The sequence below is a fragment of the Gouania willdenowi genome, chromosome 21 (assembly GCF_900634775.1).
Source record: "Gouania willdenowi chromosome 21, fGouWil2.1, whole genome shotgun sequence".
In the NCBI taxonomy this organism is placed as follows: domain Eukaryota; kingdom Metazoa; phylum Chordata; class Actinopteri; order Blenniiformes; family Gobiesocidae; genus Gouania; species Gouania willdenowi.
Genome location: NC_041064.1, coordinates 32,091,810 through 32,583,874, shown reverse-complemented (window position 1 = coordinate 32,583,874; position 492,065 = coordinate 32,091,810). Strand labels below are relative to the sequence as shown.

Genomic DNA, 492,065 nt, shown 5'->3' with positions numbered 1-492,065 from the left:
AAATTAAAACACAACACAATCTCAAACAATTGTAAAGTTTTGTTTTATGTTTAATATTGTAATGATTTAATGTAAAGTTGAAATTCATTTAAGAGAAACATTTTAAGGGTCTTGAAAAATTGGCGCTGTGAATAAAAATTTGTCAGATTAGTAAGACATTTACCATTAAGTTTAAATCCATACGGAAACATATCAATAGACCCTGGGACTAAGCTGAAAAGCTTAAATATTTATTATTGTTTTTCAAATTGAAACACCACAAACAATCTCAAACAACTATTATATTTCACTCTCTCTAATATAAATATAGTTCAAATAAAATGCAGTTATAAAAAATAACTGGAGCTGACTCATATTAACACTTTGTACCAAAATATTTATACTTTGTATTTGTAACAAGAAAACCAAATTTCATCATACAGCTAGAGAAAAAAAAACTCTGAGGTCACGACCCAGAAAAATTTGGACACCTGCATATTACACACTTTATGTTGATTATGTTTTTTAGGCTATGTTTTATTTTTAATGAATGTATTCAGGTATTTCATTCAGGGACTAATGGTTTGTTCTTGGAAGTAATAAAATTGTATCTGAAGTTCTTGAGAAGTTTTTGTTATGAGGTACTTTTTTACTGTTACTCAGTACAAGTACTTTTAAAAATGGTAAATGAACTTGATTTATAAAGTGCTTTTATGTCTTACACTGAATCGTCCCAAAGCACTTTACAATTTCAACTCATTCCACCCACCAATGAGACTGAGCTGCCATGGGTCACCACTGAGAGCAACTTAGGGCTCAGTGTCTTGCCCAACACATAGACTGGGATCAAACCCCAACCTCTTGATCAGAAGATGACTGATGAAGTAAAACAGTACTTTTACTTGAGTACCGTTGTTGTTTCCTCTACCCACCACTGGTTATAAGTATATTTTAAGGAAGTGTAGAATACTTTGTAAGTATGCCAAGGTCAGCAGATCACAATGGTTTAATAACTACATTTACACAAATACAACAGCAGCTGATATGATCTCCTAGTGCTGTCGCCCACTGCCATTTAAAGTGTCACACACTATGTGGTTTGTGATGGATGTAGTGTTATTAGGTTGAATTGATTACATAAAAAAATGGTAGTTACAATTTTTATTTCATATTTCATTCACAAAATGTACAATGTGTCACATGATGGTGACAGAAAGCTGTTGAATCATCAGCTACAAAAAATGACTGTAAGAAGTTTAAGCAAGGTGGATTTCAGAACGGTTGCAGCTCCCGGACGTATCTCTGAACTCAGACTTCAGCCGTAGTTCCAGTGTCGTAGCAGACGAACGCGTCTAACACGAGGACACGCCCACTCTCCGAATTTGTTTCCTTTTCTTTGCCTAAAACAAAACACATAAAACTTTAAGTTAGCTGATGAAACAGCAATTTGCATATCTCTGGATTTATATTACATGTGTGCTCAGAATAATATATGTGAAGTAGGAGCGTGTGCATTTCAGAATTTATAAGTGTGCATAAAATATATATTTGCAAAATCAAGCATGTGCATTTGTGATAAACCCTGCATGAGTTCATTCATTGTGATATTGTCCTGATTCCATAGACTTCAGCCGTAGTTCCAGTGTCGTAGCAGGACGAACGTCTCTAACACGTGGACACGCCCACTCTCCGCGAGTTAGTCTCCTTTCTTTGCCTAAAACCAAACACATAAAAGTTAAGTTAGCTGATGAAACACTTTCACAGTCACTGTTTCATCACCTTAAGGTTGCTGTGGCAACATGTCTGCAGGGTAGACTTACATAGTTCTTTCTGTTGGTCCAGTCGGGGTTCTGCTCGTGGTGGAGCAAAGCACAACGTTTGGCCTCAGTATTATACTGATCTTTGTCCTCCGCTGGCAATGACTTCCACTGTTGATGGAAACAAGAAAAGTGTCACTAACACACACTGAAGACTAGAGTTTAAAGATCACAGATCATTCATGGAGGAAAAACAAACTCACCCGTTCACCGAGGAATTTGTTGACGACAGCGCTCGTCCTCACGCCCAGATTTTCCTCCGCAGACTTCCTGTGCTCTTTGAGAAACAGCATGAAGGCATTGGGGGGCTTTTTTATGTACGGCCCCCTCTTCCACCTTCTCCCGCCTTACGCTTGTTCACCTTTCTGAAGGAACAAAACACAAATACACAGTATAAGAGCACATGTTAACAGTGAGCAGAGCATGATCCAGAGTCAGTCACAAGAAAGGACATGTACGATGAAAACAACTTCAGGACACTCACTTTAAGACTGGAGCCTTCACTGGGGGTGCTGGGACTGCTGGGACTTCTGGGGGTTCTGGTTGCACGATTGAAACAACGTCATTCTCATTCCTACAAAGATTAAAACACAAACACACTGGATCAGAAATCATGTCACATGTGAAGTAACGTCTGCGTTGAACACGTCTGTTTGTTTGCTTTACTTACTGTCCTCCAAAAGTGGAAGTGGATTCATCCCTGCAGTGAACACTGGAAGTCCATTATCCTGGAGACACAAAAACATGTGAATGTTAGAGTTCCCATCATAGCATCAATACAAAGATCTACAGAAATACATTAAGAACTGTGTTAAACAGAGATCTTACTGTCATAGCAGACACAACCGATGGGATGAAGGTTTGGAGCTCAATATATTGTTGGGCCTGCATGTGCACATCATTAGGAATGGGGTTGGATGGTTGTAGGGCAATGATTTTGTGGGTGGCAGTACTCTGCAATAGACAAGACATCAACGGTTGTCAGGTCTTCATAGTTTGGAGCCCCGTCCTGGTCGTCAGCGAACGTTGTTTGGTCCTGAAGCAGTTGGGCAACGTACTGGCCATTTATTTGTTGGGCCCCGTACCCGTCATCATAATCCTCAGGCCAGTATGAAAAAGTATCATCCTAAAGAGTAAAATGACATCCATATTTAAGAACCATCAACAACACATCAACATTATTAAGTAGAAAATTCTACAGAAGAACAGGAAGGGGCGTGTCCAGGTTCTTACCGGCTGAACGTGCTGTTCTGAGGCCCACATCTTACTGATCAATAGGCCACAAAATATTCTCCAGACTCTGATGGAGGAAAGAGGTTCAGTGAGTAGATCAGTGACATGTATTAGTAACAAAGGTTAAAGTAATGTAAGCATTAAGATCAGTGATATTTACAAGCACTTTACATGAGTCATGCAGAGCGCCACAATAATAATCTACAGAATGATCTCATCAAGGATTAGAAGAAAGAGTAAGAGTTTATAAATTATACTTCTGTATTCAATGTCTTATGTTCAAATGTTTTGGTATTTTTTCCCCCATTTTCATTATTTTTTTTGCATATTCAAAAATAAACAAGTCAATTAAATTCTCCCCATATAAAGTTTAGCTTACCCTTCCTTAGGGAGGACTGGTGATGGTCACAATAAAGCAATATAATAAATGTATTTGTTAATATATTTTGCAAGAATAAACATGCATAATGTTGCAAAAAGATTGCACTACAAGTAATGTTAACCTTTTACAACATATACAGACAAAACATAAATAAATACTTCATTTGTGCAGTGATTATTGTATATCACTCTATGGATGTTCAGCACTGCTTTCTTTTAAGGAATTTATTTATTATCATTTATCTACTCATTTATTTTCTATTTTTAGTATCTATGGACAGCACAATGACATTGGTCAAAGCAGATGCATTTTTTAAATATTATTTTCATGTAATCAGTTGCAACACTTGTCCACCAGGAGGCTTTTGAATAAGAAAAAATAATTATTGGATGTATTCTAGCCTACTTGTCTGGTTGTTTCCACAACCTCCACACAGTCATTTATTAATTATGCATAAAGCATTATTAAACACAGGGTTTTGTGCAGTAATGTGTGATTATAATGCTAAGTTTTATTAAGTTTTTGAAACTTTGGACATGCATAATCTGTGAATAAAATCATAATGTAATACGATGAAGAAAAAAAAGCCATTTAAACTTAAATAACAGAAAATGAATCTACATGAGAAAGAAAATAATCAATGTAGGAAATAAAGTATGTATCAATGTAAATAAATGAAGAAAATATTCAAACAATGCAAACAGCTTCCATGGTTGGTAACGACATTTCACTCAGTCAGTGACTGACTGAACGTCATTGGCTGTTAAACGAACCAAAACCAAATCATATCATGGTCTTACTTTTCTGGTCTCCTGTTTTTAAAGTCCTTTTCTGGTCCTGGTCAGAAGTTTAAAGTAACTTTTCGCTCCTGTCTCTGGTCAAAGATGCTCACAGCTCTGCTCTCACCGTCTGTCGCTGCTCACTAAGAACGTTGAAGGTCAGTAGGTGACTTTAACTGACGCATCCACCTCGTTTCTATGGCTACGCCACGTTACGTACACACTTAGAAAACATTTCAAGATACACGCTCTATTTTTGTTTTTATTTGTGAGCATAAATAAGGACAATCTAGACGTTTTATATGACAAATAAAAATACAAATATTTACGTAGGCCAGTGTTTTTCTATGGAGGACCAAACATTTTAAATAAATGAATAAAAGAATAAAAACACAAACAAAAATTATTAATGATTAAATGAATAAAAGTTTAAACATAAAATTAAAATAAATGATATTTGGATATTTTTTTATTTCCACTTTTATTTATCAATCTATTTTTTTTTTATTTTTTAACACAATTTTTAAATTTTTACATTTATTTATTTATTTATTGATGTATTCATATTCGTATTCATATTTAAACTGTTGTATTTTTTGCCACCTATATTTATCAATTTGTTTTTCATTTTGATTTTTCCTTTTTTGATTTTTTACGTTTTTTTATTTATTAATTTTAAATTATCGGGTTTGGTATTTATCATTTATATATCATTTTTGAAAAAAGATTAGAGGTCTTTGGCTGGTTTGGATTCCATAAATTTTAGGGATTTAATGTAAAGTTGAAATTCATTTAAGAGAAAAATTTTAAGGGTCTTAAAAATGTGGCATTATGAATAAATAATTTGGCTAAGATTAGTAAAACATTAACCAATAACTCTAAATCCATACGGAACGTATCAATAGACCCCGGGCAGGGCCGGCCCGTGGCATAGGCAGTATAGGCAAATGCTAGGGGCGCCGGCCAAAATTACATCCATCCATTTCAGACCCTCTTATTCCGGTTTGTCAGGGTTGCGGGGCCTGCCAAAATTAGAAAAGATTTATTTTTTTATTTTTTTATTTTAATATTAATTAAACATTCAAAGCCCTGATATTATTAGCAAACTAAACTTGGTAGTATTATTAATAATTAGTTAGTCTAGTTTTAATGAATATTAAAAAAAAAAAAAAAAAGTTTTACTCCCGCCCCCCAAATTGATTGACAGGTTGTCTGAGGCGTGACGTCAGCTCGGACCGGTTGTTTACTGTTTACTGCTGCAGCAAGTGACGTCATGTGTAAACAACCAAACTAATGATCTGTGCCCAGGGCAGAAAAAATGTAAAAGAGGAGGAAAATGTGGAAAAGTCAGAGGTAAGACAGTGTTTGAAGATCCATGACAATTTATTCATCATCATAGTCAAACAAGCTAGCAGAGCGACCATGCTAATGTTAGCAGTGGGTGCTAAACAGAAACAGATAAAATACTAGCTTAACAAAAACATTGATTGCATGGCAACAGTGGTCTATTAATTTATTACATTGTAGTTTCACGTAATTTTAAGAGAACTATGTATTATTATGTACAGTACATGTAAGGAGTGACATCACAGTTTGTGTTTTATACAGGGGGCCTTATGTATTTAATATATATATATATATATATATATGTATAAATGACTTAACATGATTTATAGATAGGTAAACATATTACAGATGCATAAATTATTAGGAAGAAAGCTAATACTTCTAATTTAGCCGAGACCTTTTTACTTTAGATAAAACTGTATTGTATATGTAAACTTGTGTTTTATTACTATTCTGTGTCAATCTACTTCATAAATAATATATAACTTTCATCTACTTTTATCTGCTTTGTGCTACATCTTATATTTGTACAGCTTCATCTCTATTTATAAATATCTAAATATTTATCACTTTCTATCACAACATACATATCCTATGACTTGGTTTGATTGATAGACGAGCTAATGGGTCACATTCTTTTCCCCCTTCAGATTCACTGAGGAAATGTGACAATGTCATCGAAAAAACCACTAGATTAAACTAGTAAGGCTGAACTAAAGGATGGATAGATGGGGCTTTTTTTAGCTTGTGTTGTTAAAGCTGCTTTATAAAGCGCCACCAGAAAATGACACTATTTTTACTAAATAGTTTATTTGTGCAATACCTCTGCGAACTGCAATTGTTTAAGTTGATGTGTGTTCATTACTGCAATTTCAGCACATATATATATATTTACCACTTACCACTATCTATTTATTTTTTGTTTGTATCTTGTTTTTATACAATGCCTTTTTCTAATAACATTAATAATTTGTATTTTGAATGTGTTACTAAGATGTTTAAATTGGCTTTTATTTACTTGTTTGTGTTCTTTCATGTGTATGTGAAACCCTTTTATCAAAATGAAATAAAATGTCAAAAAAGTATTTTTGCTCATGTTTTCTCCTCATGTAAAGCGTCTTTGTGGATATGGTGAAGACCACTATGTAAGTGTTAGAAATGATTCTGACAATAATAATATAACAATGATGTAAATATCAATTACTTGGTTTAAAAAGCGGCATATAAGGGGGCGCCAAAAGAAAATCTCGCCTAGGGCGCCAGAGAGGCTTGGGACTGACCCTGGGACTATTGATACGCAAACGTACGTTTTCCGTACATTCTCTACATAGGCGTAATGTGCCTATGTGTGTGAACGCTGAGCCAGGATGGCCGAGTGATCTAAGGATAGTGGAAGGATTCTTCCTTCCACTAACGTGGGTTTGAATTCCAGCTTTTGTCATATATATTTTTTCATTTTAACATATTTAACCTGCCAAATTCCACCTTTGAAAATACATATATGAAAAAAATAAACATTTTAGGGTATTTCCTGGGTTAGGGTTAGTGTTAGGGTTTAAATAAAAGGGTTAGCGGGGGTAGCTTAAAATAAAACAGAGCTTTAAGTCACGTGGTGCAGTCTATTCATAGATTTCTGTATGAATAGCCACGGCCTACATTAAACACAAAAGGCCTCTGACAAAAAGACATATAAGAATAAAAATAAAAGAAATAATTATTTTCTGGGATTTTGTTAGTACTCGTTGGTTTTTTGGATTTTTCATTGGTTTCTTATCTCGCAAATTCTCTGTGGTCAAGACTCGAAAGCACTCGTAGTAAGATAAGAGAAAACCTCACAGCCTTTTAAATGATTGTCCAATGCATTAAACACAAGTTTTAAAATTAAGAAACAAAAACAACACATTATATCGTCTAACTTGCATTATTAATTTATTTTTTAATGATTGATCCCTTTTGAATTTGTGATTTTAAAAAATCCCATTGATTCCTGAACCAGTCAAGGCTATAAAATCCCTGGGGTTCTTGAATGTATTTGAATATATTTGAATATATTTATATACACACCAGGGTTTTTCAATCTTGGGGTCGTGACCCAATGTGGTGTCGCCTGAAGCGTTTAGTAATAATAATTATTGTTTTTATTTATCTATTTTGCACAATTTAAAAAACAATACATAACATCAGAGAAATACACATGCAGTGCAAGAAGAAGCTGAAAGAGCTTAAAAATGAATTATTCTTTTTCAAATTAAAACACCACACACAATCTCAAACAATTGTAAAGTTTTGTTTTATGTTTAATATTGTAATGATTTAATGTAAAGTTGAAATTCATTTAAGAGAAACATTTTAAGGGTCTTGAAAAAATTGGCGCTGTGAATAAAAATTTGGCTCAGATTAGTAAGACATTTACCATTAAGTTTAAATCCATACGTAAACATATCAATAGACCCTGGGACTAAGCTGAAAGAGCTTAAATATTTATTATTGTTCTTCAAATTGAAACACCACAAACAATCTCAAACAACTATTATATTTCACTCTCTCTAATATAAATATAGTTCAAATAAAATGCAGTATAAAAAATAACTGAGCTGACTCATATTAACACTTTGTACACTAATATTTACTACTTTGTATTTGTAACAGAAAAACAAATTTCATCATAAAGCTAGAGAAAAAAAGACTCTGAGGTCACGACCCAGAAAAATTTGGGAACCACTGATATACACACTTTATGTTGATTCTGTTTTTAGGCTATGTTTTATTTTTAATGAATGTATTCATGTATTTCATTCAGGGACTAATGGTTTGTTCTGGAAGTAATAAAATGTATCTGAAGTTACTTGAGAAGTTTTTGTTATGAGGTACTTTTTTACTGTTACTCAAGTACAAGTACTTTTAAAAATGGTAAATGAACTTGATTTATAAAGTGCTTTTATGTTTACACTGAAGTCGTCCCAAAGCACTTTACAATTTCAACTCATTCACCCACCAATGAGACTGAGCTGCCATGGGTCAACCACTGAGAGCAACTTAGGGCTCAGTGTCTTGCCCAACACATAGACTGGGATCAAACCCCCAACCTCTTGATCAGAAGATGACTGATGAAGTAACAGTACTTTTACTTGAGTACCGTTGTTGTTTCCTCTACCCACCACTGGTTATAAAGTATATTTAAGGAAGTGTAGAATACTTTGTAAGTATGCCAAGGTCAGCAGATCACAATGGTTAATAACTACATTTACACAAATACAACAGCAGCTGATATGATCTCCTAGTGCTGTCGCCCACTGCCATTTAAAGTGTCACACACTATGTGGTTTGTGATGGATGTAGTGTTATTAGGTTGAATTGATTACATAAAAAAATGGTAGTTACAATTTTTTATTTCATATTTCATTCACAAAATGTACAATGTGTCACATGATGGTGACAGAAGCTGTTGAATCATCAACTACAAAAAATGACTGTAAGAAGTTTAAGCAAGGGTGGATTTCAGAACGGTTGCAGCTCCCGGACGTATCTCTGAACTCAGACTTCAGCCGTAGTTCCAGTGTCGTAGCAGGACGAACGCGTCTAACACGAGGACACGCCCACTCTCCGAATTTGTTTCCTTTTCTTTGCCTAAAACAAAACACATAAAATTTTAAGTTAGCTGATGAAACAGCAATTTGCATTATCTCTGGATTTATATTACATGTGTGCCTCAGAATAATATATGTGAAGTAGAGCGTGTGCATTTCAGAATTTATAAGTGTGCATAAAATATATATTTGCAAAATCAAGCATGTGCATTTGTGATAAACCCTGCAAGAGTTCATTCATTGTGATATTGTCCTGATTCCATAGACTTCAGCCGTAGTTCCAGTGTCATAGCAGGACGAACGTCTCTAACACGTGGACACGCCCACTCTCCGAGTTAGTCTCCTTTTCTTTGCCTAAAACCAAACACATAAAAGTTAAGTTAGCTGATGAAACACTTTCACAGTCACTGTTCCATCACCTTTAAGGTTGCTGTGGCAACATGTCTGCAGGGTAGACTTACATAGTTCTTTCTGTTGGTCCAGTCGGGGTTCTGCTCGTGGTGGAGCAAAGCACAACGTTTGGCCTCAGTATTATACTGATCTTTGTCCTCCGCTGGCAATGACTTCCACTGTTGATGGAAAACAAGAAAAGTGTCACTAACACACACTGAAGACTAAAGAGTTTAAAGATCACAGATCATTCATGGAGGAAAAACAAACTCACCCGTTCACCGAGGAATTTGTTGACGACAGCGCTCGTCCTCACGCCCAGATCTTCCTCCGCAGACTTCCTGTGCTCTTTGAGAAACAGCATGAAGGCATTGGGGGGCTTTTTTATGTACGGCCCCTCTTCCACCTTCTCCGCCTTACGCTTGTTCACCTTTCTGAAGGAGCAAAACACAAATACACAGTATAAGAACACATGTTAACAGTGAGCAGAGCATGATCCAGAGTCAGTCACAAGAAAGACATGTACGATGAAAACAACTTCAGGACACTCACTTTAAGACTGGAGCCTTCACTGGGGGGGGCTGGGACTGCTGGGACTTCTGGGGGTTCTGGTTGCACGATTGAAACAACATCATTCTCATTCCTACAAAGATTAAAACACAAACACACTGGATCAGAAATCATGTCACATGTGAAGTAACGTCTGCGTTTGAACACGTCTGTTTGTTTGCTTTACTTACTGTCCTCCAAAAGTGGGAAGTGGATTCATCCCTGCAGTGAACACTGGAAGTCCATTATCCTGGAGACACAAAAACATGTGAATGTTAGAGTTCCCATCATAGCATCAATACAAAGATCTACAGAAATACATTAAGAACTGTGTTAAACAGAGATCTTACTGTCATAGCAGACACAGCCGGGGGGATGAAGGTTTGGAGCTCAATATATTGTTGGGCCTGCATGTGCACAACATTAGGAATGGGGTTGATGGTTGTAGGGCAAGGATTTTGTGGGTGGCAGTACTCTGCAATAGACAAGACATCAACGGTTGTCAGGTCTTCATAGGTTGGAGCCCCGTCCTGGTCGTCAGCGAACGTTGTTTGGTCCTGAAGCAGTTGGGCAATGTACTGGCCATTTATTTGTTGGGCCCCGTACCCGTCATCATAATCCTCAGGCCAGTATGAAAAAGTATCATCCTAAAGAGCAAAATGACATCCATATTTAAAGAACCATCAACAACACATCAACATTATTAAGTAGAGAATTCTACAGAAGAACAGGAAGGGGCGTGTCCAGGTTCTTACCGGCTGAACGTGCTGTTCTGAGGCCCACATCTCACTGATCAATAGGCCACAAAATATTCTCCAGACTCTGAGGGAGGAAAGAGGTTCAGTGAGTAGATCAGTGACATGTATTAGTAACAAAGGTTAAAGTAATGTAAGCATTAAGATCAGTGATATTTACAAGCACTTTACATGAGTCATGCAGAGCGCCACAATAATAATCTACAGAATTATCTCATCAAGGATTAGAAGAAAGAGTAAGAGTTTATAAATTATACTTCTGTATTCAATGTCTTATGTTCAAATGTTTTGGTATTTTTTCCCCCATTTTCATTATTTTTTTTGCATATTCAAAAATAAACAAGTCAATTAAATTCTCCCCATATAAAGTTTAGCTTACCCTTCCTTAGGGAGGACTGGTGATGGTCACAATAAAGCAATATAATAAATGTATTTGTTAATATATTTTGCAAGAATAAAACATGCATAAATGTTCCAAAAAGATTGCACTACAAGTAATGTTAACCTTTTACAACATATACAGACAAAACATAAATAAATGCTTAATTTGTGCAGTGATTATTGTATATCACTCTATGGATGTTCAGCACTGCTTTCTTTTAAGGAATTTATTTATTTATCATTTATCTACTCATTTATTTTCTATTTTTAGTATCTATGGACAGCACAATGACATTGGTCAAAGCAGATGCATTTTTTAAATATTATTTTCATGTAATAAGTTGCAACACTTGTCCACAGGAGGCTTTTGAATAAGAAAAATAATTATTGGATGTATTCTAGCCTACTGGTCTGGTTGTTTCCACAACCTCCACACAGACATTTATTAATTATGCATAAAGCATTATTAAACAGAGGGTTTTGTGCAGTAATGTGTGATTTAATGCTAAGTTTTATTAAGTTTTTGAAACTTTGGACATGCATAATCTGTGAATAAAATCATAATGTAATACGATGGAAAAAAAAAAGCCATTTAAACTTAAATAACAGAAAATTAATCTACATGAAGAAAATAATCAATGTAGGAAATAAAGTATGTATCAATGTAAATAAATGAAGAAAATATTCAAACAATACAAACAGCTTCCATGGTTGGTAACGACATTTCACTCAGTCAGTGACTGACTGAACGTCATTGGCTGTTAAAACGAACCAAAACCAAATCATATCATGGTCTTACTTTTCTGGTTTCCTGTTTTTAAAAGTCCTTTTCTGGTCCTGGTCAGAAGTTTAAAGTAAACTTTTCGCTCCTGTCTCTGGTCAAAGATGCTCACAGCTCTGCTCTCACCGTCTGTCGCTGCTCACTAAGAACGTTGAAGGTCAGTAGGTGACTTTAACTGACGCATCCACCTCGTTTCTATGGCTACGCCACGTTACGTACACACTTAGAAAACTTTTCAAGATACACGCTCTATTTTTGTTTTTATTTGTGAGCATAAATAAGGACAATCTAGACGTTTTATATGACAAATAAAAATACAAATATTTACGTAGGCCAGTGTTTTTCTATGGAGGACCAAACATTTTAAATAAATGAATAAAAGAATAAAAACACAAACAAAAATTATTAATGATTAAATGAATAAAAGTTTAAACATAAAATTAAAATAAATGATATTTGGATATTTTTTTATTTCCACTTTTATTTATCAATCTATTTTTTTTAATTTTTTAACACAATTTTTAAATTTTTACATTTATTTATTTATTTATTTATTCATTGATGTATTCATATTTAAACTGTTGTATTTTTTATTTATTCATTTTAAATTAAGCGGGTTTGGTATTCATCATTTTTCAATTTTGGGGTCGGGACCCCAGGTGGGGTCACCTGGAGTTTTGAAGGGGTCCCCTGAAATGTCTCGTAATTGATTTAAAAAAAAATAAATAAATAAATAAACAAATGAATTGAAAAAAAAAATTCAGACTAAACTTTAGGTTGTTGTTTGTTTTATTGAGATATGAATGAAAACACAAACTTCTCCTCCCAGTGTCCCATAAACAGGTTGGAATAATTAGGTGCAAAACATGCTCCCATAGCTGTACCTTTCTGTAGTTTATAGAATTGATTCTGAAAGAGAAACACATTGTTAAAGTCCATTCTGTGAGTTGCAGGATGAATACAGCAGGGGCGTCTGTCCTGGTTGAGTCTTTTCCAAGTAATGTGAGAGAGCTTCAATATTTGTCTAAAAGGATTCAATATCCATAGTCACAAAAAGTGCTGAACCTATATTTCTAATTTATTTCATTTTATTGAGTACATGTGCACTGTCTTGTATGAAAGAGGGCAGCTCTAACACAAATAATTTAATGTGAAAGTCAACACATTTTGATGCTGGTTCTGTGATAGATTCATTCACATTTATCATAGGTCTTCCAGGGGCTTTTCTAGGTCCTTATGGACTTTTGGAAACATGTAGAAAGAAGGAATTCTGGGATTTTCACACAGAAAAAAGTGATGATGATGATGATGATGGTGCATGCATTTATTGTCATTGTACACATGTACCATGAGATTAAAACAAGCCAACTCCAGTAATAGTGCAAGAAATAAAATAAACAAATAAACAATGTAACATAGGACATAAATAAATAGTACAGGAAAGGAGGTAAAGTGAACAATATGTACATTTGGTATTTAAATAAATAAATAAAAATAAATAAACAACTACATTGCTATATACAGTGTCTGGTGTATAGCACATTGTCTATATATGCGGTTCAATGATATTACACATCACTGTTTTTGTTTTTGTAAAGTGGCTGAGCAGAGTCTGTGGGTATGAATATGAGATCAGCGCATATGAGAATTCAGAGTGGTTATTGCTTTTGGAAAAAAGCTGTTTTTGAGTCTGTTTGTTCTGGCCTTAATGCACCTGTAGCGCTTCCCTGAGGGCAACAGGTCAAACAGGTCAAAGCCAGGGTGGCAGCAGTCTTTGGTGATGGTTTTAGCTCTGTTGAGACAGCGGGAGGTGTAAATGTCCATCAGGGAGGGTTAGGGTTAAAAGTCAGAGGTAAGACAGTGTTTGAAGATCCATGACAATTTATTCATCCATCATAGTCAAACAAGCTAGCAGAGCGACCATGCTAATGTTAGCAGTGAGTGCTAAACAGAAACAGATAAAATACTAGCTTAACAAAAACATTGATTGTATGGCAACAGTGGTCTATTAATTTATTACATTGTAGTTTAACGTAATTTTAAGAGAACTATGTATTATTATGTACAGTACATGTAAGGAGTGACATCACAGTTTGTGTTTTATACAGGGGGCCTTATGTATTTAATATATATATATATGTATAAATGACTTAACATGATTTATAGATAGGTAAACATATTACAGATGCATAAATTATTAGGAAGAAAGCTAATACTTCTAATTTAGCCGAGACCTTTTTACTTTAGATAAAACTGTATTGTATATGTAAACTTGTGTTTTATTACTATTCTGTGTCAATCTACTTCATAAATAATATATAACTTTCATCTACTTTTATCTGCTTTGTGCTACATCTTAAATTTGTACAGCTTCATCTCTATTTATAAATATCTAAATATTTATCACTTTCTAATCACAACATACATATCCTATGACTTGGTTTGATTGATAGACGAGCTCGTGGGTTCACATTCTTTTCCCCCTTCAGATTCACTGAGGAAATGTAACAATGTCATCGAAAAAACCACTAGATTAAACTAGTAAGGCTGAACTAAAGGATGGATAGATGGGGCTTTTTTTAGCTTGTGTTGTTAAAGCTGCTTTATAAAGCACCACCAGAAAATGACACTATTTTTACTAAATAGTTTATTTGTGCAATACCTCTGCGAACTGCAATTGTTTAAGTTGATGTGTGTTCATTACTGCAATTTCAGTATATATATATATATATATTTACCACTTACCACTATCTATTTATTTTTTATTTGTATCTTGTTTTTGTACAATGCCTTTTTCTAATAACATTAATAATTTGTATTTTGAATGTGTTACTAAGATGTTTAAATTGGCTTTTATTTACTTGTTTGTGTTCTTTCATGTGTATGTGAAACCCTTTTATCAAAATGAAATAAAATGTCAAAAAAGTATTTTTGCTCATGTTTTCTCCTCATGTAAAGCGTCTTTGTGGATATGGTGAAGACCACTATGTAAGTGTTAGAAATGATTCTGACAATAATAATATAACAATGATGTAAATATCAATTACTTGGTTTAAAAAAACGGCATATAAGGGGGCGCCAAAAGAAAATCTCGCCTAGGGCGCCAGAGAGGCTTGGGACTGACCCTGGGACTATTGATACGGAAACGTACGTTTTCCGTACATTCTCTACATAGGCGTAATGTGCCTATGTGTGTGAACGCTGAGCCAGGATGGCCGAGTGATCTAAGGATAGTGGAAGGATTCTTCCTTCCACTAACGTGGGTTTGAATTCCAGCTTTTGTCATATATACAGTATTTTTTCATTTTAACATATTTAACCTGCCAAATTCCACCTTTGAAAATACATATATGAAAAAAATAAACATTTTAGGGTATTTCCTGGGTTAGGGTTAGTGTTAGGGTTTAAATAAAAGGGTTAGCGGGGTAGCTTAAAATAAAACAGAACTTTAAGTCACGTGGTGCAGTCTATTCATAGACTTCTGTATGAATAGCCACGGCCTACATTAAACACAAAGGGCCTCTGACAAAAAGACATATAAGAATAAAAATAAAAGAAATAATTATTTTCTGGGATTTTGTTAGTACTCGTTGGTTTTTGGGATTTTTCATTGGTTTCTTATCTCGCAAATTCTCTGTGGTCAAGACTCGAAAGCACTCGTAGTAAGATAAGAGAAAACCTCACAGCCTTTTAAATGATTGTCCAATGCATTAAACACAAGTTTTAAAATTAAGAAACAAAAACAACACATTATATCGTCTAACTTGCATTATTAATTTATTTTTTAATGATTGATCCCTTTTGAATTTGTGATTTTAAAAAATCCCATTAATTCCTGAACCCAGTCAAGGCTATAAAATCCCTGGGGTTCTTGAATGTATTTGAATATATTTGAATATATTTATATACACACCAGAGTTTTTCAATCTTGGGGTCGTGACCCAATGTGGGGTCGCCTGAAGCGTTTAGTAATAATAATTTTGTTTTTATTTATCTATTTTGCACAATTTAAAAAACAATACATAACATCAGAGAAATAGACATGCAGTGTAAGAAGAAGCTGAAAGAGCTTAAAAATGAATTATTCTTTTTCAAATTAAAACACCACACACAATCTCAAACAATTGTAAAATGTTTTGTTTTATGTTTAATATTGTAATGATTTAATGTAAAGTTGAAATTCATTTAAGAGAAACATTTTAAGGGTCTTGAAAAAATTGGCGCTATGAATAAAAATTTGTCTCAGATTAGTAAGACATTTACCATTAAGTTTAAATCCATACGGAAACATATCAATAGACCCTGGGACTAAGCTGAAAGAGCTTAAATATTTATTATTGTTTTTCAAATTGAAACACCACAAACAATCTCAAACAACTATTATATTTCACTCACTCTAATATAAATATAGTTCAAATAAAATGCAGTATAAAAAATAACTGAGCTGACTCATATTATCACTTTGTACACTAATATTTACTACTTTGTATTTGTAACAGAAAAACAAATTTCATCATAAAGCTAGAGAAAAAAAGTCACGACCCAGAAAAATTTGGGAACCACTGATATACACACTTTATGTTGATTCTGTTTTTAGGCTATGTTTGTTTTTTAATGAATGTATTCATGTATTTCATTCAGGGACTAATGGTTTGTTCTGGAAGTAATAAAATGTATCTAAAGTTACTTGAGAAGTTTTTGTTATGAGGTACTCTTTTACTCTTACTCAAGTACAAGTACTTTTAAAAATGGTAAATGAACTTGATTTATAAAGTGCTTTTATGTTTACACTGAAGTCGTCCCAAAGCACTTTACAATTTCAACTCATTCACCCACCAATGAGACTGAGCTGCCATGGGTCAACCACTGAGAGCAACTTAGGGCTCAGTGTCTTGCCCAACACATAGACTGGGATCAAACCCCCAACCTCTTGATCAGAAGATGACTGATGAAGTAACAGTACTTTTACTTGAGTACCGTTGTTGTTTCCTCTACCCACCACTGGTTATAAAGTATATTTAAGGAAGTGTAGAATACTTTGTAAGTATGCCAAGGTCAGCAGATCACAATGGTTAATAACTACATTTACACAAATACAACAGCAGCTGATATGATCTCCTAGTGCTGTCGCCCACTGCCATTTAAAGTGTCACACACTATGTGGTTTGTGATGGATGTAGTGTTATTAGGTTGAATTGATTACATAAAAAAATGGTAGTTACAATTTTTTATTTCATATTTCATTCACAAAATGTACAATGTGTCACATGATGGTGACAGAAGCTGTTGAATCATCAGCTACAAAAAATGACTGTAAGAAGTTTAAGCAAGGGTGGATTTCAGAACGGTTGCAGCTCCCGGACGTATCTCTGAACTCAGACTTCAGCCGTAGTTCCAGTGTCGTAGCAGGACGAACGCGTCTAACACGAGGACACGCCCACTCTCCGAATTTGTTTACTTTTCTTTGCCTAAAACAAAACACATAAAACTTTAAGTTAGCTGATGAAACAGCAATTTGCATTATCTCTGGATTTATATTACATGTGTGCCTCAGAATAATATATGTGAAGTAGAGCGTGTGCATTTCAGAATTTATAAGTGTGCATAAAATATATATTTGCAAAATCAAGCATGTGCATTTGTGATAAACCCTGCATGAGTTCATTCATTGTGATATTGTCCTGATTCCATAGACTTCAGCCGTAGTTCCAGTGTCGTAGCAGGCCGAACGTCTCTAACACGTGGACACGCCCACTCTCCGAGTTAGTCTCCTTTTCTTTGCCTAAAACCAAACACATAAAAGTTTAAGTTAGCTGATGAAACACTTTCACAGTCACTGTTTCATCACCTTTAAGGTTGCTGTGGCAACATGTCTGCAGGGTAGACTTACATAGTTCTTTCTGTTGGTCCAGTCGGGGTTCTGCTCGTGGTGGAGCAAAGCACAACGTTTGGCCTCAGTATTATACTGATCTTTGTCCTCCGCTGGCAATGACTTCCACTGTTGATGGAAAACAAGAAAAGTGTCACTAACACACACTGAAGACTAGAGTTTAAAGATCACAGATCATTCATGGAGGAAAAACAAACTCACCCGTTCACCGAGGAATTTGTTGACGACAGCGCTCGTCCTCACGCCCAGATCTTCCTCCGCAGACTTCCTGTGCTCTTTGAGAAACAGCATGAAGGCATTGGGGGGCTTTTTTATGTACGGCCCCTCTTCCACCTTCTCTGCCTTACGCTTGTTCACCTTTCTGAAGGAGCAAAACACAAATACACAGTATAAGAGCACATGTTAACAGTGAGCAGAGCATGATCCAGAGTCAGTCACAAGAAAGACATGTACGATGAAAACAACTTCAGGAAACTCACTTTAAGACTGGAGCCTTCACTGGGGGTGCTGGGACTGCTGGGACTGCTGGGGGTTCTGGTTGCACGATTGAAACAACGTCATTCTCATTCCTACAAAGATTAAAACACAAACACACTGGATCAGAAATCATGTCACGTGTGAAGTAACGTCTGCGTTTGAACACGTCTGTTTGTTTGCTTTACTTACTGTCCTCCAAAAGTGGGAAGTGGATTCATCCCTGCAGTGAACACTGGAAGTCCATTATCCTGGAGACACAAAAACATGTGAATGTTAGAGTTCCCATCATAGTATCAATACAAAGATCTACAGAAATACATTAAGAACTGTGTTAAACAGAGATCTTACTGTCATAGCAGACACAGCCGATGGGATGAAGGTTTGGAGCTCAATATATTGTTGGGCCTGCATGTGCACAACATTAGGAATGGGGTTGATGGTTGTAGGGCAAGGATTTTGTGGGTGGCAGTACTCTGCAATAGACAAGACATCAACGGTTGTCAGGTCTTCATAGGTTGGAGCCCCGTCCTGGTCGTCAGCGAACGTTGTTTGGTCCTGAAGCAGTTGGGCAACGTACTGGCCATTTATTTGTTGGGCCCCGTACCCGTCATCATAGTCCTCAGGCCAGTATGAAAAAGTATCATCCTAAAGAGCAAAATGACATCCATATTTAAAGAACCATCAACAACACATCAACATTATTAAGTAGAGAATTCTACAGAAGAACAGGAAGGGGCGTGTCCAGGTTCTTACTGGCTGAACGTGCTGTTCTGAGGCCCACATCTTACTGATCAATAGGCCACAAAATATTCTCCAGACTCTGATGGAGGAAAGAGGTTCAGTGAGTAGATCAGTGACATGTATTAGTAACAAAGGTTAAAGTAATGTAAGCATTAAGATCAGTGATATTTACAAGCACTTTACATGAGTCATGCAGAGCGCCACAATAATAATCTACAGAATTATCTCATCAAGGATTAGAAGAAAGAGTAAGAGTTTATAAATTATACTTCTGTATTCAATGTCTTATGTTCAAATGTTTTGGTATTTTTTCCCCCATTTTCATTATTTTTTTTGCATATTCAAAAATAAACAAGTCAATTAAATTCTCCCCATATAAAGTTTAGCTTACCCTTCCTTAGGGAGGACTGGTGATGGTCACAATAAAGCAATATAATAAATGTATTTGTTAATATATTTTGCAAGAATAAAACATGCATAAATGTTGCAAAAAGATTGCACTACAAGTAATGTTAACCTTTTACAACATATACAGACAAAACATAAATAAATACTTCATTTGTGCAGTGATTATTGTATATCACTCTATGGATGTTCAGCACTGCTTTCCTTTAAGGAATTTATTTATTTATCATTTATCTACTCATTTATTTTCTATTTTTAGTATCTATGGACAGCACAATGACATTGGTCAAAGCAGATGCATTTTTTAAATATTATTTTCATGTAATCAGTTGCAACACTTGTCCACAGGAGGCTTTTGAATAAGAAAAATAATTATTGGATGTATTCTAGCCTACTGGTCTGGTTGTTTCCACAACCTCCACACAGTCATTTATTAATTATGCATAAAGCATTATTAAACACAGGGTTTTGTGCAGTAATGTGTGATTTAATGCTAAGTTTTATTAAGTTTTTGAAACTTTGGACATGCATAATCTGTGAATAAAATCATAATGTAATACGATGAAGAAAAAAAAAGCCATTTAAACTTAAATAACAGAAAATGAATCTACATGAAGAAAATAATCAATGTAGGAAATAAAGTATGTATCAATGTAAATAAATGAAGAAAATATTCAAACAATGCAAACAGCTTCCATGGTTGGTAACGACATTTCACTCAGTCAGTGACTGACTGAACGTCATTGGCTGTTAAAACGAACCAAAACCAAATCATATCATGGTCTTACTTTTCTGGTCTCCTGTTTTTAAAAGTCCTTTTCTGGTCCTGGTCAGAAGTTTAAAGTAAACTTTTCGCTCCTGTCTCTGGTCAAAGATGCTCACAGCTCTGCTCTCACCGTCTGTCGCTGCTCACTAAGAACGTTGAAGGTCAGTAGGTGACTTTAACTGACGCATCCACCTCGTTTCTATGGCTACGCCACGTTACGTACACACTTAGAAAACATTTCAAGATACACGCTCTATTTTTGTTTTTATTTGTGAGCATAAATAAGGACAATCTAGACGTTTTATATGACAAATAAAAATACAAATATTTACGTAGGCCAGTGTTTTTCTATGGAGGACCAAACATTTTAAATAAATGAATAAAAGAATAAAAACACAAACAAAAATTATTAATGATTAAATGAATAAAAGTTTAAACATAAATTAAAATAAATGATATTTGGATATTTTTTTATTTCCACTTTTATTTATCAATCTATTTTTTTTTATTTTTTAACACAATTTTTAAATTTTTACATTTATTTATTTATTTATTGATGTATTCATATTCGTATTCATATTTAAACTGTTGTATTTTTTGCCACCTATATTTATCAAATTTGTTTTTCATTTTGATTTTTCCTTTTTTGATTTTTTACGTTTTTTTATTTATTAATTTTAAATTATCGGGTTTGGTATTTATCATTTATATATCATTTTTGAAAAAAGATTAGAGGTCTTTGGCTGGTTTGGATTCCATAAATTTTAGGGATTTAATGTAAAGTTGAAATTCATTTAAGAGAAAAATTTTAAGGGTCTTAAAAATGTGGCATTATGAATAAATAATTTGGCTAAGATTAGTAAAACATTAACCAATAACTCTAAATCCATACGGAAACGTATCAATAGACCCCGGGCAGGGCCGGCCCGTGGCATAGGCAGTATAGGCAAATGCTAGGGGCGCCGCCAAAATTACATCCATCCATTTCAGACCCTCTTATTCCGGTTTGTCAGGGTTGCGGGGCCTGCCAAAATTAGAAAAGATTTATTTTTTATTTTTTATTTTAATATTAATTAAACATTCAAAACCCTGATATTATTAGCATACTTAACTTGATAGTGTTATTAATAATAAGTTAGTCTAGTTTTAATTTAAAAAAAAAAAAAAGTTTTACTCCCGCCCCCCAAATTGATTGACAGTTTGTCTGAGGCGTGGCCCAGGGCTGGACCTGTTGTTTACTGTTTACTGCTGCATCACGTGACGTCATGTGTAAACAACCAAACTAATGATCTGTGCCCAGGGCAGAAAAAAATGTAAAGAGGAGGAAAATGTGGAAAAGTCAGAGGTAAGACAGTGTTTGAAGATCCATGACAATTTATTCATCCATCATAGTCAAACAAGCTAGCAGAGCGACCATGCTAATGTTAGCAGTGGGTGCTAAACAGAACAGATAAAATACTAGCTTAACAAAAACATTGATTGCATGGCAACAGTGGTCTATTAATTTATTACATTGTAGTTTCACGTAATTTTAAGAGAACTATGTATTATTATGTACAGTACATGTAAGGAGTGACATCACAGTTTGTGTTTTATACAGGGGGCCTTATGTATTTAATATATATATATATATATATATGTATAAATGACTTAACATGATTTATAGATAGGTAAACATATTACAGATGCATAAATTATTAGGAAGAAAGCTAATACTTCTAATTTAGCCGAGACCTTTTTACTTTAGATAAAACTGTATTGTATATGTAAACTTGTGTTTTATTACTATTCTGTGTCAATCTACTTCATAAATAATATATAACTTTCATCTACTTTTATCTGCTTTGTGCTACATCTTATATTTGTACAGCTTCATCTCTATTTATAAATATCTAAATATTTATCACTTTCTAATCACAACATACATATCCTATGACTTGGTTTGATTGATAGACGAGCTAATGGGTTCACATTCTTTTCCCCCTTCAGATTCACTGAGGAAATGTGACAATGTCATCGAAAAAACCACTAGATTAAACTAGTAAGGCTGAACTAAAGGATGGATAGATGGGGCTTTTTTTAGCTTGTGTTGTTAAAGCTGCTTTATAAAGCGCCACCAGAAAATGACACTATTTTTACTAAATAGTTTATTTGTGCAATACCTCTGCGAACTGCAATTGTTTAAGTTGATGTGTGTTCATTACTGCAATTTCAGCACTATATATATATTTACCACTTACCACTATCTATTTATTTTTGTTTGTATCTTGTTTTTATACAATGCCTTTTTCTAATAACATTAATAATTTGTATTTTGAATGTGTTACTAAGATGTTTAAATTGGCTTTTATTTACTTGTTTGTGTTTCTTTCATGTGTATGTGAAACCCTTTTATCAAAATGAAATAAAATGTCAAAAAAGTATTTTGCTCATGTTTCTCCTCATGTAAGCGTCTTTGTGGATATGGTGAAGACCACTATGTAAGTGTTAGAAATGATTCTGACAATAATAATATAACAATGATGTAAATATCAATTACTTGGTTTAAAAAAGCGGCATATAAGGGGGCGCCAAAGAAAATCTCGCCTAGGGCGCCAGAGAGGCTTGGGACTGACCCTGGGACTATTGATACGCAAACGTACGTTTTCCGTACATTCTCTACATAGGCGTAATGTGCCTATGTGTGTGAACGCTGAGCCAGGATGGCCGAGTGATCTAAGGATAGTGGAAGGATTCTTCCTTCCACTAACGTGGGTTTGAATTCCAGCTTTTGTCATATATATTTTTTCATTTTAACATATTTAACCTGCCAAATTCCACCTTTGAAAATACATATATGAAAAAAAATAAACATTTTAGGGTATTTCCTGGGTTAGGGTTAGTGATAGGGTTTAAATAAAGGGTTAGCGGGGGTAGCTTAAAATAAAACAGAGCTTTAAGTCACGTGGTGCAGTCTATTCATAGATTTCTGTATGAATAGCCACGGCCTACATTAAACACAAAAGGCCTCTGACAAAAAGACATATAAGAATAAAAATAAAAGAAATAATTATTTTCTGGGATTTTGTTAGTACTCGTTGGTTTTTGGGATTTTTCATTGGTTTCTTATCTCGCAAATTCTCTGTGGTCAAGACTCGAAAGCACTCGTAGTAAGATAAGAGAAAACCTCACAGCCTTTTAAATGATTGTCCAATGCATTAAACACAAGTTTTAAAATTAAGAAACAAAAACAACACATTATATCGTCTAACTTGCATTATTAATTTATTTTTTAATGATTGATCCCTTTTGAATTTGTGATTTTAAAAAATCCCATTGATTCCTGAACCAGTCAAGGCTATAAAATCCCTGGGGTTCTTGAATGTATTTGAATATATTTGAATATATTTATATACACACCAGGGTTTTTCAATCTTGGGGTCGTGACCCAATGTGGTGTCGCCTGAAGCGTTTAGTAATAATAATTATTGTTTTTATTTATCTATTTTGCACAATTTAAAAAACAATACATAACATCAGAGAAATACACATGCAGTGCAAGAAGAAGCTGAAAGAGCTTAAAAATGAATTATTCTTTTTCAAATTAAAACACCACACACAATCTCAAACAATTGTAAAGTTTTGTTTTATGTTTAATATTGTAATGATTTAATGTAAAGTTGAAATTCATTTAAGAGAAACATTTTAAGGGTCTTGAAAAAATTGGCGCTGTGAATAAAATTTGGCTCAGATTAGTAAGACATTTACCATTAAGTTTAAATCCATACGTAAACATATCAATAGACCCTGGGACTAAGCTGAAAGAGCTTAAATATTTATTATTGTTCTTCAAATTGAAACACCACAAACAATCTCAAACAACTATTATATTTCACTCTCTCTAATATAAATATAGTTCAAATAAAATGCAGTATAAAAAATAACTGAGCTGACTCATATTAACACTTTGTACACTAATATTTACTACTTTGTATTTGTAACAGAAAAACAAATTTCATCATAAAGCTAGAGAAAAAAAGACTCTGAGGTCACGACCCAGAAAAATTTGGGAACCACTGATATACACACTTTATGTTGATTCTGTTTTTAGGCTATGTTTTATTTTTAATGAATGTATTCATGTATTTCATTCAGGGACTAATGGTTTGTTCTGGAAGTAATAAAATGTATCTGAAGTTACTTGAGAAGTTTTTGTTATGAGGTACTTTTTTACTGTTACTCAAGTACAAGTACTTTTAAAAATGGTAAATGAACTTGATTTATAAAGTGCTTTTATGTTTACACTGAAGTCGTCCCAAAGCACTTTACAATTTCAACTCATTCACCCACCAATGAGACTGAGCTGCCATGGGTCAACCACTGAGAGCAACTTAGGGCTCAGTGTCTTGCCCAACACATAGACTGGGATCAAACCCCCAACCTCTTGATCAGAAGATGACTGATGAAGTAACAGTACTTTTACTTGAGTACCGTTGTTGTTTCCTCTACCCACCACTGGTTATAAAGTATATTTAAGGAAGTGTAGAATACTTTGTAAGTATGCCAAGGTCAGCAGATCACAATGGTTAATAACTACATTTACACAAATACAACAGCAGCTGATATGATCTCCTAGTGCTGTCGCCCACTGCCATTTAAAGTGTCACACACTATGTGGTTTGTGATGGATGTAGTGTTATTAGGTTGAATTGATTACATAAAAAAATGGTAGTTACAATTTTTTATTTCATATTTCATTCACAAAATGTACAATGTGTCACATGATGGTGACAGAAGCTGTTGAATCATCAACTACAAAAAATGACTGTAAGAAGTTTAAGCAAGGGTGGATTTCAGAACGGTTGCAGCTCCCGGACGTATCTCTGAACTCAGACTTCAGCCGTAGTTCCAGTGTCGTAGCAGGACGAACGCGTCTAACACGAGGACACGCCCACTCTCCGAATTTGTTTCCTTTTCTTTGCCTAAACAAAACACATAAAATTTTAAGTTAGCTGATGAAACAGCAATTTGCATTATCTCTGGATTTATATTACATGTGTGCCTCAGAATAATATATGTGAAGTAGAGCGTGTGCATTTCAGAATTTATAAGTGTGCATAAAATATATATTTGCAAAATCAAGCATGTGCATTTGTGATAAACCCTGCAAGAGTTCATTCATTGTGATATTGTCCTGATTCCATAGACTTCAGCCGTAGTTCCAGTGTCATAGCAGGACGAACGTCTCTAACACGTGGACACGCCCACTCTCCGAGTTAGTCTCCTTTTCTTTGCCTAAAACCAAACACATAAAAGTTTAAGTTAGCTGATGAAACACTTTCACAGTCACTGTTCCATCACCTTTAAGGTTGCTGTGGCAACATGTCTGCAGGGTAGACTTACATAGTTCTTTCTGTTGGTCCAGTCGGGGTTCTGCTCGAGGTGGAGCAAAGCACAACGTTTGGCCTCAGTATTATACTGATCTTTGTCCTCTGCTGGCAATGACTTCCACTGTTGATGGAAAACAAGAAAAGTGTCACTAACACACACTGAAGACTAAAGAGTTTAAAGATCACAGATCATTCATGGAGGAAAAACAAACTCACCCGTTCACCGAGGAATTTGTTGACGACAGCGCTCGTCCTCACGCCCAGATCTTCCTCCGCAGACTTCCTGTGCTCTTTGAGAAACAGCATGAAGGCATTGGGGGGCTTTTTTATGTACGGCCCCTCTTCCACCTTCTCCGCCTTACGCTTGTTCACCTTTCTGAAGGAACAAAACACAAATACACAGTATAAGAGCACATGTTAACAGTGAGCAGAGCATGATCCAGAGTCAGTCACAAGAAAGACATGTACGATGAAAACAACTTCAGGACACTCACTTTAAGACTGGAGCCTTCACTGGGGGTGCTGGGACTGCTGGGACTTCTGGGGGTTCTGGTTGCACGATTGAAACAACATCATTCTCATTCCTACAAAGATTAAAACACAAACACACTGGATCAGAAATCATGTCACATGTGAAGTAACGTCTGCGTTTGAACACGTCTGTTTGTTTGCTTTACTTACTGTCCTCCAAAAGTGGGAAGTGGATTCATCCCTGCAGTGAACACTGGAAGTCCATTATCCTGGAGACACAAAAACATGTGAATGTTAGAGTTCCCATCATAGTATCAATACAAAGATCTACAGAAATACATTAAGAACTGTGTTAAACAGAGATCTTACTGTCATAGCAGACACAGCCGGGGGGATGAAGGTTTGGAGCTCAATATATTGTTGGGCCTGCATGTGCACATCATTAGGAATGGGGTTGATGGTTGTAGGGTAAGGATTTTGTGGGTGGCAGTACTCTGCAATAGACAAGACATCAACGGTTGTCAGGTCTTCATAGTTTGGAGCCCCGTCCTGGTCGTCAGAGAACGTTGTTTGGTCCTGAAGCAGTTGGGCAATGTACTGGCCATTTATTTGTTGGGCCCCGTACCCGTCATCATAGTCCTCAGGCCAGTATGAAAAAGTATCATCCTAAAGAGCAAAATGACATCCATATTTAAAGAACCATCAACAACACATCAACATTGTTAAGTAGAGAATTCTACAGAAGAACAGGAAGGGCGTGTCCAGGTTCTTACCGGCTGAACGTGCTGTTCTGGGGCCCACATCTCACTGATCAATAGGCCACAAAATATTCTCCAGACTCTGAGGGAGGAAAGAGGTTCAGTGAGTAGATCAGTGACATGTATTAGTAACAAAGGTTAAAGTAATGTAAGCATTAAGATCAGTGATATTTACAAGCACTTTACATGAGTCATGCAGAGCGCCACAATAATAATCTACAGAATTATCTCATCAAGGATTAGAAGAAAGAGTAAGAGTTTATAAATTATACTTCTGTATTCAATGTCTTATGTTCAAATGTTTTGGTATTTTTTCCCCATTTTCATTATTTTTTTTGCATATTCAAAAATAAACAAGTCAATTAAATTCTCCCCATATAAAGTTTAGCTTACCCTTCCTTAGGGAGGACTGGTGATGGTCACAATAAAGCAATATAATAAATGTATTTGTTAATATATTTTGCAAGAATAAAACATGCATAAATGTTGCAAAAAGATTGCACTACAAGTAATGTTAACCTTTTACAACATATACAGACAAAACATAAATAAATACTTCATTTGTGCAGTGAGTATTGTATATCACTCTATGGATGTTCAGCACTGCTTTCCTTTAAGGAATTTATTTATTTATCATTTATCTACTCATTTATTTTCTATTTTTAGTATCTATGGACAGCACAATGACATTGGTCAAAGCAGATGCATTTTTTAAATATTATTTTCATGTAATAAGTTGCAACACTTGTCCACAGGAGGCTTTTGAATAAGAAAAATAATTATTGGATGTATTCTAGCCTACTTGTCTGGTTGTTTCCACAACCTCCACACAGTCATTTATTAATTATGCATAAAGCATTATTAAACAGAGAGTTTTGTGCAGTAATGTGTGATTTAATGCTAAGTTTTATTAAGTTTTTGAAACTTTGGACATGCATAATCTGTGAATAAAATCATAATGTAATACGATGAAAAAAAGAAAAAAAAAGCTATTTAAACTTAAATAACAGAAAATTAATCTACATGAAGAAAATAATCAATGTAGGAAATAAAGTATGTATCAATGTAAATAAATGAAGAAAATATTCAAACAATGCAAACAGCTTCCATGGTTGGTAACGACATTTCACTCAGTCAGTGACTGACTGAACGTCATTGGCTGTTAAAACGAACCAAAACCAAATCATATCATGGTCTTACTTTTCTGGTTTCCTGTTTTTAAAAGTCCTTTTCTGGTCCTGGTCAGAAGTTTAAAGTAAACTTTTCGCTCCTGTCTCTGGTCAAAGATGCTCACAGCTCTGCTCTCACCGTCTGTCGCTGCTCACTAAGAACGTTGAAGGTCAGTAGGTGACTTTAACTGACGCATCCACCTCGTTTCTATGGCTACGCCACGTTACGCACACACTTTTCAAGATACACGCTCTATTTTTGTTTTTATTTGTGAGCATAAATAAGGACAATCTAGACGTTTTATATGACAAATAAAAATACAAACATTTACGTAGGCCAGTGTTTTTCTATGGAGGACCAAACATTTTAAATAAATGAATAAAAGAATAAAAACACAAACAAAAATTATTAATGATTAAATGAATAAAAGTTTAAACATAAAATTAAAATAAATTATATTTGGATATTTTTTTTATTTCCACTTTTATTTATCAATCTATTTTTTTTTTTTTTTAACACAATTTTTAAATTTTTACATTTATTTATTTATTTATTTATTGATGTATTCATATTCGTATTCATATTTAAACTGTTGTATTTTTTGCCACCTATATTTATCAAATTTGTTTTTCATTTTGATTTTTCCTTTTTGATTTTTTACGTTTTTTTATTTATTCATTTAAATTAAGCGGGTTTGGTATTCATCATTTATATATCATTTTTGAATAAAGATTAGAGGTCTTTGGCTGGTTTGGATTCCATAAATTTTAGGGATTTGATGTAAAGTTGAAATTCATTTAAGAGAAACATTTTAAGGGTCTTAAAAGTTTGGCATTATGAATAAATAATTTGGCTAAGATTAGTAAAACATTAACCAATAACTCTAAATCCATACGGAAACGTATATATAGACCCCGGGCAGGGCCGGCCCGTGGCATAGGCAGTATAGGCAAATGCTAGGGGCGCCGCCAAAATTACATCCATCCATTTCAGACCCTCTTATTCCGGTTTGTCAGGGTTGCGGGGCCTGCCAAAATTAGAAAAGATTTATTTATTTATTTATTTTAATATTAATTAAACATTCAAAGCCCTGATAATATTAGCAAACTAAACTTGGTAGTATTATTAATAATTAGTTAGTCTAGTTTTAATGAATATTAAAAAAAAAAAAAAAAAAAAAAAAAAAAAGTTTTACTCCCGCCCCCCAAATCGATTGACAGGTTGTCTGAGGCGTGACGTCAGCTCGGACCGGTTGTTTACTGTTTACTGCTGCAGCAAGTGACGTCATGTGTAAACAACCAAACTAATGATCTGTGCCCAGGGAAGAAAAAATGTAAAGAAGAGGAAAATGTGGAAAAGTCAGAGGTAAGACAGTGTTTGAAGATCCATGACAATTTATTCATCCATCATAGTCAAACAAGCTAGCAGAGCGACCATGCTAATGTTAGCAGTGAGTGCTAAACAGAAACAGATAAAATACTAGCTTAACAAAAACATTGATTGTATGGCAACAGTGGTCTATTAATTTATTACATTGTAGGTTAACGTAATTTTAAGAGAACTATGTATTATTATGTACAGTACATGTAAGGAGTGACATCACAGTTTGTGTTTTATACAGGGGGCCTTATGTATTTAATATATATATATGTATAAATGACTTAACATGATCTATAGATAGGTAAACATATTACAGATGCATAAATTATTAGGAAGAAAGCTAATACTTCTAATTTAGTCGAGACCTTTTTACTTTAAATAAAACTGTATTGTATATGTAAACTTGTGTTTTATTACTATTCTGTGTCAATCTACTTCATAAATAATATATAACTTTTATCTACTTTTATCTGCTTTGTGCTACATCTTAAATTTGTACAGCTTCATCTCTATTTATAAATATCTAAATATTTATCACTTTCTAATCACAACATACATATCCTATGACTTGGTTTGATTGATAGACGAGCTAATGGGTTCACATTCTTTTCCCCCTTCAGATTCACTGAGGAAATGTGACGATGTCATCAAAAAAACCACTAGATTAAACTAGTAAGGCTGAACTAAAGGATGGATAGATGGGGCTTTTTTTAGCTTGTGTTGTTAAAGCTGCTTTATAAAGCGCCACCAGAAAATGACACTATTTTTACTAAATAGTTTATTTGTGCAATACCTCTGCGAACTGCAATTGTTTAAGTTGATGTGTGTTCAATACTGCAATTTCAGTATATATATATATATATATATATATATATATATATATATATTTACCACTTACCACTATCTGTTTATTTTTTATTTGTATCTTGTTTTTGTACAATGCCTTTTTCTAATAACATTGATAATTTGTATTTTGAATGTGTTACTAAGATGTTTAAATTGGCTTTTATTTACTTGTTTGTGTTCTTTCATGTGTATGTGAAACCCTTTTATCAAAATGAAATAAAATGTCAAAAAAGTATTTTTGCTCATGTTTTCTCCTCATGTAAAGCGTCTTTGTGGATATGGTGAAGACCACTATGTAAGTGTTAGAAATGATTCTGACAATAATAACATAACAATGATGTAAATATCAATTACTTGGTTTAAAAAAACGGCATATAAGGGGGCGCCAAAAGAAAATCTCGCCTAGGGTGAACTTTAAGTCACGTGGTGCAGTCTATTCATAGACTTCTGTATGAATAGCCACGGCCTACATTAAACACAAAGGGCCTCCGACAAAAAGACATATAAGAATAAAAATAAAAGAAATAATTATTTTCTGGGATTTTGTTAGTACTCATTGGTTTTTGGGATTTTCCATTGGTTTCTTATCTCGCAAATTCTCTGTGGTCAAGACTCGAAAGCACTCGTAGTAAGATAAGAGAAAACCTCACAGCCTTTTAAATAATTGTCCAATGCATTTAACACAAGTTTTAAAATTAATAAACAAAAACAACACATTATAACATCTAACTTGCATTATTAATTTATTTTTTAATGATTGATCCCTTTTGAATTTGTGATTTTAAAAAATTCCATTGATTCCTGAACCCAGTCAAGGCTATAAAATCCCTGGGGTTCTTGAATGTATTTGAATATATTTGAACATATTTATATACACACCAGCGTTTTTCAATCTTGGGGTCGTGACCCAATGTGGGGTCGCCTGAAGCGTTTAGTAATAATAATTATTGTTTTTATTTATCTATTTTGCACAATTTAAAAAACAATACATATCATCAGAGAAATAGACATGCAGTGTAAGAAGAAGCTGAAAGAGCTTAAAAATGAATTATTCTTTTTCAAATTAAAACACCACACACAATCTCAAACAATTGTAAAGTTTTGTTTTATGTTTAATATTGTAATGATTTAATGTAAAGTTGAAATTCATTTAAGAGAAACATTTTAAGGGTCTTGAAAAAATTGGCACTATGAATAAAAATTTGGCTCAGATTAGTAAGACATTTACCATTAAGTTTAAATCCATACGGAAACATATCAATAGACCCTGGGACTAAGCTGAAAGAGCTTAAATATTTATTATTGTTTTTCAAATTGAAACACCACAAACAATCTCAGACAACTATTATATTTCACTCTCTCTAATATAAATATAGTTCAAATAAAATGCAGTATAAAAAATAACTGAGCTGACTCATATTAACACTTTGTACACTAATATTTACTACTTTGTATTTGTAACAGAAAAACAAATTTCATCATAAAGCTAGAGAAAAAAAGACTCTGAGGTCACGACCCAGAAAAATTTGGGAACCACTGATATACACACTTTATGTTGATTCTGTTTTTAGGCTATGTTTTATTTTTAATGAATGTATTCATGTATTTCATTCAGGGACTAATGGTTTGTTCTGGAAGTAATAAAATGTATCTGAAGTTACTTGAGAAGTTTTTGTTATGAGGTACTTTTTTACTGTTACTCAAGTACAAGTACTTTTAAAAATGGTAAATGAACTTGATTTATAAAGTGCTTTTATGTTTACACTGAAGTCGTCCCAAAGCACTTTACAATTTCAACTCATTCACCCACCAATGAGACTGAGCTGCCATGGGTCAACCACTGAGAGCAACTTAGGGCTCAGTGTCTTGCCCAACACATAGACTGGGATCAAACCCCCAACCTCTTGATCAGAAGATGACTGATGAAGTAACAGTACTTTTACTTGAGTACCGTTGTTGTTTCCTCTACCCACCACTGGTTATAAAGTATATTTAAGGAAGTGTAGAATACTTTGTAAGTATGCCAAGGTCAGCAGATCACAATGGTTAATAACTACATTTACACAAATACAACAGCAGCTGATATGATCTCCTAGTGCTGTCGCCCACTGCCATTTAAAGTGTCACACACTATGTGGTTTGTGATGGATGTAGTGTTATTAGGTTGAATTGATTACATAAAAAAATGGTAGTTACAATTTTTTATTTCATATTTCATTCACAAAATGTACAATGTGTCACATGATGGTGACAGAAGCTGTTGAATCATCAACTACAAAAAATGACTGTAAGAAGTTTAAGCAAGGGTGGATTTCAGAACGGTTGCAGCTCCCGGACGTATCTCTGAACTCAGACTTCAGCCGTAGTTCCAGTGTCGTAGCAGGACGAACGCGTCTAACACGAGGACACGCCCACTCTCCGAATTTGTTTCCTTTTCTTTGCCTAAAACAAAACACATAAAATTTTAAGTTAGCTGATGAAACAGCAATTTGCATTATCTCTGGATTTATATTACATGTGTGCCTCAGAATAATATATGTGAAGTAGAGCGTGTGCATTTCAGAATTTATAAGTGTGCATAAAATATATATTTGCAAAATCAAGCATGTGCATTTGTGATAAACCCTGCAAGAGTTCATTCATTGTGATATTGTCCTGATTCCATAGACTTCAGCCGTAGTTCCAGTGTCATAGCAGGACGAACGTCTCTAACACGTGGACACGCCCACTCTCCGAGTTAGTCTCCTTTTCTTTGCCTAAAACCAAACACATAAAAGTTTAAGTTAGCTGATGAAACACTTTCACAGTCACTGTTCCATCACCTTTAAGGTTGCTGTGGCAACATGTCTGCAGGGTAGACTTACATAGTTCTTTCTGTTGGTCCAGTCGGGGTTCTGCTCGAGGTGGAGCAAAGCACAACGTTTGGCCTCAGTATTATACTGATCTTTGTCCTCCGCTGGCAATGACTTCCACTGTTGATGGAAAACAAGAAAAGTGTCACTAACACACACTGAAGACTAAAGAGTTTAAAGATCACAGATCATTCATGGAGGAAAAACAAACTCACCCGTTCACCGAGGAATTTGTTGACGACAGCGCTCGTCCTCACGCCCAGATCTTCCTCCGCAGACTTCCTGTGCTCTTTGAGAAACAGCATGAAGGCATTGGGGGGCTTTTTTATGTACGGCCCCTCTTCCACCTTCTCCGCCTTACGCTTGTTCACCTTTCTGAAGGAACAAAACACAAATACACAGTATAAGAGCACATGTTAACAGTGAGCAGAGCATGATCCAGAGTCAGTCACAAGAAAGACATGTACGATGAAAACAACTTCAGGACACTCACTTTAAGACTGGAGCCTTCACTGGGGGTGCTGGGACTGCTGGGACTTCTGGGGGTTCTGGTTGCACGATTGAAACAACATCATTCTCATTCCTACAAAGATTAAAACACAAACACACTGGATCAGAAATCATGTCACATGTGAAGTAACGTCTGCGTTTGAACACGTCTGTTTGTTTGCTTTACTTACTGTCCTCCAAAAGTGGGAAGTGGATTCATCCCTGCAGTGAACACTGGAAGTCCATTATCCTGGAGACACAAAAACATGTGAATGTTAGAGTTCCCATCATAGCATCAATACAAAGATCTACAGAAATACATTAAGAACTGTGTTAAACAGAGATCTTACTGTCATAGCAGACACAGCCGGGGGGATGAAGGTTTGGAGCTCAATATATTGTTGGGCCTGCATGTGCACATCATTAGGAATGGGGTTGATGGTTGTAGGGTAAGGATTTTGTGGGTGGCAGTACTCTGCAATAGACAAGACATCAACGGTTGTCAGGTCTTCATAGTTTGGAGCCCCGTCCTGGTCGTCAGAGAACGTTGTTTGGTCCTGAAGCAGTTGGGCAATGTACTGGCCATTTATTTGTTGGGCCCCGTACCCGTCATCATAGTCCTCAGGCCAGTATGAAAAAGTATCATCCTAAAGAGCAAAATGACATCCATATTTAAAGAACCATCAACAACACATCAACATTGTTAAGTAGAGAATTCTACAGAAGAACAGGAAGGGCGTGTCCAGGTTCTTACCGGCTGAACGTGCTGTTCTGGGGCCCACATCTCACTGATCAATAGGCCACAAAATATTCTCCAGACTCTGAGGGAGGAAAGAGGTTCAGTGAGTAGATCAGTGACATGTATTAGTAACAAAGGTTAAAGTAATGTAAGCATTAAGATCAGTGATATTTACAAGCACTTTACATGAGTCATGCAGAGCGCCACAATAATAATCTACAGAATTATCTCATCAAGGATTAGAAGAAAGAGTAAGAGTTTATAAATTATACTTCTGTATTCAATGTCTTATGTTCAAATGTTTTGGTATTTTTTCCCCATTTTCATTATTTTTTTTGCATATTCAAAAATAAACAAGTCAATTAAATTCTCCCCATATAAAGTTTAGCTTACCCTTCCTTAGGGAGGACTGGTGATGGTCACAATAAAGCAATATAATAAATGTATTTGTTAATATATTTTGCAAGAATAAAACATGCATAAATGTTGCAAAAAGATTGCACTACAAGTAATGTTAACCTTTTACAACATATACAGACAAAACATAAATAAATACTTCATTTGTGCAGTGAGTATTGTATATCACTCTATGGATGTTCAGCACTGCTTTCTTTTAAGGAATTTATTTATTTATCATTTATCTACTCATTTATTTTCTATTTTTAGTATCTATGGACAGCACAATGACATTGGTCAAAGCAGATGCATTTTTTAAATATTATTTTCATGTAATAAGTTGCAACACTTGTCCACAGGAGGCTTTTGAATAAGAAAAATAATTATTGGATGTATTCTAGCCTACTTGTCTGGTTGTTTCCACAACCTCCACACAGTCATTTATTAATTATGCATAAAGCATTATTAAACAGAGAGTTTTGTGCAGTAATGTGTGATTTAATGCTAAGTTTTATTAAGTTTTTGAAACTTTGGACATGCATAATCTGTGAATAAAATCATAATGTAATACGATGAAAAAAAGAAAAAAAAAGCTATTTAAACTTAAATAACAGAAAATTAATCTACATGAAGAAAATAATCAATGTAGGAAATAAAGTATGTATCAATGTAAATAAATGAAGAAAATATTCAAACAATGCAAACAGCTTCCATGGTTGGTAACGACATTTCACTCAGTCAGTGACTGACTGAACGTCATTGGCTGTTAAAACGAACCAAAACCAAATCATATCATGGTCTTACTTTTCTGGTTTCCTGTTTTTAAAAGTCCTTTTCTGGTCCTGGTCAGAAGTTTAAAGTAAACTTTTCGCTCCTGTCTCTGGTCAAAGATGCTCACAGCTCTGCTCTCACCGTCTGTCGCTGCTCACTAAGAACGTTGAAGGTCAGTAGGTGACTTTAACTGACGCATCCACCTCGTTTCTATGGCTACGCCACGTTACGCACACACTTTTCAAGATACACGCTCTATTTTTGTTTTTATTTGTGAGCATAAATAAGGACAATCTAGACGTTTTATATGACAAATAAAAATACAAACATTTACGTAGGCCAGTGTTTTTCTATGGAGGACCAAACATTTTAAATAAATGAATAAAAGAATAAAAACACAAACAAAAATTATTAATGATTAAATGAATAAAAGTTTAAACATAAAATTAAAATAAATTATATTTGGATATTTTTTTTATTTCCACTTTTATTTATCAATCTATTTTTTTTTTTTTTTTAACACAATTTTTAAATTTTTAAATTTATTTATTTATTTATTTATTGATGTATTCATATTCGTATTCATATTTAAACTGTTGTATTTTTTGCCACCTATATTTATCAAATTTGTTTTTCATTTTGATTTTTCCTTTTTTGATTTTTTACGTTTTTTTATTTATTCATTTTAAATTAAGCGGGTTTGGTATTCATCATTTATATATCATTTTTGAATAAAGATTAGAGGTCTTTGGCTGGTTTGGATTCCATAAATTTTAGGGATTTGATGTAAAGTTGAAATTCATTTAAGAGAAACATTTTAAGGGTCTTAAAAGTTTGGCATTATGAATAAATAATTTGGCTAAGATTAGTAAAACATTAACCAATAACTCTAAATCCATACGGAAACGTATATATAGACCCCGGGCAGGGCCGGCCCGTGGCATAGGCAGTATAGGCAAATGCTAGGGGCGCCGCCAAAATTACATCCATCCATTTCAGACCCTCTTATTCCGGTTTGTCAGGGTTGCGGGGCCTGCCAAAATTAGAAAAGATTTATTTATTTATTTATTTATTTTAATATTAATTAAACATTCAAAGCCCTGATATTATTAGCAAACTAAACTTGGTAGTATTATTAATAATTAGTTAGTCTAGTTTTAATGAATATTAAAAAAAAAAAAAAAAAAAAAAAAAAAAGTTTTACTCCCGCCCCCCAAATCGATTGACAGGTTGTCTGAGGCGTGACGTCAGCTCGGACCGGTTGTTTACTGTTTACTGCTGCAGCAAGTGACGTCATGTGTAAACAACCAAACTAATGATCTGTGCCCAGGGAAGAAAAAATGTAAAGAAGAGGAAAATGTGGAAAAGTCAGAGGTAAGACAGTGTTTGAAGATCCATGACAATTTATTCATCCATCATAGTCAAACAAGCTAGCAGAGCGACCATGCTAATGTTAGCAGTGAGTGCTAAACAGAAACAGATAAAATACTAGCTTAACAAAAACATTGATTGTATGGCAACAGTGGTCTATTAATTTATTACATTGTAGTTTAACGTAATTTTAAGAGAACTATGTATTATTATGTACAGTACATGTAAGGAGTGACATCACAGTTTGTGTTTTATACAGGGGGCCGTATGTATTTAATATATATATATATGTATAAATGACTTAACATGATTTATAGATAGGTAAACATATTACAGATGCATAAATTATTAGGAAGAAAGCTAATACTTCTAATTTAGTCGAGACCTTTTTACTTTAAATAAAACTGTATTGTATATGTAAACTTGTGTTTTATTACTATTCTGTGTCAATCTACTTCATAAATAATATATAACTTTCATCTACTTTTATCTGCTTTGTGCTACATCTTATATTTGTACAGCTTCATCTCTATTTATAAATATCTAAATATTTATCACTTTCTAATCACAACATACATATCCTATGACTTGGTTTGATTGATAGACGAGCTAATGGGTTCACATTCTTTTCCCCCTTCAGATTCACTGAGGAAATGTGACGATGTCATCAAAAAAACCACTAGATTAAACTAGTAAGGCTGAACTAAAGGATGGATAGATGGGGCTTTTTTTAGCTTGTGTTGTTAAAGCTGCTTTATAAAGCGCCACCAGAAAATGACACTATTTTTACTAAATAGTTTATTTGTGCAATACCTCTGCGAACTGCAATTGTTTAAGTTGATGTGTGTTCAATACTGCAATTTCAGTATATATATATATATATATATATATATATATATGTATTTACCACTTACCACTATCTGTTTATTTTTTATTTGTATCTTGTTTTTGTACAATGCCTTTTTCTAATAACATTGATAATTTGTATTTTGAATGTGTTACTAAGATGTTTAAATTGGCTTTTATTTACTTGTTTGTGTTCTTTCATGTGTATGTGAAACCCTTTTATCAAAATGAAATAAAATGTCAAAAAAGTATTTTTGCTCATGTTTTCTCCTCATGTAAAGCGTCTTTGTGGATATGGTGAAGACCACTATGTAAGTGTTAGAAATGATTCTGACAATAATAACATAACAATGATGTAAATATCAATTACTTGGTTTAAAAAAACGGCATATAAGGGGGCGCCAAAAGGAAATCTCGCCTAGGGCGCCAGAGAGGCTTGGGACTGACCCTGGGACTATTGATACGGAAACGTACGTTTTCCGTACATTCTCTACATAGGCGTAATGTGCCTATGTGTGTGAACGCTGAGCCAGGATGGCTGAGTGATCTAAGGATAGTGGAAGGACTCTTCCTTCCACTAACATGGGTTTGAATTCCAGCTTTTGTCATGTATAAATTTTCATTTTAACATATTTAACATGCCAAATTCCACCTTTGAAAATACATATATGAAAAAAATAAACATTTTAGGGTATTTCCTGGGTTAGGGTTAGTGTTAGGGTTTAAATAAAAGGGTTAGCGGGGTAGCTTTAAATAAAACAGAACTTTAAGTCACGTGGTGCAGTCTATTCATAGACTTCTGTATGAATAGCCACGGCCTACATTAAACACAAAGGGCCTCCGACAAAAAGACATATAAGAATAAAAATAAAAGAAATAATTATTTTCTGGGATTTTGTTAGTACTCATTGGTTTTTGGGATTTTCCATTGGTTTCTTATCTCGCAAATTCTCTGTGGTCAAGACTCGAAAGCACTCGTAGTAAGATAAGAGAAAACCTCACAGCCTTTTAAATAATTGTCCAATGCATTTAACACAAGTTTTAAAATTAATAAACAAAAACAACACATTATAACATCTAACTTGCATTATTAATTTATTTTTTAATGATTGATCCCTTTTGAATTTGTGATTTTAAAAAATCCCATTGATTCCTGAACCCAGTCAAGCCTATAAAATCCCTGGGGTTCTTGAATGTATTTGAATATATTTATATACACACCAGTGTTTTTCAATCTTGGGGTCGTGACCCAATGAGGGGTCGCCTGAAGCGTTTAGTAATAATAATTATTGTTTTTATTTATCTATTTTGCACAATTTAAAAAACAATACATAACATCAGAGAAATAGACATGCAGTGTAAGAAGAAGCTGAAAGAGCTTAAAAATGAATTATTCTTTTTCAAATTAAAACACCACACACAATCTCAAACAATTGTAAAGTTTTGTTTTATGTTTAATATTGTAATGATTTAATGTAAAGTTGAAATTCATTTAAGAGAAACATTTTAAGGGTCTTGAAAAAATTGGCGCTGTGAATAAAAATTTGGCTCAGATTAGTAAGACATTTACCATTAAGTTTAAATCCATACGGAAACATATCAATAGACCCTGGGACTAAGCTGAAAGAGCTTAAATATTTATTATTGTTTTTCAAATTGAAACACCACAAACAATCTCAAACAACTATTATATTTCACTCTCTCTAATATAAATATAGTTCAAATAAAATGCAGTATAAAAAATAACTGAGCTGACTCATATTAACACTTTGTACACTAATATTTACTACTTTGTATTTGTAACAGAAAAACAAATTTCATCATAAAGCTAGAGAAAAAAAGACTCTGAGGTCACGACCCAGAAAAATTTGGGAACCACTGATATACACACTTTATGTTGATTCTGTTTTTAGGCTATGTTTTATTTTTAATGAATGTATTCATGTATTTCATTCAGGGACTAATGGTTTGTTCTGGAAGTAATAAAATGTATCTAAAGTTACTTGAGAAGTTTTTGTTATGAGGTACTTTTTTACTCTTACTCAAGTACAAGTACTTTTAAAAATGGTAAATGAACTTGATTTATAAAGTGCTTTTATGTCTACACTGAAGTCGTCCCAAAGCACTTTACAATTTCAACTCATTCACCCACCAATGAGACTGAGCTGCCATGGGTCAACCACTGAGAGCAACTTAGGGCTCAGTGTCTTGCCCAACACATAGACTGGGATCAAACCCCCAACCTCTTGATCAGAAGATGACTGATGAAGTAACAGTACTTTTACTTGAGTACCGTTGTTGTTTCCTCTACCCACCACTGGTTATAAAGTATATTTAAGGAAGTGTAGAATACTTTGTAAGTATGCCAAGGTCAGCAGGTCACAATGGTTAATAACTACATTTACACAAATACAACAGCAGCTGATATGATCTCCTAGTGCTGTCGCCCACTGCCATTTAAAGTGTCACACTATGTGGTTTGTGATGGATGTAGTGTTATTAGGTTGAATTGATTACATAAAAAAAGGGTAGTTACAATTTTTTATTTCATATTTCATTCACAAAATGTACAATGTGTCACATGATGGTGACAGAAGCTGTTGAATCATCAACTACAAAAAATGACTGTAAGAAGTTTAAGCAAGGGTGGATTTCAGAACGGTTGCAGCTCCCGGACGTATCTCTGAACTCAGACTTCAGCCGTAGTTCCAGTGTCGTAGCAGGACGAACGCGTCTAACACGAGGACACGCCCACTCTCCGAATTTGTTTCCTTTTCTTCGCCTAAAACAAAACACATAAAATTTTAAGTTAGCTGATGAAACAACAATTTGCATTATCTCTGGATTTATATTACATGTGTGCCTCAGAATAATATATGTGAAGTAGAGCGTGTGCATTTCAGAATTTATAAGTGTGCATAAAATATATATTTGCAAAATCAAGCATGTGCATTTGTGATAAACCCTGCATGAGTTCATTCATTGTGATATTGTCCTGATTCCATAGACTTCAGCCGTAGTTCCAGTGTCATAGCAGGACGAACGTCTCTAACACGTGGACACGCCCACTCTCCGAGTTAGTCTCCTTTTCTTTGCCTAAAACCAAACACATAAAAGTTTAAGTTAGCTGATGAAACACTTTCACAGTCACTGTTTCATCACCTTTAAGGTTGCTGTGGCAACATGTCTGCAGGGTAGACTTACATAGTTCTTTCTGTTGGTCCAGTCGGGGTTCTGCTCGTGGTGGAGCAAAGCACAACGTTTGGCCTCAGTATTATACTGATCTTTGTCCTCCGCTGGCAATGACTTCCACTGTTGATGGAAAACAAGAAAAGTGTCACTAACACACACTGAAGACTAGAGTTTAAAGATCACAGATCATTCATGGAGGAAAAACAAACTCACCCGTTCACCGAGGAATTTGTTGACGACAGCGCTCGTCCTCATGCCCAGATCTTCCTCCGCAGACTTCCTGTGCTCTTTGAGAAACAGCATGAAGGCATTGGGGGGCTTTTTTATGTACGGCCCCTCTTCCACCTTCTCCGCCTTACGCTTGTTCACCTTTCTGAAGGAGCAAAACACAAATACACAGTATAAGAGCACATGTTAACAGTGAGCAGAGCATGATCCAGAGTCAGTCACAAGAAAGACATGTACGATGAAAACAACTTCAGGACACTCACTTTAAGACTGGAGCCTTCACTGGGGGTGCTGGGACTGCTGGGACTGCTGGGGGTTCTGGTTGCACGATTGAAACAACATCATTCTCATTCCTACAAAGATTAAAACACAAACACACTGGATCAGAAATCATGTCACATGTGAAGTAAGGTCTGCTTTTGAACACGTCTGTTTGTTTGCTTTACTTACTGTCCTCCAAAAGTGGGAAGTGGATTCATCCCTGCAGTGAACACTGGAAGTCCATTATCCTGGAGACACAAAAACATGTGAATGTTAGAGTTCCCATCATAGTATCAATACAAAGATCTACAGAAATACATTAAGAACTGTGTTAAACAGAGATCTTACTGTCATAGCAGACACAGCCGGGGGGATGAAGGTTTGGAGCTCAATATATTGTTGGGCCTGCATGTGTACAACAATAGGAATGGGGTTGATGGTTGTAGGGCAAGGATTTTGTGGGTGGCAGTACTCTGCAATAGACAAGACATCAACGGTTGTCAGGTCTTCATAGTTTGGAGCCCCGTCCTGGTCGTCAGAGAACGTTGTTTGGTCCTGAAGCAGTTGGGCAATGTACTGGCCATTTATTTGTTGGGCCCCGTACCCGTCATCATAGTCCTCAGGCCAGTATGAAAAAGTATCATCCTAAAGAGCAAAATGACATCCATATTTAAAGAACCATCAACAACACATCAACATTATTAAGTAGAGAATTCTACAGAAGAACAGGAAGGGCGTGTCCAGGTTCTTACCAGCTGAACGTGCTGTTCTGGGGCCCACATCTCACTGATCAATAGGCCACAAAATATTCTCCAGACTCTGAGGGAGGAAAGAGGTTCAGTGAGTAGATCAGTGACATGTATTAGTAACAAAGGTTAAAGTAATGTAAGCATTAAGATCAGTGATATTTACAAGCACTTTACATGAGTCATGCAGAGCGCCACAATAATAATCTACAGAAGTATCTCATCAAGGATTAGAAGAAAGAGTAAGAGTTGATAAATTATACTTCTGTATTCAATGTCTTATGTTCAAATGTTTTGGTATTTTTTCCCCATTTTCATTATTTTTTTTGCATATTCAAAAATAAACAAGTCAATTAAATTCTCCCCATATAAAGTTTAGCTTACCCTTCCTTAGGGAGGACTGGTGATGGTCACAATAAAGCAATATAATAAATGTATTTGTTAATATATTTTGCAAGAATAAAACATGCATAAATGTTGCAAAAAGATTGCATTACAAGTAATGTTAACCTTTTACAACATATACAGACAAAACATAAATACTTCATTTGTGCAGTGATTATTGTATATCACTCTATGGATGTTCAGCACTGCTTTCTTTTAAGGAATTTATTTATTTATCATTTATCTACTCATTTATTTTCTATTTTTAGTATCTATGGACAGCACAATGACATTGGTCAAAGCAGATGCATTTTTTAAATATTATTTTCATGTAATAAGTTGCAACACTTGTCCACAGGAGGCTTTTGAATAAGAAAAATAATTATTGGATGTATTCTAGCCTACTGGTCTGGTTGTTTCCAAAACCTCCACACAGTCATTTATTAATTATGCATAAAGTATTATTAAACACAGGGTTTTGTGCAGTAATGTGTGATTTAATGCTAAGTTTTATTAAGTTTTTGAAACTTTGGACATGCATCATCTGTGAATTAAATCATAATGTAATACAATGGGGGGAAAAAAGCCATTTAAACTTAAATAACAGAAAATTAATCTACATGAAGAAAATAATCAATGTAGGAAATAAAGTATGTATCAATGTAAATAAATGAAGAAAATATTCAAACAATGCAAACAGCTTCCATGGTTGGTAACGACATTTCACTCAGTCAGTGACTGACTGAACGTCATTGGCTGTTAAAACGAACCAAAACCAAATCATATCATGGTCTTACTTTTCTGGTTTCCTGTTTTTAAAAGTCCTTTTCTGGTCCTGGTCAGAAGTTTAAAGTAAACTTTTCGCTCCTGTCTCTGGTCAAAGATGCTCACAGCTCTGCTCTCACCGTCTGTCGCTGCTCACTAAGAACGTTGAAGGTCAGTAGGTGACTTTAACTGACGCATCCACCTCGTTTCTATGGCTACGCCACGTTACGCACACACTTTTCAAGATACACGCTCTATTTTTGTTTTTATTTGTGAGCATAAATAAGGACAATCTAGACGTTTTATATGACAAATAAAAATACAAACATTTACGTAGGCCAGTGTTTTTCTATGGAGGACCAAACATTTTAAATAAATGAATAAAAGAATAAAAACACAAACAAAAATTATTAATGATTAAATGAATAAAAGTTTAAACATAAAATTAAAATAAATTATATTTGGATATTTTTTCTATTTCCACTTTTATTTATCAATCTATTTTTTAACACAATTTTTTAATTTTTACATTTATTTATTTATTTATTTATTTATTTATTTATTTATTTATTTATTTATTTTTTATTTATTTATTGATGTATTCATATTCGTATTCATATTTAAACTGTTGTAATTTTTGCCACCTATATTTATCAAATTTGTTTTTCATTTTGATTTTTCCTTTTTTGATTTTTTACGTTTGTTTTTTATTTATTCATTTTAAATTAAGCGGGTTTGGTATTCATCATTTTTCAATTTTGGGGTCGGGACCCCAGGTGGGGTCACCTGGAGTTTAGAAGGGGTCCCCTGAAATGTCTCGTAATTGATTTAAAAAAAAAAAAAAAAAAAAAAAAAACAAACAAATGAATTAAAAAAAAAAATTCAGACTAAACTTTAGGTTGTTGTTTGTTTTATTGGGATATGAATGAAAAAGGGCGCACGGTGGCTTAGTGGTTAACACATCCGCCTCACAGCAAGAAGGTCCTGGGTTCAAGGACTTGGGTCCTTTCTGTGTGGTGTTTGCATGTTCTCCCCATGCTGCGTGGGTTTCCTCCGGGTCCTCCGGCTTCCTCCCACAATCCAAAAACATGACTGTAAGGTTGATTGGAGTCTCTAAAATTGCCCATAGGAGTGAATGAGAGAGTGAATGGTTGTCTGTGTCTGTGTTGCCCTGTGATGGACTGGCGCCCTGTCCAGGGTGTACCCCCGCCCAGCGCCCTATGAGAGCCGGAGATTGGCACGGGAATAAGCGGGTATGAAAATGGATGGATGGATGAATGAAAAATCTGAAGCTCTGACTCTGATCCTGACCAAAGTAAAAGAATGTCATCTATGTATCTTCCCCACCATATGATTTTATCTAGGTAGACATTCTGGCTTGAAAACACAAACTTCTCCTCCCAGTGTCCCATAAACAGGTTGGAATAATTAGGTGCAAAACATGCTCCCATAGCTGTACCTTTCTGTAGTTTATAGAATTGATTCTGAAAGAGAAACACATTGTTAAAGTCCATTCTGTGAGTTGCAGGATGAATGTAGCAGGGGCGTCTGTCCTGGTTGAGTCTTTTCCAAGTAATGTGAGAGAGCTTCAATATTTGTCTTAAAGGATTCAATATCCATAGTCACAAAAAGTGCTGAACCTATATTTCTAATTTATTTCATTTTATTGAGTACATGTGCACTGTCTTGTATGAAAGAGGACAGCTCTAACACAAATAATTTAATGTGAAAGTCAACACATTTTGATGCTGGTTCTGTGATAGATTCATTCACATTTAAACATAGGTCTTCCAGGGGCTTTTCTAGGTCCTTATGGACTTTTGGAAACATGTAGAAAGAAGGAATTCTGGGATTTTCACACAGAAAAAAATGATGATGATGATGGTGCATGCATTTATTGTCATTGTACACATGTACCATGAGATTAAAACAAGCCAACTCCAGTAACAGTGCAAGAAATAAAATAAACAAATAAACAATATAACATAGGACATAAATAAATAGTACAGGAAAGGAGGTAAAGTGAACAATATGTACATTTGGTATTTAAATAAATAAATTAAAAAAAAAATAAACAGCTACATTGCTATATACAGTGTCTGGTGTATAGCACATTGTCTATATATGCGGTTCAATGATATTACACATCGGTGTTTTTTTTTTGTAAAGTGGCTGAGCAGAGTCTGTGGGTATGAATATGAGATCAGCGCATATGAGAATTCAGAGTGGTTATTGCTTTTGGAAAAAATCTGTTTTTGAGTCTGTTTGTTCTGGCCTTAATGCACCTGTAGCGCTTCCCTGAGGGCAACAGGTCAAACAGGTCAAAGCCAGGGTGGCAGCAGTCTTTGGTGATGGTTTTAGCTCTGTTGAGACAGCGGGAGGTGTAAATGTCCATCAGGGAGGGGAGAGGGCAGCCAATGATTTTCTGTGCTGTCTTTACAACTCTCTGGAGCCTCTCCCTGTCTGCAGCGGTGCAGCTGCCGTACCATACTGTGATACAGTACGTCAGCAGGCTCTCGATAGCTGAGCAGTAGAAGATCAGCAGCAGGTTGGAATTTAGTTTGTACCTCCTGAGAACTCTCAAGAAGTGTAGCCGCTGCTGAGCCTTCTTGCAGACTGCCATGATGTTTTCTGACCAGGACATACCGCAGAGATGAGGACACCAAGAAACCTAAAGGTATGGACCCCCATCCACACACTCACCGTTGATGTACAGGGGGGCTGGGTCTGTGCTGTGCTTCCTGAAGTCCACAAGGATCTCTCTGGTTTTCTTGGTGTTCAGAGCGAGGTTATTCTCTGAACACCAGGCTGCCAACTTAAGGACCTTCTCTCTGTAGGACGTCTCATTATCCTTAGAAATGAGTCCCACCACTGTAGTGTCGTCGGCAAACGATGAGATGAGATTGTCATTGTGGGCCGAACTGTAGTCGTAGGTGTAGAGGCAGTACAGGAGGGGGCTCAGCACACAGCCCTGTGGGGAGCCGATGCTCAGCGTACGGGTGGAGGAAAGGTGGGGGCCAAGTCTCACATTCTGGGGTCGGTTGGTTAAAAAGTCATTAATCCAGGCACATGTGAGAGGGGGAAGGCCGAGAGTGTTCAGTTTAGTGATGAGTCTGTCCGGATTTATTGTGTTAAAGGCTGAACTGTAATCCACAAAGAGCATCCAAACGTAGCTCTGCCGCTGCTCCAGGTGGTTCAGTGCAGAGCTACAGAAATGGCGTCCTCTGTGGATCTGTTTGCATGATATGCAAACTGGTGTGGGTCGAAGTCTGGGGGGAGATAGTCCTTAATGTGCTGAAGGACCAGTCTCTCAAAGCACTTCATGATTACCAGAGTGAGGGCCACTGGGCGGTAATCGTTCAGGCTGGTGGTGGGGGACTTCTTGGGCACTGGGATTATTGTGTCTGATTTTAGGCACGGCGGGATGACTGCCTGGGCCAGGGAGAGGTTGAAGAGCCTGGTAAAAGTGGGGGCGAGCTGGAAGGAAGTCATGTTCATTCTGAGAAATCCACCTTTGATCCTTTGCATTTAAGAGCATTTCTTTAAGTTTTGTCTTTATTTGCTCTGTAGGATTAAACATTAAAGGCTGGTAGTATTCACTGCTGCTCAGCTGTCGCAAGGCCTCTGTATACTGGGCTCTGCCCTACATCCCCACTAATGTACTGGTCTCTGCCTTACATCCCCACTAATGTACTGGTCTCTGCCCTACATCCCCACTAATGTACTGGTCTCTGCCCCCCCTCCACAACATCTACATCCCATGCAGTTTGGGGTTCGGGCAAATCACTCGACCTAAACATCATGTTGCCTTCTCACAGAAACAATAAAACAAAATCTTGATAATGGAGGAGCAATATTCTTAGACCTTCACAAGGCATTCGATACTGTCAGTCACCCAACGTTACTTTTAAAATGAACTAAATTTAAACTGTCGACAAACACTCTGGCTTGGGTTAACTCCTATCAGTCTGGTCAGACCTAATGTATTCATATCAGTTACACTACATCCATTATTACTGCTACTGATATCGGACTGCCACAAGGCTCTAACATTGGCTCTCTTCTGTTCTCCCGATATATAAACGACAGGCCCTCTGTATGCGAGGATGTTAATATCCAGATGTATGCAGATGTTACGGTCGTTTATACATGGGGAAAGGATGCTGAACAGGTAACCAATAAATATAGAGCAGCAATGGAGAAAGTTGCAATATGGCTACATAATTCATGTCTTACCGGCTAGGCTGAAGAGTGTGATCCTTCTGTAGTTGGAGCACACCCTCCAATCTCCCTTCTTAAAGAGAGTGACCACCACCCCGGTCTGCCAATCCAGAGGCACTGTCCCCGACTATGGGGTGCCAAGTGTAAACATTTTGTATAAAAGTATAACACATTTTCATTATTTAACTCACTTTTCTCATATTTAGCACATTTAACCACATATATAGAGGCAAAACAAAAAAAAGCAATAAATCAAAATATTTAAATCTAAATCCAAATGGTATATGTTAAATCGATCTCTAAATTTTAAATCAAAATCTAAATCTAAATTTTAAATCTAAATCTTAAATCTAAATGTTATATGTTATATCTAAATGTTAAATCTAAGTCTAAATGTTAAATCTTATTTATAAATGTTAAATCTTATTTATAAATGTTAAATCTAAATCTAAATATTAAATCTAAATGTTTAAATTTAAATCTAAATAATATATGTTAAATCTAAATCTAAATGTTGCTGCACCAAGGAGTTACACCAAGCTGCCGCTGGGCAGCTTGGTGTAACTCCTCATCTCCTGCTTGCAGCAGTGTGTTGGTGAATTGCCTCAAACATATTCATAGTTTCATTTAACCTAGTAAATCCTTGGGACAGTTGCTGGATGATAATATCAAGAAATGCATTGAAAACGTTCACCTGAAAGTTGCTCTCTGCGTCAGTGAGGCGGCTGTCCTCAGAAAGTTCATCAAAGTGACAATTAACTTTTCTGGCCCTGGTTGCTTCAAACTGCGTTTGACTTCCCCGTTTTGTAGCTAGAGCAAGAGTGGCAGACTTAGCCTCATCAAATTTCTCTGAAAACTCCATCAAAACATTGATGTTTTGCAGAAGAGTAGATGCTTTCAGAATATCTGCATCCTTAGCTTGCAGTAACTGTGAGGCAGCGTCTATAAACTCAAGAATCTGGGTTTGTATGAAGCCAAGAGTAAGAGTGACATTTACAATGCGCTCCAGTGTCCTGTCTCCAAAACAAGGCTGCGTTACACACATTCCTCTCCCTTTCAGCATCTATTGTGCTGTTGAGTTTCCACTTTGCGTGGATTAATGCTTCTCAACTTTGGCAGAAAGATGTTTCCAGGCTCTTATTCCGTTGACCCATGCATTGTTGTAATTTGGAGCATTTCGGTTGGTAAAAAGCCAGCAAGGCTCACAGTAACAACACTGTAATTTGGGGGGAATAGCACATCCAGCTGCGGAGAAGTTTCATCCCAACTTAGTGGTAGGCTGGCCAATAGAGGGGGCTAGGGCGCCGCCCCACCACTCACCATGTTTGTTTGAGTAAGACACGAAGAAAATAAATAAATAAATTTAACACATACATTTTTATAAATCAGTGGTTCCCAAACTGTGGGGTACACCTGTGATGTCAATACAGGGGGTGGCCCGATGGGAAGCGCTACACATCATGGGCATTGAGCATGAAAAACAGAAACATGTTTTCTTCCTCACACCCAAATATCTTTATTATTGTTGGACAGGGCAACAACAACTCACACTCCCATTCACTCCTACAGGATATTTAAAGACTTAACTTAACAGTCATGTTTCTGGATTGGAAGAAGGAGTACCCAGAGAACATGCAAACTCCACACAGAAAGGACCCAGGTGTCCACCCCAGGACTTGAACCCAGGACCTTCTTGCTGTGAGGCAGATGTGTTTGGTTTGGGATTAAATTGGTGTGAATGTGGCCCATGAACTCTAATCATTTTAACACTGTATATACTGTAAGTAGATGTCTGTGCAAGCTTTAAATAAAACATCAAGGACTGACATTTTAAACATTTACATATTTTATTGACCATTTGCTGACACAAGGTGCCGTCATATCACCTGATAACGTCATGAAACAATATAAAAACACAGTGGAATACATTTTTCTCAGATTGCATGCCAGCACAGCTGGTGTGTATCACGTCCTAACATAAAACTTATAAAGCGTCTCTATTCAGCCAATACAGGCTGATGTTGACGACATTCACAAAACAAAGGCAGATACAGTATGTTGTGTTCACCACAGAAAAAGAGCCCATCCTTCAACCAAATTGATTATTGTGCTCAGATGCTGTTTCTACAAGTGGAGATGCTGTGGAAGACTGAAGGATCAGAGAAGCTATTGTATGTGTCAGTGGTTCAGATTTAATCTCTTGACCAGATGTTAGTGGTTCAGAATTAATTTCTAGACCAAATGATGGTGGTTCAGATTTAATCTCTAGACCAAATGTTAGTGGTTCAGAATTAATTTCTAGACCAAATGTTGGTGGTTCAGATTTAATGTCAAGACCAAATGTTGGTGGTTCAGATCTAATCTCTTGACCAAATGTTGGTGGTTCAGATTTAATTTCTAGACCAAATGTTGGTGGTTCAGATTTAATGTCAAGACCAAATGTTGGTGGTTCAGATCTAATCTCTTGACCAAATGTTGGTGGTTCAGATCTAATCTCTTGACCAAATGTTGGTGGTTTGGATTTGATCCCTTGACTAAATGCGGTGGTAATACATGCATCCTGAATCAAGGTGGGGTTAGGTTGGTTGCTTTGATCCGAGCTGTGATAGTTGTGGTCATGAGTTGTTCCCTGTAAATCTGTTTCTTTTACAAAAAGAGAAGGTAAGTCCTTGCCCAGCAAGATAACTCTGGCATCATTTGGGAAAATTTGCACTGGGTCCGTCTGGCACGATGCGTGGCAAAGCTGTTGGAAACAAAAACACAATACAAATTTAAGCGTTACACTGTTTCCAAGAAAAATATTTCAACTGCCATGACCGTCTAGGCCGTGTTTCGACTATGTTTCGCTTTTGTTTTCAAAAAGTTCCGCATTCACACGGCAAAGTTTTCAAAATAAATGGGAATGCAGGTGCAGTAACATAAAAATTATGTATTATACATGCCAGGCCAATAAATGGCAGTGTGATTTTGCAATGAATCAAAATAAGCACATGCACAGAGGCACTTCCTCTGAAAACAAGTAAGAGTAGACAAGACATTATATACGTAGATGCCTCATCGACTGCTGCAGCCCACTAAAGTAGTGCGTCTACAGGGCGGCCATCTTGGAACGGTGGCAATTCCTCCTACAAAATGATATGCTTACACAAATAAAGTTGTCATAAATCTCTCAATTCTCAAGCAATTTTCACGGAGTTTGTTTGTAATAAACGTCAGACATGATAGATAGATAGATATATAGATAGATATAAATAGAACAAAAGGAACACAGAAAACGTTCAGATGTGCTCAGGTTTTTATTGACAATATTGCTTAAGGCTATACATTGCATTTGACAATTATTATTATTGTATAATTGTATTACTACTGTATTATTGTTATTGCTATTCTTTTAATTATTATATTATCATATTATTATTTTTATTATTCATATTTTATATTATAGTTACTGGTTATCTCATTGTATTATTGCTTTAATTATTACTGCTATATTGTATCATAGTATTATATTCTTATATTACTTTATTATTAAATATTGTTTATTATTAATATTACTGTTTTTTAATTGCATTATAGCTACTGTATTCTTATATAATTTTTTTATTGCTATTATTATTAATATTTGAATCATTACTATTATTACATCACTATTAATATTATTCCCAACCAAAGAACTGAAATAATCAAGGCTGTAATAAACCCCATTCTTAACAAACCCAATCTTGATCCAGGGGAACCTATAAACTACCGGCCCATATCTAAGCTTCCCTTCATGTCTAAAATCATGGAGAAAATGGTTGCTAAGCAGCAAACCTCACACATGGAACAGCATGATTTTTATGATAAATATTAATCTAGTTTTAGATCAATCCACTCCACTGAAACTGCTCTTGTGAAAGTTTCTAGTGACGTGATGATGGCCGCTGACTCTGGTCATTAAAGTTTTGGTTTTACTTGATCTGACAGCTGCCTTTGACACTGTAGATCACAGTATACTGGTCGATCGACTCAAATCTGAGATGGGGTTTCTGGTGCTGCTCTCCAGTGGTTTATCTCTTATATAAATGGAAGAACTTTTAATGTTGCTATTAATGATGTTATGTCTAATATGTCCAACCTGTCATGTGGAGTAGCCCAGGGCTCTGTTCTTGGGCCTGTTTTGTTTTTATTTTACCTGATGCCTCTTAGTCGGTTGATCCGTGGTTTTAAAAATGTGTCTCATCATTTTTATGCTGACGATATCCAGTCGTACTGCTCCTTTAATGACTCAGAGTTTCACTTTTTATCTGAGTTCTTAGATTGTATATCCTGTATCAAAAACTGGTTGTCATCAAATTATCTCCAGATAAATTCAAACAAAACAGAAACTCTGATCATTGCTCCTGATAAAAAATATCCCTCCGATTAAAAAGTCCCTTGGTGATTTGGGCTCATCTGTTAAAACCAGCTTCAGAAACCTTGGGGTTGTGTTTGATCAGTCCATGTCTTTGGAGGGACACTGTCATCAATTGACTAAAAACTGTTTTTACCACCAGACAAATATCTCTAAAGTGAGGCATCTGTTATCAAACTCAGATCTGGAACTGGCCATACACGCACTTGTTTTAATAAGTCGACCCGAAACAGACTCCAGATCGTTCAGAACGCTGCTGTCAGACTTTTAACTGGTGCTCCCAGAACATCCCACATCACCCCCATTATTTCTACTCTGCACTGGCTTCCAGTTAAGTTTTGAATAGAATACAAATCTTAGTTCCTACATTTCGAGCGTTACATGGTCAGGTCCCTCAATATATCTCGGACTTGTTGTGCACCTACACTTCAGGGCGAAGGTCAGGAACTCCTAAAGAGCTGGCGTTCCAGGCTGTAGCCCCCAGACTCTGGAATAACCTGCACCAGTCTCTCTGAGAGCTTAACTGTGTGGACACTTTTAAACAACTTTGCTTTTCAGAAAAGCTTTTAGTTAACTGGATTTTTATTATTCATTTATGTTGCTGGCCTTAAGATGTATATTCACCCATGTTTTATTATTCTATTATGATGTTGCACTTGTATTTCCACCACAGCTCTGTACAGCACTTTGTGATTTTATCTGCAAAAAAGTGCTTTATAAATAAATTACTTAATTACTTAAGAAACAAGAACATAAACAATCCTCAGAAAACTATCTACAAGAGTATTTATTATTTCATTCCCTGTCACTACCAGTTGCCATTGTCTCCTTAAACTACTGCCTTTGGGAAACCTTGAACATGTGAGCAATGTAGCCAGAGATAAAGAATTGTCGACAAAAAAATTATTCCATTATTAATTAGGCCTATAATTAGCTCTAATAAATGTTGTATTCTTTCAAACCCATCAATTACTGCAGTAAGTCTGCTTTTTCTGTCTAACAGGCTGTTTCTAAGAACGCTAGATTCATAACATCGATGGTTCTGTCCGTTCTGTCTGTGTTTATATCACTATAGCTATAACAACCTGCTAACAATATATTACCCCTTACATGTCTATGCGCCACTGCCTCCACCAGCGGTGCTGAAGACGCGTCCCTCCACAGTCGATGAGGCGTCTACGTGTATAATGTCTATGAGAGTACAGCATTAAGCCTTATTTTACCAACTTTGAAGCGGTTATTATTTCCCACTTTATACAATACAGGTGCTGGTCATAAAATTAGAATATCATGAAAAAGTTTATTTATTTTAGTAATTCCATTCAAAAAGTGAAACTTGTATATTTTATTCATTTATTACACACAGACTGATATATTTTAAATGTTTATTTCTTTTAAGTTTGATGATTATAACTGACAAGTTGCAACTAATGAAAATCTCAAATTCAGTATCTCAGAAAATTAGAATATTACTTAAACCGATACAAAGAAAAAGATTTGTAGAAATGTTGGCCAACTGAAAAGTATGAACATGAAAAGTATGAGCATGTTAGCACTCGATACTTAGTTAAGGCTCCTTTTGGCTGAATTACTGCAGTAATGCGGCGTGGCATGGAGTCGATCAGTGTGTGGCACAGATCAGGTGTTATGAGAGCCCAGGTTGCTCTGATAGTGGTCTTCAGCTCTTCTGCATTGTTGGGTCTGGCATCTCACATCTTCCTCTTCACAACACCTCATAGATTTTCAATGGGGTTAAGGTCAGGCGAGTTTGCTGGCCAATGAAGAACAGCTGATACCATAGTCCTTTTTTAATATTCATGGTTATTTGCACTGTGTGCAGGTGCCAAGTCCTATTGGAAAATGAAAATCTGCATCTCCATAAAGTTGGTCCACAGCAGGAAGCATGAAGTGCTCTAAAACTTCGTGGTAGACGGCTGCGTTGACCTTGAACCTAAGGAAACACAGTGGACCAACACCAGCACATGACATGGCACCCCAAACCATCATTTACTGTGGAAACTTTACACTCAACCTCAAGCAACATGGATTCTGTGCCTCTCCTCAATTCCTCCAGACTCTGGGACCTTGATTTCCAAAGGACATGTAAAATGTACTTTCATCAGAGAACATAACTTTGGACCACTCAGCAGCAGTCCAGTCATTTTTGTCTTTAGCCCAGGAGAGACGCTTCTGACGCTGTCTCTTGTTCAAGAGTGGTTTGACACAAGGAATGTGACAGCTGTGACAGCTGAAACCCATGTCTTGCATACGTCTGTGCGTGGTGGTTCTTGAAGCACTGACTCCAGCTGCAGTCCACTCTTTGTGAATCTCCCCCACAATTTGAATGGGTTTTGTTTCACAATCCTCTCCAGGGCATGGTTATCACTATTGCTTGTACACTTTTTTCTACCACATCTTTTCCTTCCCTTCGCCTCTCTATTAATGTGCTTGAACACAGAGCTCTGTGAACCGCCAACCTCTTTAGTGATGACCTTTTGTGTCTTGCCCTCCTTGTGCAAGGTGTCAATGGTCGTCTTTTGGACAACTGCCAGGTCAGCAGTCTTCACCATGATTGTGTAGCCTACAGAACTAGACTGTGAGACCATTGAAAGGCCTTTGCAGGGCACCAGGTGTCTTCAATATTAAACCGCTCCACAATATTCTAATTTTCTGGGATACTCAATTTGGGGTTTTCATTAGTTATCAGTTATAATCATCAACATTAAAATAAATAAACACTTGAAATATGTCGGTCTGTGTGAAATGAATGTATACAAGTTTCACTTTTTGAATGGAATTACTGAAATAAATCAACTTTTTCATGATATTCTAATTTTATGACAAGCACCTGTATTCCTACTTTTATTAAAACTTTAAAGTCAAAGAAATTAATATATATATAAGATAAAATTCTAGCTGATGAGTGTATTACCTTTTTCTCCACTTTGGATGATTTCAAAGCCATAGCCAGCTTGGCTTCAAACAGTGCTGCGCCCCCTCCTGGAAGAATAAAATCATGCCAGAGAGTATTTTATTTACTATTCAATCTACCTATAAAAGCAAGGAATGTCTGTGTGGAGCAAATATCTCCCCGACACGGTGTGAGTTCGACCTGAAACTTAGTCGACGGCTTCCAAATACCCCGAGTGTGTGCATCTGTTATTTTGGAGTAATTTGGTGAAACAAAACGGTCAAAACATGAATTTTATAATTAAGGCTCCCTCGGTAAGAGCGCGGTATTGAGCGCGCTACTTCTGGTTCTGGGTTCATGACGTCACCGTTTCGCAGTTTGTTTGGGTTAAAAAAAAAAAAAGGTCAATATTAAAAATGTTTTTGTACCGCTAAAAGTCATTTAAGTTAATATTTCATGGTTATTTAATATTATTTCCGTGATTCCAAACTTCCTTTAAATCTCCGGTCACGGACTTCACTTCCTCCTCTCACGACTGTGGACGGTGGCTGTGCTGACAGTCGTTAGTCGACCTTATCACAAACTATCTGGTTATTCAGACAGAGGAATGTAACGTTTTTGTGGGTCCAAACACAGCTCTACTTTGATTATTGTTTGTTCTGCGCATGGGTAAGTGTTCTTATATTATTCTATGTGCTAAGAAAGATGCTAGCAGCTACAATGTAAATACACGCACACGGCTGATGCAAAGCACACAGAGCCATTTAGAGAGAGTTGCGACTTTGGTGTTGCAAAACATTTATTTTTCATGGTACTTCCGTGTCTCTCTTAGCAAGACGCACGCGTATGTGTGAAGATAACGCAAGGAGGAGATGGATGCGCGCGCGCGCGCGCACACACACACACACACACACACACACACACACACACACACACACACACACACACACACACACACACACACACACACACACACACACACACACACACACACACACACACACACACACACACACAGTATTTATAATAAAAAAATATACTAAATGAGTAAAAATAAAACAAAAAACTAAACAATATTTCTACAAAAAATTCCAAACAATATTTATACAAAAACTGCACAGAAAGACAAACGAAAGATAAAAATGGAAATGTGAAAATGGCTCAAAATACACAAAACTAAATATCTATACAAAAAATACACAAGACTAAATATTTACACAACAAAATACACAAAATTACTCCTGAATCATACTACAATAGCAACAAAAACCATTACACAAAAACACAACAGAAAGATACAAAAATACACGACTCCAAAAAACATACATTACAGAAAAATACACCAAACAAAAAAATATAAAAGTGAGTAAAAAAAAAACAACAAACACATTTATCATGCACATGTCCCATAGAATAAAACCAGGAAAATTGCACCCACATTTTGCACGCGCAATTATACCCCTTATGCTCCCACATGAATGCATACTTCTGACGGGCACTGTACTAGTTAATAATAATAATAATAATAATAATAATAATAATAATAATAATAATAATAATAATAATAATAATAAATGTATTACAATGAAGGTCTGTAGCTCCAGCATGAGCAATACCTGCACGACTAATGAAATTTGCATTAAGGACACAAATCCAGAAAAAATACTTAACATATTGTTTTCAGGAAAATTATTTTACCCACTGAAATATCCAGTGCGTATTGCTTAATAAAGCCTAGCTTTCTAGTTTCGCTAGTTTTTTGTAATGCAGGTTAGTTTGACGATTTTCAGCACTTTTCCTTTCCACTCCGTTATCATCAACCGTATCCATGGAAACGCGAGACCATAATAATTTGAGCAACTTTACTCTCTCATTCTTTAAGTTACAGTGGGGGCTGAACATTTCAAGCTGCATTTTGTATTTATTTTGGCAGGTCCATAATACAGCTTTCAGAACTTATGTTACAGAAATGATAATAATAAAAACAGTTAGGGGTCTTCTAGAATAAGCTTTTGATTTTGTTTGTTGTTGCCAGGATTAATTTAGTGCACAAAATGACAAGATATTTTCATGCTGCATTTTATTTTAACTAGATTTATATTTGAGAACGCGAGAGTATAGAATACAGTTGTTTAAGATTGTTTTGTGTGTGTGCGTGTGGTGTAATAATTTGAAAAATAATAATTAATCTAAATTATTAGACATTTCAGGGGACCCAATTTTAACTCCAGGCAAACCCACATTGGGCCATGACCGCAAGGTTGAAAAACTCTGCATTACATTATTACATTTTTGAAGTAGGGCTGCAAGGTTTATCGATATTAAATCGCAATTGAGATTTTGACTACTGCAATAACATAATCTCAAGAGGCTGAGGTTTTTTTCTTCTGTCTCTGGTGTTTGAGTGATGTTGACCAATCAGAACGGTGGAGCCGTTAGCTAGAACAGATAAAAGGGTTTCCATACAGTACATCCTAAAGTGTTTAGACAGACGCTCTGTGATTCCTCCAGAAGAGAACGCTGTCCACATAAAACCAAATATTTTTTAAAGTAGATTCATGTGTTTTGTTCAATTTCAGCAAGAATATGCTGTTTGACAGTCTATAAGTCACATGACCTTCACTCATTAATTTAGTAGTTTATGCATTTAAATGTATCAAATATAAAAATCACAAATCAAATCGCAATCGCAGTATTGGTCAAAAGAAACTCAATTCAGTTTTTAGTCAAAATCGTGCTGCCCTATTTTGAAGTGTGCAGGAGTAGGGGGGTGTTTCTTCTTTTTATTATCTGATGAAATTATTTTCAATACCGCTTTAACTATACTACAGTATATACTAAAAAAAAAATCTTCTTTATAGAACATTATGTTCACTTAAACTGAGATGCGTAAGAATTTGAAGATACAAGATACTGTTTTATTTCTTGATGTCAATTCATTTTATTTTGTTTTAAAGTGTTTATAAGTTGCCATTTACATGATCAATAAAAATCAGGCCAAATTAAATCAGACATTATTCTTTATCATTTGAACTGTATAGAATATGATTCATTTGAGAGTAAAGGTTGTAGACCCCTGACCAGGGGAAGAGGGTTAGGAGACCCCACTATAAGAGCTGGAGACTCTGAATTGAATTCCATAGGGTGAAGCTATGCAGATGCTAAATTGGTTATGCTACTGTTAAGTTAATTCAAGTACAGTAACCTGTTGTTATGCTTTGCTGTTTTTTTAGAACATTTTCGTTCTGTCTTCTTTTAAAATTATACAAAAGAAATAACCTGTTATTTCAGCCACTGCTTGTTGCAGAAAAACTTAATATTGAGACAAAAACATTAAAACATTTTGCAAATATCATATCTTGAGTCATTGTCAATCTTTACTTCATACAAAACTACGGTACGCCAGTTAAGTCAACAATTCATCAGCATGAATGGCTATACTGTAACTTTCCCGCTCTAAAAAAAAAAACAGGTGCGACCAGTGCCACCACTGGAAAAGTTAGTGCAGAGCCCTGGTTACCTGAAGCTGCAGAGTTTAATGAAGTCATAATCATGTGTTCACCTTCTGATGGTTGCCTGACTACTGAGGTTGAGAAAGTGCCTGGTTTGATATGTAGCAAATGTCAAAATCGCCAACCATCAGGCTAATTTAATCGTGGAGGTCAAAATCGTGATCACGATTAAAATGTGATTAATTGTGCAGCCTTACAGGGACTCTCATTTTGTTCTCTTGTGTCTGGCATTGCTGTATATTTGAGAGAATGAACATACCAATAAAGGAACTGACCCACCATCTGAAACATTGATTCTGTTCTATCATTCAACACAATACAAAGGTGGCCATTCCACTCCTGTTACGCCAGTATTCATTTAAAAAAGGCTTTTCACTCACCACTGTTGACAACATGCTGTTCAGTCCCTTCTGCATCATCAGTGCTGGAGGCATTCTGCACACTTGATATGCATCTGTCAGAGTTGGGATCAATTACATTTTTCAGTTACATTTACGTTTTCAATTACAATAACCAGCATTTTTTTACAATTACAATTGTTTTTGTATCCTCAGAAAGTCAATTACAATTACATTCTCAATTACTAAAGTTCAATTACAATTAATCACAACTACTGAGCCTGAATTAAATAACCTAATAAAAGTTAACCTTTCTCTTTCTGTTAGCATGTCTTATGATAACAAATATCTATCGTCTAATTTCTTTCCTATCTATTGGTTTTAATATTTTTGCTGTAGCTCTCAATTTTATTATTTATTTATTTTTATAAATGGTAAAATGTGGCAAAGCTTAATATGAAACATATTTGAATAATTAACTAAATATGTGTAGAACTGTACATAGAACTGTAACATGGTTCCCCAATTTTGCGTTACATTATAATTGACAATTTTCCTATAATGTTCATGGCAATTACAATTATAAAAGTAAATTATCTAAACTCAATTACAATTTAATTAGGATTACTACAGCAACAGATTTTTAAAATTACAATTATGCCATAATTGTAATTAATTATCAATTACAATTACAATTGACCCCAACCCTGGCATCTGTGGATGATTATTAGACATCAATTCACAGTACATACAGTAGTTTCTATAACACTGTACAGTATATACCTTTATTTAACCAGCAAGTTAGTTAATAACAATGTTATTTTAAAAAAACTGCAATGTTAGGCTATATGACATGTACTAACAGCTTACTTTATTTTAAAATGTAAAAAAAGGACTTAAATAGTCATACACAATTTTGAGACAATAATTACAGAAAAATAAAACTTAGTTTAAAATTTAAAACCACACACTTTATACAATTGAAAAACAGCAGATAAATGTATATAATACAGCCCGTTCGTTTGAATTTACGATATCTATTGGAATTAATTTATCTTCCCATCGTTATTTTACCCTTATTATAATTATTGGCTGTATTGTTATTATCATTATTATATATATGCTAATGATATCAAGGGTGTCAAACTCATTTGAGTTCAGGGGCCAAATACGGATCAGTTTGATCTCAACTGGGCCGCAGCTTTTAGGTGAGGAAACAGAACAGTTATAACATCATTGTGCCCTAGTTTTCAATTACAGTTCAATTCACTTCATAATTCTTGATTTTGTTCCAACTTTTGTGTAGTTTAGAGTAAATTTAGTAATTTACAGTTTGCGGAAAAACGGCAAGATTTGTGGAAAAATTGAGATTTCTTTTAACAATTTGTAATTAAATACGACTGCATTCCTGTGATATAAACAAAGGAAAAATGCAAGCCCCTAAATATATTGTGGAGTTTCATTAAAATGGTGAATTTGAGATATCTACAACTGGATTATTTTATAATTTATACAATAATTCATGTTTTCTCATGAATTTTACTTTCTCCTTTGGGCTGAACTGGATGCTATAAAGGGCCGGATTTGGCCCCCGGGCCTTGAGCTTGAGTCAGGTGATCTATATTCTTAACACAACATGAGCACACACACAACCAAAGTCAATATGAGGGGACGGATCTGGATAAGCATAATGCTTTTTTCCGTCGCCCTTTCCGGCATGCAAAAGGACAAAAAAAAAAAAAAAAAAAAAAAAAAAACAATGATGTGATTTTGCTCTGAATGTCAAAATGAATTTCTGTGATTGCAACCATGTCGGAAATGAACTGAATAAATAAAAAATAAATAAATATAAAATACAAAGCAATAAAACAATGAATAGATAAACAGTAACCACGCACAATGAAACACAATAAAATATAAAAAGAAAGGACTATCTACATTTATTTGTTGTTCTTGGCATATACCTCAGTTAAGTTGCACTAAAGTCAAAGTTGGTTTAAAAGCCACAGGCAGATTCTATGTTATTTATTTATTTGAAGCTGTTGGCACATGGCATGTTAAAGCCAATGTTTTGAGTGTAAAATATGCCAATTAAAATATATTTCATACATAATGTTCTAATGAAGGTGAACACAATTACATCTTAGTTGTTTCTTAAGTCATATATATTTGAAAAAATTCCAATAATCACCTTATACTTAAATGTCAGGATGTATCGTATCGTATCGCATTGTGACCTATGTATTGGGATACGAATCGTATCGCCAGATGCCAGGCAATACACACCCCTAATAGGGACTAATAAACGATCCGGTTTCAAAACATTGTAATTTTCTGTCAATGATTCAGGCTTTAAAGGGTTAACTGAGACCCACCGTTTTTTGTTTCGACAGACTCCGCGCTTCTCCTTAGTCTGGTTCAGCACTTGTACAGCATATAAAAGGTTGGGATACTCAGAAGTCAGGTTTCCATTCACAAAATGCTACATGAAAGATGAAAAGAAAACAAGTTTAACTTTCCTGTTGGGACACTAGGTTCAACTTTGTTGTATAGACGAAACAACGTTAGAGGGCTAGGGAGTAAGCCTAGCCTTACCCAGAGCTGCCAAGCCTCACGCTTTGAGTGTGACAGTCACGCAATTTGACGCATTCTCACACCACACGCCACACTTGACATTTCTCACGCTTATATTCCCCCATTCAGTACTCTTTATTTTCATGATAATGAACTTTGGTCCTCATGGCTCGAGTAACTCTGATTGACTCCCAGACCAATCCATGTCTCCTTATGCCTAAATCTAACCAACCACAGCAGACAGCACACAAAAATAAACCAATCAGAAGCAACGTAAGGCGGTCTTGACGAGCCATCACACCTCAAACAACAAGCACCGACTAGTCGACATGCTTTCAGAAAGAAAGTGTTTCTAGTAGACAGACGCCGTCTGAGATGGTATGTAACTACCCAATTTTGTTCACTGTTTATATTGCTGTGTGTGTGTGTGTGTGTGTGTGTGTGTGTGTGTGTGTGTGTGTGTGTGTGTGTGTGTGTGTGTGTGTGTGTGTGTGTGTGTGTGTGTGTGTGTGTGTGTGTAGTGTAGTGTAAGTTTACTCGTCTAAAAAAGTAACCCCCCCTCCCCCCAGTGCACGCACACACATTCAGCTGTGTTAGTGACTGTCTGTCAGAGGCTCAGTGCAGATGTCTGTCTGTCCTGTGAAACTCTATCAGTTCTGAGTGTTGAAGCACTGAGAGATGTTTGAGGAAACACTGCATGTGTTTCTCTTCTCTAACTAACTCTCTGTCGCTCCTCAGCAGAGATCTGCTGCTGTAGCTAACGGGGCTGTTTCCATATTCTTAAAGAGACAGTGTCCTGAATGTGATTTACGTTAAAAACGACTTTCAGCAACTCAGAGCTGCCCTGAAAAAAGCAACACTACATAATTTAATCACATTTCAGCCTCAATGAAGAAAAAAGTCTAAAGTGACACAAAATGTTGATATTGTGCTGCTAGTGATTAATAAAAGGGTCTTTGTGGTTCCACTGACTTTGACCCATTATTGTTTTTCTTGTAAAACTATTGATAAAAAAAAAAAAATGGTTTATATCACCTATTGAGATATGAATATTGGTCCATATCACCCAGGCCTAATGTAACCAAAGCAGTAATGTTTTATCTTGTAAAGGATATCATTGTCTAAACTGTGTGAAATGAGGCATTCAAACACTGCTTAAAGTAAGATTTTATTAATTTGAGTGTGTTACCACTAGGGATGGGACTTTTTGTCGACAAAACGACCGACATTCGACACATGCTCCCCTCGACAAAAAAAATAGAGTGTCGACATGTCGAGGGGGCGGGGCTTGTGGGATTTCCAGATTGCATTTTTATTTTTTCACCTCTCGAATGGAACCTGAAAACACCGCACCGCGAAGAAGGCAGCTTTCATCGCATCCTTTTTGGATCCACGTCACAAACACCTAAAGTTCACGACCAAGGAGGTTAAGGAAGCTGTGCAAGAAAAGGTTAGAGATCTGTTGTCCGGCCTCCGTGCGGTCTCAGGTGATAGTGCGCGCGTTGATGATGACGAGTCCGGGCCCGCTAAAAGGGCTAAACAGGTGGATGCAATGGTTTCATTCTTCGGAGAGGACTATTTCAAGGGGGACACGGTCACATCTGACCATTCTGAAATAGAACGTTACACAAACGAAGAAGGAATATCACCCAGTCAGGATCCTGCGCTCTGGTGGTCTCTCAATGAGTCCAGATTTAAAAACCTGAGCCGTCTGGCAAAAGCCTACCTCTGCATCCCCGCCACATCTGTGCCGGCTTAAAGAGTGTTTTCAGCCGCAGGACTGGTCGTGAATAGACTCCGCAGTCGCCTTCTACCCAAACATGTAGACATGCTTCTGTTCTTAAACAAAAATTAGGCCGAAATGGTAAGATACCTATATATATTTTATTTTCACTGAGATCTGAGTTGTTGGTGTTAGGCTCCGTCCTTTTCTGTGGTTTAAAAAAAAAATGGGCACGCTGTTTTTCGATTTTAATTGTTGCTTATTTTCACGAGTGATAAACATGTTCATTTAGTTTGTTTTTTTTTATTTGTAAAAATAACTTGTTTAGGCTACATGTAGCCTACAAAACTAAATAATAAATGAACTGGCTGTTTTATTTCTGTAAATTCCAAACGGCAAAAAGTACGTCTTATGTGTTTGTAAGGCTGTTGAATAAACATCTTAAATTTCTCTCTCTCGTTTTTATTATTACTGCTTTAATGGTCAATATTGGACACTAGAGCCATGTTTTTTAGACTAAAATTAACTAGTACAACAGTATAGATTATTTTCCACCCTCCGCATTGCTGCTGCTCTTTAAAAAAAAGAAAAAGAAAAAAAAAGGCCGACAATTCGACAAAAAGTCGACACATGGGCCTCGACAATCGATTTCCCAAATCCCGTGTCGTTCCCATCCCTAGTTACCACAATAACAAATGGAAATCTCCAGACAGATATGCTGCCTTGTTATGTAGCAAGCGATGCTAACGCTACACCACTTTAGTTAAACAAAGTAAAAAGACTATGTGTGACTATAAGAACATGTCAGCCCTTTTGTTTAATGTTAAATGTACTTGGAACCAGTTTGATAAATTGCTTACATACAATTTAAAAAAATATTTGAAAGTTACCTTGTCTTAAATGATTTTAAGTAAGTGAATTGGTTTGTTTTATTGGTAAATAACTTTAAAATAGTCTAAATGATTTGAATGAAAAAAAAACGTATTGTGATCATGATTTTACAAAGAAAAAATCGTGGTGTGGTTTTTTTTCCTTCCCCATATCGCCCACTCCTATGTGTGTGTCTGTGCTAGACATTAACTTAACTTAATTAAAACTTGTAGGTTATACAGTATCAGCATAAATACATAGTAAATGAAACAAATTCCTTGTTTAATCTAATGTTCATTTGAACTGTTAGTAACTGTTTTTATATGTAATACTGTATTTCTATGGATATTGAGTTTGCTGCTAAGACATTCATTCAATCAAAAATCACTTGATGTTTTAATGTTTTTTACATGATTTGCTTTTTAATCATCTTCTGTTGCAGACAAGGAGAGCTGGGGTAAAGGTAGCACTGCCTTGGGCCACAGTGTTTTAAGTGGGAGCCCCCTGCCTCTGTCATCAAGGCATCAAAATCTGTGACAAACACCTACAAATGAGACAAGTCCCTAGCTAAACGATGGAGAGTTGGTTGAAATGAATTATTGACAAATACATTTATTTTGTCAAAATTCTTGTTAGTTTTCATTTCTAATTTCTGGTTGATTAAAACTAGCATTAGGAGGCAGGGAAAGCCACTGGCATGGAGGTGAGGACATCAGTCACTCTTAAGGTATAAATCATCATTAAAACAGGCCAAAGCCATGTTAAAAAAGGACACATTTTTTTCCGCCGGAATGCATCAGGTCACTAAAGTCTCACTCTTGTCATTTTCTGAAACGTGGCAGCCCTGCCTTACCTAATAGAGCAGACATATTTATGCTTGTTTATCTTGGAGATATCTAGCTGGGAAGGGGGCCTTCCACATTGTTTGATACATTTTAAGCATCGTTGCAGCAGTGTTTTCGGCTTTGGGAACAAAAAAAAACACGACTCCCACTTCCAAACTCTTGGAGTACCAACTGTCTGACTTACATATGCCATGAGCACACTGCGTCACCATGTTGCTTCATGAGGAAGGTCCGCAGCTAGACAGACATTAGTAACTAGGGTGATCATACGTCCGGTTTTACCCGGACATGTCCTCTTTTCAAGTCTTGACCGGTGTCACGAGTTTACCTCCGTACTGAGATTATAACCCTAACCTAACCCAGGAGTCTGCAACCCGCACCTCTGGAGCCTCACTCTTTGACTCTTTTGCAACGGCTCCCTGTAGCTTTAAAAAAATGTATTACAATAATGGATTGTTATTTCTTAGAGAGGGTATTGATGAATAATGACATTAACTTCACATAAAATTACGATAAAACAATTTGTCAATCTGAAAATAAATCACATTGTGCAATAACTGCCACCTTTATACTACAACTCCTGCAACCTCTACAGACCATCAACTTTCCTTGCAGCTGTGACTAACCTTAAGTTTTAAATCCCTGGTAAGAAAACTAAACTTAAAAAAGACTATTCTGGGAAAAAAATAGACTATTTGTGTAGGGAAAGATTTATTTAATTGCTAACATGCCAGTTTAATATGCATGCTTGATATGTTGCAAGAAATTAGCATGTGACATTACATGATCATGTGTTATTATATTAAAGTTATTATTTATAGCTCTTCAAATCCATTAACTCGTAAAATTATTTGATACTATTTAATCTGTATAGAATTTTATACACTGTATTGTCTTCATTGAGAAGGTTTTTTTTGGCTCCTGAAGGACTTTAATCCAGGTGAGATTAGACAAAATGGCTCATTTGAGTCATGATTAATGAAAATAATTGAAAAATATTAATAATAAGTGAAGGAGAAAAGGAACAAACTAATTTACGAAATGGTAATAATAATAAAGGAGTCATGCGCGTGTTCGAAATACATGCTGGGAAATATAGCTAGCGGAGTATGCACAAGTCTCCACTGATGCATGCTCAGTAAAACGGGCGAAACAAGTTCTCATCCAGGGATTTACAGCGGACTTGCTGAGAAGCGGACTTTGAATTGGAACAGGACTTGAGCCGCGTGTGATGACGTTTCACGAGTCCACGAGCACATAAGTCAGCACAAGTACACAGATTGAGAAACGGCCATGGTTCCATGTCAAGTCGTCGCCGTAGACGTACGTAGCCGTAGACCCCCTCCCCGTAACCAGACATGCGCCTCCCAAAAATCCGGATGGGGCTGTGATTGGTCAGCTCAAAATCTGTCTTTCGTGCCCGGACACTGCCATTTTTAAAGTCTTCGTAACGAGTAAGGACTTGTATCAACAATGGAGCAGATAGATTTAAACAATATTTACGCTCTCCCGGCGTTTGTGATTATGACAAACAAAAACAATAAATAAATAAAACAATTCCCAACTTAAAGTGTAAACCGGTTCCTTTCAAACACAAAAGAATGTGAATACATCATCACTAGAATGTGCTTGAGCAATAGCATTTATACATTAAAAAAAGCTACAATAGCTGCTGACTCAGAGCGCATGGGCTGATATTTTATGGAACGTGTTTGTGCATAGGTCACTCCATTAGTGTTATTGTATATAATTTGTTTATTTCCTCATGTGTAATGAAATGATTTTCAAAAAATAAAAATAAAAAGCACATGAAAAGCAAAAATAACTACAATAGTGTTTTTATTGCTGCTGAATCTAAATCTAATTTATATCTAAAAATGAGCTACATAAAGTTATGGATGGTAAATATCTCTCTAATTTACTATAATTAAACCAGACCAATCTTGATGATTTAATCATTAATTATTGCGAGCAGTACTAATGAGATATTCTGGTGTAATAATCACAATAGTTACATTACTGTCTAAAGCAGTGGTTTCCAACCTTTTCAAACCCAAAATCCCTGACCTCCACCTTGGTGATGGAAAGATCTACCCAATGAAGTCTTAAAAAACGGATTTTACTTTCTCTTTCACGCTTTTTATTCAGGCTAATTTTATTTGAATTACATGAAATGCTTTGGTCCAACATTTAAAAATAATGAACCCAAAATGCTATCTGTCACTAGCATATTAAACTGGCCGTATCATTTGATTCAACTGGTCAATTTAATGTGCCTGTTACGCTGAAAAAATACAAGGACTAGATCGACAGAAGCTTTAATCAGCCATAATGTATTTGTTATTTTTTTGTTCAGGCATCTAAACTGGCAGCTATTGTTTTTTTACACCGTTGTGTTCTAGATCAACAGAAACAGAGAGAAAAAGTAAGCTCGCAAAAGTGAACATTATTCAGTCATAATGTATTTGTGTGATTTTTTAATTTATTTTTTGCGATTGTTATAAATCTCCTATGTTTCATTTGTGTTCCAGTGCTTCTGTTCAGGCATCTAAACGGGCAGCTATTGTTTTTTACACCGTTGAGTTCAGCCGCTAAGGGGTCCTGACCACGGAATGTACGGGCAATAATATTCTCTGTCACCCTGGATTTCCACTGGATGCGTAACTGCAGCGTAACTGCTGCGAAACAGCAACGCAGCTGAACTGCACCATAACTGCTGAGTCATGCTGCTGCTGGAGCTGTGCTGCAGCATGTTAACAAAAATAAGCCAGTGCGGGACAGGAAGTAGTACATAGACACAGAATAAAATATTCTTATTATTTTAAAAATAAAATACTACCTGTTCAAGGGGGAAAGCACCGACCTTCCGGGACCTTCAACGGGCCCATTTCGGACTCTATCCGAAAACCAAGCACATGTTCGGACTCAGGGAATACAACCTTTCCGCTGATACCACATTTTTGAAAAAATGAACACTTTTTTTTCAGCAATAAAATTGTGCAATTCAACTCTAGCATAAACAAGCACTTATTCGGACTCGTTCCATTGATATCATGGTTGGCCCGATCAGAGCAATTTTAAAATTGTATTTTACATATAAATATTGTATTTATCCGTGGTTGAATCACACATATGTATTGTGCGATTACACATGAATTAGTGGGATCTCCTGAGTCCTTGCTGCCCTCTGCTTGCTGCAACAGATGTGCAGCAAACGGAGGCGGTGAGGATTGCTGGACTGCAGATTGCGCTGAAGTCACGCAGCGGAGCAGTTTTGGTGCAAATACGCATCCTGTGGAAATCCAGGGTCACACCCCGCAAATGTTCGCTCATGAGGAAAATACCATCTGATCACATGGTTTATCCTTTACATCAGTGAACTCAGAATAGCTCATCACTGTTTTCATGCTGTGGCTGTGTGCTCTCTGACCGGAGCAACTGTGTGGATGAAGTATATCAGCAATCACACACTTTCATACACGGGAGAAGCAATCGACAGGGAATACTTCAAAGATCGACCAGTCGATCACAATCGACGGGTTGGCGACCACTGCTTTATAGGGTAGTGGTAGGAGGCGTGTATTATGTCCATAGTAGGAGAAGAGAGGATTGTCAGGAGGAGGAGTTTCCTGTAGGTGACGTCAGGTACCGAGGAAAATCCAACTCACCCGTTTGGAGCTGACTTTTTACAAAATGTGGAATAACAAAGGAGAGAAAAAACATAACTTTCTCAACTCTGGCCCTCTGAATGAGGCTAAAGGAATGTTTTTTGAAGTTGTTTTTTTTATTATAAGACTGCCCCTTTGAAACCGTGTTGATTCAAAGGGCTCAAATAAGTTAGGATTTAAAGTATAGCAAATTTTGCTTTATTAAGATTCAGAGTAAAGACATTTAATTTGTGTATAAGAATAAAGTTATTTCTGTTTATGAATGATTAAATTAAAATTATTGTGATCTATGATTGGTATAAAACATTATACGGGTTCTTAAAGAGGGGGTATTATGTCACATAATATCATTCTATAGCACACTACAATGATGATGCAACTTTATGTTTGTCTGTAAATGCAGTAAATTGAAATAACTGCCTTGAATAAATTTGCTCTCGCATCATGGATGTATCAAACGCCTTGAAAATAGGCCTCTGTCTCTTTAAAAAGCTCCAACCCGTTGCGACACGCCCCTTCAGCACGCTGTCTGTGGCGTCATCACAACACGACTGCATCTCCTCCACACACATTAAAACTACTATTGATCTTCGGTGCATTTTAATTAAGATTGTGCTAAAAAGTGAGCTATATTATGCTAACAAAACGACGTGAGAGCAGATCAACTTACTGGTGCTGGTCCTGAAGGAGTACTCTTAAGAGTAGGGATCGCATTGTCTTTTAGTGACAACTTGCTTAGTAATCCCCTGTCGAAGAAGCTTTTGTTCAGAAAACTATCTTCCGTAAAATGCTTCGCACAAACAAAGGACATCTTCTTGGGAGGAGGGACGTTTCCAAAAATAAAGTCCGACCATTTTTGACGTACGGTCTCATTTTTTGGAAGGCTAAAAAGAGGGCGGTCGTCTTGGCATCCAAAGATACATTTCTTCCATGAAGGCATTTTGTAATTCTGAAAAGTATCTTGAGTACAATGATGAGCTCAGGAGACGCGCAGTTCCACCAAGTGTTAGCTAAGTGCTGTAGTGTTGCTGCCTGCTCGAGACGTGGGGGAGGGGCGGTGGGCGGTAACTCGGCATAGACATTGTATACATAGACGCCTCATGGGCCGCCATCTTGAACAGGTCTCTAATTCGCCCGGCCTGCATTTATTTCTACTGAGGAAGGTGTATCCCCAATTACAATCATCTCCCCGAATTTTTACCCGATTTTCACACGGTTTAGTTTGTTACAAACGGAAGAGATTTAATTATGATACAGGATGCTGTCAACATTGAAAAATACGTGCTTTCATGCTAAAAGACTTTGTATTTTGCTCTAACAAAGACATGTAGGCTATGGCATATTGATAAATGTATAAATGAATTAATTTGATATTTCATTAAAGAAACAAGTTTGATTGTTCATTTAGATTTATTACACACATAATTATTAATAATAATACACTTCTATGTAATATAAAAACACATTATATGAAACAACGAAATTTGACAGAATAAAGTTCAACTGTATTAATCATATTTTCTGTTTTAGTTTAGTTTGAAATACTTTTTTCCCCAATATGCAAAACATGAAAGATGATAACATTTTTGTTTGATTTGTAATGAAAACACTTTGATGAGAATTACTGCATATTCTCAATTGCACTTTTTGTTTGAAGAACAAAATGTGAAACATGATAATAGATGTTGTTGTTCATTTGATTTCCATTAAAAACTTATTTTGTGATTCAAATTCAAGCCACTTGGTAAAAGTTTGGTGACATATGATGTTCTCTCACAGGAGGTGAAAGATAAAAGCCAAATTGAATGTTATGGTTTGGCTGCAGCATCGCCATGAAAACAGAACTCATGTTCTATGATCTGTTTCTGCATCACAGTCTTTATGAATAAAGTTTTTATGCATAATAATATGTATTGCAATAAAATGTATTAAACCTGAAATTAATAAATTTACCTTTGAAAGTACAAAGTCATTATTAATGGGTAAATATTTTCTTTTTTTCTGACATTCCCACTATCCCAAGGCTTAAAAAAATACAGTTTCATAAACTTTGTACTCAATAAATGCACAAAAAATGTTTATGGTCTTGATCTCGGTCTCGGCTTGTCTCCGTCTTGGTCTTGGCTCGGTCTCAGCTCCCAAAAGTCTTGGTCTTGTCTTGGTCTCGGTGCATTCTGGTCTCGGGCAAGTCTTGGTCTCGGATAGTGTGGTCTTGAACACAACACTACTACAGAGCACTGATTAATTAGTAGAAACAAAACACTCCCGTCTTAAAACATCTTCCCATTGCCTCCTCAAACCTGTATCACTGTGAAACCTTCAAAATGTGAAGAAAAATAAAACAACAAGAGACAATGAGAGAGAGAGTACCAGTTCCTGCTTTTATACACGTAAATAACGTTAGTTATGACATATTATAAATGGTAAATAAAACAAAAGTATTGTTCAATCTCACTTGTGAAAGGCAATCCCACGGGATCTGGTTTGAATACTGCGCCTTTTATTGCAATTAAAAGCTGTACAAAACACCGGCATAGTTTTTCTCTAGTCCTATCGTAGAGTTAGGAGACCTGTCCAATATGGCGGCGACGGACATTTCAAGCGTTCCAGCACATCATGAGGCGTCTACGTATATAATGTCTATGGTAACTCGGCTGGTGACGAAAGGTCCGAGGCGTTTCAAGGAGGACTCAGGCGTATTTACACCTAAAATGGATCAGTTTTTAAAGATTACTCAAACAAACATGAATGAGCCAAGGCAACACTCCAGGCATGTTTTTAATGAGGGAATGACATAGTAACATGATATAAATAATGTAAGTTTAAAATATACTTTTACCAGAATAAATGTGCTTTAAGTGTACTTACCTTGTTTGATGGGAAATTGTGAACTTAATTGCTTCTTTTTTTGTTTAAAGGTTTTTCACCTTCAGTCAAGTGTGGGAAGTTCTTTTGTGTATTTTTCCTGCCGTTTTGTGTCTTTTGATTCATTTTATATTAATTAGTCTAAGAGCCACATGTGGCCCCTGGGCCCCTAGTTGCCCAAGACCTTCTAAAAGATTGTTCTCAGATAAAATGTAGTATGATGATTTTTCTAAATTAAAAGCCAGCCTTTAGTTGGACTTTTAAACTAGAGTACTTATCTGCCAGTCTAACATCAAATGTCTAAATTCTAAAGTTGTGAAAATTATGAACGCTAGTCTTAGATAAAAAATCAAAACACCTGGTTTTCTGGGTGTTTAAAGATCAAAATGCTATTTACCTGCATCATTCCTACAAAAAATTGAGAATAAGAAAGAGACCACATTTTTAGTTAGCTAAATTATTATTGTTCAGTGTTCACTGTGTTTTCAGGGTCATTTGTTTGGGGAACTTTTCTATGTAGCTTTTACTCTAAGTTTGCATTCTTTGCAACCTAAAAAAAGAACTTAAAATTCTTAATACAGTTTGAAAAAATCTATCTGAGTGCATCACTGATGTAAAACCAGTACATCAAAAGCTCTTTTATTAAATCTGGAATGTTAGAAAGCAACAGTCACACACAGATACATGTTGATGTGAGGACATTACATGGATGGAAACACACACACACATTTATATATATATAAACTTGTTGAAAACAGATCAATCTGACATCGATGAGAGAAACAAAGAGGAGAAAGATTTTTCGCTTCATGTGCTGTGAAAAGTTCGCAGCTCAGATCCACAGTGATCCGTGTGTGTGTGCGTGTGTGTGTGTGTGTGTGTGTGTGTGTGTGTGTGTGTGTGTGTGTGTGTGTGTAGATGTGAGTTCACAGCTTTGGTTGGTTCTTCAGTTTTATCTTCAGGTTTTCAGCCAACTTGTCGAGAAACTGGAAAGTGTTGAGGTAGTCGGCCCTCGTCACGCTGAAGAGAGAATTCCATCAATCATTCAGAGGTGTAAAGAGTACTGATATATACTACTCAAGTACAAGTACTGTTACTTGATTGAAATTGTACTCAAGTACAAGTAAGTCATGCATACAAGTAAAAAGTAGATAAATTAAATAGTACTCAAAGTAAATGATACTAGTTACTTCCACCCCCTACGTTTATTTTTGGTCATAAGTCTTGCCACGGTTCCCTTGGATACAGTAAACATCTCATGTATAAACTTATAAAGACCAAATCTTACACAATCTGAACTTAATTTATTTTCCACAAAGGCAACAATATAAAATAAAAGGTTTCAGTCTGTCAAATGTACAATTCTTTTAAAAAATAAACTAACACCAATAAAGGGATGGGAAACAGAACTTTGTGTTATTAATACTGTTCTAAAACATGTGATAGCACATTTGATGTGATTTGTTAAAGATTTAAAGAGGAATAGTAAAAATATTTACCTATTTCAATACAAGGAAACAAAGAAAACCTAGATATTAATGTTGTTTTTTGAAGTTGTATAATTTGACAAAATAATCTTTTTTTGATCTAAAAAAAAATTCTTTACCAACAACATTATTTGTGGGAAAATGTTTTATGAAACTTAAAGATTAGTTTAAAAAGTCATCATTTTCTTCTACAGTTTCTAGGAGACTTTTAGGCCACGGGGGGAAGTTTTTGCTGTTTCAAGTAGAAAAATAAACACATACACCTTTTAAAAATATATAATTTGGTCTTTTTCAATTTGTCCATTAGGTACAGTATATATTTGTTTATGTGTGTGTGTGTGTGTCTTACTTGGGCAGCCCTTTGATGCAGATGGCCAAGTCTTTTGTCATGAATCCAGCCTCGATGGTCTCGATGCAAACGGCCTCCAAAGCCTCAGAGAACACTCTCAGCTCAGTGTTGTTGTCCAGTTTGGCTCGATGGAGGAGCCCTCGAGTCCACGCAAAGATGGATGCTGAGAGGAACACAGGGCAAAGAGAGATGTATTAGTATACAACATGAAATATAACCAAAAGGGGCAAAATCACCACATTTTCCTATCCTGTCGCACTTAAGTAAAAGTCGCTTTTCAAAAAAAAAAACAAACAAAAAAAGTCTTACCTGCCTATACGTGGCACGTTCAAATGTTCATTTAGTTGTTTGGATACTTCAAATATTACAATCAGGAACCCATATTTTACTGCATAAACAAAACCTCTTTGTGTTTCTCTTCAAACACCTAATGACATAATATTATTTATATTTTGTAATATAAATTCTGAAAATAGAATGTTGGTCAAAAAATAGGGAATGAAACTTGTGCTCGTAGGAACAGAATTTGAATCTGAATTGGTCTAATTTGAAATTGAATCCATTGGTTTGAATGTGTATCATGATAAAATAGAAACTGTATTTCATTTAATTGAAAAATTCATTCTAAGTATTCAGTTTCTGTCCACTCCAATACAGTTTTTCAATTACATTTTTTGTGCCACACAAGATTGACCTGGCCTCAGGCTAAACTAGTCGAATGCAGATGGGAAGAACTTTACGACAGCAACGCGCTTTGCGTTCGCTTTACCTGGCGTGTATATTGTCCTTGTAAGTGTGATGTCCAGCAACGAGCGGCCCAACACTCAGGTTTGTGAAATAAAGTAATATAAGAAATCACAACATGAATGAGAGGAAGCGTCATGTTTGCATACAAAATGATAGCCAGGGCAGCTCCTTGTGTGTCGCTTTTAATGGCTCTCAGGAAACGACGTGCATGATATTGTAGCATAAACAGTCTGTGGACTTTAGCAGCAGCGGCTAACTTTAGTGCAGTGTTTCATCCCATTCTAGTCATTATTGATGAGACAACAGACTGAGCTGAGAGATCTGAGAGGAGCCGAAAGCATCAAGATTTTTACCAGCACGCTAAAAACCTATTTATTCAGTCTGTCTTTTATGGTGTGCTTTATGATTTTTGTAATTTTTAGGGTTCTTAATTTTTTCCTGCTAAATTTAATGTTTTATATTTTGCCAATAGTTCCCTTCTCTGCTTTGTTTTTTATTTGGACTCTTTGTTATTTTATCATCTTGTTAGTTATTTTATTAATTTACTTCTGTGTGCATTAGTCTCTAAACCTTCATCATTTTTAACTTTTGTCAATTACATAAGCACATTTCTGTGAAGCACTTTGATCTACAAAGTTTGAATGATTGATTGATTGATGTTTAGAAATAAACTATTTGAAGACCAACTGTTGTATTATTACATACTCTATTATCAATAATTCAGATTAAAAGTTAGCTCCAATATAATTGATTTTACATTTGTTTCCATCACTTATTACTATTTTTTTTTAATGGTGCGACCTTTACTACAATGTGACTTGTTTATCGATTTATTTAGGCCAGCAGTGCCAATAAACGAGAAATTGTGAACAAGCTCTGAAATCTGTCATTAGCTGTGCGTTCATTAGTTTTTGCAAAATAAAAGTGATATTTCTAAAGTTTCGACTAAGTTTCGCGCTTTAAATGGGTTTCCAGTGAAGGTTGTTTTGGAGCTTCAAAACTCATAAAATTCATCCCGCGAAACTTCGCTGCAGGAAGAAGGACGCTCCAAACCTCCTTAGAACATATTCTTTTATTGTTTCAGGTCTAATGTGGCACTAATGATTTTTAAGTAAAATGCTAAGAAATGTCTCTGTCTCCTCTTCTGTGCACGTACCGCGCCATGTTTTCTGAGAGAGAAGTGGTCACGTAACGTGTAATCGTGGAAAAAGTGTTTCCAATGTGCTTTTGCGACACATTTCAATATCGAAATGTCCCAAATACCTTATGAAAGCGTAAAAACCTTTTAGCAATATTTGAGTGTTTTTTCAAAATTGTCACTAATGGTAGTACTTTTGCATCTTGCTAAGTGCTGTGTAGCTTGTATATCCACGATAAGGTGTTTCTAGGTCAATAACGTCACTACAAATTTGCACACAAGAATATAATTACACAAAGTGGAAATAAATAATAAAACAAATGGCGAGAAATTGGAGTTTGTTTTGTTCGTTGTCTTTTCATTTGTTAAACAACATAAATAATGTTTATTGTGTGTTCATTTATTGCGTTGAATTGGTGCTGTTTCCTGAGCTTGTTGCTGCTGAAGGTAACTTAGTATCTCAGTGTACAGTGAAAATAAAGTTTCTTCTTCATGGTTTTCTGTTCCTACCAATGGGATTGGTGGACGTCTCCTGTCCCTTCTGGTGTTGTCTGTAGTGTCGAGTCACTGTTCCATGAGCGGCCTCTGATTCCACCGTGCGTCCGTCGGGACAAATCAGGACGCTGGTCATCATTCCCAAAGAGCCGTAACCTGAGCCGACACGCACACACACGCACAACTCCACTCAAAACACTGGGAACTGAAAATCTGGACTACTAAATCCTCTCATTTTCCCGTTTCATGCCGACCTTGTGCTACAGAATCAGACTGCACGTCTCCGTCGTAGTTCTTGCAGGCCCAGATGAAGCCGCCCTCAGACTTCATGGCTTGTGCCACCATGTCGTCGATCAGTCGGTGTTCGTACCAGATTCCTTGAGCTTCAAACTTGGAGCGATATTCCCTAAAAACACACAAAAACAACACATTTAGGTGCCAAAATTACAACAATGCAAAAGGTGGAGTTGCTGAATTAAACCATTTATAACTTCAAAAAATACAAACAATAATGAAGACACTGTAAAATATAAAACACAGAGAAAACACATCATTATATAATGTAAATAAATAATTAGTGTTACCAACATAAACAGTCTTAAACAGGTGACTTACACTCCTGATTATCAGTTATATAAAAACATCAGGACTGCATCTATTCAAGTCTGATAAAAACAACACATTACTACCATTAAAACCACTTACCTGCTACAATAATGTAATACATTTAAATAAAAATGCCTCAAGTTGAGGGCGTTTTTCAACAATTTTAGGTTAATAAGATCAATTAATTACTGATCATAATTAATTAATCACTAAAAAAAAAAATGTATCTCTTGACAGCACTAGTTTACACACAACTTTTCTCAGGAAAACGGGTGATTAAATGTTTAGATAGTGTGACCAACGGATAAAGATGTCCAATTCCACCCATAATTCTATTCAAAATCTTGCGCTGTGTGTGAAGGTTTGTCTAGTGATCGTGTTATCGAGTGATTAAAATGAATGCAGAGATTCATCTGACGTGTGTTTGTGATGAAGAACATTCAGAATATTATTTAGCTGATGGTGTATGAGCTGAACTGGTGATCATTTTACTCTGTGACATGCCACTGCGGAGCATCTACAATCACACAGCTGTGCGGGAAAATGTCATTCATTATTTGGCGGTAATGAAAGGTTTCATTGATAATGTTTTGGGATCCTATCACCCATTTCTATGGGATTTTTCCTGTTAAACAGGTGACTGAGGGCTAGCATTGTAGCTAACGCCGCACTTGTGATGTACTCTAAAGTGATTTTGGCGTATTCATCCTATTTGTGTAAATCATCTGAAGCATATACTGTAAAATATAAAATAATAACATTAGAAGACTCTATTAACCCTATTTAGCATGTTTGGTGCAACATTTGGAGGTTTAATAGCCAGTAAAGTATCTAAACAGGGAAAGATCACAAATTGGAAACAAAATTAAGGAGTCCAGTGTTGCCTATGTGACACAAAAACAAATAAAACCTAAACAGACTTTGGCAAATGAAGAAGTGGAAAATCAAAGGCCGAATAAAAAACAACCACAGCATGAAGGCATCATTAACTGATAGATGGGGTAAAGCGTTACAGTAACGGTGTTAACAAAATAAAGTAACACACTACACTTAAAATATTGGTTTAAAGCAAAACAGGGGGTTCATTCAACTGTATCAGACTGAACAACAGCAGCACAACCTGAACATGTTGTTGTTTTCTGTCTTTCATTCACACTGTCCAGTCGTTCTTTGAACATTCTAATATTTTATGCAAGGCGTCCACTTATCACATATTTATATTTATTAATATTAACTTGGTACTTATTGTATATTTAACTTTCATTTGTTTGAGGTTGTAACAAGTAAGTAACATTTATTTGTATAGCACCTTTCACATAGCAGTGCTTCACAACACAGCTTAAAATAAAAAAGTACACCAAATTCACAGTTTAGAATCAAAAAGGTACACTTATTATAAAAGGCCAAGACAACATAAAATCATAGCAGCCCAAAAATAGCTAGTTTGAAGCTTGAACAAGTCCTAAGTTGGCTTTTGAAGGTGTCAACAGACACAATCGAATGCAGAGAGAGCGGAAGATCTTTCCAAAGCCTGGGAGCAACAGCCTGGAAGGATCTGTCTGCTCTGGTCTGGAAACGAGTGTGAGGTAGGGATGGGCGGTATTGACAAAAAAAAAAAAAAAAAAAAAAAGCCCCGATAATTTCTGGTATTTATCACGATAACGATAAAAATCACGATAAAAAAACTATGAATAAAAAATAATAATAAAAAAATTCACAACTTAGTGTAAACAGGTTCTTTACAAACACAAATAAATGTGAATACATCAACACTAGACACATTTAAAAAAGCTACAAAAGCTGCTGACTCAAAGAGTTCATGAGCTAATATTTAATGGAATATATTTGTGCATGTGGATCACTATTAGTGTTATTGTATGTAATTCATTTATTTCCTCATTTGAAATGAAATTATTTTCTAAAAATAAAAGCACATGAAAAGCAAAAATAACTCCATTAGTGTTGTTACTGTTGCTGAATCTTGTTTAATTTATCTTATAATGAGTTACATAAAGTTATGGTTGATAAATAACTCTGATTTCCAGATCAAGCTGATGATTTAATCATTCAGTATATTTTGGTGTAATAATCTCAATAGTTACATTAATCTAATGGGACCAGATTTGTCTGTGAACACGTGAAATATAATTAAAAAATATTGCTCTTCACAAATTGAGACGGAATAATAGTGACATTAATATTTATGCTAACATTTATTTCACGCAACGTGTGACATTTTTAGCTTTTATCCTTCCATACAAGTGTTAAATCTGACCTTAAACAAATCGATGGCTCTCTGTGGTTTTATGACAGTAAAATGTGTTCTTTTTACTTGGTCTGTACCTTATTTGGAGTGCTTAGCGTTAGCTCTGTGTATCGTTGCTACAGGTTCATCTCTGTCCCTGTGTTTGTGGAACTTTGGGTGGATCTGATGGAGGAACTTGAATCAGTTCACTTTGTCTGATGGTTATCTGGTTTTAACCAAGTAGCGGTTCATGATGTATCGCAGCTCAGCAGCTTCAGGTAGTCTGACGAGCACCACACACACACAGACGGCGGTGTGTGAAGGGGCGGTGGCGGTGCACGTCAGAGCTTCCGTAAACAACGTTCCGCTCCAGATAATAATAAGTTGTTGACAACAAACAGGGGCAGTTTTGGCCCGTGGAACGTTTTATTTTGGGGCATTCTTGGCTAAATTGAGGGACAAATGGCCCGTGGCCCTCACTAATTTCCGACATGGGAATTTATCGTTTATATCGTAAATTCTTACCGGTGAGAATGTTTTTGACGATAAATCATAAACGATAAAACATCGCACTTTCCTAGTGCGAGGAACCATCAGCAGGCTCTGATCCAGAGACCTCAGAGCCCGAGCAGGGGTGTAAGGCTGGATCAGATCACTGATGTAAGAAGGAGCCTGACCCTGCAAGAATCTGAAGGCTAGAACCAGAATTTTTAAATTGATCCTATAAGACACTGGCAGCCAATGGAGTTCTTTTAGAATAGGGGATATGTGAGTCCTCCTATTTTTAAGGGTCAGGATTCTCATTGCAGAGTTTTGCACTAATTGCAGTCAAGACAGCTCCTTCTTGTTTAGACATGAGAACAAACTATTACAATCGTCTAAACGTGAAGACACAAAGGCATGGATGATAAGCTCCAAATCATTCTGAGACACCATTTTCCTGAGTTTAGAGATGTTCTTTAGTTGGAAGAAGCAGTTCCTCGTCAGCTGCTTACAGTGCAGCACTAATGACGTCTATGTCAAAGATCACTCCCAAGTTTCTAAGGCTTGGTTTAGCAGACTAAGCAGACTTTAACAAATGAAATTAATAAAATAGAAGTAATCAATAATAAATCAATCCATAAACACTATGCAGACAGGCTAAGTAACTACCCCAACACTGCTCCTGTTCGGCGATGTGTGTGTGTTTCTTACTTTTCGTAGATCTCCTGGAAGATGTCCTTGAAGCGTCCGTCATACTTCTTGAGGATGGTGTTCTTGGTGCTGAGGTAGAGAGGCCACACTTTGTTCAGAGCCATCTGGAAGGAGCTGTGGGCAAAGTCCCTGATGGAGCTATCAGTGTTGTACATTCCTAGAGCCACGCCTCCAGTTCCTGGCAAAAAACACACAGAAACCAACCCACGAGACATGAAAAAACATATTTAAAGGATACTGCTCAAATTTATTGAACAATACAGGAAAAAAAAAATCAACCTCATTAACTCACTGACTGCCAAAAACGTCTAAAGACATCAATTGTGTTTTCGGCTGGGGTTGCTAAGAGACAATGTGACAAAGCTCTCCCGTGAATACAGTATCAGGCTTGCACCATGATGTAGTGACCAACTGGTGACATGTAGTTGGCAGCAGCGCACCTTTGGCCGAGACATCACCCGTGATGGGCAGAGCTCAGAGGGAGAGGGAAGGAGTTTACAAGACAGAAAATGGTGCTACGAGAGTTGATGCTGAAGTTCCCAGCAGCTCACAGCTGCGCACACTCGACCAGAGCATGTGTGGAACTAAGTGGACTATTGAGAGTGTTGTGATGGTGAGAGAAAACGATCAAAAAGACAGGGCAAGTGGTGACACTCGGCATGTCCGGGAGGAGGAGGAAGTTGCGTGTGGGAAGAATGACGGGGAGAGACTTGGAGGAACGCCAAAATAACAGTAAGCAAACCATTCAATTCTGACCCAGATAGTAAAATAATAACAATTTTGTCACCAAAAGCCTGATCTCAGGGTTGTTTTTGTAGTTTTATATAAGGAAACAAATGTTGAGGTGTCCCTAAAGCAAAAAAATATCTTTAAAGTCACTGACTGGTTTTTTTTTCAGAAAAAGCCATTTTTCTCAGCTTTTTGTCACAAACTGGCGATTTGTGTGAAACTTGCCTCTATTCAACTGCTGATTACGGAAAAATGAAACAAGCTAGAAACAATTTTTATTTTTTTTGATGAAAGTAGAGAGTCTAATCTTTCAGAATGTCATGGTACTAAATATTCTGTGGGTCTTGAAAAATCTAAAACGCCTGGCAATATGGGGTTGGCTGCTCTGAAAATGGCTGGCAGTGAATGAGTTAAGGTCATTGCAATGCCTTCATTGAAAATTCACTGAAACTTAGAGGAGCTTTTTTAGGTCCTTAAACATTAGCCTGTCACATGTGGAGCAAGTTTTTACCCTGAAAGTCGTAGACGAGGAAATGAACCGGCTCTCCATTTGTGGGTGTGTATGTCATCTCCACTTTTCCAGGCCCAGGGACGACAAAATCTGTGGCTTTGTACTGTAGAGAACAAGAGAGGACAAGAAAAACAAAAAGACGAGTTTTAGACATAAAGCTCAAAGCTATATGAACTAATTCAACTCTTTTAAATGCCTATAAGGATCAATTCAAACAAGCAGAGAATAGTTGCTCAATAATAATTAGCAGATAGTCACACGGGCCATTAAGTGCTGATCAAAACCATGGAAAAGCTTTCACGCGTATGGTTTTTGTCGTTTTATTTTGAAATCACACATCCATCCATTTTCTGACCTGCTTGTACCTTTTCAGTGTTACGGTATAGTTTGAAAGCAGAACGTGTAAACACTTTGATGATGATGATCCGCACCATAATCCATTTTTACATCAAACAAGTCTTTTATTTCACAAATATTCATTCAGAACTGCTATGTAATTATCATTCATACTGTTTTTATTATGAACATGATCAATCACTGCGTTTCCAATACAGATTTTTGCAAAATAAAATCAATACTTCTAAATGTCGACAATATAATGATATAATTGCGCTGTCATTGTGTCCTTGGGCAAGGCACTTCACCCACATTGCCTGGTATGTATGTAGTGTGTGAATGAATGTTGGTGGTGGTCAGAGGGGCAGATGGCGCACTATGGCAGCCTCGCCTCTGCCCCAGGGCAGCTGTGGCTACAATCGTAGTTTACCACCACTAAGTGTTGAGTGAAAGAATAATCGCTTAATTCTGTAAAGTGACTTTGAGTCTATGAGAAAGCTCTATATAAAATTGATGCATTATTATCATTATTATTATTATTACTCCACATTCATTCGTTGTTTGTCTAACGTGGCACCAATAATTTTTAAGTATAATGCTAAGAAATGTCTCAGTCTCTTCTTTTGTCCACACGTACCGCGTCATGTTTTCTCAGAGAGAAGTGGTCATGTGACCAGGTACGTCACATTCCGTGATGTGTAATTGCAGAAAAAGTGTTTCCATTGCGCTTTTGCGACACATTTCAATATGGAAACATCTGAAAAACCTCCACATGAAAGCGTAAAAACATTTAAGTGATATTTGAGTGTTTTTTTTTTCCTTCGAAATTTAAGTGTTTCCATTATCAGTTTTTATTGCGCCATTTAGATTTTGCACATTTCCAAAGGTAATGAAAACGCAGATGAATTGCCTCTTTGCACATTTTTATCCTATTCATTTATTTATATATTGTGTATATTATCGTACTTTGAATGATTATACAATGACAATAAATACTTATCTATCTAAAACACAGTTTGACATTGTTATTAGGAAAAATACAGTGTAAATACAAACAGGCCATTATATTGATTTGTTTTACATTTTTGGGATGTTCAGTTAAATTAAGATGTTTTTATTTTGTCTTTATTTAAAATGAAAACGGGTGAGAAACCTAGTTTGGTTCCTGACCAATTACTTGACAAACAGTAGTTTAAACAAAAACTAGGATTCAAATTTGTATCTAAAGTAAACTGAGATTATTGCTTATTATTACAGAACTACCTGTTCCTCCAGTGAGCTCTGACACTGCTCTCAGCTTTAAACACTGTGACTTATTACACAACCAGCACTCTGACTCATCACCTGATTCCTCACTGTGCACGGAGAACTTGACTTTGGCACCAACCAAGGAGTTAGCTTTGTGGGATCCAGGAAGCACCAATCCCAAGGACACGATACACACAGTAATTATTGACCAGGTCGCTCCTGACAACCTAGCAATGACCGTTTATTACAGCCGCACTCAGAATCACACATTAACTCTGTCAAAATCTGAACTGGAATGGAAAACTGTTTGTTGACTACTGGCAGAGCTCTGCTAAAGAAATTTACTCAAGGGTATAATTAATACTGGTATGATTTATCACAACAGGAGTAGAAAGAATACACATTTATATAGAATAATATATGCAATTATGAAGTTGCAATAAATTTGATTTATTCATTAAGAACAGCACAGAATGCTGGTCTCAGAAGTTGACCAGTCTTGATCCCTGGTCTTAAAAGTGGACTAGTATTGATACATTACCTCAGAAGCTGACCTACTGCCTCCGATTTTGTCTTAATTGGATTCATTTTGTGTTAATATCTCAGTCTAATTAATACACAAATTGATATTCAAAACAACAGGAAAAATACACTAAAGTACAACAAAAATATACAAAGTAAAAGTACTCCATCCAAATGTATGGGCATAACAGTTTTTTTTTTTAAAATATCACTATGAAATGTGCAATCTGCATCCGATCCAGATGAAACTCGATGGGTTATTTGAGGAACCAATTTGCCATAAATGAGTCAAATTTAATAAATATCTGTCATTTACAAACCAAGATATCGCTAATGATGAGAGATAAGGATTTTACAATTTTTCAAACCAGAATCAGTAAATTGATTTGTATCCTCTCCAAAATGTAATGTTATCTTCCATGGCTTAAGGTCTATATTTGGTCAAAATTTGGTCAAAATCCATGAAATATTTTTCTACTAATCCCGCTGACAGAAAAAAAAAACAAAATAATTGTTTGGAAATAAATAAATAAATAAATAAAATAATAATAATAAATTTAAACTAATGCCGGTAAAAATATTACCTTCTTGGTAAAGGCAATTATGAATATTATGCTAGCCTAACTGCCCTAGATGGCATTACTCTGGCACGAAGCACAACTGTTAGAAACCTTGGGGTTCTATTTGATCAGGACTTATCCTTCAACTCACACATAAAACAAACTTCAAGAACTGCCTTCTTTCATCTCCGTAACATTGCTAAAATCAGATCTATCCTGTCTCAGAGCGACGCCGAAAAACTAGTCCATGCTTTTGTTACCTCTAGACTGGATTATTGTAATTCTCTTTTAGCAGGCTGCCCGAGCAAGTCGCTTAAGACACTTCAGCTGGTTCAAAATGCTGCAGCACGTGTACTGACTAAAACTAGGAGAAGAGATCACATTACTCCTGTATTAGCCTCTCTGCATTGGCTTCCCATAAAATATAGAATAGAATTCAAGATTCTTCTTCTCACTTATAAAGCCCTAAATGGACAGGCACCAGTCTATCTCAAGGAGCTTGTAGTGCCATACAATCCCCCCAGAACACTACGCTCTCAAAATGCTGGACTACTCGTTGTTCCATTTGTCTCTAGAAGTAGTATAGGAGGAAGAGCTTTCAGTTATCAGGCCCCACTTCTCTGGAACCATCTACCAACCACGGTTCGGGGGGCAGACACCCTCTCTACCTTTAAGGTTAGGCTCAAAACATTCCTCTTTGGTAAAGCTTTTAGTTAGGAACCAGCTCATACAGTGGTATGCAAAAGTTTGGGCACCCTTGTAAATGTTCATGATTTTCCTTAATAAATAATTGGTTGTTTGGATAACAAATTCCAGTTAAATTTATCATATAGGAGACAAACACAGTGATATTTGAGAAGTGAAATAAAGTTTATTCGATTTACAGAAAGTGTGCTAGAATTATTTAAACAGAATTAGGTATGTGCATAAGTTTAGGCACCCTTGCATCTTATTGATTTTAATACTCTTAGCACTAATTATTGGAACTCAAAATTGTTTTGGTAACCTCAGTGATCCTTGATCTCCATACACAGGTGAATCCAATCATGAGTCAGGGTATTTAAGTAGGAAAATTCTAGGTGTTTCCTCTTTGCATCTTCTCTGATTAGTGGCAACATGGGAGCCTCAAAACACCTCTCAAATGACCTGAAAACAAAGATTATTCAACATCATGGTTTAGGGGAGGGATACAAAAAGCTATCCCAGCGATTTAAGCTTTCAGTTTCAACTGTGAGGAACATTGTGAGGAATTGGAAGACCACAGGCACAGTTCTAGTTAAGGCCCGAAGTGGAAGACCAAGAAAGATCTCCGAAAGGCAGCGGCGCAGGATGGTGAGAACAGTCACAGTCAACCCGCAGACCAGCTCCAAAGACCTACAACATCAGCTTGCTGCAGATGGTGTCACTGTGCATCGTTCCACTATTCAGCGCACTTTACACAAGGAGATGCTGTATGGAAGAGTAATGCGGAAAAAGCCTTTTCTCTGCACACGCCATAAACGGGGTCGCTTGAGGTATGCTAAAGCACATTTGGACAAGCCAGCTTCATTTTGGAACAAGGTGCTGTGGACTGATGAAACTAAAATAGAGTTATTTGGGCATAACCAGGGGCGTTATGCATGGCGGAAAAAGAACACAGCATTCCAAGAAAAGCACTTGCTACCTACAGTAAAGTTTGGTGGTGGTTCCATCATGCTGTGGGGCTGTGTGTCCAGTGCAGGCACTGGGAATCTTGTTAAAGTTGAGGGGCGCATGGATTCCTCTCAATATCAGCAGATTCTGGAGAACAATGTCCAGGAATCAGTGACAAAGTTGAAGTTGCGCCGGGGCTGGATCTTTCAACAAGACAATGATCCTAAACACTGCTCAAAATCTACTAAGGCATTCATGCAGAGGAACAAGTACAACATCCTGGAATGGCCGTCTCAGTCCCCAGACCTGAATATTATTGAAAATGTATGGTGTGCTTTAAAACGGGCGGTCCATGCTCGGAAACCATCAAACCTGACTGAACTAGAGATGATCTGCAGAGAAGAATGGTCCAAAATACCTCCCACCAGAATCCAGACCCTAAGATCAAGGATCACTGAGGTTACCAAAACAATTTTGAGTTCCAATAATTAGTGCTAAGAGTATTAAAATCAATAAGATGCAAGGGTGCCTAAACTTATGCACATGCCTAATTCTGTTTAAATAATTCTAGCACACTTTCTGTAAATCGAATAAACTTTATTTCACTTCTCAAATATCACTGTGTTTGTCTCCTATATGATAAATTTAACTGGAATTTGTTATCCAAACAACCAATTATTTATTAAGGAAAATCATGAACATTTACAAGGGTGCCCAAACTTTTGCATACCACTGTAGCTCATTATTAAGATGCAATAGGCATAGACTGCCGGGGGGGGGTCTGGCATGCTCGGTTGGAGAGAGGTTGGAGAGGGCGTTAAGAGAGAGGTCATTTAGGTTAGAGAGGGACCGGAGAGGGTCCCATTCCTCTCTCAAACACTCCCTCTATGTCTGCTTCTTCCCTTGTGTGTTTGCTCCTGTACTCCTTCTGGCTTTTGTCTTGCAGGTCCGTGGGATCCTTAGTGTGGAGTTACAGAGTCTCAACGGCTCTGTCTCCACCCTCTCCTCTGCACACACCAAACACAGCATAACGTGGATGGCTGTTCATCATAGGAATGGGATCCACACAAGGTTCCTGCTGCTTAACAGAAGGTTTTCCTTGCCGCCATGATGAATTCATGTTGGGTGTGGGATACATATGTATGTGTATATACGTATATATGCATATGTGTGTATCCATAAAATGAAGAGTCCGTCCTTAAGACTGCTCTACTGTAAAGTGCCTTGAGATACCATTGGTTATGATTTGGCGCTATACAAATAAAGATTGATTGATTGATTGATTGATATTATTCAAAAAATAAATGTGTACCCTACCCTCACCCATAGTATGCTAGGATTGGCTCCAGAATCCGTGTATCATTCGTTCATTAGCTTTTCATTATGTAACAAATCATGAAAAATGAAAAAACACTAATTATTTGATATTTGTTTCCAAAACCAAAATGAAAAAACGGAAAACGTCTTGTTTTTCAAATTCAGGCTCTTTTGCTTTGGTACAGAAAACAAAAAACGGAACGAACGAACACCGTTATTTGTTTTCTCCATTCATTACCGATTTGCCAAAGTGGGTGAAATCTCTTCTGGTTACCTGGTCTCCGTGTGCGTGCCTGCCGATGATGATGGGTTTGATCCAGCCTGTAACGAGTCGGGGAATGTTCTTGCAGATGATGGCCTCCCTGAACACCGTCCCTCCCAGAATGTTCCGGATGGTTCCATTGGGCGAACGCCACATCTGCTTGAGCTTGAACTCCTCCACACGTTTCTCATCTGGTGTGATGGTGGCACACTTAATGCCCACGTTGTAGCGCCGCACTGCCTCCGCCGCCTCCACCGTCACCCGGTCATCGCTAGCATCTCTGCTCTCCATACCCAGGTCATAGCTTCACAACACAGAGAAAACAAATAAACAAAAATAAACTCTGGTTAATTATGGATTGAAGATAAATACAGGGACGTTGTTGGTGCAGAAACCACAGCACACGCTCAGAAAATGAGAGTCCTATAAGTCAAGGGTTCTCAACTTTTAGGGTCGCAAGACACTGGGAGGGGGACGCCTACCTTTTTTCTGCAACTACACAAAATTTGCAATATTTTAACCTATTCTAATATTTTTACTAGCCATAATTTTCCTTGTTCTAATGCATTTTTCTACAAGACTCCCATTTCTGCCACTTTTTCTGCACATTTTTCCACTTTCAAACCATTTTCGGCACTTATAAACCCTTTCCACCGTTTTTTCCACCTAATGTCGCATATGTTGACTCTTAACCTCTTTTCACCCAATTTTATGCTTATTTTTTTGACAGTTTAACCACATTCACAATTTGTCATGCCCATTATTTGCCAGTTTAAACTATTTGTTCCGACTTTTTAAATTACATTACAGCCACCTTTAAGCCAATATTGACACTGAACCATTTTTACCACTTTTTCTGTTCGTTTTTGGCCATTAATTTGCAACTTTTAACCAATTTCTGTGGTTTTTAAAATCCCACTTAATTTTTTGTCACTTTTAACCCATTTTATTTCTGATTAAAACATGGATTTACCTCTTTAAGATGACTATAAAATATAAATATGGTCCAAATAATAATAAACATCCTGGATAACAGTGGATATTATTCAGATAAATAAATAAATGTGGTTATCACAGATTCATAGAACAAAGGACCATCATTTTGCTGACTTTATGTATTGGCTCCAAAAAGCGCTCCCCTTTATTCCCCCTTGTATGGAGATTGGAGACAGAATTTGTTTCAGTCATCCATCAAATGACTAGAACAAATTGAGTTAATCAGAAAGTAAAAAAAAAAAAACATAAGACAAGTCCACAGTTTACCATCATCAACTCAAACCCTCCGTGACTCCACAGGCAATAAACTGAATAAAATACATTGCAATGTCTACTTTGTGCCAGTCCCAAGCCAAAATATTTAGTGTCAGGAATACGGGTTCAACATATAAAAAGTAATTTTTATGATGAGTGCGCATGTTACTGAGACAAAATCAAAATGTAAGTATAAGATGTAATCAAACAAATCTGTGGTGATGGAGAAGCACATTTTAGCATTTCTAGAGCATTTCTGACAATAAAATGAGTATACTTCAAACCATAAAGAGGTTTCTGGGACATAAACTAAAGTAGCTCAGGCTTGCAGCATTATAAACAAAGGGACCCCTGTTTCAGCCAACCACAGGCTCAGCGGTGTGTACCATGATGGGATATTGTCATAGAGTTTGGTCATGTGACCTTGAAGAACATTTAATCTGTCGTCTCTTAGGCCGCAGGTTGTAAAGAAAGTTTGAAAAGAGAAAAAAAAGCCGCAAGGGTCTGTTATGAAACAACGACTGTTCAAAAGCTCTGATGGCCTTTCACCCAGATTCTCACCATTAGGGAGGAGCAGAACCAGTTACATACAATCCGTGTGTGTGTGTGTGTGTGTGTGTGTGTTTTGTGAAAGAAAATAAACAGGGCTAGTAATTGAGTGAGTGAGGACGGAATTCAATATGAAAAGAAAGCAAAGGTTTTTAAGGAAGAAAAACTTAATAATCTTCATAAAGATAAAGAACAAAGAGAAGAAGCTGGAGTGATGACGTAGAAAGAAAGAAAGAAAGAAAGAAAGAAAGAAAGAAAGAAAGAAAGAAAGAAAGAAAGGATTTCGGGTAGTTTCAGATAAGGATGCACCGATCGATCAGTACCAATTTCCTTAATTTTGATGGATCGGTGATCGGCCGATACTTATATGAAACCAATATTTTCTACCTCTGCAAAGGTCTGAAAGTTGGTCAGCAACTGTCCCCTTCTGCTGTGAGATGACCGACAGGCCCCGCCCACCAGGTCATGTGTGCACATGCGTCTACTAAACGGGTTAATAACAACAGTCACCAGGAGCATGGTCAACCTAGCATGTCGACAGTTCGGCAATATTACACAAAAATGAGAGGTAAGGATCGCAAATTGTAATTCATGTAACGCAAAAAAATAGTTGTGGTGGAGCTGCAAACAAAACGCTACCTCATTCACCATTTAAGAAACCACAACACCGCTGTGTGCAACATTTGAAGCTAGCAATCAAGCTAATGCTAGCTGGAGCAAAGAGCCAGCCAGTGGCTCTTATGTTAGCGCTCATGAGCAGTAAAAAGAAACAAAACTATTTGGAAAATGATGGAGTTTCATGGCATTGGACATGAAGAAAAACTTGACTGCAATAAGTCTGAGAACAACTAAACTGTGCCATGTTCATTCTACTCATTACCTGTTGACTTTTGAAAAAGTTACACATGCTGCACTTTATTTTTTGTAGAATGTTTAACTTTTAGAAGCTTTTATCATGTAAGCTGTTGCAATTTTATTTTAGATTTATAATATTTTTACATTTAAATATCACCAAAGCTGTTGCATTTGGACATCTAAACAGGGTAAGCAGATGAACCGAAAGTGGTAAATAGACGAGTTTGTGACACATCAATGGGATAGATGCGGTAAGAGGCAAATTCTTCTCCTGTTGAGCAGCGCGGTCTGATCCGCGTTGCAAGAGCGTTGAGCTCCAGCGAATGTTTTGCGTGATGTGCAGGCATGAAAGCCAATCAGAGTCCTTGTTGACAATGACATCAGGCCATCAACACAGACACCGGTCTTTTCCCCCATTTCAGCATGGAGGAGAAAATAATCGTGGCGGAGTGTGACACGGCCAGTTTTTTTGACCTGGACCGAACCAGGAAGGAACTGACGTCGCTCCTGAAGAACAGTGAAACTCACCGAGGTGAATGCGTTGCTGGTTAACCTGGTGAATCCAGGAACACCTGTGTCAAGCGTTTTGACGGCACTTCAGCTTCCACAGAAAATAAAGAGCATCAATTTTACTGGGGTACCCCATAGTTGATGGTGAAAAAAATGGAGTCTGGTTGGCAGCGCTTTTATATTTTCTTCAGACGTGCTTATGAAGCAAATGCAGGGAAAACGTTTTTCGGTCCTGCGGAGCACGTGTCACAAAAATGTGTGCCGCATCTGGTGTGAACGCAGCATTACACAACATTAGGTTTGTTCAGGTCTGATCGCAGAACCCAACAAAAAAAGCAACTCTGGAAGTCGGATGCTACTTAAAATGATTACATTAGCTTAGCTGAAACCCTGTGAGGCGTTCACAGTAAGTGGCTTTAATTATGATAAATACTTAATCAAATTCGTGCTTTAGGGCCACATCATGCAAAGAAAACTCTAATTAGACTTTAAAACCAAAGATAAAAGGTCAAAGTCGACTCATGGTTAGAGTTAAAACAGTAGAGTCTCATAAAACACGGACATGTAAACAACATACAAGGACAGAGCAAAGTCTGCAGGGAAGATAAGAGCCGTAATGAGAAGATACACAAAATAAAGTGCAGGTAAGAACACAAGTGTTGTATGTTTATCCTGAGGAGATGTACAGAAAACAACTGGTAATCCATGTAGGAAAAATAGTTTAGAGCGATTTGCTGTTTTAACGAGTAAATCACAGAAATCAAACGGTCTGAGCTTTGTTTCTTTATCAACTTTAGAGCTTTTATAAGAAGACTCTCAGGATCTATTTAAATCTGTTTACATACATTTTTATTTTTATTCATTATTATTTTTAAATTTTATATTTTTAACTTATACATAAGCATTTGGCACCTTATCATTTATTTGCACCTTGTTATTCAGTTTACCTTAAAACCTCATTTTTCTAAGTGTGTGTGTGTGTGTGTGTGTGTGTGTGTGTGTGTATAATTATTATTATTATTAGTGCTGTTTTTATTTATTAATATTAATCTATCTTTTTTTTATATGCCACTCTTTGCCTTTCTCATAATTACCCCTTGGGGATAAATAAAGTTTTTTCTGATTCTGATTAGCATCAAAGTGAGACTTCATCCTAATACACACACACGCAAATCTCACATTATTTTAAAATAAATGATATAATTTAAAATATAATAAATACGTATAATGCTAATAATCCTTGTTCTTAGTATTAAAGGTAATTTTATGATTTACATTATTATTACTACTAGCAATGCCATTCTGAGGAAGCTAATCATAATATAGATTTAATACTAAAATGTTATTATTTTCATATCTTAACATATTTTATGAAATATATTTTATATCCACATTAATGTTTTTGTTCTCGGTTTGTTGCTTGGTGCTCATATTTTTATCTATTCTATTAACTTTTTATTTTTGTTAACAATTCAAACATTTTGTTCACAATTCACCACAGTATGGAATGAAGTACAACAGGTTACAGAGACGCTCACTTTTTAAATCCCTGTTTTCTAAAACCACCTCACAGGAGGAACAGAATAGAGGATAACAGGACAGTTTAATTTATCTTCCACTGAAAATGAAGAGAAGAAACACAACTGCATGTTTGTTCTTTAAAGTCTCACAGAATAATGAGAACACTTACAACAGTTACTATGTTTAAGCACTGTATGTTTATCTTATAGAACATTATAAATTCTAGTAATGGTTTTCCTTGTTTTACTGATTGTAACAATGTCAATCAATTGTCAATTTGAATTTTACTGGTGTATGTATAGGTAGCTCTGCTGTTAGCATGCCTATCAAAAGCTGGATGACTGAAGTTATTTTTAATGTGCTCTATAAATAAATGGACTTGACTGAAGTTTGTAGGGCCTGTTTCTGTCAGAGTGCAATAAACACATTTCTGTGTTTATCATTGGTTCAGTCAACATTCAGATTCAGTCTAATGTTTCTTTGCAAAGTAATGTTTGGAAAAGTGGTAAAAACAATGGCTCATATGCTGCACAAGTTTAAGGACCAAACTACACAAAAATATAAGATATAAAATGCATATTTCACACCTATTTGTATACCTATAATATACACACATTAACACCTATATTACGTGTGTGTATTTGTAAAAATCATGTCTGGACAGACACACACGCACACATTCCTACTCGTTACAAACCCCCGCAGCCTCAGTGGGAATTCAGGCTTTACACACCAAAGAGGAAGCACCAGTTCAACAGGAACCCATCATTCCCTCCAACATTCCTACTTCTTTCTTCTTTTAACTAAACCTCTAACTCTGCATCTTTTTAATCCAGTCGCTTCCTTCTGATTAGGTGGTTGTAGTGAATTATTATTATTTGGTTAATGGTTTATAATTATAATAAAATGATTGTTTACTATGGTAAAATTTTGTTAAGTGAAAATATCAGTTTATTGATGAATTAAAGTTTTGTGAATCTTGGTTAAGATTATATGCTGAGATGTAAGTTTTTTTTATTTCTTAAAGGTTCTGGTAAAACGTTGATGTTGTTTATTGCTCTTGACTTCGCAACAGTGTCCGCGAGCAGAAGCTACACGGTGCGGCGAGTTTTTCCACTTTTTTTTTTTTGCAGTGCTGACAAGTTGTGTGCTAACTTCCGCCAAAAGAAGCATCTGCGACTCATTTTACCTTCCAATGAATAACAGAATAAAGATGTCACACGCTTTCTCACCTGTGCAGGTCGAGCTCCAGGTAGGGGAAGATGAGCTTTTCCTTGATGAGTTCCCAGATGACTCTGGTCATCTCGTCTCCCTGCATCTCCACCACAGAACCAGCCTGGATCTTCCCAGACATCTTTCAAGAAAACAAAAACTATGATATTACATGAGACAAAAAATATTCTCTTTTACTTTTTGGTTTGATACAAAGCATTCATTCATTCATTCATATCTCCATAAATGCATCAGTGTTGGTTGTTTTTCTGGTTCTAGATGTTCTTAAGTGATTTCCATCATAGAAATCCTCAAACAAGTTGAAACTTTGCTCCTGTGACATAAGTGATGATGTACCCAAACTCTCAAATTATAATGATGAAAGAAACAAATGCGTTGGTACACATTTGACTTTTATAAACGCACTAAAGCAAACCTCTTAAGACAATGAGTTTGAAGCTAGAAAACAAAAACAGAGACGGATTTGGTTTCTGAACAAGACGTATCCAACATGCCAGTCACTAAGTCGTTTGGGGCCTAAAATCAAAGTTTGGCTCCATTTATAACATGCACAATAACAATCTGATCATGTTGTAACTGCTAAAGTAATCACATTATATGAGTTATCCCTCGTTTTTCTGTATCATCAGCATTTTGCAATTCTCCTTGTCTTTTTAAATGCATTCATCACATATTAGCCATAACATCTTGACAAGAAGCAACTGTTTTGAGATAGTTAACGACACCATTTAACCCTTTAGGTGCTCAACTTTTCAAAGAAATCTATTCAATCTTTATTTGATTTGATTACAAATGTCTGTTCAAAGTGTTTTAAAAATAAATCAATACTGTACATTTTGATTAAGACCGAACTTTCATGATCGAGCGGCTGTCATGTGATTAATAAAAGGCATACAATGATTGATACGGTATAATTCATTGATTTCATTTGATCCATAAAACTCACGTAGACATATTTCATTCACACATTTCGAATATTTTCAGAGACTCTCCATTGTGCTACTGACAAAGCTTCCGGTTAACTTCAAAACTTGAGCCCTTTTGTTTTTACAAAGGAGTTGAAAAAAATAATGCAAGACAAGAAGAATTATTTTTATTTTGAAATGGGATGTTTGATTTTTAGCTTGAAGCCGGTCCTAGGACCATTTACATTCTGCTCGCAGTGCATCATGGGACGGCTGAATATGACTAGTGTCCCCACTTGCGTACTTAATCTTTTAATATTATATCTAATGTGAACGCACTACATACTAATTGACGTCAGACATACAGTAGTATGAGTGGTACATTAATATGACATTTCCAACATGGCCTTTGACTCAGAATCCTTAGGAACTGCTTTATTTCTTTTTAAAAATTACTTATTTCTGTTTCAAAGAAAATCAGAGTCCATAGATTTCATTTCTGGTACAGAAAAATCCCCATTGTTTGTGTCACTCTTCACATTCTGAGTCTCTGAATAATCATCAACTTCAGAGTTAGAATCAGCCGCAGTTACAAACAACTTCTTATCTTGTCAGTAATCTACTCTATCGTTGTCTTATCCCACAGCTCAAACTACTTTTTTTTTTCCAAAAATACAAAGATAAACACCTCCCAAATGGCTTTTGTTTTAAAAATTAAGCATATTTCTTATCACACAGAAAAAAGTTAGTTATGAATTGTTGCAATAGTAGCAGTGACTCAGCACAGCAGCACACAGTAAGCCTCTTTATAAGAAGCCAGATAAGAAAAGCAGGCTGCGTGTTTAAAAAAATAAAATAAATAAAAAATAAATAAATAAATAAATCACTTTTTCACCAAATAACACAACAAACAAGCACTTTTACAAACAGACAAACATTGTTTTCACTTTTTCAATTTCACGGCACACAAATGTTACATTTACTTTGACCTGAGCAACATTTCACTTTCCATTTTAAATCCATCCCCAGTAACAGGTTTTCCAACTTCTTAATGAGACTTTTTTGTTTTTCCTCTTATATATATATATATATATATATATATATATATATATATTTTTTTAAGCAAGCAACATTATTTCTACAGCAGTTTTCATACACCAGTTGCAAATAACTACCAGTACTTACAAAACAGAAAGTGATTACACTGAAATAAAAATAGATATTTCATTAACTTTAAATGCAAAAATACATTTTAAAAACAGGGAAATACAACAACAAACACCAACCAGAGCACTTTATTCTCTTTTTTTTTTTTGTATATTAAAAAACATTTTACAGTTCATTGTGATAGAATAGCTCTAAACCTTCTCTTCTCAAGAGCAGTAATTTTATGTTTTATGTCATTTTTGTTTACCACTGAAATAAATAATGTAGCACCCAAGTTTGTCCAATGTTCTCAGAATAAATATATGTATTTTTCAACATAATAATGGCCAAATATCTAAAAAAAAAAACACAAAAAAAACAAACATTTTTTTATCATATTTATCGATGTAGGGATTTTCTTTAAAATAATGATTAAATGATTAAAATTGCAAAACGTTTCAGTGAATGAATTAATACTTTTTTTTCTTTAAGATTCAGTTTTTCCAACCCTTGCTAGGTTTGGTTTTAAAACAAAATGAAATGGAATACATAATAAATCAAAGCTTCCAGGCGTTCATATACACACTGTTCGGACTGCAGTGATAAGTAATCAGATCCACAATGAGTAAACGTGTAAACGGCAACCGAATCAGCTGAGGGCCTGCTTGCGTTTGTTGCCCAAATATTCACTTTAAGAGACGTTTCTTCAGGTTACGTGCTCATTGACGTGCCATTAAGCAACTAAAGACTAACTAAATAGTGAGTGAGGGGAAACAAACTCCTACCTTTGAATGTTTAAAGATCTGCAGCTTCAGGAAACGTCAGGAAGAGAAAAGAGATGCAAAGTGACGTTCAAACCGGCTGACAGCAGACCACTCTCTAAGCCCCGCCCACTCTTTTGATGACAGACACGCAATCCAATCAGAGAGTCACACACGGTAAAGTAGGCAGGGCGTATCTCGGTTGAACGTCACTGATTGGCTCAGCGCTGGTTGGCTGTTTAAACGGGAGATGTCCTCATAGATATGAATAAGGTACAGTGTGGTACAGTTTGTCAGATGTCAAGCCGAAGACTCGATTAAAAAAAGATTTTAATCATATGTATACACGGACATCGTGTTTATACATCAGTATTCTATCATTTAAAGGGGGGGGGGGGGGTTATATTAAAAAATCACTTTTTCAAGCTTTATATAATGTTAGTGTGTCAGTCCCTCCTGAAAAACATACCTCCATTGTTGCTTAGAATGATTCACGTATTTTGGAGAAATCTTTTATGTCTATGGTAGTAGTGTTCAGTGATCACCGGAAGTAAACAGCCTTCCTGACATTTCAGCGGAAATTACGTCTTGTTCCTGCGCGCATAGAGCCTATTACTAGCAAATATATGAGGGAACTGCGTGTCGATTGGTCTACTCTACTCATCGTAGTAGCGACCTGTACTTTTTTTCTTTTTTTTAAAAAAAATGCCTTCAGCGAGAAAATGTGTTTTTGGATGCGAAGAAAACAGCCCTCTTTTTACACTTCCCAAGGATGAAACAATTCGTCAACAATGGTTGGAGTTCATCTTTGGAAGCGGCCCTTGTCCCAAAAAGATCTGCTATGTTTGTTCCAGGCACTTTTCAGATGACTGCTTTCAAAACAAGAGCTTATTTGAAAGTGGATTAATAAGTACACTGACACTAAAACACTATGCGATCCCTATTCTAAAGAGGACTACATCTTCAGAGCCAGCAGCACGGGTAAGCGATACTGTAACTCAACGTTGTTATGTTAGCATTCCTCACTTTGATAACCATTTTAATGTATTGTAGCGAGCTTACACTGTACCATTCTTATAATACAATATTCCGTGTTTAAAATGTAGTACTGTAGTAAGACATATACATATTTCATGTCAAATGGTAGTTTTATAATGATGTATATTTAGCAGCATAAGGAGGTCGATGTGTTTTACCACAGTCTCTGCACCCTCTCCGGTTCCTCCGAAAAATCACTCTCTGGTTCGGGAATAGGATCTGGCTGTATGCTTGCACAATATCCTGCGTTGCCATTGTTCAAAATAAAGATAAAAAAATAATTTAGAAAGTAGCCAAATTCAGCGCACAGAAAACGGAAGTAAACCGCATTCATGCGCGTTGGGAGGACGCACTGAAGGGGAGTATTCATGGGCGTGTCAGACAGGCAAGGAGTTTCTTAAAGAGACAGAGGCGAAATCGAAGCGTCATGAACAGTAGCGTTGCTACAGAGGGACATTTCTAAAGGTCCTATATCATGCAAATCAACTTTTTTTTAAAGTTTTTAACCTTGTTACAATGTTAATTCCTTATCAAAAACACCCACAAAGTATTATTGGGATTCCTTCCTGCATCTCTGAGATATCTACCGTTTTATTTTTTTCCAAATTCCGTTTTTTTCCCCACTTTAATTTTTTTAATTCCGTTTTTTTTTTTTTTTTTTTCTCCCCAGAAATATTTATACATTTTTAAAAGAAAGGTTTTAACTCCTGTGAGGAAACAAAAATGAATTGTATTAAAAAAATAAACTCATAATTAAACTAAAATGTATGTCAAAAATAAAGTAAGATACAATTAAAAGGAAGATATAAGTTGTAGTGACATGTATTATTCTGAGTGCTACTTTTTAATGATTTATTTTATATAAAGATGTACAGTATGAGAACAGCATTAATGTCACCCAATTTTCTCTCAGGATCAATGGTTTAGTGAATCTGATCAGGTTAATGATTAAGTTTTTCTCCACTTAATTTGAATTAACCTAATTTAAATGATCCTATCTTCTGTAGCCCAACGGACTTTAATTTTGTAAACTGGAAGTTCTTACTGAAACGGTTGTACTTGAGGTCGATTGCTGACTGTGAATGTGTACTTACAAGGCACAAACAAAAGGCTGGAATATATCCGTTATATACAGTATATATATCCGTTGCTAACGCAAGCCTTTGCAGCCGACCTCCAAACTTCTATAAGATTTAAGGTCTTCCGCTGTGTAAGGGCTTGGTGAAATCCAGGTAGTTGATGATATCAGGATTCATAATCGTCCAGATTTTTTCCTCATAGATGCTGGTTTAGCTTTGCGAGCTCCTCCTTTCCTCTGATAACTTGTGAGATTGTTCTCCCTGACTTGTAATGATTTTTGGCAATCTATAAAAATCCAAATGTGTCTCACTTTTTGACCGATTGGTACAGCCAAAAACACAGCAATTGTTCGCCATTTCGTCTCGAAATTCGGGATTTTCTTGTCTGCATACTGTTTGTAGTCCTGCTGCTTTATCTCCAAAATGGCAACTTCCGGGTTGATGATGCGCCGTGAAGACCCTCTATATTACCAATATGTGGCTGTAGTTGATTTTGGAAGGTCCTAATATAGCACGATATAGGACCTTTAAGTTGTATTTACTGAATTTTCCAAACAATTTTGGGTAGCATAGTTATTTGAGTATGCTATAGAATGGTACTATGTGCCTGAAAAAAACACAATACCCCCCTTCAATCGAATTAGTAATCATTGTGGTGATATAACGTTAAAGCTGAGACGAAGATTTCGGTGTTTACATCAATCTGAACTGTTTATTTAGTCACAATACAATAAAAACACATTTAAGTTCGAATGAAATGATCAGAAAGCACGCACAAGATAACATGATCACCCGTCGTACCACAACACCGACTTGTACGAGTGCTCAATGTGCACAAAAATTCTTGAGACTTTCTTAAACTGAAATTACAGAAAAAAATCCAAGTTTAAAACTCGATCAAACTTTCGTGAAAAATACTAAACTAAATTAAAATGACAAAACCTTTTGGCTACACCTGCGCCTTTTCACCACAGGGAGGCACTATTGACCTTGTAATAGATGCAATTCTCAACTCTCTGATTTGAATTTTGAATTTGAATTCCTTTATTATCCCTGAAAGGAAATTACATTGCACTCAGTGATTTTTAGGGACTTGATTTAAAGAAAATTATAATGATAAAAAGAAATCAGAAAAATCCAATTTTAACAGGTTCAAACCTACAGGATATATATATAATTTACTTTAGCTTGAAGATGATTCATTTCATTTTCAGTTATCCTCCAGGTTCACAAGCTAGATGCAATTAAATTACTTTCTCAATGCACATACAAAAATGTATGTTGAATGACCAATACAACTGTACCCCATTGTATTATTTTCTATTATATTATGCATAGAATAAACTTTAATACCAATGATTTATGTAAAAAGAAAAAGAACAATCAGCTCTATAAAAAAGCAAATAGTCAACATAGTTTACACTCATGTCATTGTCTGTACATTGAAAGAGAGGTAATTTTACCAAAAAGAGTATTAAACTGCACACCAAATAATAATAATTATAATCAGATTACTTAAATGTTGATATTTGGCAGTAATATATTTCATTTCCAAAAAGTTTCAACAATTTTGATTTATTATTGGTCATTTAAAAATGTGATTGTCTGATCCGAGGGCCACATTATAAACATTCATGTTTCAGGTTGTTTTGACAAGAGAAATGCACAAAATGACTCATACCACACTAAACAACATCATAGAATGGCTGAAAAGCGCACAAAATTACTCCAAAAACACTATATGTAATAATGTTCAGATTGATCACTATTCTAAATGCTGTATTGGATGTTGATATTGTGGACCTCAGATCAAGATTAAAAAATAAAAAATAAATCTCCTAAATATTAGGAAATATTTAGTAATAATATTTCCGTTATTTAAATGTTATACCAAACAATGCCAATAGATGGCAGCCATGTATAGCCAGTAACTCACATTTTTTTTAAAGGGGACATATCATGCTAAATCCACTGTATTTTAGCCCTTAAATGCATTTTGTTGTATATTTAGAGTGTTTAGAAGTACAGTAAAGTTCAAATTAGTCTCTTCAGGTGCTCCGTTGATATCTTTATATTCTGTTTTGGTCATATTTTGCAATCTGTTTGGATTTTTCTGTTCTCTATTACGTTTTTGAACAAAAACGTCACAGTATTTGCAGCGGAACTGCCAAATTAGGACATCAACACTTCGAGCAATCCGCCATTTTTATTTCTCGCTGTGATTTTGTAGTCCACGCACAAGGATGCCGAAGTTACGAGAGGACAAGTCAAAATGTTCGGTTGTTGGATGTAGAAACCCACACGCTTCATTACACCGTCTCCCAGCATCAGAACCTCTTCGAAGTGCCTGGTTGAGTTTTATTTTTCACGGAAATGTACCCACATCTGTGGGTAAGGTCATTTTTGTGTGCGCGAAGCACTTTAAGGATGACTGCTTCAACAACCTCTGCCAGTATAAAGAAGGATTTGCCGAAAGACTTCGTCTGATTGAGGGTTCAATTCCTTCTATCTTTGGAGGCGACGAACAGAGCACTTTGGTAAGCTGCAAATAACGCTAAAAAGTGTGATGACGTCCCTGTCATGGTTTTGTTAGCATTAGCAGTTGCTGAGCAGTTGCACAGTCTTCAGACTTCATATGTTAGCGCTGTGTGCTCGTTTTAGATCCTTGATGATATGGAATACGTGATTTAATTTAAGTCTAAAGTTTTCATTAGTCACTTCATTTGGCCGTTTTTGTCTTTGAAAAGACTGTATTAAAATGCATTTCCTGACGTTAGCTTGGCGCTAGCGTTAGCTCGGTGCTTGTGTTAGCTCACTTGTTAACGAAGTCGAAAGCCTTGTTTACAATTATTAGTCATTATTATTATTGTAGTATGTATGGTATCTGACGTGCAGATTGTGTTTAAGTATTGTCGTTAATGTTAACAAAAGGATTAACCACAGCATTTGTTGTCACTGTAAACTAAGATGTTCGGTACTATTATATGATTTATATTTTACATTTACTTTACTTTCTTAAAAGACACGGTCATGGTTTAGCAGTACACGTCTGTAGCAGTATTACTGTTGTTGAGTGTCATGACAATGGTCATTTAGCTGCTGTGGTTGCTGATGCTGATGTAGCATATTCTCAATTCCGATTTTTAGTGGTAAGATTAGACAGTAGTCGTTTGTCTTGTTAGTGTGCTTGTTTTAACAAGAGAAATAATCGACTTATTTAGATGGTTAAACCAACGAGGCACAAACGTTTCAAAAGTGCATCACAAACCGTCTAAGTTCCATTGGCTACAATAGTAAACAGTTCACTTCCGGGACAAAATGTGAGGCTCCATGAGCCGCCATTGCTGTAAAAAAAAAAAACCAAAAAAAAAAAAAAAAAACCGAATGAATGGAATTGCCGCGAGCCCTACAAGCCACGCCTCCAGGAAGGTCTCTGCCGCAGTGCTTCCACAGTCTATCACCGCTGCACATCTAAGGCTGTTGTTGTTTGTGCTTCCGCCGCTGTTCATACGTGTTGTCGCTATCATGTCAACTTGGAGAAAGTGTGTTTTCGGGTGTAAATACATGACCACAATATTTGGCTTGCCGAAAGAAGAAGCACTACGGAGAACGTGGCTGGACTTTCTGCATGTAGACTTGCCTCAGAAACCTGTCAAGAATCTATTTGTCTGCGAGCGACACTTTACCAAAGACTGCTTCCAGAACTATGGTTATTTTGAAACTGGACTTACTCGGAAGTTGGCCTTGAAACCTGGTGCTATTCCCACAATAAAAGAAGCTAAGGAGGAGCGTAGACATGTAAGTACATTACTAAAACAACGACCTAGCCTGTTATAATACGGTTAACTGAATGTTTGCTGTCATAGTCGTATATATTTCCGAAAACAATCACAACTGTGTGTGGATAGCTGATAAACTGACCCCCCTCATAACAGAGCGAGACATGCAGGGAGGTCAGTGGCCACGGTTACATGATGTTTTTTAATTCCGAATTATATAATTCGGAATTAAAGTGTTCTGCTTCGTGTTAACATAGAAATGGTAATTCCCGAACGAGGTTTACATGGAAAACAGGTTTATTCGGCTTTAGATAATTCCGCTTTAGGTCTGGGGCTTGGGAAGGCTCTGATTGGAAGCCTGATCCGTTTACCGAGGTCCGTGTGTGTTTAATACGTCCGTGTGAAAGTCCGCATGTTTATGCCTCTGTCCATCCACTCTTTTCATTATATCCATGTCTTTTAAGGCTCTTATTAAATAGTCGAGGCTGGAGTTTGGGCCGCAGCCATCTTGGTTTGTGTCGTCACCCGTGCGTCATCGCTGCATCATCGCGCAAGCGCAAATTGATCCGAATTAACTTAAAGTGGATTTAGACAAGTGAAACGTTTACAAGAAAGAGGAATTATCTAATTCGGAAGTAAAAACGGAATAAACCAGCCACCTAATTAGGAATTAACTTTAATTCATTATTAATTGAGCATTAGGAATTATGTGTTTACAAAGTCAGGTTAAAGATGAATTTTATTCCGCTTAGTTTGTGTTGTTGCAACTGAGCAACAGACTTTTCAGAGGCTAAAACTCTTGGAAACAGGCGAGTTTGGGAAAATAACCCTCAAATACTATGTTTTTGGGGTTCTTAGAACAAATGGAGATGGTTGAAAAATAGCATGATATGAGACCTTTAAAGAATGGGCTCTAAAAGCTGAAGTTTTGGAGAATTATTTAATAGTTTGAATTTGTTGTCATTTGCCAGTTCTGTTACAATTAGACCATATAACAGTGTGGCTTTCCATATTTTCTGTCTGAGTTATCTCAGCTAAAACCCACTTAATGTTTTCATATGTTGGTATTAAAGTTGGAAGAAAAAAAAAATCAGTTTGACAAAGTACATTTCAAGTCTTTATTACCATTATTACTGTCAAAAAAATCTACCCTAATAAAGGATTTATCTACTTTGTTTAATTAAGTATACATTTTTACAACATACTTTTGGTACTTACAAACATTTAATTTGAGCTACTTTAGGACTTTTAATTTCTTAGGGGTCACTTTACCTTTGACCAGTCATTTTTAGTTTTGATACTTGTACTTTTACTTAGTAATTTTTTAGTACTTTTCACTCCTCTGGAGTTTTGTGAAAAGAATCTAAATCCTGGTTAGAAAAACATGCAAAGTTGTCAAAGGGATTTCATTTTTAGATCTGAATTTCCAAAAACAATTTATCAAATATATTTGTAGATTTTGCAGGGGTTCGGGACCCTGTCAACATTTATTGTGCGCTTGTTTGCACCTCCACATATAAACAATATATATGTACGTAAAACAATGACAATGTATGTGACTCTAAATTCCTTGATTTTATGACAATTATTTGTGTACTTGAGGGATTGTTTGTGAGAAATTGCAGGATTTTGGAAAATGTTATAGTTCTTCCATAATTTGTGGTTTAAAATGACTGCAAAGTGAGTACAACGAGACTTTGTAAATTCTCCTCTTGTCTCCACACAGGTGAAGCTCATCTCCCTCATTGCCTTTCCTTACTATTTAAGGATTGTTGGCGGGTGGATTGTCTTTGTCTATTTAATTCATTAATTTAATTTACTACAGCAAAATAAATCATGTTTAAAACTATTTTTTCTATTTCCACATTGTTGGATTAAATGACATTAATAAAGTTGAACCTTGTGGTTAAAGCTGATATCCTAGTATGACTAGTGAGGTGTTTTTTTGCATTTCAAAACAATGATACATAAACAGATTTCTCAAACTCTTCATATCAGCTTCGTGTGTTGCTAACTTTTTCCAGTAACGTTAACTTATTCGAGCCTCATCATTTATCTGCTTGTGATCCTTTAATCTATTAGTTTAGCGTGGGATAAACCATTAACATCCTAATGGGTTTAGATATGCTGATGATAAAAATAATAATATCCAATATGATTATTTCAACATCTTGTCGTTCAAAACTGCATCACATACTGTTTAATCCGCTCTAGCTCCTTTGCGCTGCAATAGTCAACTGCTCACTTCCGGGAACTATTGTGAGGCTTTATAAACTGCCATCGCTGTAAAAAAAAAAAAAAAACGGACCATTGGCGTGAACGGAGTTGTTAAAACTCTCTCTCTAAACGGCTCTATTCCTACCATAGACATAATATTATTGAAGCGTAGAGCTGCCACAGGGTAAAATATATTTTTCATCACTATATTGTATGAAAAATGTAATTATGTTGTACAAACAATATAGTATATTGTACGAGCAATATTGTATGAACCAGGGCTCTACACTAACTTTTCCAGTGGTGGCACTGGTGCGACTAACTTTCTCAGTTGGTCACACCAGCACAGAATTTGGTCGCACCCTTTTTTCATTTTTTTTTTGAGCAGATATGGGGAGAGTGTACAGCATAGCCATGCATGCTGATGAATAGTTGACTTAACTGGCGTACTGTTGTGTTTTATATGAAGTAAATATTGACAATGACTCGAGATATATTTGCTAAATGTTTTCATGTCATTAAGTTTTGCTGCAACAAGCAGTTGCTGAAATAACCGGTCATTTCTTTTATACAATTTTAAAAGACGTAACATTTATTTATTTATTTATTTTTAAATAACGGCAAAGCATAACAACAGGTTACATGTAATTTGTTTTTTTTTTATTTTGCAGAAATGCTGTACTTTAATTAAATTAACAGTAGCATAACCAACTTAGCATCTGCATTGCTTCACCACATGGAATTAAATTCAGAGGGTCCAGCTCTTATAGTGGGGTCTCCTAACCCTCTTTCCCTGGTCAGAGGTCGACAACCTTTACTCTACAAGGAGCCTTTTTGTCTCATCTCACTTGGATTAAAGTGAGATGAGTCAATACAAATCGTTTCCGGTGAGGGTTGGACTCCGCCAGGGCTGCCCTTTGTCACCGATTCTGTTCATAACTTTTATGGACAGAATTTCTAGGCGCAGTCAGGGCGTTGAGGGGGTCCGGTTCGGGGGCCTCAGTATTGCATCACTGCTTTTTGCAGACGATGTGGTCCTGTTGGCTCCAACATACCGTGACCTTCAACTCTCACTGGATCGGTTCGCAGCCGAGTGTGAAGCGGCCGGAATGAGAATCAGCACCTCCAAATCCGAGTCCATGGTTCTCGACCGGAAAAAGGTGGAGTGCCTTCTCCGGGTTGGAGATGAGGTTCTGCCCCAGGTGGAGGAGTTCAAGTACCTCGGGGTCTTGTTCACGAGTGAGGGAAGGATGGAGCGAGAGATCGACAGGCGGATTGGTGCGGCGTCTGCAGTGATGCAGAGTCTGCACCAGTCCGTCATTGTGAAAAGGGAGCTGAGCCAAAAAGCAAAGCTCTCAATTTACAGGTCGGTCTACGTTCCAACCCTCACCTATGGTCATGAACTTTGGGTCATGACCGAAAGAACAAGATCACGGGTACAAGCGGCCGAAATGAGTTTCCTCCGTAGGGTGGCTGGGCTCTCCTTTAGAGATAGGGTGAGAAGCTCAGTCATTCGGGAGGGGCTCAAAGTAGAGTCGCTGCTCCTCCGCATCGAGAAGAGCCAGATGAGGTGGCTCGGGCACCTAATTAGGATGCCCCCTGAACGCCTCCCTAGTGAGGCGTTCAGGGCACGTCCCTCCGGAAGGAGGCCCCGGGGAAGACCCAGGACACGCTGGAGAGACTATGTCTCTCGGCTGGCCTGGGAACGTCTCGGGGTCCCCCCGGAAGAGCTGGAGGAAGTGGCCGGGGAGAGGGAAGTCTGGGCCTCCCTACTGAGGATGCTGCCCCCGCGACCCGGAAACGGCTAAGCGGGAGAAGATGGATGGATGGATGGAGTCAATACAGTGAATTAAATTCTATATAGTTAAAATTCTATAGAATAATGTTTGTTTTAATTTGATTTGATTTATATTGATCATGTAAATGGCAACTTAAAAACATTTTAAAATAAAATAAAGAAGAAATAAAACAGTATCTCGCATCTTCAAATTCTTATGCATCTCAGTTTACATGAACACAATGTTATTTAAGGAATATTATTTTTAGGTAATGTATTTGAAACGCTATAAAGTAACTTGAATTTGTTAACACATGCTAATTACTATTTTCTTGCCACACATAAAGCATGCATATTTAACCAGCACATTGACAGTTAAATGAATTTGTCCCCACACAATTAAAATCTCATATTTTATTCCAGAATAGTGTTTTTGTTGGTTTAGTTATCTTACCAGGGATTTAAAACTTAAGGTTGGTCACAGGTGTAGGAAAGTTGATGATCTGTAGATGTTGCAGGAGGTAAAGTAAGAAGGTGCTGAGTCCTTGCACAACGGGACTTTTTAGGTTAACAAAGTGTTATATCTTGATTTTATTTGTCATTAATAATTAATAGCCTCTAAAAGATAACTCCTCATTTCAATAGTTTTTTTAAGCTACAGGGAGCCATTGCAAAAGAGTCAAAGGGCCACATTAGGCCCCAGATCTGGAGGTTGAAGACCCCTGCCCTGGGAGAACCACAGCTGAACATCTGGCCTGGCATCATAGTCCATCAGTTCCTTTTTACTGCTGCCCTCAATGTGAGCGCGCACTCAGTGAAGGACTCGTTATGCCTGACTCTGTTCATAGCGGACCGCAGTGTGTGGATGTTTTAGCTCGTAAAAAGCTGCTCACTCTGTAGTTTTGTTTTGCGGTGTTACAGTCCAAAGAGTATCCAAATAAACTGGTGACTGGCTATTAACTTTGAGGCTGGTGTGAGGAACAATAGATGTTAGAACTTCTACCATTTGACACTTTTGTAAAAAAAAAAATTACAGCTTTTTTAGGGTAGTAAAAAAATATTTTGCACGTTATAAATACCGTTAACAGCACCCGTCAACACACAGAGAAGTTGATCATGAGAAACAAGGGACACCAGTAGATTCATTACATCACCTCTGGTTTCATACAAGTGCATGTTTTATGTGACATCGATTTTTAGTTTTGATTTATTAATGTATTATTAACGTTTCAATTCACCAGTAATGTGACTTATACGTTGCTTCTTTTTATGTCCGGACCGGCAGCAAAAGTCCTCCCAGTCACCAGTTTATCTGGATACTATTTAGACAGTAACACTGTTCGGTAAAGTTGGCAGATATTCACGGATTCGGACTTCTAGCATCAATAGCTCACAAATTACACTTCTGCCATCAGTGTGAGGTGGACAACATGATACAAGATCATTTTATCAAGCGCAGCAGAGTAAAAGTCTGTCTGTTGGTCGTTCTGTGTGGTGAGATTAAAAAATGAAGCTCTCGTCCTAGTTTCCCTTAAATATCCAAATATCACACAAACATAATCAGATTTAATTTTAAAACAAAAACGCTGCTTGTTTGGTTTTTGGTTTTTCTGTTTCTGGTTTTAAATTAATTAAACCAAAATTTTCAATTTGGTTTTGAAATTAAATAACCAAAGAACGAAAGGTACACGGATTCATTAGGTTGTCGTTAAATGCTCATTTACTATTATTTACCTTATTTCTTTCACCCCTTAATAATGAAGCATCATCAGGATTTCTCCATGTCTCAGCCCAAGCATGAAGTAAAATTTGAACAAACCCTGCATAGCCATCGTCTTCCTTATCAAAATTCGAAGGGTAGGATGATACTTTCGAACAATGTAATGGTTTTGTTTGTACAATATGATATCACGTTTGTACAATATAGTAGTTTGTAAAATATAATATCATGTTTGTACAATATACTATATTGTTTGTACAATATACTATATTGTTTGTACAATATACTATACTGTTCATACAACAAATTATATTGTTTGTACAACATACTATATTGTTCGTACAATATAGTGATCCTAAACATATTTTTTCCTGTGGCAGCTCTTGCTGCTGAAGCTGTAACAAGCTGAGATTTTATCCTCATCGAGTGTTTGTAATTTTGAAATTGTTCAATAAAAAAAAAAAAGCTCTACGCGTTTGTAATATTACGTCACGCCTCCTACCCTACAATATGTGAGCTCCTCCTTCTCAAACTACCTCAGAGGTAAACAAACATGGCCGCGGCAGGGCGACGTCACAGAAGTTGCAATGTTGTGGGCTGCAGTGAAGAATGGACACATTTATTTTTACTACCTTCATCACAGCCTGTCAGGACCCACTGGCTTGATTTTATGTTTGCTGGTCATGTACCAAGCGATCTTGGCAAACGCCTGGTTGTGTGTGACCGGCATTTCAAGGAGGACGACGACTTTGAGAACCGGGGCTCGTACTCATCCGGCTTCTGTAAAGTACTCCGGTTAAAGCACGGAGCGATACCAACACTTCGTGACTCAAACAATAATGTGGGAGATGTAAGTCAGTGTCATTTTGTGTTTGAGCAAAGCCTGATATATGCTTCTGCGTCGGGTCCAGGGCTAGCTTGTCCGTGTAGCATTAGCATAGCAGCTAACGTAGTTCGGTTAGTCTGGCTAATGTTTGTGTCCTTTGATCCTTAATTGTGTGATCTTTACAGGATTTTGACAGAGGATTACTCAAAAAGTACACAATAAAAGTACTCAATATTTTGCATGCAAGTAGTCAAGGAAATATTAAGTTTAGCGGTATACTGGTGTGCACCTATATCATATGCAAATCTGACTCTGTTTACTGTATATTGATTTATTTTATTTTTATAATACAGGTTTCTGTACACAGAAATGACTCATCTAATTAGGTAAATTATCCACATTTATAAAACTATACGATAAAGGAGAATTGGTTTACCAAATGTTCCTGTAGTGCTAATGTTATGCCTTCCAAAGCAAAGTATGAATTACAGTAATTACATTTATTGTGATTGTGCTATTTCTTAAAGCAAAATTTACTGGTGTGTTCCTCTCAGCTGTAAAGGGCCATAGTCAGCTCTGTATATCATGCATGCATTCTGCAGTGAATAAACATTGAGGCACACAGGCTCCAGCCCAGTTGTGGTCCACCATACATGACACATCATAGACCTCCTGTAGCAGTCTGGTAACCTACAGTGAATACAATTTATTTTTCATTATTTATTATGATTGTAATTAGGGGTGTGAAAAAAATTTGATTTCACAATATATTGTGATTTTTTTTTTTGGGTGCCAATTTTAAATCGATTTTTTTCTGTTATTGTTATTGATATTTAATCAATATTTGTGTGTATTTGTGCAATATTTCAGTGGTTACAATGCTTTCAATGTGTTGCAATGGTTTGGTTGGTATGGTTTACAATTTGATGCACTTGATTTTGTGATGGCAGCGTGTAATGCCTGCAATATTTATGTATGCACAGGCATTTTATTTTCACATAATCTGTTCAGATCAGTGTTTTAACTGACACAATAGGAGAAATTATTTTTTCTCATTTTTGTGCATCGTCAGTAACTCAGGGTGCTTTATCCTTAATGTTCTCACTTACAGTTGTTACAATGCCATCATTATGTTGTAATTGTCACTTTGAGACTTCTACACAGTAGTTTCAGTGAAAAGAAACTTGTTGCACTTTATTTTATGATAGCAGTGTGTAACACTGCATTTTCTTTTTTTCAGTGAAAATGTGCAAAAACACTAAAAATAAATAATAGGATGTTTTGACTCAATTTGTCCTCTGAATGATCAATATCTTTTGATGAACATTTACAGCAACTTGATTTTTCATCTTTACGTTTAATTATGATATTAACTGGGTAGAATATTGTGATATATCGTGATTTTAAAAATATTTAGCTGCAAAATTGCTACTTGTGGTATCTCACAGCAGCATATGTTTTCTGCATTAGTGGGCATGGTATTACATTTTCCACAGGAGTGCCTATCCAAAAAACAAATACAATTTCAGTGTGTGTACATGTAACAGTGAAATGTTTATAAATGTGTTTGTGCGTGTAAAATGTAATTTTTGTCACTTATTCTGCTCATGTAGGACTGCACAGTACCACAACTTTGAAAAAGGTAAAAGAATAAGAGTACTCATAAGATCATAACGCAACTTTATACTTTCAGTCGATTTATTTCAGTATAATAGAAGTGTTCCAATGCAAGTAAAAAGATCAGTAGGCCTACCTATTGTTAACAACATAATAGTGACTAACACTAGAGGAGTATTCTTTATTTTATAGTTGCACGATACCCACGGTGCCAAATTGTAACGGTTCCTACTATACTAGAAATTCTACATGACGGTACTACCGGTATCAGTTTCCGCTACATAGCGGCTGCCTCTACTTTCCTCCCGGCTTCTCACCGCACAGTCTAAGGTCACTGCACGCTACTTACTTGAAAACATGGCAACCGAACTACACAGCTGCTGAATGATTGGCTATTTGCCTATTACTGGTGACGTCCGGGCATTGTAAGCTGTTTCCGCACCCTGGGTCCGCCCGTCTGTTAGCTTAGTTGCTGTTCGTGTGTTTATGCTGGCAAGAACGAACTCCATGAAGACATGTCCGCTTCGACAGAAACTTGCTTCAAAACAAACAAAAAGCTAAAGTTCTGTCTCGCCTTGTGTTTGTGCCTGGCTTACAGTCACAAACACAAGATAACACATGGCAGAAGCGCCGAGTCTGCCTCGGCGTCGTCAGTGGCATCACTAATTTTGCTAAAAAAAACAAACTCCAAAAGTCCCATTTGGAACTATTTTGTCTTTAAACGAGGCAGAGATGGTAATGCAATACTAGATCCACTGTGCAGGCGCTGCCACCAGCTATAGGAGCCAAAGGGAACACTTTTAGTTTTTTTCCACACAAACTCAGAGCGATCTTTTTTACAATGTACAAACAATATTTACAAATTATATACATACAAAGGAGGGATCACATCCAAGCTCATAAAACACCAGTGATGTCACCCAGAAAATGCATACAAATATATTTTTCTCAAGGAATTGGTTCCTGTTTATTGTATTTCATCCTCCTTGGTTTATTACATCGGAGAAGCATTATTGTCAAAAGGTTTAAAAAAAAAAAAAGACAGTGGATTTGTTATCCTAAGTTGATTTTTTATATTAGTTAAACATGCATTGATGTGCAAAGGAAACTGAATGATTTTTTTTTTTTTTTAGTTCAACCATATAAATTCTATCTTCATTTGTTAGTTTTTTTTTTACTTTTATTCATGTACTCTTATCATGCACCAAACAACACTATAAGTATTTAAGTATTTCTAACTTGTACAAATACATTGCAGTTCATAAAAATAATATTAATAAAAAAGGCTTCAGTATCACGATATTACCCAGAACCGTGATACTTTGTCTGGTATCGTAGCGTGGTTACTCATTTTGGTATTGTGACAACTCTATTTTATTCATCCCTCAGTGGGGAAATTTACTGACACGTCAGCTCAATATAAAGTACAATAAAAAAGACAACAGAAGGCAACACACAGAAAACCCAAAAGACACCTGAAAAATAGTGCAATGAAGACAAAATAAGATGAATAATACAATAATAGAAGCTATACATAAATAGAAATATGAAAAGAAAAAATAATAAAGGATACAGATATATACATATTAACAGGTGGGGCAAGCAGATATATTTACAGACAGTACTATGCCCTTAACTGTTTTGTTGTACAGTCTAATAGTGGTGGGGTTGAATGATCTGCGGTAGCGCTCAGCCCTACACTGTGGGTGTTTCAGTCCGCCACTGAAAGAGCAGCTCATACCTATAACACATTAAAAACATATCATTGACTAACCATTCTGAAACGTCCTGCTGCAGCTGCAGAGTCTGGACTTCTTTGGGAGCCTCTCCTTCTGCGTCAGACTGTGGCTCAAACTGGTAAGGCTGAACAACCGCATCCCGACGAGCCATGGCGTCACACCCACTATTTTAATTGTCGACCAGTCATCGAATTTTGAAACAATTAATCCGATGACAAATCGTGCAATTATTTGCTCTATGTTGCTACAATCTTTTAGATTTGGCTTGGGGCTAATTATGACAAATAAAAACAATAAATAAATTAATAAAGTTATTCCCAACTTAAATTGTAAATGGGTTCCTTATAAACACACAATAAATTAAATAGATCAACATTAGAATCTGCTTCAGCAATAGCATTTACACATTAAAAATAGCTACAATAGCTGCTGACTTAGATCTCATGGGCTGATATTTTATGAAACATGTTTGTGCATAGGGGTCACTATTAGTGTTATTGTATATAATTGATTTATTTCCTGATTTGACATTTTATTCTAAAAAAAAATAAAAAATGAAAAGCAAAAATAACTGTAGTGTTTTTACTGTTGAATATAGATCATTGCTGATGAATCTTGTTTATTTCATATCTGATGATGAGTTACATAAAATTGTGGTTGATAAATATCTCACTGATTTCCTATAATTAAACTAGATCAGACTTGATGATTTAATCCAGAGGTTCTCAACTGGTCTCACCCTAGGACCCACATTTTGCAACGATAATTAAATCGCGACCCACTTTTTTTTTTTTTTTTTTCAAAAATAGCTGTTGAAAACACACAATCTTTCTCTTGTACAACATGAATTTCACAGCATACATGTCAAAAGAAAGTCTTTCAAAATAAAAGACAAGTCCAATATGAGAGACATTAAGTATTTATTTATTTTTGACAGTTGTCCGCGACCAACCTAGTACAGGTCCGCGACCCACTTTTGGGTCCAGACCCACCAGTTGAGAATCGCTGATTTAATCATTAATTACTGCGAGCAGTACTCATGGGATGTTTAGGTGTAATCATCACACTAGACTAGTTACATTACCGTCTAATGGGGCCAGCTTTGTGAACACGTGAAATAAAATTATAAATATTGCGTTTCCAAAGTCAGGACGGATGAATAGTGACGATAGTTTTATGCCAAAATGAATTTCACACGACATGTGACATGTTAGCTTTCATCCTTCCATAAAAGTGTTCAATCTGACCAGCCAAAAAACTGCACATTACAGTAAAACACATGGCTATTTAAGCAGCTTTTGTGATTGTGAGTTTAAAAAACACTGTTTTATGAAGTGTGTCTGCAGAGCTGCAGCAGAGGAGCTGCTGAGTCGCTCTTTCGTCATTACACACCACACTTCACCTCGGGGATGAACGCCCCCCTCTCTGATGTCACTGCGGTAACACCAACGGTTTAAAACTAGATTGCTCGTTCACTTCGCGTATTATTGTAAAGTCGTCAGAAGTCAAAAAGTCATAGAAATTCAAATAGTTTTATGCAAACTCCACCGCATTATTGTTCTACAGCTTCCCAGGTACCTCTATGCAAACAACTGTATTCACTGTAGCATTTTCTCATAATTACACAAAACACACCCACATTTACCAACTACTCACAAATGCTACAGTGAATTCCTCAACAGGTCTACAATCTTTTGAGTTCAACGAGCACATCAATTTTTTAATCACGTTTGTACAATATTAGTATATTGTTTGTATACTATCATGTTTGTACAATATACTTATATTGTTCGTACAATATAATATCACGTTTGTACAATATAAGTATATTGTTCCGGCAATATAGTGATCCAAAATACATTTTCACCTGTGGCAGCTCTACGCTTCCGTAGTATGCATATGGAAACGACTCATATCAGGCGTAAGAAACCTAGCTCCTCCTCCTTAAACTACCTCAGTGGTAAACAAACATGTCCAAGGCATGGCGACATTACAGAAGTTGCGATGTTGTTGGCTGCAGTGAAGAATGGACACATTTATTTTTACTACCTTTATCAGAGCCTGTCAGGACCCACTGGCTTGATTTTATCTTTGCTGGTTGTGTACCAAGCGATATTAGCAAACGACTGTTGGTGTGTGACCGGCATTTCAAGGAGGACGACGACTTTGAGAACCGGGGCTCGTACTCATCCGGCTTCTCTAAAAAACTCCGGTTAAAGCACGGAGCGATACCAACACTTCGTGACTCAAACAATAATGTGGGAGATGTAAGTCAGTGTCATTTTGTGTTTGATCAAAGCCTGATATATGCTTCTGCGTCGGGCCCAGGCCTAGCTTGTCCGTGTAGCATTAGCATAGCAGCTAACGTAGTTAAGTTAATCTGGCTAATGTTTGTGTCCTTCGTTTAAACGTAAGAGTTAATGGCAGAAGATGTTCAACAAGGCTTCATTTTCTTTAACATCTTTTTCTTACGGAGCTCAGCGCCGTTTATGAAAGGCGAAGGAACAGTAAAGGGCACATTTAATGATAGCGGGCTCTAGCACCAGGCTGATCCAACCACGGTGCTCCACAGGAAATAATTCCTGCCTGTGGCGATCATACTTTATAATTCATCACTGTAACCTCACAGCTTTGATTGTTGTAAATATCCATATTATATTTCTATTATCATTTTTTTTTAATCTCATTTCATTTTTTTTTACTACCGTAATGTATGCATCTGCTCCTTATTTTTAAGTATTTTACTTATGTACTTTTTAACGTTTTTTCTTTTTTTTCTTCTTTGTTTAAAGGTCCTATATCATGCAAATCAACTTTTTTGAGATTGTAACCTTATTACAATGTTAATTCCTTATCAAAACACCCCCAAAGTATTATTGGGATTCATTCATGCATCTCTGAGATATCCTCAATAATCCTGCTCTGAAAGGCTTGCGGTTTAAATGCTAGTGACGTCACAGGCATCCCCTCCAGGAAGTGACTGCTGCTGGTGCTGCTTCTCCAGAGTGAACATACACACCCATTCTCTATGGTGCTAGACTAGAGTAATGCGAGTGGCCGAAGAACATCTCTTTGGATGGTCATTGTCCTTTCTTATCCAGTCTGCACAGGGAAAAGAAACAGACTTTGTTTTTGTACCAAACAATAATGTCTGGTCACCGAAAATGCGTGTTCGACTGCGAAAGTCCTCGGAATTTGTTCAAACTTCCTAAAGAAGAGTCTACTCGCCAGAAGTGGTTGGAATTGATCTCTGGGAGCACGCGACACACCATCCAGCATCCGTTAGTCTGTGACCGTCACTTTACAGAAGACTGCTTGGTGAACCTTGGCCAGTTCCAAAGTGGATTGTCCAGTAAATTACGTCTTCAAACCGGAGCGATTCCCACATTAAAACCCACTGATGGAGAGGCCACAGCCGTAAGTAAAATAAACCTCTAGCGAAATGTTAGTCGTAGTCACTTCTTTGTCTTTATATTTTAATTACATTCTCTGGAACTGTTTACAAAGTGTGGTGGGCGTGCCTGTTGCCCATGCTGCCGGGGCTGTAGGGCTACGTCATAAAATGGGAGGCACTCACACGGGGAGAGGTGGCGCTCCGAGAAACCGTGCGTCTCAACTTCCGGGTTGAAAGAAAATAAGTAACATATCTTAATAAATTAGTATTTTATTTTGCAAAATGTGACATATTACCAATATGTGTCTGTGGTTGATTTTGGAAGGTATTAATATAGCATGATATAGGACCTTAAACATCTAGAGGTATAAAAACAACAAGCTTGTTCACTCTGTTGATATTTCCAACCTAACAGCATTTGTAATTTTAGTCCAGGGATCTTTAGTGTTTTAAAAGTGTTTATATTACACATATTCACACTCAAGGAGGGACCAGGGCTTTCCGCTGATGCCACTTTTGGCCGATTTGAGAATATTTAAAAACCAATGGGAGCAGCTCAGCCGCAGAATGGAAGCAAGGGCAGTCCCTTTGAGGTCTACCCTTATCAGAGGTTGACAAAAACACAGAATACCTGGACGGACGGAATTTGGAGACTATCCAGGAATGATGCACATATCCGAGCACTTTTATAAAACCGATGGGAGAAACAGACCACTGCTGAATTTTCTGTATTTACCTTTATTGTTGGTAGTTTTGTTGTTTTGACTTTAGTGTAAAGTGTCTGAGTTTTTGAGAAGTGCTGATAAATAAAATGTATTATTATTATTGATGTGACAAGCAAGATTTCTGAGTGTGAAAAGGACAGTATGAGTTCTCACTTTGAAAAGGTAAATTAACGACGTATACCATTCACTAACCAGGGCCATGATTATTTTTATTAAGCTATTACTCAGTTTACAAATTGGAAGGAAGTGCACAAGACAGGCCAATAAGTGAAACAGCACTGTTTCACTGATTGGTCACTGTTAAAAGTCAGGAAAAACCTGAATTTTTAGCTCTTGTGCAGCATTAGCTTTAGCAGCGAACTCGGCATTTCTACCTCGGAGAATGATACCAGGTTTCCACAATACTTTTTTCAAAAAATCAATGCTCCAAAGGGGGAAAAATCTTTATCTTTGTCAGACTCGCTGTTTACACCGTCAGCTATGGTGAGTTTATCCCTCTAGAACTTTGACCTCATGTGCAATAATTGAACGAAAGTGATTCAGGGTGTCCTTTGGTTTTCAGTAGGGCTGGGCGATTTTTGCCTAAAAAAAAACTCTTCCTATAGCATCTCAGCATAATGCGAATAAAGAATTGAACATGCCTGTGGCACACATATAGCCTACTCAAAGGGTAAACAAAGGCTCACATCGGAACGCGAAAAAGTCTGAAAAAACTGGTGGGAACATTTTTTTTTAACTCGAATTTGCAAAATAAAAATAGTCTATCTACAAATTCGATTAATCGATTAAATCAATTTTTAGCCCAGCCATTTTTTTTCAGCCTAATTTTTTATATCTCTCATAAAAAATGAGAGAAAACTGAATACTAGTGGCAGTAAACCTTTTTTCCCTCTACAGGCCAATGCAGCCATTCACCTACATAAATCACGGAATGTTGCATGTCAGACTGACCCATTGCTGACGCGTACTGCAGGCACACAGCTGTCTTTTAGGACTCTCCAACCCCCATGTAGAAGTAAAGGTATTTATATTTAATTTCATTTACCCAGTTAATTTTATTTTTTGTGTTGACATTCTTTAATAAAAAATAAAAAAATTGTTTTTACAGCTGTTCAAGCTACCTGCAATGAAATTAGTGATCCGATATCTACTGCAGACCCTTTTTCCTCAACACTGTTTAAAAGACCCTTAAAAAGGCCTCGACTGGAATTTGAGGATGAGCTGGAGGATGCTTCATTTGAGGGTACATCTTTACTGACAGCTTCAAAGGGGCAGGATTCTACACATGACCCTGCAGATTCTGTCACACAATTGACAGACTCATCAGTTTTGTCGTAAGTTACCCAATGTCTGTATTTGTGTGTTTAGATGAGTACTCTTTCCATATATATATATATATAAGTCTACACACCCCGTTCAAATGCAAGGTTTTTGTGACGTAAAAAAATGAAAATGAAGATGAATAATTTCATAACTTTTTCCACCTTTAATGTGACCTATAACCTGTAAAATGGAAACCTTTAAAGGGGAAAAATTAAAATAAAAATAAAAACTTAAGATAACCTGGTTGCTTAACTCCTCCATTTTCTGAATTTCTACACAGCAAATCCAGCATGCCCAAATTAACACTGTCAGATTTGATTTCAACACTTTTAAAGTGTCTATATGGGTCCACACCAGAGAGTGTTAGTTGAACTCTTTTTGGAGAGTTGGTACCTTAACTCTAATTAAGTGTCAAATACTAAATCTATCTGGAGTTAATAATTTAACACTTAGTAACACTAACTCAGTGTTAGAGTCCCTAGAGTCATTTGTTCCACATTGTTACAAGTTTTAGAAATTGTTTTTTAATTGTGGTGCATGTTTTGAAATAAATGTATTTCAGAAAATCATTGCCTCTTAAATGTTTATTTCCCAAGGAATTTTGAAAAGTTAAAAACTAAATTTATACCTTTTTTAGTATTTTTGTAAAATACTAAATGATAATGGCAGCATCAGTAGCTAATCTCACATCTAAAGGTGCACTGCTGCCACCTTCAGGGCACCAGTTGGTCACTACGTCACCCTACAGCTTAGATATTGATGAGGGACCTCTGCCAGGGTGTATTCTAGTAATCTCCCTGAAAAAACGCAAATGACGAGTCATCTCGTCAATGGCACTGAGCGTCTGGATTTGAAATGACGAGTTATCTTGTCAATGGCACTGAGTGAGTTAAATATGCACACCCTTAAACTAATACTTGGTTGCAGCACCTTTGGCTTTTATTACAGCACTCAGTCTTTTTGGGTAAGAGTATCAGTGTGGCACATCTTGATGAGGCTATAATTGCTGACTCATCTTTACAAAACCGCTCCAAATCAAGAGGGCACCTCCTCTGCACAGCCCTCTTCAGATCACCCCACAGATGTTCAATCAGATTCAGGTCTGGACTCTGGCTGGGCCATTCCAAAACCTCAATCTTATTCTGGTGAAGCCATTCTTTTGTTGATGTGGCTGTGTGCTTAGGGTCATTGTCGTGTTGAAAGATAAAGTTCCTCTTCATCTTCAACTTTCTAACAGAAACCTGAAGGTTTTGTGCCAACACTGCCTGGTATTTGGAACTGTTCATAAATCCCTCTACCCTGACTAAGGCCCCAGTTCCAACTGAAGAAAAACAGCCCCAAAGCATGATGCTGCCACCACCATGCTTCACTGTAGGTATGGTGTTCTTTTGGGGATGAGCAATTTTGATTTTGCGCCAAATATATCTTTTGGAATTATGGCCAGAAAGTTCAACCTTGGTTTCATCGAACCATAACACATTTTCCCACATGCGTTTGGGAGACTTCAAATGTGTTTCTGCAAAATGAAGCCGGTCTTGGATGTTTTTTTTGGTAAGATAAGGCTTTTGTCTTGCCACCCTACCCCATAGCCCAGACATATGAAGAAGACGAGAGATTATTGTCATATATACTACACAGCCAGTACTAGCCAGAAAATCCTGCAGCTCCTTGAATGTTGCTGTCGTCCTCTTGGAAGCCTACCTGACCAGTTATCTTCTTGTCTTGTCATCAATTTTGGACGGACGTCCTGTTCTTTATATTTTCTCCACTTGATGATGACTGTCTTCACTGTGTTCCATGTGATATTGAATTCCTTGGAAATTTTTTTGTACCCGTCACCTGACTGATATTTTTGAGCAATGAGATCCCTCTGATGCTTTGGAAGCTCTCTGAGGACCATAGCTTGTGCTGGAAGATGTGGCTACAAAAATGTAAAGAAAAGCTACTAGAACAGCCGAACTTTATTTGGTGTTAATCAGAGGCTCTTTAAATGGTGACAGGTGTGTGCTGACTCCAATATAACTTGAGTTTAAATGTAATTTGTTAAAACCGAACATAGCCCCATTCCCAGTTATAAGAGGGTGTGCACACTTTTGTGACCTCATTCTTAAAGTTTTTTATTTTTACTTCACCTCCCTGAAAGGTTTTTGTTTTTCAATTGCATTGAACAGGTTATACGTCACATTAAAGGTGGAAAAAGTTGTTAAATTATTTATCTTGGTGTCATTTATTTACATCACAAAAACCTGGCATTTGAACAGGGGTGTGTAGACTGTTTATATCCACTGTATATGTACAGTATATATAGCATGCAACACTGAATATATTTCAAGCTATTCACTCACTCAATGCATTTTCCTTTTTATATACATACAGACAAAAATCATCAACACCTCCGCACAAGATGAAAAAATATATAGTGTACGAGAGCTGCATCATGGAGTTATTTGCTTCATGTCCGGTCTGCACATGGAAATGTGACGTGAGGACAAAAACACTGGGGACATTCCTGTCTGTGTATCAACGGTGCCCCCATTGTGAGTTCTCCAAGCACTGGCAGAGTCAGCCTATCTTAGGAAGCACGCCAGCAGGGAACATCCACCTATCTGCAGCTGTGTACCTGAGTGGTGCATCTTTTATGAAAACGGAGAGGGTAAAAGATTTGCAAATGTATTTCCTTCAGTTGTAATTAAGACTTTTGATATTAGTCAGATCAAGGTACATGCATTATGTAAGTTAAAAAAAATTTCCACACTGCAAACAGGTCTTCCGGGCAATGGAGCTACAATTGTTCAAGCGTGACACATTTTATCGGCATGCAAGGTCTTTCATCGAACCCGCAGTCATTCATCACTGGAAAACATCCCAGAATATGATGCTTCAGCAGCTCAAACAGGACAACAAACTAATCGTTGGTGGTGACATGAGAGCTGACTCTCCAGGTATTTATGATTTGTAACATAAGAGTTGTTACAAGTTTGAGATTTTGTGACATTCAAAGGACGAAAATAGTGACAATTGAAGTGCCACGTTTGATCTTAAAGCATTGATACAGTATGTGATTATGACCTATACATTTTTTAGGGCACTCTCCAAAGTATGGGACTTACACTACGATGGACCTCAACAGAAATACCATTTTGGACATCCAGTTGGTTCAAGTGAGTTGTTAAAATTTAATTTGCGACAATGTTATTAATTGAAATTAAATGTCTATTAGAATTATTCTAATAACATATTTCTTTCTCCTACGGGGCAACAGAGTAACGAGGTTGATTGCAGTTACCACATGAAGAAAGAGGGCCTGGTGAGGAGTCTGGCATTGCTCGAAGGAAGTGGTATTTCACCAGATTGTATTGTTACTGACCGTCATCCAGAAATCCAGAAGTTCCTCAGCGAGAGTATCATTACCCATTACTATGATGCGTGCCATATTGCAAAAGGTACATTTAATTATTTTCATGTGAATCCTCATCCTTATTCATTGACAGAGTAGTAACTAGTAAAAGTGCATTGTGCACAACACTTTTTGTTTCACATTATTACAGTAATTACACCAAATATCATTCACTTTTCTAAAAAAAAAAAAAATTGTGTATAACTTAGTACTGCACTTTAACTAATCTATTTAAAGTCTTGTTTACTAAAAGGAATGTATCTTTTGTGCACTGTAGGTATTTCAAAGAGAATAGACATTATCAGTAAACAAAAAGACTGTCAAAAACTAAAGAAGTGGAAGAAAAGCATCAACAACCACTTGTACTGGACTGCAGCTACCTCAACCACTGGACCAGAGAGAGTAGCAAAATGGACCTCAATCCTGAACCACATTCAAGACATCCACACCCACGAGGACCCTCTTTACCCCACGTGCCTGCATGAAGTTCAACCGGTCCGGGACAAGAACAAATGGCTACAGGCAGGTACTGTATTAACAGACGCACAAAACATTATTCGATTAATTTTCGACATTTTCTATAAAAGGCAACTATGCTTTGTTTTCTTTTCATTGTAGAAACTCCTGCTTTCTGCAAATTAGAGAAAGTGTTGACCAACAAAAGAATACTAAAGGATGTTGAAAAACTGAGCCCTCACCACCAGACTTTATTTGTGGAGGCATTCCACAGTGTGACCCATTGTTTTGCCCCAAAGAATGTGGTGTTTCCATTTATTGGAATGCTGTGCAGGTAAATCCAATTGTGGTTGTTGTGTATATTATTGTAGATTGTATATTCATTGCATATTTGATTATGAACGACTGTGACTTTGTTTTTGTTGTATTTTTAGACTCTGCCTGGCTGCCATTCATTACAATGAAAATGCAAACCGGCCTCAGGCTCTAACACAAGGTGAACCCGTCAAGGCACTGAAGGGAGAATGCAAGGCCAAACCACAAAAGACAGAGCAAACATTCAGTAAGTATTACATTCTTTCAATTTTCAACTAAACGCATTTTAAGCTTTTTGGAGTGCAAAAACAGTCAAACCCTTGCCTTGTCAAATAAGAATAATTACAACAACAAAATAAATATCTTTGTGCTTGTGTTTCATAAAACAGGGTACGTTGAGGACTTGTTGGACCTCATATTTAACGAAGTCTGTGTGGACCCTGCACCATACACAGAAGCGCTGCTGGCCATTCCTGTCCCAGAGGACCTCAGTGCACAGTATGAGCGGCCTGACGAGGAAGAGGTAACGATGCGTAATGTCACAGCTTTAGGTAGACTGTGATGAGCAGAAATGCGTATGTAAGCGGCGTCAACAGCACTGAGCTCCCGGTAACAGCGCTGAGCTCCTGATAACAGAGACAAATTCTTAACAGTGGAAATGTTTTTGACAATATATCTCCAGCTAATCACGTCCAAAACGTGCATACAGCTCTGAGCAAAGATTTATAGATGGTGAGTTGAGCTACTCAACATGAAAAACAGAGATGCTAAAACTCTAGAAAACAGGCGAGTTTTAGAAAATAAACCTCAAATACTATGTTGTTGGGGTTCTTAGAACAAATGGAGATAAGTGAAAAATATCACAATACTGGACCTTTGAATTCAAGTGTTTTTGGGATGTGTTCAAGATCCCTGGGAAACCCGGACAATTCCATTAGTTTGTAAAACATCCCCCGACAATACGTGAAAAGAGGAAGGTCTGAGTTTACTTCCGTACTGAGATTCTAATCCTAACATAATCCAATAAACAAATAAAACGTGCGTTCACTTAGAAAACAAAAATAAACAAAACTGAACTAATTTTTTTTAAGCAAGAATTCATTTTTTGGTTGTACTGCATTCACATATACAATCGCAGTACGATGTGAACTCAGACCATGACACCGGATGTATGGTCACCCTAGTTACTAATGTCTGTCAAGCTGCGGACCTTCCACATGAAGCAACATGGTGAAGCAGTGTGCTCATGGCATATATAAGTCAGACAGTCGGTACCCCAAGAGTTTGGAAGGGGGAGTGGTGTACTTTTCATTCTCAAAGCCAAAAACACAGCTGCAGTGATGCTTAAAATGGATCAAACAATGTGGAAGGCCCCCCTCCCAGCTATCTCCAAAATAAACAAGCAAAAATACGTCTGCTAAGGCAAGGCTGAGCTAGGCTAGGCTCGGCTAACACCATAGCCCTCTAGCGTTGTCAGGTCAATTTACATCAAAGTTAAACCTACCGTCCCAACAGGCAATTTAAACTTATTTTGTTTTTATCTTTCATATAGCATTTTGTGAACGGAAACCTAACTTCTGAGTATCCCAACCCTTTACATGCTGTTCAAGTGCTGAACCAGACTAAGGAGAAGCTCCGAGGCTGTCGAAACCAACACAAAAAACGGTAGGTCTCAGTTAACCCTGTAAAGTTTGAATCATTAAATCATTGACAGAAAATCCCAATGTTTTGAAACTGGAGCGTTTATTAGTCCCTATGAACAGCCCCCTGCCCCCAAAAAACAAACACAAAAAACTGTCAAATGTCAATTTCCATTCATCAGTTTTAATTTGTCATATTTGCACTTGTCTTATGTATTTATTATCCTTTAAATGTATTAATATTATTGTTGTTCTCAAGTAAATAAAATGTATTTTTATAGAGCTTCTCACAGACAATTGTCACAAAATGCTTCACAGTAGTAAAATAATTAAGTATAAGAGCATGTAATCAAGTAAATAGTATAAAGGCTTGTTTTTGTTCTTGTTTTTCGCACCAACCACCAAGTTTAATTCCTTGTACTGTTTTTAAACTGTACTTGGCGAATAAAACTTTTCTGATTTGTTACATCTGGTCTCAATGCTCAAATATTATATTTTTTTAATCAACAATACATAATAAATAACCAAAATGTCAACAAATTGGTAATTCCGTACATACATAAGAACATTTTAGTGCTATGTTCATGCAACAATGACATCCACCAATAAAACTGGCCTGGTGAAGTCTATAACGAATAACATTTTACTTATTTTTCCTCATTTTGTGGATCACAAACTTTTTATTGGCCGAAAAATAGTTCCTGTTTTACTAACACATATATTATGAAATATAAACTAATATCACACTGCATCAACCCAGTAACTCTTCCTGTTGATGTTTCAGTAAAAATTTCAATGTTTAATCTTTTCAAAATTGGAAATAACAACCTAGTAGAGTTGCTGGAAAGGCCTCTGCTGAACTAAATACTCCCCCATGGTGGATTATCCTTGTATTGCATGTATATCATCGTATGCATTGAATTTTTTCATTTAAAAAAAGTCACACTGATCATGTAAAGAGTTCCAAAACTCATGTATCAAATATGATATGTTTGGTGTTATAGGCTTGTGTGTATGTTGTCAAACTCAAGGCCCGGGGGCCAAATCCAGTTCTTTAGAGCAGCGGTTCTCGAACTGGTCTCACCCTGGGACCCACATTTTGCCATAGTCATTAAATCGCGACCAACCAAATGTAGTTTTTTAAAAATAACTGTTGAAAACGCACACATTTTATTTTTTAAAAACGTAAATCTATATATTTTCCTGTGCAACATACAGTTCACAGCATGCCTGTCAAAAAAGTGTCTTTAAAAATAAAAGATAAGTCCAATATGAGAGATATTAAGTTTTTTTTGACCAGCTTTCCGCGACCCACTTTTGGGTCCCGACCCACCAGTTGAGAATCGCTGCTTTAGCGCATCCAATTCGGCCCGCAGGAGAAAGTAAAAATTACAAAACATGAATTATTGTATAGATTTTAAAATAATCCAATTGTAGATATCTCAAATTCACCAATTTAATGAAACACCAAAATATTTTTAGGGGCTTGCATTTTTCCTCTGTTTATATCACATGAATGCAGTCATACTTAATTACAAATTGTGGAAAGAACTCTGAATTTTGCCACAAATCTTGCCGTTTTTCCGCAAACAAACAAATTTACTCTAAACTACACAAAAATTGGTACCAAAATTAAGAATTATTGAAGTGAATTGAAATGATATTGAAAACTAGGGCACAATGATGTAAAAATTGTACTTTTTTTTACCTCACATAAATGCTGCGGCTCACTTGAGAGCAAACTGATCTGTTTTTGGCCTCTGAACTAAAATGAATTTGACACCCCTGATATAAATGATAACAATACAGCCAATAAGCATGATAGGGGTAAAATATCAATGGGAAGATAAATTAATTTCAACAGATATTGTAAACTCAAATGAACGGGCTAGAATATATACATTTATCTGTTCTTTTTCAAATGTATATAGTGTGTGGTTTTAAATTTTTCAATAATTTTATTTTTCTGTAATTATTTGTCAAAATTGTGTGTGATTATTTAAGTGGTTTTTTTACATCATACAACTCTGACAGATGCATATCAAGTGTGCAGAATGCCTCCAGCACTGATGATGCAGAAGAGACTGAACAGCATGTTATCAACAGTGGTGAGTGAAAAGCCTTTTTTAAATGAATACTGGTGAAACAGGAGTGGAATGGCCACCTTTGTATTGTGTTGAATGATAGAATAGAATCAATGTTTCAGATGGTGGATCAGTTCCTTTATTGGTATGTTCATTCTCTCAAATATACAGCAATGCCAGACGCAAGAGAACAAAATGAGAGTCCCTGTAAGGCTGATTTTGGACTCCACGGTTAAATTAGCCTGATCGTCTGCGATTTTTACATTTAAAATGCGGCTCTGCTACATATCAAACCAGGCACTTTCTTAATCTCAATAGTCGGCCAACTATCAGAAAGTGAACACATGTTCATGACTTAATTAAACTACCTTAATAACAAGCGAGCAACGCTTCAGTGGCTCTGCAGCTTCAGGTGACTATAAACTAGACTGATGAGAGCAAGTCATGTTGAGCGACCAACCTGTAGTGTTGCTTTTTTACTGGTTTTTATTCAGAAAAAGTAACATGTTGATATGCAATGGGCTCAGCCTGGTCTATTAAGTCAAGGCAAGGCAAACTTAAAAATGTTCACATGTGATGCTGACTTCAGCTCTGCTGCAGTTTGTTCCACTTCTTTGCAGCATAACAACTAAAAGCAGCATCACCATGTTTACTGTGAACTCTGGGCTCCACTATCTGACCTGTGTCCATAGATCTGAGAGACCTGCTGGGTTCATACCTGACTAACACCAGCAGCAGAACTTTAAAGTCTTTTGCGAACCATAAGCCCCGCCCCTCTCTGCTTCAGCTGTCGGCCGGGATGAATGAAGCCAGGTCGAAATTAAACATGGATCTATCATCCAGATGTCAGTCTATCCCTCTCCATCCTTGTGTTTCCTTTGATACTCTTTCTCACAGGATGATATCATACCAGACCCGAGCGCAACAGAACCAAACGGGTCGGGCAGGGTTTAGACATGTAGGACACGTCAGCTGCGCGCGCATGTTTCCCCATGAGTGTCGGCACATACAAGACCTGTGTGACTCTCAGCAACAAGTTGACGTTATAATACTTAGCTTAACGTAGAAGTGCGCGGTAGTAACGGTAGTCCAGAAAACTGGAGAGTTTTAGGGTTTTTTGAGATGGAGAAGGTGCTCGTGTTGCATGTGTTGACACGCCCTAATGAGTGGATTGACATAAGTGCATAATTATTAGTCAGTTAGTATGAATTACAGACAGAAAATGTTGACAGGCTGCCGTTTCTTCCTCAAAACCTGTGGGGTCAGCCTAATGTTCTTAACTTTTCTTTATATGCTGCAATTGTTTTCAAAGAGGTTCACTGCGTAACAGTTTGTTTATCGTTACATAGTACATTTTATATTTTTTAGGTACTTTTTATAGTATTTATCATTATTCGTGCTTTTCTTTTGCACTCTAAACTATTCATATATTGTTTGTTGAAACTTAGTTAAATAAAATAGATGTTTTTCCTAATATGATTAATAATCATGATTGCATTTTTGTAATTATTTTTATAATATAATAATTTTTTTTGAACAATCAAATCGAATCGTGAGGTTCCGTAGATGGCACAACCCAAAGCAGGGCTCGACACTGCTATCAAATTGGTCGCATATGCGACTATTTTTTCAGTGTGTGCGAGTTCATATTTAATCTGGTTGCATCCGTGCGAGTGCGTATAGGATGACCTTATTTTGTGACGGAGTGGCTGAACGCTTTAACACGTCTCACAGAGTGCTCTCTCTCTCGCAACTTTGCTGCGGGTAATGCAACGGTGAATGCCCCGAGTATAAACATGAATGCGTGCAGTTCGCGAACAGAGCCAGAAATAACGAGCCCTTCAGTGACAGTGCACGCTCACATTGAGGGCAACAGTAAAAAGGAAGAACGTGCCGAGTGCAGCAATAGAGCATACACGCTCATCAGAATCAGCATGGAGGGACCAGAACTGATAGACTATGATGCCAGGCCAGATGTGCAGCTATGGTTCTCCCAGGGCTGGGGTTTTTTTTTTTTACAGAAGCTATTAATGATTAATGACAAATAAAACCAACTGAGAAATTTGGTCGCATCAGTGCCACCACTGGAAAAGTTAGTGTAGAGCCCTGACTCTAAGCAGCAGTACTGAATATTTGCTAATTTTTGTTTAACATGGGGTTGAATGATGAAGGTCTTTACTTTTTGTGGTAACAGAGTGGAAAGGTCAACAGAAAAGTTGGTCACAGTTGTCACACACTGAGTTACAACTCAATGGTTCTTGTTGAGATATTTAATGTCCATTGCCTTTTTAAAAATTGACAAAGTTGTTCTCGCGCTTCCATGGATACAGTTGATGATAATGGAGTGGAAAGGAAAAGTGCTGAAAATCGTCAAACGAACCTGCATTACATAAAAACTAGCGGAACTAGAAAGCTAGGTTTTATTAAGCAATACGCACAGGGTATCAATACTTTAAAGTTTGAAAATGAGAAGCACACAATTATTTTCCCGGAGTTATTGCCTTTGTTTTGTTTTTTGGTGGGGGTCCGTTGATGACGGTCTTTTTGATATTATTGATTAGTAAATAAAATACACTCTGACCTGATTTTATTCTTCCAGGAGGGGGTGCAGCACTGTTTGAAGCCAGGGCCAAGCTGACTATGTCTTTGAAATCATCCACAGTGGAGAAAAAGGTAGATATTCATCAGCCAGAATATTGTAATTTTTTTTCTTAATATATTTCAATTTCTTTGCCTTCAATGTTTTAATAAAATACATATCGAAAAGCAGCAATATTGTATAAAGTGGGAAATATTAACCGCCTCAAAGTGGTCACTGTTTGTAAAACAAGGATGAAAGCTCTACTCTTACTTTTTTCAGAGGAAGTGTCTCTGCAAAATCACACAGCCATTTATTGACCTGGCATGTATACTACATAATTTTTTATGTTACCTGCAGTCCTATGTAAATGGAGATCATTTTGAAATCTTTGCCGTGTGAATGCAGGACTTTTTGAAAACAAAAGCAAAACATAATTGTGTAAACAGGGCCAAAAATGTCATAGCAGGTAATATCTTTTTCTAACAAACAGTGCAACACTTAAATTTGTATTGTGTTTTGGTTTCAAACAGCTTTGCCACGCATCGTGCCAAGCGGACCCAGTGCAAATCTTCCCAAATGATGCCAGAGTTATCTTGCTGGGCAAGGACTTTCCTCCTCTTTTTGTAAAAGCAGCAGATCTACAGGGCACAACTCATTACCGCAACTATCACAGCTCGGATCAAAGCACCCAACCTACCCCCACTTTGATTCAGGATACATGTATTACCACCGCATTTAGTCAAGGGATCAAATCTAAACCACCAACATTTGGTCAAGAGTCTAGATCTGAACCACCAACATTTGGCCAAGAGATTAGATCTGAACCACCAACATTTGGTCAAGAGATTAGATCTGAACCACCAACATTTGGCCAAGAGATTAGATCTGAACCACCAACATTTGGTCAAGAGATTAGATCTGAACCACCAACATTTGGTCAAGAGATTAGATCTGAACCACCAACATTTGGTCAAGAGATTAGATCTGAACCACCACCATTTGGTCCTGAGATGAGATCTGAACCACCACCATTTGGTCCTGAGATGAGATCTGAACCACCAACGTTTGGTCCTGAGATTAAATCTGAATCACCAACATTTGATCTAGAGATTAAATCTGAACCACCGACATTTGGTCTAAACATTAAATCTGAACCACCGACATTTGGTCTAGAGATTAAATCTGAACCACCGACATTTGGTATAGAGATTAAATCTGAACCACCGACATTTGGTATAGAGATTAAATCTGAACCATTGACATATGCTCAAGAGATTAAATCTGAACCACCAACATTTGGTCAAGAGATTAGATCTGAACCACCACCATTTGGTCAAGAGACTAGATCTCAAGTACCAACGTTTGGTCAAGAGATTAGATCTGAACCACCACCATTTGGTCAAGAGACTAGATCTCAAGTACCAACGTTTGGGCAAGAGATTAGATCTGAGCCATCAACAGTTGGTCCTGAGATTCGATTTGAACCACCAACTTTTGGTCAAGGTATTAGATCTCAAGTACAAACAGTTGGTCCTGAGATTAGATCTGAACCACCAACGTTTGGTCTAGAGATCAAATGGCAACCACTGACACATACAATACTTTATCCGATCCTTCAGCTTTCCACAGCATCTCCACTCGTAGAAACAGCAGCACACAATCATGAACTTGGTTGAAGGATGGGCTCTTCGTCTGTGGTGAACACAACATATCTGCCTTTGTTCTGTGATTGTCATTTACATCAGCCTGTATTGGCTGAAAAGTCACTTTAGAAGTTTTGTTAGGATGTGATACACACCAGCTGTGCTGACGCAATCTGAGAAAAATGTATTTCACTGTGTTTTTATATGGTTTCATGACGTTACCAGGTGATATGACAGCACCGTGTGTCAGCAAATGGTCAATAAAATATGTAAATGTTTAAAATGTCAGTCTTTGATGTTTTATGTAAAGCTTGCACAAACATCTACCTCAGTAGTGTTAAATATTATTTGAGTGCATGGGCCACATTCACACTAATTTAATCCCAAACCAAGCACGTCTGCCTCAGAGCAAGAAGGTCCTGGGTTCAAGCCCTGGGGTGGACACTTGGGTCCATTCTGTGTGGAGTTTGCATGTTCTCCAGGTACTCCTTCCAATCCAGAAACATGACTGTTAGGTTGATTGAAGTCTCTAAATATCCTGTAGGAGTGAATGGGAGGGTGATTGGTTGTTGCCCTGTCCAGCAATGATGAAGATATTTGGGTGTAAAGAAAAAAAAGTTTTTTTTCATGCTCAATGTCCAGGAAACGTAGCGCTCCCCCTCGGGCCACCCCCTGTAATGACATCACAGGCGTACCCCACAGTTTGGGAACCACTGATTTTATAAAATGTTTGTATAATGAGTCACCCAATTTCAATGATGAGAATCTATTTCTTTTCATCATAGTCCAAATGTTTAATTAGGGCTGGGCGATACGGTCCAAAACACATATTTTTCTCACAATGGCGATATAAAATATCATTCTCTATAATTTTAATTTGAATGAAGTAAGACCAGAAATACAATTCAGGGATAAATTTGTTGATAGAAAGTGCCACACAAGCACATTTATTAACCAACGGCTGCATAATATGTGACGCTTTAGTCTTTTTCTCCTGTAAGGGACAGTATGTGTGAGAGTTCTGTGGTCTGGCTTGTTTAGTGGAAGGTCTGGGTTAGGACACACTCAGGACAACATGAAAAGCTCAGTTAGATGGATTCCTGAGAAGTAGTGAAAGCAGTGACTCCTAAAAAAGTGTTTTGATACAAAATAAGCTATATATACATATTGATCTAGGCAATATTTAAATTTTGCATATTGCCAAAATGTAGAACTCAATATATCGTAACTGAAAATGTTTCTTAAATAATGAAACTTTGAAGCCTATATTAACAATATACAGTCAAATCTTATCAAAGTGGCTTGAATTGGAATCAAATAAACACCAACAATCTCTTTAAGATTTCGTTTTTCAAATAAAAAGTGCAATTAACAGTATGCAGTAATTCTCATCAAAGTGTATTGAATACAAATCAAACAAAAAACCAAACAAAAATTGTATCATCTTTCATATTTTACATATTGGGATAAAAGGGTTAAAAACAAAACAACCATAAAATAGGATTATACAGCTTAACTTTATTCTGTGAAATGATGTTTTGTTTTATATAATGTGATTTTCTATCATATAATTTACATCATATTTATATATTATAGAAGTATATTATTAATAAAAATATTATGTGTGTGTGTGTGTGTGTTAAACTCAAATGCTATATCAAATTAATTAATTTATAAATTTACCAATATACCATAGCCTACCACATGTCTTTGTTGGAGCATAATACAGAGTCGTTTAGCATGAAAGCACATATTTTTCAACGTTGACAGCGTCCTGTAACATAACTAAACTTCTGCCGTTTGTAACAAACTAAACCGTATGAAAATCGGGTAAAAATTCGGGGAGTTATGATGATTATTGTAATTGGGGATACGCCTTCCTCAGTAGAAATAAATGCCCATTAGAGACCTGTCCAAAATGGCGGCCGCACTGATCGTCAGCTCCAATGGGGCAGCGTCAGTCAATGAGACGTCTATGTATAATGTCTATGGTCCAGCGGGCGGGGCTGGATATAGGTTCCGGTCATTAGGTGGCGGTAATGCTCCTTGGAATAACATAAAACTTAAATGAAGAAGAAGTAGGTTCCGGTTAAGAAGAGGAACTGAGTCCATCATGTCTGTGAGTGTTAAATGTTAAAGCCTTATTCAGATGTAATGAGGAGTGAAATCAATTTTATTGCAGAGAATTGTCGTTACTTTATGAAGCTAAAGTGTAGGTTAACATTAGTGTTTAACTCCGTGTTAACAACTCTCCGGGGCCCCGAGCACGGAGCATTAGCTACAGTTAGCACAACAGTAGATTTACACTTTTTTCTCCATGCTGTTATTATTATTATTATTATTATTATTATTATTATTATTATTATTATTATTATTATTATTATTATGTTTAGCAACCGTTCAATGTTGCTTCTGCTGTGTTCTAAAGAAGCCTTCTGGTTATGTGTTGTATTTGTGGCAAATAATTAGAGATGTAACGGTATGAAAATTTTACACCGCGGTTATAGTGACCAAAATTATCACAGTTATTGGTATACTGCGGTATTTTTAAGAATGTTGAAAAAAAAACACACTGATAAATTGAAATAATTTCACCAAGATTTATATTTAAACATATTTATTATATATTAAAGTCTTAACAACAACCTGAAAACACTACAAAGTTAACTTTAAATAAGTATAAAAAACTGTGCAAAATAAAAATTGAATACAGTAAATAAAAGATTTATAAAAACTGCGCAACATTAACAACAATCAGTCAAAAACATATAAAAAAAAATGCAACATTAACAATAACCAGAGTAAAAAACAAAAAAGGATAACAGTGCAAAATAAACATTAGGATAGGGCCCTATAAAATCAGTTTTTTTTTTTTTTTTTCCAAATTCTGTTTTTTCTCACAAATTCTATGTTTTCCACTTTAATTTGTTAAAAAAAATGTATTTTTTAAAGAAAATGTTAGTTTTTAACTCCTGTGAAACAAAAAATACTAATTTAAAAAAAAAATAGTTACATTAAAATGTCAGTCAAAAATAAAGTAAGATACAATTAAAAGGTAGATATAAATTGTAGTGATGTGGATTATTCTGACTGCTCCTTTTTTATGATTTATGTCATATAAAGATGTATGAGAACAGCATTAACGTCACCCAATTTCCTCTCAGGGATCAATGGTTTACTGAATCGGAGCAGAAGCCGACACGCTTCACCAGCCAATCAGGATTGGCAGATTGAGAAAAATGCTTCTGAGATCTGCAGATAGAGATTGCATCCCGTAAATATTATGAAATAGAACCTACAATGACTCTACAATCCCTGGCATCGATGGTGTTGTCAACAACAATAACACAACAGCTTCTCTCACAGATCTTCTGTAGCACTGAAGAGATGTTTAAACAGTCAGCTGGTGTAGATGATTCAAGTTGACCATGTTTGCATCGAGCGCTGCTGCGCTACACGAAAAGCGTACAGAGTTTCAGAGGCACAGCAAAGTTAAACGAGCTCTGGTGGCTCTGTATTTAGGAGTCAGCGATGATTTGCGTAGTTTTTTTGGCAGTTGAGACACTGTTTGTGTTGGATTAGAGGGTGTTTAATGCAGCCAGGACGGGAGGGGAGGGCGGTGCATCCGATGAGCGGTCCCAGGAAACATTTTCCCCACAAAAAACTTTCCACACTGTGGTTATCGACCGCAACCATGGTAATTAAAACATAAACGGTAACCGTCATCGTCAGGAATTTTAACGTGGTTTACTGTGATATCGGTAACCGTATCATCCCTAGTGGCATTCACGGCAGCACAGTCTGGAGTCATACTATATGCATACCTGTTCCACTGTTGAAGCAATATTGGAAGCCAACAATACGACAATCGGTTGTCTGTGTTAATGGGAAAAGGTGCTATTCAGAATGAAGCTTAAATTGTTTAAAATGTTGCCCACAAATGTCATGACACATCACAATCATGTGAGGTCTTTAATAGTGCATTTCAGGCAGCATGCTGTTCTTTTGTCTTTTATAGCACCATTGCAGCACAGATGGTGCCAGGATCCTGGGCATTTGTTTCAAACAAGGTGAAGGAAGTTTGTTTTTTTGTTTTTTGTGAAATATGCTATTGCATTGAAAATGTATCAAGAAATGTGATTTCATTAAAATATTTAAATATAATTGAGTTGTCCATAACTTGTGGTGTTTTTGTCAGGATGTTCCAGCACAAGCAGGCAGTGTGGACTGTGGTGTGTTCATGCTAATGGTAAATGATAAACGAGAGATGGGATTGTGCATTTTGACATCAACAAATATAATAACATAAGCAGGTGCTAAGGATAAAGGATCATTGACATGGTTTATATGTACAGTATCAACTCTGTTCTATCATATGAAAAGAATGTAAACAGTTGGTTATAATATGGATTACAGTATGCACTATACATGGCACTGGACCTTTGACTTCACATTTAAGTCTGAAATTATTAAAGTGGAGACTTTAGGATTTAAATTACAATAACATATGTTTTCATCTACTAGCATGATATGCCGCATATAAGGAGGTGGTGGTTCCCGCTTTTATTGGTCAACATTGAACACCAAAGGTATGAACAACTCCTTACTTGATAACTACAATGTATTCTAATTCTAATATTTATGAATTTGTTTTTAGGAAGCAGAAATGTGACAATGCAGACATGGACGAACAGGAAAGGTACTGTACTGTTTGTAGGGATGTGTATTGCCTGGCATTTGGCGATACGATTCATATCCCGTTACATAGGTCACGATATGATATATCCCGATTTTAATTTTTTTTTAATAGATAAGAAACAACTAATCTGTAAATGTGTACATTTTCATGAGAACATTATGTATGAAATATATTTTAGTGGCATATTTTACACTCACAACATTGGCTTTAACATGCCATGTGCCAACAACTTAAAATAAAGTTACAACATACAATCTGCCTGTGGCTTAAGTAGTACTTAATTTCTTTATAGATTTTATTGAAAGAAACACAAGCTCAACATGCCCAGGTTTCAGCGCACTACTTTGTGCAGTTACAATGTCTCCTGCAGTGGAAAAGACTTTCCTGGTTAAATAAAAGTTGGTTTTTTTTTTTGTTTTTTTTTAAATAAAAAAAAAAAATCGATCTGAGAATCGCGTGACGTAATATCACGATATATCTCCGAATTGATTTTTTTCAACACCCCTAGTAGTTTGTATTGGTCCGTAACAAGAGGATTTTTTGCATCTTTGACACTACTGTAATAACAGTCAACAATAACACTCACAAGGACTGTTTTTATTTACTGACAGGCTATGCAGGAAAAGGGAAAAGAGGGGTGCTGCAGGGGTTCTATTCTGAGAACTCACACCCTGGCTTCTGATCTAACTTCTGCCAGCTCTGTGTGGGGCATTATCAATAAATGGAGGGTGAGCATTTATTTCATTTTATTTATAATTTTATTTGGTTCAAAAGACAGTTTCCAGAATGTTAGTCCAAAAAGGAGTCACAGAGGGGCAACTCCAATATACAGTATATATGAAAATGCTTTGTGTCCATGTTTATGCTACATCAGGCTTTGGCTACACAACTAATACTTGCTCGTAGGATCAGTTATCTATTGGTTTTGGTCTTCTCATGGACAAAGTATAGAATATATCACTAGATTTTTCATTTAATGATTCCTTTCAATTTTAGACACTCCATGAACTTGAAGTGATGGTGTCAATCAGATCCGGACAGTTCCCACAACATCCACGCAGACATCGGGCCATCAAGCTGCTCAAAGTGAGCCACGACCGCTTTTCCCTGCCCTGGTCCAGAATCTTCCTCAACGAGACCCGGACACGTGCAGCCGGTGGTCACGCTCTACCACTTGGACCTTCCTGATGGTCTGCAGAACATAGACCGTTTATTGTTGTGCCATGCAATAGACAGTGGAAAAGGAAATAAAGGTCTTTTAATCATAAATGATTGTAAAGTGTCCTGTGAACACATTGTCCTGTTTAGTAGTTGAGTTGAAATCATCTCCACGTTGGTGGCCTTCTCCATCACCACCCACCTCCACACACACCATCGTCCCTGATTCCACTGATTTCCACACCTTGTTAATATTGAGTTCAATTCATTTCCTTTTGTTTTTAAAGCGTTCGTTGTGCGTCTCCCACATTTGTCATGGCCGCAGAGCCAGGTTATGACGGAAGCTGCAGAGTTTTGTTCTTACACTAGGTATTTTCCCTGACCATATGTATCTGGATGATGATTTGTCACGTTCCCAAAACTGTTTATCCACAGGTATTGAATGAAAAATGCACAACACCCCGTGTTGTTTTTAAGACTTTGTTTTTACCATGAATGTTAAATCCATGTTCCAATCACATTGCTCAAAGCTTGGTTATGTAATAGCAGTTGTAAATTATTTTTTTTTTATCTTGTAATCCCTGTTGTACTGCAATACAAATATTTGCACGGATAAGCTACATTTTAGTATCTTTAATCAACTAAACTACCTAATCAATAGGTAGTCCTCATGGTTTGCCTTCTCAAGAGCTTAGTGAAAGTTCTCTGTGCTTTTATTACCCCCATGACGTCCACTTGAAGATGAAAAGGAGTCACTTTAGGAATAGTGATATTATTCACATGAACTGAGTTTATAGGGGAGACAGTGAGTGTAATAATTACATTCATGTGTCCATTTCCATAACTCTGTCTCATATAGAATCAGAATGTGGTAGTAACCTATATTGCATCTTTCAATATAAACTGCATTGACTTTAGGTTATGAACAAGTTTTGTAAATCACATATTCACAGTATAAAATACAACCTATTGATGGAGTTTCACCTGAAAGATTATTTTGTAGAATTGCACCATTGGCTTATAGGAAAAATATAAATATATATATATATATACAATCAAATACTGTATAAAATGATAGATAACGCAATAAGGCCTTTAAATGCTGTTGCCATTTCATAGCACGAATATGCCAAATGACCCAAGTAGAGAGGCAGGCCTGCATTTGTCTTTTTTTTTTTGGTTGATCTAATTATAGATTTTCTTTTTCGTTTTATAGATGACAACATTTATGTACGTTAAAAAGAAAATTACGAAGTCCTGCAGTTCGCAGATGTCGTAAATGCAGCAAGTCCAAGAAGCCCGAAATCCCCACTGTCCTGAACGATCCTGAACGTAGCATGATGTGGGCGGGGCTAGATGTTAGACCGGATGTTGGACTTTCCTGCTGGCTGCAGACGTTACTAGTTGAAAATTTCGGGGAGTTATGATGATTATTGTGATAAACCTTTTTCACACTTCCGCTTTTTAAACCGGAAGTGGTGCGCAACAACTTCCCCTGGCTATAGCTTTAGTTACAAAAATGCCTCAGTCTCGGCGTGGCTGTTTTTGCTCTGTTCCTTGTTGTTCTTGTGGGGCAAGAAAACACCCATACCTGTCTTACCACGCTTTTCCAACGGATCCGGGTCAAAGGAGGCAGTGGATCCAAGCAGTTAGGAGGGAGGAGGGTCCCAATTTCTGTATAAAGCCAGGGAGCACTTTTGTATGCAGCCGGCACTTCACAAAGGAGGATTTTATCAGCGAATCCATCATCAGCCGCCTTAAAAGTGGCGTTGTTCCATCTCTATTCCCTTGGAATAATTTTATCGCACCACCAAAGAGGGAGCCTGCCTGTGAGGGCGCTGATAAACAGCAGATTGGCCTCTCACAGCAAGCTAGCCAGGCTGTAGCCGCTACTGCGGACCACGATTATGTGGCACATCCACCCACAGGTAAATATCTAAGATGGTAATTTGTATACATTTTTCATGATAAATTGTATATATTTGTCACATCAGATATTTTTTGTCAAATATTAGGTGAACATGTAGCATCATCCAGCATGTCATAACTAATATTTAGCACGTTTTATTTTACAAATTGTTTAGACAAACACATATCAGAATGTTAAAATATAATTTAAAAGTCTACCATGCCTCTCTTTAATCGTTCTGAATATTTTAGCAGACTAAATTAGGTTTCTTTATTACGATGTTTATACTTAATATGTTGTAGCTAGCGGTTAGTTCACGAAGCTACTTCTTTTCTTACTATGATAGCTGTTTCATATTGGATATTAGATATTTTTCATGGAAGAACTTTTACCCCTTATTTGTTCTGGTATTCGAAAGAGCTGGCAAGTTGAGCAACGCTTTTGCAAAAAACAAGAGCCATTTTCCCTTAGACCCGCAAAAACAGACCCCTCCAAGATGGCGACCGCGCTGATACGTCAGCACAGCATCAGTCCGGTTTTCCTGAAATTTTGCGTCGCGGTACATTTGCGTCATACTCTCTGTGACACGCGATACAGCACAATGGAGAGGCGGAAGCGATCCAAAGCCTGGCTGCATTTTACCAAACAAAACGGCAATGCTGCCGTGTGTAATAAGTGTAATGCCGTAATATCGTGCAAGAATGCAAATACTAGCAACATGCTGAAACATTTGTCAACCCAGCATGGTACCAAGTACCGGGAATGTCATGTGTTCGACCACCGGCGTACGAGTGCTAACGCTGCTGCTAGCCAAACAACCTCCACTGGGACATCTGTTGACGACGGTAACATTGACATTAAATATCCTACATTAGCACACGGTCGCTTTGCAACTGCAAGCAGCATTCACAGTTTTTATTAATAAAACCGAGCTACATATGAATATATTGCGGTTTCATGCATTTTAGATCATGAGGACGATGACAGGCTGGTGATGAGATAGCTCTCAGGCAGCGGGCCCCTCGACATCGGTTCAAGTTACCCCTTTCTCGCTTGCTGCTCAGGGAGCTAGGTGGAATGAGGAGAAGATGCAGGAGTGTCAGCGGGCAGTGACCATGTTCGTGGTGAAAGGTTTACATCCTTTCTCCACTGTAGAACAACCCCATTTTCGGTAGGTGGTCTGTGCAGGCTAAAGCTAGTATGTATCGTTGAGCTGTGTATTTTAGCCCATACGGCGTATGCTTACAGTAAGTTAAATCAACAATATGTTCATTTATATTGTGGCGTACATAACTATTTTTCTAAAGAGGACGTGTATGTCCATTGTTACTTCTATTTACTGACATTATTTTGGTAACTAATAGGGATGCACCAAAATGAAAATTTGTGGCAGACGCCGAATAAAATATAAACGCTTGGCCGAATACCGAATAATATTGAATGAGGTTCTTAAGTTTTTCACTATTTTTTTAACAGTGCTTAAATAACCTAGAATACATTTTTAGACATGTTTTATTTTTTAAGAAAGTATATGTTTATTGAATATTCTGACATTTTTTTAAATATTCCAGTAGCCTTTGCTTTACAAAAAAAAGCACAACAAAGTTTTTCATTTATATTAGCCCTTCAAATAAAACATGCATTACAAAAATAAAAACTAAAGTGCATTAAATGGGAGGTATGATGACAAAATATCTTTGTAATGGTTTTGCTAAAGTGATGTACATATCTTTAGCCTCATTCAGAGCGCCAAAGTTGAAAAAATTTCCTCCCTCCCTCCCTTGTTATTCCATATTTTGTAAAAAGACAGCTCCAAATGGGCGAGTTGGATTTTGCCCAGGTAGGTGACATCACCTAACACGCCTCCTAGCTGAAACAAACACTGCGGTTTAATATAGAATATATATTATACTTTATTGCTAGAGATTTAACGATTAATCGTAAGGCAGTTAAAAATCGATTCATAGGTATCACGGTTGATATCGATTTTCTGAAAATTGAATCGCAGTACTTTTATCCACAAGTATAGGCGGCGGGCAGAGTCTGCTAATACTTTCTTTCTGGCTGCCTTCTACTCTTAAATATGTTAATAAATGATTCATTGCCCCTTTAGCACCGAAAGAATATCTGTAATATTACTTGAATATCTGTAAAAGTCACGTTTTTCCATTAGCTATGTCTGCTAGCGTAGCTTCTCTTCTTCACTGCAAGATATCTGCATGCCAACCGACCACTGGGTTACCAGCGCCCTCTGCTGGTCCAAACAAATATGACGTAAATCACTGCAATCACGGTTTTTTTTAAAGTCCAATTGTTAAGACACAAAATACATTTTCAGTTGCACTTTTAAAAGAAAAAGCACTATTATGCAGTTTTGCATTGTTTATTACAGAACCAGAATTTAAATTAATAGGCTTCATTTTCATTTGTATTATTCCTTTATTTATTTCATTCAAGATTTATTATTAGTTAAATTGCATTGTTTTGAATAGTTTATCAAGGAATTCTTTTGACAATGAAAAATAAAAGGAAAATAGTACAGTATTTTCTAGTTTTTTTCCCAAAAAAAAAAATTTGTCTACAGTCCCATTTTGTAAAATAAATTGTGAGAGAATCGTATCGTGAATCGTTACATCCCTATTTATTGCCACATATGTAAATGCAAACTGCACTAGTGGATGCCCAAACTGCACTACTTTTTCTGCTGCCAATCATGTTGGGAGTCACTGCTTAGAGCCACGGACCCATTGTTTACACACATCAGCTGTTAGCACTCCGTGCTAATGCTACACCAGCCTATGCAGAGAGACCCAGTGTAGTGTAAGGGGGAAACGATAGGGATGTTTAAGGATTCGTGGCTAACAGCGCTAACGGACTCGGTTGTGGACCCAGAGCAGCAGCAGCCGTCCAGGCTTCCAACTTTTACGCGGTGACCTACGACGGAGAGCGGTAAGCGGAAAGGAGAGAGTCTGGCAGTGTTTGTGTGCAGAAAGGAGGATCTGCTGCTGTGCTCCTGCAGCAACGCGCACACTTTTCTGACTCTAAATTACTGCACGTTGTTTGATTGTGTCATTGCGTCACACTCTACTATTCGGCCTTGCTTTTAACTCACTAAACCGAAGGCTGAATGTTGCTTTTTTTTTGTACAATATTTGGCCAAATATATTTGTTAGCCGAATATTTGGTGCATCCCTAGTAACAAATAAAATGGTTGCTTTTGGTGCAGAAGACTGTGTAGAACTCCTTTTTTTGCCACTCAATTACTACTCGGGAATCGATATGAGAATTGATAAGGAATTGGATTGATAAGCAGAATCGACAGTGGCATTGATATTGATTAAACACTTGTCAATTCCCACCTCTGTTCTCGCGTTTCCGTGGATACGGTTGATGATAACGGGGTGAAAAGGAAAAGTGCTGGAAATCAATAAGTAGGGGTGTCCTGATCCAGAAAATGAATATCTGATTTTTATCGGACTGCATCTAAAATCTCAGATATATATTACATTTATTAAGTTGTAGAACACTGTAGATATTATGTTGAAGCTTAAAATTGATGTAACCAATTGGTGAATAAAAAATTGGTTTGTTTTTCTCATACCTACTGTTGCTGACTATTGTTCTGTGTTTGAGTAACATAACTTGATTGAGCCTTTTCTAACATTCCACACTGCAAAATAAGTATTATTGTATCGGATCGATATACTGTAGGTATCGGCTAATACGCAATGCTGCAATATCGGCATCGTATCGGAAGTGGAAAAAGTTGTAGCGGGACATCCCTATCAATAATATGAATTAAAGGGATCCTCCACTGTTTTTACAAATGTGACCTAAAATCTTTAAAATGTCCTTATTAGAAGATCTATGCCTAACAAAATGTATTATTTTGCACCATATTTGTTTTATCAACTTTTATAACTGGGACTACTTTACCCTGTGTGCCGCCATGTTGAAATGACGTAATCGGTGACGTGATTAGCCCCTTTTAGTCCATTGAGTTCTCTGAGTTTAAGCTTTCAGGGTTATTTAACAGTCAAAATGACAACTTGTGCTGCTTTGAGTTGCTCTAAAAATCAGTAAAACATTGATGTAAACCTCTTTTGTTCCCACTCTGCTGTTTCGTAGACACCATTAAGGAGAGAGGAAGAGCTCTGTGTGCATGTAAATAAAGGCAACCAGGATTCACTGCTGCTCATTAGAATCAGCTGGATTATTTACCTTATTGGTGTCTACGAAACAGCAGAGTGGGAACGGTCGCCCCCTGTGGCCACAGATTTTTTTCGGGTTGCAGTTTTAATTTATCATCTCTCAGTAAACAAGAGGTTTACATCAAAGTGTTTAAGTTTTACTGATTTTTAGAGCAACCCAAAGCAGCACAAGTTTTCATTTTGACTGAAAAAGCTGCTAAATAATCCTGAAAGCTTAAACTCCTACAGAACTCAATGGACTAAATTGGGCTAATCACATCACCGATGACGTCATTTCAACATGGTGGCGCACAGGGTAAATTAGTCCCAGTTTTAAAAGTTAATAAAACGAATATGGTGCAACATAATGTGTTTTGTTAGGCATAGATCTTCTAATAAGGAATTTTCAAAGGTTTTAGGTCACATTTGAAAAACAGTGGAGAATCCCTTTAACAATATGTTAAATACTTTTTCTGCATTTGTGTCCCCAATGAAAATTTCAAAGCAATCGTGCAGGTATTGCTCATGCTAGAGCTGCAAACTTCCATTGTAATACATAATAGTTATTATTATTATCATCAATTGAATCGTAAATCAAATACTCTCTGACATGATTTTATTCTTCCAGGAGGGGGCACAGCACTGTTTGAAACTGGAGCTAAGATGGCTATGCCTCTAGAATCATCCAAAGTGGAGAAAAAGGTAAATACACTCATCAACCAGAATATTATCATTTACAGTATATATATATATATATATATATTTCTTTGACTTCAAAATTTTGTGAAAATACATTGTCAAAAAGCAGCAATATTGTATAAAGTTGGAAATAATAACAGCTTCAAAGTGGGCACTGTTGGTAAAACAAACATGAAAGCTCTACTCTTACTTGTTCAGAGGAAGTGTTTTTGTGCATGCGCATACATTGGTTCATTGCAATTACACACCACCATCTATTGGCCCGACATGTACACTACATTTTTTGTTACCTGCAGTCCCATGTAAACCAAGATCATTTTGAAAACTTTCCCGTGTGAATGCAAAAATTTTTGCAAACAAAAGCGAAATATAGTTGCCTAAACGGTCGCAACAGTTGAAATATTTTTTGTAGGAAACAGTGTAACACTGAAATTTGTATTGTGTTTTTGTTTCTAACAGCTTTGCCACGCATCGTGCCAGACGGACCCAGTGCAAATCTTCCCAAATGATGCCAGAGTTATCTTGCACGTCAAGGACTTTCCTCCTCTTTTTCTAAAAGTAGCAGATCTACAGGGCACAACTCATTCCCACAACTATCACAGCTTGGATCAAAGCACCCAACCTACCCCCACCTTGATTCAGGATACATGTATTACCACCGCATTTAGTCAAGTGATCAAATCCAAACCACCAACATTTGGTCTAGAGATTAAATCTGAACCACCAACATTTGGTCTAGAGATTAAATCTGAACCACCAACATTTGGTCTAGAGATTAAATCTGAATCACCAACATTTGGTCGAGAGATTAGATCTGAACCACCAACATTTGGTCGAGAGATTAGATCTGAACCACCAACATTTGGTCGAGAGATTAGATCTGAACCACCAACATTTGGTCGAGAGATTAGATCTGAACCACCAACATTTGGTCGAGAGATTAGATCTGAACCACCACCATTTGGTCATGAGATTAGATCTGAACCACCAACATTTGGTCATGAGATTAAATCTGAACCACCAACATTTGGTCTAGAGATGAAATCTGAACCACCAACATTTGGTCGAGATATTAAATCTGAACCACCAACATTTGGTCTAGAGATTAGAGCTGAACCACCAACATTTGGTCTAGAGATTAAATCTGAACCACCAACATTTGGTCGAGAGATTAAATCTGAACCACCCACATTTGGTCTAGATATTAAATCTGAACCACCAACATTTGGTCTAGAGATTAGAGCTGAACCACCAACATTTGGTCTAGAGATTAGAGCTGAACCACCAACATTTGGTCTAGAGATTAAATCTGAACCACCAACATTTGGTCTAGAGATTAAATCTGAACCACCAACATTTGGTCTAGAGATTAGAGCTGAACCACCAACATTTGGTCTAGAGATTAAATCTGAACCACCAACATTTGGTCGAGAGATTAAATCTGAACCACCAACATTTGGTCTAGATATTAAATCTGAACCACCAACATTTGGTCTAGAGATTAGAGCTGAACCACCAACATTTGGTCGAGAGATTAAATCTCAACCACCAACATTTGGTCGAGAGATTAAATCTGAACCACCAACATTTGGTCGAGAGATTAAATCTGAACCACCAACATTTGGTCTAGAGATTAGAGCTGAACCACCAACATTTGGTCGAGAGATTAAATCTGAACCACCAACATTTGGTCGAGAGATTAAATCTGAACCACCAACATTTGGTCGAGAGATTAGATCTGAACCACCAACATTTGGTCGAGAGATTAGATCTGAACCACCAACATTTGGTCAAGAGATTTGATCAGAACCACTGACACATACAATAGCTTCTCTGATCCTTCAGTCTTCCACAGCATCTCCACTCGTAGAAACAGCATCTGAGCACAATCATGAACTTGGTTGAAGGATGGGCTCTTCTTCTGTGGTGAACACAACATATGTGCCTTTGTTCTGTGATTTTCTACATCTGCCTGTATTGGCTGAAAAGAGTCACTTTAGAAGTTTTATGTTAGGACGTGATACACCAGCTGTGCTGGCATGCAATCTGAGAAAAATGTATTTCACTGTGTTTTTATATTGTTTCATGACGTTACCAGGTGATATGACGGCACCTTGTGTCGAACAGTCAATAAATCATGTAAATGTTTAAAATGTCAGTCCTTGATGTTTTATTTAAAGCTAGCACAGACATCTACTTATATACAGTGTTAAAATCATTAGAGTTCATGGACCACATTCACACCAATACAATCTCAAACCAAACACATGTGCCTCACAGCAAGAAGGTCCTGGGGTGGACACCTGGGTTATTTCTGTGTGGAGTTTGCATCTTCTCCAGGTACTCCTTCCAATCCAGAAACATGACTGTTAAGTTGATTGGAGTCTCTAAATTTCCTGTAGGAGTGAGTGGTTGTCACCCTATCCAGCAATAATACAGATATTTGGGTGTAAAGAAAAAATAGTTTGTTTTTCATGCTCAGTGTTTAGCATTATTGACATCTCAGGCGTACCACACAGTTTAGGAACCACTGATTTATGAAAATGTTTTAAGTCACCCAATTTTGATGATCAGTATCTATTTTTTTTCTTTTTTACCAAAGTCCAAATCTTACGATTAGGGTTGAGTGATATGGTCCAGAACTCATGTTTTTTCTAACAATGAAGATACACTATATTAATCAACTGCTCCCCGGCCACTGGACCGTGGCTCCCAGCTGCTCCTCAGGGATTGGTCAAATTCAGAGAACAATTTTTGTGTATGTACCTGTATGTATACGAGTTTGCATAAATTAAATAATCTTGATCATTTTAATTCAAATGAAGTCTGACCAGAAAGACACTTCAGGGCTACATTTTTTGATAGAAAATGCCACACAGGCACATTTATTAACAAACAGCTGCATAATATGTAACGCTTTAGTCTTTTTCTCCTGTAAGGGACAGTATGTGTGAGTGAGTTCTGTAGTGTGGCTTGTTTAGTGGAAGGTCTAGGTTAGTGACTTCTAAAACAGGTATATGATACAAAATAAGCCATAAATATAAATATGTATTGGTACAGACAATATTGTAATTTTCTATATTGCCAAAATTGAAAACTCGATATATCTTGCATCTCGATATATTGCCCAGCCCTAGTTACGACACACACACACACAAATATATACCTAATAGACAAATTAGAAAAAAGATATATTTTCTTTAAAAGAAGATTACATTACATTTTTTACTTAAAATTTTTGAAGTTTTGAAAAAAATTGTGATCTTTTGTCACTACTAAACTTTAAATTTCAGAAAACATTTCCCCCAAAATAATGTTGGTAAAGATAATTTGTTTGTATCAAAAATGATTATTTTGTCAAATTATACCACTTTAAAAAACAACATTATGTTGGCTGGATTAGTTTTATATTTGCTGTTGTTTCTTAATAAGGGCCCACTACCTATGGGGTGCCGATTGTAACGTTTGCGCATGCTAAAAAAACAGCAACTTTTTGCAACATTCTACTTAAAAGAACAGTTCTCCCAGTGGCCTAAATGTCTCCTATGAACTGTAATATAATTTTTGAAAAAACAAAAAGAGATCTTTTAATGTCACAACTAATCTTTACATTTCATAAAACATTTCCCCCAAAATAATGTTAGAAGAGATTTTCTTTTTGGATCAAAATAAGATTATTTTGTCAAATTATACCACTTAAAAAAATCAATGATTGCAGAGGTGAAAGTAATGGATTAACAGTACTCACGTTAATGTAATTGAGTTGCTTTTATTGGCGCTTGCCCTTTTTTAAGTATATTTCTAAATCAGTCATTTTTAAGTAAAGTAAAATAAATAAAGTAATCTGCTATATTTATACACCCAACAGTTACTGAGTAAATTATTTTTTGTTGTTGTAAAATGAATGGAAACCCAAAAAAAAAAAACCTCTGTAATACAACATCTGTCCTGCAGGTGGCAGTGGAATCAAAATAGAGCTGTGTTTCATCGAATGTGTCAGTACAAAGGTTGTGTGCGTGTGTGTGTGTGTGTGCGCTAGTTTAGATAGTTACTGATGACAATAGTGCCGGAGTTAGACATCAATGACAGCAGACAAATTCATCAACTCTCACCAAAACATAATTTTCATTTGCCAATATTAAACTGAATCCTGTATTTTTTCCTTTTGCAGTCCAATTTTATATTCACCTACCTGTGAATGTTAACATACCAAAAGCCAATCGTACAAAGAGAGAACAAAAATGTCAGGCAATGCGCCGTGCACGTGATGCTGAGTCAGCTGAAGCATGAGATGGGTGTGCGACGTCGAATTTGTTTGGACAAAAAATTGGCCCAGGAGGGGGCTGGCTCACATTGCGCTATGGTAATGCACAAGGACGGAATGCGAAAAAAGTCTGAAAAAAATGTGGTGGGGAGGAAAAAAAAATGAATATGAATTACACCCAAACCTGATTCATATCTGATTCCCCTCCACTCGCACCTGTGGCGACCGCGGGTCTCTCCTCCTCCTCCTGCCTCCCTTCCCCTCATCCACCTGACAGCCACCTCTGCCATCATCACCTGCGGGCTGCGGCCGCTTCGGATGCTGCTGCTGCTGAAGATGTAGCTACGCCATAGCCACCAGCAAACATCTGTGTTATTTTCCCACATTTGGCAACATCTGCCTGAAGAGCTTGTAGCTTTTTATGTCGAATTTTTTTTGCGCTTCCTTTCTGCTTCTTGCTGCTATTCTCCATTTTCTCCTCTCTCTCTGTACGATTGATTGATTGACAGCCGAGGCCCAGGGAGGGGGCATCAGTCCACGGCTGTAATTGGTTCAGCCCTGAATCAATCATGACTAATAGGCCAATCTACCAGTTTTGTGGACCCCAATAGGTATCAGGAATACCATTACTAATACCATTAGTAAATTAAAAAAAAAAAAAGGTCCGGCATAAAATCACCATTGGTCTATTGGTCTACCGGGCGAATGCCCGGTACACCCGATGGCCAGTCCAGCTGTGACTGCAATGTGACTGGGTAACTAGTAACTTTTACTTTGAGTACTATTTAATTTGCTCCCCCTGGTTCTCTTTGGCTTAGGAGCAGCCGTTGCTGTAGTAGACTCATAAAGCCGCTTGGAGCATCTAGTCTGGTCCAGCGGTACCTGTCCTGAGGGTGAAAGGTCAGCCACACTCGCTGCTGGGAACACCGCCGCCATTCTAGCCACCCTGACCACCAGTGGCATAAAACTGCAGTTCATGCACGGGTTGTCTGACAATGCCTCCCTCAGATGGTCAGGCTCGAGGCAAGCGGGACAGAGGTCTTGTCCATCGTTGGCTTGAAGCACAGCCCCACAAGCCACACAACAGTGGGAGCTGTCTATAACACTCCTGCCCAAATGGAACCACTGACAATAGCAGAAACACTGCAGGCTGTACGCAACAGTAGTCCAGGAGCAAGTCTTAGGCCAAAGCTGGGAGCAGTGCGAACGCCGCCCCACCAGCTAGGACCAAAATGAACAAAAACAAAGGGGGTGTTGGTTATATGGACCAATATACCCAGTATGAAGCTAAAATCGGGAGTGGGGGCGCGGACGCTGCCTTCACCAATTAAAGCCACACAAAACAGACCACCATCAGTGGTAGATCCTGGGAGAGGGAGCGCAGACGCTGCCTTAGCCAGTGACAACAACAGCTGGCTTTGATTTGTCAGCCGGGAAAAAGAAACAGAAATCAAAAAGGCCCTGCGCCAGAGTAGCACATGCAAAAATCAAATACTGGGAGAGGGGGCGTGAACGCAACCTTCCCCAAATACCAACTGAGAGAAGCTGACACCGTTAGCAAAAGCAATGTTAGGTATCATTTGTTTGTGCGTTTTTTTTATTTTATTAAAAAAAAAAATACACATATATATATTTGATGGTTTTTTTTGTTAATTATTTATTTATATTGAAAACAAAAAAATCAATTGCAATAGATATGAAAGAAGCCCAAACTCAAAAACACTGGGAAAGGGAGCTCAAACTCAGCCGTCACCAAAAAAAACATTATTTCCCACGGAGCCCAGCCCTGGATATGAAAGGCGAAGAAACTGAAAAAGGGCACATTTAATGGGAGCGGGCTTTTATATTGAGAACAGAATCAGTGTCTCCTTTGATTTTCAGCCTCATTTCATATTTTATATATATATATTATAACACTAGTGGCAGTAAACCTTTTTTTCTATGCAGGGACTTTGCGTCTACAGACACGCTTACTCATGAATATGCATAAGTAGGCCCCAAAATCGCCTGTTTTAAGAAACTCTCAGAAAGTCACTTTTCAGAGGGCTAAAACTCTGGAAAACAGGCGAGTTTGGAAAAAAAAACCTTAAACACTATGTTGTTGGGGTTCTTTGAATAAATGGAGATGGGTGGGAAAAATAGCATAATACCACATCTATGACTGCAAATTGAGTACAAAGAGACTTTGTAAATTCTTCTCTTGTCTCCACACGGTTGAAGCTCATCTCCCTCATTGCCTTTCCTCACTATTTAAGGAGTGTTGGCGGATGGATTGTCTTTGATATCTTGGCTCATCGTTTCTCTTGTTTTTTTTGTTTTTTTTTTATTATTCCTCATTCCCAGTGCGTTACCATTCTATTCATTTTTGTGAACATTGCTTGTTTTTGTTTGCGCTTGATCAATTAAGGGACTGTATGTTACCCATTCTTGACTTCTTCTCATCCCTCCTCATTTGAGTCCTCAATGCCTCACTTCCATGGCAGACTGTATCGGATTTCAATTGTTGTTACTTCTATTGGACTTTCACTGCACTGATGTGGATAGTGGTGTATGTCTGTATGTATGTAAGATTTATGTGTTATTAAATTATGTTTTTCATCCTGGACCTGAGTCTATGTTAGGTTTCTAAGAATCAGTGTTTGTCATGAGCTCTGCTTCATCCTAGCGTGCAGGTTGTGTGTGTGTTCTTGATTGCAGGAGTGGGATCAGGTGGTTAGCAGTTGGGTTGCAGCTGCAAACCATTCACAATCAACTCTGCTACAAATACTGGGCTTCAACTCCACCACTCTGCCAGATTGTAGACTCTGTTACCGCAGTTAGTCTTGTTCAAGCCATTTCTTTGACCGTCTTCCTTTGCAAATTACTAAGACCTGTTCTGCTTTGCCTACAGTTACTTCTGGACTCTCCTACCTACCTTCCACCTTTGCAAACTGGCTTGCTTTTCTCAGCTCATTATCCTTCCCTGAACTACAAAATCACTACCAATTGTCTCTGGTCTTTGGAGAGAGCAGACGTGTTTTCATTCGCTCTGATAACATGACCTTGGCTACAGCTGGCTACAGCTGAACAGCCTGAAAAATTGGGCCCAAGACTGAAGGAAAATGGTGAAAAAACCACAGGGAAGCCCTTCAGAACCCAATTCGGGTTTGGAAGAGATCAAGGAGATGATACGCGAGGGTCTACGAAACCTATCTGCCGAGATAAAGTCGTTGGAAAAGACGCTGGAAAACTCACTGGAAAACCTACAAAGCGAAGCAAAGGTACTGAAAGAAAAGAATGAATGAAATGCTGAAGAGATAAAATTGTTGAACAGCTGGAACAAAAGGAAAGAGAGAAAGATGTCATCATCACAGGCCTAAAGATAAAACCCAGGAGTTACGCGAGTGACGAAGAAACAAAATCGATTGAACAACAGGTCATTGACTACCTGGAGTCGAAGGGCATTGTCCTGAACCCTGACATCAACTCCTGCCATCTCCTGCCAAAGAAAAATGATAACAGAGCTGTAAAAATAACCTTCACGAATATGAAATTCAAAGGAGAACTACTGAAGCAAGGAAATAAACTGAAGGGAACGAAGGTGTACATCAGGGGTCACCAACCTTTTTGAAACCAAGAGCTACTTCTTGGGTACTGATTAATGCGAAGGGCTACCAGTTTGATACACACTTAAATAATAATTAGGGAGATTTTCAAAAGAGCGCGGGGGGGGGGGGGAGTTTGCTTTTTAAAGAGAAAATGAAATAATTCAATTTCACAGTGTTCTTTTATTTGAAAAACACATATAAAGTAAAGAACAAATTCCACAGTACCCGTGCAAATGGTAAATGGTGGTAGTAGTAGAATAAATAAAATAAATAACATAAAATTAAACAAAAAAGGTATACATTGCATAAATTATCCATCAATCTATGCAATGTATGCTTGAAATAAAAATAATCAACAAAAGGAAAATTAAACATAGCCTATACAACAACGGCTATAACCATAACAGAAACACTTCCCTACACATGGTTGGATTTGATTTTCTCCCGATTTCCTCACTGACATTGTCCGGGCGGACCATCCTTCACTGAGCGTCGTTTCCGGCCGGACAATAATAACGATTACACCTCTTCTTATGCGGTGTAATCGTTATTATTATTACAACAATATTATTATTACAATAATATAATTACACCGCATAAGAAGAGGAAGAAGAGTCTTCTCCCTCTTCTTATGCGGTGTAATCGTTATTATTGTCCGGCTGGAAACGACGCTCAGTGAAGGATGGTCCGCCCGGACAATGTCGGGCAGAAATCAGGAGAAAATCGGGAGGGTTGGCAAGTATGTATTAAACACAAAAAACACTTTACATTTTAAGTGTTTATATATATGTATTGTCATTTCTAAGTTACATGTAAGTGTGATTTAAACAAGAATAGCTAAATAAATAAATCTATATATATATAAAAGCTCACTGGTAAGTGCTGCTATTTGAGCTATTTTTAGAACAGGCCAGCGGGCGACTCATCTGGTCCTTACGGGCGACCTGGTGCCCGCGGGCACCGCGTTGGTGACCCCTGGTGTACATCAATGAAAACCTGACGAAACAAAATGCAAGCATTGCATGGAAGGCACGCCAAATAAAAAAAGGAGGAAAAATTGTGAGGACGTGGACAAGAAACTGCAGGATTTATATCACACCACTGGGAGAAGAGAACGGAAAACCAATCCTCATCAAAACGATGTAAGACTTGGGAAAATACAAAGGATCCACCTAAACAACAACATTACTGATGGTAATCATGGATATGGACCCAGATCTATATAAACACTGGAAACAAAACTCAGACTGTGATTATTTTACGGAGACTGAATTAAATGTGGAAACCAAGAGTAAAAAAGGTCTGTCATTTATTCATTTCAATTGCTAGGTGGTGGGGTGATTAAGGATTACATTAAATTTAAATTCAAAATGTTTATTGTCATATGTGCAGTTAGAAACACGTTTGCCTGTACAATGAAATTACTACCTTGCTTATGAACTAAGATATAATACAATGAAATTACTACCTTGCTTATGAACTAAGTTATAATAATGTGTTTATACAAGTTAAATCTAACAGTGGAAAATACAACACTGCCAATAGAACTAACAACAGCTGGATTAACCTTGATGTAGAGACAAAACAAGCTGCAAACTTGTGTGTCCAAAAGTGACATTCCCGAGTGGTGACATTATGGATGAAAAGGGAAACACCTTCGAAAGAGGAACTATTCTTGAACTGGAGGAATGCTAACGTCTGGCAGGGAACAAGGCCAACACGAACAACGATAGAGAGGAGGAGGAATAAAAACAAGACAACACTGACTACAGATGAGAATACACAAAAAAGGACTGTTCAGAACAGCTCAAGAATGTTTGACCAGAGAGACATGTAAACCCATGTAAATTTGCGATGGTAAAACAGGGGACAGGACACAGATAAGCAAACTGCTTCTCTCGTCTCCTTTTTCAGCATGTACAAAAAAAAAAAAAAAAAGTGAATGTAACCATGTCGGAAATAAACTGAATAAATAATAATAAAAAAAAAAAAAAGATTCAAGTTTGTTAATAAATTACTCCTCTTTACCTGCTCCCTGCCTCCGACTCTGTGTTCTGCACTTGGTTTCTCCAAAATTCAGCTTGGTGTAACAGTGTTGGTAGTAACGTGTTACAAAAGTAATGCAATTACAGTAATGTGTTACTGTAACACAGTAATGTAATGCATAACTAATAACATTTTGATAATATTATACCTATTACAAATCTCAGTAACGTGTGTACAACGCATTTTAACCTGAGATGCGAAAAGACTTGAAGAAACACCTGGACCGGTGCCACACTAACACCAAGTTGACAGAGAGACGCGGCGAAGAGAGAGAGCAGAGGATGAAACTGCAGAAAAGAGTCAGACAAAGCAGCAGAAATTAAGTTTCTCTCGGTCTGTTGCGCTACTTGAACCAAGAGAAGTGAGGAGACTGAAGGATATGCAGCCTCTGCCAACAGTAGAATCACCCGCTTTTATAAAGCTTGTCGGCAAAATCCCCACCAACGCCAGCAATGACGAGGTAAGCTAACGTTGTCAGCGTGGTAACATACCATACAGTATGGTCACTGGGCCATGCGTCTATCTGGCGTGTTATTATTACGACACAGCTCAGATTCCTGCTCTTAAATGTGCGGTGTAGAGGTTTTTGGTTTAGTAGTGGTTTTATTAGACATTCACAGTAGAAATGCCACTTGCTGGCAGCTAAAAACAATAGCAGAGCTGACTGGAGCCACCGCCATCATATTGATGGCAGTTGAAAATGACACATTTCCTGGATGGTTTCGCGCTTATTTATAGTTTCTATTCATAGACTTCATGACTGGTTTGTATTGGGCGCTCATATAAAATAGTGATACAATTTTACTGGTGGTCATGTTAACAGCAGTAAAATACAGTGCAATAAAAAAGCTGACAGATATTGTAAATTAACATGCAACATATAAAAGGTTACCAATCCCAGTGCATGCAAGCTTTGTGCTGTGAGCTTTAATTAAAAGAGAATAAAGGAATAGAAACAAAGATTAGATTACATTATAATTGTTTCTAGCTCTTGTGTTTCATATGAATAGGCATAGACTGAATATTTACGATATCTTTATCATAACTTACCAGACTTTAACTTTGTCTGCTTTTGTGATTCTGACGGTCATTGTTACTTATTGTATTGCACCATGAGCCTTCACTGTGCCTTTTATATTAAGTTGTTATTAGCCTACACAGTCATTATGCTATACCACATCACCCTCCACTGGATATATAATCAGCTGCAGTAAACTATATTTTAGCATTTTATAATGCTAGTCATACTTCTGTGGTTATTTTGGTGAAAGTAACTCAAAAGTAGTGTAACGCATTACAATTCAGAGATGGTTATATTGTAATGTAACTAATTACTTTTAAATGACAGTAACTACTAATATGTAATGTATTTCATTTTGAAAATAATTTGCCCAACACTGCTAAGAATGTACCTGAGCCTATATCTTCAACATCTGAAAAACAAAAATAATCATTACTAAATGATTTCTGTCCTCTGTAGTAAACATAATTTTTTGCCTTTTTAATTAATATAAGTTACAATTTTCATTTGTAATGGCTTTCTAGTGGGAAAGATAACAATTGTAACATTATTGTGCCTAGTTTTAAATATCAATTCACTTAAAGTCTTGATTTTGTCACCATTTTTTTTAAATTTTTTTTTGTGTAATTTAGAGGAATTTTGCACCATTGTTTGAGAAATTTCAAGATTTGTGGAAAAATATGAGTTTGTTCTATAATTTGAAAATAAAAAAATGACTTCATGTTATATAAACAAAGGAAACATGCAAGCCACTAAAAATATAGTGGAGTTTCATTAAATTGCCAAATATGTCCACTGCATTTTTAGGTAATTTACACAATAATACACGTTTTCTCTGTCATTTTTACTTTCTCCTGCGGGCCAAATTGGACGCTCTAAAGGCCGGATTTGGTGCCCGGGCCATGAGTTTGACACCTTTATAAAATGTAAGAATAAATATATTTTCTTTTATTTTTGAAAATCGTTTTTCTGTGTGTGTGTGTGTGTGTGTGTGTGTGTGTGTGTGTGTGTGTGTGTGTGTGTGTGTGTGTGTGTGTGTGTGTGTGTGTGTGTGTGTGTTATGTGTGTAAAGGGGGAGGAGCTTCTCACTATAAGATTCGCTCCACGCACCATCAGCAGCAAAACTTGTCTCCATCCTTCCTCCTTTTCCCGCAGCCTCTGCGGTGTTTCCCCGCACACATCCATCCTCCCCCTCCGGGTGGTGCACAGGTTACATCTCATTGTGTGGATTATGCTCACAACCTCCGCGGTGTCAAGGTGGAGCCGCCGCGCGTTTCTCGGATCGGTGCGCTCCTTCAGGGACTGGGATGCGCACCGGGAACCTCCCGCTTCCTGCCCGGCTTTGGCTTCGGCTCCGAGCAGGAGCCGCGGCACCGGGACAGGAGGAGCCAGTCCACCCGCAGCAGGATGCCGGTGATGAGGGGGCTGCTGGCCCCGCAGAACACCTTCCTGGACACCATCGCCACCCGTTTCGACGGAACTCGTGAGTATCCATGTGGACTCATGTCCATCTCATCCAGGAGTGTCAATATCATTATGACCAGGGTCCGAACCCATGCTGTCTTCATCAATGAGGTCCTGAAATAAAAGAAGACTTACATCTTAAAACTGTTCAAAAACCAACATTTCGTTTACTTTTATCGATGTTTTGTGCGTTAAAGATGCTGATTATTGTTCAGGGTTTGATCCTCAGCTTTCCTCATCAGAGGTTCTGAGAAAAAAACATGAAAATTACATGTCAAACAACTCCATAAAACAGTTATGCAATATAAAGAAGCTCCAGGACGTGGATTTATGAATTTAAATCCTCCATCACCTTCAGTTTCAGGATATTTGTTTTTATTTTAACTCATTGATTGGATAAAAACAATAACTCAAAACCAAGAATATCAGGGTCCGAACCTATGCTGTCTTCATCAATGAGCTCCTGAGAAAAAGAAGAAAATTACATCTTAAAACTGTTTAAATACCAACAATTCTTTACTTTTAGGATAATTTGTAATAATAATAATAATAATAATAATAATTTGTGTATTAAAGACGCTCATTGTTGTTCAGGGGTTTGATCCTCAGCTTTCTTCATCAAAGGTCCTGAGAAAAAACATGTCAAACATCTCCTTAAAACAGTTTATTTACGCAACATAAAAAAAGCTCCAGGACGTGGATTTATGAATTTAAATCGTCCATCCCTTCAGTTTCAGGATATTTGTTTTTATTTCAACTCATTGATTGGATGAAAGGGTGTGCGGTGGTTTAGTGGTTAACACGTCTGTCTCACAGCAAGAAGGTCTTGGCTTCAAGCCCTGGAGTGGACACTTGGTTTGTTTCTGTGTGGAGTTTGCATGTTCTCCCCGTGCTTGCATGGGTTTCCTCTGGGTACTCTGGCTTTCTCCCACCATTCAGAAACATGACTGATCGGTTTGATTGGAGTCTCAAAATTGCCATGAGTGAATGTGTGTTGCCTTCTGATGGACTGGTGCCCCTGTCCAGGGTGTACCCCTGCCTAACGGCCATTGACAGCAGACCCCTGTGACCCTCGAAACAGGAATAAGTGGGTCAGAATCAGAAAATGATTGGATGGATGGATGATTGGATAAAAACAATAACTAAAAGCCCAGAATATCAAGAAATTAATGAAAAAAAACTAAGAGAAATGGTTAAAAATCAACGATGAATGAAACACTGCCGCTGACACCCAGTTCGTTCTTTGACCAAACAAACAATCAGTAGTGAGTGTGAATGTCTTGTTCACTGTAAATGAAAAATCCAAACCGTTGTTCAGAGAATGATGTGGATCTGAAACCTGTTGAAACGTAACATCAGATTCAGGACACATCTATCTATCTATCTATTAGGGGTGTGCAATATCAATAGTTACAAATTTCACCTTTACAAGTGCAAAATGTTATGAAATAAAAAAATGTTTTCATTTTCAACTGGTAAAGTCTAACTACCTGTAATTCAAGTACCAATATCAAAAACAAGTGGTATGTTTATCAAACTGTCTAATTCCAATTTTCAAAATAGTTTAACTTTTGCTTCTACAACAGATTCTGATTCTAAAAAAAAAAAAAAAAAGTACCCACATACACCTATAAAGTACCATTTCCAAGCTTTATTGCATTGAGGAGTGAGGTAGTTTAACAAGTTACACCTTTTGACCAGGCATTTACGTGCTATGCTTATGTTAGCACAATTAAATGTTTTTTTGTAAAAAAAAAAAAAAAAACACTTGGAAATTTTTGGGATCGATACAATATGAAATATTGTGATATGTCGCTAAATAAATTTTTTCTTACATCCGTACTATCTATCAATCTGTCTATCTAGAAATGCTGTTCTGGTTTTTTCTAAGGTGAGCACAGGTTTTCCAGCCTGAAGCCTGATCCACTCATAGTTTACCCTCTGGTTTGTCTGTGGTTGTGTTTTTAAAGCTGCTGACATGTGAAGGATGCACAGACTGGTTCTTTTTCTCTCTGATGAAGGTGTGAACAGATGCGATGAGCAGCCTGTGTGTTTGGATGCATGTCGTGCGTGGTGGGCGGGTGAGAAGATGCTTATACGCGCATTGGTTTCTCCTCCTGCCTTGAATATCCAGAGCGTCTCCCAGCTAAACCAGTTATGTGTGACAGAGCGCGTGAGTGTGTGAGCAGAGAGGAGACGAGCAGCTCCAAATCCTCCCATCCTCCACGGGACATTTAAATCAGCATGATGTGAAAGACAAAGTGACTTGTCAGTGTCAGAAATAAAACAAAAAACAACTTACAGACTTTCAGAAGTGTTGGAATTGTCTGTTACTCACATGAGTGTCTGTGAGAATCATCCAAACATCCAAAAATAAGATTCCCAAAGGAGAAAAGTGGGAGTACAAACACCTTGTTGCTGTACTGACATAGCTTTTAGTAATCTTTTCTGTTCCATTTTTACACACCTATCTGAAATTACATTTTGAAAACAGTCTGGTTCCTTTATTTAAATGTATAGAGAAAAATGTAACTATGTAAGAGACCTAGCAAGATATAAAGCAGTGGTTGCCAAACAGGTGTACACATACCCCTAGGGCTACAGGAGCACATTGCAGGGGGTACTCAGAAAGATTTACCAATTAATTTAAAAAAATAATCCTTTTTAGGCATTTTATTCCCCCACAAAATAACAGTACCATTGCTCAATAAAATACTAGATTTTCTTGTAATTTAATGAAACAGGATTATTTTATCGTTGGCTTGATTTTACATAACAGACTGTATTAACTTACTATTGAAGTAATCACATTAAAGTTGCATTGGTATTTGTTTTTATTCCACTTTCATTTTCATTCATGTCATTGTTTTTAATTTGTAGACACAGTTCAGGGTTTAGGAGAGCCTGCTGTTCCACAAATAAAAAAGCACATTAATTTATGAAGAGGGTGCTTATGATATGAAGGGGGCACATGGGGCAAAAAAAGATTGGGAACCACTGATATAGAGAAAAGGCAAGTGGTGTAGAATCTGCGTTGCCAGGTTGGGTTTGTTTATTGTGTCTGAAGGAGGAGGGTTAGGGACACTTCTTTTTTTTTTACTGTTTCTGTGCAAAATTATCAGCTGGCAACGCAGAGTAGACAGCTTTGTGTGTGTGTGTGTGTGTGTGTGCCTGCGTGTGTGTGTGTTGCTCTAAACACTGACACGTTGGTGCGTGGAAGAAGTAAATGAGCAAGAAACAGATGAACAGATGACAGAGAGCTGTTAAAAATCCAAACGAGTCCTCTTCAAGTCAGTTTAAAGCTGAGCAACTTTTATCACAGCAGAGACCACAAAAACGTGATTGTCTGCACTGATGCTCACATTAGCAACTTTTATGTCAGCATTTAGAATAATGGCTAATCAAGAACAGAAAACAACAAAGGGTTGTTGTTGTTTTTTTTGCTTTTTAGTCATTTTGTGTGTTTTTCACTCATTTTATGTATTTTTCGTCATTATATTGCATAGGCATAGTTTTCCTTCATTTAAAGGTCCCATATTGTGAAACACACATTTTTTCTGTTCTCTACATCTATAAACTGGTCCTTCCTGAGCCTGCCAACTCCCACAATGAGGAAAACAAGTGATTCCTGCATGGTCTCTGCAGCCCACCCATTGGTAAAACGGCGCTCCTACAGGCTGTTCAGATTCAGCTCCTGTCGTCACGTAACCAAAGGAGTCATTTTTATAGGCCGACCTCCTCTGAGCGGTGATAGGAGACATCCAAGAGGGGGGTGTTCATCCCGAGGTGAAGTTTGGTGTGTCCAGCGGTGAGATAGCAGTAGTGTTTCGCAATGTCGACGTTCAGAGCTAGACGTGCAAATTGTTCTGTTGTTGGTTGTACAAATGGGCAAGACTCTCCAAGTAGGCGTCAACAGACGGAGCTCTTTAGCATTTAAAGCAGGGCTCGAGACTGCAACCAAATACACAATTCCACACCAAAGCTCGACAAACTTCAGAAAAACAAGCGTTTTCACTAGGGATGTCACAATCCGATCACGTGATCGGAAATCGGGCCCCGATCATGTAATTTCAGACTTGATCGGAATCGAACGTTATCTCCCGATCAGGACTTGGATATACATGTATGTTTATTATCATTATAGGGGCGGGCAGTATACTGGTTCATACCAAATAACAGTATATGTTTTTGTTATGATGTACATTTTTAATATACCTCCATACCGGTATATTGATTGCACAACGTTCGGAACGCTACGCTGCGCAGCGTCAGACCGGAGCCTTTTCAGTTTTGCACTGTGAAGGTAAACCGTAGCGCTCTGGTTACCATGGTTACAGTGTAAGTGGATAAGAAAGCTCTGAAGCTGCAGAACTAGTAGAACATGATGAAGAACTTGTGTCAAAAAGAGGAGGAGCCCTGTCTGTTGTGTGGTCGGCAGAACAAGTTGGATGCACAGCGGAGGTGGAGAGTTAGACCCAAGTTCTCAGACGTTTGTAAATAAAGGAGTTCAACAGCAGGTAAATCCCTACAACATTTGTTTTGTTTGGAAGAGACCAAACGTATCGTTAGCCTCTCTGCTAACTAGCCTGATGCTAGTGTGTGTGCACTGCGCACAGATGTTTGAGGGTGTGCTTGTGACTCCTGACTCATACGTGTTTGTTTGTGCGCATGCGTGTTTGTGTATCCGCGTGCGTGTGAGAATGGACCAGTTAATCTACTGCAGTATTTCTTATATCGAGCGCCTACAACAGGACGTGCAGGTGTGTGCTAAATCAGTGATTCTCAACTGGTGGGTCGGAACCCAAAAGTGGGTCGCAGACCTTTATTGGGTGGGTCGTGGACAGCTGGTTAAAAATTAACAAATACTTAATTTCTCTCATGTTGAACTTGTCTTTTATTTTGAAAGAACCTTTTCTTTCGACAAGCATGCTGTAAAATGGATGTTGCAAGGAAAAATATATAGATTTATGTTTAAAAAAATATTATATATATATATATATATATCTGTATGTTTTCAACAGCTATTTTTGAAAAACTTAAAAAATTTAATTGGTTGAATTCTTAAAGGGGACATATCATGGTTTTAAATCCTTCCTTTTTACATATAAATCATACAGTTGTGGTCTATATAAAGCGGAACTGCAATGCTTGGGTCTGAATTCCTCATTATTATAGCTCCACAGGCCCCTTTTCTGATGTGCTTCTGAGAGCAACTCGTTTTGGTGCGGTCTCTTTAAATGCAAATGAGACACTCCATACCCCGCCCCCTCTTCAGGTGACACTCGGTTCAACTCCACCCTGCTCGGCCATTTTTGTAGTTTGATAGAAGAGATACGGCTATGTAGCGGCGCATAAAGTTTTTATTCAGAGGTTATTTACAAAATGTCAACAACAGAAGACTTGTCCATCCAGCCTTACATGTTTGAGCCAGAGTCGAACCCGGCGGAGCGAGATGAAAACGAAGATGATGAACCTGCAGAACCCTAACAAGTGAGCTAACACAAGCACCGAGCTAACGCTAGCGCCAAGCTAATGTCACGAAATGCATTTTAATACAGTCTTTTCAAAGACAAAAATGTCAAAATGAAATGACTAATGAAAACTTTAGACTTAAATTAAATCACGTAGGCCATTTTATCAAGGATCTAAAACGAGCACACAGCGCTAACATATGAAGACGGTGCAACTGCTAATGCTAACAAAACAATGACAGGGACATCTTATCATCACACTTTTTAGCGTTATTTGCAGCTTACCAAAGTGCTCTGTTCGTCGTCTCCAAAGATAGAAGGAATTGAACCCTCAATCAGACAAAGTCTTTATGGCAAATCCTTCTTTATACTGGTGGAGGTTGTTGAAGCAGTCATCCTTGAAGTGCTTCACACACACAAAAATGACCTTACCCACAGATGTGGGTACATTTCCGTGAAAAATAAAACTCAACCAGGCACTTTGAAAAGGTTCTGATGCTGGGAGACGGTGTAATGAAGCGTGTGGGTTACTACATCCAACAACCCAACATTTTGACTTGTCCTCTCGTAACTTCTGCATCCTGGAGCTTGGTCTACAAAATCGCAGCGAGAAATAAAAATGGCGGATTGCTCGAAGTGTTGATGTCCTAATTTGGCAGTTCCGCTGCAAATACTGTGATGTAATAGTTCAAAAAAAGTAATAGAGAATAGAAAAATCGAAACAGATTGAAAAATATGAGCAAAACACAATATAAATAGATCAACGGAGCACCTGAAGAGACTAATTTGAACTTTACTGTACTTCTAAACACTCTAAATATACAACAAAATGCATTTAAGGGCTAAAAAAGTGGATTTAGCATGATATGTCCCCTTTAAATTTTAAGATGAGGCACGATTCATTTTTATGTTACAAATTTTTATTTAATAATATTTAATCTTGTACTAAAGTCTAAACGTGAATTTTTTTTTAAATTTATTGCTTGATTGATCAAGCTACGTCACAGAAGTGCTCTGTTTAGGGTTGAATGATAAATGTTACTTTGCTCTTCTTTATCTTTTTGATGTATTATAGAAGTATCGGATCGGGACTCGGTATCGGCCAATTCTCAAAATCAAAAGACTCAGACTCGGGGGCAAAAAAGCCTGATCGGGACATCCCTAGTTGTTCATTTGTTTTGACCTTTTGTAAAAGTGTTGCAGTAATTTGTAAATGTGTTTTTTGACATTTGTAAATGTGTTGTGGTCAAAACAAATGAACAAATATTGAAACACTTGTACACTTACAATGTAAATCTGTTTCCACATTTGCCAAAGTGTTTTGCTTTTGTACATTTTTTTTTTTAGATAATTATGTATATTTGTTTGAAAAATTGTGAATTTGTTGTATTTATAAATGTGATTTGCACTTCTCAGCCACTGTAATATATAGACAAGCAATATTAAAATATGACTAAACCCCAGTTTTATTTCAGCAACACTACAGATAAAAGCAGCTTTTAGGCTGTGGAGGAATCTTCAAACATGCAGTACAGCAGCCCTCCAGGACCAGATGACTTACTCTCATAAACACATCAGAGGATTTGAAACAATCTCGTCCTCATGTGCAGAACAACTAATGCTCCACATATGGAGAAGCAATTTACAGCTGAGCGCCAACAACACCGTGTGTCCTTCCACTCTCCGTAGTGGGGGTAATTGCATGTTCTCAGCGGTGCATGTGTGTTCATTGTAATTAGCACCGGTGGATGTCAAGTGTTCAGCGAGGCCTTTGTGCGTGTCAGGGGAGGAGGAGGAGGACTGAAATGAGAGGTTTTGGTGGAACAGGAAAATATGTGGAGCGGCTTTAGTGGGAGAAACTGGTGGATGGAGATGAACACGTGACTGAAGAAGAAGACAACGTACGATGTTTGGAAGAATTAACTTATGATATATCTCACCTTGACTTCATTAATTTGTAATTAAATAATATAATTCAATGTTACTTGCTTGTTTGCCATCGATTTTGAGGATTTAATGTAAGGTTTTCATAAATAAAACACCTACACATTGCATAAACTTAATCAGAGGTGATGGATCACAAGTACTCACGTTACTGTGATTGAGTTGCTTTTATGGGTACTTGTCCTTTTTTGATTATATTTCTAAATCAGTCATTTTACTTGTTCTTAAGTACGTTTTAAAAGAAGTTAAGTAATTTGTTATATTTCTACACCCAACCTTTACTGAGTAAATTTCATGTTTTTGTTTTAAAATGATCAACTCCATCCATCCATTATCCGGGGCCGGGTCGCGGAGGCAGCAGTCTCAGCAGAGATGCCCAGACCTCCCGATCCACGCACACCTCCTCCAGCTGTTCTGGGGGGACCCCGAGGAGACACCAGGCCAGCTCAGAGACATAGTCCCTCCAACGTGTCCTGGGCCTTCCACGAGGCTTCTTCCCAATAGGACATGCCTGAAACACTTCCCGAGGGAGGCGACCAGGAGGCATCTGAAACAGATGCCCGAGCCACTCAGCTGGCTCCTTTCGACGTGAAGGAGCAGCGACTCTACTCCGAGCTCCTCCCGGGTGACTGAGCTTCTCACCCTATCTCGAAGGGTGCACCCAGCCACCCTGCGAAGGAAACTCATTTAGCCCGCTGTATCCGCGTTCTTGTCCTTTCGGTCATTACCCAAATCTCATGACCATAGGTGAGGATAGGAACGTAGATCGATCGATTCCTCTTCACCACAATAGTCCGATACAGCGACCGCATCACTTCTGACGTCGCACCGATCCGTCTATCGATCTCACACTCCATCCTACCCTCATTCGTGAACAAGACCCCGAGGTACTTGAACTCATCCACTTGAGGTAAGGACTCTCCACCGACCCAGAAAGGGGAAACCACCTTTTTCCGGTGGAGAACCATGGCCTCAGATTTGGAGGTGCTGATCCTCATCCCGGCCGCTTCACACACAGCTGCAAACCGCCCCAGTGCACGCTGAAGGTCCTGATTTGATGAAGCCAACAGAACAACATCATCTGCAAATAGCAGAGATGAAATCCTGAGGTTCCCAAATCGGACCCCCTCCGGTCCCTGTCTGCACCTAGAAATTCTGTCCATAAAAATAATGAACAGAACCGGTGACAAAGGGCAGCCCTGGCGGAGACCAACATGCACTGGAAACAGGTCTGACTTACTGCCGGCAATGCGAACCAGGCTCCTGCTGCGGTCATACAGGGAACGGACAGCCCTTAGCAAAGGGCCCCGGACCCCATACTCCCGCAGCACCCCCCACAGGGCACCACGAGGGACACGGTCGAACGCCTTCTCCAGATCCACAAAGCACATGTGGACTGGTTGGGCGAACTCCCACGAACCCTCGAGCACCCGATGAAGGGTATAGAGCAGGTCCAGTGTAAAACTACAAAAAATTGAAACGATCAGACAACAACCAAATGCATCACATCATTGCCGACCAATTAGATTAAACGTAATGCACCGCGCTAAAAACAGCATTGAATGGAGGTTATTTTCTCAGTTTTTAGAGTTCATCAAGGTATCTATACTTAGAGAATGATCATTTTTATATTTTGAATTAAATTCATTGGTGTTATTTTATTTAAAAAAATAATCTTACATTTTGACAAACCTTTTTTATACAGACGCCTTTGTGGAAAATAAATTCAGTTCCAATTGTACGAGATTTTAAGTTTATACAGTACATGAGATGTTTACTGTATGCAAGGAAACCGTGGCAAGATTTATTAAAAAGTAAAAGTAAAAGTAACTATTAACTTTTACTTTGAGTACTATTTAATTATGCCACATTTCACTTGTACTTGAATATTTTATGTATGCCTTACTTGTACTTGTACCTGAGTAAACAGTACTTCTACTTCAGTTGGATATATTAGTACTCTTTACACCTCTGCACTTAATACATACAACTATACTGTACATATATTAGTTACATTGTGCATTTCTCTGCACATATAAAAAAGCCAGTCTATTACTTAGTCTTTGAGATGTTACTCTCAGAGTGACTGGGTCCATGTGCCAATTGAAACTCTACCTTAAGCTGCTTGTGTTTCCCTGAAGAAGAGAGTTCATCCACAGCTGTTTGGGCCTTTGATTTTCCGTCATCACAGAAAATGGATGGAAAACAAGAAATCGCAAAGTAGAAAAAGCAATCTGAACCTTTTATTATTATTTATTTAAAATCACTCCCAGTATGACACAGAAATACTTCACATGCATGTTTTGGGCCATTATCAGGCATTCATGGAAAACGGGTGACTGAATGTCTAGCAAGTCTAGAAAATGGACAATTGTGTGAAATTTCATTCACAATCTTGTTCAAAGTCTTGCACAGTCACACGGTTCAACGGGATTTTGTGCAAAACTTGAGTGTGGTTCACTGTTAGGAGGTATTTTGCTGAAAATGAAACAGAAATAGCTAACTGACACAGACTAAACCCTGACTTACATGTTTTGGGATGAAATCACACATTTCCATGGTATTCTTCTATCGCTTCGAGATGACTATTGTTGTAATTTGCGCTATATGAATGAAGTTGAACTGAATTAAAACGGTTGGCTGAGGGTCTAGCAAGTGTAGGACATTTTTTGAAAAGTAATTTTGGGTAATTTCAGTGTAACGCTGGCTTCCATAAGTCTTAGTAGTTGACTCTGGTGTAGTGGTTAGTATGTCCACCTCACAGCAAGAAGGTCCTGGGGTCAAGCTCTGGGGTGGACACTTGGTCCTTTCTGTGCTGAGTTTGCATGTTTTCCCCGTGCTTGCGTGGGTTTTCTCTGGGTACTCTAACTTCCTCCCACAATCCAAAATCAGGACTGTTAGGTTGATTTCAGTCTCCAGATTGCCGTAGGTGTGAATGTGAGTTTCTGTGTGTTGCCCTGTGATGGACTGGCGCTCTGTCCAGGGTGTACCCCCACCTAACGCCCAGTGAGAGCTGGAGATGGGCACCAGCAGACCCCTGCAACACTGAAAAAAGGAGCAAGCGGGTCAGAAAATGGATGGATAGTTGACTTTATGAACTCTATTCAGGATATTTGGTACGATTTGAAGAAGTTTAATATCCAGTAAAGTCGTATAAATAGGGAAAGACGATGAAACAGAAATTGGTGAACTGACATGAAAATGAGTGAATTCGGAAATGGAATTGAGGATGTTTTTGAAACAGAAAATCTGAGTCCCTACAAATTACAATCATATTATTCCTCAAACGTTCTCATCAGTTGTACGGCTCCATTAGAGCTTCATCAGAGCCTTTATCCAATCATTCATCTCTGCATATCAGCTCATTCTGCAGTCAGCAGCTGTACTTTCTCCTTTATACCTGTATATTATAGTGCCTCAGTGTACAGACTGTGTACCACCATAAAACATCATGTGCATATCAGGTCAGTCGCTTCTTTATCTATAAAAGTGGTTCAAAACAGTTACAGACAGTACTGTTTAATGGGCTACAGTGTCCTGCACATGTTGCACACACACACACACACACACACACACACACACACACACACGCACACACACACACACACACACACACACACACACACACACACACACACACACACACACACACACACACACACACACACACACACATCCTCTCTGCTTCTTTCCTAAACGAGAGGAAGTGTGTATGTGTGTGTGTGTGTGTGTGTGTGTCACAATCACAGCAGCGTTCACTCTGAAAGCTCTTGTTCTGTTCTCGTCTCAGACTTTTTATCACAAACGTAGTGGCTGCAGGGAAAAAAGTACCGGACATCTTTTTTTAAAGATTGGTTGAACACATTTGTCCTTTGTTTATTATTATACTGTAATTTCACTCAGCACGTTTGTCTATTTCTATGAAATGGGATGAATATATACATTTATCCCACTTCTTTTAATTATTGAGTTTTTTTGTTTTGTTTATTCCATTCTTAAATTTCCATTTAATGTATTTTATCTTTGTGTAACCCAGTGTCATTCTTGTATTTGATATATATATTTATACACTACAAAAGTTTTAGATCACTCTAATTTTTCAGATTATTTATTGCAATTCAAGTCGTGCAAGTCCAATGAATAGCTTGAAATGGTACAAAGGTACAAAATACTGAAAAGCCAGAGGTTAAAAAAAAGGTTTGGTTACCCAAAACTGAAAAATAATGTACATTTCAGAATGATACAAATAGGTATTTTCAGGGAATACGGAGTGGGTTAACAATGTAAAGCTGTTCTGAATCAGCCTTGAAAGCTGGTGCTACTCATTCCTACAGGTGTTCCAACTTTTCTTGGTTACTTCAAACCCCCTCTGTCTGCAGAAAAGCAGTGTTGGAACACACTGTGGTACCAGACCCTCATGTGCATCAGGTCAACAGTATTGTTCATGGATTCCATCATTTCTTTTTCAACTCAAATTGTTTATTTGTTTTCATGCTTTCATTTCAAAGTGCAATGACACATAAAACTGAATTATTTTCAGCAAAAAACTGGAAAAAGTCTTAGTCTTGTGTTTTTGTTTGTTTTCTCTTTGTTGTTTGAATTCCATTCAGTGTATTTGAATTTACAATACACTGATTTATTTAGATGTATTTAAATTAATTAATTAAGAGGACAAATCAAATCAGAATTGCTCATCAGAAAAGTAATTCATTACTATATATAGTCTGTGAACATCAGCCCCTAATTTAAGGAGTAAAGGCCCATTTTCTCGGGTCAAAGATTTTGTCACACCTGTCTATGACATGGAGCAGGGGTTCTCAACCTTGGGGTCAGGACCCCATTTGAGGTTGTGAGACACTAGGAGGCAGTAGCCAGATGCCTTCAAGAAACTAAGAATATTTTCTGAACAATTTGAGCGCATTTTTGCTTTTTTTTTTTTTTTTAACCTTTTTTCTGCAACTACACCAGACTTGACATATTTCAACCTATTTTCATCACTTCTTACCATATTTTTGCTCTTTTTAATGCATTTTTGCTACATTACTCCCATTTATGCCACTTCTTCATCAAATTCCAATGCCTTTTCTGCACATTTTTCCACTTTCAAGACATTTTCAGCACTTATAAACCCTATGCACAATTTTTCCCACCTAATGTTCATTTGTTGACCCATTTCATGCTTATTTTTTGTCAATTTGCCCATTATTTACCAGTTTCAACTAATTGTTCCAATATTTACACTTTCAACCCTTTTTGCCATTTTTTCTGTCTGTTTTTGGCTACTCTAATTTTCAATTTTCAACCAAGTTCTATGGTTTTCTAAATCCCATTTCACCACCTTTTTCACCATTTTTGGTCACTTTTAACCCATTTGATTTCTGATTAAAACAAGGATTTACATCTATAAGATGACTATGGCCCAAATAATAATAATCATCCTGGTAAACAGTGGATATTATTCAGATAAATAAATATATAAATATATCACAGATTCATAAAACAATAAACTGACTTTATGGATGGGCCCCAAAAATCTCTCCCCTCTATTCCCCCTTATAGATGGCCCTGTCTCCACATGACTGTTCTTCAGTGTTCATGTCTGTGTTCAACCACCTACAGGTACAGTGGGGGTCCCCGGGCTCTGGAACCTTTATTTTGGGGGTCACGGGCTGTAAAGGTTGAGAACCACTGATGGGGCGTAATGACAGCCACCATCTCTCACAATACGTTTTAAAAAAATAAGATAACCTGATTAAAGCTCTAGTATAGAGGGTCAATCTTTATGATCTGCAATAAAAAAAATCACAACTGGAACCCATTAAAGATGCTGACATCCACAGTAAATCCATCCACAGCTGTTTGTAAAGCTGATGGAAAAGCAAGTGGTTTCTGTAATGTATCTTACATGACATCATGTCGATACAGATATTTTCAGGTCAGGAGTTTGTATGAGAATCTTCAAAAAGATAGTTTGACCAAAAAAAAATCAAGAGGTGATAGAAAATCCACTTGACGTTTCCATCTTTTGCACTGAAAGAGAATACTTGAATAAGGCCTTTGCTCTGACAGCAGAGACGATGGGTTTTATCCACACTTGTTTTGGGTCGTCAGCCGTTTCTGCACATATGTCACGCTCCATTCAAAGCCTCGAGTGCTGAGAGGAAAGCAGGACACGCTAACAAAAGAACCACGAAAGACCTTTTCAGGGTAAAAAGATGAAGAAAAGCGACACAATCAGACTTGGCGTGAAGACCAAGTTACTTTATAACAAGTGAAAATCAAAGACAAATCACAAGAGGCCATTATAAATGTTAGGTGTCTAAAGCACCCGTGCACCTGTCTTTTACCTGTATCACACAGGCTTTTCTCCTATATGTTGTAATCACTGCCCAATGTTGGAATCACTTATTTTGTGTGGATTTCGATGCAAAATCACAAATTACGTTTAGATTAATCGTAAAAAAAAGTGTGTTAAGCAACAAGACAAATCATATCAGAAATTTGGACCCCTCATTCTTGACTGCTTTGCGTGTCTTTTGTTTTGAAAAAAAAAATGTTAATGTTCCCACAATTTCACTACCACCATCAATTAAGATTTTAATGAGTTCTTTATCTCGTCAATCCTTGGTAACACTTTAATTAAAGTATTATACATAAGGCTGACATTACGCTGTCATTAGCATGAATCAGGTGCCATGGAGGCTGTCATTGACCATGGTTACATGATGTTTTTTCATTCGGAATTAGTTATTCCGGATTAAATTATTCGGAATTAAAGTGTTTTGCTTTGTGTTTACATGGAAATAGTCATTCCCAAATTGAGGTTTACATGGAAAACTGGTTTATTCGGCTTTATTCAATTCTGCTTTAGGTCTGGGGGTTGGGAAGGGTTCTGATTGGACAGGGAGAGAACAAACCTTTTCTTTTCAACTACAACATAGAAGACCACATGAGAACTGTGTTCTCTTTGAATTTGATTGTAGTTTTGACTACAACAGCTCAATAATTACATATGGTTTCACTGTGAAACCAAAGAGTGATAGAGCAGCGAAAAAGGGAGATAGAAGTCTGTACTTTGGTCAATCAAAGCCAGCAGTTAATGCTACAGCTGTTCTACCTCCACTATACAGGATGTTGAGTGAAAAAAATGACTTTATAATAGGGATGTAACGATTCACTCAACTCCCAATACGATTCGATTCACGATACTGGGTTCACGATACGATTCTCTCACGATTTTTTCATTTACAAAATGGGACTGTTTTTTTTTTTTGGGAAAAAAACTAGAAAATACTGTATTATTTTCCTTTTATTTTTCATTGTCAAAAGAATTCCTTGATAAACTATTCAAAACAATGCAATTTAACTAAAGATAAATCTTGAATTAAATAAATAAAGGAATAATACAAATGAAGATGAAGCCTATTAATTTAAATTTTGGTTCTATAATAAACTATGCAAAACTGCATAATAGTTCTTTTTCTTTTAAAAGTGCAACTGAAAATGTATTTTGTGCCTTAACAATTGGACTTTAAAAAAAAAAAAAACCGTGATTACACTGATTTACATCATATTTGTTTGGACCAGCAGAGGGCGCTGGTAATACAGTGGTCGGTTGGCATGCAGATATCTTGCAGTGAAGAAGAGAAGCTATGCTAGCAGACAGAGCTAATAGAAAACCGTGACTTTTACAGATATTCAAGTAATATTACAGATTTTCTTTCGGTGCTAAAGGGGTAATGAATCATTTATTAACATATTTAAGAGTAGAAGGCGGCCAGAAAGAAAGTATTAGCAGACTCCGCCCGCCGCCAACACTTCCGGATAGCGCCCTCTGCTGGTTAAAAAAAGTACTGCGATTCAATTGTCAGAAAATCGATATCAACCGTGATACCTATGAATCGATTTTTAACTGCCTTACGATTAATCGTTACATCCCTACTTTATAATGATCCGTGCATCATTAGTGAAGCTCACGTGCTTCATGCCTCGATGAAGCCTGTTCCGTTTTTGTCCGTGTGTGTGTGTATAATAAGTTAGTGTGAATGTTTGCATGTTTATGCCTCCGTCCATCCACTTTTTTCATTATATCCATGTCTTTTAGGGCTTTTATTAAATAAATAGCCTCGGCTGATGTCTTGGCGGCCATCCTGGACTATGTCGTCAGCAGCTCGTCATCCCTGCAAGTCGCGCATGCGCAGAACGACCGGAATTAACTTAAAGTGGAATTAAATGTTTATAAAACAGGAATAATTTAATTTGGAATAAAAATTGGAATAAACCAGCCGCCTAAATTTGCATTAGGAATTAAGTGTTTACAAGGTCAGATTGAAGAGGATTTTACTTATTTAGGTAGAGGGGTCGTCTTCTGATGGAGAGGTTGGGGCTTCAATCCCAGTCTGTACCTGTCTATGTGTTGAAGTGTCCTTGGGCAAGACACTGAACCCTAAATTGCTCTCAGTGGTTGACCAGCGCCTTGCATGGCAGCTCAGTCCCATTGGTGTGTGAATGGGTGAATGAGCTGATATTTTAAAGCGCTTTGAGAATACTTAAGTGTAGGGATACAGCACTCTATACTGTAAATCAAGTCCATTTACCATTTTATTCTGAATTAAAGAGGAATTAAAGCTCCCATGTATATGTGGCCATTAAATGTTTTTCGCTAAATTATGACACCTATGGAGCTATGTTGGCATTTTTTGGGTTAGGTGGGGGGATCTAGTGGGGTTAGGTACAGTTAGGATTAAGGTAGGGTTAGGGTAACAAAGGGTTAGGGTAACAACGACAGCCTTCATGACAACTTATTCAAGCTAATGACAGGTGTCATGTCATAATAATGACAATGTAATGTCAGCCTTTATGTATAAAATTTCATGTAAAGTGTCCATCCAATCATTTAACAGGCAAGGCACTGAGTTCCATCTGAAATGTAAAGAAGCTGTGCTCATTATCTGAAGTATTTAGATCCCGGAAGAGCCCCCAACTGTTATGGAGGTTTTGATGAATGAGTCTAGCTTTAGGGTTGCTGGTCAGATGAGGACACAGGATTTATTTGATCAAACGGTTTTGAGGAACAAACCGGTCTAGGATTAGGAGGTAAACAGGCTTTCAGTGTGTGTGCCTCAGTGAATCTGCTGTTGTTATGTACTGTATGTATGTTGTTGATAGCGCTAGTCAAAACATAGCAGAGCCTCCAGGCAGAGAACTCATGTGATCATGTGCCCCTACACAGTGATTATATCAAATCTGTCTCTGTGTTTACAAAAATTAATACCATCCAATATCAGGTTAATAAATGGTAATAAAATCTAATCTAATAAACCCATATCAGGTGGATAAATGCTTATTGAATTGTTTATAAAATGCATTCACTCTCATGTTTCATATTTTAGTCAACTATATCTGTAAATAAAAGATTTAGTCGACTCAAATTTTAATGTCATTTAGTTGACTAAAACCGGACTATAACTGAAATAGTCCTGGTGACTAAATTTGCGCTAAAACGAAGTTGTATTTTAGTCAAAAATTGAAAACTAAGTCAAAATTAAATCTGCTGTGTAGATAGATTAGCTAATTTAAGAAAACACAATCACAGAAAATCTACTTTTTGATCCATTTGGAAGCAAATTTTTATGAAACTGGCATATTTGTAATAAACTGAGCAGTTTCCTGTTAACACGATAATAGAACATTCCCATTAGTGCTGGTGTGAGATTTAACAAGCTTCCTGCCGTCAGAACATCAGAGCGCTAATTCTAGTTTACACACACACACACACACACACACACACACACGCACACACGCACACACGCACACACACACACACACACACACACACACACACACGCACACACGCACAGGTGAGAGTGAGGCAGTGACAGTCTCCCTCTCTCTCAGTCTAGAGTCGCTCCGTTTCTCACTAACACAGTGAGTGTTAGATCATGTGACGCATACGTCAGTTCAAACACTTTCAGATGTGTGAGAAGACAGAAGAAACAGATGCAATAATCATTGGATGTTGTTCCTTTCTCTGCCTGTGGGGAGCGCAGACAGGTTCACCAGGGGTTCTCAACCTTGGGGTCACGAGACACTGAGAGGGGGTCGCCAGATGCCTTTAAGAAACTGAGAATGTGTTTTGAACAACTTGAGACCTTTTTTGCTTATTTTTACTTTTTTGCAATTACACAAAACATGCCATTTTTGGCTCATTTTAATGCGTTTTGCGACATTACTCCCATTTCTGCCACTTCTCCATCCAATGTCAATGTCTTTTCTGCACATTTTGTCCACCTCCAAGACATTTTCGGCACTTACATACCCATTATTATCACTTTTAACCTTTAGTGTTATGTGGTTTTTAAAATCCCATTTCACCACCTTTTCTACCATTTTTGGTCACTTTTAACAATCACAGAGACACGTTATCTGTTACAGTGCAAGCATGCTGCTAATTTACTATGATTACTATGATGATCATACCATCCATCTATCATCTCTTTGGTTGGTAAATAGTTTAGAACAGTGTTTCCCAACCTTTTTTGTCTCATGTACCCCCCGAGGCCTCTCCTCTGATTAGGAGAACCCCTTCGTCACTCCAGTTTAGTAACCTTTCTTGTTTTATTTACATGTTATGAATAGCTTGAAAATGTCAACCTGTACGTTTAATGCACACTAAATATCAATTTTGTGCATTACAATTATTGTGTAGCAGAAAATATATTTACCTCAACTTTTAGTAATGTGCATAACACGTTTGTAACAATTTAGTAGGATATTAAGGCCACAGTATTGTTTATTTTATTAATGCAGTTTATTGTCAACGGGTGGAAAAGATGTTGGACGAGCATGTACAGTGTCTGAAATAGGCTTAAAAATGACTCAGCATGTTGGAAATAGATTCATCAATGTTTTTAAGTACCCCCTACAATGTGTTCAAGTACCCCTAGGGGTACACGTACCCCTGGTTGGGAACCACTGGTTTAGGAGACTGAGTAAAGTCAGTTAACTTTGCCATGTGCACATTTACAAGTGGATCATGGACATTGTCTCTAAGTGCATTTTGGATAAAATAGTCATCAACAACTACCAACGTCATCATCAGTCACTGAGTGCAAGCTAGGTCGATGTATTAAACAAAACGTTAGCAGCAGTTCATATCACAATAAAGGTGGAGCGACATAATGCAGAAAAAGGGAAACGAACAGAGCAAGGGAAAGCCAAACTACAAAAATTGAAAATTAATTTTGTTCATCGTGCACAGAGAATGACGAGCAAAGAAAATGAACATACTTGACAAGTTTGCGGTGAGCAGGGATCGCTGTACAGTATGCCCTTTAAATAGTCGCCCTATTACTCATAGATTTTTTGTTTGTATGTGAACATGTGGGCTACTGTGTCAATTTTATTAGATGTCGTAGCAATTAATACAGTAGCCTGCTGTGCTCTTATTAGGTGAAACAGTTTAAGCGGGTGTCTAATGATGATGTCGCTATCCGTGGTGCTGAACTTTGACTTTGTGTTATTTTATTAATAAGGGCTAGGTAGCCTGATGTTATTCTTCTTCTCTTGGTTTGTTAGACTTCATGCCTGTTTGATGGGCTTAGAAATATCATAACATTGTGTAAAAATAATTAGTTAAATGTTACAGGCATGTGTATGTTTTGAAGTGATGTTATCATGAGCTTTGTTGGATCCCAGCCATGTGCTCCGCCTCTAACCATGCATTGATTTGTTGCGCTAGTGGCGGGCGTGGTTAAATCCTGACTGCTGATCTCCATTTTATTCATTCATTGTCTTTAGTTTGTTGTAGCTGTAGCTCCTACTACCAAGTTTAACCTTTGGGTGGACAATGAGGTCCAGGCACTCCTCTTGTTTTTCTTGTATGGTCTGGTTGCTGTGGTCTGCATAAAGGGAAAGAGACTTAAACAAAAACTCAACCAAATGACAAAGACAACTTAGCTGAAAGGCCTTTTCTCTGTAAGCTTTAAAAGTAGGACTAAGAGGTGATGTAGAAGCTGCATATGAAGGTCGACATGTTTGACAAACTGTGACTAAAGGAAGTGATCCATTCACGTAACTCACACTGGGTTGATCAGGTTAAAGGCATCTGATGGTTGCCATGGTAATGTAGACTTCCCCGTTTTAAGGTGCCCACCACCAAAGTCTCATTTTTTCTTTCCTGGTAAAATTATTATTCAGGGTGCAAGATTTGTTCAAGAAATGCTTGTCAGTTTTGAAGAGGTACATGTCTGGACTCAGGAGGTCAGGAGGTGGCCACAAAAAACCTAATAGTGGTTTCAATGTGTGTTTTTTTAAGATGCCTTTAAAGCATTTGATCATGTATGAAGAATTATTTAAAAAACTGAGCCAAGCCGATGTCCCTCAGTATTCGGTCAGAATCCTGTCCTATCGGTATGCTCATCGGTTAAATGGGACAACTGTGTGTCTGATCCTTTTCAGGTCCGTAATGGAGCATTTTAGCTCCTATTCTGTTTAATTTTTACATGAATGCTCTCTCTAAACAACTAGGCTCATGTAGAACAGGCTGTATGTTTAGCAGTACAGCGGTAAACCATCTCATGTATGCTGATTTTCAGCCCATGCTCAGCCGGTCTTCAACAGCTCTTTAATATGTGCTCGAAATTAGGAATGTGCGATATTTTGTCGTTTATTATTTATCGTAAAAATATGTCATCCCACAATATAAACGATAAATTCCCATGTCGGAAATTAGCGAGGGCCATTTGTACCTCAATTTAGCCAAGAAAGCCCATAAAATCCTTGTTCCACAGGCCAAAACTGCCCCTGTTTGTTGTCAACGTACTATTCTCTGGAGCAGAACGCTGTTTACGGGAGCTCCGCAGCGAAGCTTCCTCTGCCGCGGTGTGCACCACCTCTCCCGCCCCCAGTCCTCACACACACAGCGGTGCTCGTCAGACTACCTGAAGCTGCTGAGCTGCGATACATCATGAACCGCTACTTGGTTAAAACCAGATAACCATCAGACAAAGTGAACCGATTAAAGTTCCTCTGTCAGATCCACCCAAAGTTCCACAAACAACGATTATGAACTGGAAACTCAACTAAAGCTAACTATGCTAAGCTAACCCACCGACACACTGGGCTAATAGCTAATGCTAACCACTCCATATAAGGAATAGAAGTACAAAGAACACGTTTTACTGTCATAAAACCACAGAGAGCCATCGATTTGTTTATGGTCAGATTTAACACTTGTATGAAAAGATAAAAGCTAAACATGTCACACGTTGTGTGACATAAATGTTAGCATAAATATTAATGTCACTATTCATCCGTCCAAACTTGTGAAACACAATATTTTTTAATTATATTTCACGTGTTCACAGACAAAGCTGGTCCCATTAGATTAATGTAACTATTGATATTATTACACATAAATATACTGAATGATTAAATCATCAGCTTGATCTGGTTTAATTATAGGAAATCAGAGATCAATCATAACTTTATGTAACTCATTATCAGATAAATGAAACAAGATTCAGCAACAGTAAAAACACTAATGGAGTTATTTGTGTGTTTTTTTTTTGACAAAACAATTTCATTTTAATTGAGGAAATAAATGAATTACATACAATAACACTAATATTGACCCACATGCACTAATATATTCCATAAAATATCAGCTCATGAACTCTGAGTCAGCAGCTTTTTTTAATGTGTCTAGTGTTGATGTATTCACATTTATTTGTGTTTGTATGGAACCTTTTTACACTGTACGTTGGGAATTGTTTTATTTATTTATAGTTTTTTATTTATCGTGATGTTTATCGTTTTCGTGATAAATACCAGAAATTATTGGGATCATTTTTTTAGTACATATCGCCCATCCCTACTCGAACTATGGAAAACAATACAATGTCAAGTACGATGATACAAAAAGGGTTATTATGATCTGTGGAACCAAGGAAAACAAACATATGACTTTTCTTCATTTTAAACTGACAGGTAACACTTTGAAAACCTGCAGTGAAGTGAAGTACCTTGGCCATGTGATCACAGATCAGCTGACCGATGACGAAGACATTTATCGTCAGTGTCGCACGCTGAATGTACAAGCTAATGTATAGTCTCGTAAATCTTGGCCACTGCACTGTTGGAGTGAAACTGACTCTGTTCAAAGCGTTCTGCACACATCTGTACACTGCACATCTGTGGACAAAGTGTAAAAAAGTGAGCCTTCAAATAATACCAGTGGCCTATAATGACACTGAGAATACTGCTAAAAATGCCTCGAGGTACTAGTGCCAGTGAAGTGTTTGTGACTGCCCGTGTGAACACTCTCCATGCTGTACTGAGACATCTAATGTATACGTTTATCAGTCGGCTAAATTACTCTGAACAGTGACACCCGCTGCACATCTACGCTCTGGAAGCACTGGTTTAAGTGCCTTTTAAATGTGACTGTTAAACCTTTTTATGTGTTTTTGTGTTTGTTTGTATGTTTTTTATGGACCCTGAGTCTGAAATCTGTCAATCTATCTATCTATCTATCTATCTATCTATCTATCTATCTATCTATCTATCTATCTATTTACCAATATTTGACATACTGTTCCTTTCTCACATCCGTAAACATTTTGCTGTATTAGTAATTATATATTAAAGATTAAGCAAAAGTTCCCCTCATCTCAACCAAAAACCGGATGAAAATAAATCTGTTTTTTGATTGCAGAGCATTAGCATGTTGGCAAGATACTTTATTGTCATGTACAGGTACATTGACAAAATTGGTTCTCTGCATTTAACCCATCCGTGAGCAGCGACGGTGTAATTCCTACGAGGTATTTAGGTGTGAAATGCCTTGCTCAAAGACCCATAGTGGTGTTGTTCAGGGTGTGATTCCAACTTGCCACCCTTCCTGTGTGATCAGGTTTGATTGTGGGTCATTGAGCTTTAGTAAAAGTCCCTGCCATCATATCACCACTGTGGCCGATTTACTGAGCCAACATCAGCTCTGGCATCATTTTATTGTCACTAGATCTGTTTGTGGACGACTGAGTGTCGTATAGCAGGGCTCTGAATGTTTCCCAGGTGGTGGAAACTTAACAGTGACTGGCTTTTTTAAAAGCGCCAAATTAATTCAATTTGTGTTTCCACGTTGCTGCGTGCGTGCGATAAGACTTCAGATGTCATTCAGCATCAGTGTGTTTGTTTTAGGATCGGTTGATGACAGTTTTACGGCATCATTAGACCATCCACTGCTCTCCAGTTCGCTCGCCCCTCTGGCTTTTATGTAATTGCAGCAAATATTGACTAGATGCTCCTTTCTCTCTCCTCTGGGAGGAAACATTGTTCACCGAGCCGTGTGAGTGTTAGCTGGTCTCAGAGAGTCCTGGTGAGGCTTTTAGAGATCACGTTTCAAAGGTGTTAGACTTGAAAAAGTAGCTACTGAAGCAGAACGAACCCAGGAAGGAAAACCTAATGATTTGGAGCGTAGATGTTACAAGGTTGACCCTGCAGAGCACTACTCTTATTATAACTGCAGTTTTTATTGTTTTTGATGATGTTATCGATCCAATGGTGTTTGTTTTGTATTACAGCAGATAGTGTGTCATTGTGTTTTGTTGTTTTCATTACATTTCTATAAATTAACACAGACTGGTGAAAATCAAGGTTTTATGATTAATGCCATTTTTGTATGCTGAGTTTAGTTTTGTGGGATTTTCAATGCTTGTGTCATAAACTCTGACAATTTTGCAATGTTTACAACGTGCAATGTTTACACGGCGACCATGGCTCAGGTGGTAGAGGGTCGTCTTCTGATCGAGAGGTTGGGGGTTCGATCCCAGTACCTGACTATGTGTCGAAGTGTCGACTAGCCTTGCATGGCAGTCCTGTCCCACTGGTGTGTGAATGTGAGAGTGATTGGGTGAATGAGCTGTTATGTAAAGCGCTTTGAGACTGCTTCAGTGTGGTGATAAAGCGCTATATAAAATCAAGTCCATTTACCATTTATGAGCAATTATTTGCAATTGATCTCAATTGTGTTGAAACAGACGAAAATAACTTCCACATCTTCCAAGGCCTTTCCTCTCTACCTCTCTGGTACCTTTGTGTGTGTCATTTTGGTAATAAATGTTAATTTGTTCAATAATAAAAAAAAAAATTTTTCTCTAACAAACGTATTTCTCGATATTTTACTTAAACAAACATATCAAAACAACATCTAACTATTTGTATTGTAACATTACAGTTATTAACATATTTCTTCAACATGTGAAGCCTTAACTACAACTATGCAGTGTATTTAAAAAAAAAAAAAATCCACAAATTGAAGCCCAGCTCCATGAACTACCAGTACTATTACTTCCATTTTCACTCTGGAAAACTTTGTGATGGGAGTCTATGGAGAGCATAATGAAGTATTAGCCATGTGACACTCATCATTTCTCTGACAGTAAAATACTCTCCCTGGCTTTTGTAAAGGGAGTCACCATTGCAGCTCTTAAGTATGAGGAACTGAGCTAATAATGATTCCTTATGCAAGTTAAATACCAAGCTAAGCCAAGGCTTATATACCTGTAGCAGATGAAGATAATGATGCCTCGCTTACATCGTCATTGTCGTTGTTGCTGCCATCACTTAATGTGAGGGATATTTATTCTCCCGTGTTACTGGCACAAGACGATGAGTCGCTAACGGTGCCGATTGTAGGAGTTAGATTAATAATAAAGTCCTGGATTTTGTATAGAACCTTTTTCACAGAGACTCAAAGCACGTTACAGAATCCATTATTCATTCACACCAATTATATGGGTGGTGGTAAGCTACATTGTAGCCACAGTTGCCCTGGGACATACTGACAAAATGGTGGATGATATTTCGCGCCTACGGCACCAAAAACATTCATAGCAATTAATACCCATTCATACGAGGCAATTTGGGTGAAGTGCCTAACAGCAGTAGCCGCTGCTCAGAGCAGCACCGACAGAGTGATACATGCTTTATGTCAGAGTCTCTAAAACAGCAGAAAACTCTCCAATAACACAAGATGAAGTCCCTACATTTGTCACTAGTCTTTATTGAGAAAAAAGTCGCTAAGAGCTCCACAGTTGCGTGCTGTCATGAGGATGCCAGTAAGGGCCGAAGGTTTCGAAACAGGGAGGGGAGGGGGGCGTGGTTGTTTCCATACAAGTCTCATAATTCTACATACTGCAGCTTTAACAATGTGCTTTCTTAGGTTATAAGCATTCCCGCTGCTAGTGTAGCACTTGGCGTGTTCATGTCACTATAGCTGTTCCCACTCAATGTCCTTGAAGCCAAAATACAGCGCTTAAGGATGATTCCATCTTGCAACTTTGACATCATTTGGAGCCAGAGTCTGCGCAGTAATGTACGACGGGAGGAGCCCCAGTAACACGCCCCGCCCATTCAGCGTACAGCCCAGCTACAACGAGAACATAAGTATCTTTCCCACTGGAAATTCTACCAATGTCTTGTTCAGATGATCAGATCATAGAGGTTAGTACCAGTACTCGTAGCTCAAAAAAGACGAAAAAAAAAGAAGTTTCATGTTGTCTCGGCTTTCCTTCACGACGTACGCTATTCACAAAGAGAGCTACGCAAAATATGAGGCTGTCAATCATTGTCATAACGTCAAATCCCAGTTTTCAACCTCAAATAATTTATTTAAAAGCAAACTTCACAGAAAAATGAGCACAATGTAGGGTGATAATAACTAATGATCACAGCAGAGTTTAGGTTTGGAAAAAAATTAGGTGACGAGTATTTTACCTTTACAATTTGACCCACCTCCTTATCTGTTATCATTAAGGAGGCAGGGTTTATAACCTATACTGCAGCCAGTCAGCAGGGAGAACTCTAAAAATAAAAGCTTCACTTCCCAGTGTTCCATGTCTGGCATGGAAAATTACCCACTCTTCCACTTCCTCATAGGTAAAAGGATTTGTTTAGGTAACAAAACATGGTACTGTTTGTTTTAGGTGAATCTGCACTTGGTATACGTAATGCGATTGGTACCTAAAAGAAGTGAGTAACAGTGACGTGCCGTGACCACTAGGGTTGGGTAGGCACGTTGCAAATCGAGATCACCAATGACATTTTCATATGTTTCTGCTGGCAAGTGTTAATCAAACAAAATAAACATCGTAAAACACCTTTAAAGAAACATAAACAATGATTTAATATAGCCTCCATACGCTCAACAAAATATAACTCATGACACGACAGCGCATCCGTTGTTTGTGTTGGAAACACGGAAAAAATGACAACAACAACAACTCGGAACAGCCTCAGTGAGGAGCGTCCACAAAGTCAATCATTACTTTTGTACCATTCACTGTAGAAAATACAAACTATTTTCTGACTTTACCTTTGCTGAAGGTCTGGTAACTCAGGTGTTGGTTTCCATCTTTTAAAAGCTGTCGTTTTTCCTCAAAAGAAAGTTTCTTTATCGTCTCTAGCGCTGTCACCTGCCTGTAGTGTTATCACACCCACTAGCTAGAGAACAGAGCAGCTGTAGCGGCCACGCTGTATCAATTCACTAATGCACTGTGAACTTACGTATAGCATTTAGCATAGCACGGTTACGTTCAATTGCAGCAAAGAGAGCTGCCTTTTTACGTAAATGGTTTTCATCTTGGGGAACTGACTGCGCATGCAAACACATAAAAACATGCTATGGGGCCAGAGGTCGAGCAGCAATGTGCTTTTGGAAGAGGGTGTGGCCTCCTCCTGCCTTACAGCAGCATCATAATGTTACATAATATTCATTTGCCGTGTTTTTATTACGCTAAGGTAAAGCTCTGTGCAGTGTTTCGGTAAATTATTGTGTGTCTTATTAACATATTTAAACAGAATTTAACTGATGATAAGGAGCTTAAAAGCCAAATATTTATAAATCCCAAATCCCTGGCAGTGTGAGCTCCATGTGGCTGGATAAAAAGACTTTGAATAAATGTAATGTATGTGTGTCAGTGTGGCAAACAAACCTTCTCACCTCCGCCTCTCGCTCACAGTTGATCCTTTTTCCACTGAAGGCGGGTGATAGGTGTATTACTAAAAAAAATAAATAAATAAGTATAAACCCTGGAAAGGAATAAACCATTCATTTCCTGCAGCTTCAGTGCAAACTGGAACTGGAAGGCAGTGAGTGTTGTTCTTTTCTGTTTGCTCAACACATTTGAAGTGGAAACTGGTCATTTATACGTCTGTTTGCTGCAGTTTATTGCCTCCTGTCTACCTTCAAACTGTCTCCCACATATGACATCCACATTACCTTTGTGACTAGTGTTTGATTAGAACTTTTCAGGCTAGTGTTTCCAATGACCTGGACATCACCTCACATAGATGACTAGATTTATTGACATAATCAATAACCCTGATACACGTCGTAACCAATAACCCTGATCCATGTAAAGCTACAAGCTTGATCAAGGTTCTCTGCTTCCTTCACAGCATCCTGCTCCGGATGCCAAATACATCTTTCCTTTTTCCGACTCCCTTCTTCTTCTGGTCCTTTTCCACCTACTGTTCAGAGTCTAGGGGTGGGTGTTTGACCCCCCAATTCACCATTTGGCACCCGTTTATTTACTACCGCTAACGTCATCTGTGACGTAAGCCCGACTTCCCGAATTTACCAAGTCTAGTTCCCCCTGCATTGATTCTACACAAGCATTCAGGTGTACAGAATCTGACAATTGTGACTGTAGTTTGATCAGATGCAGTTCTGACTTGCTTTGTAAATCCTAACCACTGCTGAACTGGTTAAATTTAAAAAGCTTTTTTTCATGTTTTTGCTAGGAAGCCTCGATAGGTACATGTTTATAATTAATGATCATAAATGATGACTTTCTAAAAGCTTTAACTAAGTGAGCACATCCGACTTGCACTTGACCTAGTACACTACCTACTGATTAAGTAGTAACTGTGTTCCTTCCATTTGTAGAGGCTGCAGTGATGACGCTGATGCTGTGTGTTTATCAGCAGGATTAAATCTGTTGGTTTGGTCTGTTTGTACCATCATAGCTTCCAGCTGCTTTTCCCTGGTTTCACACAGTGCTGTCGTTCATCACTTAATGCATTTATGGCTTGTTGATGTTTTCAGCTTAAATGTGACAGTTAGCTTGATTTTTTAGAGTTAATCCTTTACTTTGTAAAGCTTTTGAGTGATTTCCTTCTTGTGTTTTTCTGCAACATATGCTCACTTCTGTCAGAGCAGAATACTATCATCTAACACAGGGGTTCTCAACCTTGGGATCAGGACACTGGGAGTGGGTCGTCAGATGCCTTCAAGAAACAATTTCAGCTCATTTTTGCTTAGTTTTACAATTTTTCTACTTGCCATATTTTAACCTATTTTCATTCATTTAAATATTCATTTACTCCCATTTCTGCCACTTCTCCATCAAATTTCAATGCCTTTTCTGCAAATATTTTCCACTTTCAAAACATTTTCAGCACTTATAAACCCTTTCCACCACTTTTCCCACCTAATGTCACATATGTTGACCCATTAATGTCACTTTTGACCTCTTTTCACCATATTTCATGCTTGTTTTTGCCAATTTAAGTACATTCACGATTTGTCATATCCATTATTTGCTAGTTTAAACACGTTTTTCCTACTTTTTAAATTACATTACTCCAACCTCCCCTCCCCTCCCCTCATTTCTGCCACTTTTAAGCCATATTGACACTTTTAACCCTTTTTAACACATTTTCTGTTCATTTTTGCCCATTCTAATATGCAACCTTTCACACTTTTTTGTGATTTTTAAAATACCATTTCACCATCTTTTCCATCATTTTTTTGGAAACAATTTTAGCCATTTTTTGCTTATTTTTATCTTTCTGCTACCACACCAAACTTGCCGCCGTCCTATTTTGGCCACTCTAATTTTCAACTTTTAACCAATTTCTCTGTTTTTAAAAAATCCTCCATTAAAGGGAGATTTCACATGCATCTGTTTGACCAGTGGCGTGTACAGCTCAGTTTTAATTGGGTGGCCAAAGATCCAGTGTGGGGTGGCCATGGAACACTTCCAAATGTTTTGCACTTTTGGTAAATATTAAAATTGGAAAACATAACATTTTTTTAGGTCTTTATGAAAATAAACATCTGCAGTTCTTTATTTATTTATTTTTTAAATTATGTAAATTTGATTAAATACATAACAACTGAATTTGAAGAAATTCATGCAGCAGACGAGCTGTCTAATAAATAAGCAATATAAACAATATTATTGAAAAATAACACATGAATAAAAAAACTAAAAAAACAGCGACTAGTCCAGTGTTTTTCACCCATGGGGTCGCTTGAAATGTCAAGTAATTGATTTTTTTTTTTTAAATGATTGATTAAAATTGTATTTTTGTAATTTTTAAGATTATTATTTTTCAAATTAAAACATCACACACAATCTCAAACAATTATATTCTATACTTTCACATCCTCAAATATAAATGTAATATATGTAATAATTATTAAAATGAAAATTATATTTTTGTAATTTTTAAAATTATTATTCCTTTTCAAATTAAAACACAACACAATCTCAAACAACTGTATTTTATACTTTCACTTCCTCAAATATAAATCTAGTTATAAAAAATACAGCATAAAAATTAAATAATTAAATAGTTAATTGGATACTTACATCATGATAAAAATTCAAATTATATTTTTGTAATTCTTTATATTATAATTTTTTTTCAAATTAAAACATGACACAATCTCAAACAAATGTATTCTATACTTTGACGACTCAAATATAAATCTAGTTTAAAAAAAGTATAAAACTAACTGAGCTGGTGCATCTCGTCAATATAGTGCTGCTTGTAACACTATATCACAAACATGATTAAAAAAATAATTTAAAATTCTCTGGGGTTGCCAGAAATTTGCGATATCAAAATGGGGTCACATCCTAAAAAAGGTTGGGAACCACTGGACTAGTCCCCCATCTTTTAGTTAGCTTAGTATGTGGCATTGCTGGCTGGGCAGGGTCAAAGTGAAAAGAGGGCGCACTATGGTATCAGATCACCTCATTTCCTCAAATAGGCCTGTATGGGCATCCTTAGTAGATATTTGTTGCATTTTAAATCTGTTCTTATATCTAAACAAATAAGGAAACAAAAAATTTAAATAAAATGAATACATACAGAAGCAGAGGAGGTCTCTCTTGCTGTTAGTCGGTCTCTGCACGCGTTGCTTGGAGTTCTGGCCAAGTGTGAGGTGCGATGTCTTAAAAAGCAACACTTAGTCAGTGCAGAGCCACAGACAGGCTGTCTGATGTGCAGTTTAACTACAAAAACAATGTTCGCTGCCAGCAGGAGAGCTGCACCAGTGCCATCGCCTGCGCATTTGTTTTAGCGCCGTGTGTGAAGACACAAAATAATCTTAAACTGCAGCAAGGATTTGGATGAAAGGTTGGGTTTTGTTTCCTTACAGTAATACTGCTAATGGCTGCTCACACTGGGACGTATGGAGGTGGTTTAGGGTCTTTTGTGGATCAGAGCTTCTAAACATGTTACCTGGGAACCAAAGGTTGGACACAGATTTCTGCTTTTTAATATACGTACTTTGCGTGCATGTTAAAGACGAAAAGAGAAAAACTAACAGAGATTTGCTATAACCAGAAAAATTGGGAATCCAGTCAGTAATTGTGTCAAAGTTGATCATTTTCTGTTTTAATTGTTGAATTTTAGGATTAAATACAATAAAAATGCTGACTCATACTTATCAATTTTCAATTGTCTTCAAAACACTATCATTATAATTTAAAGCAGACGTAGGCAACTGGTGGCCCAGGGGCCACATGCAACGCTCGTTCTAATTTTGTGCGGCCCCCGAAGCAAATGCACAAAATTACATTAAAAAACGTACAAAAATACAAAAAATACCCTAGACGACAACAATGGAAAAAATTACACCCAAAACGTGTGTTTTTGGAGTCATTTTTTCAGCAACAAAATGAGAGAAAATTATACATATTTATAGTTACATTTCAAAAGAATTTCAATAAATCCAAATAAATCACACCAGCTTAGTTAATTGAAATACACTGAATGGAATTCAAAGGAAATAATGAAAACACAAGACTAATATAAAGCAAAAAATAGAAGAATAACACAGTGATCAAATACATTGAATGGGAATTTAAGAATGGAATAAGGAAAAAAACTCAATAGTTAAAAAAAGTGGAATAAATTTATATATTCATCACATTTCATAGAAATATGGAACAATGCTGAGTAAAAACAGTATAATAATAAACAAAGGACAAATGCGTTCAAATCAACCTTTAATAAAGATGTCTGGGCCTTTTTTCCCTCAGCCACTATGAGGGGAAACGTTTGTGATAAAAAGTTTGACACGAGAACAAAACAAAACAAGACACACACGCACACAAACACACACACGCACGCACGCGCACACACACACACACACACACACACACACACACACACACACACACACACACACACACACACACACACACACACACACACGTATTGAGTAGAACACAAAGCTCGTTCTCCATGAGCACCAACAGCTTCTTTGAATGCTAATGTGGGAGCATTTAGAAGCAGAGAGTGTGTGCATGTGTGTGTGTGTGTGTGTGTGTGTGTGAGGTTAATGGTCATTCACTGTGGTTTGTGCTATTTGAGTTTATGAATGTAGTCGATGAAGATGATTTATGAGACGTGCATTGAACGCTCGTGCTTGTGTTTGTTTGTCCCCCTTAAGACTGAAAGTAGCTGTTATCTTATTTATTATGTTATTGCATCAAAAGTAGAAGTAAAAGTAATAAATATCTAAACTGACTTTTTTAATCACAACAGTGACTTGTCTGCTGTTTATCTGCTGCACTAACAAGCAAACAGTGTCTGAAATAAAGATTACTTTAAAGTAAAGTCTTTAATCTTCAACATAGTCACATATTTTATTGCAGCCTTATCAACAAACCATGATCCATCATTATTGGCTGCTACAATAAAAATAAAAGTAACAAATACTTCAGAGCATTATGAGAAATGTAGTGAAGTAAAACCAGAGGTGTAAAAAGTACTGATATATCCTATTCAAGTAGAAGTACTGGTACTTTATTAAAATTGTACTCAAGTACCAATACAAGTAAGACATACATAAAATACTCAAGTATGAGTAAAAAGTACCTCAATTAAATAGTACTCAAAGTAAAAGTTACTAGTTACTTTCACCCCCTCGTTTATTTTTGGTAATAAATCTTGCCATGGTTCCCTTGCATACAGTAAACATCTCATGGATAAACTTAAAAAGGAAGAGAACAAATCTTGCACAATTGGAACTTAATTTATTTTCCACTAAATATAAATATAAAAAATAAAAAGGTTTCTCAAAATGTACAATTCGTTTTTAAAATAAAAAAACATCAATATATTTAATTCATATAGTACATACAATACATTTATGAACTCTAAAACTAACCCTAACCTACACAAAAAAATACTATTAAAATAAATAATACCAGTTGTTTTCACATAAGTTAAATTGTAGCCATTGCTGGTCACATTTAAAAGCAAAATAAATTAAGAAGTGGTAAAACCAGGGAATTCAGAAGCTTTAGTGATTGACAAGCCCACAACATGAAAAAGGTGAAAGCTATTAGTTATTTTTATAATCAATATTTCATTTTAGTCAATGTACTGTATTTACATTATTTATTTGTTACTTAATTGTTAACTAATCAGATGACAAATTGTACAATTATTTGCTCTATTTTGCTACAATGTTTTAAATTTGGTTTGGAACAAATTATTCAATTCAACTTTATTTGTATAGTGCAATTTACAACAGTCATCTCAATGTGTTTATCAAAATATAAAATTCATAATAAGAAAGAGAAAACCCAACAAGATCCACATGAATAAGCATTTAGCGACAGCGGGAAGAAACAACTCCCTTTAACAGGAGGAAATCTCCGTTAGAACCAGGTTCAGAGGTGGCAGCCATCTGCGTCGACTGGTTGGGGTTAGTGGACAGAAGGACCAACAGAACAGGATAGAGAGATAGAACATCAGAGTGTCCCAGACTAGTTGAGCTGTGAACCACTGATCAGGAAATGCCATCATCAGCTTCACGACACCTGAAACAGAGCAGAGAGAGAAGGACGAGGAGAAGACACTGACTGCAGAAAAACATGATACATTATTATCTAGTCAGCCTGTCTTGGCCTTGGGCCTCACTCCCAGTGGCCTAGTCAATACTTATAAAGGTGATGAATCTCTTAACGCTAACAGCGACTCCAAGGTCTGTAAATGCAACCATTCACAGACGAGCCCATGTCCGCTCTAGTTGTTAGGTTATGTTATGATTCAGTCCTGTTTATGCAGACTGTAAATCATAACCAGCTACATCACAATTTGAATCTCTTCCTGTTTATATGAAATCTAACAGTGACTCTAAAGACTCTAAAATGCGACTGTTTACGGACGAGCCCATGTCCACTCTCGCCGTTAAGTTAATGCTATTATACGGTATTCGCTTCAGCATATAAGTAGGTTTTGAGTTTAGCCTTAAAGGTGGAAAGAGTAGCAGCCTCCCGTACTAATTATGACAAATAAAAACAATAAAAACAAATCCCAACTTAAAGTGTTAACAGGTTCTTATAAACGCAAATTAAATTGAATACATCAACACTAGAATCTGCTTCAGTAATACCATTTACACATTAAAAAAAGCTACAATAGCTGCTGTGTCAGAGCTCATGGGCTGATATTTTATAGAACATGTTTGTGCATAGGGGTCACTATTAGTGTTATTGTATTGTATTATTTTCCAAAAAAAATAAAAAGCACATGAAAGGCAAAAATTACTCTGGTGTTTTTATTGCTGCTGAATCTAGTTTATTTTATATCTGATAATGTCACATAAAGTTATGGTTGGTAAATATCTCTCTGATTTCCTATAATTAAACCAGATCAGACTTTATTATTTAATCATACCCAGATCAGTACTAACAGGATATTTAAGTGCAATAATCACAATAGTTGCATTACTGTCTGTGAACACGTGAAATATAATTGACAATATTGTATTTCACAAATCGGGACGGATGAATAGTGATGATTGTTTTATGCCGAAATTTATTTCATACGACGTGTTGACATGTTAGCTTTTATCCTTCTATAAAAGTGTTAAATCTGACCATAAGTAAATCTGTGGCCCTTTGTGGTTTGATGACGGTAAGCTGTGTACTTTTTACTGTAGTCTCTTCCTTTCATGAGGTGGTTAGCGTTAGCACTTAGCCCAGTCCTGTGTGTCGGTGGGTTAGCTTCTGGTTCACTTTGTTGGGTGTCTGGTCTTAACCAAGTCACAGCTGCAGATAAACTGTGACAAGCGTCAACAGCCCTGAGCTCCCGGTAAAAGCGACATATTCTTACCAGTGGGAATGTTTTTGATGATACTGTATATCTCCCTCTAATCACGTCCGTAACGTGCATACAGCTCTGAGCACAGACATATAGAAGGCGGGATGAGCCACTCCTCATGTAAAAAACAATGTTTAGCTTTGTTCACAGCTTGAAAAAGATGGTTGAACCATAAAAAAAACTATTTAAAATAAATTAACAAGTGACGCTTAGCCTGGCGGGGAGAGCAAGAAAAGCCTGGCGGCCCATCAAGCCTATAAAGCACTGGGGGAAACCCTGTAGGAGAGTCCACAGGTGCTAGTTTTATGAAAGGGGCGGGGCTAACAGTGCTTGTTTGTGACGTAAGGTGGTCCCAAAAGGTCACATGATCTTGTTTTCAGCCAACAACAAAAATCAATAGTAATAGCCAGGTTCCCACCCATAGAGGGCAGTCACTATGACATTTTACAACAAAATATGCCAACTTGAAATATTAAATACTAAAATGTTGAGAGATGGACCAGGATCCATCAACAGCACTACTTCATACCCGAATACATTTGTATTCAGCAGAAAAAAGTTTTGGGGTATAATTACTGATTTAGATCTATACTAAATATAATAAAGTACAATTACCCATAAAAGCAACTCAATTACAGTAACTTTAGTACTTGTAATCCAATACTTTCACCTCTGAGTGAAAGTATTTGTTTAATTTGGTAAAGCAATAAGGAAGTGTTTGATCTTTGGTCCTTTGATGTGCTGTGAGCTTTTCGGTGTTGAAGGAAGGTTATGAATGTAATGAGACTGGAGCTTTTCTGTCACTGCTGCGTGTGAACATGAACATGCTGCAGATTGCTGTGGGTGGAGGGTGTAGCACGGTGTGAGGGAAAACGTCATCAAACCTCCCTCCGACCGTGTGTGTGTGTGTGTGTGTGTGTGTCTCCAGAGCTGTATGGATCCGTATGGAGACCATTACCACTGGGAGCAGAGCTGTGATATAATCTGCCTGATAACACACACCTCCCACTGCTAAAGACTCTACAATCCAACGGTTCATAGAAATAACTGTTGCAGTGCGGTCGGGCGTGGTGGGGCGGTAGGTCTCTGGGGAGCGTGGAGAGGTGTTGCTGGGGGCTCTCTTTGAGGGGTCTCACCGGGCAGTGCCGGCCTGGTGGGGCGTGGGTTTACTGAAGTTCCCCTAATTGTGATGCACTTTTTGAAGCAGATAATGAAGGATAATAAAGACAAAAATGGTCTTAATCAAATGCACTCCTTATTAGTGTCAGAAAAAGGCTTCAGTCAGCTTTTCCAAGTGGTCAAGAACCACAGGAGAGGATTTTTAGTGGATCACACATACTTGTCGACTTGTTGGTTTGACCTGGATTTAGTGAATGTGTTTGATTTCAGCTTTTTGTCAATATGCTGATATTGTCTGATAATAATATATATACATATTAAAGCCCCTCCCCCAGGTAACATTATGTATTTCTTCTGCATATGACATGCATATTTGTAAAGGAAATATTGTACTTTTACATGTAGTGACAACAAATGCAAAAAAGAAATTAAATTCTATATATTGGGGGAGCCACCCCAAAACACAAAATGACAAAAATAAACAAAAATAACAATAAAGGTCCTGCCCCTTCACTTAATACCTTTGAGCCAAACTATGTGGGAAAGCGATACCGATCTCAACCGATATTACATCATAAGGCAAATATCAGTGGGCTGATAATACCGCCCATCTCTATCATTTAGTACAGAAATTCACAGAAGGTGGATTATTTTTTGGGTGACTTATTGTTGTTAATTAGTGTACAGATTTAATTTGCACGCACACTTTCATTTTAAAAGCCATCATCAGTTGATCCCAGATGATGTCATCAGTGGAGAAACACACACAATTGATTAAACTGTGGCAAATGAAGATGTTTTTACTGATTCACATTTTGGTATGAGCATGTTTTAGTCCTCTGCTGCAGACAGAGAATATGAACAGAGCGTTTCAATGCAAAACTTTTCAATATGAGGTTTTATGTTTTATTTTGTCTCTCAGGAACATTCAGTAGGAGAACTGACTTATTCTTTTATTTAAATCAATGCAAACAAGTATTTTTCACGCTTCTTAGGAGAGGTGGTTCAGTAAACGATGCCGTGAAAGATGAAGAAAAGTAAATTTATTATTCAATGTGGGAAAAAAGTACTGACACTACACAGTACTTTTGAGGAAGAATTGTCAAATAAATAACAGAATCTGCTGACAGGTGATACAGTTGTTTCTTATTATACACTGAGTTCACGATACAATATGATATATCAATATTTTATTGTAAAGGAAAAAATACCAAAAAAAACTTTCAGTTTGGTAAAACAACCATTGTTTTATTTGGCTTTACCTCTGGACATACTTATATTCTTATTCTGCGTATGACCTTTTCAACTCACTAGGAATATAAAAAATAAAAGAAAACCATAATAATCTGGTAGATCATGTGAATTTCTTATCTTATATCTTGTCACGTTTTAATGTTGTAATATCTAAATGCACGATATATCGTCCCACCTTTAGGTAGTCGTGTTTTACATCCCGGTCTTAAAACTTTCTGCAGACTTGATGATTGTCGCCTTTAAATTAAAAACTTGTGTAAAACCTTTCAACTATGGCCTTGTTCTCCATCTGTGATCATTCTCAGGATTAATATGAACATAACCTGCCAAGATGCAGCTATGATTCAGAGAAGAGGTTTCCATGGCAACAATGTCTCGATTATGGTGATCCACATTTTGGGAATGCTCAATCTTATCCTGAACCTAGCCAGGATTTTCCATTAATCCAGTTACTGATTTCCGGAGTTTCTGAGAAATCTATGTTTATGTATCATTCTTTTGAAATACAAAAAAATACCTAACTAGTTTTTTACTATGTCTACTGACGGTGGTCATTCATATACATTAATTTATATATATTAGTTATGCGACTTTGTTATGTTTCACAATGCGCGTGTACAAACATAGAGGCGTAGCTTCTTGTAGATTGGCAGAGGCAGGGGAGGAAGTAGAGCTGTTGAGGGCGGGACATCGAGACGTTCTCTCAGAAACTCCGGATATTGGCTTGAATGATTTCATGGTTCCTGGTTTCATGGTTTCATGGCCGACTTTTTTCAGGAAACTTACTTTGATCTCCTGTCTTGTTTTGACTGTCCACAGCCAGTCTTCCTCAGATGCGTCTGCTGATCGCATTTATGTGTCCTCAGGAATATTTCTGTTGTTTTAACAATAATTTGATAGCAATCAAAGAAGTTTATTGCGATTATACATTTTTATAATTATGGCAGGCATCTGCTTCGACTGGTTGGGGTTAGTGGACAGAAGGAGGAGAACAGAGCAGGATAGAGAGAGAGAACATCAGAGTGTCCCAAACTAGCTGAGCCATTGCCATCTGTTTAACTAGACGGAAGAGAAGAAGCTGGAGTGGGGGTGGCTTGTGAAGCGTTTGCGGAAGAAGCGTGCCGAAATAGGGGTGTATGCAGTGGTTTAAATACAGCATCGTGACTCACTCTAACCAATAGGAAGCATGGAACATGATCTGCTGGATGATCAATTCAGTTCAATTCAAATTTATTTATATAGCGTCAATTACAGCAAAAATCATCCCAAAGCATTTTCAAAATATAAAACTCTTAATAAAAAGGAAAAACCCAACAAATCCACATGAACAAGCATAAGCGACAGTGGGGAGAAAAAACTCCCTTCTAACAGTTTTTCTTTAACAGGAAGAAATCTCCAGCAGAACCAGGTTCAGAGGTGGCAGCCATCTGCCTTGACTGGTTGGGGTTAGTGGACAGAAGGAAGAACGGAACAGGATAGAGAGATAGAGTGTCTCAGATTAGTTGAGCCGTGAATCATTGATCAGGAACTGTCAGGTCCAGTGTCAAGACACCAGTTAAGTCGTGAACCACAGATCAAGAACTGTCAATTCCGGCTTCAAGACACCTGGAACAGAAAAGAAAGGGAAGGGCGAGGAGAAGGCACAGACTGCAGAAAAACATGGTACAATAATACAGTGGAATGAGAATGAGTATGGGGTGGACATCAGTGTAAATGGTGTGTAAGCAGTGTAATGGGTATACAACGAGGTTCAGAAGTGGGGGGTTAGCTACAACCTGGCACAACTGTGGACATTACACATTGCAACCCATTAGAGCTATGTGCAGATGGTGGATCGTGTTTGAATAAAGTGTTGGTGCTCAAATATATAATATTAGTTTTTAGTTCCTTTTTTTTTTGTTTTAGGACTTTGTTCCTATTGGTTAGGTTAACACTAGTATACGGTATACGTTTCAGCAAATAAGTAGGTTTTGAGTTTAGCCTTAAAGGTGGAGAGAGTAGCAGCCTCCCGTACTAAGACTGGGAGTCGGTTCCAAAGGCGAGGAGCCTGGTAGCCAAACGCTCTGCCTCCTGTTCTACTGGAAGATCCAGTAGAACACTTTCCCAAAACACTTTCCAGTCTCTGCAGCAGTAGATGATGATCCACTGTATCGAAGGCTGCACTGAGATCTAAGAATACCAGAACTGAGACCAACCCTCTGTCTGAGGCTAAGAGGAGATCATTGGTTCCTTTTACTAGGACAGTCTCTGTGCTATGATGGGCTCTAAAGCCAGACTGGAAGCTCTCATATAAATTGTAGGTGATCACGTAGTTGATCATTTTGGAAACAAAAGGGAGATTGGATATTGGCCTATAATTGGACAAGTCACTTGAATCAAGGGTAGGTCTTTTAAGGAGAGGTTTTAAAGTCCTGTGGCACATAACCTGTTACTAGAGATGTATTAATCCAGTTCACCATATTAGTGCTGATTAGTGGAAACTACCGTCAGCTGGTAGGGCTGGCTAGCTTGACTTCTGTAACTGCCTGAACTAATGCAATACTGAAATTGTGTATGTTTTTTGAGTCATTTCGCGTAATTCTGTTGTTGTTTTGTAAATTTTTGCCATAGTTTTGTGTGTTTCTGGAGTATTTTCTGTGTTTTCTAATCGTTCACTGAATTTTTTGTAGTGTTGTAGTTTCTATAGTATATTTTAGTGTATATTCTTGCTTGTTCTTTGTGTATTTCAACATAATTTTTTGCGTTTACTTTGGGGGGCCGCATACAATTAGACCAAGGGCCGGAGTGTTTTGGTTCAAATTTGAGTCGCAGCTCGTTTTTTAGATGAGTGTTGATCCTAAAACATTATCTTTTATACACTTGTCATATCGTATATGACATTATATTAGGGATGTGAATCTATTTCATTGATGTGATGACACAAAGGCAAACTTAAAACAAAAGGTAACATTTATTCAGGTTAAACAAATAAAAACGTACTTACTGTACAAGAAATGATTTACATAAATAAAATTGCCAAAATAAAAGCTTAGCCCCTTTGTTCCAGAAGTATCTCAACTCTCAGTGACTACAGGAATTGTATAACTGCTTTCGTCCTGTACTTTATCTATTTTTTTGTTGTTGTTTTGGTTTTGTGTTTTTGACTTGTATTGTTTGACTTGTAATCAAAATTGAAATTCTGTTTTTTGAAGTTTATGAATCGATTCAGAATTGTGGATGATTAGAATCGCGATTCTTACGTGAATCGATTTTTTCCCACCCCTACATTATATCATCTTGTTTTATCTTGAGATGTCTTTCCTTGCATGTCCTCTTATATGGCGGCGATTGTAAAGTTGTGCATAAACAACTAAATAAACAACTTTTTTGCAACATTTAGCAACAAAACATGTTTCACTCTATATTCAACTCCAATCTCGCTGTGGTGCGTACAGGGAATTATTCTGGATCCCAGTGTAATATAGGAGATGCGAAAAGTCTGAATTTCCAATCACAGGTACAGAACCAATAACTGGATTGTCCATTTTGATGAAAATCAGGATTGGGAGCATTTCTACTGCTCATACTGCAGAGAAGCAATGTTTTTCAAAAGGCCAACTCACTGTTATCATCAACATTCTCCACCTCTGATTTCTCCTAAACGATGGGCCTTACCTCTGCTGGGGATGATCCATGGGGGATAGATTGTGCTGTTGTGTTATCTGAAGTATCCACTACCCTTTCGATAATACCACCATCCATCTTCCTAATGTACTGAGCTTTCACTTCATGAGCCTCCTGAGATGCAACACACTCACTTTAGATATTTGTGCCTCCTCAGCAGTAACATATGTTATCTGCTGTGCTAACATATGTGACGAAGGAAACCAAGCCTCCCAGTTTCCTTTTGTCCTCCTGTTTGTCCTTCACCATCATCCACGTCTCTAGAATCCGTCATTGGGTTAGGGTTAAAAATTAATTTAATCACTTCATCACTGGACTCGTCATCTGTCGTCAATCTGTCCATAAGATACGCAGACTGTCCATTTTCTGGTCTGACTGCCTAAGACATGATCTTTTATGGGATTGCTGTGCACAGGCCTCTCTGCTCTTTAAACTGAACCAATCGCGTCAGCTCTCCTTCACATCTCCATCTGTTGATGTATGAAATAGCTTGAAATTTAATCACAGCCCTTAAACACTGTCATTTCCTCTTAAGAAGGTCGACAGAATCACAGGCGGACAAAAAGGCAGTTCACCAACTTAAGTGCAGCTTGGCATTTAGAAGGAAGGAGCAGAAGCTTCCTTTCTTTTCATGTGTAAGAGAGGGATACAATTAGTTGATGACGATGATGATCTATTTTGAAGTACTACCGTAAGCAAAGAAAGCACGTATTGTAGATGGCTTTGTAAGTGCGTCGTTGCCAAGAGTCCACAGAGACCATGGAAGCTCGGGTTGATATCTTCTTAGTGTTTTACTCAAAATCGCACTCTACAAACTCAAAGAGTATATACTTTCTTACTATAAGTATGGTTAGGATGGACCGTTCCCACTGAAGTATACTTGCAGGTTTCCCAAGATGCATTTGGAACCTGCAATGACAAAAACCTGAAGCACACTGAGGCTAAATATCTCTGTTGATTTGCCACCTTTGAAAGTTCTGAAAACATTTTTAGTGAGAAAATGACCAAGTAGAATATCATCATGTGCTTATTTGATCCAGAAAACTCACGTAAACATATTTCATGCTGACATTTCAGAGATTTTCAAAAGCCCTCCTTTTTTCTACCGGACAAAACTTCCGGTTAACTTCAAAACAAGAGTTCTATTTACAAAAGTGTTAAAAACTAATGGAAGACAATTAGAAATGCTTTTATTTTGAAAAGGGGATGTTTGATTGATGGATCATTTTACATTCCGCTCGCAATGCATTATGGGACGGTTGAGTATGACTAGTGTGCGCACCGCGCATACTTAAAAAATGTCCCAATGTAGTATACATCCGGGTATTTCTCGCATACTCAATCTTTCCATACTATCAAATTGGAACGCACTACAGTACATACTCATTTTGACGTCAGACTTTGTATGACTAGTACGTTAGTATACAATTTCGAACAAAGCGCATGACTTCTGGGAGTCGAGACCAAGTCAAGACAAAGACTGAGACAAGCTGAGACCAAGACCGTGAAAATCTCTTTTGAAAACCATGACAAGGTTGAACAGTTAAAGAGCATTCTTTTAAACATATTTGATGGACAAAAACAAGGTGTCTGCCACTTTTTCAAAGCATGAGACAAAAATGTTTTGTTCGATTCTTGCAGAAAAATAAATCCATGTATTTATTCAAAGCCACTGAGAAGTCCAGAATTATTTTAACAATCTGAAAATAAGTGACGAGAGTGACGAGAATCAAGATGGACTGATATCTGAGTTTTTGCAGGTGTCTGACACATTAAGACACTCAAAAAGATTCCCAAGGAGGCAGAACAATCAGTGAGCTAACACTAAATGTTTAAAGTCAAATTACAAGATTAATTCATTAGGAACAGTTCCAAGCACTTGTCCTTATTATCATATAAATGAGGTTGAAGAATGGCTAATTAGCTAAGAGTTTAGTTTCATTCAGTGTGTGTAAAAAAGCAGAATGACTTTTCACATTAAATCAGCATAGATTACAACATTATAATTTCATTTATCAGAAGCTTTTATCCATAGCACGAGCAGTTAAGGTAAAGGGACTAGCTCAACATCCCACATTGATGGACCAGACTGGATCTGAACCAGTGGCCCTTCCTTAACCGTTATGCCACCACTGCCTATAATGATTTTTCCTGTGATGATTAAATTGGATTTGCATTCTTCTTGATGATACTATAAAACATTTCTAAGAAGCTTTATAAATGCACATTTATTCCCACCAAGCATAAATTATTAACTTTACATCTACTCTTGTGAAATAAGATAATACACCTTTATAATAGATTTCATAATTCTGACAATGATTAGACTATCTCTAGATCCTTCAAAGACATTTACAACAGAATATAAATGGGTTTGATATATTCTGGCTTTAGTGCCGGAATGAATGGAGAGTGTAGGAGTTTGTTTTTGTCTACAGAAATGTGCCGTGGGTCTAAAAGTCTGGATTTCCATCCTGTTTGAAAAACTGACATTTTTATACCTTTAGGTGGAATAAAGAGATTGAGGTTTATCCACAGGGTCCACTTTACCTCTTTCAGTTATTAAACCTCTGCTTCCACAGTGGATATGCATCCATCAGTCTGATAGCATTAACCATTCTCAACAATAGTACGATGTTTTACTCATATGGCAACACAGACACACAATACATATTTTTCTTTAAAATCCACAATTATCTTACAAGAGAAGGAAAAGCATCCTGTGACTGTTGGTTTAAGGCAGTGCTTTTCAAGCGTTATTAAGTCACAGCATAAGTTTTTCCATCACAAAATGACCATCAAAGTCATGTACTGCTACATATGACCACCTGTTGGTTCTGAGGACTGTTAGAATCACTCTGCTGAGGAATGCTGAAGGTCCGGCAGCAATGACAGTGTAAAGGCATGGGACTTAAATAGGGATGGGAATTGATAAGAATTTAGCAATTCCAATTCCATTATCAATAATGCTTATCGATTCGATTCCTTACCGATTCTCTTATCAATTCTCATTGAATGACGGAATTAAATAATGCAAATGGATATGTTTGCTTTAACTCATATTATCTTTGTCTCTTTAATTTCCTGCAGGAATATCAGCTCTTTTAATCCACCAGGTATAGATTGTTTTCACTGGATAATAATAAATACAAAAGCGCTATATAAAATTGATGAATTATTATTATTATTATTACAGTGCTCCCTTTGAACTTGAACAACTTGATCCAAGACAAATTCAGACATAAAACAAATAATTATTCTGTAAAAAAGAACATATTGACCAAAAGTACAGCTGCACTTATTGTTATGTATTTAAAAAGCTTAGTTTAGCCTTTGTTTACATTTCTATAAATGAACCTTCAGAGATGCCGTCCCTATTGTTACATGTGACGTCATCAGCGCGCGCGCGCGTGTGCGTGTGTGTGTGTGTGTGTGTGTGTGTGTGTGTGTGTGTGTGTATGTGTGTGTGTGTGTGTGTGTGTGTGTGTGTCAAAGAGCAAACTTAAGACAACGATCAGTACCAGTCCGCCTCCCGTGTCTGATTACTTGTTATGAAGACATAAACTGGCGACGAGCTGTGTGTTCTTGCGGAAGTTTGTTGTTTTTCAGAAGAAAAGTCCGTGCAAGAAGCAACTTTTGCGGCAGTGTACACAACCCAGAAGTGAGTAGCGTAGCAACAGAGACGCTACAAACACAGCACGGATGGAACTAAGACATGGAAGTAATAGATTGGAGGTTGTTGAGAAAACTGTTAAACTGTTCTGCCAAATAAGAATAGAATACATTGCATACATCTGTCGCTTTAAAAATGATAAGCTACCAAAGCTATGGACACGTTTTAAAAAGGAAAAAGCAATCTGAACTGTTTTCTTGTCTTTTTTCCTTATTCATTTAAAATCAAGCCCCTATATGGCATGGAATAATATCACATGCATGTTTTGGGACAATATCACCCATTTGCACTCTATTTTTCCTAAGAAAACATGTAATATATGGACAAATATGTCATATTGTACTCATATTCTCATTAAAAATCTTGCTATATGTAATGACTCGAGATTTTGTGCAAAATGAACCAGAAATATCTACATGACACAGACTGAACCCTCACATGTACGGTGTATGTGTTAGGACATCCACAGGTCTCAGAGTGAGATATCAGTATAAGGAAAACCTCCGTAAAATAAAACATCCTCACTTGTCAAAGCAAACGCCATCAAATGAAACGGCCCCAGGCTTCAAAATAAAAGTCATCAGACTCAACCGCCCCAGGCCGTAAAACACAACATGACATTTTATTTTGAAGGGAGTGGAAGCACACATGACGAAGTAAGTTGAAAAGCTGTTCTTTCCTTTTATTTTTTAAAAAGTCAAGATAAATCAACGTATTGTTTCATTCAATAAAACAATACGTTGTTAAATTAAACGTTGATATACCGTATCTTATCATTTAAAAATAAACAGAAAATAACTGCTTTCAACTAACTCACGCATCTGAAGCAGCACATATTGATGACGATTTTATTTGAGGCTAAGTGACAGAGGTTTTCCTGATACCTAATACCTCACTCTGAGACCTGAGGATGTCCTAAATTGTACACGTACATGTTTTGAGACCAATATCACACATTTTCATTGTATTTTTTGAGTATGATGGTGAGTGCAAATACAGAGTTTGTGGGGGGGGCACGGGGAGTATTGCCCCCCATAGTTATCAAAAGTTTTCATTAAAATTTTCCCAAATTCATTTGAAAAAATATAATTGTTAATATAATATTTTAAGTGCGATAAAAAACACTGCAAATATACAGTATATGAATTCATTTGTAGTTCTACTTCAGGTGTGTAGTATAAGTTATCTGTGAAATGGTCCCAAACGTTTGAGACTTTAGGTAGGTTCTTCTTCTGTTGTGCAACTCTTCTTCACAATGTAAATGGCTCAGAGACACTGCACCCAGCAGTTTATGTATGGTATTGCAGCAAAAATGAAGCCGAAAACGGCCAACGGCCCAATTTCATCATGAATTTACAACATAAAATGACGCGTTGAAGCTAATTTTTGTAGTCATTATTATCAATGTTATTACTGTTTTTTTTTTTTGCATTATTGTATATGTTACACACATTGTGGTTGGTGCTAATCTCGACATGGTCTTTATATTTAATCCTATTTTTTTTTTAACACTTTTTTACATCGTTCGTCACCTAAGCTCACTTATGAAAGCCTTTCCAATGTGGGTCAGGCTTGTTCTTGTCTGTAACACACTCATGTCTCTGACATGTTTGTAGGTCACATGTTCATTTTGATTCTCGGTAAAGATGTGTTAAATAACAAACTTTTTATGCTGCATCTCAGCTGCTGTGTTGTTTGAATAAAAATGGAGGGGAAAAAAAGTAAATATTGCTCTGAGGTGATGCGTGTAGTTGTGCAACAATGAGAGCATTTCAGTGACAACAAGACAAGATCAGGATGAATCCTCCACGAATGAAAAGCAGGGTCATTTCCATATTTGCTCACAGCGTGCACGTAGAGGGTGATCTGCTGTCAGGTGTGGATACTTTAGGATTTATAGCTTCCTATTTAGGTGTAAAGTATCTAAGTAAACGTGCTCAGGGTTCCAGTGAGATCATAACAGTTTACCAGAGCCTTTTTTATCGCCTTTTCTTCATGCTGTTGAACATGGACCTTGAATGGAGAGGCAGTTGTCTGCATCTGTGATGTGAACGACTCGAGGCTTTAACAGGTTAGACCTTGAGAGAAGTGACTACTTATGAATCAATAAGGTACTTATGTGAAGTATTATACACTCAATTTTACAAAAAAAAGATTTGTTTGAACTTGTTTCTCAAATTAAATTTATGCTTTTTCTTCTTCTTTTTTTTCAATTTTGTTAGGGTGTAATGATCCATTCCAAAGATCCAACTACATCGAATTGCTAGTTGGCCTTCCAGATGACACTAACCAAACTAAAATAATTTGGCACAAGGAAATAACACATTAGATTTAAGCACAGCAAACTGTTTCAAATGTGCTTTTTACCCCCCGGCCAACTTTGGCCGAAGGGCATTGTCATCAGTTCGTCGTCCGTCCGTCTGTGTGTGTAGAGTGGTGTTTTAATGCAATACCCACCAACTATTCTTACACCAAAACATTGGAACTAATATGGGGATTCCAGGTAATGACAGAAAAATTCCGGTCGGTCTATTTTTGGCGAAAAAACAGCGTTTTTTGAGGATTTTGAAAAAAAGTTTGTCGTGAACTGATTTAAAAGAAGGAAAGGAGGTGGACCATTGATACCTTGCTTAAGATGACATTCACTGCAAATTTTTTTTTTTGAATCTGATCATTTTTGCCGAAAAAATGGCATTTAAAAAAAAAAAAAGTCTCTATTTTTGGACTGTTATTTTATGTAGGTGTAAATCTGAATTCATAACCCAGCAACAAATCATGCATCAAAACATTGGTACTAAAATGGGGATTCTAGGTAATGAAGAAAATTTTCCAGTTTGACAATTTTTGGTGAAAAAACAGTGTTTTTGGAGGATTTTGAAAAAACTTTGTCGTGGACTGATTTTAAAGAAGAAGGTGGACCATTGATACTTTGCTGTAAAGTGACGTTCACTCAGGGCTCTTGATTAGTGGCAATATTTTTCTGATCCGATGATTTAAATGGTATTTTAAAAAAAAGTGATTATTTTATGACAACACTGCACATGGACTTATCTGGGTACAGTTTGATGATAAAGATGTTGATAAGCTCAGATGTCAAGAAAATAGACAACTTTACGCCAAAGACATTCTATCAGAGTGGACACCTATAAAGCTTGTGGCAAAAAGTTTTACAGTTTGCAAAAATGTTGAAGTTATGAGGTCACAATTTCCTCTAAGACCTGCAGCTGCCAAAACTGTGCATAGCTCACAAGGTGATACAATGAAGAAAGTTATTCTTGACTTCACTGGTCGGTGCCAGGCACACATTCATTATGTTGGTTGTACAAGAATTTGTGACCCAGATTATCTCTACTTTCTTAATCTCAAACCTGAATCAACATCAGTTTCACCAAAAGTGAAGACTGAGATGGCTAGATTGCAGGCTAGCCCAGTGAAAAGAAGTATGACCCCACTATACAGTATCTAGGGATGGGAATCGAAAACTGGTTCTTTCTGAGAACCGGTTTCCAGTAATCCAATTCCTAGGAGTCGTTTGTTTGCTTGCCTGTCAGTTCTGCTTATCGGTTCCTCTTATGTCGCAAATACGTAACGATAAACTCCTCCAGGTCCTGTATATTGTGTTTATGCTAGCACCAAGTGAAGCTCCTTCCACTATATACAGTAGTTGTTTGCTGTCTATCACGGAGAATCCACCTCCTCCACCTGCAGCTGCACTGTCCTCCGTCCTTTGTTTGTAGCGTCTCTGTTTCTACTAGGCCTGTCACAATGACAAATTTTGCTGGATGATAAACTATCCCAGAAATTGTTGCAATAAACAATAATATTGCCGTTTTGATACTGTTTTTTAACTAATATAATTATAATGGTATAATAATGCAAATACTCCTTTTTAAAGATAAATAAACTTTTATTTCTTAAGAATATTCAACATTGGAATTGTATTATGAAAAAATACATTGTAAATATCCAAAATAAATAATCAAAACAACCAAAAACGATAACGAAAATGGACTGTCAGTCTCTGTTAACAAAAAAATGCACTTGAATAAAAACCACACACAACTGAAACAATAAATAAAGTGTAAAGTCTCTGTAAAGTCTCTGTAAAGCCCCAGTGATGGTGGACTGTCGGGAAGACGTTGATGGCCCCTCTGCCTTTTTGGTAGACGTTTTTATTCCCAGCTGGGAAAACTGTAACGGGTGGTTGTGTTTTAGGTGAAGGTGCAAGTTTGTGGTGTTGCCACTTTTAGCATGAACTGTTTTGAAACAAATGCGACATACCGGCTCATTTATGTTCTGTGGTTCATCATCACCGCTGCCATTTGCCTTAAATCCAAAGTGTTCCCACACGTCAGTTGTTGCTTTTGGCTTAGAAACCAATTCCATTGTTGTTTATTCCTCCAGATCTCTCCATCTACTCCTCATGTGCCTCTCATGCTGCACCCTGTGGTGCACCAGGTGCCCCGCCTCCCCACACAGAGACAGAGTGACTGGCAGGAGGGTTCACTCCTCATTACGCTAAGGAACCGAGAGGAGTCAGTTGAGACAGATACAGCGAAGTTAACTCATTATCCAGCTTCTTTGGTAAATTAAAAATTATCGAGTCCAGCAAACTTATCAAGCTCATTTTTAATTACTGTGCAGTTAATTGATTTATTGATTATTGCAACAGGCCTAGTTGCTACGCTACTCACTCATGCTAAAGTTGCTTCTTGCACTGACTTTTCTTCAGGAAACAACAAACTTCCACAAGAACACACACCTCGTCGCCAGTTTATGTCTTTATAACAAGTGGTCAGACATGGGAGGCGGACTGGTACTGATCGTTGTCTTTAGTTTTGCTCTTTCACACGTTCACACACAAGGCTGATGATGTCACATGTAACAACGGGGACAGCATCTCTGAAGGTCCATTTATAGAAATGTAAACAAAGGCTAAACTAAAGCTTTACCGTTTAAATACATAACAATAAGTGCAGCTGTACTTTTGGTTAATATGTTCTTTTTTACAGAAGAATTATTGAAGAAGAATTAGATTCGGATCAAGATGTTCAAGTTCAAAGGCAGCACTGTAAATATTTTCAAATGTTTGTAGCCAAAATGTGTCATATGTTGTAATAATAATAATAATAATAAATAATAATATTAATAATTAATCAATTTTACATTGCGCTTTTGTATATATTATTATCCAGTGAAAACAATCTATACCTGGTGGATTAAAATAGAGCTGATATTCCTGCAGGAAATTAAAGAGACAAAGATAATATAATAAAGTGTTAAATCAAACAAATCCATTTGTTCTATTTAATTCCCTCACCCAATGAGAATCAATAAGAGAATTGGTAAGGAATCGAATCGATAAGCAGTATCAATAATGGAATTGGAATCGCTAAATTCTTATCAATTCCCATCCCTAACATTATTAGTGAAAAGTTGAAGATTGCATTTGTGAATGCACAATCTCTTCACAGACACTTGTTAGATGTTCAGCGAGATTTCAACCTTCAAGTATCTGATGTGTTTATATGTGCGGAAAGGAGATTCCTGGAAAGTGATGATGACGAGAACACGAGCATTGATGGATTTGAATGTTTTATAAATGATCGTGAAATTCCATCAAATACCAGACCAGCTCACGGATTAGCCCTATATTACAAGGATGTAGTGTTCACTGATGAACCCACAAAGTGCAATCCAAAACATGTCGAAATAGTGCGCTGTTTTGTGGAATTATCAGATTCTTCAAACATGCAACTTAGTGGAGTACGTCTACCGACCCCCTAGAAGTCCAATTAAGGATGTTAAAGATGGACTGTTTAATCTGCTCATAAAACATAGCCCAACTATGTACAACATAAAGTAAATCAAGGTAATTTTTCAAATATCAGGCCAAGAGTTTTCAAGTGCGGGCACGTTATGTTAGTTATAAAGACGTTACGGCCAATGGTTGGTTTAGAGAGAAAAGCTCTCCTCTGCTTCACTGTTAAAGCTGATAAATATTCTAAAAAGTTGTTCAGTTATCTAAAAAGCAGACTGAATGTTTCACTCCACTAGAAAACAATGGGATGTTTACAAGCAGTGGGGCCGTGTGACATCATCAATCACGTGGTTTCAAGATGGCGGAACGCAGGTTCTACAACTGTAAAGTTGTCCCATTTTTAAAAGCCAATTAAACAAATTCAGTGCAAAATAATGTGTTTTATTAGGCATAGATCTTTTATTAAGTAAATTTCAATGGTTTTAGGCCACATTTGTAAAAACAGTGGAGGATCACTTTCATGCCTCCTAAAGATCTAAACATCATAGTTCACACACATTTGAAAGAAATCAAAAGAAATATATTACAGAACTCAAGAAGTAATCTACAGTAGAAACAGGAAGAACTTTCTAACACCTGTCATCATGTACCTGATGACTTACTTCAGCTAATACTCAGACTAAGCCACAGTCACTTATCACCTGTTTTACTCGTAGCTGCATTCTCTGTCATTTTGATTGTTTTGTGTTTTAGGGCCTATACTACGAAGCTGGATGAATGTACCCTGTCTGATGCAGTCACAAACACAGAGAAACTGTGCAGAGCAGCCATACGTCACCATTGAGCAACAATTCTTAGATAATATGAAGATTTAAAATCTATCATTCACACTCAAAACAACACTGTTGCTTCAGAAAAAGCAGGAAAGAAGGAATGCAAGCAGAAAACTGCTGACACTGTTAATGCGTAAAATTACGTGATTATACAATATTGAATCATCAGCTCTGATCAGCCAGTTTGACTTTATTACAGCATAGACGTGTTTTTATTCACGTAGCCACACATGGGGATGAGGGTGAAACGTCTGGCTCTGATGATTTTATGGAGCCCAGTGAAAGGGACATGCTGCATTCATTTACTCAGTAAGTCTACATCATAAAGTGGACATGATTAGTATTTTATAGCTTATATTATGTTACAGGCTTCACCACTTTATGTACAGCAGCACAGAGTGTATCTATGCTGAGGCTACGTGTGTCACTGCACTGAGGCGAGTGGGACTGAGGGGGCGGAGCTTCACTGGGGTTGTACTGCTGCCATTGTTATTGGTTAAAAGTGGTAGATGTTTTAACAGCTTCAAAATTCCACATTTTCTTCTCTGAGCTCCTGCTGACTCTGACAGGCTTCAAACTTTTAATGGGCAGTGAAGGTCGCAGTGCGCTCTGCAGGTTGGAGCTCTCTGTGCTGCGCCTGTGAGCTGTCTGTGCTGCGCCTGAGGCAGCAGGACGGAGCCGTGCATTAGTCATTCGCTCAGAGGTTTAATGTCAAACTGCACATTAACAGACGTCCTTCTGCCAAACACCAGATCTTTAGACTGTTCTGAAAGAGCTTTGTGTGCGTGTGTGTGTGTGCACACTGAAGATTAGACTCTCTACTTTCATCAGAAAAAAAAAATTGTTTCTCGCTTGTTTCGTTCTTCCATAATCAGCAGTTCAATAGATGCAAATATCACACAAATCGCCAGTTTATGATAAAAAGTCAGTGACTTTGAAGCTTTTTTTGTTTTTGCTTTAGGGACACCTCAACATTGGTTTCCTTCTATAAAACTACAAAAACAACACAGATCAGGCTTTTGATGGCAAAATAATTATTATTTTACTATCTGGGTCAGAATTGAATGATTTGCTTACTGTATTTTGGCGTTCCTCCAAGTCTCTCCCACCGTCATTCTCCACACATGCAACTTTCTCCTCCAACCTGACATGCCAAGTCTCACCGCTTGCCCTGTTTTTTGATTGCATTCTCTCACCATAGCCACACTCTCAATAGTCCACTTAGTTCCACACATGCTCTGGTCAAGTGTGCGTTGCTGTGAGCTGGTGGGAACTTCAGCATCAACTCTCGTAGCACCATTCCTCTCCCTCTGAGCTCTGCCCATCACGGGTGATCTCTCATCCAAAGGTGCGCTGCTGCCACCTACATGTCACCAGTTGGTCACTACATCATGGTACAAGCCTGATATTCACGGGAGAGCTTCGGCACACTGTCTCTTAGCAACCCCAGCCGAAAAACACAATTGATGCTGAGGAGGTTCGGTGAGTCAGTCTCAGGGGTTCATTGGGGTCAGGCCCTGAGTGACTAATCTGGAGGACCAGGACATTTCTCTCTGCGCCAGTCTAATGGCCCTCATATATCAACCTTGTGTGAAAACGGGTACAAATTTAAGTTCACATTTGGTCGTATGACAGAACACACGTGTGATTTATAAAACCTTCGTATCAGGTGTTGATAAATCCATCGGCTGAATTCGATCGTCATTAACGTGTTACGCTCTCCTGTTTTGGAGGCCCCGCCTGTTGAGGTCAAACAAGAAAAGAAACTTTTCCAAGATGGAAATTGGCATCTTCACATCTGAGGTGGAGCAAAACAAAGATGTGCTTTCTGAACGTGTGAAAACTGGAATTAAAGGAGACACAGATATGACATTTATATCAACCTCAGTCCGCACGCTTGAGGCAAGATATATCACATTAAAAGAAATGAATGATCAAAATCTTTAAAAAAAAAAAACTAAAAATGACTAAATGTTGTCCCTTCTGTGTTTATTATGCCCTCAACCAATTTCATCTATAATTCATCACATTAGTGATTAAATACTGTAGCACACGATATTCCATGGAAGGAAAACCAAAAAAGTGGTAAAAGTAATAACGTGGGTTTTTCTGAAATTCATTTTATTTAGATTAATTTGTTTTAATAATCTGTTTTGATCTGTTTTGAATGTGTCTGCTTATGCTTAAATGACAGATCACCTTTTGCTGTTTTGAACCACAAATCCACTTGCGTTTATGAGGTCAGACTTGAGGTGAGTTCTGATCGTTGTGTACGCTCGCATCAGAATATGATTGAACGCCCATCATACGCTCAGATCTGAATGTACGAACAGTTGATAAATCAGGGCCAATGTGTTTCATCTGGAAGTTAATGTCCTGCGATTGCGTCTTATTACAACACTTCATTCAGCGTTTGATTTATGATTAGGGTGATAACTTACATTAAAATTCATCCCTTTGCATCACCACCAGGAATCACAACATGTCATTGTCACAAACTCCATGAGACTTTGCTGGATGTTTGTCCCGTGAGGGTTGGTGTTTAGTCATGGCACTGGGTTGATGACATATGCTGCTACCACTGTCACTGAGCCGCCCCCGCCTTTACTTGCAGCTCTTTCCTTTTTTTGCAGACACACCCTGAGACGTTTGTCCACTTGGTCAGTGGGACAGATGTAAGAACTAGGGGTGCCGGGGGCATGCCCCCCAATATTTATTAAAATATAATAACAATGCACATTTTTTATTTTCTATATTAATTCATGAAAAGTGTTTTGAACAAAGTAAAAAACCAGCCCACGCTTACGTGTGTGTACAAATGAAATAAATGTCTATATTTTGAAGAAGTAAAGGCTTTTTTTTAAATGAAAGACACACTTGTTTCTCACAAAAATCCACATTAAAACAAAGATGAATGGACATAATTAAGTAATTTTCTGTCTGGTTTATTCCTGATTCACACTGACAGGACTTAAAGAACTACAGTAATTGAGTGGCTTGCAGCTACTTTTGTCACAAACTGAGGATTTGCAATGTGAATTTTTGAGATCGTGTATCAGCCTGCTGCTACCAAACTTCACATACCTCCAAATATTTACATTGTTTTCTGTAGAAAAAAATGATTTTGGGGTTTGGTTACTCTTACTCTACCAGTACATAGAGCGCGCTGACCAGTTCGTGTTACAGGTCAACCAGTGATTGTGTTATCTTGTGACTGATTACTGATTTTAAAGACACACCGTGGACTTTTTGACCTAAAGAGTTGACCCATTTTAAATGATTCCTCAGGCCAATATACAGTACTTCACAGTATAAATGCTTCTAGCGGGGCTTCCCTCTTGAAATACTGACTATGTAAGTTCGGAGGAAACGGACCACCTTTCACCAGGTCATGTGACCTGGAGAATGACTGGAGAACATTTCACTTTACACCAGTCATGTGACCACAGGCTCGGCTATATATAGCCGTATATCACAACATACGGGTATTTCTCGACCCGGCGCCAGTTCTCTGGGCAGCTGAAACGAGTTAGCCTCTGTGTACAGCCAATAGAGCACAATATGGTAGTTTTGTGTTGGGTTAATGGTGCACTAATCGTCGTGATTGTTCAGTTAAATGTGTAGTTAGTAAGGGAAGTCAGATCCGTAACTTTGGGATAAGGATTGACTCTCAGGGCTGGGCTACCGTCTATGGGCTGGAAGAGCAGCCGCCACCGCCACTCTCTTGTCCCCGCCGCCGGAGACCCGGTGCTCGGCCCGCGTCGGTGCCGCTTCCCCCCTACTCCCTGGGCTCTCCGCCATTGTCGGCCCCCTTCGCAGAGCGCCGGGACTCCAACGGCGAGGAGAGGAGGGCAGCAGTTGCAGCTGCTCCTGCAGCCCGTAAACTGTAGCCGCGGAGCAAACCCAGCCCCGCTTTGTGTGCCTTTAAAGACAAATGTAGTAGAAAATAAATGCATTTGAATTAAATTTTTAAATATATTGTGATTAAACAAGTAGTTCAGAATAATGTAAAGACTGAGGGGGAAATTGAGAAAATAAAAACAAACTTATTAAACTAAATAGAAACACATAGTTAAACGAAACATGGAAGTGTCTGCCATGACGCATCACCACCTATAATTATCACCAGTTGAAGTGATACAGCAGGAGTGCCTTTTTTCCCTTTCGACATCATCACACCTCAGTCGGATACAGGTGTAGTTTGTGTTTTTATTGTCCCATCCCTGACCCTGGGTCAATCAGCATGCTTTGTGCATGTGCAGAGCCCCAAGTTTTCTGTTTCAGAGTCATTTTTACACATTTCCGTTTCCTTTTTGTTTTCTCATCGTTACCTAATGAGATGTCATTACAGGCTATTAAACATAGCTAAGTTATGCCAAAACATGCTTAATATGGTTAATGGAGTTTGTCATTAATTTCACACATGGCAGAAATGCTTCAAAATAAGCACGCGCACGGATTATGCAAGATTTGCTAAAGGTAGGAAAATATGGTGGAAAAGTGTGATATTGTCCCAAAACATGTGGCTGAGAGTTTAGTTCATGTAATGTCCATTTCAGAAGGTTAACTCTGTGATATCGCACCATATTACATCAGATTTTGCTCAATAATTGACGTTCATTTGTCTGACCACCTATTTCCAAAGAGAAATTACATGTAAATGCATGATATTTTCCCCAAACGTGCATGTGAGGCTATAACTAATAATAATAACTTGCCATTAATGTTTTAGGAAGTGAGTTCCATATTTTTTGTTTGTTTTCCGCGATTATGAAAAATCTGAGCCCCTACATGTGCGCTGAACACTCCTGTGGCTGTACTGTCCTTTGGATGCTCAGTTTTGGAAAAACAACACTGATACAATTTCTGTAGTTTTGACATGCTGTGCATCTGTTCTTCATACTCGGCAGGACTTAAATGCTTAAATGCTTTTTTCTTGTTTTCTTTGGTATTTGCACATCAACGCAATATTCAGACCTCTTTCAAATCTGACAGATGTAAAGAGACAAGATAATTCCTTGTGCTTTTGTTTCCTCTGTGACAAATGTGAAGATTAAATAAAGGGATGAGGAGACAAGAAGAGCATGGTGAGAATCAGAAAAAATAAGAATAATGTAATGTCATTTGCCCTCACAGAAATATACATACGTACCAATACGGTTCGAGATAAAATATATTGCACCATTTTTCATTTTGTTGGTTGAGCTTCTTTTTTAATTCTGGCAGCAGACCTCAACCATCCCAAAGGTCAGACTGTTTTCTCATCGCTCAGCGATAATGTGACCTTTCTTTGAACAAACGGACCAAAGACAGCTTTAAAGTTCTTAATATAACGTAACTGACTTCAATCAGCAAAGCAAAAAATATACCCCAAATGTTTTACTCCCATCTGAACAGATGTGATTCTCTCCAAAATGACGCACATTTTTACAAGTATTAGAATATTACTTTTTATATAAATGATCTGATAAATAATAACTACTAAACTTTTATGACCCATAACCAAACTTTGACTTTTAAAACAATTCAAAGGAACATTTTACTGCATTTCATTCAATACTCAATGTGCTTTACTTGATTAAAAATGAAACATTTAGATAAAGATGACAAAATAAAGACATAAAAACATACATCTATACACAGAAAAACGATTGGCTGTAAAATAATTTAAAAATGCTCACATGTGATGCTGACTTCTGCTCTGCTGCAGTTTGTTCCACTTCTTTGCAGCAGAACAAATAAACGCAGCGTCACCATGTTTGCTGTGAACTCTGGGCTCTACTATCTGACCTGTGTCCATAGATCTGGGAGACCTGCTGCTGGCAGAGGTGAAAGTAACAGATGTAATTGAGTTGCTTTTATGGGTACTTGTACTTTTCTGAGTATATTTCTAAATCAGTCATTTTATTTGTACTTAAGTACGTTTTAAAAGAAATAAAGTAATTCATTACATTTCTACACCCAACCCTTACTGAGTTTTTTTTAAATGATCAACTGACATTGGGAAACTACAAAAAATGAAATGACCAGACAACAATCAAATGAATCACATCACAGCCGACCAATCAGATTAAATGTAATGCACCACACCAAAACAGCATTGAATGCTGGTTGTTTTCTCAGTTTTAGAGTTCATAAATGTAGCTCTACTTAGAGCCTAAGAATTTTTATTTTTTATTTGAAATTGAATTAATTGGTGTTATTTTATTTTAAAAAGAATTGTACATTTTGACAAACCTTTTATTTTATAAAGATGCCTTTGTGGAAAACAAATTAAGTTTTGACTCTAACCTTTTAAGTTCATACATGAGATGTTTACTGTATACAAAGGAACTGTGGCAAGATTTATTGCCAAAAATAAATATGAGGATTAAAGTAACTTTTACTGAGTACTGTATTTATTTGAGCTACTTTTTACTTGTACTTGTACTTGAGTACAATTTCAACCAAACATTCACACATTTATACACCAGCAGCACAACTTTAACGTTTATTCTAAGGCTGACTGGGAACCAGTGGAAATACTTTAAAACTGGATACATTTAAGACCTGAGCTGCAGTGTTCTGAACCAGCTGTAAATCCTGTAAACAAGAGCTTCAAATATCCACAAATCATCTTGAAGCAGCTTTCAGAGCCTACGTTTTTTTTTATTTGCCTCTGTTTATGGCTCTGTAAATCGTCTGAGCAGGAGCAGCCATGTTTGCTTAACAAATTAGGAGAGATAAGTCAGAGACAGACGCTTTTTAACGTGAAAAACACATCCTGATAAGACACTTTGAACTCTCTTCACCAGCATGGAGCTCGGCTCTGGCTGTAACTGGGAGTGTTGCTCTCACTGGCGCTGAGGTAAATGTGGGTGTAATTAACACATTACTCAAATTCTCTCTGTCACTCAGATTGTTCTCTGGGAAGGTGCCAAGAAGAAGATCTAAACTCGTTTCACTTCACAGCTCAGTCACGATACGTTTTTACACAGAAACAGGAATTTTCCTTTGCACAAAAAGGTGGAGAGAAATACAGATTGTTGTTGCTTACAATTAGGCTTGGACAGATACACTATATATCAATAATATACTGTATTGATCAACAAGATGGAATCCATTATTCCACTATGTACTGTACCAGTGGTTCTCAAACCTTTTTGTGAAGTCAAACATTCAAGCCCCACCTACACCCATTGACCCCCACGTTTTCCTGACAAATACATTTTCAAATTCATTGAACTAACAGGGAACAAGTGGCAATAAATTAAAAAAATAAATCAATAATCAAAAACTAAATTAAATTAATCACATGTGCAGTAAAAAATAAAATAAAACAAAATAAAATACACAGGAATAAAATATTGTTTTCAATCTGTGCCAAAAAGCTATTAAAAGTTTATTTAATGTTCCATTTCACATGCCGTGGAAAATTATTTTTGCACTTTAGTCCGACGTTACATTTTGTTCTAGGCCCGTATCTAATGCAGTATAATAATTTAATGCTCTTTTGATTTCTGCTACATTTTCAGGCTTCTCATTATTACTTTCTTTGTCTGTAGACGCTTTGTAGTGTTATAGTGTTTTCCTGTTTGTTGCATCCCATCTGTCATGTCTCCATTCCTTACCAGGGGGGAACACCACAAACTTTGACAAGCACTTAGTTAGTCTTAGTATTATTATTATAGAGTGTTCTATAGTATTATATTTGACTGCTAAAGTTGGAGAAAGTGTGTGGGAGTGTTTTACTTCACAAATACAGAATGAAATGATTATTATTATTATTTTTTTTAATTATTGTGCCGCGCGTAGGGATCCTTGTGTCGATACAGGGGGCTGCAGGTCGACGTGACATAAATATAAATAAACATAAATCACACCTGAAGTGAACTTTTCATTGTTTTCACTTCTTGATCTGTCTCAACCTCTGCTTAGAAGAGGCTTTAGCGCTCAGATGTGTTGAAATACGGCCGCTCTGTTTCCAGACAAGCGTGCAATGTTTGCTCGTTCGCTGTTTCAGCTTGGTTATTTTTTTGCTGCATCACTACATACAACTGACTTATGAGTCAACGGAGCATCCGCTGTTGTCCTCCATCTTGTAAACACTGCAGCGTGTAAGCTATTACTGGAAGCGGGAGGGTCTTGATTTACTTGATTTAATTTTGTGCACCTTTGAACCTCATGTCGTCATTTTTTTAATTTTGCATTGTTATTATTATATATACATACACACATCTTCCCAGTACAACTGTTTCACTTCCGATACAAAATTATTTGCATACCGATATTACAGTACATCCTTTATTGCCAATATAGGTATCGACCAATTTTACTTATTTTGTAATGTGGAATGTTAGAAAAGGATTAATCAAGTCTTTTTAATCAAACACAGAACAATAGGAAGCAACAGTAGGTACGAGAAAAACTGACCAATTTTTTATCATTAACCAATGGGCTACATATATTTTAACCTTGAACATAGGAATATTCTACAATTGAATAAAATACTTTAAAAAAATAGAAGAGAAATAGAAAAATAACCTCATTAAAATCACAAAAATCAATATATATATATATACAGGGGATACACATTTTGATATGTGATACAGGGTATTCTGAAAGGGACTTTAAAGCTGCTGGAGTTAATTTTTAAAAAAAATTATCTATATATCTACTGTATATCTATTTATATCTATCTCATAGGATTAAACACTGTGGATTTTTAACCTGCTGAGAGAGAAACACGCTCACAGCAGAAACTGTCAGAGCGCTCCAGAGCACAAATTAGGAAACGTTGAAAAAGTAAAGAATTTAAAGCGTTTAGTGTTTCATTTTGTGGAATCACGCATCCAGGGATAATCAGTAAGTGCAGGTTAGAAAGAGTCTGCTGTGACGGATTCACTGAGCGTATATGCACTGTTTACCTGTTACTATTCCCCAGCTGGAAAACGCAATCAGGGAAATCTCTCCTGGAGCACAGAAACAAGTCGACAGAGAACAGAGAGAGAGGAAAACACAAGGAGCAGTGTGTTGGTGAGCCACTGGAGGAAAGGCTGAAATGAAGCGTGTGTGGTCAGAGCAATGGCTCTGAAGACCACTGATACTCATGTTGTCTATGGAGAACCAAACCTACCAAAATTAAAAAAAATAAATGAATAACTATATAAACGTGAAAAATAACTGTAATGAAAATTATTTAATACAAATAAATTAATGTAAGTGGAAAAAGTACAAAAGTTAAAAAATAAAAACATATTATTCAATATAGATTATAGAACTGGAAATTAAAATTAATTAATTTGTATTTTATTTATTACTTTTATTCATTTAATCATTTATTTTATTCATATAAAAATGTTTATTTTGGACAGCCCCCTCATTTACATTTATATTTTGTTGTGAACCAAACCTACCAAAATTCAAAAAAATATATTAATAACTAAATAAACGTGAAAAATAACAAAAAGGAAAATTAAAAAAAGAAAATATGAATATTTTTCATTTTTATTTTATTTCTTACTTTCATTCATTTAATCATTTATTTTATACATATAAAATTATGTTTATTTAGGACACTTAGGACAGCCCCCTCATTTACATTTATATTTTGTTGCAACCCAAATCTGCCAAATTAAAAATAAATGAGCAAAAGAATAAATGAAAAAATAAAAGTAAAACATAAAATAAAGATACATTTTGTTTGTATTTTCTTTTGTATTTCCACTTTTTTTTTAATCAATCTATATAAATATATTTAATATAAATAAATAATGATAATAAATGTAATTTTTTTAACAGCATTTTGTCATTTTTAATTTTTTTATTTAATGATGTATTTTAACGTTTGCATTTTTTACCACTTATGTTTATTTGTATTTAATTTTCAAATTTCTTTTTTTTATTTTTCACATTTATTGATTTATTCATTTAATTGTAATTTTGGCAGGTTTGGTATTTTATAGTTGTCGAGTGTTCCTTCAGAAAACATTGGATTAATAAAATACTTTATGTCAAACCATAATGTAAAAAAAGAAGAAGAGAAAAAAGTTTGGAACAAATATGAAACGGTCAGAAAAAGCCCTGAAAGATGTGGAGGAGATGTTTTTAGTTACACAAAATTCAGTCCTTATTCCTTTCTCTAATAAACATGCCTTAGTAAGTGATTTGTTTCTAGATTGTACTTTCAGTCATTTCACTTTGACAGGAACAGAACTATTGCATAAAATAGCATTATTGTAGCAGACAAAAGCACAGGTTGGAAAAGCACCAAACTAAAGTAAGGGAACTCAACATCTGTCAACAAAGGACATAAAGAGATGCCTGTCGTTAAATGCACAATATAACTCCAAAAACGCAGAAAAATACAACAAAAATGATTTTGCTCTTTTTTTTTCACCTTCTGTTTTTTTTCATTGTGTTTCATGCCTTTGTATCAGACGTCCAGCTGCTGTTCACTGAAGTCCTGCTTCAACCCGTTTGAATTATACTATGGCTTTGTTCAACATCGCATACGAGCTACTTGTACTAAGTCTGAAGTCAAAGTTAGTAAGTAGTAAGTTCACATTAGATAGTATGAAAAGATTGTACCAGGATGTATAAGGGGACATTTTTTAAATATGCACGGTGGGCACACGAGTCATACTCAACTGTCCCATGATGCATTGCGAGCGGAACGTAAAATGGTTGTGGTACCGTCTTCAAGCTCACATCCTCTTTTCAAAATAAAAGCATCTCTTCTTGTCTTCCATTAGTTTTTTAATGCTTTTGTAAATAGGGCTCTTGTTTTGAAGTTAACAGGAAGTTTTGTCAGTAGCACAATGGAGGGTCTCCAAAAATTTTGGCATGAAATGTGTTTCTGTGAGTTTTATGGATCAAATGAGCACATGTTGATATTCTACTTCTTCACTTTCTCACTTAAAATGTTTTCAGAACTTTCAAAGGTGGAGAATCAACAGAGATATTTAGCCTCAGTGTGATTCAGGTTTTTGTCATTGTAGGTTCCAAATGCATCTTGGGAAACTTTGAAGTATACTTCAATGGGAACGCTCATCATCCTAATCATACTATAGTATATAGTAGACAGTATATACTCATTGAGTTTGTACTGTATAGTACATAGTGTGCCATTACGAACACAGCCTAGGACAGTTTTCTGTTGTTTATTTTTTTCTCGCATAAAGTACTAAAAATGCTAGTTTTCTCTCCCTGGCCGTCATTGTTTCCCTTACTGTCAGCAGTATACATGCAGGACCGTACATGTGGGCATGCATCAGCATAAGTGGTTCATATGCGCTGCAGTTTGTGTATTTCACAAACACAAAAGTATTGTGGATATGTATTTAATTTGTTGCTTACATTTATTTTGAACTCATGCAGCTGTTATTTTATTTTGTCATTAAAAAAACGAACAAAAAACAACTAGTATTTCGTTATCGCCTAGAAGAGAGGATCGCCACATGCCTTCAATAAACAAAGAATATTTTCTAAACATTTTGAGCCCATTTTTGCTTCGTTACTCTCATTTCTGCCACTTCTCCATCCAATTTCATTGCATTTTCTGCACTTATAAACCCTTCCCACCACTTTTCCCACCTAATGTTACATATGTTGACCCATTATTGTCACATTTAACCTCTTTTCACCATATTTCATGCTTGTTTTTTGTCATTTTAACCACATTCACGATATGCCCATTATTTACCCACTCTAATTAGCAACTTTTAACCATTTTTGTGGTTTTTAAAACTCCATTTCACCACCTTTTTTCCCACCCTTTTTGGTCACTTTTAACACGTTTTATTTCACAAATAAAACACGAAGGATTTGCATCTTTAGGTTTGATCAAAACTACAATAAAAGCAAATCCCCTTGAAAAGACAACCCACGCCTTCCTTTCTGCTATAGAGCAGTCAAACACATTCTCTTTCCTCCTCTTCGACCTGTTAGTGCTCGGACCGTAGTCAGGTTACCATGGCAATGGGAGGATGCAGTGGGTGGGATGGGCGTTGTGTCAGTTAATGATCGCCTTCCTTTTACAGCTCGACTGCTTCTAATGAGCTATTAAAGGGTCGGAGGTAAAATGGCAAGTCAAGTGTTCGCCAAGGCACCGACACCTAAGAGCTGACACACACACACACACACACACACACACACCCTCAATGCTAAACGCTCTCAACAAACACTAATAGCCAATATTTCAGGCTAATGGGGGGAAAAAAAGAGCATTATTATTAGTTTTCTCTGGAGATAATGACTGAAGACGTGCAGCTGGGCCCCCTGACGAGTGTGTGTGCGTGTGTGTGTGTGTGTGTGTGTGTGTGTGCGTGCCTGTGTGGGTGGGTTGGTTGTGTGTGTGTGTGTGGGTGGGTGTGTGTACATATTTGAGGGGTCTTTTGAGGTGAAAACCATATTGATTCAGAGCAAAACTCACACTGATTTTTTTCCTGAGAGAAGTTTTTTTCTATTTTATTTATCTTTTTTGCTGCTTACCACAGAAGCAAAGACAAGAAAACCAACTCTCACAAACTGATGCAACATGAGGACGGGAGCTGGTTTTTAGTAAGGCCTGCACACTCTTAGCTTTAAATAAAACTTAATGTAAAAAAAAAAAAACCTATAATATAAAAGCTGTATCATCTTTTTTTAAAAATAGATTAACTATAAATTATATTACGTTTAAATAGGATTTTTTAAAACATGTTTTGTTATTAGAGTCAAACAGTGAAACAATGCAAAATATGGAATTTGGTACAATTTTCATAACATTTTCAAAATTGAAGAAGATTTTGGACCTGCAGATAATACGATTTGCTTCAGCCTGTAGCTTTTTCATTAGTCTTATCTGTAGTCATATATATTTTGCATATATGTATTATGTACAATATATGGTTATATGTACATGTATATTAATTTGTATAACAGACAAAATTGGTAAAATGTTCATATAAAGCACATCTATGACAGTGGATTAGTTAATGACAGTGTGTTCTGTGTGGTCTGTCCTTTGTTCACAGACAGATAAATAATAGATCTGTTCCTGTCAACGTGAAAAATTATATTCAGCTTATTAACTAGAAACAGTAAACAGTACGCTTCTGAAATTAAAAAAATGTCTCCATCTTTCAGGACTTTATTTTCAATCACACTGAGATCACATCGATCAATATCGATGACGTCAATACCAACGTTGGTAATGACATCATCGATATTGAGATGATCTTCCTTCCATGAGTGTGTGTTTTGTTTATTTCACTTCTTTCCTGATTAAGATTGAATTATTAAAATCTAACGTGCTGCCTAGGCCAATCCAGTGGCGTGGTGAGCTGGTTCCTAATGTGTGGTCTTCCATTGATGGGGGCCCGGGGAGGGCCCTCGGGGGGCCTCTTGGATCCCTGCCTGGGTGTCTTTAATGGTCCTCTGGGGCCTGCAGCTCTGCTTGCTTACCACACCATGGCCCACTGGGTGGATGGGCTGCTATAGGACACGTCACATCCTGTTTTGAATACAACACACGTTACATCCAACCCCTGGGGGGCTGGACGGCAGAGTGAGGGAGAGATGTCAATGCTGTAGTGATGTAGGTGTAGCATCCCACCTTTTTCTCACCGATCGTTCGAATTTTAAACACACCTCAAACACCGCGGGGGATGGCTTCTGGTTGGTTCGGGCAGGAGTTCTCAACCTTGAGGTCAGGAACTCATTTGGGATTGCGAGACACTGGGAGGGGGTCGCCAGATGAGAAGAAATTGAATATTTTTTGAACAATTTGAGCCCTACACTAAACTTGAACCTATTTTCATCACTTTTTCTTACCATATTTTTGCTCCGTTTAATGTATTTTTGCAACATTACTCCCATTTCTGCCACTTCTCCATCAAATTTCAATGCCTTTTCTGTAAAGTTTTTCCACTTTTAGGAAGTTTTCAGCTCTTATAAACCCTTCCCACCACTTTTCCATCTAATGTCACATATGTTGACCCATTATTGTCACTTTTAACCCTTTATTTACGATTAAAACAAGGATTTACCGTACATCTTTAAGATGACTATATACCATGGCCCAAAATAGTAATAACTTCCTCTGCTGGTGACATTCACAATTATTCAACATATATATATATATATTTGTAAGTTTTGTGTAGTTGCAGTGAACAGATTCCATGATAGACTCAAGCATTAGGATTCCCAAATCCTCCAACTGTCATTGATGCTGTGTTCACTTTGATAAAGCTGCTAAAGTGTTAATATGCGAGTACGTGTTTATTATTATGTGTGGACCTGTCACATACAAACACACACTAAAAATAGTAAACACGTAAAACCCTGTCCAACGCAATAACAAAAAACAAACACTTGCTGCTTAAACATGGAACACCTTCATACCAGTAACATGAGGTTTGTGGAAGAAATGCAATGTAAGGAGATCTGATCTTAGTCACCAGAGTCAACATGACGTGGAGGACTGAACCTACACATACATCCAGATTTATCTATTACTATGTTCATTACGCATGGAGCAACGAGAGAGCTACCAAAGCAGTACGAGCAGTAAAAATAATAACTGAAATAATAATGAATGAATAAAAACAGCCCAATTTGTTTTATTTAAAAATAAATTTATCATTTTTGGAGATGAATAGCAGTTCTAATGATAACAATAGGTACTTGTATCAATACAAAGTGAGTACTCATATACTTATTCTGGAAAAAAGTGGTCTCAGACATAGGGATGGGAATTGATGAGAATTTAGCGATTCCGATTCCTATATTGATACTGCTTATCGATTCGATTCCTCGCTGATTCTCTTATCGATTCTCATTGGGTGAGGGAATAAAATAATACAAATGGATTTGTTTGCTTTAACTCTTTATTATCTGTGTCTCTTTAATTTCCTCCAGGGATATTAGCTCTCTTTTAATCCACTAGGTATTGATTGTTTTCACTGGATAATATTACATACAAAAGCACTATATAAAATTAATGAATTATTATTATTATTGTTATTATTATTACAACAAATGACACATTTTGGCTACAAACATTTGAGAATATGTATAGTGCTCTTTTTGAAGTTGAACAACTTGATCCAAAACTAATTCAGACACAAAACAAATATTTCTTCTGTAAAAAAGAACATATTAACCAAAAGTACAGCTGCACTTATTGTTGTGTATTTAAACGGTAAAGCTTCAGTTTAGCCTTTATTTACATTTCTATAAAAGGACCTTCAGAGACGCCGTCCCCATTGTTAAATGTGACGTCATCAGCCGTGTGTGTGTGTGTGTGTGTAAGAGCAAACTAAAGACAACAATCAGTACCAGTCAATCTCCCGTGTCTGATTACTTGTTATGAGGACATAAACTGGCGACGAGGTGTGTGTTCTTGCGGAAGTTTGTTGTTTTCGGAAGAAAAGTCCATGCAGGAAGCAACTTTAGCGCGAGTGTACAGAACTTGGAAGTGAGTAGCGTAGCAACAGAGACGCTACAAACACAGCACGGAGGACAGCACAGCTGCGGGTGGAGGAGGTGGATTCTCTGCCGTGGACAGCAAACAACGTGGTGGAAAGAGCTTCACTTGGTGCTAGCCTAAACACAATATATAGGACCTGGAGGAGTTTAGCGTTACACATTTGCGATGTAAGAGGAACCGATAAGCGGAATCGACAGGCAAGCAGACAAACGATTCCTAGGAATTGGATTACTGGGAGCCGGTTCTCAGAAAGAACCGGTTTTTGATTCCCATCCCTACTCAGACATCTCTAGTACACATATATTATTAAGTTTCAACTGCCAACCCTTTGATTATTGGACAAAGCATTTCCATTTTCCACTAATGTGATCCACTTTTAATATCATATGTATATAATATATATATATATATATATTATGTTTATCAACAGAAGGAGTTTAAATGTTCCAGCTTTAAATTCCCTGAATAAACTAAACACTAAAACTGTTCTTGAAGGCTCTTTAGTTTCTGGTGTAAAGTCACTGCCTGTCTAACAAAGTTTTGTCTTTTCTTATCTGCTGAAACAGACCCAAACAGCATTGTGGGCCTGACAGTAACAGTTAAAGACCGATTAATGTAAGTCTGAAGACAATTTAGTGTGTGTGTGTGTGTGTGTGTGTGTGTGTGTGTGTGTGCGTGCGTGCGTGCGTGCGTGCGTGCGTGCGTGCGTGCGTGCGTGCGTGCGTGTGTGTGAGAAAGAGAGAGAGACAGTGAGAGAAACATAAAGGGTGTCAGTAAGAAAACACTGTGTTCTTCTCATCAAAGCCCCACCCTCTCAACGGTGTCCGCGGAAACGCAAAACAATTGGTAGCTGTCGCCTGGCAACGTTGGCCAATATCTTTGGAACACACACACACACACTCATTAAATTTCTCTTCGAGCTAAACCATCCAGTTTTTCTGAAAAAAGCCTTTAATGTTAAAGCATGTATTAAGGTTACACAGTGGAAGATTACACACTGTACTACTTATCACAAGTAATTGTCTTTGTTAACATAACAGTTTACATATAGTATATATTTCGGGGCCTGTACTAGGATGCTGGATCAGTATATATTTATAAGTAATCTCTTTGTTAGTTTCACCTAACCAAACATTCTCTGTCAGAGAGCCCCTGTTCTACGAAGCAGGCTATAAACACGTTCACTTAACCCAGGTGATTTCAGCCTGGCTACGTGTGCGCTCTAGTGGAGATTGCAGCATCAGACCAATCACAAACACAGACAAACTATTGAGCAACTTACATTACAATTGAGGAATAATTCTTTATTAATACGGAGAATTAAAATCCATAATTCGGACAAAAAACAACACTGTTGCTGCAGAAAAAACAGGAAGGAAGAAACACAGGAAGCTGCCGACACTGTTAATGCATAAAATTGTGAGATTATTATGTATTAGATTACAGACGTTTTTTCTATTCAGGTAGTCCTCAATTTATCACGCATACACTGGGATGAGAGCGCATGTTTCACTGTAGTGTGTTCCTGCTGATGCTGACAGCATCACTATAGCATATCTATGAATGAATGAATGAATGACTGATCTGTCCGTGATACAGCTGGATTATTCAATCATCTATAGCTGATTGTAGATCAGTCCATCAGATGTAAATCTACGTATGTATTTATTTCCTAAAGGATGTCATTGGGAAATGAAAGGTTTGCATTCATCCATTAATAATCTTTATTTCCTAAATACAGCTGTCAGATCTGCACCAACCAGGATCGTCTTGGGAAACTCATTTTTGAAGAGAACTGATTGGTCAGAAGGCGGGACTTTTGTACTCGCTCAGATCTTTTCCACTTCATAACCTGGTCCCGACCAGGTTAGGTGTTCAGTCTAAGTTACCATGATGATTTATCCCCGTAAGAAGTTAGCCAGCGTCGTAGTACAGGACACACCAAATAAATCCTGGAAGTTAGTGCAATAAGAGGAAATCCAGCTTTGTAGTACATGCCCCTGTCCTTACAGATTACTATTATATATTTATTGTACTGTAGGTAAAATTCAAGGACAAATTTCTCCGTAGGGCTACATTGTATATGACATTACATTATTATGTTTTTTAGGTGTGCAGGTGCAGGGGATGCATGGTTCAGGTTAAATGTCTCATGACCTCATCTGACCAGAGTTATGTTACCCCAGTATTTTACAGACTTCAAATGAGCTTCAACATGCTTCTTCTTCAGAAATGGAGTCTTGCGTGGTGAGCGTGCATACAGGCCATGGCAGTTGAGTCCCTTATTTATTGTTTTTTTTTTTTTTTTTTTTAATCAAACAATTGTACCTGCTAATTCCAGGTCTTTCTAAATCTCTTTGCAATTAACCTTTGGCACTTGAACAACTCTTCTGATAATTATTTTCACTCTGTCAGAAATATTGCAAATAGCACTGGTCGTGCCCGGTTTATGGTAAAATTACACTTTTTCTACTTCAGGATGATGGTCCCAACAGTGCTCAGTGGACCATTCAGAAGTTTAGAAATCCTTCTGTTTAGCAACAATAACGTTGGTAAGGTCTTGAGGGACCTCTTTGCTTTTATCCATCATGAGATGTTTCCTGTGTGACACCTTCTTCTCCTCCTTTTTTTTTTTAACTGTGGTTGGCATCCATCTTAATGGTGCATTACCACCACCTTCTGCTTCGTAGTGTGGGTCAGACAGTTAGTCCTACCCCCACCCACTCACACACATACACCCTTACCCTCTTATACTTCTCATCCCAGGATATCTCTTCCTAACTCCCCCTGATCTTTTTGTAAACCCCTGTGCTCTTTAAAAACTCAACAATTACCCTGACCTGTGCTCTGTTACCCATTTTAACACCTCCTTCAATGTAAAATATTTTACTCTTACCTCTTTTAACGTCTTCCTCATCACCACCCTCTGCATCTCATATTTCCTGAACCAGATAATAACGTCCTCAACTGACTCCTCTCCCTCCTGATCTTCCTCACATATTGCAAGTTTTCTATTAGTTTCATTGTTTTATTTAATGGACAGTGCATGATCCTTAACTCTACTGTAGCTGGGTTTCCATTAAGGGTGCAAGGATCAGTCGACAAGAATCGATAACAGAATTAGTCACCGCCAAATGTAATAGTTCACAATTGTTGGTTATGTCATCACCCGTCTTTTTCAAGCTGTGGACAGAGCTGAACATTGTTTGTCATGAGGAGTGGCTCATCACACCTACAGTATATACTCAATTTAGCCAAGAACTTATTCTCCGTAGCGTCGTTCACGGGAGCTCCGCGGTGCCGCTGCCCCCCCCCCGCCCCTCACAGACACACGCAGACGCTGTTCGTCACAGCCTAGACGTGTAGCATCGCACCGCTACCAGACCAGACATCCACCCAGCAAAGTGAACCAATCTAAGTTCCTCCGTCAGATCCACCCAAAGTTCCCACAAACACGTTGACAGAAATGAACCCGCAGCAACGATTATCAACTGAAAACGAGACTAATCATCTGATTAGTCGATTAATTGTTTCAATAATCGATGACTAGTCGACTATTAAAATAGTCGTTAGTTCCAGCCCTAGTTTCCATTACAGATTTTTGCAAAATAAAAGCAATATTTGTAATGTCGACAAAGTGTTATTGTGCTTTGAACATCTTTCTGTCGTTTTGCCTTGTAACTCCCGTGAAATCTCATTCCGTGAGACTTCTCTGCAGAGAGATGGACGCTCAGAACCTCCTTATAAAGCTCCGTATTTCTTTGTTGTTTCACGTCTAATGTGGCACTAATATTTTTTTTTGGGGACGGCATTAGCTCAGTCCGTAGAGACATGGGTTGGAAACCGGAGGGTGGCCGGTTCAAGTCCCAATGCGGACCAAAAGTACAGAAGTTGTTCTGGTAGCTGGAGAGGTGCCAGGGCACTTCTCGAGCACTGTCGAGACAGCCCCACTCTGACATCTCTCCATTAATGCATGTCCACAGGTCCTGTTTGTACATGTGTGTGTGATTCGGGCTAATGTGTGTGAGAAGCATGTCCCTAAAAAAAATAAGAGTGCAATGAAATTTCCCTTCAGGGATTAATAAAGTCATTCAAAATTCAAATTCAAAATATAATGCTAAGAAATGTCCCGGTCTTCTCTTCTGTTACACGTTCCGCGCCATGTTTTCTCGGAGGGCAATGGTCATGTGATCAGGTACCTCACGTCATGTGACCATGTACAGTACGTCACGTTCTGTGACGTGTATTTGCAGAAAAAGTGTTCCCATAGCACTTTTGTGACACATTTCAATATCAAAACGCCTGAAATACCTCCTCGTATTTGAGTGTTTTTTTTTATTCAGGTGGTTCCATTACCAGTTTTTACTGTGCTATTTAGAGGGGTAATGGAAATGCAGCTAGACTTTCTCTCATCTTATTGCATTCCCAACTCTTTCAACTTTCACACTCTTCTCTATCTCATGAAATTGTCTTCTTTTGTTTTTTCCATCCCATCTTTCTTGCCACAGTTCTATGCTTCTCCTCCAAATTTCACATTTAATTTATATTTCATTAGATTAACATGCATTTCAATGTTTTCTTTTTTATGTTTCTTAAGCGCTGTCTTAGCTAACTCATCTGCTTTTTCTTTTTCATTCCCACTTACTCCCTGTGTGACTGAGATACCTTCGTAGGCCATCAGTTGGGACAGAACCAGGGTCAGAATAGTTTTCTAATGACTGGTAGATTTCAGCTGATCTCTTGGCGTCTCATGCCTTTCGTCGTGTATTCAATAATTTTTCCCTGTGTCATTTCAAATTATTACACATAACTTAATTCATGGACATCTATGGTTTGTTTTCTTTGCATGTGTGGATTACATAGGCTTTTACCAACAAGTGGTGAAAACCTTATGCCAATAGCACCTTTAAAAGTATCTTTACTGAGAAAAATGGTGACATGTTCAATATTTATTTTACTCACTGAGTCGCTGTACATAGAGGTGCAAACTGGGGCACATTCATTTTGAAGTGGTTTGTTTTTTTTGCTTATAATCTGTGGCCCACTTGAGATCAAACTGCTCTGTATTTGGCCCCTGAACTAAAATGATTTTTTTTTTTTAACTTGTCTGCACATGCTGTCAAAGGTCAACACCACAGGAAGTGCAATCATTATGAGACAGCAATGCATATTTTGTTATTGCAATAAAATACATTGATTTATTTTATTGCTTAATTGTGACCATCACCAGCCCTCCCTAAGGAAGGGTAAGAAATCTTTTATTATAGGGAGGATATAAAAAGGGAGAGCAGTGTTACACCTAAGTGGAGGGGGAGGGGGATGGGGAGGGGAAAGAGAGCAGGGAGAAGAGACTCAAGGCAGGAAATAGAAAAGGTGGGGAAGAATAGACTTTTGCAGTGAGGGTGAGATGTGAGGTTGTAGAATATATTGTGCTTATTATGTTGTGTAATCCAGCCAGTATGGTGACAAGTGTGAAGCTTAGCTATAATGGTGGTGGCTGTGAACAGGGGGAATGAGTGAATGGTAGTACCTAAAGTAGGTATTTGGGATTAACTAAAATGATTTTGACACCCCTGGTCTGAGTTAATAGCTTATTTTATACCAGCGTTTCTCAAATGGGGATACGTGTACTCATAGGGGTACGCAACTACAGGGGGTAATTGAGAGAGAGAGAGAGAGTGGAAAATTAACAAATTAAATCATTAAAAATATGGGGTTTTATAATGTTTATTTTTAAATAAATATGATAATCATAATAATGATGATGGAAATCAGTGGCATACAAATACAGAGCAGTTTGATCTCAAGTGAGCCACAGCTTTTAAGCGGTAAAATTAATAATTACTAAATAACTAAATATTTAAGAAACCCACAATATCCAAACTATACGTGATAGATATCAGTCACAACAGGATCTTCACTTTAAATTTCCTAGATTTTGTGACCAATTTCTATTGAATTAAGGAAAATATTATGTAATAATTTGAGGAAAATGTAATCAGTTTTTTCAACGGTTTAACATTAAACATGTTACATCATGCCATAAAGGCTCCAGGAAAACTGTGAGCCCCTACAAACATTGTTGAGCCATGAGTTTGACACGTGATTGGAATGATCTTGATTAGAACATGAACTGAAAATACAAGAGTCAGTCTCGGTCACATGAGGCAGGAGATGACTGGAAATGATCAAAACTATTCAGGAAGCACTAAATACTGTTTTATTCCACTTATTTACACAATGAGATTCTTTAAAAGTGTGTGTTATCACTCAGTCAATCCATCATTATGCTTTATGGTGTTTTTTTCATATAAAGGGTGAGCCCAAAAAGTTTGAGAACCACTGCTGTAGACCATTGTTGAAACTTCAATAACGTTTGAATGGCTTAGTGTGTGTGTGCGTCTCACCTCCTTGGTGTCACCACCGTGTGTTTTAACCATGTGTTTCTGTCACACACAGAACCAATCAAGTGGCTGGAGTTCTACTGAGACTTTGTGAAGTCTTGTGTTTTATCTCAAAAGCACGACTGAAGTGTTTTAAATCACAGCAGAGTGGATTTTTTTTTGTCCTTATATCTGTCAAGGCAGCGTTTTCACACTCAGCCGTTACCAAGCGACCGCTGTCACCTGCCCATAATGCACGTTTACTCTGAAGATACTTTACCCACAATTTATGACAGCGACCAACACCTGCCTTACGTCTACCTAATCGGTCACACTGATAAACAAAGGTGACATCCAGTTACATAACACACATTCACTAGGACCAAAGGAGGACACACACACACACACACACACACTTATGAAAACATTTTCAGGTAGATGTAACGACTACTATGGTGTAACCATAGAGTTTGCGATGGGGTGTGTGTGTGTGTGTGTGTGTGTTTTCATTACAGTTTTCCCAAATTCATTCGAAAAAATTAAATTCTTAATATAATGTGCATCATATGCAAATATTTTAAGTGTCATAAAACACAGTGACTGTACAAAATATATATGAATTAATTTGTTGTTCTTTTAGAAATACAAGTTAATAATTGACTGTTTGCTGTGATGGTCAAGGTAATTTTTACGCTGCTGTATTTGAGAAGCATTTAATCCCTTAAGAGCGTGAACGAGTGAGAACATGCATTTTGACCTGTATTCAGGACGGTGGACGTTAAACGACACATCGTTGCTAATTTTTGTAGTCAACATTATCAATGTTACTAATCATTTTTGCGTCTCGAGACGGTCTATATATTTAATTCCCCCCCCCCAGCAAGATTCTCAAACTCCGCCTATGGGTGCAGCACACTTTTGTCATGTTTAGGTGAAATATGAGACCAATGGACACAGAATTTTGTGACCTTTATGACTAAAGCTAAGTTTATACAGCAGGTCTTAATGCAAGATTTTTAGTTTTTTCATGTGCTCGTTCATATGACACATTAAATGCAACCCTTTAACAGTTTAGAGCACTACTTCTCAAAGTGTGTGTCATACCTGAGGCATGACAGGTGGCGCACAATAAACAGTAGGACATTTTCAATTTCATGCCAATCTTTTTAAATCCTTTTCTTCATTGACAAAGATCATTAACACTCAGCAAAATGCCCACACACTAATAAGTAATAATGAGAAGCCTAAAAATGTAGCAGAAATTAAAAGAGCATTACATTATTAGACTGCACCAGGAACAAAATGAAACGTGAAACAAAGTGCAAAAATAATGATTTATGTCGGCATGCACTTCACATGGAGCGGAACAATAAACACACTTTCAATAGCTGACCTAAATATTTATTTCCTTTTCTGTTTTCTGAAGCTTTTTGTCTGCTGCTCTTTTAAATGTGTTTTTTTATGCAGATGATTTGTTTAATTTCAAAAAAAGTTTGAGAACCAGTGGTTTAGAGTATGAAATGAATGCGACTCTAAAGAGGTCCTGAGTTACAGAAGTAACATAAATATGGATATCTTGTGTGTGTGTGTGTGTGTGTGTGTGTGTGTGTGTGTGTGTGTGTGTGTGTGTGTGTGTGTGTGTGTGTGTGTGTGTGTGTCACTGTTAATATGTAGAATTGATAAATATTGCTTACTTCTAAATAGGGATGTAACGATTCACTCAACCTCCGATATGATGACTGAAAAATATTATTACTATTTATTATATACTATTTTCATTGTCAAAAGAATCCCTTGATAAACTATGTAAAACCATGCAATTTAATTAAAAATAAATCCTGAATGAAATAAATAAAGAAATAGTACAAATGAAGAAGAAGCCTATTCATTTCAATTCTGGCTCTACAGTAAACTAAGCAAAACTGCACAATAGTTCCTTTTCTTTTTAAAAGTGCAACTGAAAATGTATTTTGTGCCTTAACAACTGGACTTTAAAACAAATCCCATATCAAAGAAAAAATATAAATAAACAAACAATGGCTTTCATTCTCTCGCTCTTGTTTCTCCATTTCCTCTATGTGCCCCTCGTACCTTAGATTTCACATGTTCTTTCTTTCTCACCTCTTTCTTTTTGTCTTGGGGAAGCCAAAATGCTTCCACACTTCTGATTTAAAACACGGTGGTGAGTCCTGAATTTCAAATTCTTAAAAAAGAGTACTGTGATTTAATTTCAGAGTATCGATGTGAACCGTGACACCTTTGAATTGATTTTTAACTGCCTCACGATTAATCTTTACATCCCTACGTCTACATCCCGACATCTTTCAACTCAGTCCTCCACCATGGCTGTTTTTTATCCCTCCTGAGATGCAGAATTGTGTCAGTTATCGCATTTCACTGATGTAAAGGTCAGATAAATGCGACCTGGTCATTCAGACAGCAGTCACATTGCAAAATATCCCAAATGTATCTTATGGAGCACATATGAAAGTAGCCTGGGTCGGATTTAAAAAAAATGGTATTTGTGCGATTCAAGCTGCCTTTAAAAGATCAGACACAGGTTACATATGGGCAAAATCATTTGATCTGCCTATCCTGCATCCTGAACAAGGCTTATGAGTTGGAGCAACTTCTCAGAAAGTGTTAAAAGTGTGAAGTTCCACATTTGGCTGCTAGGTGCTAAAATCATGATTTTCTGCCATTTATGCGTCATACAGTTATTTTTATTAGTAGTAACTAGGACTGGGCGATATGGCCCAGAACTCATATATCACATTTTTTTCTCAAAATGGTGAAACACGACATTAATCTTGATAATTTTGACTTTGATAAAGACTTATCAGAAAAACAATGGTGGGTTAGATTTGCTGATGAAAAATGCCACACAGACACATTGATTAACAAACAGCTGCACAATATGCGCCACTTTTGCCTTTTTCTCCTATAAGGGACAGCACGTGTGAGTGAGTTCTATAGTATGGCTTGTTTAGTGAAAGGTCTGGGTTAGGATGCACTCAGTAATCCTAAAATGAGTATTTTAATACAAAATAAGCTGTAAAAATATATATCTCAGAAATGTGGAAAAATTGTAAAGAAGGATGCTGTTTGACTGTACTCTATGAATAATATTTAATACTTGTGTTATATGTATGTGATTGTATAACTCAAAACATGTAAAAAAAAAATGTAAAGACATATCTCAATATACATGATATTGTCATTTTCTATAGTGCCAAAACTTGAAATATCTCAAATCTCAATAGATTGGCCAGCCCTAGTAGTACTGGTAGTTAAAGTAGTTAAAGGGGACATATCATGCTAAATTAACTTTTTAGCCCTTAAATGCATTTTGTTGTATATTTAGAGTGTTTAGAAGTACAGTAAAGTTCAAATTAGTCTCTTCAGGTGCTCTGTTGATATCTTTATATTCTGTTTTGGTCATATTTTGCAATCTGTTTGGATTTTTCTATTCTCTATTACGTTTTTTGAACAATAACGTCACAGTATTTGCAGCGGAACTGCCAAATTAGGACATCAACACTTCGAGCAATCCGCCATTTTTATTTCTCGCTGTGATTTTGTAGTCCAAGCTCAAGGATGCCGAAGTTACGAGAGGACAAGTCAAAATGTTCGGTTGTTGGATGTAGTAACCCACACGCTTCATTACACCGTCTCCCAGCATCAGAACCTCTTCGAAGTGCCTGGTTGAGTTTTATTTTTCACGGAAATGTACCCACATCTGTGGGTAAGGTCATTTTTGTGTGTGTGAAGCACTTCAAGGATGACTGCTTCTGCAACCTCTGCCAGTATAAAGAAGGATTTGCCGAAAGACTTTGTCTGATTGAGGGTTCAATTCCTTCTATCTTTGGAGGCGACGAACAGAGCACTTCGGTAAGCTGTAAATAACGCTAAAAAGTGTGATGATAAGACGTCCCTGTCATTGTTTTGTTAGCATTAGCAGTTGCACCGTCTTCATATGTTAGCGCTGTGTGCTCGTTTTAGATCCTTGATGATATGGCCTACGTGGTTTAATTTAAGTCTAAAGTTTTCATTAGTCACTTCATTTTGCCGTTTTTGTCTCCAAAAAGACTGTATTAAAATGCATTTCGTGATGTTAGCTTGGCGCTAGCGTTAGCTCGGTGCTTGTGTTAGCTCACTTGTTAGGGTTCTGCAGGTTCATCATCATTTTCATTGTTGACATTTTGTAAATAACGTGTGAATAAACATTTTCTGCGCCGCAAGACAAGCGTATCTCTTCTATCAAACTACAAAAACCATATAAATCACAACTGTATGATTTATATGTAAAAAGGAAGGATTTAAAAGCATGATATGTCCCCTTTAAATAATCTTTGTATTGAATCAGGAAGTACTCAGAGGACTTCAAGTCAGCAAATTCACCATTAACACAATCAGAGTTGGATATACGATTTACAGCAAAGTATAGTAAAGGTGCGTCGTATTACTGTCACTTCATTAAAGAAAGAGTTGCAGTGAAAACAGTTTGTTCTTGTATCTTTACTTCTCAATGTTTTTTCATGTATAGGAAAGAGTAACATCCACTGTATTTGCTGGCTGGTTTTGGATGAATATTTTAAGGAACAACAACAGTGTGTTCATTAGAGACGGGCCTGAAAGAAACCCAAACATTAGTTTGCTTCATTAGCTCAGCAGAGTCACATTAGCATTAAATGAGTTCAAGCTTGTAACATTATCATCCAGCAGGAAGAAACGGCCATTAGGCTGCCAAGTTCAGCTTCCCCACTGAAAGGATGATTATTCTCCAAACTCTTTGACAAAAGGTCAGACTAACTCTAAACTTTAAATGTCAGATTTGTGTCATTAACGGAGCAGCTTTAAATCAAATAATTAAACTCAACCATTTACCAACTGTGAACTTAAACAGCATATACATTTTTACATCCAGTTTGAATGTTGATGAGTCCATGACCAATAATGGCAAATTTCCTAATTATTTTTAATCTCCCTGATAAGACTGAATAGCATAGACCCATATTCTGTTTTTATATGCTTTGTGAAACGTCGTTAACCATCCTATTATCCTTGGGGTTGATCATTCAAAAAATAATAGTTTATTTTAATCTGTTGCTTCATATTTGATGACCTTTCCTAATTTGATGGGTGCAATTGATTAAGCATAAAATGATCTCAATCATGATTATCATTCTCTCTCTCTCTCTCTCTCTCTCTCTCTCTCTCTCTCTCTCTCTCTCTCTCTCTTAAATGTCCCCTTGGAAAAGGTTTACTGTCAATGAGATTTTGGAACAGCTCTTTCACAGTGAAAGTGACTTTGAGGAGCATATGTCTTAGACAGAAGATTGTGTTGAGGAGGATCCTGATTTTGAGAGATGAGAATAAGCGTGTTGACCCTCCAGCAACAATATGGTTCATTCTGTGAGAGTCATGAATGTGCACCCCAAATTAGAAAAGATTTGGAAAAAAGATTTTCAAGACACACTAGCTCTAAAACCGTAAGTTTGTCCTGATGGTGGCGCTACAGGAAAGGTCATATCATCACCACAACCAACAGGGTTCATACTCATGTGGTCATTAATGTTGTCAGTAAATTTGAGAAGATTTGGATGAAAACTATTCAAGATAAATCAACTCTTTATTTAAAAGTTTGGTCTGATGGTGATGCTAGAGAACAGCTCAAGGTCTATTTATTGAGGGGTTATTTATATATTCAACAAATATACAAAGTGCCTGACACGAAAACATGGTCAACAATATCCTGAAAATCATTTTCTGCAGGCAATTATCTCCGGGGTCAGATTGACCCAAAGGGTAAAATGTGTTTAATGTGTTTAAAATTTAAGGATCATAGGAGGGTTAAATCTTGAGAACAGCTATCTAAGATATGATGTTGTGCAATTTGAATACACAAACGTTACAGTTGACTCAGTTACGAGTTTATGGCAATCTATTATATAATTAATCCAGATTAAAGACGATTTATTGAGAAACAAGAAAATAGAGAAATTAAAATGCTTTGAAGAAAACTTCCCACATAATTCAATTAAATTCAATTCAACTTTATTTATATAGCGCTAATTACAACAAAAGTTATCTCAAAGCGCATAACTGCCACCTATTGTTAGAAAGGTGAACTGTCGCTCAATAAATATTCCCCTTTAATGAAAAAGCAAATCATGTTTTTTTCTTAACAATAGTCCACAAACACAAATCGAAAGCTCAGTAAACTGAAGAAAAGCTTTAGCGGCTTTTGTCTGCGCTGTGTCTTATATAAGCCAATAGGACACACAGAAAAAATCCTTGCAACGACTCGTATAATGATGCCTCATATTGACACGATCTTTGATGTGCAGCTCTTTAATGCTAAAAGCATCTCAGATAATTCCGGCTCAGCTGAAGACACAGAACGCAGACAGAGACTCTGAGATGATGATAATTGTTTAGACAAAGATCAGAAGCTGTGAAGAAGAGGCTGGACTCAGGAAATGATCTGCCATCCATTCACCCATGGCAGTGCTTCTCAAACTATGGCGCGCCCCCCCTTGGTGGGGAATGGAGGTATGACAGGTGGGGTGCGACAAACAGGAGGACATTTTCAATTTAATGTCAATCTTCTTGAAGTTCTTTCTTCATTTACAATTAAAATCATTAACACTAAACAAAAACACTTAAACACACAAAAAAGTAATAGGAAGCCTACAAATGTTGCAGAATTTAAAGGAGCATTAAATTATTAGACAGCATTAGATATGGAACAAAATCAACAAAAAAACATTTAGCAACAAACCACGTTTAAAAAAGTGTGTGAATACTTTTGACCAGATTTACAGCAATATTTGTGAAATTTGTGATTTTATTTCTCGTAAAAAAATATATTGTTAAATCTAAATGTAATTGTTAAATCTAAATCATAAATGTTATTTTTATGAGAAGAAAAATCATAAATTTCACACATATTGCTGTAAATCTGGTCAAAAGTAACATTAAAAAAAATGCACATATGTTTTTTAAACGTGGTTTGTTGCTAAATCTTGCAAAAAGTTGCTGTTTACACAACTTTCCTATCGGCACCCCATACCATACTGTTACTCAGTAAATAATTATTAATTGTGATTTAAAAAAAACAAAAACATTTTGTTCATGTTCTTAATCCTGTCATTTTTAATCTACGCTCTGCCACTTTCCTCGGTTCAGGTTGAGGTTTCTCCCTATTGTGTTGTTACACGCAAAGCACTGTGTTAGAGCTCATAAATGTAGCTATACTGAAAGCCTGGGAATTTTTTTGATTTTGAATTGAATTCATTGGTGTTATTTTATTCAAAAACATACGTTTACAATTTGACAAACATTTTATTTTTTACAGATGCCTTTGTGGGAAATAAAGTAAGTTCCAATTGTGCATGATTATTATCTTCCTTTTTAAGTATATACATGAGATGTTTACTGTATACAAGGGAACTGTGGCAAGATTTATTACCAAAAATAAACATGAAGGGGTGAAAGTAACTAGTATCTTTTACTTTGAGTACTATTTAATTGAGCTACTATTTACTTGTACTTGAGTATTTTATGTATGACTTAGATGTACTATTACTTTAGTACAATTTCAATCAAGTAACAGTACTTCTACGTATAGGATCTATCATTACACCTCAGCTGATGAATCCAAAGCCATCCTGACTTACAGCCTTTACTGTTGTGTTTATTAGTGTAGTAAATTTCCCTTGTGTCTTCAACACATTTCATTTATTTATTGCTTATTTGATGTGGACATAACAATTACTTTATACAACCCAGATGTATTGGGTTTTAGCGCATGTGCTAAATCAATCAATTGATCAATAGGCTACAACAGACACAAGTACTGGTCTTTATCACACAAGGCATACACAGACAGAGAGAACACCAAAAATATCACATTACATATTATACATATTCTATTTCTTAGTGGTTAGCACGTCCGCCTCACAGCAAGAAGGTCCTGGGTTCAAGCCCTGGGGTGGACACTTGGGTCCTTTCTGTGTGGAGTTTGCATGTTCTCCCCGTGCTGCGTGGGTTTCCTCCGGGTACTCCGGCTTCCTCCCACAATCCAAAAACATGACTGTAAGGTTGATTGGAGTCTCTAAATTGCCCATAGGAGTGAATGAGAGAGTGAATGGTTGTCTGTGTCTGTGTTGTCCTGTGATGGACTGGCGCCCTGTCCAGGGTGTACCCCCGCCAAGCGCCCTATGAGAGCCGGAGATTGGCACCGGCAGACCCCCGCGACCCTGTTAAACGGGAATAAGCGGGTAAGAAAATGGATGGATGGACATATTCTATTTTTCCAGGAGCCCCACCCTTAATTAAGGCATTTTTTGAATTTCCCCCCAGTGGCAGATCAGCAAAAACATGAGGGTTTAGTTACACTTTAAAGTCCAAGTGAAGCAGAAATAGATTTGTGTTATAAGTTTGTCACGCCACAGAAACATGTGTCATTGACCACTGAGCCAAAGTTAAAAGATGAAAAAAGTATACTCGCTAAGTATATAAAATTAGGTCTCAAAATCATGGAAAAACAAGCACTTCTCTCTGCTCTGAACCGCTGGGGGCGTGTCAGTTAGAGGCGCTGGAACCACGCCCACAAGTTGTACTGTGTCTATGGGAGAGAGCAGTGTGAAAGTGCCTCCAGTGTCATTACTGCTTCTCCCATTGGTTTTCCAAAAGTGCTCGGATCGGGCCAAACAAGGTGTCAGCTCCACCCGAGTCTGAAAATGTGCATCTCTCCGAGGTAGAGTCAGAACTGCGCCTGCTAGAGACGAAACACACCATCGCGGTGTAAAAAAAGTGCTAATTTCATGGAAAATGTATCATCAGCAGACGCGTTTTATTCCCCCGAGTCCAAATGTGTGGTTTGTTTTCGGCTAGAGGCTGAATTGTGCCCGCTGGAGGCGGTAAAAGTTGGGTTGGGTTTATGTTAATGATGGCTCTGTTACGTAGCGCGGCTATGATTTCTGTCCCGCCCATTAAATCCTGAACACAGAAATTTGAAACACAGTGTGTAAAGTCTAGCTCCACAATTAAATAATTAATGGTTGAATGGCTTTTTACATGTTTTAAGGAATACATTTATGACCTATTTAATGTGTTTAGAATAAAATGGCGGAATTTAATTTACACGATCTTTAAATTCAGTTAAAAAGTACCAAAGCTACTCAATATTAACATTTAGAATAGAAAACTTATAACAGGTCTCATCCCTTTTAGAGAAACACAAATAAGTGTAATACTAACTCATATTAAAGGAAGGAAGGCGAGAAACTCACTTTCTGGATCTCTCAATCAAAACAATGCTATAGCGGAGTTTTCTCTCACTGTATGTAACGACTATTGCTAATGCTGAGGTTTTTTTTACATTCTCCATTTTCCAAGTACTTTACAAGCATTCTATTCTCTACAAATGCTCCCGAAAGTCATTCATAAAAAAGGGTAAGGTGATGTGTTTTTAGGTCCGCCTATTAATTCAAATTGTCTTTTTAGAATTAGATGTAAAGCTGTCCTTACATAGTGACAGCTTTAGCAAATATAACAAAAAGTCACTTTTATAAGAGTTGCAGACTGCGCCTTTAAATTTTATATTGTGCTTTCAGGGGTCACTTAAATTTGATGGAACCTCATGAGCTGGGGTTCTTTTTCAAAAAATAAAAGACAAAAAAAAAAAAAAGCCTCTGGGGTTAATGTGTTTCCAGTGTCAGAGGTCAGCCCATTTAAACTGAACTCAGGTCAGTAGATCCATCAGGAAACACGTGCAGACTTTGGTTACTCACTGCAAGGTCAAAGGTCACCTGTCAAATAGAACCGTTTTTTCACGATATGGTGAATAAAAGCCTGGTTCACCTGAAGGTTGGCCTGATTCGGTTGCATTAGCATTTTTTTACCACATCTGAGCTGTTACACCTGATGTTTCCCAGAAACGCTGAAATCTGAGCGTCGCAGCTGTTGCTGTTTGAAGAAATCAAGAGCTGCTCCGCTGTAATTAGCCTGAAGTGTTTGTTTCTAACAGAGACAGGGTCAACAACCCTACAGATTGAAACTCAAATCAAAGTTGAATGATTGTCGACCCCGAAAATTAAAGAGAACATAGCACTAGTGTTAGAGATGAGTGAAATGTTTAAAAGCTCCTTTTGAACAAAGTATGTGTGACATATTCATAAAAGTGTTTTATATGAAACATAAAATATATATATATATATTTAATAATTTGTCATATTTGAAATGATGAAAACCCAGACAATTCCTAAAGATTTGTTTAACCCCCTATTATCCTCAAATATTACACATTTTACTCTTGGGGTCAATCTGACCCCAGGGATATTTGCTAATCTTTTCTAATTAGGGGTGCACATTCATGACCCAGAGAATGAACCATATTGATTGATAGGGATGTAACGATTCACTCAACTCCCGATACGATTCGATTCACGATACTGGGTTCACGATACGATTCTGTCACGATTTATTTTACAAAATGGGACTGTAGACAAATGACTAAAAATGAATAAAAAAACCTAGAAAATACTGTACTATTTTCCTTTTATTTTTCATTATCAAAAGAATCCCTTGATAAACTATTCAAAACAATGCAATTTAACTAAAAATAAATATTGAATGAAATAAATAAAGGAATAATACAAATGAAGAAGAAGCCTATTAATTATTTTTATTCTTTCTTTTTTTTTTACCTTGTCTGCACATGCTGTCAAAGGTCAACACTACAAGAAGTGGAATCATTATGAGACAGAAATGCATGTTTTGTTATTGCAATAAAATAAATTGATATATTTTATTGCTTATTTGTGACCATCACCAGCCCTCCCTAAGGAAGGGTAAGAAATCTTTTATTATAGGGAGGATATAAAAAGGGAGAGCAGTGTTACACCTAAGTGGAGGGGGAGGGATAAGGGAGCAGGGAGGAGAGACTCAAGATAGGAAATAAAAAGGGTGGGGAAGAATAGATTGTTATACTGTGAGGGTGAGATGTAAAGTTGTAGAATATATTGTGCTTATGCTGTGTAATCAAGCCAGTATAGTGACAAGTGTGAAGCTTAGCTATAATAATGGTGGCTGTGAACAGGGGGAATGAGTGAGTGGTAGTACCTAAAGGTATTTGGGATTAACATGTCTAAAGTTAAGCCCAGTATGAGTTTTATCCCACATCCCAAGGCGTGCCAGTGCATCGTATACCAGTATATGTGCAAAAACCGTTACCGCAAACCCAGGAACTGCCCCGGGCCAGCAGATGTAGCCAGGCCAGCAGAAAGAGTGGGGGCCAGGGAGCCCCAGGCCACCTACCCACAGCCGAGCAACCCCGCAGACGCCCCCAAGATCCCAGGCCGAGAGGCAGCCACCGCCCCCCACACACACATCCGAGGAAGCCCCAAGCAGCCGAGCACCCAGCGCATCCCGCCACCGACCCCAACCCCAAGGCCCCCCGCCAGCATCCCTCCCCCCCACCCACCCACACTCAAGCACCCAACCCCCGAGGGGAGGGCCCAGAGAGCCCCCCGCCCGAGACCCCAGCAGAGGAGCCAAGGCCCATGCCCAGCAGACGGCCAGAGCCGCGCCGAATGGGCAGCCAGCGGGCGCCCGCCGGCGGGCCCAGAGCCAGCAGGGACCGGACCCCAGGCCAGAAGGACCCGGAACGGAAGCAGCACCGAGAGAAGCGCCCCCAGGGACAGCAACCATGCCCACAGTCGCCAAGGGCACCAAGGGGATGCTGCAAGTTGCCCCGCCGGCCCCCAGACGCACCGACCAAACACCCCAGAGCGCGCCAGATCGCCTTTCCTTGATGCCGCCCGCGCGATGAGCCCTAGACAGCCCCCCCACCCCCCACCAAAGGGCCCAGCCATACTGCAGAGCCCGGCTCACAGGGCGCCGCCCAAGCCGGGCCACCCGGCGCCGCACCCGCAGGCATAGCAGGGCGCGGCCCTCACCACCTGCCCCGGAAGACCCCCGCTAGGGCCGGCCCAGCCAGCCGGCCAGGCCCACCGGGCCCTAGGGGCACCACCGCAGAACAGGGAACCCCCAAGGGCGAGCCCCCGGGCCAAACCCCCGTGGGGGGCGCCCCCGCACCCCAGCCCATGAACAGGCCACAACCCAGCAAGACCACATAGCCCCAGACGGTGCAAGAACAGCAACCCAGTTCCCGCCCCCCACCGGACAGCGCAAGCCACGGGGCAATGCCCCCCCCCTGCGCAAGAGCGACTGGCGGCCGCCACCGCGAGAGAGAGGCATCCCAACGACACACAATCGATGCGGAGCAGCAGCCCCCAGCCAAAGGCACAGAACCCATCCACCCCCCAGCCCGCAGATAGCAGGACAGACCTACCAAGCGGCCGATGCCGACCTTAACCACCGGAACAGCTAGAGCCGCCCCCCAGCAAAGGGCACCACCCCGAAGCCTATTCATTTAAATTCTGGTTCTATAGTAAACAATGCAAGACTGCATAATAGTTTTTTTCTTTTTAAAAGTGCAACTGAAAATGTTTTTTGTGCCTTAACAATTGGACTTAAAAAAAAAAAAAAACAGTTATTGAACTGATTTAGGTCAGATATTTCTTTGGACCAGCAGAGGGCGCTGGTAACCCAGTGGTCAGTTGGCATGCAGATTCTTGCAGTGAAGAAGAGATGCTATACTAGCAGACAGAGCTAATAGAAAAACGTGACTTTTATAGATAGGTAATATTACAGATATTCTTTTGGTGCTAAACGGGTAAGGAAAAATTTATGAACATGTTTAAGAGTAGAAGGCGGCCAAAAAGAAAGTAGAAGCAGATTCTGCCAACCGCGTACACTGCTGGACAAGAGAAGGGATAAATATATTTAGCGCCCTCTGCTGTTTAAAAAAAGTACTGCGATTCAATTTTCAAAGTATCGACGTCAATCGTGATACCTACGAATTGATTTTTAACTGCCTTACGATTAATCGTTACATCCCTATTGATTGATGTTGGTGACATTCCCCCCCCATTTGCTCATATAAACATATTTATTTTTATCTCCTTTCGTGTATCAACTCAAATGTATCGACTGCACCTGCAGGTGTGGGGACCCCAGAGAAACATATAAAATAATGTGTTTAGCACATTGAAAAATATCATGATATTTTTATGCTTAATCAGTTGTACCCATCACATTAGAAAAAGTCATGAAATATGATGCAAAAAAGTGAACTATTATTTTTTAAATAATAAAACATTCAATGAGGTCCAATTGACCCCAAGGATAATAGGAAGGTTAAGGTAATGAGTGTCTGAAAGGAGGATACTTTTGATTAAAAGAAGATTTTTGATAACACCGATATAAAAAACAGATTCATACATTTTGAAAATTGATGAAAATGCAGCAATTTTCTAAACGTTGAAACCTTGGGTAATGTTTCACTTTTTTTCAAGGCTTCCTTCTTGGAAAACCAACAATGATCCCCATAAACTAAGGAAATGTGTTCTGATTTTAATTGAGCTGCTGTGAGCCAATGAGTGAGCAGCAACGATCAATGAAAGCTGCTCATTCACTAAAGCACACACACACACACACACATGCACAGTGTTGGATAATTCATCAAAAGCGAGGCGCTGCCGGCCTTCAGGCGTGTTTCCTGGATGATCCCTTGACGCTACATTTCCGTCTCAACTCGTACACTCACCATCGATCACATTTCAAACACCCTCCGGAAAAAAATATTTGCTTTGTAAACACGGAGTGCCTGTAAATAACAGACTGCTCGATGCTCTGGCTCATGGACCAGGAGCTGTTCTCATACATAAATACTAAGGGTGCAACAATTCATCCATTGGATCGATGAATCAATATATGTTCCTACGATCCAACTTCATAGATCTGTGCTCGGCAAGTTGGCCTTCCAGATGACATTAATCGATCTAAAATCTTTTTAAAACTTAATGGATTAGATTTAAGCACAGCAGACTTCATATGGATGTGTTTTCAAAGCGCTTTTAATAATAAAGACGTTAGCTTGTTAGCATTAGCTCTGCAGAAGCCTCAGATTCACCAACAACTTAAAAGGAAAAAATATCTGTTTCAACCACTGCTCATTGCACCTGAACAGATGTTGGTTGCACTTCATTTTTGATAATAATATTTTATTATTATTTTGTTTAAAATACAAGCAGAAGAGTCAGGTAAACGTAATATGTATTTTTATTGAAAATGTATTGATTTATTGAAAATGAGAGCAGAAAGGTTAACATTCTGTTAATTTAAACAGTGTTGTTTGGACTTTATTCAGATAAAATGTGAATTTATTTGACAGTAAATGTTATTTACTTGTTTGTTTATGTTCATAATTAATTTATAGATGAGAAGAAACAACAGGAATCTATAAAATCTCACCTGTACTGCACGGTATCCAGGGATTTATTTCACTCACACTGGTTGAATTATTATTTTAACTTCAAATTTACTGATTGTCACTGAATCATTTCAGATCAAATTCTTCTAAATTAAACAATATCATCCTTGAATCGAATCGGCACCAACGAATTGTGATTCGAATCGAGTCGTTGCTAAAACAAATTGTTACAACACTAATAAATGCTGATTTCTCCATCTTGTTTGACAGTCTGTATTTCTTTGTTTGAGTAATTAGAATAGAACAGAGTAGAATTAAATACACCATCAGTGATCCCCAGAGGGTGAAATTTGCTTGCTGCAGCAGCACAATAAAAAAAAGAGCAGACAGTGAGAAACAAAAATTAATACCAACATAAGTAACTTCATAACTCCAGTTTTAAAGTCTTTCCACTGGCTCCCTGTCAGCCTCAGAATAGACTTTAAAGTTCTGCTGCTGGTGTATAAATCTGTGAATGGGTTTGATCATGGACACAGGTCAGATAGTTCACAGTAAACAGTAAACTGCTTTTAGTTGTTATGCTGTAAAGAAGTGGAGCAAACAGCAGCAGAGCTGAAGTCAGCATCACATGGTACATTTTTAAATCAAAGTTTTTTTCTCTACTGCGTATGATTGAAAGGAGTGGTGTCACTCGGCTGTTTTATTCAGATCTTTTCAGATATTATTTAATTATTAAAAAATAAAATAACTTTCCTTGAACGCCCCTTGTTTCTACCATTTGTGATGCCAACAACAATATGGTGATCATACGTCCGGATTTACTCTAGGATTACTCTAGGACCCTGAAGGCATCTCGGGGAACACGTCAGTTTAAAACACTGTAACTCTGCTAATATTTGCTTTATCTGAGAATTTCCACCAGTTTCTGGAGTTGCTCTTTACAGTCAGTGTCATGTAAGGGCAATAACAACTTATTTATTGATGTTGTATTTTGCCGTTAAATTTAAGAAAACGTCGAGTACTTTTTGAGAATGCTGAGGTCTTCCTAAGTGTCCTTTTTTTTGGAAATCAAAACATGGTCACCCTAATCGACATACTCTACAAGATAAATAAGCGATGGAAACTTGAAACTTGTCTCACTTTTCTCTGAAATAACTTAAATAGAACTTTAGATGTCAGGGGATAAGCAGTAAAACAATCAGGTAGTTATTTAAAGCTATATGTTTTTTTAAGTAAAGCATTATGAAAAATGTTGCATGCGCAAAAAAGTAAAGCACATCGAATTTCCTTGTGTATGAAATGCGCTATACAATGAAATTCATGGAGTGCAAATGTAGGATCTGTGGAAAAAACATAAATTAGAAAAAAAGAACAATAAAAACACAACAAATGTAGTGACATTATTGGGTTTAACAGCAGAATTAAACAGTCTGGTGGCAGTGGGAACAAAGGAACGCATGAAGTGCATTTGTCTTGATTTTTAAGGATTTCTTTTGTTGAAAATACTACAAGCTGGTGGATGCTGGAGAAAGATCTGCAGGTTCCTCCTGAGCAACAGGAGATCAAACTCAACAAACCCAAATGATTTCAGCAGAAAATGTGCTTTCATTTCATTTGACTGATTTTGCTCACAGTCTGTTTCACATTTCTGTGAAACGCCATCACTTCTTTATCCAGACCAAACTGAGCTGGTGTGAAATCATTTGTTTAAAGCAGTAGATGCACTTTATGAAACACATGTGAACATTAATTCATGAGTTTCTGTGGCTGTATGCTTCCAGAATCCCTGAGCAGAGACTCAGTCCGTCCTCTTAATACCATCCACACTCTGAGCTCTGCTGGTTTTTTACTCTGTCTGTGAAATGCTGTGTTTGAAGTGCAGAGGGCCCGACTGCTGCTGCGGCTGCTGCTGCTGCTGGGCACTGGTAGAGGGAGTTTGGGAGAAGAATGACTGTGTGGATTAAAACCAGACCATCGGGCTGCTTTTTAATCCCATCACATCCATATATCAAGTGCAGAAGTGCAGATATAAATAAAAGATGGTATCTATTAGACATGCACAAACCCTCTGAGAGCCTGCAAACACAACCAACAGCACTTTCTGCAAACTCACCTTCATGGAAGAGTTTCTGGAAAATAATTGACTTTAGTTTGAAGCAGGATTGGGGTCAATTACATTTTAAAATTACAATTACACCTACAACTATTCATCTTCAATTACGATTACGTTGACTTGCATTTTTTCCTCTTACAATTAAATTACTATTATTTTCCCCTGAAAGTCAATTATGTACATTTTCATTTACTAAAGTTCAATTACAAATAATCACAATTACTGAGCAATTGATAAATAGCCCTATAAAATGTACTGTTCCTCTTGTGTTAGCATTCTGTTAGCATGTCTTATGACAGAGGTTCTCAAACTTGGGGTCGCAAGACACTGAGAAGGGGGGTCGCCAGATGTCTTAAAGAAACTTTATTTTTTGAACAACTTGCTTGTTTAAACCTATTTTCATCACTGTTTTTTGCCACATTTTTGTTCCTTTTAATGCATTTTGCTACATTACTCTCATTTTTGTCACTTCTCCATCAAATTTCAATGCCTTTTCTGCAATTTTTTTCCACAAGATATTTCTGACACTTATAAACCCTTTCCCCCAGTTTCCCCCCTAATTTCGCTTCTTTTTCTTGCTGATCCCTCAAAGTTTAAACACACCTCAACCACACCACTGGCTATTGGTTGCTTTGGGTGGGGGTTCTCAACCAGGACTCCATTTGGGGTCGTGATCCAGTGGGAAGGGGTCTCCATATGAGAAGAAACTAAGAATATTTTCAGAACAATTTGAGCCCATTTTTGCTAATGTTTACCCGTTTTCTGCAACTACAGCAAACTTGCCATAATTTAACATATTTTCATCACTGTTTCTTGCACATTTTGCTCCTTTTATTGCATTACTCCCATTTCTGCCACTTCTCTTTCAACTTTCAATGCCTTTTCTGCACGTTTTTCACTTTCAAGACGTTTTTTGGCACTTATGAACCCTTTCTACTAATTTTTCCCACCTAAGGTCGCATATGTTACTCATTTATTCTCACTTTTAACCTCTTTTCACCATATTTCACACTTATTTTTGCCAATCCAATCGTATTTGTCATGCCCATTCTTTGCCAGTTTAAACTAATTGCTCCTACTTTTAAGCCAATATGGACACTTTGAAACCTTTTAAACCACTTTTTCTGTCAGTTTTGGCCTCTCTACTGTTTTTTTTAATCCTATTTCACCACCTTTTCCACCGTTTTTGGTCACTTTTAAGCCATTTTATTTCTGATTAAAACAAGGATTTACATATTTAAGATGACTATATACAATGACCCAAATAATAGTAAACTTCCTGGATAACAGTGGATATTATTCAGATTTATAAATAAATGTGGTTATCACAGATTCATAGAACAATGGACCATTATTTTGCTGACTTTATGGATGGACCCCCAACAATCTCTCCCCTTTTTTTTAGATGGCCCTGTCTCCCCATGACTGTTCTTCAATGTTCATGTCTACAGTGGGGGTCCCTGGGGGTTGTGGCCTGAACATTTTGAGAACCACTGTCTTAAATCAGCTGTAAAATATACTAAAAATATGATCTATCCCTCATTTCTAATCTCTTTGTTACCTTGTTAGGCTTTGTTATCTATGAATATATTGGTATTAATATTTTTGGTGTGGGCGTCTAGCCTTTTTTCTGTCAGTATACCCCTGGATTTCAAATTCTTTTTAAATAGTAAAATGATCCTGAAGAGAAGAAGAAAACCTGATATGAAACATATTTTAATAATTGTTAAATCCGTTTTTGTATCTGTAACTTCATTCCCCAGTTTTGTGTTTAAATTGTAAATGAATGTTTTTATAGAATTTCCTACATATGATAAGATGAGACATGATAATAAAGGATGGACCCGGGGTTATTTAAATTGATTAATTTAATATTAACAAATTAAAGATACATTTAATACAGACATGAAAAATAGAAGAAATGTTAAAATAAGTAAATTCAAATAAATTTAAATAATAGATGAGGGATGTAGAATAGTAAATATTAAGCCAACTAAATTAACAGAAATCTTAGCAAATGGTTATAATTGAAAAATGAATTAATCATGATGGGTGCACACACAGTTGTTAATTATTGAAGTGATAGGCCTGAGAATTGATGAGGAATGAATGGTTCATTTTCACACGCCCGCCCCACAGCTATTAACTGACAGCTATTGATTATCAAGCACACATTCATCTTTGAGCTGACCACCGTTCAACAGCAGCATGTGTGAAGCACACAGCCTATCAAAGTTGGTGCAGTTAATGAAGGCTCACGAGGCTTCACGGTGAGCCTGAACATGTTCTCTCCTTCCTGATCGATTCCTCGCTCTGTAAACCAGCAGCCGTGCCTCCAGCCATGCGTTGTCCCTCACACCGAGGCTGCTTTTATGATCTGAATATTTGATAGATTGGAGCCCACAGCGTTTCTGTGAGGGTTCCACAATGTCTAACACGGTTTGTTTCAAAGTCTGATATCAAATGGTTTGGATTGAATCTGCCCAGTGTGTGAAGTTTCAATCATCTGAGGTTTTTTTCTGCTGGGACTGAAACATTAGCGCCAGAGTCAAATATTTATTACAATCGAAAACTGTTCATACACTGTTAGTAGAAGTAAGCAGTTTATCTTTGGAAAGGTTATCGAAACCAAGCTGCGTCTGAGACCATTGACGCAATTGTAACCAATTATATTTGATTTATCAGTTAGACCAGGGGTGTCAAACTCCTTTTAGTTCAAGGGCCAAACACAAACCAGTTGGATCACAAGTGGGCACAGGTTTTAGGCGTGAAAAGGAACATTTTCAACATTAATGTGCCCACGTTTGCACTTCCAGTTATCAATTAGACATAAAGTATAGAAAGCATAACAATCTTGTTAGCAATAAGTTACAGATACTTAAATGTCCTTTGATATATTCTTTTTTTTTTTTTACCAATTTCTATTTAATTTGAGTTTTTGCTAAATAGCTTGTGTAAAAAAATTAAAGTTCATTCAATAACCATTTTCAGCTGAATTATTTTGTAATTTACCCAATGATTCATGTTTTCTCCGTCATTTTCACTTTCTCCTGCGGGCTGAATTGGGTGCTCTGAAGGGCCGGATTTGGTCCCCGGGCCTTGAGTTTGACACTTGAATTAGACAGTTGGCTGTGTAGTACTACTTCAAGGTTAGTGACAACAAATGTGGAATGAAAGAACAATGTGAGCAAAATTGTGTTTTGTTTTATCAATCATAGCATTTGTATTTGTATCAATAGGTACGCGTATCTTGGACCTTTTTTAAAAGTCAGAAATTCTGGGAAATTATTAGTCTTTTTTGGGGGGATGTTCCGATATCGATACGGGTATCAGGTGTGATATTGTGGTACTTCTATCAGTAATCTGTATGAAGGAGTACTCAAATCTGAGTACTCATACTTGCACTGATCAGCCAAAGTCTTTTATCGGCTTTCTGCCCGAGATGTATAGAATTATTTTATCAATCATCAGATCCATATTGGTGCAAGACGAGTTGATTAGCTTGGTTGACAGATGGGTCAGTGAACTCATTGGTTGGTTATCTGGATGGTTTCTGAGGTGAGTCCAACCTGGATCCAGTATTTCTCTGCTGATCTGGACCCAAAACCCTTCCTTTGACAAAAGCTGAACTTTAGCCATATTTATCTGTGTCTCTCTTCTCTTTTACAGACAGTAACTTTGTTCTGGGAAATGCCCAGGTCCAGTCTCTCTACCCCATCGTCTACTGCTCTGATGGTTTCTGTGAGCTCACTGGTTATGCCCGGGCCGAGCTCATGCAGAAGAGCTGTGCGTGTCACTTCCTGTACGGCCTGGACACCAGCGACCGCTCGACGGCACAGATCCAGGGAGCGCTGGACGATAGGAGGGAATTCAAGACTGAGCTGGTTTTTTACAAGAAAGAAGGTGAGACCGGATGATTGAACAGTTTTTCATTATCTGAACAGGGGTTTAAAGTTTGTACTTCAGCTCCAAAAAATGCATTATGGACTTCTTGTGTCTTTATTTTGAAGGGAATTTATTTGTGTGGCAAAGTGCTGCCTATTCATACATCTACCTGTAGGGGGCGACAATTTGTGCTCCGGGATTTCATCTTTACCTTATGTTCAGATGGTTAGTCGCTGTCCAGGTTAAAGAGTACTTCAACCGTGTTTTATCATTTAAACTCTTTCTAAAGTATTCCTCTCACCATTGTTATGACCTATTACTGTATCACATGATAAATTCAAAATGAGTCTTTGACTGTGTTCAAAATGGCACATTCCGTACTATGCACTACAAACTCAATGAGTATATACTGTCTACTATTTACTATATGTGTGAAGAACACTTCCAAGTTTCCCAAGATGCATTAGGAACCTACAACAACCAAAACCTGAATCACACTAAATATCTCTGTTGATTCTCAACCTTTGAATGTTCTGAAAACATTTTAAGTTCTATAGCAGAAAGGAGCGCTTGGGTCTAATTTACTATTATTGTTGTTCTATCAAACCTAAAGATGCAAGTTCTTATTGTTTTAATGTGAAATAAAACGTGTTCAAAGTGACCAAAAAGGGTGGGAAAAAAGGTGGTGAAATGGAGTTTTAAAAACCACAAAAATTGGTTAAAAGTTGCTAATTAGAATGGACAAAAACAGACAGAAAAAGTGGTAAAAACGGTTCAAAGTGTCAATATTGGCTTAAAAGTGGCAGAAATCGGGGGAGGAGGGGTTGGAGAATGTACAGTAGGAACATTTAGTTTAAACTGGCAAATAATGGGCATGTCGTGAATGTGGTTAAATTGGCAAAAAACAAGCATGAAATATGGTGAAAATTAAATTAATTAAACTGGTCTTTAAGCCTTTGTTCTTCATGTATATATGTTGTTACACATATATATTGAAATTTGTCCTCTGCAATTTAACCCATCCCCTGGGGGTCAGTCAGCAGCCATTTTGCAGCGCCTGGGGAGCTGTTCGTGGTTAAGGAACTTACTCAACATCCCACTGTGATAGCCCAGGTGAGGCTTGAACCAGGAACCAACGCCAGCTTCCTTAACCACTAGGCCAAATGTGACAATAATAATAACAATGGGTCAACATATGCAACATTAGGGGAAAAGTAGTGGGAAGGGTTAATAAGTGCAGAAAATGCATTGAAATTGGATGGAGAAGTGGCAGAAATGAGAGTAACGAAGCAAAAATGCATCAAAAAGAGCAAAAGAAATAAGCAAATATGGGCTCAAAATGTTTATTTATATTCTTAACAAATATTCTTTGTTTATTGAAGGCATGTGGCGATCCTCTCTTCTGGGCGATAACGAAATACTAGTTGTTTTTTGTTCGTTTTTTTAATGACAAAATAAAATAACAGCTGCATGAGTTTAAAATAAATGTAAGCAACAAATTAAATACATATCCACAATACTTTTGTGTTTGTGAAATACACAAACTGCAGCGCATATGAACCACTTATGCTGATGCACGCCCACATGTACGGTCCTGCATGTATACTGCTGACAGTAAGGGAAACAATGACGGCCAGGGAGAGAAAACTAGCATTTTTAGTACTTTACTTTAGTAAAAAAAATGCACAACAGAAAACTGTCCTAGGCTGTGTTCGTAATGGCACACTATGTACTATACAGTACAAACTCAATGAGTATATACTGTCTACTATATACTATAGTATGATTAGGTTGATGAGCGTTCCCATTGAAGTATACTTCAAAGTTTCCCAAGATGCATTTGGAATCTACAACAAGAAAATCCTGAATCACACTGAGGCTAATTATCTCTGTTGATTCTCCACATTTGAAAGTTCTGGAAACATTTTAAGTGAGAAAGTGAAGAAGTAGAAAATCAACATGTGCTCATTTGATCCATAAAACTCACGTATGAAACTTCCGGTTAACTTCAAAACAAGAGCCCTATTTACAAAAATGTCAAAAAACTAATGGAAGACAAGTAGATATGCTTTTGTTTTGAAAAGAGGACGTTTGATTTTTCCCAGGATGAGTTTACATTCCGCTCGCATTGTAATGCATCATGGGGCAGTTGAGTATGACTAGTGTGCCCACGGTGCATAATTAAAAAACTTCTCTATATATATATACAGTAGTATACATCCTGGTATTACTCGCATACTCCATGTTATCTAAAGTTAACGCACTTGTTTTGAGGTCAAACTTAGTATGAGTAGTATGTTAGGATGACATTTTGAACACAGCCCATAGTTAGTCCTGGAGCACTTTTTCTCATTGAACTATTCAGTGGAGAAAATCATTTTTCATTGATTGTGGCAATAATTTGTGCAATATAAAAAAATAATAAAGTGCAACTGCTGGCCTATAGATAAAATAAAAGGTTGTTTCTTTGCAAATGAACAGCCAGCCCTCTCCACAAACTATACCTTCTATACCATGTCTACCACAACTACCATTGTTATTGATCCACCTTATAGATAAAAAGTACCGTCTCTCTAAATTCCACCCAACTACAGGTACAGACAATATGTATGATTACAGCATGGATTAATTAAGAATTTTCCTTCAGAAAATAGTTTTGACCTGAAAGTGTCGCCGACAAGTCAACAACACTATGAACTAAATATCCAGTATGAAAGCATCTGACTTGGAAAATTAATGTAAAACGTGGTGAGTTTCACAAGGAGTGAAATTAACAGCCAGAATGTAAACTGGAGCTTTTTAAGTCAACATCTACGCTAAAGTTAAAACTACTTTCTTTTTCAATCAATGAATATAAAAGAGAACATAATTATTGAGAACGTACATTAATTAATTTATAAATGTGGACAGTAATATCTCACTAAAGAAATGTAAAATAGTGTAATATTTGAGTGATAAATGAGAGGAAAGGATGTATGCATAATTAATTCATGTAAAGTTTAGAGGTGATTAGAAAATACTTTGTTTTAAAACAATAAAAAAAACTCTTCTCCCTGTAGATCGTCAGCTCCAGATTTCTACATCTTTAAACCACATAAGTGAGACAAATTTGTCCCTTGTAGCATCCAATTCAGCCAGGAAAAACCCAAATGAACACGTTTAATAAGTACAGTGGTGTGATTTCAGTTCTACAGTAGATATTAGCGGCTGAATTCTTTGCTATTTTGCTGATTCTCTGTGATCTTCAAGGAGTTGACCCCCATTAATCACGACTGTACAGGCAGAAAAAGCAATTTACTGACATGTGGTTCATAACAAACAGCGCCAGGAGGGTTTGATAAAAGAGTTTCCATCAAACGGTCAAAGATTACAAATGAAGAGCGTTCTTTGCTTTTGTTAGTGTCACATGAGCTCACATTAGCATTTTAACACTTCTCCAGGGAAACCAGAAAAAAGCCAAAAAAAGGCATTCATCACTGCTTGCTCTCTCCAAAATACCAGCGCCCCCTTTTTAAAAATGTCTTTCATTCACTAACTATTAAATATTCATGTCAACATGATTAAAAGGACTGTTTGCCTCACAGAAAAACCTTTTTTTATCACGAGCGAATGAATGCACAGGAATGAGTCAGAATGGAATGTAATGCTTTTGTGTGATTGGTTGTGACAGCCGCTGTCATGTCATTTGCATGGTCTTCATCATCTTAGATCATTGGTTCCCAACCAGCACTTTGTCTATTTCCAACATGATGAGACAATTTTTTTTAAAATGTGGTCAAAATACTTTTTATGTAATTTTAATATAAAAAATTAAATTCTTAAATAATACATGTGCATACAGTATTGGGCCTGAACGCATTAAATCAGAGGTGTCAAAGTAAATTTAGCTCAGGGGCCAAATACGGAGCAGTTTATATTAAGTGGGCCACAGATTTTAGGCGGGAAAATTAGTAATTTAATCAGTATTGTGCTCTAGTTTTCACTTTTACTTATAAATAAATTATAAAATTTGCATGAAATTGATCATATCAAAGTAATAAGTGACCAATATCAGTCCCTGCAGGATCTTTACTTTCGATTCATTTAATTTTGTCACCCATTTTATGTAATTTGAGGACATTTTCTGGGATAGTTTAAAGAAAATTGCAGGATTTTGGAAAATTGAGAGTTCTTTTATTGATTTTAGATTAAAAATGACTGCTAAAATGTAATATAAGTGTGGGGAAAAGTTGAGCTCTGCTAATATTGTGGAGTTTTATTGAATTTGTGTATTAATTTGGAGATATCTACAACTGAATTAATTGGTAATTTACGCAATGATTCATGGCTTCTCTGAATTTTTTGCTTGCTGCCGCGGGACGAATCGGATGCTCCAAAGGGCCAAATTTGGCCCCCGGGCCTTGAGTTAAAAGAACGATTGTATTGGGCAAACGTGAACTGAACGGACAGTATTTTTGCATGAACGTTTTGTGAGAGCGTTCATTCTGATGTCCATTGGCGACGCTCTTAACTTTGTTCAGCAGAGTGCCAGATTTCTATAGAGCCTTTCAAGCTAAAACACACCTGAAATAAAGGAAAAACACAAAATCTGGCAACCCCAGCCACCGCACAGTTGCACTGCTGAAGGCAACAGGCTGCAACTCCAACAGCTCAAACACATAGGCTGTGTTTGAGTATATACTGTCAACTATATACTTATACTATAAATATGATTAGGATGATGACTGTTCCTACTAAAGTACACTTCTAATTTTGGCAAGATGTATTTGGAACCTACAACAACAAAAACCTGAATCACACTGAGGCTAAATATCTCTGTTGATTCTCCACCTTTGAAAGTTCTGAAAACATTTTAAGTGAGAAAGTGACCAAGTAGAATATCAACATGTGCTTATTTAATCCATAAAACTCACGTAGACACATTTCATTCCCAAATTTCGGAGATTTTCGGAGACCCTCCATACTGACAAATTTCTGGTTAACTTCAAAACAAGAGCCCTATTTACAAAAGAGTTCAAAACTAATGGAAGACAAAAAGAGATGCTTTTATTTTGAAAAGAGGATGTTTGATTTTTAGCTTGAAGCTGGGCCCAGGACCACTTTACATTACGCTCGCAATGCATCATGGGGCAGTTGAGTATAGTGTGCCCACCGTGCATACTTCCAAAAACGTCCCCGTATAGTATACATCCAGGCATTTCTCATGTACTCAATATTTGCATACTCTCTAATGTGAATGCACTATATACTCATTTTTGACATAGTACGTTAGTATGACATTTACAACACAGCCTCTGCCATTAATAAGGCCTCTTCGTTTCATCACTTAAAAAAAATGTCAGTGATAATCCAGGTGGGAAAAATGTTACTGTTTTGCGCACATTAACGTCAACAACAAACCTGAAACAGCATCCATTTAGCTGCAGCTTTCACCCTGGCAGGATGTTGACAAAAACAGGAGGAACAACTTGCTCCTAGATGGTCTTTTTAATGAGAAAATATTAAAACAAAAAAACACAATAGTGCTAAAGGTTGAATAAGTTCCCAGACATCAAATTCCATTCAGTACTTTAGTTCAATGTGGGACAATGCCAGGATTCTGAGAGGAAACAACAACAACTATGAAATAGTTCATTTTTGGACTGAGACTATTTAAAATCTTACCAGATTTAATTTACTGTTTGTAGTTTTTATACATGGATGTTTGGCTTTTTTCTCAATTTTATTTCAGCATAATAAATAAATGATGAAATGATGAAAGTTGTTCATCTCTTCTATTCTCATCTTTCTTAAGAAATTTTAAAAATAACAATTAACGTTTCTGAACTTTAACAATTCCATCCTATCACATGTCAAGACGTTTTCTGTCAATTATTTCAGAATTGAGTTTAAGAAAAATACAGATCAAAAAGTGATCGCCACAACAATGGATTAACCGCTGGTTCTCAGTAGGACATGGACTGTATCCTGAATTTTGCTCCTGGTTATTTATTTAAGATCAAATTTATTCAATGATTCCCTCACACTCAGTTCTCTTTCCAGGTTCGCAGTTTTGGTGTCTCCTGGACATCGTCCCCATTAAGAATGAGAAAGGCGAGGTGGTTCTGTTCCTCGTGTCCCACAAAGACATCACGGACAACAAGAAGGACCAAGACTCGGAGCAGGGACCGGAGACAGGTAACTGAAACCACGTGCACTCATCAAGTTAATGCACTGATATGGATTTGCATTCTCCCACCATTCCAGGACCTGATCAAATGAAACCTCTACAACCAATAGATGATAGAAATACATTCAAAACAATAAAATAATAGTTTTCCCATTTCTACCAATTTTTATCCACAAAAAGATAATAATATAGAATATAATGATATCATTATTTCTCATTATAATTAAAACAAGCAAATAAAAAAACTTGTAAAATATCAATTTGGAGGCGCCCGGGGGCGAGTTCATGGGTTAAGGGTCTTGCTCAGGGACACAGAGTAATGGTGGCCATGCTTACTCAATGTTTGATTCATACACGTAACACCAACTAACTGCTGTTTTGCATCTTTTAAGTGTATATTTGCTATTATTTGTTATCGTTTTGTGTCTTTCTGAGGGGTCATTTTGTGTCTTTTTGTGGTTATTTTGTGTATTCTTTTGTATTTCCTTTTATGGCATTGTCAAGACTGTGAAGGAACTCCAAACCACCGATCACATGTTTTGGTTAGCTTAGCACGTAGCGGGGCTAGCTGAGCAGGGTTAAAAAATAAGGTTATCAGTTCAACCTATTAGTTTAAAATGTCTTATTGGACTGATATGACTATTAATAACAAATCTGAAATATAATCAGGTCATAAACTAATCTATTTAATAAATAAATAAAAAGGAATAACACGAAGGTGCAAATCAGGCTTTGCTTTTACTGCGAAAGTCAAACGTAGCTCCTCCTATCTGACGTTTATATCTCCGTGAAAACACTAATATCTGCTGAACGCAAGGCAAAATGAAAAGCTGAAAACAGTCCTCATGGTTCAGAAAGGAATCAGAAATGAAAAATGTGAGACGCATCCATCAGAATCCTGTTTCCTGTCCTGCAGATGAAGAAACGGGCCTGGAGGTGCATCAGGTGACCCGCCCCCCAGGTTTTAACGCTAACCGACGCCGCAGCAGAGCCGTGCTTTACCATCTGTCTGGTCACCTGCAGAAACAGGACAAGAGCAAGCTAAAGATCAACAATGTGAGTGTGTGCTCCTCAACTACACAGAGAGGTCTGTGAGAGACAGTATATACAGTACATATAGAACAAACCAGAGGTGTAAAGAGTACTGATGTATCCTACTCAAGTAGAAGTACTGGTACTTCATTGAAATTGGACTCAAGTACAAGTAAGTCATCCATAAAATACTGAAATACAGGTAAAAAGTAGCTCAATTAAATAGTACTCTAAGTAAATGTTACTAGTTACTTTCACCCCCCACGTTTATTTTTAGTAATAAATCTTGCCACGGTTCCCTTGCGTACGGTAAACATCTCATGTATAAACTCTAAAACTGTGCCATGCCAAATATGCAATGTGGGTAACAACATACTGGGTAGAAACCCCAACCTGAACCCAAAAATGATGGATGTTGATCAGAAATTATACGAATAAGAACATATGGATTATGTTCAATGTGGCTTTATAAACTGCTGCGGTCAACAGCTTATGAAGAGACCATGAAATGGAAATAAACTAATCACAAAAAATATATAATTTACTCAGTAACAGTTGGGTTTAGAAATGTAAAGAATTATTTTACTTCTTTTAAAATGTACTTAAGTACAAGTAAAATGACTGATTTAGAAATAAACTCAAAAAAATACCGGTACAAGTACTCATAAAAGCAACTCAAGTATGGTAACGTCAGTACTTGTAATCTATTACTTTTACCTCTGTATCAATTATATAAACATTTCAACATAGAATATATAAACTACCGGTAATAAACAAATAATCATAAAAACATATGAATGTATAAATATGTGTATGCATACAAACATTGAAACAAGTGAACATATAAACATATAAAACAATAAACATAAAAGCATATGAATGCATAAGCATATAAAAACATATCAGAATCAGAAATGTTTTATTGGCCAAGTACAGTTTTTAAGACAGCACAAGGAATTTGACTTGGTAGTCAAACAAAGAAACAAGCCAGCAACAATAATAATACTAATGATAAATATAAAGGATGAACATATAAACAATGAATAAATGAATTAAGCTGAACATATGATCTTATAGATATCTAAAAAAAAATGATACAGTACACACAAACATCTAAATATCTAATGGTCCTGAAACAAGATATCTAAGCTTGACTAAACTAATGTGTTCCTTCTGAGTACAGTCTACTAACACTCACAGGTAAAATGATAACCAGTCAATTTAAAGCATCACTATGTGTCACTTATATTGAGTTTTACACGTGTTCCGCTTTAACGTAAAATGAATACTTTCACCTTTGACAAAAAGAGTGTTAAGATTCCCATTAAATGTTCATTACGTTGCATTCAACCTCTGATGTTTATTAGATAAACTTTCCTCATTCTTCTTCACATGATGTTTCTCTGTTCTCCTCCTTGCAGAACATGTTCGGGGAAAAGCCGCCAATTCCAGAGTACAAAGTAGCAGCCATTCAGAAGTCCCGTTTCATTCTGCTCCACTACGGCACCTTCAAGGCCGGCTGGGATTGGCTGATCCTGCTGGCCACCTTCTACGTGGCGGTCACCGTGCCGTACAACGTGTGCTTCACCGTGATGAAAGGGAAGGACGACGGGAGCAGCAGCGCCCCCCGCAGCCCGCCCAGCGTCAGCGACATCCTGGTGGAGATCCTCTTCATCTTAGGTGAAAAAAGGGGGGCAACAAAAACTCTAGGCTAATGCTGATGCTAATGTTCAACGTAGTGGACTAATGAGGAATAATATTTATTTTAATCAATATTATAAATAGGGCTGGGACTTTATTGTGTTTATTAATTATTTACGGAAAAATAACGCACCAAAAAAATAATAATAATGCAGTTAATCGCTTTTTTTTGTGCTCCAAACAGCGCGGAACTTTTCTCATTGCACAAGTTCCCAGTATACCCATAATACTGATGCGCAGACCACAACACAAGAAACGGGACAACCAGAGGAGAAGTTGTTGCTTTACTTCATGGGCATTAATTTCAGTTTACTTTCACTTCTCTGGAATGTTCTGGACTAAGTGATGCTTTTTATTTTAAAGGAGACATATCATGCCGTTAAATCCTTCCTTTTTACATATAAATCATACAGTTGTGGTCTATATAAAGCGAAACTGCAATGCTTGGGTATGAATTCCTCATTATTATAGCTCCACAGGCCTCTTTTCTACCCTTTTCTGATGTGCTTCTGAGAGCAACTCCTTTTGGTCTCTTGAAATGCAAATGCGAGACTTCAGACCCCGCCCCCTCTCCAGGTTGCAGAGGTGACACTCGGTTCAACTCCACCCTGTTTGTCCATTTTTGTAGTTTGATAGAAGAGATACGATTATTTAGCGGCGCAGAAACTTTTTATTCACATGTTATTTACAAAATGTCAACAACGGAAGACTTGTCCATCCAGCCTTACATGTTCGAGCCAGAGTCGAACCCGGTGGAGCGAGATGAATATGAAGATGATGAACCTAAAACGAGCACACAGCGCTAACATATGAAGACGGTGCAACTGCTAATGCTAACAAAACAATGACAGGGACGTCTTATCATCACACTTTTTAGCGTTATTTACAGCTTACCGAAGTGCTCTGTTCGTCGTCTCCAAAGATAGAAGGAATTGAACCCTCAATCAGACAAAGTCTTTCGGCAAATCCTTCTTTATACTGGTGGAGGTTGTTGAAGCAGTCATCCTTGAAGTGCTGCGCGGACACAAAAATGATTGCTCGAAGTGTTGGGCCTGGAGTCGATGTCCTAATTTGGCAGTTCCGCTGCAAATACTGTGACGTTTTTGTTCAAAAAACGTAATAGAGAACAGAAAAATCCAAACAGATTGAAAAATATGACCAAAACAGAATATAAAGATATCAACGGAGCACCTGAAGAGACTAATTTGAACTTTACTGTACTTCTAAACACTCTAAATATGCAACAAAATGCATTTAAGGGCTAAAGAGGATTTAGCATGATATGTCCCCTTTAATACACAAAAACACATTTGTTTTAGAAAGTTCACAAAAAATCTTGTGAAAGCGTGAATATAACTTAATGAAATTTAAGTTTGTGCTTTATGAACAATGCAATCATAATATTCTTTATTCATATTTCACATTATGTTAGCACTCAGCGATGAAAATAATCAACACTATTTGGTTGTTGAAGCTCATTTATTGTTTTCATTGATTCAGTCAAAATCCATTTAAATTGGAAAAACATTGTTTCTTGTGTCAAATATTGTTAGGAGATTCATTTAGATTAACTGAGATGAATGAATTACAAAGTCTCTAATGAATTACATTTTTTTTTTTTAAATGAGTCCCACCTCTAATTATAATAATATTACAATGGATGTTTTTACAGTAATTTTGTGGAGGAGCAACAAAGCTGTTAATAGACTAACTCTCGAGACTAATGCTAATGCTACCTGAGCCAATAGGTAATAATATCAATTTTATTGGTTATTTTAATTATTATTTTAACAGTCACTCAGAAGATATGCAACAAAGCTGTTAATACATACATATTAATGACTAATGGTGAGACAAGAATAATGATAAACACATAAATATGATATAAATATATATATAATATAATATAATTAACTATAATAAATGTAAAACTAAAAGATGTTTTAATGATATAAAGTCATGTGAGTTGTTTAAATCCAGACCAAATGTAAGTTTGGTCAAACTTTTGACTTGTTTTGGTGGTTATTTTTGATTTCCAGCCCATTTCCTTTGAACAACAAGCATCAGCAGGAAATGTGCGTGAGTGCTTTTCCAGTACAGATTGTCTTAATGGGAAAGATTAAACGCTGCAGGCCTCCATCAATAAACCTCTGTGATGAAATTACAGTCGTCGCTTTAATGTCCACGCCTTGTCTACCAGGCCCAGGCTGTTTATCAGAGTGGAGCTAAATGTTCCCCCTGCTCTGCATCTATCGTGAAACTGCTGCTTTCTACCCACAGCAGGGCTGCACTGGGACCAAAAACATTTGGCCATAGTGGCCCACCACCATACAATATGCAAAAGCACACAACATACGAGAAGATATACAGTATCTGCACATGGTATTGTCTCAAACATTAAAATAACGTGTATCAGCCTATATGGAAGAGAGTACCCATTTAAAATACTATTAAGATGCTTATCTTGGGAGAGCTGATAAGCTGTCACAATTCCCATTTTGAGTAGAAAACTATAGGTTACTTACATAACAACGGTTCTCTGAGTAATATGAGTGAGATGTCTCGCTATGGGATACACTCCCCTGCGTCATATCCAGAAGACCTTTCTCATTCCGCCAGTCTGATTGGCTGATGAAAGATGTATTCATCCGCCTCTAGTCCCACCTACTATTAGTAGGGCGGGCGGAGAATACATCGCCATTCTGCAAGCACCTCTTCTCGCTCTGCCAGCAAGAAAGGTTGTCTTTGTGAGACGTCTCACTCATATTACTCAGAAAACCAGGGTTATGTAAATACTGTAACCTATAGTTCTCTTTCATAACATTTGTTTCATTGTCTCACTATGGGATGTAGAAGCTCCCATACAAGCTTATCGCACGCCACACCAGCCAGCAGGGCAAGCCCTGCACCGATCAGGACGGGAGAACCACCGGTGCCACACGTGGAGCAGAAACATCCAGTCGGTAAAACTGGACATAAATGAGGGGCGAGGACCAACTTGCCGTCACACAAACATCCTGAGCAAGGCCCAGGAGGCGGCTGCACACCCTGACTCGAATAAGCCAAAACAATCGCCTCCACCACCCAGTGTGACGTTGCTTAGTAACGAGCTTTCCGCTATGCGGCGGGACCCAGGAGACGAAGAGCTCGTCGCACCTCCTTAAGTCCCCTGTTAAACCCATATACGTGCGCACAGCGCGTACAGCGTACAACAGATGAGGCCTCTGCTCACCCTGTGAGGCAGAGAAAGCTGTAATGTCAATAGGAAAACACTAGCCCAATACCTTCGGCACAAATGCCGGGTTGGGCTTCAGCACCATCCTAACGTCGCCAGGGAAGAATTGAGCGCACGACGGGTGTCACTGACAGTGCATGGATGTCAATGACACGTTTGGCCGAAACCAAAGCCAGCAGCAACACTGCCTTTAGGGGTACAAACTTCAAGTTTGCTCGTCCCAACGGCTCAAAAGGTGGGTCGTTAAGTCCCTCCAGGACCACAGCCAAATCCCACGGCAGCACCAGAGGCCTGGACACAGGGAGGACCCAGCGTGCCCCTCTCATAAACCGAACAATCAGCGGATGCTGTCTCGCCGCCTTTTCCCCAAAGCCCACATGACAGGCAGCAGTAGCCGCCAGATAGACTTTCACCATAGAGAAAGCCCTCCGTTTGTCAATCAGCTCCTGCAGGAATGACACAATCACCCCCACGGAGCACTGAAAAGGAACATGTCCTGCCCGGTGACACCACTCTTCAAACACCCTCCACTTGCAGTCATACAGAGACCGAGTGGAGGAGGCCCTCGCGCTCTGAATCGTGGAGATCACACACTTGAAAGCCCCACGACTGACAGATTGCACCATTTAGGGTCCAGACCCATAGCGCCAGGCGATCTGGGTGAGGATGAAACACCATGCCCCCTGCCTGCGACAGCAGGTCTCTCCACAGCGGGAGTGGCCAAGGAAGGGGCGCACAGTAGCCGGGAAGAGGAGAGGCTGGGATGCTCCTTCCTCCGTGGAGAAGACAGAGGCTGCTGGCCTTTCAACCTGAGCCAGGGTAATGAAAATGTCTTCATCTTCTTCGTCCTCTGTGATGAGGAACTCCAAAGTGACATCATCATCGTCCCTGCAGTTCAAGTCAAGAATGTCCTCTCCGGGCAGAGGGACAACATCTCAGTTACAAATCTTACAGAACGTGTAACTGTGACCATCCTGCTGCTCTTTAGAAAGGTAAAGTCTCTGTTCCATTTTCCAAGGTACTGTATTAATCTCTTGAAAAATGCCATCCAGGTCGCTTCAGGTGGCAGTTCTTGTGAGGCTTGTGACAGTGTTCAGTTTGGAGAGGCAGAGGAATGTTTTTTATTTATTACTACATTAAAATACGAGATATTTACAGGAAAATACTAATATGGGACGATGGCGAGGGGAAAATATGGGAGTTTCCCAGCCAAAATGGGAGGCTTGATAGGTGTGGTCTGATGGGTCATGTCAAAATAATCAAAAAAACGTAGCGCACCAGACCGGCCCATTTCCCGGTATGCCAGATGGCCAGTTCATGCCTGACCCACAGTGCTTCTCAAAATCATTGGAACACAACACTGTTGTGTTGGTCTTCTCAGCACCAAATCTTTCATTTTTTACTCAAGCAATTCTCATTATTGAGGTTTCTGTAATGAAAAACAAAGCATTTTGTTGTAACACATAGTAAATATTTGTAATAGCAATTATTTTAAATTAAGCAGTGCTGCAAGATGCGAGCCCTAGGTAGCCCTCATGGACCATGTTAGAGGCCCTCAGGAGCTATAGTCATCAATCAGCTCCATCTAAAATCTGATTTACTTTCTTGTATTAAAAATGACAAAGATACATTTTTGTATCAAATTAACTATCCGAAGGTGTTTATTTTCACTGAAACATTGTGACAAGTATTTTTAAGTCCTGTAGATTTGGTGTATGGTCAGTGGTATGTTGTACGTTGTATATAATATAATATAGGATTTATTTTTAAGAACCCAAGGTGGGTTTATGTAAAATATGACATAATTTTAACATCTTACAAATGTTACATGTTATAGGATTAGTTCAGTTGTTTGTTAGTAGCTAGTAAAATAGGAAGATGACAATTTTCAAGGAAATGTAATGAAAATGAAACAATCGCATGAAGGGGAAATAAATTGTTTCATGATGAAACTTAAACATTTTCTACCTTTTTTAAGTTACTGTTAGCCTTCCTTATTATCTTACCCTCTAATTAAAGTATTTTTCAAACTGGTAGCGCCTTCAGACTATTCAGTACCTATGAAGTAGTAGCTCAAAGTTACAGAAAGGTTGGTGACCCCTGCTCTAAGTATAACTACCGTTATGAACTTTATGAATTTATTACTTTCACCTCTGAAGATTAACAATATTGATAATGGTAATTATTCATCCTGTTTTGGCAAAAAATATTACAAACTTTCACAGATTAAGCAGTGCTGCAAGACATGTTTCATTATCTATGTAATGTATTTTTTTTTTTTCAGAAGCTTGCTAAATTAAGGCCCTGATTTACAAAGATTCCAAATAATGAGAGATCAGTGTGATGTAGGAGCGCTGATGCATTAATGACTCGCTCCGAGCACATCTAACAGCTTTGCTAAAGAATTCAACCACCAACCCTTTTGAATCCAATGGAACCCACAGAGAACTTTACAAAATGATAAACCCCGCCTACTTCTTTCTCCTCCTCTGCAGACATCGTGCTGAATTTCAGGACGACCTTCGTCAGCACGTCGGGTCAGGTTGTGTACGACGCTCGTTCCATCTGCCTCCACTACGTCACCACGTGGCTGTTTGTCGACCTGATCGCTGCGCTGCCCTTTGACCTGCTGTACGCCTTCAACGTCAGCGTGGTGAGCATCCCGTCCATCACCACAACAACCGCATCTAGCACCTAGTACACACTATCACGTACCATCTTCCATCATCACAGCAACTGCAAACAACCCTCACCAAACACTCCATCAATCTTCATCCTCCATCACCGAGGCAACCGTATCCAGCTCCCAGTACACACTTCAAAACGCAGAGGTGAAAGTAACAGATTACAAGTACTCACGTTACTGTAATTGAGTTGCCTTTATGGGTACTTGTTATTTTTTGACTATATTTCTAAACCAGTAATTTTACTTGTACTTACGTACGTTTTAAAAAAGTAATTTGTTACATTTCTACACCCAACCGTTACTGAGTAAATTATAATTCTTTGTTTTAAAATGATCAACGGACATTTTGAAACTACAAAAAGAGGAAATGACCAGACAACAATCAAATGTATCACATCATAGCCGACCAATCAGATTAAACGTTATGCACCGCATTGAATTATTTGGTGTTTTTTTATTTTAAAAATAATTGTACATTTTGACAAACCTATTATTTTATACAGATGCCTTTGTGGAAAATAAATTAAGTTCAAATTGTGCAAAATTTGGTCTCTTCCTTTTTAAGTTCATACATGAGATGTTTACTGTATGTAAGGGAACCTTGGCAAAATGTATTAACAAAAACAAATGTGGAGGGTGAAAGTAACCAGTAACTTTTACTTTGAGTACTACTTAACTGAGCTACTTTTTACTTGTACTTGAGTATTTTACATTTGACTTACTTGTAGTTGAGAACAATTTCAATCAAATAACTGTACTTCTGCTTGAGTAGGATATATCAGTACTCGTTTTCTGTCACCAGGGCAACTGCATCTGGAATTCAGTACACACTTCATTACGTACTGTCATTGATCACCACGGCAACTGCATACAGCCCTCATCAAACACTCTATCACGTACCATCTTCCATCACTCTGCAAACGGGAACCAGAACTTATCAAACACTCCATCACACTTCATCCTCCATCACCGAGGCAACCGTATCCAGCACCCAGTAGGACACACTTCATCACGTAGCATTATCTGTCACCATGGCAACTGCATCTGGCACCCAGTACACATTATCACGTACCATCTGCCATCACCATGGAAAAAGCATGGTGCGCGTAGTCAACAATCCGTTAACAAAGCATCCTCTGTCACCATGTCAACCACATCCAGCACTACATCAAACAGATGGAGGTGAGGCTAATGAGTACAATATGTCAAAATCATCTCCTATGGGAATACACACACAAACACACACACACACACACGCACGCACAAGCACAGCATGTCTCATTAATCTGCGATACCATTCTGAACGAAAATAAAAATTCTAACAGAAAATATGCAAAGTAACTGCTTAGAAGTGTTTTTAGCAACTCCTGACATTTGAATTCCTTTGAGACAAAATAATAAAAGTTTGTTTTGAGTCACAGCTGCAGCCTGGTTTGACTTTGTCCTGCTAATAGTAGAAAATAAATGAATAAACTAACAAACTAATAAATGAACAATCAAATAAATAATTTATGTGCTGCAAAAATGAAATAAAAATGTAAAAATGTTTTTTTTTAAATTAACACAAATTTTGTTCATCCATTTTACTGAAACTAGTTTAGAAAGGCTAAATCATGTGTCCAACTCAAGGCCTGGGGCCCACATCTGGCCGATTAATGCCCCCAATTTGGCCCGCAGGAGAAAATTAAAATGAAAGCAAAAACATGTATCATTGTGTAAATCACCAACTAATTCAGTTATAGATATCTCAGTACCTCCACATATTCAATTATTCTGCACGTTTTCCCATGCTTATATCAAATGATGGAAGTCATTTTTTATTTCAAATTGTTTTAAGTACTCTCAATTTTTCCAAAATCCTAAAATGTTCCTCAAATTACTCTCCAAAATTGCCCCAAATTAAATAAAAATTGGCCCCAAAATCAAGGAAATTTAAGTTCCTGTACTGACTGATATCTGTCACTTATTCCTTGGAAATTGTCTGACAGACTTTAAATACTTTCTTAAAGAAATGTATGTTTTGAGTGAATTCCGGTTTATTTTTGTATATACAGTATCGTCTTGTGGTGGTTTTTCCTTTTTGTCTCTTTTTTTTTTACTTAAATAAAAACACTGCAAAACAGTCACATATTTACATGTGTACTATTAAAATGTTTCGTGTGGTCGGTTTACATTAAAATATCACGTCCCAGGAGCTCTGTTGTAAAGATTGCAATTGAAGGAAGTGACGTAGTCTACGCGCATGCGTTGAAAGGATTTGAAACAATCAGTCCCGTGAAAGGATTGGACACTGACATTAACATTAGCATTACCCTAACATTAATATTAGCCTAGCATTAACATTAGCATTAGCCTAGCATTAACATTACCCTAGCATTATCCAAATATTCGCATTAGCTAGCATTACCATGGCATTAACTTAGCATTAGCATTAGCATTTTGTTTGCAAAGATTGGACCTGCTGCACTTCACGAGCTGTCCACTCTAACAATGGGATCTGAGCTGAAAACTCACTATAGTTGAAAAACAGTTGAAGATGGAGAAAAGCTGAATTGAAATGAAGTTAATTACAGTTAAAAGACAACAGACAGATGAATATTTTAAAAGTCGAAAGGTTGAAATCCATTGAAGAATGACTGAACTGCTGAAGTTCAAATTTGAAGTCGTTAAATCTTAAATCGCTGAAATTCTTCGGACAAAAAAAAAGATAAATTACAAAAGTACAAACACCCCTGGGCTGAATGTGTGACACGTTTTGATATCTTAATTGTCAAAATCGGTCAAACGCTCAAAAAGTTGAAACGCGCCAAAATTCTGTGACGGAAGAAAAAAGCGGCTACGTAACAATAGTGAGGAGGCCTCCTGCACCTTCACCACATATCACAAAGTGTATCCCCTGTGATGTGTCTGATCAGTATATCTGGGCTCGTTTGTTTTCTGCAGTATTTTGGGGTTCACCTGTTGAAGACGGTGCGACTGCTGCGTTTGCTGAGGCTGCTGCAGAAGTTGGAGCGTTACTCCCAGTACAGCGCAGTGGTGCTCACGCTGCTCATGTCCATGTTTGCACTGCTGGCTCACTGGATGGCCTGTGTCTGGTACTTCATTGGACGCAGGGAGATCGAGAGCCCCGGGTCCTGGGACATCGGTCAGTGCTCAGCTCTGCTGCTTTAAACTTCCTGTTTAATGTCTCTCTGAATCATTTCATGAATTGTTTTTTTTTTCAAAATCTTTGTGTTTTTTGTTCTAATTAATCTGCTTTACTAACGCCATATAGCTATAACTTGTTATTATTTATTATCTGTCTAATAACTTTCATTCAATAACAGCAAATTATTTTGATTATCAGCACAAAAAACAGTTTAAACTGATAAATAGATCTTTTTACCCTTCTTTACCCACAGGTGGAGACAATGACAGTGGCTGTGTTGTGAATGTCATACTAACGTACTAGATGTCAAAATGAATATGTAGTGCATTCCCATTAGATAGTATGGAAAGATTGAGTATGTGAGAAATACCCGGATGTATACTACTGTATGTTGGGACATGTTTTAAGGATGCATTGTGAGCACAATGTTAAAATCGTCCTAGGACCGGCTTCAAGCTAAAAGTCAAACATCCCCTTTTTAAAGAAAAGGATCTCTTCCAGTCTTCCATTAGTTTTGTTAACCCTTTTGTAAATAGGGCTCTTATTTTGAAGTTAACCAGAAGTTTTGTTGGTAGCACAATGGTGGGCAGGGGTGGACTGGCCATCTGGCATACCGGGCATCGTCACGGTGGACTGACCGGTCTGCTACGGTTTGTTTTTTGACAAGCGAGTGGAGGCAGACATGGGAACAGGTGGCCAAAAATGGTCCAAAAGTTGCAAAAACATAGCAAGAAAAGAGTGTAAAGTGATTAAAATGGGCCAAAGGTAATCAAGAGAGGCCAAAAAGAGGCCAAAAATAGACAAACAAAGTGGAATCAGGTGGTATGTAATGGCAAATGGTAGCTTAAATGAGCAAAATGTGGCAAATAAAATTAGGTTGAATGTAGGGAAAAAAGGAAATAAATGGTATTTATTGGGGACAAGTTAGCTTATTGGGATGAAAACTGGCTAAAAGAAACTTTAGAAAAGGACAAAAATTGGATAAAAGTGTCAAAAAGAACTAGGGAAAAAAAGATAAGAAAAAAAAGGTATTTATTGACAAAAGATATAGCTAAAATCTGGTTTGAAACTTAAAAAAGGGACAAAGGAAGTTGCAAAATAGCCAAAGGAAATAGGTAAAGAGGGGTTAAAACGTTTCCCTCTTTTAAGGTTTTCTGGGGGAATCATAATTAAAATTAAGACATAAATAGCCACATGTTGAGCATCCCTGACTTAATAACAGCTTCTACATGGTGTCCTCTGATCATGTATATGGGGCTGGTCTGGTCTGGACACAAAATGCCAGGGTTGAACTTTTGTCCCAGTCCGCCCCTGATGGAGGGTCTCCAAAAATCTCCCAAATGTCAGCATGAAATGTGTTTCCATGAGTTTTATGGATCAAATGAGCACATGTTGATATTCTACTTGGTCACTTTCTCGCTTAAAATATTTTTAGAACTTTCAAAGGTGGAGAATCAACAGAGATATTTAGCCTGAGTGTTCCAAATGCATTTTGGGAAACTTGGAAGTATTCTTCAGTGGGAACTGTAATGATCCTATCATACTTATAGTATATAGTAGACAATATATACTCAGTGTGTAGTGCACAGTATGGAGTGTGCCATTTAGAACACAGCCAGTGTCACTCACTCTCTGTGGTTGGTCAACATTATTCAGCTCTAATAACAAAGTAATTAGTAAACTACTCAGGTGCTTAATCCGCTAATGTTGTTGGTTTAACTGAACTGCTTCACCTGCACTCTGCTCACAGCTCGACTGTAACCACAGCTCATTTATACACACACACACGCACGCACACACACACACACACACACACACACACACACACACACACACACACACACAATGAATGGATGCTCTCGTGTTGTTTTATTTATGTGTTTGGTTCAGTGTCTCATTCTGCCGGTTTCACCCTCACAAGGATGGTTCCTGAATAATTCATCCCCCCATCAATCCCCTTTTCTTCACTTCTCGCCCATCCTTGGCCCAGCGGTTCTCCAACCTTTCCAGAGAATTTATATTTAAATGAGGTTTTAATTTATCTTAGTTTTCTCACCTTTATTTCATCAGGATAATCCTATTGTGGTGAAGAACCTTTTTTCCAAAGCCAAGCTAAACCAGACAGAAAACAGAAACAAGATCTTAGTTAACGCAGATTAAATTTGGATTTCAATAAATGAAAAATCCAGACTCGTTATCAAACAGGCAGACCTTTCTCCATTTTAGAAGTTCCAGGTTTTGTTTTTTTTTTTTTCACAAAATTTTGCGTTATATTTGTTATAAATGTTTTTACTTGGTTTGAAAAGTGATACAAGCCAACCGAAACATAGGGAATCATTGAAACATCTATATGTTCTTTAATTGACATTAATCAGGGATTTTGTCTAGGAATATTCAATTCTTGCAGATGAATTTGAGTTTCCAGGTGACATAGTTGCCAAATGTATTGGTACACCTGTCTTTGCAGATACAGAGCTGCTTTATTTTTGGGTAAAGTTAAACTTATCTGGATAGAAAAGTGACACAATAACTCCAAACATGTAATAATATTCAAATGTGTTTGTATGTATTCTAATGTCTGCACTTTTGAAATAATAGTGTTCATCAGTAATTTTACTTATGCTTTGTGGAAAGTTGTACCACATGACACTAACTCCAAAAGGGGAGGTAGCAGAATTGCGGAACACCTGCTCTGTCTATGCAGTGGTTGTTTCATATGACTTCCAAACTCGTGTTTTTTATATATATATATATATTTTTTTATTTTTTTTCAAGCGAGGGATAAGGAAACCTAAAGATGTTTTTCCTCCTTTGGAAATCTTTTTTAGTCATTTTGCATTATTTTTATTCTATTTTTTAGTGTAGTTTTTCATGTGTGGCTTTGGAGACCTTTTGTGTGTTTTGTTTGTTTTTATTAATATGGATTTTTTTAGTGGTGAATAAGATGAATATTTGCATTTCATAGAGGGTTTAGTAGGTTTAATTATGAATTTCGATGTGTGTGTGTGTGTGTGTGTGTGAGTGCGTGCGTGCGTGGTGTGTGTTTGATAATAAAGGTTTAAACTTAACTATTTGTCTATGGTTCATGTATCAATATTGTTTTGCAATATAAGAGTAGATAGTTTGGCAATAATTCACACCCTGAGCTATTATGAATTATTAATAACTGCTAAACAGCATTATTCTTTTCCTAGAGGAGTGGTAATAAAACCTACTAAACCCTCTATACGTGTAATGCAAAAGGTCAATGTGCTGTTTGAGCGGGGTCAAAAGGTAAAGGGGTGGGGCTATTTCATCAGGTCGCATTATAGGTTCAAAACATCTTATTGGACCAATAAAAGCATTAAGAAATTGATCATTATCAGGCCAATAATTGTTGTTCATCCCATTTTACATTCATAAATGAAGTTTAAATTATGTTTCTTTTGTCCCAGGTTGGCTCCATGAGCTTGCGAAGAGACTGGGCTCTCCCTATATCATGTCCTCCATAATTCCGGCCCAAGCCAACAGCTCCCAGTGGAACCAGTCAGAGGTCAGGGGTCAAACACATTGGAACTCCAGCCAGTCGTTGGGAAACGAGTCGGGATCCAGTGGCGAGCTAGCCGGCGGGCCGTCGGTGCGCAGCAGCTACGTGACCTCGCTCTACTTTGCTCTGAGCAGTCTGACCAGCGTGGGCTTCGGAAACGTGTCGGCCAATACCGACTCGGAGAAAATCTTCTCCATCTGCACAATGCTCATAGGAGGTAGGAGGACGGGGGTTTGACTGACTCTCCTATTAACCTCAGATATTACTAACACATTTTATCCCTGGCGTCAATATTACCCCAGGGATGTTTGCCTCCAGAAAATGATTTTCAGAAAATTGTCGACCAAGTTTTTTGTGTCAGACACTTTGTTTATTTGTTAAATAACCCTTTGATAATGAAACCTTGACCTGTTCTCTAGCGTCACCATCAGGACAAACTTTTAAATTAGAATTAATTTATTTTGAATAGTTTTCATCCAAATCTTCTCAAATTTACTGACAACATTTATGACCACAAGAGTATGAACCCTATGGTTGTGGGGATGATATGACCTTTACTGCAGCACCACCATTAGGTCAAACTTTCAGTGTTAGAGTTAGTGGTTCTTAAAAATCCATCCATGCATCCATTTTCAGACCCACTTGTTACTGTTTTTTTCAGGGTCGTGGGGGTCTGCCAGTGCTTATCTCCAGCTCACACTGGGCGCTAGGTGGGGGTACATCCTGGACAGGGTGCTAGTCCAGGGCAACACATACACAGACAACCACTCACAGGCAATTTAGAGACTCCAATCAACCTAATGTTTTTGGATTGTGGAAGGAAGACGGAGTATCCGGAGGAAACCCACATTGCACAGGGAGAACATGCAAACTCCACACAGAAAGGACCCAAGTGTCCACCCCAGGTCTTGAACCCAAGACCTTCTTGCAGTGAGGCAGACATTTTAGCCACTAAGCCACCGTACTTATTTTTATATTTGGGGCTTTTCAGATACATTCTCCCCTACGTCTTTTTCACTGTGAAAGAGCTGTTCCAAAACCTCATTGACAGTAAACCTTTTCGTGGAGGACATTTTCAAGAGAGAGAGAGAGAGAGAGAGGGAGAGCGTGCAGACTGCAATACATACACAGACAAGTTTTACACAGCTAAAACAGCTTGGGGCTAAATTAACCCCAGAGGAACACCAATGTTTGCAATATGTGTACAGCACATTGAAAAAATATAATCATGATAATTTAATGCTTAATCAATTGTACCCATCAAATTAGGAAAAGCCATGAAATATGAAGTAAACAAAACAAAATAAACTATTTTTTTAATGATAAACATTGAATGGGGTCAAAGTGACCCCAATGATAATAGGAAGGTTACACCTGAATGGATTCATTCAGTTTAAATAAGACCCTGTTTAAGGGACGTGAATAGTTGCTGTTTCCGAATTTAGATACAGAGGTACAACTGTGTCCCTTTATTGGTGTATCTTAGATGCTTAGAAAAGTAAGGGCCATTAAAGATGTGACGAGTCCTGTTGTTTGTAAGTCTGTCTGGATCCGTCTGAGTGCACAGTAATAGAAACAATTCTCTAAAGGTGTAAGAAAAATTTGTTTCACTGACAATTATCGTATCAATCCAAAAAACATGTCCAAAGCACAGCATGTCTCATTAATCTTTGATTAAATTTTGAATTAAATTAAAAATTTTGACAGAAAATATGCAAAGTAACTGCTTAGGCATGTTTTTAGGGTCTCAGGAAATTTTCATTTCTTTGAGAAACAATAATAAAACAACAATAAAAGTTTGTTTTGAGTCACAACTGCAGCCTGGTTTGACTTTGGCTCATAATAGAAAATAAACTAACAAACCAATAAATAAACAATCAAATAAATAAATGAATGTAATGTGCTGCAACAAATCTATCACAAAACTGAAATGAAAATGTAAAAAATATTTTTAAATTTTTTTTAAAAATTATGGTTTTCCAATTTATTGAAACGACTTTAGAAAGGCTACATCACTTGTCAAACTCAAGGCCCAGGGGCAAAATCTGGCTCTTTAAAGCTTCCATTTTGGCCCGCAGGATAAAGTAAAAATGACAGCGAAAACAAGAATCATCGACTAATTCAGTAATAGATATCTCAGTATCTCCAAATAAACAAATTCAATCAAACTGCATGTTTTTCCCCAGGTCTCACAGTTTCCACAGGCTTATATCACATGATGGCACTCATTTTTAATTTAAAATTGTTTAAAGTACTCAAAATTTTTCCCAAATCATACTATTTTTCTCAAATTTCTCCACAGAATTTCCCCCAAATTAAATAAATCAAGAAGCAAAAGTGAAGCTTTTTTTTAAAAATGTAAATTGACCATTTGTTAAAGATACCACTTGTTTTTGATTTTGGTATTTGAATTACAGTTAGTTACCATTTACTTGTTCTCAAGTTTAAAAAAAAAAAAAAATTGTATTTCATTCCATTTCGTACTTGTAAAGGTGAAATGTGTAATTATTGATATCGCAATATAACGTGACATATATTGTTGTTTAGTATCAGGATGTATTGTGTTGTGACATCGTATCGTATCATCAGATTAATAGCAATGCACACCTCTACCCTCCTCTCACTCCAGCCCTGATGCACGCCGTGGTGTTTGGAAACGTGACGGCCATCATCCAGAGGATGTACTCCCGCCGCTCGCTCTACCACACACGCACCAAGGACCTGAAGGACTTCATCAGAGTCCACCGACTGCCCAAAGCCCTCGAGCAACGCATGCTGGAGTGCTTTCAGACCATGTGGTCGGTCAACAACGGGATAGACGTCAGCGAGGTGAGGCGACCTGTAAGGGTGATGTGATCATATGATGCAAAGAAGAGGAGAATTAAAGCATAGACAGGGTGTGATGCTAGAAATACTAATTCATATCTATATATGATATACAGTCATGGGCAAAAGTATTGGCACCGCTGTAATTTTTCCAGAAAATAAAAAATCATGTTTTTGTGTGGTTGTTTTTAAGGATAGAAATGGTTTGATTCCATTTATGTTTGATTGATCAAACTTTTACATCCTTCCCTTGTTTTGTCTCCCGTGGCTTCATCGCTGGGAATTCAGACTCTGCTGTTTTACGATAGACTATTTCTCAGCACAATCTTCCTGCTCAGTGTTGTTCCTCGATCTCGTTGCTTTTCTAGCTCTTGAAAGATTTCCCAGACGAGCTGAGAGCTGACATCGCCATGCATCTGAACAAGGAGCTTCTACAGCTGCCTCTGTTTGAGTCAGCTAGCCGAGGCTGCCTGCGCTCGCTGTCCCTCATCATCAAAACGTCTTTCTGTGCTCCGGGAGAATTCCTCATCAGGCAGGGAGACGCGCTGCAGGCCATCTACTTTGTCTGCTCCGGATCCATGGAAGTCCTGAAGGACAACACAGTGCTCGCCATCCTGGGTGAGTCAGAGGCCACAAATGACCAAGTCAACAAGTCAAAATCCAGGGCTCAAACTAGCCTGGATACATGAAGGTGAAAGGTTACAACCAGTCAAACTTATCCTAATGTCTAGTCTTGGACTATAGTTTAAACACGGATTCAGGCTACTTTGAGTCTGGAATTTAGTTTCTCTAGATTTTGACTACTTAGACACTAATTTCAAGTAGTTTGAGTTTCTGGAGTTTGAACCAGGCTAGGTTGATCCTGAATTTTGACCAGTTTAAGCAGTAATCAGCAATGGTTTAAAGGTTTAGTATCATGTTATTTTTTACCCATCTTTATTTGTTCTAAGAACCCCAACAATATAGTATTTGAGGTTTATTTTCCCAAACTCACCTGTTTTCCAGAGTTTTAGCCTCTGAAAGTCACTTTCATGACACTTCTAAAAAACAGGCTGTTTTGGGGCCTTCATGCATATGCATGAGTGGGCATGTCTGTAGACGCAGGCTTCATGCCTCGCTCTGAGAGGGTGATCAGTGATCACTATCGCAATTGTCTTTTACTATCCACAAACTCTTGTTATTGTTTTCAGTCAAAAAACAGCACATTACAGTATAACACATGCTATATAAGAGGCTATTGTGATTGTGAGTCTGACAAATGCTACTTCAGGATGTGTGTGTGTGTGTGTGTGTGTGTGTGTGTGTGTGTGTGTGTGTGTGTGTGTGTGTGTGTGTGTGTGTGTGTGTGTGTGTCAGCAGTGGAGTGAGTCATCTGTCATCACTCACCGGAGTGTTAGGCTGCTAAGTCACTTTCTTCTCCTCCTCTCCTCTCGTAACTACATGAATAGTCCATTTAAGGTTGTTTTGTCCAACCGCTGCGTCGCATTGGGTCATAGACACGTCAGATCATGTCAAAGGCGGTAGGTACAAGGCGATATAACGGCTACTAAAAGTGGAACTGCTCCTCGGGGGGGGTTAAATAAAGAGAACACATTTCGTGTATGTAGCTTTAAAGATTAAGATTAAAGATTAAATCGGGGCTTTCGCCTTTAATTGGCCATGTAATGTTAGCACATTAATGGAATTTGTCCTCTGCATTTAACCCATCCCTGAGGAGCAGTGGGCAGCCATTTTGCGGCGCCTGGGGAGCAGTTCGTGGTTAAGGGACTTGCTCAACATCCCACAGTGATGGCCCAGGTGAGGCTTGAACTGGCAACCCTCCGATTACAAGCCCAGCGTCCTTAACCAGTTTGAGAGGGAGGAGCTTACATTCTCATAGGGTAGGAGGAGCCAGGATTGTCAGGAGAAGGAGTTTCAAAAATTCAACTCGCCTTTTTGGAGCTGATTTTTTACAAAATGTGGAATAACAAAGGAGGGAGAAAACAGAACTTTTTAAACTGTGGCCCTCTGAATGAGGCTAAAGAAATGTATATCACTGTAGCAAAACCTTTATAAACAGATTTTTTCATAATACTGCCCCTCTAGGTGTTTTGTTCCAATATATTTGTATTCCAGTTATTTCCCATTAGATTCAAAATAAAAATGTTTAAACTTCTCCTCCCACATTTTTGGTTAAATTGCTACCAAACTTTCTACAGACCATCTCAGACTGTCCTGCACAAACTATCCTCACCAATTTTTATCTTTATTGAGCTTTGAGCCTACCGTGTATCAACATTTTTCACTGTAAACCGTAATGTAAATTTTTACATGCAAATTCTTGCTAAATAGATGTTCAATGTTCATTTTTTTCAATGACGTGCCGTGACCACTAGGGTTGGGTAGGCACGTTGCAAATCAAGATCACCAATGACAATTTCATATGTTTCTGCTGGCAAGTGTTAATTCAATTCAAATCAAATTTATTTGTATAAAGCAATTTCCAGCAAAGTCATCTCAATGCGCTTATCAAAATATAAAATTCATAATAAGAAAGAAAAAACCCAACAAGATCCACATGAACAAGTATTTAGCCATCTAACAAAATCAACATCATAAAACACCATTAAAGAAACATAAATAATTATTTAATATAGCCTCCATACTCTCCCAACAAAATATATCTCATGACACGGCAGCACATCTGTTGTTTGTGTTGGAAACAAGGAGAAAATGACAACAACTCAGAACAGCCTCTGTGAGGAGCATCCACAAAGTCAATCCTTCCTTTTGTTCCATTCACTGTGAAAAGTATGAAACATTTTCTGACCTTACCTTTGCTGAAGCTCTGGTAACTCAGGTGTTGGTCTCCATCTTCTAAAAGCTGTCGTTTTTCCTCCAAAAAAAGTTTCTCTATCATCTCCAGCGCTGTCATCCTGACTGTAGTGTTATCCCACCCACTAGCTAGAGAACGTAGCAGCAGCGGTCACATGGAATCAATTCACTAATGTACTGTGAACTTACGTATAGCATTTAGCATAGCATGGTTACGTCCAAAGGCAGCGTAGAGAGCTACCTTTGGACGTAAATGGTTGTCATCTTGGGGAACTGACTGCGCATGCGCAAACACATAAAAACAGGCAATGGGAACAGAGGCAGAGAAGCAACGTGCCTCTGGGAGGAGGCGTGGCCTCCCTCTACCTTACAGCAGAGTGAGACTGTGCAGCTGTTCCAGGAAATAGCGCTGTTTAGTAATTTGGGCTATGAAACGCACAAAATGCGGACACTTTCAAACTTGAAGGTACTGTAGGCTGTTGGAAATGGAAATATATGTCTATGGCCTGCTCTGTTGATTCACGTGACGTCACTCACATTGCTGCATCGTGACAAAGCGAGAGCACTAAATTCTGATGGAGAGCAAGAAACTTGAGAATCTGCCATCTGAAATCATCAAAATGCCCATGTTTTGTGGCGTTTACGGCTGCTCCAATTGTTCTAACCTAGAAAAGGAAAAGACATTTCATAGAGTACCAAAGATAGTCGTTCACAAAGGTGAGAAATGTAAAAAGCTCACAGAACAACGCCGTAAAAAGTGGATTTTAAACCTACGTCTGCGGTCGGGAGGAGCAGAGTCTGCTGATGCCCGTGTCTACAGCGACCACTTTGTCAGAGGTATGTTAGCGAGCTAACTTTGTTTTTGCGGCTGTGTTTATATAGCATATACGTAGGTTGTGTGTGACTCAGAGCGGAGCGTTTTTGTGCCCCCCGAATTTTTCTTAACGCCCCCCCAATTAATACTGCCTGATGCCGACTCTGGTCTCCCGTGCGCCTTGTCGTCCAGCAGTGCCAGATAAGCCACTGTGCGTCTTTACGCATTGTGTGCGCGTTTCTTTTTATAACAGCTACAGGTGTTGCAGCCAATTGATCAGCAGTTTTGCGCATTGATCATGTGATTTTAATTACAATTGCTATAATTAATATACAACTGTATTTGTGTATTTGTTTGTATTCCACCTAGAATGTTTTATAGACTTTATATAACATACTGTATGCATTTCTTGCTTTCAGAGGTCATTTATTGGATGCTCTGACACATTGGATGTATTGACACAAGCACTTACCTCATCGAATTGACATTTGTTTTATTTTATTTATCCAGGTTAGCCACACCATGTCTTGTTCTCATGCACGTTATTTTAAAATGGTGTTCTTTAATAAATTATAATAATAAAAAAAGAACCAAGTTTGATCTGTGTACATGTTTTTTTATTTTTTTTTTATTGCATGGGAGAGAAAAAAAAAGTAACTAAGTAACGTTTACTCTGAGTACATTTCAAGTGAGCTAATTTTTATTTTACTCGAGTAGATTTTTACACCAGTAACTTTACTTTTACTTTAAGTAAAATTTAATCAAAGTAACAGTACTTTTACTTAAGTAGATTTTTTTCTGTACTCTTTCCACCCCTGCATGTTTGAATCTGGAATCAGATTAGTTTGAGTTGAGTCTGAATTTACTGGAAAAATGAGAATTAATGAATCATAATTATACAACTATAATAGTGATATATACAGTAGATATACAAAGTCTACACACCCCTGTTCAAATGCCAGTTTTTTGTAATGTAAAAAAATGACACCAAGATAAATAATTTCACAACTTTTTTCCACCTTTAATGTGACGTATAACCTGTACAATGCAATTACAAAACCGCTCCAAATCAAGAGGGCACCTCCTCTGCACAGCCCTCTTCAGATCACCCCACAGATGTTCAATCAGATTCAGGTCTGGACTCTGGCTGGGCCATTCCAAAACCTCAGTCTTATTCTGGTGAAGCCATTCTTTTGTTGATGTGGCTGTGTGCTTAGGGTCATTGTCGTGTTGAAAGATAAAGTTCCTCTTCATCTTCAACTTTCTAACAGAAGCCTGAAGGTTTTATGCCAACACTGCCTGGTATTTGGAACTGTTCATATTTCCCTCCATCCTGGCTAAGGCCCCAGTTCCAACTGAAGAAAAACAGCCCCAAAGCATGATGCTGCCACCATCATGCTTCACTGTAGGTATGGTGTTCTTTTGGGGATGAGCAGTGTTGTTTTTGCACCAAATATACCTTTTGGAATTATGGCCAAAAAGTTCAACCTTGGTTTCATCTGACTAACACATTTTCCCACATGCGTTTGTGAGACTTCAAATGTGTTTCTGCAAAATGAAGCCGGGCTTGGATGTTTTTCTTGGTAAGATAAGGCTTTTGTCTTGCCACCCTACCCCATAGCCCAGACATATGAAGAAGACGAGAGATTGTTGTCACATGTACTACACAGCCAGTACTTGCCAGAAATTCCTGCAGCTCCTTCAATGTTGCTGTCGTCCTCTTGGCAGCCTCCCTGACCAGTTTTCTTCTAGTCTTGTCATCAATTTTGGACGGACGTCCTGTTCTTAGTAAAGTCACTGTTGTGACATATTTTCTCCACTTGATGACTTCTTCACTGTGTTCCATGTTATATTGAATTCCTTGGAAATTCTTTTGTACCCGTCACCTGACTGATATCTTTGAACAATGAGATCCCTCTGATGGAAGATGTGGCTACAAAAATGTCATGAAAAGCTACTAGAACAGCTGAACTTTATTTGGTGTTAATCAGAGGCTCTTTAAATGGTGACAGGTGTGTGCTGACTCCAATTTAACATGAGTTTAAATGTAATTTGTTAAAACCGAACACAGCCTCGTCCCCAGTTATAAGTGGGTTTTTACACTTTTGCAACCTCATTCTCTCAGTTTTTTATTTTTACTTCACCCCCCTGAAAGGTTTGTTTGTTTTTGATCATAGAGAGAAGGGGGAAATGGCTCGAGAACTTGGATATATCACCTCTCAGATCAGGATTACTGATCAGGTTTTTAAAAAGGTTAATGAGGCAGAGGAAGAGTGAGTGAAACACAGACGGATGTGTCCATGCATCTCTCACTGAGCTGATAAAGAGCTGATAAAGATCTGCTTTGTAGAGTGAAAAGAAAGATGGAGTGTGATGCGTTCAGGTGTTTGTATTCATCAGAATATGCCACGTTGTGCTGCAGATAAAATGAATAATGAACGGAACCCACGAGGCAGGAAGAATTGAACTCAAATAACAGCATGGCAGAGACTGCAAATAATCTAAATGTATTCGGAGTTTATTCATTCTGGAATCTAGCTCTCTTAATTATAAACTTTGATTTTTTGGAGCCTGGATTAAGGCTATATTTACTCTTATTTTGGATTATTGTAAATTTACAATCTAACTACATTGTGTCTCACATCAGGCTTCATATAGACCGTTTTTATTCCTAATATAGCATACAGTATGTTGCCTCTTGATTATGATGTATTGCATTCTAGAATCTAACTATCCTAAATCTGACCACAGACTCTTTACAGCAGGTTTAATTCAAACAATTTTCAACCAGGATTTGGACCAGTTTTGTCAATCATGGAAGTTTTGGCATCGTCACTGCTCCATGGAAATCAAGCCAATGCTCTGTGTGATGATTGGCTGTCTGCAAACGAGCAGCTGTAAGAGCCAATCCTGTATTTTATGGTGGAGACTCTGATAAGAGAAAGCACCCATAGCTACCCCTCTACCTCGGCCACTGGTCGACAACGGTCGACTGCACTGACTCACCCATTGAAAAAGTATCTTGTGAACTGAAATAGTACGGGCAATGCACCCCGGCTGTCTTTAACTTTTTTCAAATCTGGATTTTAACCATCTTAAAACGCATTGTGATGCATTTGTCTTTGTGTTGCTGGAGAATGGAGGAGCATTGGGTGTGTGTGTGTTCATGTGTGTGTGCTTGTTGCCATGACAACAGTTTGTGTGACTGCTCTGTGCCGCTGCCCTTTCAATGACAGTTGCGCCGTCACGTCCTATATTTGGTCCTTCTTCCTATGTTTCCAAAGAAAACCCCAAAACAAACCCCCCAGAAATGTAATTAATAATAATACAAAATAACCCATAATCACACGATCCCACAACCTGGGTTAATGTGCGAGATAAACACAGCTGATGCCGCTTCGTCTCATACCTGTCAGAGCTCAGAGGCGTCATGTCACAGGTACCTTACTGGTAAGGATGTATTATGTGTGAAAATGCGAATGTATGAGCAGGTGAAACATAAATCAGGTCCTGGCTGACTATATGAACAGTTTGGGAAAAATAGAGAAGTGAAATAAATGAATGATGTGGGAGAGATACGGAAGGGAGTGAGAAAATGTTTGTGACGTGTTTTTTTGCTGACAAAGCAGGTCTGAAAATGGAGAGATGGATGGATGGATGTTTGTGTGTGTGCTGCCTGCTAGAGCGCTGGGTTGTGAGTGTGTGTGTGTGTGTGCTTGTTGCCACGATGACAGTTTGTGTAATTGCTGTGTTCTGCTACCCAGTCATTAGCGCTTCAACGTAAGGTCCTATATTTGGTCCTGGTTTGCTTTCTCACATGATTAAAGACCGCACCATGCTTTTCTTGAGCCGAACCGAGACCCACATTTTTCAGAGGACCAGAGTTCGCTTGTTTGCTCCGCACTAGAGTTCGAGTGAGCTTTCACATATTGCAAAAAGACCGGACTATCCGAGGAAGCGAAGCATGGTACGGTATGTGTGAAAGAATCCTTAAATTCCCTTGTATTTGTGACAATTTTCTGTTTAAATTCGGAACTCTTTGTAGAATAATTAAAAATAAATAGCAGGATTTTCGAAAAATATTGCCATCATGTAATTTAAGTATGGGAAAACTTTGAGCCCTTTAATCATTTTGTTTTATAGAATGTGTGTATTTGGAAGGACTGAGCTATCTACAACAGAAGTATTTGGAACATACACAATAATTCATGTTTTCTATGTAACTTTTACTTTCTCCTGTGGGCCACATTGGATTAACCTGGAATCCATCCTAATCTTCTTGTATTATTCAATGTTTAATACAGGTGATTCATATGGAAGTGCTCACCATGCGTGTGAGTACTGGGGGGCTGAGCGGGACAAACACGCCCAGAGTAACCAATCAAGCAAAGAGCAGACCTGATGACAAGCATAGATCTATTTCCCTAAACAGAGCTACTACGCTACAGACTTGTGGTTTTAAAGCCTCTTATTGTTGTAGTTTCAACAATATATTCAGGTTTTTTGTAAAACAATGCAGAGCGCCGCTCCGAGCAGCTTCTCCGAGCAGCTTCTCCGAGCGGCTTCTCCGAGCGGCTTCTCCGAGCGGCTTCTCCGTGGCAGGTGCCATGTTTGTTTTGACACTGCTTGGTGCATGAGCTATTTCTGTACGGCTCTCATTGGCTCGGCTTCTTTCGAACCAGAAAAGTCAGCAGAAGCAGCAGCATTACTGTAAGGTGTGGCTTATTGCCAGGCTAACATTGGATGGCTTAAAGGCTTTGATTTGGTCCTTGTACCTTAGTTTGACACATGTGCTATAGGTGCTTCCTAACCGACTGTATATTACCGTGGAACTGATAACTTTCCCTTCACTGTCTTTGTACTGGAAATCTGGGGTGTTTTTTCAGGACTATTTTTTCAGGACCATGGAGAGCTCCGTCTTGAGGGTTAGTACATTTTCAACAGCCAGGGTTTTTGACTTTGCGGGATATGGAGAGCCAATGTATGATTGGACTGAGCAATCAGTAGCCATTTGGCTTCATGCCGACAGCTGATCACCCTTTCATTCATGCATTAAAGCTGAAGTATGCAAGTTATTTTTGGAGTAATTTGGTCGAAAATCCATAATAACTTTTCAGCCTATTGTAATTTAAAGGGTTCTGAGAGGACTCAGTATTCTAGCTTTAGAAAATAATCATTGTGACGGTAGTGGTCAGCCAATCAGAGATCTTTTTACAAACCAATTTTTGAAAAAAGTTGAAGTGCGTTCACGTCCTATCAGTAGTGAAGGTGCAGTGGAAGATATGGGCATAACGCACAAAGGTTTACACGGATAATCAAACCCAGAAAAAAAGGAAGCTCGACATGGAGAAGCTAGAATGCAGAGGGAGATTGATACCAGACAGAATAAATTATGTGGACCCTCACCAGATCTTCTTCGACAGCCAGAGGATCCAGACCTTACTGTGAACCCCTCGTCCATGACTGCGTTTTCTTCCTGTCTCACTCCCTCCAAGCTGACTCTTCCGGGGTATATTCTGGGCTGGACTCTGGGTTTTGACAGTTACGTATGCAACAAGTGTTGTGGCCTTATTATTGTCAGATAAGTAGACATTGCCAAGATAATAATGCCAGCAAGAAATTATTGTTGTCAGTCTCTCTCGCTCTGCTAAATAATTAAAAACTAAGGTTTTTGTGCAACGTTTCATTTTTTGTGCATCTTTTCATTTCTGGTGTTCCGATAACTTCATTGAATGGACGTTTGCTGACAGTTAAGTTAAATGACTTAACGATTACCATTAAAGAATAACTGAAACAAGCAGTTGGGGTGAAACTCCCGGGACAATAACTATTACTACTATGGATAACAATCCATGCATAAGTTCAGATAGCTTAGACCAGTGGTTCTCAAACCTTTTTGGCTTAAGTACTCTTAATCTCTTATTTCTGGATCCAAGTACCCAGGGCTTGAAATTAACACCCCGCCAATTGCACGTTAAAATAACTTTGGTGGGTAACATTGTAGCGTTACTAGTTTGTTTGAATCGGCAGGATAAAAAACAATGCGACAAGTCATTGTTGCCAGATTGAGCTGTTTTCTGCCAAGACATTTGAGGGTTTTTGTGTGTGTTTAGATTTTAAAAAGTAATGTACAGTATATCCGGCAACACTGCTGGTTGTACTATTCTCACATGTCATGTCATTTCATGAAACAATTGGCTACGTGATTACGTTAGCATGATTGTTATGGTTTGGTATCAGAGAAGACAAGCGGAATCGATGGAAAACAAACAATAGGAGCTGAAATTAAGTTGTAAAAGGAGATATTTATTGGGTGTTGAAAAACCCAAACTGCAAAAAATGGAAGGCTGCTGCTGACACAGGGGAAAATATAGATGGAGGATCTGAAAAGAAGAAGAAATTGAGGAGTTTTATTACTAAATGGATGTTGGGTCGTAAGTGGCTGGTATACGACCATTTGTTCACCTTTAAAATGTGCACTATACAGTTTGTTGGGAGTGGGATTTGTTTACATTTGAAGTGCATACATGTTAGTAAAACATTTTTGCTCTACAGTACATGTAATTCTTAGTACTGATTACTTCTATTCTTTCTAACTTCAGTGTTACAGGGATCCAATTTTCATCTGAGTTAAATTTGTTTATTAAGTTATGAGAATATACTTTATAAAAGGTTCACTTCTCCGACACACCCAAAGTTTCATATTGCATCTTTTAAGCATTGTTACAAAATTGTTTTTAAATAAAATGTTTATATTTATACCATTTTAATGTATTTCTACAATCAACTAAAATTCAAATTATTTAAAAAAAAACATGAATGCTTAATCTTTTCTGTGGCAGTCAAAATGTACAGAATGTGCTGGTCATATAATTAGAATAGCATGAAAAAGTTGATTTATTTCAGCAATTCCATTCAAAAAGTGAAACTTGTTTATTATATTCATTTATTACACAAAGACTGATATATTTCAAATGTTTATTTCTTTTCATTTTGATGATTATAACTGACAACTAGTGAAAATCCAAAATTCAGTATCTTAGAAAATTAGAATATTACTTAAGACCAATACAAGAGAAAGATTTCTAGAAATGTTGGCCAACTGAAAATTCTGAACATGAAAAGTATGAGCATGTACAGCACTCAATACTTAGTTAAGGCTCATTTTGCCTGAATTACTGCAGTAATGCGGCGTGGCATGGAGTCGATCAATCTGTGGCACTGATCAGGTGTTATGAGAGCCCAGGTTGTTCTGATAGTGGCCTTCAGCTCCTCTGCATTGTTGGGTCTGGTGTTTCGCATCTTCCTCTTCTCAATACCAGACAGATTTTCTATGGGGTTAAAGGTCAGGCGAGTTTGCTGGCCAATCAAGAACAGGGATACCATGGTCCTTAAACCAGGTACTGGTAGCTTTGGCACTGTCTGCAGGTGCCAAGTCCTGTTGGAAAATTAAATCTGCAGCACAAGTGAAAACCAGTGAGGGAGCACCTGTGCATTTATTTATGCATTCATTCATTGTTTCTTTGGCCTGGATTAAGACTATTTTAAACCCTTATTGGGATTTATGTAAAAGTGGAATTGACTTAGTTTGAGCCTGGAAATGACTATTTTGAGTCATAAAATAGATTATATTGTATATTAATTGGGATTTCTCTAAACGTGGAATTTAACTACCCTGAATTATTATTTTAGCCTGGATTATGAGTAGTTCAAACCCTCATTGGGAGTTCTGTAAGTGTGGAATCTACTTAGTTTGAGTCCTATTTATTAGGATTTCATTTCATGCTGGAATCTAAGCCAACAGGTAACACTGAGTGAAGCAGTGAGCTGTTGTGCTTGAAGGGAACTTAATTGCGAATCACACATTGTTACACCTGTGACGGTCAATCAATGTGAAATCACCTGCAGGGTGAAGCCTAATTCTCTCCTAATGGGTTTTAGTGCTTTGGTGACACTAATCCCGGAAACACACCTCTGGGGTGTGTGTGTGTGTGTGTCACCAACGCAGTAATCGATGAATGACAAAGAAGAAGGATTTCATGCGTCTTCACGCACACGACGAGGACAGATGAACATGTCTCCACTGTCATTTTATCAAAAGGTCAAGATTAAATTTAGTGTGTGTGTGCGTGCGCGTGTGCGTGTGCGTGTGTGTGTGTGTGAGAAATGAAGTGGATTTATCTTCAAATGCCAGACTCCGTATTTGATGTTGATCATGACGCACATGCACACACAGATCAGTAGACTGAACACGTTGCTGTGTTAATAATAAATAGATTTTACATTATTAAAACAGTTGGATTATTAATGGCGGAGTGAGTAACGAGTCCTGCACAGAGCATTCGATGCAACGTGGCCTTTTCAAAAGAAGCACCTCCAGCAATTAGACCGTGCCCATCAGACTGGGGCATATTCCCATTATTTCAAAGAAATATTGGATTTTTAAGCATTAAAAATTCATAATGTAATCTTGTAACATTGTGTGCTTTAGTGTGACTAAATGTATTTCACAGGTAGTAAAACACTGACTTTCTGCTCCTTAGAAGTATTGATTTTGTTGTTTCATTCTTTGAAAATGTTCCTCTGACACTTTTTGTTGCAACAGTTTTTTTAAGGGTTTTTGCAGCATTTAGGCTTTATTCCCCTAGATACTATGGTGTTATAGTGTTACAGTGTTATAGTGTAACCTGGGTGACGATGATAGTGAGCTAACCTCACAGAAAAATACCAGGATCCCACCACTGATGCCCTCCTGGACATGGCAGCGCTTTTTGATCCCAGGTTCAAATCCCAATACATTGACAGTGACAAAAAAGACGGAGTACAATTCAAAGCTGTTTCTGAACTAGAGTCCATCCTGGAAGCAAATAATTCTTTATCTGCAGCTGCCACCACATCTGCTCCCCCAACGCTAAGGGGCGGATTCACTAAAAGTTTAGGGGTATTAAAACATGTGCAAATGTCACTCCATGTGCTAATAAGGGGTGCAAACCCCAGGGAATCAGGACTGTGCGTCTTCTGCGCGTCACAATGTGCCCACAATCCATTTAGCACGTTTCCTCTGATGAATATATAAAGTAGGCGGATCACATAAGGGGTGCAAAAAAATGGGAGCAGGAACTGCAAATAAATTAATGCAGAGGGCGCAATGCAATTCATCAAACCTGGAACTGTTTGCTGTGATTGTTTTAACACTGGAAAATAGTACGACCCGCAGGCAGGTGCAAACACACACACAGAGATCAGCTGCACTGAATGTTGAGACAAAACACAGCGGAGATGGGAAAAAAAGACTCCAGTTAAACTTTCTAGTATAAGAAAATAATTTAAATTAAACAATTGTCAACATTAACTCATTCAGTGCCAGCCATTCTCAGATTTTCTACCCCCCTCAGTGCCAGCCGTTTTTGAGCATTTTGACTGATTTTAAAGAAACATTTGTTTCTGGCTCGTTTCGTTCTTTTGTAATCAGCTGTTGAATTGAGCAAGTTTTACACAAATCTTCAGTTTCAGAGCAAAAAGCTGAGAAAAAAGTCTTTTTGTTAAAAAAAAAACCCTGTCAGTGACTTTAAAGCTATGTTTTTGCTTTAGTGACAACTCTAACATCTGAACATTGTTTCCTCATATAAAACAAAACAAAAAAAAACACAGACCGGGCTTTTGATGGCAAATTTATTATTATTTATCTATCTGGGTCAGAGTTGAATTGATTTCTTACTGTATTTTGGCGTTCCTCTAACTTTCTCTCCTGTCAGTCTGTACACACGTAACTTCCTCCTCCTCCCCGACATACAGAGTGTCACTGCTTGCCCCGTTTTTTAATGGTTTTATCTCACAATCGCCACATTATCCATGAATTTCACACTTCTCTGGTCGGAGTGTGCGCTGCTGGGAACGTCAGCTCTGTACGTAGCGCCATTTTCTGTCTCGTAAACGCCTTTCCTCTCTCCCTCTTAGCTCTGCGGAGCATGGATGATCTCTCATCCAAAGGTGCGCTGCTGCCTCCTACATGTCACCTATTATTTTGCTATCTGGCTCACAGGCTCATTTTGTTGGACAAAATACCCCCAAGGTGGCAACATAGTACCTTTCCAAAGGGCTACCCTCAAGCCAAATAAAGTTGACAAATTGGTTTTCCTGGCTAAAAATCTGTGACTGTAATCTGTCATTTTAATGTGTCTCCTTTTTAGAAGGAGAGAAAAGCTCTAAGATGTCTGAACCAAAATGTGTTCTAAAGCAGCTCTATTATTCACATTGCAGTTTGATAATATTTGTTCTAAATTGTTAAACTTTAAGAGATAACCACTTACTTAAGTTTGTATTTATATTAGACACTTTATAATAAGCCATTTACTGTTCAGTTTTTCTGTTACAAAAGTGCACTTTGTTTTTGTTCATTACCTTTTATGTTTAAGTTTTTTGCAACATGTTAATAAAAATCGCACTATTTAAATTTAAACCTGTTCAGAAAGTTTATTTGACGTAAATTGTTTTTGTTTTTTTTTCTTTTAGGGTTTTTTAGGTTTACAACTTTACATGTTTAGGAGGAGAAATGGTCAGAAATGTGCAAATTTCTGTCTAAATAAAATAAATGTAAAATTAGTGATAAAATTGTGATATATTTTTGCCATATTGCCCACCCAACAACAATGGTGCAAAATCCAAAAGGATTGTTTGTACTATAGAGCCACTCTGATACTGCAAGAAGTATTATAAAGGTGCGTTCACACCAAACGCGACCACAGCGCTGCAGTTGCTTCCATTGCCCCTGATGTGTCGCTTGCACATAGTGCTGCTTTTTGGTCACTCCATCACTTCATCGCTCCAGTGACGCGATCACCAGGGAACAGTGTGTGTGTTGATCCAGCGACAGGGTAGAGAGAAAGAGATTGAGGGTTGATCACTTATTTTCCTACTTGCTCTGCTTTTATGCGGATCGACCTCGTCGCTCAAATTAACAGATTGCGTCGCTTGAGGGGAGATAACTTGAGGTCGCGTCATTTACGTTGATTTTAATGTAATCGAGTCGCTTCAGTCACTTCAGTCGCGTTCGATGTGAACGCACATATAGGCTGAAGTTAAGGAGCAGCTCTAAAAAATACTCTGCTGACAATTTGTATTGGCATTCAAGCTAGGAGAACAAGAAAGAATATGTCCCCTAGATCTATGCAGTGGATATCTTTTACCTAAGCCTGGCCTTTTTCGAGTCAAGTGGACTGCACACCTCAATTTCTCCTAAATCATTAGAATGTCTTTGCTGTTTTGAAAGAGAGTTTGGTGCTACAACAGCCTGTCTAAAAGTCAATGTGTCGTGTCTAATCATCTTAGTCCAGATCTTTTTAGGGACAGGTGGACTGCACACCTCAATTTTGCCCGAATCATTAGAATGACTTTGCTGTTTTGAAGGAGAGTTTGGTGCTACAACAGCCTGTTCAAAAGTCAATGTCTTGGGTCTAATCAGCTTAGTCCGAGCCCTTTTAGGGACAGATGGATTGCATACCTCAATTTTGCCTAAACCATTAGATAGATTTAGCTGTTCTGAAGGAGAATTTGGTGGTTTTACGGCCGGTCCCATGATCCTTGCGATGGACCCAATCTGCTGTTTTAGGTCAGTAACTTTGATGTCAATTGCATCTTCTAGTGCAGTTTTGAGCTGGAGTTGGTTCTTCTGTGGTGTCATTATCCCATTATCTTGATAGCTGTGCAGCTCGCAATGTAAAAAGGAGTTTTAGGAATTTTAACTAGCTTAGCTCGTCTTAGGTGCCCATACACAGTGATGAAATTAATAGATTACAAGTATTCATGTTACTGTAATTAAGTTACTTTTATGGGTACTTGTACTTTTTTGAGTATATTTTTAAATCAGTAAGTTTGCTTGTACTTAAGTTCATTTTAAAAGAAGTAAAGTAATTAATTACATTTCTACACCCAACCATTACTCAGTAAATTATATATTTTTTGTTTTAGAATGATCAACGGACATTGTGAAACTACAAAAAATGAAACAACCAGACAACAATCAAATGTATCACATCATAGCCGACCAATCAGATTTAACGTAATGCATGGCTAAAACAGCATTGAATGCTGGTTATTTTCTCAGTTTGAGTTCATAAATATAGCTATTCTTAGAGACTGAGAATGTATTCCTTTTGAATTGAATTAATTTGTGTTATTTTATATAAAAAATAAATGTACATTTTGACAAACCTTTTATTTTATACAGATGCCTTTGTGTAAAATAAATTAAGTTGCAATTTAAGTTTATACATGAGATGTTTACTGTATGCAAGGGAACCATGACAAGATTTATTACCAAAAATAAACATGGGGGTTGGGGGGGGTCCAACTAGTAGCTTATTTTGAGTACTATTTAAATTAGCTACTTTTTACTTGTACTTGAGTATTTTATGTATGACTTACTTGTACAATTTCAGTCAAGTACCAGTACGTGTACTTGAGTAGGATATATCTCTTCACACCTCTGCCCATACATTACATATACACATTAAATAGATGTAATTTAGCAAGATAGTATTAATCATTTAAGAGTTTACAGTAATATTGGGCTTGCTTCAAGTCTGTGTTTAGGCAATAACCCATCTAAAGCCTGCACAACAAGTGCATACATTTTATTTATTAACCCTCCCCAACACATTTTCTTTATACACACACATACAGTATGTATATATAAAGTGTAACATTATTGTTGCAGGGGAGACACATAGTTGATATAGACACAAATTCTTCAACATGATGTATTTAAACAATGAAATTAGAAATATTATAAGTAGGCATGGTTACAAGTATGTTCAGATTATCGGATAGTTCAGGACAGTGGTTCTCAAACTGGGTTTTTTTTTAATACTGAGCAAACCTTTTGCAATAGTAGTTTTTTGGAAACAATGAACTTTTGTTGAACTGTTTTAATTAACAGACATGCCATTTGATGAGATGTTTTTAGCATTAGTCTCTGAAAGTTTGTGGAAAGGCTTAACTGCAGTTGTTTGATGACGTGACAGAATGATTAAACTCATCACACATTCTCAGCCGTGATTTTTAGAGACTCTCCTTAAATCTTTTGCCTTTGATTCTCCTTTCTTCTCACCACAGGTAAAGGCGATCTGATTGGCTCGGACTCTCTGACCAAGGAGCAGGTGATTAAGACTAATGCTAACGTGAAGGCCCTGACCTACTGCGATCTGCAGTACATCAGTTTGAAAGGCCTTCGTGAGGTTCTGAGACTTTATCCTGAATACGCTCAGAAGTTTATCAGCGAGATCCAGCATGACCTTACCTACAACCTGAGGGAGGGACACGGCGCTGACGTGAGTATGACAACCAATCACCTGCTTAGTACAAGTCATGTGGTGCTGGAGAGCAATAGCAACAATACAGAGATTTGTTTTCTTTTTTCCACTAGAGCCATGTTTAAGGGACTTACACTGACTGCGTTTCCATTACCCTTGAAAATGTGCAAAATCTAAATAGCGCAATGAAAACTAGTAACAGTGACACCAGAATAAAAATTTAAAAAACACTTAAATATTGCTAAAAAGTTTTTACACTTTCATGGAGGTTTTTCAGATGTTTTAATATTGAAATGTATTGCAAAAGTGAAAACTTTTTCCCACAATTACATGTCAAATGGGGTGATGTACCTGGGTCTCTGCGCAACAGGAGTTCACAGGTGTGAGCGCACTGCAACCAGTATATCTCCGCCAGCCATTGCATCGCAGACCAAAGTGGAGCCACCGGGATCAAGGTGTTGATGAGGAATGGGAGAAAACGTTTCAGCGAGTGGAACACCGCTGAAAGCTCCAGATAATTTATGTGAGAGCGCTGGAGGCTCACATCCCAGTGACCCCTCATAGACCAACTCTCATGCACCCCGCCCCAGTCCGTCAGGCTGGCGTCTGTGGTGACCACCCTCCTGAACATGACGGTGCCCCCCTGCATCAGGAAAAGCGGGGCGCGACAGTGGCGTAAACTCTTTACCCACTCACCCATCACCCTCCGTGTGCCATGATGCACCGGGTCCAGCCCACATGTAGCTGGAATTCCCGCATGTGGAGGCAGCCGAGCCGGGTTACAAAAATAGCGGATGCCATCGACCTGAACAATCGAAGACACAACCTGAATTGGACAGATTTTCTTGGTTGGAAAAGCACAAGACACATTCTGAATGCCTCCACCCGAACCGCCGCTAGGCGTGCCATGAAAGGCACCGAATGCAGAGATAGACCCAGAAAGACAATCTCCTGTACCGGTTCCAACATGCTCTTCTCTGCGTTTATCACGAAATCCAGGTTGCCTAGGTGACGTAACAGAATACGCATGTGCGCTCTAGCCTCCATCTCCACTGTGCCAAAAGCAACCGGACATCCAGATATGTGGCCAAGCTGATGCCCTGCTATTGCCGCTTCCATGCACCGTACTAACACCCTTGGGCTCAAAGAGAGGCCGAAGGGGAGTACCCAGTACTCGTAACACATCCCACGGAAAGGAAATCTTAGATACTTTCTGTGGGGAGGATGTATCAGGATATGGAAAAATGCATCTTTCAGGTAGACATACTTGAACCAATCATTCTGACGCACCATGCGGTACGCGGTGGCGCCCTCTATCGGCGGAGCCTTGCCACTGCCCCCAAGGGAAGTGTTGTCCAGCTCAGGACAGCCCACCCACCGAGGGGGATCAGCGGGTGTTGCCACCGTGCTTCTTATGGTGACATATTATGCCTTTTGTTGATTTTTTTAATTTGCTGCTCCCTCAGCCTTGGGCTTGGGTGTGACAGTGGAGCACTCTTTATTTTTGGTGAAATATGAGTGTGTGCACATTGAACATTTTTTAGAGAAGCAACAGCCAAAACCTCCTTCAAAAAACGTCCGTTTCGCTCCGTAGCCTTCGGGCTGAGCTGTGATAGCGGGGAGGCTGGGGCGTGGGAGACCCTCAGGTGCACGCTGGAAAGCAGAACATGGAGCTGGAGAACAGGGAACGTCCAGCTGCATCATCGGAGAAGATAAGAGGAGCGCATCAGCCTGCTCTTTTCTTCTTCCTGGCCTGGGTGTGCTGTGCGGGCTGTGCCGGCGGAGCTGCAGCCAAGGTTGAAGGCTTCCTGGGCCAGCCAGAGGAACCGTGTTGAGACGGCTTGGGCGGCCAGGGGCACAGACAGTTTTGGAGTTAAACTGTGAGCCCTGAGGAGCCAAAAACGCCTTGCGGTGCACAGGTGGAGAGAGAACCAAGGACTTTCGGGGAAGACAGAGGCGGAGAGCCTCATTGTCTTTTTTAGCCTTACATTGTCGCTGCATGAATCCAGTGCGGAGCAAAAGATACCCTCCGGAACAATGAGCATATCCAGGATATCCCCTTTCTCACTCTAAGAGAGGTTAACAGGGTCAAGCAAGTCCCCATCGTTCTTCCAGAAGCCCGGACCGCGCAGAACTGGACACGGAGGCACAAGTTGGTGACCACCGACCACCATCTGGCCGGGTCCTGAGTCGGCCCAAGGTTGTCACACAGCTCTCCCTGGTAGGTTGTGAGGAGGCACAACACGTTGAACGCTCTGGCGAGAGCTCCGCCGCCATGTAGGACCTCTCAGTCAGGGCTGACTGCAGATGGTCGGACTTGGCATGCTGGGCTTCCGGGGGAACACTGCAGACAGCCGCGGAAGCAGGTGTGCTGTGACAAGTGGCTCCATGGAAGGTATACGGAGCAGGTCCAGGTTTTTCATTGCCTCACAGTCGAGGGATGATGATCCAGGTACAGAGCTCCTGCTGCTGAACCTGATGTTCTGGTGGGTGGAGTAAATGCAGACTGGAGAAGAATTACAAACGTGTTAAGGGGAAGTAAATGTCTGCCGAGAAGCCGCAGGGGTTGAAACTGTCGCCACCTGCAGTCACGAATTTTTTTAGGTCACAGATTTTGGCACTTGGCTCGGCTTTGGCTCTTGGTGACGTTATCGACTAGTCGACGTCAACTCGATTAGTATATACATAAAGTCGACCTTTAAAATTGTGCAGTCGTTCAACCCCTAGCGTGTATCCAGTTGTGAGACATTGAAACAAGTATTATAAAAGAGAGCTGAAAGACAGACCTGCCAAACAGAAAAAACAGGGTGTGGAACGAGGCCAACGATTAAAGCTGGTCCTCCCATCAAGCTAGAACATACAACACAATCCCAAACCTAAATCCCACAATATGAACGAAGAAAAGAGGACTAGCGGTCATACCAGGTCGAAAACAAAAGGGAAATTCTCCAAAAGAAAAGAAAGTCAGTGGAGCTCTATCTCCAAGCCAGCATGGTGTAACACTGCAAACAGTTCCCCCTGATTGTAGCAGCTGCGCTGGTACACAGCTGGTGGAGACAAGCTCTATGCAGTACACGCACACACACACACACACACACACACACACACACACACACACACACAAACGGTTCCCTGCAGGCAGAGCAGAATGAGAGAGAGTTACAACTGACAAGAACCTTTGTCAGACCGCGGGGATGAGAAAAAGATATTTGCCCTCCGCACATAACACGCACTACAATATTCTCAAATGTGAAGTCCGTTACAGTAGCTACGTATCTCATATAGCAGGGGTCGCCAACCTTTTTGAAACTTCGAGCTACTACAAACGTACTGAATAATCCAAAGGACAATGGGTTTGATATACATTTTTTAAATATTAAGTTTCCATGGTTTGTTTTTAATTGAAAAGTAAGATAATAAGGAAAACTAGTAGAAATTTAAAAAAGTAGGAAATATTTCAACAAGTAATTGTTTATTTTCATTACATTTCATATGACATCATTGTCCCTATTTTACTAGCCACTAACTAACAACTAACTAACAGACTGAAAGCGGATTGCTTGCAGCCCGCTGCATACACTGAGTCAGAGGGACTTCCCCTCTAACACATTTGAGCCTTTAAACTGTTGCTTCTCCACCTCGATCTTCTTTTTCCTCTTGCTTTACGTGTAACCGCTGTGCCAAAAGCCGCATTAGAAACTTCTGCTGGAACATATGCCATCACACTTTCACTACTCTTAGATGATGAACGCATATAGACTTTTGACGAGCAGCTCGAACAGCCAATAGTAATGCCCAAAACAGCTCAAGGATCACCCTGTTGGGAGAAAGATCTCTGATTGGCTGAAGTCCAGCCGTCATGCTTCTGTATTTCTAAAGCTCCTTTACAGGGCCAGAAGAAGGAGAAGAGATTAACTGTCCACTCAGAACACTTTGGTTTACAATATGCTCAAAGATGATTATTGGTTTTTGACAAAATTTCACCAAAAAAAACTTACATACTGCAGCTTTAAGGTTGGGAACCACTGCACTTAATACTGTTTCTTTCCACTTATTTACATAAAGAGATTCTTTATAATGTGTGTTATCACTCGTTCATTTCATTGTTTTGCTCTTTAGTTGTTTTTAAATAGTTTTCTAAACAAAATGTTGGATTCAGGAATAAGAGAAAGGGGGTACTTTGGTTTGAGAACCACTAGTGTAGACCACAAGAGGACACATACAGTCTCATTATGTCAGAGGTTGCCTGTGAAAATGAAGGTGATAATGTAAAAGCTAAAAATAAAACCTCTTTCAGCAGTTATTTACTGTAACACACACACGCAGGAACAGGAGCAGCAGGAGGATGACAATGTTAGCGTCTGAGGACAAAAATAGCTCAGTGCTGCTGTTTAAAGCCGTCCTGTAGCTAAAAATAGAACAGGGAGTATACGGGCTCTCCCTGACTGTCTCTTCCCTACAGCTGCTGCTAAGATTGGATCGGCTGTTATAAATAGCCGGGCCAGCCAAGGAGAAAAATCAGGAGGAGGAGGAGGAGGAGGAGGTGGAGTAGTGTAGTGGGTTGTTGTTTTTTTCTTCTCCAATACTGCAGTGCTGCTCATTTCTCTGAGGCACTGCACGCTTACTGCAGAGTGTGAGTGGCATGTTAATGTGTGCATGTGCAGATGATGCAGAGGGTCTAGAAGGTGCAAAAAGTGAAGAAACAGTACAAGGTTCAGAGTACGGTGGAGTCTGCAAGTTGTAACGTCTTTAAAGGTGTGCAAGACACAAAATGTGCAGAAAATGTCTAATATGCAGAAGAAGATGCCCTTTCAAAAGATTCAGAAGAGATTGAAGATGCAAGGGATAGAAAAAATGCAAAGAACGTAGGAGATTCACATGATGCATAAACTGTAGAAAAGGTTGAGAATAGAGAAGATACAGAGCTGCTTCTACAGAGAAAACGTTTCTTCATCCCACTCCCTTTCGAGCAGTGTATTTATGTTTATCTACAGTATTTATGTTCATACATATCATGTATATTGGCCATGTAGGCTACAAATGGAAAAACGTACGTACACATACTACCAAAGAGTTTCTGTTTGTATTAAATTGCTTGAAATAAATAAATAATGTAGAAGATGCAGGAGATGGAGTAGAAACAGAATGTACTAAAGATTTCGATCGATAAAGATGTGAGCGATGCAGAAGAGGTAGAAAATGCAGAAAAGGAAGAGCATGCAGTTGATGCAAAACATGTCAAAAATGTAGAAGAGTTGGAGTTTTTTGGAAGATGCAGAATTTTTCAGAGAAAAGCTGAAGCTGCAAGGGAGTGTGTGTGTGTGTGTGTGTGTGTGTGTGTGTGTGTGTGTGTGTGTGTGTGTGTGTGTGTGTGTGTGTGTGTGTGTGTGTGTGTGTGTGTGTGTGTGTGTGCGTGCGTGCGTGCGTGCGTGCGTGCGTGCGTGCGTGCGTGCGTGCGTGCGTGCGTGCGTGCGTGTGTGTGCGCGCGCGCGGGGGCCAAATCGGTCCTTTAGAGCATCCAATTCATCCCACAGGAGAAAGTAAAAATGACAGAGAAAACATGAATTATTGTGTAAAAATTAACAAAATATCCAGTTGCAGATATCTTAAATTCAGCAATTTAATGAAGCTCCACAATATTTTTAGGGGCTTGCATTTTTCCTGTGTTTTTATCAGAATCAGAAATGTTTTAATGGCCAAGTACAGTTTTTAGGACAGTACAAGGAATTTTTCTTGGTAGTCGGTGCACGAAACAAAAAACAACCCAGCAACAATAATAATAATAATGATAAATATAAAGGATGAAGGATAAATAAAGGATAGATAGAGAATAAAGGATAAATAGGATAAACATAAATATTGCAGCAGATAATGTCATCATGGAGGTGGTGATCGGGTGGTGGGAGGGGGTTCAGTGGGTGACTGGGGGTGTGTTCATGTGGATGGTGGCAGAGGGAAAGAAGCTGTTTTTGTGTCTGGAGGTTCTGGTCCTGATGGACCGAAACCTTCTTCCAGAAGGGAGAGATTGAAACAGTTTATGACCGGGGTGGGAGGGGTCGGCCACAATCTTTCCTGCAGATTGCAGCCGATGATCTTCTCTGCTGAGTGGATGATACGCTGCAGTCTGGCCTCGTCCTTGGTCATAGCTGCAGCGTTCCAGATGGTGATGGAGGAGCAGAGGATGGACTGGATGATGGAGCTGTAGAAGTTCACCATATCAAATGAATGCAGTCATTTTTAATTGCAAATTTTGGCCACAAATCTTGCAATTTCTCAGAAACAATTCCACAAATTTACTCTAATTTACACAAAAACTGGTAGCAAAGTAAATATTTTTTTCAAGTGAATTGAACCAATATTGAAACTGGGCACAATGACGTTAAAATTGTTCCATTTTCTCCTCACCTAAAATCTGCAGCCCACTTTGAGATCAAACTGGTCTGTATTTAGCCCTTGAAATAAAATGGGTTTAAAACCCCTGATGTAAAGGAAGAGCACGCAGTTTATGCAGAAGATGTGAAAGATGCAGTAGATATGGTGTGTGTTTACGTGTGTTTGTGTGTGTGTGTGGCATGGTTATGATGTTGTGGTTTGCAGATAATTTAATGAATGTGTGTACGTATGATGTCTGTTTAGTCTTGTGAAGGTCAGTGAGTCTATAAACACACACACACACACACACATACACGCAGGTCTGCCTGCTCAGCATCTCCCACCTTCCTCCCCCTTCACCTCCTCCCACCAACCCCCCCCACACCACCCCCTCCCGGTGCTATGATGTATTTTTAGCTCCTGGTTCTATTTTTAGCTCCATCCATCCAAAGTGTGCTCAGTGTGATGTGTGCGTGCTACAGAGCGGTTCGAGCACGTGCTGATGAACTCTTACTCTTCACAGAGGTCGTCTGAAGACCTTTATGTTACGTCAGATTTTTGGTGCAGAACTGCAGTCTGTGCATCAGCTGCAAATTCTGCTACAATAACATGTAGCAGAATGTTATTGTAGCTATTTAATAGTTAACTATTAAACATCCATAGTTTAATTAGATTATGCAACCTATGGTTCTCATTCAAACGCTGCTAAAGGATGAATGAAACAAGCAAAAGTATATCATAGCTACTTTTAACCTTCATTAAAACCTCACTCTTCAGCTGTACGAGGTGTTGAATGTAAAAACTCACTTTTTCATAGCTGACATTTAGCTCACTTTCGTTTACATTTAATTAATTGCTTTTTCGTTTCAAACAGAAATTGCTGTAAAACAACATGTTCTATAACATTGTTAAAAATGTCTACGCATGAAAAATGTAATTTAAATATAAATAGTAAATCTACGTGTACAGTAAATGTAAAATGTAAATCTAAATGTAAATGTTAAATCTAAACATTGAGCATTGCGTCAGTAGCTGTTAACAACTGACAGCATCTTCTATGCTTCCCATTGGTTATAGTTAGTCTCAGCGTTGCATTTACACCACACCTACTTCCGCCTACACCACCGCCACCCCAGCTCCTCCTCTTCTGTCTAATTAAACTCTGTCTTTTGTTGCCATCTAAACATCTGTGCTTCTGTTCCAGGGGGTCCTGCTGACCGCTCTCTCTGCTTATGCCTCTTTATGTAGCTCATGGAAAAGCGAACGGTAGCTTCGGGCTTTCCACGCAGCTGCTGGAAATGGCAGATAGGTCCCAGAAGAGAGCCTTACTGCCAAATCTAGTTGCATGCTAAATAAAGCTATATGACTAAAGTGATGCTGACTGAACTAAATGTTAAATCGAAATCTTAAATGTAAATCGAAATCTAAATGTTAAATATAAATCTTAAATGTAAATCGAAATCTAAATGTTAAATATAAATCTTAAATGTAAATCGAAATGTTAAATTTATATCTTAATGTTAAATCGCCCACACTCCACACACCCCATCACTCACTGAGTCGCAGTCGGTGGTGTGGGCGTGGCCCACACCACCGACTGCGCTGACCAGCACTGACCAGCCCACTTTGTATAATTTCTAAACATTTAGCTTTACACTTGACGACCGATTTAACATTTAGATTGACATTTAACATTTAGATTGACATTTAATATTTAGATTTATTTTTCATGTTTACACATTTTTAACAATGACAGAACATGTTGTTTGACATTCATTTGTCTCAAATTGAGAAAAATTTGCTAAATGTAAGGAAAGAGAGCGAAATGTTCAAAATGTGCCATCTATGAATCAGTGACCGAGGTTTCAGCACCCCATACAGCTGCGTGTAACATTCAACTGATCAACTCAGAAGTGCAACAAATGAAGGGTTCAGGAATAAAGGAGGGATGTTGTGCTGGAAGCAAATGGATCAACACAGAATCCATCTTTTAAATTAGAAATATAGCAGCTTGACGTCTTCATTATTCATTTCACTGCACATAAAACCACATGATTCTCCCTATAAAGTTTCATTACTTCACAATAATCAAGTGGTTGGACTTCAGAGCCATAATGTTTATATTATCAAAATGTTTATTAACCAGGAAATGTATTTTGAATTTTATTTTGAGAGGAAGAGAGCTTTTATCTTGATGGACAACAAGGATAAATGAGTTTTAGGTAAGATTAGTCTATACAATTATCTATTCTATAATAAAGCACATTTGTCACCATTATTAATGCTGACGCTAAAGGAAACTACTCTAAAAAGTGCTTCCGCTTCATATTTTTCAGTATTAAGTACAACATCTTTTCATTTGAATGTTGTTTCTAGTGTGCTGCCAGTCGTTATTTTAAGAATACCATAATATTATCTGAACCCTTTGAACTTATACTCCCATAGCTCAACAAAGAAGACAATATGTAGTGAGATCAGAGCTCATCCTCTGACATCAGAATTTGATACAGGTCTGAAGCCAAAGCTACTTTGTTTAATCAACTTCATCAAAAATCGTGCATTGTTTAGCATTTATCAACAGAATAGTAAATTAAGTGTTTGCATTAATTAAACCACAGCATTGTCATTGAAAACATGAAAGTTGGTCCCTTTAAGGTATAACCTGTAACTTTATCTAAATGCCATTTGTGTCCGAAAATCATATTTTTTAAACAAAATAAAAACATTACTGAACTGAAATTTCAGGCGATTTTTTTTTTTTTTTTTTTTTTTTTTGCAGTTTTTCTCAGTCGCTTTGGTGCTTTTCTCACATCACTATTAACATTTTCACAACAGTACAGTTAACCTCAAAATCATGTCACATGCTCAAAATGGAGAGTCCATTCCTCAAAAGCAAGTATTCATGTCAATGAAACTGCCAGTGTCATCAAAATGACAAGTCTTGACACCATCGTTTACAGTTTTTCTCAGTCACTTTGGTGCTTTTCTTAAATACAGAATGAAAATTCTCATAACTATTAGTTCAACCTCCACAACATTCAGTGGTGTGTGCGCATCATAGGAGCAGTTTCTGAACAAGTATCAGTTGCTTTCATACAATTCTCTGCTGTTTTATAACATTATCATTTGCACGTCATGTCAGTCAAAATGAACTATACATATAGATGCTGAATAGTTGTTACCAATAAAACTAATAGTCTTCATTTCATTGCTTGAGTCATTACATACAAAATTGTTGAACTAGTTGTAAAATTTTGCCAAGCAAATTTTATACTTTTCTTTCTCATTTTGTCCTGGAAATGTCTCCTACAGTAAATTGAACACGGGATGATATTTGTTGTGATGTAGATGAAAAGATGTGGCCATACAGACAGGAACGTCTATGTTCAGTTACAATATGTACTGTTACAGTATATTGTTCACATTAGTGCACAGCTCTACCAAAATGGCGTTTCTTATGTTTGTTCTCAATAAGATCATATACAGTAAAAATGTAAACTTACATATTCAGTGTCACTTTCTCCCCTAAATACAGCAATGTGTAACTTTATGGGCGACCGTGGCTCAGGTGGTAGTGGGTTGTCTTCTGATCGAGAGGTTGGGGGTTCGATCCCAGTACCTGGCTATGTGTCGAAGTGTCCTTGGGCAAGACACTGAACCCTAAGTTGCTCCCAGTGGTTGACTAGCGCCTTGCATGGCAGTCCTGTCCCACTGGTGTGTGAATGTGAGAGTGATTGGGGAAAGCGCTTTGAGACTGCTTCAGTGCGGTGATAAAGCGCTGTATAAAATGTATAAAATCAAGTCCATTTACCATTTACTGTAGTTTTCAAATGGCTGTACCAGTAGAGTATAGAGCTGTCTGGAGTATTTTCACTGAGTTCTGACCTTTTTTTTATTGTAAAACAATGAGAGAATAAACTGTTATCATGAAAACCTGACAAAGCCATTTCACTATCATAAATGATGGTGTCAAGACTTCTCATTTTGATGACACTGGCAGTTTCACTGACATGAATACTTGCTTTTGAGGAATGGACTCTACATTTTGAGCATGTGACGTGCTTTTGCAGGTTATCCACTAGGTTTTGCAGTTTGCACTAATTGTTTTGTGAAATGCACTAACTGTACTGCTGTGAAAATGTTAATAGTGATGTGAGAAAAGCACCAAAGCGACTGAGAAAAACTGTAACAAGATAGCCAAATGGCTTTGTCATGTTTTCATTATAACAGTTTATTCTCTCATTGTTTTCCAATGGGAAAAAAATTTCAGAACTCAGTGAGAATACCTGAAAATGCTCCAGACAGCTCTATACACCACTGGTACAGCCATTTGAAAACTACAGTAAAGGTACACATTGCTATATTTAGGGGAGAAAGTGAGCACAGGACACTGAATACGTACGTTTCACATTTTTACTGTATTTGCTCTTTGCAATTCCACAGCATTGTGCAAAAGAAAAATACACTACAGTCACTTATTTAGAACAAACATAAGAAACGCCCTTTTGGTAGAGCTGTGCACTAATGTGAACAATATACTGTAACAGTACATATTGTAACTGAACATAGACGTTCCTGTCTGTATGGCCACATATTTTCATCTACATCACAACAGATTTCATCACTTGTTCAATTTACTGTAGGAGACATTTCCAGGACAAAACCATAAAGAACGGTATAAAATTTGCTTGGCAGAATTTTATAACAATTTTGTATGTAATGACTCAAGCAATGAAATGAAGACTATTAGTTTTATTGGTAACAACAATTCAGCATCTATATGTATAGTTCATTTTGACTGACATGACGTGCAAATGATAATGTTATAAAACAGCAGAGAATTGTATGAAAGCAACTGATACTTGTTCAGAGGAAGGAGAAACTGCTCCTATGATGCGCACACACGACTGAATGTTGTGGAGGTTGAACTAATAGTTATGAGAATTTTCATTCTGTATTTAAGAAAAGCACCAAAGTGACTGAGAAAAACTGTAAATGTCCAGAATAGATGCTTGTGTAATGCTGACATCTACTGGTGGATTAATGTAACTGCAGGCTGTGAATGAGCAGTGATTTATGTGGACGTCATTTCAACCAATTAACCAATAACTGATCACTTTATGTCTGTGTATGACTGATAATCGATTTTTACACTATAACAAATCCCAAAAATATGTTTTTTTAAACTTTTTAATACAACAAACGAGAAAGTTAATCTTTTGTCATTTAAAAACACACGTCTTTTTTCCATTTCCAACAATGCTTTAGAAGATAATTATCAATATTTTTTTCCTCTGCTTTGCTAGCAGACAGATAATATTAGATCTGTTCTAGGGACCACTAAAACAGATTACACTTTCTGAAAGGAAGTTATTATTATTTATTTTGAACAAAATCAAGTAGAAATAGATATATGACACAGACTAAACCCTCACAGGACAATATCACTCATCTACGCACAATTTTCCACAGTGAAACAGGTTTTCTAATGTGTAACTTTGACATCAAACCTCCTTCAAGATTTCAGTGCGTGGATTCAAATTAATATCAATAGTTAACTCTAACCGGGATGCATTGAAATGCTAATTATTGCAAAAAAAAAGAAGAAAAAAATGAAAATGAGGAAACTAAGACCGAAAAAGAAAACACCGAAATAAATTATTATTGCATTTAGTGGTAAAATATTAATGCTTCAAAGAATAAATCAATTAAAATTTATGAAAATTTTTATTTTGCACTGACATTCTAACAATTCACAATATAAAATAAAAATAAAATATTTTACTTGACCCCATTCATGTACATTAAATTAATGTACAGGTTTATAACTGACTGTGCTGCTCAAATATAGAAACATATAACTTGTTCTCTCATAAAAGCACAATGTGCATTTAAGTTATTGATGAAGTGAAGCTTCCTTCTTTATTACAGTGATGTTTGTTCCTCTTCTCATTGAAATGAGACACTAAACAAGCTCAAAATAATGGAAAAGAACACCAAATCCCATAAAACGACAACAATAACAAACAAAACAAAAACCACCATCATAACAGTGCCCACCTCTGCTTGGTGTGTTCTCAGGCGGATCGAGAGAGTAACGGCGGCCTGGTGAAGAAGCTGCCCTCTATCCGTGAAGATGAGGAGGGTGATGAGGACCGGAGCTCGGTGTGTCGCGCCCCTCGCTCTCCTCTGCTGGTCGGCCGTAGCCTCAGCTCTCCTCTACGCTCACCGCTCCTCCCTCCTCGGCCTTTCAGAGCTCCATCTGAGCACCTCCGACCCTCCACCCTGCACGTCCCAGCAGTCAGCTTCAGCAGCGTCCCCCCAGAGCTCAGCCCCAGGTCACACACGTTTCCAGTGTCTTCTCTTTCTCTCCCTTATGGTTCTTTACACCCCATGTCTGATTATTTTCCTCATCTTTCTCATGTCCCTCTCATTTTGTCTTGTGTTTTTAGTAGACTACAGTGGGGCAAAAAAGTATTTGGAGCCACCAATTGTGCAAGTTGTGCAGAATGAGAAAAAAAATATAAATGTTTACATTTAGTCAATAACAAAAGTTCAACTCAGTTACATTGGTTAGCAATGACAGATGTCAAATGTTTCCTGTAGGTTTTCACCAGGTTTGCACACACTAATGTTGTCGCTTCTTCCATGCACATCTTCTCCAGAGCTTTGGTGTCCTTAGACAGCTCTCTGGTCTCAGCCAGGATGGAGGTTGGAGTCTGAGGCTGCATCCTAATAGTCCCTCCTATCTCCTTTCCTATCCACTTCACCTCCAGAAGTGTTTAAGTGGTGGCCATGACGAAGAGCGTCCGAGTTCTCTTTAAGCTGAGGAAAGGAGGCTCAATGCTTCCGTTTTTACCTCCTTTATTCTAAGAAACATTGATGCACTTTACCAAATGAGACGAGTTAATGCTGACCCACAATTCCTTGCAGCGACAACATTTAAAGGGAAATGCACACCCGAGCGCTCACGGAAACTCACAATAAACAATGTAGAACATGTAAGTTAACAATTCAATAATATGCCTTGAACAACTTTAAATAAATAATCTAAAACCCATATATTATGATATGTAAGAAATATCACATTATAACTGACATAAAACAGACACTTTGTGGTTCAAGAAAAAGGGAATTATGAATTATGTTGAATAAAACATAATGTGGCTAAAAATATCTCTGATCCTTTTTATGCCAGTTATAATCTGATCATATGGCTCACATATAATAAGATATGTGTTTTAGATTATTTAAAGTTGTTCAAGGCATATTATTGCATTGGTAACTAACTTACATGATCTCCGTCCCTTGTCGGTCATCGTGAGTTTACGTAGGTGCTTGATGTGTGTGTCCCGTGCTTCAGCATTATCTCGTCTCCTTTGGCAATTGATGCATCAGTGTTTTCGAGGCTAAAGGAGGTTATAAAGGAAGCATTGAGCCTCCTTTACTTAGTTTAAAAAGAATTTGAATGTTTTTTTTTTATCATGGCCACCACTTAAACACTTCCGGAGGTTAAGGAACAGTGGATAGGAAAGGAAATAGAGGGACTATTCAGACAGGTGTCATTAATACAGGTGATGAGTGGAGGATAGAAGAGCTTCTTAAAAGAGAAAAAAATGATCTTTGAGACCTTGTTTGTAGGTGCCAAATACTTATTTTATGCAATAATTTACAAATAAATTCTTTAAAAATCATACAATGTGATTTCCTGGATTTTCACAGTTGAAGTGTCTCATCTCAAATACTTTTTTGCCCCACTGTATATGTGCTATTCTTTTACTCTTTCTCTCATGTTTTTTGTTCCTCTCATGTCTTTCTCATAACATGATTGGCTCATGTTTCTCATGATTTAACGCTCACGTTCTTCTGACTTCTCATTCTTCATATTTGACCTCATACTTGCTGTTTCCCCTCATGTCTCATTTTTCTCATGGTTTTCCTTTCCAGTGAGTCTGATGTCATACATGTGTCAAGTTCTTCTCAAGGTTTTGGTTTCCATTTTATCGTTTTATTCTCATGTTTATTTTCCTCAGGTTTGTGGACGGCATAGAAACCGACAGCATTTCTACCTCTTCCCAGAAGTTTGAGTTCAGCCCAAGTCTGTTGTCGGCAGCTCCGTCCTCTCCTTACGCAGGTATCACACATACACACACACACACACACACACACACACACACACACACACACACACACACACACACACGCCTAACGACTGTGTGTATTCTGATTCTGCAGGAAGTCGTGAGCACTCTGAGATTAAACAGAGTGTTTCTAAACTCACAGAGGAGGTAAACGCTCACTTTATGTTGTTTTTAAGAAGATGTTGATTATAATAATCTGTCTTGGTTTATTTGTTTGGCCCTACACTACGAAGCTGGATAAATATATTAGGGATATCGCTGTGTTTGCTGGGTTGACTTACCCAGACATCAGCAATCCAGAGCAGCTGTACAATCCATGTACCCTTCATTCTTTGGTTATTCCGTTTTAAAACCAAATCAAAATAACAAACAACCAGTGTGGTTATTTTGTAATACAGAAAAACCAAAAACCAGATTTTTTTTTTTAAACTTGTTCTGCTTGTGTGATATTTTGATATTTACGGGGAAATTAGTGCGAGTACTGAAGTCCGCTGCACCTCGTTTCCCTCCACAGGTCCTGGACCAGGTCTCCTCACTGGTCCAGGACCTAATTTGGTCACAAAAAACGAGGAGCACCAGTAGATTCATTACACTACCTCTGGTTCCACATAACATGAACATGTTTTACGTAACATCTGTTTTTTGGTTTTGATTTATTTATGTATAAATAACATTTCAATTCACCAGTAATGTGACTTATACGTTGCTTCTTTTTATGTCCAGACTGGGAGCAAAAGTCCGCCCAGTCACCAGTTTATCTGGATACTATTTGGACAGTAACACTGTTCAGTAAAGCTGGCAGATATTCACAGATTCAGACTTCCAGCATCAATAACTCTTTAACAAAACATCATCGACACACAAATTACACCGTCAGTGTGAGGTGGACAACATGATGCAAGATAATTTTATCAAACGCAGCAGAGTAAAAGTCCGTCTGTGTGTCCCCTCTGTGTGGTGAGATTAAAACATGAAACTCTCGTCCTCGTTTCGCCGTAAATATACAAATATCACACAAACAGAACCAGATTTGATTTTAAAACAGAAAAACGCTGCTTTTTTATTTTTGTTTTTTCCGTTTTCCTGTTTCTGGTTCTAAATTAATAAAACAAAAAAAAAAAAACAATCATTTTTTTTCTATTTTTTAATTTGGTTTTGAAACAAAATAACCAAAGAAAGAAGGATACACGGATTCTGTACTACGAAGCTGGTTTTCAACTCAATAATTTAACCCTGGGTTTTCCAATTCAGATCAGTGCTTGCTCACTTAAAAGGGCGGGGTTTGCTGCGTCGGACTAATCACAGACATGGAAAAATCCTGCAGAGCAGCGTAAGACACCATTGAGGAACAATTCTTGAAAATATGAAGAATTAAAATGTAGAATCCAGTCCAAAAGCAACACTGTTGCTGCTGCAGCAAAAGCAGGAAGGAAGGAATGCTTGCAGAAAAATTGCTGAGTCTGTTAATGCATAAATCTGTGAGATTAAAAAGTAATTATTAATCGGACAAAATAAATAAACAGTACTCTGATCAATTTCACTTTATTACGGCACATTAGTTTATAAAGTGTAAGTGCACCCCCAGGTTTTTACTGACCTGCAACTAAGGGGAAATTTAAAAAAAGTGCCTTGATTAGGGGCGTGGCTCCTAGAGAAATCAGACATGCCCAGTGACAGCAGCCCCGCCCCCACAGTGCTGCACAGTTCTGCATGGAACTGTCAATCAATGCTCACAGAGGGCTGTGATAGGAGGAAACTAGTCCCTCCTCCCATCTTTTATAGGAGGGGTGGGGCCAAAAGTGACAGTTAGTGACATCACTGATCCAATCTCAGCCAATAGGAAAATTCAATTGCAATAGCCAGCGTTCAACCCAAAGAGGGCAGTTTTATAACTAAAAACGTTAAATTTAAATACATAGAGTACAATGTGAAGAGTGGGACTAGGATTAATAAACTACAATACTTCATACCTAATCATATTTAGGGTGTATTTACACTACAAAGGGATTGAGTGTACAGTTCAGTAATCCATCATAATCTGTACATTATTTGTATTTTACAGGCTATATTATATCCTGCCATCACATAAAACCCTCTTTGATTTAATATATGGGCAAATATATTACAGTATTTGGTTAACAGTATTGCCATATAAGTACCTATGAATGAAATAAATAATGAAAACATTTTTTCTCTCCTGTCAGCTACCAGATCAGAGAATTCTCCAAAAAACTTATTTGTCAGGAGGCGGTGCTTTAATACTTGCTGGTCACTCATCCTGAATGGCTAACCTGCAGCATAAATTACCATGGTGATTTACCTCCTTAAGAAGTTAACTAGCATCATAGTACAGCACACACAGGCTTAATCCACGAGCAGGTAGTGCATTAAAAGGAAATCCAGCTTCATAGTACAGGTTCTCTGATTGTGTATGTATGTTTACATTGTTTTTTACAATGAGTATGTTTGTTTACATTATGTTTGTTTACATTCTCCTACAGATGAACTCGCTCTCCAAACAAGTTTCCAAGCTGAGCCAGGAGCTACAGGAAATGACACGGCTACTAAAGCCCCTCCTCCAAACAATGTCACATCCCATCTTACCTGCTGCAGTGCCAAACTTGACTCCGCCCCCCAGCAGCGCCAGCCACCTGTCGTCCATCAACTGCCTAGTAGCTCCGCCCTCGACCACTCCCTCCTCCCTAGAGGCCCCGCCCTACTCCCTACAGAGGCCGGACGTGTGCTCTCTGCTGGACGGTGACCCGGAGGACGTGGATCTTCCTGGGTGTCTTCTCCTTCCCTTAACTCACTCTCCAAAAACGTCGAGCCCTTCCTCGCAAACACCTCCAAAACCGTCATATCTTCACTCCAGCCTTTCCTTGCCTCCGAATTCGCCTCCAGCTCTGCCTGTAATTGCGTCCCACACCCCGTCGCCATCCCTGTCCTTCTCCATGTCTCTGTCGTCCTCGCCATCGTCCTCACCCTGTCGAGGACGACCCTCATCCCGCCCCGGCCTGCTGTCTCCTCCCTCGTCCCAGGACACGCCCCCTCCTCACTTGTCCACGCACTGCTCTGCCCCGCCGTCGCTAACGTCCTCCCCCCTTCCAAGCCCCTCCTCCTCCGTCTTACACGCTTACTCTCTGGACTCCAGGAGCAGAGACATGTGGACGCCGCCATGGTGCGCCCCCGCAGGGACGAGGAGGCACCCACCCCCACAAGAGCTGGAGCTGCAGAGGAGGGGGCCGCCATCGAAGGAGGAGGAGCCAAAGTCCTCCACGGAAAACATTAGCTTCATCGACGATGACGAACCGACGCAATGACTTTAGAACATACAGCCACACTGCCATTCAGTGTGATGGACTGAGACCTACGGTGTTGTACTTGTTCTCCAACTCTGTGCGAGAAAACACCACGGCTAAGCAAAAACAGATTTAGCAAGATCTGACTTTAGTCTGTTTACTCTTGGTTCTTGGGTTATTCCGTTTCAAAACAGAATCAAAATAACAAATAAATGGTGTGGTTATTTAATTTTACTGATTTAAAACCTAAACAGAAGCACAGAAACAACAAAAACAAGACAAGCAGTTTTTTTTCGGTTTTAAAGTTAAATCTTGTTCAGTTCATCAAATATTTGGTTATTTAAGGGGAAATTAGGATGAGAGCTATATGTTTTAATCTCATCACACACCTTTGCTCTCAGACAAAAAAGGAGCAACGCATAAGTCACATTACTGATAAACTGGTGAATCGAAACAATAGTACATAAATATTTTTAAAATGTAATGAATCTACTGGTGCTCCTCGTTTCTTGTGATCAACTTCTGTGTGAGTGACTCAGCATTAAAACATGCAACAACAAAAAAATATCTCTAATTGTTTTTGCAAAAGTGCCAAATCATAGAAGTTCTGCCATCTGTTGTTCCTCACACCAGCCTCACAGTTAATAGTCAGTCACCTGTTTATCTGGATACTATTTTGACCGTAACACAGCGAAACAAAATATAAACGTGAGCAGCTTTTAATGAGCTGAAACATTCACAGACTGCATAAAAGCAGGAGCAGAAAACTGCTGAAATAAATCCTAAACAGTACTATTGTGTGGTCCAGGACCTGTGGAGAGAAACCAGGTTCAGTGGTTATTGCTCTAATTTCCCCGTAAATATCCAAATATCTCACAAACAGAACAAGATTTCAGCATTAATCTTTTTTTTTTTTTTAAATAGAAAAACACTGCTTGTCGGTTTTTGTATAGTTTCTGTATTTCTGTTTTAAGTTGTAAGTCAGTAAAACAAAACAACCACAGAGTTTATTTGTTATTTTGATTTGGTTTTAAAACAGAATAACCAAAGAATGAACAGTACACGGATTGACTTTGCCTGTGCACATTTTGCTTTGTTACATTTGTTTGTGCTCACTCTTTGTGTTTTTTAATCGCACAGAGGTGTGGTACAAATATAACACTGTAGAAAGCTACATCAGCACGATTTGTAGCATGACTCGACCCCTTCCGAAGCTTTTTTGGGAGTTTTTAAAGCAGTTTCTCTCGCCTTTGAGTGCAGATCAGATTTTCTAAACATGTTTGTATCCTAAAATGAATGTATCACCATCATTATGTGCAGAGCCGAACGCACCCACGCTCAGGGTTTGGAAAGCTTCGTCAGTCTAACCAGACCAGCAAAGGCTTCCTGATGGACAGTTATTTAAATACAACGATCAGCCATAACATTATGACCTATGATGCTCCTTTACCAGGGAGAACAGAGCCTTATACTACGAAGCTGGATGAACTGGATGAAATTTGTTAGGTGGGTTGACTTAACCAGATGTTCTCATTCATAGTAGCTGTACACGAAGCTGGTTATCACTTAACCCAGACGTTCTTAATCTGGATCAGTGTGTGCTCACATTAAACGGGTGGAGTTTGAATCGTACGCTACAATTGTGGAACGGACAATTACTTTTTAACAAATATGAAGAACTAAAAACCAATGTCAAGGTCAAAAGCAACACTGATGCTGCAGCATAACCCTGCGTTCACACCGCGACTGCGGCGCACATTTTTGTGACGTGGGCAACGCGCGGATGTTTCCGCAGAATTGAATTTTTTTTTCCCTCGTATTCGCTTCGTAAACGCCTCTGAAGCAAATCTAAAAAAGGCGCCAACCTGACTCTCTTTTTTCACCATTAACTATGTAGAACCCCAGTAAAATCGCTGCTCTTTACCTTCTGTGGAAGCTGAAGAGCCGTCAAAACGCTTGACACCGGCGTTCCTGGATTCACCTGGTTAACTCTTATTCTCTTATTCTTCTCCACGCCAAATTTTTCCCGGTCTGGTCCCTGTAAAAAAAACTGTCTGCGTTGTAGATTATTTTCTCCTCTATACTGAAATGGGTGAAAAGACCGGTTTCCCCGTTGACAGCCTACATCATTGACAACAAGGCATTGATCGGCTGATTGCCACGTAAATCAAACCGTACCGACCAAAAGAAGAAGAATTTGCCTCTTGCCGTGTCTTCCCGTTGACTTTGTTTGTAATCTGGCCGCGCAAACATTTTGTGCTTCGTTCGGTGTGAACACAGCATGAGACAGAAGGGAAGGAATGTTGGCTGAAAATTATTGTGAAAATTCATGAGATTATACAACAATGATTCCTCGTACAATATAAACAGACACACTGATCAGTCAGATGTTTGGGGCAGATCTTCCTAACTGGTCTTCCTTTTGTTTATATAATCTGTTGAGTAATTTTCAGATGATCCTCTTCCTGAAGTTCAATAAAAGATAATCCAGCTTCGTAGCATTAGGCACTGTAGGGTCGCATTTTCTTTAGTTCAGGGTCCACATTTGGCCCAGTTTGATCTCAAGTGGGACCATAAAAATCTTGGCTTTTTTTTTAAGAGCAATTTTAACATTATTGTGTTCTACTTTTAACACTTCCATGTATGACTGAGTGATATGAAACAAAATGCAACACAGGCACTTTTATTCACTTGTTGAAACACCTGATGTTTAACGTACCTTTTACTTTGAAGAAAAATCCCACATGCTGATCTGATCAGTGTGTTTAATCAGTCAGATTTATCACATTTGTTTCTGTTTTTTTAACTATTACATTTTATTGATTGCTCTTTTAGAGATTTGTAGTTAAACAATTAATTTAATTCATTATTTCAGTTCACAAATATTGGTAACACTTTACTTGAAGTTTTATACATAAGGCTGACATTACGCTGCCATTATGTGTCATTAGCATGAATGAGGTGTCATTAATTGTCATTCTAAATTATGACACCTTTGGAGCTATGTTGGCATGTTTTGGGTTGGGCGGAGGAATTTAGTGGGTAGGGTTGGGTTAGGGTAACGAAGGGTTAGGGTTAACGCTCAAACATACTTGGACGGACTCCGCGCTCCTCCAACCTCATATACTCAAGCATTTCCCAGAATCATTTCCCCACAATCCTACAGTTCCCACAATCCTTTGCTCTCTGTTTATATTTTCAGTCATGGCGTCCTATAATGACGACGAGGAAGAGGAGCTGCTCTTGTTGCTTGCTTTACAAAAGAAAAAGAGACAAATTAAGAGGTGGTGGAATGTACGTCCATTAAGGTTAGGGTTAAGGGTTAGGGTAGCGGACAACACCTAATGACAGCCTTCATGACACTTTATTCATGCTAATAACAGGTATCATGTCATTATGATGACAGCGTAATGTCAGCCTTTATGTACAAAACTTCAAATTAAGTGTTATCCATACGTTTTTATCTAAAAGAAAAACCAACTTGTTTTGTAAAAGCACAACTGCATCTTAATGATCGTAATGTTATGGCTGATTAGGCAGCCTTCTAAACCTGTGAACGTTAGCAGTCCAATCAGAGTTCAGCTTGACATCACCTGATCCTGATTGGCTCAGGGGGCCTGGCTTCTGAAGTGGCCACGCCCCCTCTGTGCAGGAAGTTTGGGTTTAATGCCAAAGAGGAAAGATTTAAACCACACCCACCGTCGTCACTAACAGCCAATCAGATTGAAGATGCCGCTCCTGAGCTTTAGCCATCCAACCATTCGTGCCTTCTCCACGTGCACTGACATCTCAGAGGTAAACGGACACCGAGGAGCGGTTGCTGACTCAGCATTGCTGGGTGGTTGTTAAAGGGCATAATGATCTACTGAAGCTGGAACTGTTTTAACTGCGTTCACACGGAGATGAAACGAAAACGCTTTCCCCTAAAACAGGTAATTATGTGAGCGTCCACACGAAAAGGAGGAAAACGCTGTAGTAAACATACCAGAAACAGGGAAGAAGACACAGAGAGAAAGACAGCATCTATTTTCAAATTCAATTTTGGTAACACTTTAGTTTAGGGAACACCTATTAACCATTAAATAGTTGCTTATTAGCATGCAAATTAGTAACAGTGACTCTTAATTAGTCATTATTCAGCACTTCTTAAAGCCTTATTCTGCATTGCTTTATTATACAACCAGTAAGCCATTAACTAAGAGCTTTCCATCAATAACCTCAGAATTATTACTTATTAGTTGTAAGTAAGGAAGTCGCTGTATATGAATTACGATCTCTATATGAATTACGATCTCTGCATGCTAGGATTAGGGTTCGGGTTAACCCTAATCATAACCCTATCCCTGTTTGGACTGTGAGACTGCCATTAAGTGTATAATAAGGCATTAATAAGTACTTAATGTTGATGAATTAAGAGCCAATATGTTACTAATGCTAATAAGCAACTAATTATTGGTTAATAGGTGTTCCCTAAACTAAAGTGTTACCAAAATTTTGACATTTATTTGTCCTAAATTCCTAAATTTATGAATGTGCTTTGATTGAACTAAAATAGTGTTAATGTGAAAAGCAAAGATTTGAGGCTACTCATGGTGTCCGTTTACTTTTGACGCGTTTCCCTCTGACGTTGATCGTGGGATCTCTTTAGATCTTAGATCGGCGTCTGACTCGCCTAAAGCCATCAGCTTTGCCAGCAGAGCACGTGCACCCTAACCTGAGAGTGTGGTGTCTCCTGCTTTGTGAGGACCAAGGTGTTTCTAATGTAGCACAAAGTCACACATCATCCATAACCACTGAGATGCTCTGATCAGGGTTCCTATGGCCGATCACATGATACACTTACAGTAACTCAACTCTCTGTGTAACAACATAGTACATGTTTCAGGTACAAAGCTGAAAGACGGTTTGAATTCAGTCAGCGCTTACTTTTCCCAGCATTTAACAAAACCAATAGGGATGTCCCAATTACGTCACAGAAAGCGTTAGCAGTAGTAAATGAATGGCCGCCATCTTGAGATGGGGGGAAATTATTTGTCCGCGTCATGTATGTCCAATGACAAAACCAGCTTTATTTAAGTATGGAGTGATTTATATGTATTCTTATACATTAAACAATCATAAACATTGGCCCAATTTCACCTACCCAGATCTTTACAATTACCTCATAAATGAACCCCAACAGTGTTCTAAAGTTATTCTGATCAGCAGTACGTCATGGATTCTTGAAACTTTGTCAAAAACATATTTGTGTACCTGTAGTGCTATAATTTAAAAGCTATCAATACATACGGCACAACAAAAATACAAATCAGTTCACTTTTGACACTGTCTGACAAACTTTTTCATTTCAAAATGAAAGCCTATACATTTTTCAATTTCTCAAGAATCTCTGACACGTGGGATTCATTAATGCCATAATTACCCTTGTCTATCTTACCAGAACTCCAGCATTTTTGACCGTCCTATGAAGCAAAGCCAACTTTTTCTACGATTTTTCTCTTTAGGAATTATAAAAAATCTTTATATATGAATTATTTTTGCAAAATGACAAACAGCCAAACTTACAGCAGCTCTTTGGCCTTGTGAAACCTTTTGTGTTACATTGGGAGACAACACGATGTCATAACCCAAACACATGTGGCGACTGGCGTTGCTGAGGCAGAAACGTCACCGAATGCCGAGTTATGTTCTCATACTTGCAAAAAATGCTCCAATATCACAAACTAAATGTAGATTCACGCAATTTGATTTATTTAGGCAGTTTGAAGGTAAAATAATTAATTCGGCAGCTTTGTAAATACAAAAGTTGGACAAAAAAAGCGCGATGTGGGGTGTGTAGATGTAGAGAATCACTACTGGTATCAGCAAGTACACACGTCTGAATACTCATACGGTAAATAGTGGCATCACAACATTAATAAGAATATAATTTATAAAAATGTTGGCTGGAACGTTTAACCCAGTGTTTGTCAACCTTGGGGACGTGACCCCATATGCTGTCGCGGGGTCACCTGAAATGTCTAGTAAACGATTATTAGATAATCATTCTTTTTCAAATTAAAACACCACACGCAAATATAAACCTATGAATAAAAAGTATCTGGGGTGGTCAGAAATTTGTGATATCAAAATGGGGTCACGACCCAAAAAAAGTTGGCAACCACTGGTTTTCTCTGAAATCAGTAAAACTGAGAATTTAAGTATTTTTTCAGACACAGTGAAATCACAAACCAAGAAATCTGTGTGTATGAAACACTTATGTTGCTGATTGGCACAGTTGTGATTGGCTGTTGTCACGGCGATTGGCCAATCATGATTGGAGCATCAGAAGCACGAGGAGCTCTCAAGTCGTTTTGTGTTCCATTGTTGGCGCGTTATTGTTGCGTCGCATGTTTTGTCGCTCAGATCTTTGCTCTGTATTTTCTGTCCAAACTCTTTCAGAAGAGAGCTCTGCTGAGGAGGCGTGGCTTAACACTGATGCATGTTACGGCTTTTTTTTTTGCATGAGACGCATCAGACGTATTTTACTAAAATGTGCTGTTACATCTTAAAATGTGCGACTATTAAAAAGTGTTTTGTACGACCTCAGGCAGTGTGTGTGCGTTATTGTGAAAACAGATACTGTCCGTGATCGATATTTGAAGATATTTCATCTCAACACATGTCAATAAAAAGTCATTTCAAGATGTTGTATAACAGCAATATTTTCTTTTTAACCCTCTTTTATCATTCAAAAAATAATAGTTGACTTTTTTTTGCTTCATATTTCATGACTTTTCCAAATTCAATGACTTGAATTGATTAAGCATAAAATATAAAATAAGCTATAAAGTATCATCGATGTGTACACATTATAATAAAAATTGTGCAGAGTTGATACTTTTGATTTGACATGGGGGGGGGGGGGGGGGGGGGGCAAGAGGAACTTATAAGGAACAGTATAACTTCAAATATATAATATGAAAGGAGATAAAAATAAGTAAATAAATAAATGTTTATGAGAGAAAAAAAAGGGGGGGAGGGGGTCACCATCAGAAACAATTACTCACCCCCACACCCCCTTCGCAATTCTCCAAAAGTAGAACATAACACAACTGAATATTCAACGCAAGTCATTTTATTTCATCTTAAATTGAACAATTAATATTCAGGCATTATTTTCTATTTAACTCAAATTAAACATAAAATGATGTTGCCTTCAAGGCAATAAAAATAATAAATATAAGAACTATTATAGTAAACGTTTGTATTATTAATACTAATATATTATGATTATATTGTTATCAAAGAAAAATAGTTGAAATTAGAAAAAAATAATAAAAATGAGTAATATAAATAAATAAATACAAAACAAATAATTAACCTGCCTGTGTTACAGATAACTTTTGATACCGACCACAAAAGGAGCTTCTTTGAATATGTCCCCCTTAAACACGCATTTAAATTTTAAAAACAAGTCATAGCGCACACGTACCATTTTATTGACGGACTTGTGAAATGACTGAATATTTTTATTGTCTTGGAAAAACATTCTTAATTTTTCCACGTACCCCTGGTTGGGAAACACTGATGTAGTCAACAAATAACGTGACGAACACAAACTTAGTCAACAATTTTCTGAAAATCATTTAGTGGAGGCCAATATCCCTGGGGTCAGTTTGACCCCCATGGTAAAATGTTTATAATATGAGGGTTAATCTTACTTTCACATTGTCTAAAATATGTACTGTAAGTGCTTCTTCCCTCAGTCCTTAAATATTATAAAGACCTTATAAAACTTAAGTAATGTTTATTTCATCTTGTGTAATTTAAGATATAAAAGCATTAGCAGTTCTGTGTTAAAATAATTGAAATAAGAAGCCATTTGTTTGTTTTTCCAGGATAAAGCACAAAAAAATAGAAGGATCTTTATGCCGAAATATACTGTAAGAATGTTTGATTCAATGGACCAAAGTCAGTATATGTTTTAATAAGAATAAAAGTGAATAAATAATGCTTTTTCAATGAATGAACAAACAGCAGGAGCTCCTTCGTCAGGTCTGCATTTATTTCAAAGTTCACATTCGAGCTGAGTTTGAAATGTGAGGAACGGTGAGGAAAACTTCTGATGGGAGGAAATAATCAGACACACACGCACACACCCACACAATCTCCTCAAACACACAGTTTTGGGGGCCAGGAAGGTTAAAGCAACACAAAATCTAAAAAGATGAACAATCCGAGTTCGCAGGGAGATAACAATCCAAAAATATAGATCTTTGTCATTATAATCTCTCTCTATATATTTATATATTTACGAGGTATGTATCAACAAAGAGAACCAAAAAAAAAAAAAAAAAAAAAAAAACACTCAAACGTCCGTGTTTTTACTCCAAAGTGTCCTCCTTCCTCCTGGCGTTGTGATTTCAATTAGAAAAATAAACCGGGAAGCTTTGCTGTCTGACCAGACTAAGGCAGCTGATCACAGAGTCAAAAAGTTTCTCTTGCTCCAGAAAAACAGCAGGAACACACGCTCGTCCTTCGTCTCCCAGCAGGAGAATAAGCTCAGGTTAAAAAAAAAAAAACAAACAAAAGGTGTCTTTGTGCATTCAAACAAGCATTAAGCCTTTATAACGCCCTCCGGTGGTCACGCAAGATACTGCTGCATCGCTGTCTTCGCCCTGAAAAAAAAAAGAAAGAGAAAAAAAAAGGTGATTGACACACTGTGGTCCAAGAAGCATTTTTACACTGCAATTCATAATAGGATGCAGGATTATGCATAAACAAATTTATTTAATCTATATCTTTTTTTGTGGTGCTTGTAACAATACTTTAGCAAAGAGAGGCTCTGATTTTCCATGATCACAGAAAATAGATTGAAAAAAAAAAAAAACTTAATTCACACCCTCAAACAAAAATATTATGTATTTATTTTTTTTTTAAACAAAATCAAACTAAAATTGTATTTATGACAGGAAATATACCCTCACATGCATTTTTAGGAACAATGTTACACATTTACAGGCAATTATTAACCATAAAATATGTGGTCAGAGAGACAGAGGTTATATAGTATCTCACTCAAAATATGACAGACTTCACCACCTGAAAAGGAAATGGCTATATGACAGACTAAATCCTCAACGCTAATCTATGAGACGATATTACGCATTTTCACGTAATTTTACACATAAAACAGGTGGCATAATGTGCAAACAATAGTGAAAAAGGGAAAAATGTGGAACAAAAAGAAACAAAATGCAGGAAGAAAAGGAAACAGTATTTATTGGAAAAGAGAGGTTTTTATTGGGTTGGAAAGTGACAACAATGGTTAAAGAAAGGACAAAAGTTGAATAAAAGTGTCATAAGAACTTGCAGAAATCAATGAAAACGGGTAATTATTGGCAAAAGGAGCTAAAATATGTTTTTTCCATTCTGTTGACTTTTCACCGGCATCACCTTCTCACTATCACATTTTATTTTGAAAGTACAAGCTGCTTGTTTGCATGAGACAAAAGACTCAATGTTATTTGTGTCTGAAAGGAGAACCATGAAACACATGAGGTCTGACCTGTCGCTCAGATTGGGATCTGATGCTTGACTCAGTTTGTGAAGGACGTCCACGAAGCCCAGTTCCCTCAGCTTGTCCTGACGCTCCTGAGAACCTGCAAATCATACAGAGGAGAACCTCAGCGAGGAGCAAACCCTTCTACACCATTTAGCTGAACAAAGACATGTTTTTCCTGTCTGGTTTTGTTCGTCTCTAACGTTGTAGTAGACACACCGTCAGAACTGTTGTGTGACTGGTATATAAACGTAATGTGGGCGTGGTTTGTGTTCTTGTCTCGCCCCAGAGTGACTCAGCAACACTACCGGTATGTTACTGATGTGTGGTCGGACGCACGCGGTCACCGAAATGTGTCGGGAACTCTGATCACATTAGAGCACGTACAAGTCAGTGCTACAGTTTTACTGGTGATCGTGATTTGTGTGCATTTATTTACTACATTTGTTATAATTAGAAAAATTATAACAAATGTAGTAAATAAATGCATAGCTAGAGCCTCTAATTGTTCAGGATTGCAGAAAACAGATTGAAATAATGGAATTCACTTTCTGAAATGGAAATGACAATGTTTTTTTTTCTGTTTTTAACAAAATCATGCAGAAATTGTAATATGACAGGAAATATTACCTCAAATGCATGTTGTGTGACAATACGACGCATTTACAAGCAATTTTTCATATTGCGTAAATTGACGGAATATGAAATAGCTCTATGACAGCTCTATGACATTGTCACCGAGAATATCATGCAATTTTTACACGCAATTCTGTGGCCTAATGTGTAGTAACATTATCAAACGGACAGACGTCAAATGTCTTGACTAAAATATTTCAGCACAAATACAGCAGGAAAACATTAACTCAAGTATCCATATTAAGAGTGCTTGGCATGATTTCAGATATTTAAAAGCCTGTAATGACAATTGATTAGGGAAAGTCGATAAAACGGTAACAACTAAAATATGCAAAATGACATGGAAATATCGCAAAAATGGTTAAACTCTGAAACAGAATTTGGCTATTTTGAAGAAAAAAAAAAGTGAAACTCTGCGTACATTTTTGTGATAATGTGACTGAACAAACTATTCAGATTCATGTAAACGCTGAGTGTCAGCATTAGCGCTGAAGACGACAGAGTTCAAACGTGTCCGTTGTGCCTCATTGCGCCTAAAATGAACCAACCTAAAAGGGCATTTTTTGCCAGCACCTCTTTATTTCTGACAGCATTAGAGCCTTATTCGCTAAAATGACAAGTTAAAATTGTAGACCAACATGTAAAGTCCTGAGCCAGTAAAAAAAAGAAGAAGAAAAAACACCACTGAAACCAGTAAATGGACTGATAGGCAGATGTGGAGCAGTGAGGAGGAGCAAGCGTTGGTTAAAAAAAATAAAATAAAAAGATTTGTAACATGTTTAAGAGGCAGAAAGCAGCTGTGGATCAACAGGAACAGAAACACAAAGTTATGAACCAGGGACAACAAAACATAAAGGGAAGTGAGTCAGTGAGGGTTGGGATGCCACTTATAACCCAGAGCGACTTAACTGTGGATTCTTCTGCTAAATTAGAACATTTTGTGAGCGGTTATAAAGGTGCAACATCTCATCCAGAAATTACAATATTCTGACGCAAACATCTCTACTCTCTGAGTTTAATGCTTTGTACATCAATGCTGCTATAAATAAATTAAAAAACATTTTTTTTTATAAAACTGTGTGAAAGCTACATTTGAACACACGGTGTGTGAGTGGATGAGTAGCTGATGATGAAGCTCACCGTCCTCTTCGTTCCAGATGAGGTTAGAGATGCAGAATGTGGCGGCGAGCTGCAGTTTGACACTAGAGTGAGACTGTGGACGATGACAGAGTCAGAGGAAACATCAAAGGAAACATCAAAGGAAGCGGCACACAGAGTAACTTTCTTACCATGTAGTATTTGATTTTCTGCAGCATGTCGTCATTGGTCATGATGAGATCTTTGGCCGTGTTTCCATCAGCGATGTTAGCGAGGATGCACAGCGTCTGACGGAGAGATGGAAAGGATTTTAAAAAGAACTTAACGCCTTTCGACAGTTATTAGATGAATGACTGACCTGCTCTTTGACCTCAATGCTTTGCTCCGCCTCCAGGATGAGCGTCACCGCCTGCATGATCTGCTTACCATGAGAGCTCATGATCTGATCGATGTGCTGAGAGAAGAAGTTCAGTCCAGAATCAACAATGACGCAAAATAATAGCTTGAAATTACATTAATTAGGAAATGCTAAAGAATAGGAGACTTTGATTACAATATCTCAATTTTAGAGATAAAAATAAACTTTCAAATACATTTTTGTTTTGCTGTAAATTTTATGTAACAAAAAAACAGTGACAGTTAACCAGGGACAGCTTCACAGAAAAACTGCACAATTGGTATGTGGTAGAAAAATAGAGCCCGTTTAAAGTGGATCATCTGCTTTAAAGGCAGCTAACTAGCATGATAGCATGTCTGGTGTGTCACATAATAAAAATAATGTTAATGCACATACTGGGAAACTAAGTTAATCAACAGTAACAGAAGGTAAACGCAGCCCACAAACGAATTAGTTTTTTTTAAAGTAACATAAACATTACTTTTCACAGTAATGCATTACTTTTTGATTTAGGAAGTGACGTAACATAATTTAAATATTTTCTGGCATATAGGATGCTATTTTTTCATTTAAAGTTGAGGGTGCGGCCAATGTGGCGGTACGCTATATGGGGCGGATTCACTAAGATCTGAAATAAAGGGTGATAAACCAGTTGCGGCCCTAAATCGTTCGGTGATGCAGTTTCCTCACCTGCTGTGAGGAACTCACTAAGATTGCAGGAATGATTAGTGCATGTGCAGAAGTGGTGGAGACCGCCCTATTTAAATGAACGCATTTGAGGAAGTTACTGTAAATTGGAGGCAGATGGACTTCTCTGTCTGCTGCACAAACATTTAATAATGTAGAAAACTAAATATACAAATACAAATGTTTTTTTGTGTTGTTTTTCACTTTAAAACCTAATTATATTTTTACCCCCTAATTTAATGTGGGTGCTCCGTCAGGTCCTGTAACTTTGCTCTGATCAGTCCATGAAAAATAGGCAGATTTGGACAGAAACCGTCCTATTAATCTGCCATTGATCTGAGTTAAAGGTGCAGTCTGCAACGCTTACAAAAGTGACTGTCATATTTGCTAAAGCTGTCACTATGTAAGGACAGCTTTACATCAAACTAGTAGTTTGTGTGAAAAAAACAGACTCATTGAGTCCCGCCCCCTGCTGCTCCTGCAGCCTTTGGCAGATTGCCAGAATGCACCGCGACAGAGCAAAAAGAACCAATCACAGCCAGGATTGCGTTTGATGGACTGTCTGACAGCTGTTGCTCACAGGCCCCGCCCCTTTCCCGGACTGAAGCACCATCTTTTTTTACAGTGTATGATCTGGAGGAGTAGAACATGGAATTGGTGACTTTTCTGCTTGAAAGGTAATTACTGCTGCTTGATTTACATTATGTTTGATTTGGAATTGTTACACTAGAACTCTGTAGTGCATGTGTTGTTTGTGTGTGCGCAGCAGCCTTCGTGTGGGCTGCTGTAAGTGACACTGTGTTGTTGCTGCTGCTAGAATGGTGTGTGCACATAGAGAGTGAGAGAAGCGCTGCAGTAATATGCTTTTAACAGAGCATGTTATATTACTGTGATGTTGCTGTCGGACTGACGTTAGCTTGTTAGCTCCTCTGAGGGAGGGACTTTGGAAAGTTTGGAGGCAGGGCAAGAGAGCAGCGGGGAGGGAGGGGGAGAGAGGGAACTGAGAGTTGCAGACGGCACCTTTAATGCAGCAACACAGTCTGTCAATCAGTCTGTACCATTTGAAGATGACCTACTGATCATCATCCAGCAGGTCTGACCTCCTGAGTAGCACTGTGTCACAACACTCTCATATGTGAACATTGTCCCATCACTGCGTAAATTATGCATTTGATCAGTTGATTCTGGCCTGATGCTCCTTCCATCAACGAGACACAAAAGTTTGACGATCAAAACATCACTTGAGCGGTGCGTCCATAGCGCACAGAATATAGGGTGTTGAATATAACTTTTTTCGGCCGATCACCGATCAGTGAATTTAAAAAATCCGATCACGTGAATTTAGGTTGTTTTTTTAGGCAACGACCAAATACCTTTGGTACTACCTGATACAAATTCAGGGGAAATCAAAAGGTACCATGTTTTGGGACCTAAATGCAGCCTTGTGACTGTAAGGGAGTGGAAGAGTTGAAGAATTTCCATGCAGGAACAGAACATAACATTTGTTGTGTGTGTGTGTGGGTGCGTGGCCCTTTAACTGCAAATGAGTACGCTGGTCACTCGTCCATGTGCGGAGTGAGAGAGCGTAGGTGACTAGAGCAGATCGATTATAAGTTTTATGCCGTTTTGAGTGATTGGCCAAATAAACGTTATAGTCCATATTCACAGGTGGACAGCAGAGGTGGGGTGTGAACACATACACACGCACGCTTCAGTGTCCACCACCACCTTGAAACGGAGAGAAGTCTCCGCTGTGAAAGTGCAAGTAAACGGGAGTGCATCGCTCCGCTATAGGAATCTCTCTTTTAACATGATCGGGCTGAATAAACGAAACATGTACGCACATACATAAAAACACACACACACACAGACACTAACAGCAAAAATGCAATGGGAGCATCTACAGGAAGTTTCACCACGACAGGATTGATCGGATCGGCAAATTAAGACATGACAGCTGATCACATTAAGTGCATAAAATACAAAATATCAGCCGATCCCATATAGCCATTTAGATTGGTGTAAAGCCTTGTGCTCACTATGCAGGACGGCCTCTGAGTGGAGGGAACTTGCGTAGGAGCAAGTGACAGCAGAAGTCATACATTTGTTGAATATTTGTTTTTATATTTTGTGCCTAAAATGATGTTTGTTTAAATAAAAAATAAAATACCAGTAATAAATGGAAGATTGTGGACCAGAAAGCGGTGCGCGTGCACACACACACAATTTTCCAAGAAAAATTCAGCACACTATTGGCTGATGAGAGTGTCCTTCAAACCACTCGGCCAATCAGAACGGGCAGGTAGGTGAGCTATTGTGCTCCCATTGAAAGAGGTTTCATTGCATTTCTTCGTATTCTGATCAGTTTCAACGGACGAGTTTCTATCTCCACATGAAATCACAACCTCACTGCCTCGTGTCAGCATATCAGTCCATTTACAGCTTTTTATGGTCACTTTTTACTGGACCAGACTGATACACCGCTCCCTCTTTCCGTTTTTTTAACCATGTACATCACCCTAGCAGTGATTGTGGTGTGTGTGTGTGTGTGTGTGTGTGAGAGACCCACCGGCCGTGTGGACAGCAGGTTGCGCAGCAGCCCGAGCGTCTTCATCAGGACGCTGTTGTCTGGATCCGACAGAAGCCGAAACAACTGCTCTGTTCCTAAGCAACCAACGATCTCCACCTTCACCTTTTGATCGGCCTGGAACGCCATGTTCTACACACACACGCGCACGCACACACACACACAAACACAAAAACACAGTTAGGCGCAAAAATATTTGGAAAGTGACACAATTTTCATGACTCAAAATTTCACCTCATCAGATTTAAGATTAAGATTAAATCGGGCTTTCGCCTTTAATTGGCCATGTAATGTTAGTACATTATTGGAATTTGTCTTCTGCACTTAACCCATCCCTGAGGAGCAGTCGGCAGCCATTTTTGCGGCGCCTGGGGAGCAGTTCGGGGTTAAGGGACTTGCTCAACATCCCACAGTGATGGCCCAGGTGAGGCTTGAACCGGCAACCCTCCGATTACAAGCCCAGCGTCCTCAACCACTAGGCCACCACTCCCCTCTTTTTTTTTATTTTTTTTTTTTTTGAAATCAACTAACTAAGATGTCATTAAAGTGCAGACATCCAGGGTTAATTTAAGAGGTTGAACAAAAACATCCTATGAAACATGTTTCATTTTGAAATGATCAGTGATCGTTTCCTCACCATCAGAGCCCAGATCCCGTTGATCCTCAGAGCTGGACTGTCACTCTGCGTCAGACTGCATAGTAACTCTATTACGCCTGACTCTAGGATGGGCTACACACACACACCACAGGAGAGAGAGGTTAAGCCAGCAGCTCTGCATCTATAAACCTTGCAACTGGTTTCTGTGTGTGTACCTCTTTACTGGGAGAGAACTCCAGCAGCAGGTTGCATAGAGTGGAGGAGGCCATGATCAGCACATCATCAGGAGCGTTCTGCAGCAGCTACACACACACATGCACGCACACACACATCAGATGTCAGCACATGAGGCTGTGTTTGGACTCTGAGATGCTGCTGACCTTCATCAGAGGTTTCCACACGGCGTGATCGTGAAAACTGGTCCTGAGCTGCTGCACAGAGCGAGACAGACTGTGGAGACACCTACACACCAAGACATATGATTTTTTAAAAGAACAATGAGACAGCAGCTCCACATAACCATTATTAAAAGATACTATTGAATGAGTCGACACGGCACATTCTTAGTATGAAGCTCATGAACTCCTTTCAATTAAATAAACCATTAAATGTCTCACCTGACGGCCGCTAACCGGACTTTAATACTGGACTCCGACAGGCCGCTGACTATCCTGTCCATCATGTTTTCTGTGTCTGTGATCTGAGGAAAAAGGAGCGATAAAAGGTTCAGAATCAAAGTATTCCTGCTGCTGGATGAGGTCGTTTAGTGAGAGCGTCAGGGGAATAGAACCTTTTTCCTGATGTCCTCGTCATTAGAGCCCAGTGAGGCGTACAGTTTAAAGGCAGCTTGTCGCAGTTCGTGTGCGTGTTTCAGGTCGTGATCGAGCTGAAAGAAAAAACTGCAGTGAGTGACGATGACTCTAAATCAGAAAATCCTGATCAATAAATATAAGGAGACGTGATTGTAACATGATTATCAGAATTTACAAGGGTACGTAATAACGCAACCATCTGCAAAAATAAATTAAATTGCAAAATTTGTTTAACTTGTTTATGTAAAATATTTCAACTGAAATACAATTAATCCTCATTTTTAGAAAAAAAAAATATATATATACACACACATACATACACACAGTATATACGTATACACATATAAAGACATGTTTTATCTATATCCTAACTTATTTAACATACATTTTGTTATGCTTTTTCTTTTTACTCAAAATGACAATTTAAACCCATTAAATCCTACTTCACCATCAAAACTTAATTATTATTTCGGTTTTTTGGTATTAACTGTGTCACATTCGATGGTTTTACTAAATTTAAATATGCAAACTTTGTTAAATGATAAAGTATCCCGAGAGTATAAAATAAACCAAATTATATTGATTATATATACGGTATAGTTTTTATTTGATTGAAAATAACTCCAAATGTCAACTTTTAAAAGGTATAAATGTGTAAATACATAGTGTAAAAACAACTATGCAAAAACACTTACATACTTGTTTTTTGTTTTTTTCTCTCTCTCGGTGCAATAATAATATATCTATAAATATTAATCATGTGCCATAGGGCTATATGCAATAATATTAGCATTTTACCTATAAACACATCTATTAATGCTAACCATGTGCCATAGGGCTATGTGCAATAATATTAGCATTTTAACTATAAACACATCTATGCTAACCATATGGGCTATGTGCAATAATATTACCATTTTAACTAACAACCAGGTTAAGGACGAGGTGCAATTTCTTATTTAAGACAAAATATTAGCACGTTTGCACTTTAGCACTTCAATTCAATTCAACTTATTTACATAGTGCAAATTACAACAATAGTCATCTAAAAAAAATCATCTGCCTTATGCACTTTCGCTGTGGTCTGTCCTAAGCCAAATGTCGTTATATTTGAGTCTTTGTCTGATTTTAGAGGAGTCAGTGTTTTATTTTTCTTCTATTTTTTTTTTATTGTAATTTCTGTTGTACACAACATTAACCTGCCGGGGACTATGGATGGAAACTAGCCTGTGACTAAAATCTGGCACATTTACATGTTCATGTCCATTAATGTGTATTGTCCCATGTAACAAATAAATACAAAATATTCTCTAATATTCTCCTAATTAAATAAAAAAATAATTGTGAACTGGGAATGACTGAGTTTGGTAGAGTATTTTCATCTTACCCTCTTGATGTCGGTGATGGCGGACACAGAGCTCGGGTACTTGAAGTAGTCTGCTAGCATGGCTACCAGGTGGTCTGTGGTGCTGGCGATCCTCTGCAGCTCCACATCAGGCTCAATCAGGTACGCTAACGTCTCTGCCCCGTCCACACGCTCCTCCAGTAAGTGATCCTTACTGCACATACGCACCAGGCAGGGCAGCGTCTGACGAGATAACCCTGGGTTTAGGCTAACGGCTAAACACAGCTAATGATATAACAGTAGCAGCAGCGGCATGAAAGGACAGGAAGTCTGACAACACCAGGGTTTTTACAGCAAATCACTGATGAAATAAATATAAAAACATGATCTTTATGTTTTAAACCTTTATCATTTAGGTAAGGTGTTGTCAAACACGGGGACAGAACTGACTGTGTGCGGTACAGGGGACATGTTCAAAAGGAAGAAGTCTCTCTGCTGAGTCATATTTCTTCTACTCTGTGACAAGTGTGCTTACTCTATTTTAAGTTTCAATCAGTGACTCAGCAATAAAAAGTCCACCTCCAACACCACTAATAATTGAGATCGTAGGTGAGACTTATGTGTAAACAATCCCAAAACTAGTCGTAGTCAATATTTATTATGAAGTGTCTATAGTTCCGGACACGAACCTCAGTCAAATCTGACTATTGTTCTGGCACTTCCTGTGTGCATGCACAGTTCCGTCACTGCCGGACCTTTTCTACATAAGCGTAATGTGCCGTAAGACGTTTTCATTTTAACATATTTAACAACAAATTCCACTTTTAAAAATAAGTATACAAAAAAAATAAATAAATAAGCATTTTAGGGTATTTCCTGGGTTAGGGTTAGGGATAGAGTTAGGGCTCAAATACATCTGACGAAACTATAGCTAGAAGGACATGGGTCCGGCAGTGACGGAACTACAGGCAATAGCAACAGTCTGTTTATTATGTCCCCACCTTCTGTGGCTCATCAGTACATTCAGTTCAAAGATTTAAGCCAAAATAGTGTTGAAGGTCACTAAGCCCTTACTTTCCTCAGCATTTAATAAAAACCAAAGGTAACCTTTTCTGTCTTTGGATAAAACTACCATGAATGTTTTTTAAAATGATTTAATATGACATGACGCAGGGCTGCTCGGTTATTATTTTAGTCATAAATGATAATAATTATGATTATTCAAACGATAATTTGTTAACCAAAAAGTTGTTGTTGTTGCGGGGTGGAGGAGCTTGCATGCACGTGCATTAAACAAATAATCGTTTTTTTCTCATGTGCGCCAAGCTTTCTTTTTTGTAAATATCCAAAATCATGGAAGCTTGTTTTATTCCGCAAATAAAACAATTGTAAAATGTAAATAAATAAAAAAAATAATTATTTTCTCGATTATATTAATAATAATTCATTGAATTTAAAAAGTGGCTTTCAGGCTGTAATTATTTCGATTCATTGCACAGCCTTAACGTGACGTGTCATCCAGACAAAATAAAAAAGCCCAACATTTTCACTGATCAGTAATTGGCCATGAAAACAGTAAATGTTCAGACAATCTAAGAGCAGGGGAAAACAGAGCAGCAGCGTGAGGGAAACACCGACCTTTAGTACGATACAGCTTTCCTCTGTCTGAATGGCTCCTGCTCGACACATGAAGGTCAGACTGAGACAGAAGCACAAATCAAAACAACAACACAATATAAGGCTACTCATTCTGAAACACTGTAATACAGTTTTATTCCACTAGAGGGTTACTGAGCAAACTCTACAATTTCATTTATCAGAAGCTTTTATCCAAAGTGACGTATGTCATGAGCAGTTAGGGTTAAAGAACTCGCTCCGCATCCCACAGTGATGGATTTCAACCGGTGACCCTCTGATTACAAGCCCGCCACCACAAATGTAATGGTTTCGTATCTCAGATCAGCTGACACCAGCAACAAGAAGTACGCACGGTGACTAACTGAACAATAAGGGTATAAGAAAAAACTTGATTCGGCAATATATCACGATAATTCACCACGCAGTTTTCGTATCGATCCTAAACATTTCCAAATCCATTTGTTTATTTAATAATTTTTTTTGGTTAAAAAAACATTATAGCAGCAAGGGGGTCTATTCTCCCGTCTGAACTTGAGCGCTTTTTTGCGCGCCTGCAGTTACGCGCTTCTCTCCTACGAGTATTCTCCAGTCCAGGCTGCTGACACGTCCACCGCGCGTATGTGTGAATGAAGGCGGGCTGAAGGAAAGGAGGCGGTGACGTCATTTTTTTTGGGCTGTCTAGAAATCACAGAACATGGAGTTTTCCCGACCCTTGTAAATGTTATTGAAATCCGTGAAAATAATAAAGTTCACTTTTAATTTGAAATGCTTTCATTGATAAATAATGTAACAGGTTGATTTGATCAGATCATTGATCAGATTATTGCAGTGTGACTGAGTCACAGATAAAATCTCTCTCCTTGATCATAATAATAATAATGCATCAATTTTATATAACCCTTTATCATAAACACTCAAAGTCCCTTTACAGAATTAAGGCATTATTCTTTCACTCCACACTTAGTAGTGGTAAGCTACTGTTGTAGCCACACCTGCCCTGAGGCAGACTGATGGAAGCGAGGCTGCCATAGTGTGCACTCACTCAAACAATACATTCATACTAGGCAATGTGGGTGAAGTGCCTTGCCCAAGGACACAATGACATATACCACTGGGGTGACTGCCACCTCACTGTGGCACCTGGAATTCCCATCCAACTACTAACCAGGCCCAGACATGCTTAACTTCCGAGATCTAACGGGATCGGGCAATGACAGGCTGGTATGGCCACAAATCATCATCATCATCATCATCATCGCTGTAAAGTGTGACCGAGTTAGATGAGCTGGAGATATGAGGAAGTAACGCGGCCACAGAGCATCCTGCTTTAATACAGAGGGATGTTTACAGTGAAACAGAACTATTGGCTTCCATAATACACAGTTTTAAATATCAATTATTTAAAGCGACCTGAGCTGAGCCTCATTAAAATATGTGTGGGAACAGTTTCTGGTCCATCCTCATCCACATATGACGGCTTGTTTCACTCTGTAGTGGATCAAACTGTGACTTTACGTTGGACATAGTATGAAAATAGCTGAATCACTGTGACCAACGTGGACAGAAGTCTGCATCTGTCAGAGTTTTAATTAATCATGCAGCAGCAGCTGAGTGATCACAGCTGCTGCTGCTGCCCGACGCTCGAGTCCGTGTGGCTTCAAATGTAACTAAGTCCATATTTCTAGTGCAATATAATGTTTCACCTTATCGGGGCGCTACACTTATTCCAGGGTTAGAAGCGCGTAAGAGGAAAAAGACTTACGCACACCGGAGAATGCGCGTAAAGCCAGATTTGAATAGGAACGCCCACATTTCAGGGCTGTTCCACCCACAGTGCGTAACTGGGATGAAGGCACGCAGCAACTTAAGTACAGGGGGAGAATAGCACACAGACAAAAACAGCTTACGCTGCACAGCTTTTTGGACTTATGCACATGGGAGAATAGAGCTTTAGGTGTCAGTGAACCACATCAGAGCTTGTTAAACTACCCCACTGCTCAATACATTTTAGCTGGAAGTTGATTGCACTTCATTCTTTATCAAACATACTGGCCACTTAACAGAATCAAAATCTGTTGTAGAAGCAAAACTTAAACTTTTTAGAAAAATGGAATTTGACAGTTTGATAAACATACCACTTGTTTTTGATATTTGTACTTGAATTACAGTTAGTTACTATTTACTTGTTCTCAAAAGTTTAAAAACAATAAAATAAATTGTATTTCATAGCATTTTGTCCTTGTAAAAGTGAAATTTGTAACTATTGATATTGCAATATATGGCATTGTTTAGTATTAGGATATATTGTATTGTGGCATGTAAATCGTGAATCATATTGTCAGATTCATGGCAATGCACACCTCTACAAAACAATAATATTTTTATCATTTACACCTTCAGAACAAGAACAAATGTCTCCATTGTGGTGAAGTCTGAAGGAAGCTTTCCTCACCATTTGGCTGCTGTCAGTTGCATTTCCACTGGCTGATCCCTTTGCATCATTCGGACAAATACCTGAGAGAGCGGCTCACCATCCACCAGCACTGAGGAGGAAACATGAATTATTTTATTGTTGATAGTTTTTCAGTTTCACAACATTACAAGTACAGCTGTGTGATATGGGCCAAAATTATTTACTTGATTCATTTTTTCCTCCCAAAATAGCTACACAATATCTCTGTATTTTTTCATGAACAAAGTTTTACCAGAAAGAAAATTCTGGGTCAAAGTCACCGGTGTTCATTTATCAGTCATCATGCAGTCATGTGGACTCTTATAAAGAGGACTTGTCACATTACCTCATGGCTAAGAGCAAGGTTATATTTATTCCACAGGGACATTGCACAATAAATGTATTGTATCATTTTCATTCGTAGTCTCTGGGCAGAAGCAAAGTGACTGCAGTTAACAGTGTGCAGGCAGCTAATCAAATGGTCCATAAGCATTTTAAAATACTGCTAAAAACAATCAAACATCAACAGCCGGAGGAGAGAGCTCCTCCACAACGGTCCAAATAGCAAATACAACACTGCATTATCTATTAATGATTAATGGTTACAAATCTGATCGTCTTTAAACCATTTCTTCCGATTCAATTTAAACTGTCCCAAAGTGCTGCATTCCCGCACCGATAAAGGCAATGAGTTCCAGGCAGCAGCTGTTTTTACAGAGAAACAAATGTGATGGAGCTAAAGTTCACAGAACTGTATCTTCTAGAGGAGGTTCTGGTACAAGGAGTGCACAATATGTCGATCGCGATCTACTGGTCCATCGTGGAGGCATTTTGTGTCGATCGCACGTGGGCCGCAAGACCTCAGGAATGAATGAGAACGGCACAGTCACGTTTACCAGAAATGAAACCTAACAATTCAGCATTTGACCTCAGCTTGAGTGGGCGCTCGAGCGCGAATCTGTTCTAATAATCAGTAGAAGAAGACCCTCCTCCAGCCCACAGATGCTTACAGCAACTGACCAGCTACATTTATCAGCAGCATCTTCAGACAACCAAAGTGTGGAAGATAATGAAGTTATTCTAAAGAACAAAATAAGCAACAAATACTGAAACGCTCTGTGTGCTACCGACTGGGCCCGCTAATTGTGTTTTTTATTGTGGGTCTTTAAAGCAGAACTGAGTAACTTTTTCACCTTAATAAATCCTTCTTGTAGTACCTCTGAGGGCAATACAAGTGTTTATGGGGTGATCGGGGAGTCTTTCATCACCCCTTGCTGTCTCTGGCCAGAAAACCGCACTTGCAACTTTCCCTGCCTCCGACCCGGTGTCAGTCTCGCAGCTCTGTTCTCGTGACAACACGTACTGCTTTATGACAGCCCAATACACACTAAAGGTGCGTTCACACCGAACGCGACTGTCAATCGCTCGTGATAAGTCGCTTTCACACAGTGCTGCTTTTTGGTCACTTCATCACTCCAGTGACATCATTACCAGGGAACGTGCGTGTGTCTATGCAGCGGGGTGACAGGAGACAACTGGTTGATCACTTCCTTATCATAAACAGTGCCATTTTTACTGTATAAATGGTCAACTTACAAAGTTCCTAGAGGATGAGTTCACTCATAATGTAGGCTTATTCAAGATTAACCGCTTTAATTTTGCCCCAGTACATTTAGGAAGCCTCCTGCTGCCTGTCTCACAGTAGCGAGAGGGAGGAGCTGCTGCCTCGGGGATGCGGAGTGTTTACGACAGTGACATAACCAAAAGAGACCTTTAGGGGGAGCGCTAAGAGCTAAGTACTGAGTTCTGCTTTAATGAAGTGAGCAGCTGTGTTTGGTGCTTTGCATTTTCAAAATATTTTTCTGCATTGTATTTTTTAAATATATCTTAATCAAACTCAATTTCTAAGTGTTACTGTTTCAATATTATTTTTGGATTTTAATACAAATAAGTGGAACAAACTGCAGCAGAGCTGAAGTCAGCTCATTAAAACACTTTTAAATCCAAGTTAAAGGCTCTATTTTTCTCTACTGCGTATGACAGAGGGAGATTTTAATTTTTAATGTTTTTACTGCTGATTTAATGTTTTTATGTATTTTAAAACTGTTGAATATTTTCTGATGCACATTGAATTGCCTTGAGTATGAAATGCGCTACACAAATAAATTTGCTTTGCCTGCCTTGCCTTAAGATAATAGAAATATTGAATAATTATTTAATAATTGTAATGTTAACACTGGTACAATTAATATTACTATTACAATCTATTTATTTATAATTGTCACCGAAAAATTGTGTTCACCCCTGTCTGGTGTTCGTACTCCTGCCTCTCCACACAATCTCTCAAACACTTTTAAGGGTGGAGGCGCCACAATGTGCAAAATCTTATACACTAGTCAAACATCTTATAATTGAACGACATTTTCAAAAGTTAATATATACTTCTTAGCAATATTACAATATTGATGTGATTATAGGTTTCTTAACTAAACTTGCTGCCAGTGACCAGGATGTAATACAATAAGTAAAATTTGAAAATGTCATTGAATGCATAAAAACAATCCGTGTACCTTTTGTTCTTTGGTTAATTCGTTTCAAAACCAAATTGAAAAATTAAAAAAACGGGCTGGTTTTATTATGTTAAAACCAGAAACAGGAAAATCAAAAAAGCAGTGTGTTTCCATTTTAAAATTAAATCTGGTTCTGTTTGTGTGATATTTGGATATTTACTGTGAAACTAGGACACGGGATTCATGTTTTAATGTCACACACAGAGGGGACACACAGACGGACTTTTACTCTGCTGAGTTTGATAAAAATGATCTTGTATCATATTGTCCACCTCACACTGATGGCAGAGGTGTCATTTGTGTGTCGATGACGTCTGTTAAAGAGTTATTGATGCTGGAAGTCTGAATCTGTGAATATCTGTCAACTTTATCGAACAATGTTACTGTCCAAATAGTATCCAGATAAACTGGTGACTGGGCAGACTTTTGCTCCCGGGCCAGACATAAAAAGAAGCAACGTATAAGTCACATTACTGGTGAATTGAAACATTATTAACATATAAATAAATCAAAACCAAAAAATGTATGTTACGTAAAACATGCACATGTGGAACCAGAGGTGGTGTAATGAATCTACTGGTGCTCCTCATTTCTTATGATCAACTTGTGTGTGTGTTGATGGCTGCTGTTAGCGGTATTTACAACGTGCAAAATAAGCATTTTAACTGCCCTCAAAAAAAGCTGTAATTGTTTTTGCAAAAGTGTCAAATAGTAGAAGTTCTAACATCTATTGTTCCTCACACCAGCCTCACAGTCGATAGTTACCAGTTTATTTGGAGACTATTTGGATCGTAACACTGCAAAACCAAACTACAGCGTAAGCAGCTTTTCACGAGCTAAAACATCCACAGACTGAATAAAAACAGGAGCAGAACCAGAAACCTGCTGAAATAAATCCTAAACAGTTCTATAGTGTGAGGAGATCTGGTCTAGGACCTGGGGAACGAGGTGCAGCGGACTTCAGTTTTCGCTCTAATGTCCCCGTGAAGAAGAAAAAAAAACCAACTGTACTCTTGATGCCGAATAAATCTGAACTAGGACAAATTAAATTTGACAGTTTTAAATAGCAGAATCGACAATTTGCAATTTTTCTCCCTTGATAACAATTTCCAGTTTGTGTAAACAAACAAATGCTGATAGCTGCTTGTGAGGCTCAAACATAGTCATGTTACAGAGGACACTCAGTGCTTCCTACATCCGTATAACTGAAGGAGTGTTCTACTGCCCTGTCCAGCTCTCCCAGAGTAACTGCCTGTCCCTGGAATCTCCGCCGTACTCTGAATGTTTGCTGAGAGACACAGCAAACCTTTGGGCAATGGCACAGATTGATGCGTCATCCTGGAGGAGCTTGACTACCTGTGCAGCCTTGGATCCCACACGGATGATAATGAGAGTCAAAAAGAAAAACTAAAGAAAAATCCCTCATAAAAGAAGAGGACTGGTGAAAGTCAGTGGTCTCCTGCACGTTTGGCGCTGAGAGTTAAATACCATAACGATAATCTAATTTGGTGTCATGTTTAGCTTTAGCACAGGTGTATGTGATGACTTTAGCTTGTGCTTTTCTCACCGTTCACCAGTGTCATGGAGACCTGAGTGTTCTCGTACGCCAGGACGGAGAAACACTTCAACGCTTGCATCCGGACCTGCTGAGTGAAAGACGAGGTTAGGAATGATAATAATAATAATAAAACATGACCAAACAAAAACATAAATCAAAGTAGGTGGCTGATACCTTATAGGAGGGCGATATGAGCAGAGGAGCGATGTGTTGGACCGCACTGTGATTAAAGAGCACCGTCTGGTGATCTGAAGTCTGCACACATAACAGTGGAGCATCATCGTGTGTGTTTTTGTGTGTGTGTGCATTCAGACTCATTTATGTCTGGATTTTAACCAGTTTCAGTGTGGTTTCGCCTGAATTGTTCTCCTCTTAAATTTGACTAGTTTTATGCTCTGGACTTAAAGGTCCTATATCATGTGATTTTTCACCCATCTCCATTTGTTCTAAGAAACCCAACAATATAGTATTTGAGGTTTATTTTCTCAAACTCACCTGTTTTCCAGAGTTTTAGCCTCTGAAAAGTCACTTTCTGAGCAGTTCTAAAAATGGGCTGTTTTGGGGCCTACTTATGCATATTCATGAGTAGGCGTGTCTGTAGACGCAGACTTCATGCCTCGCTCTAGCGAGGGAGATCAGTGATAACCAAAGCAATTTTTTTTTTCTATCCACACGCTGTTATTTATTTCAGCTAAAAATAAAAAAAACTGCACATTACAGTAAAACACATGGCTCTTGTGATTGTGAGCAGCAGCAGCAATTCAGCTGCTTCACTCATCGGAGCTGCTAAGTAACTTTCTTCTCCTCAACTCTATTAACTACAGGAATAGTGCACTTAAGATGATAATCATATGTTTTGTCCAACCGCTGCATTGCACTGTCACAAACACGTCAGATCAAGTCAAAGGCGATACAAGGCGACATAATGGATTCTAAAAACGGAACGGCTCAGCACCTTGAAAAAATGCTTGCGTGGATGTAGTTTGTAGGGGGCGTCGCTTGTACTGTACCCACGGCTGCAGTTGGATATACTTGCATTTGGTAGCAGACACTTCCTGGAGGGGGCGGTACAGACTTCAGTGACGTCAATAAAGTCTGACCCCGAGTTTTCCAGAAGAGGGCAGTGAAGCAGCTCAGAGAGCAGGAGTAGCGAGGATTGCTCAGAGATGCAGGAAGGAAGCCCAATAATACTTTGGGGGTGTTTTCGATAAGGAATTAACATTGTAACAATTAAAAGCTCAAACAAGTTGATTTAGCATGATATAGGACCTTTAAACTAGCATAGATTTTGCATGAATCCAGTCAAGTTTGTGACTTAATTTTGACTTACTTTGGCACAAATCCATAATAAATGTTAAGCTGACTAGTTTTAGCATGGATCCAGTATCATTTGTGTGTGAAATCAATTTTAGAAATAGATCATGGCTAGTTTGACTCTGAATTTATTAAAACATCTTAAAGGGCAAATGACATCCGTTTTGACATCTTATGTTAATAACACAATCTTAATCTATGAAAAACTCTAAATATACAGTAATAGAAGTGCCAAACAATGCATGGTTTGTCTGTATGGTAATCTTTATTAATTACCGTAATTTTCACTTTTTTCACAATTTAGCATCAACGTGAATTATGGTGTCATGTACCCTTTAAATCTGAACTGTAAAACTAGACTAAGACTATATGAAGCCTTAATGTTTGTGTGTGTGTGTGTGTGTGTGTGTGTGTGTGTGTCTGTGTTTACCTTACAACAGTGCGAGAAGATCTGTGTGATGTACTCCTGTGTTTTCTGTGAGCTGCTCAGTAAAGACATGAGATGGGGGATCACAGTGGGATCCTATAATACACACACAATCAGATATAAACATTATCATCACAATGCAAATCACAGTGCTTTTATAAATAAAGTTACATAAACATACTGTATACAATTAATACATGTATAAGTTATTAGCAGAATACTACAAATTTTAACCAAATAATAAAACGTATCCACTGTGGTAACGAATACTAAAGGCTAAATGTCCAAATATGTGGTAAAATAATCATAAAACAAGAAAATTACAAAATTACAAAAAATTAAAAATTATTTGTTAGTCACATGTACATGAGCATATACAGAATTACTTTACGTACCTGAGTCCCACGATAAAAAAAATGAATATACCAAAACAAAAGATTTACTAAAATCGTTTAAAAAGTATAATATTAAATAATTCCCTTTCAAAATTAAAGTAAAACAAAAAAAGAATAAAAAACTTTATATTCTAAATGAAACCAACCCAAAATGAAAAAGTAGATTTTTCAGGTTTTATGTCATCTAGAATATGAAATACTTTATTAGTATGTTATTCATATACTCAAGTCTAAAAATACCAACTCACAACAAATGATCTAAATAAAAGTAATTAAAACAAAAACAGAAAATACTTTATTATGCCAAATGAAACAGGATGAAAAGACATTTTACAATAATGTATAGTACATTTAATATTTTAACATTGTTATACATTACATTCTGGATTTAAAGTGCATAAAATAAAGTGTGACAGTGCAAAAAAACAAAATACTTACTGTATAAAGCAGCTGCACAGGCGTAACAGGACTGATAAAGACTGTTCTGAGACATCGGAGACAGGCTTCAATGAAGATCAACTCTGGAGACAGAAGACCTGCAAACACATGACATCAACAGGAGCTGAACACAGGACAGCCACATTATTAGATCCCATTATTTAGATCCCTTAGTTTCATTAGATACATCTAGTTGATGATGAGTTCCTGACCCTGGAGCAGAGCTGGGATGATGTGACAGTCCACCAAAGACTTGATGTTGTTCTCGGTGCCCATGGCCAGGCTGCCCAGCACCACGGCACACTCCGTCCTTAGATCCAAACCAGACGAGCTCTGCTGCAGCAGGTAAAGCAGCCTGCAACCAAACAACCATAAAAACCACTCAACATTACATATTACCTTTTTACTTTATCAGCGACACTCAGGAGAAGTTCAAAACTGAGAGAAAGAGGAAGGTCATTCCATGTCATTTCAACACATTTTCTGGACACACCAGTGTTGGGAACGTTACTTTAAAAAAGTAATTAGTTATAGTTACTCACTACTTGTACCAAAAAGTTAGTAATTGAATTACTCTATAATAAAAGTAACTCATTACCAAGTAGGAATGTGCAATATTTAATCTTTTGATTTATCATCAAAAATATTCTCACCGGTAAGAATATGTCATCCCACGATATAAACGATAAATACCCATGTCGGAAATTAGCGAGGACCATTTGTCCCTCAATTTAGCCAAGAATGCCCATAAAATCCTTGTTCCACAGGCCAAAACTGCCCCTGTATGTTGTCAAAGCTGTTAACGGGAGCTCCGCAGCGAAGCCTCCGTGGCCGTAGTGTGCACCACGCCTCCCGCCCCCAGCTCTCACACCCACAGACGGCGGTGCTTGGCTCAGCTACCTGAAGCTTGACTAAAACCATCGAACAAAGTGAACCAATCCAAGTTCCTCCATCAGATCCACCCAAAGTTCCACAAACACAGGGACAGAGACAAACCCGTAGCAACGATAATGAACTGGAAACTCAACTAAAAGTAAAGACCAAGTCAAAAACCTTGGTGTTCTGATTGACTCAGATCTTACATTCAGCAGTCAGATCAAATCTATCACAAAACATCTTCTACCACCAAAAGAACATCTCCAGAGTGAAAGGTTTAATGACTCAGAAAAATCAGGAGAAACTGGTCCATGCTTTTATCTCCAGCTGACTGGACTATTGTAATGGTCTTCTTAACCAGAACAAAGAGGTCAGAACACATTACTCCAGTTTTAAAGTCTTTACACTGGCTCCCAGTCATCCTCAGAATAGACTTTAAAGTTCTGCTGCTGGTGTATAAATCTGTGAATGGATTTGTTCCAGAATACATCAGTGACATGTTAGTCAGGTATGGACCCAGCAGGTCTCTCAGATCTATGGACACAGGTCAGATAGTGGAGCCCAGAGCTCACAGTAAACATGGTGTTGCTGCTTTTAGTTGTTATGCTGCAAAGAAGTGGAACAAACTGCCAGCAGAGCTGAAGTCAGCATCTAGTGTGAACATTTTTAAATCAAAGTTAAAGGCACTTTGTTTCTCTACCTCATGTGATTAAGAGAGAGATTTTTGGTCATGTTATTGATTTAATGTGTTGTTGATGATTTGAATTGATTTTAAATGTTCTTATTGATTTTAAACAATTGAATGTTTTATCATGTAAAGCACATTGAGTTGTCTTGTGGATGAAATGCGCTATACAAATAAATTTGCCTTTCCTAAAGCTAACTATGCTAAGCTAACCCACTGACTGGGCTAAGAGCTAATGCTAACCACTCCAGACAAGGAATAGACCAAATAAAAAGAACACGTCTTATCGTCATAAAGCCACAGAAAGCCATCGATTTGTTTATGGTCAGATTTAAATCACTAAATCATGAGCAGTGAAAAAAAGAAAAAGGAGGAAACGTTACCTTGGCACGGCTCCGAGGACAATCAGGTTGGCTTTCTGCTTATTGTTTCCTATGACGGCATTTTTCATGTCGCTGTGGACACATAGATGCACATCGAGTCATCAGTGGTTTTCAACTGGTGGGTCCCGAAACCTAAAACGTGGGTTATGCACATTTTTGCAGGGATAACAATTATTGTTCAATCGATTGCCATTTATTTACTCAAAAAGAAAATATGAAAATAAAGTTTTTCTATTCCAACAATCAGTGACAGTAATAATGTTTATCATTCTACAGCTGGGTGATATGAATCAAAATCATTCAGATTTTTCCCCCATACATTATTGATATACAAAATGTATTTATTAATTTTGTTTTTTCTTCCAAAGTTTGACCAGAAAGAGGATTCTCAGTCGAAGTCACTCATGCATTTAACAACATCTCACTTACGTGTAGTATGGAGGGCAAAACCTGTCAAAAATTAAATTAAATTAAAAAACAAATAAAAGGAAAAATTGAAAATAAATTACAAATAACATATCAGTGGGGGAAAATACAAAAGTTAAAATATAAATACTAATATGAATACATACTTAAATAAACGCAAAGAACATATGCTAAAATATTGTCCAAAAAATGAAATATAAATTGATAAATAAAAAAGAAAACACAAATAGAATGTGTTTGTATTTTTTACTTTTATACATTTTCTTTTTTATTTCCACTTTTATTTATCAATCTATATTTATTTTTTTGGACAATATTTTTCTTATTTTTGCATTTTTTAACTTTTGTATTTTTTCCACTTATATTTAACCAAATAAAAAAATTTTATTCATTTAATAGCCAGCAGACTGTAATCATTTTTTGCTATTGTAATTACAATTTTAACAATTTTCCTTATCTTTATTGGGACATTTTTGGGATAATACCCAGTAAAAGCAATTGTACATCTAAAACAATTTTCATATTAGCAATTCTTTCTGTTTTTTTCCGTTTTTCCATAAAAGTGTAAGTTTAGGACAGTCCCAGAATATATGTATATAGTCACCTACTTGGCCACAACCCCTCCAGCACTTGTCAGATGTACTCATTTATTTTTAATGTTGGCAGGTTTGGTCCTCCATAGTGTAGAGGCTGAGTCGAAAATAGCTGCATTGATCTAATTGATATAATTTTATTGTTATTATTAAACTAAACTAAGCAGAAACTGCAATATGACACTGAATAAACCCTCACATGGATGTTTTGAGCATATTACGCATTTACACATAATTTTCCACAGTAAACGAGTGGTCAGAGAGACAGAAATATTAATTATCACGCAAAATAGGACGCAATATAAAAAAGTTAACCTCCTGGAATGAAAGTTGCTGTATAACACAGAATAAATCCTCCCCAACATGTTTTTTGGGACAATATCATGACATTTACATGCAATTTTCCACCGTAAAACAGGTGTATAGCGACTTTAGGAAATGGACAGACGTCAAATTTCAAATGCACACGTGATTTCAGCCTGTGCATTCAGTATAAATACAGCAGAAAAATATAAGCGCAATAACAATAGTTTACTTAATTAAACATATTGAGCATGTTTGGCATGCTTATGAAGTTTTAAATAGCCTGTAATGACATCTGATTAGTTTATTCATTTTCATCTATTTTTAATCGTTTGAATAAAATATTACCAAATGTAAAAAAAAAATAACAGAAGAAATAAAAAAATCAATATAATACACATTTGACTCGCTCGACGAGAGATAAGACCCCTACCCCCATTCATCACCATTAACACATGCTAAATCCAATAAAAAAAATTAAATAGACAAAAGAAATAAATACTCCAATCAGGTATCTGCTTCGGGAAAGCCAATGAAACAAACTAAAAGGATATGAGTTAAGTTTAACCTTTAGTAAGAACTTGTTTTCTGCTGCATATCAGACATACTGGTCGTACGTCTCCATGTTTTCTACCAAACTTGTAAGAAAGCTTGTATTTTAGAGCAAAATAAGATTCTAAAGAAAATTAAATCACACAAAAAATATTCAAATTCTATGTTGCATATGAGAAAACATTAAATTGGGTCGTAATTTGTTTTTAATGTTGCAGTGTCAAAGCCAGACCGAATAAAGAATATAAAGAATATAGAGTTTGCATGTTTTCGCTGAGATTTCCTTCCACAGTCCATAAGAATAAACTGCATTTTTACGTCTGTTGATCATCACAGATTCACTTTTTTATTCAGTTAAAAACAATATCTTTTTTAAGTCAAAATTGGGATGAAAAATTAACATTTATCAGGTACAGAAATTGAATGATCAGTTTAACAAATGATTGCCTCTCTTCAAAACACCCAAGACCATATCAAGCGTCTGCTGAGCCGGTGTCACAGACTGAGTTTACCTCCATACTGACATTATTTTACGATCTCAGTACGTGACTGCTACGTACCGAAATGTACCCGTGCTGGAATTGTCATGCGCAATGTCATACAGAGATTGTTGTACTGATTTTAAAAAATGCTTAAAACATCACATCAGTCGATCATCGATCATCGACCAATGATAAAAAAATATGATTGTCATGATCAGATTTATATGAATACAACAGCTTATTATTGTAAAGTTACATTAGGTTACTGTTATTTATTGCAATGTATATTATGTTTTGTTTGGAAAATAAATTATTCCTTTTCGTATTGACATTGCTGTATGAGACACTATGACAATCTCAGTCAACAACTTGAGTAAAGTAACTCACTCAGCACGGCGAAACTAGCAAAAATTCCTTTTCCGGTAGTGCGCATGCTCATAATCAATCTCAGTACGAGTCAAACTCAGACCGCGGAACCGTAACCCGAGCTCGACTCCTCACCTGATAAAAATAACCAACCAGTTTAAACCACGTTCATCACTGAGCAGAAACAGTGAAAGTTCTGCTCGATGTTTGGATCCAATAACCAGCAGAACCTCACACATCACGTGTGCTCTACTCACATGACTCCCTGCAACACTTTCTGAGGGTCGGGATCAAACAGACGGTCTACGTAATGCCGGCTGGTGGCGGTGACTTCCTGCATGAGAAATTCAGAACAGAAAAAAACGAATTAAAAACAAAACACTTTAGTCGTACAGTACACTTCTCCACAAAACTGAAAGTGACAGAATCACTCAGCAGAAACATCTTTAACCCTCAGTTCTCTTGACCTGAAACTAATGAACAAACATGTTTCTGAATAAATTATTTTAATAAAGACAATAAAAATAATGAAATATTCTAAATACATAAATATCTTAAATATACAAAAATTAAATTGTTATTTAAAAAGAAGAATAGTATAGACTATAATTAGGAAAGAAAATACATTTATATCGAATGACAGAATGCATGATCCAAAACCTATTTTTAAATTACACAATACTGAAAATAAACTAAAATAGGTATCCAAGAGAAAATTATAACTAAAAAAAAATTGTGAAGGTTGAGATTACTTTTTTTTTTTAAACTCAGTGAAAAAAATATTAATAATCATATTTTTCCCCTCTATTACTGCTGCTGGAAGAAATACATAAATACAAAAATGTATATGTTAGTTAAAAAATACACACACGTAAAATATATTATCCAAAACCGATTTTCAAATAACACAACACTGTAAATAAACTATTTAAAATAGGTATCTGAGAGAACATCTAAAATAACATGATAAAGGTTGAGATATTTAAAAAAAAAAACAAACAAAAAAATAAAGAGAAAAATATTATTCATCATATTTTTTCCTTACATTACTGCTGCTGGAAGACCAATAAATATGTTTTTAAATAAATTAATAAAACAATACAATAAAAATAAGGAAATATTTTTAAAAAATCAAATTGTACAACACTGAAAATAAACAAAAATGGGCATTCAAGAGAAAATTAAAACTAAAAAAAAATTCTAAAGGTTGAGATATTACAAGAAAAAATGCTCAAAGTAGAAAAAAAAAGAATAACCATTTATTTCCCTTCATTACTGCTGCTGGAAGACGCATAATTAAACAAAACAATATATTTTTTAATACAATCAATGGATTTCTTTTTAATTTTTAGAGCACAAAAACTAAAAAGAAGACGGACTGCATTGACTGAAATGTAAATATCGCAAGTGTCTAATATACTGTAGTAAGTCCATAAATGTGGCTGAGCAAATGTTTAGCTTCGAACTCGTCCAGAGTGACAGTGACAGCTACTTTTATAGTTTGATTTTGTTTTAGTGACACGCCGCTGATGCTGGCGGAAACTCTTTAAACAGCATACAAAATGTCCCCGCCCGCTCGGGAGGTACCCGAATTTAAAAACATCAGCCACTACATGTTGCTAAGCCTGTCCGTTAGCTCGCAGGCTAACGTGAGCCCGCTTAAAAAGGCTATGCAGTCCAAATGAGGGCCGTCCCTGGGACACAGGGGGCGTAAAGATACCACCCGGTGAGTGAATGACCCGGTGGCACTTACAGACAGCACGCTGATGCGGAGAGGGGCCTCCAACAAGCACGCCATCGCTCCACCGCCGACCGGCTGTCCGGACTCTCCGCCCCGGAGCAGCAGCTGAGCTCGGCCTGTAGCTGAGACCACGGACTGTAGTTAAAGCTGAGGCCGCGCCCTGACGCTGCAATCCGGGCTGAGGGTGGAAGATGGCCGCAGTAATCAGCGGCTGATCCTGGGTGAAAATCCTGGATGAAAACTGAGCACCGCCGGGCGGGCAGCGCTTTGACAGACCCGGGACCGGGTCACCTCTTCTTCTGACAGGTGGAACACCTCACTATGGGAATTACCGCCCTCTGTAGATGTGGAAGACGAAGCGTTAAAGTATTACTGGCTTCAACCTGCGATGCACGGGCCACTTGTGGACTGGTCACCTTTAACCCAGTGCGGGCGCAGCTACATTTCGATCCAAAAAGACAATTTTAGAACATCTGATTTCAACTCAGTCTAACTACAACACAAAGCAAGCGTAAGCGATTAGACAAATCAGATATTAAAAAGTGGGACACTCAGATTAACACTAAAAAAGGTAGTTTGACCAAAGTGCACACAATCTAAATCATTAATCAGAATCAGAATTCCTTTATTAATCCCAGGGGGAAATTTCTTTAACAAATAATTAACAAATAAGAATAATTCTGTTTTAAATACTAAACTTAATACACTTTAAATAACTCATATAGCTATACATAATAAATCAAATAAACAGACACAACAAAGCCCTAAATGATAAAATAATAGTGAATAAATCAATAATCTTGAACATGATTTGTATTGCTTTATATCAGCAGTAAATGTCATCTTTAACTAACTATAATAACTGATTGTTTGATTTCTAAATGTAAACCATCTTCTAAACTAAAGAATACTGTAAGATTTAAACTTTTTAAAACTGTGCTTTTAACCTATATAATTTGTGTATGTCTTTATCTTTGATGAGCTTATGTTTGATTACATTTAGTGAACAGAACTGCAAACAGAATAGGATAGAAGGATAGTCCATCAAGACACCTGAAACAGAAAAGAGAGCGAAGGGCGAGGAGAAGGCACAGACAGCAGAAAAAACAACGATACACTATGAAAGATACACTCGTTCCTGGTTGGGTTAAAATTAAACATCTTGCGGCATCCTCCATACTCGGAAATGCTACCACTACAGACGAGGTTTTGTCTTGTACTGGTTGTACGTATTGATGTATGGGATGGACATCAGTGTAAATGGTGTAAAGCAGCGTGAGCATGATGGGTTATGAATAAATAAAAATGCAGAGAAAACTATATTCGGGCCGGAGGAGTGAGTCGACCCTGACGCCCACAGCTATGTTTTACATGAGTGCATGTTATTTCCTATAGACTTGATATTCTGTTCATCTGTAATAACATTGATTGATTCAGCAAAGCATAACCTCTGACTATGTCTCTCTGTACGCGATCTCAGGTACTGAATATGAGAGTATCTCAAAACTCTAATAATTTCTTCTTTTTTGAAATGATTTTGCACAGTTTTAAAAAAAACACACAATATAATTCAAGGATTCAATGATTTGTATTTGTCAGCATGTTCATGAACATGTACATATCGAAATATATTGTCCCCAAGTTCCCCGCTAAGCCCTTAAATAATAAATAGAGAATAACAGTATAAAAGAATAAAAATACGAAAAACACCAGTAATGTAAATAGAATATATTCAAAATAATACAAATATGCAATGATATACAAAACAATGGTGACAATAATATAACAGAAATACATACAGATATATATATAAGCAGTATGAACATATGTGCTGGTGCATATTGTCTCTGTATTTGCAACACAGTATAACAAAAAAATTATTTTAGAGAAAAAAAAATAGGGTCACGACAAGAAAAAGGTTGGGGACCTCTGGGATAGTGCCATATGATAAAATCATTAAAATCGCAGTTGAAGCCCAAAAAGACTAATAAAACTAATTACAAATACTACAAAGAAATTAAACACAACGTGTTGAAATTTCTGAAAAGTAACAGAATGTTATGCAACAAGTTTATTGCCCTATCTCTTTTAAATATGCTTTATAACTTCTGTTAAGAAAACAAAACACACTACCAGTACTCAAGATCATTGCCCAGGACTAGAATTTAAATAGCAATAATTACTACACAATAAATTATATCATAGCAATTATTTAGCCTAACTTGCATTAGATAATTATGAAAACATTGTAATCGAAAGGTTGATTTGATGTTATTTTAGGCGGAAATTCATCGTATTTGGCAACGCAGTCGTGACGTTCTGACGCAAGCACGCAGGGCCCTCCGTCACTGACTTTTGCGCATGCGCCTTTACTGTGAGACAAAGGTGGGAAAATTTATCCTGTTGGTTGGATTTTAACCCCCAAAATATTGCTTTTACTGGCTGTGTGTAACTTTATGGACCCTCACCTCGCTCTGCAGAGAAACACGGAGTCATGTAAGTACAGAAACTGACCATAGCATTGTGCTGCTGCGTCGTTGTTTAACCATTCTTTAATGCTAATGCAGCCTGTAAAAGGTATGCTTTCGCATGATCACATGGATTTTTATTTACTCTTACGATTTAACTGTAAAAAAATCTATATATATATATATATATATATTTATATATATCACTTTAAAATCAACTGTAGTGCAATTGGTATTAAATAAATCCGTTAAATCTTTTTGATATAAGTTATAAATGTCGATATTTTAAGCCATTAAAGTCTTACCAGAAAGACAATTCAGGGTTAAATTTGCTGATTCAAAATGTCACTCAGGCGCGTTTATTAATAAACAACTGCACAATATGTTCAACTTTAGTCTTTTTAAGGCAGGGTTTTTCAACCACTGAATAAAAAACATATTTTGAAATTAATTAATTTATTAAATGTATTTAATGACAGTATATTTATTACATAAACATAATACAAAAATACATTATATAAAACAAAACAATATTTAACAGTTCAATTGTAGTTCTAATCATATTTATTGATTTTTTGTTTTTGTACATCTATTTTGATTCCTATTAAAAACACGCAGATTGTTAATTGCACTTTTTATCAGAAAGAAGAAATATGAAGGATCACTTTTATGAGATTGACTGTATATTGTTAATATAGGCTCCAAAGTTTCATTTTTTTATTTACATTTTTTGGGATTTTTTTTTTCTCAATGAAAAGATGTAACTTGACTCAAAACAGGTTGAAAAACACTGATCTAAGGGACAGCACGTGTGAGTGAGTTCTCTAGTGAAAGCAGCAACTCCTGAAACAAGTACTGTATTTTAATATTAAATAATAAGATAAAACAAAAATGAATTGTTATAGGCTATATTGTAATTTTAAATTTTGCCAAAAAAGAAAACTTGATTTGTCTTAAATCTCAATATATTGCCCAGGCCCACTGTCAAAGTAAAATGACTACATGTTCAAACTTGAAGCAAATAATCCATTAGAGCACATTCAACATGCAGCTGTTTAACTAGTTTAAAGATGAGAACTGCAAAGAAACTGAAAAATGTCTCCTCATCTTTCACAGCTTTTTCTGACAGTCTGTGAAGTGGCTGTTACATTTCCCTCTCTTTATGTGTCAGTAATTGTCCATCTGAGTGCCTTTTAAATGACTTATCTGTACTTATATATCTGCTCAATCCTCACTTTGACTCCTTAGTATGAGGATCGCAGTGGAAGGCTGCTGCCATGGAGAGCTGGACAAGATCTACGAGACGCTGGAGTTCCTTCAGAAGAAGGACGACGTGAGCGTGGACCTGCTGCTGTGCTGCGGAGACTTCCAGGCTGTGCGGAACGAGGGCGACATGAAGTGTATGGCTGTGCCAGCCAAGTACAGGACCATGCAGACCTTTTACAAGTCAGATATTTACCTTATCATGACATTAAAACTGCTTTTGCTTTGCTCACACTAGGGGTTGAACAGACTAGTCCACTTTAGTGTTGTCTCGCGACTCTGTCTACGTGACGTCGACTAGTCGCAGCACCTGACTTTTGCCCAAGATGGTGGCGCAACACAGCAAACGAGGGTCCTAGTAAAGGCAGCGCAACATCAAGCGTTTCTCGCTCCTTCCTGGTTTGTGCTCAAACTGCAGCTGGTAGGCAGATACTATGGCTAATATACATGCTAGCGTTAGCTGTAGTGGTAACATGTCTGGAAAACAGCAGCGCAGGACGGAGCGCCGTTAGCGATGGAAGACCGCTGTTGTGCCAAAATCTGTGACCTGTGGTGGCGACAATTCCAACCCCTGCTGCTTCTCAGCGGACATTTACATTTACTCCCCCTTAAACACATTTGTAATTCTTCTCCAGTCTGCATTTACTTCACCCACCGGAGCGTCATGTTTAAGGGGGAGTAAATAGCTCGGCTGCCCCTCGGCTAGGCTTCTGCTTTTGGTGACGTCATCGACTCGTTGACGTTGACTCGACTAGTATGCACATAAAGTCGACTTTTAAAATGTTGTAGTTGTTCAACCCCAAGCTCACACTGCTAGCCAAATAACCACCTCAAATGTTTCCAAAATTACTCAGCGTTGAAGACTTTTAATCTTGAATGAAGCAATCAAACCTGCTTTAATGAGTGAATTATTATTGGTAACACAGTAATATATTTCAGACATTTTAAAAGCACTGATTTAGTTAAAGCGACAGATTTGTGAGAGTTTGTGCATCTTTTCTGTGCTGCAGGTATTATTCTGGAGAGAAAAAAGCTCCAGTTCTGACCATATTCATCGGAGGTAACCACGAGGCATCCAATCACCTGCAGGAGCTGCCGTACGGGGGCTGGGTGGCCCCCAACATATACTACCTGGGTAAGCACCAATCACAGGAGAGAACAGACACATTTATCAAGCTTGCGTGAAAACGGCTGCAAATGTGAGCGCACATTTCATTTTATGAAACATTTGTATCTGACCAATCCCAATGTACGAATGATTGGGTGAATTCGATCGTCATTAACCGTCAGGGCACCTTAAAGGTACCTTTCATAAAACTGTCATAATTTTTTTTACATGAGATGTTATCAACAACTCCACACCCAACCAGATATATAAAGTCTTCATAATCATCTTATTTCTGTATTTTCTTAATGTTTTTATGCCCTTTCCGTCATAAATACACATTTTTTCATATCAGATCTTTTCAAAAACTTCAGACCTAACAATAAATGTAAAGTTTTTCAATATATTTTTCTACATTTTATCTTTTTATGCCCTTTTTGTCACTAAAAACAAACATTTTCAATGAGAAAAACACAAATTATGCATTTTTTTTTTCAAAAATAAGGTGCAAAGTGAAATATTTGGTATGAGTTTATTACAGCCTTGAGTAGGTCAATAATTGTTAGGAAGATTGATTTTTTTAGGCTTCTTTACTTTTAGAGCATTTATTGAAAAAATGTAACACCCTTAAATATTCCTGGTTCAGAGGCCCCGCCCACTGAGGTCAAACAAACACTGGCAAGAATAGAAACTTTTCCAAGATGGAAAATGGCATCCTCACATCTGAGGTGAAGCAAAACAAAGATGTGCTTTTTGAACATGTAAAAACCAGAATTTAAAGAGCTCATAAAAACGCTCTGTGGAAGAGAATAATGGAGGCAGTGTACAGCGTTGGTGTACTTTAATGGACTTTAATGGCTGTAGTTTGAATACAGTTTTCAATAACTAACTTAACCAATGCCTAATGATGGTTTAAATGCAATTTTATTCATCCACTAAAAGCTCATACCTGCTAATTGATCAAGACAATTCTTTACATTTAGGTTAAAAAAAGTGCTTGAATTAGGCTGGTGAGCATAAGCTAGAGACAATAAAAAAAACATTAAAATAAATTAACAAAACCCTAAAAAAGCCTTGAAATCACTGTTTAAAAGACTAAATGTTGTTCCTATTTCACCTAGAATACTTAATCACATTACTGATTAAATACTGCAGCATATTTGCTAAACTGTGAGGTAAACTTTACATTTTCAAGGTGATGAATGAGGTCCTTTCTCCTCTGTGTAGCCCCCAGGGGAGTTTGTACTGCTCACAGGTTTGACCTGCCACTCGTCCGTCCACAGGTTACGCTGGTGTCGTTCGGTACAAGGGGGTTCGTATTGGTGGTTTATCAGGAATTTACAAATCACACGACTACAGAAAAGGTACGATGTTTTACCTAGATTTTTATTTTTAAATGAAACCCCTTCAAACCCCTCACTGAGAATGCCAGTAGACTAGTTAATTAATCGAATGATAATTCTAAATAAAATGTTTTCTTGTGTGCTTACGGATTATTATAATATTTTATTATATATTATTCCTGAACAGGATAGGTAAATTCAGAGGTAAATTTCACTGTAGGGATACATTGTTTAAATAGTTATATTATTATGTTTTTTAAGTGTGCAGGAGTAGGGCGTACATGGCTTCAGGTTAAAGGTCTCAAGGGGTATGGGACTGTGAAAAGTTTGTGAACCACTGCGTTAGATCTCACAAGTGTAGATATAGAAGTGTCTGTTGTGTGAAACTAACCAATAACCATCGCTGAGGCTGAAGTTAACACAAACTGTTGCATTCTGTTGTTCTCCTGCTTTCTCTCTCTCAGGTCACCATGAATTCCCTCCATACGATCCTAATACCATGAGGAGTGTTTATCACGTCAGAAACATTGAGGTTTTCAAACTCAAGCAGGTAAAGTTAGTCTAAACTACACTTGACTCTTTAAAAGTCTGTCTGCCACAACTTTATGACCATGTGATAAGAAATATTATGGTTAGAAGAGTTAAACATACTGGATCATACTGGCCAAGACTGACCCACACAGAGTCCTATTCAGCCCACTGGGAATTGTAAAAGTTACAAAGAGCAACACTGTGAGAAATTACAGGTAAAAGTCACTGCAATTCCTTATGTGTCCACTTGGGGTCGCACTGTCTTAGTAAGAGTTACAAACGTTGGAATCTGCACAAAAAATGAATACAAATACATGTACTTTAAGAATAATATCATCTAGATATAGAAGCCTTATTATCATTGCACTAATAAGACAATACAACGAAATCTTGTTGGCAGCAGTCAATCAATCAAACAGCAGAAAGATTAAAATACTGTAAACCAAATATAGTCAAAAATAGAATTAAAAGAAATATATATATATATATATTGTTACGGCAAAATTTGCGGTTGACCTCATTTGGAGACATGATTTATTGCTCTGGTTGAGTGATGGAGTCCAGGCGAAGCATTGATGATTTTATAATAAAGGTTTATTATAAAACTAAGTTTAAAAAAAAAGTACAAAGATGGAACAAAGTGGAACAAAAATTAGTGACCATCCGGCAGGACGTTCGAAGGCAGAGCCGCTCTGTCTAACAGTTTTCACAGCTTAAGCTTTTATATAGATAACATAAGAAGTTCCACCCTGAGGCAGAGGAGAAGGGGGGAGTCAGATGCAACAGTGGAAACATTTGAGGATGATGAAGACGTGTATATTATGAGGAAGATTGGGTGCCACTCTTATCTGTCCTTGATAGTGTGTGCGTTCGTGTATATCTGCATGTGAGTTTGAGTTTTGGCAGAGAGACTGTGTTGCTGAGTACAATACGATCTGTACTGTTTAATCTAACATGATTCAGCTGTTCAAAGAGTAATGGAGTCATCATGTATTAAAACATGACAAATTGTACACATGAACATACATTTGATGATATGATGATGAATATAAAAATTGCCATAACAATATATATATATATAAACAATTTGGGAGATAGGAGTTAAAAGCAGAGGTTAAAAGGGACAATCGTGTTAAAATCTGAGTCCCATTATTGCACAAGAAAGGTCACTGTTGTAATAAGAGTTAACCCAATGTTTTTCAATCTTGGGGTCAGGACCGAGTGTTGGGTCACCTGGAATTAAAATAAGGTGCCTGAAAAGTCTAGTAGTTGGTAATTTAAAAAAAATGTAGGTGAAAATTGATTAAAATTCTATTATTACATTTTCCTGAATTATTATTTTTCAAATACACATCACACACAGTAAATATTAAATAACTGAACTTGTAATTTCTACTTACATTTTCTAGTTCAAATAAAATATCTGAGGTGGTGCACTAATCCTGGCTACTCTGTATTTGTAACACACTTTAATCAACAGGACCAAAAACTCATTCTAGGGGAAAAGATGTCTATGGGGTCACGACCCAAAAAAGGTTGGGAACCTCTAAGTTAACCTTTAACGCATTTTTTGTATTTAAATATTTACTTCTAAAGCATTTTGCAAAAAAGGTAGAACTGATCATGATTATTGATTTCACCTGATAATAAAATATATGAGTAAACTATAATTATCCCAGGATAATCTTTTACCTTGTATAATCCTTAGTGGATCCTAACGTGGTCATGATGTCACGGCTGTGTTCGTTAACTCGTTAAGTGGTGGTTTACTCTCAGATCCAGATGCCCATCGACGTGTTCATGAGCCACGACTGGCCTCGAGGGATCTGCTTCTACGGCCGCACAGACGAGCTGCTGCGTAAGAAGAAGTTCCTGCGTCAGGACGTGGAGTCCAACTCTCTGGGAAGTCCTGCTGCTGAGGAGGTGTTGGCTCACCTGCAGCCCAGCTATTGGTTCTCAGCTCATCTACATGTCAAGTTTGCAGCCGTCATGCAGCATCCGGTGAGGAGTTGGTTCACTAACGATTCAACGAGATGTATTTTATCCCCTCTGATTGGATAACTGAAACATGTAAACAATGTCAAATCTAAACCAAGTAGTGATGTAAGGATACACTCAGTCAACGATTTGATTCGAATCCCAATTCTTTTTCTAAAACAACCTAAAATCAAATATTGGGGTGGAATGATGCACTTAACTCCTTTGGATCATATTTTTGGAGGAAAAAAAACTGATTAGTCCAAAATACAGATACTTTCACTTTCAAGGTAGGGTAGGCAATTTTCTAAAGCTAGCATGACTTTGAATGTAGCTTACCCGACGGCTCCGCCTTTACCTCCATCCCCCCTCCCCTCTGTGCTCCGTCTCACTCACATGCATGTGCACAGCTGCTGCAGAAGAGGAGCTCAGCTCATCGCTTGTATTGTGTAGAAAATTCATTGTCTCATGTCTCATTCAGCAGTAAATAAACAATAAACTTTACCATTATATATGTTAAAAAACATGACCAAAAAATTTGTTTTAACTCTGTCAGTGGTGACGCTCTTTCAGTGTGAGCTCGTGCATGTGGGGTCGAGAGGTTGGCAAAGTTGGGTTAATATATATATACATATATTTTAAAACGCATAAAATAAAAATCTAAGAAAAGTTTTCAAAAAAATATTGGTGACTTTTTTTTTTAAAGTGCAGCTTATGTTCCTGTCTTGGAATTTACATATTTTTCTTAAGGAATCATGTTACTGTGTTATCTTCTCACCGTTTTCATTTTCCAACTTGAGAAAGCCAAAATGCTGTCTCACCTGCTCTGACTTCAAACTAATAGAAGTTGAATTCTCTGCTCGAAACCGATGGGTTAATGACGTCATTGATCCAAAAAGATGTCGCTGATCTAATCTCAGCCAATAGCAAAATGAAATTGCAAAAGCCGACTTTCAATCCATAGAAGGAAGTCACTCTGATATTTTACTACTAAAAACTCTAAATATAAATACATAGACTAAAATGTGAAGAGTGGGACTAGGGTCAATAAACTACATTCATTCATACCTGATTATAGATGGAATCAGTTCTGAAGTAAAGTTGATTTTGGGACGTTGGGAATGTAAACCATGGATTAAACTTTTATCATGATGATATACTCCATTAGTATTGTAAATTAAATTAAAAGGATTTCACCGCATGATATTTCATAAAATTGGCCTCATCATCGGGCAAGGTTTGCATGAATATTAAGATGGAGATAAGAATCGAAATACTTTGAAATCGTATACAGGACTATAATAAAACTAAAATAGGGCATAAATAAAATGTAAATAGAGTAATTTTAAAGATTTTTTGTCTTGGCCAGACAGTCGCACCACATGATATTTTGACAGTGAGTGGATAGACACTAAGTTACTAGATATTTGTTATCTTTTTATGCATTTAAACCTTTTTTTTAATCTAATTTACAGTAGGTGTCACATCATTGCCCCATATATTAGTTTATATTAATTAATGTTTATATTCTGTCTAGTTTATGTTTTATTTTTATCTGCATTTGTGTGTATGTGCATCTATCTGTGTGTGTAGTTCTGGTTTTAAACCCCGTGTGTACAGTGAATTGATGATAAAGTCTGATGATCAGATTTGATAGAAATTATGCTGAACGCCTGAATTATCTGTTAATTATTATTTTTGTCCCATTTCTCCCTCAGCCTAAAGGCTCTGCGGCGCCACGTGTGACTAAATTCCTTTCTCTGGATAAATGTCTTCCTCGTCGGGAGTTCTTACAGGTTAGATGAAGCTTTGACGCACCGTTCTCACTAAGTGTGTGTGTTTTTAAACGTGTGCAATCCAACTCCTGTGTTCCAGATCGTGGATATTCCTGAGAGACCCGGCTCCTCCGACACGCTGGAATACGACCCTGAGTGGTTGGCGATCCTCAAAGCCACCAACGGCCTGCAGCAGACCACGGCTTATCCCTGGAATCCTCCGGAAAACAACGGCTTACACCAACGGTACACACAGAATCGTCATGTTCATGCAATACTCTAAAGCACACGTGTCAAACTTAAGGCCTGGGGGCCAAATTCGGCCCTTTTGGGCATACAGTAAAAATGAGACAGAAAACATGAATTATTATATAAATGATCTAATAATCCAATTGTAGGTATCTTAAATTTTTAGGGGCTTGCATTTTTCTTTTGTTTATATCACATGAATGCAGTCATTTTGAATTGCAAATTGTGGAAAGAACTCTCAATTTTTCCACAAATCTTAATATTTCTCATAACCAATTCCTCAAAATTCCTCTAAATACAAAAAATTGGTAACGAATTCAATAATTTTTTTCAGTGAATTGAACTGATATTAAAAACTAATGACAGCGTCTGGTGATGTCATCATTTCAAAACTTCAGGAAGTCATTGGCAACAAAGGGTTTTTCAACAAAGTATTAGAAAAGAACATTTTGTTTTCAGCTATTTAGTTTGTCCAATTACTTTTGAGCCCCTGAAAAAAATGCTTTATTTCCTCAGATTTGTATGCAATCTTTTTGTTCAACCCACTGAATTAAAGCTCAAAGTCTGCACTTAAACTGCATCTGAATTGTTTAATTTAACCAGAGCACATTTTAGGTCCAGTATTATGCTATTTTTCACCTTTTTCTCCATTTGTTCTAAGAACCCCAACAACAGTATTTGAGGTTTATTTTGCCAAACTTGCCTGTTTTCTGGAGTTTTAGCCTCTGAAAAGTCACTTTCATGACGCTTCTAAGAACAGGCTGTTTTTTGGGCCTTGATACATATGCATGAGTGAACGTAAACACACGCTAAGCAGCAGCAGTAAATCATTTACAGTCTTCCTTCTCCTCCTCACTTCTACTGACCACAGACATAGTTCATTTAAGACGATAGTCCATTATTTTGTCCAACCGCTGCGTCGCATTGGGTCACAAACATGTCAGATCATCCATAAAGGCGATATAACGGCTACTAAAAGTGAAACTGTTGTGAGTGCTCTTCGGTTTATCTATCTATTGAACGTAAAGATATTAACTGTAATATCAACCTGCCTTTGCTATGTTTGTTTTACGTGTGAGGTAGTTTGAAAGGGAGGAGCTCACATTCTTATAGGGTAGGAGGAGCCAGGATTGTCAGAAGGAGGAATTTCCACCTTACGACTCTTAAGACGAGAAAAATCCAACTCGCCCATTTGGAGCTGACTTTTAACAAAATGTGGAATAACAAGGGAGTGAGGAAACAGAGCTTTTTGAACTTTGGCCCTCTGAACGAGGCTAAAGGAATTTATATCACTGTAGCAAAACCATTAGAAAGTGATTTTTTTTCTTTTCATAATACTGCCTCTTTAACTGGAGTAAAGGATTTTTATCCATCTGTGTGTGTTCCAGGTGGGACTTCAGCGCCTCAGAAGCCTCCATGATGGAGGTGATGGAGGCCCTCAGTGGAGAACTCTCCATCCCTAATAACTTCAGCCGCTCAGTGCCGACCTTCGACCCAGAGCGTCCCCACCCTCACACAGCCCCCAGCTGCTCCACCAACAACCAAACGACTGAGCTGTGCGCTAAGCTAGGCCTCACCGACATCTACGCTCGGGCGGGGGAGGGCGGGGCTGCACAGGACCAAGATGAGGAGGATGATGCACGGAGCGATGGGAGCACAGACGAGCCCAGTCAGTACCAGACGGACACGTCAGGACCATCCACGTCCTTTAACCCTGATGAGATCACCATTGAAGACGAGTGGGAGGAAGACGAAGAAGAAGAGAAAAAAAGTGGTGGTGGTCGACGTCTGGTCCTGCCCGAGCCTAAATTAGACTCCTCTCCTCCACCTGTGAAAATACCTCCAACCTTTCACTCCACTCCTGCTCCGGCCGACTCTGAGGAAACCTCTGCTCATATGATGAAGAGGAGCAGCAGCGAAGCGAGCTGCAGAGGAGCCACGCCCACCATCAAACGCAGGAACCAGATCATTTACGCTTCAGCAGAGGACGAGGAGGAGGATGTGAGCTGAAACAGAGACTTATTCCAACGCTCACACATTCTTCCTTTTGTTTTTATCTAAATTTTCAGAGCAACTTTTAAACTAAAGAGCTGTTTTAATGTGATTATATCCTTTTTACATTTTAGTTACAGCTGAAACGGAAGAAGACGATATTTTATTTACAATCTGATGGTTTTTACTTAATTTCATTAAATCCAAGTCTATTTTTTCTAATGTCATCTCTTTGGAAGATTAAATAAAATTCTAATGTTGAATGAAGTGTGTTTACTGTACTTTCCGGGCTATGAGGCACACTGTTTTATACAATAATTTAGCAATTTTCTAAGAAAAATCCACATAGATGCCACACATGAGGGTGCCCATCAGACAACTCGGCCAATCAGAACAGACAGGTAGGCGGGCTGCTGTACTCAGGTTTCACGAAAGTGTCCGTGTTTCAACTGATAAGTTTCCTTTACTAGATGAAGTCTCCTCACTGCCCCACGTCTATCAGTCCATTTACAGCTTTTTATGGTCACTTTTTACTGGAACCAGACTGATGCACCACTTCATCCACTCTTCTTACTGTGAACTACTGCGGAGTGATCTCAGTGAGTTCCAGAGGGTGGGGGCAGCAATCAGAGAGAGCTCTGTCCTCCCAGGTTTTGTGCTTGGTCCTGGGGACAGTGAGGAGGTTTTCATCTGAGAAACGGAGGCTGTGGGAGGGAGTATAGGGGTAGTATAGTATATAGTAATAGAGAAGGTTGGGTTTTAAACATTAAAATAAAAAGGCCATATATCCAAAACTTTTTCAAAACAGTTAAATTATTCCATGACCTTTCAAGACTTGAAATATTTTTTACAAATTCCATAACTTTTTAAGGAATTTCATGACCAAGTGAACCCTGATAGTCGAGTAAATTAAAAGCTGCATTTAGGTCTAATAATACAGTCTCAATATAAACATACTGGTAAAAGCTTCTTCAAAAAACAGTGCAAACAATGTTTTTAAACAAAAAAATGTCAAAATAAAGCAAAGATTGAAAAATATAATAAAATGGCTATAAATATGGTGCAATATTTGTTCAATGCTTTGGTTAGGTTCTTCAGAATTTTATCTTTCTTGCTTTCTGAGATGAAAAGGCATTTATGACATCATTGTAAGTTATCTCTTTTCCTACCTGATGGTTAATACTTATTATTGCTAAACCTGTGAGGTGTTCTTGTGCCATTGCTGGTCACATTTAAAAGTAAAATAAACATGACCAAGGGGTAAAACTGGGAAACTCAGAAGCTTCAGTAATTAACAAGCCTACAACATAAAAAACGTGAAAGATATTAGTTATTTCATAATAGATATTCCATTTTAATCAGTGTACTGTATTTACGTCAAATATGTTTCATCCAGCAGATGGCGCTAGGATCCCAGTGGTCGGTTGGCATGCAGCATATCGTGAAGAAGAGATGCTATGCTAGCAGACAGAGCTAATAATAAAATGTCACTTTTAAAGATATTCACATAATATTACAGATATTCTTTCGGTGCTAAAGCGGTAAGGAATCATTTATGAACATGTTTAAGAGTATTAGGTGATTGTAATTACAAACAAATGCATGGCTGGATAGATTACTGGAAATGTGCCCTGCAGTTCAGAATCAGAAATGTTTAATGGCCAAGTACAGTTTTAAGGACAGTACAAGTAATTTGTCTTGGTAGATGGTGCATGAAACAAACAAACAAACAAAGAAAACAAGAACAAAGAACAACCCAGCAACAATAATAATAATAGTGATAAATATAAAGGTTGAGGGATAAATAAAAGATAGATAGAGAATAAGGATAAATATATAAATAGGATAAATATAAATATATATATATATATATATACACACACAATGGAAAGGAAGAGATGAAAGACTAGCACTTCAAATGAACAGATGAAAGACGAGATCTTCATCGGAAAAGATGAAAGCGCAGAACATGAAAGGAAGAGGTAAAAAAGAACACAATGAAAAGGATGAAAGCGCACAGAACAAGTGTGACTGGCTAGAAGCAGCAGACAGGAGAGAGCAGGAAACAGTTTTGGGACACAATCTCAGGCTTCATCATCCTTTAGCTGGCCACCTTTAATGAGTGTGTCTAGTGTTTAAAAGACCAAAACACCCACTGATTTTGATTTGATTTGATTTTGATTCATTCATTCAAAGGAACATTACTGACTATGTTTCCCATATTTAAGAGACAGCCCCCAAGCCATTCTGAATTGGTAAATATCAAGTTTATTTTTTTTTTTTCAACTTCTCAATCTTAACTTTCCTGTAAGGCTGATGTATAGTGTAATTATCAGCGTTCTGCTTCTGTTTTAGCTGCTAATGTGTGTGCTGAGGATTATGAAGGCCCTAAACTGTATATTTAGATAATGTGTGGCCCCTCTGCTCTCTCTTGGTTTCAGATTCGGAGGCTAAACGCCGTGAGTGGAACACGAAAGAGGAAATTTGAGGAGGTGGAAGCCTCCTCCTCCCCGTGTTCCTCCGTGCGGGAGTCTGATGATGAGGTATCCTTCAGCGAGAGCGTCAACCCGTCCACCTCAGGCCCATTTATCCGTGAGTGTCTGAGTCTATAGTGTGGCAACGTCAACTATTGACAGCAAGAGAACTGTGTCATGATTTCTTAAGGAAAACAAATCCAAAATACATGGTAAAAATGGAATAAGTGGAATAAGTTTGCTACAACTAAGTGAGCAACAAATGCTTGTTTGGTGAAATTCTAATCTGCATTTTTTTATATAAAGAGTCCTAATGCAAAAGCAGATAACTCCGTTAGATGATACGGGTGAAACAGACCGCAAATTGTGATTTAGTTTTAGTATAGTCTGTTGACCAAAATGCAATGTAGTTTTAGTCCAAATTTAGGGTAACACTTTACTTGATGTTTTATAAATAAGGCTGACATTACGATGTCATTATCTCTCATTAGCATGAATAAGGCTGTCGTTATTTGTCGTTCACTAAATTATGACACCTTTGGAGCTATGTTGGCATTTTTTGTATTAGGTGGAGGATCTAGTGGGGTTAGGTAGGGTTAAGGTTAGGGGTTAGGGTCAAAATAATGACATCATAATGTCAGCCTCATGTATAAAACTTCAAGTAAAGTGTTATCAAATGTAGTCATCAGGACTATGATTTCAGTTATAGTTTTAGTAAACTAAATGACATCAAGATTTTAGTCTATTAAATCTGTTACAGATACTGTATAGTCGACTAATATATAGAGGATAAGAGTTTATGTATTTTCTAAAGATTCAATTATCATCGATCAAACTGATATGAGATGGAATAAATGTTTGTAAACACACACAGACAGATTTGATGTGATCAATACATTAGACCACATGATCACGTGAGTTTTGATTACATTTCAATCCATAAAATCTAATCATCTTTTAGCACATTGCATTGTGGGATGTGGAGTCTTGTAAATGGATGCATACAGATTTTTAGTGGGGTTTCTTGTTTTTCTTCACCAGACAAGAAGGACAGGGATCGCTTGGATTTTTTGGTTTGAGTTTGTTCCCGGTATTCCTACGTGATATCAATACTCCGCGACTCCATATCCCACAATGCAACGCATGAAAATGTCAACAAACGTGTGTTTAGGGTCGAAATAAAAACAAACTTTCAAGAGACAATTTCTACCCTTTTCCATTTATTTTTATAGTAGACAATGTTTGATTCATTGATTTATGAGGTACTCACAATGATTTTATCTAATAACACATTTTTGGGGGTAACAGCTTTAAGTTAATCGAGACATTTAATTAACAGTGACCTAATGCTTCCTTTGCTTTGCAGCTGACTCCATTCTGAAGAAGGAGAAGCGCCGGAGGACGAGGAAGGTGCATTTCGAGAATGTGACTGTTTACTACTTTGAACGGCGGCAGGGATTCACCTGTGTTCCCAGTGAGGGCGGCAGCACGCTTGGCATGTCTGACAGGCACAGCTGGATCAGACAGTACTCACTGGATGAGTTTGCCTTGGAGCAGGAGCTGATCCACATAGAAATGCTGCGAGAGTATTTGAAGGAAGAACAACTCAACTCAATCAAACTCAAGGTAAAGGTTAGCTTTCTATGAACAGTCTGATTTATAAAAAAATAGAAATAATATTGTTAGAGAGTTAGAGAGTACTTGAACAATGTTTTGTCTGGTTTTCAGTTGACTAAGAATGGTACAGTGGAGTCAGAGGAGGCCAACATGTTCACAGTAGACGACATCTCTGATGAGATTGATATGGACAACACAGAGTTGGACAAATGCATCTTCTTGCAACCGCTGACCACCGAAAAGCGGCGCACGCTGCTGTGCTCGTCTGGAGTGATGATAGACATGAAAGAGAACCGTGAACTGCAGGCCATTCGTATGTCCAGACAGCACTGTGGCTGTGATTGTATACTGTTCTGTGACCCGGAGACGTGTGCGTGCAGCGCTGTAGGCATCCCATGCCAGGTGAGTCCTCCTCAACTTTACAGCATGTGTCAAACTCAAGGCTCGGGTGGGAAAAACTGGTCCTTTAGAGCATCCAATTTGGCCCGCAGGAGACAGTAAAAATGACAGAAAACATGAATTATTGTGTAAATTACCAAATAATCTAGTTGTAGATAACTGAAATTCACCAATTTAATGAAACTCTACAATATTTTTAAGCACTTATTTATATCACATGAATGCAGTCATTTCAATTGCAAATTGTGATAAGTACTCTAAATCTTTCCACCAGTTTTGCAATTTCTCACAAACAATTCCACATAATTCCTCTAAATCAGTGGTTCTCAATTTTCTTTCTCTCAAGTACCCCCTTTCTTTTATTTCTAAATTTATGTACCCCCTTTTTCTGACTACAATGTTTTACTTAGAATACAATGAAAAACAACTTAATGGGATCAACAAGTGATAACAAACATTATAAAAAATCCCATTGTAAAAAAGTGGAATGAAACAGTATTTATTGCCTCCTGAATTGATTTATTTCTATAGTTTTATTGTTTACGGTCATCTCCTGCCTAGTGTGGGACAAATTTTCCAATATCTCACTCTCATATACCCCGTGTAGTGCCATCACGTACCCCCATTTGACAAACTGCTCTAAATTACACATAAATTGGTTACAAAATCAAGAATTTTGAAAGTGAAGATCCGGCAGGAACTGTTGTTAAAAACTATCGCACAATTGATGTTAAAATTGTCCTTTTTCCAACCTAAAAACTGCGGCTTACTAGAGATCAAACTGGTCCATATTTGGCCCCTGAACAATAGTTAAGTTTGACGTCCCTGTTTTAAAGGAATAATCACATAAACTGAACGGATGTTAAGTGTGGTTGTTATATGCTGAATGTTTTTGCTTCTTTAGGTGAAGCGGATGTTTTTTCCGTGTGGCTGCACTAAAGAGGGCTGCAGTAACTCAGCTGGAAGGGTAAAGTTCAATCACGACCAGGCCCGAACTCACTTTTTGGACACCATCAAGAAGTTTGAACTGGAGAAGAGCCGTGAGCAGCAGCAACCCACCCCGACCAACAGTTTCCACAGTGAAACCAGTGACTTGGGGCCTACACAGCTGTTCACCCAGTCCCAGCACACATTGGAGTATTCCCTGTCTGACACCGTTCCACAAACGACCAGCATGCACCTCCATGCTGCAGAGGAGATGGAGGAGCCGCTGGATGATGATGAGGAAGAAGATGAAGATAATGAGGATAAAGAGGAAAAGGATGAGGATGAGGAGGAAGATGAGGAGGAAGATGAGGAGAATGAGGAGGAAAGTAGCTCCATGTCAGACTCCAGCTCACAGAGCTTAACCAATAGTGACTCTGAGGATGAAGATGAGGAGGAAGATGAAAAGAGGTCAGAGACTTTTGAGGACATGTCAAATGCAGACATGCTTACCAAGAGTCCTTAGCGTTCCCAGATCCAGTTAGCACTAGCAATGGCACGGGGGTCCATGGACCCTTCAACATGACTGGTGATCAGTACACGGACTATCAGACTAAGGACCATTACACGTCTAATCAGCACTTTGTGCCCTCCTCCTCTTTGACCTGCTACACTGATCAGAAGAAGCTGTTCTCCAAAGCAGACCAATCTGGCAACCAGAGCCAGTTTCAAAGCTACCTGAAATGTAGATGGAACTTTTTCTGTCTATGTGTCAAATGTCTAGATAAGAGTTTGTCAGTTTATTGTTTTTGAGTAATGTGCCTTTTTTGTTTTTAACCTGTAATTTTTCAATATTTCCAAGTGCAAAAAATAATAAAAAAAAACACATTTTAATGTCAATTATTTCACATCTTTTCACACCGTTATTGAGGGAAACTCATCGACCAAATAACTTTGTGTTCATTTAATGAACATGTTTGTTTCTGTTGTGATGTTTCATACCTAAAAGTTAGAAAGATGCGTGATCTCTGGCAGATAGAGGTCAACCCAAACATAAAACAAAGTACCGGTACACTAAGATTAGATTTAATCAACATTAACAGCACTTAATGATAAATAAACACACTTTTTTGGGGACAAAAACATGCCACAGTTGATGTAATTGAATGAGGAGGAGTAGAAATATTTAAGGTTGACAATCAAACTTGATTCATTTTATTACCGTAGTTGTCAATTCTTAGATCTTCAAGGATTTGGTCTGATCTAAATGACAGTAAAATACACAAAACAAGGACAAAAACATACACAACAGGTATATACACACATACAATATATTACACAAAAATATAATAAACAAATATGAAAATTAAATACATGAAAATTATAGAAAAACACACAAAACAAGAGCAAAATATACAAAAACAAATAATAAAACTTTGCACAAATATAATACACAAATCTAAAAAATAAAATACACAACAATAATTGAAAAAAATCTACAATAAATGAATAAAAAATATGCACACACAAAAAAACCCAAAAATGACTGAAAACACACAAACAACAAAATCACAGAATGAAAAATATACAAAAATAAAAATAGAGAAAACTTGTAAAACACATACTGTATCTACTTATAAAAGCTGTGATGACCCCAAGTGTGTGGGGTTGCAGGTGTGTTTGTCTCTGTGTTGTTGTCTTTTTTCTTGTTTTCACAGAGCTAACGACCCTATTGGACTCAGGTGTGCTTGAAAGGCGTGGCCTAACCATTAAAATCACCTGAGGACTCACCCTCCAGCTCTCTTTAGCTCCCTGCTTGGCCTGGCTCTGATTGATTGTGACAGGATTATTGTTTGTTGCCCCAATATTTTGAGGAATAAACACAAATGCAGACATTTATCTACCTCTTGTTGTTATGGTCCTGAGCCAATCTGTGACACAGCAAGAAAGGTCTGTGAGTGTGCATACATTATATTATATACATTTTATTTTTGATACTGCCTTGGTTATTTCAAATGCAATACTTATGTGTATTTGTATCCTTTTGGGTCATTTTTTTTTTTTTTTTTTTGGACCAACTTTGGAGTTTCTTCTCATGGATTTTGATCAATACGTCCAGGTCATTTGGGGACCTTAAGCAAAATCACTATATGGGGCCCATAAGTGGCACAATTTTATTTTATTTTTTTTTTGGTAAAACAAAAACATTTTGGAAAGTACACATCTATATTTTATTTGTCATTCCTGTTTATTGAAACTTACACGAGATGGTTCCAAACCTCAATTTAAACTGAAAACACAAAAATCTGCAATTCCTGCTTTTATTTTTTGTAACATGCAATCATTTTGTGTCAAAAGTCAAGTAAAATATAGTGAAGGGCTTTTAAATTCAAGTAAAGCAAACAGAGAACACAGGTAAACACTCCAAATGTATATTAACAGACACAGTTTGTTTTGTGCATACAAAGTCAAACCAATCTACCATTTACAGTCATTAAAATCAAAGTACAGTGTAATTATGCAAAAAAGTAAACAAAGTCAAATAATTAAAATAAATGACACACAAATATATAATACTGTGAAGTAGTACACCCCAAACAGTAAACATTGTGACATAGGGGTCATTATTCACTATATTTAGCTTTTGTGTTTCTGAATTTTAAATTCTTTTGGTGCATACATTGTTGGACACTTAACCAAAGGTATTGTAGAGCTGTAATAACCATTACTTTAACAATAAACATTAGTGTTGTGTTCAAGACCGCACTATCTGAGACCAAGACTTGCCCGAGACCAGAATGCACCGAGACCAAGACAAGACCAAGACTTTCGGGAGCCGAGACCAAGTCAAGACCAAGACCGAGACAAGCCGAGACCGAGACCAAGACCATAAACATTTTTTTTTTCAATTTAAAAAAATATATAAATAAATAAAATTATGGCAAGGTTCAACAGTTAAATGACATCTCTCTTTAATTTTAGTTTATTTTAAATACATTTGACAGACAAAAAAGGTGCCTGTAAAAAAATAACTAAAATATTAAAACTACTACTGCTACTGATAAATTCACAATTATTCTACATATTTGAAAACAAGATTTTTATGTCAGCTGAATGTACAGCAAGTGTTTAAAAGCATTTCTGCCAAGAAAAAATGATTCTTGATTCTGATTCTTTGAGCTGTGCAGGTCAACAGGTCACAGATTTCACAAGATAATTTTTTAGTTTGAAAAAGCCTTTACACAGGCCATTTTTATTAATTCACTTAGTTGATATAGTTTAATTTGGTTGCTGTAATATAACTAGGATATTCAATTAACAAAGGTTTCCAGCTGTAACTGTAAAAGTGAAACTTTCTGAAATAAAACTACAAACAAGTTGTCAGCAGTGTAAAAAACATAGAGCTACAGGTAGATGTGAAACTAAATAAAACAAACTCAAACCCTGGAAAAGTCATGTAACAAATCAATCAATAGTTCTTGTTGAGAATTATTATTATTCTGGATACCGTGGAAACAGAAACTATAAATAATAATTATATTGTGAACCTGTTTATATTGTGGGGAACATATTATATACATACATGTAATTGGAGTCTAAAGACACAAAAAAAAAAAACACCACTTTAAAAAGAAAACAGACTAATATAAGACCTCTTTACAGTTATTTGACTCATTCTGGGCTAGTGCAACTCTGCGGTGATGACGCGCTGGTGACGACATAATCCAAGATGGCGGCGGCCCGGACTACAGCCGATATTATGTAATAAAGCCTTAAAAGACATGGATTTAATGAAAAGAGTGGAGGGACAGATGCATAAACATGCAGACTTTCACACGGACACACACGGACTTATTAAACACACACGGACTTATTAAACACACACAGACTTATTAAACACACACAGACTTATTAAACACACACGGACTTATTAAACACACAGACTTATTAAACACACACAGACTTATTAAACACACACGGACCTCGGTAAACACGGTAAACGGAACAGGCTTCACCGGTCGGCTGGCACTAGGACCCAGAAGCAGAGTAAGTGCGTCCCCTATCCAGCCTTCACAGGCTGTAATATCATCAGTTTATCATTTTACCAGTTGTTAAAGCTACTGTCTTTACCAGGGAGATAATATTTATTACTGGTGATTGTTTTCTGGAGTTTTACTGGGATTTTTACCGGTGATTAGTTCATTTCTCCCTTGTGCTCCGCGGTCCAAACTGACACGTAGTCACACACGTATGAGTGTCACACACGTCACTCAGTCACATTAAGGAAGGTTGTGGTCATTATACGGGGTGGATTAAATAATGAATAAAGGATTGTTTTATCCCGTTCTTCTCCGTGTTATCACATTATAAAAAAGTTTAAGAATAGCAGGAATTAGTGCTGGTCTCGAACGGTCTTGACGGAAAATCCCGAGTCCGAGACAAGACCGAGTCAAAATGCTTCAGAGTCCGAGACAAGACCACGCCCTTTAAAATTTGGTCTCGAGACCAAGACCGGTCTTGACCACCACAACACTAATATCAATTACCTCTAACCAATCATCAGTTATTTATTTTTAATCCCAGGGGGTAAGATATTCCTTCTGAGAAGTTTTTTCAGCTTCGTGAAGGTTGATGTTCTTATTAGACTAACGAGTACAGTATGTATTCATAGTGGGTGCTTGAGTAGAGTTGTCATTTATGGGCATAATAATAACAACATACTCTGTAGCATTATAAAGGGGTATATTTGCAGGTGCAAAGTAAAATAGCATGTGCAATTTCCCTGGTTTAATTCTATAAGACATGCGTATGATGAATGTGTTTGTTTTTTTATACTCATTTTGATATTTTTTTGTTTGGTGTATTTTTCTGTAATGCATGTTTTTGGAGTCATTATGTGTATTTTTGTTGACAATTTTTATTTTTTTTTAACTCATTTTGATATTTTTTTTTCATTTGGAGAAGTGTAGTGAAATAGCTGCAGATGGTGCGCTAGCACCCCCTCACACGCTGAGGTCAAAAGCTGAATAGGTTTAATTTCTGGGCCGTCCAGAAGTGAAATAAAATTAAAATAAACATTTTGAAATGACCGAATTACTCCAAAATAACAGATGCACAAACTCGGGGTATTTGGAAGCCGTTGACAAAGTTTTAGGTGGAACAGGCAAAGCGTCTGGGAGATATTTACTCCACACCCACTCGCATGCGCACACGCGCACACAGACCATCCTTGAATTATAGTGTAGACTAGTACAGTGTCCGTCGGAAGTATGCATTCATGTGGGAGCATAAGTACAGTTGTCAATTATGGCCAAATGAGTATGTGTTTGAAGGTTGGATGTACAAAGAGGTGTACATACTCTGTAGTGTTAAAAAGGGGTTTATTTGCAGGTGCAAAGTAAAATAGCGTGTGCAGTTTTGGAGTACTTGTGTATTTTTGTATCTTTCTATTGTCTTTTTGTGCATTTTTTGTTTTTTGTTGCCATTGTAGTGTGATTCTGGAATCATTTTGTGTATTTTAGTTTGGTGAATTTTCATGCATTTCTGTTGTCATTTTAGTGTATTTTGTCATTTTCATGTTTTTGTTGTCATTTGGTGTATTTTTCTGTAATACATGTTTTTTGGAATCATTTTGTGTTATTTTTGTTGTCGTTTTGTGTACTTCCTGTATAAATATTGTTTAGTTTTTGGAGAGATATTTGCTCCACACACACACAGACCATCCTTGAATTATAGTATAGATGAATAGAAAGGAGTGGATAAGTTTTAAAGTCTAAGAATGACCTTCAGTTGGTTCTAAGCTCTCAGAGGGGAATTATTAGTAAAATTCTTTAGAGATTTGCTTGAAAAAGACACAGGATGACGTAATAAGGAAGCTCTCAAACCATTTACAAACTCTTTAATCCACGTGCGTCAAAAGTAAGGCCTGGGGGAAGTAAACATGGCTGAGAAAACAATGTAGTTGTGGATGTATCAGTAAGGTTGCTAAGAGCAACCTTTTTTGGATATAAAAATAAGACGAAGTTGACATTTTCAAATGACAAAAAAATGATGTGAAAAACATTGCAGTTTAATGAAGTTTCACGTTGCCTTTACAGTACAATCAAAGCCTTAAAATTCACCTTTTATTTTCCCCAAGTTTTTTTCCGTTGTCATTTCATTTTCACTTTTTGATTCAACTTTCTTTCCTCGTTTCTCAAATAACGTCTTTCGGGACACAAACTTTAATTTCAAACCCACAGATTTTATAACACTTTCAAAAAAAATTCGGACGACAGAACAAACAGTGTGAGCGACTTTTAGCATTTGTTTGTTTTTTTTTTTCTACATCCACACACAGACAGACCAGGGAGTGCATTTAATTTACGGTACTGTTGATGTTTGTAGTTGAGGTCGAAGTGAACGAAATGATAACTGGGTTCAGGCACTTCAGTTTAGTCCATGTGGGCTTCCCTTCATTCTGCCACCAAAAGAAGAGACTTCATCTGCTTTCAATCTTCAAATCATTCCAAAAGGACAGAAAATCAAATCCAGAACTGATGCGTTTCCACTCTATGGCACTGGTTCTACTCCACTCTGATCACTTCTAGCATTAGCTTCTACTTTCAACACTTTTCTTTTCAAAGACGGTCATTATGACAGCAGTAAAGTCTCCCTTCTTGATTACACTAATAATTTAAAATGATTGAGGAAAAAAAAAAAGACCAGAGTAAAGTTAAGCCAGTATCATGTAGTGGAAAAACGCCGAAAGATTTAAGTTTGGAATTTCACAAATGTGGTTTTCTTACCTTAGTGTCTCAGATAAGTGAAATAAAAGGGTTCAAAATCTGCCCATAGTGTCAAGAATTGACCACAATATTTTTTTCAAACATGATGGATTTAAAATTGAAGATTTTAAAAAGGTCAAAAACCAAAGATGGTGCATCTAAATTGAGACTTTGTTAATGTTTAAGTTAGGAAATCTTGTAGGATTAGATAAGTTTACACGACTTCCTACTTCTTTTTGTTCATGTAAACCAAGATGCGTAAGAATTTGAAGACGTAAGATACTGTTTTGTTGTCATTTCTTGATGTTAATTTATTTCAAACTATTTTAAGTTGTCAGTAATTGACAACTTAAAAACAGTTTGAAATCTAAATAAAAAATAAAAAAAATAAAATCTGTTTTGGATACATTTCTGGTTTCTTGAAGATCTATTACAGAAAATCAGAACCTTAACAGATCCTTCATGATGCAATTCTGGTTCTCTGGACTCTGCTTAAGTATAAGTTTCTACTTTTGGGACAGTTTCACTTTAGAAAATGATTCTGAAAACATGTTTTACATGATTTAAAATGAAAAAAGGTTAGAAGAATATAAGAAAACTGAAGGCGTTGCTACAATTTCTGTGAATTTGTTAACTTTGAGTCTCATTCAAACTGTGACTAAAGCACAACTTTTGTTTATTGCTGATAACAAAAGATTACAGTCCATCACACGCACACGTAATCTATTTTTTGTAACTGGAAAAAAAAGATATATATTATATATAAAGATTTAGAAATATTTACAACTAAATTTGACAAATTTTCTTCACACTTTCACAAATGTAGTTTTTTTTAAATTTATATTCTACAGTCAAGATTTAAAGTGATTAAACATTTGTAGGCTCCTCCTTTAGATCAAAAATAAGAAATTTACATCCAAACTTTATACAGCTTCGTATCAACTTAAATTTTTAATAAGCCAGCACATTAACGTAAAACTTTCACTACATGCTGTAATGTCATTTTATGTGAATCTCTGACATCAAAAGTAAAAGAAAAAAAATGATATTATACGGGTTTCTGTTTCAATGAGGCTCAAAAATGACAAATTTACATCAATATCTGATGCAGCCTTTGCCTAAAATTAAATATTTTTTACTTCATATTTTTTTAATTTTGATTTCAATCATGTCTTAATTTCACTTTAAAATGTAATTTTTTTTTGTGCAAAAATAAGTACAATTTTGCTGAGGCATCACATGTGTTCTACTTTAGGTCCAAAGAAGGATTCAAATGAGTAAATATTAAAAGGAAATATTGATTTTTTTTAAAAAGCATTTCTGCTCCGATATTTATTCAGTTTTCTAATCTGGCACATTTGAGAATAAAATATGCAAATTAAAATACCAGTTTTAAATTGTTTGTTGGCGACGTTTGGACTCTGTGGGATGTGAATAAAGATAAATCAGTACGTTAGTGTGAAATATCGCTGCAGATTAACATTAGTGGAATAAAAAGCCGGTTTTGTTTCTGAAAACTGTTGCTGACGGGATGTGAATTGAATTTAAATAGATGATCCTCTTCTGATTTGAGGAAGGGTTCCTATGCTACGCGAGCTAGCAGCAGCGCTGCAGTCCTCCAGGACTTTTGCCGTCACCTCTCACAATAAATACATGAAACAGGAATTTTGTGGGAACAAAGATGGGAGGTCACAAATGGAGGAAGGATTCACAGCTGGGAAAAATGAAAAGTAGGATTTCAGAAGCTTCGTTCCTACTCTCCTCCTCCTCCTCGTTTCTCTGGTGACTTTTTTAGTTCAGTGCTGCTCAGTTTGTGCCATTTCCAAAGCTTTTCCAGGCCAGGATGAAGCGAAGCAGAGTGGAAACCCAGGACAAACTCCCAGATTTGATGCTAAATGTTCCTCCTCATTGTCTGACGGTAATGATGGGATTCAGGCAGCAGGTCGTCGGAGGGGCGTTGGGATCTAGTTGCCTCCACAGCAGGCCCGGGTGGAGTGAGCGTCCGGGTCCTGGAGGTTCACTCCTCTGTGTCGAGCTGCCTGTGTCGGGTTCTGCGTGTCCGTTTTTGGCATCTTCTTGGCTGCGAGGTAAAGAAAACGTGACATGTTTATTGTTTAGAGATTCTAGTCATATGTCCTCAGAGCTGTTCAATTAAAAGATCTGGGAAGATGGTAGAGTAAAACCTTACTTTTAGTTGTTTTGCTGCAAAGTGCAGGGGAGCATCACATGGGAACATTTTTAAATACAAGTTAAAGAAACTCCTTTTTTCTATTATTTATGACTTAGAGGGAGATTTTTGATCATATTATTGTTGATTCAATGTTTTTACTGATTATTTTAATGTTCTCATTAATTTTTGAACCTTTTAATGTTTTCTGTTGCACTTTTTAAATCACTGAGTTGCCTTGTGTATGAAATGCCCTATACAAATACATTTGCCTTGCCTTAGTGTCATACTTATGCATTTTGACCAAATAATTTATTACATTAATAACTAAGGGCAAGTTTTTTTTTGCATATAAAAATGACGTTTTCAAACGACAAACAAAGTGATGTGAAAAACACAAGTTTTCATGTTGCCTTTACAATACAATCAAAGCCTTAAAATTTCCAAAATCATCTAATTTTCCCTTTTTGATTCAACTTCCTTCACTTTCTTTACGACCTTGGGGTCGTGAACCAATGTGGGGTCGCCTGGAAATAAAATGGGGTCGCTTGAAGCGTCTAATAATAATAAAATTAAATAAATGACTGATTAAAATTATATATTTAACATTTTTAAATAAATGAATAAAAAGTTTTTATTTATTTTTATTTATCTATTTTGTGAGACTAAAAAAAGAGTCAGAAAGCTCAAAGAGCTTAAATATCTATTATTCTTTTTCAAATTAAAACCCACACACAATCTCAAACAACTGTATTCTGTTTCACTTTCTCTAATATAAATATATTTCAATTTAAAATGCAGTATAAAAACAACTGAGCGTGCATATTGTCACTTTGTACGCTAATCCTTACGACTCTGTATTTGTAACACAGTAAAACAAATATGATCAAAAAACGAATTTTAGAGAAAAAAGTATCTGAGGTCTCCAGAAATTTGCGATATAAAAATGGGATCATGACCCGAAATAGGTTTGGAACCACTGATATACACACTTTATTATGTTCATTGTTTTTTTATGCAAGCTATGTTTTTTTAAAAGTATAATTCAAAGAATCTCACTCAGGGAATGATGGTTTGTTTTGGAAGTAATAAATGACATTTGAAGTTACTCACTACTTAAGTAGTTTTTTACTCTTACTCAAGTACTTCGTTTTACTTTTACTTCTACTTGAGTAATTATATTATGACGTAACAGTACTTTTACTTAAGTACCGTTGTTTTTACTGTACCCACCTCTGACTATAAACAACCATGTAACAATCACTTTATAATGATGACCCCTGGTGGTCACTATCTTAATATCTTATCTCAACAATGCTTAACACAAAGTGACATTTTTTTAGAGAAAATAAATACATAACATACATACAGTACGTATAAAATAAATAAAACAGCTGATTTTTGACCTGGGAAATGTCCAAAGTGCAAAGTCGACTATATTTATATTCTCACATTGCAGTTAACAATCATTATAGCTTTTACCTCACATGCAGTAATGTAGTTCACTTACAGTACGCCTGTGCATTTTTTTTTTATTCATCATCACTGTCCTCTGTTTTTTTGGAGGGTAGAATCCCTCCTCTGATCCCTTTTTCTTGAACCAAAGTGTTCAGATATGGGTTTTAGATTATTTATTGAAAATTGTTCAAGGCGCCTTGAGCGCTCGGGTGTGCGTGTCCCTTTAAATGTTGTCACCGCAAGGAATTGTGGGTCAGCATTATCTCGTCTCTTCCGAGGGTGAAAGAACAGTGGATAGGAAAGGAGATAGGAGGGACTATTCAAACGCAGCCTTGGTTTCACCGGTAGCTTCAGCGCTCGTGTAGTTTTTAAGTGGAGCTTAGAAACGCTGGCGTGTGTGTGATGCTGCCAACCGATTCCAAGTCTCGCGATAACCGATCCATGCCTCTACAACCAATTAATCTCGGTATTTATGGCTAATTCCTAAGGATTGAGGAGGCTGCTACCGATGCAGCCGTACCGGTCGCATCGGTTTATCGTTCACAACCTTAATCAACTGGCGTAGTCAAAAATTTCCAGTTCTGTCAGAGCTGTTCAAAAGGTGCAACAGTTTCCTAATTGCATTGCTGCCAACAATCATATCCTCTTCCTGCCCTGGGATGACGAGCGTGGGAACGAGCAGCTTGAAACCATAGATAATCACCTCTAAATCATAAACTGCTGTAGGTGTGACTTGGTGACCACCAGCACCGACCACAACGATGTCATTTTGACAAATATATCCTTCATATATGATAAGTATTGTAAAATGTGCAATTTTTGATTATTTCACAGAAAGTTATCAGTTTCACAGAGCAGTCTTTGAATGTGAATCAGAAACATCGAAAATGATTAAAATCTGAAAATTCCTACATTCAAACTAGAGAAAGTCAAAGTGCACGTGTCAAAACACGATAGTGATTGGTTGAAATTGTCTAATTGGTCGGATGAAAACAAAAGAGTGGCCTCTGTTAATGCTGTTGTTTTGGGTGTGATGTCACTGAAGCTTCACTCACCGATGGCCAGGAAGAGCTCGTTGACGTTCATCGCGGTTTTTGCGGAAGTTTCCATAAAGAGCAGGCCGGTGTCCTCAGAGTACGTTTGTGCTTCCTGATACACAAAGATCAACACAAAAAACACACGCGTACACAGCTGGCTCAAAAACAAGTTGAATAATAAATCCAGTAAAATTTGCAACAAAAAAAAGCTTAAATACAAGAATTAAAGACATTACAATCTGCACACGTAGACTCCATTCCGTGACATAATTTTATGAAAAGCTATTATACATGTGGTATTGTTACAGAAGTGCATAACTACATGTACATTTACATTTTTTTCAAATAAATGAACACAATGTGTTTCTTGGCAAATGCAATATATAAACACATTCTATGTTCTAGCACATGTACATTTCTACTACTTATATATTTAGGTTGATACGTTGAAAGAAAAGATAATTCCTGAGGCTTTTTCAGACGAAAATGGCATTAAATTGTGTTTACTTGACTAGGAAATTATAAACGAGTCTTTATCAAATGTTCTCCCCTGTAAGGAAGCCGGCCCCGCAGAAAAAAGTTAAAAATGACTAGTTCTGAATTGGTAGAAACTACCAACTTCCCCAAAATCCTGCAATTTTACTTAAATAACTTCACAAAATTCTATCACTTATTGCTTATTTATAACATTGATACGTGTAAGTGCAAACTAAGGCCCATTAATGATAAAATTCAGGCCTAAAATCAGCAGCCGCCTTCAGATCAAACTGCTGTGTATTTGACCCCTGACCTACCGTGTGTTTGACAGCTCTGGGTTATATTATATAATACTTCTGTGTGAGAACATTGGAATAAACCTTCCATTTTTCCAAGCTGCTTCGCATGTAAAGAATGGAAAGTCTACCAAACTGCTTTGCACAAAACATCCATCATTTCTACTTGAAATTCCCACAAATCATAGCTCAGTTTGGCATATGACATACAAAACTTAGGCAAAATTAGTTTAGTCAAAATTAGGAGGAACAATGATGCAAATGTATCAGTTGATGAATATATGATCATCACACATTAATATTAATATCAAACACTTCTCAGTGAATTCAATGCAAATCATTCTTTGGTTTTAACCACATGAAGACAAGTTACCAAACAGGTCATTTCAGCAAACTTTCACAACATCCCACGCACTTCCGTCTCAAAAGGAAACACTGTAAATTTTTTGTTTGATCGGAAAAATACTTTTTGAAATATGGCCAATTTAGTGAAGTGTGCGTCCCTATTTTTCTTCCATTTTCAGCTTCCAATATCTCCGGAACTACATCACATAGGAAACTGAAATTTGGTGCAGTAATACAGCTCCACCTACTCTCTCAGAATAAATAAAAAGATTAGGTGGTCATACCAGCTCCTCAAAATTGGAAAAAAGTTTGTTATGGTTTGGGTCTGGAACAGGTTTGGTCCTTCAGTAACAACTTAGCATATGCCTCAGCTCCCTATAATTTGATCCGCTTTGAGCTATGAACATATACTGTTCACATCACGAATGATTAGTCACATGTGCATTGGTTCTTGGGTGAGACGCTCTTGAAATCCAAAAAAATACTCTTTTTTTTTTTTGCCCATAACTGCATGTGGAAATGTAAGAAAAAAGTAAGATCTCTTTTTTAATTCATAGTATAAAGATTACTCTTTATTGGGATATAATTTTGTTTTTTTTAATTATTTTCTTTTGGACCCCAACTTTGGGTTATTTTACTACTCGCAAATGTTGAAAATCCTTTACATGAGGCCATTGTAGCTGGCCTCTGTGTCTCAATCATTTATTGTTTATTAGTTTTTTACTAGTAACATAAAAAAATATATATTGTAGAAAATGTAAAACATGAGAAATGAGTTCTGGCATGGGCCATTTGTTGAAATGACATGGAATGATCCAAATGTGTTTTGTCTATAATTACAAAATAAATATAGATACCTCTCAAAGTTTTGAAAAATTCCTCTGAGGGATGTATTGTTACATTTGCAGTGTATTTTTTTCCTATAATCAGATTACAGTCTTTTATGATCTGGGGTGGAGCGTCTCTGAGGTTTTTCACTTTGTAATTGATGAGAAGTTGGTGGAAACCAGTCGGAGCTGCTGAGGTATAAAACTCACATAGCGGTGACAGCAGCCTGGTATGTGCCATGTCACGGCTGGCTGGCTGCTGATTGGCCGGAGCGCTCAGGTGACTCACCTCGTACTCCACCAGCCTCTTCTCCGACAGGTCAGCTTTATTTCCTGCCAGGGCGATGACGATGTTGGGACTGGCCTGTCTCTGCAGCTCCTTCACCCAGGCCTTGGCTCGCTCAAACGTGTCCTGGACAACAACACAAGTTACACAACACACACATTACGACACACATCTATCACAGCGAGGGGAGCAATATGATCCAGGGGTCACATTATCGACATCTACGTCATTCAGGCCATTTAGAATAAAGACTAACCAGAACATTAACACAGGGAATGGTGTTTGTTGTTGTTTTAGGGAATTTATGAGTTTTTTTGTGTATTTGTGATGTCATTTTGTGTGTTTTTGGAGTCATTTTGTAAAGTTTTTGTGGTTGTTTTGAAGCTTTTTTTGTAGTGCATAGCTGCACAAACAACCAGTCAAAAGTATCTGAATTAAGGATGTTGGCATGTAAACGTGTACAGGTCAATGACGTATAAGGATTTTACCTCATGATATTTCTTAAAATGGGCATCATCGGGCAAGGTTTGAATGAATATTATGACGGAAATAAAAATAGAAATACTTTGAAATATTATACAGGACTATAAGAGAACTAAAATAAATCTGAATACATTTAGAGTAATTTTAAATATTTTTTTGTCCATTATTTGTCAGTTTAAACTAATTGTTTCTATTAATTGTTCTTATGTTTTCTGTGATTCATCTTTTTCACAGATTGACATTCACACATGTTAAAAAAAACTCCATGTTCCATGATTTGACAGCCCAAAAATGGCATTGTGATGGCAAAGCCTGCATCCTTTGTAAATTAATCCCACAATAAAATAAATCAATTTATTTTTCAATAAAATAAATCAATTTATTTTTCAATAAAATAAATCAATTTATTTTTCAATAAAATAAATCAATTTATTTTTCAATAAAATAAATCAATTTATTTTTCAATAAAATAAATCTATTTATTTTTCAATAAAATAAATCAATTTATTTTATTGCAATAACAAAACATGCATTGCTGTCTCAAAATGATTGCACTTCTTGTAGTGTTGACCTTTGACAGCTTGTGCAGACAAGGTAAATGAAATAAAATTTAAAAAAGTAAATGAATCCCATAAGAGCGCCTATATTAACAGTTAGCGAGTGGTGGGCGTATTGGGAGCCTGGATGGGAGATTACATGTAAGAGAAACGTGCTCAACTCCCAGCGCGTAAAAAAAAAACCACATAAGCGCAAACGGGCGAATAGAAAGGAGTGAAGAGTTGTGATGGCAGCGTACCGGTTTGGTGATATCGAAGACCACGATGGCGGCCTGCGCTCCTCTGTAGTACATCGGAGCCAGGCTGTGGTAGCGCTCCTGTCCGGCCGTGTCCCAGATCTCAAACTTCACCGTGGTGTCGTCCAGACACACCGACTGAGCCAGGAAGGCAGCTGAACACACACACACACAAAGACAGAGGCTCACTGACACCATCAACTACATTATCTAATGTAGACACTAACACTTTTCTCTACTCCTCCCCATTGGCCCCCTAACTCCCTCTCCCTTCTTTCTTCCCCCCTCACTAGAGTGCAACACTGATCTCCCTTTTCAAATCTTCCCCTCTAATGAAGTTCTGCTTACCCTTTTTTTCTTCGATAATAAATCATGCATAGCTGTACACACATCAAGTCAAAAGTATCTGAATTAAGGATGTTGACATGTAAAAGGTTATCCATGTACGGGGCAATGACGTATAAGGATTTTCACCCCATAATATTTCATAAAATGGGTATCATCGGGCAAGGTTTGCATGACTATTATGATGGAAATAAAAATAGAAATACTTTGAAATCTTATACAAAACTGTAATAAAACTAAAAAAGGGCAGAAAATACATTTGCTTGATATTGCATAGGTTTAGAGTAATATTAAAGATTTTTTCAAAACAGTAGTCATGGCCAGACAGTCGTACCACATGATATTTGAATAACATGACACTTTGAATAACAGAATAAATTACAGATGTTATTTAGTATCAAGGCAGTGGGAATGAAGCAACAGGGAGCTTGGACAAGATGGGAGAACGTGGTCGAGAGGAAAGTGACTTGGGCTGAGCTGTGGAAAGCCGAGCCCCACCGCATCAAATTCCTCATCCAGGCAGTGTATGACGTACTCCCAAGTCCATCAAACCTGCATACATGGGGTGTAGCAGAGACATCAGCTTGCCCACTGTGTTCCAAGCGAGGAACTTTGGAACACATTCTCAGCTGCTGCACCACGGCACTTGGAGATGGGCAGTATCGCTGGAGGCATGACCAGGTCCTTAAGACCATCGCTGAACTTATCTGCGAAGGACTTGTGTACGCGAAGCGTGCCCGACCCTCCAAGGAAACCATCGCCTTTGTCAGAGCTGGGGAGCAGCCAACCCTGGCCAGAAGTACCTCTGCAGGAATCCTAACCTCTGCAAAAGACTGGCAGCTGCTGGTGGATCTTGAGCATCAGCTGAAGTTTCCCGGCCACATCGCAGTTACCACCCTGTGACCAGACATTGTTCTTGTGTCTGAGGCCAGTAAGCAAATAGTGCTGCTGGAGCTGACCATCCCGTGGGAAGATCGCCTGGAAGAAGCCTTTGAGAGGAAGCTCTCCAAATATGCGGGACTGGTCAGTGACTGCCAGCGGGCTGGTTGGAGAGCAAGGTGTTTCCCAGTGGAGGTTGGATGTAGGGGTTTTGCAGCCCGTTCCCTAACCAGAGCACTCAGCTGTTTGGGCATCGAGGGAGAGAGAAGGAGGAGAGCCATTCGCAGTACCACAGACGCGGCAGAGAGGGCCTCAAGATGGCTGTGGCTCAAGAGAGGAGAGCCATGGAGTCATGGTAGCTAGCAAGCCATCTGGACACGAGCCGGGGCCTGATCAGCCACGGCTGGGTCACCTGGAGGAGGGCGTATTATGTTGAAAGACCCGAAACGCCCGATGAGACCAGGCACATAACTGATGATGTGTCCAGAGGCATCAGTAGATGTATGTACACAGTAAGTAGCATTTAAAGAAATGAACACCACTGTTGCAGGTAACCCACTCCATGAGTCGAGCACGTAGGGGTCATAAAAGTTGGCAACCCAACTGAGAAGTAAAAAACCTCACCGCATATTAGTAACATAGACCAGTGGTTCAAAAACAGGGGTACATGTTATTTGAAAATAATCGGGAAATGTGCCTAGTTCCTTTTTCAGCAATTTTTGGACAAAGTCACCAAAACTAAGATTACTATTACTCAATAAAATATTACATTTTCCTTCAATTTTTTGAAACAGGATTATCTTATGCTGTAGATGCCATTTTTATCACAGTTCTAATTCTCACAATATGAGACAATAATTAGCTACATTTTACGAAGGAGACTTCGGTATTTACTTACTATTAAAGTAATCACACAAAAGATGTCGTTTAACTAAATTCCACTTTAAATTCCACTCATCGTTTTGAATTAGAAGATTAAGCCTTAGGAAACCAATGTTTTGAGACACATTTAGGGGTTTAGCAGAGTCAGCTGTTCCACAAATTAAAAAGCATATTAAGAATATTATGGAGAGGGAACTTATGATATGACGAAGGGGTACACATGATTTAACAAATATGCAAAGGGGGTACACGGTACAAAAAAGGTTCGAAACCACTTATAAATTTTATTTATTTATTTATTCAGTTTATTTCCGACATGGTTACATTCACTTTTTTTTTTTTTTTTTTTTTGTACATGCCGAAAAAGGAGACGAGAGAAGCAGTTTGCTTATCTGGGTCCCGTCCCCTGTTTTACCATCGCAAATTTACATGGGTTTACATGTCTCTCTGGTCAAACATTCTTGAGTTGTTCTGAACAGTCCTTTTTTGTGTATTCTCATCTGTAGTCAGTGTTGTCTTTTTTTTTTTTTTTTTTTTTCCTCCTCCTCTCTATCGTTGTTCGTGTTGGCCTTGTTCCCTGCCAGACGCTGTTAGCATTCCTCCAGTGCAAGAATAGTTCCTCTTTCGAAGGTGTTTGGAAGTTTTTTTCCCTTTTCATCCATAGTGTCACCACTCGGGAATGTCTCTTTTGGACACACAAGTTTGCAGCTTGTTTTGTCTCTACATCAAGGTTAATCCAGCTGTTGTTAGTTATATTGGCAGTGTTGTATTTTCCACTGTTAGATTTAACTTTTATAAACACATTATTATATCTTAGTTCATAAGCAAGGTAATAATTAAATTGTACAGGAAAACGTGTTTCTAACTGCACATATGACAATAAACACTTTGAATTTAAATTGAATGTAATCCTTAATCACAACACCACCTAGCAATTGAAATGAATAAATGACAGACCTTTTTTACTCTTGGTTTCCACATTTAATTCAGTCTCCGTAAAATAATCACAGTCTGAGTTTATTATTCATATTATTATTATATAGATTATATGTAAAAGAGATCAGTGATCTATGAATGGATGAGGCAAAGGCAGTCTGCGCTGCTAGAATCAGTGACTGATCAGCTAATCAGGTGGAATGCAGTGGCAGCATAACTGATACTTTCACTATTACCATTACTCCAAGTGCATAACCAGTTGATCCTGCTCTTCACCCACACACTGATCAGATGCTGAACAGGCTGTAAAAGGCACATGTGCATGTTTACTTCTATTGGTCACTAAAGATTTGTTCATAGTTTTGAATTGTAGTTCACTTTGTTTCTGAACCAGATCTACTCAAGGTCGTCACACATCATCTGACTGTATCAGAAATGAAGCAAAGGGATTATATTTCAACGCCTTCGTTGGCTCTCCGTCCTCCCTCCATCCCCGCAAGCTACAGGAGAGGCGTGTGAAGTGCCCACAAGAGGCTGCAACCGCGCACCCCCCGCAGCGGCTGTCAATCCTTTCCTTTTCTCCTCCCAAACCCCTGCACCCCCCACCTTGCTCAATTGTTATGTTCTCAAGTTTTTGTTGACTGTGTTTTGTTTTTTGGTGCATGTACACAGAGGAGGTTTTTTCCTTGTTTTACACTGTCCTCCCCAATAGGGGACTCAGTTTAGAACCTGCCTTTTCCCCTCTTCTCTCCTCCTGTTGTCCTCCCACTTTTCACCTTGTTATGGCAATTATTATATTCTTCATCATATCATCAAATGTGTGTTCATGTGTACAATTTGTCATGTTTTAATACATGATGACTGCATTACTCTTTGCACTTTTGAACAGCTGAGTCATGTTAGATTAACAATACAGATCGTATTGTATCCACAGTGCAACACACAGTCTCTACTGAAGGCCAAACTCAAACTCACATGCAGATATACACGCACACACACTATCAAGGACAGATACCAGTGGCGCAGGCCTTCCTCATAATATACACGTCTTCATCATTCTCCAACGTTTCCACTGTTGGGAGCATCTGAGTCCCTCCTTTTCTTTTTTTCAGGGTTGGGACTTTTTCTCATATCTGTATAAAGCTTAAGCTGTGAAACTGCTGGTCAGTCTTGTATATCCTGAGCTGGGGACAAGACCTTTTGGACCATCCTACTTAGTACCTGGCCGCCTTTCCTTCCCACAGGATGGGACTCTCCTTTTTTTGTAATCCTTTTCATTTAGTTTTATAATAAATCTTTTTTTATATAAAATCATCAAGCTTTGACTGGACATCATCATTCAACACAGAGCATAATTCATGTCACCAAATGAGGTCAACCGCAAATTTGCCGTGACAACCTAAATATGGGGCGCTGCCCTTGTGGAGACCAACGGTTCTCACGTCCTTGTCCTCCCATGTTATGAGTGTCTTTTCATGGTTTCTTGGACGTGATGTAACTGAAACTGAATTGCCCCTTGGGGATAAATAAAGTTTCTGAATCTGAAAGTTATTTTTATTTATTATTAACGGTTGATATTTTTTTTCATGATGCGGCCAAACTACTATATCTATACTTACAGGACATTTGTTATTACTAATAAAGGTTGTCATGTTATAATATGCATGTTCTACTGTCATCTGCTAAATGTGAGGCCTGAAAATGGTATTGAGAGATTAAAACTAATTCTAATGCATAATTTATTCTATGAATAGTGTTTGTTTTGTTGCCTTTTGTATGGTGAGTGTCCATAATTTAATGAGATTGTTGATCACACTGGTTGTTGCTACTTCAACTCATAAATAATATTGCTACTGTCTGGTCTGCCTGTTGGACTGTACAACTGTTTACTGTCCAAATGTTTGCTGTTCACTGCTTTAAAAAAAATAAATGCCACACATTGATTCTGATTCCGATGCCCATTGGTTTAATTTCAGTGTGATTTGCTTCCTTTGATTCATCACTGAGGTGATTCCTTTATGTCTCACAGTGTGCACATCTATGTAGTATTTCCACTAAGAACTGGGTAGGCAGACAATGTTGCACGATGTTGTGAAATGCACACAATATTTAGGAAATGTACATTATTTTATGTTTAAATTGAACTGTTTTAGAAACTCCATGAGTAATAAACTACGAGATAATTGAAATTGTAACTTAGCAACATCGCTAACACTGGAATGTTGCTAATATTAACACGGCCTTGGTCCCCCACTGACATACCACCTCCATAAGACAATGTGTCAACAGACAACAATACTACCTGCACTACTTGTATATATATTCATGTTTATAGTCATCCTTCATATGTATCATTATTATTATCATTATTATTATTATGGTGTTACTGGTTTGTTTTTGGTTTTTTTTTCGCACAATACACCAAGTAAAACTCCTTGTATTGTCTAAAAACTTGGCAATAAAACTGATTCTGATATACATTTTATTTATATATATATATCAGAGCTGCACAATTAATCGAATTTTAATAGTGACCACAATTTTGGCCTCAACGATAAAATTAACCTGATCATCGACTATTTTTACATTTAAAATGCGGGCTCTGCTGCATATCTAATCAGGCACTTTCTAAACCCCAGTAGTCAGACAACCACCAGGAGGTGAACACGTACACTTAATTAAGGCTTCATTAAGATACCTTAATAATAGGGATGTAACGATTCACTCAACTCCCGATACGATTCGATTCACGATACTGGGTTCACGATACGATTCTCTCACGATTTATTTTACAAAATGGGAATGTAGACAAATTTTTTTATGGGGGAAAAAAACTAGAAAATACTGTATTATTTTCCTTTTATATTTCATTGTCAAAAGAATCCCTTGATAAACTATTCAAAACAATGCAATTTAACTAAAAATAAATCTTGAATGAAATAAATAAAGGAATAATAGAAATGAAAATGAAGCCTATTAATTTAAATTCTGGTTCTATAATAAACAATGCAAAACTGCATAATAGTTATTTTTCTTTTTAAAAGTGCAACTGAAAATGTATTTTGTGCCTTAACAATTGGACTTTAAAAAAAAAAAACCGTGATTACACTGATTTACGTCATATTTGGACCAGCTGGTAACACAGTGGTCGGTTGGCATGCAGAAATTCTTGCAGTGAAGAAGAGAAGCTATGCTAGCAGACAGAGCTAATAGAAAAACGTGACTTTTACAGATATTCAAGTAATATTACAGATATTCTTTCGGTGCTAAAGGGGCAATTAATCATTTATTAACATATCTAAGGGTAGAAGGCGGCCAGAAAGAAAGTATTAGCAGACTCCGACCGCCGCCTACACTTGTATACTTGCCCTCTGCTGGTTAAAAAAAGTACTGCGATTCAATTTTCAGAAAATCGATATCAAACGTGATACCTATGAATCGATTTTTAACTGCCTTACGATTAATCGTTACATCCCTACTTAATAACAAGCGAGCAACACTTCAGTGGCTGTTTCTTCTTGCTCAAAAAACTGGAGGCTTAAAAGCCTAATGTTCTTAACTTTTCTTGATACTGTATGATGTAATTGTTTTCAAGGAGTTGCACTCTAACAGTGTATTTATATAGTTAGCTCATAGTCAGTGTTTAATTATTGGATACATTTTAGTATTTATCATTAGTCTTGTTTAAAGCTCGTCTTTTGCACTCTTAACTGTTTACAAACTGTTTGTCAAAAAGTAGTTAAATAAAGGCAGACGTTTCCCATAAAAGGATGAATAATTGTAATTAATAATCCAGATTACAATATTGATCTGAATGATCGTGATCATCATTTTGGCAATAATCATGCAACCCGAATATACATATATATGTATAATGTAGTTATATACTGTATTTTTGCATATATGCACCTGCGACAGGTGTTGTAAATTAGCGAACACACTTAATACATCTGGGTAACTGATGTAAATGTGATGTCCTCATCAAATAAACAAATAAATAAATAAGAAATAGATGTGATTGATCGATCGAGTTTAGCATGAATTAGAGGTTAGATTTTAGGCCCGAGCCCGAGCCGAAATTTGGGCCGAGGTGTCCCGCATTAGAGTGGGGTTAGGGTCAGGTCGAGCTTCAAGATGTATTTATTTTTTAATCTCTATTACATCTTATAATAAACAGTTCTATATTGTTGTGGTATCATTTCTAAGGTGATTTCTGCTAGTAGTGGGACGGGATATTGACGGGTTTGTGTTGCGTTTTGTTGTTCAGCGTTCATTGAATATTATTTGCTGATTTTGCTCACTTGCTGCTGGAGCACAGGAAACAAATATGACTGTGTGCTTCAGTCAGGTCTGAGCTCCACGCACGAGCAGCCCGGTCTGGTCTGCAATGCTGAAACAGAATGGGTTCTATGTTCTGGTTATGTTCCACTTGTGTGTATTCAGTGGTTAACTGATGCTGAGATTTCCCATAGCGAGCAGCAATACGTTCAATAAATTAATAATTTACATCGGTTTTGCGTCGGGTTCGGGCCTACAATTTAAGTTAATGGGTCGGGCTCGGGTCGGGCTTTATGCCCACGGGTCCGAATCGGGTTGGGCTGGATTTTTTGCACCCGATCTAACCTCTACCATGAATGGATGAATAAATGGATGGATTGATGCTAACCTCCGATGGTGGTCTCCTGGAACTCGTCAAACTGTCCCTTGACAAAGCGCAGCACCAGGCTGGACTTCCCCACCGCCATGTCTCCTAGTAGAACCAGTTTGAATTGGCAGATCTTGGTCTGTGGTGAAGAGCCGTTGGAGCGGCTCCCTCTGGAGCTCATCCTGGAGGAGCAGAAGATGCTTTTCTCTGCACTTTATCCTTGATCTTCTGACTCAGAGCGTTAGTCTGTGAGGAAGATAGTACATTTCTTCAAACCATGACTCAGCAGCCGAAGACTCAGATTCAGGTAGTTTAAAGCAACCTGAAGGTTGAACACAGACATGAACACTGAAGAACAGTCATGTGGAGACAGGGCCATCTATAAGAGGGAATAAAGGGGAGAGCTTTTTGGGGGCATCCATAAAGTCAGTTTAATGTTGGTCCATTGTTCTATGAATCTGTGATAACCACATTTTTGTATTCATCTAAATAATATCCACTGTTATCCAGGAAGTTTATTATTATTATAGTCATCTTAAAGATAGAAATCCTTAATCAGAAATAAAATGGGTTAAAAGTGATGAAAAATGTTGGAAAAGGAGGTGAAATGGGATTTTAAAAACCCACAGAAATTGGTTCAAAGTTGCAAATTAGAGTGACAGAAAAAGTGTTAAAAAAAAGTTTAGTGTCAATATTGGCTTAAAAGTAGCAGAAAAAGTAGAAACAATTAGCTTAAACTGGCAAAACATTGGCATGACAAATCATGAATGTGGTTAAATTGGCAAAAAATAAGCATAAAATATGGCAAAAAAAAAAAACAGGTTAAAACTAAATGGAAAATAATGGGTAAACATTTGCAACATTAGGTGAGAAAAGTGGTGCAAAGGGTTTATAAGAGCCGAAAAGGCACTGAAATTTGATAAAGTGGCAAAAATGGGAGTATTGTCGCAAAAATACATTAAAAGGAGCAAAAATATGGCAAGAAAAAACTGATCAAAATAGGTTAAAATATGGTAAATTTGGTGAAGTTGCAGAAAAAGGATAAAAATAAGCAAAAACTGGTTAAAATTGTTCAAAAAATATGATTAGTTTTTTAAAGCATTTCGCAACCCCCCGCCGCCATTTCAGTGTCTCGCGACCCCAAGGTTGAGAACCCCGGCCTTAGATGACTCATGTAGATTGTTTTTAAGTGGAAATTATGCAAAGATATGGTGAGATTATTATAGATATAGGGAAGGTTTTGTCACAACAAAGACTCCATTCTCTGTAAACCACAGAGAGGAAAGTTACAGTGCTTGCACTTCTATCACCTCATGCGTTGTCCATTTTCAGGCTTAGTTTAGACATTCATAGATCATTCACAACCTCTGTGTGCATTGATTACACTAACACTTCTACAGATGTACACAATACAATAGCTGATGTCTGGATATATTACTCTATTGGTGTGTAAACCATTTAGATGTACCGAACATGTGGTCGTGAATCGGTGTTTGACAGCTGTCTCAGCAACGGGTTTGATTCGCAGTTCGGAACCGGATTAGAGCTCCGTCCTAACAGAGCCTCTGGCGGACAGCGGCCGACAATCAGGCCCCTGGGCCGGGACAGAATCAGAGTCCAACCCCGCTGTGGTCGTCCTCTTCTCCGGGCAGCACTGAGACAACGGACTGCAACCGCAACTGAGCCGGTTCTTACCTGTGTGTAAAGGCGGTCTACCGACGATGGGTGTCTCCGGTCATTAGTCGGTGAGAAACCGACGGTCAGTCGGTGCTTTCGGCGATCTACCGACAACAACAAGGATCGGTTCCGGGGAGGCCGCGCATGCGCACTGGGCAATGCGGAGCCGTCATACGAATGACCACATGCTTTTACTAAAAATAAATTATTTTTACTGTATGCACTTATTATTTAAAATGATATAGCCGTCTGGAATGTATCATAAGCAACAAAAATAAACCATGTTTTCCAATATTTGCAAAAACGAAGCTCATTTAAAAAAAAAAAATTTTTTTTAAATAATTAAGAAGCATTTATCTTTTATTAACCTAATTACTGAGATTTTTCTTTTAATTAACCATTTTTTTTTGTTTCTAAGCTAAGCGTTTTCTTATTTTTTTTATTGTACACATGTAATACTAATTATTAAAAATAACATAGCTGTCTGGGATTTATCATAAGCTACAGTTTTTCATACTTTTAAGTTGTACCAAAACACAATAAAACACTGTGATGTAACAGTAAGATCTACTTGTTTAAATATATTGTACACATGTGCAAGATTTAAAAATAAAATTAAAAAGATTTTCTAATATTTACAGAGAAGATGCTTATTCAAAAAATGTAATAAAATAATCATTAAGAAATGTTTATTTATTTGTTTATTTATTTCTATCTAATTACTGCGAGGTTTTTGAACTTCTTAAAAAAAAATTAATATGTGTTCTTTGTTTTTAACTTTGTTGGAAAATAGTTTTGTGCTACACAGGCCCTTATAAAACTACTATCTGTGAAAACTAGGTTCAAATGTACTGTACGTGTATTCCCTGCTGTACAGTGGCCGAATTTTGTTTAATAAAGACTTTTTGTAAATCATCAGTAAATACTAACAAACTTTACTTTGAAATAGTACATAAATAAATAAATAATCCAAATAAATTGATTTAATAAATAAAATAAAATAAAAAAATAAATGAATAAATAAATGAATAAATAAATAAATAAATAAATAAATAAATAAATAAATAAATAAATAAATAAATAAATAAATAAATAAATAAAGTATAAATTAATACAATAAATTGATTAATAAAATAAATAAACTAATCTTAATTAAATGAATTTAAACTAGCAAAACAGCAGAGGGGAGATAGAAGTGTCAACAGAAGCTGCTCTGCCAGTTTGCAGACACATACAGGTACTGTACATTTATCACCACTGGGTGCCGGTATTGAGCCTACAAGTGTTTGCAAACCGCCAATAATTCAAACACGAAGAAGAAACAGGCATTACATCCTGGCAGGCTTAGTTTAGGTTTAGTTAATTAGTTTAGCATGTTTTAAAGCTCGTTTTGAGGGAATGTAACTTCAGTTAAAGCTGTTTTTACATGATTCTGTCAACATGACAACCGCATACGGTCCTCAGAGGAGACAGAAAGGCAAAGACACCGCTGTGAGTGTTTCACACTTTCTGTTCATTCACTGCACAAATATCAACAAATCCCAATTATGCCTTGTTTTTTTCTCCAGGGTTAAATTAATTCCGAATGTTTTTACGTTTATAAAACAACAGGAAATGTGAGAAGTTTTTTAAAAAAATATATATTTAAAAAAAATAATTTCAGGTCGAAACAGATTAATATTCTTCAATAGCAGCAAATATATTAAGTCTGAAAATGTAAACATTTAGTTAACAATAAGGAAGATACGTGAAATAATTCAAAATAAACATTTACAGCTCACAGCTGGTAAAAAAAAAAAAAAGAGCCAGTCCTCACTTTATTCCTGGAGGTGCTACTGTGTCTGCACATCAAACAGGAAGTTGCACTCAAAATCAGGAAGTTGCAACCCCATGAATAAAACAAAAATACCAACAAAAAATAACATGGTATAATGAAAAATATATGATTCAATATAACAAATGCAATATGATGGAAAATAAAGTCACGCATTTCTAATATGGTATAACAATATAATTATAGGTCATGTTGGTCGACTAAGACTATTATGAGTTTTGTCGAATTAAACTAGGTTTAAACTAACTTATTTCTGATTGATAAAAAACTTTGTTTAATTGAATCTTTGAATTAAAACTTTGTTAAAGGACTAAAACTAAAATTCTGCTGCTAAAATTGTCAAACATATTTTCCAAAATATCTTTATTTAAAAGTGAGGAAGTCACTTATAGTCCACCCTAACATCTGCATGGGTTTTTCAGCTGGGAACATCACGTAATGAGTAAAAATGTGACTTGCATGTCCTTTTCAATGCATAGTGGCTTCTCACTTAGTAAATACTGTAGCTGAAATTGGTTAAAGCATGTTTACAACAATTTCCTACCATGCATTTTGGAATTATTTTTTTGTTTTTGTTTTATATTAATTTTGTAAGTTTTTGTGATTGTTTTGCAAGTTTTGTGAATCACTTATAATGCTACAGTAACACTTAACTCTAAGTTGCATACATACTGTAAGGCTGACATTAGGCTGCCATTATCTGTCATTAGCATGAATTTGGTGTCATGAAGGCTGTCATTAAGTGTCGTTCGCTAAATTAGGACACCTTTCATTAAATTATAACACCTTTGGAGCTATGTTGGCATTTTTGGGTTAGATGGAGTAATCTAGTGGGGTTAGGGCCGGATGGTCAACTCTATCACAGCGGGGGCCACAAAAATGTGATTGTATCTGTTCCAGAGGCCACATTATCAACATTCATGTTAGCATTTAGAATAATGACGGATCAAATCTGAGCATTAATAAAGTGTTTTGTCTTTTTTTGTCTTTGTCTGTGGTTTTGTTGTTTTGTCAGTTTTTAATCATTTTGTATGTTATTGGAGTTATTATGTGTGTTTTTCTGCATATTTGTTGTGTTTTTGTGTTAATAATGTTTGTTTTTCTGCATATTTGTTGTCGATTTGTGTATTTTTGGGGTCACTTTCTGTATTTTTGTTGTTGTTTTTTTTTTTTCATTTTGTGCAATTTTGTTTACAGTTTGTGTCTTTGTAGCTATTCTATAATTTGTTGTTGTAGTCATTTTGTTTGTTCTGTCTATCTTTGTTGCCATTTTGCGTTTTATGATTCATTTTGTATATTTTCCAAATTGTCTGTGTTTTTGTGTATTTGGTTGTTGGTTTGTGTGTTTTCGGAGTTATTTAGTGTATTATGTCAGGCTTTATTTAGGGATGTCCAGATACAACTTTTTCACCTTCAATACGATGCCGATATTTCAGCCTTGAGTATTGGTTGATGTCGATCCGATACGATATCAGCACGAATCATACATACTTTTATTACTTATTTTGTAGTGTGGAATGTTAGAAAAGGCTTGATCAAGTGATGTTACTCAAACAGAGAACAATAGTCAGCAACAGTAGGTATGAGAAAAACTGATTCATTTGTTATTAACCAATTGATTACATACATTTTAACTCGTGATGCACCGAAATGAAAATTTGTGGCCGAAGCCGAATAAAATATAAACTCTTGGCCAAATACCGAATGCGGTTGTTAAGTTTTGCTCTATTTTTTTAAATAGTGCATAAATAGCCTAGAATACATTTTTAGACATGTTGTTTTAAAGAAAGTAATTGTTTATGGAATATTATGCCATTTTTTAAATATTCCAGTAGTCTTTGCTTTTCAAAAAAAAGCACAACAACGTTTTTCATTTATATTAGACCTTCAAATAAAACAAAACATGCATTCTAAAAAAATGCATGTTTGATACAAAAATTACTTTCTAATGGTTTTGCTGAAGTGATATACATCCCTTTAGCCTCATTCAGGGGACAGAGTTGAAAAAGTTCTGTTTCCTCCCTCCCTTGTTATTCCATCTTTTGTAAAAAGTCAGCTTTAAACGAGCGAGTTGGATTTTGCCCACGTTGGTAGGTGACATCACCTAACACGCCTCCTAGAATGTGAGCTCCTCCCTCTCCGACTATCTAACAGCTAATACATCACTGCGGTTTAATATAGAATATATATTATGCTTTATTGCCATATATGTAAATGCAAACTGCACTACTTCTTCTTCTGCTGATCGTATTGGGAATCACTACTTGGAGCCACAAACCCATTGTTTACACACATCAGCTGTTAGCACTCCATGGTAACGCTACACCAGTTTATGCAGCGAGACCCGGTGTAGTGTAAGGAGGAAACGATGGGGATCTTTACGGATTTGTGACTCACAGCGCTAACAACGGACTCGGTTGTGGAACTGGACGGTTTCCAACTTTTACGCGGTGACGGACGACGGAGAGCGGTAAGGAGAGATTCTGGCTGTGTTTGTGTGCAGAAAGGAGGAGCTTCTGCTGAAGCAATGCACGCACTTTTCTGACTCAAAATCACTGCACGTTGTTTGATTGCATCATTGCGTCACACGCTACTATTCGGCCTTGCTTATAACTCACTAAACCGAAGGCTGAATGTTGCTTTTTTTGCAATATTCGGTGCATCTCTAATTTTAACCTTCACCATAATATCTACTGTATTCTACAATTTAATAAAAGTAAAATAATACATATCAGAGATTTTAGATGTAGTCCCATAAAATCCGATATTCGTTTTCTGGCTGATATCGGACTGATATCCAATATCAATATCAGATCGGGACACCCCTACGTTATATTCCTTCCAACTTCTTGAAATACAATTTTTGGGGATTTGTTTTGGAGGCCCCACAAAATTAGACTGAGTGCCTCCTCATGTGGCCCCCGGACCACCAGTTGCCTATGTCTGGGTTAGGGTAACGAAAGACTCTTAATGACAACCTTAATGACACCTTATTCATGCTAATGACAGGTGTCATGTCATAATAATGACAGCGTAATGTTAGCCTTTATGTATAAAACTTCAAGTAAAGCGTTAGTGTCTTTGTTCCGATTTTCTGCTCAAAAACATCCTCATGGTTTCACTGGTGTTACTGTGCAGAAGGTGATTTACTAACAGATCTTTTCCTGGTTGTTTGCATGCATGTCAGGTTCAGGGAACCAACGACAGCAGCGTGCTGAGCAAAGTGTCGGCAGCGGTGCACGGATACTTCAGGGACACGTTTCTGCAGCACTTTGTGTGTAAAGTGAGCCGCAGAGCTCCTCTCATCAACAGGTGAAGTAGAGAATCTGTAGCACACTTCACCTGTAGGTGTATCAGTTAAACTGGTGATGCTAGTGCGCTGCCACACTTTAGGGGCCTGAACTATGAAGCCACTTAAAAGGGATTGAATATGCTGCTGAAAATAAACTGGATTTAATTTGGAGGATTGAATCATTTCTTTTTTCTCTTGTCGGCTTTAACGATGCCTCAGCATTAAGTGAAAACCTTCTAATAAAATAGAAGAAAACAGACATAACAAGTGCTTAATCTAACACATCAATAGATCAAACAACTCTGCATTGCTTAAAGAAAATCACCGTATTTAGTATTTGTTTTCCTTCAAACATTTCCCTTCAGTATGGTTTTATTATCAAAGAAAATATTTTCACTTACATTATCAACATCAATGAAAATATTTTTAATTTATTCAATCTCAAGGAAAACATTTCAACAGCTCATCTGTGGAAAATAATAGTTGTACTTTTAAAAATGCTGGTCACCATAATCGTCATGGATTTGTAATTGAACATGGATAATTGAAGACAACCCTGGTCCTAATGTTGTGGCTCTCTGTGTGTTCCAGAGGTTACTATGTGCGTTGGAAGGCAGTCGATCAATGTGTGAAGCGGTTTCTTCAGGTTACTGCTGAATGTCCTCTCAGACAGGTTACTGCATACTCCTCCATCATCTCTACATCATCCCTCCATCCCTCCATCACTCCATCACTCCTCCATCAACCCTCCATCCCTCCATCACTCCTCCATCATCCCTTCATCACTCCATCACTCCATCACTCCTCTATCACTCCTCTATCACTCCTCCATCCCTCAATCACTCCTCCATCACTCCTCTATCACTCCATCTCTCAATCACTCCTCCATCCCTCCATCATCCCTCATCACTCCATCCCTCCATCACTCCTCTATCACTCCTCTATCACTCCTCCATCATCCCTCCATCACTCCTCTATCACTCCATCACTCCTCCATCTCTCCATCATCCCTCCGTCACTCCTCTATCACTCCTCCATCACTCCTCCATCATCCCTCCATCATCTTTCTATCGCTCCTCCATCACTCCTCCATCACCCCTCCATCACTCCTCCATCATCTTTCTATCGCTCCTCCATCACCCCTCCATCACTCCTCTATCACTCCTCTATCACTCCTCCATCACTCCTCCATCACTCCTCCATCATCCCTCCATGTCTCTTGTGCTTCAGATTCTGTCCCTCGGCGCTGGCTTCGACTCGTTGTTCTTCCGTCTGTGTGCTGAAGGATGTCTGGACCACTGCGTCGTGTTTGAGGTGGATTTTCCTGACGTGACTCGGCGTAAATGTGAGCTGATCCGCTCCAACGATGCTCTGAGGGAGATGTTGGAATCACAAACAACTTTCTGTGCTAAAGGTTTGTAGCTGCTATTACTAATGTGTCCACAGGGGGTCACTGTGTTTTTATGAGAGTAAGAGAAAGAACACAAAACCAAATTAGAATGACATTTACAACAAAGCCAATGTTTCTTGTGCCTGAAATTGTGAGTTCATGCCTGAACTGATGTAAAATGCACATTAGAATGCCACCTTTTATTTCTTTTATCTTCCTACATTCTGCTGCTTTTTGCTCAGAATTTCTAAATTCCCTTGTTTTTTTCTGACCTAAAAGAGTTAAAAACCATTTATTTAATCTATTAGCATCAGCTTTTTTTTTCAACACTCCCATATTGTTTTTAAACACAATAAATTGTTCGTCCAACAAAGAGGAATGTTCATAATTTACAGAGTAGGTTTTTCCTCAGGTGTGAACGTGAGCAGCGCTCAGTATCGTCTGGTAGGATGTGACATCAGAGAAGAGCTGAAGGTGGAGGAAGCTCTGAGAGACGCACGCTTCGACTCCTCTGCACCGACGCTCATCCTGTCTGAGGTGGTTCTCACCTACATGGAGACAAAGTGGTACCAAGCTTTTATTTTTGTTACTATTTATGCCGTCACAATAACGTGTTTATTCATCACAAGTGTCTGTGACATCATAGTCACAGCTTTTAATAGCACGTCATGCTTCCAGCAGAGCGTCATAAAGGCTCATTAAGGCTTCTCAAAGTGTGGGTCTGAGATCATTAACACTAAACAAAACGCATACACACAAAGAAAGTAATAATGAGAAGCCTAAAAATGTAAAAGAGTATTAAATATTAAACTGCATTAGATATGAGACCAGGAACTAAATGTAACCTGGACTAAAGAGAAAAAATAATGATTTAAAATGACATTTATTTCCTTTTTGATTTTCTCAAGATTTTTGCCACAGAATGCAAACAGTGTTCCTTTATTACCTATATTTTTGACTAATTAGTCAAGTTAGTTGTCTAATTTTAGTTGTCTATTTTTAATAGATTAGTTTGTTGTAATAGATTAGTTGACTAAATAGTTTTAATTAGTTTTAACTGTTAAGTTTTAATAGATTAGTTGACTAATTTTTGACTATGAGTCATTAACTAACACTTTAAAATTTTGTTTTCATGCAGGTGATTAGTTTAATTTAGTTTTTCAGTTTTATTTAAATATGTTGCTTGCATTATGAAACATAATGGTACTTTGTTCCCTGTTATTTCATTTCATACATGCACTGAATTTCCTTTTTTGATTTCTAAAGCTTTTTGTCACAGTTTGCAAACATTGTTTCTTTATTTCCTGTATTTTTGACTATTGCACTTTTACATTTGTTTTTCATGCAGATGATTAGTTTCATTTAATTTATTGTCACTTGTTCCGTGACTTCAATACATTTAAAAATGTATTATTTGTTAGGATTATTTGGGAGGCAATGGCGCTGGTGGGGCTTGAAAGTGGAGAATACCCCAAAAAAGTTTGAGAACCACTGCCTTAATTTGGTGTATCATTTCATCTAGTTACCGTTATAACTTCTGACAGCAGCAATGCTTGAATGCTGTCACACGACAATAAAAACACAATTTAGATGACAGCTATGTATTTTTTTTTACAACAAATATTGTTATAATTGGCAGTCACATGATAACATGATCACTAGTTGACCCCAAACACCACCAATCCAAGGTCTCAGTGAGATCAAAGTTTATTATTTTCTTTGAAAATAACAAGAAATATTTGAGGACATTTCAGTCATTTTGATGACTTTGTGCGTCAGATCACGCCGCTCATTCAGCGCACGCACGCACGCACGCACGCACGCACGCACACACACACACACACACACACATACACACACATACACACACACACTCACTTCACTATTTTCTAAAATATATTAAGATATTAAACTAAAAAACTGACATAGAAACAAAATTCAAATAGATGATGCATAAAAACACACTAAAAGGTGCGTTTTTTAAGTTAAACCCTATGTTCACTCCTTTAAATTTACATACAATTGTACACCTTCTGTACACAAACGGTCCATCTCTTAAAAGTGCAATAAAAATGTACTACATAGATATTTTTTTTTTACTTCCACTGCATCAGATATTTTCAATTCTATCTATAGCTATGAAATGTGTTATAATTTTCAAACCCCTGATTTTTTAAACTGCTAAAAAAAACAAAAAATGCAATATCCAAAAATAAAATGCAAAGTGAAATACTTGATGAGGATATTACAGCCTCGACCATGACAATAATTATTAGCAGAATTGATTTTAATGCATTCATATTTTTGGCACGAGGACAGTTTTAAAGAAAAAATTAACCTTGTACACCTTGCGTACACAAACTGTCCGTCTCATAAAAGTGCAATAAAAATGTACTCCAATTTTTTTTACTTCCACCGCATCAGATCTTTTCAACTACTTCCAACCTATAAATAGATGTAAAAATTATTATTATTTTCAAACCCTTTTTGTTTGTATAGAATGTCCTTTTTTTGTGCTGTATGAATAAAATCAAAAGACTGAAAAGTCTCTGCTGTCATTTCTCCTCCAGCTCTGATGCTGTTATCCAATGGGCGGCGAAGCTACTCCCACAATCCCTCTTTGTGCTGTATGAGCAGATCCGCCCTCACGATCCCTTTGGACGAATCATGCAGGAACATTTCCAGAAGCTGAACTCCACGCTGCACGCACTGAGACAATATCCAGACATAGCTGCACAAAGAGCGCGGTTCCTGGAGAAGGTCAGTCTGCACCAAACCAGATCATTGTCATCTCAAATGTTTTAAAGTGGTTAAAATTAGTTTAATTCATTGCTATATTAGAAAATCAATAGTTTAAAACACAGAAGACACACTATAACATGTTAAGGTTTAATTTATTCAGTCAACTTTTTTTCAGGAAATTGAGTTCGATCTACTGACATGTGCCGCCCATGGGCGTGCACTGTAGCTGTTTTCTGTTCGTTCTTGAAGCCATAATACGGCGCTTAGGGGCGCTTCCATTTTGCAAATTTGATGTCATTTGGAGCCAGAGCCTGCGCAGTAGGGTCTGGCTGGAGGAGCCCTGGTAACACGTCCCCGCCCATTTAGCGTACTGCCCTGATGATTTATGATGCCCAGCTACGTCAAGAACATAAGTGTCTTTCCCGTCTAGAAAGCCAGTCAGCAAATAAAATAAAATAAAATAAAAATAAAAGCTTCACTTCACCGGGAGCTTGTCCCGTCCATGCTGATTGCTAATGTGTCTTAATGAGTTTTTTCTGGGCGAGACCAACTTGAGAGTTCTGTCGGGCTGGCCACACCCATTAAGGGGCAATCCGGACACATCAAAACAATCAGTAGATGCCTCTAAGGAAGACTGACAGTTGGCAGTCGAAACATGTCATTAGAAGAAAAGTTGTCTGAATAAATTAAACATTAACATATGTCAAAAAAGAAGACAAAATGAACTTGCTGGAATTATCAGAAGACACTACGTACTGTATGTACACCATATTATTCTGGTAATCAGTATAATTGCATGTCATGGAACAAAAACAATTTTGTAAACAAAAGAAAATATATGTATCCCTCTAAAAATATATCTAATATATTCTGTTTTTTGGATGTTGATGCTGTGTGTGTGTGTGTGTGCGTGTGTGTGTGTGTGTTCCAGGGTTGGGAGTGCTGTGAGTGTGTGGACATGAACGACTTCTTCCTGAATCTGATTTCTGAGGACGAGCGAGAACGAGTGCAGAGTTTAGAGCCGTTCGATGAGCACGAGGTGAGCGAGAACCTGAAATCACTTCTTTATTGTTGTCGTTAGCACGTATACGTAGAGCACTCTGCCACGTGGTGGAACAGTTCAACTTGTGCGTGTTTTCACATTTGAGAAGAATTTGATTATTTGAATATTCCTAGTGTTCGAGACCTTCTAAACGTTATCAGACCAAAGCTCTCGAATTCATCACAAATGTGGAACTTGGCATTCTTTCAACACACTTTCTGTGATGTCACTCTTGTTATACACGTTATATAAGTCAGTGGTCCCATAACTGCGGGCCATAGACCAAAACGGATCCGTCGACCATTTGGTATTGTGCCTCAAAGTAAAAAAATAAAGATTTAAAAACAAGTTTTATTAAATTTGTTTGTATGTTCCGGTTATTTTATGTTGATGTACACTCTGCTCGATCATAGAAAAAGTATTTTAGTCATGATTGAATTCAAACAATTATTTGTCAACCAAAAAGTTATAAAGTTATAAGTCCCTTATAAGGGAACACTTTGGGTTAACAAGTGGTCCTTATAAGGGCCACTTGTTTACCAAGCGTTTTTGCTGCGTTTTTCCCACCATGTTTCAAGACCACTAGCAACAACTTTCCTCATGTTAGCCTGCTGGCTAAGCTAGCTTTAGCTTTGAGGGGGCGGGGTGGAAGAGAAGACCTTGCATGTGTGTGCATTAAACAACTCAAAGTTAGTATTAATAATAGTTTTTTTCATGTGTACTACGCTTTATTCTTTGTTGATATCCTAAATCGTTGAAGGTTGTTTCATTTAGCAAATAAAACATATGTATAATTGAAATAATTTATATACATATATTTGTTTTTATTATCACTTTTTCTTGATTGTTATTTTTGTTTTTTTTTTTTTTTTTTTACAAGAAGTGCAATCTTTTGACAGCAATGCATATTTTATTATTGCAATTAAATAAATTTATTTATTTCATTGCATAATTGTGACCGTCACCAGCCCTCCCTAGGGAAGGGTAAGAAATACTTTATTAAAGGGAGGATGTAAAAAAGAGAGGGCAGTGTTACACCAAGGTGAGGGGTTGGAGGGGGGTGGGGAAGTTAGCAGGGAAGAGGGATACAAGATAGGATATGGAATGGGTGAGGAATAGTTTTAAGTGATGCGATGTGAAATTGTGGTTGTGTATATTGTGTTTATTGTTGTGTTGTCAAGCCAGTTTGGTGACCAGTGTGTGGTTTAGGAATAATGGTGGTGGCTGTGAACAGAGGAAGAGGTGAGTGGAAATTCCATAAAACAGGTATTTGGGAACAACGTGTCTAAGGTTGAGCCCAGTATGAGTGTTATCCCACAGCCCAAGGCCAGTGCATCCATGACAAATGTATTTCCAAGTACCGCCACTGCAAAACCCAAGAGCCGCCCCCGGGCCCGAAGAAGCAGTCAGGCCAGCAGCAAGAGCAGGCAGCCTAAGGGCCCCCGGCGACCACCCCACGGCCAAGCAGTCCCCCGAACGCCCCCAAGATCCCAAGCCGAGAGGCAGCCATCGCCCCCCCATACACACCCGAGAAAGCCCCAAGGAGCCAAGGACCCAGCGCACCACGCCACCGATCCCACCCCCAACCCCCAGACCCCCCACCCCATCGACCCCCCCCACCCCCCCACCCCACCCCCGCGCCCAACCCCCGAGGGGAGGGCCCAGAGAACTCCCTGCCCGAGGCCCCAGCGGAGGAGCCGAAGCCCACACCCAGCAGACGACCAGAACCGCGCCGAACAGGCAGCCAGTGGGCACCCGCCGGCGAGCCCAGAGCCAGCAGGGGCCCGACCCCAGGCCAGAAGGACCCGGAACGGATGCAGCACCAGGAGCAGCCCGCCCAGGGAGGACGACCACACCCCAAGCCGCATAAGGCACCAGGGGGCCGCTGGGAGTCTCCCCGCCGGCCCCCAGGCACCCCAACCTAGCCCCCCACGGCGCCTCAGATCACCCTTCACTGATGCCGCCCGCGCCACGAGCTTCAGTTCTTTTTTTTTTTTAAAGCCAGGGCCCCCTCCAAGGGCCAAGCCAGACCGCCCCGCCGGGATGTGGCCCCCTATTCCGGCCCCCGACACCCTACCTCACGGGGCACTGCCCAAGCAGGGGCCGTACCAGTAGGTACGCAAGGGCGCGGCACGCGCCACCCGCCCCGAAAGACCCCCGCCAGGACCGGCCCGGCCAGCAGGCCAAGCACCCCGGGCCCCAGGAGCACCCCCCGGGACCAGGACCCCCCAAGGGCAAGCCCCCGGGCCAAGCCCCCCGGGACGCATCCCCCACCCCCGCCCGGGACCCGGCCACGGCCCAGCAGGACCGCACAGCCCCGGACAGCCCACGGCCAGCAGCCCAGGGCCCGCCGCCCCCCGGACAGCGCCAGCCACGGAGCAGCGCCCCCCGCCGGCCCGCGAGCAACCGGCGATCCCCACCGCGGGGACGGAGGCACCCCAACGGCACACATCAAGTGCGGGACAGCAGCCCCCAGCCAAAGATGCCCCGGACCCACCCACCAGTCCGCAAACGGCAGGATAGACCCACCAGGCGGCCGACAGCAACCTCCACCACCGGAACAGCTAGCGCCGCCCCCCAGTAAACAGCATCACCCCGAGGCGCCAAGCAACCCCGCCCCAACCCCGGCGAGGACACCAGCACCCCCCCAGCACACCCACCCCCCAAACCGGCGAGGCAGGCCGCCCCGGGCCCGCACACCGCGGGGCCCGCCCCCAAGGCCACCAGGAGACAAAGCAAGCACCAAGCCACACCCAAGGGGGAGAGGCACCCCCGCGCCCCACCCGGCCGACACAGCCCGGAAAGACCCCGCAAGGAGAGACCCCGGCAAAGCCCCCCCGAGACCCACCGCCACGCCCGACCGCACCATCTTGATGTGCTTTTGCTCTATGCAGTGGCCCAGCCACCAACAGAGGGGCCAGGCCCCCACCGGAGAGGCCCAAATATGTGTACCAACCCACCACCCTGTTATGGTGCCTCTCCATTCCCCAATGGAGAGGCACTTCCCGATCCCCTGTGTGAATGTGTGTGTTTGGTGAATGTATGGGGTGTAATTAAAAGAAGGGGGATGGAGGGGAGCGGTGCTCCCCCTCCAGCCTCTGTGGATTTATGTGTATGTGGTGTAATAGGCCGGAGGGTGTAAAAGATGATACACCCTCCGGGGGGTGACATGTTGAGATGCGATTAAAATTGGAGGGATTAGTAGGGCAACTAGAGGTGGGAGGGCCGCCCCCACGCCACTACATAGTAACACAGGTGGCGGCCCCCTCCACCCCCAGCCCCACCATCCAGCCCCCCAAGGGTTGGGTATTGGTGTGTGGTGCATGGTGCATTTTGTGAGATTGTTATTTTTGTAATTGTTGAGTGTAGTAATCGAAATCGTAATCAAATTATGATTAATTGCACAGCCCTACACTGGTGTGTGCTCGACTGAACAGGAATCTGTGATGTGTGTCATTAACCGTTGTTTTGCTTCTCCTCTTTCTTTCTATCTGTGAAAATTAATCATTGTTTGACTTTTACATTGTCTGCGACTCACTCTGCTGTGTGTCTTTATTTAATCTAAAGTCATGTGACTCTCCGTCCTCAGGAATGGCACCAGAAATGTTCCCATTACTTCATCCTCACTGCGTCTCAAGGAGCACTGATGGAGACGGCTCTGCTCCATCACACTGAGGGTAGAAACACGCTGCTGATATCGTGTTATTGTTATTTTATCCCCCTTTCACAACATTCATTCTTTTTCATATTTATATTATATTTATATCCACATTTTAAGTTAATTTTATTGCTTTTTCATGCCTTAAAACCAACATGAGGGTCAAGTGGGCTGAAAGTTCAGCTGAAAGGATGTGTGACACCTTCTACTCTAAGTTTGTGATTTATTAAAAAAACATATTGTAACAATGTGTAGGTCAACTCTGACCCTGACACACAAATTATTTGTTGACGTGGAGAAATGACGCCGGTGGTGAATTGAAGCCAGATTCATCCCATACCCTTAATGTCCTCATTTATCAGAGTTATTGATCCACATAATCATAAATAAGCAAGCCTGCAGCATTACACGTGTTTGTGCACTAGAGTCAGAGTTAACATACTGGTGTGCACATTCTCACACTACGTTTGTTTTTATAAATTACAAACTTTGTGTGGAAAGTGTCACACACATCTTACAGGCCCCGTTTTATGCGTGTGCAAAGGTTATAAATGAGGCCCCTGGTCTCCTCCTTTAATCATTGCTAATCATTTTTGCTCTGGCTGTGAAGAGCTTTATATTTTGTTAAACGCTCTGAGATGACTTTGTTGTAATTTGCGCTATTTGAATAAACGACCATTTGTTTTGAAAACCTAATGTTGAGGCATCTGAAGCAGATCCTGAATCAATGTTTTTAACCCTTTAGAGCAGTGGATTCCAACCTTTTTCATTTAGATTTGATTTTTGATCATGTTTGTTATACTGTTTTACAAATACAGAGTAGCAGGATTAGTGACCAGTTGTGCCAGCTCAGTTAAAACATTTTTACTGGATTTTATTTGAACTAGATTTACTGTATATTTGGCAAATTTAAAGTCGAAAATACAGTTGTTTAAGATTGTGTTTTAATTTGAAAGAGAATAATCATTTAAAAATCAGTAATTATTATTTTTATCAATTAGTTGACATTTCGGGCAACACCATTAAAACTCCAGGCGACCCCACATGGGATCCTGACCCCAAGGTTGAAAAACACTGCTTTAAAGTCTGCATGACTCCTACAGAACTCAGTGGAAATTGTTTTCTTTTCACAAATAAACAAAATACATTATGTTTCACCCTCCTATTATCTTTGGGGTCAGTTTCACCCCTTCAATGTTTATCAATAATAATACAAAAAAAAAGTTTACCGAATTTCTTTTGCTTCATATTTCATGGTTTTTCCTGATTTGATGGGTACCATTGATTAAGCATAACATGATGAGCTGTTTTAACTGTAAAACTTGTTGACCCTCTAGCTGAAACAATCCCTTCCAAAAATGGACCAACATCAGTCAATATGGTTAATCCGTGTACCCTTTGTTCTTTGGTTATTTCATTTCAAAACCAAATTAAAAATTAGAAAATACTGATTTTTTTTTGTTTTTTGTTTTATTACCGTAATTTAAAATCAGAAACAGGAAAACGGAAAAAGAAGCAACGCATAAGTCACATTATTGGTGAATTGAAACATTATTAATACATTAATAAATCAAAACAAAAAAATGGATGTTACGTAAAACATGTTCATGATATGTGGAACCAGATATGGTGTAATGAATCTGTTGGTGCTCCTGGTTTCTTATGACCAACTTCCGTGTGTGTTGACGGCTGCTCATAGCGGTATTTATGACGTGCAAAATAAACATTTCTACTGCCCTCAAAAAAGCTGTATTTTTTTGCAAAAGTGTCAAATGATAGAAGTTCTGACATCTATAGTCCCTCACATCAGCCTCACAGTCGATAGTCAGTCACCAGTTTATCTGGATACTATTTGGATCGTAACACCGTGAAACAAAACATAAACGCGAGCAGCTTTTTACGAGTTAAAACATCCACAGACTGAATGAAAACAGGAGCAGGACCAGAAAACTGCTGAAATAAATCCTAAACAGTTCTGTTGTGTGAGGAGATCTGATCCAGGACCTGGGGAAGGAAACGGGGTGCAGTGGACTTCAGTTCTCATTAACTATCACACAAACAGAACAAGTTTAAAAAACAACAAAAAAGAAAAACGCTGCTGATCTGGTTTTTGGTTTTTCTGTATTTCTGTTTTGGTTTTAAATCAGTAAAACAAAATAACCAGATTGTTTATTTGTTATTTTGATTTGGTTTTAAAACGGAATAACCAAAGAACGAAAGGTACACGGATTATGGCATCATTATGTGAGTCATAAATGTGCACCCCAAATTAGAAAAGATTTGGATGAAATAAATTCAAGACGCACTAACTCTAAAACGGAAAGTTTCAGTAAAGGTCATATCATCACCACAACCAATATCTAGTGGTCATTCATGTTGTCAGTACATTTGGATGAAAACTATTCAAGATAAAGTAATTCTAATTTAAAAGTTTGACCTGATGGTGGCACTAGAGAACAGGTTAAAGTTTAATTATCAAGGGGTTATTTATGTATTTATGTATATAAACAAAGAAAAAAAAATCATTTTCTGGAGGCAAATATGTCTGGGGTCAGATTGACCCCAAGGGTAAAATATGTAATATTTGAGGATAATAGGAGGGTTAATGTCAATTATAAAACAGATCTTAACATAATTTGTAGACTTCGATCCGTACACAAATTGTTACGTAAAAGATAAACGGTGAGTGAAAGTCTTTTTTGAGCCTGATTGAAACCAAACAATCTTTATTTATCTTTGTGTTTCCAGCTCCGTCCTACGGTTTGTCCTGCAGCCGCTCGGTGCTGACGGCGAGGCCCGTCCCTCTCGCTGTGGAGGGTTTGGGAATGAGCTGCTGCTCCATCAGTGAGGACCGACTCCTGCTGACAGGCGGCTCCACCCGAGGAGGGCGGAGCTCGTCCATCAGACTGCTCCACAGAGGACCAGAGGGGTGGAGGAATGTCAGCGTGGAGACGTCAGCTGATCCGGGTCAGAACAAACCCTGGACCTTTATTAGGGAGGATGCATGAAAATGTATGCGTTAACCTCCTTCCTGTAATTTATGCTATAGCTTTTGTGACTTTTGATGGACATTTCAACTTTTAACCCCTTCACCCCCAGCCATTCTCTAACCGATTTATACCATTCAAACTTTAACATTATTGGTCAGGTTAATGCTAATGTTAGGTTAGTGTTAATGCAAGGTTAATGCTAATGTTAGGTTAGTGTTAATGCAAGGTTAATGCTATTGTTAGGCTAATGCTACATTAGTGCTAATGCTAGGTTAATGCTATTGTTAGGTTAGTGCTAATTCTAGGTTAATGCTATTGTTAGGCTAATGTTATATTAGTGCTAATGCTAGGTTAATGCTAATGTTAGGTTAGTGCTAATGCTAGGTTAATGCTATTGTTAGGCTATTGCTATATTAGTGCTAATGCTAGGTTAATGCTAATGTTAGGTTAATGTTATTGTTAGGCTAATGCTACATTAGTGCTAATGCTAGGTTAATGCAATTGCTAGGTTAATGCAATTGCTAGGTTAATACTATTGTTAGGCTAATGCTATATTAGTGCTAATGCTAGGTTATTGCTATTCTTAGGCTAATGCTCGGTTAATGCTAATGTTAGGTTAGTGCTAATGCTAGGTTAATGCTATTGTTAGGCTATTGCTATATTAGTGCTAATGCTAGGTTAATGCTAATGTTAGGTTAGTGCTAATGCTAGGTTAATGCTAATGTTTGGTTAGTGCTAATGCTAGGTTAATGCTATTGTTAGGCTAATGCTACATTAGTGCTAATGCTAGGTTAATGCTATTGTTAGGCTAATGCTACATTAGTGCTAATGCTAGGTTAATGCAATTGTTAGGTTAGTGCTAATGCTAGGTTTGTGTTAATGCTAGGTTGATTTTAATGTTAGACTAATACCAGGCTTATGCGATTGCTAGATTAATGCTAATGCTAGGTTAATGCTACGCTAATTCTATATTTGATTTGATTTGATTTTGAATATTTTAGGGAGAAGTTTTTGTTGTGCTTTAAATGTTATTTTACTTGTTTGAAAAGCTACAATTTCTGCGAATGTAAGTAATTTAGATTTATTGAATAGTGGTGCATTGTGGTCTAAATATCCTGTATTATGAACGTAACGTATTGCTCGTTTTTTTAAGAAACTAATGGTTGTAATCTTGTTTTGTAATTATTTCCCCAAACTTCTGCACAGTATGTGAAATAAAATAACAATAAAGTGTGTGGTGTGCATCATTTAAAACAAGTCTTGGCTATTGTTAGGCTAATGCTAATGCTAACGTATGCTACTGCTAGGTAATGTTAATGCTAATGCTAGCTAATAAATAATGCTAGTTAATGCTAATGCAGTGCGATGCTGGCCAGCACCTTCATCCTCACTTGAATTTTCTTCAGGAAACGCAATTATTCTAGTTTCACATGTTTTTCTGCTCCTGTTGTTGACCTTTGTTGTCCTTCAGGTGTCCGGCTCTATCCCACGGCCACCGTTCTTCCAACAGGGGGCGTGCTGGTGCTCGGTGGACGATCGTCCCCCCTCAGCCCAGCCAAAGGCCTTCTCAGGGTGACCTTTGACCTTAGCAACCCTCTGAGCTCAGGAGAATCCGCTAATATCTGTGTGGAGCCGACACTTTGTACGGGTAACGCTCCGACGCCGAGATGGAGGCACACGGCCGCGCTGTGCAAACATGGAGGTGGGCGGGGCCAAAATGTTAACTTTTTAAAATTTTAGAAGTTGTTGACAAATGTCCTGTTGAAACTTCTGTAATAAAAGATGAATTATTTCAATAAAAAAGTAGCTACACTAATCAGAACATGTTTCTTATAATAAAAAACAAAAGTTAAGGTTAATTATGACTCTTTCACACAACGGTCATTCATTTTTAACCGGGAAATCTGTAAAAATCTGAAATCTCCCAGATGTGGATACAACTCTTTAAATTCTAATAATCTTGTTTGTAGTTCAATATAACGTGAGTCCTTCAGACTTCTATGAATGAATGTTTCTTCTGCTGACGCTTTATTTTCCTGCAGGTGACGACTTCCTGTTTGTTTTCGGAGGTAAAAACCAGTCCAAGGTCGCTCTTGGTGACGGTTTCTTCCTCGACCTGCGTCTGATGCAGTGGACTGAGGTTTGATCAACCACAAACTCACCTCCTCCATCACCTGATTCTGATTGTAATATATACATTTAAATCTAATCCATCATACATTTACCAAAGGGAAAACAAAAGGGTCATTCCATGACTTTTCACTACTGAACCACGCACTCTGTTCTAAAAAAAATTCTGAAAATGTTACCAATTGTTCTATGATTATTTAATTGGCACAGAGTAAATATTTAGTCTGATTGGATGAATACTTTTTGAGATATGGACAATTTAGTGAGGGGGAGGGTATGTGTCGATTGTCGTGCGTCCTTATTTTTCTTCCATTTTCAGCTCCCAATATCTCAGGAACTACAGCACATAACAAACTGAAGTTTGTTATAATAATACAGCTCCGCCTACTCTCTCAGAATATACAAATATATCTGCTACACATCCTATCTGCTGGACATGATACTCATCCTGATTGTTTACATGTAGGATTCAAACTCACAATGATAAATGCAGACGCAGTTATTACTTAATAAAGTTAAATACTACTGCACAATATTAAATTAACCATTTTTAAATGTTTATTTTCACTGACACATTGTGACAAAGGTTTTTACACGCTGCAGATTTGATGTATGGGTTTTGGTATGTTACATACTGTATAATATATGAGATATAAATAAAAAAAACTTTAGAAATACAAGGTGGATCTTACAAATGTTACATGTTTAACGATTAGTTAAAAGTTGTTTGTTAGTAGCTAGTAAAATAGCAAAATGGGGATTTTCTATTTAATGTAGAAAATGAAACAATTGAATAAATTAGGAGAATTAAAGTGTTGCATGATGAAAGTTTAACATTTCTGACCTTTTTAAGTTACTGCTAGCCTTCCTTATTATCTTACCGTCTATTTATTGTAAGACCGCGAAAATGTAGCATTTAAGAGCCTATTTTCAAACTGGTAGCCCTTCGGACTATACAGTATGAAGTAGCTCATAGTTTCAGAAAGGTTGGTGAACCCCTGTCCTAGAATGTACGCATGAATATGCTTTGAGAGTTTGAATCATTATTTAAATATATACTTTTTGTGGTATCCTTACAGACTGAACCTGTGGCAGCAGAACTATAGAAAACACTCACCTCAGCTACTCTCTTATCTTAAAACAATCCTTCCATGAAATACTTGTTGCTGTGTTTCAGGTTCCAGTGGGGGGTGCTGCTCCTGTGGCCCGTCACTCCCACACCGCCTGCTCCTATCAGGGAGGAGTTGTGCTGTTCGGAGGCCTCGGAGCAAATGGAGCTCCATTAGGAGACACAACGCTGCTGAAGCCCAGAGACGGAGGCTTCACCTGGGAGAGCATCAGCGTGTGTCCCCGACCCACACCAAGGTCTGATGCTAAATGTTTGAATGCATCAGTAGTTCCTCTAAAACCTCCTCCTGCTGCAGGTATTCTCACTGTGCTTGTGTCATTAATGACTCCCTGCTGGTGGTGGGCGGAGTCTGGCTGCACGCAGACGATGTTCCCGGCGTGTTGGTCATCGACCTGAAGTGTGGCAGAAGCACCGAGTTCAGCCTGGACACGGTCAGTGCACCACACATGAACATATACAGGAACAAATAAAGACTTATATTAGTTTGGTTGTATGTTCCCTTACAGTAAAATTAAAACAAAGGAATCAAAAGCAAAAAGCTTATTTTTAAATTGAATTCTCCAATCAGTGAAAGAGATAACCATGAATGTCTGGATAAGAAAATAACTGAACACAAGCCTCCAAAAGAGAAAAGTCCACACATTATAATCAAGCCTTTAAATACAGAAAAATTGACCCCTAACAAATACAAAATCACTAAAACCAAACACAAATGGGATTCAAAATCACACAAAATGGGACAAAAAAAATATGCAAAAATACACAAAAATAGACTACACAGAAAAATATACAACGTGACAATAAAATACACAAAAATTACTCCTAAATTAAAAAAACCAACATAAGTAAATTCCAAAAACAAACATAAGATAAATATATTCAAACCCACAACAAAAATGAGAAATTACAGAAAAATATTAGGGCTGTAAAAATTGACCAGTTATTAACACGTTAAATTCCCTTTAACGCCACTATTTTTTTAAATGCGCGATTAACGCAAGGAGACTTGCAGGAGGTTGATTGAGCTTGGAGTTGTTCCCCACACTCTGTGTCAGTAGAAGGTGGTAATGTCTCAAATGGTGGAGGTCCACCACCGATAAAGACCACGCAGAACAACAACATCCGGGCGGCCCCGTGCGTGGTTGGCAATTCAGGTAGGAACGTGTTTGTGGGTAAAGGTAGAAAAAAAGGGCTTTAGGATGGAAAGTTCAGCTTCAAAGTCCTGCCAGATGTTTCACGCGACAAAACAAAAGTCACATGTGTGTATTGTCGGTGTGAGTTGGCATATCATAGAAGTACGTCTAGTCTAAAACATCACCTGCTTGCTAAGCATACAGCCAATGCTGCGGCCCCGCCTCCTCCAGAGGAGACTGGACAAATCAACTAGCGACAAACTTTCAATGATGCAGAAGGATCAATTATTTATTTTAAGCTCTTTGGAAACTGGATGTTTAATAATTCTTTCCAAAAGTTGAGTTGGACACTACATTGTCCATTTGGAATTCATGTTAATAATGCCCATTTGATGATTCCTGTTGGGCTGAGTTTTAAATGTTGCAATAATAAATATTTTTGCATGATCTAAGCATATTGGTCCACTCCTGTTTAAAAGAGTGTTATAAAGTTGAAAAATATCCTTTTAATGTACAATCAGAACAGATGCAAAATATGAGATTAATCATGAGATCATTATGGAAGTCGTGCGATTAATCGTGATTAGAAAAAAATAATCGTTTGACACCCCTAAAAAATATACAAAATAACAAATACTCAAAAATGACTCCTAAAACACGAAAAACAAACTTTTGTTGCTTATTTTAACTGTATGTTTGAGTTTTTATTAGTTTTTGTCATGAAAGTTTTTATTTTCCTATTACATTGGATTGCTTTTATTTCGTAAAGTGCTTTGTTTAGCATCAAAATAAAAATTCTATCTAATGTATGTACTGTATAAACAAGGAAGCTTTATTGATTTTTTGTTATAGTGCATAATTATTTTTAATGTAATGCATATTTCCTAGAAAATACAACAAATTACTAATACTAATTTTCAATATTTTGTACTTTTTCATTATTCATGGATGACAATCTCGCCTCAATTTGCAAATGTAGAGGAAGGCGTTAAATGACTGAATGATATCACGTTGATGTTTGGTCCTCAGTCGTCGGTGCCTCGGCCGTTGATGCTTCACTCCTTCTGCTGTGAGATGATTGGTGCAGAGGAACCAGAGCTGCTCCTGATTGGAGGAGGAGGAAACTGTTTCTCCTTTGGGACTCACCTGAATCCTCAGCCAATCAGCATTAACCTTCACCCAGCGCTGCTTTGATGCTTGTGGGTTTTTAATAAATCTTTTTTTTTATTCTGGAATTGTTTTTCTTAGTCTTTGTAGTCAAAAGCTGAATAGGTTTCACTTCTGGGTGAACATGAATGTGCCGTCCGGGCGAAATAAAATTAGAATAAAAGTTTTGAAATGACCAAATTACTCCAAAACCACAAATGCACACACTTGTGGTATTTGGAAAGTTTCAGGTCAAACAGACACCGCGTCGGGGAGATATTCACCCCACAAACACACACACACAAGCACGAAGACCTTTCTGGCATTATAGTATCGATAGATGAAAACCTGGGAACCATGTTACAGTTCTATGGCTTACACATACGTAGTTAACAATTATTACAATATGTTTCATGAGAACCTTTCCCACTACCTGTCAGTTCTCTTGAGGATTATGTCACCATTTTTTTTTGTAAATGAATCTTGGGGCTGCCTCACACCAAAGATATTAATAGCAATATTTTTATGGATAAAGAATCCTATCAGGGTAACCAGGAGATGAGAACCAAATTGGTGATAGAAATTTATATATTGATTTATTTTTATATTGATATGATTTAAGACGAGTCAAAACTGACTCGTTATCATAAGAGATGCTAAGGGAAAGCTAACACAAGAGGAAGGTGGTTTTATGGGGTTATTTATTAAAGTCTTAGTAATTGTGATTAATTGAATTTGAACTTTAGTAATTGAGAACATAATTGTAATTTACTTTCAGGGGAAAAATAATAATTTTAATTGTAATGGGAAAAAAAGCTGGTCCCTGTAATCATGATTGAGTTGTAACTGAGCATGGATAATAGAAGACGTAATTGTAATTGAAAAATGTAATTGACCCCAACCGTGCAAACGGGTAAAAAAAAAAATGGTGAAGGTAGAAAAGAAGCTTTGGGGGTGTGATTTTGGATGGACAGGAGAGAGCGCAACTTTCTAATCTAGCTAGCTCTCCAACATTGTAGACTATACCTATAATGAATGATTAGGTTCTACTTTTTACATTCAGTCATTAACTGGCTGTCCTATAAATATGTATTTATACTTAGCTCCACTTTTTCTTTTAACACAAACATTTTTTAGGACATGCCACACAAATACCAACTGATCTGTGATTATTCAATAATCACACTGTACATTTTTAGTTTGATCGGATTAAGACGTTTTGAGATATGGACAATTTAGTGAGGGGGTGTCGATTTTTGTGCATTCTAGTTTTTTTTTTTTCCCTTTTTCAGCTTCCAACATCTCAGAAACAGTGACGTGCCGTGACCACTAGGGTTGGGTAGGCACGTTGCAAATCAAGACCACCAATGACAATTTCATATGTTTCTGCTGGCAAGTGTTAATTCAATTCAAATCAATTTTATTTGTATAAAGCAATTTCCAACAAAGTCATCTCAATGCGCTTATCAAAATATAAAATTCATAATAAGAAAGAAAAAACCCAATAAGATCCACATGAACAAATATTTAGCCATCTAACAAAATCAACATCATAAATTATTTAATATAGCCTCCATACTCTCCCAACAAGATATATCTCATGACACAGCAGCACATCCGTTGTTTGTGTTGGAAACAAGGAGAAAATGACAACAACTCAGAACAGCCTCAGTGAGGAGCATCCACAAAGTCAATCCTTCCTTTTGTTCCATTCACTGTGAAAAGTATGAAACATTTTCTGACTTTACCTTTGCTGAAGGTCTGGTAACTCAGGTGTTGGTCTCCATCTTCTAAAAGCTGTTGTTTTTCCTCAAAAAAAAAGTTTCTCTATCATCTCCAGCGCTGTCATCCTGCCTGTAGTGTTATCACACCCACTAGCTAGAGAACATAGCAGCAGCGGTCACATGGAATCAATTCACTAATGTACTGTGAACTTACGTAAAGCATTTAGCATAGCGTGGTTACGTCCAAAGGCAGCGTAGAGAGCTGCCTTTTTACGTAAATGGTCGTCATTTTGGGTACCTGACTGCGCATGCGCAAACACGTAAAAAAAGTAATGGGAACAGAGGCAGAGGAGCAATGTGCCTTTGGGAGGGGGCGTGGCCTCCCTCTGCCTTACAGCGGAGTGAGACTGTGCAGCTGTTCCAGGAAATAGCGCTGTTTAGTATTTTGGGCTATGAAACGCACAAAATGCTGACACTTTCAAACTTAAAGGTACTGTAGGCTATTGGAAATGGAAATATAAAGAATTTATAATTCCATTACAATTAAAACAAATAATCAAAATATTAATTCACCCTTGGGTAGGCACTGCCTACCTTGCCTACCCTGACGGCATGTCACTGCTCAGAAATTACGTTACAGCATAGAAAAATGAAATTTGGTGTAATAATATAGCTCCACCTACTCTCTCAGAAAATACAAATATATCTGCTACACATCCTATCTGATGGACATACCAGCTCCTCAAAATTGGAAAAAGTCTGTCTGGGTTTGGGTCTGGAACATGTTTGGGCCTTCAGTAAATAACTTAGCATATGTCTCAGCTCTCTATAATTTGATCAGCTTTGAGCTATGAACATAGACTGATCACATCACTAATGATTAGTCACATACATACAGTATATGCATTGTTTTTTTGGTGACACGCTCTTTAAATCCATTTTCATTGGCCCATAACTGCATGTGGGAATGTAAGAGAAAATATGATCTTGGTTTTAATATATAGTATAAAAATGACTCTTTTTTGGGATGTAAAACATTTATTCTTCATGAGTCATCATTTTTATTTTGGACCCCAAGTTTGCATAATTTCACCACTCGCAAATGTTGAAAATCCTTTACATGAGGTCATTGTAGCTTAGCTCGTAATCATTTATTGTTTATCAGTTTTTCACTAGTAACATAAAAAATATCGCAGTGTGCTTATTGAATAATCACAGAAAAATTGGTTAAAATTTCTACATTTTTTGAGATTGAAGTCCGTGGGCCGTTTGATGAAAAAAAAAAAAAAAAAAAAGTTTAGTGATATTGTACTGCATTAAAATGTATCTTTATCATTTATTTGAAGTTTGAAGTTTTCATTAATTGACATCACTGACTGGCACTGTCACTGAATTATTACACAACAGGGTTGGGGTCAGTTACATTTTTCAGTTACAATTACAATTCAATTACGTTTGCAGTGACCAGCATTTTCTCCAATTACAATTATTTTTTACCCTCAGAAAGTCAATTACATTTACGTTCTCAATCACTAATGTTCAATTACAATGAATCAAAATTACTGAGCCTAAAATAAATAACCTAATAAAAGTTAACCTCTCTCTTGTGTTAGCATCTCTTATGATTACGGGTCCGAAATCAACTGTAAAATACACTAAAAAATATATATATCTATCATCTAATTTATTTCCTATCTCATGGTAACCTTTTTGGCTTTTAATCAATGAAAATATAGGTTAGAATATTTTTTTAAATGGCAAAAATGTGGGAAAGCCTGATATGAAACATGTTTTAATAATTGTTAACTACGTATGCGTAGAACTGTACATAGAACAGTTCTGGAGAACATAAAACATGGTTTATTTATTTATTTTACAATTTAAGAATTTTCATGACAATTACAATTACACAAGTCAATTATCTGAACTCATTTACAATTTCATTACATTACAACATTACAAATTACAATTATAATTACACCATAATTGTAATTATTTATAAATTACCCAATTACAATTACATTTAGGTCCATATATATTTGGACACTGACAGTTATTTTTTTTTTACTTGTTAAATGAAACGTATTCCAATTACAGTTGTATAATGGACATGGACATAAAGTGCAGACTCAGCTTTCATATGAGGGTTTCCACATTCAGATTAAATGAAGGGTTTAGGAGTTTCAGATCCTTAACATGTGCCACACTGTTTTAAAAGGAACTAAAAGTAATTGGACAATTGACTTAAAAGCCATTACATCAGCAGGTGTGGGCAAATCCTTCGTTATGTTATTACCAAGGAAACACATAAAAGGTCTGGAGTTGCTTATTACAGGTGTGGCGCTTGCATTTGGAAGATTTGGCTGTGAAGACAACTTGCGGACAAAGGAGCTCTCCATGCAGGTGAAACAAGCCATCATTAAGCTACGGAAACAGGAAAAAAAACACAATTTTAGGAGCGGTCAAATCTCCACGTCCACTCAACGTCCACTGAAGACAACAGTGGTGGATGATCGCAGAATCGTATCCATGATGAAGAAAAACCCCTTCACAACAGCCAACCAGGTTAAAAACCCTCGCCAGGAGGTGGGCGTGTCATTGTCCAGGTCTACCATAAAGAGAGTAAACACAGAGGGTTCACTGCACGGTTCCAGCCACTCATGAGTCAGCACAGTTCTGGAACAACATTCTTAGGACAGATGAAACTAAGATCAACCTCTACCAGAATGATGGCAAGAAAAAAGTATGACGAAGGCGTGGTACAGCTCATGATCCAAAGCATACCATATCGTCTGTAAAACATGGCGGAGGCAGCGTGATGGTTGGGTATGAATGGTGCTAGTGGCACTGGGTCACTGGTGTTTATTGATCATGTGACACAGGACAGAATCAGTCAGATGAATTCTGAGGTGTTCAGGGACAATGTCTGCTCAAATCCAGCCAAATAAAGACAATCGATTGGGCAGAGTTTCAATGACCCAAAACATACAGCCAATGCAACCCAGGACTTTATTAAAGCAAAGAAGTGAAATATTCTTGAATGGCCAAGTCAGTCACCTGATCTCAACCCAATGGAGCATGCATTTCACCTGTTAAAGACTAAACAAACAGCAACTGAAAGCTGCTGCAGTAAAGGCCTGGTAGAACATTAAAAAGGAGGAGACCCAGCGTCTGGTGATGTCCATAAGTTCAAAACTTCAGGAAGTCATTGGCAACAAAGGGTTTTCAACCAAGTATTAGAAAAGTTATTTAGTTTGTCCAATTACTTTTGAGCCCCTGAAAATAAGGGTTTGTGTTTAAAAAATGCTTTAGTTCCTCAGTTTTTATGCAATCTTTTTGTTCAACCCACTGAATTAAAGCTGTATCTGAATTGTTTCGTTTTAAATTCATTTTGGTACTGTACAGAACCAAAATTAGAAACATTTAGTCTCTGTCCAAATATATATGGATCTCACTGTTAGAGGTGTCCCAATCCAATATTGATATCGGTCCGATATCAGCCGGAAAACAAATATCGGATTTTATAGGACTGCATCTAAAAACACCGATGTAAGCGCTCTGATAAAATGTTCCACTCCAACACTTCTATCCATAGGTGGCTACTGTTGCTGACTATTGTTCTCTGTTTTAATAACATCACTTGATCAAACCTTTTCTAACATTCCACACTACAAAATAAGTAATACAAGTATGTATGATTTGTGCTGATATCGTATCGGATCAATATCGGTATCATATCGAAAGTGAAAAAGTTGTATTGGGACATCCCTACTAACTGTATATTTAACCTCAACCCTGTTACACAGTGTGTGTCAACTACTTTATGGAGATTTGAGCAAACTGGTCAATACTCAGTGACAGGAGTTATTTTTTTCAGTTTACATTTGTAAGTATGCAGACAGGAGATGAAGTTTGAAACATAGACAAAGACATTTGTGCTTTTACTGGACAGCTTTATTATTATTCTTTATTATGGACATCGTCACTCTTTGAAGCGTCTGAAGGACTGAACGGTGGAGCCGACGGCCCCCCAGTCGCCTGCCGTGCGGTACTCGCCCTTCTCCAGGAAATACTGTCGGCCGCGGTAGTTTGGGTTCTCGTAGAGGATCCACTTCCCCTCAGAGACCTTACAGGAGTTCACCTCCTTCCAGCCAAACTTCTGAGGCAGAGACGGACAGTCCTCCATCACCTCCAGGGACTGACCGCTGAAGTCCGCCTTTTCATAAAGCTGCAGCTTGTACTGCGTCCCAGCGCTCTGTGGGGGAACACAGGTCTGACCATACCATACAATCCAGCAATCATGTCACCACATGTCCCAATATTAATTAATACAAATTTCATCTTTACAAGTACAAAATGGTATGGAATCCATTTTACTTTATTTTTCTTAAACTTGCCAGAAAAAGTAAATGGTAATTAAATGTAATTCAAATACAAATATAAAAAACAAGTGGTATGTTTATCAAACAAAGACTGAAACTAAAATGGTACTTGATTAGACTGTAATTTACATCATAGTGTAACACCTGATATCCTTTGCCCTTAAACTATAAGAAAAATGAAGAAAGTTAATTACATAACCATTTAATTACTTTGCACTGTACATAGTTATGTATATGTTGCTATTTGCAGTATGTGGATGTCTTTAACGGAGGAAATCAGCACCTGCTTTGTACTGTGCAACATATTATTGCATAGTTCAATACATTGGGGTAATCTGGACAAGGTTCTTATTTAAATAAATTAATAGATTTTTTAAATTTATTTAATTTTTTTTGTTTCAGGGATTGATTTCTATGTGTATTAAACTCCTTTGTGTAGATGTATTAATATGTCCATCGCAAGGGGAATGAAGGGGGGGAAAAATGTGTTCATAATATAACTGTAAATTATAAATTAGACTGTAATCACTAACCACACATGAATAAAAAGTTGATCAGAAAAAGTTCTAAATAAAAAAGTAACCACATACATCTATCAAAGTATCCAGTATTTTATATGAAAATAAAGTACAATCAACTTCCAGCTAAAATAAATTGAGGAGTGAAGTAGTTTAATAAGGTCTGGGGCCTCATTTATAAAAGTATGCCTCGGTAAACACACTGCAGCTAGCGTACGCTAAAAACCAGAATCTTTTATTTACGATTTATAAACGAGGGCGCACGTACTGTACGTCCCATGCCTGTTTCAGTTTATAAATCACAACCAACTCAAAGGTTGGCGCACGAGAAGAAACACCTTTCTCCACCCATTTGGTGCCCATAAAAAGTCAGGTGAACGCCCTAAATGAATATTTACTAATACAAATTTCACGGTGAACCGAGGGGGAAAACGAGCAAATAAAACAAATTCCACTCAATGTGAGGTGGAGGTATTAATTGTTGAGGTGGACACGCGCAGAAAAGTGTAATTTGGTGACAGGGAACATTAGAAATGATGGAAAGGCAGATCGAGTTGCCTCATCAGACTGTGACAGGTGAAAAATAAACGATCATACATAAAAGCAGAGGAGAAAATGTGGATCACTCTCCATAGGAAAAACGTCTGTTCAACAGGTGGTGGAAAGGGGCGGAGCTCAACCTCACAAAAAGCTGGAGGATCAGTGGGGATTGGGGATCCCCTCCGTGTTGTGAAATGTTCATCGTGTTTGATTATTTTGTGCAATTTCTATTAATTTCACAGAGCTGTCGTTAAATTCATCCTCCTCCTGTTGGCGTCAGAGTTTCCCGTTTCTCATGATTTTGTGCGTACGGCAGGGTCAGAGCACATTATCTCGCCAGGTTTTTTGTTTATAAATCCCAAACTTTGCTTATACTGTATGTGACGTACGCTTTCTTTTGTACGAACACAGTGTTGATAAATGAGGCCCCTGATGTGGTTCAACGACACCAAGTGACCGGGCGTTTACGTGCTATGAATATGTTAGCGCAATTAAATGTTTTTTACGTTAGAAACATGATTAAAAAAATGATCGATATGATAACGCGGTGAAATATTGCGATATATCACCAAAACTATTTCTTCACATTTTAGTCTAAATATTTAAATTTTGCATTTTTATTTGTAAAATGTCAGAGACTGCCCTCTATGGTTGAACACAGGATATTGCAATTTCATTTTTCTATTGGCTGAGATTAGATCAGTGATGTCACTAACCGTCACTGTTGGCCCCGCCCCTCCAATGAAAAATGGAAGGAGGGACTGGTGAGCATTGATTGACAGCTCCATGTGGAACTGTGAGGCGCTGTGGGGGCGGGGCTGCTGTGACTGGGCGTGTTTTAACTTCTCCAGGAGCCACGCCCATAATCAAAGCATTTTTTTAAATTTCCCCCTAGTGGCAGGTCAACAAAAACCTGGGGGTTTAGTGATACTTTAATTGTTACACCACCTCAGCTGAAGAAGAACCGTTTTATTCCCACTGCTCCTTATTAAGGATTTTGCGACGACAAAATGACTGCAGTTAAATCCACAGATTTTCTCCCCACTTAGTTTTGCTTTGTTAGTTACTACTATACTTGTATTATATTTTACTAGAATGTGTGCACTTGTATTTAATCCTTATTTTATTAACAGTCTTACTTAATTACGTACCTTTTCTTTGTTTAATGTTTCTTCTTTTTCTTTCTTTTCTTTTCATCCATTATACTTCTTACCCTGGGATCAATAAGTATTTCTGATTCTGTTTGTCCGTGATCAGGATTACATCAAAAGTACATATTTTGACAAAACCATAACCAGAGATTGACCTTGGGCCGTGGAAGATTCTATTAGATCTGAATGTTTGAAAAAAATAAAAAAATATATATATTTATCTCGAATCTGCTGAAAATTTTGAAAGGTTGGTAATTGACCGATCTTTATGAAATTAGACTCAGTTATGTCAGGTTGGTTCATCTGGATTGGATCCAGGTAGCACACTTAAAGTTAAAAAAAAATTATTGACAATTTCTCTATAAAAGCAAGGAACGTCTGTCTGTCTGTCTGTCTGCGTGTGTGTGTGTGTGTGTGTGTTAGGAATGTGCGATATTCCCATGTCGGAAATTAGCGAGGGCCACGGGCCATTTGTCCCTCAATTTAGCCAAGAATGCCCCAAAAATACGTGTTCCACAGGCCAAAACTGCCCCGTTTGTTGTCAACAACTTATTATTCTCTGGAGCGGAACGTTGTTTTCGGAAGCTCTGCACGGTGTGCACCGCCACCGCCACCGCACACACCGTCGTCTGTGTGTGTGTTCGTCCCGGCTACCTAAAGCTGCCGTGCTGCGATACATCATGAACCGCTACTTGGTTAAAACCAGATAAACATCCAACAAAGTGAACCAATTCAAGTTCAGATTTACCCAAAGTTCCACAAACACGCAGACAGAGATGAACCTGTAGCAACGATTATGAACTGGAAACTCAACTAAAGCTAACTATGCTAAGCTAACACACCGACACACAGACTGAGCTAAGTGCTAACGCTAACCACTCCATATAAGGAATAATAGACCAAATAAAAACAACATTTCTTACTGTCATAAAGCTACATAGAGGCACTGATTTGTTTATGATCAGATTTAACACTTGTATGGAAGAATAAAAGCTAAAGATGTTACACGTTGTGTGAAATAAATATTAACATAACATAATAACTAATGTCACTATTCATTCATCCCAATTTGTAAAACCCAATATTTTTTTTATTATATTTAATCAGCAGTAAAAACACTATTAAAGTTATTTGTGCTTTTAATGTGCTTTTTAAAAAAAATAATTTTATTTTAAGTGAGGAAATAAATGAATTACATACAATAACACTAATAGTGATCCACATGCACAAATATATTTAATAAAATATCAGCTCATGAGCTGTTTTAGTCAGCAGATATTGTAGCCTTTTTAAATGTGTCTAGTGTTGATGTATTCATATGTATTTGTGTTTGTAAAGAACCTGTTTACACTAAGTTGTGATTTTTAAAATTTATTTATAGTTTTTATTTATCGTGATTTTTATCGTTATCGTGATAAATACTAGAAATTATCGGGATACAATTTTTTTTGGGTCAATATCGCCCATCCCTAGTGTGTGTGTGTGTGGCGCGTATCTCCCTGACGCGGTGTCTGTTCAACCTGAATATTTTTTAAAAGCTTGCACACACACCGAATGTGTGCGTCCATTATTTTGCACTTATTTGGTGATTATGTTTTAAAACGTACTTTATTTTGAAATCAACGTGGTAAACGCGGCTGCACGCACACAAAGCCGTTTAGAAAGACTCAAAGAGTTTCCGGAAGTTATTGGCGGCCAATTCGAATCCATTGATTCCGAGTGACATAACTGGGATTTTAGATAACTTGTTGTCAATAACTGCATTGATTTACAGACAGGACATGAGAGGGGGGAGGGGCATCATAGCCGCATGCACACAGAGCCGTTTAGAGAGAGAGTTGCGACAACGGAGACTCAAATAGTCCACGGAAGTTATTGGTGGCCAATGGCAGCGGCTGTGCTAGTTTAGTTTTTATTTTGAACATGTAAAAATTTAAAGAAAAAAGAAGAAAGCATGTTAATATAGACAAACAATGAATGAGATCATACAAACAAGCTGAAATACTTTCTATATAAATGTAATTTACTTTCTATATAAATGAAATGAACATGTCAGAAAAGGAGTGGGAAGAAGTATAAACTTATAACCTAATGCACACCTTGGATGTAAATGACATGTTTGTGTGTATTTTTCCAGTGTTTTTTTTTGTTTTTCCTTGTCAAAGGAAGGTCTAAGGACAGGGAACACTCCGGGACAATTATTATCCATTTGCTTAAGTCCAGCAAACATTGGTGCGAACTTTATTTATCAATTCATCATGCACATGTGCCATAGAATTAAACCAGGAAAATCACACACGCTATTTTACTTTGCACCCGCAAATAAACCCCTTTATAACACTACAGAGTATGTACACCTCTTTGTACATCCAACCTTCAAACACATACTCATTTGGCCATAATTGACAACTCTACTTAAGCTCCTCCCACTATATGAATACATATTGTACTTCCGACGGGCACTGTACTAGTTTAAGTTAAAGAACAAGAATCTGTTTTTTGACTCATTTGTTTTTCCTGCCAAATATGATCTCTATGTATACAAATTGAAAGGAATTAACTGCATCATTACATCCCAATCTTTGTATTTGATTTTTAATTTTTAAAAAAAATATGATTCGAATGGAATCGTTGGTTGACTGTATCCTTACACCCTTTATCAACAACATGTAGTATTATATTAAGCATGCAGTACCTTCACGTGTTCATATAGAGCTCATTTACACCAGCATTAACTACTTTAATGTGCTTGTCATGTGTTACTTTTACATGCTAAGGTTTTTATGTGGAGAGAAGAAAAAAGTGGAGAAAATCTATGACATAAATCCTGATTTTTAAAATAGTTTTAAGAGTTACCGACCAACACAGACTTGTCTTCGTTTAAAAAGACGTAAAACCTAATTCCCTCACAGAAAACTGACATTTTTATTTCTAATGGGTTTTAAACGCTCGCAGGAAATCTTTGCATGAGCATAAAACCCTGATCATATTTAAATTTAAATCTGTTAAAAGTGAAAATAAGTTTGTGATTTTCATTCTCACACCAAAGTTGTGTCTGCACAGAACAAATGCCTAAAAATCTATTGTTTGTTAATTTGGTAAACAACGTTAAAATTTTCATTTTAAAGCTAATGTTTCCCCACTGTCACTATGAGATATTATTCACATTAAACTGAATCCTCTCTTATTTGCTCCATAAAAGCTTTATTTGAAATGTGACCTATTTAGTTGTGTTAAAGCTGCAGTCGCTCATTCCATCAGCTCTGAGGTGGTGGTCGATCGTCATCGGCCTTCATCGACAAAGCCCTGCGGCATCAACGCACACGACCTCGTTCAGCGAGCGAACAACACTCTGACCCACCGTGGTATTAAAAGTGAAATAATCACATGAAAACAGGCTGTAAAAGGCTCAGGATCGTGGCATGAATATAAAACAATAAAAAAACAGTTAATCAAAGCAACATTCTGACAAATCAGTTAAAAAAAAAACCAGTGAAACCCAGACAGCCTGAATAGAAGTGAGACAGAAACCTGTCAAATTCTGCAATAACTGCCCAGAACCAAATCTGATTATTATCTGTATTGTTTTTTAATTAACCTTCATTTACGTGTATGATTGTGGTGTCTTAATTGTTAAGAATGATTCCTCTCACTGGTTCAGGACAAATGATAAAGTTGATCTCATCTTATAAAAAGAGTTTAATAAAACAGATCAAAGGATGTGAATCTGCTTGAGCACAATTTATTATAGGCTGTCCGAGGGCTGGGCAAAAAAATAGATTTAATCGCTTAATCAAATTTGTAGATGAAAACAATTTTTGTTTTGCAAATTATTATTTTTATTTTTTCCCCACCACAGTTTTTTGGACTTTTTCGAGTTCCGATGTGAGCCAGCCCCCTCTTTGTTTACATTTGTTTACCCTTTGAGTAGGCTATATGTGTGCCACAGGCATGTTTAATTTTTTATTCACACTATGCTGAGATGCTAAGGGAAGAGTTTATTATTTTTAATTGTAAAGTTATAGAATATGTAGTTATCTGATTTCCTAATCGCTACTGTGAAGTTGCACTTTTGCTTAAACCTGGCTTAAAACTTGAAATTGTTGAATGACAGCGTCGTTTACTTTTTATTTTGGGATTGTTTTATGCATTTTATCTCTTGAGGACACACAGCAATAAATTTGCGCTTTTGACAATATATCTGATGTCTGCTGTTGTTTTTAAGTGCATTGAAAAAAAAAAAAAAAAAAAAAAAAAAATCGAAACTCGAATTTTTCGCTCAGAATTGGACTTTTGCACAAAATTGTGCTTGTGCCCCGTTTAGGACTTTTACCAGCACAATCTTTGAGGAAATTAATGTTTAAAACTAGGGGTGTGCAATGTTGTTGTGAATCTGACGATTACGATTCACGATTTGTATGTCACAATACGATTGTGCTATTACACAGTTATTTAAAGGGGACATACCATGGTTTTAAATCCTTCCTTTTTACATATAAATCATACAGTTATGGCCTATATAAAGTGGAACTGCAATGCTTGGGTCTGAATTCCTCATTATTATAGCTCCACAGGCCTCTTTTCTGATGTGCTTCTTAGAGCAACTCGTTTTGGTTCGGCCTCTTTAAATGCAAATGAGACACTTCATGCCCCGCCCCCTATCGGTTCAACTCCACCCTGCTCGGCCATTTTTGTAGTTTGATAGAAGAGATATGGCTATGTAGCGGCGCATAAACTTTTTATTCAGAGGTTATTTACAAAATGTCAACAACAGAAGACTTGTCCATCCAGCTTTACATGTTCCAGCCAGAGTCTGACCAAGCGGAGCGAGATGAAAATGAAGATGATGAACCTGCAGAACCCTAACAAGTGAGCTAACACAAGCACCGAGCTAACGCTAGCACCAAGCTAACGTCACAAGATGCATTTTAATAGTCTTTTCAAAGACAAAAACGGCAAAATGAAATGACTAATGAAAACTTTAGACTTAAATTAAATCACGTAGGCCATATCATCAAGGATCTAAAACGAGCACACAGCGCTAACATATGAAGACGGTGCAACTGCTAATACTAACAAAACAATGACAGGGACGTCTTATCATCACACTTTTTAGCGTTATTTACAGCTTACCGAAGTGATCTGTTCGTCGCCTCCAAAGATAGAAGGAATTGACCCCTCAATCAGACAAAGTCTGTCGGCAAATCCTTCTTTATACTGGCAGAGGTTGTTGAAGCAGTCATCCTTGAAGTGCTTCGCGCACACAAAAATGACCTTACCCACAGATGTGGGTACATTTCCGTAAAAAAATAAAACTCAACCAGGCACTTCGAAAAGGTTCTGATGCTGGGAGACGGTGTAATGAAGCGTGTGGGTTTCTACATCCAACAACCGAACATTTTGACTTCTCCTCTCGTAACTTTGGCATCCTTGAGCTTGGTCTACAAAATCACAGCGAGAAATAAAAATGGCGGATTGCTCGAAGTGTTGGGCCTGGAGTCGATGTCTTAATTTGGCAGTTCCGCTGCAAATACTGTGATAAATAGTTCATAAAACGTAATAGAGAATAGAAAAATCGAAACAGATTGAAAAATATGACCAAAACAGAATATAACGGTATCAAAGGAGCACCTGAAGAAACTAATTTGAACTTTACTGTACTTCTAAACACTCTAAATATACAACAAAATGCTTTTAAGGGCTAAAAAAGTGGATTTAGCATGATATGTCCCCTTTAAGTTATAAATTAAAAAATAAAGGTGCTGTTTTACACTGTTACTTTAAGATACCTGGGTAATCTACTGGTAGTGATGTCATGTGACTAAACCAGGAAGTAGAGTGAGCCGACATGGTGGTGTCACATGGTATGAGCTTCACGTGAGAGAATCCTGTAGCATCTGTAAACATCTTAAGCCTTTGATAGCATCGTGGGTAAGTACAATTCAGCTACACATCATCTTTATCCTCAGTTGATTAAGTTTAGAAAAAAAGATTTTTTTTGTAAAGTTTTTTGTCATGTTGGTTTAAGATGCATATCGTTCATTAGTTTAACATGAACAGCCAACAGGGGTACACATATGTATAAATATAGACACTTTAGTTCATTGATTTCGTTTATGTGCTTATGTAGAGGGAGCATACATTTTAGTTTTAGTTTCACATTTACACAAGCTAACAACGTCTTCAGAGTCTGGAAGTTAAGAAATAGTTTAGCTGTCTGTCAAAGTACACATGGAACATACATTGAGGACAGGACAACGATATATCCTGATACTAAACAATATGATAATCATCACGTGGTGAAATATTGCAATATATTACCGAAACAAATTTTTATTTATTTATTTTTTTTACACCCAGGGTTCTCACCCGGAATTTTTCACAGCGTGGGGGGGTCACGAGCTGGTACAAGTGTTGTAGGGGGTCTGGAAATTTACAACCCTCTGACGGCCACATTTTTCTAAGGCAGTGGTTATTAGTACGTAATACGTGTCAATAGACCGACAGTCTATCCGTACGCAGCGCCCCTCATTGGCCAGTTTAGGTCACGTGATAGGTGCACCGGGTGACTTAAAGTTACGTCAGTTTAAGTTAAGCTACCCCGCTAATCCTTTTATTTTAGCCCTAACCCTAACCCAGGAAATAAACTAAAATGGGAATTTTTTTTTCATATATGTATTTTTAAAGGTAAAATTTGCCGCGTTAAATGTATTAAATTGAAAAAATATGTACTGTATGTCAAAAGTGGGATTCAAACCCATGGCAGCGGAAGGAAGAATCCTTGAGTAAGTAATTGAAAAAATGTTTCAAATGCATTTTTGTACATATACATATTTATATAAAACAGACTTCTGAGGCCCCCCCCTGGGTACTCAGTACCCTTTACCCCCCAGTCTGAAGTCCATGTCTGGAGGTCCAGGTATGCAACAATTCTTACGATTGTACCAATTTAAAAAGGAAAAACCAACATAAAAGTCCTCATATGCTGGTTGAAACACAGCGTAGGGGATCAGAATCACAGCGTCGGGGGCCAAAACGCTCAACAGCACTGGTGAGAACCCTTAACACCCTTATTTAAAACTGCCTTTTCGTAATTAAAACTGATCCGTTTCTGATTAAAAATAAATATATATATATATTTATATATATCTTGTATAATTGGTTTTGTTAGCTCCACATTCTGACACTCAATAATAAAACAAGAATGAAATGTGACAGCGCTCTCAGACTCACAGAGTGGATCATCCTGCAGGAGCTGAGGCGATCGTTGACGCCCGTCCAGCGTTGGTACTCAGGGTACTCCCCTCTGGTCAGCACGTACTGGTAACCAGTGTAGTTGGGCCTCTCGTACACCACCCAGGCTCCGCCCTCCACACGGATGGAGTTACAGCGGCTCAGGTAGGCGTGGAAGTCGGAGCAGTCGCTGTCGCACTCGTATCTCCGTCCCTGGAAGTTCTTGTCCTCGTATAAGATGATCTTTGAGGAAGAAATGGAAGAGAAGTGAAAGTGAAGGAGGAGGAGGAGGAGGGGGGGGTGTACTGGTAACCAGTGGACTCACCCGGCCCATCCTGGAGTTTTTTTTGGGGGGCAACCTTGTCGATGCTGGTGTTTCCCCTGAGGTGTGATGTTACTGCTCTCCATCAGCGCCGCCTTTTATTCCTTTTATACCTTCACCACCACCCGCTCCCCCCACCCACCTCTAGCCATCCACTCCCAGGCAAACAATCGCTTTGTCATGAAAATAACATCCAAAAATTGAGTCAGTGATTTTGACTCCATTCAGCGTTTCCAGAACAACCAGAGAAGGATTACAGAATAAAAGCCCAGTGACCCCCTCACACCCAGTCCAGAGCCCCCAACTGGTCAGAACCTGCCAAGTCAGGACTAATAACACACTGAAATACAACTGCCAGAACTACTCGACCCATTACCCAACACTCATTCTAAACTCTACAATTGCAGTTATTTTGTAAAACTTAAAAAAGAAAAAACTAAAATTAATCATTTAAAACCTACATTTTCTAAAAAGTTTCAATACTTTATCAGACAAGGTCATTAAAAGGTTCACAGAGAGCATACTAAACAACAAGCATCACTTAACAATTCCAGTAAGTTCATTTTGTCTTCGTTTTTTAAATATGTTATAGTTTGATTTATTCAGACAACTTTTTTCATGTTTACATGTTTCGACTGCCAACTGCCAGTCTTCCTCAAAGGCGTCTACTGATCTCTTTGATATGTCCTAGAGAGTTCTCTCAGGCTGGCCATGCCCCCTGTCATCTCTCTGGAGGAGAGAGTCCCAGGTGTGGGAGAGTAAAAGTGTTTCCTCATCTCTGTTAATGTTAAAGCTCAAAACATGTCAGAAGATCAAAGTAAATTTCCTGAAAAAAGTCTGAATAAATGAAACCTGAACATATGACTCAGCAGTGTCTCCTCAATAATGTGTTTCCCTCTCCTTTAACGACGTACAGTACAAAGAACACATCAGTTTCTGTTTGACTGGAAAGACGAGAACTGTGACAAATTAAAAGCATCTCCACATCTTTCAGGACTTTTTCTAACAGTCTGAGCAGCGGCTGTTTCATATTCATATTTCATATACAATCGTTTTGAAGGCGTCTTTTCAACTGACGAATAAGGAAGTTTGTTTTTGTGACTTTTGTTTTTATTTCATTTTCATCGTGTCTTTTCAGGGGCAGAATATAATAAAGAATGTTGACGTTTTACGCAATGCAGACGGTAAATGTGCAGTCTTCCTCTATGACTGTGAAGGAACTTCATACAAATGTCCCACATATTTCGATTAGCTTAGTACATAGCAAGCCAGCGCCAGGGTTGGGATCAACTATAATTGTAATTGCGTAATTGATAATTAATTACAATTACGATGTAATTATAATTGTAAATGCATGTTGCTTTTGTAATCGTAATTGATTTCAGATAATTGACTAATTGTAATTGTCATGGAAATTCTATAAAAACTGTCATTTACAATTTAATTAAACGCAAACCCGTGTAACCCTGTTACAGTTCCATGACGTACACAAACGTAGTTAACAATTATTAAAATATGTGTCAAATCAACTTTTTCCACTACCTGTCAGTTCTCCTGAGGAATCATTTTACCATTTTTAAAATAATTGAAATTGAGGCGTATACTGACAGAATAAAAAGGCTCAGATGACCCCACACCAAAAATATTAATACCAATATTTTCACAGATTAGGAAGCCTTACAAAGTAACCAAGAAATGAAAAACAAATTGGACAATATTTTGTATTGTATTTTACAGCTGATTTAAAACATGGGTCAAAACTGACCCGTTATCGTAAGAGATGCTAACAGAAAGCTAACACAAGAGGAACGTTACATTTTATGGGATTATTTAGTAATTGTGATTAATTGTAAATAAACTTTAGTAATTGAGAACATAATTGTAATTGACTTGCAGGGGGAAAATAATAATTGCAATTGGAATTGTAAAAAATGTTGGCCACCATAATCATAATTGAGTTAATTGGATAATTAAAGATGTAATTGTAATTGAAAAATGTCATTGACCCCAACCCTGGCCAGAACTAGCTGTACAGGGTCAAAGCGTAAAGGGGCGGGGCTATGATACAGTGTGTGCCTCCATAACAATATTTAATTATTTAAAAAGATAAACTCAAATGAATATTCATGTTGTTTTTGAAGCATTATAATGAGGAGAAAATTCAAATGTAGTAGATAAAGATTTATTTGTGTTCTTAAAACAGAAACTCTAGTACCAGTGCTTTTTGTAATGTTTGTAGGTGACGGAGTTCACAGTGTAAAGTCTTTCACACCTCAGAGTGCAGATTGGTGTAAACATTTCACCAATTTTTCTGTTTGAGTTCCAGTGTTTTACTGTCTCACACGTTCCTGGTCGTACCAACATGTTTCTCGTCATACCTGAGCAGAAGCTCACAGACAGACGGACCTGAGGAGCTACAGACAGGCTGCAGACTGTCCAGTCCTGCCCTGTCTGTCCGGATCTTTATTGTGTCTCAGTGCAGAGGGGATCAGGCTGTCCAGTTCCTTCCTGTGTCCCGTCTGCAGCAGCCATTCCTGAAACTTCAGCTCCACCAGCTCCTGGAACCTCTTCCTCTGATCCCTGCAGTGTTCAGGATGGAAAGGTTTAAATTAGTGATGCACCGAAATTCCGGCCACCGAAAATGGCCCAAAAGTGAATTTTGAGTTTTTGGATGACACTTTTTTGACTGAAATAAGTCGACCAAAATAGGATGTTGTAAAGACGCAAGCAAACACAGTGGTTAGCGCACACGCTTGTCTGGAAACTGGCTGCGTATCAGCAGCACAAATCTGATTTCAGTCCATCAGCGCACATTTCACAGAGATCCATTTTTATTACATCACGTCTGTAATTGGTCAGTGTGAAAGCAGAACTAAGTAACTTTTCCACCTTAATAAATCCTTCTCGTAGTCCCTGTGAGGGTAATACAAGTGTTTATGGGGTGAATAAGGGCTGGCCAGAAAACCGCACTTTCAATTTTCCCTGCCTTCGACCCGGTGGCAAGACGTACTGCTTTACGGCTGCCCAATACAAACTAATGCTAGATTATGACCAACCCCGTGGCTGCACATGGTTGTCTACAAATTCACTTTTCTCAAACTTCATGCAGTGACAGCTCAGAGCAATCAAACACACTGTCGTCACGACAACAGGCACGCACACACACTCGCAAGCCAGCGCTCCATCAGGCAGCACACACAAATATCTATCCATCCATTTTCAGAGCCGCTTTGTCAGCACACAAACAAACACATTTCCACACTCCCTTCCGTATTACTCACACATCATTCATTTATTTTAATTATCTCTCTTACTCATACTGTTCACATGGGACTATATGTGTGAAAGCACCCTTAGTGTCACTGTTGTATTAGGATTCTTCAGTGATCGGTTGCTACCGTCGTGGGTGCTGTCGTCCATTTCGGCAATATAGAAAAAGACAATATCACCTACATCGATATATATATTTTTATAGCTTATTTTGTATCAAAATACTCCATTTAGGAGTCGCTGCTCTCTCTACTTCTCAGAACAACATGAAAAGCAGGGCCTAACCCAGAACTTCCCCTAAACAACTCACTCGCACATGATGTCCCTTATAGAAGCAAAGGCCAAAATGTTTGTTAATAAATATGTCTATGAAGCATTTTGCATCTGGAAATTTTACCCAGAATTGTCTTTCTGGTCCGACTTCCTTTGAATTAAAATGATCGAGATTTCTATCGTATATCATCATTTTGAGAAAAAATACAGAGATGAGTTTCAGTCCGTATTGTCCAGCCCTACAGTGCATACGGAAAGTATTCACAACGCTTTGCTTTTCCCACATTTCATCATGTTACAGCCTTATTCCAAAAGGGATTCAATTCATTTTTTCCTCAAAATTCTACACACAACACCCCATAATGACAACATGAAAAACATTTTTTTTTTAAATGTTTGCAAATTTATTAGAAATAAAGAATGAAAATATAACATGTACATAAGTATTCACAGCCTTTGCTCAGTACTTTGTTGTGGCACCTTTGGCAGCAATTATGGCCTCAAGTCTTTTGGAATATGAAGCCACAAGCTTGGCACATCCATCTGTGGCCACTTTGGCTCATTCTTCTTTACAGAACCTCTCGAGCTCGATCAGGTTGGATGGGGAGCATCGCTGCACAGCCATTTTCAGATCCCTCCAGAGATGTTCAATGGGATTCAAGTCTGGGCTCTGGCTGGGCCACTCTAGGATATTCACAGAGTTGTCCTGAAGCCATTGCTTCGATATCTTGGCTGTGTGCTTAGGGTCGTTGTCCGTCGCCCCAGTCTGAGGTCAAGAGCGCTCTGCACCAGGTTTTCTTCCAGGATGTTTCTATACATTACTGCATTCATTTTTCCCTCAATCCTGACTAGTCTACCAGTTCCTGCTGCTGAAAGACATCCCCACAGCATGATGCTGCCACCACCATGCTTCACTGTAGGGATGGTATTGGCCAGGTGATGAGCGGTGCCTGGTGTCCTCCAAACATAACGCTTGGAATTCACGCCAAAGAGTTCAATCTTTGTCTCATCAGACCAGAGAATTTTGTTTCTAATGGTCTGAGAATCTTTCAGGTGCCTTTTGGCAAACTCCAGACGGGCTGCCATGTGCCTTTTCCTAAGGAGTGGCTTCCGTCTGGCCACTCTACCATACAGGCCTGATTGGTGGAGTGCTGTAGGGATGGTCGTCCTGCTGGAAGGTTCTCCTCTCTCCACAGAGGAACCCTGGGAGCTCTGTCAGAGTGTCCATCGGGTTGTTACTCACCTCCCTCACTAAAGCCCTTCTTCCCCGATCACTCAGTTTAGAGGGACGGCCAGCTCTAGGAAGAGTCCTGGTGGTTCCAAACTTCTTCCATTTATGGATGATGGAGGCCACTGTGCTCATTGGGACCTTTAAAGCAGCAGAAATGTTTCTGTACCCTTCCCCAGACCTGTGCCTGGAGACAATCCTGTTTCGGAGGTCTACAGACAATTCCTTCGACTTCATGCTTGTTTGTGGTCTGACATACACTGTTAACTGTGAGACCTTATATAGACAGGTGTGTGCCTTTCCAAATCATGTCCAATCAACTGAATTTACCACAGGTGGACTACAATTAGGCTGTAGAAACATCTCAAGGATGATCAGTGGAAATAGAATGCACCTCAGCTCAATTTTGAGCTTGATCTCAAAGGCTGTGAATTCTTATGTAAGTGATTTCTTCGTTTTTTATTTTTAATACATTTGCCAAAAATCTCAAACAAACGTTTTTAAGTTGTCATTATGGGGTATTATGTGTAGGATTTTGAGGAAAAAAGTGAATTTAATCCCTTTTGGAATAAGGCTGTAACATGATGAAATGTGGGAAAAGCAAAGCACTGTGAATACTTTCCGTATGCACTGTAATTCAGAGCCATAAATAATGATACTAGTAGTTTTAGGCCTTGGTTTTCTCATTTTCTGTTTTGCCCAAGAACTTTCATTGTGGTGCATCCCTAGTTCACTGTAAATGCCCGTTTGCTCCTGAATGTCTGATCGTTGAACATTTACACACAAAAGAGAGGGCGGGGCACTACTCACTTGTCCAGCTGAGCCTCTGACACGGTCCTCTGCCACCTCTGGATGGTTTTCTGCTTCTCCTCCATCACCTGTTGGTACAGAGGGGGCAGTCCTCCAGGCACCTCACATGTGTCGCCATCCATCTTAAAGGGCACGGAGAGCGTGTGGAAGTCGGAGGGCGGCAGCAGGCGGTAGGAGGAGTCTGAGGTGGTCAGGCCGTCAGTACCCAGGAGCAGAGGCTGGTCCCAGAGGTTTGGGACCACAGCTAGTCCCACGCTGGCCATGTGGTCCTCCAGGCAGGGGTAGAAGGTGTGAAAGGGCCCGAGGGTGAGCTCCGAGTTACCGGGCAGCAGCAGAGGGCGGCTGGGCGTCAGAGCGTGAACGAAGCAACGCGACGAGGCACCGACGGCGACCCTGCCGGCGACGCAGACCACCCGTACGTTCTGGCAGCTGTGGATGTGGACGGAGGTCTCAACTGGACCGAGCACCAGAGTGCAGTCTCTGCACTTATCCACGCTCACCGACCTGAGGGAACAGAACCAACAACAGGGTCACAGTCTGAACCAATAGGATGACCAGGGTTTGACATGCCCAAATTAAGACTAATGGCACGAAAAAGCAATCTGAAATTTTTTTGTCTTTATTCAAAATCAGGTTCAATATCAAACAGAAATACCCCACATGCAAGTTTGTAAAAAATACCTCAACCTTTCACACTATTTTTCCTCAAAAACTCAGCACTAAATATTAAGCAAAAGAAAGAATGTCTAATTTCACTCATCGTCTCATACTACGTAATCACATGGCTGCATGAGATTTAGTGCAATATGTAATATAACTACCAGTAGATATACAGTATTGTGACAGTTTTTCCTGAAAGTTGGACTATTTTATTATTTGGCTGCCAGTCAAATTTCCCTCCTGACAATTGGGATTTTCAAAATGTGTGGTTCTTTCTGTCTGTCCCACGTCATATAAAAGGACATTCACAAATAAAAATGAACACCCTTTTTGCAAAGCAGAGGAAAATAATAAAAAGATCAGTTCAGAGAAATGTCTGAATTTTTTTAGGAAACGTACTGGATACGCATACAATAAACAAAATGTGGCGTCACCGATGCAGTGTGACTCACCCCAAATTTCCACCGCATCGGAATCTGCTCCAGCACAGCTGCGTAACTGCTGCAGCATGCTGACGCCCTCTGCAGCAAATACGCAGCCCTTGTATTTCTGCTGAACGCCAAAGCTGTGATGCAGCAATTTAACAAAAATAAACCCGTGTGGGACTGGAAGTAGTGCATCAACACAGAATAAAATATTCAGATTATTTTCAAAATAAAATACTCCGTGTTCAAAGTGTTTCATAGTTCCATCCATTGACCCAAGTCACCTTTGACAAAGAAAAAAAAAAAATGACCTTTCGGGGCCTCCAATGGGCCCATTTCAAAACCGAGCACATATCCGGCCTCAGTGGAATAAAACCTGTTTGCTGATACCACATTTTTGGCTCTAGTGAGTGCAATTCCAACTCTACCCGAAAACCAAGCTTTCCGTTGTTACCATGGTTGGCCCGATCTTTTAAAATCATATTTCACATATATATATTGCATTTATCCATGGTTGAATTACATATATATTGCGCGAGTATACGTGAATTAACGGGAACTTCTGAGTCCTTGCTGCAACAAATACGCAGCAAAACCAGAGGCGGTGGGGATTGACGGACTGAAGATTGCGCTGCAGTTACATAGCGGAGCAGTTTCTGAGCAGATACACATCCAGTGGAAATCCAGGGTGATGCAGCGTTACTGATGCTGCGTGGCTCTTCGCTTAGCCACTCTGAGCCAGATTTTATCCAAGAGGGAGAATCGCACGCAGGACAAATGGGTAAGTTGGGGGCGTGAATGAGGCGTACTGATGGAGTGAGGGGGAAAATGTGAGTGAATATGTGAGATAATTGTTGGGATATGTGCAACTGTAATTTAAAACATGGATAATTGAAGACATAACAACTCTGGTGTTTCTACCTGAGCGGTGAGAGCAGGTAGATGAACGCGTTGCAGCATCTGTGGACTTTAACGTTGGCTCCGTTCAGCTTCTCCGACATCTTGGCCAAAGTTTGGTCCAAAACGTGGGACATCAGTACCATCTTACTGCCAGGTGGAGCCGTGTCCACATTCCTGGCTATCTTAGCTCTCTTTAAGGCTCCTTCCACTGAAGGAAACACACACGTATCAATGCCAACAAACACAGAGACAATCCTTGATGGAAACCAGGAAGCTTTGACGTCACCTTGTTGAGCCCAGCCTAATTTCTTCCCCGAGTGAAGGCAGGCGGTGATGCCGAATGGGTTCAGGGTGAGGTTCTGTTGGAGGCAGGACAGCAGCTGGTGGAAGGGAAAGGAGCGGCTCACGGAGGAGAAACCTGCCTGTGTTTTCAGAGAACTCTTGGCCAGCAATCGATGGATTGGCTGAACTGGTTTCTCCTGACCCAGTGAACCCTCCACGAGCAGGGACAGACTGCGGACCGCCTCCAGGGAAACCTACACAGCACAACACAAAGGAATCCATCACGTTTGGGTTATTATTTGTCATTTCTCACACTGCGGCTGAAAAATTGTCAGGAAAATAAAAAACGATCAATCAATATCAGAGGTGAGACTCGATTAAAAAAGGTATCTAATTAATTAGAGAATTTGTAATTAATTAATCTTGATTAATCTAAATTAACCGACTGACAAAATTTGACACGAGAAGCTACGTTTTACAATTTAAATGGATTTTGGTATATGACTGAATCAATGACAACAACAAAGGAGCTAAACAACAAAATTATGTTTACTTTTCCCATCAGTGAGTACTAACAATGTTAATATGAATAAAGAATATTATGATTACATTGTTCACAAAGCACAAACTTAAGCTATATTCATGCTTTTCCATATTTTTTGTAAACTTTCTAAAGCAAATTTGTTTTTGTGTATAAAAATAATACAAATGCGATTAACTGCAAGTTTTTTTCGTGCGTTATTTTTCTGTAATTAATTAATCACAATGAATGCAAGAAAGTCCTGCAGGACAGGGAAGTCTGTGGCTGTGTTTGAAATTGCAATCCAACATACTATTCATACTAAGTCAGAAATACCCAGATGTATACTACATGGAGACATTTATGAAGTATGCATTGTGAGCAGAAGGTAAAATCATTCTTGGTCCAGCTTCAAGCTAAAAGTCAAACATCCCCTTTTCAAAATAAAAGCATCTCTTCTTGTCTTCCATTACTTTTTAACGCTTTTGTAAGTAGGGCTCTTGTTTTGAAGTTAACCAGAAGAATTGTCAGTAGCACAATGGAGGGTCTCTGAAAATCTCCAAAGTGTTGGCATGAAATGTGTTTCCATGAGTTTTATGGATCAAAGTACAATGTTGATATTCTACTTTGTCACTTTCTCACTTAAAATATTTTCAGAGCTTTCAAAGGTGGAGAATCAACAGAAATATTTATCCTCAGTGTGATTCAGGTTTAGTCGTTGACCAGTGTTACCCAAACTTTTCAGTCCCGTACCCCGTCAGTCAATTAACCTAAAGCCATGTACTCCCTATGGCTGCACACTTAAATGTTATCACGATATTTTTTTTAATGCATAATCAGGTGTTATTAAGGCATCCACACATGTAACACCCACTGGCTCTGCGGACATACTCATAGCGAACCGTGCCTCCGTGAGCAATGAGCATAGGTGTTATATACATATATAATGTCTACGTCCGTAAGTGTTGTCATTCTTTAGCAGAGGCATGCGCACGCAGGCACATGCTCACATATAGCCTCATAGCTTTCAATGTATTTCTTATCTATTAACTAACACCAGAGCGCTACTGTTTACATTCCTATTTAGAAGTGCAACCATGAAAAGGGTCCGGTCTGAAACGCGGTGTAGCGTTGTGTGTTGTTGTGTAATCAAATACAGCAGTACAGTGGTATATCATAAATGTATACTATAATGAAAATATCTACCTGTATTCGGTATGAACCAGTATACTGTCCAGCCCTACGGTACTCCATGTGGGGTCGCCTGGAATTCAAATGAGGTCCCCTGAAATGTCTAGTAATTTATAATATTAATTTTTTTTAAATGATTAAAAATGTGTTTTAATTATTATTTTCTTAATTATAACATCACATAAAACAATCTTAAATAACTGTATTCTATGCTTTCACTTTCTTAAATATAAATCTTGTCATCTTGTCACTTTGTGCACTAATCCTGGCAACAACAAACATTATCAAAAGCTAATTCTGGAAAGAAGAAAAAAGTATCTGGAGACGTTAAAGATGTGTGATATGAAAGGGATCCTCCACTGTTTTTACAAATCTGGCCTAAAACCATTGAAATGACCTTATTAGAAGATCTATGCCTAACAAAACGCATTATTTTGCACCATATTTGATTTATTAACTTTTAAAAATGGGACTTTTAAAATATTAAAAATATGTAACTATACCTGCTAATCTTCTGCCCATGTTCATATTGATTTTATTTTAATTCTTGTTTTATACTTTATAATTATGTTGTGTTGTTTGCACATTATGTTCTTTGGTTTTATGATTTGTGTTACTGACTAGTAAAACCAAATAGGAAAGTAGAAATGTCCTTGCACTGAAATGTTTATATCTTATTTTAACTGTTTTGCATTGCTTTTGGATTTTGCACAATTTTTGTTATTGTTCCCTCGAGACATAAAATAGGTTGTATATTTATTCCAATGGTGTGTTGTGTCGCAGAAATGCATCGTTTTGTCTTGATATTTCAAATAAATAATATGTACACACTGTATAAACTTGGGGAAAAAAAAAAAAAAAAAAAAACACTTTTTATTCAAAAATGAGAAGGGGGGGGTCAAAGTCCACTCTTGCCTAGGGCACCGAATGACCTGCTCCTGACTGCTGGTATATTTAAATTCTAGTTTCCAGTTTTATTTTTTATTCATGTACCCCCTATGACAATTTGCGTATCTCTGGGGGTACCTGTAACCCACTGTGGGAACCTAGGTAGTAGACAGTATATACAGTATATACTGACTGCCCTTCATGTCTGATGAAGGGCAGTCAGCCCGAAATGTCACGTTTTTGGTGCAAATTAAAACTGAAATTGGGAGTGAACCACGTAGTTGTGCGGACCTTTTTTCTTAGCATCTTTGGACCTTTTTGATCCAGCACACTGCCTCTAAAAAAAGGAAGTGCGTGTTTTTTGATTGTGCTACAGTAGACAGTATATACTCATGGAGTTTGTAGTGTATAGTACAGAGTATGCCATTTGAACACAGTGTGTGACTGACCTGACAGTCTTTCAGGGCCTGTCCACTCTGTGACAGGTGATCCGTCTCCACCAGCAGCTCCAGAATCTCCGACAAGTGATTTTGCAGGAACGAGAGATGAGCCTGATCGTCCCAGTTCTGCAGATCACAGAGAAAACGTGGGGTGAGACACAAAAAAGTAGCGCACAAACCAGAGCTGCATAGTAGCATGGTCGTTTAATACACTAGATATGTGAAAAAAGCATTTTGTCTTCTGACAAATCTCTCTACTTTCTACTCATTTCTTTCTGAAATGTGGTTGTTACTTTATTCAACTCCACAGTTAAATAAAGTTATTTATTTTTTTTTACTTCTGTACTTCAGTAAAGTAAAAAAGTGCATGTTCATGAACTTCCTAAAGTAAAATAAAGGCAAGTCATTACTTTAACTGTTACCAGATTACTTATCACACATGACTGTACATTCACTGGACTTTGCCACCTCTGCTATGGAGCACCTTATTCTGGGAGCCGGTCTTCTCTCGCTCTGTCGGAGACGGAGAGCGGCTACGATGGCTCGGCCACTCCTCGCCCAGCAGAGACGTTCTCAGAGAGACGCGGTTCAGCTGCTGGATGAAGAGGAAGAGGAGGAACTGCAGAGTGTCCACAGAGAGCTAGGACAGAGAGAGGGAGACGTCTATTAACTAAGGGTCTAACAATTCATCCATTAGAATCGATTTATTTCCCTACGATCCAACTACATCGATCTGTGCTCGGCAAGTTGGCCTTCCAGATGACATTAATTGATCTAAAATCATTTAAAAAGGTAATCATATCGATTGTATCGATACAATGAAATAAAGCATTGGATTTAAGCATAGCAGACTTTATATGGATATGTTTTAAAAGCGCTTTTAATAACAAAGTCACCCCAGTGGAATCCGTCATTGTGTCCTTGAGCAAGGCACTTCACCCACATTGCCTAGTATGAATGTAGTGTTTGAGTGAGTGTTGGTGGTGGTCGGAGGGGCCGATGGCACACTTTGGCAGCCTCGCTTCCGTCAGTCTGCCCCAGGGCAACTGTGGCTACAATAGTAGCTTACCACCACTGTGTGGAGTGAAAGAATAATCCCTGAATTCTGTAAAGCGACTTTGAGTGTCCAAAAAAGTGCTATATAAAATTGATGCATTATTATTATTATTATTATTATTATTAAAGACGTTACTGTCTGTGATGTCACGCGTCAGAAGACAAACAAAAGTGGTTAAGGACGCTGGGCTTGTAATTACAGGGTTGCCGGTTCAAACCTCACCTGGGCCATCACTGTGGGATGTTGAGCAAGTCCCTTAACTCTGAACTGCTCCCCAGGCGCCGCAAAATGGCTGCCGACCGCCCCCCAAGGATGGGTTAAAATGCAGAGGACAAATTTCAATATATGTGTAACAATATATATATGAAAAAAAGCCCAATTTAATTTGATTTTTAATTTAATTTAAACAGAGAAGCCGGTGAGCGAGAAACTGATGGTACGACCTTTGGGTCCAGTGTGTGACTTTAAGACAGATTGAGATTTTCTAAAGCAGTCGCTCACTGTGTCCACCGTCCACTGCAGCAGCAGCAGCACACGTAGCGTTAGCGTTAGCTCTGCAGAAAGCCTCGTGTTAACTATCAAGTTAAAACAAAAAGTATCAGATTCAACCACTGCTCTTTTAATCTGAACAGATCTTGGTTGCACTTCATTTTTTATATTAATATTGTATTATTTTTATGTTGAAAAAACAAGCAGAAGAGTCAGATAATCCTAATATGCATTTTTATTGAAAATGTATTGAGTATTGAAAATGAGAGCAGAAAAGGTAACATCCTGTTAATTTAAACTGAAGTGTTAGTTGGACTTTATTTAATAAAATGTGAAAACATTTGCCATTATATGTTGTTTACTTGTTTATGTCCATAATTTATAGACGATTCTCTTACAAAAAACAACCGGAATCTATGAAGCCTCACCTGTACTATCCAGTATCCTGGTATTCATTTCACTCACACTGGTTACTTTATTATTTTCGTTAAAAAGTTACTGAATCGATTTGGATCGAATCATTCTAAATTAACTAATATTGTCCTCGAATCGAATCGGCAACAGTAAATCGAGATTCAAATCGAATCGTTACACCACTACTGTTCACCAGCCATTCCCATCCTTTATCAAGATACCACCCGTTCAGACACCATGGCAACAAACACTGAGTGTGTCTCTGTCTGTCTGTGTCAAATGTGGACACAGACTAACGGAAGGTCTAACATGCAGCAGTTTAACCCCAAAGATCAGCATTTAATGATGTTCCTCACCTTGTTCCTCTGCTGGTCCAGTTCAGCCTTGGTGGAGCACTGGGAGAAGCCCTCGGCCCTCTCCAGCCTTTCCTCTGCACTGTGAGCGATGAGCAGCTCAAAGCTGTGCATGTAAATCCAGGCCAGCTCTTCAGAGAGCTGCAGCTTCCCACAGGCAATGTGTCTCCACATGGACCAGCCCAGCACGGGGAAGCAGCCGTCACGCGTCCGCACGTACGCCGCCATCTTACGCAGGTAGTGCAGGCTGAGCTTGGAGGAGGGCGCCACCTACAGCACAGAATCTACCATTAATCTAGTGTTTGGCTAGTCAATGCATTTTTAACTAGCGTATTTTCCGTGCTATTGAACGCACCGCTGTATTGGCCAATCAGAACGAGCATCTAGGTAGGCTGCTATATTCCTGTTGGTTTTAACTGAGATTTCTGTGTATTTCCCTGTATTCTGATGAGTTTAACTTTATTAATTTCCATCTCCACATGTATTTCACCTCCTCATTGCTCCAAGTCTGCATATCAGTGCATTTACAGCTTTTTATGGTCACTTTTTACTGGATCCAGACTGATACACCGCTCTCTCCATCTGTCCATTCTTAAAAAGAAACTAATCCCCTGCTTTCTCCTGACCAGCCACTAGGAGGAAAATACAGAAAAATGCCTGGATTATGGGTGGGGCTCCTAGAGCAGTTAAGACACGCCCAGTCTATACTATAAAATGTTCAATGAACAATCTATTCTATGTTAACTCATTACTCAATATATTTCTCTATTCACTCTTCTCTTAATCCAACCTACACACCATAGATTGTAGAGCCCACAGGTGGTAGTTGTAAAAGGGGCGGGGCTAACGGTGCTTGTTTGTGACAAAAAATGGTCCCAAAACATCACATGATCTTGTTCTCAGCCAATAGCAAAATTCAATTGTAATAGCCTGGTTTCATTCCATAAAGTGCAGTCACTGACATTTTACAACTAAATATACCAAATTTAAAATAATTTGACCAACATGTTGAGAGTTGGACCAGGATCCATCAACAGCACTACTTCATACCCAAATACATTTATATTCAGCAGAAAAAAAAGTGGTTTTGGGGTTTAGGTAATCTTTAAAGTGCACCATCGCCTCAGGAGCCATCACATCGAGTCTGGACTCTGAACCAGATCCTGGAAACGATCGCTTTTGAACAAACACCCTGGATGTGTTGCAGCACTCGCTCTCTCTCTCTCTCCGTGTGTGTGTGTGTGTGTGTGTGTGTGTGTGTGTGTGTGTGTGTGTGTCAGATCTCCTTACTTGAGCTTCTCTATCAGCCTCTGAGTCTTGTGTGCGAATGCTCTTGAACATCATTGTGATTTGGCAACTTTATGCCATTTATTATTTCTTACTATTAAAAATTGGCTAAGATGTCATACATTTTTTACCTTAATGTACTTTTTATATGCTCTTCCCACTGTAAATGCATATGAGCCAGCATCGCTTGTTACTTGGAGCAAAAAGTTGTGGGATATAGAACATTATTTAATATAAATCAAACATCTGGCAACACACAAGTGTCTTTAGATATACCAACACAATAAGTTGTTACCATCAGAGAAGAGAAGACAATACTCACATGTTAGCATTAGCATACATGCTATCTAAGCTAACATCAGTGACCTCTAGAAAAAGCACACTTTGAATAAAAGTTTCCAATCCCTACAGTTGAATACAAAAAGAGTTTAAATGGAGACTCACCTGCAGAGCACCGAGCAGGAAGGGCTCCATACGAGGCCATATGGTCACATGATCACCATCCATATCTGAAGGAAAGGAGCACATGATCGATCACCTTTATCAACATGTTTGTACATGTATGTGTTATAGGAATCACAATTTACTGCTTTGGAGTAGGGCTGGGCAATATATGGAGATTCAAGATATTTTGAGTTTTCTATTTTGGCAACACAAAAAATTACAACATCACCTATATTGATATATTTTCATCTTGTAGCATATTTTATATTAAAATACTTGTTTTTAGGAGTCACTGCTTTCACTACTTCTCACAGAACAGCATGAAAAGCACAGTTAGATGGATTACTGAGTGCGTCCTAACCCAGACTTTTACCTAGACAAGCCGCACTACAGAACTCACTCACACGTGCTGTCCCTTAGAAGAGAAAAAGCCAATAAAAGTGGCACATATTGTGCAGCTGTTTGTTAATAAATGTCCCTGTGCATTTTCTTCTAAGTATTAAGTATTCATTCATGTAGTTCTTTTGTGCATTTCTCTGTTAATTTGTGTTTCTGTTGTCATTTTGTGTATCTTTTGCTGTCATTTAGTGCATTTACTTTTGGGGCCGCTAGTTGCCCATGTTTGTGATACACGCACAAGTAATTTATATATTTATATTAATTTTTTTTTTTTTAACCAATATTAAAGCAGCGTGATGTTATTTTAGCCTGTGTGGCATTCTTCATCAGCAGATTTAGCACAGAATTGTCTTTCTGGTAAGACTTTATTTGAATTAAAAGTATCGAGATTTGTATCATACATCGCCATTTGGATAAAAAAATATTGAGATGTAAATTTTGGTCCATATTGCCCAGCCCTACTTCGGAGTCTATCTTTCAAGTCAAAAATGCATCACGATGATGAGCCTCCAATAATCGTGAAAATAACAGAGCTAAACCCACAATTACTGATCAATTATGACGCCTTTTCAGCTGTGGGATAAGGAAACTGGAAGATATTTTTCCCATGTGTTGCAGACAGTTTTTATGCCACAAAAAAGTAAACAAAAAAAAAGCAATTGGTAAAATCCTGTATAATAGAGAACAAACTTGGGGTGTGGAAAATAATCAATGATGAATTCATTTTCTATTATGGATTATTTAAATAGCAAGAATTGATGCATCTTAAAATCACTGTGGTTGAGCTGCTGATTTAGTTAATTAATAGTTAGAATATGTATGTAATTTATATATTTATATTTTTGTTCGGAGTTTGTGTATTGTACGTTTATGTTACAGTTAGGATTAGGGGTCAGTATTGGCAGTTAATATCAAAAATAAATGTAGAGATGAAAAATCAAGTTGCTGTATGTGTTCATCAGAAGATATTGATCATCCAGGGGACAAATTGAGTCAAAACCATTTGCTTCAAAACATCCTATTTATTATTTATTATTAGTGTTTTTGCACATTTTCACTGAAAAAAAGAAAATGCAGTGTTGCACACCGCCATCATAAAATAAAGTGTATAAAGTAACCATTGCAATGCATTGAAAGCATTGTAACCACTAAAATATTGCACAAAAACACACACACACACACACAAAAAAAAAAAAACAATTTAAAATCGACACCCAAAAAATCGCGATATATTGTGAAATCGAATTTTTCCACAACCCTAGTTAGGATGCCGCAACTTTGGTATTTTCAATTCACAATTATCCACTGCTGTTTTAATAAAAGGTAAAAGAGGTCAAAACATCAGTAGTTGCTGTGGGAAACGAATGCTGTGAAAATGAGCATCCTTCCAGAGTTGCATTAATAATTGACTTATAAATAATCAAATCGCAGGCCCTGTAATCGTAAGCAAATCAATTTGTGAGGTGCCTAAAGTCTATAAAATATATATAAATATACCAGTAATGACTTAGCTGGAAACCAGTCAGACCTTTTATTTTAAGAACCTCAGTCAGTGGTTGCCAAACTTGTTAGGATCGCGACATTATTTTGATTTCACATATTTCTGGCAACCTCAGACATTTTCTTCTTCTAAAATTAGTTTTTGATCATGTCTGTTATACAGATTTTTATACTGCATTTTATCTTAACTAGACTTATATTTGTGAAAATATAGAATACAGTTGATTAGAGGATTGTGTTGTGTTTTAATTAAAAAAACAATAATAATCTAAATAAATAAATAAAAAAAAAGTAAACAATACATTTTTAATCATTTTTTCCCCCCAATTACTAGACATTTCTAGGGACCACATTTAAATTCCAAGCGACCCCAAGGTTGAAAAACACTGACCTAAGTAGAGAAACAACTTCTAAAATCGTGTTTACAGTCAATGTAAGATAAACAATAACAGCATCACTGCACTAAGTAACTATCAATTGGCGCGATCAAAGTTACTGTAATAACTTATTATTGTGATTACCAAGTTACTTTGAGTACCAATTATCTCCATGACAACAGCCCCTGACGTTTCCCACCTGAACAGGAAGAGCGGGATGATCCAGCTGAGTTTGTCCCTCACTCTGCCTGTTCAGAGCGGACAGTCCGGGTTCCGCTCTCGGTTCTGACCGTCACGGTGCAGATGGACCAGGAGGAGGTTTTTAAGGATAAAACCAACAGGTTTCTGCCAAAGCAGCACGAGTCCTTCCTGATTGGCGCCCACCAGCTCGAGACGATAACGCGTTGCTCGTCACCGTCACTGACCTGCTCCAAGTGATGTTCTTCTTCTCTCAGTGATTAGAGGCTGGAGAGCAGCGTTAAAGGAGCATTACTGACACCTACAGGATGGAAGTACGAACCACAGGGTTAGAATAAATACATTTCTTTTTTCTTTTTTAAATGAAATGATTATCAATCCATCTTCATACCCGCTTATTCCCGTTTTATCAGGGTCGTGGGGATGAAATGATTAAATATAGATAAATAAATAAACTGCTCAAATAAGCACAGATAAGGTACACACACAATATTTCAATAAAATACATACATAAATTAGAGCTGGGCAATATGGGACAAAACTGATCTAGATATTTTTTCTCAAAATGGAAATATACCATATAAATCTTGATTATTCTTCATTCAAATGAAGTCTTACCAGAAAAAGCCACACAGTTAAATGTATCAACAAACAGTTGCACAATGTGTGTCACTTTTGGCTTTTTCCCCCATAATGGGACAGCATGTGTGAGTGAGTTCTGTTGTGTGGCTTGTTTAGTGGTAGATTTGGGTTAGAACACGTTTCATGCTGTTCTGAGAAGTAGCCAAAGTAGTGACTCTTAAAGGCACACTGTGGACTTTTTGACCTAAAGAGGTTGTCCCATATGAGTTATTTTAAATGATTCCTCAGGTCAATATACAGCGTTTAACAGTATCAATGCTCCTAGCGGGGCTTCTGCTGTGGGTGCTGGTGCACCTGTCTCACAATTTACAGACATTATTATAAAGTAAAGTTTATTTTTACATTACATGTGTGTTCAATATTTTTGCTTACATTGTTTTGGTTGATAAAGAAGTCTTCTTTGGTCTCTGTCCTCTGCTGATGTCTCCTCCTGTCCTCACTTGCTGGGATTAAAAAGGTTTTCTCTAACCTAACTAAACCCAATATATCATGCATGTTTTACAACAGTCACAGGACAATCACTCCAGCTGTGGCCCGTCATAAAGAAACATCAAATAAAATTCTTAACATTTAAAAAAGTTCCGGTACCAGATGCTGCCTGGGACATCAGTCGCCCCCGCAAGACGCAAAGGCCAACTTACCTAAAACAACTATTTACAAAAAGGCCCAGGTGCAAGACGCACTGGACAAACAGACATGGACACACAAATGGCTAGCCTTGGTTGGTGTAAATGTAACAAAGGCTGAGCTAATCCTGCCAGATGCAAGGACCAGCTGTGGAAGAAGGATAAAAACAGGGAACTCTGCTCATAGATGGAGTGGAGCAGGAAAAGGAAAAGCACAGATGACTCTAAAGATGAGTCAGAGCTGTCGTCCCGTCTCGGCCTCTTTGTCCCAGGCTCACACTGACAGTCGGAGTCGGACAATGCAGGTTCCTCAGAAGTGTCTACGTACCTGACTGTAGAATCACTACAGTAGCACCTCTTCCTGGAGACTCTGCGTCCAAGTGGGGACTCCTGGGACTACTCACCTTCATCCTCAGAGTCACTGGAGGCAGGAGGAAGCAGACTCCTCGGGGGTCTCCCAGCCAGGAATAACCTCGTAGACGTAAAACACAGTCCACTCAGGAAGGTCCTCCTCAGGTTCTTCTGTGTCTTCTGGTGCTTCTGTGTCTTCTGGTTCTTCTGTGTCTTCTGGTGCTTCTGTGTCTTCTGGTGCTTCTGTGTCTTCTGGTGCTTCTGTGTCCTCAGGTTCTTCTGTGTCTTCTGGTGCTTCTGTGTCTTCTGGTGCTTCTGTGTCTTCTGGTGCTTCTGTGTCCTCAGGTTCTTCTGTGTCTTCTGGTGCTTCTGTGTCTTCAGGTTCTTCTATGTCTTCTGGTGCTTCTGTGTCTTCAGGTTCTTCTGTGTCTTCAGGTTCTTCTGCTGCTTCTGTGTCTTCAGGTTCTTCTGTGTCTTCTGCTGCTTCTGGAGGTCCGTACCAGACCGGGACAAAACCTGGAGGTTCGACCCAGCCCGGGACCCAACCTGGAGTTCCAGCCCTGCCATGGAAAAAAAACCTAAAATAAATATGTCATTGAATGAATAAAAAAATAGGGTAGTATACAGTGATTTTAAAACATCTTCATTTCATCACATTATGAATATTTGAAACATATTTGGACATTCCTTTAGTTGTAACTTTAAACATATCTACAGTCTCACTCCACATACAGAAACACCAAAGCTTTTTCTTGTTTTTCCTTTAATGATTGTTGTGAAATTGCATTTAAATCCTTTTACAACCTGGCCAGAGGCTGCTTTGCTAACACTCAGTGGGGTGTATTTGAACACCAGGACCTGGCAGAACACACAGAGACAGTACTGAACTACATCAAGTACTGCATTGGAAATGTCACAATGGGAAAAAAAAAAAAAAAAAATCAAAAAATCGGGGTTTTCTCCAACCAGAAACCTAGGATGACCAGCCAGGTCCGAATGCTGCTCAGAAACCGCGACTCTGCCTTCAGGTCAGGTGATAGAACTGTACAGCGCCGCTAGAACAGATCTGAAGAGAGGAATCAAGGATGTTAAGTCGGCCTACAGGAGGAGGGTAGAGGACCACCTCTCTGATAACAACTCATGACAGGTGTGACGCATCACAAACTTCAGGGGCTGCAACGTCACACCTGGGAACTCAGACACTTCACTGACGGAGGAGCTGCACTGCTTGAGAAAACTGAACTCCACATGGCCACACCACCTCAGCCCCCACCAGCACATAGCACCGTCTCACTCACTGTACAGGAGCATGAAGTGAGACAGTAAACCCCAAGAAGGCAGCTGGCCCAGACGGGGTACCAGGGAAGGGGCACAAGTCTTCACCCACATCTTCAACCTCTCCCTGTCTCAAGCCACCATTCCATCCTGCCTGAAATCAGCCACAATCTTACCTGTGCCCAAGAAATCATCCGCGGACAGCCTTGACGACTACCGTCCAGTTGCTCAAACTCCGGTCATCATGAAGTGCTTAAACTTGGCAACCACGTCTCCTCCACCCGCACACTCAGCACCGACTCTCCACAGGGGGGTGTGCTGAGTCCACTACTGTACTCCCTCTACACATACGACTGTAGCCCAACCATAAATACTAATACATATATACACGTTTACACATACATAAAGTATGGATACCAACACAGCCACACGTCCCTCACATGGTCCGCTGCCCGTTTTTGAAGAGATGTTTTGTCTCCTTTAATAGTGGGCGGAGTCTCCATCCTGGAGGAGGTCCTTCACACCGGGACGGTCACAGGAGGAAGAAGGAGAGTCGGGCACCGGTTCCGGAGCTCAGAGAGCCGGCTCTGCATTTACTTACCCGGACTAATGGCTGCTAAAGGTATCAACCTGCCCCAGCTCTGCTGCCTGCTGCTGTCTGTCAGCACCGCCGTGTTGGCCGGGTGAGTGTACGACCCGTTACTGCTGTCATGGAGCCGTTTGTTACAGTGCTAACCGCTGACACACTTCCGGCAAAAATATATGTATTGTTTTTTTTTTTTTTTTTTTTTTTTTTTTTTTTACTAAATCAAATATGTATATATAATTAGATATCAATAATTGTCTAACAAAAGTATATAATTTGACTAATTTGTGTAGTTTTTTTTTTCTTCTGGAATACATTTAATCTATCAAATATCAAACAAGTAGAAACCCCAAATTGTCACAACATTGAATGAACTGTCGCCTATAGTTTTATTTATCTAAATGTATTCATATACACGTTATAATAATTACGGAGGCTAGATTATAGAATGACTGTAAAGATTAAATAAATGTGATACAGTTCGTTCATTTTACACTTTTATCCTTATTTCGAATAATTACAAAGTTATTTTGATATTTAAAATAAAAGAGAAAAACTAAAATGAATAATTCTGAATTAACTTTTAAAAAATTGTAATTTAGATAAGTGTAAAAGGTTTACATGTTTTTTTGCACAGCATATTTTATTTAGCATAACACGATCTCGTTTCTAAAAAAGAAAAGAAAAAGAAAAGAAATCTGTATTATGCCTTTATTTAGGCAGACTTTCATTTACTTATGCTTTTGTTATTGTTCTTAATGAAAATTTAAGATTTAATTTCTGTGATGTAAAAAATGAATATTTTTTTACTTTCACAATTCACATTATTATTACTTTTCTTTCCATTTATTCTGTTTCTTTCTTCTCCTTTTTAAAATAGAAAAACAATAAACGTAACTTTTAAAATCCCCAATTATGATATTTCTGAAGTAGGTCACCAGTGAACGGGGGTGCTGTTATTTCCGTAACACCAGCTGGTACACATGTTTCTCTGTGATTGGTCCACACCGGCTATCCATGTGTGAGCAGGCTAACACAATGCTAACCGGCTAATGACGGCTCTTTGTATCGAACCGCTTCATTTGTGTTTAACTCGGGTTTATTTTCGCTTGTCTGACAGTGACTGTCCCGGTTTGTGTTGTCACGGTTGATGTGCCAAAAAAAAAATCGTTTGCCAACATCTGACTGTCAAGCGCGCGCACTCAAAAGCACTCTACGCAATCTTTCATAAATTAATGTATTATTATTATTTGCACTGTTTACGCCGTAAATAATAATAATTATAATTTTTAACCTACCATGAAATGTTTTAGTTAAAAGTACAAACACAAATTAAATTGTGTTTTTTTTCTTCTCTACTTTTCATTAACTTTGCATTTTTACTTGTACATAAATTATTATTATTATTATTTTACTTCTATTGGTCCTTTTAATATATGTATATTTAAAAACAATAATAATAATAATAATACAATGAAAAATATAACTGAAACTTTTTCCTGAAAATAGTTAGCAGATCTGAAAATATTTGAAATTTTTTTTTTTTAATTACATTATATTTGTTTCTGAAAAAAAATTGTCTTTTATTTTGCTCTCTGAAGTTGTACATTCTGTAGTTTTCTACATAATGTTAATTTTTTTTTTTTTTTTTAATAATGCTGATTTACAGACTAGGATTAAGACCAGTTTTGATGGAGAAAATAATTTCGGCCAGATCAAGAAAAAAGTTTACATTTTGAGAATAAATTCGAAATTTTGAGATTAAAGTCAAAATATATCATATTAAATTTATTCTTGGTTTGCCCAAAATTATTTTCTCCATCAAAATTAATCCTAATCCTCTCCTGTACTAATTTCCCCCACAATGCATACTTTTTGTCTGTACTGCAGCAAAACAGTGGACACTACATATATACAGTACATATATCAAAATTAAAGACAGTATATTAACTTGCTAAATCATACATTTAGTATACATTCTGCTGTGCTCAGACTAAACCGTTTATTGATCTTCATGATTAGGAGTATTGATTTAGTTGTTTTGCTTATTTTAATTTTGAATTCTTTTTGAAAATGAAGGAAATAAGCTGGAAAAGATTTTGAAATTCCATGCATAGTCCCATGATCAGCCATACATTTTTGGCCATAATGCTATCTCTGTATTTTGCATCTGCATTTCTGATTTGTTTCTCCACAGACGGGACTTTTATAAGATCCTGGGAGTCACTAAGTCTGCATCTATCAGAGACATTAAGAAGGCGTACCGAAAACTGGCTATGCAGCTTCACCCAGACCGGAACCCGGACGACCCCAAGGCTCAGGACAAGTTTGCTGATTTAGGAGCAGCTTATGAGGTCTGTGCCCTTTGAACTCTCCTTTACTCTGTTAAAGTGAATAAAAACATTATTACACATTTATTATTTAGGATTTTGTTGTAAATCTGTGCTGTTTATGTCTATGTTGAAAACTGTTGTCCATGCTGTCATAGGCTGTCTAGTTGTCCTGGAAACGCTCTAAAAGACTGTGATTGGTTGATAGAAAACTGTGTGGCTGCAATCAATTGGCTACACCTGAGTGGGCGGGACTTTAGAGAAATGCTGCAGGTGTTTCAGGACTGAGATTTCTCATATTGGGAATGTGAATGAAAGAAAAAAATAATCATAAAAAAGTGAAAAATATATATAAATAAACAGAGAAGATATTTTTAAAATACAAAGTTAAAAAAAACAGAACAATATAAACAGAAAAAACAACAACAATATAAACAGAGAAGAAAGAATTAAAAAAAGATGAACTAAAAATTGTTTTTAGAAACGGCACAATTAACGTTATTAGCTAGTAACTGCAGATTTATTTCCTTTTAAATTCAAAGTACAAAATAATAATAATTAAAAAAAAAAACATTGAAAGAAAATGTAATTGAATTGAATTTGAAATAAATAATAATAATTTTTTTTTTTTTTTTTTTTTTTTGAAGGTACAATCCACTTCATGAACTAGTAGCTACACCTCACAATAACCTGTTGGGTATTCTTTGATCTTGGTGTCTTAGGTTTAATATAATTACCAACTTACTGCAGATTTGTTTTTCTTTTTAAATTCAAAGTACAAAATTATAAAAAAAAAAAAAAAAACATTAATTGAATTCAAAGCTTTTAATTTCACTCTATGCTTTGCAATAGTGTCCCAGCACTGTTAAAGAAATGACAAAAAAAAAATAATATTCAAGATGTATTTTGTTGTGTTTAATGGGCTGTGGTGTTTGCAGGTTCTCTCAGACGAGGAGAAAAGGGGACAGTACGACAAATACGGAGAAGATGGACTGAAAGAAGGTCATCACGGGTCACACAACGACATTTTCTCAAGGTGAGCGAAACAGAGATTAAAAAAAAAAAAAAAACACAAAGAACGACCAACACTTGGTCAGAATATGGTTAAGAATTTATTAGTAAGACATATTCAATCGTATCTTCTCAGTTTTTTTGGAGACTTTGGGTTCATGTTTGGAGGAAATCGACAGCAGCAGGACAGAAACATTCCCAGAGGAAATGACATCACCTTTGATTTGGAGGTCACGCTGGAAGAGGTGTATTCTGGGAACTTTGTAGAGGTAAGTAATAAAGGAAAACTTCACCAGAGAGGGAGGTGGGACACGTTTGAATGATCTTAAATAAACGCCATCTTACTCAAGTCTATAACTACACAGTAACAAGCTTCTGTCTATACATCAAAACAACAACTATCAATGTGACATTTAACAAAAGGCAAGACTAGGAGCGTGGTAGTAAATAAAAAAATATTACATTATTATAGAGCAAACTGTAAGGGGTCACTATTTCAGTGGTCGTAGAAACTACTTCCTGAAATGGTAACATTGGAGTTTTATTTAATTGGTTTAAATTAGATTTATTGTCTTTTTTCATAAACCTAATCAAGTGGAAATTGCAATATGAAAGGCAATATATACTCACATGCTTGTTTTGGGACAATATCACATATTTACATGCAATTTTCTACCGTAGAATCAGAAATACTTTATTTATCCCAGGGGGAGATTACTTCATTACGGTGGCTCAAGAAATATTATAAAAAAACAAAAAAAAGGAAATATTACAAATGAAAAGAATGAACACTAAACAAAGAAGAAGAAAACATACATAATTAAGTATTAAGACTGTTAATTAAATAAGGATTAAATGCAAGTGGACACATTATAGTAAAATAATAAAAACAGGTAGCTGAATGTGTAGCAACTTTAGCAAACTGTAGCAAAATATTTTAACTTCATTAACCGTATTAAGCAGGTTTGGCATAATTTTGGGAAGTTTAAAAGCCAGCAATGACATATAATTAGAGAAAGAAAAGGAAATGGAAACAAAACCAAAAAAGGGGAAACTGATTACGAAATGGGTAAACTTTTAATAATAATAGGTTTCATGGAAGTTACTAGGGGTTGGGACCTCTGGGTACCTCACGATACGATACGCAGCTCACGATAACAATTATCTCACGATATGACGATACTGCTATTATCGATATATGGGTCAGAAATCAATCTACGATAATCTATGACATAACAAAAAAAAAAAATTAAGTGAAAAAATCCAATTTTAATTTTTTTATCTCTGAAAGACAATAAATTGAAAAAGTGTCCTATGAACAGGGACACTATTTTAGTGCAACATTTCTGTAAATAAGTGTCAACATACCAATATAAACAAATAAGTATCTCCAATAGTGCTTTCTGTAAACAAAAAATAGGGTCTTTTTTACCAGTGACACCAGTATAGTGAAATATTCCAGTAAACAATATATTGGTTCCTTCAACAAACAGTGACAACATTTCTGTGTTGTCACGTACCTGCACATTTTAGTGAAAGAGCAGAAAAGGTTTTGAAAATAATAAAATAAATCTTAAGTCCCAAAAAAAAAAAAAAAAAAAAATCGATACTTAGCACGAGCATATCGATAATTGCGATATATCGCCGTATCAAGATATCGTCACACTCCTAGAAGTTAATCTGATTTTGGACTGGTTTTACTGTAGTTTTTCACTGGTTTGTAGCTTGTTTTTGATTTGTTGTGTTTATATATATTTTTTTCATAATTATTGCCTGTGATCTACTGGTTATGTCGCACAAGTGTTTCAAAATGTGATATTGCTTAAAACCTATTTTACAAAAATAAACATTTTCAGAATTATTAGCATTAAAATGACAGTGAATAATATGGCAAAATGAATGTTTATTGGCTAAGAGCGTGTGCTGTGCTGTGTCGTGCAGGTTGTGAGGAACAAACCCGTGGCTAAAGAAGCTTCCGGTAAAAGAAAATGTAACTGCAGACAAGAGATGAGGACGACGCAGCTCGGACCAGGACGCTTCCAGATGACTCAGGAGATGGTGTGTGACGAGTGTCCCAACGTCAAGTGAGTTCAGCTGATTCTTCACTTTGATACATTTTTATTGTGTTTATGGTCGGCCTTTTTGAGTTTCGTTGCAAGTTTGAAACCTGCCTAGCAGCTTCATGTGCTGCTACACGCTACGTCCTGGTTGAAGCACTGTTTATATATCGGATGGTAACTATGGGTTACAAAGCGGAGGATGCACACAGGCAATATTGGGGGCAGCTAAGTGACAGCAGGTGTCCTCGGGGTCGTTGGGTAAAGACGGGAGCATCCGAGCAAATCGCCTGTATTAAATAAACTGTGCGGCTGATGTATGTGTTTACTCATTCAATGCCGGCCATTTTCAGAATTTCTACCCCTCAGTGCTAGCCGTTATAGAGCATTTTGACTGATTTTTGAAGACCCACAGAATATTTTTTACTATGACAACCTGAAATCTGACACCAGAGACCTGAAGTCTCTACTTTCATCAAAAAAAATTGTTTGAAGCTTGTTTTGTTCTTCCGTAATCAGCAGTCGAATAGAGCAAGTTTTACACAAGTCGTCAGTTTCAGAGCAAAAAGCTGAGAAAACGGGCTTTTTCTAAAAAAAAAAAAAAGAATCTGTCAGTGACTTTTAAGCAATTTTTTTTTACTTTATTGGATTCATCGGTTTCCTTCTAAAAAAAAAATTACAACACTGAGACAAGGCTTTTGATGGCAAAATTATTATTATTTTGTTATCTGGCTCACAGTTGAATGTTTTGCTTACTGTATTTTGTATTGATCACACAGACGTAACTTCCTCTTCCTCCCGACACGCAGAGATGACCCGTTTCTCCCGATTAGTTGATCGTTTTCTCTCACCATAGCCACACTCTCAATAGTCAACTTAGTTCCACACATGATCTGGTCGAGTGTGAGCTGCTGTGAACTTCAGCATATACTCTCATAGCACTATTTCCTGTCTTGTAAACTCTTTTCCTCTCCCTCTGAGCTCTGCCCATCACAGGTGATCTCTCATCCAAAGGTGCGCTGCTGCCACCTACATGTCACCTATTTGCTATCTGTCTCACAGAATGTTTTACTGTATTTTGTATCTGCCCTTTCTCTCTCCCCTGTCAGCTCTCACACACACACACACACACACACACACACACACACACACACACACACACACACACACACACACACACACACACACACACACACACACACACTGTCCCCCTGGTCATCACGTCACTCACTGGAGCGATGAAGTGAGGGAGCTCAAGCATTGTTAGCATTCCTCGTTTTGATAAGCATTGTAATGTATTGCAGCGAGCTTACACTGTACCATTCTTATAACACAATATTCCGTGTTGTTTTCCAAACAATTTTGAGTTGCATAGTTGTTTGAGTGTGCTATAGAATGGTACTATGTGCCTGAAAAAACATGATTACCCCCCTGTAAAAAAAAAAAAAAAAAGAAAACTAACAGAAAAGCTGGTTGAAACACACTGTAAGGTGTCACATCACAATTTAGAGGATCAGATTTCCACTATAGGGGGCCCCTACATCAACAGCGCTGGCCAGAACCCTGATTAAAGAAGAGAAAAAAGTATTATTTTTACAGTTCCTACTTCATAGATTGTAATATAATCACCATTTTTCACTCCTTACAAAGATGATTTTTAGAATAGATTTGTTTTTAACTTTGATATTCGGGGAAAATGTATCAGTTTTTATTGGTTTTAGAAAAGGAAAGTTGGTTATGTGTCATTGCAAAAAAAAAATTCCTCATGAGCTCTAGTTTAACCTCTCATTTTACCTCCAGAGTTCTCTTTCTGGTAAGATTTTATTGAGAAATATGAAGGTTTTTTTTTATCATACAGTCTGTATGAAGTGATGTTGGTTTCAAGCAAGAACCCAAAAATCTCTGCAGGAACGTTAACCTTCCTATGGAAAACTGGAAAACCATAGATGAAGAACTATGTTGCATGGAAGGACTGTCATTTTTCTTCTTATGGCTGTCATTTATTACTGTTTTAAAGCTCTGGAAAAAATGCACTCTGAAAGTATTTCAATGGTTCAAGTTTGTTTCTAAATGTCTTTCTGTTCACTGTATCTTTTTATCATTGTTCAATTCAATGAGAAAAGACGGAGCAGTACACGTTGTCTTGAAGGGACACTGGATCACCATTTTATCATATCACAAATTGAAAATATTTTTTTTTGATATCACAAATATCGTCCATACTTTAGTTTTACCTAAATGTGCCATTATCCTCTGAAGACTTTTCTTTGACCCACAAACTGCAGCAGTGTTTCAGAGGACTCTGTAGTTTTAGCTGCAGCATTTTCCTGTAAAGTTGATGTTAAACGTGGTTCCTCTTCCTCAGACTGGTGAACGAGGAGAAAACACTGGAGGTGGAGATCGAGCAGGGAGTCAGGGATGATATGGAGTATCCGTTCATCGGAGAAGGTGAGATTTTTAATGGTCCATAAAGTGCTAGAATTATTGCACTTTAGCAGTTTCACAGGCTACAACAGGTCACAACAAAGTCATGAAAATGTAAAACTTTCAGCTGAGCCACTGAAGCAAGATAAGTGACACAATAATATAAGGAAAATGACAATCCTTTAATAATGTAAAAAAATGTTTTTTTTAATATTTTGAGAGCAGAACACAGCTCTAAATTTCACATAAACCCATGTTTTCACACCCTCAAACATAAATAAAGGAATGAAAGAATAAAATAAATAATGTCGTAACTTACATTTTAAAATAATGAGCGATAAAATAAGAAACTTGCACATGATAAACAGAAATCAGTATGGACTGTTGCCTTGAATAAAAAAATATGATGAACAAGCCTGCCCTAGAAATAAAAATATAGTTTATTTTGTTTTTATTTATTTTTGTTGGAAATCTCATCATAGACCAGTGTTTGCTCTCTTCATGGTAATTAGTGATTATGCTGAGATCAGAGAGGAAACCGTCACAGGAAGGGGGCGGGCCATTCTCTAGGTCAATCACTGATCATAATACGCCTCCTTTAAATTACGTGTCGAACTCGAGGCTCGGGGGCCAAATACAGGCCTTTAGAGCATCCAATGTGGTCCGCAGGAGAAGATAAAAATAACAGAGACAACATGAACCATTGTTTAAGTCAATCAAATAATTCAGTTGTAGAGCCCATCTCAGTTGTATCTCAGCCCATCTGAATACACATATTTGCTGAAACTCCATTATATTTGCAGGCTCACAGTTTTCCCATGTTTAGATCACATGACATTCACATGGCAGTCCTTCTTAATCTCAAATTGTTTTTCCAAAAATCATGCATGATTAATTCACCAAATTATTATTATTTTTTTTTTTTAAAAATCAGGAAATTTAATTCATAGATTAAATCACTTGATGCTTGGATATTGTCAGTGCCTTACTTACTTTACATACAAACATAATTTATCCATGGAAGTGCAAACTAGGGCTCAATAATGTTGGAAATGCTCTTTTTTTCCCTGCCTATAATTTTCTCCATCTATAATCTGCAGCTCACTTAAGGTCAAGATCCGAATTTGGGTCCTGAACTGAAATGACTTTGACACCTCTGCTTTAGATGCTTCTTTTTTGGATGTACTCGTGTCATTAGAAGGAAAGATAGATACATGTCATCTCCACAGTTAGCTCCTTACCATCAATGTCACTTTAATCTTCAATGATGGATGTCATGCAGATCTTTCATTGTCCGAAGTTTCTAAAGAAACCTCAGATTTAAAGGAGCTTAGAAGCAAAATTTACCCTTATATAGAAATTCTACACGTTTTCAACGGTAAACATTGTAATGTCCATTTAAAGCATGGGGTCAAATCAAAATTTGGCACTTTAAATGAGTTTCTGCAAGTTTAACTTTAAATTACCAGGAAAATTTAAATTAAGAATCTCTTTTTCAAGAGAATCCTGGAATCAGTTAGGTTGTAGGGGCTTGCTCACTTTCCCCCAGTGGATTCGAACCGGCGACCCTCTAGTTACGCGCCTGATACATGTTTCCACATTTACTGAGAAACGTAGTAAAATGAAGATAAATTAATGATAACCAGTAGGGGTGTGACGAGATCAAACTCGACGAGTTCTTTTTTTTTTTTTGTGATCTATCCAAACTTCTATCTGTGACCTGTGGGGGCAGTAATGTGCCTTTGCTACGTCTAGCCTGCCAGAACCTGAAGCAGGAGAAGGAAATTTTAGTTCTAGTTTCAATTTGTGGAAGAATAAGTTTATTCAAAGCCCATGCTTACATCATGCATGTAAAGAGTTAGAACATTTCAAAATGCATGCGCAGCTCAGTTAAATAAAAGTCTGTTGGTCCAGTCATATGTTTTGTCATTGTAGTTTCTTACAATCTCGTCTTCTCATTCTCATGAACTTAATATCGTGTCTCGTCTCGTGAGCTGAGTGCATCGTCACACCCCTAATAACCAGTGTTTGTGGATTTCAAAGTGGTGAACCTGTATCGTACTGGTTTTATTGTCCTACCGGTTTCTTTACTCCAGGCAGAGCTGAAAGTTCTACACCATAGTTTAGCCATACTATGTGTAACAGAGGAGTGATGTGTTGTGTTTTTCTGCTACACATGGAGAACTCCTATTAATGACATGCCACTTCACATGAGTCTTTTCTCCAATGGTAATGATGGGAACCAGTCATTCAGTCCCATTATACCTGCTGGCTTAGGAGTCCAAGAATTAATTATTTTTTTACCTTAAAAACATTGGTTACAGCTGGTTATTAGTCATTATTATAATTTAATATCCTAAAATTTAAAAAGAACATTAGGGATACAAAAGGTGAGGTCGAGGACTGAGGTTTGGGGCCCCCCTAGGGCCTCATGGTGCCGTGTGCAACTGCAAAGTCCGCCTAAAGGAAGAAACGCCAATGCCTGAATGCCACAGGAGATCTGTTTTAAACTTCCTTTTCTTAACATTTTGTTTGTGACTGCAGGGGAGCCGCACATCGACGGGGAACCCGGAGATCTTCGTTTCCGCATCAAAGTATTGAAGTAGGTGATCGTTGGGGACACTGGGAACAATGGGAGCACATCTGAGCGCTGACTGAGCTAAAGCTTCTGTTGGATATCCACAGACATCCTGTGTTCGAGCGGCGAGGAGACGACCTCTACACCAACGTCACCATCTCCCTGGTGGAGGCGCTGGTCGGCTTCCAGATGGACATCGTCCACTTGGACGGACACAAGGTGAGACTGTAACATGAGTCACTGAAACCTGACATTTAAAACCAAGAAACAATGGCTACAACCGTCACAAACCGTCTTCCTTAATGTCTTCCTTATTTACTGAGGGTTGTTGGCGTTCACTGGAGTCACTCATTTTCACTGTAATATTACACAGAGTGAGTCTCAGAATGAGCCCAGCGTTAGTCTCACAGCTACTTTATCGTGGTTTAGACCAGTGGTTCTCAACCTTTTCAGCTCGTGACCCCCCAAAAGAAAGGTTCCAGTGACTGGGGACTCCCTCTGTACCTGAAGGTGGTTGAACACAGACATGAACAATGAAGAACAGTCATGTGGAGACAGGGCCATTTATAAGGGGGAATAAAGGGGAGAGATTTTTGGGGTCCATCCATAAAGTCAGTAAAATGATGGTCCATTGTTCTATGAATCTGTGATAACCACATTTATTTATTCATCTGAATAATATCCACTAATATCCAAGAAGTTTATCATTATTTGTGCCATAGTACATAGTCATTTTAAAGATGTAAATCCTTGTTTTAATCAGAAATGAAATGGGTTAAAAAAAATTCCAAAAATGGTGGAAAAGGTGGTGAAATAAGATTTTAAAAACCACAGAAAGTGGTTAGAAGTTGAAAATTAGAGTGGTCAAAAACGGACCAAAGAAGTGGTTAAAAGGGTTCAAACCATAAACTGTAAAAAGAATGGACGGCACAAGCTCCTCCATGGAGTGAAGCTTTTATTTTTAGAGCTCCCCCTGCTGACTGGCTGCGGTATTAGTCATAAACCCCGCCTCCTCAATGATAACAGATAGGATGTGGGTCAAATTGTAAAGTTAAAATACTTGTCACATGATTTTTTTTCCAAACCTAAACTCTGCTGTGATCATTAGTTATTATCACCCTACATTGTGTTCAAGTGCTTAATTTTCTGTGAAGTTTGTTTTAAATAAGTTATTTGAGGTTGAAAAATTGGGATTTTACGTCATATATGACGACGATTGACAGCCGCGGATCTTGCGTAGCTCTCTTTGTGAATAGCAGTAACGTCGTGAAGGAAAGTCGAGACGCTAGATTTTCTTCATTTTTAAATAGAGCATGTTTAGATATTTGAGTTGAAATATATGGTGGTTTTGTACTAATGTCTATGATCTGAACAAGCCGTTGGGAGAATTTCCAGCATTAAAGATACTTATGTTCTTGGCGTAGCTGGGCTGCGTACGCTAAATGGGCGGGGCGTGTTACCAGGGCTCCTCCTGCTGGACCCTACTTATTTTTGCCCCTAAGCACCGTCTTTTGGCTTCAAGAACGTTGAGTGGGAACAGCTATAGTGCACGCCCACTGGTTCAAAGTGTCAATATTGAGTTAAAAGTGGCAGAAATGTGGGGAAGGGGGGGTTAGGGTAATGTAATTGAAAAAGTAGGAACAATTAATTTAAACTGGCAAATATTGGCCATAACAAATCGTGAATGTGGTTAAATTGGCAAAATCAAGCATGAAATTTAGTGTAAAGAGGTGAAAAGTGACAATAATGGGTCAACAAATGTGACATTAGGTGGGAAAAAGTGGTGTAAAGGGTTTACAAAAGTTGTAAATGTATTGAAAGTGGAAAAAATGTGCAGAAAAGACAATGTCATCTGACAGAAAAGTGGCAGAAATGCAAGGAATGTAGCAAAAATGCATTAAAAGGAGCAAAATTATGGCAAGAAAAAGTGATTAAAATTGGTTAAAATATGGTAAGTTTGGTGTAGTTGCAGAAAAAGGGTCAAAATTACCATTAATGGGCTCAAATTGTTGAAAAAATATTCTTTGTTTCGGGAAGGCATATGACGACTTACCCATGGGGTCCTGACCCCTCGGTTGAGAACCCCTGCTTTACAGGACAACGTAAGAGAATAATTGTAAGTTATAGGTTTTTTAAAAAAAAACAGCAATTTTCCCCTTCTCTGGCTGATGCCCAAAGACTATTGATAATATAAAGAAAAAAAAAGTTCAAATGTTGATTTAAAGAAATGTGGAAATGTATCAGTTTGTAAACGATATTTTACTGATATTTCTGGGTTTTTCTGCTCCTTCAGGTCCACATAGTAAGAGATAAGATCACGAAGCCTGGCGCTCGCATGTGGAAGAAAGGAGAAGGTCTTCCTAACTTTGACAACATCAATATCCGCGGTTCACTCATCATCACCTTCGACGTAGAGTTTCCTCCCACGCAGCTGGACGAGCAGCAGAAAGACGGTGAGTGAACATCCAAAAGTACAAACCTCATCAGAGCAGATTCTAAATGATGAGGAGTTCTTATGCTCTTTCAGACTAAAAGTATTAAAAAATAATAATTGTAGATAATGTGATTTTAATATTTAAACTATTACAATTATTAAATATTTGTATAATATAATAAAACACAATAATAATATTGTTGTGGAAGAAAATGTATGTAATGAAGCAGTAACACTTGAAAACAGAGTTAGATTGAAATGTATTTAAAAAATGTAAATACAATCAATACAAATATTGATTTCCACTTCATCATGGCAGAACCAAAACTCTGTAAGTGTGATTGTCAGCAGTTTGTTGATCTCAGATCATCTCACAGTTCAAATCCACAGAAGCTCCAAAAACAGCTGCTCACTTCATAAAGACCCAGGTTAAAGAATCAAATCAGAACTCTATACCTCGTCTGCATTTACTCTAATCTGGTGAGTTCTCTGAGAGGCTGCTGATAATAAAACGACGAAGTAAAGTCAGGAAAACTCACGAAAAGCCAAACTAAAGAAAGGAAAAAAACACTTAAAGGTGAGAGGTTGTAAATGAATAAATTAGTGCGCTAGCGCCCCCTCACATTGAGGTCAGCAGCTGAATTGTTGGGATTCATTTCCACGATCTACGCATTAGACGCCATTGTTGAAGAGTATTTTAAAGACTTTTGATAAATGTGACCAAAGCTGGAAAAAAAAACCCTCTTGTGAGTCGTGTGAGGTCATGTTTGAGTTATTGTTAGATTATCAAAGTGTAGATTATATGTTTTTCATTTGACCACTTTTACATTAAACCCACCAAAACTCTATCTCCATCTTTATTGGCCTGAAGTCATGTTTTGTGTTGTAAATGTTTATCATTTTCTTCATATCGTTTTCCCACCCGAGGGCTTGACCCGGGCTGGATTTGATCCAAAACACTCGGAAAAAGACGTTTGTTTTCTTTCAGGAGGCCAACAAACGTGACAAAACATCAATGCTCAGAATCCTAAACCTGTATTAGAAAACTGGAACAATCCCAGTCTCATGTGTAAATGTGGAATGAGATGATATTCATTACAGTGAGGGTTTAATGAAGAAGGAAATCAATACTCAAGGGTGTGCCTGTAAATGGGGTTAAGATTACTGCTTAAAGGGCTTTTCAACAAAAAATACAGAGAAAGCTCAGCTGGTAGACTATTTTCTTCAAGAAAAAAAAAGTGTATTCACACTACTCAAGTTGTGGTTTGTGAAAAACAAAAATTGTGATGTTAAAGTAAAAGTACCTAACATTTGTACTGTTTTTCACTTTGTTACTTAACACCACTGCATAGATGAGCAAACTTATTAAAGTTTATCCAAATCATTCTTAATAGTGCTCTCTCTCTCTCTCGAAAATGTCATCCAGGAAAATATTTACAGTCAATGAGGTTTTGGAACAGCTCTTTCACAGTGAAAGTGGCATAGAGGAGAATGTGTCTGAGACAAAGGACCTTATAGTGAATAACCCAAAATATGTTACAAAAAATATATTTACGAGAGGAAGGGGGGCATCACCAACATTAATCAATATGGTTTGTGGGTCATGAATGTGCACCCCAAATTAGAAGAGATTTGGGTGGAAGATTTTCAATTCTAAAACTGTACGTTTGACCTGATGGTGGCGCTGCAGGAAAGATCATATCATCATCGGGTTCATACTCTAGTGGTCATTAAAGTTGTCAGTAAATTTGAAAAAAAAAGATTTAGATGAAAACTATTCAAGATAAATGAATTCTAATTTGAAAGTTTGTCCTGATGGTGGCGCTGGAGAACAGGCAGATGCAATCGCTGCCGCAGAAGAAGCATTCAGCATAACTCTCAGTAAGTTTACAGAAATGACAAGTTCTTAGCTGAAATGTGATATTTTGTCCAGTTTTCTAAAGGCTTGGGATTGTGTCCACTGCTATTCTGACTGAAGGGACTTTGTCATGGATTCCCAGTGAGGAATGAGTGTTAATCTTTGGCTACATCTCACATGGGTTCATTCCTTGTTTTTCAGGTATCCGAAATCTTTTGAAGCAGGGATCGATTCAGAAAGTTTACAACGGACTACAGGGATACTGATTTATACAACATAGACAAACGGAACGTGTGTATCCTGCCAGACTGCTTTCAGGACCTCGTGCTGCTCCGAGCGTTGTCGGGAGAAGAATAAATGATCTGCTAAACCTGAGGAATCTGGAATAGTTTTATTTAATTTTTTTTTTTAATAATTTAAAACAAAATGCAGAGAACTGTTTATTGTTTTTAGTTTTTTTTTTTTTTGGGAGCATGAGCGTTTTTTTTTATGTTTTCGACCTCAGTTTGTTCTTCTCCCTTGTTTGTATGGGTTCATCCTTCGACTCCAACGCTGTCACAATATTCTCGGAGCTTCTCGGACTTAAATGTTAATATTCTCGTGTTTTGGGGGGTTGATGTACTTTAAAGCCGAAGAAATAAACATTTCTACGAATTCTGAACTGTTGTACCGATTTCAACCACTAGTGGGCATCAGAGTGAACGCTTTCAAGAATCACCAAAACTATCATGGCTTCATTTTTCTGTATGATTTTATTTTAATTTTAAAATCACATTGTTTAAAAAACAGCAACAAAAAACCTAATTTAAATTATTGATTTATTTCTTCAAAATATTTTTGACATGGCATTTAGGACTTTTTTTTTTTTTTTTATTCAATTGCTTTTTTTGCATATCTTAATTACATTTTTTATTCGACTTAATTATAACCCTTTTAATATCTTGGTTTATTGAGAACATTTATTTAAATGCAAAAAACACAAACTTTAATCTTTTAATTACAAGGATCTGTCTTTATATCCGGTTTTTCCAAATACTTTACATTTAAAATGATTTCAGCATTCCCCCCTGATAATAGTTTTTGTATTTAAATGTTAAACTAAGCTTTTTCAAAATATTTTCTTTTCTTGTTTCAATGCCTTTTATTTTTATTTTTAAGTTGACAATATTTTAAGGATCAGTTTATATTTGTTTTTGTTTAAATGAGGTTCACACTTAAAAATATAAATCAGATCTGAAATCAAAACATTTAATGATTTCTTTTTCATCAAACCTCAGCTGTGATCCTGTAAAAAATTAATACAGTAAATATTAAAATGTAAAAAAAATAAAATAAAATGATCAGATTCCTCCTCTCACCATCTTGGGGGTACTTCAGTATCTGAGTTGTTCCCACGCTCTAGACCAGTGTTTCTCAAATAGGGACGTTTAGGTTTGTTGTGAAATGTAAAATGTGTAGAGTGATAACTATTGTTTTCATATACAGTATTTTGGCTTTTAGCAAGGACGCTGTAGGGAGTTGAACCCCATCTATTCTGATTCCAGTTTGTTGTCCTCGTGGATCTGGATCTCCTCAGACCGGAACAGACTCGTTCCGGACTCGTTTAGTGTCGTTAATCCACAACAGTTGGTTTAGATGCACACAGGTTTTTCTGAAATTATTTATTAATGGTATCGTTGCAGTCCAAACAAATCCAACGTCGCACACCCTTGAACCAAGCAGTAGCCATGTTGAAAGTCTCATGGCAGTCTGATATTGATCAGCAGATATATTTGAGGAACACACACACACACAGACAGAGATTCCTTGCTTTATAGATAAATGTATAATTTTTATAGTATTCTGAGTAAAATGTTGTAGTCAAACAAAAGGGGGTACTTGGATTAAAAAATAATAACTTTAGCCAAACAGCCCGAGACCCCCAAAATATAGGTGCCAGAGACTTGGGACCCCCACTATACCTGAAGGTGGTTGAACACAGACGTGGAGACAGGGCCATCTATAAGGGAATAAAGGGGAGAGCTTTTTTTATAATGTAATTTAAAAAGTAGAAACAATTAGTTTAAATTAGCAAATAATGCACATGACAAATTGTGAATGTGGTTAAATAGGCAAATAAGCATGAAATATGGTGAAAAGAAGTTAATTGACAATAATGGGTCATCATACAGTATGTGACATTTGGTGGAAAAGTGCTGGAAAGCGTTGAAAGTGTTGAAAATGTCTTGAAAGTGGAAAAATGTGCAGAAAAGGCCTTAAAATTTGATGGAAAAGTGGCAGAAATGGGAGTAATGTAGCAAAAATGCATTAAATATGGCAAGAAAAAGTGATGAAAATAGGTTAAAATATGGCAAATCTGGTGTAGATAAGGGTAAAAATAAGCAAAAATGGGTTCAAATTATTCAAAAAATATTCTCAGTTTCTTAAAGCATCTGGTGACCCCCTCCCAGTGTCGCGTGACCCCAAATGGGGGTCTTTAAACCAGAGATGGGCAACTTTGATCACAGCGGGGGCCAAAAATGTTTGATTTAAAATATATATATTGTCTATCAGTTAGCAAGATAACTTAAAAAGTTATAAACGAATTTGGATGAAATTTTCAGGAAAATTAAAAAAAAGGGACAAGGAACAAGTGATTAAATGTTGGTGATATTCTGGCTACCTAAGTAATATATATATACTGTATATATATGTATATCCCATTTATTTTCCCATCCATGCTCTGGAACTTGTGATGAGTAGTCATGGTAATCCTGAGTTTACCATATTATCGTGACCGGAACGTGTTGGCTGAGCTTGAGCTGCTTGGCGGAGTTCTCTTTCTAGTTTTGTATGTTTTTGTGTACTTTTGTTGTTGTTTGTGTGATCTAGGAATCAGTCAGTCTTTTTTTCCTCTCATTTTGGTTTTTCTTCTTTTGATTGTTTGTTTTTGGAGTCATTTTGTGCATTTCTAATGGACAAAATGCAGGCATGATCCACCTATCCTTGTAGGTGGATCATCTCTGCCACTATGTGCTGTAGTGTCTCTGATGCTCCTTGGGTCTGATCTGCTGTGCTAAAGTTGAGTTAGTTCTTGTGCTGCTATGATTAGTGCCTCTGTATTTTCTGTTAGTTTAGTTTTTTCATCCACTGGTGGATCTTCTTAACCTTAGCATCTTTACACCACCTGCAGTGACAGAGTTCAGCACCAGATGGGAGCATGGGCACATGGATCAAATACATAATCCTAAACATGTGTATCTATAGTGAGTGGAAGTGTGTGTGTGCAGGGTGAAAACGCTGCTGTGGATCAGTATTGTGCTCTTTAATGAGGCCTCACCTTTAGTTCAGTCTTGAATCTTCAACGACTGTTATAGATCTTTGCAACATAATACCTTTTACTGCATTTACTCATTATTTACTACAGTGGTTCTCACACTTTTTGGCTCAACTATCCATTTCTCTCACTTTTGAATGCAAGTTCAGATAACACACATTTTAAAGAATCTCATTTTATAATTAAGTGGAAAAAAACAGTATCTAGTGCCTCCTGAATAGATTTATTTCTAGAGTTTTCCTTTTTTCTGGTCATCACCCTCGTGATGTGGGACTAAGACTGACCCTTGTTTTTTCCAGTTAATGTTCTAATCAAATAATTTTTATCATCATTTTGTGTGTTTTTGTTGTCGTTTTTGTGTGTTGTTGGTATCATTTAAAATATTTTATCTCAGTGTGTGTTTTTGATGTCGTTTGGTTGTTTTGTATGTTTCTCTGTTATTTTTTGTAGTGATCTTGTATATTTTTCTCTCATTCAGTTTGTCTTTGTTGTTGTTTTGTGTGTTGCTGGTAATGGTAAGTATTTTTACTTTTTTAGTGTGTGTGTTTTTGATGTCATTTTGTGTATTTTGTTGTTGTTGTTTGTTATTTTATTACTCGGTATATTTTCCTCTTATTTTGTGTGTTTTTGTTTTTGTGAGTTGCTAGTAATATTTAGGATTATCATTTTTAACTAAAAAACATAAATAATAACAATAGTCTATCTATAAAAGCAAGGAATCTCTCTGTCTGTGTGTTCCTCAAATATCTGTGAAATAGCCTCAGATTGACCTGAGACTTTCAACATGGCTGCTGCTTGGTTCAAAGGTGTGCAATATCAGATTTGTTTGGATTGTAATGATACCGTTAATAAACTATTTCATAAAATTGTCCACCGGGAGCTGACAATATTTGTGTGTGTGTGTCTAGCAAGCGACCACGGGCGTGCGCAGCGGGCCGGGCAGAGGCTCTGTGTCGGGGTAGCAGAGGTGAGACGGGGGGCTCGAGGAACGGTGCATCGTGGCCGCCCCGTGGCGTCCTGGCAAGACATACTTCCTACGGGCACTGCACCAGTGATAATAAACATAACCCCATATTTTAATGCTTTCATTTGTTGATTTTCCTCTCTCTCAAATACCCCCTGTAGTGCCATTGTATACCCCAAGGGGTACACGTACCCTCATTTGAAAAACACTGATCTACCAAATGGGTTTTTATTAAGGTTTAATTCCTAATAACTATTAGGTGGACTATAGTCAAATATCGCCTAATGTCTTTTTTATTCATATGTGTCCTATTTTGATTACACAATTGCATTCACATCTTTCCTTTTACGCTGTTTTAAAAACATTTTGTTTTTGATTTTATTTCTACTTAAGTTTAACTATAATTAAAAAAAATTAAAAATTGATTATTATTTTTTTAACTATTTTTTTCCTATTAAAATTTTAAATCTAGTTATTTTTGTCATCATATACCAAAATGTCCTTACATTTTGAGCATGTTTATATATATATATATATATATATATATATATATATATATATATATATATATATATATATATATATATAAAGCATGTGTTACATTTTTAATGATTAAGAAAAACAAATAATTGGTATTTCTAGCAGTTCTTTGCTTTGTTCCTGTGTTTTGTGTCTGTATTAAGTGGCAGTTGGAATACAGGTTTAAATTTTGGACGTTTTTGAATTAATTAAATGTCACAATCTATGTTTATTGTTTGCAATAAAAAAAAAACGCAATGGTTGGACCAAAAAAACAATGACGGTCAAATCCTACAATTAGTGGGATGTGAGCGTAAAACAAACAACGGGATGCTTTTGTGAGGAATAATGCACGTCAGCCGTGAACACCGCTGGGAACGTCCGCTCATTCAACCCAGTCTCCTTAAAGGAAGGAATCCTTGATGTGGGCTGGAAAAAAGTGGCTTTTGGGGGTTCTCTGTGCAGCGACGGCTGTTTATCCCAACATTTATTTACCTCCCAGCAGATTTAGTCTTCTAATATCCCCAGTGTTGTTGTTTGAAGGACAAACATTACTGAAGACCACCTATAAGGATGAAAGACACCATTTCAAAGATGATGCTCCCACTACCACACCAGTCATAACACTGGGAGACATGGAACAGAATTAAAACTCCAGGCTTTCTACACGGCTGCTGTCATACTTACCACAACCACCAGGGGGCGACGTATACCCACAACACCAAATAAATATTTACTGACACAAAAAAGGCTCAGATAGCCACATAAAAATATTAAACCTATATTGTCATTGATTAGGAAGCCCAACAAGGTTATCATAAGAGATGGTTAACTTTTATATTTAATTTATTATTTTGATTATTTATTTAAAGGTTCAGTAATTTGAATTAATTGTAATTGAACTTTAGTAATTGAGAACGTATTTGTAATTGACTTTCTGAGGATAAAAAATATTTTTAATTTAATTGTAATTGGGAAAAATGTAGGTCACTATAATCGTAATTGAATTGTAATTGAACATGGGTAGTTGAAAACTTAATTGTAACTGAAAAATGTATTTGACCCCAACCCTGGATAATATACTGTACGTCTTCACTTCTTTCTTACGTTTGTTGTCACATTTCTGAAATAGTTGAAGTTCTCCATGTTATTCTGGTTTCTCTGCACATCAGATGCTCACCACCTTTACTTTGATCCCAGTAGATATTCACATTTCAACATTTACTTTAATGCAGGAGTGTCAAACTCATTTTAGTTCATATACGGATCTATTTAATTCAAAGTGGGACGGACATTTTAATTTTATGCAGGAAAATTAGTATTTTCAACATTATTGTGCCCTTGTTTGCACTTCCATGTATGAATGAAATATAAAGTATGGAAGCCACTGACCATATAATCCAAGCAATAAGTGACAGATATCAATCTCTGCAGGACGTTCACTGAAATTTCCTTGACTTTCTGAACAATTTGTATTTAATTTGTGAAATATTTTGGGTAGAATTGCAGAATTGGGGAAAATTTTAGTTAATTAAACAATTTGCAATTAAAAATGACTGCCGTAATGTGATCAAAGTGTGGGAACACTTTGAGCCACAGTGTAAATTGTGGAGTTTTATTAAATTGTTGTAATTGAAGGGGCTGAGATATCAACAAATTAAGTATTTGGTAATTCACACAACTTTCGTACTGCTGTGCTGAAATAGATGCTCTAAAGGGCAGAATTTGACCCCCGAGCTTTGAGTTTAAAACATGTGCTTTAAAGGGTAGACCTACCTGTACTAGGAATGTTTATAACATAAATAGGTTTTCATGTATTACCAATGTGCACATTTATTTAAAAAAACACATTTGAAGTACTTTTTTTGTACAATTTCTATACGTTAAAATACATAGACAGTAGTGACGTTTGGCTGGATGTGACGTGAAGTCGTTGATTAGGGTGCAGTGTTTACCTCATACCTGATTTCTTTGATTTTCCTTTCTTTTTTTTTTTTTTAGGTTTTTGTAGTGCTTTTTTTTTACATGTATTCCTCAAAATGGGTTTATTAATTACTATGGACTGTGACAGTGAATGTAGATGATTTTTTGAGGTCTTGTTGTGCATCGGAGCAGCCACAGCCGGCAGTTGGCTGTACATTTTACACACAAGACACCACGCAGATCGCTCTGCTCTACAACAGTGAGTAGGAGAGAGAGTGGACTTATGGGAGGAGATTGAAGTGATTTAGAGAAGGAACACTCTCAATCCTCTCAGTGGAAGATGTGGAGGACCTCTACCTGTTAGGGGTCATGATCATTGGCCTGCTAATGATGGGGGTATGAACATTTCTTTCTTTTGAGGAACGCAAACAACGTCTGGGGATGAAATCTGCAGGGAACAAGGACGACACGAACAACGATGGAGAGGAGGAGGAATGAGAAAAGACAACACTGACTACAGATGAGAATAAATCCTACAAAAAAAAAAAAAAAATTAAATTGTGTTCAAAACAACCTAAGACTGTTTGACCAGAAAGACAAGCTTTGATGTAAATTTTCTGTGTTCAAAACAGGGGACGGGACTTGGATAAGCAAACTGCTTCTCTCGTCTCCTTTTTCAGCATGAACAAAAAAAAAAAAAAAAGGGAATAACAAAACGTCTGTGAATGCAACCATGTCGGAAATAAACTGAATAAATAAAAAAATAAAAAAGTAAACACTTGCTAGAGACGTAAACCCATCACAGAGCTATTGACAAAAGCCCCGCGTCACCACAAGCATCTGAGCTGAGTATAATGGCGGCTGCACCATGTCTCTCCAACAATCAGGTTTTTCTCCTCCATGGCTGCTCTACAAGGCCCTTTAAGAAAGTTACCTGACTAAACCTCTAATATAGATATCATATTTCATAGCTCTTGCAATTAAAAAAAAACATTCTGGTTCCCAAAAACCAGAGGATCTCAAGTTCTTTCTGTCGTGCCCCCCTTTGGAGATAAAATATAAATATTTTCAGCAAAAGTACTTACAGTTGAAGATTTTGACAAAATATTAACCAATGATAGACCTTATGCCGTGGAATGTTTCATTACATTTTGGAAGATCAATATATTGATTCTGGATCAGTTGAAAAAATCTTTTTTTTTTTAATCTTTCATAATTGGCCAAATTTTTAAAAATCATATCTCTGTTTGTATATGACCAATGTTTATGAAATTTGACTCCGTTACTGTATGTCGGGTTGATTCCTCAATTATTCCGCCAAATTCCATTTGGATTGAATCCGGAGTGTGCATCTCATCGCTGTATAACAACTGTATTGTTATTAGATAGAAGTTTCTTTTTAATTTGATTAATATTGTTATTATTGATAATACCACATCAGACATGAATGGTTGCTTAGTCCAAAATCAGAAAACGTTGTAGATATAGAAGTATCACTGTATGGATTTACAATATTTACTTTTTTTCCCCCAATACTCTCCAACATCTAATTTCTAATTTGGACATCAACTGATACTGATATAGGCTAGTTTAATATCTTATATTATTATACTATTATTGGTCTGATATTACCTGGTCGCCTTATAAAACTGCATCACTTCATTGTGTTTAGCTTTTGTTAAATGCTGAGAAAAGTAATTTTGTGTTTTTGAACACTGTAATCTACTTTTCTTGTAGATGTCCGTTGTCATAGCTTGGTGAATTGTAATTTTTTTTTTTATCATTTTAAAAACTTTTATTTTGTTACACAGACTTCTGTCACTAACCAATCACACACTGTTTAAGTCACATGTGTCAAACTTAAGGCCCGGGGACTAAATCCGACCCTTTAGAGCATCAAATTTGGCCCACTCGAGAAAGTAAAAATGATAGAAAAAACATAAAATATTTAGTAAATGACAAACTCAGTTGTAGACATCTCACCCCCTCCAAATACAAAAAAATGATTAAAACCCATGATATTTGCAGAGGTCAGTTTTCCAGTCCTTCTATCCCATGGCAGCAGTCATTTTAAATTGTTAAATGAACTCTCAATTTTTCAAAAATCTGGTGAATTTTCTTCAAAATTATTCCACAAAATTTCCCCAAATTCTCAAAATCAGGGAAATTTAAGTGAAGATCCTGCAGGGATTGATATACTTACATACTTTATCATTAATATATCAATTATAAGTACAAACCAGGGCACATTAATGTTGAATTTGCTTTTTCTCACCTAAAATCTGTGGTCCACTTAAACTCAAACTGGTCGTATTTGAAAATGAGTTTGACACAACTGGTTTAAGTTTAAGTCTTCAAATAAAGAAAAGTTTTAACTTCATGATAATTTAAAAAACTATTTTCATATTACTGTTTGCTATGCAATGTTGTCAATGAGAAATTGTGCTCCTGGATTGATTAAAGATTTATTCTTCATGTCATCGGCCTTAAAAACTCTGATGGAAGCAGCCTTAGTTTGAGCTAAGCTGTTGCTGGTTTTAGAAAATATTCTGTAGGGGGAAGAAAGAAGGCAGCGGTTGAGACATTGATACGAGAGGAAGAGGATAAGTGAGTATAAAAGGCTAACGCTGACCACGCTGCAACAGACAGACGCCTCAGAGCGATGAATGACGTGAACGGGCGGGTCAGGAGGTGAAAGCCGTCTTTGTCTCTCCTGCTGGGTTAATAAGTGTGTGCTGGGCTGTCAGAGGCAGTTATCCTGACGCTGGGCAGGTCAGACCCACAGCACTGCACACTCTGCCTCCGTCAGTCACACAGACCAAACAACCATCCATCCATCCATCCATCCATCCATCCATCCTGCTCGGATCCATGTGGGTGGAGGACAAAGTGAAACTGGATACTTTCCTCAACCATTAAACGTTGAACCCTGGAAGCTGCCACTTCAAATAGAAGACAAAAAGAATCTCGCTGGAATTATTACACGGAAGTCAAGGAAACATCAAAGTGATCAGCAGACGCCTCTGACGAAGACTGGCAGTTGACAGTTGAAACATGTCAGGAGATCAAGGTTGATTTCCAGAGGAACAGTTGTCTGAATAAATGAAACCTTAACATATTAGATAGATAGATAACAAAAAACAAAGAAGTGAAAAGAATAGGTTGATTTCACGTGAAGTGACATTGCAGCATCTTGAGAGCGCTAAATTCAGATGGAGGGCAGGAAGTGAAGTAGCTTGAGAATCTGCCGTCTGAAATAATCAAAATTTACGGCTGCTCCGTTCTAACCGAGAAAAGGAAAAGAGATTTTATACCGAGTACCGAAGATTGTCCTTCACAAAGGTGAGAAATGTAAAAAGCTCACAGAACAACGCCGTGAAAAGTGGAATTTAAACCTACGTCTGCAGTCAGTAGAGCAGAATCTGCTGATGTCCATGTCTGTAGCGGCCACTTCGTCAGAGGTATGTTAGCGAGCTAACTTTGTTTTTGTGGTTGTTTTTGTAAAGCATTAGGTTGTCGTTAAATTACTGAGTAATGATTATTAAGTTACCAGTAATCTAATATGGACTTTATTGGGACTTTTTAGGCTGCCCTGCCCCCTGCTCCTTCTTTCTTTCACTCTTGCTACACACTGTGCTCACAGTAAAAGCTGAACACCCAAATACTATTTCACTACATGTCATAAAGTACTATTCAGTAGTAGTAGTATGTACAGTATGTGACAAACAAACCTTTTGTATCCTTGACTGTCAGGCTAACGTCATTATTGAGATGTTTGTTGACATTATAGCCGTTACTGCTAGCTGCTAGCATATTAACACATAAAATAATAGAAGAACAAACACTCACCCTGGCAAAGACCAAACAATACCAAAGACTGGTACAACAGCTCCACCATCTTGCCGCACACGTTGAGAGATCTGAGCTTCCTCAGGAAGTAGAGTCAACTTATTCCCGTCTTGTACCGGGCGCTAATGTTGGACTTCCAGTCCAGCCTGTTTTTAATGGAGAGACCCAGAGGTATGTTTGTAATCCTCTACTATGACCACATCCTCTCCCAGAAAATGTCCTCTTCTTCCTGAATTCGATCACCATCTCTTTGCCAAGTTCAGGAACAACTGACTTCTCCCAGACAACTTCACCAAATCCATCAGCACTGCCTAGTCCTCCTCGTCTGTCCCTTACACACCAACCACTGAAGGCATCAGAGAACTTCTGCAGGTTGATGGACTCAGAGTCATGTTTAATGTCTGAACAGGAAGTGAGACAGTACAGTCAGTACCACTGAGTCTTCCAGATAAGACTGAGCTGTAGCAGGTAGATGACCAGCGTCCTCACTAGAACATGAGGCTGGTACTTAGACTTTAGACAGTCAAATGAAGATCTCAGCTTCAACCCGACACAAGCCAAGGACCTTCATCACAGGATGTGAAGACCACTGGTTGATAGTCATAAAGGGCAGATGGTGTCTTCTTTGGAACCGGTACCAGGCATGATGTTGGGCCAACAGAGAAGACCTAATATAATTCATTTTGACAGTATTAGGGATGCTTTTTTGTCTTTAAATAGTCCTGAGAACTGTTTTTCAATAAGCTCTTTTAGACTCTAGTCTAGATTCTATTCTAGTGTCTTGATGTAAATGAAAAGATGAGGATGTTAAATCTGTTCCCAACTTCTATTTATTGGTTAATGTTATATGACCTCAACAGTAAACAAGGACACCACTTGCCCCAAGAACACTAGTATGATTAAGATGAAAAATAGGCAAGAAACCTGTAAAAGTGACCAAAAGCCTGAATGAACTGGTTCAACTGGGAATTTGATTGGTGGAATAACGCCAGAGAGCTTTTATTGCTGTCGGTTTTACCATTTATTGATTTTGTTTCTATTGGATTTCTAACCACTTAAAGCCGTTTGTAATCAAAGTGACTATTGATTCACAGATATTTTATCATCATCCAAGATTTGCTTTTTTGTTTCTGTTGAGTTCTTCTGAGAGTCTAGATATTATATATGATAAATACTTTAATAAAACAGGAGTGCAATAGGTTTTGTTTTTAATGACGTTCCTTCTTTTCTGTGAATGTTCTTATTAAATAAAGCCTGTGGTTTAATTAACGATGGTGAAACTGGCCCTAATAAAATGTAGACATTATCTGACCTCCACAAAGAGTCTCTTATCTGATCTGCACTCGTAAAGCTCCAAACGTGGACCTCCAGTCTCGGACAAACGTCTGCCTGTGAACTCCAAAGTCCAGCTCATCCTCCGACTGCAGATTAGATAAGCGTTTTAAAGGCGAGCCATGTTTGCTCAGCGACTGTCTGTGCTCTAATAGATCTGATCTAATGGCAGATAACAGGGTGCTTGTTGACAGTGGGAGTCACAGCAGCGTCATGGCGATGGCCGATCACCTGAGATACCTGCAGGAAAACCAGCCGCCATAAATATTCCCCACAGCTTTGATTACAACCATTATCTCTTCCACTGGGCTGAAATGTGAGGCTTCCTGGAGACGACCAGTATTGTTGCTATTGATGCTTTTTAATCAGACATCGACTCAATCACTGACGACAAGTCTTTAATCTGTTTTACAGCCTTTAGTCTGCACACAGGATAGAAGTACCATATTTATCCATTAACTCAAGCGTTTCCTCTCCTGTCAAAGACATCACTTGATAGCACGCTAGAGACTTTCTAATGCATCTGCAAAATGTCCTTTTTAAACGGATGATTGAGAAATAATTAAATTCATAGTCTAAAGCACGTGTCAAACTTCAGAGAATCCGATTCGGCTGACAGGAGAAAGTAAAAATGCTAGAAAAAACATGAATTATTGTGCAAATTACCAAATATTCCTGTTGTAAATTGTATTTTTTCCAAAATCCTGCAATTTTTCTCAAATCATTCCACAAAATCTTTCCAAAGAATTGGTAAGAATAAATAAAAAATCAAAGGACATTTATGTATCTGTCACTTTTTGATTAGTTATGGGCTATATGCACAGTGAGACGTGATGTATTTCCGGGTGAAAATAAGACCGATGAAGTTTTTCCGGTTACCACTTTCAGACATTCAAAACAGTGGAGAACTGAGCCGTCACACTTTTCAAACGTGTTTTTCACAGTTGCGTTTTATTGTGCCTGTATGTGTAATTGTGTGTTTACACAATGACATCCAAAATAAGTTTACCTTCCAAACAAGAGAAGATAGCACATCAAGATACCACTGTTGCATCTCTAAGTGTACGGTACAGCTTCAGCTAGATGTAGTTGTGCTTTGAGTTTTTTACGTTCTCACAAGAGGATGAGCTGCAAAAAAGTGGATCACCAACATCTGGAGAGATAAACCCTAAACCCTAACCCTGACACGAAGGAGCGTTCAAATGCATCAGGGCGTCGGTGAAGCTCTCCTCGTTCTTTTTGAATAGAATAATTACTCCCTTCCTGCACCTCGTCCTGGTGTTTTGGGGCAAAGAGAGCGACCAGACTCTCCCTCTGTGGATCCGAGGAGGAAATGGATGTACCATGTGCGGACCACGACTACTGCTCGTCTGCTGAGCCGGGTGCATTGGACTTAGCCCTCAGTGTTATAGAGGAGGTCCGGGCGGAGAACGCTTCGCCCTGGAGACAGATGGAGGAGATGGATCAGGAACAAGTTTGGCTTGGAACGGTTTGCTGCTTCAGATGAGGACATTAGGTTTTATACAAGGTAAGAAAATCTATCAAAACAAAGCTACTGTATTAAAGTATTAAAGTAGCATTAGCGCCTAGCTAAACACAAAACAAGAGGAGCAACTCTAAATAAACGGGAAAAGCTTTTTGTCAGTGAAAGGCCAGTAGCTTATGCAAATGTATAAGATGTCCACTGCTATTTACTGCTATTATTGAGTTATGTGAGATTAATATGAAAACTATAGTCATTTGTCATAATACAGAACCGGAAGTTCTTTCACGGTCTTCACCCAAACGCGGAAGTGAAGCATGCACATAGCCCATTGTTGATTCCTTCCATACTTTATAAAGGGAAGTGCAAACTTGGGCATTTTAATCGTTCGCGTCCATGAGCTTTTATTTTGGTACTTCCGGTGAATTTGAATATTAGCTAAAAATGTAGTTTCATCCGTGACATTTAGATTTAATATTGAACATATAGATTTACATACATTATATTTTAACAAGAAAAATAATATCACAAATTGCACAAATATTGCTGTAAATCTGGTACCATTAAGAAATTGACACATGCTGCTAAATGTTGCAAAAAATAGCTGATTATTTTAGCATTCTCAACTTTACAATCAGCGCCCCATAGAAATGTTCATTTTCCAGCCTAAAACCTGTGGCCCACTTGTGATAGAACTGATCCATATTTGGCACTTGAACTAAAATGAGTTTGACACCCCTGGTCTAAAGTCTAAATAACGCTAAGTATAACCTCAACTAAATTTCTTTCTTTCCTCTGCTTTAAATTTGTGTCTCTATTTATATCTATCAGACATTCTTTAATCTAGTGATGCTAAAATGCTTTCTACCACTGATCAAAATCTCTATACGTCTATATAGTTAGATATAGATTTACTAACGCCTCCTGTTCCACTGGGAAGAGTGGGTGACAGTCTATCCATTTTCTTTAGCGACTGACAGATCTTGTTTACGCCCTCTTTAAACGTGTGCCTCCATCTTTTTGCGGAACTCGCTCTGGCCCTCCATCCATTGTCACACCCTGGGCACTAGCGGCGCCAGAATTTTGATTGTGGGTGGGCCCCAGAAAACTGGATGGGCCAGTTAAAATAATCCTACCCCCCACCCCAAAAAACAACATGTTTCCTTTCATCTCAGTTTCAGCGCTTTAACACTGATGTAATTCAATGCAACTCTGAACTCTGCCAGTCTCATTTGAAAATTCAGAGAAATTACAATAAAGGCAATAATGTTTGTGTGATTAAAGCTATGGTTATTTTGAATAGCATTTTGATATTGGCCCAAGAAAGCCCCATTATGAAGCATTATTTAGCAACAAGGCATTCAAAGCGATTCATGTAAGGCTTTAAAACAAGTAAAAATAAAATAAAATCATTTTTGATGCATTTTAAAATAAAAAAAAAAGCAACAAAAAAAGCCTGCATTACTGTGTTCCACAGCAACGGTAAGTAATTTGTGAAGATAGTGAATATTCCTAAAGTTTTTAACATGAAAATGCTTGTAATCACTGTTTTACCACCAAGATGTGACTCTGCACTGGTATCATCATTGTTATGAGACGTCAAACAAATTATTTTTAGAGGAAGTTTGATTTTACCGTGTCGGAGCTCCGACTTGGCAACCTCCAGTCGATAAACCAAGAGTTCTGAGTGTCATTGAACGCATCATGAGAACAGTAACTTAATGGTGACGATGCAGTCTGTAGGCGGGCTTAAGAGTCCATGTGGGATACAAGCCACTGATTGACTGGAAGCCTTTCACTCAAAGCTTTCCTTAGGCTTGTTATTGGATGAACAGCACCTGGGTGGGTCTTGATGAAAATGACCCACCCATGGTGCAGCGGGGTGCTTGTGGGTTGTCCTCTCTTTGAATAATATGTTAAGATTTTATTTATTCAGATAACTGTTCTTCATGCAATTTACTTTGATCTTATGACATGGCTCAACTGTCAGGAGATCAAGAACTTGCTGGAATTATTCTGCGGAAGTCAAGGAAATATCAAAGCGATCAGTGGACACCTTTGAAGAAGAGTGTCAGTTGACAGTCCAATCAACTGGAAATCAACATATCAGGAGATCAAAACACATTTCCCAAAGAACAGTTGTCTGAATAAATGAAATCTTAACATCTTATGGTTGTCCTCTCTGCGCTATGTATCCTTCCTTTCTTCCTTCTTCAAGAATCCTCAGGATGGTTCTGAAGCATCGCTGCGAGAAGAAGGACACATTGTTGCTAATGTTAGCTGTCTTCGTGCTGACCAGTGCTGACCAGTGCCATGTTCCCTGTCTCTCAACACTGGTAAAATTTAAAAAAAAAACATATCTTGGCTCGTGATTGAACAATCTCTATGAAATTTGAATCAGTTATGTCTGGTTGGTTCCTTAATTACACCCCTGAGTATGGTTTGGATTGAATCCAGATTGCAAATTTTATCTCGATCTTTCCAAAGAATCAGGGTGTCTATACATATGTTTTAACCAGTGACATGCAGTCAGGGTAGGCAAGGAAGGCAGTGCTCTGTTTCCATAGCGTGTTTTTATGTGTTTGCGCATGCGCAGTCAGTTCCCGAAAATGAAAACCATTTACGTAAAAAGGCAGCTCTCTACACTGCCTTTGGATGTTACTGTGCGATGCAAAATGCTATACGTACCTTCACAGTGCATTAGTGAATTGATACAGCATGGCTGCTACATCTGCTATGTTCTCTAGCTAGTGGGCGGGATAACACTACAGGCAGGATGACAGCGCTAGAGATGATAGATAAACTTTCTTTTGAGGAAAAACGACAGCTTTTAAAAGATGGGAGACCAACACCTGAGTTACCAGAGCTTTAGCAAAGGTGAGGTCAGAAAATTGTTGGTAATTTTCACAGTAAATGTTACAAAAGGAATGATTGACTTTGTGGATGCTCCTCACTGAGGCTGTTCTGAGTTGTTGTTGTTGTCATTTTCTCCGTGTTTCTGTGTTTCCAACACAAACAACGGATGCGCTGCCGTGTCATGAGATATATCTTATTGAGAGAGTATGGAGGCTATATTAAATAATTGTTTATGTTTCTTTAATGGTGTTTTACAATGTTGATTTTGTTAGATTAACACTTGCCAGCAGAAACATGTGAAAATGTCATTGGTGTCAACATTGGTGGTCTCTATTTGCAGCGCCCTGCCTACCCAACCCTAGTGCTCACGGCACGTCACTGATTTTAACCTGCAGTGGTTCCCAGACTTTTTTGGCTCGAGTACTTCTTTCTCATATTTCTGAATCCAAGTATCCTCTCTGTATGATTACAACATTTTGTTTAGAATACTATTAAAAATTAAGTATAGAACATAATGATGAAATGAATGGGTGATAACACACATTTTAAAATATCTAATTTTATAAATAAGTGGAATGAGTGCCTTCTGAATAGATTTATTTCTATAGTTTTTATAATTTCTGACTGTTGTATTCTAAGTTCATGTTCTAATCAGATCATTTCCATCATTATTATTATTATTTTTTTTTTTTACTTACTTTTACTTTTATTTATTTGTTAATTTCTGATTCTCTCTCTCAAGTACCCCCTGTAGTGCCTTTGTGTATCCCTAGGGATACACGTACCCCCATTTGAGGAACCCTGACCTACTGTATGGTTATTAAGGGAGATACTGTATATATTTCTTCCAAGCTTCTAAAGCCGTACACAACCATCTACGGTTCAGGATGTTCGAAGGAAGAGTGAACAATTAGTAAAACAAAAGCTAGAGTGTAGCTCATGCATTCATGTGTGTGTGTGTGTGTGTGTGTGTGCGTGTGTGTGCGCGTGCGTGCGTGCGTGTGTGTGTGTGTGTGTGTGTGTGTGTGTGTGTGTGTGTGGGAGGAGAATAAATGAGATCCTAAGCAAGGGGAACATGTGGTGGAGCTCCTCAGAAATATCAGAAACATTAGTGTGTACAGTGAGAGGTCTGGTTTGGTGTGTGTGTGTGTGTGTGTGTGTGTGGTAATGCAGGAATGACAGGCTGGTTATGGGGAATGAAAGTCTGACGTTGCCAGAATCATCCATGTGTCGCTGATTAACCGGGCGGGGCTTCAGTGATTTAGTTGACAAAGTATTGCATTAGTGTTCACTCTAGGATTGTGTGTGTGTGTGTCTGTGTGTGTGTGTATGTGCGTGGGCCTGTGTGTGTGTGTGTGTGCGTGTGTTCTTTCTCATTCTGAAATCTCTTATTCCAATTTTCTAAAGATTTGTACAGTGTTCAACAGGAAACAAAAATATCACATCAGGGAAGCCTTAAAACCTTGGTTTTGGTTTAGTTATATTTTTAAGATATTTCAGCTGATAGGCTTTCGCCTCCTGATGAATTCAGATGGTATTAGAGGATGTTGTCGTCTCTTCTCTTTCACGCGCTTTTTGAAACGTCACAATATCTTTTTGCGTAGTTTCACTGAGGTTAGATTTACGCAGCGTTAAACTGTCCAAGTTAAAGGATGAAAAAAATGACTAAACCTCCCGATGATGAGGGTTTAAGTGGGCAGCTGGATTGAATAAAATCTGGAAAACAACTGAGGCTAAACAGCAGACTGAGACTAATTCAACAGACGGCCTCAACACGTCAAATGTGAAACTCAATATCAGCTCCAGGTTCACCAAAGCCTGAAAATATAGTTTCTAAGGTATTTCTGTACCTGAAGTGAAGTGTCTTTTTCACTTCTTAAAGTTTTAACCATTTAAATGATGCGTGAAATAATCAAAACCGTCAACTGCTCACATTTATGTCACATTCAATCCATAATAAATACAGTAGCAAAATACTAAACAAGCTGAGAAAAGTACAAACTTAAGTCCAAAAGAAGTGCAAATCAAAAGAGTCCATAAAAGCACAAAATCAAAATGTAACAAGGAGAAAATCAAGAGTGGATACTAGAAACTGTAAGGACATGACAGACTGACCAAGAGGGACCAAGACATTCAAACACGTCTCAAATAGTGAGGGAAGGCAGTCAGGAGAAGAGACACACCTGAGCGGAAACAGAACGCAGGAATGAGCCTAAACTCACTCTTTACTCATAAACATACATAATGACAAGAATGAATGTGTCACTTCAGTTGAAAACATCGAAAAACAAAAGAAGAAACCTAAGCCATCAACCATGACAGAGAGTAACTGTTCAAAGCATCTGGTTTGGCGTCAGATAGTAATGGGGTAAAAATACAGCCCTGCTGATACATTGAACACTAGAAAAGTTAACTAGATTCTTATATTACTACGACTTTCACTTGAGTGAAATTTAAGAGTATCCTGTTATTATTACTACTCTCAAAAGTACAATGTATCTAATAAATTAGAATCAGAATCAGAAAAAGAAAGGTTTTATTTGCCAAGTACAGTTTTAAAACAGCACAGGAATTTGACTTGGTAGTTGGTGCACGGAACAAAAAACAAAACACAAAACCAGCAACAATGATAATAATCATGATAAATAAAGGACAAGGGATACATATAGGATAGATAGAGGATAAGGGATAAGAATAAAGAATAAATAATAATCCTTATCCTTTATCCTCTATCTATCCTATAATTATCCCTTATTCTTTATTTATCAGTATTATTATTATTGCTGGTTTTGTTTTTTGTTCCGCGAACAAATGAATAACTACCCTCCTTTGCAAATAACGAGACGAGAAGCAAACAAAGGCAGAATGACTAAAACGATGATTAAAATGAATGATGTTAGACATAAACGCTCTCGAGGAATAAAGTTAATTAGTTATTAATTTTGACATTAACCAAGGAAGTTATGTTCTTGTTGGCTTTATTTTATTTATTTAGTGTAACTCAAAAAACTAACCGATAGATTTTGCTGAAATTTTCAGTACACAGAGTGTCTAGCTTTTGTGGATCCAGATCAATTTCCCAAATTTGAATCACTTCAAAACAGATAAAAAAAATGTTTAATCCCTATGTTCAGCTCTTTGAGCTGGTTACACAACACCTCCTGCTTGTGACTCTGCATATTACATGCTGTAGTCAGCAGTTCCGTTTCACTTTCTGTTTTGATCGTACAATAGCACTGCCACGTGATTGAAATTTCTTACAAACCTTTAAGTGTGAATGATCATGGTGCCTTGCACAGTCAATTTTGACAGCAAATTCTGATTTAGTTATATATTCTTCTGACTAAAATGCAACTATGTCCAAATTCAGTTTCAGTTTTAGTCGACTAAATGACATTTAGTCGACTAAATCTTTTACAGAAAGATTGTGTTCCTCACGTCTACTTTTTAAACACAGATAAAAAGGACATCCTTACCAAACACATGTAGTTCTTGTTTGACAAAAAAAAAAAGTTTAACTCATAATTCTGTTACAGATATATATATAATTAAATACCAATACAACAGATTTGATGTGATCAATGCATAAGACAAAATGTTCACATTAGTTTTCATTAGATTTGATGAAATTATAGTTTTGTTTTTATTAGATGACAATTATATTTTGATATATATGTATTTATTTTTTTAAAAATAGTCATAGTCTAGTTATTGTTGACGAAATCTATGACAAAAAACTTATAGTCAACAAAATGAACACTGGTGCTATGATCAGGAGGATCAATGATTCAGATAAATGCCTTATCTGGTAAAGAAGCTATTTGGTGCTTTTTAGTTTACCGCTGTTTTTGTCGATTATACTTTTTCACGACTAAAATGATTTTAGGTGCAAACATCATGCTAAATTGATACACTTCATGTCATCAGAAGCCAAATGTTTGATATTCAATGGCTGGAGCTCAGATCAGTGTCTGTGGCTGATTCACACGGACTTATTACGTTGGTTTGCTGACTGAACCTGTAGTATTACACACCATTTTTTGATTGAATTTGCACATTAAGTTCACCACATATAATCTTTAAAAATGTATCATAATCAATATCAAGAGATGGTCCTATTATTTCACTGTTTAGCAAAAGGGAAAGTATCACTGAAAGTATCCCTGATTCATAGTTATTAGTGAAAAATGAACTTACACTTGGTTGACCTTTGTCAAAAACACATTTAATTGTAAGTGAATAACTGTAGTCAGAGCTACATTGGCAGCAAGTTGGATTTAGATAAGAAGACGTCTTTAGAAAAGAGGAAAAGTCCACAAAAAACATTAAATGTGAACAATACATGCAACAAAAACAAAAACAAACGGTTCATTCCATGTTCATGCACTTCAATCTCAAACATTTCTGAAATTCTTCCTTAATAATTCTATCGGCATACTGTCAATTTTATCCTAAGAAAGAGTAATCTTTATACTATAAATTAAAACAATAATCATGTTTCCACATATAATACAGATATATACAAGAATCAATAAGCTAACCATGATTATGTGGGATCTTACCACATCATGAACCAATGAAGAGTATTTTTTTGGATTTCAAGAGACTATCACCCAAGAACCAATGCATATATGTGACTAATCATTAGTGATGTGAACAGTCTATGTTCATAGCTCAAAGCTGATCAAATTACAGGGAGCTGAGACATATGCTAAGTTGTTTACTGAAGGCCCAATTCTGAGGAGCTGGTATGTCCACCAGATAGGATATATAGCATATATTTTTTTATATTCTGAGAGAGTAGGTGGAGCTGTATTACTACACCAAATTTCAGTTTCCTATGTGATGTAGTTCCTGAGATAACTAAATTGTCCATATCTCAAAAAGTATTCATCCGATCAAACTAAAACATTACAGTGTGCCTATTTAATAAATAAAGAACAATTGGTAAAAAGTTGAGACCGAAGTGCGTGGGCCATTAATAAGTGTTTACCAAATATTTTGCATGTGGAACAGTGGAAAAACTCTCAAATTAGGAAGAGCCCATGGAACCTTAACCAGCTACCCTCCCACTGCCCCACCCTGGTGTGGAAGTGACCGTCAGACATCTTTGTCTGGAGGGAGAGGAAGTGCACGGAGCAGCTGATGCAGTGTGTGCTGTGTTAACCCGTCCAAGGGCAGCAAAGCAATAACAAACACAAGATCAGAGCTCTGAGGTGACCTCCGACCCCTCCACACACACACACACACACACACACACACACACACACACACACACACACACACACACACACACACACACACACACACACACACACACACACACGCACACAGACGGGTGTCCCCCCAAATGCATGTTTTCAATCATTGACTCACTTTAGTGAAGTCAGGCCTCAGCTTCCACATCGGTGTCTGACAGTAAATGATTGACATTAACTTTGACTGCAGAGGCTCCTCCCACTTGGGGGATTGTAAAGTGAAACCATCTACTAAACAAACCCCGCCACACACACACACACACACACACACACACACACACACACACACACACACACACACACACACACACACACACACACACACACACACACACACACACACACACACACACACACATGCTTGTTTACTGTCTCTGTCCCCAGGCCTCAGAGCCAGACTTTAGAGGTTTGGGAAACCCGTCCCCGTCTCGCTGTAAGGATCGTCATGATTCACGGTAGGAACCAAATCCTAAACCTAAAACCCAATCTCTATGTTTTTCTGTCTCTCATACTTCTGCTCATAATGACCACATGGAGCTTCATGAAGCGTTGATGCTCTCCAGCAAATGACAGTGGTTTAAAAAAGTGTTACTTTCACAAGTCTTTGACCGTTGATGACTCCACCTACAGGCCAACGTGTGCAAACAGCGGACGCCAATCTTTGCTATCCTAATCACATCTAAATAATCTCATCAGCTTTGTTGATATCAATAAACCGTATTTCCTAGTTAGTATCATGACTTAATGTATTGTAAAAATGGCATGATTATGTGCAGTAAAATGAAAATTTGATTCATTTTTTAATCAAGAAAAATGTTTTTGAAACAGAATTTCAAAAAGAAACTTTACATTCTTCAGTCTTCTTATCAGTATTTTTACCTTTAAATTGTCACTACTAGGAACTCAGAGATTAAAAATACATCACAAAGAAAACGTGAAGGAAACAGACTAAAGTGTGGAATTCACTTCCTGAAACAGAAATGGAAAATTGTTATTATTTTGAATATGATGTAATATACACGTACATGTTTTGGGGGAAATGTCACGCATTTACACACAATTTTAGTTTGTAAACAAATGGTCAGAGAGACGGAAATGTCAATTCTCGCAAAAACTCTATTGTAATCTGACCCGGCATGATGGACTTCACCTTCTGTAATGGAAATATCCACAAGACACGGACTAAACCCTCACTGACATGTTTTGGACAGATTTCCACCATATTTTTCACTGTAATGGCTGGTCTGATGTCAAGCATTAGCAAGTGTAGCAAGCGGCTAAATGTAACATCTTGCATGATCTTTGGACAGGACATTTTTTGTTGAGATTCTGCTGTGTATAAATATGAAATCAAAACCATTTGTTAACTTATTTTACCTCATAAGCATGTTTAGCAGGATTTTGGGAAGTTCAATAGCCTGTAATGAAATCTGATTAGGGAAAGTTGGTGGAACAGAAATGATAAAGTGATGCGGAAATGACATGGACATTTGTTAACAAAGAAATAGAATTGGGGAGACTGGACAACTCCAAACTCCTACATAAACTGCAATATGTTCAGTACTCCGATGCTCCGATGGCCCAAACTCAACATCAGGACCACATCGCACTGTTTCCTCCGTTCATTCAACACAACATCCTTCTCCTCACCCTCAGAGACCCTACCCAGCATGCACTGCCTTACGATGCTGAAAAGCTCCAACGATGAGTTCCCTCCAGAGATTTCTGTTCTTCCCTTCCCTCAGATCCAAACACATAACCCAGATGGACCCAAACTTCTCCATCGCTCTGGATTTCCCAACCTCAGAACCTTAACGAAACCTAAAAACATTCAACACAGGCCTCTTTTAAAGATTTCTTTCATTCCTGATCTTCATCAATGTCTTCCACTAGTCATTTTTACCAAAGACGTGTTGTTATGTCTTTAGCTGTGCAAACAAAACTCCTTAAATAAAATGTGTTATATCATTATCAATAATAATAATGTCATTTTAAAACTTTATGGACTTCTGTTTCATTCAATCATCAGTGGACATCGGACGCTCTGGGTCCATAGGCAGATGGTTATAGTTCACACGTGATGACTTGTCTTCCCTCATATTGAAACAGTGTTTGGTTGTCAACGTTGACCTTTTATCATCTCTTGAAAAACTGTACATAAATGATATTACAGACGCAGACGCATATCTGTCACTTATTGCTATAGAATATTCTTGATTTCTTACATATTTTGTATTTTATGTATGCGTAGAAGTGCAAAATAGGGCAAAATAATGATGAAATGACTCGTTTTCTAACATAAAATTTGTGGCCCTCTTGAGATCAAACTGCTCCATATTTGGCCCCTGAACTAAAATGAGTTTGACATCCACGATCCAGAACAACTTCTCTATAGTAACTATTGATGCACCAATGTGGATATTTGATGTGATACGGGATAGTTTTCCATTTTTGAAATCAAAATTGGTTTCCCCAATTTTAACTTTACAAACAAATCTATCCTAAAATCCTCAAAATGGTTTTGCATCTCTTTTTGTAAATATATTATAATATATGACTGTATATACTGTAGGGATTATTCCTTTTACCCCAAGTTAGATCATATCATTGAGCGCCAATCGTGCTAATATTGGTGAGATAATATCAGTGGTAGAAATCCCAAGGTTATTTATTTCTACCTGTTATACTTTTGTGGTCTTCCTTTGTTTTTACAAATACTTTATTGGACCTAATATTATATGACAAAACCTATTGTTCAAAGTCAAACTAAACAAAGTGCATTTGTACACAATCGTGCTTCAGTGCATTTTGATTTGAGAAGCCGAGGTGTTGCCGTCACAACGTTTTTTATCGGTCTGTGCCGCAGCCATTACATATTCCTTCCAATAGACGTCAGTTTTGTCGTGGCTTTTCGGCTTCGTATACGTCACGTGACTCGTTTTTAGGAGTTTTAGGGTCTGTTCACACCTGCAAACCCTAGAGCATTTTAACTGCTCTAGGATGTTTTTGCCCAGAAAGTAAGCTGCGTTTGCCCCGGTGTGAACACACCAATGAAGTCTAGAGTGAAGAAGGAAGGCAAATTCTAAAGCAGAGGGATGTCAAACTCATTTTAGTTCAGGGGCCAAATACGGACCAGTTGATCTAAAGTGGACCACAGCAGATCACAAGCTAGAAAACTAGCAATTTAAACATGACTTTGCCCGAGTTTGCACTTACGTATACAATATGTAAAATATGCAAGGCACTGACAATATCTTTAATAAACTTAAATTATCTCTAAATATCCTCGATTTTTTCACCTTTGTTAGATTTGGGGATATTTTGTAGATATTATTTGCAGGATTTTGGAAAACTTGGATTTTCTTTCAACAATTTGAGATTAAAAGTGACTGTCATCATGCGATATAAGTACGGGAAAACTTGTTTGAATTTGTGTGTTTGGAGGTGTTGAGATACTGTATCTACAACGGAATTAGTTGGTAAATAACACAATACTTCATGTTTTCTCAGTCATCTGTACTTTTCCTGCGGGCTGAATTGGATGCTCTAAAGCAGAGGTTCTCAACTCGTCTCACCCTGGGACCCACATTTTGCCTCTTTTTTAACCATAAATCTATATATTTTGCTGTGCAACATGCTTTTCACAGCATGCCTGTCAAAAGAAAAGTTTCTTTAAAAAAAAAAAGACAAGTCACACATGACAGGCATTAAGTTTTTTTTTTTTTTTTTTTTGGCCAGCTCTTCGCGACCCACCCTGTACAGATCCACGACCCAATTTTGGGTCCCGACCCACCAGTTGAGAATTGCTGCTCTAAAGAGCACTAAAGAGTGTTTCCAATTAAAGTGAACTCAAAAACTCTTAGCTCTGACCAAACACAGGAAGTGTTGAAGATGAAATAAAGCGCACGGCATTATGGGTAGACAGGAGAACCAGCTATGGCACGAAACAAAACATCAAATCAATCAAAAGTACGGCAATTTGTTGCTACTCCATTGTTGAACAACCCAGCGTAGACATCCTACGCATACACCTCTCAAACCATAGAAATACTATGCATCATTTTACCAGTGTTTTCTATAGAACACTCGTCAGGTCACATGACCACCTCGTCATTTCGTTTGAGAAAGTGAAAACATGGCTGACATTCGTTCAGTTTTCACTAGAATTTGCTATATATCATGAGAACTTGTGACTTTAACTAAGTTTTGATGACATTTCTAGTGAGAAATGTACCCTTAATTTTCATATCCTTTCGTTTTATGTATACAAACTGTAGTTTGTTCATTTTTACGTACATTTATCCTGCTTTATCCTGTTGCTATGGTCTTCTTTAGCACTCTCCGAAGTGATGTTGAAATATGGACGTTATTTAGTATTTAAAACCATACTGAATTGTTTATTTATTTTTATCATTATTATTATTTATATCAATTTACATTTGAATATATTACCAGACCTCAAGGCTTAAATGTAGTTTAAGACTGTTTGAAACTTTTGATGATGGAACAATGTAAATAAAGTTTGTTTTTTTTTTATTTAAAAAAATGGAACAATTATGAAATGAAACCACCATTATATGATAATATGATTCTCAGATGCTCAGGAGGATGAGAGAAAAAACATGGATTTTTGAACATTTTAAGGAGTGACATCATGATTCTCTAATACAAACAAGCCTGTAGATTTGTGGGATTAGGTTTGGATTGCAATGATAACGTTAATAAATTATTTCTAACTGATGACATCATCACTGTATGTTCCAAAATGGGTGGGGCGTGGACGTGGGCTCTCTAGTGATTGGATTAGAACATTGGAACATAGGGATGACATCATCACTGTGGATGTAGGACTGATGACATCATCACTGTATGTTCCAAAATGGGTGGGGCGGGGAGGTGGGCTCTCCAGTGATTGGCTCTGGCGTGCACGTGGCTAGGAGTGCAGTGATTAGCTTGGTAGGACCAATGTTCCAATGTTCTAATGTTCTAACTGATGACATCATCACCGTATGTTGGCGGAGGTAATAAAGGCTTTACAAATTCCGTTGGAGTCCTACCCCTACAGTGATGATGTCATCGGTTCTACCTTTACAGTGATGATGTCATCAATTCTACCTTTACAGTGATGATGTCATTAGTTCTACCTTTACAGTGATGATGTCATCAGTTCTACCTTTACAGTGATGATGTCATCAGTTCTACCTTTACAGTGATGATGTCAGAATTCTACAGAATTTTGTAGCTGGTATGTGAAACTAATTGTATTAGCCCCCTATTGAGTCATTTTAACATTCCCATGTGCAATTACCCCAAAATATCTACATTTTTGCCAGTCCTAACTTTCATGAGTTTTGAACGTGTTTAGGTCCTCAAAAATACAATCACTTTTTTGTAATAATAATAATAATAATATTAACGAGGTGCATTACAATAGGGTCCTACGCACTGTTGTTGCTCGGACCCTAATGAAGACATAAAGAGCCACATGTTAACTGACTTAATAACAGCTTCTACATGGTGTTTTCTGATAATGTAAGTATGGTTAGTATGGTTAGGATGGTGAGCGTTCCCACTGAAGTATACTTCCTAATTTCCCAAGATGCATTTGGAACCTAAAACCACAAAAACCTGAAGCACACTGAGAATAAATATCTCTGTTGATTCTCCACCTTTGAAAGTTCTGAAATCATTTTATGTGATAAAATGACCAAGTAGAATATCAACATGTGCTCATTTCATCCATAACACTTGAGGAAACACATTTCATGCCAACATTTTGGAGATTTTCATAGACCCGCCATTGTTCTACTGACAAAACTACCTGTTGACATTAAAACAAGACTAATATAAGTCAAAAAGAGATACTTTTGTTTTGAAATAGGATTTATTTGATTTTTAGCTTGAAGCCCGTCCCAGAATGATTTTACATTCCGCTTGCAATGCATCATGGGGCACTTGAGTATGACTAGTATGTCCGCAGCCCACCGTGTATCATTAAAAAATTTCCCAATATAGTATACATCCAGGTATTTCTTGCATACTCATCTTTTCATACTATCTAATGTGAACACACTTGTAAGTAAGTACATAATCTTTATTTATAGAGCGCTTTTCAAAGGTAGAAACCACAAAGTGCTTTACAAAAAATGTCATCCCGTCTAAAGAGAACATGGAAGAACAGTCACAAATAACATGGGAGACAAGAACGGGAGAACTACATACTATATAGTGTGATGTTAGAATGTGATTTCGCACACAGCCTCTGTCTTCATCTATGACTGAAAAAACTCCATACCTGCGACGCACTGTTGTTGTTTTGCTGAGGCTGAGCAGGGTCAAAGGGTAAAGGGGTGGGGCTTGTTCTTCTTTGGTGTTGACAGCGGTTGACATTAACTTTGTCGCATTAGCAGCTCAGCTATGTTATTGGGTCAATTTATCGGCTCTAATGGTCATATGGTATAACATTTGTAACTGTTTTTATCGTCGTATCGGAGTGATGATTAATGTGCTTATTCCACAGTACCTCTACTATGACATATGATTATTTAGTTACACTCTGTGGGTGGATGTATCTTGTCTCTACTGGAGTCTGTTGGACACGAGGCCGTTACCTCACTGATCACCGTCCAAGACCCCAAACCCCCTGAGTGAGACCTCCTCTGTTCAATCACACCAACCTCTTTTCTTTTTTCCTCTTCTGCTGTTTATGTTATCATTTGTAAATCTAACCAGAGGTGGACTGGGGGGTGGGGGGTTGGTGGTGGTGGTGGTGTGTGTGTGTGGGGGGGTGCTGCTGCTCTCACAGTTTAATGGAGTATTTACAGATAATTCCAGCTGTCAAATACTGACGCTGGATGACATAGTGCAGAGTGCTGACGCTTTTCCCCCCAGCGCTCGCTGAGCAGGCGGATTTGATTTCAGGTATAAGACCTTACACGGGGAGAACAGTGAGCTCTGCAGCTTTTACCTCACAGGAAACAGAGGTCTGCATGCAGGGCCACACTTTTAACTCTTTATCAGCCAACTAATTATTTTCCGTCATTTGGTTATCAAAGTTCATCAGAATATTAACAAACCTGCCTCTATGTTTATTAAAAAGTTTGACTGAAAACAGTTACATTGGAAACTTCAGTGTTTATTATTTTTTCAACAGCACTGAATTCCTATCAAGATTGATTTTTTGTTGCAACAAATGCACACATTACGATAAAAAAGGTAAAAATGAAGGAAAACCACATTGAGAAAGTAAAGAACAGAAAAGGGAAAGGAAAGAAAGTGATTTGGAATTAAACTAATTCAAATGAATTGAAAACCTTGAACAATCCCATTTTGTTTCGGAAATTATTTAAAATGAACTTTGACAGAATTTCTGAACTTTAAAGAAGACTTTGCTAAGCCACTGATCTACTGTAGATCTTTGTAAAAGAGGAATGTTGAAGATTAAACCTCTGATTGTGTATCGAGTTTATTCTCATGGGACATCTCAGATAAAAGGATGATTTACAGTGATGGAAAGTATTTTTGACATCATATTAAAGTAGGATTTGGCACATTGCATTGGCACAAAAAAAAAACAAGCCTGTAAGTTAAGATAAAGAGAGAATAATGACATTTATCAAAGCTTTTTGCAAAGCTTTAAAGCAGTGAATCCTTTAAATAGGAGTCGTGCACATATCGAGGGCACGACTCATATGAAAAGCAGCGGTTTGTGGCTCCGTCCACTGCTTGTGTGTTTATAAAACTACTGAATTTGTGCCTGCAATGTCTTTGGACTAACTGCACAAAACAACAATGTTTTTTTTCTCTAACTCTCAGTGTCATGAGATGTTTTTGAATTCAAATGTGAAAAACGTGACACTCATTTATCGACCAAGAAACAGAGATATTAAATGTTTACATCAGCCTGACGTTAGAATAATAATGTAATATATGTGCATATTGATTTCAGATTTTCTGCCTATAGTGAAAAAGATTTAAAAATGCCTGAACTGGAGATCCATGATTAAACTAAAGTGAGTTTTGGGGGAAGCCTTTACATATCTGTATATGGTCCCAATCAGGCAAAAAAAAAAAAAAAAAAAAGAAAAGTAAATTAGGACATCCCTAAGAAAACTATTGTTTTATAGGTAAAGAGTCTGAATACATTTCTATTGTCTCACATTTTCTTCTATAAGCAGCTACATTAAAGATAAATTAGTCATGTATCCAATGCTTTTTAAATGAAAACAAAGGTTATGTTAGTTTTTTATTCTGCTCATTTGGTAACAAATGCTTTGCACCTTGTCATTTAAAATTATGCTTCTACAATGAAGAGTTCTGACATTTTACTAGTGGTGCAAAAATTCTTGATAGGTTTTTTTTTTTTTTTTGTAATTTGGCTCATTTGGAAATAAATGGAGCCATTTATGGAATAAAATTACTTTGACTGTGCTCCAGGAGCGCCATTAGCAACTTAGTTACTTATAGCTAAAATGATTTAAAATTCCCCTTTATTACATTGTAAAAACATTTAGAATTATTTTGTTCGAATTTGAACATTTTTACAAGCAGTTTAAACATGTTGGAGCTGATCATCAATCCTGAGCTTATTTGTGTAATGTATTAATTAATTTAAAAAAAAATGTTGTTTGACAATTTCTTTGCTGCATTAGTCTTATATTCGGTTTTTATTTATTTATTTTTTGCTTAATTAGAAGTTTAATACAAAAAAAAAAACCTGATGAAGTTTACGCAAATTTTTTATGAACTACAAACAATTTTATGTTTTTTCTTTTTTTTTTTAACATTTCTCTGTTAAAACACTTGAAAAACATACAATATATAAACATTTCGATATTTATAATATTAGTCACCTTGTTTTCTTTCAGTGAATGTTATGCAGCGCTGATCCTAATACATAAACAAATAACAAATAGGTCAAATTGAACTTCATGTTTTATTAGAATGTAGGCCTGTTGTTATTTATTACTATTACATTGTAATTGCGGTATTTATTAACGTAATAATAATAATAATAATAATAATAATAATAATAATAATAATAATAATAATAATAATAATAAATGCGTTAACATTATAGTAAAGAGCAGTCATGTTCAGTAGGCTTGCACACAGCGGTGTTTGTATTTAAACTTAATGCCTTTAATGGTTCCTGAGTGGTGGATAAGTTTGAAGGTGAAAGGGTTAATAGTGACTAGTTAGTGAACAGTTAACCCCGCACTGTGAGGACCGGCCTGGGCCTGCGCAGCTCATCATCCGGTTACCAGAGGAATAGCTTTGATCTGCGCAAAAACGGAAGCTGCATGCAGTGCATTCATTTGATAGTTTCGGTTTTAACATTTAATGTTATCATTATTATTATTATTATTATTATTATTATTATTATTAGTAGTAGTAGTAGTAGTAGTAGTAGTAGTAGTAGTAGTAGTAATAATAATAATAATAATAATAATAATAATAATAATAATAATAATAATTCCGTTGTAATCAGATTTTATGCCTTTTTGTCATTGTAGCCAGCGACGTATTAATTTATAAATAATTATTATACTAATTTTCATTCCTTAATTGATTATTCTGTTACTATGTTGCTAGTCCTCTACAGTTTTTGAGATAATAATAATAATAATAATAATAATAATAATAATAATAATAATAATAATAATAATAATAATAATAATAATAATGGTGAATTAAAAGTTAAAACCTAAACTATTGGATAATTAAAGGAACCCTTAGAGGAGAACGGAATATTTAACTGAACCCGTGTGCGTGCGTGTGTGTGTGTGTGTGTGTGTGCGTGTGCGTGTGTGTGTGTTTAGCCCACATTGGGGCTAAAACCCGTGAATCCGAGTCAAACACGTTCTTTCCTCTCCGCCACACAGCCGCGCTGTTTGCACTGAACGGAGAAACATGAGCTCATGAAATGAATCACAGCATGAGTTTAAAGCTGGAATCCTCAAACATTTAGAATTGTAACGCATCAGTTCTGAGGATAGTAAAATATTAACATAAAACACTTAAAAATGATCAAAAATAGCTAATGTAATTGTGCAAATCGTGCCACATGATGAAAAACTCATCACAAAAAACATCACCCATAGTTTTAGAAAATAATACTATCAAAAAAGAGACTAAAAGTATCTTTTTTAGAGGATGATTTCTGTAATTTGTAGGTAATTGTTTGGTATTTAAAGAAAGAAAGAAAGAATGAAAGAAAGAAAGAATGAAAGAAAGAAAGAAAGAAAATGTTCTCTTTAGCAGTAAATAACTACTAAAATGTTGTTACATAACATATTCATCACCAAAGTAAAGAAATAACTGTCATATATTGTTGACTTAATTTAAACCAGAGGTTCACAACCTTTTCCGGGTCGTGACCCCATTTTGATATCACAATTGTCCGGTGACGCAGACATTATTTTTTCTTTCTAGACTTAGTTTTTGGTCCTGTTTATTAAAGTGTGTTACAAATATATAGTGCACCGCCTCAGATATTTTTATACTGAATTTTATTTGAACTAGATTTATATTTGAGAAAGTTTAAGTATAGGATACAGTTATTTGATGTTTATTTGTGATGTGTATCTGAAAGACAATAATTATTAAAAAAAATTAAAAAAAATAATAATATATATATATGTTTTTTTTTTTTTTAACCAATTACTAGATATTTCAGGCGAAACCATTTTAATTCCAGGCGACCCCACATGGGGTCCCGATCCCAAAGTTGAAAAACCCCACAAACCCTTTCAGAATAGCACAGATTGGCCTCAGAGAGGACTTTATAATATGTGAGATGAAGTTATCACATGTGTGTATTGAGCTGTAATTTGTCATTTTGGGCTCAAACAGTGATTTTGTTGACTAAAGTCTCGTTTTCCTGACATATAACAGACGCATTCTTCTCCAAATGATCGCACTGACTGTGTATGAATGTGAAATGAGCTCAAAGCTCTGCTTCAGCTCACAGCTCACTGCAGGGAAATGAAGCACTTCTCTTTAATACTGGCTGTTAATGGCTGTTTCCACCTCCATCCTTCGCTTGTTTTTCAACAGCTCAATCAATTATTCACCTCCGGAGTTTGTTTCCATCGGGGTTATTTCTGGGATCAATATTTCATCCTTTTCACGCGTGTTTGCTCTCATTCCTCGACTCCCAGATCCCCAAGAAATGGAAAACAGAGAAGATGCTGAGGACCAGCCTGAATAATTCACAGGCGAAATGTGCACAATGCCGTGAACGAGACGTTTCTCTGAATAAACAAAGACAAAAGCCTCACATGGAGCCTACACTGACGTCACTGACGGAGGAAAAACGGAGGATGTTACAATAAAAACGGGTTACTCATTGGTTAGTCTGTCAAAAAAAGAAACAGAAAAAAGACATCCGCCACACTACACTGTAAAAAACAACACAAAACCAAACAAAAAAGACACCTGTAGAATCTAACAAAACAACAAAAACAAACAATGGTAATATCTATATTTTACAGAAGAGGATTAAGGCCAATTTCGATGGAAAACAATTATTTTTGGCAAATCAAGGATAAAGTTGAAATATCAAGATTCAAGTTGAAATGTCGAGAATAATGTCAAAATGCCAAGAACAAAGTTAAAATTTCGAGATTTAAGTTGTAAGAAATGATGAAAATAAAGTCGTAATTTTGAGAATAAAGTCAAAATGTTGAGAATAATGACGAAATGTCAAGATTAAAGTTGAAATTGCAAGAATAAAGTTGAAATGCTGAGGATAAAGTAGAAACGTCGAAACTAAAATAAAAATGTTGAGACTAAAATTGAAATGTCGAGAATAAAGTCAAAATGTTGAGATCAAAGTCGAAATGTCTAGATCAAAGTCGAAATGTCGAGACTAAAGTTGAAATGTTGAGATTAAAGTCGAAATGTCAGGATTAAGTCGAAATTTCGAGAATAAAGTCAAAATGTTGAGAATAAAGTTGAAATGTTGAGAATAAAGTCGAAATCTAGAGAATAAAGTCAAAATGTCAAGAATAAAGTCAAAATGTCAGGCTTAAATCGAAATTACGAGAATAAAGTCAAAATGTCGAGATTAAAGTCGAAATGATGAGAAAAAAGTCAAAATGTTGAGAATAAAGTGAAAAATTTCGAGAATAAAGTCAAAATGTTGAGATTAAAGTCAAAATTTCGAGAATAAAGTCAAAATGTTGAGAATAAAGTCAAAATGTTGAGATTAAAGTCAAAATTTTGAGAACAAAGTCGAAATGGTGAGAATAAAGTCGTAATTTCAAGAATGAATTTGAACATTCAAGAATAAAGTGGAAATGTCAAGAATAAAGTTGAAATGTTGAGAATAAAGCTGACTAGGGCCAATTCACCATGTACAACAACAGTCTCCAACTAAACTGGTCCTAATGTGTTTCCATAGCTCCTCAATAGCCACAGACGGACTGAATGCTCCACCTCTTCCAAACTTCAATGGTTTTTCCATCTGAACTGATTAAGTTTTTGGCAAAATCTTTTCAAAGTCCTTAAATAATCACTTGGTTATGGAACCCAACTTTGAAGTATGCATTCATGTTGTAAAGCTCACAATCTGCTGTTTGTTGTATATGGTGAATTGGCCCTTATCAGTTTCCGTAGATTTGACTGAATTAGCACACCTTCAACTTTTATCGCGATATTGTATTTTGAGTTCATTTTTGAAATTTAAATTTTAATCAAGACATTATATTTCAACTTAATCTTTGAAATTTCCACTTTAATCTTAACATTTCGACTTTATTCTTGATTTGCCCAAATTATTTTCTCCATTAAAATTGGCCCTAATCCCCTTCCGTAATATTCCAGTGGCTACTTTATTGATCACTTTGACAGTTTTTAAAGTTTTACAGTGAAATATGTTTCTGTTGTTGCTTTTTTTTGTTCAGGCTAAGGCAGCGATTCCCAACGGCTCTGATTTCAGGTCAAACGTCACCTTCCAACAAAAGCCACAACGTGAGATAAAGCAGAATATCACAGCACGGCAACAGAACGGAATAGTCACACACTGTTATAATAGCAAACACTCATTTTTCTGTCAGCAAAACAATGAACTAACGAAAAACTGCATCAACTTTTTATCAACAAACTTAAATGAAAAAAAGTGCAACTATAAAAAAAACAAAAAAAACACACAATATAAAAACTATATAAAATCATAGTTTCTTTGTAAAGACTGAACTTCTGCCACAGATTATGAAAAAATTGGTAGTTTCAACATTAGTGTGCCCTAGTTTGCACTTCCCCATATCATATGTATACAGTATGTCACCAAAAACTTTAATTGACCTAAATTTATATATATTTATTTGCTGGTTTTGTGACATTTTTATTCCATTTGGGGAAATTTTGTCGAATTATTTGAGGAAAACTGCAGGATAGGAAAATTTTAAATTTCTTTCAACACTTTCAGATTAAAAATGACTGACGTCATGTGATAGTATGGGAAAAATGTAAGCCCTGCAAATATTGAGGAGTTTCATTAAATCTGTGTATTTTTTTTTTTTTTATGTTTTTTGTGTCATTTTTACTTTATCCTGTGGACTGAATCGATTGCTTTAAGCTAAGTTTAAGCCTTAAGTTGATATGTGTGTGCTATCAGTAGTTTGGAGAGATACCCCCTTCAGAGTAAAAGCAAAAGGTTTTCCTATGTGCAACTCACTGAAAACAGGTCTCCGACCCACAAGAGAACCCCTTGCCTAAGGAAAGCTGCCACGGCAATGACGCCCACAGAGCATATAAACCTGATTTAAACCTTTCTTGACAAGACTTGACCCTGCGACCACCCGCTGATGATCCTTAAGCACTAAACCCACCTCGATTCCACATCCTCAAACAGATCAAATTGTTTTGTTTTTTTACTGAAGAACAAGAGAACTCACTTAAAATGAAATAACAATTTGTACTCATTCTGTTGAAGGTGGTACCCAATATTTTAAGATAAACTACGCAAGTTCCCAATGTCTTGGAAAAGTAGCATTTAAAAGTAAATATATCACCTAAATCAATGAGCGATTTTTGGATTTCACATACTGTACCTGTCCAGTCCAGCTAACGTTCAGTTATTGACGCCTCTCTATTTGTCCACATGTGAGTGTCCACTAATATAAGATGAAATGCCATCCTGTCGTCCGTCACTATGGTTACACACTAAACTGCAGGATGGATGCAAGAATGAAACTTCAACACAATGTGAATG

The 492,065-nt window shown here is 37.6% G+C and overlaps 17 protein-coding genes, 1 long non-coding RNA gene and 1 pseudogene across 35 annotated transcripts in view; 8 read left to right on the top strand and 11 right to left on the bottom strand.

Annotated features, from left to right (window-relative positions):
• Positions 1–1,366: 1,366 nt before the first annotated feature.
• On the bottom strand, positions 1,367–2,104 carry LOC114454674 (uncharacterized). The gene is made up of 3 exons (XR_003672575.1): positions 2,000–2,104; positions 1,800–1,907; positions 1,367–1,379 (listed from the first exon to the last, which is right to left on the bottom strand). It is a non-coding gene; the product is annotated as an uncharacterized LOC114454674 (long non-coding RNA).
• A 6,909-nt stretch (positions 2,105–9,013) lies between these two features.
• On the bottom strand, positions 9,014–20,468 carry LOC114454669 (transcription factor 7-like 1). 2 transcript variants are annotated; one of them, XM_028435293.1, is made up of 8 exons: positions 20,282–20,468; positions 19,101–19,167; positions 18,696–18,992; positions 18,537–18,595; positions 18,350–18,439; positions 9,789–9,948; positions 9,586–9,693; positions 9,014–9,478 (listed from the first exon to the last, which is right to left on the bottom strand). In XM_028435293.1, exons 2-8 carry the CDS (start codon positions 19,128–19,130, stop codon positions 9,431–9,433), a joined length of 792 nt encoding a protein of 263 aa, XP_028291094.1. In that variant the 5' UTR covers positions 19,131–19,167; positions 20,282–20,468; the 3' UTR covers positions 9,014–9,430. The 2 variants fall into 2 exon arrangements, with proteins under 2 accessions (XP_028291094.1, XP_028291095.1); XM_028435294.1 differs by lacking the exons at positions 9,014–9,478; positions 9,586–9,693; positions 9,789–9,948 and adding exons at positions 17,343–17,762; positions 17,871–17,978; positions 18,072–18,231.
• Positions 20,469–25,280: 4,812 nt separating this feature from the next.
• On the bottom strand, positions 25,281–28,246 carry LOC114454667 (transcription factor 7-like). The gene is made up of 8 exons (XM_028435291.1): positions 28,058–28,246; positions 26,873–26,939; positions 26,469–26,765; positions 26,310–26,368; positions 26,123–26,212; positions 25,845–26,004; positions 25,642–25,749; positions 25,281–25,533 (listed from the first exon to the last, which is right to left on the bottom strand). The coding sequence occupies exons 2-8, from the start codon at positions 26,900–26,902 to the stop codon at positions 25,486–25,488; spliced, it is 792 nt and encodes a 263-aa protein (XP_028291092.1). The 5' UTR covers positions 26,903–26,939; positions 28,058–28,246; the 3' UTR covers positions 25,281–25,485.
• A 4,298-nt stretch (positions 28,247–32,544) lies between these two features.
• LOC114454666 (transcription factor 7-like) lies at positions 32,545–35,722 on the bottom strand. The gene is made up of 8 exons (XM_028435290.1): positions 35,534–35,722; positions 34,349–34,415; positions 33,945–34,241; positions 33,786–33,844; positions 33,599–33,688; positions 33,321–33,480; positions 33,118–33,225; positions 32,545–33,009 (listed from the first exon to the last, which is right to left on the bottom strand). The coding sequence occupies exons 2-8, from the start codon at positions 34,376–34,378 to the stop codon at positions 32,962–32,964; spliced, it is 792 nt and encodes a 263-aa protein (XP_028291091.1). The 5' UTR covers positions 34,379–34,415; positions 35,534–35,722; the 3' UTR covers positions 32,545–32,961.
• A 4,626-nt stretch (positions 35,723–40,348) lies between these two features.
• LOC114454665 (transcription factor 7-like 1) lies at positions 40,349–69,405 on the bottom strand. Of its 5 annotated transcripts, XM_028435287.1 has the most exons (10): positions 69,019–69,405; positions 61,044–61,150; positions 58,711–58,784; positions 42,151–42,217; positions 41,747–42,043; positions 41,588–41,646; positions 41,401–41,490; positions 41,123–41,282; positions 40,922–41,029; positions 40,349–40,813 (listed from the first exon to the last, which is right to left on the bottom strand). In XM_028435287.1, the coding sequence occupies exons 4-10, from the start codon at positions 42,178–42,180 to the stop codon at positions 40,766–40,768; spliced, it is 792 nt and encodes a 263-aa protein (XP_028291088.1). In that variant the 5' UTR covers positions 42,181–42,217; positions 58,711–58,784; positions 61,044–61,150; positions 69,019–69,405; the 3' UTR covers positions 40,349–40,765. The 5 variants fall into 5 exon arrangements, with proteins under 5 accessions (XP_028291088.1, XP_028291090.1, XP_028291087.1 ...); XM_028435289.1 differs by lacking the exon at positions 61,044–61,150; XM_028435286.1 differs by lacking the exons at positions 58,711–58,784; positions 61,044–61,150; positions 69,019–69,405 and adding an exon at positions 43,326–43,514.
• A 2,422-nt stretch (positions 69,406–71,827) lies between these two features.
• Positions 71,828–95,451, bottom strand: idh1 (isocitrate dehydrogenase (NADP(+)) 1). Its single transcript, XM_028435424.1, has 9 exons — positions 95,347–95,451; positions 92,510–92,631; positions 86,604–86,895; positions 80,715–80,817; positions 79,475–79,652; positions 75,684–75,835; positions 75,445–75,585; positions 73,050–73,212; positions 71,828–72,233 (listed from the first exon to the last, which is right to left on the bottom strand). The coding sequence occupies exons 2-9, from the start codon at positions 92,629–92,631 to the stop codon at positions 72,140–72,142; spliced, it is 1,245 nt and encodes a 414-aa protein (XP_028291225.1). The 5' UTR covers positions 95,347–95,451; the 3' UTR covers positions 71,828–72,139.
• Positions 95,452–95,935: 484 nt separating this feature from the next.
• On the top strand, positions 95,936–128,960 carry LOC114454733 (uncharacterized). 4 transcript variants are annotated; one of them, XM_028435421.1, is made up of 16 exons: positions 113,245–113,381; positions 113,907–114,531; positions 116,131–116,254; positions 116,342–116,567; positions 118,933–119,209; positions 119,321–119,498; positions 119,641–119,717; positions 119,819–119,999; positions 120,231–120,479; positions 120,572–120,743; positions 120,844–120,971; positions 121,114–121,247; positions 122,277–122,389; positions 124,399–124,472; positions 127,048–127,121; positions 127,560–128,960. In XM_028435421.1, exons 2-16 carry the CDS (start codon positions 114,262–114,264, stop codon positions 128,703–128,705), a joined length of 3,423 nt encoding a protein of 1,140 aa, XP_028291222.1. In that variant the 5' UTR covers positions 113,245–113,381; positions 113,907–114,261; the 3' UTR covers positions 128,706–128,960. The 4 variants fall into 4 exon arrangements, with proteins under 4 accessions (XP_028291221.1, XP_028291219.1, XP_028291220.1 ...); XM_028435420.1 differs by lacking the exons at positions 113,245–113,381; positions 113,907–114,531 and adding an exon at positions 95,936–96,303; XM_028435418.1 differs by lacking the exons at positions 113,245–113,381; positions 113,907–114,531 and adding an exon at positions 100,858–101,237.
• Positions 128,961–135,898: 6,938 nt separating this feature from the next.
• Positions 135,899–143,480, top strand: LOC114455233 (basic salivary proline-rich protein 3-like). Of its 5 annotated transcripts, none has more exons than XM_028436333.1 (4): positions 135,899–136,457; positions 141,257–141,330; positions 141,787–142,220; positions 143,112–143,480. In XM_028436333.1, the coding sequence occupies exons 1-4, from the start codon at positions 136,049–136,051 to the stop codon at positions 143,128–143,130; spliced, it is 936 nt and encodes a 311-aa protein (XP_028292134.1). In that variant the 5' UTR covers positions 135,899–136,048; the 3' UTR covers positions 143,131–143,480. The 5 variants fall into 5 exon arrangements, with proteins under 5 accessions (XP_028292134.1, XP_028292129.1, XP_028292130.1 ...); XM_028436330.1 differs by lacking the exon at positions 135,899–136,457 and adding exons at positions 136,998–137,283; positions 137,407–137,609 and having other exon boundaries at positions 141,787–143,136; XM_028436328.1 differs by having other exon boundaries at positions 141,787–143,136.
• Positions 143,481–153,386: 9,906 nt separating this feature from the next.
• kcnh3 (potassium voltage-gated channel, subfamily H (eag-related), member 3) lies at positions 153,387–306,035 on the top strand. Its single transcript, XM_028436338.1, has 15 exons — positions 153,387–153,728; positions 245,806–246,039; positions 252,064–252,198; positions 253,107–253,246; positions 254,644–254,902; positions 260,654–260,811; positions 263,788–263,989; positions 267,427–267,735; positions 270,148–270,347; positions 270,713–270,962; positions 287,086–287,300; positions 299,736–299,992; positions 301,688–301,788; positions 301,890–301,942; positions 304,297–306,035. The coding sequence occupies exons 1-15, from the start codon at positions 153,653–153,655 to the stop codon at positions 305,113–305,115; spliced, it is 3,408 nt and encodes a 1,135-aa protein (XP_028292139.1). The 5' UTR covers positions 153,387–153,652; the 3' UTR covers positions 305,116–306,035.
• A 6,525-nt stretch (positions 306,036–312,560) lies between these two features.
• Positions 312,561–340,133, bottom strand: armc8 (armadillo repeat containing 8). Of its 3 annotated transcripts, none has more exons than XM_028436019.1 (22): positions 340,010–340,025; positions 338,514–338,590; positions 335,535–335,666; positions 333,803–333,945; positions 333,591–333,688; positions 332,761–332,853; positions 331,191–331,271; positions 331,026–331,104; positions 326,889–326,979; positions 324,437–324,497; positions 322,841–323,041; positions 321,432–321,527; positions 321,259–321,341; positions 321,022–321,103; positions 320,857–320,943; positions 320,681–320,773; positions 320,026–320,175; positions 316,731–316,826; positions 316,564–316,659; positions 316,415–316,487; positions 314,645–314,738; positions 312,561–313,754 (listed from the first exon to the last, which is right to left on the bottom strand). In XM_028436019.1, exons 3-22 carry the CDS (start codon positions 335,600–335,602, stop codon positions 313,721–313,723), a joined length of 1,899 nt encoding a protein of 632 aa, XP_028291820.1. In that variant the 5' UTR covers positions 335,603–335,666; positions 338,514–338,590; positions 340,010–340,025; the 3' UTR covers positions 312,561–313,720. The 3 variants fall into 3 exon arrangements, with proteins under 3 accessions (XP_028291820.1, XP_028291818.1, XP_028291819.1); XM_028436017.1 differs by having other exon boundaries at positions 312,562–313,754; positions 335,535–335,606; positions 340,010–340,133; XM_028436018.1 differs by having other exon boundaries at positions 312,563–313,754; positions 331,026–331,101; positions 335,535–335,606; positions 340,010–340,133.
• Positions 325,565–325,671, bottom strand: LOC114455762 (uncharacterized; annotated as a pseudogene).
• Positions 340,134–340,167: 34 nt separating the features above from the next.
• dbr1 (debranching RNA lariats 1) lies at positions 340,168–352,963 on the top strand. Of its 2 annotated transcripts, none has more exons than XM_028436021.1 (9): positions 340,168–340,303; positions 343,714–343,911; positions 344,739–344,863; positions 346,117–346,197; positions 346,641–346,726; positions 348,484–348,708; positions 350,403–350,480; positions 350,560–350,705; positions 352,097–352,963. In XM_028436021.1, exons 2-9 carry the CDS (start codon positions 343,715–343,717, stop codon positions 352,716–352,718), a joined length of 1,560 nt encoding a protein of 519 aa, XP_028291822.1. In that variant the 5' UTR covers positions 340,168–340,303; position 343,714; the 3' UTR covers positions 352,719–352,963. The 2 variants fall into 2 exon arrangements, with proteins under 2 accessions (XP_028291822.1, XP_028291821.1); XM_028436020.1 differs by lacking the exon at positions 340,168–340,303 and adding an exon at positions 340,313–342,493.
• Positions 352,964–355,108: 2,145 nt separating this feature from the next.
• Positions 355,109–358,858, top strand: LOC114455701 (cysteine/serine-rich nuclear protein 3-like). Its single transcript, XM_028437082.1, has 4 exons — positions 355,109–355,292; positions 356,541–356,800; positions 356,903–357,193; positions 358,095–358,858. Exons 1-4 carry the CDS (start codon positions 355,109–355,111, stop codon positions 358,638–358,640), a joined length of 1,281 nt encoding a protein of 426 aa, XP_028292883.1. The 3' UTR covers positions 358,641–358,858.
• Positions 358,859–363,996: 5,138 nt separating this feature from the next.
• On the bottom strand, positions 363,997–382,569 carry rab5b (RAB5B, member RAS oncogene family). The gene is made up of 6 exons (XM_028436388.1): positions 382,433–382,569; positions 380,759–380,983; positions 373,054–373,205; positions 371,778–371,900; positions 369,562–369,655; positions 363,997–366,961 (listed from the first exon to the last, which is right to left on the bottom strand). Exons 2-6 carry the CDS (start codon positions 380,916–380,918, stop codon positions 366,846–366,848), a joined length of 645 nt encoding a protein of 214 aa, XP_028292189.1. The 5' UTR covers positions 380,919–380,983; positions 382,433–382,569; the 3' UTR covers positions 363,997–366,845.
• Positions 382,570–383,723: 1,154 nt separating this feature from the next.
• Positions 383,724–404,948, top strand: lcmt2 (leucine carboxyl methyltransferase 2). The gene is made up of 14 exons (XM_028437081.1): positions 383,724–383,905; positions 387,436–387,560; positions 388,132–388,213; positions 388,771–388,954; positions 389,343–389,496; positions 391,501–391,690; positions 392,604–392,711; positions 396,304–396,391; positions 399,121–399,339; positions 400,834–401,064; positions 401,405–401,502; positions 402,670–402,857; positions 402,917–403,052; positions 404,784–404,948. Exons 1-14 carry the CDS (start codon positions 383,855–383,857, stop codon positions 404,946–404,948), a joined length of 2,019 nt encoding a protein of 672 aa, XP_028292882.1. The 5' UTR covers positions 383,724–383,854.
• A 5,625-nt stretch (positions 404,949–410,573) lies between these two features.
• On the bottom strand, positions 410,574–420,873 carry crygs2 (crystallin, gamma S2). Its single transcript, XM_028436062.1, has 3 exons — positions 420,774–420,873; positions 420,449–420,691; positions 410,574–410,879 (listed from the first exon to the last, which is right to left on the bottom strand). Exons 1-3 carry the CDS (start codon positions 420,780–420,782, stop codon positions 410,607–410,609), a joined length of 525 nt encoding a protein of 174 aa, XP_028291863.1. The 5' UTR covers positions 420,783–420,873; the 3' UTR covers positions 410,574–410,606.
• A 2,063-nt stretch (positions 420,874–422,936) lies between these two features.
• Positions 422,937–440,086, bottom strand: tbccd1 (TBCC domain containing 1). Its single transcript, XM_028436339.1, has 10 exons — positions 439,190–440,086; positions 438,177–438,476; positions 435,702–435,766; positions 433,974–434,240; positions 432,142–432,297; positions 431,667–431,783; positions 428,623–428,872; positions 428,358–428,544; positions 426,352–426,855; positions 422,937–423,350 (listed from the first exon to the last, which is right to left on the bottom strand). Exons 3-10 carry the CDS (start codon positions 435,762–435,764, stop codon positions 423,185–423,187), a joined length of 1,710 nt encoding a protein of 569 aa, XP_028292140.1. The 5' UTR covers positions 435,765–435,766; positions 438,177–438,476; positions 439,190–440,086; the 3' UTR covers positions 422,937–423,184.
• Positions 440,087–441,564: 1,478 nt separating this feature from the next.
• On the top strand, positions 441,565–457,001 carry dnajb11 (DnaJ heat shock protein family (Hsp40) member B11). The gene is made up of 10 exons (XM_028436772.1): positions 441,565–441,752; positions 443,853–444,009; positions 444,924–445,021; positions 445,133–445,265; positions 446,938–447,080; positions 449,419–449,501; positions 452,022–452,079; positions 452,163–452,274; positions 454,349–454,508; positions 456,549–457,001. Exons 1-10 carry the CDS (start codon positions 441,679–441,681, stop codon positions 456,611–456,613), a joined length of 1,083 nt encoding a protein of 360 aa, XP_028292573.1. The 5' UTR covers positions 441,565–441,678; the 3' UTR covers positions 456,614–457,001.
• A 21,192-nt stretch (positions 457,002–478,193) lies between these two features.
• The window catches only part of LOC114455207 (DNA-binding protein SATB2-like), an 85,684-nt gene continuing 71,812 nt past the window's right edge, over positions 478,194–492,065 (top strand). For all 3 annotated transcript variants that reach the window (XM_028436283.1, XM_028436280.1, XM_028436279.1), the window contains exon 1: positions 478,194–478,302. In XM_028436283.1, coding sequence (XP_028292084.1) covers positions 478,293–478,302 — 10 coding nt within the window. In that variant the 5' untranslated portion in view covers positions 478,194–478,292. The remainder of the gene's footprint in view (positions 478,303–492,065) is intronic.

Bases quoted from the DNA above. Each gene is read 5' to 3' on its own strand.
- rab5b (XM_028436388.1), bottom strand. From the start codon at position 380,918: ATGAGCTCCAGAGGGAGCCGCTCCAACGGCTCTTCACCACAGACCAAG. The intron at 373,206-380,758 runs GTTAGCATCAAT...GTGTGTGTTCAG, and splicing joins CCAGGAGACCACCATCGGAG to CTGCCTTCCTGGCTCAGTCG. The intron at 366,962-369,561 runs GTGAGTGAAGCT...TTTACCTCGCAG, and splicing joins CGAGCTCTTCCTGGCCATCG to CCAAGAAGATGCCAAAAACG.
- LOC114454665 (XM_028435284.1), bottom strand. From the start codon at position 69,288: ATGCCTTCATGGAAGAAATGTATCTTTGGATGCCAAGACGACCGCCCT. The intron at 61,151-69,018 runs GTAAGTTGATCT...TCTTTCATGTAG, and splicing joins CTCCTTCAGGACCAGCACCA to CATTTTGTGAATGGAAACCT. The intron at 58,785-61,043 runs GTGGGTCTCAGT...CAACTCTGACAG, and splicing joins GTCTGTCGAAACAAAAAACG to ATGCATATCAAGTGTGCAGA.
- LOC114454666 (XM_028435290.1), bottom strand. From the start codon at position 34,378: ATGTGGGCCCCAGAACAGCACGTTCAGCCG. The intron at 33,845-33,944 runs GTAAGATCTCTG...TTGTGTCTCCAG, and splicing joins CGGCTGTGTCTGCTATGACA to GATAATGGACTTCCAGTGTT. The intron at 33,481-33,598 runs GTGAGTGTCCTG...TTGTTCCTTCAG, and splicing joins GTGAAGGCTCCAGTCTTAAA to AAAGGTGAACAAGCGTAAGG.
- armc8 (XM_028436017.1), bottom strand. From the start codon at position 340,054: ATGGCGTGCTTGTTGGAGGCCCCTCTCCGCATCAGCGTGCTGTCT. The intron at 332,854-333,590 runs GTAAGTATTTTG...TGTGTATTATAG, and splicing joins CTGTGCAGCTGCTTTATACA to GATCCCACTGTGATCCCCCA. The intron at 321,104-321,258 runs GTGAGACATTTA...CTTGGTGTGTAG, and splicing joins GTCCGGTTAGCGGCCGTCAG to GTGTCTCCACAGTCTGTCTC.
- dbr1 (XM_028436021.1), top strand. From the start codon at position 343,715: ATGAGGATCGCAGTGGAAGGCTGCTGCCATGGAGAGCTGGACAAGATC. The intron at 343,912-344,738 runs GTCAGATATTTA...TCTGTGCTGCAG, and splicing joins ACCATGCAGACCTTTTACAA to GTATTATTCTGGAGAGAAAA. The intron at 348,709-350,402 runs GTGAGGAGTTGG...TTTCTCCCTCAG, and splicing joins CAGCCGTCATGCAGCATCCG to CCTAAAGGCTCTGCGGCGCC.
- tbccd1 (XM_028436339.1), bottom strand. From the start codon at position 435,764: ATGGATGGTGATCATGTGACCATATGGCCTCGTATGGAGCCCTTCCTG. The intron at 434,241-435,701 runs GTGAGTCTCCAT...TCTGTGCTGTAG, and splicing joins TCCTGCTCGGTGCTCTGCAG to GTGGCGCCCTCCTCCAAGCT. The intron at 423,351-426,351 runs GTGAGTAGTGCC...TGAACACTGCAG, and splicing joins TCAGAGGCTCAGCTGGACAA to GGATCAGAGGAAGAGGTTCC.
- crygs2 (XM_028436062.1), bottom strand. The intron at 410,880-420,448 runs GTGAGTCTGAGA...GTTCCCCCACAG, and splicing joins CCTGCAGGATGATCCACTCT to AGCGCTGGGACGCAGTACAA.
- LOC114454733 (XM_028435419.1), top strand. From the start codon at position 113,085: ATGTCCAAGGCATGGCGACATTACAGAAGTTGCGATGTTGTTGGCTGC. The intron at 119,210-119,320 runs GTAAAAGATTTG...CACTGCAAACAG, and splicing joins CTTTTATGAAAACGGAGAGG to GTCTTCCGGGCAATGGAGCT. The intron at 120,972-121,113 runs GTAAGTATTACA...TTCATAAAACAG, and splicing joins AAAGACAGAGCAAACATTCA to GGTACGTTGAGGACTTGTTG.
- LOC114455233 (XM_028436328.1), top strand. From the start codon at position 136,049: ATGCCTCAGTCTCGGCGTGGCTGTTTTTGCTCTGTTCCTTGTTGTTCT. The intron at 136,458-141,256 runs GTAAATATCTAA...TTATTCTTCCAG, and splicing joins TGTGGCACATCCACCCACAG to GAGGGGGCACAGCACTGTTT. The intron at 141,331-141,786 runs GTAAATACACTC...TGTTTCTAACAG, and splicing joins CATCCAAAGTGGAGAAAAAG to CTTTGCCACGCATCGTGCCA.
- LOC114454667 (XM_028435291.1), bottom strand. From the start codon at position 26,902: ATGTGGGCCCCAGAACAGCACGTTCAGCCG. The intron at 26,766-26,872 runs GTAAGAACCTGG...TTTGCTCTTTAG, and splicing joins CAGAACAGCACGTTCAGCCG to GATGATACTTTTTCATACTG. The intron at 26,213-26,309 runs GTAAGTAAAGCA...TAATCTTTGTAG, and splicing joins CTTCCCACTTTTGGAGGACA to GAATGAGAATGATGTTGTTT.
- kcnh3 (XM_028436338.1), top strand. From the start codon at position 153,653: ATGCCGGTGATGAGGGGGCTGCTGGCCCCGCAGAACACCTTCCTGGAC. The intron at 253,247-254,643 runs GTGAGTGTGTGC...TCCTCCTTGCAG, and splicing joins GCAAGCTAAAGATCAACAAT to AACATGTTCGGGGAAAAGCC. The intron at 267,736-270,147 runs GTAGGAGGACGG...CTCTCACTCCAG, and splicing joins CTGCACAATGCTCATAGGAG to CCCTGATGCACGCCGTGGTG.
- LOC114454669 (XM_028435293.1), bottom strand. From the start codon at position 19,130: ATGTGGGCCTCAGAACAGCACGTTCAGCCA. The intron at 18,596-18,695 runs GTAAGATCTCTG...TTGTGTCTCCAG, and splicing joins CGGCTGTGTCTGCTATGACA to GATAATGGACTTCCAGTGTT. The intron at 9,479-9,585 runs GTAAGTCTACCC...GTTTGGTTTTAG, and splicing joins GGACCAACAGAAAGAACTAT to GCAAAGAAAAGGAGACTAAC.
- idh1 (XM_028435424.1), bottom strand. From the start codon at position 92,631: ATGTCTGGGAAGATCCAGGCTGGTTCTGTGGTGGAGATGCAGGGAGAC. The intron at 79,653-80,714 runs GTAAAAACTTGC...GTTTTTTGCCAG, and splicing joins CCTCGTCTACGACTTTCAGG to GAACTGGAGGCGTGGCTCTA. The intron at 73,213-75,444 runs GTAGGAACAGAA...TGTTCCTCTCAG, and splicing joins GACGTCCACCAATCCCATTG to CATCCATCTTTGCGTGGACT.
- dnajb11 (XM_028436772.1), top strand. From the start codon at position 441,679: ATGGCTGCTAAAGGTATCAACCTGCCCCAGCTCTGCTGCCTGCTGCTG. The intron at 441,753-443,852 runs GTGAGTGTACGA...GTTTCTCCACAG, and splicing joins AGCACCGCCGTGTTGGCCGG to ACGGGACTTTTATAAGATCC. The intron at 445,022-445,132 runs GTGAGCGAAACA...GTATCTTCTCAG, and splicing joins CACAACGACATTTTCTCAAG to TTTTTTTGGAGACTTTGGGT.
- lcmt2 (XM_028437081.1), top strand. From the start codon at position 383,855: ATGACAACCGCATACGGTCCTCAGAGGAGACAGAAAGGCAAAGACACC. The intron at 401,065-401,404 runs GTGGGCGGGGCC...ATTTTCCTGCAG, and splicing joins CGCGCTGTGCAAACATGGAG to GTGACGACTTCCTGTTTGTT. The intron at 402,858-402,916 runs GTCTGATGCTAA...CTCCTGCTGCAG, and splicing joins TGTCCCCGACCCACACCAAG to GTATTCTCACTGTGCTTGTG.
- LOC114455701 (XM_028437082.1), top strand. From the start codon at position 355,109: ATGTGTGGCCCCTCTGCTCTCTCTTGGTTTCAGATTCGGAGGCTAAAC. The intron at 355,293-356,540 runs GTGAGTGTCTGA...TTTGCTTTGCAG, and splicing joins CACCTCAGGCCCATTTATCC to CTGACTCCATTCTGAAGAAG. The intron at 357,194-358,094 runs GTGAGTCCTCCT...TTGCTTCTTTAG, and splicing joins CTGTAGGCATCCCATGCCAG to GTGAAGCGGATGTTTTTTCC.